General features: G+C 36.9%; 10 protein-coding genes across 35 annotated transcripts; 5 read left to right on the forward strand and 5 right to left on the reverse strand.

Annotated features, from left to right (window-relative positions):
• The first annotated feature begins 958 nt into the window (after positions 1–958).
• Positions 959–243,974, forward strand: LOC137238458 (sodium-coupled monocarboxylate transporter 1). 11 transcript variants are annotated; one of them, XM_067763479.1, is made up of 14 exons: positions 959–1,257; positions 51,188–51,439; positions 121,246–121,573; positions 171,800–172,075; positions 173,799–173,946; positions 214,841–215,015; positions 220,274–220,316; positions 220,426–220,518; positions 239,696–239,855; positions 239,968–240,186; positions 241,110–241,383; positions 241,445–241,555; positions 241,614–241,741; positions 242,991–243,974. In XM_067763479.1, exons 4-14 carry the CDS (start codon positions 171,865–171,867, stop codon positions 243,469–243,471), a joined length of 2,043 nt encoding a protein of 680 aa, XP_067619580.1. In that variant the 5' UTR covers positions 959–1,257; positions 51,188–51,439; positions 121,246–121,573; positions 171,800–171,864; the 3' UTR covers positions 243,472–243,974. The 11 variants fall into 11 exon arrangements, with proteins under 11 accessions (XP_067619580.1, XP_067619577.1, XP_067619579.1 ...); XM_067763476.1 differs by having other exon boundaries at positions 171,821–172,075; positions 242,991–243,973; XM_067763478.1 differs by having other exon boundaries at positions 51,191–51,439; positions 171,821–172,075; positions 242,991–243,973.
• Positions 243,975–249,891: 5,917 nt separating this feature from the next.
• On the reverse strand, positions 249,892–251,030 carry Bet5 (blocked early in transport 5). Of its 2 annotated transcripts, XM_067763492.1 has the most exons (4): positions 250,937–251,030; positions 250,790–250,855; positions 250,215–250,357; positions 249,892–250,131 (listed from the first exon to the last, which is right to left on the reverse strand). In XM_067763492.1, the coding sequence occupies exons 1-4, from the start codon at positions 250,955–250,957 to the stop codon at positions 249,936–249,938; spliced, it is 426 nt and encodes a 141-aa protein (XP_067619593.1). In that variant the 5' UTR covers positions 250,958–251,030; the 3' UTR covers positions 249,892–249,935. The 2 variants fall into 2 exon arrangements, with proteins under 2 accessions (XP_067619593.1, XP_067619592.1); XM_067763491.1 differs by having other exon boundaries at positions 250,790–251,008.
• Positions 251,031–251,322: 292 nt separating this feature from the next.
• Epg5 (ectopic P-granules autophagy protein 5) lies at positions 251,323–303,199 on the forward strand. Of its 8 annotated transcripts, none has more exons than XM_067763500.1 (31): positions 251,323–251,492; positions 256,967–256,982; positions 263,419–263,525; positions 263,582–264,384; positions 264,508–264,628; positions 264,735–264,908; positions 264,977–265,288; positions 265,342–265,499; positions 265,563–265,790; positions 265,849–266,093; positions 266,153–266,328; positions 266,389–267,206; positions 267,581–267,724; positions 267,791–267,965; positions 268,421–268,636; positions 268,704–268,879; positions 268,941–269,105; positions 269,168–269,291; positions 269,355–269,647; positions 273,623–273,931; positions 273,988–274,141; positions 274,207–274,410; positions 277,835–278,387; positions 278,440–278,658; positions 278,722–278,894; positions 278,968–279,302; positions 279,379–279,717; positions 279,796–280,170; positions 280,246–280,446; positions 280,507–280,566; positions 281,694–281,821. In XM_067763500.1, the coding sequence occupies exons 3-31, from the start codon at positions 263,499–263,501 to the stop codon at positions 281,713–281,715; spliced, it is 7,299 nt and encodes a 2,432-aa protein (XP_067619601.1). In that variant the 5' UTR covers positions 251,323–251,492; positions 256,967–256,982; positions 263,419–263,498; the 3' UTR covers positions 281,716–281,821. The 8 variants fall into 8 exon arrangements, with proteins under 8 accessions (XP_067619601.1, XP_067619594.1, XP_067619600.1 ...); XM_067763493.1 differs by lacking the exon at positions 281,694–281,821 and adding an exon at positions 301,637–303,199 and having other exon boundaries at positions 251,325–251,492; XM_067763499.1 differs by lacking the exon at positions 281,694–281,821 and adding an exon at positions 301,637–303,199 and having other exon boundaries at positions 251,325–251,492; positions 265,867–266,093.
• Positions 303,200–333,882: 30,683 nt separating this feature from the next.
• CycB3 (cyclin B3) lies at positions 333,883–363,285 on the reverse strand. 4 transcript variants are annotated; one of them, XR_010949190.1, is made up of 4 exons: positions 363,187–363,285; positions 361,152–363,114; positions 341,409–341,513; positions 333,883–334,106 (listed from the first exon to the last, which is right to left on the reverse strand). XR_010949190.1 is itself a non-coding variant. In XM_067763501.1 (2 exons), exon 2 carries the CDS (start codon positions 362,982–362,984, stop codon positions 361,269–361,271), a length of 1,716 nt encoding a protein of 571 aa, XP_067619602.1. In that variant the 5' UTR covers positions 362,985–363,114; positions 363,187–363,285; the 3' UTR covers positions 360,258–361,268. The 4 variants fall into 4 exon arrangements, 1 of the variants encoding a protein (XP_067619602.1); XR_010949191.1 differs by lacking the exon at positions 341,409–341,513 and having other exon boundaries at positions 333,884–334,106; XR_010949189.1 differs by lacking the exons at positions 333,883–334,106; positions 341,409–341,513 and adding an exon at positions 360,258–361,079.
• Positions 363,286–401,313: 38,028 nt separating this feature from the next.
• On the reverse strand, positions 401,314–471,102 carry Task6 (TWIK-related acid-sensitive K[+] channel 6). Of its 4 annotated transcripts, XM_067763488.1 has the most exons (8): positions 470,863–471,102; positions 468,544–469,192; positions 442,546–442,828; positions 437,356–437,546; positions 437,099–437,286; positions 402,420–402,580; positions 402,050–402,286; positions 401,314–401,986 (listed from the first exon to the last, which is right to left on the reverse strand). In XM_067763488.1, the coding sequence occupies exons 2-7, from the start codon at positions 468,668–468,670 to the stop codon at positions 402,085–402,087; spliced, it is 1,152 nt and encodes a 383-aa protein (XP_067619589.1). In that variant the 5' UTR covers positions 468,671–469,192; positions 470,863–471,102; the 3' UTR covers positions 401,314–401,986; positions 402,050–402,084. The 4 variants fall into 4 exon arrangements, with proteins under 4 accessions (XP_067619589.1, XP_067619591.1, XP_067619590.1 ...); XM_067763490.1 differs by having other exon boundaries at positions 401,314–402,286; positions 468,544–469,060; XM_067763489.1 differs by having other exon boundaries at positions 401,314–402,286; positions 468,544–469,074.
• On the reverse strand, positions 432,534–433,877 carry LOC137252833 (uncharacterized). Its single transcript, XM_067788958.1, has 2 exons — positions 432,944–433,877; positions 432,534–432,842 (listed from the first exon to the last, which is right to left on the reverse strand). Exons 1-2 carry the CDS (start codon positions 433,274–433,276, stop codon positions 432,582–432,584), a joined length of 594 nt encoding a protein of 197 aa, XP_067645059.1. The 5' UTR covers positions 433,277–433,877; the 3' UTR covers positions 432,534–432,581.
• Positions 471,103–495,174: 24,072 nt separating the features above from the next.
• Positions 495,175–504,087, forward strand: LOC137238465 (cell division cycle 5-related protein-like). The gene is made up of 6 exons (XM_067763502.1): positions 495,175–495,213; positions 497,760–497,825; positions 497,887–498,094; positions 502,046–502,065; positions 502,171–502,428; positions 502,488–504,087. Exons 1-4 carry the CDS (start codon positions 495,202–495,204, stop codon positions 502,060–502,062), a joined length of 303 nt encoding a protein of 100 aa, XP_067619603.1. The 5' UTR covers positions 495,175–495,201; the 3' UTR covers positions 502,063–502,065; positions 502,171–502,428; positions 502,488–504,087.
• A 5,749-nt stretch (positions 504,088–509,836) lies between these two features.
• LOC137245619 (uncharacterized) lies at positions 509,837–514,074 on the forward strand. Of its 2 annotated transcripts, XM_067776585.1 has the most exons (3): positions 509,837–510,055; positions 510,116–512,252; positions 512,323–512,460. In XM_067776585.1, exons 2-3 carry the CDS (start codon positions 511,190–511,192, stop codon positions 512,367–512,369), a joined length of 1,110 nt encoding a protein of 369 aa, XP_067632686.1. In that variant the 5' UTR covers positions 509,837–510,055; positions 510,116–511,189; the 3' UTR covers positions 512,370–512,460. The 2 variants fall into 2 exon arrangements, with proteins under 2 accessions (XP_067632686.1, XP_067632676.1); XM_067776575.1 differs by having other exon boundaries at positions 510,116–514,074.
• A 2,484-nt stretch (positions 514,075–516,558) lies between these two features.
• Positions 516,559–517,514, reverse strand: LOC137245628 (26S proteasome non-ATPase regulatory subunit 9). Its single transcript, XM_067776598.1, has 3 exons — positions 517,301–517,514; positions 516,913–517,239; positions 516,559–516,853 (listed from the first exon to the last, which is right to left on the reverse strand). The coding sequence occupies exons 1-3, from the start codon at positions 517,481–517,483 to the stop codon at positions 516,632–516,634; spliced, it is 732 nt and encodes a 243-aa protein (XP_067632699.1). The 5' UTR covers positions 517,484–517,514; the 3' UTR covers positions 516,559–516,631.
• Positions 517,515–559,686: 42,172 nt separating this feature from the next.
• On the forward strand, positions 559,687–568,621 carry LOC137238467 (DDB1- and CUL4-associated factor 10 homolog). The gene is made up of 6 exons (XM_067763504.1): positions 559,687–561,314; positions 561,374–561,487; positions 561,554–561,923; positions 566,451–566,606; positions 566,669–566,960; positions 567,451–568,621. Exons 1-6 carry the CDS (start codon positions 561,118–561,120, stop codon positions 568,323–568,325), a joined length of 2,004 nt encoding a protein of 667 aa, XP_067619605.1. The 5' UTR covers positions 559,687–561,117; the 3' UTR covers positions 568,326–568,621.
• Positions 568,622–572,112: the final 3,491 nt, after the last annotated feature.

The raw sequence follows: 572,112 nt of genomic DNA on the forward strand, positions 1-572,112 counted from the left end.
CGTATTGCTGATAAATCTACATAGTTACCCAATAAACAACAAACAAAAATTTCTCAAAGGTTTGATGTGCTAATTCTGTATAAGAATTTGAAAAAATTAAGGGACTTGTTATCAAAGCAGCTGAAAAATCAGCTTTGAGTAAACCGGCACGACTGACGGAATGTGACGGATCGAAGGTTCGAATCGAGCTCAAGGCCTACAAATAATTTTTTGTATCATTTTTATTGTTATGATGCATTTTTTTCTTAATTGAAAAAATATTTTAATTAGAGAAGAAGCAAGACAAAATTTTATAATTTAAAATTTGTCTAGAGGACATCTAGCAGACGAAACCCTCACAAAACACGGATTCTTTGATACATAACGTTGCAGTCAAGCTAAACGAGAGTGGTGTGATTGCAATTATTTCTAAGCGCGATTTGCAACTTGCGATTTAGATCATATTGCTCTTCTATCACTATCACATTCACAGTCATGCGATGGAGAATACACATTGACAGATCACGTTATTCCTTAAAAGTCATGAGATCTACCTTATCAATTCTCAATATATATGGGAACTTTATTTAACATTAAGAAAACCAGACACAGTCAAAATTTTCGTTGATTGAGATTCATTTGTAAAAAAGTTCGCCACCTGAAAACTAATAAAGAACTCAAACTCTTGATGTAGTTTTTAGTTTGGTAAAGTTGTAGTTTGGGAAATAACGCTCGAGGGTTTGATTATCAATTGTTTTCTAAATAGAAACTGACCAAAAATGTTAATTGGGTGAAATACATAGAGATCGTTATAGCCGAGGCAATCATCTAAAAATGTACTGACCAACGAACGGGCACTGATGGGAAATCTACAAGAAGCTTTATGCACATATACAATAATAGCAACAACGATTAAGTGGGCAAGCAGGCAGGCAAAACCAGCACCAAACAACAGCAAGATGATCTTGTCTAAAATATACGAATCGTGCAGTCGACTGTGAACCTTTGACGCTGCCGCAGGTGGATTGTGTGCTGTGAATATTGGTGCTATTGGCGCTGCATATGAGTTATAAACTACTAATTAAAAGCCAAATCTCAATAAAGAGCTTGAATATTTGTTGTTTCGGTCAGAACGCGAATTACTCCAACGTTGTGCGGTGAGCTTGTAAAATGTTCGAGGACGGACTTTAATCGCATAGCGCAAAATAAACATTATATAACCCTTAAGTGCACAGGAAAACAACACAAAAAAGTGAATTGTTGTACTAAGTATATAAGGTGATAAATATTTATTTTAAATCAACAATGATAAAATAGAAAAAAATGTTTTTAAGTAAAACAAAAATATTAAAAGGACGCTGAGAGATGAAAGATTATAAAAACGCACATTTGAAACATAGAAAAAGTGGATATTGGACTTCCTCAACAACGCAAAAGCATAGACATATTTTAAATATATACATGTATATAAATGTTACATTAGGGTGCCTCATCAAAAAAAAAGTTTGTACATTGAAATTATCAAACTGCGATCCAATAACTGTAATGGTTGTATGTTAACCAAAACACAACATATAAATGTTAGAATAGAAGAAAATGGAAAACACAGATTCTTTATTAAGACACGTATTTGTAAAATCTACAAAAGATTGAGAGTTTACTTATATATCTGATGTTGTCTCAAAAGTTCAAGTGGTTCAAAATTTAATCGGTTTATCGTAGTTGTCGCCCAAGCTATATTTAAATTTTTATATGGGTGTTTCTATTGTTGAAGAAAACTGTCAAAGTTATGATTGAATATTTATGCGTAAAAAATACTGCAAGAATAAAAAAAAAATAGACCGGAAAAGAAAGAAGGAAAGCGTTACGATCGCAACATTATAAAATTTATGAACTGTGGGGAACACATTTACATATCATAGACTGTAAAATTTTGCCACTAAACTCATCTAAGCCCCTTACCAAATTTAAATTTGAAGTGTTTGCTTTTGATACAGTATTCAAAGAACAACACTTTTTAGCTGTTTTTGATTTATTAGCATTTTAAAATGTAACGGTCGCGACAACTCGGCGTTAAGGTCACGACAAGGTTAGTTTTTTTTAGTGTACTTTGGTGGATATCTCCACAACCGGTAGCTATATACAAATGAAATCCATTATATATTTATAGTCTTAACAGCTCCTTCCGTGTGATATCCATATAGCGTAAAATATCCTAAGGTCATTCATTGCCAAACTTTCGTCAACATAGCGAAAACGGGGGTTAAGATAGTAAAATAACTAGAACTACTGAAATCAGCGCTAACACCTTTATTACACTGGTGGCCAAAATAGCACGTTTTGTCTGTTGCGTTTTCTTTTGTTTCTCGCTAATTCGATGTCACTGATCTCAAATATGCCCCTCAAAAATACAGTATCATACAAAAAAACACATCTTAATTGACATATTAACATTGTAGGTGTAGTAACTGTCATCTATTCCGTCATTTATTATGAGTTTATCAAAGAGAGTTATTAATTAAAAGTTTATCAAAAAGAGTGTGTGTAAACAATCCAAACAGCTTTTGTTCTATTTGTGGCGCTTAAGTCATTACGTTTATGAGCAAATAAAACAGGACTTCATTTCAAGTACCAAACTCCTCTGATATTGCATGCACCGTCGAACCATCATAGCGACTGCTATTTCTGTTTGACAAACAAAAGAAGAAAAATCCACAGAAATCACACTAAATGGATTCATCCCTCCTATTGACTGCTGTTCGACCAGTTTTTAATGCTAGGCATTCAGTATATCCCGACATCATTCAGAGGATTTAATTCAGTGGAATGCATCGAGCAGCAGTGATGATGATGATAGCAATGATTCTGATTTTATCGGCCCTAGTGAGCCTAAACTTTTTTATCAACATGAATTGGATTACTTGATCGAGATCTTGGACTGTCAAAATTGGTAGCACAACTGGTGGCTTCACGATCTCAGTGAAGAGCAGGACGAGCGTTTTCCCCAGACCTTCGCACTATGGAAGAGTGCAACGCACGTATCTTAATGAAAGTTTATTTATTGAAAGAAAAAAGTTACAACTTTTGTTGTTATATCGGCCTACTGATTTGTAAGAGCGCGGGTTTGAATCAATTTTTTCAATTAAGAAAAAATATATCATAACAATAATGATAAAATAATTATTGTTAGGCCTTGAGCTCGATTCAAACCTGCGATCTTAAAAAATTTTACTAAACACTTTATTATTGAATATTTCGAAAACGACTAAAAAAACGACTTCTTCGTTTGAAATTAGGACAAAAAATTACTTCGACGATCATGCATAAAATCCCATGCAATAGAACCTGCCGCCACCAGTGTTACCACCATGGCAAAAATTAAATAGTACGGTCGCGAGAAGTAAAAATAGAATAAAATTTAAAATTTAACAAATGAGCACTTCTTAATGAAATTTTGGTATTGTTATATTAAGTTGTTGTCGCGACACTATTTCTTTTAAAGTTTAAATAATTATTGTGAGCAGTACACAGTTGCAAAGATATTGGGATTTGTTTCAAATTAGAGAAAGAGCAAAACAGACTCATCGCAGCGTTTTTTGATGCACATGAAAGAAGAGCAACTTTATAAAACATCTTTGCAACTACGATATTAAAGATTTTTTATATTATCTTCTTATATATTTTGAACCAAGCTTACGACTTCGTCACTATATACAAATGCAAAAAAAGGTTAAATTATAATGGATTGGCAAGATGGAATTTGTTTATTAGCTTAAAAGGGGACAAATTTGGTGGAAACTCCAATATGTAGGTCAGTCAGAATTTTAACGATTTACACAATTTAATTTTAATTTGAATATCTTTCCCATAGGATTCTAATTTGAAAGCTATATAGCTATATCAAAACTCCATACTTTGTCTTAATTTATATACTCAGTTGAGCAGAGCTCACACAGTATATTAACTTTGATTGGATAACGGTTGGTTGTACAGGTATAAAGGAATCGAGATGGATATAGACTTCCATATATCAAAATCATCAGGATCGAAAAAAATTTGATTGAGCCATGTCCGTCTGCCCCTTAACACGATAACTTGAGTAAATTTTGAGGTATCTTGATGAAATTTGGTATGTAGGTTCCTGAGCACTCATCTCAGATCGCTATTTAAAATGAACAATATCGGACTATAACCACGCCCACTTTTTCGATATCGAAAATTTCGAAAAACCGAAAAAGTGCGATAATTCATTACCAAAGACGTATAAAGCGATGAAACGTGGTAGGTGAGTTGAACTTATGACGCAGAATAGAAAATCAGTAAAATTTTGGACAATGGGCGTGCCACCGCCCACTTTTAAAAGAAGGTAATTTAAAAGTTTTACAAGCTGTAATTTGGCAGTCGTTGAAGATATCATGATGAAATTTGGCAGGAACGTTACCACTGTTACTATATGTATGCCTAGTAAAAATTAGCAAAATCGGAGAACGACCACGCCCACTTTTAAAAAAAAATGTTTTTTAAAGTCAAATTTTAACAAAAAATGTAATATCTTTACAGTATATAAGTAAATTATGTAAACATGCAACTCCAGTAATGATATGGTGAAACAAAATGCAAAATTAAAAGAAAATTTCAAAATGGGCGTTTTTCATTTAATTTGTCTAGGATACTTTTAATGCCATAAGTCGAACAAAAATTTACCAATCCTTGTGAAATTTGATAGGGGCTTAGATTCTGGGACGATATCTTATTTCTGTGAAAAAGGGCGAAATCGGTTGAAGCCAAGCCCAGTTTTTATACACAGTCGGCCATATGTTCTTCCGCCCGGCCGTTAACACGATAACTTGAGCAAACATCGATATATCTTTACTAAACTCAGTTCGCGTACTTATCTGAACTCACTTTGTATTGGTATAAAAAATGGCTGAAATCGGACTATGACCACGCCCACTTTTTCGATATCGAAAATTAGGAAAAACGAAAAAATGCCATAATTCTATACCAAATACGAAAAAAGGGATGAAACATGGTAATTGGATTAGTTTATTGACGCAAAATATAACTTTAGAAAAAACTTTGTAAAATGGGTGTGACACCTACCATATTAAGTAGAATGAAATGAAACAGTTCTGCAGGGCGAAATAAAAAACCCTTGAAATCTTGGCAGGAATACTGTTCGTGGTATTATATATATAAATAAATTAGCGGTATCAAACAGATGATGTTCTGGGTCACCCTGGTCCACATTTTGGTCGATATCTGGAAAACGCCTTCACATACACAACTACCACCACTCCCTTTTAAAAGCCTCATTAATACCTTTAATTTGATACCCATATCGTACAAACACATTCTAGAGTCACCCCTGGTCCACCTTTATGGCGATATCTCGAAAAGGCGTCCACCTATAGAACTAAGCCTCACGCCCTTTCAAAATACTCATTAACACCTTTCATTTGATACCCATATTGTACAAACATATTCTAGAGTCACCCCTGGTCCAACTTTATGGCGATATCTGGAAAAGGCGTCCACCTATAGAACTAAGCCTCACGCCCTTTCAAAATACTCATTAACACCTTTCGTTTGATACCCATTTCGTACAAACAAATTCTAGGGTCACCCCTGGTCCACCTTTATGGCGATATCTCGAAACGGTGTCCACCTATGGAAATAAGGATTACTCCCTTTTAAAATAGTCATTAACACCTTTCGTTTGATACCCATATTGTACAAAGGCATTCTAGAGTCACCCCTGGTCCACCTTTATGGCGATATCTCGAAAAGGCGTCCACCTATAGATCTAAGGCCCACTCCCTTTTAAAATGTTCATTAACCCATTTCATTTGATACCCATATCGTACAAACAAATTCTAGGGTCACCCCTGGTCCACCTTTATGGCGATATCTCGAAACGGCGTCCACCTATGGAAATAAGGATCACTCCCTTTTAAAATACTCATTAACACCTTTCATTTGATACCCATATTGTACAAACGCATTCTAGAGTCAACCCTGATCCACCTTTATGGCGATATCCCTAAATGGCGTCCACCTATAGAACAATGGCCCACTCCCTCTTAAAATACTCTTTAATACCTTTCATTTGATACACATGTCATACAAACACATTCCAGGGTTACCCTCGTTTTATTTTCCTACATGGTTAATTTCCCTTATGTTGCCACCATAGCTCTCAACTGAGTATGTAATGTTCGGTTACACCCGAACTTAACCTTCCTTACTTGTTTAATTCTAGCTCAAAAATTTTTAATTGCGTTTTTCAACCAAAGGCCCCAGCGGATTTATAGCCCATTAAAGTTTTAGTCTAACTGTATTACATAACAACTTTAGAATTTTTATTGCAGCAGATTAGCCATGGTATTTTTTTAAAACGAGTTTTGGGCAAATTAATTTCTCTGGATATTTTTGTGTTACAGCGGAGTTTAGAAAATATTTTTCACTGCACTAAATTTATTATTTCATACTAACATTTCAACCCTCTAAAATTTGTACTCTAGAAGTATCTAAACATGCGGAGTGAATTTTTACATCAACACGTAGGAACTTCCTAATACTTCCAGGAAAAAAGGAGAAAGGAAAAATGGTGCAATTTTCAAGTATTAGTAAGAAATGTCACTTATTTTATAAGATCAAAAATTCTAACCAATTAAAGCTCTAACTCTTCAGAATTTGCATTTTCGCGGTATTCCATTGTAGGAAATGCCTAAGAAAATTTTCGTTTGTCAAGTAGTATCCACCACTCAAGAAAACGCATACGCTGCTACTTATTTCAAAAACTTATTAGCAAAAGTTCAGAGAGGGGTCGTGCTTTCGCCAAGAAATATATGTGCGTCTCTTGTGCAACGACCCAGTAAGAATACAGTCGGTTAAATACCACGGATAACAAAGTCTCTATTTACGAATTTTTTGAAGGGAATTAGCAACTCTATTCGAATGCAGATGCTCTTTTTCTCTTGTTTTCTTGCTATTTAATTAAAGTGCATTTTCAATTCGAATATGTTAATTTGAACAAATTTTCTTGTAATGCATTGCTGAATCCGACTTTCTCGTCTTTCAGGGAGATAACGCCGCTTCATAGAGAACAGAAAGATAATGGAAGTATCTAAAATACATTGCTGCTACTATATTCTACACAAGAAGTATATACGAAATCTTTCTTTAGCGCGCTTACCCTTCAAATGCAAATTAAAAATAAAATAGATAAAATTGTTTAGTAAATACCTTTTGATACCATCTTTTTTTAAAATATCATAGTTACTTTGCTGCAAAATTGCTGCTGCATTTTTTAGTTATTTAAAATGTGGTCTAAATTTTTCATACATTTTCCGCCGAGATTTTGTACACATAACGCTGGAACAAGATTTATTTCTATATAAAGGACAACTTAATGAAACCTTCAAGAAGCTTCAACTCTTTTAAATTTTTTACGAACCACTTCCATTATTTCATAAGTAAACTTTGGTGTGGTGGAATACACTTTTGTTATTCCAATAGTTTTTTATATGATAAGTGGGATAATCCGTTTTCAGGTTCTTTCATACATTTTGGAAATTTTTTTTTTTTATCAAAATTTTGCGAGTACCGACTGGATTTGATTAGTCGGTATTCCATCTTTTATTTCTTTTGTACCTTATTTACTAAAACCCGTTTTCTTCTTAAAAAGAAATAAGGGAATACCCTATTATTTTAAAATTGCATACACTTAAACTTATATATTAAATATTGAAATCCGCTAAAAAATGAGCGAGATCACACACCATATTGAAGTGTTTATTTGTGATAAAACTTTCAATAACAACAACATTAGCGCCAGCGTCAGCAACCAATTGAACGATATCAATTTAAGAAATATACGGATTCAAACCCTTATCAACTCTGTTAGATCAACCTACAGAGGGTTATGTACATTGAGTATCGGACAAAGCTAAAGCTCTGAAGTTCATTTCGAAGCGATATATAAAACGAATTCCTCCCCACTGCAGCCGGTTAGAACTTGAAGAGCAGGCAACGTTACATAGATGAAGGGGTTGCTTGGTGCCTTAGTTTTATTAAAACTAACATACGCAGAGTGGCCCATGCGTCCTTTACTGGCCACTTATCGCCAGCTTCTTTTGAACACTTTGCGTCAGCTCCTACTGGGAATGCATATCGCACAGCTTGATCAATGGGGAGCTTACTTAAAAATCTTAAATTTCGAAGTTTTTCGTACCTCCAATTTGCCAATTCAATACCAACAGAACAATACCCGTAAGCATTCCAAGCTCCTAACTGTTAAAATGAGAAGGTTAGGTTAGGTTAAGAGGGCGTGCGTAGGTGTTACCCACACTTCCACTCGGAAACATTTTTGTCCAGTGTGAGTGCCCTCAGTTAGTACAAGGTATCCAAATTCGTTTAGGCCCATTACCTCCTAGTGGTCCTCAACGAACCACTTGCTTTCCCTGATGAACCCAAGAAGAAGCCAGACATCCACCTTCCCAACCTCTGCCAGGCTGTCGAAGAAGCGTGAGCCCAGAAATCTGAGCCTTCTTCTTTGAAGCGCCGAACATCGGCGGAGAAAGTGATAGATTGGCTCTCTTCCTCCTCATCTGACAGCTTCTGTAGAGTGAGCTTGTTGGTTTCGCCACCGTGGGAGCATTGATGCGATAGCACAATGACCTGTGATAACACCCGTAAGTTAGAGAAGGAAGCTGGTGCCTTTCCTATCCAAGCATGGCCATAAGGCCCTTGAGACTTCGCAGTCAACCCTATTGGTCCATAGCAAGTCCGTTGCCCTGTTCTCATATTCGTCGATTCGTCCTAGGAGAAAACTCAGCGGCGGTCGGCCGGAGCTGTCCTCCTCACTGTCTCAGTTGGAACCTTTCCTAACCATCTCATCCGCGAGTTCGTTCCCTTCAATGCCGCTGTGACCAGGGACCCAGCAAAGGGAGACACTGAGATGACTTATAGGAGCCAGAAAGGTTCTACACCTCCGCTTGATGTCCGATTTTATCATGTTGGACTGTAATGCCCATAAGGCGGCTTGGCTGCCAACAAAGATTGTTACGTCTGTGTTGGAGACCACACTTTCTTGGAGCAGTTTGCCGCTCTGTCTATGGCATAGACCTCGGCTTGGAATACACTGCATGCGTCAAGAAGTCGGAATGATTGGCTTAACTGTAGAGTACAGCCCACCTCCAGGTTCCTTTTCAATTTTCAAGCCGTCGGTGTATATTGTGATGCCCCTGCCGTTGTTTTGGCCTACTTCCCATTCCTCCGTTGATTACTCCATTTGTCTAGCGCTTTCCACCAGACCAGAGCTCTATATGTTAGTATCGTTCGAATGACTGTGCTGTACATGCCATGAATGACATGTGGTGCCAGTCCCCAGTTCCGCCCAAAAGCCCTTTTGGGGGCGTAGTATGCTGCTAGAGCTTTCTTTGATCTCATCTTTAGCCTCGGTAAGTTAAAGTAGGGTATCCTTGTCTTTATCGTGAACAGGACAAGTTCGTTTTTTGTTGAGTTTATCCCCAGCCCATTTTGCCCTGCTCATCGCGAAATATCGCAAAGTGCCGATTTCATGAGTTCGCTGATAGTTGGCAAGAATTTTGCTGTGATCAGAATCAGGGCTGCAAACCACCTCGAAAATCGAAGCGGTTCGGTTAAGTGGTTCGAACCACTCAGGCAAAACTTACGGTTACCTCTGAACCTGCGAACCGGTTCGGTTCAAGTGGTTCAAACGTTTAATACTAAGTTTTGATAGTATACAAAATTTGAAATTCGTCACTTGGAATCTGTGTGCAACCAACCATCGATATGTACCTACTAAGCATACAAATAAAATTCAGTTATTGATATCAAATCCATGTATGTATTTATTTATAAAACTTATCAAAACGGTTTGTTCATTATTATAAAATGTAAGGAGCGAATATGGTAGAATATTTGACTATACCTACAGGAAGTATTTACAACGCATATATTCTGCACATAAGAAAGTAGTCGTATTTTTAAGAGAAGAAAAACTATTCAATTAGCTGCTTTCAATATACATATAAAACATACCTACTAAATTTTAGACGCTTCCCAAGGCAGTCGGTTCTATGTACCGTAGCGACTCGGGATTTTTCCCGACCAAGGACTGTCATTTCAGTGTAACCCCCTTTAATTTGTTGCGTCCCTCCCACAAATTGTCATCTTCCCAGCAGCTCCTTGCAGCGGGACTGCTCCATATTCTCTTGCTCCAGGAAGGTATCGAATCCAATCCGGGTCCATCTCCTGACCCCTGTCCTGAAATGGTTTTGCTGCATCTACTCTGTTCAGTGTGTCTCGTGTAAGGGATGGTTCCATCGGACAGGTTGTTCTGGGCTTGATCCCAAAACCCGACGTCCACGTAACTTTTATAAATCTTTTGCGGCTCCTTGCTGTTCACGTTCAAGGGCGTCCCGTAGTCTACGCCTCAGCGCCCCCCCCCCCCACTACCTTCCAGCAGCCCAGCTGCTCAGCAAGCCACAACTAGTATCCGCGCCCCGCGGCGCCAATAACTCAAACAGCTGCTACCACTCGTAACTACTATCTTCGTAGTAGAGTCGGTAGCAATGCTGAGCATTAGCCCCTGCCCCCGTCTTCTCCCCCCCCCCCCCTATTTTCCGGCAGCAATCGTGTAGGTCAGGGAACAGACTCTTAGTCTCTAACCCCGTTTGCACCGTTTGCCAGCACAGAATATAAATGTTTGCGACATCAGCCCAATGCAGCTCCTGCCTTGGGCGGTGCCGCTTTCCTAGATGTTCTGGTCTCCGTGACGGCAACCCCCCGACGGGTTTCATTGCGCCATTTTGACAGTTCGCAAACCCCAATCTACCAGGTACCCCAATGCTTGCCCAAGGACGCCCAGTCCCAGGGCCACAACAGCAGTTGCGTCCTGGCCTTCCTCAACCCAGGCGTAGTCACCAGTCACCGACTCCCAGAGTGGCGATGTCTCCGCCTATGCACTTCAGAATTCTGCAGTTAAACTGTAATGGATTAACTGGGAAGATCACTGAGATAGTCGATTTCATGAAGCGGCACAACATCCGTATTGCTGCGATTAAAGAGACTAAACTCACAGCAAGATCTGCACTGCAAACCTGTTCTGGGTATAATGTCCACAGAAAAAATCGCATGAGCGGAAATGGAGGCGGCCTCGCGTTTATCATACAACATATCATATATTTGATCCTGGCATCGACCGCAGGGACAATGTCTTAGAACGTCAAGGCATATCTGTCTGGTCAGGCGATGCAAACCTAGAAATCATCAACATCTACATCCCTCCTGCCACCTGTTGCCCCAGTGGATACCGCCCTAATATTAGCGCCTTACTCACTGGCAACAATCGCATTATCTTAGGTGACTTTAATGCCCATTACGATCTATGGCATTCAAACTTGCGGGCGGACAGTAGGGGTGAGATGTTGGCGGATCAAATAGAAGAAACGACATTCTGCACAATAAACGGAGACGCCCCCACACGTATGGTAGGAAGCTGTCACAGTTCGCCGGATATCTCAATCGTGAGCGCAGAACTCGTAAATTGTGTCAACTGGCAGCCAATGGTAACATTGGCATCCGACCACCTGCCTATACTTATTTCGTTCGAGCGTACCGCCGACTTCATCGTTACAGAAAAACGCACTTTCATAAACTTTAAAAAAGGAAAGTGGGACGAATACAAATCTTTTACAGACAACCTCTTTGCTGCCCTCCCTATCCCGACTGATGTCCGCCAAGGGGAGCGTGCTTTCCGCAAGGTCATTGAATCCGCCTCGGCACGTTTCATTCCCGCCGGGAGAATTCCCGAAATTCGGCCCCACTTCCCGGCGGAGGCCGCAAATTTAGTGAGAGAACGTGACCTTATAAGACAGCTGGACCCAGGCGACCCCCAAATAAGGGACATAAACCAACGCATCAGATTGCTTGTGGATGAACACAAGTGGGCGAAATGGGAGGAGCACCTAAGGGGTTGTAACCTCTCTGCCGGTGTGGGTAAACTTTGGTCCACCGTAAAGTCCCTATAGAATCCGTCTAAGCACAAAGACAAAGTTTCCATCGCCTTCGGCGATAAAGTGCTGTCAGATTCGAAAAAATGCGCGAGCTCTTTCTGCCGTCAATATGTAATGCATTCTACGGTCGAAAAAGATAGATGGAGAGCCAACAGACACGCACATAAACATAAATTCAGCGCGTCACCAATTACCATCACCGCCAGAGAGGTTGAAGATGCAATTGGTCACGCTAAACCATCCAAAGCAGTGGGTCCGGACGGCATAGCCATGCCGATGCTTAAAAGCCTAAGGAAAGAGGGTTTCAAATACTTAGCACATGTCTTCAACCTGTCTCTCCTATCGCCAGTAGCAAAGACGCTTGAAGCCATTTTGCTCCCCTACTTCCAAGCAAATTTGCAGCTAGCCTCTCATCAGCATGGCTTCATAAAACTCCATAGCACCACCACCGCGCTAAATGCCATCACCCAGATAAATTGCAGTTTAAATCAAAACCCCCACCAGAGAATAGTAATCATAGCGCTAGACCTATCAAAAGCTTTTGATACGGACAACCATGACACGTTACTGCAAGACCTGGAAGGGTCTAACCTTCCCCCATGTCTCAAAAGTAGACCGCAAATTATCTGGGTGGTCGGCAGGCATCGGTGCAATTTAGAAACGAAACATCAAAACCAAGAAGAATTAAACAAGGGGTGCCACAGGGTGGTGTCCTGTCCCCACTTTTGTGTAATTTCTACATATCTAAGCTACCTTCACCACCAGAAGGAGTCACTATCGTTTCATACGCCGATGACTGCACAATAATGGCCACAGGCCCAGGCCCACAGATCGATGAGCTCTGCAACAGAATAAACGGCTACCTCCCTGATCTCTCCAGTTTTTTCGCCTCGCGAAACCTGGCATTATCACCGACTAAATCTTCCGCGACCTTATTTACAACATGGACGTCCCAAATGTCGACCATTTTGAACATCCACGTCGATGGCACTACGCTACCGACTGTCCTACACCCCAAAATCTTGGGTGTGACGTTTGATCAGGATCTACATTTTGGTTAGCACGCAGCCGCAATTGTTCCGAAAATCCAGAGCCGTAATAAAATCCTCAAATCCCTTGTTGGCAGTACCTGGGGAAAAGATAAAGAAACGCTCATTACTACATACAAAGCAATTTGCCAGCCGTCTACGTGCTACGCGTCACCCATACGGTCGCCAAGCCTAAAAACTACCCACTGGAAGAAGCTACAGGCCTGCCAAAATACTGTCCCCAGAACACCATCTACATAATGAGGCGAGAATACTCCCCATCAGGGAGAGAAATGAGATGCTAACCAATCAGTTCCTTTTGAATACCCAGAAACCTGCGCATCCAAACAGACATCTGATTGATGAGCCAACACCGCCTAGGGGCATAAGGAGTCATCTCCGTAAGCAGTTTGAGGAAATACGGCACCTGAGAACCCAGCCGTATGAAGCAAAAAACACAAGCAGGTTCTTGGTGAACTCCATAAACATGCGTCGGACCTTTATGCCGGGAATTGCCCGGTGAATCCAGTACTCAGGGAACAGTAACCAAAACTTGCGGAAGAGGAACGCATACTCCCCAGGGAAACACGAGTCACTCTGGCTCAACTTCGTTCTGGATACTGTAACAGGTTAAACTCTTGCATTTCCAGAATCAACCCCGACATACAAAATGTATGCCCGCTTGCAATGGGTTCCCACATGACACCAACCATCTCTTTAATTGTAATGTGGAACCAACGCCTCTAACACCCCTTTCCTTATGGTCCACCCCTGTTGAAACAGCAAGTTTCCTTGGACTCCCGTTAGAGGATATTGATGACAATTTGTGATCGGTCGCGGCTGTTAGGTGGGGCGAAGCACTGCTACCACAACAAAAACAACTAAATTTTAGATGCGAGATTACTACACATACTAAAAGATATTCATGAAAATCTCTTCTTTGCTTTTCTTAGGCATTAAGCTTATAAATGTTGATATACGGTTTTGTGAAACATAATATTGTCTCCCTTTAAGACGGTATTGTTCCCAATTTATGTTTATTTATTAGTTTTTAATAATACCAATATAAAATATTAAAATATCCAATTAAACTATAACACAAATTATACATATACATTTCCAATGTTAAACAAAGCTCCCAACAATTAATCAAATTTTCATCAGTTTTCCAGACTTATTAAAACTTTGAAAAAATTTCTGAGTGTGCAGTTCATCTAACTGCAGTGTTATAATGTGCAAGTTTCAAGAGGGTGTTCGCATTTTTTTCCATACACCGCATGAACAAAATTTGTTTTTATATGGAAGATATGGGCAACACCCTCGGGGAAACAAATTTTAAAAAATGAACCGTAATCTCATCTACTTGAAACTTTGCACACTATTACACTATAATTGAATGAACTTCTAGACTGCACATTCAGAAATTTTCTAAAAACTGTTAATAAAAAGTTTTTAAAATTAATAAAAATTTGATTAATTTAACTTTAAAATTTTTATAATTATACATATGTATGTGGTTTGTGTTATAGTTCGAACTATGTTATAAATGAAAAAATATTATTATTATTATTATTTTATAATGATAAAGCTCTTTCATATACAAAGTTGTTATGTACGGAGTTTGAACTCATTATGTAAATTTGTTTATTTTTTCACAAGCTTTTGACCACAGGCGCAAACAGTAGACGCTATTACTACCAAAAGTGACAACTCACGGCGATGCCATCGAAAAAAAATGTATTCAATTTTATCATAGACTTGTATTTTCAAGCAAAGTGGTGAATTAAATAAGTTAAGTGATTTTTGTTGAAACTTTATTTTTAACCGAACCGAAACATTTTTTTTTTGGGTGGTTTTCGGTTCGTTTTTTGGAATTAAGAAAAAAAACCGTTCGCTTCGTGGTTCTGTTCAAAGCGCTAAAATAGCGGGTAGTTCGGTTCATGAACCGGTTTGGTCCTGATCAGAATAACTAAGTCATCGGCGTAAGCAACTACCTTTCTTTAAAATGAGAAATCGGTTGTATGGGATATATATGCTATATTGGTCCGATCCGGCGGTTCCAAAAAATTTCTAATCTGTTTTCAAAATATACAGACATACGGACATGGTGTGATGGTAGCGTACTCTGCCTACCACACCGAAGACCCTGGATTCACGCCCCGGGCAAAGCAACATCGAAATTTTTGAAACAAGTTTTTTCTATACGGGGTCGCCCCTTGGCAGTGTTTGGCAAGCACTCCGAGTGTATTGCGGTCATGAAAAGCTCTCAGCGAAAACACATCTGCTTGGCCAATTTGTAGGAAAATTTAAAAAAAATCACGACGCAAATTGGAAGAGAAGCTCGGCCTAAAATCTCCTCAGAGATTGTCGCGCTTTACATTTATTTATTTTTATTATTAGGTCTATCTTTTCTCCTTTAGGGGTTTACAACTTTCGATGTCGGAACAAACTTAATATATAATATATATATACTAGCTGACCCTATACTCATGAGCCCTGTAAAATGAAGCATGCATTTGATTTAGATTTGGCAACGTCACATACTTTTTTTTGTTGCATACGTTTAAGCTTGACATGACATGCTCTAATTTAAACCTAAGAATAAATTTTAAAAGGCAGATGAGCTGGCGGTAGATTGTTCCGCCCGGTAATTTAAAAAGAACTTGAGGAAGCAAAAATTCACTTATAAGCAGGATAAAGTGAGCGCTAAAATTAAAGGCTAGCCCTTCAGCTAACGTCAACAGCTTCCATTTGATACCCATATTTTGCAAGCACATTCAAGGGTTACCACGGTCCACGTTTTGGTCTATATCTCGAGAACCTAGTCACCCAGCGGTATACAAAATACTCTGTACTAAATCACACATCAACAGCTTCCATTTGATACAGATAATGTAAAAACACATCCCTGTGTTACTCTGATACACGTTTTGGTATATATATCGAGACTTTAGTCACCAATAGGTATGAAAATTACCCTATACTAAAGCACTCATCAACGGCTAGCCAGAAGCATGAATGTGCAATTTTTCCGATTTTGTGTTAGAGGCCTCTTTGGATTACCCTTTAGATTCTCTAGATTCTACTTAAAACTAGAGTTTCCTACGCACGTGGAAACCCCAATAATTTGCAATGCCATTTTCACGAATGTATAATTCAATCGCACACAGCTGAGCCAGAAAAAAGAATGTGGAACATTTGTATTAATCATAAACCAAAAATCGTTAAAATTATCGTAACAGAAATCGGCAGGGAGGTTGCCTTTGTTATAAGGAATGCTTTGAAGAAAAGCTTTATATCAATGGTATTTCATTTCCCAAGTAGATTTATAACAATAAATAGGAAAAACTTTAAATTTAAAAAAATGGGCGTGGCACCGCTCCTTTTTTGTCTAAGCCATTTTCAATGTGTCGGGAGCTATAACTCGAAGAAAACTTTACATATTGTAATTGGGTACAAATATTTTCCTTATAGCAGGAAATATTTCTAGTAAAAATGGATAAGATTGGTTAAGGACCACTCCCACTTTTATATAAAAGATTTTTAAAAGGGTCGTAGACGAGAATAATAAGTTACATCTTAGCGAAAAAGAGCTTTGTATCAATAGAATTTTACTTTCTAATTGAATTACAACATTAAATAGGAAAACACTAAAAAATTTAAAAATTGGTGTGACACCGCCCCTTTTTTCTGAGCAAAATTCAATGTTTCGGGAGCCATAACTCGAAGAAAAATTTGGTGTTTAACAAGAAATATTTTCAGTAAAAATGAACTAAATCGGTTAAGTCACCTTCTTTTATATAAACGATTTTGTAAAAGTGCATAGATGCAGGTAATAAGCTATTTCTACTAAAAGTTAGAAAATGTCGTTAATAACCCTGCCCTTTTTTTGTAATAACGCTTTTTAGTACAATGGCACTTGTGTGTTTATGCTTATTGTTCTGCAATATCTTTATTTTAAAACAAACAGTAGGGAAATCCCCATATCTGAAGGAAAACTGTATTTTTATCCTCTCAAGGTCATTGTTGTTAGCCTCTGTATCCTTTTTGCTTCTTTTAAACGAAAATTAGTTCAGAATGGAACCATATGTATATGTATTATTGCGCAGCCTTGTAACACTATTAAGAACACAAAACAAACAACAACAGCATTTCAAGTGTACAGCTGGATATGTAATGTTTGGTTTCTCCCGAACTTAGACTTCCTTACTTGTTTTATTTATGATTATTTTACTCAGGGAGCTATAAAACTACCCATGCGATATATATGCTAGTTGAGATACACAAAGGATGAGCTGTATAAGGTATTATTCAAAAAAAATATACCGATGAAAAATGCGTAATAGCTGAATATCCGAAAAAAGATAATTGTTTAATTGAAGGCAAACCGGTTTATGCGAAGCTGTTGCCTCTTCTCGAATCAAAACTAAAATACTTGAAAAAATTGTGCGAAAAAGTGGTTATACCAAAATAATATCATTATTTTTATAAAAATCGCTTTACGCGAACCCAACATTTCAGAAGATTCTGATTCTGCTGAGAATAAGACCCAGTTCCAAGTTTGCAATTATAGGGGGACTCATGTAACCGTATAAATGCCTTATAAAGTGTGTAAATGTATAAATTTATCTAGTGCGTAAACCAGCTGTCAAATTTTGTATGAAAAATCATTTACACAATTTGTATAAATTTACGCGCACATTTCATTTACGCGACAAACTCAAAGGAATGCAACCTTGCAGACATTACAGCATGCATTTTCATCAGAAATCTCCAACATCAGCAAGTAAAGGCGTTTTAGTTTTGATTTTTCACTTAATCTTGGCATTTTTTAATTTGTATAACAATCAAAAAAAATTTGTTTGGCAATAATACAGCTGATAAACAATCAAATTTATCAAGAGTATTACTAGGAGCGTTCATATAACAGCGTGTGTAAATGGATATAATTTTACACCTTATAAGTTTATATGGTTTCATGAGTCCCCTTAATATCTTAAATAAAAACACATTAGTGCATATGAAATTGAATTGAATGTGTTAAGTTTTTTCATTTATATACATATTTCGATAAGTCAAAGCCGCGGATGATTTCCCAAGTACTGTGATGCTCCGAATCCCAATCCGCCAACGGAACAGGTCTTGGCTTGGCCCCAACGTTATTTAAAAATCAATCTGCAGTGAATTTTTTTCGTCTTTTGAGGTTAAGGCCATACCATGACCAGTTGGGCGTATTCGGATTCAGCGCATCAAAATGGATAGAAAGCGTGACCCGATTTACCTGATCCGGCTACTTTTAATTTTTTTTGTATAGATATGTTAACAAAAAATTAGATCAGCTTTTTAAATTTTTGTTGTGCCAGAAAAATGAATATGCTAAATCTCGGAGAATAGAAGGGATGCGAGCAGAACAATTAGCTCAGTTAAAAAAGCATAGTGTACATAAGTACAGTTTTACACTAGAAACTAATTCTTCTAATTTTGAGGGAGCAATAAACTTTGAAACTCGATTTCCCAACATTTTTATTTTGGCACATTCATGCTTCTGGCAATCGGGCGACGATATTGTATAAGCAAAAGAGCCATTACTATATCTTTACTGTAACAAGACCTCCACAAAGCAAAAAAATACCCACAAAACGCTCTATACATTTCGGTTTAATACGTTTATCTTTCGACAGTGTAACGATTTGAAATTTGCCGCTGTGACCTTTGCATATGATCGGTCCTAATGGGTAATTTGAAGTGGTCGTAAAATCAGTTGATATTATGGCCGTTGACCTTAGGTTTTTTTTTTTTTTTTTTTTTTTTTTTTTTTTTTTTTGAATAAGGTAGTCTGTATGATTTTTTGGACTAATAGAAATGTAGTATACTTAGAGCATAAGTTGGTCTTGAACTGCTAGAACCGAAATGTCATTTTGATAGGTTATCAATGATGCTCGTTTTTCGAAATACTTTGTTCTAGCCATTGGGATTCTCCTTTGTAAATTACCAGGATTTTATGATCTATTGCACCCAGAAAAATTTAACTAACTTTCCTTTTTGAGTCAGGCTGAAATATGTGCCTAATAAATGGTGCTAGAAGACATTTTAAAAAATACAAAAACTAGCGTTTGCTATTGATCATTAGAAACCAAGATATAACTTGTATTATGCACATACTTCAAATTTTATTTCCTTATATATGACAGAGGAACATTTGTTGCTGTAAGTTTTTTCGGCACCGTATACTTTGGCTGGCAGGTCGGAAACGCGCAACTTCAGAGCTGTTTGAAGAAAGCCATATCTCAGACATAATTTGAATCATAATATCCCTATCTCAACTCAAAATATATTTAATTTATGAGAAACTGCGTCTTGAGAACAAATTCTGATACCGAATTCTGAAATAGGGCGTTATTTAATAAAAGTCTCAGTTCTTTAAACAAATTCATATAAAGGGTATTTTTAAAACCTTACTAAGATACGCTATTTCCTAAACGGCAGCCGAGATAAGTTGATGTTCCAGTCAGCAGTAAATATGCTGCCGCTGTCACATGTACACTTTAAACTTAAGCCCGAAAGCACCATCCCTTACACTCCACACAAATGAGATTTTTGCTTAATGAACCTGGGAACCGGTTGCTACGGTTCACAGGGATAGACTAATACTTTTTGTATCAAAACGGCCGCCGTGGTCCAAAATCCCAGGTTTGAGCCACGGAACAAGTTCACATCAAATAGAGTTTGGTAAAGTTTTTCTAAACGACCTCCCTCCTCCTCGGAAGCTTCTGAGTGTAATTCTTCCGTGAAATGCCCTCAGCAAAAATCCATCTCACTTAGCAGGTGCCGTTCGACATCATGACAAAACAGGTTGGTACCGCCAATTTTGCATGAAACATTAAAAATCAGCCCAGCACAACTCCGACGAGCCTTAAAATTGTAATCTAATTTTCTGCATGGAGCTTAATATTTATATTTGGTTTCCTACATATGTGTTTAAACATAAACAACTCCACGCTTGCCATTAAAAATTTCACTTCAAAAAACTCCAAACTCCATATGCAATTATCTTTAAGAGTTTCTTAAATATTTTATACTATTAAAAGCATACATAAATATTGCGGGACAGGTCAAACATGGCAAACATTTAATTAAGCAGATTTGGCAAAGAACCAGTTTAAGTTTTACAATTTTAACAAACCAGATCACAAACAAGTGATCACATTTGCATAATTAACTTACTGGTTGTACCTTAAAGAAATCTTATTTTTTCTGATATTCATTATTCTGATTAGAAGCGCAGCCAAAAACTTTTCAGGAAGGTGGTTAACTTATACAAATTTTTTAATTGATATATTAATTTTATTAAACTATTTTATAAGCACGAGGCCTTATCCAAATAAAACACAGTGTATATATTTTATATTTGTATTTTCGATATTTCGGCTTCAGTCTGAAATCATCATCAGGAACAATTGTTATATAGTCTGTATAACATATTCAATTGTTCCTGATGATGACATCAAACTGAAACCGAAATATCGAAAATACAAATATAAAATATATACACTGTGTTTTATTTGGATAAGTCCCCGAGCTTATAAAATAGTTTAATAACTTTAAATATTTAAGGCCAATAATAATTTTTAAAAACTGGATATTTTAATAATAAAATAATAAAAGCAAACTTGCGCATGATTAACAAAATGCTTCAGCTTATGTTAATCCAAACTCGGATAAGCCGGAAAGATATAAACGATGAAATTACGTTAAAAAAGGGAGAGTTTAACCCTCCTAAGTCGCGGCCATTTTTATGAACTTTCAGCTACGCAAAAACGTTATGTAGCATCAGCAAGTTTAAAAATAGATCCAAGTCGTGTATCAATTCCAATTTTAATACATTAATTAACATGCTTATCTCATAAGGGTGGTCCTTAAAAAATAAATGTATGGATATTTAGTATCACTCCTTGAAAAGATAATATCACTGCCAAAGGTTAAGCAATTTAATTTTGGTTTCGATTGGAGATGATTTATGCGTATCACACCGGTGTCAAATTTCAGATTTTTCTATGGAGATTTAAAAAATTTAAATTTCTTTTGTTCATCTTATACCTGAAATCGCTAGTGTGATAATTGAAGATTAAACCTATTAGTTGTGGCCTCGATTGAAGACTATTAAGGCCTGTCGAGAGGAAAATAATTTAAATAATCGGTGGAAAAATGTGTCTTAAATCAGTAGTTACTTTTGAATGGATGAGATTTAAAATAGGAATTCATTTTATTTTAAAGAATCACCACTTTGTACATTTTGATATGAACATAAATGCCAAAGCAGGTTTGTGATAAAAGCAGTTCCATTGCAATGCTGATTGTCAATTTTATCATGTCTGGATCTTCATTCTGGATCTATTTGTATTTGGTGAAAAGGAAACTATAACATAACACTTTGTGTCATTGAATAGTAAAGGCAATTTTTTACAGAAAGATTTATTTAAGATTTTGTTAATTAAAAACAAGTAAGGACGGGACTGTCTTCGGCTGTGCCGAAGACTTCATACCTTTCATGAATGGGGCTGAACAATAACGTTATTCCGTTCGTAATCTCCAAATAATCGGATGTATAAGATAAGAAATATATAGTGAACAAACGATTTTTAAGATAAATATGAAATAAACAAGTAAGGAAGGTCAAGTTCGGGTGTAACCGAACATTACATACTCAGTTGAGGTGACAACATAAGGGAAAATAACCATGTAGAAAAATTAACCGAGGGAAACCCTGGAATGTGTCTGTATGAATGTGTATCAAATGAAAGGCCTTAAAGAGTATTTTATGAGGGAGTGGGCCATAGTTCTATACGTGGGCGCCATTTAGGGATATAGCCATAAAGGTGGAATGCGTTTGTACGATATGGGTATCAAATGAAAGGTGTTAATGAGTATTTTAAAAGGGAGTAATCCTTAGTTCCATAGGTGGACGCCGTTTCGAGATACCACCATAAAGGTGGACCAGGGGTGACCCTAGAATTTGTTTGTACAATATGGGTATCAAAAGAAAGGTGTTAATGAGTATTTTAAAAGGGAGTAATCCTTAGTTCCATAGGTGGACGCCGTTTCGAGATATCGCCATAAAGGTGGACCAGGGGTGACTCTAGAATGTGTTTGTACGATATGGGTATCAAATTAAAGGTATTAATGAGGGTTTTAAAAGGGAGTGGTGGTTTTTGTATAGGTGGTCGCATTTTCGAGATATCGCCATAAAGGTGGACCAGTGGTGACCCTAGCGCCATTTAGGGATATAACCGAGGGAAACCCTGGAATGTGTTTGTATGACATGTGTATCAAATGAAAGGCATTAAAGAGTATTTTATGAGGGAGTGGGCCATAGTTCTATACGTGGGCGCCATTTAGGGATCTAGCCATAAAGGTGGAATGCGTTTGTACGATATGGGTATCAAAAGAAAGGTGTTAATGAGTATTTTAAAGGGAGTAATCCTTAGTTCCATAGGTGGACGCCGTTTTGAGATATCGCCATAAAGGTGGAGCAGGGGTGACCCTAGAATTTGTTTGTACAATATGGGTATCAAAAGAAAGGTGTTAATGAGTATTTTAAAAGGGAGTAATCCTTAGTTCCATAGGTGGATGCCGTTTCTAGATATCGCCATAAAGGTGGGCCAGGGGTGACTCTAGAATTCGTTTGTGCAATATGGGTATCAAACGAAAGGAGTTAATGAGTATTTTAAAAGGGAGTGGGCCTTAGTGCTATAGGTGGACGCCTTTTCGGGGTATCGCAATAAAGGTGGACCAGGGGTGACTCTAGACTTTGTTTGTACGATATGGGTATCAAATGAAAGGTGTTAATGAGTAGTTTTAAAAGGGAGTGGGCCTTCGTTCTATAGGCGTTCGCCCTTTCGAGATATCGCCATAAAGGTGGACCAGGGGTGACCTTTTTTTGTTTTTTTCCTTAGGTCTCTACACGCTAGCCGCGCTTCGAGAAAATCTATTATTTCTTTTCTTGTATCTTTTCATGTACATAACTTGAATTTAAAATTATTATAACTTAATATATAAATGCATGTGAGTATAGTTGGTGATATGATTTTATGAAACAATACTGTCTGCAACTGGATACAGAGGTGAGTTTAAATTTCAGGTATTTAACTTAGCATACAGTAATGAATATTTGTTATTGCAATGAATTAAAGATTTTTAGTGTACTAAATATATTACTAATAAATTTCTTGAAAGATTCGATCAATTCTTGATTCCGTCAAATATCTATTATGTTGTATGGTTGTATGTTGAGCTCCTTGCAAAGGGTTTCATGAATTCTTCTCGCATTCTGGTACCTGGAACACGAGTAGATTAAGTGACTAATTGACTGTGCTTCTCCTTCGTTGCATGGACATAAGTCTGTATCAATAATATGGAAGCGCTTCAAGTAGGCTTTGCAGAAACTGTGACCAGTTAAGCACTGCGTCATTTCGAATGAAATTCCCAATCTTTCACTATATATCTCTGCTTCTTTTGGCGCCTTGAAGAACATTTTTGTGTTACTGCCTGTCGATTCATCTGTGTATTCACGACGCCATGCTCCTTGCGTTTCTTGTTGTATAATTGCTTTAGTATAGCTCATTGGAAACTTTTTGTAAACAGGACTTGTTGTCAGACCTGCCGCTTCCTTGGCTGCTTTATCTGCTTGCTCATTTCCGTCGATACCAGTATGAGCTTTTACCCAAGAGAAATTAATTTCGTTTTTTTGACGTAGAAAGAACAACCGCTTATGTATTGACGCTATTAATGACGTCGTACTGCTTCTATTTTTGATAGCTTCAAGACATGATTGGCTATCACTAAAAATGTGTAGGTTTTGTATTGCCAAGTACCTTTGAGCCCAGAATAGCGCAGAATCGATTGCGTATGCTTCAGGTTGGAACACGCTGCATACATTGAGAAGTTTAAATATTTCTTTTTCAGAAGTTACATCTGGATGGATGATAACAAAGGCCGATCCGCATTCTCCCGTTTCTAGTTTGCTTCCGTCTGTAAAGATCTGTGTGGTATGATGTGCTATTAAGCTATCAATTTCGACCTGTCTACTGATTTTGCTATATTCAATGGTTTGCCGATCGGATGGGTGTAGCAAGTCTTTCGGATGTATATCTCTATCTAAATCAACTTCTACTGGTAACCCAGGTTTTCCGCCTTGTTTTCTGACCTCGTATACTTTGCTTATTTCTGCAACTTTAAGATGGAGTGGCGTGAACGCAGCTAGTGCTAGTGCAGAAGTTGCGGACACAGTGTGAAAGTCACGTATCGCTCTTATAGCAAAACTTCTTTGAAAAGATCGGAGAAGCTTACGGACGCAGTAGTAGTTAGTTGCTCCTCCCCAAACACTTGATGCGTAAGTAATCATGGGCTCGACAACTTGTCTGTATATTATCGCAACATTTTCGGCATGAATTCCCCATGTAGGTCTCACATATTTGCATATATTATTAAAAATTCGTTGCGTTTTTCCAATGATATAGCGTGCATGGCTGATAAAATTTAAATTGTTATCTATTATAACTCCGGGTTGACTTTAGAATATGTTTATACGATATGGGTATCAAATGAATGGTGTTAATGAGTATTTTAAAAGGGCGTGGGGCTTAGTTCTATAGGTGGACGCCTTTTCGAGATATCGCCTTAAAGGTGGACCAGGGGTGACACTAGAATGCGTTTGTACGATATGGGTATCAAATGAAAGGTATTAATGAGAGTTTTAAAAGGGAGTGGCGGTAGTTGTATATGTGAAGGCGTTTTCCAGATATCGACCAAAATGTGGACAAGGGTGACCCAGAACATCATCTGTTGGATACCGCTAATTTATTTATATATGTAATACCTGCCAAGATTTTAAGGGTTTTTTATTTCGCCCTGCAGAACTTTTTCATTTTCTTCTACTTAATATGGTAGGTGTCACAACCATTTTATAAAGTTTTTTCTAAAGTTATATTTCGCGTCAATAAAACAATCCAATTACCTTACCATGTTTCATCCCTTTTTTCGTATTTGGTATAGAATTATGGAATTTATTTCATTTTTCGTAATTTTCGATATAGAAAAAGTGGGCGTGGTCATAGTCGGATTTCGTTCATTTTTCATACCAAGATAAAGTGAGTTCAAGTAAGCACGTGAACTAAGTACATTAAAGATATGTCGATTTTTGCTCAAGTTATCATGTTAACGGCCATGCGGAAGGACAGACGGACTACTGTGTGTAAAAACTGGGCGTGGCGTCAACCGATTTCTCCCATTTTCGCAGAAAACAGTTAACGTCATAAAATCTATGCCCCTACCAAATTTCAAAAGGAATGGTTAATTTTTGTTCGACTTATGGCGTTAAAAGTATCCTAAACTAATTAAATGAAAAAGGGCGGAGCCACGCCCATTTTGAAATTTTCTTTTATTTTGCACCATATTATTACTGGAGTTGAATGTTGACATAATTTACTTATATACTGTAAAGATATTAAATTTTTTGTTAAAATTTTACTTTAAAAATTTTTTTTTTTAAAAGTGGGCGTGGTCCTTCTCCGATTTTGCTAATTTTTATTAAGCGTACATATAGTAATAGGAGTAACGTTCCTGCCAAATTTCATCATGATATCTTCAACGACTGCCAAATTCCAGTTTGCAAAAGTTTTAAATTACCTTCTTTTAAAAGTGGGCGGTGCCACGCCCATTGTCCAAAATTTGACTAATTTTCTATTCTGCGTTATAAGTTCAACTCATCTACCAAGTTTCGTCGCTTTATCTATCTTTTGTAATGAATTATCGCACTTTTTCGGTTTTTCGAAATTTTCGATATCGAAAAAGTGGGCGTGGTTATAGTCCGATATCGTTCATTTTAAATAGCGATCTGAGATGAGTGCTCAGGAACTTACATACCAAATTTCATCAAGATGCCTCAAAATTTACTCAAGTTATCGTGTTAACGGACGGAAGGACGGACGGACGGACGGACATGGCTCAATCAAATTTTTTTTCGATCCTGATTATTTTACTGGAAGTCTATATCTATCTCGATTCCTTTATATATGTACAACCAACCGTTATCCAGTCAAACTTAACTGAGTTTTGACAAAAAACCCCTTATCTGAACGATCGGTTGTATGGGATAGGTAGATACTATATACATATAGCACCGATCAAAGTGATTTTTTCAGGAAAGCTTCTATGATATATTAGAATAAATATCACCAAGTTTAACGTTTTTATATTGGAAATTAAGGGAGAAATGGCTAAAAATCTTTCTATCTGAACGATCGGTTATATGGGATATATATTATATATAGCTCCGATCGAAATGATTTTTTCTTGAAATCTTCTATGATATATTAGAATAAATATCACCAAGTTTAACGTTTTTATATTGGAAATTAAGGGAGAAATGGCTAAAAATCTTTCTATCTGAACGATCGGTTGTATGGGATATATATTATATATAGCTCCGATCGATACGATTTTTACAGGAAATCTTTAATGATATATTAGAATATATATCACCAAGTTTCACGTTTTTATATTGGAAACGAAGGGAGAAATGGCCAAAAATCTTTCTATCTGAACGATCGGTTGTATGGGATATATATTATATATAGCTCCGATCGAAATGATTTTTTCATGAAATCTTTTATGATATATTAGAATAAATATTAGCAAGTTTAACGTTTTTATATTGGAAATTAAGGGAGAAAGGGCTAAAAATCTTTCTATATGAACGATCGGTTGTATGGGATATATATTATATATAGCTCCGATCGAAATGATTTTTTCACGAAATCTTCTATGGTATATTAGAATAAATATCACCAAGTTTAACGTTTTTATATTGGAAATTAAGGGAGAAATTGCCAAAAATCGTTCTATTTGAACGATCGGTTGTATGGGATATATACTGTATATAGCTCAGATCAAAGTGATTTTTTCAGAAAATCTTCTATGGTATTTTAAACTATATATCACCAAGCTTCTCGTTTATACTTCCTAAATTAAGGGAGAAATGGCCAAAAATCTTTCTATCTGAACGATCGGTTGTATGGGATATATATTATATACAGATCTGATCGAAATGATTTTTTCATGAAATCTTCTATGATATATTAGAATAAATATCACCAAGTTTAACGTTTTTATATTGGAAATTAATGGAGAAATTGGCAAAAATCTTTCTATCTGAACGATCGGTTGTATGGGATATATACTATATATCTCCAATCAAAGTGATTTTTTCAGGATATCTTCTATGATATATTAGAATATATATCACCGAGTTTCATGTTTATACTTTCTAAGTTGCGGCAGGAATGACCAAAATCGTCTTATCTGAACGATCGGTTGTATGGGAGATATATGTTATAGTGGTCCGATCATACCGGATCCGACTAATGTTTAATATAATACAAAAATACATCCTTGTGCCAAATTTCATTGAGATATCTCAAAATTTGAGGACTAGTTTGCGTTCAAACAGACAGACGGCGGACAGACGGACGGACAGACGGACATGGCTATATCAACTCAGTTCGTCGCCCTGATCAATTCGGTATACTTAATGGTGAGTCTATCTTCTATATTTCTCAACGTTACAAACATCGGACCAAAGTTAATATACCATTTCATGTTCATGAAGGGTATAAAAACAATAGATATACAAGCAAATCGTATTCGCAGTAAGTTTTTTCAATAATCTACAGCTAGAACATATCAATAATAATAACCAACAAAAAAAAATAAAAAACAATCACAAAACTCTCCAAGTGAGAGAGGCACGAGCATTTAAAAGCAGCTATTGATTCTGCATAATAAACAAATTATATATTACAATAATTGGCAAATATTTGTAATTTTATTTAATTTGGTAAACAAGATATTCAATACTGAGTCTTTTTACGGGGTGATCCGAAATTACTGCACACGCGTGTAAAATAAATTTGTTTAAGTTTCATACACCTTTTTCCAAAAATAAGTGCTTAAAGCTTTCAAAGCGTTTTTTCATCTTAGAAAGGTAAGATATGGCATGTTTAAAAGGTCCTTTTTCTGAAGATACTTGTGAAAAATTAAGATTGTTATCAGTGAGCACTTTTTGTGTGCAGCTTCCCTAGGCAAACTTTCCTTTTGCCACTGCGTGCACTTTTCTTAGTGAACAGAGACGTTTGCGTAGGGACCGAGTTGATATTTGAATCTTGTAGAAAACTCTCATCCGAGGCAATGGTGCTATGTTTTCCGTCAGTGACCAATTTATTTTTAGTAGACAACCATTTTATGCTGGTGCCTGGTATCTTTAGCCATATTTCGATCCGCTTGAAAGTCAATCAAACTACACCTCTTGGAAGATATTCCGTCGTGGAAAGTAAATTTTTTGACTGGATATATGTGGTGGTAGCGTGCTCCACCTAAAACATCGAAGGCCTTGGGTTAAAGTCCCTGTCTAAGCAACATCAAAAGTTTAGAAAACTGTTTTTTCAATTATTATGAAAAGCTTCTCAGGGAAAACTCACCTTCCTTTGAGCTTCCGTTTGGAGTCGGCATGAAGTATGCAGGTCTCATCCCACCAATTTGTAGGCAAAACTTAAAAAGAAGCACAACGTTTGGCGTAAATCTGCTCGGACATAAATCGCACCAAATATTTGTTTTATGACTAAAGCAAGCCGCAATGGTTTATCGTTTCCCATCCGAAACTTGTTTTACGTTTTTATTGGAGGTATTTTTTTTACTCGGCGGGTCTTAAGTCCATCACATCATTTGATTCAAATGAAATTATTTCCCTGGTTTGGCTTAATGTATTGTCAATATAGCGCCAACTCTTAAAACAATATTTATACTTTTCATTTTACTGAAACTTATACAAACTCTTTTAATAATGGAAAATACAAATAAATATCCCATAGTAAGGACTAATACAAATATTAGCATAAGTCTTTTCAATTCATAAAGTAAGCTAAACAAATAAAAAATATCCAAACAACCAAGTCCAAATGTGCTTAAATCCCAAGACAATGTACCTCGAGCAAACAGATTCTTTGTCATGCTTAGTGTGGTATAAACAGCTTCAAGGGCAAATAAAAAATAATTTAAGATCATAAGCAAGTTGCATATCAAAAACAACCAATGAAATCGACTAACAATCAACCTTTTATGTTTCTGTACATTTTTCTTCCACTTAAAAAATTTTAATAATCTCTCATTGAGAGAGAATACTGAAGTTATTTGCTGATGGATTATCTCACGAAAACAGCTTTAATAGAAACGAATATATGCAATATAGATTCCACTGTAGAAAATAATCTCACAAAAAGATATACATACGTAACCTAGACCCAGTCTTTTTGTGCTCTAGATAAAAAACTCCTTCTAGGGCCCAGAAACTGGTGTTCGCCTATTTACGAGTAATTTCCCGTTTATTCTTTGGATGTAAGTAGGTCAGATTTTCCTGGGTCTTTCATATTATGGAAAAATATATTTAGATGCTGAAGGATGACTATCCTTTTTTAGCCAAATTATTTAAGATGCCGCCTGTGTAGAAACTTTGGAGCGATCGCCATATGGCACAAATTGTCAATGATCTAGCTACTTGGTACATTTTTTTACAAAATAAAAAATAAATGTAAGGTGCGATAACCTCCGAAGAGATCTCAGCCGAGCTTCTCTTCCAATTTGCGTCGTTCTCCTATTTTTTTTTTTTTTTCTACAAATTGACGGGATGGGACCTACTTGTTTAATGCCAACCCCGAACGGCATCTGCAAGGCAGATGAATTTTCATTGAGAGCTTTTCATGTAGAAATACACTCGAAGTGATTGCCAAACACCACGAGGGGCGACCCCGCTTAGAAATAGATGCTTCTAACTGAAAAAACTTGTTTCTAAGGTTTTTGATGTTGCTTTTTCCGGGGCATGAACCCAGGATCATCGGTGTGGTAGGCGGAGCACGCTACCATCACACCACGGTGGCCGCCGTATATTTTTGTAGCTGCTTTAAAATTCCGACTTCTGATGCAGTATTTTTTTGACATTAACCCAGAGAACTTCAAAAACAAAGTACATGGAATGCGTGTGTTTGTCTGTATGTATGTCACCCTGTGCCACTCTGTTATTTTGATATTTTCTTTGATTTGGTTAACAGTTCCGTGAGCGATTTCATCTCCATCCGGTTAGCCAACTCATCTAGCTTACTTTGTTGTTGTTGCTTTATATGCAATTCCTTAATCTACCTGGCGTTTTATTTCCACTAGCTTGTAATTTAAATAAATTTACATGTCTGTGGCCCTATCATTTAACATGGGACTTAGGCGATTATTGCTTGTGACCACAGATATCAGTAAAGAAGGTCTCATTGAATTCTTCATATATTACCCTATTCCGGCTGCTAGTTCGAAAACGCTATATGAAAGAAAATTTTTCAAAAAAACTCTATAACAAAATGTGTTTCAAAACCGCCGTACCTCGGAATGAGGTTGAAGAACATCCTAACTCAGAATTCTTTTCACAAATGTACCAGTCATTGTTTTGAGTTTAAGCTCAGATAGTGCATTTTTAAAACAAATTCTGAGGCAGGGCGGGATATAAAAAACGTTTTGAGATAGGGCGTTTTCGAAACGGCATCTGAGATTACGGTGATATTCTAGTCAGCAGTCAATATGTGTAATTCAGCTTTCGTCTCATTTAATTTTTGTGACATTTCTCTTAATATGTATCCGTATTATAAATTTGGGAGCACACAACTGGGTATATGTCAATCGGCTTCATCCGAACTTAGACTGTCCTACTTGTTTTTTTTAGCAAAATTTCTTATTAATTTTTATTTTTTTATTTATATTTATTCAACCAAATTTATGGTTCCAATGACAAGAAATAAGAATACTTCGATGTCAAAGGCCTTCATAAAATATTTCTTCTCCTTCTTATTTTAGCTATAGGGAGACTCCCTGAAGGTTTTTGGGAGTTTTAGTGATGTTAATAGTTCTTTCAAGGATATTTATTCGGTAAGGTTCAGGAAATACCACTATTGAGGTACTATCCCGACCATTTGGGGAACAGTTAAATCAACTGGATTCACTACGGGAAGGTGCGGTGCTGTTGAAAATTCTGTTGAAATTGGATTTGAAAAGATATTAATTGCGCTGTCAAATCCTTTGTGAGAGTTGCGCTAACAACCTTTTGAGTCCCCAATATACTTTACCTTCGATTTAATAAAGTTGCATCCGCTTGCAAATTTTTGTTACTCAATCTGGCATCTTCAGCCAGAAAATTTGAAAATGTTTTAAACGCGGAGAGGAGTTTGAAAATTGAGGGAAATTGATTTTCGACACCCTGTAAAAGCTTGACATCTTCCCTATAAATTCTATTGTTTATAGTTGTTAGAAGAAATACAACTAAAGATACATAACGTACATGAATCCTGCTGACAAAACTGGCATATCTAGTATTTCAGGAAGCCCAACATTTCGTCAATACAAAGTTCTGTTTTTGAAAGCTCTTTTCTACCAAATCTCAGGTTAGGATAATAGATCAATCGCTTCTGAAGACGAAATTTTCCAAAAGATAATTTCTTCACAAAAATTTACACTGGAAAGAATCGAGCATTAAAGAGACGAGTTGCTATGAAAAAAGCAATTTAGCAGCTTTTACAGGGTGCTAATAAATAATGTTCCCGTCCGGCTAATTCGTAGGGAAAATCAAGACGAGCACGACCCAAATTGGAAGAGAAGCTCGGCCTTTGCTCTCTTCGGAGGTTATCGCGCCTTACATTTTTTTTTTTTTTTCAAATCCTCGCAAGTGCATTTTTGAATTCAATTTAAGGGCGAACATTTTACATTTCTGATGTGATCCGCTGTAATGTAAGCGCCTGCTTAAAGTGCCGTTTTTTTTTAAACTTTTTTAAAAGTAGAATAAGTTCAATACAAGGAAAACAAAAGTGCGACTTCGTTATGTAATTAAACATATAATTTTATACAAATACTATATGCCTATATACATATATATATATAGATAGTACATAGCAATGCCAAAAGAGGTCGCCAGCCCGTAATTGTATTGTTGTGTTTTATTTAATCAGTTTTTGTTTTTTTCTATACTTAGCTGTGCACAGCACGCGTCACCAGTAATTGTAATTTTATTGGTGAGTACACAAATTTTATCAGGTACCACTATTGATTTCAGATGGCAAAAATAAACAAGTAAAAAAATGTCTTAACTACTAAAGCAAAATTTAGTTGCTGAGACCAAAACACACAGCTGAGTATATAATATTCGGTTGCACCCAAACTTATCAGACTTCGTTACTTGGTTTGAATAGTAGGCGGATTCGCTAACAAGCAACTTTACTTTCATCATTAAAAATAAAAAAGATATATTCGTGTTTTCAGTATTTATTGCTTAAGTGAAATGTCTTGTTTAACTTCGCTAAAGTTTCCGATATTAGTGGCCTAATTATATTGAAAGTTATCGTTGCAAAATATCTGTGGCTGTATTTAATTGAAATACATATTGAAGTTTAAGCTAAAGTGTATAAAACTAATTATATTGGGTATTTGAAAATATTTATCTGGTCAAATTACCTTGTATGTCATATTTACACGTACTAGGCTTGATAAAAAAGGTGCAAAAAATCGGCACCAAATGTGGAGTACACGCCCAAAAAAATAAATTTATTTAAACTATATTTTCCGTTAATATTTTGTGATGTTTATGAAAAACATTTTGTTTTTGTAAACGACTGAGCTCAAGGAATTGTGATTAATATAAAACCAATCTACACGTCGTGGTAAAAATATCAAATTATAGATTTCATAATGGCTGCTCTACGGGTATAGGCATCCTTCCTTCCAAAATCTGCACAATAATACTTTGGTAGCTTCCGCTCCAATTACAAAAGCTCATCTGTTAGATTCACAAATTAATACGGTGGAGCTCTGGTTCCTGACAAGGCAGTGTGACTTAGTCGTGTCCTGTCGTGAAGAAGTAAGCACGCAAGAAACTTTGGTGCGAGTACATAGGTGTTCAAATATGTTTTCACCAATTCCGTTCTTTATCTTGGCACGGGTCACCTAATAGATTCAGTCCATAACTGAATACAAATCTTAGATTATCCTCAGAAAAGTAATGTCAATTGGGGCATTTATGTCAGCTGATTATCAACTTTCGTGATTAAAAAATAATTTGTGTCTAGCGTATTTTGTTTTTGTAAAGAAACTAAAATAGAGCTTACGATTTCTTCTCGAACACAAGCGAGAACTCGACTTCTCGCGAGATTCTCGTGTCTCGAAATACTTTTATACTCGAATCTCGAAATACTCGTAATATTCGCGAGCTTCTCTACTTTCAATTCAGTCGCTGCATTGGCAGCGTTCTATACATTTCGGTGTTTTTTAGTTGTGTTTTTGTGGAAGTTTTCACTTGTGCTCCAAAAGATATCGTAAGCTTTATATAAAACAGCCAATGAATCGATTAAATTGAATGTCGAGAAACTTACGAGCCTTACGAGCCGTAAGAGTAATTCGAGATTCGAGAATCTCGCGAGAAGTCGGGACTTGCGAGAAATCTCTTCTCGAACAGGTTCGAAAAATCGTAAGCTCTAGTCTAAAACATGTAACCACATAACCAAGGCTCACGTGAGACATCCTTTTAATGAAACTTTGACATTTTTAACAACAAGATGGCAAAATTACCACAAACGAATATGCTCAAACCTATTCAATTCATGGTTAGCAAATAAAATTTATTCTATACCGTTTTGAGAGTTTCTCGTAGCAAAATGTTTTCTCTTCTTTATACTCAGTTAAGTTTGACTGGATAACGGTTGGTTGTACATATATAAAGGAATCGAGATAGATATAGACTTCCATATATCAAAATAATCAGGATCGAAAAAAAATTTGATTGAGCCATGTCCGTCCGTCCGTCCGTCCGCCCGTTAACATGATAACTTGAGTAAATTTTGAGGTATCTTGATGAAATTTTGTATGTAGGTTCCTGAGCACTCATTCCAGATCGCTATTTAAAATGAACGATATCGGATCGAAAATTTCGAAAAACCGAAAAAGTGCGATAATTCATTACAAAAGACAGATAAAGCGACGAAACTTGGTAGATGGGTTAAACTTATGACGCAGAATAGAAAATTAGTTAATTTTGGACAATGGGCGTGGCACCGCCCACTTTTAAAAGAAGGTAATTTAAAATTTTGCAAGCTGTAATTTGGCAGTCGTTGAAGATATCATGATGAAATTTGGCAGGAACGTTACTCTTATCACTATATGTACGCTTAATAAAAATTAACAAAATCGGAGGACAACGCCCACTTTTAAAAAAAAATTTTTTTAAAGTAAAATTTTAACAAAAAATTTAATACCTTTACAGTATATAAGTAAATTATGTCAACATTCAACTCCAGTAATGATATGGTGCAACAAAATACAAAAATAAAAGAAAATTTCAAAATGGGCGTGGCTCCGCCCTTTTTCATTTAATTTGTCTAGGATACTTTTAACGCCATAAGTCGAACAAAAGTTAACCAATCCTTTTGAAATTTGGTGGGGGCATAGATTTTATGACGCTAACTGTTTTCTGTGAAAATGGGCGAAATCTGTTGATGCCACGCTCAGTTTTTATACACAGTCGTTGGTCTGTCCTTCCGCATGGCCGTTAACACGATAACTTGAGCAAAAATCGACATATCTTTAATGAACTTAGTTCACGTGCTTACTTGAACTCACTTTATCTTGGTATGAAAAATGAACGAAATCCGACTATGACCACGCCCACTTTTTCGATATCGAAAATTACGAAAAATGAAAAAACATGATGAAACATGGTAAAGTAATTGGATTGTTTTATTGACGCGAAATATAACTTTAGAAAAAACTTTATAAAATGGTTGTAACACCTACCATATTAAGTAGAAGAGAATGAAAAAGTTCTGCAGGGCGAAATAAAAAACCCTTAAAATCTTGGCAGATATTACATATATAAATAAATTAGCGGTATCCAACAGATGATGTTCTGGGTCACCCTGTTCCACATTTTGGTCGATATCTGGAAAACGCCTTCACATATACAACTACCACCATTCCCTTTTTAAACTCTCATTAATACCTTTAATTTGATACTCATATCGTACAAACTCATTCTAGAGTCACCCCTGGTCCACCTTTATGGCGATATCTCGAAAAGGCGTCCACCTATAGAACTAAGCCCCACGCCCTTTTAAAATACTCATTAACACCTTTCATTTGATACCCATATCGTACAAACATATTCTAAAGTCACCCCTGGTCCACCTTTATTGCGATACCTCGAAAAGGCGTCCACCTATAGAACTAAGGCCCACTCCTTTTTAAAATACTAAATAACTCCTTACGTTTGATACCCATATTGCACAAACGAATTCTAGATTCACCCCTGGCCTACCTTTGTGGCGATATCTCGAAACGGCGTCCACCTATGGAACTAAGGATTACTCCCTTTTAAAATACTCATTAACACCTTTCTTTTCATACTCATATTGTACAAACAAATTCTGGGGTCACCCTGGTCCACCTTTATGGCGATATCTCGAAACGGCGTACACCTATGGAACTAACGATTACTCCCTTTTAGAATACTCATTAACACCTTTCATTTGATACCCATATCGTACAAACGCATTCAAGAGTCAACCCTGATCCACCTTTATGGCTATATCCCTAAATGGCGTCCACCTATAGAACTATGGCCCACTCCCTCATAAAATACTCATTAGTGCCTTTCATTTGATACACATGTCATATAAACACATTCCAGGGTTTCCCTCGGTTCATTTTCCTACATGGTTATTTTCCCTTATGTTGTCACCATAGCTCTCAACTGAGTATGTAATGTTCGGTTACACCGGAACTTAACCTTCCTTACTTGTTTTTTTTTTTAACTTAATTCTGCAGAGACGACTACCAAATCCCGAAAGAAAATATTATTAAAAAATTACTCCGACTTCGGTTTACGTATGCTCTATTCTATATTACAGAACATTTGTCTGGATTGAGTTTTGTCGGGATTAAGAGATTATTATAACTCAAATTCTCTTTTTAGATGAGTTTTTTAAGCACTTGTTGGTGATGAAGTTCACACTATTTTGGTTTAAATATAGAACAGCACCGCAAAGTGCGGTTTTGACACTAAGACTTTTTTGTGTGACCCTATACCGAAAAATTATTGTTATACTATCGGCTTATTATGAAAAGTGGACATATTTCAGAGTTAAAGGTTTGTTATTGGTTGTTATCCCCGAGTCATCGGCTTACTATAATCGTTTCATCGATTTTATATTAAGTCACCGATAACATTCCAGTAACAAATTGGTAACACTTCGATAAGAAAGCAATAACTTTGCTATAACATATCCATATATTTTCTATGAAAAATCTATAACAAGCCGATAAAGCACTAACACTTAAATAATAAGTCGCCTGCCATCGAGACAGATCGATAAAAAATTTAGTCCTTTTTTCCTATACCATACCACTGCGCTTACACATACCTTAAACTTACATTCTGGATTCCCGATACCGTGAGCGAAGATTTTTTCCCTTATACCCACTCAAAATAAGCTGCAAATTAAGATACAATAGTTAACAAACATACATAAATATGTAAAACTGAGCCCGAGTTTACAAAGCTTCTCATTGGCAACGAAGAAGAACTTTGCAAAAACAAATCTATATGGCACACAAATTAATATAGAGACAAAATGTCTCAATTGTGTTGTTAGTGTAGAAATGAGAAAAAACTGAATTAAGCATGAAAACAAATACCAGCAGGATAGCCTAGTGGTTAAAGGCAACTGCAGTTTCACCATGTGATTCACGGTTCGAATCCCGGTGAAACCTTTGATGACATTACAAAATTGCCTGAGGATGATTATGTTGGCGGTTTTCGAAATGGTTCCATTGCAATATGCCTGTAAATGTTTCTTTCTTTTCAGTTTCTCTTAGAAAACATAATAATTGAAATTCAATTAATATAAGCCGGTGTTAAGCTCATGAATTCTTAAATATAAGTATAAACTGAACACACCATTAAACAAACATACATAAGATACAATAGTTTTATTTTTCGTATTTGCTTCATCTCCATGCCAAATTGATTTTAATAAATTCATTACAATTAGCTATTTCCACATTTCCAATTTATTTTTTCAAGTGCAATAAATTTTCCAATTTACGCTTTGGCGACTGGTTATAGACTGATAAAGTTAAAAATGTTAGATATTGACAAAATGCACACTAATTAAAAATTAATTAGTATTTCACACGCTCAATGACAGCTCAATATCTGTTAAACAAAGCGACAATCAAATAGAAACTCATTGGCTATATCAGCGCATATTATCACTAGCATGGGTAAAGTCTAAATGTAAAATTTTTTTAACTTTATGTTAATGGGGTCTCTCAACTAATCTTTGAGTGATTTGGTATTTATTTTAAAAACTATAGATTTAGGGAACGACACTGTTTTTATATCTCCTTAAAGTTTATGTAATAAATATTTGTGGCCGCCGTGGCGTGGTGGTAGACTGCTCCGCATACACCATCGAAGGTCATGAGTTCAGTTCGCGCGCAAAGTAACATTAAACATTTAGGAACAAGTTTTTCAATAAGAAAAAAGTTTTTCTAAGCGCGGTTGCCCCTCTGCAGTGATTTGCAAACACTCCGAGTGTATTTTTGCCATGAAAAGCGTCTCAGTGAAAACTCATCAACACCAATTTTTTGGAAAAAATAAAAAAGGGGCACGACGCGAATTAGGACAGAAGCTCGGCCTGAAATCTCTTCGGAGGCTATCGTGCTTTGTATTTATTAATTTGTTTATAGTAAATATCTGCCGTTTCTTAAAGCAAAAAACATAAACACAATTTCAATTTTTAGACATATATGACACATCTAGATCAAAATAACGATCAACTCAAAAGATCGCAATATTCAGGAAAAACTGACTGCTTTCTCCATATTGCCAGTGAAATTTTCATATTTTTACAACATTTTTTCTCGCTGATTTGTGGAGGTATTATGAAACCGAGTATACAGTTCGGCAGGTATTGAGCTGAGAAGCTCAGTGGTGCTCACTACTTCGGAATTTCAGATCTTGACGTGCAATATGTTCCTCGCATACTTAAGGGCGACGCCGTGTATATTAATTGTTGTGATTTTCACGTGACAAATATTATTGCTAAAACAAAATTAAAACGATATAATCGACACCAACAACAAAATAAACGTATTGCCTTTATATATGTTGATATGTATGTGTGTACGTATGTCTTTGAAAAAATATATAAGTAATTAATCACTTATTTTGTTTTCATTTGCACTATTCTGCTCTTTGTTGAATTAGATAACAAACAATAATAATTATTCATTTATAAAAATAAAAAAAAATGCATCACTGCAGTCATATGTCACTCTAATTATACTTTGCGCATTTATTTATCATCACATTATATATCATCTGCAATTAAGTATGAATGATTTATAAATTAAAAATTGTATACGGAACTGTTCGCGTTTTCTATAGACAAACAAGTCAAATTGATCTAAAGCATATATGACACTACTTTATTTTTGCTTGGATTCCAAGCTAAAAAAAAGTGACGAAACTTTATCGGAATTTCAAAACACAAAAACAATTCCTATCATTTAAAAGCGAGACCACTATTCCCCCAAAATTAATGAGTTTGACATGTTTTTGTTTATATTTTACATTTATTTTTACATTAACAGTTTAATAATAAAAACAATGGAAATAACACGCGAAAATTATTTCGGTCTCTAATGGTTCACTTTTTCACAAGACAGTTGATTTTAATTGTGTTTTTATGCACCAAATTTTCAAACTAAAAACAAAATTTTCATTTGTCAGAAAAAAAACAAATAAAAAACGGTCGAATGTCAAAAAACCTATCGAAATATGAACTAGGTTGTATTTTTTTTGCATTTCGTTAGTTTTTTGAAATATAGTTTACACACTTACACCAGTACAGAAGCCGTATTAGGAGGGAGTGCGACAAAAAATTGAAGATAAAATAAAAGAAAAAATACATGAAATTAAAGTTGTGTCATATAGGTATAAGTAATAAATTTTTCATGAAAGCCTACAAAAAATTACAGATTCACGAAAAGAATATTAAAAGGCAAAACGTGTGCATATTTGAAATTTGAAAAAATTAACTGAAATTTTCGTAAAGCTCAGGGAAAGCACCGTGAATAAAAATAAAAAATAAAAGTCATTTTCATTACAAAATATTTTTTTTTAGATTTTTCAAGATCAACGCTCGTTACAATGCCATTCAGAAAATGATTTACGTTGTAGTTGTTTGGTAGATAGCCACATGCGCCAGATTGTGAATTCCCAACAACAAAAAAATACGGAAGCAAATTTATTAAATATTAGGATAAATAAATATAAACTGTTATATAGTTTGGCTTGATCCACGCACGAAATAAAAAGTTGCCAACCCCCGCCCCTAAACTTGTAGATGAAGTTGAAAGGGTTTCTGATAAACAATTTTTCCTTATCCTTCTACATACGCCGAAATTATTATTTTTTAATTTTTATACTCAGCATGCCTTGCTCACATAACGGTTTTTCGATACCGCATGAACGAATTGAGATAAATATAGACTTTCATATGTCAAAACGCTCAGGATCCGTCTCTCTGTAATCACGAAAACTTGAGATATTTAATCGGATGATAACCTCGCCCACTTTTTAAGTATATAACATTTTGAAAAACACAAAAAACTTGAGTATTTAGTAAACATAGAATGTTGAAATTTGATGAGAGGATTGATATCAAGACTCCCGATACAGATTTTAGAAAAATTTTGAAAATGAAACGACACTATTGTGCGAAAATATCGTTCTTTACTTTTTCAGTGATTCTTATAGGAAATTTAACGCTTCTTCTTAGTTTTTTCACAAATCGCATTTAAAGCCAAATCGGACCACAAATACGATTTTTTTAAATATTTCGGTACATGCGCCACCTATCGGAGGTTTTTTCTTATTATTGCCTTGTCATCGGATTCTGAACTATATTCCAGGTTTCAAGCTTGTAGCTTATCGGGAAGTTAATTAAATTTTAATTGATATGACAAACTCGGCAAAGAGAATTCCTTTACTATATGGAATGCTTGGAGGAAAAATTAACGAAATCGGTTAAGGTCCAAGCCCACTTTTATATAAAAGACTTTTAAAAGGGTCGTGGATGAATATTTCGTTACAAAAAAGAGCTTTGTATTAATGGTATTTCTTTTCCCAAGTGGAATTATAACACGCTTTTAAGTTTCGGCATCGTAATAAGATTGGGTACACATATTTTCCTAATAGCAGGAAATATTTCTAGAAAAACTGGATGAGATCGGTGACGGACCCAGGAACATAAGACTTATAAAGGGGTCGTATACAAATATAATAAGCTATACCCTTGCGAGAAGAACTTAATGTCAATGGTATTTTACTCTCAAAATTGAATTATAACAAACAGTTAGAAAACATTAAAGTTTTCTTTTAAAGGGCGTGGCACTACCCCTTTTTTAACTAAGCAATTTTCTATTCAATGGAGACATAACTGGAAGAAAATTTAACATATCGTTATAAAATTGGCAATACATATTTTTTTTATAGCAGGAAATATTTCTAGTAAAAATGGACGGCATCTGTTAAGGACCATGCCCACTTTTATATAGGATTAGAAAAGTAATTTATCTAAAATGAACTGTAAAATTGAAACTAACGCTGGGTATATAATCTTCGGTTACAACCGAACTTAAACACCCTTACTTGTTTTTTTTTTTTTTTTAATTCCATATATTGTCCTTTTGAACTGTGCAGTCATTTTCACGGCAATTTGCTAGCTACTTTTACTTTTTTTCTGCAAACTGGCTTAGCCTTAATGTGTAATGCCGACTTTTTCTAAAGGATTGTTATGTTGCTTCCTCGATTTGGTAGAAGAGCACACTATCTATCATAAGCCACCTTTTTAACGAGATGTATGGAGTCTCGAAGAAGTACGAGTGAAGGAAATTCAAAAAACAAAGAGATATTTTGGTCGCAAATTGTCCTTATTACAGTAACATAGGTTGTTGGCATGTAGATGCATCTGAATATATAAATCATATCAAAAAAGTTGAATGTCCATTTAATGTAATAACTCCGCACAGAAAGATCCGACTTGAGAACGGGTCTTTGCATTATAAAGCTTAGCTATGTTAAATGATTAATTTCGGTATAATGTGAAGGAAATATAGAATAGGGGTTTGATAAATTGCTAAAATGTGTTTGGACGTCATAAAATTGTAGTTGCAAACAAACCTGTAAATCAACAACGAATCACTATATTGACATATTTCTTACTTGCAATTAAACTTTGAAATATCGAATTGCGCTTAGCTTTAAAAACAAAAAGCAGTTTGTATGTGTGTTCGGTGTCAACCATCCGGTCAAGCATTTGCTCATCGAGAGCATCCCACCACATAAGATGTTGAAAAAGATAAAATAAAGAAAAAGGTCAGCTAGCTGGGGAAGAAGAGACTGAGAAAGTGAAACGGACTGAGAAAGAGATGGAGTTAGACAAAGACCGAGGGGGCAGAGAATGGATAACGAGAGGGGTGTAGCGAGAGATGGATACGAGGAGAGAGCAGAGAGAAGATGAAAATACGAGGAGGGAGAGAGTTAAAGGAAGAGGGCGGAGCGAATACAAGGAAGAGGAAACAGGTGAGAGGAAGAGGGGTAAGTGATTAAAACTTCTTAAAGGTCTTGCAGATAAACCAAAATTCAAAATTAAGTCAGAACAATGTTTGCCGGGTCTGCTAGTATATATAAAAATTTCGTATAATTACACAATGCTATAGATAATTACAGAAATATTTTTTTAAATGCTGTATTCCTCTATTTGTTAGTATAAATAATGCTGTAGGTAAATACAATTATGGCAGTATGTACGTATGTAAATGGGGCATAGGTACATTATGGTGTTTAATGAAATTGGCAAATATTTCTTTGTTATTCTTCTTAGCTAAATGCGAATAGTTAAAACCAATTACGGTGAAGTTAGCCCAAAAGTTCAATCTAAAATATAATTCACATACAACAATAAAATATTTCTCCGATAATGAGGAAGCCATAGCTTTTTTTATTGAATACATATATAAAAAACACATGTTGTTTTTGTTGTTGTAGCGATAAGGACACTCCCCAAAGGCCTTGGGGAGTGTTATCGATGTTGATGGTCCTTTGCCGGATGCAGATCCAGCACGTTCCGGTACCAAGCCCCACCATCTCGGGAACGATTTGTTATGACCACATGCGACCCTCTTGGCCATACCGCCCTCCCACCCCCTAGATCCATGAGGAGTTCGGATCACCAGAGCCTCGGCTGTTAATGAAACAAGATTCGCCACGGATAGGTGAGGTTGACATTTGGGTTTGGAGAAGCTATTTATTGCGCTGGCAACCTGGAAGGGTTGCGCTACACAACCCCTTGAATATGGTATTTTAGTCGCCTCTTACGACAGGCATACCTACCGCGGGTGCATCCTGACCCCTAACCCGCTGGAGGATAAAAAATACATCATCAGGTGTTGTAAAAGAAGAACGTAGCTGTGACTTCTTAGATTTGTTTGCTGCGAAAATATAAATTCGTGATTAATGCTGCGATCTACTGCTAAATGTCACTGGAAGCTGAAAGAGGCAGCTTTTGCATAGCCACTATATAGCAGTATACAGCTTATAGCAGGAACTGGAACCGATTTTAAGCTTGGCCCTTATTACGTTTTACGAAGTGACTGAAAACCATTTTCACTCAAACGATGCAGTTGCTTAGTCGCCGTTCTAAAAATTTTAATAAATTATGTAACTGAACCTGAAACTGAACCGAAACTGTGCACCAATGTTTGATCCGAACCGAACCCCGAACCACTTTTCAAAGCGGTTCAATGGTTTGATAAATTCAATACATATGTATTCGTTAGATAAATTTATAATTTTTTTCTTTCCCTATTTGCTTAACATTTAGCATTATTTATATCGTCAAAACCCAGCACTGAAAATTATGCCAAGGAATATCCGCTATATGTAGTGTACGTATGTATGCATATATGTAGAGACATTAGGTTGGTACCTGAAAAGTTCCGAATTTTTCCAGTTTCCCCCGTGGAAACGGGAATAACAATGGGAAAAAATTTCACACAAAAATTAAGTGTTTAAAGTATATATTTTATTATATGTATGTAGCAATAAATTGAAACTTTTAGTATGCACTAGCACATTTTTTTATTTCCAACTCAAAACCGCAAAAAGGGTTCAAACTTACTGATCCGCACCGAACGCATTTTCAACCGGTGCAAAATCAACAGTTACTCCTCTTTTTTGTAGCGTGTTTCTACTACGGTAAAACATAAGGAAATTTTATATCGAGACTGTACTATATAACTGTCGTCCGATCTCTACAGTTTTTTCCAAAACACTTGATCCCAATAACTCTAACCAAGATTTTGACACAAAACTTTATGTTGTGATTAATTTCACTTTAAGTTATATGAATATTTCAAACAACTCGCTACCCTAATATACTAAAAAAATACGTTATTTGCCCCTACACTGAGGCAAAATATGTATATAAATCAGTGAATAAATATAAAAGCACACGGAAACCCCACTTATACCTACTTATATTTAGTTGTTCTGTGAAGTGACAGCTTTAAACGTGTTTGGATTTATGAGAACGAGTCCCAACAAGAGTCACAGTAAAATTATTTACCCCAAAGTGTAACTGTATCACATATTTTCATATATTAGAGATTCGACTAAACCTTCCGCGAAAACTGAAAAATTTTGACACTTTTATAGATATTTCCTGAAGATCTATAGTTGTTTTGAAAAAGTTTAAAAAGAAACTGCAATGCCATTTTATAAAACAAAAACTTGGCTCTAAGAAAAATTCCCAATAATTTCACTTTTTAGCCCAGAGCTAATATACACAGCACAAATATTTTTGGTTTTGCATTGAGCATTAACTTTACTGTTAATTGGGTATACGCACACTTCCAATGATTTTATATTTGTACATATTATATACCTACTTTTGCCGCCTGGCTGTCTGCCAGAAAATCTTTGTCCCGTGCGCTTACTCAAATTCAACGTAATTGTGAAAAAAAAAATTAGAAAAATTATACAAAAACAATTTAAACAATAATATCAACAAGGAGACTGCATTTTAACAAATTGGTCCACATTTAAACTTAAAAACAGCTGACCGACACGCTCTACTCGTACACTTAACGAAAATTCTGCAAACTTTGTTACATTCAATATAAATTACGTTGTCACTGAAGGCGTTAATTGCTTTTACTTTTCTTTATTCTTTGTTGAATTTTTGTTTTCAACTTCCGCTATTGTTTTTGTTGTCATTTCTTTTATTTTTTTACATTTACTTTATCTTCTGCAGTTTTACCCATTGTTATATTACTCAAGTGGCGCCTTACATTGCACTTTGTCGGCAATTACTGATGAGTAAATTATAGATTTCAATTGCTTCCGACAAAGAGGCAACAGCGTAAAACTTGGCCAAAATGAAGTGCAAAGTGTAACAAAGTAACTATGAAAGTGTGAAATATTGACATGAATACAAGGCTGTGAGCACAACTCAGAAAATCGTTTACCTAAATGAGCGTAATGGTCGTGTCACAATAAAATTTCCCTTGTCGCAAGATGTTGCGTTTGTAAATATAAAAGAACTACTTTGTAGTTGAAATTTTTTTCGGCTTGCCCATTCACATAAAAAATATCTCGAATCACTGTTGTAAGCATATCTACTGTACTCTTCATTTGTTGAAATGCTGTACTTAGGGCTGGGTGCGAGTTCGCCTAAATTTTAGGTACCTAAACTATTATTCCACTAGAACTTTCCAGCACTGCAACAATTTAGGAAAAAATTGTCAAAATTGTGCGAGTTCATTTGACAACCTAAATTGTTTGTTTATGCTAAACAAAAAACCAAAAAATCATTAAATAACATATTTTCATATTTTGCTACATTTAACAAAGGAAAATGACAGAAATAGCAGGTGACTCAAGGTAATCGTGTGACTGGGCGAAGAAGAGCTTATTTGTGAGGGTTTCCACCGACACAAGATAGTGGACGTACAACTTATAGGGACTATTTACACTGGGCATATACATAACCATTAGCATATTTTGGGTCTTTAAGTCAGGTCAGTTGTATTCGCAGTGTTCTCCAAATTATTTTTGCTTGGGGCGAAATGTATCTTCGTCATATCATCTAATACACAATCAACACTTCACTAGCCATGAGATAAATCCACTAATCGGCATTTTTTTGCCCAAAGGTTAATTTTATTCGTGCTTTTATTTTAAATAAGCAAAAAATTTATTTTTGTTTTTTCATATTTGACATAACAATTTAGGTTGAAAAGTATGCTGAAAAAAAATCTAATTTTTTTCTTTTCACTGCCTTGCCGGCAATTTCCAGTAATTTTGGTTTTTTCTCAATTTAGGTCGTAATTTAGGCAAACTCGCACACAGCCCTAATTTTGAAAAATGTTAGAAATGTACTAACGATTGAGAAATATAATTACATTTGCAAATTCTGAAAGCACTCATAGCCAAAACAAATTTAAAATGTTTCCATTCTGCTTTGCTTGCAACTAAAGTTGGAAGTTGGTTACTTTTTCATGTCAGACGGTGCTGGTGATGCGCTATTTGTCACTCTCCATGCAAATATCTGTTCTCTTTAACGTTTAAACTTTCTAACAGAGATTGCATTTAATGGTTAGCCAGAAAAAGCCGTGTTGTTTACCACGGATGACAACTGATATCCAAGAACAAAAAAGGGCTTTCTCAGTGAGATATGTTTAGTTTTGAATATTTTTTGGACGATCTTAATTTTAATTTAAATTTTTTTTTATTTATCGCCTACGATTTTTTAAAACTTATCTTTCGACTGAAAAGGCGTCGGGAATGGTAAATCTCTTGTCTGCTCTGTTAGAACTAATATATTGTAAACCTAACATAATGTTATTATTAGGGTCCTCAAATAATTGTTATTCCTCAAAATGTAAACCAAAAAAATTATACTACGTTCCGGTCGTATATTATTGGCGTCATGCAGGGAATATTTCAAGGAACAATTTTGGATCATTTTTAGACTATACGGTGATAGTTTTGGGATAATTTCGATACTTTTTCGTAGTAATGTAGGGGTCGTTCCGGAAATATTTTGGGATCTCTTCGGAATTTTTTTCAGCACTATTTCGAAAGCAATTCGGGAATTTGTAGGGAACATTCCGGAATAATTTGTACGATTATATTTAGATCAACTCGTGATTGCTTCAAGATCATTACGGAATTTGGTGCATTTCGGAGTCATTTGGAAATAATTACGGGATTATATTAGCAACTATTTCGGGACCATTTTGGTACAGTTCTAGAATCAAACGGAAAACCCATTTATAAATATGAAAAATTATCGGGCTGGTACTGGTATTAGATTTTTATCAACATATTATTTGTGTGTTATCGACGTGTTGTCGACTTGTTATCGATAGCAAGTGCTCTCGAAATGTTGCTGGTATATTATCGACGTGATATCGTTATATTATTAACAAGTAAGGTGCTTAGGTGTAACCGAACATTACATACTCAGTTGAGAGCTATGGTGACACCATAAGGGAAAATAACTATGTAGGAAAATGAACCGAGGGAAACGCTGGAATGTGTTTGTATGACATGTGTATCAAATGCAAGGTATTAAAGAGTATTTTATGAGGGAGTGGGCCATAGTTCTATAGGTGGACGCCATTTAGGGATATCGCCATAAAGGTGGATCAGGGTTTACTCTAGAATTTGTTTGTACGATATGGATATCAAATGAAAGGTGTTAATGAGTATTTTAAAAGGGAGTGGGCCTTAGTTCTATAGGTGGACGCCTTTTCGAGGTATCGCAATAAAGGCGGAACAGGGGTGACTCTAGACTTTGTTTGTACCATATGGGCATGAAATTAAAGGTGTTAATGAGTATTTTTAAAAGGGAGTGGGCCTTCGTTCTATAGGGTTCTAAAGGTGGACCAGGGGTGACTCTAGAATATGTTTGTACGATATGGGTATCAAATGAAAGGTGTTAATGAGTATTTTTAAAAAGGCTTGGGGCTTAGTTCTATAGGTGGACGCCTTTTCGAAATATCGCCATAAAGGTGGACCAGGGGTGACTCAAGAATGTGTTTGTAGGATATGGGTATCAAATTAAAGGTATTAATGAGGGTTTTAAAAGGGAGTGGTGGTAGTTGTATAGGTGGTCGCCTTTTCGAGATATCGCCATAAAGGTGGACCAGGGGTGACTCTAGAATGTGTTTGTACGATATGGGTATCAAATTAAAGGTATTAATGAGGGATTTAAAAGGGAGTGGTGGTAGTTGTACAGGTGGTCGCCTTTTCTAGATATCGCCATAAAGGTGGACCAGGGGTGACTCTAGAATAAGTTTGTACAATATGGGTATCAAACGAAAGGTGTTAATGAGTATTTTAAAAGGGAGTGGGCCTTAGTTCTATAGGTGGACGCCTTTTCGAGGTATCGCAATAAAGGTGGACCAGGGGTGACTCTAGACTTTGTTTGTACCATATGGGTATGAAATGAAAGGTGTTAATGAGTATTTTTAAAAGGGCTTGGGGCTTAGTTCTATAGGTGGACGCCTTTTAGAGATATCGCCATAAAGGTGGACCAGGGGTGACTCTAGAATGTGTTTGTACGATATTGGTACCAAATTAAAGGTATTAATGAGAGTTTTAAAAGGGAGTGGTGGCAGTTGTATATATGAAGGCGTTTTCCAGATATCGACCAAAAGGTGGACCAGGGTGACCCAGAACATCATCTGTTGGATACCGCTAATTTATTTATATATGTAATACCTTCCAAGATTTCAAGGGTTGTTTATTTCGCCCTGCAGAACTTTTTCATTTTCTTCTACTTAATATGGTAGGTGTCACAACCATTTTACAAAGTTTTTTCTAAAGTTATATTTCGCGTCAATAAACCAATCCAATTACCATGTTTCATCCCTTTTCTCGTATTTGGTACAGAATTATGGCATTTTTTTAATTTTTCGTAATTTTCGATATCGAAAAAGTGGGCGTGGTCATAGTCGGATTTCGTTCATTTTTTATGCCAAGATAAAGTGCGTTCAGATAAGTACGTGAACTAAGTTCAGTAAAGATATATCGATTGTTGTTCTAGTTATCGTGTTAATGGCCATGCGGAAGGACAGACGGACGACTGTATATAAAAACTGGGCGGGGCTCAACCGATTTCGGCCATTTTCATAGAAACAGTTACCTTCATAAAATCTATGCCCCTACCAAATTTCAAAAAGATTGGTAAATTTTTGTTCGACTTATAGCATTAAAAGTATCCTAGACAAATTAAATGAAAAAGGGCGGAGCCACGCCCATTTTGAAATTTTCTTTTATTTTTGTATTTTGTTGCACCATATCATTACTGGAGTTGAATGTTGACATAATTTACTTATATACTGTAAAGATATTAAATTTTTTGTTAAAATTTTACCTTAAAAAAAATTTTTTTTTTAAAGTGGGCGTGGTCCTTCTCCGATTTTGCTAATTTTTATTAAGCCTGCATATAGTAATAGGAGTAACGTTCCTGCCAAATTTCATCATGATATCTTCAACGACATTCAAATTACAGCTTGCAAAATTTTAAATTACCTTCTTTTCAAAGTGGGCGGTGCCACGCCCATTGTCCAAAATTTTACTAATTTTTTATTCTGCGTCATAAGTTCAACTCACCTACCAAATTTCATCGCTTTATCTGTCTTTGGTAATGAATTATTGCACTTTTTCGGTTTTTCGAAATTTTCGATATCGTTCATTTTAAACAACTATCTGAGATGAGTGCTCAGGAACCTACATACCAAATTTCATCAAGATACCTCAAAATTTACTCAAGTTATCGTGTTAATGGACGGACGGACGGACGGACGGACATGGCTCAATCAAATTTTTTTTCGATCCTGATGATTTTGATATATGGAAGTTTATATCTATCTCGATTCCTTTATACCTGTACAATCAACCGTTATCCAATCAAACTTAATATAATCTGTGAGCTCTGCTCAACTGAGTATAAAAAGTGATCGATTTGTTATCGAAAAATAATGTACTTGTTATTGAAATTGTATCCATGTTCTATCGAAAAATATCGATATGTTATCGAAAATTTATCGTTTATTTATGTGAACCAACAGTTACCTAAATTCGATAGTAATTTCAAGAATGGACACTAAGTAAATTTCTGCCATCACTGCTTTGTAATATTATTCATTTGCTCTGCAAATTTTTTCGGGTTATGCATGCAGAAGTCAGGCACAATGTTTACACCAAAAGTACTTTCCTCGATACCCACAAAGGCTTTAGAATTTATGCTCAACTTCCTTTCGATAGTTCTAAATGATGAACTGCAGTAAAGTTGTACCGTAATTAGGCTGCATGCAGTTTGCATATTGCCCAGGAGCGACATTACATTTCTCTATCTTTCTAGTTAAGTTCCTCAATTGTATTACAGAGAGTCACGAAAGAGGCGATATCCCCTCTCAAGACCTTGGGTTCACGTCCGTATTTACGAATGGCTTCAAACTTAATGGCAAGGTGGGCAGTGGAATCCACTCGGAAAGTCGTACACTCCCTCAATAGAGAGACGAAAAAAAGATAGAAGGTATCTTGTTCCGGTTGCCCTGCTCTAGCTAAGATACTACATAAGTGCCTGAAAGGAGCTTAAATTAAAAATACTACGAATTAATCGTATAACGGTTAGACATTAACATTTTTTAATGGAGGAAAGACTCAGTAGCATCTAAATGGGCCATTTGTCTCTTTGATGGCTTTCCATGTTCAGTGTTCCAAAAGCATTGCTTATCAAACAATTAATATTTTTAAATTTCCCAAAAACTGGTAGTTTTATGGCAACTTCAACGGCAGATGCAAGGCAGATGAAAAACTGCTAACCATCGCATAACAATAGTCTCAAAGTGTAGATAACTACAGCCGTGTTAGACCCCACTTAGAAAAGGTTGTAGCTAGGACCTAACATTTGCTAGGCCAGCACCTTTCTTTCCAATTTTACCCAAACGAATAACACAAAGGTAGAGAACATCCTCACATATTATATTCACGCTTATTGCTATGTATTTATTAATTAACAAAATTTGCATACTTGCTAAATATTTATTTTTAACAGAAATTCGCGCGGCCTGCTTATTATTAACGAGCTAAATACCTATAGAGAAAAATCAACACCAAAAAAATTTCTCGCACGCCACCTTGAATCACAATAAATGCCTTTAAATTATTTTAGTCAATATGTCGTGTATTTTGTTGTTTTCATATTTTTAACACCTTTTTTTGTTTTTATTTACATACATATATGTATAGTATACAATTTTTTTATTAATCAACAGACGTATGCGACACACTTTAAAACATTAGGTTTATTGATTTATACCAGCTCATTAAATATTACCTCGTAAAAAAATATATATATGTAGCAAAACATATTCGATTAAAAAAAGCAATACGGGCAATCCCCGATTATTAAATCATACAAACAGACAAAATTGGTTAATTCGTTGTAGTTCTATAAATAGAACAAAAACAGCAACAAAACCAAAGTTTCTTTGAAAACCGCCGTACCAAGCATAGCTTTAACACATAATTGCATACGATGTATGCAATGTGTAAAAGATTAAAATATGCAAAAAGAAGCCAATTGGGAAAAACTTTAGAACAACTAAGGCATGACGTATCTGAATGCGTTTGTAACCATTTCAACTATCGTAGGAGTGCGGGTTCGAATCCCACTCCCGGGAGAAAAGGCTTTGAAGAGATTTACAAGGTATAATCGAAACAGCTGTCGCCTTATCCGTCCTGATGTCACGTTGTTTAAATTTTCCCAAATTATTAAATAAATTATTCGATATTATATTTATAAAAAAAAAATTCCTCCTCAATCATATTTAAATTCATTAATCGAAAAACTCCGTTGATTGTAGCAGTGATTTAGCAAAATTTAAAAGTTTCGCATGAAAAAAAAAAATTTGCAAAAAACTCAATGTAATGAAAAAGCGGAAAAATTCACAAGCTAAAGAGTACAAAATTCGTGATAAGCAAAAATTTGAAAATTAAAAAAAATAACAGTAATTGATTTGCATTCACACCATAACTGGTAGTGCTGCCATCATTCAATCGACGTTTTATTTCCCTTGGCTGCCTTTCTTTGGATAATAAAACTGCAACGAACCAAGGTAAGTGCAAAGTTAGTAGTTGGCAAGTGATCAGCTAAGTAACTTACATTAAAATTTATTTCAATTGATTACCTACTATAATGCATATATATGTATGTACATACTTTTAAAAATAAATAGAAACGCATATGTATATGCCAAACATGAGACTTTTTTTTTGGAGTGGCCTAAGTGAAAAACTAATTTCTGAGCTAATTTGAGTACATACAACTATATATTCCATTTAACAAAATGAGAATATTAAAAGCTCAAAAAGTGAACTTATTCCATTTTCAAAAAAAAAAAAACAAGTAAGGAAGGCTAAGTTCGGGTGTAACCGAACATTACATACTCAGTTGAGAGCTGTGGAGACAAAGTAAGGGAAAATCACCATGTTGTAAAAAGAACCTAGGGTAACCCTGGAATGTGTTTGTAGGACATTTGTATCAAATGGAAGGTATTAAAGAGTTTTTAAGAGGAAGTGGGCCATAGTTCTCTAGATGGACGCCATTTAGGGATATCGCCATAAAGATGGACCAGGCCTGACTCTAGAATGTGTTTGTACGATATGGGTATAAAATTAAAGGTATTAATGAGGGTTTTAAAATGGAGTGGCCCTTAGTTGTATATGTGAAGGCGTTTTCGAAATATCGACCAAAATGTGGACCAGGGTGATCCAGAACGTCATCTGTCGGGTACCGCTAATTTATTTATATATGTAATACCACGAACAGTATTCCTTCCAAGATTCCAAGGGCTTTTGATTTCGCCCTGCAAAACTTTTTCATTTTCTTCTACTTAATATGGTAGGTGTCACACCCATTTTACCAAGTTTTTTTCTAAAGTTATATTTTGCGTCAATAGACCAATACAATTACTATGTTTCATCCTTTTTTTCGTATTTGGTATATAATTATGGCATTTTTTTCATTTTTCGTAATTTTCGATTTTGAAAAATTGGGCGTGGTCATAGTCGGATTTCGGCCATTTTTTACACCAATACAAAGTGGGTTCAGATAAGTACGTGAACTGAGTTTAGTAAAGATATATCGATTTTTGCTCAAGTTATCGTGTTAACGGCCGAACAGTAGAACAGACGGTCGACTGTGTATAAAAACTGGGCGTGGCTTCAACCGATTTCGCCCTTTTTCACAGAAAACAGTTATCGTCCTAGAATCTAAGCCTCTACCAAATTTCACAAGCATTGGTAAATTTTTGTTCGACTTATGGCATTAAAAGTATCCCAGACAAATTAAATGAAAAAGGGCGGAGCCACGCCCATTTTGAAATTTTCTTTTATTTTTGTATTTTGTTGCAACATATCATTATGTTGACATAATTTACTTATATACTGTAAAGATATTTACTTTTCTTTTAAAATTTGAATTTTAAAAAAATTTTTTTAAAGTGGGCGTGGTCGTTCTCCGATTTTGCAAATTTTTATTAAGCAGACATATAGTAATAAGAGTAACGTTCCTGCCAAATTTCATCATGATATCTTCAACGACTGCCAAATTACAGCTTGCAAAACTTCTAAATTACCATCTTTTAAAAGTGGGCGGTGCCACGCCCATTGTCCAAAATTTTACTAGTTTTCTATTCTGCGTCATAAGTTCAACTCACGTACCAAGTTTCATCGCCTAATCCGTATTTGGTAATGAATTATCGCACTTTTTCGATTTTTCGAAATTTTCGATATCGAAAAAGTGGGCGTGGTTATTGTCCGATATCGTCCATTTTAAATAGCGATCTGAGATGAGTGCCCAGGAAGCTACATACCAAATTTCATCAAGATGCCTCAAAATTTACTCAAGTTATCGTGTTAACGGGCAGACGGACGGACGGACGGACATGGCTCAATCAAATTTTTTTTTGATACTGATGATTTTGATATATGGAAGTCTATATCTATCTCGATTCCTTTATACCTGTACAACCAACCGTTATCCAATCAAAGTTAATATACTCTGTGAGCTCTGCTCAACTGAGTATAAAAAACAGAAACAGAAATATAGAGAGATAAATTACAATTTAGAAGTTGTAATTAGTAATTCCCAGAAATGGTCCAAAAAACAGTTACGGTCGCGACATTATAAATTTCATAAATTGTCTGGAGCTCATTTCCATACCATACACTGTAAAATTTTCCCACTAAACTTACTGAAGCTATCTCACCGTTTGAGAATACATCTATTGATACGACAATCAAAGAAAAAACATTCTAAACACCTTCTGGCTTATTTGTATTTTAAAATGTTGCAGTCGCGACATATATCGGGCGATATCGCCATTTCGTTGTATACAAACGAAAGACATCCTCCATTTACAGTGCAAACAGCTCCTTTCGTGCGATACCCATATTAAAGTAAAATATTTCAAGGTCGTCCAAGTTCAAACTTTGGTCAATACTCAACAATGAAGGCTTGCATAGAAAAATGCTAAGTACCACTAAAACCAGTGGATTTGGTACAGTTACATCTGCCCCGTTTCCTCCTTGATTAAAAAAAATTCACTTTTGAATATAGTTGTAGTAATAAGAGTTACCGGATATCTGACACAAATTGGCAAAAAAACAATGTTGAATATTCGGAACAGGATAACGGAAGCAAAACAATCCTCAAATATTCCTGAGCAGGGGCGTAGCGACGGGGAGGCTTATGGGGGTTTAAACCCCACCCCTCCCCCCTTGCCTTAGGATCATTTGATTTTTTAGGTCGTTACAATTCAAATATTTTATGTTTTTATGTCTATGTTAATAAATTTCTTTATAATTCTGCTACGTATTTACTTTGTTGGTGATATTATATTTTTAATATGCAAGCAGATGTATGTACGAAGTTAACACTTATATTTTAATCATATTCTGTTTCATAATAATTCTGCAATTTATTAAATATACAAATGTACATGTTAACTTTTACTATAATTTCATAAAGAAATTTCCTTGTAAATTTGCCTAACGACCATCTACATACATATCAGAGAACAGCAAAAATCGAACACAACAACGTTCGATTACATTCGGCAACATGATCGTGTTCAATGATCCAACTTTCTTAAACGAACATAATCGACATTTGTTTAAAATCAACGAACTTGTTGCATGCGTGAATATAATCAATTAGGCGTTTGCTCGTTTGCCTCAACCGCGATTACATTCATCGGAATGAAAAGACAAATATGAAAACTCCATGCGTCTGAATATTTGCATAATTCTTCTGCCCTTACGTCACGGCGACAAGCTACATAAAAACATTACTTACGGTTCTGTTTGTTTGTCGAACTAAACGATATTAATTCTCGTGCTTTGATTTTATTCTCTACATTTAAATAATGTTAAATTTACAGCATTTTTTCGAAGTACACATTTCCTATTTTGAAATATAATGCAAATTTGACATTATTTTCCATGTGGAAAACACATTATTATAATGTAATATCTACATTTTTTTTTCATATCAAAAACACATTTCAAAAATGTAAAATTGAAATTATTTGATATATGAAAAAATAATGTGTTTTTCACATTTTAAAATGCAAAAAACACATTAGTGTTTTTTCCGTGTAGATATGACTATTTTAAATTAAATTTTTTTCTGTTCGATCAGTTTCTTTCTTTTGAATTTTATATACGTATACGTTAGATCTCAGGCATAGGCTCAAAAAGCATGAATTCTACTTATTCCTGAAGGAGGTACTTCGGTTCTTTTTATCAATTTATCTATGATTAATTTTACAGATATACGATTCTGTGGCTTTTCCTAATGTTCACCTGTTGTTGAAAATCTTGTGTGTGCTTCCAGTAACAACGGCAACGATCGAGATATCTTTTTCAACTCTTAGGCCGATTAAAAACTATTTGAGAAACACGATGAGTGAAAATCGATTGAATGGCTGTGCATCACTAAGTATCCACCGTGATCAAATTGTTACCGTTGATGAAGTTTTAGATGAAATGGCAAAGAAAAACCGACGCATGCGCTTGAGGTTTTAATGTCACCTTTTTCATATCATATTCTAAATACGCGTACTTTAATGTTAAAGCTAATGTCACCTTTTTCATATCATATTCTAAATACGCGTACTTTAATGTTAAAGCTAAAGACAACATTTTTTTTTTATTTATTTAACTGAAAAAAATTAATTTTTTTTTTTAACCCCCGCCCCCCACCAGGGAATTTACTGGCTACGCCTCTGCTCCAGGGCTAATCAGACCTGAATTGAACTGAGAAGAATCTCGATTAATGCTGAAAACAATCTCGAAATTACAAAAACAAAACTGAAATTTTCTAGATAGACACTCCAAAAACGGTCCGAAATAGTTCCGAAATGATTCTTAGCCCATTTTCGAACTGATCCCGAACACAATCAAAAAGTAGTCCCGATATGATTCGATGATAGTCCCGAAACAATCCCTACCTGATCACCCATTGCCAAGCGTTGTGTGCAAAAAAATGTGATTTTCTATAAGTCAATTTGTATTGCACAATAATTGTAAATAACGCATAAATTGCATGTAAGTTCTTTTTATCAACATAGTGCATAGAATCATTTTGCCAATGTTTATAAATAGCCACAACACACATCCATAAACATGCAAGCATTCATTCCACGCACATGCAACACAAACACGCACACAAACATTTGTATATGCAACACACAGTGGGCTGGTGACTCCGAAATATGACCAAAAGCCATTTTTAGTACTAAGGCAAAGTAAACAAATATAATTTTGTAGTTTAGCATGTTTAAAAAAGCAGTGAAAAAAATATCATTTCCAAGATAGCCGGATCCACTCCAACTCCCACTCATACATACGATTGTCCGGCTGGAAGGAGGTTACTTTTTGGAAGGAGGCATCTCGAATTGATATTTAAAATGAGAAAAATCAAACATATAGATATATACATAATTTATGTATTGGAAACAGTTGGAGCTTGACAGTCAAGTATAAAGTGACTGGATAAGTTAACGTGATCATACCCTATGCACTTGCAGCAAGAATAATATCTAGTATACCAAGACGTATCGCGTGGACTCCCATTACAAAGCGATGCATCAAAACCACAATCACCATTGATAAATTAGCCCAAGTAAAACCAATAATTTAGACCGAACGCCTCCTATCTACTTCCTTCCAGCAGGATCTCACTGCCTAGCGTTGCTAGGCTGTTTCGATGCCATCCATTGAGGGGCAGAGCACAGGTGTCCAACTGAGCTCTGAATTTCCTAATCGTAGGTTGTATCCATACAGGCTAAGAAATCCCCTTACAGTTGCATATGACCCTAATTATACTAATCATAAACTACTTTGGCTCAATTGGCAGGCAATTCCAAATCACCTTTAATCGCACCATAATTGAATTCAGAGCTTCAAAAGCTGCTTGGTTACCCAAATATACGTAAAATTCGTTAACTTCCATTTGAAACCCCCATTTAGATTATCGGGCAGCTTAATCTTTCGGCTCAGTTGAAGATTTTCACAAAAAACTCCCACCAACTTCCCAATTCAACTTCGATCCACCTGTGAACCAGTTAACTCGTCTACTCCCGAATGAGTTGTTGTCTTTGTTTCCAAAAAAACCCTTCCAAAAGGAATAGTAAGTCCCTTTGCCAGGCTCCTATCGAGGGAAAGGCTGGAATTTTGAGATATATATAACTTGTACTTTGTGAGACTAAAATTGATTGGGCTAAAAAAGTGCCTTAATAAAAAAATTCAGAAAACTCCCAATAAAAAGTTAGATATTTTCGTAAAATTTTCGAAGTTTTACCAAAACGTTTCTGAGATTGGTTGGGACAGTCCCAGTTACAAAATTCAAAGAAATTAAAGAAGAAAAAGAAAAAAATTGAATGGACGAAATTTGATAAGAAATGCTACTACTATATTCGTGTTCGCCGTTAAAAAAAAGTTACGGTTCTATAATATCTGGGTGGCTTTCGACGTTACACGCACAAAGTGGCTCATATCTCTTAAGAAAGAAGATTTAAGGCTCATGAGGCACGGTACAGGTCAGGGATAGGCGTTATCAACAAATTTGAATAACCATTGACGAAAAAATAAAAAATAAATTTTTATTCATTATCCAAGAAAGATTGAGTGATGAATAACATGTTATTTTTTATTCAAGCATTTCTTGAATAATGAATAACATTTTCTCGTTATTCAAAATATGCTGATTGATGATAACCGCTCATTCTTATTTTTGCAAAATTTGAATAAAGAGTTGAGTTATTATTCCTTATTTACAAAATATGGAATAACAATAAAATTTTAGTTTTTATTCAGTTATCCAAAAATAAAAAAATAAAACATCGAGTTGCCCTGAAAATATACCCATATGCGTAACCAGTTCGTGTGTAGCTCTGAAGCTTCTTAGGGTAATATTGAGATGAAATTGGCGAGTATTCGTGGGGTTTTTTGGAGGCGGTTGGGGGGTAATTTCTGAGACACCCTGCGGATCCTCCCTGGGCCTATTGGGGTCCATTCCAGGGGCTCCCTCGCGATCCTTCTAGGGTTTTGGGGTCCTTTCGGGATGAATTTTGACCTCGAGGGAGTCTTTTGGAGGTCATTTTGGCATGGTTTAGGGGAGTACCACGGGGTCCTCCCGGGGTCATTCCGTGATCTTTTTGGGACTCCCTCAGGGTCATTTGGGGGTCATTCCGGTATGATTTTGGGGACTTCCTCGGGGTCATTTCGGGATGGTTTTGGGGACTCCCTCGAGGTCATTTCGGGGTAATTCCGGGATGATTTTGGGGACTCCCTCGGAGTCATTTCGGGGTCATTCCGGGATGGTTTTGGGGACTCCCTCGGGATCATTTCGGGATGGTTTTGGGGACTCCCTCGAGGTGATTTGGGGGTCATTCGTAGGTCATTTCGGGATGGTTTTGGGGACTCCCTCGGGGTCATTTCGGGGTCACTCGTAGGTCATTTCGGGATGGTTTTGGGGACTCCCTCGGGGTCATTTCGGGGTCTTTCCGGGATGATTTTGGGAACTCCCTCGGGGTCATTTGGGGGTCATTCGTAGGTCATTTCGGGATAGTCTTGGGGACTCCCTCTTGGTCATTTCGGGGTCATTCCGGGATGGTTTTGGGGACTCCCTCGGGGTCATTTCGGGATGATTTTGGGGACTCCCTCGGGGTCATTTCGGGGTCATTCGTAGGTCATTTCGGGATGGTTTTGGGGACTCCCTCGGGGTCATTTCGGGGTCATTCGTACAAACGTCGGAACAACCTTTTGCATTGATGCTGTCGATTATTTGGTTGAAAGAGTGGAGCACCGCTTTAGGGACTTTTTCGAAGTTGAGGATTGCGGAAAATGGGCAGCTATACCAACTCATGTATATTTGTTTACATACATTTTCCCCATATATCTATATCTCATATGTACAATCGTTCTCAAAAATATATATAAATAAATGAAAATCTACCTATCTTTGTAATTACAGACGTTTTTACGCACTTTATTGTATTTTAGTACTTTATTGTGTAAGATCGCTACCACTGTTGCTATTTAGTTCGCAGTTTTTTATTTTTATCATTTCAAGAAAAATTTATATACATATGTTTGTATGTATATATAAAATTACTGCAAATAAAAGGGGTCCACATTAATTTCGTGTGGATTCCAGGATCCCGGAAGGGTTCCAAACTGATCCCGAAATGACCCCGAGGGAGTCCCCAAAACCATCCCGAAATGACCCCGAGGGAGTCCCCAACACCATCCCAAAATGACCTACGAATGACCCCCAAATGACCCCGAGGGAGTCCCAAAAAGATCACGGAATGACCCCGGGAGGACCTCGTGGTACTCCCCTAAAACATGCCAAAATGACCTCCAAAAGACTCCCTCGAGGTCAAAAGTTATCCCGAAATGACCCCAAAACCCTAGAAGGATCGCGAGGGAGCCCCTGGAATGGAACCCAATAGGCCCCGGGAGGATCCGCAGGGTGTCCCAGAAATTACCCCCCAACCGCCCCCAAAAAACCCCACGAAGACTCCCCAAAATTATCTCAATATTACCCTAAGTAGCTTCAGAACTACACCCGAACTGGTTACGCATATGGGTATATTTTCAGGGCATCTCAATGGTTTATTTTTTTATTTTTGGATAACTGAATAAAAACTAAAATTATATTGTTATTCCATATTTTGTATATAAGGAATAATAACTCAACTCTTTATTCAAATTTTGCAAAAATAAATATGAGCGGTTATCATCAATCAGAATATTTTGAATAACGAGAAAATGTTATTCATTATTCAAGAAATGCTTGAATAAAAAATAACTTTTTATTCATCAATTAGAAAATTTAAAATGATGAAAATTTTTTTTTTTTTTTATTTTGATTTGTTTCATTTCAAAATGACTCAACCCTGGTACAGGTTTACAAGTAGAATATGTGTGAGAAGGATACAATTCCTTTCTCTTTCTAATACACCTGCCGTTTGACAATTCGGTCAGCGTCAAGCTAGCGTGGAACACAGTGGAACCTGCATTGAACATGTGTTTGGCACTGAACGAAGTGTCAAAATTACCGGGGTTTTTGTCGTCGAAAGCGACGCAGGGAAACAAAAAAAGGAGCGGAATATCAGATATGGATTGCTGTGATGGTAAATTTTATTGAACGAATTTAGTATGAAAATGTAAGTGCACCTATATGGGTCCTACCGAGAATTGTACAAAAGTCTTCAATTGGGGTATCTGAGGACGCGTAGTTATGCCAGCATTAAGAATACAAACACGGGTGCTCAGTTTTTCTACCCGTTCTCCACGAAAAACAGTTTAAAACCGTGGTCGACTGCATTAGCATAGACTTAACATATGGATTTTAAAGAGAGATATAATTAAGTGCTCGTTTGAAAATAAATAAGGGTATTTTTTCGTAATTTTACAATTAAATTTTTCCGGAGTTTTCGTTAGCAGCTACTACACTTTTTTTGTACCTTTGAAGTACAACAGTGCCAACCAGCATCCACAAAACAAGGAATGTGTTCGTATCCTCCGCTCACGAGGTCAAGGCTGCAGCTACTATGGACGGCAGAGTTGCCAGATCTCGATGGCTGTATTGACCGTACATATCAACCTTACCTAACATATGCGTGGCCAGCGCTGGAAATACAAACACGTACCAAACTTTGTAAGCTATTGATGGTTATATAAAAGTGCTAACAAACTGTACCTAATCGACCGTCATGTTTAGTCTTGAAATTTTGTATTGAAATTCACAAAACAATAGCATAACAAATTTCACTTTGCTTAAGTTCCAGCCCACTGTGCAATGTATGCAGTTTCATACGCAAGACTTTTTGCAAGAAATGGCACATAAATAAATCCATCCGCAGCTAAAATTAGAGGATGAGAACTGGTTCGTTGAATAAACGTGAATTAGTAAATTTTACCATCTCAACAATAACTTGTATGTATGTATATTGTAGCGATAGTGCTTTGGTGGTCAGCAATAAAAGCTCAAGTTGACATAGGCAACACGCGACATATTCAGATTCAGCTTGAATATATCTTATAACCTGTTTGTCATGGCGTGATAAATACTCTCTACTTAGGAAAAAGCCGCAATACCTTAATTTCTTTATGTCGACTTAAGCTGTTATTGCTACAATCACAGAATTAAGCTTCTACAACTCAAGTGGCCATTGTTTTCAGCAAGATACAATGTTTGTATGCCTATTCATATGTTTTTTTATTGGGTCTGAAGAAATTGTACACGTTTCTCAAGGACGAATGCTTTTCAAAAGCCTTTAACACTATAAAACTGCAAGCAATGTGGAACTTGCGAATTGCACAAAGTGTACAAGAATGAATAAATCGGAATTGCATACTGAAGAATGGGCATCTAAAAGAAATTTAAAAGCAGATGGCACGGCATCTTGCAACGCATAACGAGGGGAAATGTTGCTGAAAGTGGCTAAAAATAACTTGTGCCAGAAACCAATCAACGGAAGGTAGATAGCGTAAAGAGCAACAATAAATAAAGAACGAGGGAATGACCGAAAACAGCGTGCGAGGCTGAAAAATTTTATTGAAAATAAGAAAAGTTGTGAACAATCGATAAATACTGACCATGATGAACCGGTCCCATCACAATACAAAAGAACTTGGCTCACGTGCAGGCAGGCAGTTAACCGCATGCTGTAATATTTTTACATGCAAATCTACCTACATACATATTTGGCCTTACACATACTATAAGTTGGATTCATTTTACCATAAGTCATATAAATTAAGACTGACAGTGTGGAAGGCAAGAAATATTCCTGATTTTGCGTCTGGAATATCGTCAGGAGTTCTTTCTGAGATATAGCTTTTTATGTAAGACTGATAGACACGTGGAGTTCAAAAAGGTTTTTGGTAATTTCAAAATGAAACGAAGCAAAGAGAATTTTAAAATTATTCTACATTTCTTATAACTACTTTTATTAGCCATATGTATGTAGAAATACACTCCGAATTCTTGCCAAACACTGACGAGGGGCGAAAAAGCTTGTTTCCAAAATTTTGATGTTGCTTTGCCCGGGTCGTGAACCCAGGACCTTTGGTGTGGTAGGTGGAGCATGCTACCATCACACCACGGCGGCCGATACATTCACGTGCCATTCATACTAATTAGTTTTTAAGTCTGCTAAGTTTCTAATAAGTATCTCAGTAATCATTCAAAAAATATTTGCGAATGTGAGCGCTCATATTGGTTTTAGTCTCAGGAAGTTGAGTGGCGGAATTTTTTAAGATCGATCTACATATAACCGCGTTCAAATTGAATGTAGCGTATATAAGAAAATAAATTCAGGTTACAATACGTCAAATGCAACAAATATAACTGATTTAATTATAATAGAACTACTAACATTATAGCAAAAAATCTAATTTATATACATAAACATCTTAAATTATGACAATTATTAAGTGCTTAGAACTTCTTCCTAACTCATATCGATACTCTGATACTTGTCGGAATTTCTACATCTTTTTTAGTTTAGTTCAGCAAGTTGCAAGTGTAGTTCCTAAAATTAAAATTGAAGTTCAGAATTTCTATTTTTAGTTCAGAAAATTACAATTAAAAATTGAAATTGAAAATTATATTTGAATTGTGGTTCAGAAAGTTTCATTTAAAGTTCAGAGTCGGTCGATAGTTTTCTGCTTTTACCTTACGACATATGGGCCAATTCGTAAGACGGAAGAGGTAATTTTGTTTATCAGAATATTTATGGAATTAATTTAATAGTCCCAAGTAGCTTTTTTGGTGCGATTGAGCACAATGGAGCACCAAACCTCATATAGAGAGCGAAGGCTCGAAACTTGCTATAGGCAACTATCCTATTTTTTTTTAATTTATCGACTTTGCTATGTCAATCCCCTCATATATCTTTTTACTTATTCTAAAGTGTTTCGCTTTTGATTCCAAAATGACTTTAGACACATCGATGTCGGCAAAAAGTTGAGAAAAATTGTGTAGTTGGCAGTTACTTTTTATTTCATTCAGTTGATCAGAGTTTTTACAAAGAGCGATATCCGTTTGCCGTTGTGTAGCAAATTACCGTCCGTTAGTTATCCCATATAAGAAATAACTGCGATAGCTGAAAATATTGAAGGTGTAAAAGTTTTCGGTAAGTTGTTTTTCCCAAATAAGCGACGGTTTCGCCATTCTTCTACTGCCAATTCGGGAGTTAACTTAGGCAACGAAACCTTTGGGCTTTCCATGATCCGTGTTGAATAAAGCTTGTTCAGATTTCCATTAGATATTTCGTGTAACTTTCCTTCTGAATACTCCAACCGACATTTGTCCATGGGTGGAGGACTCAGTCAATAGTAGCACTAGACCGGCACCTATGCAATACAAAATTTTAATTTCAAATACTGCCGAAATCGATTTATTTGTTGTTGAAGTCATTAGCAGCCAAAAAAAGATCCAAAAGACTGAGCTGGTGGAGGTACTTCTTTTTTTTCATATCTCTAAAAGAAACGGAGGCCCAACTGATGGTACAATTAGCATCAAAATGCTTCAGAACATTTTTGTGAAACGTAGTTGCCCATCAATAGAGGATTGCAAAACAATGGAGGTGTATTTCTGCCATGAAAAACTGCTTACTAAAAGTTCTCTGGCCTTGAAGATGTCATCCCTAGTCGGCATATAGCTTGCAGGAACGCTAATTTGTATAAATGATAGCACACACAAAATTACAAGAGACGTTCGGCCGTAATCTTCGGAGGTGTACCGCGAACAGAATCATATTATTATGGGTTTTTATATATATTGGCGGTTTCCTATCAGTAAGTGAGACTTGATAACAACCACTATTGTTAACACTACAATAATAGCAATAACCTTTAAAGTACTCAGAATCCTCCAATCCAACTTTCAGTACTGGCAATTATGCTTTCATTGCGGCGGAACCAGCAGGAAATTGCAGATTTCCTATTTACTTGATTGAAATTCCGTCATATATTTCTTACAACAACAATGCCTGGCTATCATCCATGCTACAACAAAAGTCATCTGACATTCATGCACATCTTGTCTCCAAACTAAACACATACAACACTCAAATAGTTTCATACGGCAATTCAAGCAATAAGCCACCGAGCTTCTTCTTCAATTTTTCAGGTGAAAACTCTACTATTGCAACTACTACCTGCACATATACATATGTACATGCAAAAATACGTTGCATGTACGACTTGTATCACGCAGATTCTTTGATATTGCCTGTCTGTAATGCTTCCACTTCTTAAACCACTTCTTAGTTATTCACCCTAACTTCTGCGCAACATCTTCTCGTCACACGCTCTAGTCAAATGTCAGTTGTGTGTCGTTACCGGAGGTGAGATTTGCACAACCAAAAGCATTCAGACGTACTTGTGCTGTTCCGCTTATACTGCTTTACATATATTGGAAGTTACAATTTGCACATTAACCAGTCTCGTTCTTATTGCATTTTCTCAGTTAGCTGCCGCATTTTGTTAGTATTTTACCGTTGAAACTCACTCGAGCATAAATTTTAATATTTAGTGTCTTCGGATAGTCCGTTGAAGCCAAGAGTTAGTTTCTGATCCATTGAATACTTATGTATGTTATTGGTTTGCTTGTTGATCGAATGATGGGGGGCGTTTACGTTGCACACTACTAACGCAAACTATTTTCTTAGAGCTGTGAAACGACGACTCCCTTCAGCATGTCATACTTGTGCACAGTGCACTATTTCTACGCCAGTGGTGTAATGGTAGCGTGCTCCGCCTACCACACCCAAGATCCTGGGTTCACGACCCGGGCAAAGCAATATTAAAATGTTAGAAACAATGTTTTTCAATTAGAAGAACAATTTTTCTAAGCGGGGTCGCACCTCGGCAGTGTTTGGCACGCACTCCGCGTGTATTTCTGGCTCTCAGTGAAAACTCATCTGCCTTGCAGATGCCGTTCGGAGTCGGCATAAAACAAGTAGGTTCCGTCCCGCCAATCTGTAGGAAAAATTAAAAAGGAGCACGACGCAAATTGGAAGAGAAGCCCGGCCTAAGATCTCTTCGGAGGTTATCGCGCCTTACATTAATTTATTTTTTGTATCGATTCATTGTCGATAGTGTATCGTCCCCCACTCATCAGTTTGCTATGCAACAGATACTGATATAACTTTTCTATAAAATCGGGGACACATCTGTTACTATAACAAGCTGATAAGAAAATAAATATAAAAAAATGATAAAAAAAACTTTAAGAATTACCTTTATATAAATGGACCAAAAAAGAGAAAGCAATTTTTCCTTATATACAGACATTTTGACTAAAAAACTTTAATAATAGCTCTTGTAAAAGAATTTTGGGATTTATAACTATAAAGGTGGAGCACAATCATTCAATTTAAGGCAAACCATGTACTTGGGATTAATTAATTGATTATTTAAAATTTAAACACGCGCTCTACCTTTATAATTTTAAATCCCAAAATTCTTTTACAAGACCTATTGTTAAAGTTTTTTAGTCAAAATTCAACAAGACTATGTCTGTATTAAATGAAAAATTGCCTTTTATATTTTGGTCCATTTATATAAAGGTAGTCCTTAAAATTTTTTTATCGTCTTTTTATTTTCAATTTTTCAGTACTGCCTACAAAAAGGCAATAGCTACTTTGATTAGTAATTTAAGTAATTCCCAAGTGAAAATTCTTTTATTTATTTATTTGTTCAAAATAGCAAGATTTAAGAGAATTAGTGGAATTTTCGCTGACAACACTGGTGAAAACCACAGAATTCCGCCTCACATCATAACAAGAGAATTCCACCTCGTTTGTCAGCTACTTCAACGAGGTGGAATTCTACAACGCCTGCAACACTCAGGAGGCTAGCCATGAAGGTATGGCCTAATCTTCTAAATAGTTCGACTTGTGTGTTACGTAGCTCAAATTTTTTGATCAAACATTGCACTGTCACCGAGTTTTAAATTATATTTCAGGTTTCAAGTCTCTAGATATCCAGGAAGTTAGTTAAAAATCGATTGCAAGAGTCCCAATTTAAAATTAGTTTTCTCAATATCTCGATCCATGCGCCATCTAGCGTAATTTTTTTGATAAAATATTGCATTGTCACCGGGTTCTGACTCACGGCCCAAGTTTCTAGTCTCTAGCTCACCGGGAAGTTACTTAAAAATCGATCGCAAGATTCCCTGCGTTTTTTCAGAGATTTTCAGGGATATTTGTTTATCTTGATTCGTCTGCCACCTGGCGGCATTTTGTTTTCGACGAGTTGTAGTGCCACGGAATCGCAAACTGTGTGCTAAGTTTCAAGTCTCTGTATCGCATAATCATATACGATCGCAAAATTTCCATTTTAAAATTAATTTTCTGTATATCTCGATTCGTGCGCCACCTAGCGGATTTTTTTTTCACTTGCATTGTAATGTCTGCCAGATCTGAACTATAGCTGGAAACATTGGTGCTTTATCAGTAACCGTATCGGTAACCTTTTAACAGCTGATTCGACCAACCTTATGAGAATCAATGCAATCGATTATTGGTGCCGCTAAAGTCGTAACCGTATCGTAGCCAACCAATTGGGTTTTGGTTTACCGTCGTAACGATAAACAGCTGATTACGTTAGGCATACGGATACAGCGATACGACATACGGCACCAATGACTCCAGCTTATGTTCTAAGTATGAAGTGTCTTGCCATAACATATACACATCTACATATACGAGTTGGTGTTATGAAAAAAACAACAATTATTTGACTAGTTCGACATGATCTTCGTACTACCAGTGAGTTGCTTACAAGTAACTGGTTTGATTCTGGGTTATTTTCGCATTTATATTTACGATGCCCTTCTTGTGGATTTTCGATAGTTATATTAGTACATGCGCACGTTATACAGTGAATGGAGAGATTCGGCTGATTCATGTGGATCTGAAGCCAATTTTAGATGTTGCAACAAAAATTATAGAGATAGATGGAGGGTATTAATCCGCTGGATTTATTATTGTTATTATTATTATTTTTTTTTTTTGTTTTGTTACGTGGAAGGAGGAAATGCTTTATGCACTAACCGGGTTGTTAAGCCTCGGTGCTACTCTCTGCAGCAGCGAGCCTCTCCAAGTGTAGGACTCCCTTTCTTTTTCTTCATGGGCTAGCCACTAAAACCTAACCTCCCACGGCCCGCGCATTTTCCGCACCTGGGACCGCGTTTAGCATAACTTCGGGTACGGAAGCGCGCTACGTGAGCTCTTTGGCTACTCTCACGTTATTGGGCTAAGCAACCATCTTGCCGTTTAGCGAGGAGAATTTTCCTTGCATATCTGCTGACCATGTCCCATCTCCGCAGGTCATTTTATGGATGACACTGCCCGGGGAAAGGTCGCCTAGTGTTACTTCCACTCTTCTTCGTTGCTGTGCAAAGTAATCGCATTCGAAAAAGGTGTGGCGTACGTTGCCTATGAGCCCACAGTATAAGCAATTCGGATTTACAACCTTGCCCATCCTGTGGAGGTATTCTCGGAAGTATCCGTGGCTACTTAAAAACTGTAGAAGTCGACCTCTCCATATGGCCGTTCTAACCATGGCTCCAGCTCGGGGATCAGTTCCCTGCTCCTCTTGCCTGCGGTACTGCAGCTCCATTGCTGTTGCCAACTTCGGATAGAATCATTTCGCGCCTGAGCGGCAGCAACATCTATCCATAATTCTCCTCGGAGGTGGTAAATTGATTTCCTCTCCTCAGCGAGAAGATGTATCGGTATGGTTTCCGCAATAACAAGAACTGTGTCTGCGGATACCGTGCGGTAAGCCGAGGCAATTCGTAGCGCCCCTCTACGTTGGACAGAAGTAATAGCTGGTCGGTACTTTTTGAATTTCATTGCATCCGCCCAAATTTCTGCACCGTGCAAGAGTATAGAATCCGAAGAGGAAGCAAGCAGCCTTCTTATACATGGCCTTGGCCCGCCTATGTTTGCCATTAATCGGCTTAAGTACCCTATGGTTTGTGCAGTTTTCTCGCAGGCTTCTTGAAAGTAAGGTTAGCTTACTATCTAGCCTCATCCCAAGGTATTTCGTGCGGCTGCGCGTTTATACTTCTTGCTCTCTAACCATCATATTCGTAATGGTGGGAATTCGTGAGGATTACGATCTCAGTTTTCGCTGTCGTGAGCTGAAGTCCATGGTCACACATCCATCTATTTACACTGCGCATTACTTGGTTTAATTTAAGCTGCGCCAGCTCGCAGTTCCGTGCTGTAATTACGGCAGCCACGTCGTCTGCGAAAGCGACAAGAAAAGCACTTTGTGGCATGTGCAAGCGAAGGAGGCTGTCATACGAAGCATTCCAGAGGTCGGGACCTAACACCGATCCCTGGGCTGCTTCGCCTGTTATCCTCACCTTTTTCTGACCTTGATTTGTTTCGTACGTGAGCCAGCGATCTTTTAGGTAGTCCCTTAATATGGCTAGTAGATAAGGAGGTACCTTGAAAGAGTGTTTCAGCGCATCGAGCATGTCGTCCCACCTGACGGAATTTAAGGCAGCTTTCACGTCCAGCGTGACCAGTAAGATAGCCGCCCTAGCTTGGTAGCACGCGGTTTCGGCTTTCCTTGCCGCATTTATAACCTCGGCTATGGCATCTATCTATTGTGGAGTGACCTTTCCGCAACCCATGCTGCCGATGGGACGGACCTCCGCCATCTTCAATGACTGCTATCAGCCGTTGTTTAAGGAGGCTTTCCATCATTTTCCCGGCCGTGTTGAGCATGCATAATGGTCGAAAAGATGACGGAGAGTTCGGGTCTCCCTTGCCCTTCGGTATTAGCACGAGGTGCGCTGTCTTCCACCTTGTTGGAAAGATCCTGGCTTCCAGGCATTTGTTATACATATGCAGCAGCAACTCAGGACTGCTCTTAGCAGCCAGTCTTATTGCTTCAGCTGGTATCCCCTCTGGTCCTGGCGCTTTACCGGGCTTTATTCTGTGTAGGGCCGCTTTTAGCTCACCTTCACTGAACGGCTGCACGTCGTGGTCTTCGTGGGTGGTGTGGTCACCCTCTCTACATGTGCGAGTTAGGAACAGAGCATCTACTTCGGTGGGCGGAATTTCCCGATTACTATTTTATACCCTTCTCCCCAAGGATCACGATCAACTTCTTTGCAAAGCTTTTTCAGCTATTAAGTTTGCTTTGCTTTATGGCGGCACAGAGAACCTTTTTTGCTCTTTTGTATGCCTCCGCATGCTCAAGCGCGTCAGGCCTGCTGCGTGCGCGGGTTGCCAGCCTTCGCATTCTGTGGCATACCCTGCGTAGTTCGGCGATTTCGCTACTCCACCAGTGCACTTGTTTTTTACCTCTCCTAGGCCCTTTTCGTGGCATTGAGGTCTTGCATGCGTGGTTCAGGCAACGCCAGGTCGCCGATATGTCGGGGTCGTGCGGGTATTCAGAATGACCAATCCAAGACGGGCAGCCATTTCTAGCACTAGCCTTCCTCTGGAGTCAGTCTGGGGCATTCCCTACTCAACAGCCCTAGCATTGAAATCTCCAGCGACCACCACGTTACCGGTTTCCTCACGCAAATCGTGTTCAAGTAGTTCTAGCTTATCTTTAAACCCTTGAATTGGACCATTTTGGGACAGGTATCAGCTCACCAGTGTGGTGTGCGCCACTGTTATACGTACGTAGCCATTTCCGACAACACGGCTTCGTACGTGGGTGCCAGCGTCCACGATCCAGATTGCAGCAGTACCTGTTAAGTCTACGTGCCAGTCACTCCTGACTCTATAAGGTTCGCTGACGATGGCATAGCTGGCTCCGTTTTCAAGAACCAGTTGGTCCAGCAGACTATCGGCTAATCTGCTTCAGTTCAGGTGGCCTTGAATGAAGCTGATCACTTGCGCGCCTGATTGGCATAAAAAGCACTTTGGAGTTTCCGTGCAGGCCGAGGCCTGGTAGCCACTCTGTCCGCACTTCCAGCAAGCACTGCTTCTATCAGGGCCTTTGCAGTCTGCTTTTTGGTGTCCGTAGCCTAGACACCTGAAGCATCGCTGCACGTCTACCCTCTGTCTAAGCCTGCATTGCAGCCAGCCGATACAGATCTTGACATTGGCTAGTAAAAGGACGCCAACAGCTTCGTCCACTTCAATGGCTGCCATCTTCTGTTCACGCTGGTTTGCCGAGAAAATAGACACACGGACCTGTCCCGTCATTTCCCCGCCAGCAGCCTTTCTAACAGCCTCGGCAACTTCTTTGGCGGTTGCCATACAGTCCATGCCCAGCACCTCTATCCGCATTCGCCGTGTAAGCTGCTTGGTTTCGCCCGCTTCTCCAACAGCGCTTCCTATCGCTTGGATGAACGCTGATTTATCGCCGCAACGTGCAGTTTCGATAAGTACACTTCAGGATTTGGTTTTTCAGACGGAGCGTATGACGGTCCCTGTATCTTCAGGCCGAAGCTCGCCCCTGATGGCTCCTACGACTTCGGCGTAGTTCTTTCCCTGGGCTGGTCTAACTACGAAAGCTGCGGCCCGTCTGTTTCTGGGCTTGCCTTTTCTTTTTGCCTTATTGGCTTGCCCAGGTGGTGTCCTTTGTTCTTTCTGAGGGCGTGGTTTGGCTTTCCGGTTCCTTACGGTCGTCCAGGCCTCGACCGAGATTGTCTTCACAGAACCCTCATCGCACTTTTTCTTGGCCTCTAAGGCCCCCGGTTGCGAGCCAGAGTTCGTTCGTGCTCTTTTGTTCCCACGAGCCACTTTCGGTTCGGTGTACTCTGCGCTTTTACCCTCTAATAAAGAGCGCATGCGACTCAGTGTCCCTTCAAGTTGTGACATGCCGTTCTTTATTATGTCCATCGACACATTTTTCTGTTTGGCCGCAGCAGCCTGCATGCTGCACAGCACAACTCTTGCATACTCGAGGAGGTCAACTTGACTTGTCCTCCCTGGTGTTGCACCGCATACGGAGGTTTCCCGACCGTCATTGCCGTCACCTTGCTGTCGAGGGGTAGATGGGGTGGCATCTACTTTCCTACTTTTTCCCTAGCTTTTGTCCCCCCTTGCGTCCGTCGTGGGGTGTCCCTGGCCATTGCTGACCCGTCACCTTGTTTCTCTGCTGGTGCTATTGTCGCATTGGTAGCGGCTTTTAACACCGGCGATCGGAGCACCTTGCTGCTCCTTTGAAAAGTGGTTACGCCGCTATCATTAACATCGTTACTTGTACGCATTTCAATTGTTTGGCTCAGCTCTTTTCAGTTGGGTCTCCGCTCCAAGCCGCTATCTCCGCCCGATGTGCAGTCGCCGTTTTACATTACCGTGGTTATCTTTGCATGTGCAGGGAGGCCACGCGAGGGATGACACAGGTCCTTATGAGAGTCTGTGTTCAGAGCCAGAATCCGGCGTAAGTCAGGAGTCATCTCAACTGAGCCTGCACCTCCAACTTAATGGTGACGTGTCTTTCAACGTACTTGGAGACCTGCCAAGGTTTTAACGAGACGGAGACGAATACGATATTAGCCCACCAGCCGTTTCGACGAGGTGTCACCCTCGGCTACTAAGATGATAGAATACCGTCCACGCCAGCCTATCGCAATCTTTTCCTTAACATTTTCCAGTTGTCGGCGTCAGGATCTTACTGGGCTTGATCCTGAGGATGCTTATTGAAGTTTTAGGGCGGCACCCACTCGCCCTGCCACCGAGCTTCATTGGGTATGTGTGGCCTTTTGCGCCACGCCCTCCTCTATGGTCGCTCTTGGTCGGGGACTGCTTATTGGTTATTCGCAGCTAACCTACTAGAGGCCGTTCACGATCCGCCACCTTGTGACCCCGGTGGAGCCCTGAGCTCAGCCTCCACCATTATTATTATTATTTTTATTATTATTATTATTATTATTATTATTATTATTATTATTATTATTATTATTATTTTCAAATTTCTGTCTTAGACGATGACAATGGCTTCTATTATTAAAATATATGGTCACGTGTCACAGACGCCGGAGTTGAGATGAGTAATTTTGATAAATTACTTTGTGTTTCTCTTTGGTTTAATAATTATTGATAACTTTGTTTAATGCTAATTGAACTCTGGCTAATTTTAAATCGACCTTCTTCAATTTGCGCAATTTTTTTTTTTTAATAATTGCAAATTATTGTGACCTACAATATTGAGTTGTTGATTCCGTACGGTATTTGACCACAGAAATACATAGCTTTACCAGACGATACCTGCTGTGGGAAGACCCTCTTTTCTAAAACTCATGTATGTTCTTGTAGCCTTGGAAATCTGACGCAGATTCTTTGTAATGGATGCCAAGCATATAAACTTTGCAGTTTTTAATTTGTTAAATAAATAAATAAACAATAAAATTTTCAAAACCTCAAGGTCATTAGTAAATTATTCATAGAGGAATTTCTCTTCGTTTTTGATTATTTAGCTATACAACTAAACAAGAATCTGATAGAATTGACAGCCAATCAGCTCCATATGTATATAGATGACTTTACAGTCGTCGTGTCCGGCGCCGCTGTCATGGCTGATGATGCGACTGCATCAACGGACAGCAAAAGCATTGGCCATTTAATGTATTTTATGCATTTCTTGTTTGTTGTTGGCTGATGCCTCCCAGTGCTAACTGCCTTCGTTCAAGCGCAATATTCAATAAATATTAGACCCAGGTTTTTACGACCGTTAACACGCCACCGCAATGAAAAGATTATATCAAGATTAATGAATCTTTCAGATCGAGTTAAAAAGTACGCTTTACTCAGAACATAATACGATCTGACAAGAAAGAATCGATAGAATATTAAAAACAATTGATGCCTTTTCTATTCACAAAAACGTCTGATTTATTTTCACTTTTGCGTAGGGCATGATTTTTGATTTCCATGAAATTTTAATATGTTGTTCTTTGGTCAAAATAATGAAACACGTGTTTGTTTTTTTTTTTTGTTTTTTGCTCCAAAAAAACTTGTTTCGGATTTATCGGCAATTGAATTCGATAAAATGCAATCGATATTTTATTCACACATTTCTTCAACTGTCAATAACTTTGTCAAAAATTAACCGATTCTCATGCTTTTTACTTCGAAATGTTGGCTATTGCTTTTAATTTTATATAAATTTATAAACAATTGCATATAGTTAAAAAAAAAAATAATTTTTTTAGTATTAAGTAAAAATTATGACTTTTTCCTTAAAAATTAATATTTCAAAAAACGGTTATGGTTTTTGTTTAAACTTTTTCTATATCGAGTGAGCAGTTTATAGCGGGGAAACCCAAATTGTTCACTTATATTTTACAGGCGAAGGAAGAAAACAAAATGTAAGTAAACTTTTGTTTTGAAATTTGATACTCTTATAATTATATTTACTTACTTCTATTATTAGAAATAAATCAATAAATAATGCACAATCGGAAGCTGAGTGAAAAAGGTAGACTCCTGTATTGCTAAGTATGTAAAGTCTATTTTTTATGACAACGTATCAGTCAGCCAAGTTATCCATTGTGGACAAAGCAACGGTTCCATAATGTTGAGCACCTCACTGAAACAAGATTGGCTAAGACCACTTCATGGCATGGAAATAGCAAAAGTGGATTCTACACCTGGCGCATCGCATGTTGATCAACTTTGCAAAAAGAGATGTATCGCCTGTTGAAAGATTTCTGATGTTTATTGAAAACACAGGACACAAAGCTGAAGATTTGTTGCTGTAATATCAGTTCTCGAGTTTCTGGATCTTAATATTGCAGATTTTCGAAGTCAGTCATACAAAAACGTAAGAAATGTATCAGGAATTTATTCAGGTTTACAGGCAGGAATAAAGAAATCAATGATCTAGCAGCGGGTTAGGGGGTTATAATATACCCACGGTAGGTATGCCTGTCGAAAGAGGCGAATAAAATACCGGATTCAATGGGTTTGCTTAGGGCAGCCCTTTCAGGTTGCCAGCGCAATACATAGCTTCTCCAAACCCAATTGTCAACCTCACCTATCCGTGGCGAATCCTATTTCATTAACAGCCGAGGCTCTGGCGACCCCGAGCTCCTCATGGATCTAGGGGGTGGGCGGGCGATATAGCGTAAATTGTTCCCGAGGTAGTCGGGCTTGGTACCGGAACGTTTCGGATCTGCATCCAGCAAAGGACCATCAACTCGATTACACTCCCCAAGGCCTTCGGGGAGTGTCCTTATCGCTACAACAACAACATCTAGCAGAACACGCTCCTTTTGCAGGTCATTCAACGAATTTGGTTGGGGTGTATGCGGTAGAAAGTATGCCTGAAGCAGTTTCTTTCTTTAATACAGTCCAAGCACTTTACAATTCCTTTACTACATCGACACACTGTTGGAAAATTCTACAAACTTTTGCATTAAAAAAATTGCATTAAAAAGTCAGACGTGTTTGCGTTTCATAAGATGTATCACATCCCATAATAAGTTAGCAATTATCTTTACTTTTAATTTGCTACTACATGTTTGAATATTGTAAGTCAAATTATGGATGCATTATTTTATTTGTGGCGTTTTTTTATAATTAGAACTATATGAAATTAAAAAGGATTCATCACTTCTTACCTTTCTTGAGCATTAATATTGAATAAACTTGTCAACTTTATACATTAATTTACATAGTATAAAACGTTATGTAATTATTCTCTCATAATTGGATGGTGAACAAATGAAAACCTTTCTATTTCGACTCTACATAGTATCGTTATGGATTTTTTTTAATTATTCGTGTAGAATTCAGAAAAAAGGCGGCATTTTCCTCAGTGCACAGGGCGGCGTTTTAAGTAAGTCCGGCCCTGACCATCACTAATTAAAAAGTGAAATATCAACAAAAGGAATGTAAGTTTTTTTGTGTAAATATTATAAACGTTTGCAAATAACGCATATTTACTTAATTTTTGCAGAAAAAAATCAAGAAAATGTTAGACGAGGGAAGAGACGCAAGTTTTGTTGCAGTACCACAGTGCCATGCTGCCAAATGTTTTATTGTGCTATGTGCAATTGTCTATGAGCGTTTATTATACTCAGCTGAGCAGAGCTCACAGGGTATATTAATTTTGTTCGCATAACGGTAATCCGTAACTGCATAAACTAATCGAAATAGATATAGAGTTCTATATATCAAAATGATCTGGGCGAAAAAAGAAATTCATTTAGCCATGTCCGTCCGTCTGTCCGTCCGTCCGCCCGTAAACACGATTACTTGAGTAAATTTTGAGTTATCTTGATGAAATTTGGTATGTATGTTCCTGGGCGCTCATCTCAGATCGCTATTTAAAATGAAAGAAATCGGACTATAACCACGCCCACTTTTTCGATATCGACAATTTCGAAAAATCGAAAAAGTGCGATAATTCATTACCAAAGACGGATAAAGCGATGAAACTTGGTAGATGGATTGACCTTATGACGCAGAATAGAAAACTAGTAAAATGTTGGACAATGGAGAAATGACGAACACGCGCACTTTAAAAAAAAATTTTTAAGTAAAATTTTAACAAAAAATTTTATATCTTTACAGTATATAAGTAAATAATTTCAACATTCAACTCCAGTAATGATATGGTGCAACAAAATACAAAAATTAAAGAAAATTGCAAAATAGGCGTGGCTCCCACATCGTACAAACACATTCTAGAGTCACCCCTTGTCCACCTTTATGGCGATATCTCGAAAAGGCGTCCACCTATAGAACTATGGCCCACTCCTTTCTAAAATACTCTTTAATACCTTCCGTTTGATACCCATGCCATATAAACACATTCCAGAGTTACCCTTGGTTCATTTTGCTACATGGTAATTTTCCTTTATTTTGTCTCCAAAGCTCTCAGTTGAGTATGTAATGTTCGAATGCGCCCGTACTAAGCCTTCCTAACTTGTTTTTTAGTTGCCAATGTATGAAAAAACACGGTTTATATTAAGTAAAGAAAAATTAAAAAATTACACACGGCGATGGTTACCAGAACATGTTTCTGAATTACACTTATTCATTAGTTAGCTCTGCAGCCAGTCGGCTACGAACAAGAGAACCTACTTATGTATATACCGCTGTTAAAGCAGATACAATATCATGAATTCTGGTTCAAAACCTGTTTCTCACTCATTCCAGATAATTTTAAACCTTATCTCGCCTTCCGATAAACGTAACTGGTACCGACATATTTAAGAACTTTAGTTAAATTCATTCCTATTCAAATCTTCTAATAAAACGAATTCCATTTTTTCTTTGTTTTCGGGAATTTCAAGGGATTTTATATGATAACATAGCTCAGCTTAAAGAAAATGTTAAGTATTTAGTAATGAGGAAGTATTTGTCTGGTTTCCTTCCGATATAACATTTTTAATGAGGGCATGGGGTTTATTTGGCTTCAAGTCCGAAAACTAAAAGACTAAACTGTCCATTATCCATCACATCTTTGCCAGAAGTCCTAGTAAAGGGCTGAGTGGTATCTTGAATGAAATTCACATTTTCGTTTGGGTCCGTTATAGCTTTAGGTCCGTAGATTGGATTCGCTACATTGGAAAACTACCCGAATTAATAGTACCGGAGTTTTCATGATTTAAAGTCGTCGAAGAGCATAGTGTATTATATTTACCATTTAGAGAAAATCACACAAATGCTGTGATGAATATATCACCATAATTTTTCTAGGCATACCTTCTAATATTATCAAAACTTTCGCACGTTTCTCAGTGCAATTTGTGCTTAACAAATATTTTTTCACGTTTATTTGCTTATCTTATCCAATCACAAATCCCTTTGATACAGCAACTGATCATTTCAACCACTTGTTTACATTTTTTATCATTTAAAATAAAATTTTTCACAATTCTACGTTTTCGGTGAGTACAGTGATAATTGAGGTCATAAAAAAGTATTTTCCTTATATATATATTCCTGACCACAAAACAAGTTAGTAAATTATAAACGCCAACTTTGTGTTCCAAAACATCTAATATTTTGTTCTAAAATAATGTTTTGCGAGTTTATTTGTTCAGAGCTATTTACTAATTTAATGACAAGAAACAATAGTTCACTGTTTCAAAAGTACCGCGGTTACATTTGATCTCTACACGATTCCAACAAAGGTATGTTATGCCCTACCTTCATTTCTTAAGTTGCATATTCAGTTTGAAAGTTTGACGTTAAGTAAGATTAAATCTCGAACTTTTTACAATATAAGAACCTACATATCTAAGGCCCAATTAAGTGAGAAAATAGATCAGCTTGTAAGTAACTTCAAGTTGCCCTCACTTTTAGCTATTACCATATGGGTTTTTTATACAAAACATTCACATTAATTCGTAGAATAATTACAGTTCAAGAACTTAATCTGCTTGATTCGTTGACGTATCGGTAGTGCATCCATCGAAACCATCACTAAATAGCATCCTTATATATCGTCAAAATTCAGGTAATGTTTTTGGAAATTTTCTATATACAAGGTTTTTTCTGCTACGCTGCATGTGTAGCTGAAATATCAATTACCTTTATATTTTTACCTCTCATAAATATTTTTGCAATTTCTATGTCAAAATTTAAAAATCAAAGTTTAGCAAGAACATGTCTTTGTATAAGGAGACATTTTTCGCTTATTTTAGGCTATTTATATAAAGGAAGTGCTTAACATTTTTTTATTTTGTTTTTATTTTCTCCTTTTCTTACATTTTTTGTGTGTTAACCTATCTGTTAAGTTTTACGCTTGTAGCTCAATGAGAACTTACATAAAAATCAATCCCAAAACTCCCTCCGTTCCGTTTGAGTTTTCTAAATATTTGGTTGTGTGTCATCTGCTGTCATCGACCTCTGTATTAAACTCTAAATTTTTAGCTTCTAGCTCATCCAGAAGTTACTTAAAACTCGGTTTCAAATTTCGAAATTACTATCTAATTTTTTCGATCCGTGCGCCACCTAACGGAATTTTTTCTCCTTTTCTTAAAATTTCTCGGCGTCTTATCCTACCTGTGAAGTTTTACAGCTGTAGCTCAATGAGAACTTACATAAAAGACAATCCCAATATTCACTCCGTCTCGTACGATTTTTCTAAATATCTCATCCCCCTAGCGAATCTTTTTGTATCGTGTCATCGGCTGTCATCGAAATCTGAATTTAGTTTGAAATTTCAAGTCACTATATCATCGGTATGTTACTGAAAAGCTGGCTTGAAAATTCTTATCTAATTATTTCGATCCAGGCGCCACCTAACGGATTTTTCTCCTTTTGTTGCATTGTGACGGTGTTCTAACCTATGGGTAGAGTTTCACGTTTATAGCTCAATGAGAACTTACTTAAAAATAGATTGCAAGATTTAACCGACATAATATAAAGGAAGTAAAAAATAATCTCAAATATGCAATCATCTACAATTGAATGAAATTTAATGGAATCGCCGAAATTGCTGTTTGATTTTTTATTATTCTTTTTAAATTTTCCGATATTCATTTGAGTGAAAAAATTTGATTTTGACTTGATTACATTTCACTTTGAGTGGGTGAGTGAATGCATTTACTGTCAATTCGACTTCTGTGCCGTGCCTTTCATTGCTGCTTTTCGTCGATTTTTTTATAACTACACAATACCGTGAAATAAAATAAAAATACAAAAGTGTGACACCGTTGAGTGACATATTGAATTTGGATTATTAGAATTTATTTGGCAATAAGGATATTGAACTTTTGAGTTTGTTTACGATGGTAGCGAGAGTTATCTAAGGACAATAACGCACATAATTTATGTACTTATGTATGTGAGCGTGATTGCTAACGAGCACGTGAGGTACTTTGTTTGACATACATTTTTTAAAACCAAACAAGCATTTTATATGTATTTGCATTGCTCTAAAAAATGTACAATAAAAAATAAATAAAAAGCAGTTGAGAAACATTACCAAACAAAATAAAAATTCCGCCAGGTCCGCAGCGCCATAAACATTTTGGAAGCATAAAACAGAAAATTTTTCCATAGTTCCAAATGTCCAAACGGTAAAAATGTTTATTGTTTTATGATTTTGCTTGTTATGGCGCTTTTTTAAATTACACCATTTTACAAATTTTTTTAAGCACTGGCTATCTAAAAACGGGTCATATTTAGAGATGTGTCAGCTGAGCTTAAAAGGTGAGGAGGCTTGAAGGCAATATTTTATTTGTTGATTTTCTCTAAGCATAAAAGCTTGCAGGGAAAGCAGTCTAGCGTACAATTATTGAAATATTTTGCATTTTAAATAAACATATTTTGTTCATTCAAAGGTCGTAATGCAGTGAAATAATTATTCGCGCACACTTCTCACATATTGTTATTCTCTTTCGTTTATTAGTCGTTCAACAAGCAGAGTAGCAACATTAAAAGAGGCTATTGTTTATTTGCGTATTACATAAAACATATTTTAAAACAATTAATTATTTAATCTAAGCAATATATTATTATTTAGAATAATATATACGAAAAAATTTTTGAGTGTGCATATATCTCGCCTCGTTGCTCGTTAAACAACGACTAAACTACTATTTTTTAAAAAATTTAAAGCTTCGGAAAACAGGCTCGAGCATAACTGGGTCTTAAGGGTAGATGTTGGAGATTTTTTTTTAACTGACATCATGAAGTCAGCGCCGTCGGTATCAACGCAGTGTGCTGGCGCAATTACGTCAAGCGTATTTTGGCGCTGCTCAGGGTGAAGCAAGTTTGTGTGTCAGACATGTATTAGTACTTGGTTTTTGGCACTACTCATTGAAGGGAAAAGATGAAAATGTCAACGCTGCATATTTTGCCACTGGAACAAATAATTTGATTTCCCTCTTTCGATAACTGAATTATTTCCCAATGAAAGTCGTAAGTTGTCAAGGTATAGTTTGTGAAAGTTTAGGGTTACAAGCCTTCCTTGTTCGTTTTCCATACTTCTACACAAAAAGAATTCATTTTGGAACCTTCTTCATGAATCCGTTATTGTTTTATGTTGTTTCCTGGTTCCTCGACATCCAACTTAAGAATTAAGTAATTGATTAAGATTATCGTTTTAGTCTAAAGCAATTGTGTTCTTGGTTTTCAAGAGGATATTGTAATTATGTCTAAACCTTGAAATATATAAATTGAGCAAACTCCACTCCAGACTAGACTTCTGCAGGTTGATAAATTTCATGGAATATGCAACCAAATTGTGTGTATCGGAAAACGATGTATTTTTTTATTTTCCCAAAATGTGGTCTGCTTATTTCACCAGACCCTTATATTGGTACGTATTTGGATACACTGAATACGAATGTGAAGTCCTTTTAGCTCGACGACATTAACATTTGGAAAAAAATCTTCATTATTATTATCATTTAGATTTAACAAGTGAAAGTGCATATGCATGGCTATATAAGGGTGGTCTTTATAAATCAAATTACCGATTTTTTGCAGTCGCACTTTTCGACAGTAATACCAAAGTCAAAAATATCACACATAACTTTTGGTCCCGATTGAAGAAGATTTAGTAGGGTCGCACAAGTGTAAAAGTTACACAAAAAATTTTAATTTTCAAGTATCAACCTAATGTAGGGCATTTTCATTGTTTCAGTTTTATCCAAAGCAATTTTATTTTATGAATCATAGGCAAAATTAGATAAATAAACTTATGCAGTCCTTATCAGCAATGCTGCTTATCTACATAAACATATTATAAACAATGAGAACTAGAGGTAAAGATGAGACTGAATACATAATCTCGATCCCGCGATATTGTCAAGATATACTTAAATAATGGGCATTATAAAATGTTTGCGAAGTTTACGCAGTCGCCGAAAGCGAAAGTCTCTCGAAACAAATCCGTCTTATTACTCGTAGCAATCTAACGGTTAGGGGTGTGAGTACTTGTGATGCTTTTGAAAGCAAGACTCGGCTGTTAGTAGATCTTTCACTTTCTACTTTTTATTCAGTCTATTGGTTCTAATTTCGTAACAATGTTAAAGTGTTTGTGAATTTTTGAAAGTATCGGAAGGCCTTTTGAGATTATTTTATAAATTTTAATGGTATCACCCAACTCGTGCATAAAACTAGACCATCTCCATCAAATAGATAATAACAAACGAATATGTATAGGTGTACACTTCAACATTAAGTGACTTAAATAATCTTCAAACAGCTTACAAAATTTATATACGAAATATTAAAAGGTGTATTAAGGTAAATATAAATATTTGCTCTCCGCCATTTTAAGAATTCAAAATGCACGTAGCTTTTATCAAAATTTTCATTCACTGTTTGCAAGTATGATGCTCCGTAGATACGTACATACATATGTATGTACTGACAAGTACTGATATCACCCATTTGTTCAAAATTTTAAAACACTGACAGCTTCAACAAGCTTTGTTTAACAATTTAACACTTTTAACTTATATGCATATCAAATTATGCGAAACGGCGACCTTGTAACTGATGTCCAGAGAGTGCTTAGATTATGGAGGGAACACTTCTCTGCTCTCCTAAATGGAGGCAGCAATTTTCCGCGCAGAGATGAAGAACCCGATCCCGTAATCGATGATGATGGAATTAATGCCCCCGCCCGATTATGACGAAGTTAGAAAAGCAATAACCAGATTGAAAAACAACAAGGCCGTGGGCGCTGATGGATTGCCTGCGGAGCTATTCAATTAAGGAAGCGAGGAGTTGGTAAGGCGCATGCAGGAGCTTCTTAGCAAAATTTGGGCGGACGAGTGCATGCCCGACGGTTGGAATCTAAGTATTCTTTGCCCAGTCCACAAGAAGGGGGATACTGCAAAATGCACCAACTATCGTGGAATCAGCCTTCTTAATATCGCATATAAGGTCCTTTCATTTAAGATTGAAGCCCACGGTGAACCGGCTGATTGGACCTTATCAGTGCGGCTTCAGACCTGGTAAATCTACCATCGACCAGATTTTCACAATGCGCTAAATCTTGGAAAAAACCCGTGAAAAGAGAATCGACACACATCACCTCTTCGTCGACTTTAAAGCCGCCTTCGACAGCACGAAAAAGAGCTGCCTATATGCCGCTATGTCTGAATTTGGTTTCCCCACAAAACTTATACGGCTGTGCAAAATGACGTTGAGCAACACCATCAGCTCAGTCAGAATTGGAAGGACCTCTCCGAGCCGTTCGAAACTAAACGAGGTTTCAGACAGGGTGACCCCCTATCGTGCGATTTATTTAATTTGATGCTGGAGAAAATTATACTAGCTGCAGAACTTAGCCGCACTGAAACAATATAATATAAAAGTGTGCAATTACTGGCATGTGCTGATGACATTGATATCATAGGCCTAAACACCCGCGCTGCTAGTTCGGCTTACCCCAAACTGGAAAAAGAAGCGGTAAAGATGGGTTTGATGGTGAATGAGGACAAAACGGAGTACCTGCTGTCATCGAGCAAAGAGTCAGCGCATACGCGCCTTGGCAACCATGCTACTGTTGGCAGCCATAATTTCGAAATAGTAAAAGACTTCGTTTATTTGTGAACCAGCATCAACACTAGCAACAACATCAGCACTGAAATCCAGCGAAGAATCAATCTTACCAATAAATGCTACTTTGGACTAGGTAGGCAATTGAAAAGTAAAGTCCTCTCTCGGCGAACGAAAATCATACTCTGCAAGTCACTTATCGTACCCGTCCTGCTATATGGGGCAGAAGCATGGACCATGACAACAGCAGATGAAGCGGCTTTGGGAGTGTTCGAGAGAAAAGTTCTTCGAAAGATTTATTGACCTCTACGCGTTGGCGATGGCGAGTACCGAAGAAGATTTAATGATGAGCTGTACGAGCTATACGCAGACATCAACATAGTCCAGCGAATTAAAACGCAGCGGCTGCGCTGGCTAGGCCATGTTATGCGAATGAATGATGATGTTCCGGCCAAGAAAGTGTTTCTATCGGAACCCGCATATGGAAGCAGAGGTAGAGGGCGGCCCCCACTCCGTTGGAAGGACCAGGTGGAAAACGATTTAAACTCCCTTGGTGTGACCAATTGGCGCCGATTGGCGGAGCGAAGGAGCGACTGGCGCGCCTTGTTGGACGGCCATAACCGTATAGACTGTTAAGCGCCAATTAAAAAAGTAAGTAAGTAATTTTTGAAGAAAAAGTCATAAATTTTTTCAAAATACTAAAAAAATATAGTTTTTTAACTATATGCAATTGTTTATAAATTTATATAAAACTAAAAGCAATAACGAACATTTCAAAGAAAAATCATGAGAATCGATTAATTTTTGACAAAGTTATTGACAGTTGAAAAAATAGCTAAATAAAATATCGATTGCATTTTATCGAATTCAATTGCCGATAAATCCAAAAAAACAATTTTTTGAGGCAAAAAAAAACACGTGTTTCATTATTTTGACCAAAGTACAACATATTAAAATTTCATCGAAATCAAAAATCATGTCCTGCGCGGACCGGGTGTCTTGAAATGGAATGAGCCTTCCATTATTATTAGTAAACAGTTGAAAGATGGAGAAATGTCAGCCCTTTAATCATTTTCTTCTGTTCTGTTTTAATAAGCTTTTAGAAATTGCTGTGATAAAATTCTTATATTTGGAAGCCTTATCAAAGACAAGTGGCGAAAATATTAGCAAGTTTTTTTTATTTTTATTTCCAGCAATGTATTTGTAATTCTGATGCCGTTATGCAAGCGCCGCAGATGAAATCTATGGTATAAGGCGAATTATGCAATGACACGAAACATCGTTGGAAAAGTTGTATCGTTGAGGTTTACAGTTTTACAAAGCGTGAAACGGGTTAAATCTGGAAATATGTGTTTATTTTCATTATTTAAAAAAAAACAAGTCGTACTGTCGATATTATACATAGAAGCGAGTAGGATGGGTCGGTCACAAAATCCTTCTAATAAATATTTGTGAAGAGAACAGTTTATTTATACCGAAGATGCTGGGTCTAGATGAGATTTTTCAGTTTGGTCGCACATACTCCTTGTCCTAACGGACCAACTTTTTCAGCCTAAGCTTACCTAACTAACACCTACATATGTACCTTTGTACGTAAAAATAAAATAAAAATTCTTCGCTCAATTATAAACTCGTTCCTCCATCTTTTCTTTTCAATTGAGTTGAAAAGGATAATGTTGTTGTTGTTGTTGTAGCAGTGCTTTCCCAAAATGAAAAGGGTAATCTTTTTCAATTGTTGCGTTTTTTGTTTGCCTCCGGCATTATCATCTTAACAACGATTTTGACGCCTCCACATTTAAGAACAATGGGACGTATACATATACGAATTTCTCATCCAACATGTTGGGTGGTGCGTTCTCACAAATTGGCGGACCTACGTAATTTAAATTTGGAGCTTTTACTCCAATTTTTTTCGTGCTCCTTTTTCAATATTTCCTTACAAATTGACTAGAATGGACTCCAAACTGCAGCTGTAAAGTGGATTATTTTTCACTGAGAAGCTTTTAATGACAGAAATATGCTCAGAATGTTTGCCAAACCATTTCCGAGGGGCGATCCTGCTCAGAAAAACCTTTTTCTAATTGAAAAAAACGTGTTTCCAAATTTTTGATGTAGCTTTTACCCGGGTCTTTGGTGTGGTAGGCGGCGCATGTTACCACCACACCATGGAAATTTTCAGACTAATAATAATAATTCATAGAAAAATAATTGTTGAAAACACCACGCTTTCGCTGATAGTAACCGTATGAAAACATGATCTGGATAGGGGTGCACCCAAAGTCCCGACCTCTAGAATAACGATAAGCCGTTATACCTTAAATAATCAAAATTTGTCCACAATATCCATACATAGCGGTGACTCTAAGTCCCGACAACACAAATCCAGATGAAAATTAAAACACTTTTTTCGAGGCGTTTTTGCTAGGTGACCTACGGATTGAGGTAACTAGAAGATTCTTTTGAGATTTGAAATCTTGTAACCGATTTTTAAGTAATTTTCTGTGTTAGATACTCAAAATTTTAATGTGGTTAAGAGGCCAATGCACTGCTAGGGTCACAACGATCTAACAATTTAGAGAGATTGTACTGAACTAGAGAATCTTGCTAAAAAATGTATCAGACTTTCAAAGCTTGGTGGCAATATAATTTGAAGGAAACAATTTTGTTCAGGTGGCGCACTAAACGGGATGATTAAAGAATTCCAGAAAGGTTTACCAGTTGGTTAAAAAATGGTTATTTCTAGAGGTGCAAAATCAAAATTCATCAACATTCCGGCATAGCTTAAGGACACATTTTCCGCTACGTTTTCACCTATTCTTATAAAGGCAATGTTTACATCATATATGTCCCACACAGCATTTGGATGATAAATTTTTCAACTTTCCTTCATATCAATACAACTTGATTACTCCTTGCGAATAAATACTGAGTTTTCATACAGTTGAACAAAATAAATAATAAAACAAGATTACTTTCAATGATCAAAAACTGAAAATCATTTTTCGATCACTTTTTTAAATAATTTTCGAATAACTTTGATGAATAAATTTTAAGATTTTATAAAAATGAACATAGAGAATAATAAAACTTGTTTGATTTTGATGATCAATAACTGAGAACAATTTTTCAATCACAATTTGGAATCATTTTTGAATTTAATTTCTTTAACTTCGGTGATCAAAACTTTAAAATCATTTTTCAATCAACTTTCTTAATATTTGCAGACTACCTTTCTTGAATAAATGATGAATTTTTTACTTGTTAAAACTATACTTCTCATTGAAAATTTGATTTTTCTTCATTAGCTCACAATTTTTCAATCATAAAATCCAAAAAAATTACAAATATACAACACATATTCAAGACTAAACGTAATATAAATGCTGCTGCTAACCTGAGATGTCTTCTAGCATTTCTCTAGATTCGGCTTCCCAGAAAAGACATACTGGATGAAACCGATGTACGGAAGTTGTAAGCTGTTTAACCGCTAGTAAGTTAAGCTTGATCGACACGCCTGGACCCGGCTTCAACATCCTCCATGAGCTATGATTGTCGAAAACATCTAGTTATATTTAAAGAATAATATGAGACATAGTAAAATCGTGATTTTTAAAGTGACATCGTTACCATGATCTAAGATGATGATTGTAGGGTTTGTTTATAATTTTAACTACAATATTTTACTTTGTAATTTTGTTATTATTTTTAAATGTATTCATGTATTTTTGGTTTTCAATTTTGAATTTGGTTACTTCAAAAATTTTCATTCTTGTGAAAATTCAATTTTTGTATTAACGATTCAATTAAAAATATATTAATTATTACATAAAAATAGTTCCTTTTTTATTTCAATATTGGAACTACAATTGGCGATCCCGCCTTTTGTCGAGTGCAGTAATTGTTTTTTGAATGTGGGATAATCGTATCCATATCGGTCATCGTATATAATTTCTTGGCATTATTACGGTTTAACTTAGAAGAACTAATATTAACATAGAAGAACTAATATTACAGCAAAATTCTAGATGCAGTTGCAGATACATAGAAGAACTAATATTACAGCAAAATTCTAGATGTAGTTGCAGATACATAGAAGAACTAATATTACAGCAAAATTTTAGATGCAGTTGCAGATACATTGAGGAGCTTATATTACAACAAATGTTATGATGATATACAAATATTTCATTCACAATTAGTCACTACGATTATTGTTCTCAACGCTATTAGCTGTGTGCGTCTTCGTACATACCGTGTATGTTGCTGCACCTAGAATAAAGATAGAGCTGGTTTCATAGCAATAATGACCATTGATTATATCAACCTTAACAACCTCTGATGTTATCAATGACACTTCCGTCACTTTCTCTATCGTTATTGTTAATAAAGTAAGAATTACACAACGTAAATGATACTTCTGATATACTACTAGCAACAATTTCATCTTACTGCATCTCAAAAAAAATTTCATATTGATACTAAATCTCGAGTAATTAAGCCAATTTATTTACATTCAATTGGTAACTTATTTAGGACTATTTACATTCCATAAGGTAGCAGCATACTTAAAAAATTTTAAATTGTGAACTCTTCCTTCAATTCAGTATTTATTTAATATAAATTATATAACTGTTTTACTGATTTAGAGTAATGCTGTTTTATTGATTTTCTAACAGGGAACGACTTTTTTGTCATCCCTTGTCAAATTTGCTATTTTATTCTCTAACTTTCTTTTTAAAACGGTTAATATGTTTCACTCCCCAAACAACTATACACACAACACACAAACTACACTCACAAGCAATTTAAATGACTCACTAATTGATTTACCGAATGAGAATTTTTCTGATCATATTTCGAATTCTTACGAAAATATAAGATCAAATGAAATTTCCGCAACATCAATTAAACTTCCACAATTTTGGACTAGTTGTCCAGAAGCTTGGTTTATCCATGCAGAAACACAATTTAGTACTAAAAATATAACGCAAGAGAACACAAAATATGAACATATTATTACCGCGCTTCCACAGGAAGTAATTTTAACGGTTTTAGATTTTATTCAAAATCCCCCCCAAGTTAATAAGTTTTCTGAACTTACGAAGATCTTAATAGAAAGGCATTCATTAAGTGAAAGTTCAAAACTAGATAAAATTTTTAGTGATTCTGAGATGGGAGATCGTAAACCCTCAGAATTTTATCGATCATTGATTTTACTTGCCGGTTCAAATTTCAGTGAAAATATTCTTAAAAAGATTTGGATAAGAAAACTTCCCAAAAATTTAAGTGCGATTTTAGCTAGTTCCAATTCAACTAATATAAATGAATTGACAAAACTCGCTGATAATATTTGGGAAGTCATAAATAAAAATGAAGTATATTCGGTTAACGCGGTTTCGAATTTAGTAGCGCAAAATTCTGTTGTTGAAAATTTGGTTAAAACTACTTCGTTGATGTTTGAAATTATTTTAGAAATTCATTTAGACGTCGTTCCAATTCGCTTAATAATCCAAATTGGCTGTGTAGATTTCACTACAAGTTTGGAAGTAATGCCCGAAATTGTGAACAACCGTGTTCTTATAATAAAAATAAAGATTCAACAAACTAAATTCAACCGTTGTTGCAGCGACGAACAACGGTAATTTGGAATTTTCAACTCGTCGCTTGTTCATTTTTGATAAAGATAATAAACTAAATTTTTTGATCGATAGTGGAGCAGAAATTTCAGTGTTACCATTGTGTAAATTTCCACATACGAAACGTGCAGATATAATTCTTACAGCAGCTAATGGTTCAACAAATTCCACATATGGGAAAAGGTTTTTAAACGTAAATTAAGGTTTAACACGTGAATTTCCCTTTACATTTTTGATAGCGGATATAGCTAAGCCAATAATTGGAGCAGACTTTCTTTGTAAATATGGTCTCCTTATTGATATGAAACATAAGCGATTAGTGGATCCCTTAACAAATCTTTCGGTCAATACCATTTCTTCTTTTTGTGACATTCCTTTACCAAAGTTATTTGCGGTTGATAATAAATTTACGAAATTATTAAGAGAGTTTCCGCCACTTTTTGCAGAATCAGATTATATGAAACCTGTTAAACATACAACGGTACATCGACTTGTAACGGAAGATAGTCTTCCATTTTCTAGACCCAGGCGCTTAGATCCGATAAAATACAAAGTCGCTAAAACGGAATTTGATTTTTTAGTTAAAACAGGCATTGTCGGCCTTCAAATTCTTCAGTAGCATCTCCACTTCACTTAGTACCTAAAAAAGACTGGCGTCCTTGCGGTGATTTTAGGAGATTAAATATTGTAACTATGCCGGATCGTTATCCTTTACCACACATACAAGATTTTAATATGAATCTTCGTAATAAAAATATATTTTCGAAATTAGACTTAGTTAGAGCATATCACCAAATTCCTATGACTGAGGAAGACATTTATATCGACGACTTACTTATTGCAAGTAAAGACGAAGAACAACATTTAAAACATTTGCGTATACTTTTTCAACGCCTTTCAGAGTACGGTTTAAACATTAAACCAAGTAAATGTACTTTTGGCGTATCAAATATAGACCTTTTAGGACATAATATTTCTGGTACAGGTATTCCACCTTCTGACGAAAAGGTAGCAGCTATTCGCAATTTCGAACGTCCGAAATCAGTTAAGCAAGCCCAAAAATGTATAGGCATGGTAAACTATTACCATAGATATATTCCAAAATTAGCAGAATTTACGAACAAAATTTATGATCTAATTAACAGAACAAGTAAGAAACATGACAAAACTTTAATATGGGACGATATATCGAGTGAAGCTTTTGAATGCATTAAGGATAAATTTGCATCTACGATATTGTTAAATCATTTTAACAAAGATGCCAAATTATCTTTAACAGTAGATGCATCTAATACGGCTATTGGTGGTGTTATACAGCAAACATATAATAACAAAATTGAACCTCTTGCATTTTTTTCTAAAAAACTTTCTCCAACCGAAATTAAGTACAGCGCATTTGATAGGGAATTATTGGCAATTTATTTAAATATAAAACATTTTCGATATCTTTTGGAAGGACGACAATTTACAGTTTTTACGGACCACAAACCTTTAACTACAGCTTTAAATTCAAAAACAGAACGGAGTCCCAGACAAACTAGACATTTGGAGTTTATAGCACAATTTGCTGATGACATACAATACATTAAAGGAGAATCCAATGTTGTAGCAGATACGCTATCTAGAGCTTTCGAGGTTAATGCAATATACAATACAGAGCTGAATTTCAAAATTTTACAAAGCAAACAACAAAATGACAGAGATTTAAATACAAATACATAATAAAATACAATTTTTATATTTGAAGTTAATTAATATACCTATATTAAATTTCAATATTTGGTGTGAAGTTTCTGGAGATACACCTAGACCATTTGTACCGAGTAAATTACGGAAGACGGTATTTGACATGCTGCATGGAATTGCACATCCTAGTACAAGAGCTACACGGCGACTCATAATTAAAAAATATTTTTGGCCTAACATGACTAAAGATATTAATAGTTGGTCAAAAGAGTGTCTTAACTGTCAAAAATCCAAAGTTGATCGTCACACAAAGTCTCCTGTTGTCAAAATTCCCATTCCTAAGAATAGATTTGAGCATATACATCTAGATATAGTTGGACCGTTACCTATTTCGAAAGGACATCGTTTTATTTTAACAATAATTGATAGATTTACTCGTTGGCCAGAGGCATATGCTCTAAAAGATATTTCAGCGTCAACAATTGCAAACAAATTTTTCAAAGAATATATATCTCGTTTTGGAGTTCCATTGAAAATAACCACCGACCAAGGTAGCCAATTCACATCAAAATTGTTTTTAGAGTTAACCAAATTACTCGGTAGTCATCATATTACTACTTCGGCTTATCACCCTCAAGGAAATGGTATGGTTGAAAGGTTTCATAGGCAGCTAAAAGTTAATATAATGGCTAGAGATGGATCAAACAATTGGTATGACGAGTTACCTGTCATACTACTTGGGTTGTGATCTATTTACAAAGAGGATATTTCAGCTACACCAGCGGAAATGGTTTTTGATCAAAATGTACGTTTACCGGGGGAACTTGTTGTTCCATCAGCTGAGAATAATTCATCAACTGAAATTTTAAGTAGTTTACGTGAACATTTTCGGAATATTAAATCAAATTTAAGTCATCATAGAAATTGCGATACAGGAATTTATGTTCTAAAAGATCTTCAAACTTGTAAATTTGCATTTGTTCGAGTTATAGATAAACGCTCATTACAGCAACCATATGAGGGACCTTAAAAAATTGTGGAAAAAGAACGAAAATATTTTAAATTGGAAATCAATGATACTATTAAAACTATTCCAATTGACAGATTAAAACCAGCAATAATTGAAACAACAGATACAAACAACACTAACAATACACTTAAAAAGAGAGTTACTTTTAATTTGTTTGATGTTGATTTTTCTTGAACGGGGAGTATTGTAGGGTTTGTTTATAATTTTAACTTTACAATATTTTACTTTGTAATTTTGTTATTATTTTTAAATGTATTCATGTATTTTTGGTTTTCAATTTTGAATTTGGTTACTTCAAAAATTTTCTTTCTTGTGAAAATTCAATTTTTGTATTAACGATTCAATTAAAAATATATTAATTATTACATAAAAATAGTTCCTTTTTTATTTCAATATTGGAACTACAATGATCATAGATGATGTTGGATGTTGTAGTCGTGTGTGTGTACAACGGTCAAGTTAATTACTACCTGCGGTTCAAAAAGCTTACTTCCGAGCTTACAGATGCTTTCACCCCCTGATAAAATATGATCTTTATATAGTATTTAGTTATGTATTAAATATGATGGAAAAAGGAATCACAATCTTATTCACAAACGATTCCAAACCATCATATAATATGTTTAAAAATTGTTCTTAAATGTGATCAAAAAATGACTGTGAAAAGTAATCAAATGTTATTACAAAAGAAGTAAAGTACAACCTTCCAGTAATATCAAGTATGATAAAAAGATGAATAAAAAGTGTTTCGAAATAGGAATCATAAATGATTATTCAAGAATAATCACATTTATGGTACATTTTTCTCCCGACGATACGTTAATTTTCGAACAGAAAATGCTTTTAAATTTGAACGTTTTTAATCATCTTGGGGTATGATATTTGAATATTTTTTTATCAAAATTTTCAAAAAATGCTGGCTGGGGTAATACTCCTATCCCGCTCAGCATTTAGGTGATTATATTTTGAGTTTCCCTACATATCAATACAATTTGATTACTCTTTCTGACTAAATAATAAGTTATTATACAATTGAAAAAAAAATAATAATAAAATATGAATACTTCTGATGATCAAAAACTGAATATAGTTTTTCAGTCACATTTTGGAATCATGTTTGAATCAAATGTGTTTACTTTAGGTGATCAAACATGTTTAATCATTTTTCATTCAGCTCTCTGAATATTTTCTGACTATCTTTGAGGCCTGAATAATGAATTTTGTACTAGTTAAAATTTTACTTTTCATTGAAGATGTTATTTTTTTTACATACACACATTTTTTCAATCATGAAGTTCGGAAAACATATTGTAACGAATTGAGGGAAATTCCGCTTATTCCAAACTTTCTGCTAACTCTCGAATCGCTAAACTGTTGAATAAATAACTGCAATATTCAATGATGCAAAATGGTCTTTATTAGACCACTTTGAGAAAACTTCACAATAACACTTATACTTCACAACCAAAAGCGTGCTTAAATCAAAACTGATTACTGACTACTCAGCTTGTGCTGCTTTTATACTCTCTGTTGCCTTGTTCCCATATTTCTACAAATATCTAGACGTTTCTCCTTCTAGAATCTACTACTTGGTTACCAGCTATATGCGTGTGTATTTGTACCTCTCTTGTATAAGTGAGTATCCCTCAGTTGTTTGTATGTATGTGTGTAGATGACAATTGATTTGTTTACGTACATACGAGTGGCTGCTTAGTATCGGCATAGTGATGGTAGTATCGCTTAGTGATACTAATATTCGTCACAATATATTAACATTTTCAAGACAAGAAATAATGTAAATACTGCTCCTAACCGAAGATGTCCCCAACCATTTCTCCACCTTCGGCTTCCCAGAAAATACAAATCCAACCATTAGACAACACAAAAGTTGTGAACTACATGTTTGAACCCCAGGTAAGTGAAACTCTTTTGACATATGTTTGTACCTGGATATGGCTTCAACATTCCGTACAATATCGTATTTTAAGACGTTGGTGATCATAACTAATTGTTTGTTGCTGTATTCGGAGGTGTATATGGGTCAAGTTTGTTTGCGAATTACCTTTGGTTCAAATAGCTCGCTTCCGCATGCTTTCTTCCCCTGATGAAATAAGATTATAATATAGTATCTTACTTTGTATTAGATATGAAGAATAAATGCATGATAATCGTATTCGAAAATCCTTCAAAAATCTAAACCAAAACGATTGCAATATATTCACGAATACTTACTTACTTACTTAATTGCCGCTTAACCGTCTAAACGGCTATGGCCGTACAACAAGGCGCGCCAGTCGCTCCTTCGCTCCGCCAACCGGCGCCAATTGGTCACACCAAGGGAGTTTAAATCGTTTTCCACCTGGTCCTTCCAACGGAGTGGGGGCCGCCCTCAACCTCTGCTTCCATAGGCGGGTTCCGATAGAAACACTTTCTTGGCCGGAGCATCATCTTTCATTCGCATAACATGGCCTAGCCAGCGCAGCCGCTGCGTTTTAATTCGCTGGACTATGTTGATGTCTGCGTATAGCTCGTGCAGCTCATCATTAAATCATCGCCAACGCGTAGAGGTTCATAAATCTTTCGAAGAACTTTTCTCTCGAACACTCCCAAAGACGCTTCATCTGCTGTTGACATGGTCCATGCTTCTGCCCCATATAGCAGGACGGGTACGATAAGTGACTTGTAGAGTATGATTTTCGTTCGCCGAGAATCGAATATGATCAGAAAATGACTGTGCAGTCAAATATTACTCAAAAACAATTAAAATTCAATTTTACAATGATATTAATTATGAATAAAAAGCGTTTCGAAATATGAATCATAAATGATTATTCAAGAATAATCACATTTATGGTACATTTTTCTCCTGACGATACATTAATTTTCGAACAGAATATACTTTTAAATTTGAACGTTTTTAATCATTTTGGGGTATGATATTTGAATATTGTTTGACCAAAATTTTCAAAAAATGCTGGCTGGGATATTGCTGCTACAGGCTATGTACCTTCTTCATTTTATTATCTAATGTGCACATGTGCAAACAAAAAACAAGTAAGGAAGGCTCAGTTCTGGTGTAACCGAACATTACATACTCAGCTGAGGGCTTTGGAGACAAAATAAGGGAAAAGGAACTTAGGAAAATGAACCTAGGATAACCCTGGAATGTGTTTGTATGACATGGGTATTAAATGGAAGGTATTAAAGAGTGTTTTAAAAGGGAGTGGGCCATAATTCTATACGTGGACGCCATTCCGGGATATAGCCATAATGGTGGATCAAGGGTGACTCTAGAATGTTTTTGTACGATATGGGTATCAAATTGAAGGTATTAATGAGGGTTTTAAAAGGAAGTGGTCCCTAATCGTATATGTGAAGGCGTTTTCGAGATATCGACCAAAATGTGGACTAGGGTGACCCAGAACATCATCTGTCGGGTACCGCTACTTTATTTATATATGTCATACCACGAACAGTATTCCTGTCATGATCCCAAGGGCTTTTGCTTTCGCCCTGAAGAACTTTTACAATTTCTTCTAATTAATATGGTAGGTGTCACACCCATTTTACAAAGCTTGTTCCAAAGTTATGTATACTTTGCATCAAAAACCAAACCAATCACCATCTTTCATCATTTTTTTCGTATTTGGTATAGAATTATAGCATTTTTTTCATTTTTCGAAATTTTCGATATCGAAAAAGTGGGCTGGTAGGATTTCGGCCATATTTGTACCAAGATAAAGTGAGTTCAGATAAGTACGTGAACTAAGTTTAGTATAGATATATCGATTTTTGCTCAAGCTATCGTGTTAACGGCCGACCGAAAGGGCAGACGGGTGACTGTGTATAAAAACTGTGCGTGGCTTCAACCGATTTCGCTCATTTTCACAGAAAACAGTTATAATCATAGAAGTAATGCCCCTACCAAATTTTACATGGATCGGTGAACTTTTGTTCGACTTATGGCATTAAAAGTATTCTAGACAAATTAAATGAAAAAGGGAGGAGCCACGCCCATTTTGAAATTTTCTTTTAGTTTTGTATTTTCTTGCACCATATCATTACCGGAGTTGAATTTTGACATAATTTACTTATATACTGTAAAGATATTAAATTGTTTGTTAAAATTTGACTTAAAAAATTTTTTTTTTAAAAAGTGGGCGTGTTCGTCATCCGATTTTGCTAATTTTTATTTAGCACACATATAGTAACAGGAATAACGTTCCTGCCAAACTTCATCAAGATATCTTCACGACTGCCAAATTACAGCTTGCAAAACTTTTAAATTACCTTCTTTTAAAAGTGGGCGGTGCCACGCCCATTGTACAAAATTTTGCTAGTTTTCTATTCTGCATCATAAGGTCAACCCACCTACCAAGTTTCAACGCTTTATCTAAGTAGGCATGGTTATAGTCCGATTTCGCTCATTTTAAATAGCGATCTGAGATGAGTGCCCAGGAACCTACATACCAAATTTCATCAAGATACCTCAAAATTTACTCAAGTTATCGTGTTCACGGAGGGACGGATGGACATGGCTAAATGAATTTCTTTTTTCGCCCAGATCATTTTGATATATAGAAGTCTATATCTATCTCGATTAATTTATGCCGTTACGGGGTACCATTATGCGAACAAAGTTAATATAGTCTTTGAGCTCTGCTCAGCTGAGTATAATAATGTTGTGGACGTTAAACAAGAAAAACAAATTTTGTATCGAATTGTTAGGTTATCTCAGAACTTGAAGATATCTAGTGAATTCGGCTTCTTCAGCCCGCTAACTAAGGATTTTAAAAATTATAAAAAAATAAATAATGTGAGCTTTTAACCCCATCCCTAAGCAAATAACAAAGGCAAAAAAGTACAAACCGTGCTCTCCTTTTCAAAGAAAATAGTAAACTAATAATTTATGACCTTTAAACAAATTGTTTGTTTATAAAGTTTTCCTACAATATATTTACATATGATAATATACAAAATGAGACATATATTTACATATGTATGTATGTTTGTATGTGCCACCGTAAATAATACTCCATGCCCATTTTAATTGCTTCACAATGGTCTTAAGCGTCTGGAGATTCAATGTTAATATAATATTTGTTTTTTTTTTTTTTTGTTTTTTTTTTTTTTGTTTTGTTATTCTATTCGGATGTTCTAAAGTGACGAACACAACACCTGTACTTAACACACTTGCATACATACATGTTGTGCAAATATGCAAACGAGAGTTATACAAATATTTGAAGCTAAGACTTTTTCTCACACTCATTCCTCACCTCACACGTAAGGAGCGTGAAACGCGTTTATTTGTTCTTAGCCGCCACTTGTATGACGGTTGCCACCTTTGCCCATTTTTGATATTTTTTTCCAAAATTGCAAAAAAAAAAGGCATCTTAACCACTTATATAATTTTGTGAAAAACCTCATTAAACAGCCGTTCTAAACGTTTGAAAAAAATAAAAACGTTAAAAAAATGTTATTTATTTCGAAACCGAAATTTCAATTTTTGCTTTTTTTTTTAAATTTTGAATGTTGATTTATACTGCTTTGAAATTAGATTTTTAAGAGAAATAATGTGAATTCCTACAAGTGAAAAATCTTTCTATTCCTTCATTGCCATACCTACCTTTCAAATAAAAGCTAAGACAGCAGACTATCGCTATAGCCAGGAAAAAAAAGAAAAAAAAGTTTTATTTTTGCTCGCTGCTAATAAATTGAAGTGCCATGCATTGTCCATTGATTTTTCAAATCAACGTTCCATTTAAATGTGTCTACACAAAACCACACTACATGTTAATATTCATTTCTGAAATCTGGTTAATAGAGAAAATATGAGCAGCCAATTTAGCATACATTTAAAAAATTTACATAATGCAGTATACCAGTAGCCTAAAAAAAAGTTTAGAAAACACTATTGAGCAAATGATTTAATTAATCGAACAGCGATTTAACAAGTGATCCGGGCTCTTGCTACTGTGAACCTTTTTTTGCAAACATTCGCCACTTGTATAAATTCACTTGTATAAATTTCTCAATTTTCTTGGTGAAAAAATATTCTCTGATGCGGCAACCGTAGTTCTCAATTCGAATAAGCACACATGTATGTATATACATACGAAAACAAAACATCCACTATAAAACAAAAGCAAAAACCAGATCACTAGCTGCTAAAAGTTGAAATAAAAAGATGTTACTTATTTGTCAAATTGCACACGAGATAGAAGTAATACAACCACAAATAGTTTCTTCCGAATCATTTTTAAAGCAGCACGATCTCACTGCCGGATTATAATTCTTTTCAAATAATTATGCATTTGGCAATGTGTGTGTGTGTATATGAATGCTGCAGTATTTAATTAAGCACTGCTCTAAGATTATACCTGACTGATCGGAAGTCCGCTGAATGATGATAAGCAATGTGATATGGTGGCTCTATATAAATTTATAAAAACGTTTAGATTAGACACTCATTTGAAGATTGTCGCCCGGTAGTGAATGAAATCATCCAAAAGGTAGTGTAGAGCATTAATGAGATTATTCGGAAAAGTGCAAATTTTAATTAAGTAAATTTGAGCGATCTCTCCATTGAAAATTTAGTAACTGGAAACAGTAAAACAGTACAATTTCAAGTCAAGAATTGAATTAAAATTAAATTCTAATTAAAATATTCAATAGGCGTGTAAACTTAATTATAAAAAACTAAACAAATATTGCTATTTTTGACAACTTTTTACGGCATACATATATGTAGGTGAGTACTTTTTTTAAGTGTAGAAGGCCAAGCTTGTTCTTGATTTCACGGATTTGTATAACACTACTGTTGCTGAGCTCGATATCCTGGACTCAAACATGTGAGCTGAGAAATAAAGAAGGGTTTGCTATGAGACCCCTTTGGTGAGTGATATTCAGCTGCCTGAATTATATTTAGCCAGCCGAGATCTTGTCCCAAAAATAGTGGCACCTTTCTTTGGAAACTTTCATAAATGTTAAGGTCCGTAGTTTTAATGACAAATTTTGGAGTGTTCAAAAAAATTTCGCGGCAACTACAACATTTTTAAATCAAACAAGGATGGAAAGTTAAGTTCGGGTGTAACCGAACATTACATACTCAGCTGAGAGCTTTGGAGATAAAATAAGGGAAAATCACCATATAGAAAAATGAACCTAGGGTAACCCTGGAATGTGCTTGTATGGAAGTATTTTAAAAGGGAGTGGGCCTTAGTTCTATAGGTAGACGCCTTTTCGAGATATCGCCATAAAGGTGGACCAGGAGTGGATCTAGAATGTGTTTTTACGATATGGGTATCAAATGAAAGGTATTTATGAGTATTTTAAAAGGGAGTGGGCCTTAGTTCTATAGGTGGACGCCTTTTCGAGATATCGCCATAAAGGTGGACCAGGGGTGACTCTAGAATGTGTTTGTACGATATGGGTATCAAATGAAAGGCGGTAATGAGTATTTTAAAAGGGAGTGATCCTTAGTTCCATAGGTGGACGCCTTTTCGAGATATCGCCACAAAGGTGGACCAGGGGTCACTCTAGAATGTGTTTGTACGATATGGGTATGAAATGAAAGGTGTTAATGAGTATTTTAAAACGGAGTGGGCCTTAGTTCTATAGGTGGACGCCTTTTCGAGATATCGCCATAAAGGTGGACCAGGGGTGAATCTAGAATGTGTTTGTACGATATGGGTATCAAATGAAAGGCGGTAATGAGTATTCTAAAAGGGAGTGATCCTTAGTTCCATTGGTGGACGCCTTTTCGAGATATCACCATAAAGGTGAACCAGGGTGACTCTTGAATGTGTTTGTACGATATGGGTATCAAATGAAAGGTGTTTGTGAGTATTTTAAAAGGGAGTGGGCCTTAGTTCTATAGGTGAACGCCATTTCGAGATATCGCCATAAAGGTGGACCAGGGGTGACTCTAGAATGGGTTTGTACGATATGGGAATCAAATAAAAGGTATTAAGAAGTATTTTAAAAGGAAGTGGGCCTTAGTTCACTAGGTGGATGCCTTTTCGAGATATCGCCAAAAAGGTGGCCAGGGGTGACTGTAGAATGTGTTTGTACGATATGAGTATCAAATGAAAAGTGCTAAAGAGTATTTTAAAAGGGAGTGGGCCTTAGTTCTATAGGTGGACACCTTTTCGAGATATCGTCATAAAGTTGGACCAGGGGTAACTCTAGAATGCGTTTGTACGATATAGGATTCAAATGAAAGGTGTTAATGATTATTTAAAAGGGAGTGGGCATTAGTTCTATACGTGGACGCCTTTTCGAGATATCGCCATAAAGGTGGACCAGGGGTGACTCTATACTGTGTTTGTACTATATGGGTATCAAACTAAGGTATTAAGGAAGGATCTGAAAGGGAGTGGCCCTTAGTTGTATATGTGAAGGCGTCAATAAATCAATCAAATCAATATGTTTCATCAATTTTTTCGTATTTGGTAAAGAATTATGACATTTTTTTAATTTTTCGAAATTTTCGATATCAAAAAAGTGGGCGTGGCCATAGTCGGATTTCGCCCATTTTCAACACCAAGATAAGGTGAGTTCAGATAAGTATGTGAACTAAGTTTAGTAAAGATATATAGATGTTTGCTCAAGTTATCGTGTTAACGGCCGAGCGGAAGGTCAGACGGTCGACTGTGTATAAAAACTGGGCGTGGCTTCAACCGATTTCGCCCATTTTCACAGAAAACTGTTATCGTCATAGAGATTTTTCCCCTACCAAATTTCATAAGGATTGGTAAATTTTTGTTCGACTTATGTCATTAAAAGTATTCTAGACAAATTAAATGAAAAAGGGCGGAGCCACACCCATTTTGAAATTTTCTTTTATTTTTGTATTTTGTTGCACTATATCATTACTGGAGTCGAATTTTGACATAATTTACTTATATACTGTAAAGATATTGATTTTTTTTTAAATTTGACTTTTAAAAAATTTTTTTTTATAAAGTGGGCGTGTTCTTCACTCGATTGTGCTAATTTTTATTAAGCACACATATAGTAATAGGAGTGATGTTCCTGCAAAATTTCATCATGATATCTTCAACGACTACCAAATTACAGCTTGCAAAACTTTGAAATTACCTTCTTTGATAAGTGGGCGCTGCCACGCCCATTGTCCAAACTTTTACTAATTTTCGATTCTGCGTCATAAGCTGAACGCACCTACCAAGTATTATCGCTTTATCCGACTTTGGTAATGAATTATCGCACTTTTTCGATTTTTCGAAATTTTCGATATCGAAAAAGTGGGCGTGGTTATAGTCCGATATCGTTCATTTTAAACAGTGATCTGAAGTGTGTGCCCAGGAATCTACATACCAAATTTCATCAAGATATCTCAAAATTTACTCAAGTTATCGTGTTAACGTACAGACGGACGGACGGACGGACATGGCTCAATCAAATTTTTTTTCGATACTGATGATTTTGATATATAGAAGTCTATATCTGTCTCGATTCATTTATACCTGTACAACCAACCGTTATCCAATCAAATTAATATACTCTGTGAGCTCTGCTCAACTGAGTATAAAATTGGAAATTTAGTTTTGTAGCCCATCAAGTTCCTATCCAATATTTAAGTGTTATGAATTTTTAATTTAAATGTAGACATTTTTTTTGTCGCAACCCCGCTTAGAAACACATTTTTCTAATTGGAAAAAATGTTTTATAAATTATTGATGTTCTTTCCCCGATACTTGAACGTAGGATCTTCTGTGTGGTACGCGGAGCATATTACCGTGGTGTGTTGGTGGTCGCCAAAGGAAAGACTTTTATAAAAAAAAAATATTCATTTATTCTTAACTATTATTTTTATTTAATCAAAAACAAAAATAGGAGATAATATGAATGGCTCGCAATAAAAATGTATTTGTTTTACGAGTGAATAAAAGAAATACATATAAAGATGGACGTAAAATCGAAATACAAAACAAATTGAATAAAAATGGGATTCCTCATATAACTTTCATCCAAGGTTTCAGGGAAATGTCCAACTTTTACTAAACTTTTTTTTTAATTTCAGTTTTCCAAAATGTAAAAAACTCTTAAAATAATTCATTTTTTACTGTCGGTCGTTCATATAAGAAATTTTTCATATGATTTGTTTCATATTTCATGAAAAATATAGACGATAGAGTGAAAGCGTGCGGCGTTGCTATAACTTAAAGAAAGAAAGCTTTGAAAATTATTTTCCATGGAAAAGGTGTCAGGGTGCCTGCCAGAAACGCTAGATGCTTGTAAATAATATGAAAATAACAATTCCTTCTCGGCTAGCATCAGGGGGCACTCTGCAGTCAGTCTTAGACACCTTCAATCGAAAAAAAAACTTAAGAATTCCAAAAGTAGAAGAAATTAATACATTATGACAAATCAAGTTTTCCCATAGGTTATAGACTAAAAAAATAATATTAAATTAATATTCAGACTTAATAATGAAGCACGTATTTTAATATCGCACCCGACATTCGCCTCATAATTTATTAAGTATATTTTTGAAACAAGTGTCGAATTATATTCATACTCACAGTTCGAAACGCATTTTTTTATATTCATTGAAAAAATGTAAGCCCATGGGCTAAAGGCCGTGAACAAAAAAATGTGTTCAAATACATATATTTAATCACAAAATTTTAAAAGCAACACCAAAGTTCATTCTTTGATTAAATGTTGAAAGAATTTGGTGGTATTATTAAAGTAAATCAGTTATTTATTTAACAAACAAAGCTTATTTATGTATGTGTGCTCAATAGAAGTATTGATCAAATAAATGCAACTCCATCAGCTGGTTAAGTTTACATACTTAGGTTTGCAAATTTTTGTGGAAATTTTACAATATTTAGAGTTGAAGGGATAACGAAAGTCCTATAATATTGTAACGAATTTAGTGAAACTCCGCTTATTTTACACCTTCTACTAACGTTCATATCGCTAAATTGTTGAATAAATAACTTCAATATTCAATAATGCAAAATGGTCTTTATTAGACTACTTTCATAATACTTCACAATAACACTTATACTTCGCAACTTATAGCGTGCTTAAATCAAACTGATTGCTGCCTACTCAGCTTTCGCTCCTTTTGTACTCTCTGCTGTGTCGTTCGCATACTTCTAGGTGTTTCTTCTTCTTCTAGAATTTACTACTTAGTTACCAGCTGTAAACTACAGATGCACGTTTATAGCTTCTCGCATAGCAATATGCGCGTGTATATATGAGTAATACTTCCACCGATGATTGCATACTTTTGTGAGTATCTCAGATGTATGCATGTGTTTGTGCGTATCTCTCCGCTGCTTGTATGTGCATATGTGTAGACTTAATTATTGATTTGTTTATGTACATACCAGTGACTGCTTAGTATCGGCTTAGAGATGATAGTATCCCTTAGTGTTGCTAATATTCGTCACAATATTTTAACTATGCTTTTTTAATAATTGTATATCAAAATCCAAATAAAATATGTAAGGACATACTAGTTCGTGTAGATATTAAAGTGATTACCGCAAAATACAATTAAGCTTTATGCCTAGAATACGTATCATAATAGACGCGATTACACTGCCACTTACGAATTGTGTATGCTTTGATGTTGAAGCGATGTATTGGAATAGGGAGCTGCTCGCGAGTTGGTAAACGTTTGGCAACATGGATCGCTAAAAAATTAAAAAAGAGAAACTTTTTTAACTTTTTTTTATGCAACTTTGTGTAGTTAATTCAAAAGGAGTTTTCAGTCACGAAAAGAACATTTCCGAAATAGGAGATCCCCTCTTTTCACCATTCGACAGTGATGAAAAATGTATAATCTTATTTTTTTTTTTTTTTTCAAAGTCATAGGGAAGCATATGAATATCCTTTAGTTGGGAGGAGTCGTCACCAGATGACACTTATCTTATATGCGTCTAACACGATACGCCTCGTGGGTGTCGGCCTTATCCACTTGATAAGTATAAAAATATAAATTCATGAATTTTTATTTGGAAATAATATTGAACTAAGTTAAGTTAGTTTGAAATAATTTTTGTTATTAGAAAAATAAGGGCCAACTGCTTAAAAAAATCTTGTGAAGTAAAAATTTTATTTTAGTGTACTTTGAATAAATTAACAGGTTTGTTCATTTTAAATTCACATATTCATATGTGTGTATGTCATACATATGCATGTATTTAATGCTTACATAAATGAAACGAGTTTGCATAAAATTACGAGTCGGTATACAAACGCAATATTAAATTCAATTTTATACAAATATCTGCAAGGTTCTATTAATGTTTATTTATATACATACTTAAGAAAATATATTGCGTTCTTCAGTTGTTTACTAACGGCATTTCAGCAAAGACCTTAACAATTTCACAATAGCATTGAAATTAATATTTTGGATTTTTATATTCAACCAACAACATGATTTAAGCTTGTAACCAGAGATCGTCATTTTGTGCAGCTGATTCAATCAGTTAAGAACGCTTCCAAAAGTCTGCAAAGGAGCCCAATTGTCATTTCGTATGGCATCACAATTATAAATGTGTTTTTTTGAAAGTATTACTCTGGGGCAGAATTCGAGAAAGTACCGTCTCTTAATGCGATATTATGGTTCTAGTGCGATAAGCTTCGGATCTTTTATACACAAAGTCAGGTCCGAAGAACCTCTCGCTTGCTACCCATGCTAATCAATATTTCCAGAATGACTGACAACTCAAATATGTCATTCCATTGAAACAAATACAATTCTGGGTAAAAATATTAAAAGTTCTTAGCGACATTAAATTTACTTAACTTTGGAACAAAAGACGCACGTTCTAATTGAATACAATAAACACAGCTAAATAAATAAGTAAATAATAACGGAAAAGTTTATTTTTTGTGAACTACTTATGCAGACATACATACATATCTTTTAGACGTTTCGTATTTCCCCTTTTTTTGTTTTTTTTTTTTTTTTTATTTATTTGTTGAAAAATAAAGGGCCTAGTCAAGGAATAAACATCTATTGTATCATACAATAGATGAAGGTAATACGAAATCCAATTTGATTAAAAATCTACTTGCCCAGTTTGAAGCTACAACCATTAACCTCACAAACGCTACTGTTGAATCTTTCCCGTTATTTACATTAAACTAACTTACACGTTTTTGTACTAAACGCCCTTGATTACTGCAAACAAAAGCAACATGTCCAGCAGACTTTAAGGCAGACTTTCTCTTATTGGGTTTGGAGTTGTGTAGCAAAAGGAGTGGTCGGTTAAATTCCTTTTTATTTAAATGTTTTGTTTTATTGGTACATTATATTTTTTTTTTGTCGAACATGCATGGTATGCTGAACCCGTAGTGGGTAGACCTCAATTTATATGGAAATTTTGAATGGAGAAATTGTCGCACATCTAACTCAGTCCGAAGAACTAACTGCAAAGGGAGCTTTACAAAATATACGTTGGTTTGTAATAAAAACTCTTGAGGTAAAAGCGCTGTGAATGAAGAAGAAAAAAAGATTTTTTTATCATGTTCAGGTATAAATATCTCGAACCAGAACCGATTTGAAAGTTCAACGCAATGAAAGCCGTTAGAAAAGTATAGGCTTATTTTTGCATCCGAAAATTTGTCGCCAACAATACAGACCCGTAGAAACCACAACGTGCAGAAGGTCTATAAAGGGCGGCGAAACATACCATGTGGCTGCTAGTTTGTTTCTATGTCCTTTTATAAAGTAGAACAAAGTTAATAGGACATGAAATTACCAAATTCCTCAAAATTTATAAATGTGCGCAAACACGAACTTAATTACTAGTGGTCCTTATAAAATAAGTTACATTTCACACCAAAACTTGGAAACTCCATCATTTCTCGCTCCACCACGTTTTCTCATTTTTCCCGAAGGCAAGAGGTAGTTAATGCAACATGTTGCCAAAACTTACTCGGCATTTTCACTGCTGTGTTAAAAAAAAACTATGGGAGCCATATTTTCTAGGACACCACAGTTATAATCTTACCAGATTTGTTGCAGCTTGACCAAATGCCTCTTGTGACACTTTTATCTTTAAGTGCAAGTAAAAAACAACTCAAATATGCTGGATATGTCAATATTAAAAGAAAGATATTTGAGTATATTTTAAAGGGAATTATGGTGATGCGAAAAGTATTATCATTAGTAACAATTTTGCTTTGGAATCTCATTCCCCAAATCTCTTTGTGATGTTAATAGCGTTAAATATTTGTTAATGGCAATTTGTTATCAATTTCAATGAATATCATGCTGTTGCTTACATTGATGTCTAATAAAGCGATTCTTGTTTGTTCTTATACTAATACAAATATGTACATACATATGTATGTATGTGTTGTTAATTTACTAAATGTGTATGATTGTATATAAGGTCGTTTGTTATATGAATATTGCACATACCTACATACATACAACATGATCACGTCACATTATTAATCAAGTGACGATGTAGTGCAATGACAGCAAATGACAAATGTAAACACAGTAACTGAGACGGCAATAACTGAAATATGCTTACTCATGAATAAGTAAATATAAACGCATTTATCACATTTACATAAATTGTGGTGGTTAATTTAGCCGATAGCGTAAAAACCGCTGACTATCTATAGTAAAAGCAATAAAAGAGAAGTTGAATAGAAATGTGCGTTATGTTTCAAATATGATTTTTTTTAAACAGAGCATTTCTTGGCTAAATCGAAGTCTTTTTAAACGGTTTTATTTAGCTTGAGTTGACAGGCCGGCCGTTGTGAACGAATCTTGTAATTGAAATTTAAGTAACTTCCCGATAAGCTACAAGCTTGAAACTTGGAATATAGTTCAGAACCCGATGACAATGCAATAATAAGAAAAAAATCGCCGCTAGGTGGCGCATGGATCGAGATATTCACAAAAATTGTATTTGTGGTCCGATTTGGCTCATATTTGGAGCACATAATACATGCAAGAATAGAAATCGCCGCTAGGTGGCGCATGGATCGAGATATTCACAAAAACCGTATTTGTGGTCCGATTTGGCTCATATTTGGAGCACATAATACATGCAAGAATAAAAAGCGACTTAAGAAAAAAATAGCCGCTAGGTGGCGCAAGGATCGAGATATTCACAAAAATCGTATTTGTGGTCCGACTTGGCTCATGCTTGGAACACATAATACATACAAGAATAGAAAGCGACCTATCAAAAAAAATCGCCGCTAGGTGGCGCAAGGATCGAGATATTCACAAAAAATTGTATTTGTGGTCCGATTTGATTTGGTCCATATTTGGAACACATAATACATACATGAATAGAAAGCGACCTATGATACCCGATTTGGCTCATATTTGGAACAAATATTGCATACAGTCCAGTAGAAGTGACATCAAAATATTTTGGAGTTGGAGGAGGGACAAGCATATGTGGCGCAGAGTCGAGTAAAGTCTTTGGAAGGATTATGTATTGAGGACTTAGGTTGTAACAAATTGTCAGGTAAGAGTCCTTGTAATAATGAGTCGCTAAATGAACTAAATAGAATGAGAAATAATAGGCAATTAAATAAAGACTAAAAACTTGAAAATAAAATAATTAAAAAAAAATTTTAGTTAATCGGTTTTATTGAAAACAATACTTACATGAAATAATAATAATACGAAAAGCTAGAAAATAATTAGGTAGGTCCTAGGTACTAGTCATCACACTCCTTATCAATCTAGAGCGTTGATCAGACAATTAAATAAAAGCGTTGGACGCGTCATATTTCTATTGATAGTCATAAGTAAAACCAACTGAACCTTAATCAGGTTATGATACGCCTCACATTTTTAGAAATTTCACGCGCCCAACGCTTTTATTTAATTGTCTGATCAACGCCCTAGATTGATAAGGAGTGTGATGACTAGTACCTAGGACCTACCTAATTATTTTCTAGCTTTTCGTATTATTATTATTTCATGTAAGTATTGTTTTCAATAAAACCGTTTAACTTAAAAACTTTTTTTAATTATTTTTGTTATATGTTCAGGCCAAAAGTCGTGTTCTTCGTTCCATCAAAGCGACTAGAAACCTTCACGTTTTGTCGATTTTGTGAAGGTGATGACTTGTATGCAACTCCTCCTTCAAATCCATGTATTCGGCATCAAAGCCGAAAAGCACTGTATAATAAATTGTGCGTCACCTTTCAATAAACAAAGTTGTCAATATTTTTAGATAAAAACTCCTATGAATGTTTTAACTGAAAACTAATTCAAAAAACGTTTTCAAAAAATTTAAATATTCCTGAAAGTTTTACGATTTTTTTCCGAAGGGTGTTTTAGATTTTTCTACACACGAACTTTATATCGAAAAAAATCGAAAGCACCATTTGGAAAAAATTTCAAAAATCATTAGGAATTTCGAGAGGCATATACATAATTGTACTGTGTTAGACTAAAATTGATTGGGATACAAAACTGGGGCTTTATTATATAACTCGTTTCAAAGAAATTTCTTTGGGATTTGAAATAAAAATTTATTTGAATTTAAAGCTTTCGAACTGGAATTTCCTGTAAAATCGAGTTACAAGATAAGGCCTCTGTATGCCCCAAAAACTCAGAGAACTTCAAAATAAAAGTTTAAAATTTTCGTAAAATTGTTTCGGATTTTCAATTTTTTTAAAAAAATGTGTGAGATTGGTTGCATAGTTTTATTTGCAAATTCATCGAAATGTTTTCTTGAAATACCGAAAACGAAAGAAGAGGGGCTTAATTGACGAAAATTGGTCAACTTTGCCCCTGCTATTTTTCTCTTTGCTGCTGTATGGATGGTAACTCTTTTAAACCAAATTTTTAAAGAAATTTTACGTATACGCACCGGGAGCCGTCGTATCATCTGGTTCTGATATTTTTGTATGAAAACTGTTGGTTTTTAATAAAACAACCTGCTTGTTATTATTATAAACGTGGCCCTTTGTTAAATGATGTAAGGTGCGATAGGGATTTAAAAATTTTATAGTTCTACTTCGGCTGTGTAAAGCTGGCTATCAGAAATGCAAAGCATTTAATAAAAACTCTGTAGTTCTTTTGCCCCATATTAGCCCAGCAAAGCCCACCCTTTTTTTCGTTGGCACAGCATGAGAAAAAAATGATCCTAAACAAAACAAATGCAAGTTAAATATCATAACTTTGATTCAAGAGAAATTTCATGACATGAAAGTTCAAACGGTCCACTTCACCTCCAAAAAAAAAAAACAAATGTTTGCTTACAGTTTGTTCAGCTTTGATCGTTGTGAATTCATACAAGTGGCGAATGTTTGAAAAAAACGTTCACAATTGTAAATAGCCTGGGCATCCTGTTAAATCGCTGATTGATTACGTAAACCATTTGCTCAATAGTGTTTGTCAGAAATTTGGTTAGACGACTGGTATATTGCATTATTTAAATATATTTTAATATTTCCTTAGCTTATTATATATTTTCTCTATTAACTAAAAATTAATAATAATACGAAGTCCGATTTTCTGTAAACACATTTAAAAGAAAAGTTGGTTTGAAATACAAACGGGCAGTTCATGGCGCCTCAATTTATTTACCCGCGAGCAAAAAACAAACCTTTCTTCCAACCTCTAGCCATTTACGACAGCCGTACTCCCTGTCAGCTATTATTTGACAAGTAGGTATGGGAATGGAGGAATAGAAAGATTTTTCACTTGTATGAATTCACAATGGTTTTGATTAAAGTCTGTTCAACAAAGTGTGATTGCATATGATTTTCTCTTTATGAACAGTTCTTTAGTGTTAGTTTGAAAATAATTTTAACACATTTGAAAAAAAATTTTCGATTTAAAGCTAAGCTAAGGAAACACTAATAAATTTTACAATTTAAAAATTTTTTAAGTAAAGAAAGTTTGCCTCTTCTCTATTTTTTTTTTTTTTTTTTAATTTTATACCGATATTTACTTTAGGTAATGAGTACTAAGAGGGTCGCCCGTACAACAATTCGAAGAACAGTTTATAGAAAACTACCCCTAAAACAAAAGATCGTACGAAGCATGCAACACTTAACCGTTTCTCAAAAATCTGCTTAAAAGCAGATCTTAAACCTCATCCGTACAGAATCGGTAACCTCTTTTGTCAATTTACACCCGAAGGACTCACTTTTGAGAGCCAAATATTATCTTCTTATAGGAGACAGAAATTACGAAAAGCTTCATACTTCAACAATAGGTTGTATGGGATATGTGCTATATATATGACCGATTTAAACGATTTGTTCAGCCAACAATATATGCCGCATACGTAATCATTTGGTAAAATTTGAAGCTTATACATATACAGAAGTCGTACGAAACGGACGTGTTATTCTTCGATCCGTGGTTGTGTGTCTTTTTCTTGCTATTCTTACAAGTTTAATAGTTTGTGACTGTTACTATATTAAAACAGTGACTCTCCTTGGATTTTATAACCAAAGTTTTTAAATGTCCAAATGAATATAATATAATAATAACTTTGCCAAATTGTTAATACAATTTATACTTAATGCCGTGTGAGTGTGGGCGTAGGGTTGAGAGAGGCCAACCGAATGTGTTGTGTGCTAAGTGCAATGACCTCTATCATCTGAAGTGTGTCAACTTGTCAGTGGACGATCTTGATTTTCTCACCGCATCAAAAAAATCGTTCTTTTCTAAAGTATGTTCGGTTGTGCGTCGCACGTCTATTCGAACTCCGCCACCAATGGCTCCCCCCGCTACCCTTGCCGATAATATGGAGTGCAATGATAATCTAAGCGACATCATTAAAGGCATTGCCGATCTACGCAGTGAAAACAGCCGTATACTCTCAGCAGTTGATGCTCTCAAATACGAGAACTCTCAAATTTCACAAAAGTGTGATTCTTTATCATCCGAAATTCGTTCACTACACTCAACTATTGATGATAAGAATGATGCAATTTCTATGCTGAGTGCTGAACTGAAAGATCTGCACAGTGTTGTTGCTGCCTTTACTAATGAACTCAAATCAACTCTAGCAAATGCTGTGGACAGTAATAAACAAAAAAAGTCTGCAAAAACAAAGCATCTATTAAGTAAAAACAATGACAATATTAATGGCAAGTTTTTGGCTGCCAAAGCAAATACTGAGCAATCCAGCGGAACTCTTAAAGCTAACTCGCAAATTGATCCAGCTGAAATAATAAAACAGGCAGCCCCTCTTAATGAAGAAATGTCATCAAGCAAACCTAGTTCCATAGAAGACACGGCTCCAATAACTATAACGCCAACAGATGATATTGGGAATAAAAGCCCGACTGCATCATCTATTCAGTGTGCTACTTTGGATTTGTCTACATTTAGTTCATGTAATGATGCATCGAAATCACTTTTTTCAACAAAAACGAATTCCATTAACGTTCCGAACGCGGACTCGAGCCTGCTGCCGACGTCTGGGAATGCTGCTGCTGAATCAACTAGTATAGCTAGCAACAACTCTGCTACACCTGTTACTAACATACCTATGTATTCCGATATTGCACGTTCTGGCCATCAGGTATCAGTCGCTACAAAATCTAGTGACAATAATACAAATATTCGTAGTAGATGGCCTACTATTATAATAGGAAGTAACTCAAATGTGTCTGGCCATCAGATATCAGTCGCTACAAAATCTAGTGATAATAATAAAAATATTCTTAGCAAATCGCCCACTATTGTGGTAGGTAGTAACTCTAATGCTAACCTTAATTTAGCTGTTCGTCTGAAATGGTTGCATTTGTCGTCGTTTAAACTAATCGTAAACGCAAGTCATATTGTTGACTACGTCTCGAAAAATCCAAACATTTCACCCTCATTAATTCATTGTTTCAAATTGGTTAAGAAAGACGCTGATCCCAAATTGTTATCTAGATGTAATTTCAAACTTGGAGTTTCGGCTTCTATATATAATAAGCTGCTGGACTCCTCGTTATGGCCATCAGATGTCAAAATTAAACCTTTTCGTTTTTTTTCAAAAAGCAAAGGGCTCAACTGCCAAGCCTTAACTAAGTGTGACAATCGCATAGTTAATAAAAGTATAACCATTTATTATCAAAATATATCGGGATTGAGAACGAAGTCTAAAGAAGTATTTTTAGCCACTTCACGGTGTGATTATGATGTCTACGTTATTGTCGAGACTTGGCTCAATGATGACTTTTCAGACTCAGAATTTTTTGATCAAAGGTTGTTCCACACCTATCGTAAGGATAGAGATCCCATCAAAACGGGACGTCTTAGAGGTGGTGGAGTATTAATTGCTGTAAGACGTCGCCTTCTCTCTTCCCTTTTTCCGCTCTCTAATAGTGACTCGCTTTTGGATCAGCTCTGTGTTTGTATTATGGGGTCGTCTGGCAAGTTATTTATTTGTGTCTCTTACATTCCGCCTTGCAGCTCAGATTCGCTGTACTGTGCTCATGTCAATAACATATTTGACCTTTACGAAATCAATATTGGTAGTCATTTCTGCGTTTTGGGTGATTTCAATCTAAATAAGGTTGTATGGTCCAAAATTATTAATGATAACGTCCTAACGCCTACTAATATCAATCATCCTCATGAGATCAATTTCTTGGACACCCTTTTTGGGGCTAACTTAATTCAGATTAACCACTTCGTTAACCAGTTAAATAATATCTTGGACCTTATTTTTGTTGATGAGAATCTAATTACCCACTTGACCGAATGTACGTTTCCTATTTATAAGTCTGATATGCATCATGTACCATTATCGTTATCTATAGAATTCTTCGACCTGGTGCCGAATAACAACATTAATAATACTGTCCGCTCCTTTAATTTCAAGGATGCAAATTATGATACTCTTAACTCACTCATATCTGAAACTGATTGGAACTCTATTTTCTTTGCTAAAAACCCTGCTGAATGCTTCGATGCCTTCTTGCTTGTGTTGTCAGACATCTTCAGTACGAATCTCGCTTTACTTCCGGTTAAAGTTCACAAGCTACCCTGGTACACTACTAGGTTAAAAAAACCGAAAAATCAAAGAAATAAGTACCATAAATTATATAAAGCGACTCTCGACATTTCTTTTAAAGATCAGTATACCTATTATATGACTCAGTTCAATGTTCTGGATAAGTTCTTATACAGTAAATACATTTTCCGATTTGAGGATGAGTTAAAAGCAAATCCTAAATCTTTTTGGAACTATGTTCGGTCTAAGAAAGGTTGTACCAATATCCCAACCTCTGTGAAATTTAACGATACCAGTTCAGAGAGCCTGGCTGTTACAGTAAACCTTTTTGCTGATTTTTTCAAATCCGCATTTCTTGTTGATGCGGATGATACTAACAACAGGTATTCCTTTGATACACCAAATCCTTTAAATTTTGGGTCCCTGTTTGTATCTGAAATGGACATTATTAAGGGTATCTCCTCCTTACAGTCCTCACTGAAAAACGATATAGATGGTTTGTCCTGTTCTTTATTTAAAAAGTGTAGTAGTTCCCTTTGTGTTCCATTGCGCCATATTTTCAATACTTCTCTTTCGACCGGAGTTTTTATTGATCGCTGGAAGCTGGCGTCGATCACCCCAATCTTGAAGTCAGGCAATAAATATGATGTAAAGAATTATAGGCCAATATCTAAATTGTCGACCTGTTCCAAACTTTTTGAAAAGGTAGTTAAGGACAAGTTATCATTCGCTATCAATAAAATAATCGATCCATGTCAGCATGGTTTTATTGCAGGGAGTTCGACTGTCACAAATCTAGCGGTTTTTTCCCAGTTTTGTGTCTTAGCGTTCAAGGATGGATGTCAAGTTGACACCATATATACAGATTTTTCCAAGGCCTTTGACACATTTTCGCATAAACTACTTTTGTGGAAACTTGAAAACATGGGCTTTCATTCAAGTTTTCTGTTGTGGCTGAAGTCTTACCTAGAAAATAGGATATATTTTGTTGAAATCGAGAAAACTAAGTCCTACAAATTCTTAGCAACTTCCGGTGTACCACAAGGTAGCATCCTTGGTCCTATTTTATTCATAATTTTTATTAATGATGTTGACTCTTGCCTAAAATATTCTAATTATTTACTTTATGCAGACGATTTAAAACTCCTCCATAAGATCACCAGTATTTCTGATGCTTTGCGTCTGCAGGAAGATCTGAATGCTATCAACGATTGGGCCTCGCAAAATAACCTGCGACTCAACATTAGTAAATGCTGTCACATAACGTTTACTAAGTCAATGAATATCCTTTCGTCCGTGTATTCGATCTCAAACGTAACGCTTGCCTCAGTTGATGAGTTTCGTGATCTTGGCGTAATTTCTGATTCATCTTTTACCTTTGCTAATCATGTTAACTTTCTTATACTAAAAGCTTATGCCAACTTAGCTTTCCTACGACGATATGCGAAGGATTTCAAAGAACCGTATACCAGAAAGATTTTGTATATTTCCTTAGTACGTTCAAAGTTAGAATATGCCTCAGTCATTTGGAATCCGATATACTCTTCACACTCTTTAAGAATTGAACGAGTTCAGCGGAAATTCATGCGGTTTGCTCTTCAACCTCTACACTTTGATAATCCCATGCCACCCTACAATGCGAGATGCATGCTTATAAATGTCTTGCCACTTGAAGTCAGGCGTTCTGTTCAAGGCTTAATGTTTATTTTTGATATAATATCTGGTGCTATTGATTGTTCCGAACTTCTGGGTCAGGTAACTTTCAATGTCCCTAACAGAGCCCTCCGCTTTCACAATACATTCCGTATTGAAGTGCTGCGTTCTAATTACTTCAGCTTTGCTCCTCTTCTAAGAGGATTTGTAGAATTCAATCACCTATGTAGGAGTCTAGATCTTGACTTTGCCATGTCTAGGTCTCTCTTCAAGGATGCATTGAGTCTTACTATCTATAACATTAAGTCATACTTAAATTAATAATTTAGTTCTAAGTACACCTGTAATCTAGTCAGTAAGGTATGTTACCATTGACTCAATAAAGAAATGAAATGAAATGACTAACTTAATATACTATTTCATTTTCATGAAAGGAATATTTACTACATAACTATGAGTTGCACCACAATAGGATAATGATTTTTTGTTTACTACTTTTGACACAATAGATTCTTCTTATATGAGATTCGTACACACTTTCTTTTTGAAAAATTGTTGCTATTTAACTGTCAAAATCTATTTTTTTTTAGCAAAATTCTGCCATTTGAAAAACGAAATCATTTGTTCAAGAGAATAGTTTCGATATTTTCTCCTAATCGAAAATGTCGATTAATTCGGCCAATGAAAAACATATTTCGGTCTCAACGAAATCTCAAATCATATCGTTGGCCGACTGGTCGTCTTGAAATAGAAATACCCGTTTCGTAAATGAAGAATAAGTGGAAATTTAGAGCTAATAGAGAAGTTAATTGTCTGTTATATGACGTGTACCATAATTTTGAAATGTTAAAGTTTTTTTTTCATGAAGGGGATAAAGAAAAAATGATGGGTAAACCTTGGGCGAACGGGCCAACGAGTGCTTTTCTACATATACTGGAGTTTTCAAGTTTCTAGCTCACCGGGAAGTAATTTAAATATTAACTGGGAAATTTTCCGCGACATACATGCAAGAAAGTGAAATTAAGTAATAGTTAGTTCCAAAAAATAATTAAATTAAAACGATGTAGACATATATTTAAAATAAGCGTTTTCACCGGTCTTATCGCTTTGCTGAAACAAACTTATTTATAAATTCAAAATATTATTGAAAAAAAAAAAATAACTATTATGTTTAATTTTGCACCACCTTGTATGATAATACCCACATGTATGTACATACATATGTGCTACACGCACATCTATTGCGTATGTGTTTAATTGAAAATTATTTTCTATTTTGGCATCCTGCAATTTTGATATTCATACTTTTCAATCTGAACTTACATGAATATTCATTTGTTTATTTATTATTTCGATAGTTCAACATTGCTCGTCCAATTAGAATGTCAGTTTATTGACAATATTTACACAATTATATGTAATTGCTACATACATATGTATGGATGAGTGTAAGTATGTGTATGCACTAATTGTTTATTACAGTTATTCTATTTATTTGCGCATATGCACTTTGTGAGATAAATCTGCACAATCACGAAATATTTTATAGCAATAAAACTTAATTTTTCGGGGAATATGGAGGAAAGTGCAACTAAAGAAAAAAACAAACTTTTGCGAAAATAAATCAAGCTTAAGGTTATAAACATGCGTAGATTAAAATTAAAGCCTCGCATGTTAATGACCAAAGTTATATTTTCGCAAGGCTGCCATTGGAAGTGTATGTCACGATATATGTATGTGTTGGTATGTGGTTGATTTTTTAAATCATTCCTCGGTTTTGAAGATTTCCCAAACTTTTTTTTTTTACTAGTTTCAAGTTTTTAAATTTACGGCTGCGTTTTTTACTTTAAATTGGACAAAATTTGGATCTCACTAAACAAGAAGACATAAATGCTAAAAAATATACCTTCAACCAATTAACTTTACATTTGAATGAATTATATGTGGACAGTTTTTTTTCTCCGAAATTCAGTATTTTTCAGCGATAAAAAATTCAGATATTTCAATACACTTTTGTTAAAGAAAAAATCTCTACAATTAACAAAAACTTTTATCAGAAATTCAGTGCAAAAAATAGATAAAAAATGCAATTCATTTAAACATAGTGATTGGTCAGTGCGAGCTTATCTGCATATTTTTGAAACAACAGTACATGCCTTCATACACATAAGTATGTAAGTCTTTCAAAAGCCTGTTATCAATAATGGCGACTCAGAAACCAGTGGGAATATTTATCAAGAGCGTAAAATTTAAAAGTGAATGGTGCAAATATTTTAAGTGCAATATATGTATAAGTGTATAAGTGTTTATATTTTGGACCCTAAACGAATTTTCGAGATCGAACCAAAATTTATTATTTGCGTATATATGGTAGGACCATCTAATTGGAATCAGTTTCTGTAACAGTAATTAAGAAGTTGTAAAGTGGCGTTAATATCTGAACTTAGAGCATCATAAGCATACTTTTTTCTCGACAGCATTACATTTTTAAGTACGAAGCCATCAAGATAATTTTGATATATGTATTTAGATTCAAAATAGTACATTTATTATTAGGAATAATAACAGCCTACAAACTCTTTAATATTGACAAGCAATGACCTGTAAAAGAAGAAAATATGCGCCTTTTAAGAGTTTCAAATTTGTCACATAAGTGCACACTGATTGAAGCAACGAAATTTAGTTAGGTACTTTAAAACAAACAAGTAAGGAAGGCTACATTCGGGTGTAACCGAACATTACATACTCAGTTCAGAGCTATGGAGACAAAATAAGGGAAAATCACAATGTAGGAAAATGAACCTAGCGTAACCCTGGAATATGTTTGTATGTCATGTGTATCAAATGGAAGGTATTGAAGAGTATTTTAAGAGGGAGTGGGCCGTAGTTCTATAGGTGGAAACCTTTTCGAGATATCTCCATAAAGGTGAGCCAGGGGTGACTCTAGAATTTGTTTGTACGATATGGGTATCAAAAGAAAGGTGTTAATGGGTATTTTAAAAGGGAGTGGCCCTTAGTTCTATGGGTGGACGCCTTTTCGAGATATCGCCATAAATGTGGACCAGGGGTGATTCTAGAATGCGTTTGTACAATATGGGTATCAAACGAAAGGTATTTTAAAAGGGAGTGGACCTTAGTTCTATGGGTGGACGCCTTTTCGAGATATCGCCATAAAGGTGGACCAGGGGTGACTCTAGAATTTGTTTCTACGATATGGGTATCAAAAGAAAGGTGCTAATGGGTATTTTAAAAGGGAGTGTGCCTTAGTTCTATAGGTGGACACCTTTTCGAGATATCGCCATAAAGGTGGACCAGGGGTGACTCTAGAATTTGTTTGTACGATATGGGTATGGAATGAATGTTGTTAATGAGTATTTTAAAAGGGAGTGGTGGTAGTTGTATATGTGAAGGCGTTTTCGAGATATCGACCAAAATGTGGACCAGGGTGATCCAGAACATCATCTGTCGGGTACCGCTAATTTATTTATATATGTAATACCACGAAGAGTATTCCTTCCAAGATTCCAAGGGCTTTTGATTTCGCCCTGCAAAACTTTTTCATTTTCTTCTACTTAATATGGTAGGTGTCACACCCATTTTAAAAAGTTTTTTTTAAGTTATATTTTGCGTCAATAAACCAATCCAATTACCACGTTTCATCTCTTTTTTAAACGGTTTTATTTAGCTTGAGTTGACAGGCCGGCCGTTGTGAACGAATCTTGTAATTGAAATTTAAGTAACTTCCCGATAAGCTACAAGCTTGAAACTTGGAATAGAGTTCAGAACCCGATGACAATGCAATAATAAGAAAAAAATCGCCGCTAGGTGGCGCAAGGATCGAGATATTCGCAAAATTCGCATTTGTGGTCCGATTTGGCTCATATTTGGAACACATAATACATGCAAGAATAGAATCGCCGCTAGGAGGCGCATGGATCGAGATATTCACAAAAATCGTATTTGTGGTCCGATTTGGCTCATATTTGGAACACATAATACATGCAAGAATAAAAAGCGACTTATGAAAAAAATAGCCGCTAGGTGGCGCAAGGATCGAGATATTCACAAAAATCGTATTTGTGGTCCGATTTGATTTGGTCCATATTTGGAACACATAATACATACATGAATAGAAAGCGACCTATGATGCCCGATTTGGCTCATATTTGGAACAAATATTGCATACAATCCAGTAGAAGTGACATCAAAATATTTTGGAGTTGGAGGAGGGACAAGCATACGTGGCGCAGAGTCGAGTAAAGTCTTTGGAAGGCTTCAACCGATTTCGCCCTTTTTCACAGAAAACAGTTATCGTCCTAGAATCTAAGCCTGTACCAAATTTCACACGGATTGGTAAATTTTTGTTCGACTTATGGCGTTAAAAGTATCCTAGACAAATTAAATGAAAAAGGGCGGAGCAACGCCCATTTTGAAATTTTCTTTTATTTTTGTATTTTGTTGCACCATATCATTACTGAAGTTGAATGTTGACATAATTTACTTATATACTGTAAAGATATTAACTTTTCTTTTAAAATTTGAATTAAAAAAATTTTTTTTTAAAAAGTGGGCGTGGGCGTTCTCCGATTTTGCTAATTTTTATTAAGCAGACATATAGTAATAAGAGTAACGTTCCTGCCAAATTTCATCATGATATCTTCAACGACTGCCAAATTACAGCTTGCAAAACTTGTAAATTACCTCCTATTAAAAGTGGGCGATGCCACGCCCATTGCCCAAAATTTTACTAATTTTCTATTCTGCGTCATAAGTTCAACTCACCTACCAAGCTTCATCGCTTAATCCGTATTTGGTAATGAATTATCGCACTTTTTCAATTTTTCGAAATTTTCAATATCGAAAAAGTGGGCGTCGTTATTGTCCGATATCGTTCATTTTAAATAGCGATCTGAGATGAGTACTCAGGAACCTACATACCAAATTTCATCAAGATACCTCAAAATTTACTCAAGTTATCGTGTTAACGGACAGAGGGACGGACTGACGGACGGACATGGCTCAATCAAATTTTTTTTCGATACTGATGATTTTGATATATGGAAGTCTATATCTATCTCGATTCCTTTATACCTGTACAACCAACCGTTATCCAATCAAACTTAATATACTCTGTGAGCTCTGCTCAACTGAGTATAAAAATGTTAGTGTAAAAATAAATGTAAAATATAAACAACAAGTAAGGAAGGCTAAGTTCGGGTGTAACCGAACATTACATACTCAGTTGAGAGCTGTGGAGACAAAATAAGGGAAAATGACCATTTAGCAAAATGAACCTAGGGTAACCCTGGAATGTGTTTGTATGACATGTGTATCAAATGGAAGGTATTAAAGAGTATTTTAAGAGGAAGTGGGCCATAGTTCTACAGATGGACGCCATTTAGGGATATCGCCATAAAGGTGGTCCAGGCCTGACTGTAGAATTTGTTTGTACGATATGAGTATCAAATGAAAGGTGTTAATGAGTATTTTAAGAGGGCATGGGCCTTAGTTCTATACGTGGACGCCTTTTCGAGATATCGCCATAAAGGTGGACCAGGGGTGACTCTAGAATTTTTTTGTACTATATGGGTATCAAATGAAAGGTGTTAATGAGTATTTTAAAAGGGAGTGGGCCTTAGTTCTATAGGTGGACGCGTTTTCGAGATATCGCCATAAAAGTGGACCACAGTTGACTCTAGAATGCGTTTGTACAATATGAGTATCAAACGAAAGGTGTTAATAAGTGTTTTAAAAGGGAGTGGGCCTTAGTTCTATGGGTGGACGCCTTTTCGGGATATCGCCATAAACGTGGAACAGGGGTGACTCTAGAATGCGTTTGTACGATATGGGTATCAAATGAAAGGTGTTAATGAGTGTTTTAAAAGGGAGTGGGCCTTAGTTCTATGGGTGGACGCCTTTTCGGGATATCGCCATAATCGTGGACCAGGGTTGACTCTAGAATGCGTTTGTACAATATGGGTATCAAATGAAAGGTGTTAATGAGTATTTTAAAAGGGCGTGGGCCTTAGTTCTATAGGTGGACGCCTTTTCGAGATATCGCCATAAAGATGGACCAGGGGTGACTCCGTAATGTGTTTGTACAATATGGGTGTCAAATTAAAGGTATTAATAAGAATTTTAAAAGGGAGTGGTGGTAGTTGTATATGTGAAAGCGTTTTCGAGATATCGACCAAAATGTGGACCAGGGTGACTCAGACCATCATCTGTCGGCTACCGCTAATTTATTTATATATGTAATACCCCGAACAGTATTCCTGCCAAGATTCCAAGGGCTTTCGATTTCGCCCTGCAGAACTTTTTCATTTTCTTCTACTTAATATGATAGGTGTCACACCCATTTTACAAAGTTTTTTTCTAAAGTTATATTTTGCGTCACATATTCAACTACCACCACTCCCTTTTGAAACCCTCATTAATACCTTTAATTTAATACCCATATCGTACAAACACATTATAGAGTCACCCCTGGTCCACCTTTATGGCGATATCTCGAAAAGGCGTCCACCTATAGAACTAGGGCCAACTCCCTTTTAAAATACTCATTACCGTCTTTCGTTTGATACCCATATTGTACAAACGCATTCTAGAGTCAACCCTGGACCACCTTTATAACGATATCCCGAAAAGGCGTCCACCTATAGAACTAAGGCCCACTCCCTTTTAAAATACTAATTAACACCTTTCGTTTGATACTCATATCGTACAAACAAATTCTAGAGTCACCCCTGGTCCACCTTTATGGCGATATCTCGAAAAGGCGTTCACCCATAGAACTATGGCCCTCTTAAAATACTCTTTAATACCTTCCATTTGATATACATGTCATACAAACACATTCCAGGGTTGACCAAGGTTCATTTCCCTACATGGTGATTTTCCCTTATTTTGTCTCCATAGCTCTCAACTGAGTATGTAATTTTCGGTTACACCCGAACTTAGCCTTTCTTACTTGTTTTTATTAAAATTGGTATACAAATGCGCTGAAAGCAATTATTAAATTCTTTCCATACTAGTAAACAAAGGGCAAATACGGTTATCTTGGTTGTCATGACCGATTCGCCAAAAGATTTAATATTTTTTTAATATCTTTGGGAGATGGATACCTCTAGGTACCCAGGTAACAAATTTTTTAGAAATAAACTGCCTAACTGCCTATTAAGGCTGCATATATTATTACTTCAACGTTGTGGCCAAAATATTAACCGTCGGAAGGGATGAGACTGCAAAGAATTGTTTATTTTATTTATAAGTACCACCTATATTTATAACTAACAGAAAAGCGAGTGGAGTAAACTACCAAGTCAGTTTTGTATTGAGTGAGCACTGAGTCATACCAATACTCATCCGCTTTCTTACAGCGGCGAAAAAGAGGTGCCTTCGTGTTGCAGCCTCGAGCCTAATAACTTAGCTTCATGTATTTTATCATGTGTTTTAACATGAATACACATTAAGTGAAAACTCATCGAGAAGAACATCCTTCGCCACCTATTCCCCGAAACCTTACCGAAAGTTGGAAACAAATAAGGCTTACTTTTTTCTAATATTTAATACCAAATAAACTCTATGATACGAAATTAAAGCTGTTGGGATATGATATCGTGTCGTATTGAAATGCATTCATCTGTTAGTGCCTGCTGTAAAATTTATCTAATGCTATTTCCAGAATTCTAATTTCCAGCAATACACTTTCACCCCCATTATAAGGGTAGCAGTGCTTATATAGTAAGACTCATTGATTTCATTCATAATTATTGATCCTCAAAGCAGTGCGATTATTGATTTGTTCCCCATACAAAGCCGCAAGAAAACCCCGATGAGTAATTATAATGATATTCGCTTAATAAATTGATAATAACTTCTGGAAAATTTTCACTATAATATGTACATATTTGTTTCTTCTCCATAATACTTTTATTACAAAAAAATGTCAGCAATATTTTTTTTGCTTTTTCTTAATTGCAGTTTCCACAACCGGGCAAACTATTTAAACTAATTAAGTGATGATAATGGCTATATGAGGATTAATTCACAATTTGTATGCCAGAAATATTCCAGAGTTTAGTTAATTAAATTTGTTTTGAAGCGACACGTTAGAAAATTATAATACAATATACCAACAAAAATACTCAAAAAAAAAATGTAATAAGAACTGCAATATTCAAATAATTATATTTGCATAAACACACACACACAAATACAGATGCAGATGCGCTTAGCAAACGTCAATTACGTCAATAAGCAAGCGTTCATCATTTTATTATAAACAACAAATAATATTACGTAACAAAAGGTGAGTACAAATATGTTTATATCTTACTTACATAAATACTATATGATACAATGGATATATTAAACCCTCATGCATCCGAAATGATGTCATAACAATCAAATTATTTGACATGCATTATCAGTTTGCTTGAGTATATAAAACCCTTGTAGGCCATTTTTCCTTTTATAATTTTCTAGAATACAGGTGACATATGAAAGCTTTAAATTAATTTGGTAACATAATTGCTGTAAAAAGAAAACCAGCCTCATACAACTTTGTGATGAAAAAAGAACAGTGGCTACCAAATAAATAATAACTCAGTAATTAGAATGAACTCACATCCGACGTTATTTCAGCTGGTATTATCTGAACGAACAATAAAGGCCGTTTGAGGTAGCAAATAAATAGTTAAGATAGACGTAGAAGGAGGCTGATAAGTGATGTGGGTCCTTCACTTTGAATATTTCGTTGAAAATTAACTAAACACATCTGCTGTCATTTTATTATTATTTGCTCAGATACTGAATTTATAATTGACAAATAACTGCAAGACCAAATACCCTGCAACGTGACAAATATTATAAAAGCGTGCTTGCAGTTGAGTTGGTGATAACACCTTTATGATAAGAGTGAAATGTTGTATTGACATTTCTCTATTTTATCTCAATTTGTGCACGAGATATTTCATATTGTGTCTTGGACATTTTATTTGACATACAGACATACATTTGTATGTACAGTAGAATCGCGAAAAAGTTAACTCTCGAGAAAGTTAAACACTCGGCTAAGTTGACCGAGCTTCATTGTCCACGTAGCGCTCAAAAAAGTTAACTATTGGTTAACTTTTCTGAGCTCATCAATATTTTTTCACATCCAACCGTGTTTGTTTGGCACCCAAAAGCAAGTGCTGGTATTCCCCTATTTCTGTGTGAAAAATTATTGTTGGTGTCGCGAGGCGCAAAAGTAGTTAGTCATGAGCATTTATACTTGTGAATTGTGTAAAACTTGTGTTAAAAAATGGGGAAAAAGAAAAAAATCATCGCGATTCAGATTAGATTAGCACCAAAAAGTAAATTCATTGTGTAATATCCCAAAAAACTATGTTTATTACTGTACTTTTTCAAATTTGAGAACTTTTTCGCTATTCTACTGTATATACAATTACACATTAGAAATACAAAGGAATAAAAAAATTTGCAGCAGCTATTCTCCCTCCAGTGGTTAAAAAGACTTATCAACTTGATTTGCATACATTTTTGTCGTTGTACGAAATGAGCCCAACTGCAAGGTTCTGCATTTTTGCTTCCGAGGGAGCACCTCATTTCCCAAGTAACTTTTCACCAAGCAGAGCAGCCGGCATTCTCGGTGGAGAGCTGCGCAGTTGTTTTTCATATTTCTATTTTAATGAACTATAAAGAGAAAGGGTAAATCACTTTTCCTCTTGACTTTCCTCTGCATGTATACATGCATTACGCCCACTTAAACTACTTGGTAGTGTCCTAAACTTGCACATCAAAATTCTGTTTTCCCCACTTACCAAGAATAAGTAAGCGTAAGTTAACCAAATAATGTCGGTATCCCTACTGATACCATCAGAATTCGCCACCCTACAATTGGAAGTGTCTGCTAAGAACTTGCTTTGCTGTATAGCATCCCATCCCCCACACCCTCAATCGCGAAGCCTTTCACTTGCAGCAAATTGCAGTTTCCGAAACACAATTGTCTGTCTTGTCTTGAAAAAATTCGAGGCTTTATTAACGCCAACACTTTTGACATGCTTGCCGTGCTCGCTGCGTTTCAAAAGACCGGTAACCCATAGATAAGCATCGGGTTGACTACCATCTCATAAAGGCATTGCATAAGATTTGGCAAGGGCCCCCAACTACTGCTAATGGCATCCTAAAAGAGTACAAGGGAGCCTTATTAGCCTCATCATTATTACTGAGCTTTCTTTGCAGCATAATCTAAAGGTACCTGCGCACAGTGCGAACAAAATAAACATTTTGATTATCACAACCAAGACTAGAGAATACATCATACCCCATTGCGGCGTACCCGGTACACTCTTCTCCCGATTGGAGTCCTACCCCACTCCTTTCCGACAGTTATGTAAAAGTATATCAGTAACTTCAAATAAAGCCACTCGACTTCTCAAACCATGTTCATTTTGATAGCCGCAGGCAGGACATTGTTAAACGCTCCTACGATATCTTAACAGGCAGCCAGCGAAAATTTCATGCGTTCTGTAGTTTTCTCTATTTGATATACTAAAGACTGAAGAGCAGTTTCAGTTTACGTGTCCTTGCAAATTGCTTGGTGCCGAGAGTAATCCCGGAAGGCATCTTGTTTCGAATGTATATATCAACCAGTAGATGTAATGAGGAGATATTTAATTGGCATTTGGCTTTTTATGTCCTTGGCAGCCGACTATTATTGTTGTTTAGAAAAAGTGGGATTGAATGATAAGTGGGCATCACTTTTTATACATCTATCGTTTTTAGAAAATAAAACATATCCTGAATTGAACTTCCTTACTTTTTATCTTAATTTTATAATTAACCATCTAGAAACACAATTACTAAATTCTCTCGGAATCCTGAAGTACATTTTGTATATAAAAATAGACATCTTATGATATGATTATTGAGAAGTCAAAACTTATTCATATCTAAAGTGAAGTTAAGCCTTGTTTCTTACCTCAGCAAAATCAATTAATAAACCGAGATTGAAAACGATACACTTTATATTAACTTTCAATATTCATATTTTTTCAGTCATTGGGTTTTCACCTGCTTTCAATTGATCTACATTAAAATAATTAAGTTTGTTTAATGGTGTGCTCAATTTATATTTATTATTTTAAGAATGCATGATCTTAACAACGGCTTATAATAATTGAAAATTCATTCATTGTGTTTTTCTAAGAGAAACCGAAAAGAAAGAAAGAAACATTTACTGGCATATTGTGATGGTACCATTTCGAAAACCGCCACGTATTCATAATCAGGCAATTTCGTAATGTTATCAAAGGTTTCACCGAGATGAATATTCAGTTATTATAAGCCGGCGTTAAGCTCATGTATTCTTAAAATAATAACTTCAAAATAATTAATGTGATTAATTGAACAGAAATTCTGTTTCACTTACTTTTTTTGAACCTTGAGTCATTGTATCAATCAAGAAAATAACCTACTAATCAACTAATTACAATTCATAAAGCAAGTTTTTGTTGTTGGTATTAAAACATTTCGTAGAAGGGGATATTCTTTGTTCATAATACGAAGTTTTATTCGTACTTTTTGCACCCAATCAGAAACTATAGAGTGTCTTCACGTAGCAAAATTTTTTAAAAAGAAGAAATCTGACTCTGACAGAAATTCCTAAAACACTTTTTTCAAAAATTAAAACTGATGTAAATGCTTGCTTTTTTCTTTTAAACAATAAACGCTGGCCCACCAGCAACTCAATTTATTAAATTGTGCAATTCGATATCAACTATTTTTAGATATATATTAGGGTCTGTGAAAAGGACGGAAATTTTTTTAACTTGCTGTGGTTGTAACACCACTTCCCCTCCCTAATATGATCACTTGAAAAATATCATCTGGATCGCCTAATTTATTTTTAGAAAACGTGAAGTTTCAGAAAACAAACGAAAAAGAAATAGTGGAGCCAAACATTTTGAATCGATATATTAGTTTGTGAGTGAATCGTGACCGAGATTATGTGGTTTTATTATAATTATAAATTATTGTGTTTTCTTTGTCGGTTTCCAAAAAACTCGTTCCATAAAAAGTTGTTCCATGAGTCTAGAATCAGATCTAGGTTTTGTTAAACCAAGATCATCTTAAATTGGTAGACATTTTACGCTGATCTAAAGAAAATAGAACCATTGAAATCCGGAGTCAAATAAAAATCGCAAACTGTGCTTCTGTCAGAAGATGAACTGAAAAAGTATTTGTTGTTTAAATTTTTTTTTTTTTTGTTTTTTGTTCTGACTGTGTTTGCATAAACAATGTAGATTACAATAAAATGAATTGTAGAGATATATATATGCAAAACAGTTATAAATTTGCTAGGTGTGTTTTTGATTTTGGCACTTTCTTTTACAGCCTTACCATAAATATGTCAACATATAAGATTTAAAAAAAATGTTGCATAATAACACGTGTAAATTTTGGCTATGGCCCCTAAGGAACAAAGTGCTGAAAACTTAAGTGATTTTAATGAACTGTGACTGCACTTTTTTAGTGAAATATTCGCAAGGTGCTTGTTTAGTTACTTGCTTGCCATAAAAAAGTTATTACTTTCATAATCTCCGCAAATGTAGCTGTATTTTCTATACAACCAACTGTTTATATTTTTTGCAAAGATGTGCAATTCTGCAGATTAAATATTAATATATAAAGGCATTGCTGAAGAAGATAGTTGATATGTTGTGTATTTACGTAGACGTCGATCTCATTTGAGCGAAGAATATCCGAAGATAAATTTTGAGATTTTGCGAAAATTGACTCACAATTATTCATAACTGTCAAAATGTTCTAAGATGTATTAAAATAGTGATATGTACGGAAACGACATAAGTTATTTTTGGCCTATATTTATGTTTGGGGATATTCCCTTTTTTTGTTAGAATAAGTGTTTCATGTATGTATATATGTATTTGCAAGTATTGTACATATTTGAGTATTATTTTATATTATACTTTTTTTATTATTATTAAATGCGTCCTTTAAACCAAAAATGTACATATATTTAAAAAATTGTTTTTCGTAAAACATGTTCTTGATTGAGAAAAATATTGCTTGTGCAAAATTTCAAATAAGCAAATATTTTTCTGTCATATCAGCTATTTTATTCAGCCTTTATTCCAAATAATTTTTTAATGAGGTGAATTCATTGCCAAAATATCACGGTGCAGCGCCTCACACTGATAAGCAGCGTCAGTAAGAATATTTGTTGGCATTTGCTATACATGTATAGGTCATCCAAAATATTATTTATTTCACTTTATCTTCTGAATTTAATCAACACTAAATGGTTAATAGCGCCATAATTTTGTTATTGTTAGATGATTGAACAACTCACAATTAAGTAAGATTAATAAAGCTTAAGTCACAATTACTCAAAACAAATTTGCCACTATAATACAACGTTTTTCAAAACTTAACTAATGTTATATGATAAAAGCCGACAAATGTGATCGTTTCAATTAAACAAAGAGCCATTTTAATTTCCTTAAATATTTCTATGCTACATACATGTAAACATATGTAGATTTACACAAGCAGTATGTCAATAGTACGCTTCCCAGTCCTGTCTTAAAACCAACTGCTTATATATGTACATATGTACAATTTATTGTTTTGTGTTCACTTCAAATTATCACCTGTCTCAATATTTTTATATGTGCAGACAAAAAGTCACATCAGCGCTTTTGTTATTTGCAGCCCAGCCTACGCATCAATGACTATTAAGCTCCACTTTTGATGCGATACTAAGTTGGATTTTTGTATAAATTTTTAATAGTAAAGCTTGGTGAATTTGCTATCAAAACTTCAGTTTCCTACAGTATAACTTATTTATAACACCACATTACAAATAATATTGTAAGACATCCTAAATGCATATATATCTATGGTTCTTAAATTTATATGGCTAAATCATGATTTAGAGTTCTTAAAATATATCAATAGCTTCCAGTTCTCACCCCTTAAAACACAGACCTATAAGAATCACATAGATTTATTTTAACTAAGCCTCATGCACTGCGACTTTTGTTTAGATATATTTACCTTTCGGCCTTATATTGTATGTGAAGGCTTTCAATGTATTCAGGCGTTTGCCAGAGCGACGCATTTGCAAAGAATGTGAACCGTCGTTTCATCCTCCGGTTCACAAAAGCAACAGATTTTTTTATACGAGAGATTTGCAGATAGATTGGCCGCAGTGTATAATAATTAGTGAAAGTTCGTAGGTTCTCTATGCTTAGATTAATGAGTTTGGCTGATACTCTTGTTGCTGAGAGTATAAAGAATTCGACCTGTCTCTGGCCTGGGGACTTAATCCAGCATGGAAACAAATTTTTGAAACCACAATAATTTTGATATGGTGGACCAGATTAATGACATTTGTGAACTGATTCTTCTGGGAATGATGGTATCTCCAATCGTACTTTAAATAACATTGCTTTCTATGTTGTTGACATTTTAAATCATTTATTAAACTTAAGTATAGTCACAGGAGTGTTTCCAGCCGATCTAAAATATGCTATTGTCATACCATTACATAAGAAAGGTAATAAGAAAGATAAAAATAACTACAGACCTATTTCTTAGCTACATAGTCAGGTGGGACCATGCCCAGCCTAGCCCCATTCAGGAAATCTCTTTCAGTAGCCAACTCCTCAGCTTTTGCATCGCGATGGGGATGTTGGGTGCCTCGACACTCGACGCTCAACTTTATAGAGCTCCGGCAATATATACTTACCGGTCAGCTGTGGTCAGCAACACATTTTTGACTTCTCTGTCTGGTGAAATTGAGCTATCGGACTGGCCTCTTTTACTTCGCCTATCTATTCGCGCTGATCCTCAAGGCTCCACTCACTATATAATCACTTCACATGTAAATTTTAGTGGTGACATGTTTACAAAAGTAATAATTACTGATAACACTACTAAGAACTAGTCCCTTTTTGGCTCATGACTTACCTACAACCCATGATTTGTATTCGTTTCATGATGCTTTTTCTAAATACAAAATTAGTTGTTTAATAACTTCTATTGTCTGACAGCTAAAGATTGCGCTGAAATTAGCAATTGTGACTCACTTGTTTGAACAAGTTTTTTTTTTACAAAATTCTTATAAAATTTTTCAAAAGTGTGCATGCAGGAGTGTGGCTCAGACATTTGGTGTTTTTATAAATAAAATTTAAACCAAGCCAAACTATGACATCCTGCATCATTGCAATCCTTTCAATGGCAACATTTTCACCAACTTTAGTGGATTTTGGATACATCAAGATTTTAGAGTGGGAACACCTGACCTGAAAAGTCCCATATATATTCCATAAAAATTTGGTTATGAATGTAAAATATATTAGAGTCTATATATAACTATAGATAAGATCATTACGTATAATTAGCTTTTTTAAATTGGTGAGATATAATTTTAGGACAGTGAGCAGCGTACTGTTTTGTGAATGAAGGAACAGACGTCGTAGAGACATTCATTCAAATCTACCTAGAAACACAATACTTACATTCTAATAACAATCCATAATAAGCACTGAAACCTAATTAGCAAGATAGTGGCATCTATCGAGCTTAATTCAATATATTAAATTAAATATCACTTACGCTATCCATTGATTTTACCGCTATCTAATATCATATGCTTAACACATGCAACATTTTCATGTTAATTTTGCATGCCCAACAATATCACTTTATATTTATATTTTCATAATAATAATTACAATTTGGCGATTCAAGCCTCAACGAATCACACCGCAACAAATGAAATATTTGGAATTAACCTAAAACCTAAAACCTACTCACAAATACATAAATACTCTGCAGGAAAGTCAATAAATTAGTGAACGCAACTTTTGGTTCAGAACTACAGCTCCAATAGCAAATAGTCAGTAGTGCTATCTTAAGCCAGTTCAAATTTACTTGCAAAAAGTTTTTGTCTGATTCGGAAATAAGAAATATTAAATACTGTTAAACGACCTAAAGAATCGTGGTATAGTCCAGAATTATAAAGAGGTGAGATATCGGGGGGCAATATCCAGTAACTAGGGCAAAGGTGTAGAATTTCCGAGCGCACTAGAAGCGTACTAGTTTCGAGGTCTTGAAATCTATCCCGCAGGGTGTATTTAATCATTTAGACAGAACACAGTATACGTTTTTACTTGTTCGTACTCATGCTCAGTCCACAAGAAAGGGGATTATCGCGGAATCAGTCTTCTTAATATCGCAGATAAGGTCCTGTCGAATGCATTGTGCGAAAGATTGAAACTCGATGTAAATCGGCTGATTGGACCTTATAAGTGCGGCTTCAGACCTGGTGAATATACCATCGACCACATGCGCCAAGTCTTGAAAAAAGAGTTGACACACATCTCCTCTTTATCGACTTTGATAGCACGAAAAGGAGCTGCTTATACGTCTGAATTTGATTTCCCCGCAAAACTAATACGGCTGTGCAAAACTATGTTGGGCACATCATAAGCTCAGTCACAATTGCGAAGGACCTCTCCGAACTGTTCAAAACTAAACGAGGTTTCAGATAGGGTGACCCCTTATTGTGCCTCTTTTATTTGATGCTGGGTTCTTTTCACTCATAATTGTTTACTCGATTAAAAAAACTACCAAGAGTCCTTAAATAAGATTTTGTTTTAAGAAAAAAAAGATAAGTCTTTTTTCTTGAGTATTCATTATTGAACGAATGTTATTATTAAATATTTGTATTTTGTATGAGGAATTCAGTTCATTAAGCATTTGTTGTTGTGTTTATTTGACATCCGATTTTTAAAATTGATATGCCATTATTTTTTCTTTGAGAAGCCCTTTTATAATTTTTTTAAGTCCTTTTCAGCTCTTCGGTCGTTTCGACATACTCGTCGTTTTTTTAATAATTTGGGGAATAAAATCATAATTTAGAGGGATACAGCTGGTTTAGCAAAATAAGCTTAATAAAAACGACTTCAGAAGGACGTTAGAAGTAATTATATACATATGTAGATCCTCCAAATTTAAAAATCAGATGTCATATAATACCCAAGTTAAAAATTTTCTCTCTCAACATAAGCTTCAAATGTAGGGGCAGATTTTTGTTCGACCCAAAACTGTACTGAAAAAATATATAAAAAGGAGTGCACCCACATTGGCAGTAGCAGTAAAACCAGTAGTTTTTAGAATTTCCGTTTGTCTGTCTGTATTTTTGTACTAGTATCATTCCACATTTAACTTCGCAATTTCACATTCTGATATTATTAATTAAGAAGTGCTGCGAAGACTCGCATAAGTGCGAACGCCTCTCTAATTGATTTATTCTATAACATAAGTGCTGGCACCTGATTGGGGATCTTACGCTTGATCGTCAAGCAAATTCTGGTAACACTATGAACACATTTAATCAATGTGATGCTTTTATTGACAGGCCAGCTCCACCTAACTTAATTTGCAACCTGCATATAAACATAAATGTACGTATGTCCGAACGGTATTTTTGCACATTATTCTAAATCTATTAATTATAATATAATTATTTATCATACTATGAGTACACAGTAAAACAAAATAATAACAAATGACATTACAATTGGGCACATGACTCAGCTTTTTTCCATTGGCGCCTTTGCAAAAACATTTCATTATATATCAAACACCTGATCAATTTATGCATCGCACATCACGTTGTCTAGAGACAATTAAATTTACATTTTACAATAATAATACAATTCTAGTTATGAATGAAAATTAGCTCTGCTTGGTTTGTTAGTATTGGCAATAATAATGCAATACCACCTCCGTTTTGTTTCTGCGCATGAAATATAAGAAAAATTTTAATGAAGAAGCTAAGTTGTGTAAGAAGTACAACTTTTTGCATATTTCGGATCATATTTGTTCACGGTAACATACCAATGTGTAACAAAAACAATCTAAAAGTACCCGGAGGATGGCACTACTGCGGCATAGTGTACTTTGCATTTAATCACCGCTGTCGACTATTTATCGATATGAAAGTTGCCAAAATAGTAATGGCTTAGCAACCCTTGATATGGGTCTAATCTAACTGAAAACTTGTTTCTTCTGTTACAATTAAAAAAATATTTCAATAAGAAAATTTGTTATCATAAAAGTTAAAAAAAAATTATTGCCAATGCCTCGGATGCAAACCAACAATTTCATAAAAAAAGCTTGCAGTATTCAAATATTGCACATTAAAAAATGTTCCCTCCCCTGTCGCCCAAATCCGTTTGAGTTTTCTCTATCGTACCTTTTCATGCTGCATTAATAACATGTTTTAATATTTTCATTACATCACAAAAGGAGGGTATTTTATTATCAATTCTATATTTATATTTAATTTCTTTTTTCGCTCACCGCTGTCAATTACTGATTTCCTAACTAAGTCAAGCTGTCAGCGGTCGTTTGGAAAGTAAATAACTTTAAACACGAAAGTATTTGCATTCTTTTTTATGTATATATATATATATATATATATATATATATATATATATATATATATATATATAAATTTATATATATACATACATATATGTACATATATGTTTACGTTATTCGATAAACACGGTGACGTTCCATTTTATTGTAACTTGAACTAAATCTCAGATTGCTCATAGAAAATTATGTCAAAAAGCTGCAACTAACTTTAAAATCTATTTTATTTTGACTATGATTATGCGCCTATGTGTTCAATGACATTTGGGATTTGTAGTAAATGAAAGTTTTAAATAATATTGGAAGCTAAATTGCAAATCTATATAAATGTGTTTACAAATAGTGATTGTATTTGATAAGTAATCACAATGTATTGCGTGAAAATTTATTAAAATACAAATTTACTTTGGTTTTACTAGTGAATAGATAGCACTTTGTTCATTTCTTTGGCACTATTTAGCAAAGCTTTAATGATTTTACTATTATTTACTAAACGAATGCTTCTGTTACGGCCAGTGTGGCCTGCTCACCAAAAACTCCATCTTTAAGCGCAGAAACAAAAGCTATCATCCAGTGAACTTTTTGGCTCCTTATCACGCTCAATTCTCGGGGAACTGCTCTAGATCATTGGAAGACTTGAGAAATAGAGGTCGTGATTTTTTTGTACAAAGGAGTTGTGATAGGCAAATGTCGCCGTTGTGTTTCATACGGTAAATCGGCTAAAAGCCAAGCAGCTACATCTATTTTTGAAAAAGTAGATTTATTAAGGGCAGCGCTGTCTCTTCATTTTATTGTAAATGAAACTAAATCCTTTTAAACCAACATACAAACACATACAAAAAAATAACAAATTATCTGGCTCACAAATTGAACCAGACTTATATCTGGATTTATCTGGCTCAAATCGTTGTTGTTGCATTTAGATACAAAATTATTTATCTGGCTCTGGATCTTTGCGACAGGATGATGCCTAAAAAGTTGCAGGTGTACATTATTCATATACCAAATTTACATTTCAATGATGCTGAATTCACATGAAAAAAGTGATGCAATTTTTGAATTTTGTCTCTCTTCATAGTTGCAGACTTAAGGTTTTATAAAAGAAGTATTTACAGTAAATTCACATAAAAAATACAAATTTGGCAAATTTTCTCTTTTAAGTTGCAGATTTACATAACATTCATAATGCATAATGAACAGTAAAAAAGTTTTCAGTCCACATAAAGAGTAATGCAAATTTCGCACCATTTTTCTAAGTTGCAAATTGTACCTTTTTAAATACAAACATTACAGCGATATAATGTTTAATTCACATTAAGAAGTGATGCAAACTTATGCATTTTATTTCTAGGTTAATTTGATATATAAAATGCTTTTGAATTAATTGTTTTAATGTAAATTTCACATTATTGTTTTTTCTCCGTTGAACCAATTTTTAGATAATCATAGACAAATGGCACAAAAATTAGTTTTTGGCAAGTATCTCCTTTGCTAGAGGATTTCCGCGTTTCCCGTTATTTGCAAAGATCATGATATTTTTTAAAAGTCCCGTCTGGAATATTTTTTATGAGGTCAATCGTTTGTGTATTACACCGCAGAAATCGCGTCTATGAGACATATTTCGCCAAATCCTCACTGAACATAAAATTTTATACAAAACAAGTAAGGAAGGCTAAGTTCGGGTATAACCGAACATTACATACTCAGCTGAGAGTTTTGGAGACAAAATAAGGGAAAATGACCATTTAGCAAAATGAACCTAGGGTAACCCTGGAATGTGTTTGTATGACATGGGTTTCAAATGGAAGGTATTAAAGAGTATTTTAAAAGGGAGTGGACCATAGTTCTATAGGTGGACGCCATTTTGGGATATCGCCAAAAAGGTGGGCCACGGGTGACTCTAGAATGTGTGTTGTACAATATGGGTATCAAATGAAAGGTGTTAATGATTATTTAAAACGTTGTTGTTGTTGTAGCAATGCTCGCCCCACCTAATAGCCGCGACCGATCACAAATTGTCATCAATATCCTCTAACGGGAGTCCAAGGAAATTTGCCGTTTCAACACGGGTGGCCCATAAGGAAAGGGGTGTTAGAGGCGTTGGTTCCACATTACAATTAAAGAGATGGTTGGTGTCATGTGGGGACACATTGCAAGCGGGGCATACATTTTGTATGTCGGGGTTGATTCTGGATAGGTAAGAGTTTAACCTGTTACAGTATCCAGAACGAAGTTGAGCAAGAGTGACACGCATTTCCCTGGGGAGTATACGTTCCTCTTCTGCGAGTTCTGGATATTTTTCTTCAAGTACTGGATTCACCGGGCAATTCCCGACATAAAGGTCCGACGCCTGTCTATGGAGTTCACCAAGGACCTGCTTGTGTTTTTTCGCTTCATACGGCTGGGTTCTCAGGTGCCGTATTTCCTCAAAATGCTTACGGAGATGACTTCTTAGGCCCCTAGGCGGTGCTGGTTCGTCAATCAGATGTCTGTTGGGATGCCCAGGTTTCTGGGTATTCAACAGAAACTGTTTGGTCAGCATCTCATTTCTCTCCCTGATGGGGAGTATTCTCGCCTCATTATGCAGATGGTGTTCTGGGGACATAAGAAGACAGCCCGTGGCGATTCTGAGAGCAGTATTTTGGCAGGCCTGTAGTTTCTTCCAGTGGGTAGTTTTTAGGCTGGGCGAACATATGGGTGACGCGTAGCACGTAATCGGCTGGCTAATTGCTTTGTATGTGGTCATGAGCGTTTCTTTATCTTTTCCCCAGGTACTGCCAGCAAGGGATTTGGGGATTTTATTACGGCTCTGAATTCTCGGAACAATTGCGGTTGCGTGCGCACCAAAATGTAGATCCTGATCAAACGTCACACCCAAGATTTTGAGGTGTAGGACAGTCGGTAGCGTAGTGCCATCGACGTGGATGTTCAACATGGTCGACATTTGGGGCGTCCATGTTGTAAATAAGGTCGCGGAATATTTAGTCGGTGACAATGCCAGGTGGAGAGATCAGGGAGGTAGCCGTTTATTTTATTGCATAGCGCATCGATCTTTGGGCCTGGGCCTGTGGCCATTATTGTGTAGTCATCGGCGTAGGAAACGATTGTGACTCCTTCCGGTGGTGAAGGTAGCTTAGATATGTAGAAATTAAACAAAAGTGGGGATAGGACACCACCCTGTGGCACCCCTTGTTTAATTCTCCTTGGTTTTGGTGTTTCGTTTCTGAATTGCACCGATGCCTCCCGACCACCCAGATAATTTGCGGTCCACCTTTTAAGACATGGGGGAAGGGTAGACCCTTCCAGGTCTTGCAGTAATGAGCCATGGTTGACCGTATCAAAGGCTTTTGATAGGTCTAGCGCTACGAGTACTGTTCTATGGTGGGGGTATTGATTCAAACCGCAATTTATCTGGGTGCTAATGACATTTAGCGCGGAGGTAGTGCTATAGAGTTTTCTGAAGCCATGCTGATGAGGGGCTAGCTGCAAATGTGCTTGGAAATAAGGGAGCAGAATGGCTTCAAGCGTCTTTGCCACTGGCGATAGGAGAGATATCGGACGATATGACTCACCTACGTTAGCTGGTTTCCCAGGCTTTAGTAGCGGGACCACCTTGGCCAGTTTCCATTTTTCGGGTATGGCAGAGGTGGAGAGAGACAGGTTGAAGACATGCGCTAAATATTTGAAACCCTCTTTCCCTAGGTTTTTAAGCATCGGCATGGCTATGCCGTCCGGTCCCACTGCTTTGGATGGTTTAGCGCGACCAATGGCGTCCTCAACCTCTCTGGCGGTGATGGTGATTGGTGACGCGCTGAATTTGTGTTTATGTGCGTGTCTATTGGCTCTCCGTCTATCTTTGTCGACCGTAGGATGAATTATATATTGTCGGCAGAAAGCGCTCGCGCATTTTTCCGCATCCGACAGCACCTTATCGCCAAATGCGATGGAAACTTTGTCTTTGTGCTTAGTCGGATTCGATAGGGACTTTACGGTGGACCAAAGTTTACCTACACCGGTAGAGAGGTTACAACCTCTTAGGTGCTCTTCCCATTTCGCCTGCTTGTGTTCGTCCACAAGCAATCTGATGCGTTGGTTTATATCCCTTATTTGGGGGTCGCCTGGATCAATCTGTCTTATAAGGTCGCGTTCCCTCGCTAAGCTCGCGGCCTCCGCCGGGAAGTGGGCCGGATTTCGGGAATTCTCCCGGCGGGAATCAAATGAGCCGAGGCGGATTCAATGACCTTACGGAAGGCACGCTCCCCTTGGCGGGCATCAGTCGGGATAGGAAGGGCAGCAAAGCTGCTGTCTGTTGCAGATTTATATTCTTCCCACTTTCCTTTTTTGAAGTTTATGAAAGTGCGTTTTTCGGTGACGATGAAGTCGGCGGTACGCTCGAACGAAATAAGTATGGGCAGGTGGTCGGATGCCAATGTTACCATCGGCTGCCAGTTGACGCAGTTTACGAGTTCTGCGCTCACGATTGACATATCTGGCGAGCTATGACAGCTTCTTACCATACGCGTGGGGACGTCTCCGTTTATTGTGCAGAACGTCGTTTCTTCTATTTGATCCGCCAACATCTCACCCCTACTGTCCGCCCGCAAGTATGAATGCCATAGGTCGTGATGGGCATTGAAATCGCCTAAGATAATGCGATTGTTGCCAGTGAGTAAGGCCTCGATTTTAGGGCGGTATCCACTGGGGCAACAGGTGACAGGAGGGATGTAGATGTTGATGATTTCTAGATTTGCATCGCCTGACCGGACAGATAGGCCTTGACGTTCTAAGACATTGTCCCTGCGGTCGATGCCAGGATCAAATATATGATATTGCACAGAGTGGTGTATAATAAACGCGAGGCCGCCTCCATTTCCGCTCTCGCGATCCTTCCTGTGGACATTATACCCAGAGCAGGTCTGCAATGCAGATCTTGCTGTGAGTTTAGTCTCTTGAATCGCAGCAATGCGGATGTTGTGCCGCTTCATGAAATCGACTATCTCCGTAATCTTCCCAGTTAGTCCATTACAGTTTAACTGCAGAATTCTGAAGTGCATGAGGGGTGACGCCGCCACTCTAGGGGTAAGTGATGGGTGACTACGCCTAAGTTGTGGAAGGCCAGGACGCAATTGCTGTTGCGGCCTTGGGACTGGGCGCCCTTGGGCAAGCATTAGGGTACCCGGATGATTTGGGTTTGCGACCTGGCAACATGGCGCGATGAAACCCGTCGAGGGGTTGCCGTCGCGGAGACCAGAACATCTAGGAAAGTGGCACCACCCAAGGCAGGAGCTGCATTGAGCGGATGTCGCAAACCTATATATTCTGTGCTGGCAGACGGTGCAAACGGAGGTAGGGACTAAGAGTCTGTTTCCCTGACCTGCACGATTGCTGCCAGAAAAGAGGGGGGGAGAAGACGGGGGCAGGGGCTGATGCTCAGCATTGCTACCAGCTCTACTACGAAGGTAGTAGTTATGAGTGGTATCAGCTGTTTGAGTTGTTGGCGAGGCTGCTGGAAGGTAGTGGAGGGGCGCTTAAGCGTAGACTACGGGACGCCCTTGGACGTGAGCAGCAAGGAGCCACAAAAGATTTATAAAAGTTACGTGGACGTCGGGTTTTGGGATCAAGCCCAGAACAACCTGTCCGATGCAACCATCCCTTGCACGAGACACACTGAACAGAGTATGACCGTCCTAAAAAGATTCTTTTCTGGCAAATGCAGCAAAACCATTTCTCAGGACCGGGGTCAGGAGACGGACCCGGATTGGGTTCGATACCTTCACGGAGTAAGAGAATATGTAGCAGTCCTGCTGCAAGGAGCTGATGGGAGGATGACAATTTGTGGGAGGGACGAAACAAATTAAATGGGGTCACACTGAAATGACAGTCCTTGGTCGGGAAAAATCCCGAGTCGCTCCGGTACATAGAACCGACTGCCTTGGGAAGCGATTATTTAAAACGTAGTGGGCATTAGTTCTATAGGGGGACGCCTTTTCGAGATATCGCCATAAGGGAGGACCAGGGGTGACTCCAGAATGTGTTTGTACGATATGGATATCAAATTAAAGGTATTAATGAGGGTTTTAAAAGCGAGTGGCCCTTAGTTGTTTATTTGAAGGCGTTTTCGAGATATCGACCAAAATGTGGACCAGGGTGACCCAGAACATCATCTGTCGGTTACCGCTAATTTATTTATATATGTATTCCTGCCAAGATTCCTAGGGCTTTTGATTTCGCCCAGCAGAACTTTTTCATTTTCTTCTACTTAATATGGTAGGTGTCACACCCATTTTACAAAGCTTTTTCTAAAGTTATATTTTGCGTCAATAAGCCAATCCAATTACCATGTTTCATCTCTTTTTCATATTTTGTATAGAATTATGGCATTTTTTCATTTTTCGTAATTTTCGATATCGAAAAAGTGGGCGTGGTCAAAGTAGGATTTCGGCCATTTTTTATACCAAGATAAAGAGAGTTCAGATAAGTACGTGAACTAAGTTTAGTAAAGATATGTCGATTTTTGCTCAAGCTATCATTTTAACGGCCGAGCGGAAGGACAGACGGTCGACTGTGTATAAAAACTGGGCGTGGCTTCATCCGATTTCGCCCAGTTTCATGGAAAACAGTAAACGTCATAGAATCTATGCCCCTGCCAAATTTCACAAGGATTGGGAAATTTTTGTTCGACTTATGGCATTAAAAGTATTTGAGACAAATTGAATGAAAAAGGGCGGAGCCAGGCCCATTTTGAGATTGTCTTTTATTTTTGTATTTTGCTGCACCATACCATTACTGGAGATGAATGTTGACATAATATACTTACATATATACTATAAAGATATTAATTTTTTTTTTTAAATTTTACTTAAAAAAAAATGTTTAAAAGTGGGCGTGTTCCTCATCCGATTTTGCTAATTTTTATTTAGCGCACATACAGTAATAGGGGTACCGTGCCTGCCAAATTTCATCATGATATCTTCAACGACTGCCAAATTACAGCTTGCAAAACTTTTAAATTACCTTCTTTTAAAAGTGGGCGATGCCACGCCCATTATCCAAAATTTTACTAATTTTCTATTTTACGTAATAAGGTCAACGCAACTGCCAAGTTTCATTGCTTCAGCCGTCTTTAGTAATGAATTATCGTACTTTTTCGGTTTTCCGAAATTTCGATATCGAAAAAGAGGGCGTGTTTGTAGTCCGATTTCGTTCATTTTTTGACCGCCAAGAAACCTACATACCAAATTTCTTCAAGATACCTCAAAATTTACTCAAGTTATCGTGTTTACTTATGGACGGACGGACATGGCTAAATGAATTTCTTTTTCACCCAGATCATTTTGATATATAGAAGTCTATATCCATCTCGATTAGTTTATGCCGTTACGTATTACCGTTATGCGAACAAAGTTAATATACCCTGTGAGCTCTGCTCAGCTGAGTATAATAATTAGAGCTTCAACTCATAACGGAATCCAGAAAGCCGTCTCTCCCTAACATTTTGACTAAATTTTTAACATTTTGTTTTAAATTTTAGTCAAAACATACGCAAATACCCTCAGCGCAAATGTAAATTGATTTCTGTTTTTTGTTTTTTTTTTTGCATTCGCTTTTTGTCAAGTTGTATGATATTATTTGATAAAAACAATATTTACTTTTAATCGCAAAATAATTTATTGTGTTTACTTTACGAACTCCATTTAAGTATAGACGTGCGTTTATTTTATCAAAATTTCCATAATTATCTTGCGGTTTAATTTCATTACAATTAAATAACTCAGCCGTTGCAGCCACTTTTGTTTTTAATTATTCGCTTGGGTAAATTTCATCGGCTAATACAACTATTAACCACATTTTTATTAACACTTCTAAATATTTAATTCAAAACGCTTAAAAAATTTACATAATTATCAACGTTTAAACTGTGTTTTTATTAAAAAGAGAAGTATAAGAGTAATATAAACAAAAACGGAAACATTTTAAATTTTAAGTTAGACAACAAAGCAATTGAGATAAACCAGTTTTAGCAATTCAGCCGATGTTACAAATTTGCTGCTAAGACGCAATTTGTCTTTTTTGCATTCAGAAAGTATAATCTTTATTATAAATAAAAGTAGCAGCTCTTGTTTGAGCAATCTACTGCGCCTGCTAGGTTTTTTGTCATGGAAATGCTCACCTGGCACAAAAAATACACAAATGGCTAGAGCGATTGCCACTCAATTGTTCGAGCTTTGTAGAATCTACAAACCAAGTCTAAGAGAGATAAGCCAAAGAGGGGTATACCAATGGAATCTGGGAAAGCCAGAAAGAAAGGAATAAGTGAAAAATCGAAGATCGTGTAGTGGCGTAGGAAGAAGGAGAAAGAAGGGAGGCAGAGGAGAGTAAGATTGAGCAGTGGAAGTGTATATATTTTTTTTTTACTAAAGCGGCTCCTTATGTAACCAGTCTCACCAGTCATGCCTTGTTTCTTACTATCGCTAATTTGGAGCATAAAGGAAGGTCAAGTCTTCCTTGTAATGTTTTCCTAAGGAAGCGGAGAAACCCCTGCAATTAAAGAGGAAATTTCAGATGAGGCCGCTCACGGAGTATTCGAGTGAAATTTTGTTCGATGTATTTAAAAGTCGGCGACGGTGAGAACTGAAGATGGTTTAATGATTAGTTGTATGACCATTATTCAGATATCCACATAGTCCAGCTAATTAAAGCGTAGCGGTATGTCATGCGATGATGATGTTCCGGCCATAAAGGTATTCTTGTCGGAAACCGACTACTGTGGGGGTAAGGCTAGTGCTCCCTCCTCTGGAATCACCAGGTGGAAAGAGATTTCAATTCCCAATTTACGCCAGTTAACGCAGCGAAGAAGTGACCAGCATGCCTGGTTGCATGGCTAAGTGCCGTATAGATCGGATTCTAGACTAACATTGTTTCCTCTATTAATGCTAGTTTGCAGATAGACGAATTCCTTCACAGACTCGAATTTATATCCCTCAATAGTGACGTGGCTGCCAAAACAGGGGTGCGCCGATTCTTTATTTGTTTTCCTCTTGTTGTCGTTCACCGCAAAAAAAATTGTTTGTCTCTTAATCCAACGCAGATAATGTAGAAATCACACGATAGGGAGTACCCTTGTATGTAGCCAGGTTTGGTTTCTAAGGGCGCAGAGAGGAATGTCCTTATTTTTGCTACGATGATCGTGTAGCTCAAGGTGATATAAGATTGTCAAGGTAATCAAATTCACACATAAGGACACATCCTTGAAAAGTTTTTTAAATACTTCCATTACAACAACATAATTATAAATAGAGTATACCAATCAATAAAATCGTCAAACGGACATCCACTTTTGCCGTCTGCGGATAGAAATAAGACCTTGTAAACTTTCACAATATTCACTATCTATAATTGCTTTTCTAGGCGCCCACACACATAAACAACAATCACAGGAGGCAGTGAGGTAAATAAAATAAAATAAAAACAATAGTCCGATTTCGTTCATTTTATATAGCGAGCTGAGATGAGGGCCCAGGAACTTACATACCAAATTTCATTACGATACCTCAAAATTTAATCAAGTTGTCGTGTTTGCGGACGGACTAACGGACGGACGGATATGGCTAAATGAATTTCTTTTTTCGCCCAGATCATTTTGATATATAGAAGTCTATATCTATCTCGATTAGTTTATGTCATTACGGATAACCGTTATGCGAACAAAATAAATACACTGTGTGAGCTCTGCTCAGCTGAGTATAAAAACACAATTATTGAGATGTAGAATTATTGCATTTGTGCTCAATCACTGAGCTGATTTTAATTGAATTAAGAAAACTGTCAATTTGCGACTGCACAAAATGATTTATACACATATCTATATTTCCATATAAATGTTTACCTATACATGCAACGGTATTTTTCTCATAAATGTAGGTATATAAAATATTCAGGATGATGCAACATATTGCTTTACACTACCTAAGAAAAAATATTCTCAAACCCTTTAACTAAGTTAGAATTTCTTAATTTGATTGTGCGAATTTAATGATGCGATTTAGTATCCTTGAAAAGTTTAAATTTTCTGCATAAAGAGTTAAAAAGTTGTATTAATTGTTGCAACATTGTTGTAATATTTTGTGGCATAACACACATACCTCGCTCAGTGCCAATGACTCCTGCAACCCTCAGCTGTCATATAATTACAAATTCAACCGAACATAAAAGTACAGCCACATTTAGTTAACTTGAACAGGAAAATAATCGAACAACTACGAACCAAGTAACTGACCAAGTCGAAGTTAATGAATGACGTTTAAGTTTACGGTGAACCTACCGATGTTGCAATGTTGCTATGTAGTTTTGTAGTCCTCTTTAATGTTGTAGTTTCTTCTTATAAAGTTTTTACTACCTTGAAAAAGTAAAACTGAACAAATTCAAGCAAATACGCCAAGTAACTCATCCCCAATGATGAGCCTGAACGCTAAGCCACTTCAACGCAATACCTTGCCAACTTTAATGCGGCACTAAGTGAGACAACCCAAAAGACTAACACAAAAACTCATACAAAATTGTATATGCTGCTACCAAGCAATATTGGACTGCGCAGTCGAGGAAACACAAAAACTACAATTATGTTAATGTATTTTAAGAGAAGCCTTAAATTACATACCAAAATTTTGGAATAAGGTCCAGGTTGCCTTTATTCCAAAGGCCAATGAGGGGACTTCATACCAATCAGTCTCTCGTTCTCTCTCTCGTTCAAACGTTGGAGCGGAAGGGGAACCGTTGGTATTTTTTGATAAGGTTAGGAACAAATGTAGAGAATAGGGCTGGAAGGACTTCGGCTGCCTTGTACTGCTGCAGGGGCCCATCGGTAAGAGCTGGGGACACCTACCAAGGGCAGTACACTAGCTTTATGAAATGGTAGTCAAACCGATAGTTAACAGGTTCCCTGTCCCATATAACAATATCCGTGAAGTGCTCAATGCTGAACTATTTTTTTCAAGATTCGTAATTGCGTTGGAACTAATATTGAAGGTATACGCTTTTTAAAGATAATAGTAAAAAATATATATACAAAAACAACAAAAATATATTTGACGAATTTTTAGGAAATATTTGAAAATCACCTAATTCTTTTAAGTTTACAGTTTACAAAGTGTATGCAGTCACGTCCCATACGAAAAACAGAAATAGCTTGGGACAGGGAACCTGTTAAAATACCTAACTTGGCATTGAATGCCATGGTAAACATACAACCTGTAGATATTGCATCCTGATGATTCTTCTGTTTGTGGGTTTTCTTATCTAGGGCTTTCCACCATTCTTACCAATCTTGACTTTATACCAAACAAGACAGGCTATTTTATGCCATCAAGAACCGTAATCCCCGCGAGAGAAAAGTGGGGAAAATAAATAATATAGAGCAGTGCGCTCGATAACTGGTTCATGGATTGGTCGAAGATGGACGGGAAGAGGGAAGTGGAATTTTTTTCGAGAGTAATTTCGATGTAAGCCGCCAGTGTAAGTTGTCCGATCACTGCAGCGGCTTCCAAGCGGAGAAGCCACAATTAAGGATGCGGAGGATGGGATGATGTCCAGTGATACATCGACAAGATAATTCAACATCTACTCCGAAAGCAAAGTGGCTATTGAAGCCCCAAATGCAACTAACAGTAGTGTGTTCGAGGACGTTATGGGAATGCCTCACCTCACTTGCGATTGCGTTAAACTACTTCTCGGAGTTATACTAGATAACAATTTAAATTTTATCAGCCAAGTACGATACATTATTGGAAAAACGCAAAGAATTTGTAAGACCTACATAGGGAATTCATGCCGAAAATGTTGCGATAATCTACAGACAAGTTGTTGAGCCCATGATTACTTACACATCAAGTGTCTGGGGAGGAGCAACTAACCACTACTGCGTTCGTAAGCTTCAAAGAAGTTTTGCTATAAGAGCAATACGTGGCTTTCACACTGTGTCCGCAACTTCTGCACTAGCACTAGCTGTGTTCACGCCACTTCAGGTTGCAGGAATAAGCAAATTATACCAGGTTAAAAACAAGATGGAAAAACTGGGCTACCAATAGAAGTTGATTTAGATGGGGATATACATCCGAAAGACTTGCTACACCCAGCCGATCGGCAAACCATTGAATATAACAAAATCAGAAGAGAGGCCGAAATTGACAGCTTAATAGCACATCATACCACACATATCTTTACAGATGGAAGCAAACTAGAAGCAGGAGAATGCGGATCCGCCTTTGTTATCATCCATCCAGATGGAACTTCCGAAAAAGAAACATTTAAGCTTCACAATGTATGTACTGTGTTTCAAGCTGAAGCGTACGCAATCGATTCTGCGCTATTCTGGGCTCAAAGGTAGTTGGCAACACAAAACCTACACACTTTTAGTGATAGCCAATCAGGTCTTGAATCTATCAAAAATAGGAGCAGTACGACACCATTAATAGCGTCAATACATAAGCGGTTGTGCTTTTTACGTCAAAGAAACAATATTAATTTCTCATGGATAAAAGCTCATACTGGTATCGACGGAAATGAGCAAGCAGATAAAACAGCCAAGAAAGTGGCAGAGCTGACCACAAGTCCTGTATACAAAAAATTTCCTATGAGCTATACTAAAGCAATTATACAGTAAGAAAGGCAAGAAGCATGGCATCGAGAATTCACAGACGAATCGACAGGCAATACCACAAAAATGTTCCTCCAGTCGCCAAAGAAAGCTGAGTGTGAAAGATTTGGAGTTTCATTCGAAATGATGCAGTGCAAACCCCGGGCAAAGCAACATCAAAAATTTTAGAAATAAGGTTTTTCAATTAGAAGAAAATTTTTCTAAGCGCCGTCGCCCCTCGGCAGTGTTTGGCAAGCGCTCCGGGTGTATTTCTGCCATGAAAAGCTCTCAGTGAAAACTCATCTGCCTTGCAGATGCCGTTCGGAGTCGGCATAAAATAATGTAGGTCCCGTCCGGCCAATTTGTAGGGAAAATCAAGAGGAGCACGACGCAAATTGGAAGAGAAGCTCGGCCTTAGATCTCTTCGGAGGTTATTGCGCCTTACATTTATTTTATTTTTTTACTTGAAGCGCTTGCATATTATTTATACATACTTGTGTCCATGCAACGAAGGAGAAGTACAGTCAAATAGTCACTTAATCTACTCGTGTCCCAGGTACCACAATGCGAGAAGAATTAATGAAACCTTTGCGAGGAGCTCAACATACAGCCATACAACATAATAGATATTTCACGGAATCAAGAATTGATCGAGTCTCTCAAGAAATTGATTAGTACCTAATATATGTATTTAGTCCACTAAAAATCTTTAATTCATTGCAATAACAAATATCCATTACTGTATGCTAAGTTAAATGCCTGAAATTTAAACTCACGTCTGTATCCAGTTGCAGACAGTATTGTTTCAAAAAATCATATCACAAACTATAGTCAAATGTATATGTGACCCGGTCTATGAAAAGGTGGCTTATGACTCAAAAAACAGCTGTTTACAGCTGTTTCTCGCAAAAAAAAAAAGCTGTTAACAGCTGTTTCTCGCAATTTCTTTTTTGAGTCATAAGCCACCTTTTCATTGACCGGGTTACATATATTAAGTTATAATAATTTTAAATTAAAGTTATGTACATTAAAAGATAGATGAAAAGAAATATGTAGTACATTTTCTCGAAGCGCGGCTAGCGTGTAGAGACCAGGGGGAAAAAAAACTTTAATATTAATATCATCTGGATCTGTCACACAAAACTTCTAGCACACAAGGGTACAGCTGAACTGAAAATAAATGGCTGTGGTGTACTCAATAGGAAGGCGGATACTATCTCTCTTGAGATGTGGCGATAACTTTTTGACCGGAAGTGAATTACATGAGGTCTACTGAAATTATTGGGCTCATCAATGCTCATCTATCAGTGGTGATGGGAAATTTGATGGGTCATTGTATAATGTTAGCGCATGCGGTATAATTAATATATAAATAAATATCCTTTTTGGGTACTGTGATCCGAGCCTTGTTAAAAGCAAAAATTTTTAAAATTGGCGTAGAGCAATTAAGGGTGTTAAAACCCCAAATTTATTGATATTTTCAGTTAGGTACAAGGAATTGATTTGAATGAAAAGTGTGCAAATTATATTGCGTGGCATTTCTATAGGGGCTAAATTCAAATAAATGAATATATGTAAGTTTTGATATGTTCACTATATATGTACATAACAAGTTTGTATGTACGAAAATGCTCATTTCACAAAGCACTCTTACTGAATCCAGCGTCTTGGCGTCCTTTCTAGAAGCATTTATAAACAAAAATTTATACATAAGGCCCACTTGCAGAACAGCAACATTTCAAATAAATGCTTATTATGTGACAACATAAATCGGACATTTAGCAGAAATAATTCATAACTGCAATCTGTTGTCAACGACAAATTATTACCAGACAAAAATTCCGAAACATTTGGCTATGCAATTTCTAATGATAACAAAACCAAAACATTGTTTGCCTTGGCATGGTGGTAGCATGAACCGCCTACCACTCCGGGATTCAGTTCCCGAGCAAAGCAAAATCAAAAATTTAGAAAGAAGTTTTTTCTTTTAGAAGAAAGTTTTTTTAAGCGATATCGCAGTGATTTGGTAAAAATTCTAAGAGTATTCCACCCATGAAAAGCTTCTCAGTGAAAATTCATCTTCCTTACAGATGCCGCTCGGAGTCGGCATAAAACATGTAGATCTCGTGCCGCCAATTTGTAGAAAAAATTAAAAAGAACACGACGCGAATTGGAGGAGAAGCTCGGCCTAAGATCTGTATTTGTATTTTTTTTTTTCTATGTATGGTCATTGGGCAGCTAAAGTTGCAACAGAGCTAACATATACATTATATTTAGAACTCCTTCATGGAAACAACAACAACTTTAGCATACATATTTGCACATAAAATAAACGGAAATATTGTTGCAATAAGCTTGCAAGTGGCACTAATGTCAAAGTTCATGTACTCCATAAGCAAGAGTCGCTAACATTTAAGTGGATGAATTTCACATTAACATAAAACTTAAATTATCTGTTTCAATCGTATCTCCTCTATGCTGTTCTCGTTCTCTCATTTGCTGATGAGGCATTTGTTTGTTGAGTTGTCATTCTTGCAGCTTGTTCAACAATTGTGCTTTTGTTAAGTTTGGTTTTCTTTTACCAGCACTTAGCATGTATTAAGTTTTATCTAATGTCAATGTTACACATGTTTTTCATCCATTCACATCCGACATATGACAGCTAGGAAGAGCAAAAGGAGTAAGTACTTCCATTAATCTAATAATTCTAACAACTTTATTCACTGAAAATTTCCACACAATCCAAATAATTTGAATTTTTGCATAAAATTGTGTGCATTCATGTAAATTTTCATATAACATCAGTTGTGTGTGCGCTTTTCTAATTGAAATTTTGATTGCAATGAGTATTTTGTTTTGGCACTAGATGTCGCTATTATTATTATTATATTCCTAGATAGAATTGAACATCTAGTTGACAATCGCAAAAGTTAAAACTGATACCATAGCCATCCAGAAACACAACTTATCTCTCCTAGTCGGAGCATAGGGCGGAGACAAATGCTCTCCAGCGGTTTCTATCAGTCGCTAAACGTCTTATTTCATTCCCGGTGGTGGTGGAAGAGCTCTCATTGAAAATCGTACGCATCCAAGTTTGGCGAGGACGTCCCCTGCGCCGGCTTCCTTGTGGGTTCTATTGGAAGGCCATTTTGGCAACGTTGTCATCTTTTCTGCGGAGAGTGTGACCGATCCAACCCCACTCAGTGTAGATTGGCCTGACTCGGCCTGACTTGTGGAATGCAGTTCGTGCCTTACAGATCCTTGCAGATACATCCGATTCTGCGCCGCCATCTTTAGTAATTTGTCAACCAAGGTAGCAGAATTCTTCTACATCCTCAATGTCGCTATTACTTTGTTCATATAAGTGTAATAGTTTTGCTGTTATTTTGTTGATGACTTTGGTGCCGCAACTTGCGCTGTTGTTACATGTAAAATTTCGCAGGCAAATGAACATTGCCACAGACGTCATTTCTTTTTTATACTCAGTTGAGCAGAGCTCACAGAGTATATTAAGTTTGATTGGATAACGGTTGGTTGTACATATATAAAGGAATCGAGATAGATATAGACTTCCATATATCAAAATAATCAGGATCCAGAAAAAATTTGATTGAGCCATGTCCGTCCGTCCGTCCGTCCGTCCGTTGTAAAATGGGTGTGACACCTACCATATTAAGTAGAAGAAAATGAAAAAGTTCTACAAGGCGAAATCAACAGCCCTTGGAATCTTGCCAGGAATACTGTTAGTTTTATTGAATATATAAATAAATTAGCAGTACCCGACAGATGATTTTCTGGATCACCTGATCCACATTTGGTCGATATCGCGAGAACGCCTTCACATATACATCTAAGGGCCACTCGCTTTTAAAACCCTCATCAATACCTTTAATTTGATATCCATATCGTACAAACACATTCTAGAGTCAACCCTGGTCCACCCTAATGGCGATATCTCGAAAAGGCGTGCACCTATAGACCTAATGCCCACTCCCTCTTAAAATGCTCAGTAACACCTTTCGTTTGATACCCATATCGTAAAAACATTCTAGAGTCACCCCTGGCCCACCCTAATGGCGATATCTCGAAAAGGCGTCCACCTATAGACCTAATGTCCACTCCCTCTTAAAATGCTCAGTAACACCTTTCCTTTGATAACCATATCGTACAAACATTCTAGAGTCACCCCTGGCCCACCCTAATGGCGATATCTCGAAAAGGCGTCCACCTATAGACCTAATGCCCACTCCCTCTTAAAATGCTCAGTAACACCTTTCGTTTGATACCCATATCGTACAAACATTCTAGAGTCACCCCTGGCCCACCCTAATGGCGATATCTCGAAAAGGCGTCCACCTATAGACCTAATGCCCACTCCCTCTTAAAATGCTCAGTAACACCTTTCGTTTGATACCCATATCGTACAAACATTCTAGAGTCACCCTTGGTCAACCTTTATGGCGATATCTCGAAAAGGCGTCCACCTATAGAACTGAGGATTACTCCCTTTTAAAATACTCATTACCACCTTTCATTTGATACCCATATCGTACAAACACATTCTAGAGTCACCCTGGCCCACCCTAATGGCGATATCTCGAAAAGGCGCCCACCTATAGACCTAATGCCCACTTTCTCTTAAAATGCTCAGTAACACCTTTCGTTTGATACCCATATCGTACAAACATTCTAGAGTCACCCCTGGCCCACCCTAATGGCGATATCTCGAAAAGGCGTCCACCTATAGACCTAGTGCCCACTCCCTCTTAAAATGCTCAGTAACACCTTTCGTTTGATACCCATATCGTAAAAACATTCTAGAGTCACCCTTGGTCCACCTTTATGGCGATATCTCGAAAAGGCGTTCACCTATAGAACTAAGGATTGCTCCCTTTTAAAATACTCATTACCACCTTTCATTTGATACCCATATCGTACAAACACATTCCAGAGTCACCCCTGGCCCACCCTAATGGCGATATCTCGAAAAGGCGGCCACCTATGGACCTAATGCCCACTCCCTCTTAAAATGCTCAGTAACACCTTTCGTTTGATACCCATATCGTACAAACACATTCTAGAGTCACCCCTGGCCCACCCTAATGGCGACATTTCGAAAAGGCGTCCACCTATAGACCTAATGCCCACTCCCTCTTAAAACGCTCAGTAACACCTTTCATTTGATTCCCATATCGTACAACTAGAGACACCCCTGGTCCACCTTTATGGCGATATCTCGAAACGGCGTCCACCTAGGGAACTAAGGATCACTCCTTTTCAAAATACTCATTATCACCTTTCATTTGATACCCATATCGTACAAACACATTCTAGAGTCAGCCCTGGTCCACCTTTATGGCGATATCCCTAAATGACGTCCATCCATAGAACTATGGCCTACTCTCTCTTAAAATACTCTTTAATACCTTCCATTTGATACACATGTCATACAACCACATTCCAGGGTTACGCTAGGTTCATTTTCCTACATGGTGATTTTCCTTATTTTGTCTCCATAGCTCTCAACTGAGTATGTAATGTTCGGTTACACCCGAACTTAGCCTTCCTTACTTGTTTGTTTTTTTTTTTTTTAGTTGCCTGGCTTACTGACATTTTAGCAGGAAAGTATGTACTTGCCGCATTGAATCTGCAACTTTTGACTTTATTTTTTGTTGTAGTATTCACGTCGCATCATTTGCAGACCCGTCGTATGATAACTGACAGCTAGAATGACATCGCTACAACTCATTAGCAAGTACATAACATTGACAAATTTCCTGACACCTCTTGAAAATATCGACTTTATATAGAGTTGACAGTGCTGCTGTATTAGAAAGCAAAGGCGCTAGATCTGGTAGAACATGATCTGCCAAACAAGGCAACAATTTATTTAAATTATTTTAGATAAAGTTGCGATGTGGAGGATAGGAAACAAAACTTTTGTCGCAACTTCAGGTTTTCGTCCAGGCAAATACTGATTTGAATTTTCTCATCCCACTGAAATTATTTTTTTTTTTTGTTTATTTGTATAGTATGGGGGAATCCTAAACGTAAACATCAGGTTAAAAAGGTAAAAATAAGCGTAAGCTTAGTCCTTGTAAGTAATACGATATATGAGGGATATATGTAGAACGTAGATGGAGGCGTAGTGTGTGTTATTGGTATGCTGCATGGTGTCATACAGAATGTAAGTGTTGTTGTGTCACTGCACTGTATGCACTTGGAAGAGTTGATTGATATAAGCGACAGACAGCAAGTCAAGGCAAGGAAAGAAAAAGAAAGGAAAGGACATGAAAGGAAAGGAAAGGAAAGAAAAGGAAAGGAAAAAGTAAAGGAAAGTAAAGGAAAGGAAAGCAAAGGGAAGGAAGGGAAAGGAAAATAAGGAGATGAAGGGAGGGAAAAGAAAGGAAAGGTTTATAAAAGGTGTGCTATCGATGAGATATAGACGAGCTATCATTATGTTCTCGAAGTGTTATGTATTTAGTCCCGACTACTAAGTTTACCAATGAGTCATCGATTTGGGCTGTCGCGTCTTACAGCTTTTTTAAGGTGCATTACTGACTTTTCAATTTTCAATTTAACTAGTCTTTAGGATTTTTGATCATAGACTGAATTTTATTTTTAAAAAGTTTTCTTTAATGCTGCTAGAAATTTTGATCCCAAATTAAATTTGCATTATATTTTATTGTATTGGATATCTATAGTGACTAGTGGGAAATTTTACTCTCCATAATTTAATACTCCCAACACTATATGTAAATGCATTATATCGTATTTTAACATACAGAGACAGGCATAAATAATGTTTGGGGAAAACCTAATAACACGTACACATTCAGCTCAACCTAAATGTCACCCTATCTCGGCTGTTGTTTTGAAAATGCTTTATTTCAGAAAGTGCTTGTAGAACGTCCTACTTCAGAATTTGTATCAAAAACACCTCAGCTAATATCAAAATGTATTGAATTTGGGCTCAGGGCGTTCTTCAACCGAATTAAAATATAGGGCGTTTTATTTCACTCAGCAGTCGATTTTCTATGCTTTAGAATAGTTCGAGTTTGAGTTTTGATTAATTTTACTAACAAGAACTTGTGCCTTTCAAATACAAATCCTTAAAACCTTTTTCTTTATGAATAATTTTGCTGTAATTACATATGAAAATATGTATGAATGGTATGCTATATACAATGAAGTTGCTATCTTAAAAGTTTAGGTTCGTTTGCATTTTTATTAGACTGGGTCTAAAAACAAGTTGCTAAGGACCGCCCCTAAATAAGAAGCGCATTTCTAAAGGGGCTCACAGTAAAGGTATTTACTTGTTTCCTATAATTTTCTATATGACATCCCACTAATCAAATTACTGAGGCTTTTTAAAGGTATCTTTGCTTCTTTCTAAAGTCGTTTTAATTGTTTTATTAAGTTGTTGCCTTTTAAAGTGTGCTTCTCGCTTCAGCCTCAAGATCACATAAACGGTATATACATTTGGAAAATCGTGTATCAACTAACCAAGTTCAAATAAATCAAAATTTTCCGCTAATTAAAATAATCAAAAAAAAAATTGTTAATCTTTCGAGATCCTCTGAGCATAATTTTAGATTGAAGATTGGCCCTTTGCAACTTTTTTATGTCGTATGAGCACCGATCTATTCTAATATACAGTGTATTATACACGTATATCAATAAATCAATCCTTACTATATATATTCGTACTGAATCAAAGGCAAGCAGGATTCGCTGCCAGCAACATCATTCAACTTGCATTGAAGTGACTCACAGCGGATATACTTTCACTACATTAATTTCTTTTAATCCAGACAATAAATTCTAATTTATGCATAGTGGAGCTGGCCAGCAATTTGCCACTACTCGTGTTTGTATATTTTTTATAAAGTTTTCACTTGCATCCATTAATAAATATGTACATACATATTAAATTAAGATATGTATATGGAATGAACAACTTTGTTGGGTGTTTTAGACATACATAGTTATGTAAGTCTGTATTTCCGTTGGTATCTGTGAACATCGCATTGTATCCTGACTGACAATGCTCCAGACGCCAAAGGAACACTGGCACAGTTTTGGTTTAAAGTGAATCCTTCGGAATACTGACATACACACATGCGTACCAGCGCAGTAGACATACGCACATAAATAAGTTTAATTGCTAAAAATGAAACAAAATAATACAAAACAAAAAACAAACAGTCATAAAATGGTGATGATGTTAATGCTCTAGCTGTTCCTTTTATTCTAGCTTGAAATAGTTTATATTGTACAATAACAGTAGCCACATTCGCCGAATAATTTGGCTCCGTTGCTAACTTTCAACAAAATCAATCCACCAATGAATCAGTTTAAGTAATAGCAAAAGTACTCCATTCATGGGTGCAACAAAGAATTGATGTACCAACAAGTAAGGAAGGCTAAGTTCGGGTGTAACCGAACATTACATACTCAGCTGAGAGCTTTGGAGACAAAATAAGGGAAAATAACCATTTAGCAAAATGAACCTAGGGTAACCATGGAATAAGTTTGTATGACATGGGTTTCAAATGGAAGGTACTAAAGAGTTTTTAAAAGGGAGTGGGCCAGAGTTCTATAGATGGGAAACTTTTCGAGATATCGCCATAAAGGTGGACCAGAGGTGACACTAGAATGTGTTTGTACGATATGTGTATCAAATGAAAGGTGTTAATGGGTATTTTAAAAGGGAGTGAGCCTTAGTTCTATAGGTGGACGCCTTTTCGAGATATCGCAATAAGGGTGGACCAGGGGTGACTCTAGAGTGTGTTTGTACGATATGTGTATCAAATTAAAGGTATTAATGAGGATTTTAAAGGGCGTGGCCCTTAGTTGTATATGTGAAGGCGTTTTCGAGATATCGAGCAAAATGTGGACCAGGGTGACCGAGAACATCATCTGTCGGGTACCGCTAATTTATTTATATATGTAATACCCCGAACAGTATTCCTGCCAAGATTCCAAGGGCTTTTGATTTCGCTCTGCAGAACTTTTTCATTTTCTTCTACTTAATATGGTAGGTGTCACACCCATTTTTCAAAGTTTTCTCTAAAGTTATATTTTGCGTCAATAAACCAATCCAATTACCATGTTTCATCTCTTTTTTTCATATTTGGTATAGAATTATGGCCTTTTTTTAATTTTTCGTAATTTTCGATATCGAAAGTGTGGGCGTGGTCATAGTCGGATTCGGCCATTTTTTTATACCAAGATAAAGTGAGTTCAGGTAACGTGAGCTAAGTTTAGTAAAGATATATCGATTTTTGCTCAAGTTATCGTGTTAACGGCCGAGCGGAAGGACAGACGGCCGACCGTGTATAAAAACTGGGCGTGGCTTCAACCGATTTCGCCCATTTTCACAGAAAACAGTTATATTCATAAACCCTACCAAATTTCAAAAGGATTGGTAAATTTTTATTCGACTTATGGCCTTAAAATTATTTTAGACGAATTAAATGAAAAAGGGCGGAGCCACGCCCATTTTGAAATTTTCTTTTATTTTTGTATTTTGTTGCACCATATCATTACTGGAGTTGAATGTTGACATAATATACTTATATAAAATTTTTTGTTAAAATTTGACTTTAAAAAATTTTTTTTTTAAAGTGGGCATGTTCGTCAACCGATTTTGCTAATTTTTATTTAGCACACATATAGTAATAGGAGTAACGTGCCTGCCAAATGTCATCATGATATCTTCAACGAATGCCAAATTACAGCTTGCAAAACTTTTAAATTACCTTCTTTCAAAATTTTACTAATTTTCAATTTTGCGTCATAAGGTCAACGCACCTACCAAGTTTCATCGATTTATCCGTCTTTGGTAATGAATTATTGCACTTTCTCGGTTTTTCGAAATTTTCGATATCGAAAAAGTGGACGCGGTTGTAGTCCGATTTCGTTCATTTTAAATAGCGATCTGAGATGAGCGCAGAGGAATTTCATCACGATACCTCAAAATTTACTCAAGTTATCGTGTTTACAGACGGACAGACGGACGGACAGACATGGCTAAATGAATTTCTTTTTTTCACCCACATCATTTTGATATATAGAAGTCTACATATATCTCGATTAGTTTATGCCGTTACGGATTGCCGTTATGCGAACAAAGTTAGTATACTCTGTGAGCTCCGCTCAGCTGAGTATGATTATGAAATAAATAGAATTACAAGGTGCTATAGCCTCCGAAGAGTTCTTAGTCCGAACTTCTCTAAATTTTTTCTACAAATTGGCGGCACGAGACCTACATGTTTTACGCCGACTCCGAACGGCATCTGCAAGGCAGACAAGTTTTCACTGAGAAGCTTTTCATGGCAGAAATACACTCGAAGTGTTTTCCGAAATCACTGCCGAGCGGTAGCAGCCCGCTTGGAAGCACTTCTTTTCTAAATGAATAAACTTATTTGCAAATTTATTGCACCGCTTTACCCAGAGCTTTTGGTGTGGTAGGCGGAGCATGCTATTCCCACATCACGGCGACCGTTGTTTTATTAACTCCTGTTTTAGTTTAGTGTTAATTTAGCTCTGATGAGTTTGCTCCAAATTATATACAAATGCAAGTGAAGTTTGACATCTATAACCTTAAGGTGCAGAACCAGGCGAGTCACAATATAGCGTTGGCGACGTCTTTTTAGCTAAGCTCTTCACTCGGTTCTACGATACTTTCGAACAGCTACCTCATTAGACCAAGCTGAATAAACGATTGCTGCGCTTATCACAAATTCCGACAGCCTTTTAGCAGAGATGGCCTTGACGCCAGAAGAAAGTGTCCAGTCAGAATGCCCGTCATGAGTTTACAGTCCTCTCTTTGTAATGATAGCAGTAACTTTGTAAGTCTAAGGTTGTAAGACCCACACATGATTTTTCTTTCCCACTTAGTCGATCATGTGCACCTCTCCTTATTCTTAATCTCGCCCAATCTAATTGGTCTGCGGAGGGGGCAAGCGCCCTTTTTAGCTAGTTCATCCACTTTTTCATTCCCATCTATTTCCATATGCCCTGGGACCCAGTATAGATATATGCTTTTCCCTGCCCCATTCTTCCCAGGGATTGCTTACACTCTAACAAACTTTCTCTGCTTGGCTGTGAATATAAAAATTAACCCGGCTGCAGTTTAAGCTATTTTCTTGCAGTGTTTCTACTGATTTGGTTACTACTTCCGCCTGAAAAACGCTTCAGTCATCTGGCAGCTTTTAGGATCTGTTTATTTCCGGATCAGCACAGTTTAACGCAGACTCTTTCCTTCCGATACTTTGAAACCATCGGTGTACACGTGTACCGCCTCGTTCGAGGGTACCCATGTGTCAACCATCCACCTCTATTGTGGTTCTAAGAGCCCCTTAGAGGCGCAGATACGGAATCAGGTAGTCTGTTCGCCCTGTTGTTGATGACGCTATACTACTATGGTCATACGGTTTGCACTTAAGCTGCCCCGAGGCCCGGAGCATCGTTCCGTTGTTAAAGCTATGTTCTTTGCCACCAAGTGTGCGTGTGTACTTTATCGTCTTAGCTAATAGCAAAAAAAAAACTATTCCTACTAATTTTCACATGTTACCTTAAACGTCTTCTGCTTTCTTCTCTTAAATGTAGGCGGTGCCACGCCTGTTCTAAAAAATATAATAATATTTAAGTTTTGCGTTATAGAATCAATATATTTGCCACTTTTTACTGGTATATCAGTATTCTTTAATAAATTATCCCATTTTTTGGAAGTTTCATAATTTTCGACATCGAAATAATGAGCAAATGATTTGCTCTTTGATAAGATAATAATAATGATAAACCAAAACTAGAAGAAATTAACTACTTTAAGCTTATTAATCAAATTCGAGTGATCAATGCTTTTCCTTAAATAAAGCAAAGCTGTAAATTTATGTTTTTCGAAGCACATTCATTTATTTAATATTTTGATAGTAATTTATAAAACATCTACCGACAACATTCCCCATGAACCGCAGCTTAAACGCATACACATACAAATAATATTTGTCATTCTTTCTTCACCCCCTCATCTTGCATATTTTGCTAGATCACTTAATGCTTCAGCTATGCTAGCTGGCTAACCGCACTGATTAATTCTGCATGCATTTTGCAATTTCCGTACACATCGCTCATTCCACCGCAGAGCTGCTATTGCTAAATGCCGCTAACCGTCCCACAAACCGCGCGCTCGACTACTTTATGGAATTCATTCATTGTTAAGCGCGTGCGTTTGAAAAAAATTTTAACTACATAAAACTTGTGCAACATTAGCCATTCTTCACTTTATTCCTTTAAGCCAAAACTTAAAATAAATTACAAAGAATTCAGCCAAACAACACGCATACATACATATGTATGTACTGCAACAACCGTTACAGTAACTACTAATACTGATGGTTCTATGTTGTGCTATGTAGTAATATATGTACAGTACTGTGCAAAACAAAAGCAGCAAATTTAATGCAAATATATAATGGGCTGTATTTTTCACGCTAATAAATTTAAAGCAATGGGTTTTCAAAATATGTAACGGTGATTCACAGGTCAACTATTTATAAAACATTAAACTGCTTTAAGTTAGATACCATTGAGCACAACAACAAAAATGTTTACTTTGCTTTGCATGGAGCTGTGCAAAACTAAATCAACAAACCAATATTTTGGAAAAGAACCTTTCTTTCTTAGTGGGTTAGTGAATATCCAACCTTAAAGTGTGATTGAGCCTCGAGTAGTAGTAGTCCCGGATGTCAATCCTGATTGATGTTTTATAGCGAGGAGTAACGGTTTCATGCCAAAGTAAGCTTTAACTGGAATAATTTCGTTTAAACAGTCCGGTGAGGGTCCCATAGGGATTCTAGGATTTTTTCTGGGTCAAGGACTAAGAGACCAAAAGCTCTTTGATTTCTAGATAGTAATTTTATAGTTGGAGTACTACTACGGGACGTTGTGTACTAAACATTTATTCTATTTCACGTTTTCTTATTCGCCTGCAATTCCCTTTTCCTTTAAAAATTATTTATATAACGCAATTAGGGAGTGATATAAGCTATTTCCTAGAGAAGGGTCTCTGACAGACAGAAAAACTAGTTTCAGTCATAACTTGGTTACACCTGTAAGAAATATTAATTTTGCAGAATTTCGTATTACAACAATCGTCTTAGTAAGGTCGATTCTAATACCACCATTCTATTTAAAATATAAAAAAAGTATTGTCTTGTTGCAAATGCTTTTTCTCTGCTCGCCTCTTGATTTCATTACGGCCCTACCAAAACCGAATCCAAAAAGTAGTAAATAATGAAAGTTTTGTCCGGTAACCTTTACCTTACAATATGGTTTTCAGATCAACTCTGTTAGAGCGATCGTTTTGACCCATTGTTGATCTGTAAAATAGTTTTCCTGCCTGTGAGAGACTCTTCTATAAGAAATAGCTTATATGAGTCCAAAAATTTTGTATAAAAATGAAGTTTTAAAAGAAAAGAAAATTTATATAGGCTCGTGCAATTCCATGACCCAGAAAGTCCTTAAATCCCTTTGAGAACCCCACCGGGCTATTTAAACGAAATATTCCCGGTTAAAGCTTATTTTGGTACGAAAACGTTACCCCCCGCTATAAAGCATCAATGGGGAGAGACATCTCAGATCACTACTCGAAGCCCAATATTACCTTTAGGCTGGATATTTAATAACCTACTAAAAAAGTTAGGTTCTTTTCGAAAATATTGGTTTATTGCTTTAGTTTTGCACAGCTCCATGCCAGGCAAAATACACATTTTTGTTGTTGTGCTCACTGGTATATACTTTAAGTTAGCTAATGTGTTATAAATAGTTGACCTGTGAATCACTGTTACATATTTTGAAAAAAAAAAATATTGCTTTAAATGTATTAGCGCGAAAAATGCAGCCATTTATATATTTGCATTGAATTTGTTGCTTTGGTTTTGCACAATACTGTACATATGATTATTTATGTTAGCCAAAACCATGCCAAAATATTATCCAGTCGAACAACAAAACAGCAGCCGCTGCCGTGGTGGCATTAGCACACAAACTTCTTGCAACAAAAAAATCAGACAATACAATACACTGGCAATAAAAACCCACCAAACCTTGGCGTATTAAGCAATAGACCAAAGTGGATAGTGAATAGCGAGCGGAAGGAGCATTTTAAGAGCTAGAAAACAAATACTACCAATTTAAATTTAAATAGTGCACAACTACAAAGAAAATCAACGCGAAAAGCTGAAAGGAGAATAAACTTAAAATACTGTTGGTGTTTTATTAGTATGAGAAAAAATGTTTACGTTAAAGCGAGTGTGTATGTATGTATGTAACTATGCGTGTACTAAAAGGTTCGTTTTTTGTTTTACACGGAGGAGCATATCCGCCTATGTAGCATTACTCAACTTGTGCCATTGACGAAATAAGATTGTTGCTCTTATCTGATAAATGATGATTAAACACCTCGAAATTGTACTGAACATGAAATTGTCTTGGAAACTGAAAACATTCATAAACGGTAGTATATTTGTGCATTAAAATAGTAGCAAGTCTATCATTCTTTTTAAGGATATGTTACTAGCAGGATGCATACTGCTAAAAGTTTGGAAACTATACAACGGCTACTTCTGATTACAATTAGGAATGCTCATCTGGTTGGTAGGTTGTTGTGTTTTGATGCAACTTCTGTTGGAATGATTTCTAGTTGCCTGCTACAAGATACATTCAAAAAAAATCCTAGAAATGAGGAACATAGATATTAACATGAGAGAAAATGTGATCGATTTTGCTTCATGGAAATCCACCCCTCAATCTAGACAAGTAGTTTTCTTAAAATCTAAAAATTTTGTATTTTTTGGTTATAGAAAAAACTTTTTAAGAATATGTAAACTGGTATTAAACAACATAAAGCTAAACTGTCATGGCAGTGGATTTCGAGTCGAGGTCCTCAAATTCACAGTTGATTGCTCTAACCACTGAGCTATCTCGTACAAGTAAATATTGTGGGGTATATGCAATCAAGTATTCTTGATTGAAAAAGTTAAAGAAAAAGTTTTCCTTAAATTAATGAAAAGTTTTATACCAAACATAAGAAACTCTAACTCATTTCATTAACGTTTTCCTGGAACTAAAGGAAAATTTCTTGGGAAATGTTTTCCACATTTTAGGTAAGTGTTTAATTCTGAGTGTGGACATTACTTTAGAACACACCAATTCTGTCGATGAATCTGTTGCTTTAGGGAACGTTTTGCACTTTCCATAAATTTCGACATTATGTAGCTAGCTGCCCGGAGTTTGAAACAAATGGCGTCTTCTGTTCTCAAAATAATGTCTTCTGTTGATTTATCTCGGCACTTTGGTGAGCTGTTGTGTTCCTTTAAAAAAATATTTTCCGCTAAATAAGAAAAGGTATCTTATAACCCACAAATAGAGCCATTATGAAAAGCGCCAGGTATCCCAGTTCAAAAGTTAGAATTTAATAGTGCAACATGAGTGTAACACTTTTTCCAGAAAAGAAAACACCATTAGTATGTGCTGATGCTGGGTATTCGCAAGTAATGTGTGACTTCATACCTACATAACTCATGGGTGAGGAAAGATTGAACTGGCTTGTCCGTAAGGTTCTTATGTGGATGGTGTATTAATTAGATGTCCCACTTGCTTTGGACATGACGATAAATATTGCGCTACACCAGTTTTGAAGAATAAAAGCTATAGTGTAAAAATCTTTTGATAGTACCATCAATACTTTTGCAGATGTATTAGGCGGTAAAGCTCCTGCTAGCATATTTTCGGCAATTCACAAGGAAAGATTTGCCTTGATTGTCTTAATAGTAAATTTACTTATTTAATGCAAATATTTTACGAAATACCACATTTGTACTTGACCAAATACATTTTTAAACAATTCTAATTAACAATAGAAACAAAAGTTGTGCAAGCTGCAATATGCTAAGACGACACAAAATATCTAATTGTCCAAAATAGATACTTACCTGCACTTCATCAAGTAGTTTCCCCCTAGTCCTACGTTGCCCTCATTGTAAACATGCCGAGCCACAAAATTTATAGAAACTACAACTTTTGTATTTATTTTACTTTAATCCTTTCGAAAAAGTTCTAATAATAATTTGTTTTATTTTATGCCATAACGTTCAACCGCAAGTAAGATCCTCTCAGTTTTTGTTAATTGCAATTTTGTTGAGCACCGTAAAGTATTCGAAAACATTTAATGCTATTTATTGGCTCATAACTTGGCTAAGCACTTTTGTACTCCTTAATGGCCTTTTTCAATTACACAAGTATACACGGTTTTGGATCTAGGCAACTAAAAGTGGTTTTTAAGACAATTTATGACGCTTAATTCGATTCTTCATTCCGTTTTTTAAGATTGATTCTAGTTTTTAATACAGTTAATAAATTCATTTTTAAAGATTTTTTTCAAATAATATTCATTTTATTAACTTAAAAGTAACAAATCATAAATGAAGATTGGTGGAACTTTGCCTTTTGTATTGTTTAGTATCTGTTTCGCGCATTAGAGTCCAACAGTAGTCGCTCATCATGCCTTCATCCCAAAATTCTTGGTATTGTCTTTCAATGTTGGCTAAATCTTGGTGTAGCCGCTCTCCTTGTTCGTCGCTCGTATCACCCAAGTTTTCGGGAAACAAATCGAGATGGGAATGCAGAAAATGCATCTTTAGAGACATTCTAGCTCCAATATTTCGATAATTTTCCAATATATCGCCAATAGTTTCCTTAAAATTAGGGGATTTGTGATTACCAAGAAAGTGGTAAACGATATTTTGAAAAGATGCCCATGCGGCTGCTTCATCGGGCGTTAAACATTTTGTAAATTTTTTGTAAGCCATAAGTTTTCTAATATCAGGTCCGACAAATATTCCTTTTTTGATTTTTGCATATGACAATTCAGGAAACAACTTGACTGTCTAAGTTTTGGCGATTCGGTGGGCGAATAGTTTTTTTGCTATTATATTATTTAAGTGGACTGTGTGTTATTTTGGAGAGGGAGGTTGCTATGCACCTATTACACCTTGTATTTATTCATTGGGGGCGAGCACTGGGGGGCTCCAAGGTATTGGTTGCGGGTTGAGCCACCTTGTTTTGCTTTGAAAACCCCGCTTTGGGATAAAAGCTTTAAACTATGTCTTTAGAATATTTCACTAACCAGTTGAGAATTACATTAAAAACAAGGAACAAAAAACACAAGGAAAGCTAGACGTCGAAAAGCTTCAATCACAACAGACTGCCAATGATTTCGCAACTCGACTCTCACACCTGCTCTCTGAGGGCACAACTCATCCTGAAGGAATACAGGAGCAGTGGGAGCATATCTCCAAAGCACTTCATACTGCCGCCGAGGAAAAAATTGGTTACCGGCGGCCACGAAAAAACAACTGGTATGATGAAGAATGTCGTGTTGCAACCGAAAGAAAAGACGCTGCCTACAGGGCTACGTTAAAAGCGAGCGCGACAAGAGGAGTGTGTGAACACTATCGTGAGTTGAAAAGGGAAGCGAGACGCCTTTTCAGGAAGAAAAAAGCAGAAGCAGAAAGGCGTGAGTGCGAGGAGCTTGAGCTGCTAGCCACCAGGAATAACGCCCGAAAATTCTACCAAAAAATACGGCGACAGACGGAAGGTTTTAAGACCGGGGCAAACTCCTGTAGGAATGAAAACGGCGACCTTGTAACTGATGTCCAGAGAGTGCTTAGATTATGGAGGGAACACTTCTCTGCTCTCCTAAATGGAGGCAGCAATTCACCGCGCAGAGATGAAGAACCCGATCCCGCAATCGATGATGATGGAATATATGTCCCCCCGCCCGATTATGACGAAGTTAGAATAGCAATAATCAGATTGAAAAACAACAAGGCCGTGGGCGCTGATGGATTTCCTGCGGAGCTATTCAAGTTCGGCGGCGAGGAGTTGGTAAGGCGCATGCAGCAGCTTCTTAGCAAAATATGGGCGGACGAAAGCATGCCCGACGGTTGGAATCTAAGTGTTCTTTGCCCAGTCCACAAGAAGGGGGATACTGCAAAATGCACTAACTATCGTGGAATCAGCCTTCTTACTATCGCATATAAGGTCCTTTCAAGTGTATTGTGCGAAAGATTGAAGCCCACCGTGAACCGGCTGATTGGACCTTATCAGTGCGGCTTCAGACCTGGTAAATCTACCATCGACCAGATTTTCACAATGCGCCAAATCTTGGAAAAAACCCGCGAAAAGAGAATCGACACACACCACCTCTTCGTCGACTTTAAAGCCGCCTTCGACAGCACGAAAAGGAGCTGCCTATATGCCGCTATGTCTGAATTTGGTTTCCCCGCAAAACTTATACGGCTGTGCAAAATGACGTTGAGTAACACCATCAGCTCAGTCAGAATTGGGAAGGACCTCTCCGAGCCGTTCGAAACTAAACGAGGTTTCAGACAGGGTGACCCCCTATCGTGCGATTTCTTTAATTTGATGCTGGAGAAAATTATACTAGCTGCAGAACTTAACCGCATTGGAACAATATACTATAAAAGCGTGCAATTACTGGCATATGCTGATGACATTGATATCATCGGCCTAAACACCCGCGCTGTTAGTTCTGCTTACTCCAAGCTGGAAAAAGAAGCGGTAAAGATGGGTTTGATGGTGAATGAGGACAAAACGAAGTACCTGCTGTCATCGAGCAAAGAGTCAGCGCATATGCGCCTTGGCAACCACGCTACTATTGGCAGCCATAATTTCGAAATAGTAAAAGACTTCGTTTATTTGGGAACCAGCATCAACATTAGCAACAACATCAGCACTGAAATCCAGCGAAGAATCAATCTTGCCAATAAATGCTACTTTGGACTAGGTAGGCAATTGAAAAGTAAAGTCCTCTCTCGGCGAACGAAAATCATACTCTACAAGTCACTTATCGTACCCGTCCTGCTATATGGGGCAGAAGCATGGACCATGACAACAGCAGATGAAGCGGCTTTGGGAGTGTTTGAGAGAAAAGTTCTTCGAAAGATTTATGGACTTCTACGCGTTGGCGATGGCGAGTACCGAAGAAGATTTAATGATGAGCTGTACGAGCTATACGCAGACATCAACATAGTCCAGCGAATTAAAACGCAGCGGCTGCGCTGGCTAGGCCATGTTATGCGAATGAAAGATGATGCTCCGGCCAAGAAAGTGTTTCTATCGGAACCCGCCTATGGAAGCAGAGGTAGAGGGCGGCCCCCACTCCGTTGGAAGGACCAGGTGGAAAACGATTTAAACTCCCTTGGTGTGACCAATTGGCGCCGGTTGGCGGAGCGAAGGAGCGACTGGCGCGCCTTGTTGGACGGCCATAACCGTTTAGACGGTTAAGCGCCAATTAAGTAAGTAAGTAAGTTGAGAATTACAAGCACACTTAATGGCTAATGAAACAAACGAACGAAAAATGTTCATAGTTTAAGTCACTTAAACATTGACTAAGTACTGAAAAGCCGGTCCTTCACGGTTTAATGCTTTGACGAAGTTCTTTATAAGGCCTAGTTTAATGTGAAGAGGTGGCAGCAAATTGTCTTGTGGATTTACAAGTGGTTCAGCGGAGACGTGTTGCTATCCAGGCTCATATTGAGTACGACTTTGCCATTCTTTTCTCACATAACGAGGTTCAGTTGCGCGGCTATCCCACAAGCATAAAAAACAACAAAATTTGGTGAATCCAGATTGCAACCCAGTTAAGATACCAATTACCTGTTGAAATAAATTTTGGTATTCATGACTTATGAGTGTCTGCTACTCTGAAACCAAAGTAGTGCAGATACGTATCTTTGAGGGCATTTGTTATTATTTTGCCACTTTTATTAATCATATAACAACCACAAACGTAACAAAAACACTTTGAATCAACTTTGCAACACTGTCCCTGCATTTTTATTTGCTCTAATCACTTATATTATTTTCCAGTTACAGTTGAAATGACTTATCAAGCAGTGCAACTATTTAAAAGCTGTTATAACAGCACAATGGTGCTATCATGCGAGAACTCGGAAACTAGAATCAATCTTAAATATCTGAATGCAGATTCGAATTCAGCATATCAAATATAGTTAAGAATCGTTCTTATCTGCTCAGATCCAAAAGTTGACCTGAATTTGTAAACTTGTGTTATTTAGCATTTTCAAATTTATTTTGTGTTCCGCTTGTGTGAAAGTAGTCAGGTTGGATGGGAACATTGTGAAAATTTCCAGTCATACTCTTTTCATTTAAATTTTAAAGCAAATAGATTTTGTCGCAGAAAGTTTGCCAGTGCTTCATTTACACTGCACCTAATGCTTCGTTTATGGTTAATTATTCTAAATAAGACGAATTTCCTCATAAAAATAAATTACCGGAATGGCTACTTTGATCTCTTTTCATCGCATTTGGCATTTAAATGCGACCGACACATGCGATCCACACACCCTTTTGACATTTCTTTACTAAAAGAAACTCCTCAAGAACTTAATAGGTAAACGACGTATCATAATCTTAGTGCTATATCTGAGCTAAACGTAGCAGTTTAAACTAGTTTTTTGAAGCCAAACTGACAATGTACCCGAAATTTTTTTGCTATTTTTGATATTACCTTATTTTATCACACATTTATTCAATTACGTCTCGCGTCCTGGCAGTCGGGTCTTATAGGGAAGGTTAATCAAAATGCAAATACTTTCAAATGACTCATTTGAAAACCCATTAAAAGGCCAGTGGAAATGTGATATAACGCACGACAAGAAAGCAGACAAAAAGCTACTCAAACTTTTATATTAAAACTGTTGAGAATAGTTTTATACTAATTTAATTCGCAGAGCTAATGCGTTTATTGAATTGATTTAACTATTTATTTGTTTGTGTGATGCAATAAATCGAATTAGAAAACCAGATATTGAAATCTAACAATGTGCACAATAGGGCGGGCGGATTTAAAAATCGCTCATTGCTCTGTGAAAATAGTATTCTAGGGATCAAAATAAGAAACTTTGCCGAAGGAACCATACCTCTAAAACGAATTCTGATGTTCCCCCCACCCCTTTGGGTCGAACTTTTCGGTAGGGGCAATTTCAATTCTACCTGCTGTGTCTTGTGTGGTGGCTTAAAAAAAAGCAACACAAGCAATTTTACGATCTGCAATTGTGTCACAGTGATACCTTCATTTTTTAAAACGGTTGAATAAAAAACCCACACAACTATGTTTACGACATGCAAATGCATCACAGTGATGCATTGGTTTTAAAAGGGGGTTGCAAAAACGCTAATTTCTAATAATTTTTTTTAATTTCTTTTCAATTACTAAGTTAAATTTATTTTTTCATTTACATATGTTCTGACTAAATAAATTTCTAATGAGAAAAATAAACTCCAAAAAGAAAAAACATAGGCATTTCAAAGTGGGATATTTCAAAATTTGCCCCTACGACCCAAAGGGGGGACATCAGAATTCGTTTTAGAGGTATGGTTCCTTCGGCAAAGTTTCTTATTTTGATCTCTAGAATATGATTTTCACAGAGCAATGGGCGATTTTTTTGCCTCCCCACAAATCGACCAGGCCTAATGCACAAACAGAAAAACCGGACTTGCGAAAGATTTATAAAGCTTCCCAAGAAAAAACTATGATGTATCAATTTTAAAAATCGGGTGTCAAATAACCGAGTTACAATGAAAAAGAAAAAAACACAATAACGGCTGTATTTGCAAGAATCGAACAAATTTAAAATATGTTTTTCCGAGATCCTCTCAACTTTGTACTTAGGTACGGACTTTTGCTCCTTTTTTATCTCTTATAAGGACTCACCTTGTCCAATGTTTATTTAACTTATTCGAAAATCTTCGTATATTTAACGGTAATTCCTCTTAAATTTTATAGTATTGCCAGCTATATGCAGTGGCGGAGTAAAGGAGGGGCTAGCAGGGGCTATAGCCCCGGGACCCAGCATCGGGAGGGCTCCGCAAGCTCGAATAAATAATATCATATTACGTATTTGCGTACGCATAATTTAATTTTGCACCTCAAAATTTATATACAATAGTAATGTGGAAAAGAATACACGCACTCGTTGAGAATAAGTTCAGAGTTCGGGCTATAGTAAGTATATCATGACATATACTCCTTGTAATCTGAAACATCAGATGAATTGGAAACTAAAGCAACAAATTTGATAAAAGTTTGTTCGGATGATTTGCAAAATGACTTATTATTAGAGCTCAAACAGTTTATACCCCGCTTAAAACTACAGCCAAAAGGTTTTTTCTCTAATAGAACAGAAAAATTATATAAGCCCTTTGCAAGTTCTTAATTGGATTGTAAATGTGAACATGATCGAACTATTCCCGAATATCTACATCGCCTACAGGATTTTGGTTACGATTCCAATAGCAAACTGCGAATCTGAAAGGTCATTCTCGCTTTTAAAAAGAATAAACTATGTTAGATGAACGGTTGGCCGCATTGAAGTTGATTTACTTCGAACGAATGATTTTGATGATTTGATAAGTGACTTTGCCAGAGCAAAATAAAGAAAAATATATTTTTAATTGTATAATAATTTATGGTTTTTAATATATAAGTACCAAAGAAAAAATATATGCGAGAATAAATTATAAAAATAATTATAACAGTTTTTATATAAAAAAAAAAAAAATGATCATATTTTGCTCCTTTAAGTGGACCCCATATTCATTTTAGTCCCGGACCTCGTAAATCTTTAATCCCTTTAAATTCGAGGTCAAGTGGCATTACATTTTCCAGACAGTAGGTACTCATTTGTTTGAAAATTGTTTGCCAACTTTTGAGAGATTTGCCTCAAGAGCCATATTCTTAGCCACAAACTCAATTAGTTATAAACTTATATACAATAATATTTGTATAGTGCAGATGTTTTCGTGTGCAAGGCAACTCACAGTGGTCGACTTGAGCTTTATTAACCGTATTCGCGAAATTCGGGAAACAAATATTAACAAAATTATACGGAGGGAGTCATAAAATTATTCTGAAAGCAATCCTCAAATTATCCCGAAAACAACCTCAAAATTATCTCAAAATAGTAATATGATCTTTAAAAGAAATCCAAAATGGTCCTAAATAGAATGACGATAAAATCGATGGCTGAATAAATTTCATAGCAGTGGCCTGTAAAAAAACCACAATAGGTTTGTAGCAACAAAGAGAAGCAAGGGAAGAAGTTATAAGTAGCCAACAAACAAAGAACCCCCTAAAGGATTATCTAATAAACTTTAAATTGATTCAGTTCACCTGGATCCGCACAACAATCCGGTCAATGTCTACTTTCCCAAAAAAACTAAATATTTTACCGCAATAGGGAAATGTACACTTTAAACACTTTGACAGCTCGTTTAGCTAACTAATCAAGAACTTAAAGATGTAATTGCTTTAGCTGTTTGCATTTTACAATCAATGTATGTAAAAAAAGTAATAAAACAAAAAACAGGAAAACGATTGGAATTCAATAAGACAAGAATTGCAACAGATTTATGTTTCAAATTGCTTGTTGGCAACTAAACCAAAGAGCATAAAAGAGTCGTTGGCAGACACACGGACAAACATATGTAAATACATTTGAACAATAGCAAAGTGGCAGAAGGAATATGCCAGGACGGCACACAGCATGTGGGTTGTCTCAGCAAGAGCGCTCAAATGGGGGGCACGGAAAATGTAAGGGTAGAAGTGAACGCAGATTAGAGTAAGATTGTCTCGATGTGCAAGCAACCGTAGAATATTAGACTAAATGCATGTGCTTCATGGCCTCTCATTTTGATAGCGTTGTTGGACGCAATCCAGCACATTGGTAAACCAACAAAGAGTATAACCCAACAGCAGGCATACTGAACAGCTTCTTCAAAAGGCAACAAAAGCTATTTGGTTATACCTGTGCCACATTTGGCGCAGCTAGAACGTCTGCCAAGTATGCGAAATTAAATTTGTAAGTTATTAGAGCCAAGGAAATCAGTAGAAAATTTGAGAATCACTGCGTGCGGTCCAGCTGTGGTTAGAATTTGCATTTTCTGGCCTTGATTTAGTCTTTCAAATTACTGCTTAAATTGAGAAAGATTTTTTTTTTAACGAACAGGTTGTCGTGACTTTGATATTTTGATTAGTTTGGTGAACTTTGTGTGGTAGCTTTATTAATAATTTTGGCAAGCTAAAAAGTAAAAAATATAATTAGTCCAGATCGAAAAGACTTTCAACAACTGGCCTTTAAATAAAAAAAGGTTACTAGGGGGGAATTTGGTATGTATTGGACCGCATGGGGAAAGCATTGGCGCTCCATTTAATGATTATTGTAGAAGCTGCGGCAACGAAGAAGAGCCTGAAACTGTTAGGCATCTACTCTGTGAATATTCAGCGCTCGGTACAAGAAGGCAACGTTTTATGGGCAAGATGTTTCTCGTAGATCTGACTGATATAGCTGAGGTCAATACACGACGCTTAGTTAGCTTCATAAACTCAACGAAGTGGTTTGATTAGGAGAGTAGGAACAAATCCGTGTGGTTTCACAATGGGCCTATACAGGCCTAAGTGTGCCGCTCCAATGTGCACGGCATCCACTTGAACCTAACCTAACCTAACCTACCAGGGGGGAAAAATTGTTCAGAAGTAGTCGGCAAATAGCCCCTATAAAACATTCCAGAAGCGAAGAATTTCGAAAGCATCGCTTAACAGCAACTGGTCATAAAATGATTCGGACATAGCTTTAAAGTGATATCAAAACATTTCCAAAACTATCACTAAAATTTTTTTAACTGATCCCGAATGCAACTCCGACATTTTCAAATGTAGTTCTGAAATTATTCTGGAAATAATCTGGAAATAATTACTTAATTTGCATGAAAACAATTCACAAACTGTTCCATAAAATTCCTTAATTATACCAAATACAATCTCTTAAAGATATTTTAATAGCTGGTTAATGATCCGAAAAACAAACTCTCTTCATTCTTAACTGCAAAAGAGTTAAAATATAATTTCGACAAAAATCGAAATTATCGTGGTATAGCCTGCAAAAGATCTCGAAAAATATCCTGAAATTATGCGGAGACCGTGCAAATGATCTCGAAATGTTTATCAAATATTGCCGATACAATTCCGAAATTATATCGAAATAGCCCCAAATCATCCAACAATTATCCAGGAGTAGCCCCGAAATTGTGCCAAAGTAGCACCGAAATGATCCGGAGATAGTCCATAAATATACGCTCAAATTTTCAAAATTGTTTATTATAATGATTAAAAATAATAAAGAAGTAAGTGTTTCCAGGAGCGTGGGACTCTCTCTTCCTTTTTCAAAAAGCAATGGTTGGTATACCCTTGAAAGGTATTTGGTTATTACGTATGTCAAACTAACTCCAAATATCTTTCACCGTTCTTGCGTGGTTGAATCACGAACATCTGCACATCTAGACAGCTAAAATACTCTTATTTTAAAACAAAACGGGGTTACACTTGCCCTATAACAGTCTTCGACATATACTATAGGATAATTTTCGCTATTCGGAAATATGGTAACCTGAATGATAGATCTGTGGCCTGTGAGAACCTTGGCGAATTTTTGCAATACTCTGGACACTTCCATATCCGTGCGAGCTCAGGGCTCAACCAACATGTTCAAATCCGAATTCTTCGTTATTCAGAAGGCATACAAGGCAATATTGCGTTCCGATAGTACTGCGTGCGTCAGTCACAAATTGCAAAGTCGAGGGGGTTTGATCAGTATAGAGACAATGCCATAAACGTTGCTAACCGTCGTAATGAACCTCCTAAGATACAGGAAAAAAAGATGGACTAATTAGTTATTTCGATGTTAGTTCGCTTTTGTCAATTCCCTGTCTTCCAAGCTTGTCAGTTTTAATCACCTATCACATTGTCGAATACTTCGCTTATGTGGCGGCATTACCTCCTTGGTTTGTATGCACTATTGATTTCGTTCCTCTATATAAAGTGTATCTCTGTGACTACTTACATTGTCGTTGTTGTTGTAGCAGTTTTGCCTTGCTTGCTTTTGGATTTATAACGTTCGTACAATACAATTCGCACACACATGCATATATCGTACGCTAAGATTATAAACCTTATAAGTACCATTTTTTCTAAAAATTACTTTTTGTTGCAGTTTAACAGTGCAGGAGCTAATGCATCAACCAGGTAAAACAGTAACCTCATGTAATGACCACACGCAAAGTAAAACAATTAAATAACGAGCTTAACTTCTTTGCTTTCCATGAGAAGTTGAAAAAGTATTTTCTCTGCCGTGTAAACTTGTTTATGTCTATTAGCCGGTTTACAATCTAGGCCCATGATGTACTCATTTTTGCATATGTGCATTATCATTTGCATGAAGATATATGCATTTATGTGTGTATACTTAAGTCATACACCTGGAACATACTGTACTGACCTTTCAGAACGTTCTTTCGGTATCCTCCTGTCCATCTCTGACCCAACCTTGAACAAGTTTACAAGATGCCCACAGAAGCGCGCCGGAGGCTTGTAGCGCAGAGTTCATCAGTGTTTTTAAGTTAACTCTAGCTTTATTTAAGGTCAACCTCACGCCTCACTAAGTGTGCATCGCCTGTGTATAATTGGGTCTCATCTCACAGGCGCTCGCTAATTTTCCTTCCATATGATCGAGAGCGTTGTGGTCAGTCGTATTTCAATCAGAACAGAGAACCCTTTAACAAAAGTTCATATGTATATGAGTATGTATTAATCTAAATGTTTGAGAAAATCAAACAATTTTTTACCACTGCATTTTAAAATCTAAGAATATGGAATTATATATAATTTAGTTTTTCGTTTTGTTAAAAACATATATAAGATAAACCACTAATAAATAGACAGACTGTTTCCAAATAAGTAGCTTCATCTTCCATTTATAACAATTATTGGCATTGCTGGTTTTGATGGTATCCGTGCGAGAATCATTTATCTAAATATTTTATATGGCCTAATTTGCAACACACAACATAAACAAATAGTTGGGGGAATGATGAGCGAAATGTTGTTGCATAAAATACATGAAATTAGCAGCCCATTTCTAAAATGTTGCTCATACGCAGTGTATACACCACTGAAATGACTCCGTTAAAACTTACTGATATACATACATATAATGGAAAAAAGTAGTAAGCAATCAAATAATGTCCAAAAATAGTGTAATGTTACTGAAATCTCAGTTATATACATTCAAAGCACTGTTACAAGAAGAAGCAAAAGAGAAACTATTTATGTGACGACAGGATCCCATAAAGAAGCAAGTATGGTATAAAGTTAATCTTAAAGATGTTGAGCAATACTATTTAATATTAATTTATAGGTTATGTATTTAAAATAATTAATTTTAATTAACTGCAGCATTTTAATTATAATTACAGATTTGTTTTCTTTTTTTGCAGTTCCTTTAAATTTTGAAACATAACAACACACAGCAACTGTTAAAATGGCTAAAGAGTTGCGTACACTTGGCTGGGATTACTTTATGTTCGTGGTCTTCATTTTGATCACTGTATTTGGCCCACTATGGAAAAGAATTTTCGGCAAGAAAAAACAACGCAGCAAAGCGGATTATGTTTTTGCAACAGGCGGTATATCGATTATCGCAATCATGTTGTCAATCGCGCGTGGAACATTGGGTGTCCGCACTGTTCTAGGTAAGTGTAATATGGGCAAGATTTATTTTTACAGCTTACCCACAAGTCATAGTCACATTACCAGAAGCATTGATATTAGGTCGATAAAAGCGTTTCAGTTCAGAGGCTCCAGAGACTTTTCAGTGTTTTCTGTATAGTTATGAACTTAGATTTGCGAGCATTTTCTTGAGAGGTAGGCAAGTTCATTCATACACGGATTAAACCTCTTACATTGACTTCCTTAGAAAAAATACAAGTGCTTCGGCTTCCCGTGTTTCGATAAGAATACGATCCTTAAACTCCTCATCGTATCTTTTCAAGAGAAAGGTGCCATAAACTGCTAGTATATACATTTGTATGGACGAAAGTTAACCGATATCGCGCCATCGATATTTCGATAGGATTTGGGCTCAGAAAAAAACAGTTCCACTACGCATACCCAAAAAAATAATTTTCGAGCCTGCGAAATATCATTTTTTTACTTTTTTTCGACTTTGATTTTTAAGGTTTTTTTTCATGACCTTTTAAAAAAATTTCAATATGTATACTCTGTCCGACCCAAAAATGGTCGTATACATGAAAATCTTACAATCAAATGAAAATTTTTTAGTAGGTCATAAAAAAAGCTTAAAAATAAAAGACGAAAAAAGTCAAAAAAAAAAATGAAATTTCGCATTCTCGAAAATTATTTTTTTGGGTATGCGTAGTGGAACTTTTTTTCCTGAGCCCAAATCCTATCGAAAAATTGATGGTGCCATATCGGTTAATAAATCGACCCAGTCTAATACACATATTTACATATCTACAAAAAGTAAAAGCAACCACATCATATAAAAAATACTTACCTCAATAATTCTTACAATATATTTATAGCCAGATTCGCAGTTAGCAATCTCAATTCAAATGTTCTACACCTTTTTACAGTATTTTTTGAATTCTTTTTTTTTCATTTTGTCCAAATAAAAATTGAAAGACACTCCACTCACTTGGACGTAAAAAATAAGTGGATGATATATTTATTTACCACTTCTTTGTCACACACATTTTCTGGACATTTTTGATTTTGTGCGGTATAGTGAATGAAATCGCTACAAAACCAACTCCAAAATAGTGAAATATATTACCGTATTGCTTTAAATATTGTTTAATACATTGTGCTCTTTTCAATAACAAATCGATATTTTTTCGATAGCAACCCGATAACTTTTCAATGGCAAATCGATTTTTAGATAGGTGAGCCGATAAATCATCAATAAAAAATTTAAGACAAATTTATAGCACTTCGCTATCTTCTTCGAATCCGGTTGCGGTTTCGGTTTGTATTCTCATTCACTTTCCTTTGTTATAAATACAACTACACTCCCTTACCGTTACATTCTGGAATTTCTGACACCGGGAGCACAGACATATACACGTCAATAAATTAACGGCTTACTCGTCGAAAATAAACCGATAATAATCCGATAACTCATTGATACCGCGATAACGAGTGTTGTCGATAAAAAACCGTTAAGACTTCGATTCCAAACACATAGCACGCATCCGTTTTCGGTTCAGGTTTCGGTTCTTTATTTTCCTTATTTCTTTCTTTCACTTCTCCCACACATCACCGCTTACGATTTTCTTATACTTACATTTGTTACCCACCCCTACAGTTGGTAGTAAGTAGTTTTTATATTATAAACATAAATATTTCCTAAGCGTATTTATGAACTTTTAAATTCGTTTGTTTTACTTCTTGCAGGCTATCCCAGTGAACTTTTTTACCGCGGTTCAGCAATGTGGGAGATCATTTATGGCATGATTAGCGCTTACCCCATTGTTTGTTTTGTTTTTGTGCCAGTTTATTTCAATTTGGGCATAACATCCGTCTATCAGTACATAGATTTAAGGTAAGAGATATGGCCATTAAATTATAAAACACTAAACCCCACTTTCATAAAAAATAACAGTGACAATTTTTATCAAATTTCGCCAACTAAACTTTTTTTTTAATAACTAAGAAAAAAGTTCTATGAATTTTCTTACTGAAACTATGCAAACCAATCTCAAAAACATTTTGGAAAAAGACAAATATTCCGAAAAATTCGAGGTCTGTATTTGCAGCTCTCTGAATTTTCCCAGTATGGAATTTTGTGTTCCAATTCCAACCACTTTTAGCCTGACAGAGTAAAACTATAGGTCTCTTGAAATTCGCATTGATTTTTAATAATACTTTTCTTCCGATGGGTATGTCGGATTTTCTTATGTATACAAAATAAAGGTTCACGCTTTCTATGGAGGAAACATCCTTCGAAAAAAAATTATCAAAAATCAATGCGCACTTGTACTTTGTTAGACTATAATTGATTGGGCTACAAAATTATGAAATTCAGAGGACTGCAAATAAAAATTTCAAAATTTTCGGAAAATTTTCTGAAATTTTCGATTTTTTTCGAAAACGTTTTTACAGATGAGTTACAGAATTTATAGAAATTTTATTTTTAAATATCGAAAAAAAAAGAATTTTATTGACGGATTTATTAATTTCATAAAAATTGCTACTGCAATTTTTCCATTCGCTGTTGTATATAATAATGTTTAAATGAGGGGTTACTGAAGCCTGACAAAAAATATTGAATTTTTACAATTGCGTCGTTTTTATTGTGGCAACGAAATATTTATTGAATGAAACTATCAAAAGTCCGAAAAAGGTGATAACCTTCACGGAAGCAGCCATTCTTAACGACCACTATTAAAATACAACTACTTGATGCAATTATGGAAAAATTCTTCATAAAATCTTCCTAATTAATTTCTTTATTTCAAAAGATTGACTAAACATTACTGAAATTTCGCAACCCTTTTAGCGATATTTGCCTGCCTGTTATTTATATTCGTAATTTTATAATCAGTTATTTTTACTAAATTATAGAACAATACCTACATTTTTTTGATGGCATTAGCTGTGAAGTGAGTTTCCTTCCATTTATACTCAATAAAATTATCAATACGTCAGCGACATAATAACGAAATTGGTGAATAGGACAGTCGTTGTTGCAAATGAAAAATCTTAAGTTAAACTTTTAACTAAAATTTGTCGGTGAAAGTGAGTAAATTTACCTATTGGTCAACAATAAAACGTGGTTCTCTTTTGCGAAACTAATGAACTTTCTCGTGAGTTTCAGTTTCGTCGATTAATTACATCTTGACGAAATGCGATAAAATTATCCTCCAATTATTGTCAGAGCTAAAAGCACGTTTACGTTCGATGCATACCTGATATGTTATTTAAGAAAAATTTTAGTGTGAAAATCATAACCAAAATATGCTAAGAATGATGTGATGATGTGCGATCAATCAACTGCGTGACACACCCACATTCACACAACTCTAACTCATTTCAACACGCAGCACACTCTTACAATTATTATTAATATCTCACCACGGGGTTGCAAAAATATTCAACTATATGCGCTTAAATTGACACTAATGGCTTAAAGCATCAATTTCCGTATTCGTTTCACGCTTCACTTCCGCTTAATGGGCCAACGATCGGTCGGCTTTCGTTCAATAGGTTGCACGCGTGCTAAGCCATTCATACAAGCACGGCTGCCACACCATGTTTTCATTTGGGACCAAAATTTATAGAAAAAAAGGACCAACTCTCAAAGAAATGGACTAAATTTCTGTATTCCTCAATTGCTCTAAAAATAATGCGGCAATTCGCATTTGTGTCGAATTCGTTGTAAAATCTTAAATTTCAGGTTGTGGTAAAGTACAATGTCACACACACTTAAAATTTAACAAAACGCCTTATATAAATATATGTGTGTTTTTAATGAAAAACCTTAGAGGAAACCCCGTTCTCAAGCCAAACTAATACAATTTTATTTAGATACAAATCTTCTTTTTAAACCAAATTTCTCCAGAGCTCGGATGTATGAATTTTATCATAAAAATCAGTCCTAAAATAAAAAAAAAATTTGAATGATTAGCAAATTTAATTCTTTGCTCTTCCGTCTACCAATTCACCCTCATACTTCAATTTTCCCATCTATGGCCTCGATTCCGTAAATGAGAGTGAAATGTACACTTTTTTTCATATAACTTGTTGTAGAGAAAAATGTACATTTCAAAACTAACATTTATTGAATCTAGCCACAGTCCTCAGATCAACCATTGTTCAAAGGTTTCACCTCTGTAGTATTGGAATTTTGATCACATTTAATTAGGTACGAGAAATTCGTTAACAATGTTATTATTAAAGTTTCTGAGTTTCTACTCTCCAACGGGAATAATTTGACACAAAGCGTTTATATCAATTCTACGTTGGACATTTGAAGAGTTATCGCGTTCAGAAAATATTTCCGCCTTACTTCCAATAAAAATATTCCTTGTTTTAAGATACTTAGTATTCTAAATTATATACACACAAATTTTTTAAATACTCAATAATCACTAATAATAATAATCATTCAAAATGTGTTTCATATTGATGGTATAATAGCGACAGACAAACATTTTCCGATTGAACTCTTTATGGCAAGCCGGAAATATGTGCATATATGTAAACGTTTAACTCTGTAACTGATATTGAATTTGAAAGTTGTATAGAAGAAACGCCATTAACTACCAGACATAAAAATTTTAAATATAAGCCGTATAGCAGTATGAGGCGTATGCAAGAAGACACTTTCCAGGGTGAGCCAACGAGTAAAATAAATGCCTATTATCTTGCGTGGCTTTACACGACAATAGTCTTGGGATTCCTTTAACTCATTAATTTTCATTAGATCTTTGGGCTGTGTGAGAATAATTTAAGTATCGACATCCTAAACGAGAAGTAACACTTTCAGAATTTTTACATAGGATTTCTTAGTAAAAATGTTTGCTTTGAACAAAATTTGGGAGATGGCTACTTTTTAATATCAGATGGCGCCAGTGTCGCTCATTCTACCGTTCTCTATAAAAATACGTGCAATCTACTCATAATGCACAAGCTTGTGTTAAACTCATCTATATGAAAAACTGGTTATGTGTCGGAGCTATAAGGGAGTGGCAAGTTCACTTAATACAAAAGAAATTAGCCTCATGCTTTGATTTAGTTTTTAATTCAAGGATGACTGCATCAGTAGCAAAATCCGTCAAATTTCTTTGAGGTGCACGTGCATTTGTAACAACTTTTTTAAAGATCGAGGAGCAACAAAAATCTCTCACGAAGAGTGTTTGACAACCAATTGAAATATCTAGCCACCAAAGCAAGATCTTTTCTTATTAGCCGCTTGTTTCATCAACAATTAACGAAAATTGTTTTGCTTCAAGATCAAACACTTTTCTAAACTATCTACTAGGTGAAGTGCCATTGTTCTGCATTTCAAGTACAGCAATTTTTTTCGTAAGAAATCCATTGAAGTAAATTGAAAATTATATAAGGGTTGGTGAAGGTGCGAAAAATTTTGTGGGCAGGGTTGTACATTTTTACCTCAGTGAAAAAAAAACCAAAATCTTGATTACAGCCTAAAAAGGACCAAAATTGAAAAAAGGGACCAGCGGACCAGCGGACCAGCGGACCAAATGGGATTAGAAAGGACCATTTTTGGTCCAAATGTACCAAAGTGGCAACCGTGCATTCAAGAATACAAACGCTATTGCTGTGTAAATGTATGTAGCTGTGTGTGAATGCTTTGAAACTCAAGTGCTTGCAGTAATTTTGTATTGGTTGCACTTTGTCTAAAGGCAAATGCATCAAAATATTTGCAAGCGTAGAAGCACTGTCGTATGCACGGAAATATGATGGCATATATAAATATTTACAAATATCAACAAATTTTACAAAAAAAGTACTTTAAATTCTATCTTGAAATATAAACAGTTTTATATTTTAATGTTAATAGGAAATTTGGTAATTATTTAAACCATTTTTTATATTCATTAACCAAAATTTTTTCAAGCGATTTGCATATTTATAATTTTGCCTAATTATTTGAGTTTTTTTTAACTCTTTAATTTTGCATGGATGGTTTTTTTAATTGATATTGTGCAGTTTTAATTAGAAAATGGTTATTATCTGGTTTGGTGTACAAACCACTTTTATTATCCTTATCAGTTCACATTAATCAACCATTTTATACGCAATTTTCCAGTTGACGTAATTTTATACGGACATTTTATTGGTTATACTGATTATACTTCAAATGTGAAATAAAACAAGTAAGGAAGGCTAAGTTCGGGTGTAACCGAACATTACATACTCAGCTGAGAGCTTTGGAGACAAAATAAGGGAAAATCACCATTTAGGAAAATTAACCTAGGATAACACTGGAATGTGTTTGTATGACATGGTTATTAAATGGAAGATATTAAAGAGTATTTTAAAAGGGAGTGGGCCATAATTCTATACGTGGACGCCATTTCGGGATATAGCCATAATGGTGGGCCATGGGTGACTCTAGAATGTGTTCGTACGATATGGGTATCAAATTGAAGGTATTAATGAGGGTTTTAAAAGGGAGTGGTCCCTAATGTGAAGGCGTTTTCGAGATATCGATCAAAATGTGGACTAGGGTGATCCAGAACATCATCTGTCGGGTGATTTCGCCCTGCAGAACTTTTACAATTTGTTTCTAAAGTTATATTTTGCGTCAATAAACCAATCCAATTACCATTTTTCATCTCTTTTTTCATATTTGGTACAGAATTGTGGCATTTTTTCATTTTTCGTAATTTTCGATATCGGAAAAGTGGGATTTCGGCCATACAAGTACGTGAACTAAGTTTAGTTAAGATATATCGTTTTTTGCGCAAGTTATCGTGTTAACGGCCGAGCGGGAGGACAGACGGTCGACTGTGTATAAAAACTGGGCGAGGCTTCATCCTATTTCGCCCATTTTTAAAGAAAACAGTTATCGTCATAGAATCTATGTCCCTACCAAATTTCACAAGGATTGGTAAATTTTTGTTCGACTTATGGCAATAAAAGTATTCTAGACGAATTAAATGAAAAAGGGCGGAGTTACGCCCATTTTGAAATTTTCTTTTATCTTTGTATTTTGTTGCACCATATCATTACTGGAGTTGAATGTTGACATAATTTACTTTTATACTGTAAATCTATCAAATTTTTTGTTAAAATTTGACTTTAAAAAAAATTTTTTTTAAAGTGGTCGTGTTGGTCATCCGATTTCGCCAATTTTTATTTAGCACACATATAGTAATAGGAGTAACATGGCTACCAAATTTCATCATGATATCTTCAACGACTGCCAAATTACAGCTTGCAAAACTTTTAAATTACCTTCTTTTAAAAGTGGGCGGTGGCATGCCCATTGTCCAAAATTTTTCTAATTTTCTATTTTGCGTCATAAGGTCAACCCACCTACCAAGTTTCATCGCTTTATCGTTTTGGTAATGAATTATCGCACTTTTTCGGTTTTTATAAATTTTCGATATCGAAAAAGTGGGCGTGGTTGTAGTGCGAAGATGAGCGCCCAGGAACCTATATACCAAATTTCATCAAGATACCTCAAAATTTACTCAAGTTATCGTGTTTACAGACGGACGGACGGACGGACGGACGGACATGGCTAAATGAATTTTTTTTTCACCCAGATCATTTTGATATATAGAAGTCTATATCTATCTCGATTAGTTTATTCCGTTACGGATTACCGTTATGCGAACAAAGTTAATATACTCTGTGAGCTCTGCTCAGCTGAGTATAAAAATAAAGACAGTTTAACTACAGATATCAGCAAAGCTATTTTAATTTTAATTCATGTTAATTTCGTATAGCAATTCGTTCTTCCAAAAACGGTCATGAAGGACTAAAATAATATATCTGTTTAAAAATGCGTGTATTTCTTTCTATGCTAATGGTTGATCGGTTAGAAAATGAACTCTGAAATCTGAATATGGTGGCTGTGCTGAATATATGGTTGGGTGCGGTGGTGCTGATGTAGGGGTCTCACAGTCTCACAGTTTACCGAAAGAAAGATGCAGAACACTGCGTGCACAGGCGCCACCGGAGTTTCGAGCACTGGTCGCACAGTCGATTTATATCCTGCTTAACCTGATTTCGATCGACTGGAATAAACTATATACATCGGCACAAACCGCACTGATTTAAACTTACGTCATATCGAAGTGTACTTCAAACAAAAATCCTCGCAATTCGGCAAGCGTATAAATAACTTGAGGAACGAAATATATTTTAGATAACACCTTCGGATAAAGGGACTTGGAATATTCCCGCAATTGTCGTGATGTCAAATAAGATGTTAGATGGTCGGACTAGGATTCTAATATTGATAATTTCCGGAACGCCAAAATCTTCGGAGATGTCCTTAATATCTTTATCACTACAAGAAGAAGGAGAAGAAAAAAATGGGAACATAACTGGTAAGGTAACTATCTTCTCTCTCAAACAGCGCTAAAAACGTTAGCTGCTCTTAACTTTAGCTCAGATTCAAAAAACTTTGAGCTAGTCTTACCGACGCATAAAATCCAATATATGGATTATCGAAAGAAATAAGATGGCTGATAAGCTAACAGTACCTCCACTAAGTTTCTCATATATCACCTTTGTACTAATAAGTTCGAGCTAAGTATGAAAAATTTCAAATAACTTGTCTCGGCCTTTTTTTTGTAGTTCATTCCAAAAAAAAAAGTTTGAAAGTGCTTGACATCGGTTTAAAATCACGTTTAGATTGTTTGCCTTCATAAATAATTTGTGAAGATGGCATTGCCACCGCCTATTTTTCAGTGGATGCATTCATTCCTTTTCGCGGGCGATAACCCGTACCTCCATGAAGATATTAATAGAAATGGGCACACATCTAAGTATTACAATAAAGCATACTTTTTCTGAAAATTAAGTAATTCCGTTGGCGACTACGCCCATTTTCATTTAAGGCCGTATTAACGATGCTATATAGTTAGAAGACTTTAAACTGAATACCACATTGACAAAACTTTTTGATGTTTCGTTTCTAGAATTTGCCAAAAGGACGGAGTTAATCTATAATTGGCACCTACGTATTCGTTTTACTGTATGATGAATGATGTTGCTGTATTACAATGCTTCCAATTAATACTATAATATGCGACAAAATAAATGTTGTGCGGCTACCGTGGTGTGATGGTAGCGTGCTCCGCCTACCACACCGTATGCCCTGGGCCAGTGGCGTATCCAGGATTTTGCCAAGGGGAGGGATGAGCAATAATTTATGTTAAGTTAAATAGAAATTAAGACACACAGTAACTAGGTTTACAATCTGTGTGTATTTCTTTATAAATAAGCAGTACTGACCATCATAAATATATGTAACGAATTTAGGGCAATTCCGCTTATTTGCAACCTTCTACTAACGTTCGAATCACTAAACTGTTGAATAAGTAACTCAGCTATCCAATAATGCAAAGTGGCCCTTATTAAAGTACTTCACAATAACACTTCTACCTCAACAGATAGCGTGCTTAAATCAAAACTGATTCCTCGTACCTAAGCTGCCGCTGCTTTTATACTTTTTGGTTTCCTCGTTGACATATTTCTAGGCATTTCTATTTCTAGAATTTGCTACCAGCTCTAACATAACTACAGATGCACGTTATAGCTTCTCATATGCGCGCGTATATGTGAGTGATACTTCCACATATAATTGCCTACTTTTGGGAGCATCTCAGATAAGATATATACATGTGTTTGTGCGTCTCTCTCCGCTGCGTGTAGGTACATATGTGTAGAGATAATGATTGATTCGTTTATGTATATACAAGTGACTGTCTGTTTTATTGTTGTTGTGGTTTCATTTACTTAGCATCAGACTAGTGATGTGAGTCTTACTTAATGTCACTAATATTCGTCACACATATATACATGCATATACTTATGTAAAATCGTTTACTTCAAAGGAAATACTTGGATTATTTCAATTAATATGTGTTATTATTAATTTATTTCAATTAAATTGAAAAGCTTTATTTAAAACTTTAATTCTGTTTGTTATAAAACGAAATTTAGTCTTCGCTCCTTAACACTCAATCTCTTAATCTTTTTTTTGCTAAAATCACGTGCACTTTTGATTTAAAATATTTGAAAATTGTTTAAGTGATTATATCGTTGGTTCCATGGAAGACTATCTCAGTTCAAATTGCATCGAAGACTACCTTAGTTCGTTTTTATTTTTTAAACTAACACGTTTCGCTTATTTGCAAATTTTGTATTATTTAGTTTAATTTTGTTTATTTTTGTGTTAATTACTTAGGTTTTAATTTTTTGTTAAAAATAAATAAAATAAGTTAAACTAAAAAAAAAATAAAATAAAATAATACAAAAATAAGTAAATTTAAACAAAAAAATACAAAATTAGCAAACAAGCGAAAGGTGTCAGTTTTTTATAAATCAAAACGAACTGAGACAGTCTTCGACGCAAATAACGAACTGAGATAGTCTTCGTTGGTTATCTTCGGAGGTTATCGCGCCTTACATTTATTTATTTATAAATGTTGTGCTTATATTCGAAGCTCTACTGCCGCTGTGCACCTCTGATCAAAGAAGCTGTATTTTTAATGTCATTAACATGTGCATACATTTTGACGCCAGATAAAAGCTTCCATCGTCATTTGTTCTCAATCTACAAATTTGTTTTTTTTTTTTTATTTTATCTTAATATTGGCATGTTGACTTTTTCTCCTGGCATCTAATTTTGCTACCATTATTTCCATTATTTTACTTTGACAGCTTGTCCTCCTTTCTCTTTCATAAGTACTCCTACCATCTCTTTTGAAATAACATGTTCTTTTCTTATTATACTCGAAAGTTGCTCATTATACGCATATATATATTTAAATTAGGCGGGAAACGTGCTTATTAGGGTTTGCTTATTAACATATGATTAACATATGACACGTAGTGCTAAAGGCTAATCATGCCAACCTATCTTATTAATCAACGTCTAGGTATCACGACGCCATGACGTTTATTTTTTTTACACACACAGATGGCTATATATGTTTTTTTTTTTTTCTAAAAATGTGGGGACTCCAGTCCGGCGGCAGTAACTCTCTTTAACATATTAATCCTTATTATTATAACGGAACAATTTTTGTACAGTTTTCGGGATGGTTTCGTGGCTGGGGACTATTTGGAACTGTTTTTCTGATCGATTCTGGAATACTTTGAGATAATCTCATGCTATCTGGATTATTAAAGGGTCATTCACGGACCATCTCTGGAATAATTTTGGATTTATTTCAATATCTTTTCGGGACCATGAATCAGTTTCGAAGCAATTTTGATTATTTTTGGATAACTTCGGGACTATTTCCAATGATTTAGGGATTGTGTTTCTTATTTAATTTCATGACCCCTTCGAAATAATTTCAAGATCATTTCAGGAGGATTTTCGGTTGTTTTTGGGGCTATTTCTGTTCTTTTTACGGCTCTTTCAATCATTCCCGACCAATTTTTGCATGTCATCGGGAATTTTTAATGGCCATATCGGACCTATTTTTCTGTCATCTTAGTATTGCTTTCTTATCATTTCGGGGTCACTTACGAATAATTTCGAGATTGATTTTAGGCAATCCTGTGACTCTTTTATGTAACATATCACTATTTATGGTTTTCGGAATCACTCATTTTAATTCGAATATTTCTGTACACATTAAATGGTTATTCCTCTTTATATGTGATAATAAATTAGTATATATGTACTTCCATAGCATTAAAAAACTACGCGGTTGAAAATTGTATCTTACAATTTAAATATTTTTGAACTACTTACATATATGACTATTGACGACGGCAGAGTAGCCAGGTCTCAAGGTAAAAATTAAGCTACGTCCTAGAAAACTTCTAGTATTTGCCAAGATTAAAGTTCGTACATTTGGTAGTCAAACAAATTCTGGCAACACTATGGACACATTCAGTCTATGTGAAATCTTACTGACCAGCCAGTTCAACCTAACCTATATATACGACCAAAACAAATTGAGTTTAAATTTGAAATCTTGAAAATCTTTAAGTAAAAGGCAGTTCTAAAGTTAAGCAAAAAATTTTTAAATTTTCATCAAAAAAAAATCATAAAAAAAGGTTATTCTATCAATATTTTGATTATTAAATGGTTATTCCTCTTTATATTTGATATTTTTAATTTATTGAATGTTTTTATATATTGGCCAGCTAATTGAAATTTTTTCTAAGCGAGCAGAAACAATTTTGAAGCATAGCAGTTATGAATATGCTCGGTAATGGTAATTGGTCAGTTACAAGTATTTAGTAATTAAAAAATTTAAGTAACAAGTAAAATTACTTTTTCTGGTACTGGTAATGAATACGTCTTTTTCCGATTTCTGATCAATTATTTCAAATACTTTCAATTACTATCAATTCCTTCCAGTTGTTTGCTAATATCCGGTAAACAGATAGGTACAGAAAATAGTACTTCCGTTCAATATAATTATTAGTTTGCCCTCAAAAATGATTTTCAAAATGAGTTATTCATTTCATAATGGCTTGAAAATAAAAAATTTATTGGGTTTTAAACCGAATAATTGTCGCTTCACATATGTATATATACATACATACATATTAAGTAACTATTGAGAATTGAACACCCTTAATACTCGACGATTTATTCTTTACACTCCAAGAGGCCGCATTATAATTTTATAATTGCTCGATTCAAAATGCAGTACCAAAGGACGTCAAACCTACCTTTTATTACTAAAATACAACCACCCTTTTAAAATGTTTTTCACAATGTTTTTGCGAGTCTTGGACTATTCAGAAGTAATGACCGCGAACTTCACGTTTTTTAACAGTGATCATCGAATTCGAGCTTAATATTGAATTTCCAAAGACTGTGCCCATTCGTAGCTTTAGGACATTTCACGAAACGGTTAAATTTGGCAAGATCGCGATCATCCCAACGCGACCTATTATAGTACCTATAGTCTCAAAACATACTTTCTATTACAGAAATGTAACCCAATGTGAAAGAAATATGTGGCTTTTATAGAAACTTTTTCAAATTTTCCATAGGGCCTCTTGACCTAAAAAGAGGTGGTGACCGCGAATGTGCGCTATTCAGAGGTCTGACCATGAAATTCTTGTTCTTGTTTTACCTCTAATTTTCCACACCGAGCATTTAGGGCCCAGAAAAATTAAAAAGTAGCAGGACGCAAATTAAAAGAATAGCTCCGAGGTACATTACGCCAAGTATTTATTTATTCTGAAAAATAACATGGCTATTATTTAACAAAAAAAATTATATTTGTGATATGGTGAATTGTTCCAACTATATAACCATATATGTATGTAATAATCCTATATTGCTATTAAAATATGCTGGTAATAAGTTTTGAATTCGAAAGCAAAAAAAAACAAGTAAGGAAGGTTAAGTTCGGGTGTAACCGAACATTACATACTCAGTTGAGAGCTTTGGTGTCAACATAAGGGAAAATAACCATGTAGGAAAATGAACCGAGGGAAGCCCTGGAATGTGTTTGTATGACATGTATCAACTGAAAGGCATTAAAGAGTATTTTATGAAGGAGTGGGCCATAGTTCTATAGGTGGACGCCATTTAGAGATATCGCCATAAAGGTGGATCAGGGTTGACTCTAGAATTTGTTTGTACAATATGAGTATCAAATGAAAGGCGTTAAAGAGTATTTTATGAGGGAGTGGGCCATAGTTCTATAGGTGGACGCCATTTAGGGATATAGCCATAAAGGTGGATAAGGGTTGACTCTAGAATGCGTTTGTACGATATGTGTATCAAATGAAAGGTGTTAATGAGTATTTTAAAAGGGAGTAATCCTTAGTTCCATAGGTGGGCGCTGTTTCGAGATATCGCCATAAAGGTGGACCAAGGGTGACCCTAGAATTTGTTTGTACAATATGGGTATCAAAAGAAAGGCGTTAATGAGTATTTTAAAAATGAGTAATCCTTAGTTCCATAGGTGGACGCCGTTTCGAGATATCGCCATAAAGGTGGACCAGGGGTGACCCTAGAATTTGCTTGTACAATATGGGTATCAAAAGAAAGGTGTTAATGAGTATTTTAAAAGGGAGTGATGCCTAGTTCAACAGGTGGACGCCGTTTCGAGATATCGCCATAAAGGTGGACCAGGGGTGACTCTAGAATGCGTTTGTACGATATGGGTATCAAATGAAAGGTTTTAATGAGTATTTTAAAAGCGAGTAATCCTTAGTTCCATAAGTGGACGCCGTTTCGAGATATCGCCATAAATGTGGACCAGGGGTCACCCTAGAATTTGTTTGTACAATATGTGTATCAAAAGAAAGGTGTTAATGAGTATTTTAAAAGGGAGTGATGCCTAGTTCCACAGGTGGACGCCGTTTCGAGATATCGCCATAAAGGTGGACCAGGGGTGACTCTAGAATGCGTTTGTACGATATGGGTATCAAATGAAAGGTTTTAATGAGTATTTTAAAAGCGAGTAATCCTTAGTTCCATAAGTGGACGCCGTTTCGAGATATCGCCATAAATGTGGACCAGGGGTCACCCTAGAATTTGTTTGTACAATATGTGTATCAAAAGAAAGGTGCTAATGAGTATTTTAAAAGGGAGTAATCCTTAGTTTCATAGGTGGACGCAGTTTCGAGATATCGCCATAAATGTGGACCAGGGGTGACCCTAGAATTTGTTTGTACAATATGGGTATCAAAAGAAAGGTGTTAATGAGTATTTTAAAAGGGAGTAATCCTTAGTTTCATAGGTGGACGCCGTTTCGAGATATCGCCACAAAGGTGGACCAGGGGTGACCCTAGAATTTGTTTGTATAATATGAGCATCAAACGAATGGTGTTAATGAGTATTTTAAAAGGGAGTGGGCCTCTTCAACGACTGCCAAATTACAGCTTGCAAAAGTTCTAAATTACCTTCATTTAAAAGTGGGCAGTGCCACGCCCATTGTCCAAAATTTTACTAGTTTTCTATTCTGCGTCATAAGCTCAACTCACCTACCAAGTTGCATCGCTTATTGCGTATTTGGTAATGAATTATCGCACTTTTTCGATTTTTCGAAATTTTCGATATCGAAAAAGTGGGCGTTGTTATTGTCCGATATCGTTCATTTTAAATAGCGATCTGGGATGAGTGCCCAGGAATCTACATACCAAATTTCATCAAGATACCTCAAAATTTACTCAAGTTATCGTGTTAACGGACAGACGGACGGACGGACATGGTTCAATCGAATTTTTTTTCGATACTGATGATTTTGATATATGGAAGTATATATATATCTCGATTCCTGTATACCTGTACAACCAACCGTTATGCAATCAAAGTTAATATACTCTGTGAGCTCTGCTCAACTGAGTATAAAAAGACAGCCTGCAAAATGTTTGTGATTGTAGCAACAATATAAGGGTGACAAGAAAACATTTGGTATATTCCCCTATCGAAAACAAGCACAAAAACATTTGAAAAGAAATACATCGACACTGATGTTTGTGACTGTACTCCCACGTTTTATTGTAAACAGAGGTAATAAAAAATTATAATTTTTGTGAAAACGCAAACAAAGATTTATTTTTTCATAAGGGTTAATAATAATACCCAACGGATTAATACCCTGCGAGGGGCGCATCAGCATGACGCACGGATTTGTTTTTGCCAAGTAGTTGATAGGCGGAGGTTTGTTAAGTGTTGAGATCTAAAACTGCCCAGATACAGAATAAAAATCATCAGCTGAGTATTATACATAACAGTTAGAAATTAAGTGAACATTTTATATAAATTTTTTTTTTTAATTTTATTTTCTTACGAGTTAGGATAGGATAGGACAGTTTTCTTTACGGTAAAAAGTGAATGCGTTATATCAAATGAACTAGAATGAGTGTTATAATCATGACACAAACACCGAAAAGGTTCATTCAATTCGAAATTATTTAGTTCTACCCTGTCTCAAAGGAAGGGGTTTGTAATATCTTGACACTCGTGATGGGACATTGAAGTTTACTTCGTTCAAAAGTAAGGGGCTAGAAATCAGTCCATTCAGTAGTTTTGCCATGAATAATACGCCTAGCATTTCTCTACGACCTGCGAGAGTTGGAAGATTGATAAGCTTCAATCGACTAGTATAAGGTGGAAAATTATACCCAGAGTCTCAATGAAAATTCCTTAAAGAAAAAAGTAAAACTTGCTTCTGTATTGACTCTAGTCTATCTGCATGATTGATATCGCGGATTCCAGACTATTGATCCGTATTCTAGTATCGGTCTAACTAATGTGGTAAAAAGGGCTTTAGTTACATAAGGGTCACTAAATTCCTTAGACTATCGTTTCACGAATGATAGAACACCTCTAGCCTTATTGACAGTAGCCATAATATGAAGGTTGAAACTAAGTTTAGCATCCATCGTAACTCTCAAGTCGACAAAATAATTTACTGATGCAAGAAAAAAATTATTAATTACATAAGAAGCTGCTGGCAAAGATCTTCGAGAGAGGCACATGAATTTACATTTATTAAGGTTCAGCGGCATTGAGTTTGCGTTGCACCAAGCAACTAAGCAGTTTAAATCCGCTTGAAGCATGGGACGTTCATCAATAGACGCATAGGACCTAAAAAGTTTTACATCATCAGCATATATTAAAATTTTGGAATATTTTATTGTGGTACAGATATCATTAATAAATAGCAAGAACAGAATTGGACCGAGATGACTGCCCTGTGGGACGCCAGAGGGAACATTGGAAGAGTATTTTTAAAAATCACTTTTTGCGTTCTACCGCAGAGATACGAAGAGATCCACTGGGTGAGACCAGGTTGGCAGCCAAGTCGATCAAGCTTTTGGATAAGCAAGGAGTGCGAAACTTTATCAAATGCTTTACTGAAATCAGTGTATATAACATCGGTGTGAAGATTTTCTCTAAATCCATTAAAAACATGAGTTGTGAATTCAAGTAGGTTGGTAATGGTAGATTTTCCTTTACAGAATCCGTGTTGCGGTTCTGCAATCCAAGTAGAAATGGACAAAGTTAGCTCATTGGCAACTACAGCTTCAAACAACTTGCAATTCCTCGATAGTTTTCTATACACGACCTACTGCCACTTTTGTAGAGAGGTATGAGAAAAAATTCCTTTCCAAGCAGAAGGAAAAACTCCACATTTTAGGGACAGATTGAGTAAATCAGTTAGAGGCTGATATGTCCGCTTTGTGGTCTTCTTAGGTATTCTATAAAAGTCAGCATAATCTCGTCAGTTGGTTATCTTTGTTGGTCATAAAATCTTAAGAAATCTAAATTTCGAGTTGAATCACTTTACAATAAAACGTATTTAGAAAAATTTTTTAAATTTCAAATAGTTGAAAGTAATTGGAAAAAAATTGAAAATTCGTGCATTATACCTGCATTATAGCGTATATTTATACCTGTTAGTTGGTGTTTTCAGTTACTGGGTATTTGTAATGGCAGTGGTAATTAAACTTGATTCTACTTATATTTAAATGTTTAATAACTTAAAAATTAAAAAGTGCTGCCCGCTCGATAATAAAAAATATAACACTCATGGTTTGCTGTTATTGCTTCTAAAAATAGCGCAGTACAAAAACCTGTTCACAAAGAACATAAGCCATCTAAAATTTACGAAGGAATATAAAAGCAGAAGGCTATTGGGATTGGGTTGTGTGCCAGCTGGTGCGAGATGTGGCTTTGGTCGTGACCGTTTATAAATAGACTGATCGTGGCAAATCAAATCCCACTCCCGGGAGGAAAGGCTTTGAAGAGATTTACAAGCTATAATTGAAACAGATGGCGCCTTGTCCATCCTGATGTTTCGTTGTATAAATGTTTCCAAAAAACAAACAATGAAATTAAATCGTGGTCTAAAAATGAGTTTGACAATACTTTTTCTTAACATTTTATTTCTTTTTTTTTCAAATTTAGATTTCAATATTAAGAATTTTTCCAGGTATGCTGTTCCCAAATTCGTCTTTCCCATTTCATTAGAAATTTTATTTATTCGTTTATTTTGGTTGCAGTTTTAAACTAAATTATATTTTAAAGAACTTATTAAATTTTTCGAGCTCAAGGCCACGCATAAATAAAAACCAAATATTTTATATCTTTCAATAAATATACTTGTTTAATGTTAATCGATATTTCGACCTCAATCTGAGATCATCCTCAGGACTGAAAAAATTACAAAACAATAAAAACATCAAAAAGTGCATTTTACGTACATCCTTATAACACAATTTACACTCTTGGCTGTGCCTGATCGACTAATTTTAAAAGATTACATATTAAACGAATATAAACAATATAATGTAAACAAATAAATACTGTAAATATAAACAAATTTTTACAAAAACAACCATGTACAAATTTCTCCAACTGTACGTCGCGCTCAGCATACATATATATGTACATATATCAGCTACAGGTAAACTGTTGTTGTCTAACATTATAATACGAATATTGGTGGGACATTAAACTAACAAATTACTCTCAAAGCGCTTTTTTGTTTCTGCTTATTAGCTGCCTATAGGCCGAAGCACAATTTTCCGTGTCTGTTTTAAAATTTATCCGTTTGTCGCTCTCTATATTAATAATATGAAGCATTTCAAGTATGTATCTCTTGTTATATTGCTTCTCTTGTTGCAAAATTCTCACATTGTCTAAATCTGGACAATGTCCCGTAGCGCTACAATGATGTGTTAAGGCTGTTTTGTTATCGTTCAAATTATTTCTGTTTTTTATATTCGACTTGTGTCCGGAAATCCTTGTCTTAAGCTTAGATTTAGTTGTCCCCACATATACTTTATTGCATAATGGGGACCCGTCACCATTGCAATTAATTTGGTATATTACGTTGGATTTCTCGTATTTTTCAATCCTGCTTTTCATGTTGCTGTATATTTGTCGTAGAGTGTTGTCGTACGTGAAAGCTATTTGGAACTTGTCCCGGTCATATATATTTGAGTTCTTCAGTCTGTTGGACAAGCCTGGAATGTATGTGGCTGTCTTGAATATTTTCTTGGCATCCTGTCTGATCTCAGTAGTATTCGGTCTAGCGTAAAAAGCTCGTATGTAGCTATTGATTAAAGATAGAGGAAATAACAGACAACGATTTTCCTCTATCTTTAATCAATACAAAAATAACAGACAACGATTTTCCTCTATCTTTAATCAATAGCTACATACGAGCTTTTTACGCTAGACCGAATACTACTGCGATCAGACAGGATGCCAAGAAAATATTCAAGACAGCCACATACATTCCAGGCTTGTCCAACAGACTGAAGAACTCAAATATATATGACCGGGACAAGTTCCAAATAGCTTTCACGTACGACAACACTCTACGACAAATATACAGCAACATGAAAAGCAGGATTGAAAAATACGAGAAATCCAACGTAATATACCAAATTAATTGCAATGGTGACGGGTCCCACTTATGCAATAAAGTATATGTGGGGACAACTAAATCTAAGCTTAAGACAAGGATTTCCGGACACAAGTCGAATATAAAAAACAGAAATAATTTGAACGATAACAAAACAGCCTTAACACATCATTGTAGCGCTACGGGACATTGTCCAGATTTAGACAATGTGAGAATTTTGCAACAAGAGAAGCAATATAACAAGAGATACATACTTGAAATGCTTCATATTATTAATATAGAGAGCGACAAACGGATAAATTTTAAAACAGACACGGAAAATTGTGCTTCGGCCTATAGGCAGCTAATAAGCAGAAACAAAAAAGCGCTTTGAGAGTAATTTGTTAGTTTAATGTCCCACCAATATTCGTATTATAATGTTAGACAACAACAGTTTACCTGTAGCTGATATGTATGCTGAGCGCGACGTACAGTTGGAGAAATTTGTACATGGTTGTTTTTGTAAAAATTTGTTTATATTTACGGTATTTATTTGTTTACATTATATTGTTTATATTCGTTTAATATGTAATCTTTTAAAATTAGTCGATCAGGCACAGCCAAGAGTGTAAGATGTGTTATAAGGATGTACGTAAAATGCACTTTTTGATGTTTTTATTGTTTTGTAATTTTTTCAGTCCTGAGGATGATCTCAGATTGAGGTCGAAATATCGATTAACATTAAACAAGTATATTTATTGAAAGATATAAAATATTTGGTTTTTATTTATGCGTGGCCTTGAGCTCGAAAAATTTAATAATTTAAATATTGAAGGCCGAAAAACAACAAATAAAAATTTTAAAGAACTGTTAACTGTTTAGAATTTAGTAGGAAAATATTTTAAAATTTGGTTAAACCGAGGTAAGGTTTAAAATCACGGACCTGCCAGTTTAGTTTAAAGTAATCTAGAATGTACACTCAAATTTCTAACCGTGTGCAATTCTATAAAATACATAGATTTTTGTTTCTGCGATCAAAAAATTATTTTTTTAGTTAGTTGTCATTAGGTTTAGTTGTTTTTGGCATATTTAAGTTACTCACGTCGAGTTTTCCATTTGAAATGTTTGGCTTTACTGGTTTCTCTCTTTTTGACACTGTTCAAGATGTCAGGTATTTTGACTCGCTACTACTAATTCGCCATTTGCAGCAGTACTCATCTAAATTAACGGGAAGTGCAATTAAAAATGGTACCCGATATTCAAAAATTTTGGTGCGTTAATTTGGCATTAGCATGGCAAAGAAAGCTTAACACGACACTGCACAAAATAATTGATAACTCGCTTTTGACATTGTGTGGGCTATATCACTAGCAAATTTAAGAAATTCTTACAAAAAGTCTAAATGTGAGTCAGGGGCTGTGCCGAAGAATTCATACCTTTCATGAATGGGGCTGAACAATAATCTTATTCCGTTCATAATCTCCAAACAATCGGATGTATAAGATAAGAAATATATAGTGAGCAGATGTACATACCTAAACGATTTTTAAGATAAATATAAAATAAAAAATGGCAAAAAACCCCCTTATCTGAACGATCGGGTGTATGGGATATATACTATATATAGCTCCGATCAAAGTAATTTTTTCAGAAAATCTTCTACGATATATTAAAATATATATTACCGAGTTTCATGTTTATACTTTCTAAATTAAGTGAGAAATGGCCTAAAATATTTCTATCTGAACGATCGGTTGTATGGGATAGCTATATACTATATACATATAGCTCCGGTCAAAGTGATTTTTTCAGGAAATCTTCTATGATATATTAGAATAAATATCACCAAGTTTAACGTTTTTATATTGGAAATTAAGGGAGATATGGCTAAAAATCTTTCTATCTGAACGATCGGTTTTATGGGATATATATTATATATAGCTCCGATCCAAATGATTTTTTCATGAAATCTTCTATGATATATTAGAATAAATATCACCAAGTTTAACGTTTTTATATTGGAAATTAAGGGAGAAATTGCCAAAAACTTTCTATCTGAACGATCGGTTGTATGGGATATATACTATATATAGCTCCGATCAAAGTGATTTTTTCAGAAAATCTTCTACGATATATTAAAATATATATTACCGAGTTTCATGTTTATACTTTCTAAATTAAGGGAGAAATGGCCAAAAATCTTTCTATCTGAACGATCGGTTGTATGGGATATATACTATATATAGCTTCGATCAATGTGATTTTTTCAGAAAATATTCTATGATGTATTAGAATATATATCACCGAGTTTCACGTTTATACTTTCTAAATTGCGGCAGGAATGACCAAAATCGTCTTATCTGAACGATCGGTTGTATGGGAGATATATGTTATAGTGGTCCGATCCTACCAGATCCGACAAATGTCTAATATAATACAAAAATACATCCTTGTGCCAAATTTCATTGAGATATCTCAAAATTTGAGGGACTAGTTTGCGTTCAAACAGACAGACGGACGGACAGACGGACATGGCTATATCAACTCAGTTCGTCGCCCTGATCAATTCGGTATACTTAATGGTGAGTCTATCTTCTATATTTCTCAACGTTACACACATCGGACCAAAGTTAATATACCATTTCATGTTCATGAAATGTATAAAAAATGTTGTCTTTAGCTTTAACATTAAAGTACGTGTATTTAGGATATGATATGAAAAAGGTTACATTAAAAACTCAAGCGCATGCGTCGGCTTATCTTCGCCATTTCATCTAAAACTTCATCAACGGTAACAATTTGATCACGGTGGATACTTAGTGATGCACAGCCATTCAATCGATTTTCACTCATCGTGTTTCTCAAATAGTTTTTAATCGGCCTAAGAGTTGAAAAAGATGCAATGTTTATATGTAGCTTGTCGCCGTGACGTAAGGGCAGAAGAATCATGCAAATATTCAGACGCATGTCTTTTCATTCCGATGAATGTAATCGCATGCAATAAGTTGGTTGATTTTAAATCAATGTCAATTATGTTCGTTTCAGCAAGTTGGATCATTTAACACGATCATGTTGCCGAATGTAATCGAACGTTGTTGTGTTCAATTTTTGCTGTTCTCTGATTTGTATGTAGATGGTCGTTAGACAAATTTATAAGGAAATTTCTTGGTTTAAACCCCCAAAACCCCCCGTAGCTATGCCCCTGATGTGAGTATAAACAAGCTATACATACATAAAAAAGAGGCTTCATCTGATTAATACTCTCAAAAAAATAGATTACCACAATATGACAGAGGAAAAAAGTGTTTCATCTAAATCTTAGCCAGATTGTTCTTGTAGGGCAGCTTATCGATTGCTGTCAATCGTTTGGTCTTAATGTCTAAAGGTAAAAAAAGTGAAAAAGTAGCCTGCCCAAATGGTAACCAGTTTTGGAAAGTAACCGGTTCCAAAAAAGTTATAAATTTTCGCAACGGTACCCTTTTTAAAAAAGTTACCTGTTTCAAAATGTAAACGGTTTTAAAAAATTCGCCTGTTCCAAAAAATAAATAGTTCCGGAAAGTAACCTTTTCCAAAAAGAAACCGGTTCCAGAATGTAATCTGTTCCAAAAGTAACCGATTCCAAAATGTTACTAGTTCTAAAAACGTCACCTGTCTCAAAAACGTGCCCTGCTTGAAAAAATATAGGGTTCCGGAAAGTAACATGTTCCAAAAAAGTTACAAGTTCCAAAAAGTAACCGACTTCAGGAAGTTACCCATTCCAAAAAAGTTACTAGTTTTAGAAACGACACCTGTCTAAAAAACGTGACCTGTTCCAAAAAGTAACGGGTTCCGGAATCTAACCGGTTCCAAAAAGAATTACAAATTCCAGAAACAGTACCCTTCTTAAAAAGTCACCGGGGCCATAAAGTAACTGGCTCCGAAAATCTTACAAGTTCTAGAAACGTGACCTGTTTAAAAAAGTAACCGATTCTTAAGAAGCAACCGGTACTAAGAAAGAAACCGATTCTAAGGAAGTAACCGGTACTAAGAAAGAAGCAGGGCCTACAGAGCGTAATTGACATCAAAAGAGCAACTGTTCCAACAAACTAACCGGCCGCAAAACATTAGCGGTTCCGAAAAACTGGCCAAAAAATGTACCCGTTCCAAAACCCTGTAAACAGTACCTCCAAAAGCAATCAATTCGAACAATCTGATCCAAAAAATGGCCTGTTCCCAAAGAAAGTTATCGGTTCTAAAAATAAGTAGCTAGTTTCAAAAAACTTACCAGTTCTAAAAAAGGAAACAGTAAAGTGGAACTTATTCCAAAGTTAGCAGTTTCAAAGAGGAAAATCTATGGAAATTTAAATGTTTTCAAAGAAGTAACCGGTGCTAGACAAAGCGGTGCAGGAAAAGTACAAGATAAAAGCGAAAAGTTAAAAAAAAAACCTGAACGGCTCAAAAAAAATTTTGGTGTTTATCAGTGTATCAAATAATGTTTATCGAAAAACCGCTTAGCTATATTCGAGCCCCAGCAAATAAGCAGTAATTTTCCCACAGAAACTTAATGGAAGCAAAATTTTGTTTAATAAAATAATCAATTTTTCTTTTTCACGCAGAGGAACCATTGACAAACATCCGTCATCAGCCCCAAAAAAATATTATGCTTTTTTCAAAAAATAGTTCAAATGTGCCTATTTGAAAAATAAAAAAAGAGAAAGTTACTAACCGCTTTTCTTAAAGCAATCAATTAAAATTTTAATATAATTTTTCAATATAATTTTCTTACTATCGAAATAGCCTTTACTGCTTTTATACAAATGCTGGGGACGGGACCTATATGTTATATGCCGACTCCGAACGGTAACTTTTAGGTAAATGCTTTTTCACTGAGAAGCTTTTCATGACAGAAATATACTCGGAATGTTTGCCAAACCATTTCCGAAGGCAACCCCGTTTAGAATAACTATTTTCTAATTGAAACAACTTCTTTTAAATGAAAAATCGGATGAAGTAGCTAACCAATTAAATTGGGCGAGATTGAGAGAAGGCGAGAAGTGCACATTATCGACAAAACGGGAAAGCCGTGGGCCCATACGCGGGGCTATCAAATGACAAAGATCATGTGTAAGTTTTACAACCTTAGACTAACAAATTTAGTCTTTATTATTGTTATCATTAACAAGTAAAAACGGGACTGTCTTCGGCTGTGCCGAAGACTTCATACCTTTCATGAATGAGGCTGAACAATAATCTTATCCCGCTCGTAATCTCCGAATAATCGGATGTATAAGATAAGAAATATATAGTGAACAGATCTACATACCTTAACGATTTTTAAGATAAATATAAAATAAAAAACAGGTAGGTACTTTGTGCGAGGATGCAAATTTTCAGGTTTTTTGTGGTCTGCGTGTAAAAACTATGACTACGGATCACGTATTTCAACAATATATGACGTAAACGTAATTATTTGATGAAATTTGATTAATTTTGAAGCTTCTAGCCGTAAAAAGGGGGCAAAAATTAGAGTTTATATGGGTTATATAATATATATACCACCGATCTCTATGATTTTTTCAGACAACAATATATGCTATATACGTAAGCATATGGTGAAATTTGAACATATCTAAACGATTTTTTAAGATAAATATAAAATAAAAAATAGGTAGGTAATCTGTGTGAGGATGCAAAGCTTCACATTTTTGTGGTCTGCATGTAAAAACTATGACTACGAATCACGTCTTTCAAAAATATATGACGTAAACGTAACTATTTGATGAAATTTGATGAATTTTGAAGCTTCTAGCCGTAAAAAAGGGGCAAAAATGACAGTTTATATGAAGTATATAATATATATACCACCGATCTCTATGATTTTTTCAGACAACAATATATGCTATATACGTAAGCATTTTGTGAAATTTGAAGCTTCTAGCTGTTAAAACGGGGCAGAAATTGCGCAAAGTTTCTTATCTGAACAATCGGTTGTATGAGATATATACTATGTATACCACCGATCTCAATGATTTTTTCAGACATCAATATATGCTACACACGTAAGCATTTGGTGAAATTTGAAGCTTATAGCTGTTAAAATGAGGCCGAAATCGCGTAAAAAATATATATACTATATATATATACTATATATACCATCATATATATATTATATATATCACCGATCTCTATGATTTTTTGATACAACAATACATACTATATACGTAAGCAATCCGTGAAATTTGAAGCTTATAGCTATTAAAATGGGGTAGAAATTGCGAAAAGTTTCTTATCTGAACAATCGGTTGTATGAGATATATACTATATATACAACCGATATCTATGATTTTTTCAGACAACAATATATGCTATATACGTAAGCAATCGGTGAAATTTCAAGCTTATAGCTGTTAAAATGGGGTAGAAATTGCGAAAAGTTTCTTATCTGAACAATCGGTTGTATGAGATATATACTATATATACAACCGATCTCTATGATTTTTTCAGACAACAATATATGCTATATACGTAAGCAATCGGGGAAATTTGAAGCTTATAGCTGTTAAAATGGGAGAGAAATTGCGAAAAGTTTCTTATCTGAACAATCGGTTGTATGAGATATATACTATATATACCACCGATCTTTATAATTTTTTCAGAAAACAATATATGCTATATACGTAAGCATTCGTTGAAATTTGAAGCCTCTAGCTCTTAAAATAGGGCAGTAATTACGAAAAGTTCCTTATCTGAACAATCGGTTGTATAGGATATATACTATATATACGACCGATCTCATCAATTTTTTCAGGCAACAATACGCGCAATATACGAAAGTTTATGGTGAAGTTTGAAGCTTCAATCTGTTAAATTGGGTAAGATATTACAAAAATCCTCTTTTTCTGAAAAATCGGTTGTATGGAGGATATATGCTATAGTGGTCCGATCCGGTCGGTTCCGACAAATGTCTAATCGGACACCCAAATACACCCGCTCACCAAATTTTATCAAGATATCTCAAAAATTGAGGGACTAGTTTGCATACAAACAGACAGACGGACAGACGGACAGACGGACAGACGGACATGGCTAAATCAACTCAGCTCTTCAACCTGATTATTTCGGTATACTTAATGGTGGGTCTATCTATTTTCCTTTAAGGACTTACAATTTTCGGTTTCGTGACGAAATTAATATACCATTTCATTTTCATGAAAGGTATAAAAAGGGACGACTGGTGGCTCATGATGGGTATTCTGTACCATTAAAAATTACAATATGTGCATAAGTATTGATGCATGTCGATGCGTCTCTTGCAATTAAAGAAAAATAGTTTAACAGGCCTCTGTCACTAAATTTATGTTAATAAGAAATGTCATATTTTTCTCATCCAACGCGGCCCATCATTTCATTTACTATTTGCCGTCTTCCAGTGAATTTTACAGCTCCGGCTCACGCTCAATTCTCACGGGAATGCTCTGGATCATTGAGAGACTTGAGAAGCAGATGTCGTGAAATTTTCGCACACGTGAAATGTGATAGGCAGATGTCGCCGCTGTTTTTCATTTAACTCATACGGCGAAAGGCTAAGCAACGACATCTATTTTTGAAAAAGTAGGTATATTAAAGGCCGCGCTGCCAACCTAAAAAGAAGTAATTAACAAATTATCTGGCTCACAAATTGAACCAGACTTCTATCTGGATTTATCTGGCTCAAATCGTTGTTGTTGCATTTGCATGCAAAATTATTTATCTGGCTCAGGATTTTGCCACCGGATGATAGCTATTATTTCACATTTCATTGTCATCATGCAGGCATTTCTCGTGTAAATAAAAAAATCATTTGGCATATTTTTAGCACTATTTCCAATTCGTATTCTGTTTAAATTCTTGGCACATTTATATAATGAAAAAATAATCAATAAATCTAACAATTTATAATGAAAAAACTTTTAAAAAACTTTTAGTGAAATTACTTTTTGGTGCCACAACATAACTCAATCACTGCAATAAGTTTATAAATAATTTACTGTTTGCGTTACAAAGGTTTTTGAAAAGCTGGGGGTGCGTGATTAAACATGCAAACGTACATTTATGACATGTCCAACATGACAAAAGCTCGCCCCTTGAAATTAACATAACCCACTGATACCAAATATTTTCTATAAAATTTACATTCCCCCCCCCCTCCCCCCCATTTATGCACATTGGTGCTAGTGAATGCTGCAAGTGGTACAAACGCCATCGTAAGTGCGTGGAACTACGACCTCACGCACACACATAAAATGCGATTATATACTTAGGCAATAACGAGCTCTACATTACTTATCTATATTTTATTTATGAATGCAAATCTTTGTAATGCGTGCAAAGTAGTTGACATTAGGGGGGATGAACAATTATCTTAAATTAATTTGACATTTAAAGAAATTTAACAGAAAAATAAATAAGATAGAATAATATTCAAGACAAACTGACCTGGCGAACCTTGTTCTGCTTAAAATTAACTTCTATTACTTCCATCGGAAAAACTCCTTATAAATCAAACTAACATTTTTTTCAGCCTTACTCCCTCAAAAAGTCATACTAAACTCAAAAAATATTATAAATGCAAATATATTTTCATTTATCAAATACCTAAAGTCGATAATACTCCATTTAAAAATATCAAATATTAATTTTGCTTGAACACGCTGAAATGGGCAGCACTTTTTTCATCCATGGAAAAAATCCTTACTTTGATCCCATTCCGACACCCGTAAGCCGCGACCAAAATATATATGTGATATTGCGGACCTTGGTATTACTGAGAGGGGTGGTACTGGAAAAAACGTTATTTGAATTTATAAGGGCCACTCTAATATAAGTACATACTTATGTGTGTATATAATAATCTCATGCGACAATGTATGTGGGAGGCCTTCTCCGAAACTTCTCAACCGATTTTGTAAAAATTTTGTATTCGCCTGGAACTCAGCCCATATAAAGAATTGTTTTGCCCATAGGCAAAACATTTTCCCTAATTCATAATTTTTACTTTACGTTAAATGAAAACGGATAGAGAGAAGAAAATAGAGAAAAAGAAAAGAGGATAAATAAAGAAATTAAATACAAGGCGCCACATACATACTTCCAAGACGGGACGTCCTACATGTTATATGCCGACTTCAAGCGGCAACCACTGAAAAGCTTTTCATGGCCGAATGACGGTACCACTTAGAAAAAACGTTTTCTTTAGTATTTTGAAGCTGCCTTTGTCTTGAACGTCGGACCTTCGGTATAATAGGCGACTGCGCTACCACCACACGACGGCACCCGAAAACGAAAAACCTTTTAAACAAAAAGGTAGTATTTGGAAAAAAGTTCTATGCAATTTAGGAAAAGTTGGTGGCTACGGATATTTCAGTCTAATTCGCTATATCTTCCCAAATATTTCACCAATAATTCTTTCCTTTATATACCGGAGACGAAGGGATTCAAGGGGTTGTGTAGCGCAACATATAGCTTCTCCAACCCAATTGTCAACCTCACCTTCGAGCGGCGAATCCCGTTTCACTAACAGACGAGGCTCTGGCGACCCCAAGCTCCTGATGGAACTTGGGGGTGGGGAGGGAGGGATGGCCTGAAGGTTCAATGTGGCCATATAAAGCCTTCGGGGAGTAACCTAATCGCTACAACAACAACAACAACAGGAGGGAGCTCAAAGTGGAAAATAAATAATAAGTAAGAATGAATAATAAATAACGAGCTAGGGATGAAATGAGGGGTAGAAAAGGGATAGTAAGAGAACTGAGAAAAGAATAAAGTGATAAAAGAGCAGGATAAAGAGGTGAAAAACTTACCGAAATATGTTGCACAACGATATCTCTGGAACTGAAGACTATCAACGTGAACCTTTCATGGTACACATATATGGCACCTCTGTCTGGTGGAAGGAACATTACGGTCCACACAGAGAGCTGAAAAACAGAAAAGGGCAGTGGTACTGACCTTTGCTCGAAACATCCGTTCGCTAATCAGTTTTACTGACTTTCTGGCTTTTTGCAATGTCTTGCAGTCGGAGATCTGCGCCATAGATGGAGCAGCAAGATAGTTCCTTTGATACACACTCAGAACTTGATAAACTCGAATATCGTACGGAGGTGTCAAGTCTCGTTGCCATCCATTTCTAGATCTCCGATTTAAATAAATCTATGCGAGGTGAACAGCTTCGCAGTACCATAACTGAGTTATCTCTTGAGAAAGGATCCAAAGCTACGCTCTTAGGTCAACAAGTGTGATGTAGACCAACTGAGATGAGGTTCATATGACCATGTTAGATGGGAAAATACAAAGCATCAGCTTACTTACGAGTCATCATATTTCACTTTTTTAATGCAACGGTTGCTCTATGATGGAATTCACCAGCAAGCTTCCTCTGCAGAAGCAGTCAGTGTGTGGAGAGAGAGGAATAGATTCATAACTTTTTCTGCCGATTCTTCTCGATTTGTAAAGTAAAACTCAAAAAGAAAAAATTAAAATCAATCCATTTAGCGATAGTCCACATAGGTAAGAGAACTCATTGGTAAAATGCTTATCGTCGCTGTGCTAACGGAAACAGTTATGTGTTTTCAAATTTGCTTACCCAGGGACATCCAGGTATGTGTTTTCTACCAAATACTTACCCAGGGACGTCCAGTCGCAGGGCCACAACAGCAATTGCGTCCTGGCTTCCCTCAAATCAGACGTAGTCACCTATCACTTACCCCCAGAGTGACGACATCACCCCCGGTGCACTTCAGAATTCTGTAGTTAAACTGTTATGGATTAACTGGGAAGATCACGGGGATAGTTGGTTTCATGAAGCGGCATAACATCCGCATTGCAGCGATCCAAGAGACCAAACACACAGCAAGATCTGCTCTGCAGACCTGCTCTGGACATAACGTCCACAGAAAAATCGCGAGAGCGGAAATGCAGGCGGTCTCGCGTTTATCACCCACCACACAGTGCAATATAATATATTTGATCCCGACATCTGCATTACGCTACCGACTGTCGTACATCCTAAGAGCTTGGGTGTGACGTTCGATCAGGATCTACATTTTGGATTATATCGAAAATCCAGAGCCGTAATAAGATCCTAAATCTCCTTCCTTGGGGTAAAAACCAAGAAACGCTCATTACTACTTACAAAACAGTTGGCCGGCCGATTGCATGCTACGCGTCCCCGATATGGTCGCCAAGCCTAAAGGTTACTCACTGGAAAAAAATGCAGGCCTGCCAAAATACTGCCCTCAGAACCGCTACGGGCGGGCTGTCCTTCTTATGTCCCCAGAACTCCACGTACACAATGAGGCGAGAGTACTCCCCATTAGGGAGAGAAATGAAATGCTAAACGAACAGTTTCTGTTGAATACCCAGAAACCTGGGCATCCCAACAGACATCTGATTGATGAAGCTACACCTCCCAGGGGCTTAAGGGGTAATGTTCATAAGCATTATGAGGAATAACGGCAAGAACTGCATGCATTTCCCTACCACCAAAAGCAAATATGAATCATGCTTGAAAACAGCTATGTACTATAAAACGGCGCAAATATTTATCACGTCTTAAGGGGTAAAAAAACATGATTTTTTTCTTCACACATCAATAACGTACTTTCCATAAAATATTTAACAAATACGACATTTGCACAATTTTGCAAATGGACACCAGAAATAAGTTTTTTGATCTCCTGAAAAGTTACTGAAACACCTAACTGTTTTTGTGAGCGCAGCGACGTTATGTAGGTAGCATTACCCTTTCACTGGTTTTTTTTTCAATTTGGACCAGCAACAGGTTTTTGCAACCCTTCGTAAAACTGTAAGTACCAGTAATAATCTTTGTTGCTTTTCAAGTCATATTATTACTCATACGACATGGTGTCCAACATTGAAGACCATTATACTGTTTTCACACAGACGGCTTATTGAATAATAAAGGCAGTTTTCTACATTAAGACGCTTATTGAGCTCAATCTTCCCTACAAAATTCGAATCTATTATTATTTCGAATATAATCGAATGCCTAACGAAGTCGAAAGCACAATGCAACTCTGTTGGCAGCGTTCCGCTTCCGTTTCCGCTTCTTAGTTTTCAAAGCAAATGTCATTGTCTGCATGGCGGAACGATACAAGGTGGCCGCATCGAACAGCTGATTATAACCTTTTTTATTTGATTTGATACATCAACTACCGGCGCAGTACGATTTTGACATTTGTCCATCGAATTTACAAGTACATGGAATTTTTTTTGTTTGTAGGTATGTCACCATGCTCCCACCTTGTATCGTTCCGCCATGATTGTCTGTCTCATCCTTCATACTAATCGAGCAGTTACTTCTGTGTGAAAGCAAAAAATTTACGATTTCATTAGCAGGTGAAATGAGATCATTAAGTTTCTGTGTGAAAACAGTATTACTCTTCGTATTATGTATTATTAACAAACAAGCCTTCCAGAAAACTTTAATTAATTGACATTAAAATGAGCGGGCAGCACAAGCACAAAAAGTTGACAAAAAAACGACGAATATGTATGCACGCATGTATGAGTATGTATTTGTGTAATCAATTTATCAACCCAAAGGGGTTTTGCTCAGTTTAACGCCTACGAACACTCGCTGTTGTTGCTTGTAACGCTGCCATAACTATAAGCAGCATATCAAAATTTTTATTTAAAAAATGTCACAATACAGATAATTGTTTATTATTTCTTTTTAATGGCAACATAAGACAATGAATGCAGCCTATGCATGCTCTAATGATGTAAATATGTATATGAACATGATAAATATATATATGTAAGTACATACAGTGGCTCACGAAAGTATTTTGCATTCGAAGCTGATTATGAAAATCTTTGATTTATTTATATTTTATTATTTATTCAGTAAAAACTTTCAGTTGTATTAAAACTAATGATTAATTTAATATTAATTTAATGAAACAAATTATTTAAAATTCAAAACATATTTTCTATTTTCCATAAACTAAACAAAATATTAAAAATCAACACTTCTGTGCTCACAAAGGTATTGTAACCAATTTAGTGCAATTCCTCTTATTTGCAACCTTCTACTAATGTTCGAATCACTAAACTGTTGCATAAATAACTTCATTATTCAATAATGCAAAATTGCCTTTATTAAAGTACTTCAAAATAACACTTCTACTTCTCAACAGATAGCGTGCTTAAATCAAACTTATTCTGATTCTCAGTTTTACCTCCTTTTATACTCTGTGATTTCTTCGTTCGCATACTTCTAGGAGTTTCTATTTCCAGAATTTTCTACTCGTTTACCAGCTATAAATTTCCCAGCTATAACTACAGATACACGATTGTTATAGCTTCTCGCATAGCCCATGCGCGTGTATATGTGAGTAGTACTTCCAAAGATGATTGCCTACTTTCGGGAGCATCTCCGATAAGATATATGCATGTATTTGTGCGTCTCTCTCCGCTGCGTGTACGTACATATGTGTAGACATAATGATTGATTCGTTTATGTAGATGCAATTGACTGCCTGCTTTATTGTTGTTGTGGCTTCATTTACTTAAAATCAGACTAGTGATGTGAGTATCACTTAGTGTCACTAATATTCGTCACAGTATTTTTCTCTTTGTAAAAAACTCTAAGTAAATGCTATTTAATACTTTATGTCCGATTTTTTCCCCACTCTTAAAGAAAAGCAGATTTAGGGTCACTTTTCAAGGAAATTTTATGTTTCCCCACTTTATTTTCCAAATTGGACCAAAAATGTGCTATGTTCTTGGGCTCAAGGTATTGTGATGAATATTACCATCTCTAAGATGTTACTAAGTAAATGCACAATAACAAAAACATTAAAGCAAGCTACATAAACACTTTAATCATCATTTACCCACATACATACAAGGCAACGAAGAGATAACTCACACACAGATGTAGTCATCAGTCGAAGTAGTGCTCATATATATACACGCATATGGCTATGCGAGAGGCTATAAACTACAAATACACATGCATATAGCTGGTAACCAAGTAGAGAATTCTAAAAGAAGAAACGTCTAGACATTTGGGGCAGAGACTATAAAAGCAGCACAAGCTAGTAGAGTAGTCAGTAAGCAGTTTGATTTAAGCACGCTATTGGTTGTGAAGTATAAGTGTTATTGTGAAGTACCCTCAAAGTAGTCTAATAAAGACCGTTTTGCATTATTGAATGTTGGAGTTATTTATTCAACAGTTAGCGATTGGAACGTTAGCAGAAGGTGGAAAAAGCGGAATCTGTTACAGTAGCTGTGTTTTTTTACTTCTATATACGTTTACGCTTAAACTTTATATATACTGCTAAGCGTCAAACTTTAAATACACCTCTGAAATTGCTGCGCATAAAATTTGTCCTGCTAAATTTCAATACGCATTATACTCAGATGTTACTTAAATATGTGTCTTTGTTTCACCCTCTACACTAATTCTATGTATTCTATTGCCATCTTTCAGTGAGTTTTACATCTCCGGCTCACTCTCAATTCTCATGGGAATGCTCTGGATCATTGAGAGACTTGAGAAGCAGATGTCATGAAATTTTCGCACACGTGAAATGTGATAGGCAGATGTCGCCGCTGTTTTTCATTTAACTCATACGGCGAAAGGCTAAGCAGCGACATCTATTTTTGAAAAAGTAGGTATATTAAAGACCGCATTGCCAACCTAAAAAGAAGTAATCAACAAATTATCTGGCTCACAAATTGAACCAGACTTCTATCTGGATTTATCTGGCTCAAATCGTTGTTGTTGCATTACATGCAAAATTATTTATCTGGCTCAGGATTTTGCCACGTGATGATAGCTATTGTGTAGAGTTAAAGAAGATTTCATAAATCGTTTCCATATATTTGGCTACTAAATATACAGTAGCGAACTGAAAATTAGCTTTGGCAACTTTTATCAAATTTAAATCAGGGATGGAAACTATTATTTCTTTTATAATATAATTCCTTGCAAAACTATTAATTTTGGACTTTTAATATATTTGGATCAAGATAAAAATTATTTTCCGATTTTTATTACCTGAGTCCGATAGAACTAGTTGAGCTCGGAGTTTTAAAAATAAAAGTCCGGAAATAAAAGTTAAATCCGGACTTTTATTTCTTAAGGCCAAAATAAAAGTCCGGATTAATAACAAAGAAACGGCTTATCCGAAATAAAAAATTTGTTTTAATTAATTATTTTTAAGAGTCCGAGTGTAACTAGTTCTATCGAACTCAAAATACAGACTTTATTTTTATATGTGGACTTTTATGGAAAAAGTTCGAAAAATAAAAAGGATGCATGATTTGACATGATATTGCTATAGGGATACCTGAGAACTCAAACATTTTCACCTAGGACAATTTTTTGACCCAGACTTTTTCGACTCCGACAAAAAAATTATAATTAATTTCTGTCCCTGATTTAAATTTCATCAATTGAGTTCTTCTTTTTATTTATGATAATAAATAAAAAAGCTCTATGAGCTTTGTAATTTAAGCCATGCAAAACAATTTGAAAAAACGTTACGAAAAAATTAAAGACATTATACGAACACTTGGGAGTTTTCTGAACTATTTTGAATAGGCAATATTGTAGTCCAACGAATTTTAGTCGAACAAAAAACCTGTTATTGACAGACTTATAACTAGTGTTTTGTTCGAGTAAAGTTGATTGAATAAAACTGCATGCTCAATTCAATTCAGAGAACTCCAAATAAAAAGGATCTAAAAAGAAGAATTTAATTGACGAAATTTGATAAAACTCACCACTGCTGTTTTTCTGTACGCTACTGTATATATATTTGTATAGACCAATAAAATCTGGATCTTACCGATGTTCCAGTGCTGAAGAAAATGTATTACTTATTAAAATAAAGAGCCCGAAATTTATTGCACCAACTAATCATTTTATACGAGGACAAAAGTGGGACTTAATGAAAGCTTCGCAAATATCACAAGAAACTATTATACTTATATGTGCGTGAATCTAAATATGAAACATATATAAACTTACATATTGTAGTCGCGACTTCTCTTTTCCCACGTTTTTATTTGAATAAACTAATGACGCGTTTCTTAACTAGTGTCGACATACACTTATCGAAATTCCGATACTTTATGATACTTTTACATTAGGGCTAGTTCACATGGTAAGCTAAGGGATAACTTAAGGGTCATATACACTATGCGACATGGCAACAGAATCATACACGGTTAGCCTACTGTACATGAGACGTAACTGTAATCTGTAATATACTACAGTTCGGCCATCCTGACCCTCAAATTTTTCTATATCTGACCCGGTAAACGTTTCTTCAGGACCACTTTCGAGAACTAAGTCCGCTGAGCTAAAGACCCATTTTTGAGCTTACTAGCTTCAACAACACCATTGTATGTTATTTGTGTGATCTGGCAACCGTCGGCTTCAGAAAACTCCATAGCACCACCACCGCGCTAAATGCCATTCGCACCCAGATAAATTGCGGTTTAAATCAAAACCCCCACCATAGAACAGTACTCGTTGCGCTAGACCTATCAAAAGCTTTTGATATGGTGAACCATGGCACGTTACTGCAAGACCTGGAAGGGTCTACACTTCCCCCATGTCTTAAAAGGTGGACCGCAAATTATCTGGATGGTCGGCAGGCATCGGTGTAGTTTAGAAACGAAACATCAAAACCAAAAAGAACTAAACAAGGGGTGCCTGCCACAGGGTGCAACAGACATCTGATTGATGAGCCAACACCAGTCAGGGGCTTAAGGTGTATGAAGCCATAAAATACAATCAGGTCCTCAGCGGACTCCACAAACAGGCGTCAGACCTTTATGCCAGGAATTGCCCGGTGAATTTAGTACTCAAAGAACAGTACCCAAAACTTGCTGAAGAAGAACGCATACTCCCCAGGGAAATGCAAGTCACTCTAGCTCAACTTCGATCTGGATACTGTAACAGGTTAAACTCTTACCTATCCAGAATCAACCCCGGCATACAAAATGTATGCCCGCTTGCAATGTGTCCCCACATGACACCAACCATCTCTTTAATTGTAATGTGGAACCAACGCCTCTAACACCCCTCTCATTATGGTCCACCCCTGTTGAAACTGCAAGTTTCCTTGGGCTCCCGTTAGAAGATATTGATGACAATTTGTGATCGGTCGAACCTATTGGATGGGGCGAAGCACTGCTACAACAACAACAACCAGTTATAGCTTGTTCGTTATCTATTACTATCAAAAATGTATCGATTTGCTATTGAAATATTGCCAATTTCGAGTTGTTATAAAAAATTGTCAACATGTTGTCCATTTACTATGGAAAAGTGATCGACTATTTATGGAATATTATTGATATTTTATTGTGAATTTATCGATTTAATATTTGAATTTTATTAATTGTTCAATTGTTTACGACAACGAATCTCATCTCAAAAAGTCCGAAATCAGTCGTTTGCGGTAAAGTTAACTCTGTTGCCGAGTACTTGGTACTCACGCCCTTTTTTCATATCGAATTGTCCTCGTTAGATACTTAAGTGTCTCGCATCTTACATGATGTGACAACTCATCTGCCTGGGTCGGCCTAGGGCTACCGTCAGGACTTGATTTAGAGCCGGGTACAACCTACGAACTTGTGCCGGTTACTTAAGCTTAGATTGCTTGAATGAAATAATAGTGAATGAGTACTACAAAGTTATGTCCTTCTAACAGAATCAAAATCTATTTTTTTCCTTCATGAATTTTTTCATTTGATTGAGAAAGTCTTTAACTCCCATACAAGTGTTAACGTTAACGCAAAAGTTTAATAAAGTGTACCCATAAATTATATTGCATCAGCACAGCTGCAATCCGAGTGTATATGCACTCAAGATATGATATCGAACTGACAGGCAGATGCTCCACACAGAATTCGCTTTTAGTTTATAAAATTTTATGTGCATTAACGTATTGACAGAAAACGGATATTTGATTAAATGGCAGAGTGATAAAAGGTGGGAAAATTTATTGCTTATGAGTTTTTGTTTCTTATTATTTCTAATTTATGCGTGCGTTTATACATATGTATGTATGTATGTATGTACATATGTACTTATGATGCTCATATCTGTAGTTACAAGGAATGACAACCTATATCTTATACTTTTACATGGGATTTAGCGGGTTATCCTTAATACTTCTCAAATACGCATACCAAAAAAAACAATGATGTAGTCCCAAACAACTAACTATATTTCATCCAGCCAAAGCTCGCTCTTAGTGTTTAATTTGCAAATGACAAAAAGGACCAATGAATAAAGCCAATAGAGCCCTCCAATTTTGAGGCTTACATACAGATCAGAGAACTGCAAAAATCACAATTTTCTTTATTAAATCAAACACTAAAACTTGCATTCACATTCAATCATGCGAATAAACTCATAATTAAATAAAATCATAATTGAATAAACTCAGCATTTGTCTTTACTAGACTCCGCTAGCATGATTGCGATCGAATGACCGAACAGGTTTGGCGTACGATTGTATTGATCAAAGGAAGGCAAGCAGAGAATAAAATAAAAGCACGAGAATTAGTATCGTTTAGTTCGGCAAACAAACAGAATCGTAAGCAATATTTATATGTATGTTTATATGTATGTTTATATGTAGCTTGTCGCCGTGACGTAAGGGCAGAAGAATCATGCAAATATTCAGACGCATGTAGTTTTCATATTTGTCTTTTCATTCCGATGAATGTAATCGCTGTTGAGGCAAACGAGCAAACGCCTGAATTGATTATATTCACGCATGCAATAAGTTGGTTGATTTTAAATCAATGTCGATTATGTTCGTTTAAGCAAGTTGGATCATTGAACACGATCATGTTGCCGAATGTAATCGAACGTTGTTGTGTTCGATTTTGCTGTTCTCTGATACAGATAAAAGTGCTTATGTCAATAAATGTAAGGCTCGCATTTACGTACATTTAAATATCTTTGCTTAGCTGAAAGTGAAAAGCAATGCCTGCATTTTGGTGGATTACACTGTGCGAATAGCAAATTGCTCTATGTTTGCAAATTTAATGGCGCTCACCGAAGTGCAAATAGACCCGAGAGTTCATACATTTAAGCGCTTACACGCTGCTGCGTTTCGCTCCTCTTAACCACAGTGGTAATTTAACTATGTAGAAAAGAATGAAAAAAAAATGTTCGCATTCGTTGCTTTTTCGCCACCATCATTGTCACCACGTACCACAAACACAGTTCACTTACGGTTTGCTCGCTGCCATGCATCATGTGCTTTTATGCTCTTTCCCAATTTATGCGCACCACTTTACGCGAAGCACTTTCCCCGAAATTGCATGCTGCGGTGCGTTTTCGCATATATGTATATCTATGGATCGATGCATACCGCAAGATATTTACGTCAGAGGGTGTGCAAATGTACATAGATACTTGCATGTGTGCGTACACTAACTCTCAGCTCTAGTATGTCCATTAGGGTGGTTCCTATAAAAGGAGTTAACATTTGTTTTCAGCCTCACCCCTTCAGATGCTAATACCTTGGTAAAAAATATCCTACACAAATTCTGCTCCCGATTGCTGACGGTTAATGGGTGGGATCGAAGTTATGATTTTTCTTTTGAGACTGAAAAAAATATTTTTTTATTTAACACTGTGATGTAAGTTAAGGTTTTAGTCTTTTGAGTCTTCAGAGAACGATCTGATCTGAGCCGTCTCCAACCGGGACCAAAATTTATAAGTGAGATTTTCGACCTCGGTATTACCGTCTGAAAACTGTAAAAAACCGATTATTTAATTTATAATGACCGCCGTAATGCACATACATATGTGCATTCAAGTTAAAAAAACTTATTTTACACATAAAAGTAGTACCGAATTAGGCCTGTATGGGTCCCATAGCAAATCCAAATAAGGCGGCCCCAGCATGATTTAAAAGCATGACAAATAAGGGCGGAACTATCTTCGGCTATGCCGCAGATCCCATAAATTTCATGAATGAAGCTGAACAATAATATGATCAAATTCGAAAAATTCATAAAATCTGAACAATCTCTTGTATGGGACATATGTTATACATACTACCTACTTGATAAATTGTTCAGACAACAATTCATACCTTATACATATGAAAGCAGCTTGTGAAATTTCAAGCTAAGTATTAGCTGTTAAAATGAGGAAGAATTAACGAAAACTTATCCTTGAAATCAGTTTGGAGATATATGCTATATTCGTCTGGTCGGTTCTAAAAAATTATTAATCATCAAGATATTTTAAAAAATGGGGGATTATTTTGCGCTCAAAAAGACAGACGGACATTGCTAAATCAACTCAGTTCGTCATCATGTTTATTTTGGTATACTTATTGGTGGGTCTATCTCATCTCTTTCAAAAACTTTCAATATTTGAGAATCGAACAAAACTTAATTTACCATTTTATTTTCATGTTGTTTTCAACAAGCAGATCAGTAAACCGTTGTTCCATCTGCAAAAATTTAAATGAATATAAATCAGCAAATAATATGTTTTCGAATATGTCAGTCCTTGCGGTTCTGATTACATCGATCTAATTGAGCCAAATCTCGGATACTATTGGTGATCTGTGATCGAATTAAATTTCTTAAATCGCAATATCACTAAAATGGTGATTCGGATGGAAGTAATACGTGAAATAGTGGCTACAAATACTTATTCGATACGTGATCGTATCTGAATCTGCCAAACTATTTATAAAAAATATAACATGGATCTAATGAGTACGTATGGTCACCAGTAAACACATGTTATTCAAAGTATGTATCCATCATTTTAGAGATATTGTGATTTAAAAAATGGATTTCGATCACGGATCGTATAAGACGATACGGGCGCTGTCTTTAAAACATTGACATTTTTTTTCATTTTGGAAAAGTTCGTATTTTAATTGAGGAAAACAATTGCCATTTTCGTATCTGAGGAAGTTTTTTTTAATTACAGGGAAGAGGTGGTGGCACTGCCCGGTTTTTTAAATTACTAACGAAGCTCACCCTTAAGGATGGCTTTTTATAAAATAAAAGACTATTTTCCTAGACCAAAGATATTTTGGATATCTTTCATGTACATATGGAACATTTCGGGATTATTCTCTTAGTTTCAGGGTTGTTTTTTGGAACAGTTTGATATGGTTTGGGTACTATATAGATTGTTTTTTGAATCAGTTCGAAGAATTTATCGGCTCATTTCGGAATTATTCTCATGTAGAAATTTTTATGTATCCGTCGGCATTATTTTTCAATAAATTTAGAATTTTTTACAGATTAGTTTAGGATAGTTTGGGGACCATTTTAGGACTGAAGGTTCGGACTTTTCGAAATAAATTGCGTTATTGTCACAAATCACACACACAAGATTGCGCATTGCGCATCTACACAAAAGGTCAGCTGTTTTTTATGGGCAATTTTTACGTCATTTTCCTTTAGCTCTTGTTTTTTCTCTCTTTCTTTCATTCGCTCAAGCAGTGAAGTGTGGCGTAGATGCGCAGACCGAAGCAATTTTAAACTCGTGAATGCGCAATCTTCTGTGTGTGATTTGTGCGTTATTGTGATTGTTCTGAGACCACTTCAAGACCGTTTTGTTATATGGATCTTTTCGTGACATTTTCCTTATTTTTTTATATAATTTTTGGATCATTTCGTAACTGCTTCGGAATAATTTCGTTATAAATTTGCGGTTATTTGCTACCAATTCGGGATCGTTTGGGGATTGTTTTCGCAATTATTTTGGAATCTTTGCGCGGTTATTTTGAAGTTGTTTTCGTGATCATTTTTGAATGGTTTGGTTGCTATTTTCGGATTGTTTCCGTTTGCTTCAACTCGGGACTGTCTCTCGATATTTCGAGACTATTTCATTTACTGATCTGCCGAATACCGAATCGTATAAATCTTTACGTATATCGAGGGTGCATACAGGACCTACATATGTATATACATACATAGATAGATTGCACCACTTACGCTTTCAAGTTTAGCTGCATAGTCATTCTATTTACTTTGTGTTTGCTTCTTTTTTGGTTAATTTGCATTGCATTAATTTAGCTTTGAGTGAAAATTTAAAGTTTCCTGTTTGATGACAACACGATGTTGTTTGCAGACTACTGAAGTTGTTGAGTTGAATTAAGCCGTGTAAGCGACATTAGTTAGCGGTAAATGTAATCCAATCACCCATAAATAAGATATGCACTGATTCATTTATATCGCCCGTAAATATTATATTTTTAAAGTAAACAGTCGACGGACTTAGTGCTTAATATGTTATCATAACACTCGGATCAGTCAAAAAAGTCAAACATAACCACTGGAAGTAGTTATTGAATTATAGTTTTCATTATCGCAAAGTAGTGTCACACTTATGGTTATGCCGTGGATTTTGTCGATCTCAGAGTAAGCTTCAGTTTGACAAACGAATGAGTCAATAGCCAGGTCGGGAAGGGTAGTATGAGCAGCAAATGATCGATGTGGTGGCGGTGAGCGGCGCTATGGCAGCGGACAGCACCGATTGCTTTTGAAGATTACCTTTTGGAAGAATGCTTCTTCGAAGGTGTCCTAGGGCGGTAGATACTCTCTCCGGTGCTACATACTTGCATCATCTGTAGATACTTCTCATTAGGACCGTGAAATTTTTGGTGTTGTACTACTGACTTCCCCTGTCTGTATAATTGCATCATGAAGAACTCCCTAGCATTGTTTGAGAAACATGAACATAACCATTCTATGTTGACGTACTATATATATAAATATCTTTATACATATATAGCTGTTGTTGTTCCATTAATAAAATTAAAAACAAAGCACGGAAAATGCTAAAAACGAAATACCCTCATAAAAAATGGTTTATTATGATTGGAAATAATAGGTTAAAATTTAAAAATAAAAATAATAAATATAAAAATAATAAAGCAGTTAGACAAACAGTACAGATCATAAGCGGGTTTAAACTTATCAAAAATATGACGATAATTATTTAAATTACACAAACTTTGTCATTTTGAACACTGAAAATGTTGTAAATTCATTTAAGGTTTTAGCAAGGCGAATTCAACTAATTCGCCGTGCAGATGAATGTCAAGTCAAAAGAAAATGTTCACTCATTTCGATTAACTGACGTATTGTTGTACAAGGTGTTGTACGGAAAATAATAAAAATGAAGTCGGGATAGCAACACCTGGTACTCAATTCACCTTGGCTTTTAATATACAGATTCACAACAGTAAACCTGTTAATTTTACCCTTTGGTATTTTTCACGCTTCAGTTGCTTTTATTCATGAATTTAATTAAGGTAACTTTATTCTATGAAACAGAAAAACCATCAACTTTTCTTAGTACATTTAATGTGGTTTTTATGGCCTCTTTCGTTATGGAAAATGTGTATACCTTTGCTTTCTTTGTTTTTTTTTTTTCAGATTCAAAAGTCGACTGGTACGCTGCTTAGCCTCTGCAACATATATTGTGCGACAGATATGTTCCCTGGGTATTACCGTTTACACGCCCAGCGTAGCGTTAGCGACCGTAATTGGCATTCCCTATTGGGCTTCAATTATAGGCATGGCAGTGATTTGCATATTTTTCACAATCATGGTAAGTTTAACGTGTGTAAATATGTTATTTAATATGTTGGTAGCACATCTTCCCGTTTCTGCGTTAACCATTTATCTACAAATGAGACAGTATTGAGAAATCGAAGAAAACTTGTCGCGTTTTGTTAGATACTTGGTGAATGAAGGATTTGAAAACCGTTATGGTTATTCTTTTTGAATGTTTATCACCTCGCCCAAGTCGACGTCTGATATGTGTATTCACATAAAAAGCCGAATTTCTTAAAAATTGTAGTTACGTGGTTTACGCAGAAACAAGAATAAAATTTGTTCCGCTAGAGTTAAGATATTTTACCCCCAAAAACATGTGCCCCAGTTTTGCCTCCAGCGGTGAGAGGTTTGCTGCTGCTTGACTGTTTTTACTAAAAATTTGTAGGCACAGGCGCAATTATATTTACTCGGCAGTTCTATGCAGCGACTTATGTCAAATTTTCTACAATATTTTCAAACCCATTAAATATTGAATTTGTTAATCCAAAATAAGTTCTTAAATTCAAAAAAATTGTCTTAATTATAAACAAAATGTATTTAACAAAGTGTGATTGATTTTGACAGTTCTCCCTTTAAGAACCGGACTATGATGCTAAATATTTGTATGATACTTTCATATTTGTAACAAGATTCCCCTCGTGTAGGCGAGGTTGACAATTTGGTTGCGGAAGCTGTAAGGCTATGAAGCTTTTTATTGCTTATGGACCCCTTGAATCCTCTTACAATTCCATTTAGGTCATAGAAGGTAGAAGTATAAAAGGGGACCAAGGTATGAAGATTGCGATGCGTGTTACAACAGCGAGGACAGCAAACTAGTCGGTTTTTTTTTTTTCAAAACGCCAGCTTGCGAACAAATACGGAAGCGATGGGAAGATAGCTGTGGGGTAGTTTTATCAGCTGCCCGTCAGATCTGGGCATTTACAAACGTGCTCGGTTGTATCTAGGAGCTGTTCCCATTCCAATTCAACCGAGTCTTGCAATTTGGGTGCAATTAAGCGAAATACCATATATATGTAAGTATGCTCGGCTTTTGAAATTCTCATATTATTTTCTTTGTAGTCATAAATAATGCTGTGACACTAGGTAAAATGCAAAAAAAAAAACAACAGAAGTGATAAAATGCTACACTACACAAAAACTGTTTTGACAGCGATATTGCAAGTTAATAAAGATATGAAGTACTCCGATGGGTTATGAACAATCTCGTCGTATATTCAAATCAGTTTTTTGTTCCAAACTTAATTTAAAAGTTAGATAAAGCTTTTTGTTATCCGAAGGAAAATTATTTGTTTTTATAATAAATTTTGTTGATAGAGGTTTTTGCAGAGCAAAGAAAATATTGGCTTTTGGTTGTAGCGTCTATGTTGAACCACGTTATAAGAATGACGCCTTGTAATAATGAGTATCTAAAAATCCTAGAGTTCCGAATCGAAGCCCATGGTGTTAGGATTCATGCAGGTATTATAAAAAATGTTGATCACGGACGACGTCGATAATATTGATGTACAGGAGTTTATATCTATCTCCACCCTTTTACACCATTATATCCCAAAGCTAGCCGATTAAATCTATAATACCTATGAAAAATTGTAGCTGGGAATAAAGATGTATGGTGGTAGGTGGTTTTGCTTTGGAAAAAACAAAAAACCTATTTGCTGTTAGAGAAATTCCCTCACTACAGCAAGCACCTTGTCGTTGGTGTGAAGGTTTGAACGGATTCCATACTGCCCGACTACGGGGCTGAGCTGTTTAGGGCCTGAATCCACACCGTTTCGCTCCTCCGATACCGAGCCTCGGGAAGTAATGACGGCCTTACCACAGCAAGGGGCGCTGTAAGCCGACGATGTATCATTGTGAATAAGACAGGTGTGATAACTTCTGCATAAACGTCATAATTACAAGTATAACCGATCTACCGATTGACTATATTTGGCCTCATTCTGTACCCCTTTCTATGACCCGCTGAAGATAGTCAGGCAGTTGACGGATAATATATCACCCTTGCTTTATCCACAATGATGTATTTTCACAGAAACGTGACGAAAACACATAAAAAGAAAAAATTTAAGCATAAAGCGTGCGATACAAATTCAATATAACAAAAAACAAGAATCTAATGCGCGCTTTAGTAAAAAGTCGAAATTTCACTCTTTTATTGGCACAGCTAAATCGCAAATTTTTGTCATCCATAGAAAATTTGTACACCTAATTTTTTCACTGAGTAAAATGTTACTCAGTAGGCGGCCGCCGCACAATGACATTTTTCATATAGAAGCGTTTAACACAAGCTTATGCATTCCAATAGCATCGCCACAATCAACCAAGATGGTGCGTTTGTAAATATGAAGGAACTTCAGACTTGGCAATTGAAGTTTATTAGGCTTTGCCCATTCACATACAAAATTTCGCGAAGCACTGTTGTAAACATTCTCTCTATCAGGCATGCTTAACCAACGAAACGATATCATTTCGTTACGATAATCAACGTTAATAAACGAAACGAAGTCATTTCGTTTCGTTTATTAACGTTAAGATCGTCAAATTAACGAAATGATTTCGTTTCGTTTTCTGCCATATCCAAACGAAATCAAATCGTTTATGTTGATTATTAATTTCAAACTATGCTGGCAAAGCTGATTGATGGCGGAGTCATTAAAGGTGAAAGCATTAGCCAAGCTGATGGCAACTTTTCTCATGAATTTTGACAGTACAAACATTTCTCAGAGCATTTTTGACATTACCACCAACGAATTACACAAACAAATTACATAGAGTTTGTGTGTGTATGTGCGCTCGTTGTTGCCACCTTACGGCTTCACCATGGCTATAGCATTGCTAGCACAATTCAAACATAAAGTATCACGTTTTTGTTAACGTTTTTAACGTTAACGAAAGCTTTTCGTTTCGGTTAAAAACGAGATACAATTTATCTTGATAATTTCTTTATCGATAATATTTCGAAGTGTTTCAACGGAAACGGTGGAAATTTTTTGATAAACGATTAGCTTAACGTTAAGGTGCATCCCTGCTCTCTATACAACAAAAATACTTGCTAACATATTTTGTGTCGTATTCGATTGTAATATTGCAGTTTTTAATTGTAAAAAATGTTAGAAAACTTACCAACCAGTTGGAAAAATAATTTCACTTGCAAAGTGTCCCAACACCCTTAGCCAAAGCAAATGTCAAATTCTTCTTCTTATGATTTGCTTGGAACAAAATTGGGGAGTTGGCTACTTTTCAATACCAGATGGCGCTAGTGTCGCTCATTCTAGCATTCTTCATAAAAATGCACGCAATCTACTCATAATGCATAAGCTTGTGTTAAACTCATCTATATGAAAAACTGCTTATGTGTCGGAGCTGTAAAATGTTACTCAGTCGGCGGCCGCCGCACAGTGGCATTTTTGCTTAGTTTAGACGTGAAAACGTAAAAATTTCCAAGTCAATTTTTTTTTAATTTGAATGCAGTTTGTTTTTAAAATGTCCACAGTATATAACGGTAATTATCATTTCTTATAATTATTGTTCTTCATTGCATTATCTGCTGTCAAACTATGATTTGTTGACGACGCGCTAAATAGTACAATTTACAGAAGTGAAATAATGCGTGGTTTAAATTTAAATAAAATGAAATAAAACTTTGTGGTGAAATAAAAGCTAAAATATTTTTGGGTTATTTAAAATCTACACGTAATTATATTATTTTGCAAGTGTTCAAAAGTTTTTTGGTTGAGTATTTTTCACGAAATTATGAGTTTTTAATGTGTATTATTTTTGTGCTGAAAATATATAAAACCGTGAAAAGAAAAGCCTGCCAAATATTTGAACCACGCTGTACCACAATAATTTTTGAATTTCTACAATAATTCAATATTATTGCATATAACTCAAATGATTATTCATCCCCGTAGGAACCCCTTTTGATAGAATGACGATCACAAAGAGGGAGTTGTATGAGGTGTGGGTTGCAGAACGTGGCCAAAAGCAAAACGATAAAGCGGTTTTAGACCACGTGTGTACCGTTTTAGGAGGGAGTAAATTAAGACGAGGGATTGTATGATGAATGCTGCAGGAAAGGTCGAATTTTTTATCAAAGCTTCGCATGAGTTGGATTCAAGTGAATTACACCAAAGTAAATGTTGTTGAAAAGTTTGCTTCATGGCTTGAAGAAGATAAGAAATTTAAATATAGGTATATTCAATTAAACAAAATAAGGAGATAAGGCTATAAGAAAGTTTTTGTTCTGGGGTAAATTCGAAATTTTTGGAGGGTGGTCCAACCGGAAGGACTCGTTAAAACAGTCGACTTATTCAACCCACTTAAAAACTCAGCGACGGAAAATAATAATTTTTTTTTCGGAGTCCAAAAAGTCCTGGTCAAAAAATTGTCCTAGGTGAAGATGTTTGAGTTCCCATGTATCCCTATAGCAATATCATAGCGAATCATGTATCCTTTTTATTTTTCGAACTTTTTCCATAAATGTCCACATATAAAAGTAAAATCTGTATTTTTATTTTTTGAGTCCGATCGAACTAGTTAAACTCGGACTTTTAAAAATAAAAGTAAGGAAATAAAAGTTAAATCCGGACTTTTATTTTTTAAGGCCAAAACAAAAGTCCGGCTTGATAACAAAGAAACGGCTTATCCGAATTAAAAAAGTTTTTACTTTTATTTCCGGACTTTTATTTTTAAAAGTCGGAGTTTAACTAGTTCTATCGGACTAAGGTAATAAAAATCCGAAAATAGTTTTTATCTTGATCCAAATATATTAAAAGCCCAAAATTAATAGTTTTGCTATGAATCTATCTATATAGTATATAAAAATAAGTGTACATTTTGATTGTCACTCCATAACTCGAGAACAGATAGAAAGATTGCCATGAAATTTTTAGGAAAGATACAGGAAGGAGAGATGATGGTTAATTGATTTTGAAATCCCAAATCAGTTTAGCCATTCTTGAGTTATGATTTTTTTTTAGAAAAGAGTCAGAGTGAGACGGAAAAGCTTATTAAAATGTACGCAGATAGACCAAATTTAGGGCAGAATAATGTCTGCCGGGTCTGCTAGTTATATTATAAAAGGAATAACGGTTTCGGCCCCTGTAAAAACTATATCTGTAATAATAAATTAATAAAAAAATAAATACGTATATCTTTTAGCGCACTGTTTCTTGAACGCTAATGATAATCACATTTGTTTTAACGTAATTCTTTTGCTTCTTTTTCATTTCACTTACATGGAAACAGGGCGGGCTTAAAGCAGCTATCAACGCCGATGTCATACAAACTGGTGAGTGTTATCAGGCCTCTGTAGCAACAGAAATCTGTTGACGATAAAACTATAAATTCTTCTAATGTTTTCTTTTTATTTTTACTCAATAATTTTCAATGGAAAATAGTAACGGTAATTGCGGTGACTTTAGCTGTTATTGTAAAAGGTTTTATTTCCGGTGGAGGTGTACAAAATGTTTACGAAGTCAATCGGGATAATGGTAAGTAGTATCGCTAAATTAAGTTAAGTATATTTATTTCATATTGAAAAAAGAAACTACATTGATTATCAAGTTGAGAACTAAAGATATTTCCAAAGTTAACATTTAAACATTTCAAGTGGGTTAAATTTGATTCGAACATGCGTCGTACCGCCATACATACAAGCTAACTAGGGAGCTTTAACTGTAACTTTTTCAAGCCGGCTTCTTTAACTGGCGCACGAATAGGAACCCAGCGAAAAAAGTGATTTGTCTAATTCTGAGTGATTGATGAAGAAAAAATAAACTTATTGGCTTCAGAGATTGCTAAGGCTTTTACCACCTTCGGTTTACAAAAAAGCAAGACCTTACCCAAATCAAAATTTATTTAAAGCTTTACATACCAATTAAATAATTTTGAATTCTTGACTCACCACCTTGGGGGATCTGACTATTTTTTGCGGCTAGAAAAAACCATAAACAATATTACACCTTCTTTCCAGCAAATAGATACAACTCAGGATCAGCATCACGTACACGAGTAACATCTTTCGCTCTGACCCCATATTTAATGCCAATAAGTAAATATGAAATGTATATTTTATGTAATTATAAATTTTTATACCTTTCATGAACATGAAATGGTATATTAACTTTGGTTTGTAACGTTGAGAAATATAGAAGATAGACTCACCATTAAGTATATCGAATTGATCAGGGCGACGAACGGAGCTAGTCCCTCAAATTTTGAGATATCTCAATGAAATTTGGCACAAGGATGTATTTTTGTATTATATTAGACATTTGTCGGATCCGGTAGGATCGGACCACTATAACATATATCTCCCATACAACCGATCGTTCAGATAGAAAGATTTTTGGCCAATTTCTCCCTTAATTTAGAAAGTCTTAACGTGAAACTCGGTGATATATATTTTAATATATCATTGAAGATTTTTTGAAAAAATCACTTTGATCGGAGCCATATATAGTATATATCCCATACAACCGATCGTTCAGATAGACAGATTTTTGGCCATTTCTCCCTTAATTTAGAAAGTATTAACGTGAAACTCGGTGATATATATTTCAATATATCATAGAAGATTTCATGAAAAAATCATTTCGATCGGAGCTATATATAATATATATCCCATACAACGGATCGTTCGGATAGAAAGATTTTTAGTCATTTCTCCCTTAATTTCCAATATAACAAGTAAGGAAGGCTAAGTTCGGGTGTGACCGAACATTACATACTCAGTTGAGAGCTATGGAGACAAAATAAGGAAAATCACCATGTAGGAAAATGAACCTAGGGTAACCCTGGAATGTGGTTGTATGACATGTGTATCAAATGGAAGGTATTAAAGAGTATTTTAAGAGAGAGTAGGCCATAGATCTATGGATGGACGCCATTTGGGGATGTCGCCATAAAGGTGGACCAGGGCTGACTCAAGAATTTGTTTGTACGATATGGGTATCAAATGAAAGGTGTTACTGAGCATTTTAAGAGGGAGCGGGCCTTAGGTCTATCGGTGGACGCCTTTTCGAGATATCGCCATTAAGGTGGGCCAGGGGTGACTCTAGAATGTGTTTGTACGATATGGGTATCAAATGAAAGGTGGTAATGAGTATTTTAAAAGGGAATGGGCTTTAGTTCTATAGGTGAACGCCTTTTCGCGAAATCGCCATAAAGGTGGACCAGAGGTGACTCTAGAATGTGTTTGTACGATATGGGTATCAAATGAAAGGTGTTAATGAGTATTTTCAAAGGGAGTGATCCTTAGTTCCATAGGTGGACACCGTTTCGAGATATCGCCATAAAGGTGAACCAGGGGCGACTCTAGAATGTGTTTGTACGGTATGGGAATCAAATGAAAGGTGTTACTGAGCATTTTAAGAGGGAGTTGGCATTAGGTCTATAGGTAGACGCCTTTTCGAGATGGCGCCATTAGGGTGGGACAGGGGTGACTCTAGAATGTTTGTACGATATGGGTATCAAACGAAAGGTGTTACTGAGCATTTTAAAAGGGAGTTGGCATTAGGTCTATAGGTGGACGCCTTTTCGAAATATCGCCATTAGGGTGGGCCAGGGGTGACTCTAGAATGTGTTTGTACGATATGGGTATCAAATAAAAGGTGTTAATGAGTATTTTCAAAGGGAGTGGTCCTTATTTCTATAGGTGGAAGGAAGCCTTTTCGAGATATCGCCATAAAGGTGGACCAAGGGTGACTCTAGAATGTTTGTACGATATGGGTATCAAACGAAAGGTGTTACTGAGCATTTTAAGAGGGAGTGGGCATTAGGTCTATAGGTGGACGCCTTTTCGAGATATCGCCATTAGGGTGGGCCAGGGGTGACTCTAGAATGTTTGTACGATATGGGTATCAAACGAAGGGTGTTACTGAGCACTTTAAGAGGGAGTGGGCATTAGGTCTATAAGTGGACGCCTTTTCGAGATATCGCCATTAGGGTGGGCCAGGGTGACTCTAGAATGTGTTTGTACGATATGGGAATCAAATGAAAGGTGTTACTGAGCATTTTAAGAGGGAGTGGGCATTAGGTCTATAGGTGGACGCCTTTTCGAGATGTCGCCATTAGGGTGGGACAGGGGTGACTCTAGAATGTTTGTACGATTTGGGTATCAAACGAAAGGTGTTACTGAGCATTTTAAGAGGGAGTGGGCATTAGGTCTATATGTGGACGCCTTTTCGAGATATCGCCATTAGGGTGGGCCAGGGTGACTCTAGAATGTGTTTGTACGATATGGGTATCAAACGAAGGGTGTTACTGAGCACTTTAAGAGGGAGTGGGCATTAGGTCTATAAGTGGACGCCTTTTCGAGATATCGCCATTAGGGTGGGCCAGGGTGACTCTAGAATGTGTTTGTACGATATGGGAATCAAATGAAAGGTGTTACTGAGCATTTTAAGAGGGAGTGGGCATTAGGTCTATAGGTGGACGCCTTTTCGAGATGTCGCCATTAGGGTGGGACAGGGGTGACTCTAGAATGTTTGTACGATTTGGGTATCAAACGAAAGGTGTTACTGAGCATTTTAAGAGGGAGTGGGCATTAGGTCTATATGTGGACGCCTTTTCGAGATATCGCCATTAGGGTGGGCCAGGGTGACTCTAGAATGTGTTTGTACGATATGGGTATCAAATGAAAGGTGGTAATGAGTATTTTAAAAGGGAGTAATCCTTAGTTCTATAGGTGGACGCCTTTTCGAGATATCGCCATAAAGGTGAACCAAGGGTGACTCTAGAATCTTTGTACGATATGGGTATCAAACGAAAGGTGTTACTGAGCATTTTAAGAGGGAGTGGGCATTAGGTCTATAGGTGGACACCTTTTCAAGATATCGCCATTAGGGTGGGCCAGGGGTGACTCTAGAATGTTTGTACGATATGGGTATCAAACGAAAGGTGTTATTGAGCATTTTAGGAGGGAGTGGGCATTAGGTCTATAGGTGGACGCCTTTTCGAGATATCGCCATTAGGGTGGGCCAGGGGTGACTCTAGAATGTTTGTACGATATGGGTAAATAACGAAAGGTGTTACTGAGCATTTTAATAGGGAGTGGGCATTAGGTCTATAGGTGGACGCCTTTTCGAGATATCGCCATTAGGGTGGGCCAGGGGTGACTCTAGAATGTGTTTGTACGATATGGATATCAAATTAAAGGTATTAATGAGGGTTTTAAAAGCGAGTGGCCCTTAGATGTATATGTGAAGGCGTTTTCGCGATATCGACCAAAATGTGGACCAAGTGATCCAGAAAATCATCTGTCGGGTACTGCTAATTTATTTATATATGCAATACCACTATCAGTATTCCTGCCAAGATTCCAAACGCTGTTGATTTCGCCTTGTAGAACTTTTTCATTTTCTTCTACTTAATATGGTAGGTGTCACACCCATTTTACAAAGTTATATTTTGCGTCAATAAACCAATCCAATTACCATGTTTCATCCTTTTTTTCGTATTTGGTATAGAATTATGGCATTTTTTTTTTATTTTTCGTAATTTTCGATATCGATAAAGTGGGCGTGGTTATGGTCGGATTTCGGCCAGTTTTTATACCAATATAAAGTGAGTTCAGATAAGTGCGTGGACTAAGTTTAGTAAAGATATATCGGTTTTTGCTCAAGTTATTGTGTTAACGGCCGAGAGGAAGGCCAGACGGTGGACTGTGTATAAAAACTGGGCGTGTCTTCCACCGATTTCGCCCATTTTCACAGAAAACAGTTACCGTCATAGAGTCTATGCCTCTACCAAATTTAAGAAGGATTGGTAAATTTTTGTTCGCCTTATGGCATTAAAAGTATTCTAGACAAACTAAATGAAAATGGGCGGAGCCACGCCCATTTTGAAATTTTCTTTTATTTTTGTATTTTGTTGCATCATATCATTACTGGAGTTGAATTCTGACTTAATATACTTATATACAGTAAAGATATTAAATTTTTTGTTAAAATTTGAATTAAAAAAAAATTTTTTTTAAAAAGTGGGCGTGCTCTTCTTCCAATTTTGCTAATTTTTATTTAGCACATATATAGTAATAGTAGTAACGTTCCTGCCAAATTTCATCATGATATCTTCAACGACTGCCAAATTACAGCTTGCAAAACCTTTAAATTACCTTCTTGTAAAAGTGGGCGGTGCCACGCCCATTGTCCAAAATCGTACTAATTTTCTATTCTGCGTCATAACATCAACCCACCTACCAAGTTTCATCGCTTTATCCGGCTTTGGCAATGAATTATCGCATTTTTTCAGTTTTTCGAAATTTTCGATATCGAAAAAATGGGCGTGGTTATAGTCCGATATCGTTCATTTTAAATAGCGATCTGAGATGAGTGCCCAGGAATCTACGTACCAAATTTCATCAAGATACCGCAAAATTTACTCAAGTTATCGTGTTAACGGACGGACGGACGGACGGACGGACATGGCTCAATCAAATTTTTTTTCGATCCTGATTATTTTGATATATGGAAGTCTATATCTATCTCGATTCCTTTATATATGTACAACCAACCGTTATCCAATCAAACTTAATGTACTCTGTGAGCTCTGCTCAACTGAGTATAAAAACGTTAAACTTGGTGATATTTATTCTAAGATATCATAGAATATTTTCTGAAAAAATCACTTTGATCGGAGCTATATATACATATATAGTATATACCTATCCCATTCAACCGATCGTTCAGATAGAAAGATTTTGGCCATTTCTCCCTTAGTTTCCAATATAAAAACGTGAAACTCGGTGATATATATTTCAATATATCATAGAAGATTTCATGCAAAAATCATTTCGGAGCTACATATAATATATGTATATCCCATACAACCGATCTTTCAGATAAGGGGGTCTTTTTCCTTTTTTTTATATTTATCTTAAAATCGTTTAGGTATGTACATCTGTTCACTATATATTTCTTATCTTATACAGGGCATTATTTGGAGATTACGAATGGGATAAGATTATTGTTCAGCCCCATTCATGAAAGGTATGAAGGCTTCGGCACAGCTTCGCTGAGCCGCCGATGTTGGGCATTATTCGCGCTAGGGCTCTATTAACTCTAGAAACTCTAACTCCCACCGCCCGAAATGTTCTTTAAAAGATAGTTTTGTGTCATTTTTTTCTCCTAAATATTTCAAGAAAGGCTTTGAATTTATTTCATAATCTCCTATGGTTAGGACTAACTTATCCACAGTCCACTTTGAGCTCACTATAACAACAACAACAACAAAAAGCTCACTAAAACCACTTATGCCTTATTGCTGGCCATTTCCAACCCCATGTTCGTCAGCCATTCCTTTATTCTTCCTACGGCCATTACCATTACATAATACTTGGAGCAATTCAAGTTTCTTGGCCACTTCTACTACGACAATATCATCTGCATAGCCGATCGGGAAGGTCGATTAGTAGCACACCATCATACATCGCATTCTATAGTGTTGGCTAGAACAGATCCCTGAGCGACGACTCCGATGATGTTGTGGTTTTTTGGTCCCACATCGGCATCAAAGAGGTGAACCCTGTCGCTAAAATAGCTACCGATTATTCTGACCAGATAAGCAGGTGTGCCAAAGTTTCGTAGCGCTGTCATTATCTGCATCCAGTTCGCGGTGTTACAAGTATTTCAAATATCCAAGTTTATCATTGCACAGAGCTTCCTTTTATTTTGGCATCCGGTTATAGCTCCGCGGGCTATATTGACAACTGTTTGTATTGGAGCTATCGTGAATCTTGATTTTCGAAATTCTAACTGACTATCAAGGGTATGTTGCAGACGCTCACTAATAATACGTTCTTTCCAATCGAATCCAACATGCAAAGTGGCCTGCATGAGTATGGCTGGTCCGGCATCTTACTGGGTTTCAGCAAAAAAAACTAGTTTTTGAAGTCTCCATGAGCGGATGATGACGCCTTCTTGGATACAGGCGCTAAAGTAATCCCTAAATACTGATGTTCTAGGCCTTATCGCTGATCTAAATGCTATAGTGCCGATGGGGACCTATTATCCGCAATTCTTTGTGTTGCATCCAAAACCTTCTGCTATATTATTCCTGGGATTTTCATATATTCGAGGTCCTAGCTTTGATAGGTCCAATAATCTTGTAGAAAAAGTGTTTCTAAGATTCTTCTCATTAGTATCGGGCATGTAGGCTGCTCTGATTTGTGCCCTTTAATTTTCTCCATCACTGTTCTGTAAGCCAATCCTCAAGGATCAAGATCGGCACTATCCATCAGTTCCTTGAAGCATGCTCTCTTGCTCTTTTTTATATAATTTTTCAGGACTGTTCTTTGGGCTGTGTAGCTATTGTGTGGCTTATCATAGTGTGGCAATGAGAGTGCCCTCTGTGCCCATCGTTGTGCTTTATGGTATTTTCTAAGCCCCTGCGCTATTTCCTCATTCCACTAATATACAGGAGTTTAATTCTATTTGGGCTACTTCTGGGCATGGCAGCATTACATGCCATACTTAATGAATTAGATAATTGAACCGACAGGTCTACCGTATCCCTCTTATTATGGCAAGATTCCATACAACATCAAATGTTTCTGGATCAAAAAAGTTTTGTTTCCATCTTCTTTTTTGAAGTTGATTGGAAGCTGTTCTTGGTGAAGTTTCCACCAACTCTAGGCTAATAGGTTTGTGGTCGCTGTGTGTGTGTACGTTACTGATGGCCCACTCTGGTATTCTTGCTATTTCGCTACTAGAAAACATATATCTATAACGGAGTGTCTATAACCAGTGTCGAATGTATATTTTTCTTGCTCATTTAGAGGTATTGGTAGTTCAACTAGTACCCCATACAATTAACCATGCATTGAAGTCCCCACATATTATAAGCGTTTGTCCTGAGCTTCTATGGTCGTCCTAAGAATCATGTTCTCAAAATCTGTGGTAGTAATGCTCGGAGGTACATAGCAACTAAAGTATATATTCCTTTGATTTTTGCCGACGTGAATGCAGCCACTGTCGGTGACATCTTTTCCTGCGGAAGAAGTTTTCTTGGTATCCAAATTGAGGCTTTCCTAGCCATGTCCGCGAGCCAGCCTTGCTTCTTCTTTCCTCTGTACAGTTCAGAGAGTACTGCTACATCAAATCCTCCTTCAAACATTGTTCGGGATATGAGGTCTTGAGCCGCTTCGCATTAGTTTAATTTAGTTGCAACACTCTCAGTGGACAATCTGGTTACTTCCTTCGCGTTGTGAGCATCTAAAACTGCCAACCGAATATTGTCCCTCACATGACGCACAATTTGGTACGTTTGAGCAGTTCGCGTCCCTATGTCCCTCCTGATCGTTTTTCCTGCAGAGTTTCGACCTATCTATGGTCTCTTTGCAGTTCTGGGATATATGTCCACAGCCCCAGCACTTATAATAGTGTAACGAATTTATTAAAATTCCTCGTATTTGCACCCTTCTACTAACGTTCGAATCACTAAACTGTTGAATAAATAACTCCACTATTCAATAACGCAAAATTGCCTTTATTAAAGTATTTCACAATTAACACTTATACTTCGCAACTAATTGCTTAAATGAAACTGATTGTCGTGCCTCTACTGTTGCTGCCTTGTATACTCTGTGATTTCTCGTTCGCATCTTCTAGGCGCTTCCATTTCTAGAATTAACTAGTTGGTGATCAGCTATAAAATTACTACGTTTATAGCATGGTTCAATTATGTACAGGTTGGCTCATTTCATCAGCTGATTTTATTTATGTCATTGCATGGTCGAAGGGATTGTCAAAAGGAGATGGCAAACTCAAAATGAAACCAACACATTGGCAACATTTTACTTACACATACAAAAACTGCTAAGTTTTATGTTTTCATTCCATACCATTCGCACCAACACCAATACACAGATTTTGACAATTTGAACAGACATATTTTGTTGCTTTACAGATGAGCCAACCTGTATATAGTTGAACCATGGTTTATAGCTTCTCATATGCGCGTGTATGTGTGAACACAATTATAATTGTATACTTTTGGGAGCATCTGAGATAAGATATCTGCATGTGTTTGTGCGTCTCTTCTCCCCTGCGTGTACGTACATATGTGAAGACATAATGATTGATTTAGTGATGTGCATACAAGTCACTGCTTAGCATCGGCTTAGAGATGATAGTATCCCTTAGTGTTGCTAATATTCGTGACACTGCCCTCCACCTAAGTCTGATCACCCCGATTAGACCAATCTCTCGATCTAAACGTTGCTAGCCTCTCCAAATGAACCACCCTTCTATTTCGTGGTTTCCGAATAGTTTGCATGCGGTAGATGACATCACCGATCTTCTTCACAACTCTGAACGGGCCTTCCCAACTGCACCGATATTTGGATGGAACACCTTTCTGCCGGTGAAGGTTGTATATCAGTACCAAATCTCCCTCCAAGAAACCTTCCGAATTAAAGTTCTTTTCGTGCCAGTGTTTCATCTTACTACTCATAATCCGGGATCGTTCCCTCGCACTCTGTTGTTTGGCGAATTAACTACTTTGCAGAGCTTTCTCTTGACGGATTGGCTTCACAAAATCAGTATCGTCTTGACGTTTCACAACAGTACTGCGCGCTGGCTTGAAACCACCCTTGCATTCTTTCTGGAAAATTCTTTCAGTCTTTTTAGTGCGTCCATTAGGGTTTGTCAATGCCAGTGTTTTTCTCGCAGGTACCTTCGATTTTGCTTTGTTTGGCCCATTCGTTCGATCAACCTTTACCTTCGACTTTCGTGGTCTTTGTCGACTCTTCTCCACCAGTACTCGATTAGTGCTGAGCCCTTTTTCCAAACTGAAGTTAAGTGACACATCCTGGTTCTCATAACGCATCACCCTTCTCTGCATATCGATTTTGATGTCATGGTCAACCAAGAAGTCCACTTCCAATATGACTTCATCAACGATCTCCGCCACAACGAATTTGTGTAGAACCATGACCTTCCCAATTAAGACTTCACAGATCACTTCTCCCAGGACTTGGTTATACTCGCCAGTGACCGTACGCAACCTCGCTCCATGTAATGGCTTTACTCTCCTGTTGACCAAATCAGATCGAATCAAGGAATGAGATGCGCCCGTATCTATAGTCAGTACACGTTCTTTGCCATCGATATTCCCTCTGACGGTAAGACTGCTTGATTTCCTTCCAATTTGCAACACAGATATCACAGGACATTCAATAGCTGGGGAAGTTTTCGATCTTTACATCTGACTCGCTCTTGCTTATCTCCTCCAGCTTTACGTTTACGACCAGCCAAGTCGGAACTACCAGGACCGGTGCTGCAATGACGTGCAATGTGCCCTGGCTTTCCACACTTAAAACATTTGGTTGCACCATTATTCTTCTGTTTCGTTCCTTTTAAAGCTTCCAAAATTGCGTCTACCCACTCTGGCTTTTCTACTTCCACACGGCGTGCTTTGAAAACTGGCTTACACAGAAGCAACGCTGTTTCCTGACTCAGAGCATGTGATACCGTTTCTGCGAATGTTGGCTTTGGGTTTGCGTATGTAGCTCGCTTTGTTTCGACGTCCCGTATGCCATTTATAAAGCTCTGAATCTTAACCCTCTCGGAGTATTCCAAGGGTGCGTCTGCATTTGCGAGATGAGCCAATCTTTCAACATCCGACGCAAACTCCTGCAAAGTCTCATTCTCTTTTTGGTAACGGTTTTGCAACTCAATTTGGTATATCTGTTTTCTATGCTCGCTTCCACAACGTCTCTCGACAGCGGCCATCAATGCTTCATAACTGTTCCGTTCGTACTCTGGAATAGTCTGTAAGATTTCAGCTGCAGGACCTTTCAATGCCACGAACAGTGCAGCAACCTTATCTTCCGCACTCCAGTTTTTCACTGCTGACGTCTTCTCAAACTGAAGCTTGAATACCTGGAAAGGAACAGAACCGTCAAAAGTTGGAGATTTTACCTTCGGATTGCTCGCTGGAACAGCTGGGCGATTTAGTTGTAACTGTTGCATAAGACCTTTCAACGCTGCTATCTCGGCATAAATTTTGTCCTCGAGTTGTAAAATTTTTGCATCCTGCTCTTCCAATTTCGCAAAGATCTGCGATGATACCTATTCCGAAATTTGGGTCGACATTCCAGATATACGTGCCCCTTGCGCTTCCAGTTGAGATGACATATATGTCTTCTGTTCTTCCAATTGAGATGACATTTGCGACGCCATTTCTGAAATGCGTGCCTCCTGTGACTCCAGCTGAGATGCCATTGTCGATGTTTGTGCAGATATTGTGATCGTCACTGTCTGCAGTGTTTCGTTTTTTTCTTCCATTTTTGTTGTTGTTATCAGAATGAAAAACATACTCCTCAGCATTGATTCCTTCAAATACCATAGCTACACTTAGTCGCCTTTGTAGTTGGGATTTATTGCCAAAAGTAGCAAATCCACGGACTTCTAACTTCTCCTTCAGTTGCTGGATCGCCAATTCACTCAACTTTGCCATGTCCAAGTTGTATTCCCAATCTTCGGAATTTATTCAACAATTCCTCTTCTGACACCAATTGTAACGAATTTACTGCAATTCCTCTTATTTGCAACCTTCTACTAACGTTCGAATCACTAAACTGTTGAATAAATAACTCCACTATTCAATAATGCAAAATGGCCTTTATTAAAGTACTTCACAATTAACACTTATACTTCGCAACTGATTGCTTAAATGAAACTGATTGTCGTGCCTCTACTGTTGCTGCCTTTTATACTCTGTGATTTCTCGTTCGCATCTTCAAGACGCTTCCATTTCTAGAATTAACTAGTTGGGTATCTTAATATATAAAAAACACGTGTCACAACATTTTTGGGCGCGGTGGACTCCTAAACTACTCAACCGATTTTGAATTTGTTTTGCACCCCGTGTGTAGCTTGATCTAACTTGAGAGATAGCATAGCTTATATCTCAGTTTATAGTCGCAATATTATTTTATTGTAAATTTGTATACTCAGTTGAGCAGAGCTCACAGAGTATATTAACTTTGATTGCATAACGGTTGGTTGTACAGGTATAAAGGAATCGAGATAGATATAGACTTCCATATATCAAAATCATCAGTATCGAAAAAAAATTCGATTGAGCCATGTCCGTCCGTCCGTCCGTCCGTCCGTCTGCCGTTAACACGATAACTTGAGTAAATGTTGAGGTATCTTGATGAAATTTGGTATGTAGATTCCTGGGCACTCATCTCAGATCGCTATTTAAAATGAGCGATATCGGACAATAACCACGCCCACTTTTTCGATATCGAAAATTTCGAAAAATCGAAAAAGTGCGATAATTCATTACCAAATACGCATTAAGCGATGCAACTTGGTACGTGAGTTGAGCTTATGACGCAGAATAGAAAACTAGTAAAATTTTGGACAATGGGCGTGGCACTGCCCACTTTTAAATGAAGGTAATTTAGAAGTTTTGCGAGCTGTAATTTGGCAGTCGTTGAAGATATCATGATGTAATTTGGCAGGAACGTTACTCTTATTACTTTATATCTGCTAAATAAAAATTAGCAAAATGGGAGAACGAGCACGCCCACTTTTTAAAAAAAATTTTTTTTAAATTCAAATTTTAAAAGAAAAGTTAATATCTTTGCAGCATATGAGTAAATTATGCCAACATTCAACTCCAGTAATGATATGGTGCAACAAAATACAAAAATAAAAGAAAATTTCGAAATGGGCGTGGCTCCGCCCTTTTTCGTTTAATTTGTCTAGTGCCACTCCCTTTTAAAACCCTCATTAGTACCTTTAATTTGATACCCATATCGTACAAACACATTCTAGAGTCACCCCTGGTCCACGTTTATGGAGATATCTCGAAAGGCGTCCACATTTAGAACTAAGGCCCACTCCTTTTTAAAATACGCATTAAAACCTTTCATTTGATACCCATATCGTACAAACAAATTCTAGAGTCACCCATGGTCCACCTTTATGTCGATATCTCGAAACGGCGTCCACCTATAGAACTAAGGCCCACGCCCTTTTAAAATACTCATTAACACCTTTCATTTGATACCCATATCGTACAAAAAAATTCTAGAGTCACCCCTGGCCCACCTTTATGGCGATATCTCGAAAAGGCATCCACCTATAGAACTAAGGCCCACTCCCTTTTAAAATACTCATTAACACCTTTCATTTGATACCCATATCGTATAAACAAATTCTAGAGTCACCCCTGGTCCACCTTTATGTCGATATCTCGAAAAGGCGTCCACCTATAGAACTAAGGCCCACGCTCTTTTAAAATACTCATTACCACCTTTCATTTGATGCCCATATCGTACAAACAAATTCTAGAGTCACCCCTAGTCCACCTTCATGTCGATATCTCGAAAAGGCGTCCACCTAAATTTCTGATTATTTTGCAGCTTCTGTTAGCATTCGAATCGCTGAACTATCGAATAAATAACTCAAATATTCAGTACGACAAAATGTTCTTTATTCACAACTCTGCTGTGGCAGTAGTACTTCACAATTACAACACTCGCGTACTTCACTAATAGCTTGTTAAACTCAAACGGATTCATTCTTCCTCAGCTTGCGCTGCTTTTATATCCTCTGTTGCTTCGTTGGCATATTTCTCCTAAGGCCTAGACTTTTCGCAAACAGCTGCTTATTTATTTATCCTTTATGTATCTGATATTCACGTTTGTCTTCTAGTTATACGAGTGTGTATGTGTGAGTAATAACTTCTCTTAGCTACTGCCTACATATATATATGTGAAATTATCTCTTCGCTCTTAACTTCCCTGTTTGCATGTATGTATGTGTGGCTGCGATGTTTACATGCACCAAAGAAATTGAAATTATTTCAATTTCTTTGCATGCACGTAGGCTTGGTTGCTTACTTTGCTGTTGTTGTGCATTTATTTACTAGCATTACATCACTGTGCTGATGTATCGAAGTTGCAAACATTCGTAACACAATTTTTATTATTAGAGCTTTCTAAGGCTGTAGGAGGCTACAAAATCTTTGGAGAGGGGCGGGGTAGTATCACCTCTGCTGTGGACCAACTGCTCATGTGGTTCGGTGATGGAACCTTGAAACTAACAGCGTACGCAGATGACGTTGCGGCTGTCATCAGTGGAATGTGCCTTCCAACAGGGCTTTGATGATCGGGTGCTTAGGGATATACATACCTGGGTATCTTATGGCGGGTTGAGCGCCAATGCGTAGATATGGTCGGGTTTACTACGAAGTATAAGGTCTCAAATGAGACTCGGTCTAGGCTAGGAAATCTTGTTTAAATTATGTAGGAATCGCTCTAGGTAGTAAGTTGTCGTGGAAGCTCAACATATTTACAGGGGCCTTGGTGCAGCTTTAGCGAAGACCACAACCCACAGTAGTATGGCGTCATCAAATATTGGACGAACATACTACCTAGTTTTCTAACTTCGCTTCAATGGGGGTAGAACGTTGGCACAAGAGCGCTGAAATGGTAGACGAGGCTAAAGGGCGGACCAGGGGCTGCGGTATACTGCGCTGACCAGGAACAGTAATACTTTTAGGCGGACTAAAGCAGTAGAAACACAAAACCGGATGAGCTAGCAGACAAAGGCGCATCTTTCGAAATTTCTTCCGTACTCATCCCAATCAGATTGAGAGATATTAGAAGAAGGCAAGAGGTGCACATGATCGACCAAGTAGGAAAGGCGTGGAACCAATCACGGGGCTGCAAAGTGTTGAAGATAAAGTGCAAGTCTTACAACCTAAGACAAACAAAGTTACTCTTATAATTGAACAGAGCGGCTGTATGCTCATTATGGGAATTCTGACTGGACACTCCCTCCTTCCTTACTCTTATCATTGAACAGAGGGGATGTATGCTTATTATGGGAATTCTGACACTCCCTCCTGGCTTCGCATGCTTCTAAACTTGGGCTTGTCAGTGGAAGCAGATATAGAAAGTGCGGGTTGGAAGATCAAACGATCCAGCACGTTCTTGTGCTCTTGCCCTACGTTCGCCAGGCCAAGACTCCTGCTATTAAATGCGAGACAGCATTCAGATCTAGAAGCAGCAGGTAGCAGAGATCCTGGTAATATTCTAGTATTTCTCAAGAGAACGGAATTATTTTATAACATAAGTCTTGGTTTCTGAGATTGTTTTTCAGTTTGGTCTTTGAGCAAACTGCTGGTAGCACTATGGCCTCATTCAGTATATGTGAGGTCCTCACGGACCGGTCAGTTCAAGCTCACCTAACCTAAGGGCCATAGATTTCTAGTCGAGGTCCGCAACTTTAGAGTCCAGTTTTCTCATTCACTGAACTAGGATAGGATAGGATAGGTTAGGTGGGAGCTGCCCTGATCAGGATAGCTCACTTGGACAACACAAAGGTCCGTTGTGATACCACATACACCAAAAATAACGGTGACTTAGATCTAGCTACTTAGAGAATCGTTGGGTAGCAACGATAAAGCTCCGAATGATACCGATCTCAACTTTGGATAAATCCTCGGGAGATCCAAGTGAGTCGCGACCGAAGTACTTTCGCCTAGTTCTGGCAAAAGCTGGGCAATCAAGCATAAAGTGATTTGGTGATTCCACCTCATCATCCTCCATACAGCTGCAGCAGGATGGAGTATCCAGCATATTGAGACGTACCGCATGGATACCCATGGACAGTGCCCTGTCAAAACCCCAATGACCATTGATAGGTGAGCCTTTCGGCCAGAAACGTCTTGCTACCCTGCAAGACGTGGTGTCCGCCCAACGTTTGCTGAGCTGATTGGAGGCCCAGCTATGGAGGAGCAATCCACAGGTGGCCAGCGGGATCCCGAAATCCCTACAGCCATCTTCTTCCGGTTCAGTTGTACCGATGCGGGCTAAGAGATCCGCTTGACAGTTACCGGGGATAACACTATGGCCCGGGACCCAGATAATCTTAATTGTAAAATAATTCGATGCAATCGTAAGCTAGGTCAGGCACTCCCAGACCACCCTCGATCGCACTGTAGTTGAGCTCAAGGCCTTGATAGCCGCTAAGCTATCAGAGTAGATGTTAAATTCCCTAACCGTAGTAGCACTGGATAGCATTCCATCCACCGCATCCTTAATCGCAGCAACTTTCGCTTGGAATACACTGCAGTCATCAGCCAACTTAAACTTGCGGCTTAAATTTAGCTCTTGACAAAAGACCCCCCACCAACCTTTCCATCCAGCTTCGACCCATCCGTGAACAAGTTAACCGGTCCCATGCCCCAGATAATTCCTCTTCCCCACTCCTCTCTCTCTGGAATGACTGGGCTGAAGGTTGTATAGGGGGCAGTTATCGGCATACAATAGACCGTTATGTCCGGGATAAAGTCGAAACTGGTAAGAAGGCTAGAGTGTCCGCGTTCAGAAAGTCCATATCCCATATCACGAAGCCTGACCAACGACCTTGCCGCGGCCGCCTTTCCCGCAATATCTACTGGGTATATGTTCAGCATGACGTTCAGTGCCAAGGTAGGTGTTGTTCTGAGAACGCCACTGATACCGATCAGCGCCGTCCGTTGCACTGATGCTAACATTTTGGAGATGTTCGCCGTGTCCAGCGCTTTCCACCAGACCAGCACCCCATATAACAGAATCGGTTTGACCACCATCTCATAAAGCCAGTGTACTACTCTTGGCGAGAGTCACCATCTCTTTCCGATAGCCCCTCCTCAGCAGTACAAGGCAATGGCGGCCTTCCTGGCCCGATCTTCCACATTGGGTCTCCAGGACAGTTTCTTGTCCAAAACAATCCCCAAATATTTAACCCTATCTGAAAGTACCAACAGTACCCCTCCAATCGAGGCAGTTCTAAATTCGGGCAACTTATATCTCCTTGTGAAAAGAACCAATTCCGTTTTTCCCGGGTTGACCGCCAATCCACATGATTCAGCCCACCTAACCACAGTATCCAGGTAGCCCTGCAGAACATCGCGCACGGTGCCCAGAAATTTGCCTCTGACTAGGATAGCGATATCATCTGCATAGGCAACCACCCGACAACCATTGGCTTCCAGCTCCACAAGACTACCACAACCCAGAGGAGAGGAAATAGGACACCCCCCTGTGGCGTACCCCTGCACACCTTCCTCTTAATTATGGCCCCTCCCCACTCCGCTGCGACAATTCTGCCGCATAGAAGTTTGCTAATAAATTCAACCAGAGCCGCCTCGACTCCTAAACCCACCAGAGCTCTTTCGATTGCCCCCGGTAAGACATTGTTAAAAGCCCCCTCGATGTCTAGAAAGGCACCCAGAGCATACTCTTTGTGTTCTAGGGCTCTATTTGCTTTACAATCGAATGGAGAGCCGTTTGCGTCGATCTGCCCTTGCAGTACGCATGCTGTGAAGCCGACAGTAACCCCCGAGGTATCCTTTCCCGTAGGTACAGTTCAATCAACCACTCAAACGTTTTAAGAAGAAACGACGAGAGACTGATTGGCCTGATATCCTTAGGTGATACATGAGAGCTTCTGCCGGCCTTCGGAATGAAAATGACCCTAACCGTGTGCCAAGACTTTGGGATATAGTTAAGCCTGAGGCAGTTAGTATAGATGATGGCCAACCAGCGGCAGGAAATCCCCAAAGACTTTTGAAGTTGCGCAGGAATGATTCCATCCGGGCCCGGAGACTTATAGGGCTTGAACGACCCTATAGCCCAGGTTATTTGACTTTCCGGTATTGGAATGGCAGGCACTTCTGCATGGCCAACGACCGCCGACCATGCAGACGAAGATCCCTGCGCAACTGGGACATCGGGAAAATGATTGTCCAGTAAAAGCTTTAGGGACTCCTCGCTACTCATCGACCAGTCCCCACCATCATATCGCAGATACCCCAGAGGAGCGGGATTCCTAGAGAGTATATTTCTAAGCCTCGCGGATTCATTGCAGCCTTCTACATTTTCGCAGAAGCTTCGCCATGCATCTCGCTTGGCTATCCTTATTTCATATTTATAAATCCCCAGACTCACCTTATAGAGCCCCCAGTCCGAGGGTAATTTACTCCTCCTGGCTCTGTTGAAGAGCCGGCGACTAGACGCTCTTAGGTCGTCAAGAGAATCCGACCGCCAGCGCGGCTTGCCCTTCCCCCTGTAAATTTTCAATGGGCAGGACAGCTGAAAGGCGCTATTGCTTGCCGAGGTGAAGTTTTCCACCAGAACGTCTATCTCAGATTCGGACAGGTCCGAACAAACGGTAGGCGCCGCAGGCAATAGCTCTCCCAGCTTCCTACAATACAAGTCCCAGTTAGTTCTTTTAGGGTTCCTAAAAGATATTTTACCGGGACGTTCTTCGTTCACCGAGAACTGAAAATATATCGGTGATCAGAGAAGGAGTGCTTGTTCAGAACCCTCCAGCCCGATATCCGACCTTCCAGTTCTCTACTAACCAGGGTGAGATCCAGGACTTCCTCCCTTACCGCAGTAATAAAAGTCCCTCATCTACAATAAAAGTAAATAAAGACTCACTGAGCTAACTCGTATATGAAATACTCTAAATAAAGGAAGGTTTTTCCTCAAATTATTGAAAAGCTGTTTACAAAAATAAGAAATTCTTACTGCTTTCATTGAAGTTTTCCTTACCGGCGTGTTCAACCTAAACTACGGCTTTCTAAAATCGTTCGTATGGTAGGTTGAGCTTTATGGTTAGATAAAAAGAATTTATCTTTCAGAATCTCTGAAAATCGTTAAATATATAGATTGTTTTCCTTAGTTGAGATGTTATTTCGAAGACTTTAACAAAAAAACATTTAAGGGCCGCTAACCTCCGAAGATCTTTTAAGCCGAGCTTCTCTTCCGATTTGCGTCGTGCTATTTTTATTTTTCCTACACATTTGTGGGACGGGACCTAGTCAGATGAGCTTTCACTGAGAGCTTTTCATGGCAGAAATACACTCGGGGTGGTTGCAAACTACTGCCGTGCGGCGACCCCGCTAAGAAAAATTATCTTCGAATTGGAAAAACTTGTTTCTAAAATTTTGATGTTGCTTTGCCCAGGGCGTGAATCCAGGATCATCGGTGTGGTGGGCGGAGCACGCCGCCATCACACCACAGCCAGAGTTTATAAAAAAATGTTTTATGTATATGATGTCAACGGACACCTCTCATTCGCAATGCACTCCCCCATTCATCATTTAGACTTTAATTAATTTTCGAATGACGTAAAATTTCATACAAATTCTATCTGAATTACGCCGGGAAATATGCTAAATTCTGTAAATATATAAAACTAAATCGCTATACCTCCGAGGCGATTTAGGCGGGGCTTCTCTTTCAATTTGCTTCGTGCTAGAAGCTTTTCGTGACAGAAATGAACTCGGAGAGTTTTCGAAATCACTAATTGTAAAAACTTTTTTTTTTTCGCTGTGGCTTTGACCGAGACTCGGGACGTTCGGTATGGTATGCTGAGAACGCTACCAACATACACCGACGGCCGCCCGCCTTCTGAAACATTTAAATACAACAAATCAAGGAAATATTAGGAAGATAATAATGTCAAACAAATTTTGACTCTGAAAAGTTACTGCAGGTTGTTGCAAAATTAATTACGAAGGCGAATTGCTAAGGTGCCGTGTGGACAACCTGTTAGTTAGTTTAACTTTTTAAAATAAGCCTACATACATAGGTATTTCCCATATTCACCCACTTTCACCTCTCTCTCTGTCTCTCGCTCTTATCGTTAGGACGTTTAAATTTTATGACGTTCAGCGGTGATATGACTGTACGCGTCGACACTCTCTCCGCATGGCTGGGTCAAATGTTTATGTCGCTGTCACAATTTGGTTGCCAGCAGAATTTCATGCAACGTTATGTCTCTCTAAAATCAATGAGTCAAGTAAAACGGTAAGTAATCAGAGTTTATTTAGTGTTCTTCCTATTATCTCCTGAATTTATCTACATAGTATTTGAAGTTCTACAAACACATAAAAATAATATCATTCATTAACCTTTTTAGCGTTATGATGACAAATATACCAATTGTCTTTATGTTCTTTTCGCTATCATGGATATCGGGTATGGTCATTTATGCTACCTATGTAAACTGCGATCCGTATGCTGAGGGCTATATTCGCAAGCCAGATGAGATTTTACCTTTCTTTGTGGAAGATCAGCTGGCGGATATACCCGGCTTTGTGGGCATATTTATGGCTATGCTCTTTAACGGTGCCTTATGGTGAGTACATGTACAAATATGTGTATTAAAAAATTGTCAGCACTCCCTTCCTTCTCAATCTTTTTTTCCTGCTGGTCTCATCCTAAATCACCATCTCCGACTGCCGTTGCTCTTTTCACTTTGTTATTCCTTGTTTCTCATTCACTCTCTCTTTCTTTCTCCGCCCTACACTATCTATCCCTCTCCCACTCCTACTTTCATCTTAAATATAAATTAGACCCTTCAATGAGAGCTCTCTTGATCAGTCGAAAACTGGCATTTGCATTCGTATTCACTTTTCGCGAAAATTATTACATTTAAATTTTAAAACATCCATTCTATATGTATATTGGATTGGTCCTTCTTTTATCAAATATCCAATTTTCTCCACTCTCACTTAATTTGAGACGGTTAATTGGTGTCACACAGAACCGAATTTGTGATTTTTATATGCAGACTCAAAGTCTTGTTTGTGTTATAATACACAAAATACGTAGTAATATAATCGGCGATATCATACACGAATTTGGGTCCGATTGGAAACGATTAATGATTACTCAAAATCAGATTACGCTGTGAAAACTCAATATATCAACATGAACTACTGTGCGACACACCTTAACCGGTCCCAATCAAAATTTATATACATATCATATCGCCTATTATAATATAGTAAATCGATTTTGTTTATAAGAAAACAAAACATTAATTTGAATTGTTTGAGCCTCCATAGAGAAATTTGAACATTTGCCCTTGTGCTACACTCCTTAATCGTATTACTATTTGAAAGGGTGAGACTGAATAAAATCGGTGACTAAGTTTAGAGGACCACCCTAATGTATATGTATATATGTATAAGTTTGCATAGCCTAACCTAACCTAGCATCAGCTACAACAACATCCATCAATTAATATATTAATAATTCATATTTTCTACTTAACAGCATGATGGTCTCGAATTTGAATTCATTGGCCACCGTTTGCTGGGAAGACTTTGTCTCACAGCTTCCACAATTCAAGGGACTAAACGACAAGCAACAGCTATTCATTCTTAAAATTATAACCGTCATTTGTGGCTTGATTATTATGGGTGTCGCTTTCGGTGTCGGGCTCCTGTCGGGCGTTATTGAATCATCGTTGATGGCATTTTCTGCCACATCTGGCCCATTATTGGGTTGCTTCATATTGGCCATGTTGGTGCCGATAGCTAATTGGAAGGTTATTATTTTTACAAATTTTCCTGAATATTGCAATGAAAAACAAAAAAAATATTTTTTAGGGCACATCTGCTGGAATGATTTCTGCTTGTGTTTTCATATTTTGGATCATCGGTGGTAGCGCAACATTGGACAAAACTGGCCAAAATCTGTTCTTGCCCACATCCACAGAGGTAAAATATTTGCTAAGATGCTGATGAGATATTCTTAACTAATAATCTTTTATTTTAGGGCTGCACTAACATTACTTTTTCAGAAACAATTACAAAACCGACAGATCTTGGTGCGTCATGGTTGATGACACATACCCTGACTAATGACACTTCACATCTGCAGCAAACAATAAAGGCGCCTGAACGGTAAGACAAAAAAGAGGTCCATACATTTACAACCATGATTAATCTCCGCGGCGAATATCCGTGGTCAAAAACTTCCCCCCAGCGGGTAAGGGTGTTTAGAATATACCCGCGGCAGGTATGCATGTGGTAAGAGGCCACTAAAATACCCAAATGATTCAAGGTGTTGTATAGCGCAACCCTTTCAAGGGGTTTCCAGTGCAATTTATAACTTCTCCAACCCAATTTTCAACCTCACCTACCCGTTGCGAATTCCGAGGACCCCTTGACTAGTTCATACCTGGATAACAATTTTCTTAGTCGTACCGTATCGCTAGAGCGTGATCAATCAGCGCGCCAGCCAGGGAATGCTTTTTCAAGTTATTCTTCCCCTCGAAGACAGCCGGAGTAACAGCGTTATCTCCCTCTAGCCGCTCCGAGAAGAGCGGAATATTAATGTGATCTCTCTTTGGCATATTCCCTACTCCTTTCGACCTCCTTGTTTGTTTTCTAACATCAATACTTCCTGTATATTTCTTACTTTCAGCTCTCTTTCCTTTTTACTTACAGCCACCCATGCCAGCTGCCCTGATCAGCTAGAGGGTTTTTTAACTTTCTCTCTTTCGTACCCTTCTTTAACCTCTCTTTTCTAGCTCTTTAGCTTTTCGCCACCTAAGCTCTCTACTTTGCGTGCAGTTAAAAACGAGCAACTACCCAACAAGACGGACTCATTATTAATAAAAATGATATATCACAAGAACCGTTATCTACCTAGGCGGTCTTCGTGCAAATACAATCTGATATATTGCCTTGCTGCAAATCTCCCAGTAGGCACGTTCCGCATAAAAACTTGGACTAAGCGGTTGACAGCTCTTGTGATGCTCGTTCGCTATGGAGTTCGGCTAAGCCCTCACACCAACGACAAGATTATTGCCCATAGCGAGAATATTGGCAGAGCACGAACTATGACACAAAGCTTCAAACATGATAACCAGATGGCAACCGGTTAGTGCTTGAGTCAGCTTTACTTTTGGTCGTCATCATAGTAGCAGCTGAAACCTAGTGCCCTGGGTAATTTTGCTCAACCATTGAGATTGGCACTATCAGCAGTTGGGATACTTGAAGCCACAATAAAATCACCTCCTGCAAATGTTTTGCTGGCCGGCGTCCGAGCTATATTCTAATTAAGTTTTGTTCAAAACTTTGATTTATGCTGTTAGCTTTCATGTTTGTCCAAATAGTCACCTTAAATATTTTCTTTAATTTTGTGCAGAACCCCTCTTCAGACGTTTTACTCTGTTAGCTACATGTACTACAGTTTACTCGGAGCCCTCATTGCAGTCGGTGTCGGCGTCATAATAAGCTTCTTCACACGTGATCCAAAAGACAAGTACGATGGACACCTTTTACATCCGGTAATATTGAGGTGGTGCGAGCGTTTTCCCGGCGACAAACCCTATATAATCAGCGCTACATGTGGTGATCTGAAAGTTGTTAATGGTGAAAAATGTGCCAAAGTGAATCATGCCTTCGAGGCACAAAACGAACAAAACATAATAATTGTATCAAAAAATGAGAAGGAAAAGCGCCATCCAATCGAGAGTATATTTACTAATGGGCAGAATGGTCAGAAAAATAACACTAACACTGATGAGCGTAGTATCATAACCTCCAGAGTCACAGAAAAGGATACACCACCAAGTGGTGGCGAGAACGGCACCTACCGTCAAATCAAGGAAAAAAACTCACTGTGACAAACATAATTAAGAAGCGTCAAACTAATGGCTATGCACGACAAAGTAACTTAAGCAAATTTACTTAATTCTAAAATTAGTATATACATACGTCTACATTATAGTTTTTAGTGCTAGTACAACGTGGTTAAGTCTGAAAGTTGCAAATAACTTAAAAGATTCTAAACTAACTGGTAGATATAGTTATGTAATACATATATGTCATAAATGATGTAGTATTAGAAGTTTACAGATGTATAATAAGTGATAAATATAAATAATATATCAATATTTATGTATAACGGAAACCCAATAAATGAGAGACGATTAGTGTGCGAATTATTTAATATGAAGACACTGTGATCATTAAATAATTTCTTATTACTAATTTATCTATATAATGGATTAATTTTTTGTATTAAAATGTATAAGTGCATAGGTATGTATGTGTGCACATTCGAATTGTATCAAATTTAAAAATAATAATAATAATTATTATGATAATAACGTGACTCGCTTTTCCTTCGAACAAAATTTGCATATTTTATATCGACTTCGAAAGGCAATGTTTCATTAGAATTGCCTGATACTGTTTAGAAAATTGTTCTAATGTTTTTTGACATATGAAATAAAAAAAATAAATGTAAGGCGCGATAACCTCCTTTTACCTTAACATATTTTCTCTTTTCTCATTTCTTTCAATTTTTTAAGTGAAATAAAAATAATTTGTTCAATTTTCTTTTTATAAGTTAACGAGTCTTTGCTCGGGCGCCAGTTAAAGGGTAGGCCAATTCACTAAGTCTCGCAACCAATATGGATTGTATGATTTGGATAATCCTATACCAAAATATATAAATATATGACAGCTCCTCGCCAAAACGCCAGCATTTCCTATATTTAATGAAATTGTAAACGAATTGATGTATATACAATGAAGATAATTTAAAAAAATTGATTGGCCCACCTAACCCAAACTAAAATTTTTTAGAACTGTTATCAGTCTTTCTGTTCCTCTGATGGTCTGGTCTGTATGTCTGTGTGCGCATCACTTATAAACCACTGCATTAAATTGAGAGCAATTTCCATTGTTGCATCAGACGAGGTTTAACTATCTGTTAAGATACATTTTTAGCGCCTAGGCCCCCTTCAGACCCAAAATGTGGACTGCGTTTCTATGGAATATGTTTTACATATACATACAAAATTAAATTGCTGACAAGGGTGTTAACAAAAAAGGAAATTCTTGGGATATCTTAAGCCGTTTAAGATGTATGTGGACCAAGAGTATTCACGGGTATACTAACAAAGGCTATCAGCTTGCTCAATATATCACTTCCTTTAACAAGTATTGACATAAATGTGAACTAGGCCTTCCCTAGAATATGTTTTTAGAATACAGGTATCAAACGAAAGATGTGAGCAGCGTCTTTCATATGGGTGTGCTTAGTATATCCTTATTTGCGAGGCATATTTAAATTACACCTTTGAGTGTTAAGACCACCCATTAGGGGGCACTGGCATCAACAAATACCTGGAAATTTTATTTTCCGGCGATTTCGTGCACATCTCAACATTATCTAAGTACACTGTTGACATACAAGGCTACAAGGTCGCCGTTTTCGTTCTTTCAGGAGCTTACCCCGGACATGAAACCTTTCGTTTTCCGCCGAACGTTTTTGTATAACTTATGGGCTTTATTCCTGGTGGCCAGCAGCTGGTTTCCTCACACTCACGCCTTTCTCCCCCTGTGCTTTGCCGCCTCTAAAGGCCTCTCACTTTCTCTCTCAACCCGCGGTAGCGTTCACATACTCTTCTTGTTGCATTCTCTAATCGTGGAAACAATAATAACACTGGAGGCAAATCGTCCCTCTGTCAGAATTCGTTTTAGAGGTATGGTTCCTTCGCCAAAGTTTCTTATTTTGATCCCTAGAATATGATTTTCACAGAGCAATGGGCGATTTTTTTGCCTCCCCACAAATCGACCCGGCCTAGTGTTTATATATCACCTACACGTTACGGCCCCTGTTACAAATGTGAGTACGTAGGCACATATTTTAACCAGGTTAGGCTTTATCCTTCGCAAGAACACTCAAAGTGGTGAAGAAAAAGCTTTCCCAATACAGTCGAACAAATGACCGGGTGTTCTACTACCCTAACGTAGGAGATAATCGAACTAGTCTGAAAACTGATGACGGTCATCCATAATGAGCTCTTATATCATAAAGTTGGAAACGAAGGCTATTGAATTCAATGTTTCGAACACAAACGTCTGCAAATTTTGGTCTACAATTAAAAACTCCACGGTCCTTGTAAAGTTTAAATTATGTAGATGTCCACCATCGCCCGTGTGTTACGCAATGATATCTACTTAGACTGCTTATGACTTCGAGGGCGGCATCCTTGGCCGAATAGTTACTCCCTAACGTTTCAAAGTGTTTCTTTGGTGTAGCTCGGAAGCATAGCGCGACAAAAACATCCGCCAGAAAGCCTTCGGATCTACACCTACAGCTTCTAGGAAAGTGATATCGACAAAGATATGAGTTCAAAGTCGCAGTGCTATAGCTTCTGTGCTGGCATATGGTATAATGCCCAGGATGCGTTGTAGCGGCTGGTGGTTGGGATTGCTACTGTTCGCACGGTCCCGCCACCGCCGCCGCCGATAAAGTGATCGGCGTAAACCTCTAGTTCAACCTAACAGACTTCCATTCGTATTTCCTTTCCCACCAAGAAAATACTACATTTTTGGCTGAACGGTTTTCACATGGTGTGCGATGTGCGATTTCTTTAAAAAAAAAAGGAACTTTTCTATCCCATTATAATCCTTCTTTCCTTTAGTCCGTGTCCATTTTCATAGCGAGCAGCTTCCTCCAAGACCTATCGCTCGCTTGCAGTTGCACGTTTTTGCGAACATACGCTGAAATCCCTTCTGGGTCCATAAGCCGAGTGACTGCTCCTGTTGATTGGCGAATCTTTTGTACCTACATTTCTTACGTTGCCCAGAGCACAGAAATAAGACATTGGAATAGAGTGTGACGGGGGACCAAGGAAGATGTCTTTTATAGTAGCCTGCACGACGGTACATCTCCCATATTAAAGATACAGCAAAGTGCGGCAGACATATATTCAGTGCTCGGAATGAGCGCTATTTACAAGATCTAAATATCCACTTGGGCATGTGACAGCTAAGATACACACAACCTATATGCAGAGAATAGAGTGCACGCAGTAACATATGGCAATGGTGCCGTCTAGAGGCTACTGACGAAATATACTGCTAATTACGACTGTACTCGGCTGTCACACCTGCACACTGAGAGTAACCCTCGACATTACTATCACCACTGACTGCGTACCGGTATGTCTTAGTATAGCGTTCCCGTAACATTTCAAATGAAACTGGTACGTTGCGATTACACGAATACAAATAGAGATACCTAAAAAGCAACGAGAAATCGAACGGCGTTAGTGTCAATAACTTCAAATACCGTTTGATACATAACGCTGGAATTGAGTTAAAGCCGAGCCAATGTTCTCACAAATTTTGCCTAACGTAAGACCAATTGACCCCGCCTCCTGGGTAAAATTGGTCGCGCTAAACCATCCAAAACAGTGGGCCCAGACCGCATAGCCATGCCGATGCTTAAAAGCCTAGGGAAAGAGGGTTTCAAATATTTAGCGCATGTCTTCAACCTGTCTCTTTCCACCTTTGTCATAGCCGAGAAATGGAAAAGTGCCAAGGTGGTCCCGCTACTAAAGCCTGGGAAACCAGCTAACATAGGAGAGTCGTATCGTCCGATATATCTCCTATCGCCAGTTGCAAATACACTTGAAGCCATTTTGCTCCCTTATTTCGAAGCAAATTTGCAGCTAGCCTCTCATCAGCATGGCTTCAGAAAACTCCATAGCACTACCACCGCGCTAAATGCCATTAGCACTCAGATAAATTGCGGTTTAAATCAATACCCCCACCATAGAACAGTACTCGTAGCGCTAGACCTATCAAAAGCTTTTGATACGGTCAACCATGGCTCGTTACTGCAAGGCCTGGAAGGGTCTACCCTTCCCCCATGTCTTAAAAGGTGGACCGCAAATTATCTGGGTGGTCGGCAGGCATCGGTGCAAGAAACGAAACATCAAAACCAAGGAGAATTAAACAAGGGGTGCCACAGGGTGGTGTCCTATCCCCACTTTTGTTTAATTTCTACATATCTAAGCTACCTTCACCACCGGAAGGAGTTACAATCGTTTCCTACGCCGAAGACTTCACAATAATGGCCACAGGCCCAGGCCCAAAGATCGATGAGCTATGCAATAAAATAAACGGCTACCTCCCTGATCTCTCCAGTTGTTTCGCCTCGCGAAACTTGGCATTATCACCGACTAAATCTTCCGCGACCTTATTTAAAACATGGACGTCCCAAATGTCGACCATTTTGAACATCCACGTCGATGGCACTACGCTACCGACTGTTCTACACCCCAAAATCTTGGGTGTGACGTTTGATCAGGATCTACATTTTGGTGAGCACGCAGACGCAATTGTTCCGAGAATTCAGAGCCGTAACAAAATCCTCAAATCTCTCGCTGGCAGTACCTGGGGAAAAGATAAAGGAACGCTCATGACTACATACAAAGCAATTAGCCAGCCGATTACGTGCTACGCGTCACCCATATGGTCGTCAAGCCTAAAAATTACCCACTGGAAGAAGCTACAGGCCTGCCAAAATACTGCTCTCATAATTGCCGCGGGCTGTCTTCTTATGTCCCCAGAACACCATCTGCATACTGAGCGAGAATACTCCCCATCAGGGAGAGAAATGAGATGCTGACCAAACAGTTCCTGTTGAATACCCAGAAACCTGAGCATCCCAACAGACATCTGATTGATGAACCAGCACCGCCTAGGGGCTTAAGGAGTCATCTCCGTAAGCAGTTTGAGGAAATACGGCACCTGAGAACCCATCCGTATGAAGCGAAAAAATGTCGACCATTTTGAACATCCACGTCGATGGCACTACGCTACCGACTGTTCTACACCCCAAAATCTTGGGTGTGACGTTTGATCAGGATCTACATTTTGGTGAGCACGCAGCCGCAATTGTTCCGAGAATTCAGAGCCGTAACAAAATCCTCAAATCCCTCGCTGGCAGTACCTGGGGAAAAGATAAAGGAACGCTCATGACTACATACAAAGCAATTAGCCAGCCGATTACGTGCTACGCGTCACCCATATGGTCGCCAAGCCTAAAAATTACCCACTGGAAGAAGCTACAGGCCTGCCAAAATACTGCTCTCATACTTGCCACGGGCTGTCTTCTTATGTCCCCAGAACACCATCTGCATAATGAGCGAGAATACTCCCCATCAGGGAGAGAAATGAGATGCTGACCAAACAGTTCCTGTTGAATACCCAGAAACCTGAGCATCCCAACAGACATCTGATTGATGAACCAGCACCGCCTAGGGGCTTAAGGAGTCATCTCCGTAAGCAGTTTGAGGAAATACGGCACCTGAGAACCCAGCCGTATGAAGCGAAAAAACACAAGCAGGTCCTTGGTGAACTCCATAAACACGCGTCGGACCTTTATGCCGGGAATTGCCCGGTGAATCCAGTACTTAAAGAAAAGTATCCAAAACTCGCGGAAGAGGAACGCATACTCCCCAGGGAAACGCGTGTCACTCTTGCTCAACTTCGTTCTGGATACTGTAACAGGTTAAACTCTTACCTATCCAGAATCAACCCCGACGCCATTGCCCCGCTTGCAATGTGTCCCCACATGACACCAACCATCTCTTTAATTGTAATGTGGAACCAACGCCTCTAACACCCCTTTCCTTATGGTCCACCCCTGTTGAAATGGCAAGTTTCCTTTGACTCCCGTTAGAGGATATTGATGACAATTTGTGATCGGTCGCGGCTGTTAGGTGGGGCGAAGCATTGCTACAACAACAACAACAACCCCTCCTCCTAGTGACTTAATATATAATAATAGTATCCGCAATCGCTATAAGGAAATAGTGCACATACAAACTTAGCCAGAAATTGCCCGGCGAACCCAGTTCTTAAAGATAAAACTCTTACCTATCCAGAATCAACCCTGGTATACATAATGTATGTCCTGTTTGCATCGTATCCCCATATGACACCAACCATCTTTTTAATTTCACTGTGGAACCAAAGCTTCTAACACCCCTCTCACTCTGATCCACTCCTGTTGAAACTACAAGTTTCCTAGGACTGCCGTTAGGATATCTATGACAATTTGTCACTGGTCGCACCTATTGCATGTGGCGAAGCGCTGCTACAACAACAACGTGCCATATGAAAATTTGCACTTTCAGAATTGTTTACAAAGAAACTCAATGTTAAAATATTTGAAGGTGCTAGTTTTCGTACGGCACGTTGAGATACTTCACAGTACACAATAAAAAGTCATAAGATTAGTTTAAAATAATACTTATTTTAAACATACTATATTTTTTTCTTATATATTACGTATGCTATAAAGTGAGGACTGTTTTATAAATTCATCTAATTTTACTTCAAATAGCTCCGATGTCACAGGAGTGCCAGGTGACCAGAGTGGGTCACGCACAACATACTCCACCCACACTTTGCTGTACAATTGTTTCAGCAGTTCTTTCACATTTAACGCTGCCGTGTCGGTGTAGAGCACAAATCTAAAAACAGAAGTAAATTATAATTACATACCTACATACATACTATGTATACAGCGTTTAATGTACGGGAGTTGTGTACTTACTTCAAACCAGAAGGTGTTTCTAAATAGTGGAGTGCATATCTATTAGTTTTGTAGCAGAGAAATCCTTCACGCGGATCATATGGAGATATTTTACTGACAAATGATTTGATTGAAAAGAGCATACCATAAGTAAGTTTTGCTTCCTACAAAAAACATTCTTTAAAAATAAGAAAAAGTTGGCACTTTATAAAATTGGTGGTAATTCTTTACTTTATCTCAGAAAAACTCGTCCACAAATATCAGTTGTTAAAAGGCGCGTTTTGGACCCTGGAGCTCTCCGAAACCGGCGGTGGAATCCATAGTATTTTCAGACCACCTTTCGGCATTGGCGGTTTGGTGAGCAAATCACTTTTACCCAGTTTTTGTATGGGTACCCCAAAATCATCAAAATTACAACCACATGAAAATTATCAGTTTCGTTTGCAAAAATCTCTGGAAAGAAATAAAACTTTCAATTTGCGCTTTCGGATTCGTGTCGTGGGGGTCCAAAGCGCGTCTTTTGCACCTTCTCCCGATATGTTTGACCGAGTTTTAGCAGTTGTGAACTAAAGTAAAGAATTACCAAATTGGTTTACTTCTTCTCGGCTGACGCCAGATTTTTTCGTACGGTTCCATTCTGCATAATATAGCATCGTTCCGAACTTGTCGAAGATATATAAGTGATAGATAGTCATTTATGAGTTTAATCCTATTGAATCGGAGAAACTATTTTTTTTATTTACCATTTTTATTTGCAATAACATATGTAAAACAGCTGATGGGGTGCACCACCAAAGAAATTGAAATTTGGCACCACTTCAAAATGCATAATAACATTATTGCCTATGTAAATATAAGAAGGTTGAACTCGCTGCTTCAAAATTCAGCGAGAAAACAAAAATTTTCTGAAAGAGCAGGTTAGTGGAGTTCACCATACTCTTTGGCTCGTCTTTCGCACCGCGCGGCGAAAACGAATTCTAATTGAATTTTCGTGATTTTCGTGTAGTTTTGTTTTGGATTTGGTCGGTCGCGTAGTTTTTGGTTTTATTTAAATAATTATTTATCAGTGAATAATTATTTAAATAAGTTCTAAAGTGTTGTTGAAAAGTGAAGTGCTTTAAAGGATTAAAAAATAAATTGTGATTAAAAAGTGAAGTAACAAAAGAAACTATGTGAAGTGCAAAGTTAAGCAATGTCGGCCATTGCTGAAAATAATAAGAAAAGAAATACCAAGTAATTGTTTCAAAAATGAATTAATAAGTGGTGATTTGTCGGTTTAGTAAAATTAAAGTAATCAAAGTAAAAAACCGTTCTGAGTGAAATAAAGAAATATGACGGATACGCGCTAATTTTTATGAGCGCCTGGTGAAGTCAAAATTTCCCTTTAAAATCTCTGGCAAAATAAATTAAAGAAAATTTGCTTAGGAGAGAAGTAAGTAGGAGGGAATGGAAGTTTTCCTCGCCTAAGTTATAAGATTGTGTTAGTTTTGGCCTATACGTACGAGACCAGACGAAAAGTTTGCATGGGTTAGTAGGAAGAATCAAATTTTAAATTTTGTCTGACTTTCTATTTTTTGTTCTTCCTCTTATGTTTGTGATTTTCAGAATGAGACGTTGGCGGGAATGTAAGATTTCCTCGGCAAAAAATTTAAGATTGTGTTAGTTTTGGCCTATATGTACGAGGCCGGACAAAATGTTTGAATGTGTTGGTAAGAAGAATCGACACAAAATCAAAATTTAAGATTTTGTCTCTGGTTTGACTTTTGTGCTTGTGGATGAGGCGAAGGCGGGTATGGAAGTTAGGAAAAATGCTTGCATATTTTAGCGACATTTGCTATTTTATATAGGTATTTTTATAATTTCAGCTAAAAAAAAAATAAAAAAGGATCAACTAGAGCGGGCTTTGAACCCACGAAATCGTACAACAATGTACTTGACTACACAGCTGTGCCACAACAGCTTGTGAAAATTAATAGCCTAACAGGTAGTTATAAGGATGAGTTTCAATCTAGTGAGTGGAGAATGATGAGTGAATGCGTGGGACATATATATAATTTCTAACTTGGAAACATATTTATATGTTGTACAAAGGAGATAGCTCTATTATCCTCTTTGGTTTGTATAGTACTTTTTACTTAGCAGCATTCATTAGAGATGCGAAATGCAATACTTAACCATGTACCATATGACGTAGGCGGGAATGTAAGATTTCCTCGCCAAAATCTAATGTTGTGTTAGTTTTGGCCTATATGTACGAGGCCGGACGAAATGTTTGAATGTGTTGGTAATAAGAATCGACACAAAATCAAAATTTAATATTTTGTGTAGAGTTTTGCTTTTTCGTTCATTTCAGAGATTCGAATCTTTCGTTCTTTTTCTGATGAACGAACAAGTTGTTCTTTTTGTTCATCCGTTCTTTTTTTTTCAAGCAAATTTGTTCACTGCTGCTTGCACCCGCGAAAAAAGCCAATAAGTATAGATGGGGGTGTGTATGCAGCAATGCTTTGTGTAAGAACTAAAAGAACAAATAGAACCGAAATCGAAGATCTAGTTCACTTGTTCAGTTGAGAGACCCGGTCAGTTGAACAAGTTCAGAACGAAACGACCCAACTCTAATTTTGTCTCTGGTTTGACTTTTGTGCTTGTGGGAGAGGAGAAGGCGGGTATGGAAGTTAGGAAAAATGTTTGCATATTTTTAGCGACATTTGCTATTATATATGGTCGCCTATTACCATGCCAGCTTTCGATGGCTCTTTTACCATTGAGAACAATTTCAAACAATTGAAGAAATTTCAAACAATGTTTGAATTTTGGTTAAAAAATGTTTCTTTGATATTGTGAAAACGCCTTATCGGCAAAATTTTGCTATGTTGTTTGGCGCATTTTTATAATTTCAGCTAAAAAAAAAAATAAAGAAAAATTAACTTGGCCGGGCTTTGAACCCACGGAAACCTACAACAATTTAGCAGTCTATACAGCTATGCCACATTAGCTGACAAATGCCATTGGCCAAACAAGCAGTTATATGCATGATGCTTGAGTTTCAGTCTAGTGAGCGGTGTGTGAATGCGTGGGACATACATACTAAGTAACGGTATTTCTGACTTCTAAACACATTTATATGTTGTACAAAGAAGATAGCTCGATTATCCTTTGGTTTGTATATTACTTTTTCCTTTGCAGCATTCATTTATGGATGAGTATTTTAACTTATATTTTTCTAACATACTCCAGTAACCCTACATATTTTTCTGATGGCCTGGTGTATTGGGCTCTTTTATATATTTTCGGGCTTCCTCTGTGGCCTTTGATGATTTTGGTTGTTGATTGATTGATTTTGGATGATTTAAAGAAGAAAAAATATAAAAATAAATAAAATGTGGTATTCGAACCCAGAATCATCAAAAGTTGCGCGCGCAGTGGGGCGAGGACATTATGAATTATGAATGAAAGTTTGTTAATTGCCACACACCTAAGAATTTAAGGCCACCACTGTTAAAATCAATTGGTGGAAGAGAACAAGTACCATAATTGCCTGCCAAAAAGCATCCCAATTTCGGCATAGATTGTACCGAAAGAGAAACAAAGTAGGCAAGACAATATGATTTTTATTCAATTTATTTGTATTTTGACATTTCTCACGTTATCAAACATTACGAATGAAATTTTGTTAATTGCCTCACACCTAAGAATTTAAAGGCCACCGCGGTTAAAATCAATTGGTAGAAGTAAACAAGGAATATAATTTTTTGCCAAAAAGCACCCCAATTTCGGCATACATTTTACCGAAAGAGTAACAAAGTAGACAAGATCTTAGACAAGATCAATTTTATTCATTCTATTTGTTTGTATTTTGACATTTCTCATATTTTACGCGGCGAAAATATGCTCGCCGCGGCTTGCATTTGGTGAACTTGGCAAACACGAAAAATAGTGTGTGGCATGTGGTGAACTCCACTAATTTGTTCTTCTGGACTCAACTCGCCAAAAAAACTCTTATACTGGCGTGTTCAACCTTCTTATAATTTTAATTTCTTTTTTTGGCGAGTTGAGTCCAGAAGAACAAATTAGTGGAGTTCACCACATGCCACACATTATTTTTCGTGTTTGCCAAATTCACCAAATGCAAGCCGCGGCGAGCATATTTTCGCCGCGTAAAATATGAGAAGTGTTAAAATACAAATAAAAAGAATGAATAAAAATGATATTGCCTAGAATCTTGTCTACTTTGTTACCCTTTCGGTAAAATGTATGCCGAAATTGGGGTGCTTTTCGGCAAAAAATTATATTCCTTGTTTACTTCTACCAATTGATTTTAACCGCGGCGGCCTTTAAATCCTTAGGTGTGAGGCAATTAACAAACTGTCATTCGTAATGTTTGATAACGTGAGAAATGTCAAAATACAAATAAATTGAATAAAAATCATCTTGTCTTGCCTACTTTGTTTCTCTTTCGGTGCAATCTATGCCGAAATTGGGATGCTTTTTGGCAGGCAATTATGGTACTTGTTCTCTTCCACCAATTGATTTTAACAGTGGTGGCCTTAAATTCTTAGGTGTGTGGCAATTAACAAACTTTCATTCATAATGTCCTCGCCCCACTGCGCGCGCAACTTTTGATGATTCTGGGTTCGAATACCACACATTTTATTTATTTTTATATTTTTTCTTCTTTAAATCATCCAAAATCAATCAATCAACAACAACCAAAATCATCAAAAGTTGTTCACAAGGCCACAGAGGAAGCCCGAAAATATATAAAAGAGCCCAATACACCAGGCCATCAGAAAAATATGTAGGCTTACTGGAGTATGTTAGAAAAATTTAAGTTAAAATACTCATCCATAAATGAATGCTGCAAAGGAAAAAGTAATATACAAACCAAAGGATAATCGAGCTATCTTCTTTGTACAACATATAAATGTGTTTAGAAGTCAGAAATACCGTTACTTAGTATGTATGTCCCACGCATTCACACACCGCTCACTAGACTGAAACTCAAGAATCATGCATATAACTGCTTGTTTGGCCAATAACATTTGTCAGCTAATGTGGCATAGCTGTATAGACTGCTAAATTGTTGTAGGTTTCCGTGGGTTCAAAGCCCGGCCAAGTTAATTTTTCTTTATTTTTTTTTTTTAGCTGAAATTATAAAAATGCGCCAAAATAGCAAAATTTTGCCGATAAGGCGTTTCACAATATCAAAGAAACATTTTTTAACCAAAATTCAAACATTGTTTGAAATTTCTTCAATTGTTTGAAATTGTTCTCAATGGTAAAAGAGCCATCGAAAGCTGGCATGGTAATAGGCGACCATATATAATAGCAAATGTCGCTAAAAATATGCAAACATTTTTCCTAACTTCCATACCCGCCTTCTTCTCACCTACAAGCACAAAAGTCAAACCAGAGACAAAATTAGAGTTGGGTCGTTTCGTTCTGAACTTGTTCAACTGACCGGGTTTCTCAACTGAACAAGTGAACTAGATCTTCGATTTCGGTTCTATTTGTTCTTTTAGTTCTTACACAAAGCATTGCTGCATACACACCCCCATCTATACTTATTGGCTTTTTTCGCGGGTGCAAGCAGCAGTGAACAAATTTGCTTGAAAAAAAAAGAACGGATGAACAAAAAGAACAACTTGTTCGTTCATCAGAAAAAGAACGAAAGATTCGAATCTCTGAAATGAACGAAAAAGCACAACTCTAGACAAAATATTAAATTTTGATTTTGTGTCGATTCTTATTACCAACACATTCAAACATTTCGTCCGGCCGCGTACATATAGGCCAAAACTAACACAACATTAGATTTTGGCGAGGAAATCTTACATTCCCGCCTACGTCATATGGTACAAGGTTAAGTATTGCATTTCGCATCTCTAATGAATGCTGCTAAGTAAAAAGTACTATACAAACCAAAGAGGATAATAGAGCTATCTCCTTTGTACAACATATAAATATGTTTCCAAGTTAGAAATTATATATATGTCCCACGCATTCACTCATCATTCTCCACTCACTAGATTGAAACTCATCCTTATAACTACCTGTTAGGCTATCAAATTTCACAAGCTATTGTGGCACAGCTGTGTAGTCAAGTACGTTGTTGTACGATTTCGTGGGTTCAAAACCCGCTCTAGTTGATCCTTTTTTATTTTTTTTTTAGCTGAAATTATAAAAATGCCCATATAAAATAGCAAATGTCGCTAAAATATGCAAGCATTTTTCCTAACTTCCATACCCGCCTTCGCCTCATCCACAAGCACAAAAGTCAAACCAGAGACAAAATCTTAAATTTTGATTTTGTGTCGATTCTTCTTACCAACACATTCAAACATTTTGTCCGGCATCGTACATATAGGCCAAAACTAACACAATCTTAAATTTTTTGCCGAGGAAATCTTACATTCCCGCCAACGTCTCATTTCGAAAATCACAAACATAAGAGGAAGAACAAAAAATAGAAAGAAGTCAGACAAAATTTAAAATTTGATTCTTCCTACTAACCCATGCAAACTTTTCGTCTGGTCTCGTACGTATAGGCCAAAACTAACACAATCTTATTTATAACTTAGGCTAGGAAAACTTCCATTCCCTCCTACTTACTTCTCGCCTAGGCAAATTTTCTTTAATTTATTTTGCCAGAGATTTTAAAGGGAAATTTTGACTTCACCAGGCGCTCATAAAAATTAGCGCGTATCCGTCAAAAATATGAAACGAATTTTTTGGTGTACGTACGGACACATGTATGCATCTCCTTTTACGCAAAGAATTTTACGCACGAGGGTGAGTATAGCCATCTCATATTTCGCCCTTTAGAAATAGTAGAAAAAATCCTCTTTCGTTCCCGCCTTCATCTGATCAACAAACAAACAAATTACAAAAACCCATTGATGCAACCAAAACATTTGCTTATTTATATGTTTTTGCACAGCTTTCATATGCAACTAATGCAAACAAAGTATAATTAAACACTTGTTTTGGCAATTGTTATTAGTTGTCAAACACCAAAAACTTGTCCTTGTTTTGGTATCTTTGTTTACTTTTTAATTTTCTCACACACTGCTTCACTATATATGTACATACATATGTACACAGTTCAGTAGCTTCACCTTTGTTTTGATTTGATGGAAAACAAAATATTTGCTTATTTATATATTGTTGCACAGCTTTCAAATACAACTTATGCAACATAAATATAATATAAACACTTATTTTGGCAATTATTTCAAAATTAAAATACAAACACTTCTTTGCTTTGTCACACTTTCACACTTCTTCCTTTTGCACATTTTTGTTTTGCTACATCTTTCAGCAATGGCCGACATTTAAATCAACAACACAACACAAATTTCACAACAAATATTTTTTCTTTCAGACCACTTTTTGATATTATTTACACTATTTCATATTTCTTTATTTCACTCAGAACGGTTTTTTACTTTGATTACTTTAATTTTACTAAACCGACAAACCACCACTTATTAATTCATTTTTGAAAGAATTACTTCGTATTTCTTTTCGTATTATTTTCAGCAATGGCCGACATTGCTTAAATTTGCACTTCACATAGTTTCTTTTGTTACTTCACTTTTTAATCACAATTTCTTTTTTAATCCTTTAAAGCACTTCACTTTTCACCAACACTTTAGAACTTATTTAAATAATTATTCACTGATAAATAATTATTTAAATAAAACCAAAAACTACGCGACCGACCAAATCCAAAACAAAACTACACGAAAATACGAAAATCACGAAAATTCAATTAGAATTCGTTTTCGCCGCGCGGTGCGAAAGACGAGCCAAAGAGTATGGTGAACTCCACTAACCTGCTCTTTCAGAAAATTTTTGTTTTCTCGCTGAATTTTGAAGCAGCGAGTTCAACCTTCTTATAATTTCAATTTCTTTGTTATAATTTCAATTTCTTTGTTTGATACAAGAGCTCTGTTGAAATAACATTATTGCCTATGTAAATACAAGATCTGTTATCATTTCCCCGAATTTAGTACTTTAATTTTTGCGCAGTATGGTAGGCCCAAGAAAGAAATGACGTATGAATTCACAATGGAAATGACCATCAGCTGAATTTGTATTTTTGCTAGTGTTGGGAACTATCGAATGAATTCAACTATCGATAGTTAGTTACTGAATGATTTTAACTATCGAACGAATTTTTTCATTCATTCATTCATTCATTTGATTTGTTCTTTAGCTTGCCAGAAGCCAAAAGAACAATCTCTGGATTGTTTTAGTTACCCCTCGGGGTAGCTAAAGAACAAACCTATATAAGACAAAAAACGTCGTGTTCCAATGAAACGTGATCCAGATACGGCTAGAGATTTAACATGCAAATGCGACAACAATGTGAACCATATGGATCAATTTGTTGTTGCATTTGTATGTTAAATTTCTATCCGTATCTGGATCACGCTACATTGGAACGTAACAAAAACGTTAAATATGACTAAAATAGTGTAAATTTTGCTTCAAGTAAATAATGAAAATATTCAATTTAAATGCCTTTGTTACATGTTATGCAAAGCGCATGAATGATATGCAAATGACCTTGGTTCGCAACCCACTGAGTTTTTTGGTCTCCCCAAACCTGTGGGGAGATTTTATGCCTCTACAACAACAACAACAGGAAAGAGGGTTACTTAAGATGGTTTTTTATCTGTATTATTCAAATCTGTTTCAGAGGCATTATTGATTGCCTTAACTTATACATAAGCTACTGTTTTTTTTTTTTTTTCAAAATTCAGGTCACGTTTAATTAATATAAAAATTGCACATTAAATTTCACTTATAAAAGAAACATAAAACAAATATTTCAAGCACTTAAATACTAAAAGTCGCTATAGTTGTTCTAGCCAAAATCGGATAGTGCATGAGGGTCTATATTAAATTTTCGCCGCAGAGATGGCAACTGATTGCGTTATTAAACCCCTAAAAAAATTGATTGTAAAGTAAATAACACAAGTATGTACATCGAGTTGACATGAAAAATACCTTCAATGTTTAAATTGCTGTTCAAAAATATTATCATATCTAGTTTATCTCCTTTAAGTCGGTTTCTCCTGTCGTTAATTATTTGCCCTGCTTTCGAGAAAACTCGTTCTGACGGAACCGATGTTGCGGGTATACATAAATATTTTTTCGAAAGCATATATAGTTCCGGAAATGTTGACTGGCTACGATTCCAATAGTCTAGGGGATTATTTGAGCGATCAACAAAATTTTGCCTTAGATATTGCTCCAACTGAATATTTGCATTGACATTGGGCGCGTTTTGACAAATTGTTTTTGCTTCAGCAACTCTTACATCGAGAAGGTCCCAGAGAGATACTTCGCTTTTATCGACCGATGCTTCTCTTGGGGTGTTGGTAGAAACACTTGTGTTTTGTTGCCGTATTAGGGAAGTTACTCCTTCCACTAGCCATTTTGTTGTATTATTTGCATTAATTTCATTACCGAACGCAATTTTTTTAACCCTAGGATCTAGGAATGTTGATTTGGCGCACATTTTGTCAGACTCCAACTGCCCTAATCGTATCCAAACTACCTCTAACAATCTGCTCTTCAAACTTTCTCCCTCTACAATTTTCATTTTGCGATTTCGTACTGCGTATTGAAGACCTCTGATCAGGGGGCACTACCAGTGACATCGTGGGATAATTTTCTCCTGACAATTCGGTTGTCATAGCCTCTACGGGCTTGAACAGATTAGTGTAGTCCAACAATGTTTCCCATTCTGATGAAATCAGGAGCATTTGGTAAAGAAGTTATTATGGCAGAGAGTGGTTTTTTTACCAAGCATATGCGCTCCATCATTATAAGGGTGGAATTCCACCGGGTAGGGACATCTTGTTTTAACCTCAGATCAGTAACGCCCATTTGCTTTTGCATATTTTTTAATTTTTCCGTCGCTTGAGAACTATGGTTAAAGTAAGTGACTATGGCACGACACTTGGCAGTAACTTGTGGAACAGCTTTGATGGCATCAATTACACATAAATTTAATGTGTGCGCTACACATGGGTGGTGGTGCTTCTGTAGCATTTCAATTATAGTCTTTTTAATATTAGCCCCGTTATCACTTACTACAGTAACTATTTTGTCAAAAACGGACCACTCATCAAATATTAACTTCAATTCTGTAGCTATATTTTGGGAGGTATGATTTCCTAAGATTTCCTTTGTTGATAACGATACGAAAGCCATTACAGACTGTTTCTTTTTCAGCATATCAGTGCAACCTAATGCCAATACAAAAGGGATACACAAGACCAGTGCGAACTTATATTACTTTAGGCATCGAATAAAATTAAAAACTTAAACTGCGATGAGTAGTAAAATTCAAGAATGCGTCTAAAGTAAACTGACCTCAACTTCAACTTCAGTTGAAGCTTTTATCGAAAAACCGGACATAAGTGGGAGAGGTGTTATCCATTATATAGTTGAACTGTAGGAACTTTGCGCACTTAAATGGGTTTCGGGTTTGATGAAAAGTTTTACAGTCACACTTGGAAGTGATCGTAATACTTTTAAATGTGTTTCGATCTCTAAAATTCCATTGTTCTTTCCATCTGCTCTGTTGATTTGACATTGAGAGTTGGAAGTAAAACATATGACCTTTTAATATATCATACAAACTTGATCAGAAGATCTCCCATAAGCTCTTGACAGTTAATTCATGATGTATTACTAATGGTCCCAAGTTATTATTTACTAAAATATGTCAGGGGATATAATAGGAGTCGGCCTAGAACCAGAAGGTGCTAATCCAAGCGAGCCGGATTCATATATTCTAATTTACAATCCATAACAGCAACATTCTTCTTATCATAGTGGTCTAATTTTTAGGCCAAAACAAACATAGTGAGTAACAATTTTTCGTAATTGTATTTAGAAATCCATTGTTTTAGCGAAGTGTTTACATAAATAAGGTGTAATACGATAGTTTTGTTGTTCTTGCACATTTTTCGAAAGTCTTCAGTAGCGCTGCACAGGCGAAAATCCTTGTTGGATATGACGCGAATTCAAATAGTTTGTTTTAACAAAGACCTGTTTCAAATTTTTTTGGAACAAATTAAACATACTTATATGATGGAAACATCAATAATATAAACGCAATAGTTAAGCACGACCTTACTTATGGAAGCCCACGCCAAAGATACCCAAATATGAATCTCTGTAATTAAATCCGGTAAAGGTCCATCGATATTCACCTACTGGTTTAGATGAAAAAATGACTAAAACTACCATATTTCACTCCTGAAAAATGCAAAAAAACCAAATTTTTCGGGGACAACATTGGTGAAAAATTTTCAGATAGCCGAATGATAGAACAAAGAAGAATTTAGAGCGAGACAATTGACGGCTTACTTCACCTGGTTATTACACCATGGTTCTGAGGAAGACGGATGCTTACGGCGTAGATGGTCATTTAAATTTGATGTGTTGCCAGAAAATTTAAAATTTTTGTTGCATATATGGCATTTAACTTCATTGCCATTTTTGGTAAAAACTCCCAAACGGAAGATCTCTTCAATTCAGGCCGTATTATAAATATCTACACAAATGAAATCGTTAAAATCACTTCCTCAGTTAAAAATATTTAATAATTACCATGCTTAAAACGTTTGTCGATTAGGTTGACGTATGCTAAATTTATTTTAATATCTTTTTAACACTGATATATGCACAGCAAAAATTTAAATAGAACGAACGATTCGAAGAAATAGTAATGAGCGAATCATTCATACCAAAAACTAGTAATTCGAAAAAATAGTAATGAACGAATCATTCATAACTAAAACTAGTAACTCGAAAAAATAGTAGTAAACGAATCATTCATAACTAAAACTAGTAACTCGAAAAAATAGTAGTGAACGAATCATTCATACCTAAAACTAGTAACTCGAAAAAATAGTAGTGAACGAATCATTCATACCTAAAACTAGTAATTCGAAAAAATAGTAATGAACGAATTTCAAATGACTATCGAATGAATGAAAATTAGTGAACTATCGAATAACTCGATAGTTTTCATTCGATAGTTCCCAACACTAATTTTTGCTAATTGTGATTTTAATCAGGGGGTTGGGCATTATAAACACAGATGACATTATAAAGGTAAACTGCGTATATTAAGGATTAAGTACACAATGACTGCGTAGAAAAAGTATTAAAGTAAAAAGGGTATTCATTACTTAAACACTTAAGCTCACAACTGCTAAAACTCGAAAGCAATAAGGGGGAGAGGTGTCAAAAGAAGTGTGTGTAATCCAAACGCGGAAAAGAAAAATTTTATCTGTCCGGAGATATTTGCAGTTGAATTTGACAATTTTCATGTGGTTGCTGTTGTTGTTGTAGAGATAAGGGCACTCCCACGAAGGTTGTGGGGTCTTTGCCGGATATAGATCTGATACGTTCCAGTAACAAGCACCATTAAGGTACCTTCTGGGGAACGATTTAGTATGATATATGGAACCTTCTAGGCCATACTACACACTAGATACATGAGGAACTGGGATCGCCAGACCCTCGGCTGCAAAAGAAACAGGATTCGCCACGGGTAGGTGAGGTTGATAATTGGGTTGGAGAAGCTATAAATATAAATATCCCCCAGCGGGCTAGGGGATCAGAATGTACCCGCGGTAGGTATGCCCGTCGTAAGAGGCGACTAAAATACTAGATTCAAGGTGCTGGGTAGCGCAACCCTTCAGGTTGCCAGCGCAATATATAGCTTCTCCAAACCCAACTGTCAACCTCACCTATCCGCGGCGAATCCTGTTTCACTAACAGACGAGGCTCTGGCGACCACAAGCTCCTCATGGAATTTGGGGCTGGGGAGGGAGGGATGGCCTGAAGGTTTAATGTGGCCATAAATCGTTCCCGAAATGGTCGGGCTAGCACCTTAATAGTGCTGTGGTACCGGAGCGTACCGGATCTGTATTCGGCAAAGGACCATCACATCGATAACACTCCCCAAAGCCTTCGGGGAGCAACCTTATCGCTACAACAACAACAACAAGAAGCTATAATTATTGTTGGCAGCCCCTTGCTACAGACCCCTTGAATAAATTTGGTAGTTTGGTCGCCTCTTACGATACCTGTCGTCTAAGCCCAATATCCCGCTGAGAATGATATGGTTGTTGTGATGTTGGTGTGCACAAAGGGATTTTACACGGATTTAATTTTTATCCCTCCCCATTAGTAGACCGGCCAGGATCCCAGTTAAAGAGTTGTGAGCTAAAGTAAAGTAAAGTAAAAAGGAGAAAGCGGAAATACATCGGTATGGCCACATTAGAGAAGCCAAAAGTGGTAAATTCATTCATTTGTTATCAAGTAGATAATTGTTTAATTATATAAAATTCCAGAAAACAAAGAAAGCAAAAACTAAACAAAAATCTGAAACACTATGTGCCAGTACAATTGAACGCAATTTGCGTCCAACTGAAACATTGGAAAATGCAACAAGTACATTTTTAGCTCAAGCGGATAATCGGTCCGCGGACTTTGACCAACAGAAAACTGCAGGATCACAAAATATTGTAAGTGACGACATAGACTGCAATGAGGCAATTGAAGAAAATTACGCTGAGTCTCTACCAGAGCAAGTGTCGTTCGCTGAACAGCAAACTGGCCAAGAGGTCACTGCAATAGCTACCAAACCACGAATTGAGGTGCTTTCAACAGCGCCGCTCATTGAAGTGAGCACAAGTATGCCAGTCTCTCTTGCACACGCGAAGATGCTGCCAATAGCACAGTATCCCAATATTGAGCCATTACAATATATCGAAACCACATCTAAAGTAATATATGAGCCAAAAAGTGTTGCAACACCAAAATATTATTTCGCCAACACGCAGTTACGGCCTCTTACTTGCGAACAACAAAAGGAACTATATCATTGCGCTGAGTTAGATATGGTCAAACAATTCGAGTTGGATTTTCTTATGAACTCTTTATTGGAGACATACGAAAATGACGCACTGTATGAAGCGCTGCTCGAGTATTGGATTTTGCAAAGCAAACTTACTGTTAATATGTATGATGTGGAAAAGGCAAAAACATGTGTAGAAAATGCACAAGAACACATATGGACTCAGTTTCAAGTTACAAAATCCTTTTCGGCTACATGCAGAGATGGTGTGATTTTGAAAGAAAGTGTCACATACAAGTAAGTGTCTAATACCATGTCGCGCTGTACTGCGCTGATATGGAAATATAAGCACTGTACATCAAGTTCGCAACGATGCAACAAAATATATAATTACTTTTATTGAATTTTTTATATTTCTAGACTTGCTCACGTTAATGGAAAAAATTTGGAAAGGACTTCCGCTGCTTTGGCTCATCTCTATGATCTAGTCTTTAACATTTATGCAACAAATCTCATCAAGGCAAAAATTACTAAAGTAAAGGTATTTATTGTATACATACATACATATGTATGGTCATTGAATTCCACACACATTACCATTTCTGTTTAGTTCATATTCCATTGAATTTAAAATTGAATTTAATTAGATCGACAGAATGATTGAGGATATAATTTCACCTAATTGCTTGGTAATGCTTGCACGAAATGAACAAATCGAACTGCGAAAAGTTCTTGATGCTGCTGTAATTCCTTATGTAGCACATTTAAGGCGCTCTATATCAATTTTGTTTACCTTCATGCGCAAATTGAGCCCTAATAAGGTAATTGTCCGAACAACGAACATCACTGCCTACAGATTTTTTATTTAACTTGATAAATATTTCTTTAGGACTTCTCAGACGATTTAAAAATATGGCTTGGCAAGCTGATTGCCTTGCACTTACTCATTGCAACTAAAGAGGATCACTGGTTTTTACTTTTCAATATTTTACGTTGCCCTAGTGGTGTTGGAGATTGGGCAACTGCATTTTTTCAAATTCCCGCTCAAGCAAAAGCTCAAAATATATATAGGAAAGGCATACAAAGCAGTGAAAAGCCAATGGATCTCAATTCGCCGGAGATGAATCACTGTGTAGCTACTTTGCAAATATTGCTTTTACCAATTAAAAAACGCAACGAATATTTAAAAGATTTTGATCAAGTTAGTGTTTGACCTTTAAAAATTATTTTGGCTCATTTAAAGCACTATTAAAGTTTCACCAGGAAATATCGGATCCTGCACGAGAAGAACGTTGGATAGTTATAGATTCAGATGGCGAGGATAGTCACAATCAAAATGGCGAATGTATCGGTCTGAAAGAGAGTGATTTAATAGCTCTATTGAATCAAATACCATTTGAGAGGATCTTTATGTGAGTGCTAAACTTAGAGATAAATCCATTTAAATGCTTTGTTAAATTATGATTTTATTTCAGTTCGGCATTAAAGATTGAAAAATTTCTTAATGACTATATAATATCACCAGACCACATATCTGCCAATGATATACTGCGCGTCATAATATTTTTTTCTAGATTAGTTGTAATTTTTGGTGAAGGTATGCTGACATATAACACTGAGCGCTACAAACAACTAGCCAAACGTTTGGGTCGTCTAATACGACATACATTACAATACTGTACGGATTATTATGAGTTGTATATGTAAGTTACTAAAACGCCAATAATAACAATCGAAAAGTTAATATTGAATTAAATAAAGCACATTTATTGTTCATAGACATAATGAAATTCCAAAGGATGCAAATACATGTGATCGCATTTCGGTAGAACTGAATGCTTTATTATTCCAGGCATGTAGCTACATATATCGGTCAAGAAATTTGGCCACATGGCAGTATTTTTCGTCTCTGCCTTTTCATGCGCTCGACAACGAAATTATTTGGAAACTGTTTTATTATTTAAACGTTGGTTTTCCTACCGAAGCATTTCCAGCAAATCAAGAAAGTACTATTATACTAAATATGAGTTTTATTGAAATTAAATTACTAATGAATGCCTTATAGACTATACAGAGATAATAAAAGCATCTGATTTCTGGAAAAAATTCAATGTTGCTAATGCGGACTCATCGGCCGAAGATTTATACTATCTGCTGCAGACCTTCTTTGAAATAGCTAATGCGCGTGACAGAACAAACGACTGGGATTTTATTAAAGTTATTTGTTTACATATTTTTAATGTAAGTTCGAATAAGATTATCCATATTACCAGACAAATAATTACTTGAAATTAATTTTAGATCGGATTTATAAATGTTAACACTCGTGAAACTTGTTACAAAACAGCGCGTGATATGCTTGTTAATTTAACATTGTCATACGAAGATCTTATCACATGCATCTTACTACAACTTAAAGTACATTTTAATGAAGTTGCAAACCATACATACCTGATTAAATCATTGCCATTGGAGAACTGGAAACCTGGAATGGATAGTTTTGAGATTTTATCAAATTGGCTACTGCACTTTGATTATACATCACAAGAAAATATGCTTGCGAGGTTGGTCGTAAGCCATTTGAATTGGGGCTTCGATTACGATGGGCGCCTTTTTTTGCCACATAACATACATGTGCGTATGGCATGTTTAATTACAGAATCGCTTAATAAACATGCTCCTGAAACTATTGGCTTATCCGGTATTTCCGAAAGCGTACGTCAAGTTTCGAAACTTATAGATTTATCGCAGTCAACAAAAGACAAATTTACCATTTGGTGCTGGACGATGATCTCACAACTCCGTTTACATTTAATAGATTTGGGTACTGAATCTATAAAAATGACACTTCGTAATCCAATGGAGCAAATACAATTCGTTCCAGAATTAGAGCATATCGAAATTATATACCAGGGCGTCACTGAAAATAGACCGCTTGCTGTGTATGTTGCAATATTGGTGACATTGCATGGTCATACGATACCTTTGATTTGTCAAAAAGGGTTGAATCTGATAAAGTCGCTATTGGATGATTATCGTCATGAAGCTGTTATACGTTGTCTTGAATTGATTGTTCCACTTTTCTTGGAAACACCAGACACATTAGCAAACTGTGAAAGGTGCGTTATTAGCCCGACACACCGTATGTGAATAGGATACCTATATTTTTAGCGAGAGGGTATTTTTGTGTTAGTTTTCTGATGAGTACTGGTTCAACATGGGAGGTTATAGTAGTTTTAAATATTTTCCTTGGCCTGATATGTACGTAGTATTTCCGAATCCATGAAACCTTTGGAAAAGCGTCTTTAGGTATTTTTTTTATGTTAATGTACACACTTATTTGAAACTCTAGGTCTTTTTGTAGAAACTTTCTATCAAATTCTTCGCATATGTATCTATAAAGTTGGCATCTCAGTATCCAAAAATATAAAGATTCGGCAAACTCGCCTATATTATAAGTGATAGAGTGTTCTTCATTTTCTCTTCTTTACAGCTTTCACAAAATTTTAAATACCATTTTAACTGCTGATCGAACTTATATAAAAATGGCTAAGGACATAGTTTACCCAAATTCAATTGGTCCAGTGCTAGTACTCCTTGACAACATGATACAACATCAAATAACCAGTTATACAGAGTACGATGAATCGTATAAAAACTGTTACTCTTCGACTATATATGTTAAATTCTGTTATATTTCTAGCTACGGTCTATCCACTCCAATGAATTTAATAAATGCTTGGTTAAATTTACTTACGGCTCTACCCAATTGGCAAAACACAAATGTGGTTTACCTGTTGGACGTAATCTTACGCATTGCGTATCAATTCTCCGATGCGCGCTCTCAAGCAATCGAATTTTTTCAAAACTATTACAAGGTATTGATTGCTTTCTTGCATTGGCAGCTATGAACCCACGTTTTATCATATAATAAAGAAGTAATTAATCTCTTTGGGAACCAACCCTTGTGGCAATAGATTACACAACTGAGAAAAAAGAAAAATCTCTCGATAAAAAAACATTTCTCTCTAATTTTCTAATAATATCCGTGTTGAATTCTGGCTTGGAATCATGGACGCCGTCACGAACATGTGAGATAATCTTTTTATTAATCGAGTAAAAAGTTCTCCGAAGGATGTGTATCCTTAATGTTCGGCAATGGCGGTATCGCGGCATGTTTAAAGATAAGCGGTTCGGTTTTAATGCAATTAACTATTTGAAACAATAGAAAATTGTGTCCTTTATTTATTCAACTTTTGTATATGGTGAAACGTGTGACAAATATACATTATTATTACATAAATACTAACCTATCTATATGTATATCTGAAAGGGTTGTTGTGATTGGAAGGGGGCCAGAATGTCTACTCTGAAAACACTTTTCAGCGGTGTGCAATCACGAATACCAATCATATCACCAATTCATTGTTGGCTGACGCTTGTACTGTTGGAAATAGAGTTCAAAACACAGGAAGCATACTTTTGGAACGAGTTTTTGCGTCAATTAGCTTTAGCCAGTGGCAAGGGATGTGTGGAGGCTGCCCTCAAAGTATGTAGATACATGTAAAGTATTTTTTTATAAATTTGAGCTCAAATTGCGTTTGTATCCCTCAAAGAAAACAACATCGGCGCTAAAAATGTCCAACACATTTCCACCGCAAATGCTTGTTATATACAAATATGCAAGCGTTATTAGTAATATAGACATCAGTCATCCAGTGTTTCCAATATTATGTCAAAAGTTCTTTGAATTGTATTTGAGCAGAGTTCCTTTGGAATACGATGAATATAGGTAATTAGTCGTCGAAATAATTTATATATTCGTCATTCCATAAAAACTTACTATTTTACAGCTTTGGAGGCGTTTACGGAGTATCAAATAAATTTTATGATTTCAATGTACCTTTGATGAAGAAAATCAGTACCAATCTCAAAGCTGCTAATATTTTCTATAGTAACGAAGCAACTAAATGTGCCACTGAAGAGAATTTAAGCCTGTTCTACAATGATTGTGCAAAGTAAGTACACAAAAGAAGTTTTTATTCTGGCCTGAGTAATGTGTTTGTTGTTCACAACTTAGAATTATGAAGTCGTACGAGCTTTGGCTGCATGATTCTTCCATAAATCAACATTCGAAAGATGATTGTAATTTTCCACCACAGTATAATAATCAGAAATTACGGGAAATTTTCCATGGAAACATTGTTCGTACTTTTTTATCACATACAATTTGAAGATATTGTATTCTTACTTTAATGTTTTCTCAGTCACATTGGACAGAATTTCTCTATTTGCCAGACATACGTAAGATGCAAAAATTTCAAGCAAATCAGTGGTCACAAAAATGTCATCGTTCAAAGTCAATCAAGCATTTGCGAACACCGTTGCCATCCAAAGAGCATGTTGAACCAATCGAACGCATTAAACGAAATTTATGTTCATATGATGCATGTCTTGAACCTCCAAAATATACAAAAGCTAGTATGAACCAATATCAAATTACAAAATCCACATATAAGGAGCTCCAAACGATACTGAAAACGATCAATAGTATGGCGAAGTAAGTAATACCACTCAAGTAAACAATAACTGCTGCACGAGCTTTCGAAGTTCGAAATTGGAACCCTCATTGATTAGAAATTATTCGTCCAGAAGTTTTATTTTAATCTTTTTATTCCTTGGTTTTATGTGTACCGGCTCGAGGTCAATATTTTGGTAATAAAAACACCAGTTTTTATTTTTTATTCCGATATATTTCGGTTACACATCGATAACTTTTTATTCCTTGTTTTTGCTATTTCTTTTGGTTTTATTTTATAACGTTATTGTTGCTACCGTTACCTTTGACGTTGCTTTTGTTGCGAATAATTCAACTAAAAAAAGCGCAATGTTCAGAAAACGAGGAAAACTGCCTGCATCTCCCTTATGCACCAATGCAATTTTTATTTTTCACGATGTTTTCTCGCTGGTTATTGAGGACATTCGAGTAAACAGTTCTTTATGTATTAAATTATGAAGCCAGGGAGGAACGCATAACTTCAGATGCTTTTTAATTTTCTCGGAGATCACGGGCTTTATAATGTAACTCGATTTGTAAGAAATTTCTCTCGCTTTTGAAAAAAAAGTATGTAATTTATCAGCTTTCGAATCGTATTTTCACCCATATCAAGTTCCAGAATAAGGCCCCTGATTTCGATTCGGCACAAAACCTGCAAAAAATGTTCCTGTTTTAGTTTTGGTAATATAAAATATTACGGTTGCAATTCGAACTTCGAAAACACGAAGAAAAATATTTTTTTTATTTTGACTTTTCGGCCCAATCAAGAAGCGATCTAGCAGAAAAATTGATTTTGCCTTAAAGTGTAATAATGGCTGCCAACTTTAAAAAATGCCAAAGTCGGAGATCTGCGTTTCGATAAAAGTCGAAATTCCAAATTTAAGAAGAGTTTATTCAAAATTGAAAAATATTCCAGACCTCATTTTATAACTTCTCAAATAAACAACAGAAACTTATTTAGGGTTTGAGAAAACATTAAGTCTCAATTTGATTTGAATAAAACAGCAAACGTTTTCTCAAAGCATATAGATCATATGTGTGCGAAAACTGGATTGTTGGCAGCCCTAAGTCTAATATAACAAAACCAAAAGATCTAATTTTCCTAGCGAAAATTAATTTAGCAAATAAACTCCAACCATATAATTTTGCTTATTTGATTTGTTGTTATCAAGAAAAATTATTCTACGATATAAGTCTAAAATAGTTTCAGGGTTCACAAATACCATTTTATGCAACTATGGTTTGAAATCAGTCTATGTGAGGTCCTCATGGACCGGCCAGTTCAACCTAACCTAACCTATGGTTTGGAATCATTGTAAATTAATCGTTAAGAATCCTTAACAAAAGGAATTGGAGCTATGCGAAATAGGTTGCCCGCCTAATATACATACATATCGTTAGCTTAATGTGAAAATGTGCTAAGTCACTTTTTTTGAAAAATTGTATTTTAATGCAGTTTTAAAACTGAACTCAAAATATATCGATCACAAAAAAAAATATTTAAATTCTTCATTTTTACGTGCTGTGGGCAATGATGTGTAAGTGTGCTAAGTCGTCAGCTATTAAAAAAAAAATGTGCTAAGTCAACCTGTCAATAATATCAATCTGAATTACTAGTCATTTCTTTGTGCGCGCATTTTATTTATTTATTTCATTCATTCAATCTAAAAGTACGTACTTTGTTGTTCTTGTTGTATTAACGATAAAGACACTCCCCGAAGGCTTTGGGTAGTGTTAACGATGTTGATGGCCCTTGCCGGATATAGATCTGGTACGCTCCGGTAAAAAGCATTATTAAGGTACTACTAGCTCGACCATCTCGGGAACGATTTATATGACCACATTAAACCTTCTAGGACATCCCGTCCTCGCCACCCCTAGTTCCATGAAGAACTTCGCCAGAGCCTCGGCTGTCAATGAAACAGAATTCGCCACGGTTAGGTGAGTTGACAATTGGGTTGGAGAAGCTATATATCGTGATGGCAACCCCTTTAGATGGTTGCGATCACAACCCCCTTGAAATTGGATTTACCCAATTGAGACATGCTTTTGGTGTATGATAAATGCTTTGCGCTGACTATAATCTACTTCAATTCTTACATGTCGATAACTACATGCTTTCTTACAGACTAGTTAAAAATAGAAAACAATTCAAGCTTAAACTTATATAAGCTGTTATTAAAATTAATAACACTACTGAATCGATTTGCTAGATGTATAGTCCCAGTTATAGGTTCATTCATAGCATAATTCGTTTTATGAGTTATTTCGATAAATAATCTATTATGCCGAAGATCACACAGTGGAATATATGGAATGAACAAAGTAGATAAATCAGAGCAATTCGTGCTAAATTTATTACATTATAGGCAAGCATGAGTGAGATAAAAGTTCCTCTGTCATGCAAAGCCTGAAGACCAAGCAATTTGTGCCTGCTAGTATATGATGGGAGTTAGATTCCTAGAAAGGATTCCATATTATTGAGCAATATTCAATACCACTTCTGACCAAGCATATATAAAGTGCATTCAACGCCATAGGGTCCTTAAAGTCACTGGTGTTACGTCTACTGAACCCAACCGTTGCAACAAATTTTGAAACAACGAAATCAATGTGACTAGAAAAAGAGACTTTTGAGTCAAAAATTACACCCAAGTCTTTACTCTCTTGACAACGATTAAGAGATTTAGCATTTAGTTTGTAGATAAAGTATGTGGCAGTTGTCTTAATGGAATAAGACACAACACAGCATTTGTTTGAATTTAAAAATAAGTTATTGTCTGCGCACCATCCGGCAAAAGAGTCCAGATCAGAACCGTTAGAAATAAAATAAATAAATAAATGTAAGGCGTGATAACCTCCGAAAAGATTTTTGGCCGAGCTTCTCTTCCAATTTACGTCGTCCTCTTTTTTTTTTAATGTTTCCTACAAATTCGCGGGACGGGACCTACTTGTTTTATGCCGACTCCGAACGGCATCTGCGAGGAAGATGAGCTTTCACCCGTATGAAGCAAAAAAACACAAGCAGGTCCTTGGTGAACTCCACAAACAGGCGTCGGACCTTTATGTCAGGAATTGCCCGGTGAATCCAGTACTCAAGGAAAAGTACCCAAAATTTGTGGAAGAGGAACGCATAGTCCCCAGGGAAACGCGTGTCACTCTTGCTCAACTTCGTTCTGGATACTGTAACAGGTTAAACTCTTACCTATCCAGAATCAACCCCGACATACAAAATGTATGCCCCGCTTGCAATGTGTCCACACATGACACCAACCATCTGTTTAATTGTAATGTGGAACCAACGCCTCTAACACCCCTTTCATTATGGTCCACCCCTGTTGAAACAGCATGTTTCCTTGGACTCCCGTTAGAGGATATTGATGACAATTTGTGATCTTTCGCGGCTGTTAGGTGGGGCGAAGCACTGCTACAACAACAACAATAACAACAACAGCTTTCACTGAGAGCTTTTCATGGCAGAAATAAACTCGGAGTGCATGCCGAACACTGCCGAGGGGCGACCTTAATTTTTGATGTTGCTTTGCCCGGGGTATGAACCCAGGGCATTCGGTGTGGTAGGCGGAGCACGCTACTATCACACCACGGTGGCCGCTAATAGTTAGAGATAGTTTGACAAACATGTAAATAGTATTTTTTGTGAAATATATAGTTTTAGTGTCATATCTCAATCATTAAAGGAGAGGAGTGATGGGAAAACATATTGAGTAAAAAGTGCTAAGTCAGGAGAAAAAATTTGTTTTGAGTGAGGAAATTGTGCTAATTCATAAAATAGCTGCTGAGTTAGCATACATGATTTTTATTTATCTTTTTCAAACTCAAAAGCATTGCAATTAATAAGGTATCCTCATTCACAGTTTTGAAAAAAAAGATTATTTCAAAAATTATTCAGTTTTTTCGTCTCCTGTAAAATTCGTAAAAAGTGACAGCACATTTTCACATGCTTCCTTTATTTTTTAGCAAGTTCTGCTACGATACGCAAGAGTTAAGTTCACTCAATCGGAACTATTTGGATATTGTTCCGAGTTTGTACAAAATGGTGCCTTATGAAGATGTGAAAATGAAAGGCTGTGATTCCATCATTCTAAATCGTCAGTGCACTGGCCCTGCAAGTATTGTCACAAAGCCTGAACAAATACGAACTGACAAACAGGTCGAACAAAAATTGCACAAAATTGTGGAACGTCGAAATAATATCGTAAATAGAAATCTCAAATTCAATGCAGAAGAATTTGGACGCTGTGTGGAACGATTAAATAACATTGTTCGGTAAAATGAGCTTAAAACATACATCAATTCCTAAATAATAATCTGTTCATTTCCAGCACCTTAATTGCAACTAATGCGACTCAGCAAATCACTGTAGTTATCGATATAGGCATAAGAGTATTTTACACTTTGGTTGAAAATATGAATGGCGTTACTATAAACTTTCAACCGACCAATGATTTATATACTCAATTATTATATGATTTGAATGTAAGCAACCGATAGCCATGGAAATTTTTGTGATTTATTTGGAACTCAATATTTTGTCTTTCCAGATCTTCGTGCAACAAAGCCAAGAAAAGGAGGGTATTAATATATTGAAACTAGCTTTAAAGCGCGCTGATTTAATAGAGCAATTAGCAGCTGCATTTGTACCTTACCGCACTGGTCCAGATAATTTTTTAAAAATGTATAAATTCTTAGTTGAATCATACTTGAAATGCAGTGATAAAAAAATACTTTTTGTACTACTGTCTAAAGTAAGTTGGCTATTTATTTTTCATATACTTGAATGCTATTTCACGAGCTCAAAGCAACGGCTAATACTAAATACTGCTCGAAGTTTTAGGAGCATTTTTAAATGACTCCATCTAACGTAAATTTTAGTTTTTATTTTCAACTGTGCTATGATGGAAGTATCCGCATCTTCGAATATCCGGATATTCATCCGAATTATCTGTTGGCACGGATAAAATCCGGGAAGTTTGGATATCCGGTTAATATTCGTTTGTAAAACTATCCGGATATCCGGATTTATGAAGATCCGGTTAATAACCGTTTTTTCGGATATCCAGTGGCAGCTATTAACTGATGTACCATATTCATTTATTTAACAGTAATAACAATACTTAAATACTGGCATTATTTGTTATTCCAACTAACGGTGATACAAAAAAGAGAAATATTCTATTTGATTTTGAACTATTCTTATTCTTATTTCTCTCGTTTTTGGCCGTTTGTATCTAGAATAACTAAAATTCTTCTTCTGGTGTAAGAAAAGAAGTACCAGTATCATTTACCGACTATAAACAATTACGGGTGAGACTTACTGCATTTACGGCATGGAAAATATCTTTTCAGAAGCTGTTGAAGTGGGAGGCACCGCAAGATATCTTGTTGCGAGTTTCGACAGATTTGGGAAATATTTTTTCATGATCTTGCCACAAATTTCAAGCACTACGAGTGGTTTATTCCACCCTTCCTAAGCAATCTCATTTTCATTAAGTATTATATCCATGGCCGCGAGATCACTGTTTTCCGGAGACGCTTGCTCTTATTCAGTATCCGGATATTCATGTATCTGGACGTACTAATATCCGAAATTCCGTTTATGTAGCCGGATATCCGGATTTCATGCATAGCTATCCGTATATTCAAAAATTCGGTTTATGCAACTAGTTCGAAAATCCGGATGAAACTCCCAGCCATAGTACTTGTACATAGGGTATTAAAACTTTACTCGGATAACCGTGAGTTTTAATGGTATAAAGGCGTTGAGATACGAGTGTTGCCTTTTATATTTTGCGCCTAATAATGAAAACACAGTTAAATATTACGGAAAATAGTTTTATTGTTTTTCAAAATATTCTCCATCCAAGTCAATACACTTATGCATTCGCTCGAACCAATTTTCAAAGCACTTTTGCCACTCAGAAGAGGCCACAGTTAAAACGAGCTTTTTGAAGACTTCTACAGCTCCCTCAGGAGTTGAAAAACATTGACCTCGCATGTTTTTTTTTTTTTTTTTTTTTTTTTGATGTTTAGGAATAAAAAGAAATCATTAGGTGCCAAATCAGGGATGTACGGCGGATGACCCATCAATTCGACCTGTTGAGTCCTCAAAAACTCTCTTGTGTGAATCGATACGTGAGAGTCCGCATTGTCTTGGTGAAGAATGATTTTTCTTCGGCGGTTGGTTTTCCTTAATTCTACAAAAACTTTTGGCAAACAAATGGTTGTATACCATTTAGAATTGACCGTTTTAAGTTTATCTAGTGGAACAGTTGCGACATGACCAGATTTTCCGAAAAAACAGGCGACCATTTGCCTTGAGGTGTTTCTTGCGCGAACAACTTTGTTGGATTAGGCTCGTCTTGGAACACCCATACACTCGATAGCTGCTTTGTTTCCCGCTCATATGCATAGATCCAAGATTCGTCGCCTGTTACGATGTCGTAGACGTGCTTTGATCCACCACGGCTAAATTTCTTCAACATTTCTTTTTAGAGGTACTATGATATTTTTTTTTTAATTCAGGAGAGTCTTTAGTTGTTCCATGTGCAATTTTTAAGCCGAATTTCAAAAGCAACGAAAATCTGCATTTCGTTTTAATATTATAGTGAAGTATGAAAAATAAAAATCTATATATATATAAATAAAGGCTAAAATGTGTGTTAGTTGGTCGCCGGTGTTTGAAGAGATGCGTCGGTCGATTTTGTTCAAACTTTCACACAAGTTGCGTAAATCTCACGCGGTGGTTACTACATAGGTTTGATTGCGATCGACGTACAGGGTCTCGAGATATAGGCCAAAACGTGGGCCAGTGAATGCCTAGACAGTGTTTATAGAATATGGATATCAAATGAAAGCTGTTGATGAGTGATTTAGTACAGAGTAATATATTATCCAGAGGTGGACTGGGGCTGGGATTAGGACTAGGACTGGGACTGGGACTGGGATTGGGAGTGGGAATGGGACTGAGACTCGAAGTGGGACTGGGACTAGGACTGGAATAAAGTACGTACCACCCTCTAGGATAGGCAATAAGGCCCCAGCGGGTTAGGGGATCAGAATATACCCGCGGTAGGTATGCCTGTCGTAAGAGGCGACTAAAATACCAGATTCTAGGGGCTGTGTAGCGCAATATATAGCTTCTCCAAACCCTATTGTCAACCTCACCTATCCGCGGCGAATCCTGTTTCACTAACAGACGAGGCTCTGGCGACCCCAAGTTCCATGAGGAGCTCTGGGGGTAGGGAGGGAGGGAATGGCCTGAAGGTTTAATGTGGCCACATAAATCATTCCCGAGATGGTCGGGCTAGCACCTTAATGGTGCTATGGTACCGAAGCGTACCGGATTTGTATCCGGCAAAGGACCATCACATCGATAACACTCCCCAAAGCCTTCGGGGAGAAACCTTATCGCTACAACAACAACAACATAGGCAATAAGGGATGCAGAAGAATGAGAAGAAATTGAGAGAAGAGAAAAGAGAGAAGGAGATTGAGAAAGAGATAGAATGAGACGAAGATGGAGAGAGATGAAGCGAAAAAGACGGAGGGAGGAGTGAATAAAAGGATAAAAGACGAAATCAGATTATAACCATGCCCACTCTTGTGATATCGAATGAATTAAAATAGAAAAAATGTAAAGTGGTAAAAATTGGAGAGTGGATTGGTTTGATGACCTAAAATACAAATTCAGTAAAATTTTTCGAAAATGTGGGCCGCCATTTAATAAAAACAGAATTTAAAGTTTGAAAATGAACGTGGCCCCGCCTAAATTATAACGAACAATTCTGACGAATATTGTTTAAGGTCATTCGAAAGATCTGTTTTTCTCCCTGTAGAGCACCTGTTATAAACACCTGTAAAGAAAAATTTCCACTGACATAAAAAAAAATTACGCTCAAATTTTTTACTCTTTAGTTTTTTTAACTTAACCGTACTTAAGAAAGTGCAAAGCTCCATTTTCAAACTTTGAAACGTACACATAAATTGGTTTCTTGTGGCTCAACTCTCCTCAAAAATAATGGTTTAGTTCAATACACCTGAAAGGCTATGAAAGTTCGTCGGGTTTGAAAATGGTTTTGCAAAATCGTCGGAAACGCGCTTATATGTATTTACATATATACGACTATGTTACATATTATACGCAAGTTTTGTTTTTGTATTCACTTCTAGTTTGATTTAGTAACATGGCTTAATAGCTTCCAACCAAAGCTGAACGATATTCACAAACTTTTAGAGCTCGTATTGCAAGGCCTAGAAAGTTGGTCACAACCAGATTCTAGTATGCTGCAGGACCAATTTTGTCGGCATTTGGTGCATGTCTTCAACTATGATTTTCCACAACATTATGGGGAAGTATTGCAAATGGTTTTAGCACGGATATCAGAGCAAAAATTAATGCCCATTGTGATGATAGATCTTTTGAATTCGTTACTAGCACGATTTAATTGCAAATCCATGTCATTGGAAACCAAAATAGACGAAATTACCGAAATTTCAATTGAGTTTGCTCGTCGACAAAACTTATTTAACCTGAAAGGTGCGACAGATACTGTGCTTCTCTTAGTACGACATTTTCAAAAGGAGCGATTGAGCCATGGTCTACATGGCTTATATCCGAAACACAAAGATTACTGTCAACCGCTTGCCGCGTGGTTTTCCATCATGGGACATGTTGTAGTTATTGCAGCCATATGTACATTTCAAGATTTGCTTGCGGATCAGAGTAAGTGTAGTTCAAATTAAAACGAATATAAATAGACTTTAATTTTTTTTAGTAAGTGATATTGTTTTCGCTTCAATCATTGAGCTTTATTCGCCATGGTTGGTGCCTTACACTGATGAAACTCTTCAGCAATCTACAGCAAATTGGATACGTCAGCTCGTGGTTAAAGATAAAATATTATCACCATGGAGTGAGCAGCACGCACACAACAGCAAAATAATGATTAAAAGTTTGATAAACATTTTAAACTTCGTGCTGGAAAATTTACCTGGTACCTTTCTATGAGCCTTTATTTAACGCTATAAATTTGTTCGTTATAATGAATTTATTTCAGTTTCATTTGTTACGCTCACACACATCTTCGGTTGGTATGTACATCACTTTGCGATACCAAAAATTGATTTCCATATATATGCAAACATACATGAGGGCTTGGGTGAATTACCATGGGAGAGATTTAAACCGCAATCAGCTCAAATAGATATGTTTCATGAAAAATTACAAAGAGTATGATCTTACTGAATTACACAAACTTAGTTTACTAGCTATTACTTATAATTTAAAATGTTATGTCTTTCAGTTCTTACCTTCCACACATACTATGCTGGGACACATTTTTATACGCATCGATTGGAATGTCTGGTTTGCGGATAATTTTTCAACTATTCCAGCAAATATGCAGTCTCAAGTCATTTCGCGACTGTTTACAGTCTTTCTTAAGATTGCCTTTGAACCATTCATACATATAAATATACGAACTCCAAAAATGTTACAGAACGCCATTAAGTATCCCTGGTATATGGTGAACTATACAGAGTTAGAGAGTGTATTCAGATGGTTCGTAAGCTCTGTAGATTATCCCATTATATTACATATGCCAACAGAAACAAATGATACTGATAGAGCAGTTTTAGAGTAAGTAGATATACATATACACTAAGAATCCTGTTAATTAATGTTTTATTGTTTTACTTGACCACATAAATTTTAGCTTACTACGTCTAAGTTGTGCCATGATGCCGGAAGAAGTTGCTACTTGGAACGCGATTTTGCAGCCCATTTGCTATGCTACAGCAAAACGCATACTTTACACACGCAGTTACATGCGTTTGTTGTGTCTAACAGCTACAAAGAATCACAAATTGATGGATACCAAAGGCGGTGTAGATGCATTTAATATGGCTTTTAAAGAACTACTTAAAACAATTGATAAATCAATATGCGCAACTGGTAGCCACGGTAAAACCATTGATGAACAGAAACGTGAAGCACTAAATCTTCTGGTCGAAGTATTGCTGCCCATGCACAATCTAAGAGTGGAAACTTCCAAGTTAGTGCCTGATTTATCTTGAATAAAAAAAAGAAAAGTCGCATTTATTGTGTATCTTTTATTTATGTTTTTGTTTAGCCAACTGGTAGACGTAATTATCCAGTGGCAAGCAGAATGTGACGCGGGGAATGTTTTACTCTGCAGTACACTAAGCGCAATTAGTCATATGAAAATGTTTTTTGCTGGCGTCTATCCACTTTTGGAATCGACTATAGCCCACTATTTTCGTACGTCACAAGAATCAAAAGATTGGCATACACCTAGTTGGAAGAAACTGTGGGAGCTATTAAAAATGTCCGTTGAGAAAATGAATTTAATGCCAATAATGAGTGGTCCATATTTCTTAACTCTCCATTACTTTTTCATTTATAAAATCGATCAAAATGCAAACTTCGGTGATAAAATCACTTTTCTGCAAGATCTCTGCCAATTGGTAGAGGGCTTGAAAACTATGTAAGTATTTCGAGTTTCTAAGTATGTTTTCATAATTTTTTTACTTAATCTTCAAAATTGTTATTACATTTAAAGATCATACACTGAACCCCGTTTAGCATTAATTTGGGGTGCAATTATATGCCGCGGTTGTCAGATTCTTTGTGAGACGCAGAATGTCAAAAAAGTTCTTCTTATGTTTGCATCATACATGTGTTTAACATCCACGCAAGCTGAAGGTTGGGGTGACACTATACTTAGTGTTATTGGCTTAAAGACAGACACTGTGACAAATAAGTACTATATATTAAAATTTATAGTAATTCAAATTACAAATGGTTTATATTTTTTTTTCAGACTTAAAGCGCTGGCTCGTTGTTTTGCCTGCATTCTGTACTCACTGTTCCCAAATATAAGGTAATTTTGAATATTTATACTTAGTTATACTTATACGCAATGTATTACAACTTTGTAATTGTATAACGGCATTGAGAGATATAGAAATGATCAGTGCCAAATAGATTTTGATTAAGCCATTTCCTTATGTTCATAAACGCGATAACTTAAGCAAAAATTAAGACATTTTTACCAAATTTGGTAAACGGGCTTATGCCGACCCAGCATAGATTAGTATTGAAAACGAGCGTAATTTTTTCAATATCAAAAATTTCGAAGAATGGAAAAACTCGAAGAATGGTAAAATTGTGGAAAAGGGGCGAATTTAATAAAGGGAAATTTTACAGTTTTAAGTGCCGTAAACCAAATGGCGTCTATCATAATTTGCGCGAATATTTCTTACTGAAAATTCGGTTGGCGACCGCGAACACTTTTTTAAAAACTTACAAAAATTAATGCCTTGAATGAAATTCATACAGGGTTTGAAAATGCTCAACTATTTTTCAGTACTACGTAATTGGCTGAATTCAAATTGGCAAAACATTTCAGTGGCAGAAAATAGCAAAAAAAAAAAATTGGAATTTACTTCAGATGTAATTTGAATTGATACAAGCTGTCGTCGTCTGTAGAAAAAAACTTGCATATTTTGTTGTGCTTTGAAACAGAGGGTACTTCTTAAACAATTATTTTCAAATTAAAATTTGTTCAGCTTTTTAACAGCCCAAATAAAGTTATAATTCCTTATAGCGTTTTCTTTTCTGAAATAAATTGTTGACTACCCAACAAACATTTAGGTTAGAAAACGATTAGAAGACGAATCGAATTCTAATGTATGTATTTCTCTAAGGTAGAAGGTTATACGACGATTTGCGAAACTGTCGCGAATTATAGCATTCTCGACAAAAAGGGGACTTCGTTCTCGATATCGAGAAAAGGGTTAGAATTCTAATCGAATTCTAACGTCAAATTCTAATAAGTTTCTAATGAGAATTTTGAAGTGATGCGCAATTAAGTTCAATTATTTAAAATCAGCGAAATTTTCATTTTCATTATATCAAATACGTTTATTTGGTTATAATCTTATGTATTAAGGATGAACATATTTCAAAGGCTTTTTCTATTATAATAAATTAAAAACGTACTTAAAGATTGAGCTCAGCGTTGGTTTGAGGTACGGCTGAGGAAGCTCTTGAGGAAGTGCTCTTGGAACAGAATCACTGTACAACTTAGGGCAGAATTCAAAGGCAGAGTAACAGCAAAGTAAATTATGTATTTGCATTCATACCATTTTTAAAATGTTTATTTTTATTTAGTCATTTTAGAAATTAACAAATTTATGTGAAATATTTCAAAAAAAATTTTCAAAAAACTAAAGTAGCATCCACAAACCTAACCTACATATATACATACTCTTTCTTATAATTAATAAAAAAAAACTGAAATATTCTTTGAGAAAAAAACAATTGTTTTTGTTTTCGAACCTTGAATGATTTGAGAAAAAAAAGTCAAAAGAATAAAAGAACATACTAAAATACGAAGTCCATATTATGCACATATTTTTCTTATGACTATATCTTTACTAATTTGGTGACTTTTTATGTATTCCCAGCACTTCCAATATTTTCCTTATTTTTATGATGTTTAATTGTATTGTACATTCGTTTTGCTAATCGACCCTTTTGCGTTTAGAATGCTTGTCGTATAGTTTGTTTATATATGCGAATGCATAGAAATTTCTTCATTACAAGTCAGCATACAATCTAAGTGAATGTAATACATTACTTGTAAGGGTTTCGTAATGCATAACGTGGAAGGATCGCAGACTCACTTCGCCGCTGGGTATTCATTCATATTAACAGTATATATGGAACTTAAGAGCGAATTGAGAGTTTCACAGAGTTGCATTGCCACACCGCCATTTTATAAAGGGTAAAAGTGTAACGCTTTTGCGTTGCGAGCAGGCAACAATTTTCACAAAAGAACGAAATACCCCGTAAAGGCGTTGCCTGTTTTTTTAGAATAGAACAACAACCCTTGCGCGGCGTACAAAAAGCGTAACACTTTAGCCAGAAAAGAAAACGCTACTACTAAAAACAGCAAAAGTAAATTTTTTTAATTTATTTAATAATTTCGGAAAAATTTAAACAACGTGACATCAGGACGGACAAGGCGACAGCTGTTTCGATTATACCTTGTAAATCTCTTCAAAGCCGTTTCTCCCGGGAGTGGGATTCGAACCCGCACTCCTACGATAGTTGAAATGGTTACAAACGCATTCAGCTACGTCATGCCTTAGTTGTTGTAAAGTTTTTCCCAATTGCCTTCTTTTGCATATATTAATCTTCTACGCATCACATACTTCGTATTTAATTATGTGTTGAAGTTATGCATGTTTGTAAGGCGGTTTGAGAGAAACTTGGTATTGTTGCTGTTTTTGTTCTATTTATAGAACTACAACGAATTAACTAAATGTTGTCTGTTTGTATGAGTTAATCGGGGATTGCCCGTATTGCTTTTTTAAAGCTGCAGACATTGGTGCTTTATCGGTAACCGTATCGGTAACCTTATAACAGCTGATTCGACCAACATTATGGGAATCAATGCAATCGATTATTGGTGCCGCTAAGGTCGTAACCGTATCGTAGCCAACCAATTGGTTTTTGGTTTACCGTCGTAACGATAATGTATACGACTACAGCGATACGACATACGGCACCAATGACTCACGCTTAAATATATGAAAATATTTATTTCAAGCAATTTTTAATTTTGTAATTTATTTAATAATTTGGGAAAAATTTAAACAACGTGACATCAGGACGGACAAGGCGACAGCTGTTTCGATTATACCTTGTAAATCTCTTCAAAGCCTTTTCTCCTTTTTTTATTGTTTTTCGGCAGCTATTTCTGATTTTCATAGGGATATACAAACAATTGTGCAATGTTTTGATAGTCGGACGCAATGACCTCCATCGGTATGTTGTTTTAATGTTGTATTAGCCTCCGAGACACTCATGACAGTACAAAATGCGACCATGTCCTCAAAGATTCTGAGCGTGATTAACCATTCTAGACCAACCGGCATCGTATATAAACGTGGGATACCTACATATAGATGTTTAAAGGGCTATGACTTGAAGGAATGCGATTGTAATTTAAAACCACATTTCCGGGAAAACAAGCAAAAGCTCACTTCAAAAAAAAATTTTTTTTTACTTTGCTTATTTCCTGCTGCTGAAATTTTTCAAATATAAGTGTGAGATGTAATGTTCATGCTGACAAAAGATTCATTGCTGATAAAGCCAAAAATTTATAAATTTTACTATTTTTCAGCATGGCTCAATTATACGCTTGGCTCATCTCATCAGCTGATTTTATTTATTTCATTGCATGATCGATGGGATTGTCAAAAGGAGATGGCAAACTCAAAATGAAACCAACACATTGGCAACATTAAAACTGCTAAGTTTTATGTTTCCATTCCATACCATTCGCACCAACACCAATACACAGATTTTGACAATTTGAACAGGCATATTTTGGTATTGTACAGATGAGCCAACCATATAGTTGAACCATGATTTTTCAGTAAGCAATTCAAACCTTGAATTCAGATACGTAGTAAATATTTTTTGGAGTAGGCGTGGCACCGCCCACTTTTCAACAGGCAAATTCTTTTGTTTTTATTCGGAGGCGATTACTCGTTGTTGTTCTTGTAGCAGTGCTTCGCCCCATCCAATAGGTGCGACCGATCACAAATTGTCATCAATATCCTCTAACAGGAGTCCAAGGAAACTTGCAGATTGAGATGGGTGCTAGAGGCGTTGGTTCCACATTGCAATTAAAGAGATGGTTGGTGTCGTGTGGGGACCATTGCAAGCAGGACACACATTTTGTATGTCGGGGTTGGTTCTGGATAGGTAAAAGTTTAACCTGTGACGGTATCCAGATCAAAGTTGAGCTAGATTGAGGCCCGTCTCCCTAGGGAGATTGCGTTCGTCTTATGAAAGTTCTAGGTATTTTTCTCTAAGAGCTAGGTTCGCCGGGCAATTCCTGGCATAGAGGTCCGACGCTTTTTTATGGATATCACTGAGAACCTGTTTGTGTTTTTTTTCTTCATACGACTATGTTCCCAGGAGCCGTACTGCCTCATAATGCTTGCGGAGATGACTTCTTAAGCCTTTGGGAGGTGTGGCCTTTTCAATCAGATGTCTGTTGGGATGCCCAGGTTTCTGGGTATCGACAGAAACTCTTTGTTCGGCATTTCATTTCTCTCCCTACTGGGAAGTACTCTCGCCTCACTGTGTAGGTGGTGTTCTGTGGACATAAGAAGGCAACCTGTAGCGGTTCTGAGAGCGGTGTTTGGCAGGCCTGTATTTTCTTCCAGTGAGAACCTTTAGGCTATGCGACCATATCGAGGACCTTGGGTAAGACGCGTCGACATTTTGTGTCATACAATCATTTGATACTCGATCTTTTTCGATATCGAATTGCGGAAAGCCACCAGAGTGTTGCCATTTATTCGATTTCTGGCTAGGTTTAACCGATTTGAATACTATTTTTTATTAATTCTTCAAAGTCGAATCGGCGCGCCATATGGAAACTAACAGTTTCAAAATTTCCTACGAAAACTAACACTTTCGGAATATGAGTGACGAAAACCGGCAGCTTCGAATTTTGAGAAAACGTTGAACGGATAACTCCATTGTCTCAATCTAATATTCAGGGCTGTCATGGAATCCTAGTCGGTTTTGCGTTTTGTCGGAATTACAAACCAATATTGATTTAAATTGGTGTCATAAAACCGTATTGGTTTTGCTCTTCGAATGTAAATAAAAGCGATGTTCGAATCAGCTGTCTTGCAGTGTTATCGATGCATCGGCAATTTTGATGTTAATGTTTTTGGCAAAATTTTATAAAATAATTGTTTTGTGCATCTAAACAGAAATAAAAAAATTTATTGACATCAAAATGGCATCAGAAGTTGTAGCATTTGTGTTATTGGAAGAAGAAAGAGAAGGTCAAAAGGAAAATTTTGAGAGATCGCAGCAATCCATTTGATTTGCCAGAGATAGCGAATTAAAAATATTTCTTAATGTGGGTTTCTAAATATTTATAGTGTATTTGCAGTTTCATTGCATACTATCGCATAAACAAAGAACCACAAACTGCAAATCATTTTTCGATCACTCTTTGGAATCAATTTTGAAGTCCTTTGATGATTAAATTTTAATATTTCATAAAAATCAACAAAAATAATATTCAGATATGCTAACCTTTCGAAATAATTTCGAATATAGTTTTTCAATCACGTTTTGGAATCATATTTGAATCAAATGTATTTGCTTTAGGTGATCAAAAATGTATAATCATTTTTAATTTAGCTTTTTGAATCTCTTATGAATATATTTGTTGACTGAATAATGAATTTTATACTTGTTTATATTTTACTTTTCATTAAAAATCTTGTTTTTTTTACATACACATATTTTTTCAATCATGAAGAAAAAATATATACAAATTTTATTATTCTTACAAAAGATATTCTTCAAGATGTAAATAATGTAAATGTGACCGAAGATTTCACCAACCATTTCTCCACCTTCGGCTTCCCAGAAAATATATAATGGTTGGACAATACAAAGATTGTGAGCTATCTGAACCCCAGGTAAGTGAAACTATCTTGACATACCTGGGTACGGCTTCAACATCCCGTGTCGTATCCGTATTTTAAGATGTAGACGATAATAGCTTATGTTGGATGTTGTAGTCGCAGATGTATATCAGTCAAGTTTGTTTGCGAGTTAGTGGTTCGTATAGCTCACTTCCGCATGCTTTATTCCTCTGGTGAAATAAGATTATTATGTAGTATCTTATTTTGAATGAGATATGAAGAATAAATGCATTATAATCGCTTTCAAAAATGACTCAAAAATCTCAACCAGAACGATTGAAATATGTTCACGAATATGATCAGAAAATGACTGTGAAAAGTAGTCAAATATTACTCTAAAACAATTAAAGCTCGATTTTGATGATATCAAATATGAATAAAAAGCGTTTCGAAATAGGAATCATAAATGATTATTCAAGAATAATCACATTTAAGGTGCATTTTTCTTTCGACGATACCTTAATTTTCGAACAGAAAATGCTTTTAAATTTGAACGTTTTTAATCATCTTGGGGTATGATATTTAAATATTTTTTGATCAAAATTTTCAAAAAATGCTGGCTGGGGCATGATACAAAAACTGGAGGTAGTTCCATTTCGTGTGGCGTTAGCCACTTGACTTTTGCGGGGACAATGACAATTTCACCAAAAACAAGCTACCAAATTGAAAAATGTTGCGAATTTTTCTAATTTTGATGGATTTCATATTAACGAATACGACTAAATTACTTTCATAGTTATTTTAAATAAAAAAGAAAAAAATGAGCCTCATGCCTTCGAAATATTTTAATACGAAATATCAGCCTCCTAGGAAAGGTTTTTAATAAGTTTTTCGAGCTCCCGAAAATTGTTTTGGTGGAAGAAACTTGGATCGAAGTATGCAAAGCAAGGAAATACAGCCTTCTTAAGTGTGCGTACGTTTGCTCAGAACAATGTGGCAAAACATACACGTTTGTCAATTGCTTGCTCAAAGGAGGTCCTTATAAACCGACACCGCAATTTCTTGACAAATTGGCTACAAGTCCACATTTTTTATTTTGTTTGCGCTCACAGATTAACGTCTGCGAATTTACATTCCTCGTATTCAACTCAACTCAACTGTTCAAACGATGGCCGCTCTTCGATTTTGGTCTATCAGACGCTTCGTTATATTTTCGACAGGTTGCCGCTTAACCCTTGGATGAACTATTCTATAGGTTGCCAGCTGTACATTTAATTGCTAGCTATACTTAAACCTAACTCTTAACCTAAATCCCTTCCTACATAGATGTGAGTCATTAACCAACGTATCTCCAACCGACGTCATTATCCACTATTTTTCAATAAACTTGCATGTTTTACTGTATTCTCAATCGATATATATGCACATAAATCGTGCTAAAGCATATTATTATTGTCTCAGATGGTCATTTCGTTTTCATCCTAAGGAAATTTCCATCTAGAAAACCCACAATTTCGCCCTAAACAGGAACGGTATGGCAACGCTTCTGGCAAAACAACAAACATTATGAAACTTCAAAAATCCCCAAATACGTAAAAAAATGTTTAGTGGAACTACCTACTAGCTGGGGAGGCTTTCCTTCCATTGAAGGACGCTTAACTCACTCGAAAGTTCTGCCAGTGCTGCAACTAGCAGCTACGTTACGATTTTTAGCTGAAGGATCCTATCAAAGATCAGTTGGCAAGGATTCTGCATGAGTGTAGGTAGAAGCACGGTGTCAGCGATTTTAGATTATGTGCTTCGTGAAGCCCTTCTCAATATATTGATGTTTCTCCATAAATTCATTCAAAATATTGTTTTGCATTGAATTTTTACGCTTTCCCCTATTAAGAATCAAAATATATGTAAATTTACATTGTAAAATAAACCTTTCTTTACTTACATTTTTATAAAATATTCAACTGCAAGAGAAAAAAAAAACTATGAAAAAACAAGTAAGGAAGGCTAAGTTCGGGTGTAACCGAACATTACATACTCAGTTGAGAGCTGTGGAGGCAAAGTAAGGGAAATCACCATGTTGTAAAAGGAACCTAGGGTAACCCTGGAATGTGTTTGTATGACATGTGTATCAAATGGAAGATATTAAAGAGTATTTTAAGAGAAAGTGGGCCATAGATCTATAGATGGACGCCATTTGGGGATATCGCCATAAAGGTGGACCAGGCCTGACTCGAGAATTTGTTTGTACGATATGGGTATCAAATGAAATGTGTTAATGATAATTTTAAAAGGGAGTGGGCCTAAGTTCTATAGGTGGACGTCTTTTCGAGATATCGCAATAAAGGTGGACCAGGGGTGACTCTATAATTTATTTTGTACGATATGGGTATCAAACAAAAGGTATTAATGAGTATTTTAAAAGAGCGTGGGCCTAAGTTCTATAGATGGACGCCTTTTCGAGATATCGCCATAAAGATGGACCAGGGGTGACTCTAGAATTTGTTTGTACGATATGAGTATCAAATGAAAGGTGTTAATGAGTATTTTAAGAGGGCGTGGGCCTTAGTTCTATATGTGAACGCCTTTTCGAGATATCGCCATAAACGTGGACCAGGGGTGACTCTAGAATTTGTTTGTACTATATGGGTATCAAATGAAAGGTGTTAATGAGTATTTTAAAAGGGAGTGGGCCTTAGTTCTATAGGTTGACGCCTTTTCGGAATATCGTTATAAAAGTGGACCTGGGTTGACTCTAGAATGCGTTTGTACAATATGGGTGTCAAACGAAAAGTGTAATAAGTGTTTTAAAAGGGAGTGGGCCTTTGTTCTATGGGTGGACGCCTTTTCGGGATATCGCCATAAACGTGGACCAGGGGTGACTCTAGAATGCGTTTGTACAATATGGGTATCAAATGAAAGGTGCTAATGAGTATTTTAAAAGGGTGTGGGCCTTAGTTCTATAGGTGGACGCCTTTTCGAGATATCGCCATAAAGGTGCACCAGGGGTAACTCTAGAATTTGTTTGTACGATATGGGTATCAAATGAAAGGTGTTAATGAGTATTTTAAAAGGGAGTGGGCCTTAGTTCTATAGGTGGATGCCTTTTCGAGATATCGCCATAAAGGTGGGCCAGGGGTGACTCTAGAACTTTTGTGTACGATATGGGTATCAAATGAAAGGTGATAATGAGTATTTTAAAAGGGTGTGGGCCTTAGTTCTATAGGTGGACGCCTTTTCGGGATATCTCCATAAAGGTAGACCAGGGGTGACTCTAGAATTTGTTTGTACGATATGGGTATCAAATGAAAGGTGTTAATGAATGTAATACCACGTACAGTATTCCTTCCAAGATTCCAAGGGCTTTTGATTTCGCCCTGCAAAACTTTTTCATTTTCTTCTACTTAATATGGTAGGGGTCACACCCATTTTACCAAGTTTTTTTCTAAAGTTATATTTTGCGTCAATAGACCAATACAATTACCATGTTTCATCCATTTTTTTCGTATTTGGTATATAATTATGGCATTTTTTTCATTTTTCGTAATTTTCGATATCGAAAAAGTAGGCGTGGTCATAGTCGGATTTCGGCCATTTTTTACACCAATACAAAGTGAGTTCAGATAAGTACGTGAACTGAGTTTAGTAAAGATATATCGATTTTTGCTCAAGTTATCGTGTTAACGGCCGAGCGGAAGGACAGACGGTCGACTGTGTATAAAAACTGGGCGTGGCTTCAACCGATTTCGCCCTTTTTCACAGAAAACAGTTATCGTCCTAGAAGCTAAGCCTCTACCAAATTTCACAAGGATTGGTTAATTTTTGTTCGACTTATGGCATTACAAGCATCCTAGACAAATTAAATGAAAAAGGGCGGAGCCACGCCCATTTTGAAAATTTCTTTTATTTTTGTATTTTGTTGCACTATATCATTACTGGAGTTGAAGGTTGGCATAATTTACTTATATGCTGTAAAGATATTAACTTTTCTTTTAAAATTTGAATTTAAAAAAACAATTTTTTAAAAAGTGGGCGTGGTCGTTCTCCGATTTTGCTAATTTTTATTAAGCAGACATAAAGTAATAAGAGTAACGTTCCTGCCAAATTTCATCATGATATCTTCAACGACTGCCAAATTACAGCTTGCAAAACTTCTAAATTACCTTCATTTAAAAGTGGGCGGTGCCACGCCCATTGTCCAAAATTTTACTATTTTTCTATTCTGCGTCATAAGCTCAACTCACCTACCAAGTTTCATCGCTTAATGCGTATTTGGTAATGAATTATCGCACTTTTTCGATTTTTCGAAATTTTCGATATCGAAAAAGTGGGCGTGGTTATTGTCCGATATCGTTCATTTTAAATAGCGATCTGAGATGATTGCCCAGGAACCTACGTACCAAATTTCATCAAGATACCTCAAAATTTACTCAAGTTATCGTGTTAATGGACAGACGGACGGACGGACATGGCTCAATCGAATTTTTTTTCGATACTGATGATTTTGATATATGGAAGTCTATATCTATCTCGATTCCTTTATACCTGTACAACCAACCGTTATGCAATCAAAGTTAATATACTCTGTGAGCTCTGCTCAACTGAGTATAATTAAATCCAACGGCATTTAATTGATTGGTTTGTTTCCGATAGCAAAATCGATATTATCGGATTCTGTGACACCTAAACCCGACACTAATTCCAATTCGAACATTAAAGCGATAACATTGGATTTCATGACACCAAAGTAATTTTTTTGTCGTTGCATTTGGCTTAATATTATTTTTAGTATTAAAGTGGATTAACTAGAAATAAAAAATGCAAAGCAAAAATACAGTAATTCCTTCAAAATAACAGTGTAACGAATTTAGAGAAATTCCGCTTATTTGAAACCTTCTGCAAACGTTCGAATCGCTTAATTGTCTAATAAATAACTCCAATATTCAGTAATGCAAAATGGTCTTTATTAGACTACTTAGAGAGTACTTAACAATAACACATAGTTCACAACTAATTGCGTGTTTAAATCAAACTGTTTACTGATTACTCAGCTTGGGCTGCTTTTATACTCTCCGTCGCTTCGTTCGCATATTTCTACTAAAGTCTAGACGTTTCGCCTTCTTCTGTATCTCCTGCTTGGTAATTGAGCTACATATGCGTGTGCATGTGTGAGAACCAACTTCGGCTGATGACTACATGTGTTTGTGAGTATCTCTTCGTTGCCTTGTATGTATGTGTATAAATGATGATTGATTTGTTTACGTATATACGAGTGGCTGCTTAGTATCAGCTTAGTGATGCTAATATTCGTCACAATAGTAATATTTTTTTAAACAATATATTAACTCAATAATTGAAGTTTGCCCTTCTACTTTCAAATTTGTGTAACTCTTTCAGTGCCCTAGATATGGAAAATTCAACTAACTAAAAGGACAAAACCTTTAATTGCATTTTCCCAAAAAAATATAATTTAGCGTGTTTACAATAAAACACTCGATTTGTAAATTTAATCAAGAGTTTTATTCGGCCGATTTTCTTTTCCATAAATTTAGTCGAGAAATTTTATTTAGCCGAATTTTGTTTGCCGATTTTTTGCCAATCTAGCCGATTTTCCAAAAAAAAAATTGCAACACTATCCATACCCCTCGCACGTTAATAAAATAACGTTAACTTAATACGATCACTATGAGAATATTCCTGCCGAAACCTAGGTAAATCCGTGTACTTATTACTAGCAGACCCGGCAGACGTTGCTCTACCCTAGCATTGGTCTATCTGCATAACTTTTAAGCAGTTTTTACCTCTTACTCTCCCTTCCGTTCTCTCTCCCTTTTCGTTATCTTTTTATTCAATCCTCTCTCGGCCTTTCTCTTTTTCTGCGTCTCTTTCTCCATATCTGTCTTTTCCCTCGCTTCTTTTCCGCTCCGTCTATCCATATCTCTATCTTCGTCTAACTCTTTCTCCTTCCCTCTTTTCTCTTCTCTATAGTTCTTCTCCATCCTTTTTCCCAGTTCCAGTCCCAGTCCCTTATGTATTACTAACAGACCCAGCAGACGTTGCTCTACCCTAGCATTGGTCTATCTGCATAACTTTAAAGCAGTTCTTACCTCTTACTCTCTCTTCCCTTCTCTCCCCTTTTCGTCATCTTTTTATTCAATCTTCCCTCTGCCTTTCTCTTTTTCTGCTTCTCTTTCTCCCTATCCGCCTTTTCTCTCACTTCTTTTCCGCTCCGCCTATCCATATCTCTATCTTCGTCTGACTTTATCCTTCCCTCTTTTCTCTTCTCTATAGTTCTTCTCCATCCTTTTTTCCCAGTCCCAGTCCCAGTTCCAGCCCCAATCCCAGTCCCGGTCTAAGTGCCAGTGGCACGAAATTTATATACATATATTAAGGTTACAACGGGGAAACAATTATTTTGGTACTTTAAAAAGCGTTTTCGTCCGTTTTTTGGTACAAAGGAAAATATGTGAGTGTTGGAAATTTTTAAATTTATATCACATCTTAGCATATACGAAATGGAGAAATGTTGCATCCCCCAGCGGGTTAGGGGGTCAGAATATACCCGCGGTAGGTATGCCTGTCGTAAGAGGCGAATAAAATACCAGATTCAACGGGTTGTGTAGCGCAACCCTTTCAGGTTGTCAGCGCAATATATAGTTTCTCCAAACCCAATTGCCAACCTCACGTATCCGTGGCGATTCCTGTTTCATTAACAGCCGAGGCTCTGGCTACCCCTAACTCGTCATGGATCTAGGGGGTGGAAGGGCGTTATGGCCATGTGGTCATAACAAATCGTTCCCGAGATGGTCGAACTTGGTACCGGAACGTACCGGATTTGCATCCGGCAAAGGACCATCAACATCGATAACATTCCCCGCCAAGGCCTTCGGGTAGTGTTCTTATCGCTACAACAGCTACAAGAACAGAAATGTTGGATTTACGAAAGGGGTGTAACAGCAGGTATAAAAACAGTCAAAGCAGCAGGAATAATAACAGACAAATTAGTTGCATTAGCTAAAATATTAAAGAATTGAGGGTTTTAAAAAAAAAAATTGTTTCGCTATAAATGAACAAGGTCCGATTGAATAACTAAATAAAGGAAGGAAAAAATTTTTAAAATCGGTCAAACCCAATGCGAATCTATACCAGGTGGTGGCAAAGCGAATTCAACCAATACGCCGTGCAGAAGAATGTCAAATCAAAAGAAAATTTTCATTGACTTCGATAACTGACATAGTAGCCGTGTTTTTTTACACATTATACGTCTACGCTTGCCCTTAAAAAAAACGTTTAGCCTCACATAGATAATGCTTAGGAGACCCATCTAGCGGCAACTAGCTACAGAACATGTTGTACCGAAAAGCGGAGACACTCTGTGTATAACCTATAGCCTATAGCTGAATCGGTTACGGTAAATAGTGGGCAACCACCATTTGTAGAGTCGGTACATATACACATATTTCAGTTGCATTTGAGTATAATGCGTATTGAAATTTATGAGTACTAATTTTATGCGCAGCGGTTTCAGAAGAGTAGATAAAGTTTAACGCTTAGCAGTCCATATAAAGTTTAAGCGTAAACGTATATAGATGAAAAAAAAAACACAGCTATTGTTTTACAAGGCGTTGCATGGAAAATAGTCAAGAATAATCAGTCAGCTATTGGGACAACAACACCTGGTACTGACTTCGCCTTGAGTCAAACCGAACCCTGAATCAGATCGAGAATAACAGAGAAAAAGTATTAAAATCGGTATAGCTTTGTCAGCTTTGAACGTACTAACACATACAAATTCATTTTTATATACATATATATATTATACTAGCAGACCCGGCAGACATTGTTCTGCCCTAAATTTTGTCTATCTGCGTACATTTTAATAAGCTTTTTCCGTCTAAATCTGCCCTCCCCCTCTTCACTTTTTCTTAATCCTTTTATTCACTCCTCCCTCCGCCTTTCTCACTTCATTTATCTCTATCTTCGTCTCACTCTATCTCTTTCCCAATATCCTTCTCCTTCCCTCTTTTCTCTTCTCTCAAGTTCTTCTCATTCTTCTTCATCCCTTATTGCCAGTCCCAGAGGGTGGTATCTATTTTGTTCCAGTCCCATTCCGAGTCTCAGTCCCAGTCCTAGTCCTAATCCCAGTCCCAGTCCGCCTCTGGTCTGGGCAAATTTATATACCAAATTTCAGGCAAATCGAATAGTACGTATGTAAATAGGTATGTGGATATTATTAATTCATGTCTCTATTTCGGCTTCGCATGCATATTAATCATTATTGCCAGGTTTATGCGACTAAATCGAATATCACAATGAAAATTACTTTGAAGCTCTCAGGAACAGCTTTCATTTGATATCCATATTACACTAACATTCTAGGGGTATCCGGGTCCACGTTTTGGCCTATATCTGGAAACCATAGTCACCAATAGGTATGAAAACTACCATGTACTAAAGCACACATCAACAGCTTTCATTTGTTATCCATATTGTATAAACACATTCTAGGGGTACCCGGGTCCACGTTTTGGCCTATATCTCGAGACCCTAGCCACCCAGGGGTATGCAAATTACCCTCTAATAAAGCACTCATCAACAGCTTTCATTTGTTATCCATATTGTGTAAACACTGTCTAGGGGTACCCGGATCCACGTTTTGGCCTATATCTCGAGACCCTAGTCACCGAGGGGTACGAAATGTACAAGTGTACAAATATTAACATATACATGCAAAAATACCAAAAAATAAAACTTTTGTTTAAGAAGTTTAAGGAAATGTTCAATATCTTACGAAAGAGTATTTTTCAAGAGATGTTTGCATTCTTAACCATTTATGTTGCATTAACTTGGCAACAACGCATAAATATGTACATTCTTCCAAGCTTGATTCTAAACCTATTAAATTAAGTGTTTACAAATTTAATTTTAAGTAAAATATCAGTGCCTGATGCATATTTTGACAAAATTCTTGAACAGTATTTTTGGCCGAAACATTCGGTGGTACATTTGTTCAAAAAAAGGCAAATATAAGAGTTCCAAAAAACTTACCGGACTCGGCAAGAATACCATAGACGTAAATATCGAATTGTCCTATATATCTATTCATTATCAGAATGTTCGTGGCTTACGATCCAAATTGAGTTCGTTATTTCTAAACAGTTTTTCGTTCACAGCGCAAGTGATAGCCTTTGCTGAGACCTGGCTTAAGGAAGATAATTATAACTCAGAGATCTTCTCGTGAACTATGTCGTGTATAGGCGCGATCGTGTATCTAGAGCCAGTGGTGTCCTTATAGCCGCAGACTCTAGCCTACCGTCAGAATTACTGTCGTTGGACTATGACTCTGATATTGAGTTTATAGCAGTAAAGATATCATTACGTAGTGCTAGTCTATTTATTTGCTGCTGCTATATTCCGCCACGTTCGGATATGCATGTTTATACTCAACATAGCTTATCTATACGTAGTGTTTACTCTCAGTTGCGAGATAGGGACCTCCTGGTGGTGCTTGGTGACTTCAATTTGCCTACAGTAAGTTGGATTGGCAACAGTGAATTAAACTTTTTGACGTCCACCACTCAGCATGATTTTTGTAAGAGTCTGCTTGATATACATTTACTACTACAATTAAACAATATATTAAATTGCAAAAATAAAATGCTGGATTTGGTATTTGCGGATGATTCTGTCTTAACTGGGAATCAAATGAACATCTTCCACCTTATAGAAATATACTTCTTCTCATAAGTTTGCCAACTTTAGAGAATAGAAGAACATTACTCGGGGTAATGTTCCTTCATAAACTGATTATCGGTGAGATAGACTCCACTGACCTTGTAAGCAGACTGAATTTTTCCGTTCCTGCGAGAACTACAAGACACTATGTACTCTTTCATTTACCCATTCTACGGCGTAATTTTGCCAAATATAGCCCTCTTCGCAATTGGTGCTCGCGCTATAACGAACTGTACAACTGCATTAGTTTTGAGTATTCGATTGCTGCTATCGGTAAGGAAATACTCTCACGTCTGGCATGATATTTTTAAAGATTTTTAAATAAGATGTCAATTTTATTTCAATATAAATTTTAACTAATCTTTATTTTTGATTTGATTTATGTATTAATTAAAATTTAACTTAATTAATTTGATTGTTTATTATTTAAGTTTTTACTTTAAATTTTGTTTTTTACGCTTATGTTCCTTGTTATATGTATTGTATCTTATATTCAGTAGTCGACCGCTTTGTGTCTGTGTCGACTTTAACAAACAAATAAATAAATAAATAAATAAATAAATAAATAAATAAATATGTCAAGCTGATATGATATGGAAATACATACATTCATCCATACATATAAATGTACTCCCGAAGTTAAATAACGCAGCGAATGCTACATACATATGTGTCGCCTGCCTCACTCAAAAGCAATTTGCGCGCACAGCTGACACCGAACAAACACACACACGCATTGGTAAAAATGCTACTTTTGTTTAAACAATTTGGCTGATATAAGAAAGGAATCAAGTATTTTTTTGATGCAGAACGAAGGTAAATATTTCAAAGTTTTACTGAAAAGTAGAATTTTTTAAATCCATCCATCCGTTTATGAGTTATAGCTGTGTAAACACAAATTTTATGATTTTTTACTACGTTTTGGCAATTTGCCACGCCCTCTTCAAATTATATTAACTGTACCATCTGACGTAGCTCAGCTTTCAAATGCAAAAAAAACGTTTTAAAATCGGAGCATTCTGTGTGAAGTTATGTGCGTACATGGCATTTAGCGACTTTATTTTATAAGATTTATAGATTATCGGCGGCCACCGTGGTGTGATGGTAGCGTGCTCCGCCTATCACACCGTATGCCCTGGGTTCAACTCCCGGACAAAGCAACATCAAAATTTTAGAAATAAGATTTTTCAATTAGAAGAAAATTTTTCTAAGCGGGGTCGCCCCTCGGCAGTGTCTGGCAAGCGCTCCGATTGTATTTCTGCCATGAAAAGCTCTCAGTGAAAACTCATCTGCCTTGCAGATGCCGTTCGGAGTCGGCATAAAACATGTAGGTCCCGTCCGGCCAATTTGTAGGGAAAAATCAAGAGGAGCACGACGCAAATTGGAAGAGAAGCTCGGCCTTAGATCTCTTCGGAGGTTATCGCGCCTTACATTTATTTTTTTATTTATAGATTATCGGCGACTTGCTTTGTGCTTTCTATCTTCTGTTGTCAAATTCTGGTTTTTGTAATTTTTTTATTGGGGAACTTTTTGTTGATTTGGAACACAAAATTTGATAATTTTAATTGATATTTCTAATTTTTCACAACAATTTTTCAAATTTTTAGTAAATGAAAAAAATGTCGCCGTATGTAGATATCATATTCAACTCCAAAGGAGAAATTGCCTGAATCAGCAACAAAACTATTTGTAAACAGCAATTAAGAGAATGCCAATAAAATTTTTGCGATTACAGTTTACACATTTATTAAAAAAATACTAATTTAAAATTTACAATCACATGTAAACAAATTAAAACAGTGGTTATTTCCTTTTCTCGACTGGCGTTATTTCCCTTTTCAAAATGAATGCCCTTTTCAAAAATAATGCCTGTAGAATAACTAAATATTAAACAAGTAAGGAAGGCTAAGTTCGGGTGTAACCGAACATTACATACTCAGCTGAGAGCTTTGAAGACAAATGTTGGAGTTGAATGTTGACATAATTTACTTATATACTATAAAGATATTCAATTTTTTGTTGAAATTTCTCTTTAATTTTTTTTTTTTAATTGGGCGTGTTCGTCATCCGATTTTGCTAATTTTTATTTGTAACATACAAGTAATAGGAGTAACGATCCGGCCAAATTTCATCATGATATCTTCAACGACAGCCAAATTACAGCTTGCAAAACTTGTAAATTACCTCCTATTAAAAGTGGGCGATGCCACGCCCATTGCCCAAAATTTTACTAATTTTCTATTCTGTGTCATAAGGTCAACACACCTGCCAAGTTTCATCGCTTTATCCGTTTTTGGTACTGAATTATCGCACTTTTTCGGTTTTTCGAAATTTTCGATATCGAAAAAGTGGGCATGGTTATAGACCGATTTTATTCATTTTAAATAGCGATGTGAGATAAATGTCCAGGAACTTACATACCAAATTTCATTAAGATACCTCAAAATTTACTCAAGTTATCGTGTTTACGGACGGACGGACATGGCTAAATGAATTTTTTTTTTTCGCCCAGATCATCTATATCTATAAATCTTATAAAATAAAGTCACTAAATGCAATGTACGCACATAACTTCACACAGAATGCTCCGATTTTAAAACGTTTTTTTTGCATTTGAAAGCTGGGCTACGTCATATGGTACAGTTAATACAATTTGAAGGGGGCGTGGCAAATTGCCAAAACGTAGTAAAAAATCATAAAATTTGTGTTTACACAGCTATAACTCATAAACGGATGGATGGATTTAAAAAATTCTACTTTTCAGTAAAACTTTGAAATATTTACCTTCGTTCTGCATCAAAAAAAATACTTGATTCCTTTCTTATATCAGCCAAATTGTTTAAACAAAAGTAGCATTTTTATCAATGCGTGTGTGTTTGTTCGGTGTCAACTGTGCGCGCAAATTGCTTTTGAGTGAGGCAGGCGACACATATGAATGTAGCATTCGCTGCGTTATTTAACTTCGGGAGTACATTTATATGTATGGATGAATGTATGTATTTTCATATCATATCAGCTTGACATATGTATGTACATATGTACATATTTATGCGTTGTTGCCAAGTTAATGCAACATAAATGGTTAAGAATGCAAACATCTCTTGAAAAATACTCTTTCGTAAGATATTGAACATTTCCTTAAAATTCTTAAACAAAAGTTTTATTTTTTGGTATTTTTGCATGTATATGTTAATATTTGCGCACTAAGGAAATTTAATTCATCAATATATTTTTTATGCTAAGGTAATCCTGGGATGTGTTTGTACAATATGGCTATCAAATGGAGGCTGTTTATGGGTAGTTTGATACGGGGGATTTTTCGTACCCCTGGGTGACTAGGATCTCGAGATATAGGCCAAAACGTGGATCCGGGTACCCCTAGATAGTGTTTACACAATATGGATAACAAATGAATGCTGTTGATGAGTGCTTTAGTACAGGGTAATTTTCATACCTATTGGTGACTAGGGTCTCGAGATATAGGCCAAAACGTGGATCAGGGTAAGACTAGGATGGTTTTTACATTATGGGTATCAAATTGAAGCTGTTGATGTGTGCTTTAGTACGTGGTAGTAGAGGGTAATTTTTAGTAGAGGGTAATTTGCATACCCCTGGGGACCTAGGGTTCGAGATATAGACCAAAACGTGGACCCGGGTACCCCTAGAATGTGTTTATACAATATGGATAACAAATGAAAGCTGTTGATGAGTGCTTTAGTACAGGGTAATTTTCATACCTATTGGTGACTAGGGTCTCGAGATATAGGCCAAAACGTGGATCAGGGTAAGACTAGGATGGTTTTTACATTATGGGTATCAAATTGAAGCTGTTGATGTGTGCTTTAGTACATGGTAGTTTTCATACCTATTGGTGACTATGGTTTCGAGATATTGGCCAAAACGTGGACCCGGATACCCCTAGAATGTTAGTGTAAAATGGATATCAAATGAAAGCTGTTGCTGAGAGCTTTAAAGTAATTTTCATTGTGATATTCGATTTAGTCGCATAAACCTGGCAATAATGATTAATATGCATGCGAAGCCGAAATAAAGACATGAATTAATAATACCCACCTACCTATTTACATACGTACTATTCGATTTGCCTGAAATTTGGTATATAAATTTGCCCAGACCAGAGGCGGACTGGGACTGGGATTAGGACTAGGACTGCGACTGAGACTCGGAATGGGACTGGAACAAAATAGATACCACCCTCTGGGTGTGGCAATAAGGGATGAAGAAGAATGAGAAGAACTTGAGAGAAGAGAAAAGAGGGAAGGAGAAGGATACTGGGAAAGAGATAGAGTGAGACGAAGATAGAGATAAATGAAGTGAGAAAGGCGGAGGAATAAAAGGAATAAGAAAAAGTGAAGAGGGGGGAGGGCAGAGTTAGACGGAAAAAGCTTATTAAAATGTACGCAGATAGACCAAATTTAGGGCAGAACAATGGCTGCCGGGTCTGCTAGTTTTGATATATAGAAGTCTATATCTCGATTAGTTTATGCCGTTACGGGGTACCGTTATGCGAGAACGAAATTAATATACTATGTGAGCTCTGCTCAGCTGAGTATAAAAAAAGCGCCGCCGGCGACAATCGCGCGATTTTTTTAAATATTTTTATTTTTTTTTTTTAATTAAAAAATGCACGGAGTTTAATAAAAAAAAGTGTAAAAAGTGATGAACTGTAGTAACTTTAAGCACAAATTAACATTTATGCCAAATTTCAGAGATCAAACCTCTTTAGTTTCCTAATAAAATTAAATGGTCCTATATATATATGGTCCTATATATTTTATTTTAAATTTATTTGTTTGATATTTTTTACTTCATTTTTTTTATTTTTATTTTTTGTTTTATTCTACTTTTGTTATATTTTAATATTTATTTTGTATTATTGTAATTTATTTTTGTTTCTATTTTATTCCAATGTGAGCATGGAAATGTTTATAATTGTTGGATTTATCATTTATTTAATCGTTTATTTTAATAAGCAAATTGAATTTATTGTAAGTCCGAATTACATGAATGAGTTTCTTAAGCTGGTACTTGTGCTCTCGTTCTTATTTCTTATAAGTAAACTTAACTATGTATATACACACTTGTCATCTACGCAAGTATCCGTGAACTAACATGTGTAAAATAGCTGAGGTCCGGGTTGTCATATTTATATATATTTCCAACAGTAATAAGTTATAAATGGTATAGAGGAGTAGGCGTTATTTCCTACAAAAGGGCAATAATGCCCGTTGGCTTTATATGCCTTTAGGAAAAAAATAGGCCGCGGGCGTTATTTTTTATAGGCGGATGTTATTTCCCTATTGCAAAGGAAATATTACCCGCGGGCGTTATTGCCTTTTTCTGATGGACGTTAGTTCCTTTTTGAAAAATAAATAACACCTGCACCGAACTGGGCTCGGCAGAGCCTCGGCTGCTAAAGAAACAGGATTCGCCACGGGTAGAAGCTATAAATTGCGCTGCCATCCCCTTAAATCAGTTTGGTATTTTAGTCGCCTCTTACGACAGGCATACCATCCACGGGTATATTCTAACCCCCTAAACCGCTGGAGGGGGGTTTAACTTAGTGCTTTTTCGCTACAGAGGGTAGTATAATATATACATACATTTGTACATATGTTTAAGATACATCTGAGCAAATAATGTTCGGTTCCACCCAAACATAATTTTTATACTTGATTAGCTAACACTTTCTTTCATGTGCTATATGTTTCATTGTTTTTACAGTTCCGCTGGTGCATATCGAAGTGAGGAATTCGAGTCGTCTCTGCGCGAACTAACAATCTTATTGACTAATAAAAAATTTAAGGATATCAAACCACAAATTGTGACTGCTATCGGAATTATTAAAAACGAAAATATGTCCACTTTGCGTAATATTCCTGGTTTGGTATACCGTCTCATCGGGTTATTTTATAACAATAGTTATTTCTTGACTGTTCCAGAGATATGGGATTTTGAATCTAGGTTAACATAAATATTTTAAGACGTAATTTTTAAATCAAAATTTCAAAAGCGTAAACGTTTATGATTATAAGAATATATTTTTCGTAATTGCAGAATCATACATCGGTATATATGTAACTGTAGCAATGTGTTAGAGTATGTTAAGCTGACTTAAAACCAAATTTATCAATTGACATGTTAGCGAAATTTCGCATTATCGATTTTGAATTTGTCATCTTTTTTGTTATTCAACTTTATCTACATTTAACCAATTGCCCCAAAATAATTTTTTTTCTTACTACACCTTTTCCAGTTTAAGTTCAGAAAATTCCAATTTAAATTCAGAAATTTACAATTCAAATTCAGAAAGTTACAATTGAAGTTCAGAAATTCCAATTTAAGTTCAGAAAATTACAATTCAAGTCCAAAAAATACATTTCAAGTTCAGAAAATCACAATTCAAGTTCAGAAAATTACTATTCAAGTTCAGAAAATTTGAATTCAAGTTCTGTCAATAATTTTTTCTTTCATGCAATGGCAATTAAAGTATGTAATATGGTAAATGTTAGCACTAATAATCTGATACAATGTTATGAAGGCCTACTATCTGTTAAGGTAGCATTGGACTTCTTAACTCACTTAAATCAATTTTGCTCACATGAAGGAGATAGCGAAAAAAAACCATTTCCTCTCTCCTCTTTCCTCTCATAAGAGTTCAGTTACAAGGACATCCAGCTATATTATAAAGGTCACAACCATTGATCTGCATTGGGTATGATAGCAGTGATGACGAAATCAACGGAGCGTCCACAGTCGCGCAAGTAACGTATAAATACTGTGTGCACAGATCAAGTCTTCCTCCACCTGCCTTTCGCAACTCTGTGGAGGTCTCCCCGTCCACTTACTTTCATGGTCGGAGCGTCCTCATGCACTTGTTGCAAAGAGTTATCCTCCGTTTGATTTCTCAGCTCGCGATGTACACGCCTTGGAGAAAACTTGGGGTACAGTATATCCAAGCCACCAATAACATGTAGGTATTACATTACGTAGTATGAATTGGAATAACTTCTGAAAAATAACACCCTACTTATAATTTTCTGAACTTGAATTGTAATTTTCTGAAATTAAATTCAAATTTCTGAACTTGAATTGGAATTTTCTGAACTTGAATTGGAAATTCTGAACTTGAATTGTAATTTACTGAACTTGAATTGTAAATTTCTGAAATTAAACTGGAAAAGGTGTAGATATATTTTTTAAATAAGGGGTACGTACATACATATAAGATATTAGAAAGCGTATAAAAATATATTTTACATTCAAATAAATTATACAGAGTCGTACAAAATGTTGAATGTTTTATTATTTAGATAGCATTAAGGGCTAATTAAACTTCCTTAACCCTAACGCCATAGTTGTAACCATACCCATATCCATAACCATCTCCAATGTGATCGATTAATGGTGCCTTAACCTAAAATCGTGAAAATTTCATAAAAATGAAGAAAACGCAAAAAATTACAAACATATTCCACAAAAAATAAGTCTCTTAGTCATAACGTATCCAAAACAATGAATAAAATCTACAAAAAGTTATTAAATTCACCAACTCAAATATTTTTAGGTTATGGATAAGGCGAGAAACCAAAAACCAATTGGTTGGTTATGGCGTTAGCGTTTCGGTATGGCACCATTAATCGATTACATTGATTTCCATAAGGTAGGTTCGATCAGCTGTTTTATCTGGTTATATGGTTATAAGTCACCATGTGGTGGTACCGTGGCCCGCCTCCCAAACCGAGGGTCCTGCGTTCAACTCCGGGGCAAAGTAACATCAAAAATTTGGAAACAAGTTTTTCCAATTAGAAAAAAAAACTTCTAGTCGGAGTCGCCTCGAATGAATTTACTTGCTCGACTGATCAGACGTTCGAACAGATGAATGAACAAAGATAAGACAGTATAAGAGGTAAGCAAATTTAAAATACCGTAACTGTAAACAAATTTTCTCATTTTTATGAAATATGTCAATATGTAAAATATTAGCCACTGCTATATTCTTATGTTTGCCTAATGTTTGTTATTCGTAATTTTGTGTCTTTCTAGTCCTGAGGATGGTTTCAGATTGAAACCGAAATATCTACCAATTATAGCTGTGTTTTTATACATCTATATACGTTTACGCTTAAACTTTATATGCACTGCTAAGCATTAAACTTTATCTACTCTTGTGAAATGGTTGCGCAGAAAATTATTACTCCTAAATTCCAATACGTATTATACTCAGATGCAACTAAAATGTGTATCTATGTTTCACCTCTATGTATTACCTCTATAAATGGTGTGTGTCCACTATTTACCGCAACCGATTCAGCTATAGGTTATGCACTATGGCCACCAGATGTTTGTGTCTCCGCTTTTCGGTACAACATGTTCTGTAGCTAGTTGGCGCTAGATGGGACAAAGTTTATCTAAGTGGGGATAAGCGTTTCTTTTTTTACCCGCAAACGTAGACGTATATCCGTGTAAAAAAAACACGACTTGTATAAATATTAATACCACAAAATATATAGTGTTTTAATTTATCTTTGCGTCTTTGAGCTCAATAATTAACCAAAAAGTTAAAATACAACTCATAAGACTATTAATAAAACTAAAATTTTTTTTATTAGAATTACCAAGAATTAAAACAAAATACTTGATGCGATTTAGGCCGAGCTTCTATTTAATTGGCGGCCGCCGTGGTGTGATGGTAGCGTGCTCCGCCTACCACACCGAATGCCCTGGGTTCACACCCCGGGCAAAGCAAAATCAAAATTTTAGAAATAAAGTTTTTCAATTAGAAGAAAATTTTTCTAAGCGGGGTCGCCCCTCGGCAGTGTTTGGCAAGCACTCCGAATGCATTTCTGCCATGAAAAGCTCTCAGTGAAAACTCATCTGCCTCGCAGATGCCGTTCGGAGTCGGCATAAAACCAGTAGGTCCCGTCTCGCCAATTTGTAGGAAAAATTAAAAAGGAGCACGACGCAAATTGGAAGAGAAGCTCGGCCTAAAATCTCTTCGGAGGTTATCGCGCCTTACATTTATTTATTTATTTTTTATTCTATTTCAATTTGCGTCGTACTTCTTTTTAGTTTTTCCTACAAGTTGGCGGGACGGGACATACATGACTCTAAACGGCAGCTGCAAGGCAGATTCATTTTCACTGAAAAGCTTTTCAGGTGTACTTTTTCTGCAGAAAATTTGACTAGCCCAGAGCTAGCTTAAAATAAAATCCAAGCAATGCTTTGGATATCTACTTATACCCGAAGAGATCATATGTGGTGGGGTGATGTAGTGGTAAGCGAAAAATTGTTAGGTCCAACACCCAGAAGAAAATATGATTTTGTCGGTGTTATTATTCATTGCTTGCTACTTGGTCGGAATGAGTTCCATTCCGGTCAGTTGTAAAATGCCCCGTTTTAACTAGTTTTCAGCCGTTTCCATTTCGGACAACTGGATTTAGATATTGTTTATCAGTAGGCATTTCAAAGTGTCTTAGCAATCAATTTGCAACTGATGCAGGACGAGGAACGAGATGTATAGGTTTAGGGATGTAGACGAAAATACCCCATCCACAACTTTTTTTAAACAATATTTCTCGAAGTTTTATAAATCAGTTGATAGTCTTTGATAGTCTCAAAAAATAAACAAACTATGGACACTAAGAACAGTGCATCGATAGTTTTGCAACTCTACCCGCAGGAGATTTAAAGTTGACAATGTTTGAAAAGAATTCATTTTGACAAATGTACCTCTACGGGAGGACACACTTCACTTTCGGAAGGGTAAATGTAACCATCATTTACTCAGAGCGAGCTCTTTTTGCCTAACCCATATTTTACACCCTTCAGCAAGCAGAGCCGCTAACCTTAAATACAGGTAAACAACGATACCTTCCTTGCCGTCATTACCACAGAAATTGAGCAAGTCAAGAAAAGCATTGCTGCCAAACACCTTGGCTATGGGGAATTAGCTGAAATAAACATGTACATATGGCTGCGTGTGATTAGATAAATAAGAATATCATTAAAAGAGAGATTAAATGTGGAGAAAATAAAGGCTAATCAGAAACGGCCTGCCTGCCATGCATATTCTACTCTCCCTCTTCACGAAGCCTGCCAGACAGAGCAGATCTTATCTGTCCTCCCCGTTATTTTCTTGCCAATTTTGTTTTCCACCTTCAAGTCTATTCTCATTTTTCAAATGATTTTCTGGCATGAACCGCCTTTAAGTTCATTTAGCTGTTCGGTCGGTGTTGAAATACCCCTAACAAAAGAACTAGTACCTATGATGCAAGTAACTTACACCGCTCCTTATCATATCAAACAACCAACAGGAAACAGGCAAAATTATTCCTACTGATGGCTGTGAAATCTGCTAACTTTCTTTCCGCCTATCTGTGTTTTGCAAAGGGTTTCCCTGGGGCTGATATATTCAATTTTCGACGCACTGCGAAACTCTTGAGGGGATCTCTCGAGGTTATTTGCGTTCGTTCGAAATGACGTCGTATATACCCAACAAGTGTTTTTGCTTGAGTACCATTGGAGCTCATGGTGATAACTAGCATACTTCTAAAATATCAAGAGTTGTTTCAAACAGTGGCTGAACTCGAGAATCATAGCGTACTCATGAAAATAGGGAATTACAAAGCAAAAAATCCTATTACGTAAGTTGAAAACATTTAATTCCCAACTTGAGGTTCTCTAACTGGACTCGAATGTAAGTTCCCATACTACAGTATTTTCACGAAAATAAATAAAATATTGTAACGAATTTCCTGCAAATCCTTTTATTTGCAACGCTCTGCTAAGTTCGTATCGCTAAACTGTTGAATAAATAACTCCAATATTGAATAATTGAAAAATGGCCTTTATTAAAGTGCTTCACAATAACACTTATACTTTGCAACGAATAGCTAGCTTAATAAACAAACTGATTGATAGCTCAAATGAAACTCTACTATTCAAAATAATACTGCTATAGCTCGCTAGATAGCGCTTAATCGAAACTGCTTGACAGTTCAAATCAAACTGAATTACTTCTTACTCGCCTGCCCCGCTTTTATAGTTTACGCTGCATACTTCTAGGCTCTTCGATTTCCAGAACTTACTAGTTAGTTTCGGCTACAAAATCGCCAGCCACAACTACGTGCACAAATTATTGCTCTCTCTTGTGACAACTCAGATAAGATATATGCATGTGTTTGTGCATTGCCGATCCGCTGCTCGTATACGTACATATGTGTAGACGCAATTATTTATTCGTTTATGTAGATACATAATGATTGAATTATTGATGTGAATGTTTGTAGTTTATAGTCTCTCGAGTACACATAGGCGTATAAGTAAATGCATATGTGTGTGACATCTTTCGGCTGCCTTATATATGTGTATACATGATTTGATTATTGACGTAAATACTGCTTATCGTGGCCTTAGCATCGCCTTAGTGATGGGATAACTTAGTGATGCTAATATCCGTGACAATATATATAAATTATGTGTTCATTACTGCAATCAACGAGGTGTTTGTTTCTCACAATAAACAGCTGTTGGTTTTAGTAGTAACTTCTTGGAGACTTTGTTTTCAACTCCACGTCAACTGGATATCCAATGTAGGATATCAACTGGAGAAATGTGTTGAATATTCATTTGAGAACTGTATATTTCTCAAGATATCTCGAAATTAGTATAATAATTTGAAAATATTAACGACGTTAGAGATCAACTCGAAAACTTTTAATTTTACAAAAATTTTCAAAAGTTGGATAGTGATTGGAGAATGAAGTTGGATATCAACTCGACAAGTAGCTGGCTTAAAAATAATGATGTTGGATATCACTTCCGGAACTAGATATATATTTCGCTGCAGAAATTTTTTTTCCATGTTTGTTGGCTTGTTGCCGTATCTACAAATTATTTAGATAATAAAAAACCAATGTGGCCGCACAAAAAAACCTAGCCCAAAGGCGGCCTTAAACTGTGACTGAAAAACTGCTCAGTATTTTAATTAGAGTTTAAATTTGACTAGGGTTTAAGCAAACTTAGTTTAAGCTTGGCTGAACCAACTACTGAAAAACCGGGCCTTATACTGTTTTCACACAGAAACTTAATGATCTCATTTCACCTGCTAATGAAATCGTAATTTTTTTGCTTTAACACAGAAGTAACTGCTCGATTAGTATGAAGGATGAGACAGACAATCATGGCGGAACGATACAAGGTGGGAGCATGGTGACATACCTACAAACAAAAAAAATTCCAAGTACTTGTAAATTCGATGGACAAATGTCAAAATCGTACTGCGCCGGCAGTTGATGTATCAAATCAAATAAAAAAGGTTATAATCAGCTGTTCGATGCGGCCACCTTGTATCGTTCCGCCATGCAGGCAATGACATTTGCTTTGAAAACTAAGAAGAGGAAACGGAAGCGGAACGCTGCCAACAGAGTTGCATTGTGCTTTTGACTTCATTAGGCATTCGATTAGCTACTAATGAAATAATAATAGATTCGAATTTTGTAGGGAAGATTGAGCTCAATAAGCGTCTTAATGTAGAAAATTGCCTTTATTATTCAATAAGCCGTCTGTGTGAAATTAGTATTATATAGTTGCTACAATCACAAAAATTGTGTAATTTGATTTTGAATTCCAAACTCAATACGAGAATTTTCTATTAGCAATATAAGAGTACATATTACATAGATGCTTTTATCTAAATTTTAAACGAACTTTATAAAAAATTACGGCCAGTCTAATGTACTATATAATCAGCCTTGAATACATTTCATACATTTCACTTGAACATTAATGGAAATAAGAATTTAGTCTTGGCCATTTATGCCATTTTATTTTTAAAAGTAACAATTGTCGCATTTGGTTGGCAAATAGCAAAAAAAAAATGTATATGTACATATGTGTATCACAATGTCAATTTGTAAGTAAAAATGGTTGGTAGTCCAATTTACATTGCAATATTTCTGCAGTGAATTGCTCTTAAGTAGGGATGTAACATAGTGTCACGGATATTAGCATCACTAAGCTATACCATCACTAAGGCCATGCTAAGCAGTATTTACGTCAATAATCAAATTATACACATATATAAGGCAGCCCAGAGAGATGTCACACACAGATGCATTTACTTATACGCCTATGTGTACTCGAGAGACTGTAAACTACAAACATTCACATCAATAATTCAATCATTATGTATCTACATAAACGAATAAATAATTGCGTCTACACATATGTACGTATACGAGCAGTGGAGCGGCAATGCACAAACACAAGCATATATCTATCTGAGTTGTCACAAGAGAAGGCAATAATTTGTGCACGTAGTTGTGGCTGGCGATTTTGTAGCCGAAACTAACTAGTAAGTTCTGGAATGGAAAAGCCTAGAAGTAGTAATTAGAAATCAAAAAGTATAAAAAGCGCGAGACAGTAAAGGCGAGGAGTTTGAGTTTGATTTGAGTTGTCAAGCAGTTACGACTAAGACGATATCTAGCGAGCAATAGCAGTATTATTTTGAATAGTGAATTTTCATTTGAGCTATCAGTTTGGTTATTAAGCTATTCGTTGCACAGTTTGAGTGTTATTGTGAAGTATTTTAAAAAGGCCATTTTTCCATTATTCAATATTGGAGTTATTTATTCAACAGTTTAGCGATACGAACCTAGCAAAAGGGCAAATAAGAGGAATTTGCAGCAAATTCGTTACAATTGGTGTCAGAAGAGGAATTGTTGAATAAGTTCCAGAGGACAACAAGGACATGGCAAAGTTCAGTGAATTAAAGATCCAGCAACTCAAGAAGGATTTGGGGAGCCGTGGATTGAATACAAGCGGCGTTAAACTTGAACTTCAGGCACGGCTACGAGAGGTAATGGAAGCAGAAGGAATTGATGTGGAAGAGTATGACTTTCATCTTGATGGCGAGGAAATAACAAAAATGGAAGAAACACCGCAAACAATGGCGAACACAGACCTGAACATGATATTGGCTGCAATATCGGCACAAATGACCGAAATGTCATCACAAATATCTACCAACATGTCATCACAATTGGAATCGCAGGAGACACGCATAACATCGAAGATTGAAGCACAAGAAACACGTACTTCAGAAATGTCGACACAAATTTCTTCACAACTGGAATCGCAGGAAACCCGTATAACATCTAAGATGGAAGAACAAGAGGAGCGCTTATCATTGCAGGTGGCACAAATGTCTTCACAGTTAGAAGCACAGGAAGCAAGGGTAACATCAAAGCTGGAAGCGCAGGATGCAAAAATCGCTCAATTTCAGGCAGAAGTCGATGATTTGAAGGGTCGTATGGAGCAGTTACAATTAAATCGTCCAGCAGTTTCAGCGAGTAATCCAAAGGTAAAAACACCATCCTTTGACGGTTCTGTTCCTTTCCAGGTCTTTAAGCTACAGTTTGAGAAGACCGCAGCAGTGAACAACTGGAATGCGGAAGATAAAGTTGCTGCACTGTTCGTGGCATTGAAAGGGCCTGCAGCGGAAATCTTACAGACGATTCCAGAGTACGAACGGAACAGTTATGAAACATTGATGGCTGTTGTAGAACGACGTTATGGAAGCGACCATAGGAAACAGATATTCCAAATTGAGTTGCAAAACCGTCACCAAAGAGCGAATGAGGCTTTGCAGGAGTTTGCCTCGGATGTTGAAAGGTTAGCTCATCTCGCAAATGCGGACGCACCCGTGGAATACACCGAGAGGGTAAAAATCCAGAGTTTCATAAATGGCATACGGGACGTGGAAACGAAGCGAGCTACATACGCAAACCCAAAGCTGACATTTGCTGAAACGGTATCACATGCATTGACTCAGGAAACGGCCTCACTATTGAGTAAACCAGCATACAAAGCTCATCGTGTGGAATTGGAAAGACCAGATTGGGTAGACACAATTTTGGAAGCACTGAAGGGATCACAACAGAAAAATGCCGGAGTTATTAAATGTTTCAAGTGCGGCAAACCAGGTCATATTGCACGACGTTGCAGCAGCGGTCCCAATAGCTCCAACAATGTGGGTGGTCGTAAGCGCAGAGCAGAAGGTGATGAGCAAATCTCCAAGACCACTCAATCGTTAAACTAAATCGAGTCAGCCGCAAGGGGCGACAGCTGGTTCCCGCAATTGAATGCCCCATAATCTCTATCTCGCAGATTGGAAGAAGATCGAACAATCTTACTGTTGGAGGACATGTGGACGGAAAGGAACGTTTACTGACTGTAGATACGGGTGCATCTCATTCCATCATTCGAGCGGATTTAGTCAACAAAAAGATAAGACCATTGCTTGGAGCAAGATTACGTACAGCCACGGGAGAGGACACCCAGGTAATTGGAGAAGTAGAATGTGAAGTCGCAATTGGGAACGTCACGGTAGTACACAATTTTATAGTGGCAGAAATTGTTGATGAAATCATAATTGGAGTGGACTTCTTAATCGACCAGGGTATCAAGATCGACATGCAAAGCAAGACGATGCGATATAAAAACATGGATGTACCACTTAATTTCGGCTACGAGAGAGGCTACAGCAGTAAACGAGTGCTGGTGGAAGAGAGTCAGCAAATACCACCAAAATCCGAAGCAGTCATCTGGGCAAAGGTTGATGGAGATTGTGGGACAAACAAATTGTGGGTTGTCGAAGCAGCAAACAAATCAGCACTAAACATACTTGTAGGAAAAACCCTGGCTATGACAAAACAAGATGGACGTATTCCGGTAAGAGTACTCAATGAGTTCAAGTCACCACTCAAACTGACTAAAGAAGCTATTTTGGGAAGATGCCAAGAGGCTGAAGTAGTTATTAACTGTGAACAGCTCCAGGAACACGTTTCAGCTAGTAATACTGATCTTTCAAATGACATCACGGCATGGACGCAGGGGCTAGAGGAAGCATATCAGAGTAAGGCAAAACAACTGCTCCTAAAGTACGCGAACATATTTGACCAGGATGATTCTAAACCAGGCCGCACCAACGTTGTGAAACATCAAATTGACACTGGAGATGCGAGGCCGATCCGTCAAGCTCCACGTAGTGTTCCACTGGCGAAGCGGGAAGATGTGAGTCAAATCATTCAAGAAATGAGCGACAGCGGCACATCGAACCATCAGCTAGTCCATGGAGCTCACCGGTAGTACTTGTAAAAAAGAAGGATGGAAAAATAAGGTTTTGTGTGGACTACCGGAAGTTGAATGACGTAACGAAAAAGGATAGCTACCCATTGCCAAGAATTGACGACACTCTGGACTCGCTATCTGGTACGAAATGGTTTTCCACACTGGACTTGAAAAGCGGCTACTGGCAAGTTGAAGTGAAGGAGGAAGATAAAGAGAAAACAGCCTTCAGTGTGGGTGATGGTCTTTGGCAATTTACAGTGATGCCTTTTGGACTTTGTAATGCACCAGCTACTTTTGAGAGACTCATGGAACAGGTACTGAAAGGACTACATTGGAAAACATGCTTGGTGTACCTGGACGACATCATCGTATTGGGCAAGCATTTTGATGAACATCTTAAGAACTTGGAGGAAGTTTTCCAGAGAATAGCTGGCGCTGGTCTGAAGTTAAGTCCCAAAAAGTGTGCGCTGTTTAAAAAGGAAGTAAATTATTTGGGTCACAAGGTAACGACAGAGGGCATCTGCACTGCGAACGAAAAGATAGAGGCTGTAAAGGATTGGCCAATACCACAGAACCTACATGAATTGAGAAGTTTTCTTGGGCTGTGCACATATTACCGCCGATTTGTACCAAATTTTTCCAGCGTAGCCCATAGCCTCCATGAGCTTACAAAAAAAAATAAAGCTTTTGAATGGAAGAAGGAGCAAGAAGTGGCTTTCCAAACATTGAAGGAGCGTTTGTGCACTGCCCCAATGTTAGCATATCCGATTCCAGGAGCAACATTTATTCTAGATACAGATGCGAGTGGATATGCTATAGGAGGCGTTTTATCACAACTGGTCGATGGACAGGAAAAGGTAGTTGCATATTACAGCCGTTCGATTGGAAAACCAGAGAGGAACTACTGCGTTACGCGGATTGAGCTGTTGGCATTGGTAGAGTGCATTAAACATTTTCACAAATACCTCTACGGTCAGCGATTCCGTGTCAGGACAGATGACGCAGCGTTGAAATGGCTTCTGCAGTTCCGTAATCCGGAAGGACAATTGGCACGGTGGATCGAGCGACTACAAAGCTATGACTTTTCCATTGAGCATCGAAAAGGTAGTACCCATGGAAATGCTGATGCAATGTCACGAAGACCATGTAGTTTGGAATTCAAGCACTGTTCAAAGGCCGAGGCTATAGAAGGCATTATAGATGTCCGGCTAATGACTATAACGTGTACGGATGAATGGGACAAGGAACAACTAAGGAAGTGTCAGCTAGAAGATACAGATCTGTCACATGTTATGCAAGGGCTAGAACGAAACGAAAGACCAAGCAGAGATGAGATGTCAGCAAAGAGTCTCATTACGAAGTCATATTGGGCACAGTGGAACAGTTTCGAATTGATATTCGGTTGCTTGTATCGAGTATGGGAGAGTGAGGATGGTCAATGCAAGAGGAAACTGATAGTTGTTCCCAGAAAGAGGATTCCTGACGTGCTCAGCGAGCTGCACAATGGTCCAAGTGTAGGTCATTTTGGAATCACGAAGACACTCGAGAAAATTAAGCAGATATTCTATTGGGTTGGTTGCCGTCAGTCGGTCACCGAGTGGATTGCCAATTGCGAGGTATGCAACAGAGCGAAGGGGCCCAAAACCCGAAGTCATGGCCAGATGAAGCAGTATATTTCAGGTACACCCTTTGAAAGGATCGCCATGGATGTCGCAGGTCCATTTCCTACTAGCAACCGCGGAAACAAATACGTACTGGTGGTTATGGATTATTTCAGTAAATGGCCAGAGGTATACCCAATCCCAAACCAAGAAGCAGAAACAGTAGCAGAAGTGGTCAAAAACGAATGGGTTGCAAGGTATGGTGTACCAATGGAGTTACATTCTGACCAAGGCAGGAATTTTGAATCAACTGTGTTCCAAGAAATATGCAAGAAGTTGGGCATTCGAAAAACACGGACAACTGCATTGCATCCTCAGTCCGATGGTATGGTGGAACGTTTCAATAGAACATTGGAGGAGCATTTAAGGAAAGTAGTAGACAAGTACCATAAGGACTGGGATACACACATATCATTATTCTTGATGGCCTACCGATCGGCAGTACATGACACAACGGGCCAAACTCCCGCAAAGGTAATTTTTGGCAATGACCTTCGACTGCCAGCTGATTTGAAGTATGGGATAGATGCCGATGCGGAGAGGAATGTCAAGAAATCCACTGATGTCTTGGAAGAAGAGCTGAGAGAGGTACACGATCTGGTAAGGCAACGAGCAAAGATTATGAGTGACAAGATGAAAGCGAGGTACGATAAAGCAATTAATTCGGAAGGGTTTCAGGAAGGAGATTTGGTGCTGCTATACAACCCACAACGAAAAAAAGGTTTGTCCCCGAAATTGCAGTGTAACTGGGAAGGCCCATACAAAGTTGTAAAACGGATCAACGATGTAGTGTACCGCATACAAACCACTACCAAACCACGAACCAAAATGAAAGTGGTTCATTTTCAAAGATTAGCAGCGTTTAGATAGAGAGATTTGTCTGATCAGGACGATCAGACTCAGGTGGAGGGCAGTGTCACGGATATTAGCATCACTAAGCTATACCATCACTAAGGCCATGCTAAGCAGTATTTACGTCAATAATCAAATCAAGTATACACATACATATATAAGGCAGTCCAGAGAGATGTCACACACAGATGCATTTACTTATACGCCTATGTGTACTCGAGAGACTGTAAACTACAAACATTCACATCAATAATTCAATCATTATGTATCTACATAAACGAATAAGTAATTACGTCTACACATATGTACGTATACGAGCAGTGGAGCGGCAATGCACAAACACATGCATATATCTATCTGAGTTGTCACAAGAGAGGGCAATAATTTGTGCACGTAGTTGTGGCTGACGATTTTGTAGCCGAAACTAACTAGTAAGTTCTGGAATGGAAAAGCCTAGAAGTATGCAATTAGAAATCAAAAAGTATAAAAGGCGCGACAGTAAAGGCGAGGAGTTTGAGTTTGATTTGAGTTGTCAAGCAGTTACGACTAAGACGATATCTAGCGAGCAATAGCAGTATTATTTTGAATAGTGGAGTTTCATTTGAGCTATCAGTTTGGTTATTAAGCTATTCGTTGCACAGTTTGAGTGTTATTGTGAAGTATTTTAATAAAGGCCATTTTTCCATTATTCAATATTGGAGTTATTTATTCAACAGTTTAGCGATACGAACCTAGCAAAAGGGCAAATAAGAGGAATTTGCAGCAAATTCGTTACAATAGCTTCGATTCCGATACGTCGAAACTTTTGATTGATTAGGACTTCCGATTTCAGATTTCGACAGCTAATGGGAAAAATATATAGGGCCTGCGCAAGTGTGTTTCGCTTATTCAGCTTCTTAAATAAATAAATAAATGGCGTGATTAGCCTCCGAAGAGATTTAGGCCGAGCCAATTCACGCCGTGCTTTAAATTTTTCATAAAAATTGGCGGGATGGGACCTACACGTTTCATGCGGACACTGAATGGCATCTGCAAGGCAAATGAATTTTCACTGAGAAGCTTTTCATGGCAGAAATACATTCGGAGTGTTTGCAAAATCACTGCCGAGAAGCGAACCCCCTTAGAATATTTTTCTTGTAATTGAAAAAACATTTTCTAAATTTTCGATGTTTCTTTGGCCGGGAGTTGAACCCAGGACTTTGAGTTTTGGTAGGCGGAACACGCTACAACCATACCACGACAGACGCTTCTTACCAATAAATAATACCAGCCTTACCCAATTATGAAATATGTATTATTATTTCTTAGTAAAAGGGCAATAAAGTGTAAAAAGTGAGATCGGAGAAATATGAATTACCAGTTTGACGTTTTTTTTATTATACTAGAAGACCCGGCAGACGTTGTCCTGCCCTAAATTTGACCTATCTGCATACATTTTAATAAGCTTTTTCCGTCTGACTCTGCCCTCCCCCCCTCTTCACTTTTTCCTAATCCTTTTATTCACTCCTCCCTCCGTCTTTTTCGCTTCATCTATCTCCATCTTCGTCACATTCTATCTCTTTCTCAATCTCCTTCTCTCTTTTCTCTTCTCTCAATTTCTTCTCATTCTTCTGCATCCCTTATTGCCTGTCCCAAAGGGTGGTATGTATTTTATTCCAGTCCCAGTCCCACTCCGAGTCTCAGTCCCAGTCCCAGTCCGTCTCTGGATAATATATTACTCTGCACTAAAGCACTCATCAACAGCTTTCATTTGATATCCATATTGTATAACCACTGTCTAGGCATTCACTGGCCCACGTTTTGGCCTATATCTCTAGACCCTAGTCACCCAGGGGTATGAAAATTACCCTCTACACAACTAAAGACTCTCCTGAATTAAAAAAAGTTTCATAGTACCTCTAAATCGCGGGCCCCCTCAGAAACCCCCCCTCCCCCACCCTCTCGACGGGCCTGGTGATGTGCCGAGAGCTAACTTTGAAGGGGAAAAACTCAACGAAAGTTAGCTTTCGGCAGGTGCCGCGGACTTTTTCGCGGTCTTGACTCCTTCTGTTTTAGAAAGTTCGAGCGCCAGCAGCTATCTCACAGGTGAGTAATCTGAGCCAACCATTTTCACTATTTTAATAATTTGCATTTCGAATCAATATTGCAAGTAACTAATTTTATTATCTGTGCATTTATTCAAACCTTTTTTCGTGAATTAATACTGCAAATAACTATATTCGAATTGCCAAGTGCATAGTGAAGTGTGCATGTAATTAATTCTCTGCTTTGTGAGTTTATATATATTTTTTACAATTTAACACTTGCAATTGTCATTTAATTTAGATTTGCAATTAATCACTTGCCGGAATTTAAATGTGCCAAGTGCCCTTTGTATTTCAAGTAATTAAACCCTTTCAATAAATAAAGCGAATAGTTGTTCCCCTTTAATATAGTGATTAAAAATTGTTATTGTGTGACACTAACTCGTGCGATCGCGCCCACGACCCGGGTGCCACATTCCCCCCGCAACAGACGTAAATGATATTTTAACTGAAGCTGGAAGAAAGCTTGGGAAAGGGTTTTCCAATCTTTAAAATCCGAATTATGAATTGAAATGCATGTATAATTTTCTGGTATAGTTCTTGCGTTCGAAATAATTGTATACCATTCACTTGGAGCCCAAACATTTCTATCGCGAATAAAAGACTCAATAGTTCTATGTATGGAGTTCACGGGCATCATGGTATGCCCAGGCAACAGGTAAGTTAATTTAATGTGTTTTATGTTAGCAGCCTTCTCTAAGAAATATATTTTCATTGCTTGCATAGCTCTGTTCCTGTGTGGTCTGTCCAACACAACTATCACAATATAGACTTATATCAGAATGAGTCCCCCTTTCATCCACGATATTTAAGTATTGGAAAATTGCACTGGAAATTTCGTTACATCCACGTTTTCCATCCGATTCACCCCATAAAAAGCAATAACCGTTTCTTTTGCCGTTTTCGTAAACGCTTTCATTATAAAAAGCATTTTTCTTGAATATAAAAGGTTTACGCTTTTTCCGAGTGGTGTATTCAATACTTTCTGAAGGTCGAAGCTGGCGCAGATATACGTCCCATTCTGTTTGCTTTTTCTTTCGTCCTCTAAGAAAATTTCTTTTGATTTATCTCTGTCCCGTATGTGCATTTTATGTTCCTCAGTTTGTTGTAAAAGGTTTTGTGCTTCTCTGTCCGAATTCTTATACTTTTCACTAATAATGCATTTGTCCTTTTTTGGCAAATGGAAGCCTATATGGTATTCATTTTTGAAAATGGTACGAAAAACTTTTAGGGATAACTTAGCTTGCTCCTGATTTGTATTTATCAAGTGCTGCGTGTAACACCTATACAAAGTTGGCCCGTTTCGAAAGTACTGTGGAAGATATAACTTAGTACTTTTGTTCCTACAACAGTGGGAAGGAACTGCTGGTAGATGTTCAATGAATGATTTCAAAAGAGCCACATTTATTTCGTCAGACTTATTATTGGGAGGAGGTATTTTTTTGTTCAGGCAAGATTGAAGAGTTATGTTTTTTTCTAACACATATTAACGTGTTTTGGGAAATATTAAGTGTTTTAAGTAAAAACTGCTGACAAACTTTAAAACGCTTTTCGTTATAGGTAATGAAATATGCATAGCTCTACTGTTTTTTAAGGCTATCTGATGTTCTCCTTTGAACGCATTTCCGGGTCATGCACGATAGAAGCCAATCTCTTTGTGTTCATTTAGCACCAACCGATCTTGCTCACTAAGCTTTTCACAACACTTGTTTCCACACTTTTTACCTACGCAGGGATTTGGTTTAACTTCATACAGCTTTCGTTTTTCACCCCGAAGTCTTTTAGGAAGTTTTCGTTTCTTCTTGTACCCTCTTGTTCCAACACATATCTCGTTTTCTAATTACTCAGAATATGTCTTTTCAGAATCAGTATCGCTATATGGCACCAGTGAGTTATTCTTGATCGTTCATTGGTATAAAAACACAGTTTTGTTATTTTGTTTTAAAGATAATATAAAACAATTAATCACCTTATTTTGTAAAAGCTCCATATTAAAATAATAAAACAATTTTATTGGATTTCACGAACTTAAGCAAAAATGATTTGTATCAAACTAAAATATATATTTTCGTTTTCAGCCATATTTTTTTCTTTTTGCAAAATGGTTGTTTAAATCATGCATATCTATATATATAAAAATAAGTGTACATTTTGATTGTCACTCCATAACTCGAGAACGGCTCGACAGATTGCCATGAAATTTTTAGGAAAGATACAGGAAGGAGAGATGATGGTTAGTTGATTTTGAAATCCCAAATCGGTTTAGCCATATATATATATAAATCAAATTCTGTGTGTGTGTGTGTTCGCTATGGAAAAGTATTTCCCACACATCAATCATCACCAAATTTTGGTTATGGGTTCCTTCGATCAACGGGAAGGTTTTAGGCTAAAAATAATTTCGATATATAAAAGGGGCGTGGCACCTCCCATACAAATGGAATCTTTGGTACTACATACCTTTGAAGGTATACATGCCAGAACATTGAAATTCAATGAGGAGTTATATGAGGTCAATCCCTAACACCACCAAGAAAATCCGGAATTTGGAGAAAGGGGGAGTGGCACCTCCCATACAAATGGAATCTTTAGTAATGCATAACTTTGAAGGTGTGCATGCCAGAACATTGAAATTCAGTAAGGAGTTATATGAGGTCAATCCCTAACACCACCAAGAAAAGGCGGAATTGGGAAAAAGGGGGCGTGGAACCTCCCATTCAAATGGAATCTTTGGTACTGCATAACTTTGAAGGTATACATGCCAGAACATTGAAATTCAGTAAGGAGTTATATGAGGTCAATCCCTAACACCACCAAGAAAATGCGGAATTGGGAAAAAGGGGGCGTGGAACTTCCCATTCAAATGAAATCTTTGGTACTGCATAACTTTTAAGGTATACATGCCAGAACATTGAAATTCAGTAAGGAGTTATTTGAGGTCATTCCTTAACACCACCAAGAAAATATGGAATTGGAAAAAGGGGGCGTGACATCTCCCATACAAATGGAATATATTATACTGCATATATCTGGATGTCGTAATGGTAGGATAATTAAAATTGGTAAGGAGCTATGTGACGTTAAGTCCTAAAACCTCCAGTAAAAGGTGGAATGGGGAAAAACTGCCGTACAAACTTAAGTTATTTTAACACCTAAAGTTTGACTGCATTTTTGAGTTTAGCTGTTATGCCTTTTGGACGTTTAGTAATCTGCCGCTGTTAAAAAAATTGTTTAGCTTCAGTCTATCTACATCTTCTATAAAAATCAAATTCTGTGTGTGTGTTCCCTATGAAAACGTGTTTGCTATACTTCGATCATCACCAAATTTTGGCTCGAGGTTCCTTCGATCAAGACGAAAGTTTTTCATATTTTAGAATTAAGAATTTTAAATTTAAATGTTTTTGTGTTTTGGCTATGCGGAAGAACTATCTTAGCTCCAAAAAATGATCATGTTAACAAAATCAATGATCGCTTTCAAAATCAATTTCCTGGTGAAGTGACGAAATATAAATCGATCGACACAGTTACAGATGAAGATAAAATTGTGAATTATCCAAATGAATTTCTATACTCCTTAGAACCAAAAGGAATGCCTGCGCATATATCAACTTTGGAAATTGGCTCACCAGTCATGCTTCTTCGGAATGTAATCAAAGCAACAATCATCAGCGGTAAAAGCAATACAATAATATAAAATAAGATACAATAAGATACAAGAATAAAATCTTTTAACAGAAAATTTCACCAAATATGCGTACAAAATTCAATTCAATTTACAGAACAATAAATTAAATTATCAACAAACAAAGCAGAAAAAATAACGCAACATCCTTTCGATCTCGGGCGTTACAACGTGCGCCTGGTAAAGCTAGTACAGTATAATTGCAACAAGTGCTTTTGCGAACAATATAAATATACACGATAAAAGTGAAAATAAACATTACTCGTAAGACACCACAGAGAAGCACTTTTGAGGTAAGTAACAATTTGCGGTCACAAAAAAAGTAAACAAACCTCAAAATTCACTTACACTAAAATTTCTTTTTGATTTAGCTTGATAACGGTACTATTCTCTATTATCAAAATTTGTGAGATGATTCAAATCATGCAAAACTATCGGTTTTCAGCAAAAAACTAATATCTGTATTTTTGTTGTTTACACTTAAATTGCGGGAAGGGCTCGATTTGTATTATACTGCCTCGTTGTTTTGGAAATCTGATATACTGATTTTTTGGTAAGAAATTTCAAATGTTCGATATAAAAAACAAATTTAAAATCCTGTTTAATCTCTAAATTTGAACTGTTAGTTATTAATATTTAAGCTAATGAGTAAATTGGTGTCGGACAAAGACTTTACTGCCTTTTAACTTTGGACGACGTGACGACCAGTGTTATACTTCCGATTTTGGTTCCGATCTCAGTAAAGCTAACTTGTCTGTTCCGATTCACTTCCGTTACAAACCTACTCCTAAGCATCTTTTCCATGAGTCGATTTTATGGTCGAGTTTGTGACGTCAATCAAAATTACAAGGCAAGTTGACTCATGTAAAAGATGCCTTATTAGCCTATAATGGGCCATAAAATAAGATTCGAAAGTGTTGTGTTTTTGGTTTGTAATACGTTGACATAAATATGTTGGGACGCTAAGGCGCAGACTACGGGACGCATTTGGGCGTGAACTGCAAAGTACCACAAAATATTTGTAAAAGTTACGAGGCCAACGGGTTTTGGGGTCTAGCCCAGAACATCCGGTCCGGTGTAACCATCGCTTACACGTGACACACTGACAAGAGTGTGACCGTCCTTAAAATAATCCTTTCCGGCAGACGCAGCAAAACCATTTTTCTCTGGACCGGGATCAGGTAAAGGCCCCGGGTTGGGTTCGGTACCTTCCTGGAGCAGAAGAATATCACACAGTCTCGCTGCAATGATTTTCTGGGAGGATGACAATTTGTAGGAGGGACGCAACAAATTAAATGGGGTTACACGGAAATGACAGCTCTTAGTCCGGAAAAATCCCGAGTCGATCCGGTACATAGAACCGGCTGCCTTGGGAAGCGTCTCATACGTGATCGTATAACACGATACTGGCCCAGATTTCCAATTGTTTTTCAAAAAAACTCAATTTAATTTCAGAAAAACTTAAATTTATTTCCGAAAAAGCCCACTGTATTTCACATTTTCCAAACGTATTTCAGAACACTTCAAATATATTTCAGAAAACGCATATGTATTTCACAAAAGCTCAAATGTCTTTCCGAATATCTCAAATGTTTTTCAGGAGGCACAATAAAAATATCTATAAACTCAAGCAAAAATTTATTCGTGACTTTGATTTTATTTAAATTTAAGGAAACTCTACCGTTCCGGCTCTCCCTCTATGGGAGTGCGTCCTAGCTCGAAAAGGAGGGGGCTTTCAATGAATTGGATGTCTTAAGACAACGTTTTGACAAAGCGTTGTGTAATGCGGAATTTCGAAAATCTGTTATAACAGGTCAGCAACTTTTTTAGGTCTGGGACCGTGCCTCCCGATGCTCAACCCTTAATCCCATACCCCGAGTACCTGAGACTCACCCAAAATCTTTCATTTTTTAAATTTTGTTTACGAGCTCAGAAAAGTGCACACAAATTAAATTGATACTAAGTTCAATATATTTTTCGTAATGTTATAGAAACTTACATTATACATTTCAATTTCAAAAATTTTGTCTTTGGGGTTTTTTTTTATATAAATGGGACTCAGGGTAGTGCTTTCCGTAGTGGTTTTCGCATAGCAATGCCCAACAGAGCAACTATCAATACATTTTTCTTTTGCTCTTGCTCCACTACAAATAGCATTTCGTTTGGAGTTCTTGATCTGCCATTTTCTCCGCTCTAAAACAAGACGTAGCTTGTAGCAGAGCATAAGAAATAACTTTTTTATTCGTCGACTCTGCTCTTTGGCCTTTTCTTGCTCAGAGCTGTAGCCGAGCATATTCTTCGCTGCTTCTGCTACTTTGGAGTAGCATATGCAAACACTGGTAAAAACTAATATTAGTATATATGTCACCCGGCCTATGAAAATGTGGCTATGACTCAAAAAAAAAAAACAGCTGTTTCTCGCAATTTCTTTTTTAAGTCATAAGCCACCTTTTCATAGGCCGGGTCACATATATAGTATTTCCTGGCATAAGTTTACCAGGAGTAATCGAAAGACGTTTGTAATATATGTGGAAGGGTTTATTCGATAGAAAAAACACGGTTGCAACATTTAATTGTACTCGCGCTTTACAGCACTAAACTACTTTTTTTAGATGCTTCTTAGTTTATTTAATTCGTTTCGTTTCTCATCCTTTTAATTTCGTTAACTTTTTATTTAGAATAAAACTTAATTTTTGATGGATTTTTGTGAAATATCTGAAACTTTCTGATATACATTCGAGTTTTTATGAAATGCTTTTTCCATCTTCTGGAATACATTTGGAAAATCTGAAATACAGTTGACTTTTCCTGAAATACACTTGAGCTTCTCTGAAATAAAGTTAGGGTTTTCGTTTCCAATTGGAATATCTGAAATATATTTGTGCTTTTCTGAAATACAATTGATTTTGCTGTAATACATTTGTTCTTTTTTTTCGAAATACCGTCGGAAAAGTTGTAGTCATTGTTAAGTATTTTATTATTATTATTATTATTATTATTATTATTATTATTATTATTATTATTATATAGAAAAGAGGTGATAAATCACCAAATTACAATAGAAGGAGCACAAGTAACACAGACCTTCGGCTCCATTGTTAAGTAAAATATACCCAAATAAAGAAGAGGATGAATCACCTTCAAAATTCGATAGTTTCGTGCATTTTGAGCTAAAGAAAGTATATTTTAATTTTCCAGTTAACTGTTAATAAATTTAAAAGATTAATATTGCACAATTTTCAAATTTGTTAATTTGTTTGTTAAGGCACAAATAATTAAAGCATATATAACTGCTATTTATTTTCTTAGTATACTATTTTTTATATCACAATACTTTCAGTTCTATTTCATGTCCAAAACATTTCCTTATCCAAACGGACTAAACGGTTGTGCAGGAAACGGTCTTGAGCCAACAAACGCATATGGATTCGGATTAGTTACCCGAGCTATATCGAAAAATGTTCTTCCAGTTCGTGGTCTACTACCACGCCTATCATGCCCATAGTAACTATATCCGCTGTGCGTGCCTTCATAGTAGCCACCAGAATTGCCAGAATAACCGTTGACGCTATAACCTTTAAAGGCCTTTGGAAAAGGCCAAGGGAATCCGGAACACATATTTACTATGCACGTGAATATCATCAGCGTTAATACAAACAATCGGTTCTTCATAGTTTTTATTTGTTTATGTTTATTACGTTTCAATTTACTTTTCATGAATATACTTATAAGTACTCATGTATTTATGTATGCAAGTGTAGAAAAGAAATCACTCTGTTAGCACTCCTCAAGATCGCCACAGCTTCTGAACTATCAGTCGGCGCTGATTTTCGCAGCTTATTTATATGATTAAGAAAAAATTGCCAACATCCAACTATAATGAGTTACACTGTTCTTATTCAACTTTTTATACCTAGTTGTTCTAAAAAAATAAATAAATAAATACTTGGTGGAGATTTACGCCGAGCTTTTCTTATAATTTCCGTCGTGCTCCTTTTAATTTTTCGTATAAATTGGCGGGACGGGACCTACATGCTTTACGCCAACTCTGAAAGGCATCTGCAAGGCAGATGAGTTTTCACTGAGAAGCTAATCATGGCAGAAATACACTCGGAGTGTTTTCCAAATCACTTCCGATGGGAGACCCGGCATAAAAAAACTTTTTCAATAATTGTGTGTGCGGTGTGGTAGGCGGAGCACGCTACCACCACACCACGGCGTCTTATCATGAAATATATTAAAGCTTTGACTGTCTCACTGAGATTTGCTCGAGCTTGAAGCAATGGGTATAAACGACTTTTCATAAGTAAAAACTAACTAAGATTTTATATAAAATTCACAATCATTTATTTATTTATTCATTTATTAGTCTACAAATTTATCAATTAATCAGACTAAATATTATAAAAAATAGAATGTACAAAGTGATCGAAATTTATATTATAGAATATAAATCTAATAAGTTGTCAGGATGGACGCTCCGATTACTTCTTCTTCTTCTTTTCCATCACAAGACCCACAGTCCTAAACCTTCCATAATCCACCAGATTTCCTGGTAGAATTTTCGGGCGTTATATCGATTCGCTCGGGAAGACCACTTCGCTGCCCACTAACCTGTAAAGCGGGAAGGTCACGAACTGCTGAGCGGTCAGTCCTGCAGAGATAAGCGGTCCGCCCTAAATTTACGGAACCAAAATAGGAACCATTTCGGAGCTTTGAAATGTGCGTTTATTTGATTAAGAATGCGATACCAACTCACAACGAATACACAGCGATCTGTTTCACACGAACTTTGGTATCCTTACTTGTTTTCAAACACGTAAAATTTTATGGAGGGATAAACAAAAAACAAAGTAGCAACATATTTACCTAAAAAAAAACAATTATTCACCATCTTTGGTTAGAGTATACGTATACATTAGACTGGGTTGGTCCCCATACAAAAAAAAAATAAAATTGCTAATGCCCGCCCCTAAATTTAAAGATTATATTGAGAGGGTTTCGGGAATTTTTTTTTAATTTCTTCTTTTTGATCCTTCGAAATACAGCCGAAAAGGTTTTTTCGTTGTAACTTGGTTATTTGACGCCCGATTTTTAAAATTGATATGCCATCATTTTGGCCTTGAGAATCTTCACATTTCCGTTTAATGTACTTTTAAGCTATGAAGTCGTTTTCACATGATTAGGTCAGCTAACAAAGTTGCCCCCCCCCCCCCCCCCCCCCTAAAGTATCCTATTTTCCTTACCAAACGAAAGTACTTAAAAATTCAAGAAAATATTGCTTTTAAACCATAATACCTACTAAAATAATAAACAAAGAAGTTATAGCACTTTCAATATTTATTGCAACTGTTATTTTACCTGATTCTTATTATACTTAGACCTAAAACTCACGATATTTTTGGAGGAAAAATTATTGTTAGGGTTTGCATTGAAAAGCTAATAAAGATATGCGAAATATCATGAATAGGGGAAGTCAAAGTAAATAAGTGAGTCAAACCTGTTGTTTCGTATTTATAATAATAACACTATGCGACAATATCAACTTTTTTTCTGGGTATTGGACAAAACCCTCTTTTTTGTAGAGATTGAGGCTTAAGTAAAAAAAGTACTATCTCCGTTTTTCGAAGTTAGCCTCCAAAAACTAGATATCGGCTTTCGATGCTCGAAATTCTACATTTCGAAATTTTGTTGATTTTGTCGCATAGTGTTATTATTATAAATACGAAAGAACAGGTTTGACTCACTTATTTACTTTGACTTCCCCTATTCATGATATTTCGCATATCTTTATTAACTTTTCAATAAAAACCCTAATAATAATTTTTCCTCCAAAAATATCGTGAGTTTCAGGTCTAAGTATAATAAGAATCAGGTAAAATACCAGTTGCAATAAATATTGAAAGTGCTATAACTTCTTTGTTTATTATTTTAGTAATATAGTTTAAAAGCAACATTTTCTTGAATTTTTAAGTACTTTCGTTTGGTAAGGAAAAAGGGATACTTTAGGGGGGCACAACTTTGTTAGCTGACCTAATCATGTGAAAACGAATTCATAGCTTAAAAATACATTAAACGGAAATGTGAAGCTTCTCAAGGCCAAAATAATGACATACCAATTTTAAAAATCGGACATCAAATAACCAAGTTACAACCATTTCGGCTGTATTTCGAAGGCTCAAAAAAATAAGAAAAAATTTTTCGGAAACCCTGTCAACATAATCTTTCAATTTAGGGGCGGACATTAGCAACTTTGTTTTTCGACCCAGTCTAGTATACATGTACATACATATGTGGGTATGTGACTTGTTAAAATGCCGGTACTTTTTTAAGTGGCGTATACGCAAAAAATTTAAGTTGTTATTGTGCCAGTATTTTACTCTGCTCGGGCGACCTGTCCAATAAATTATCATCGGTGCCATCTTATAGCAGATTCAGGAAACATACAATTTTAAGAAATACGGTCCAAAGACAGATTGGTATTAAATAAGCTTGCTGGAGATACGCTGGATATGTCAATGTATAATCTGTAAATGTGCAACTTCTTTTATATTCCCATTGAGGTCCGTAATTTGGGGATCTTAGTGGTCATGCTGGCGTACTGGAGCTCTCTGTCTTAAGCTTCCGCCTCCGCTGGGAAACAAGTTTGGATTTCGGATAATATTTGGTGTGGATATAAACTGACGGTTTTTTTTCTATTGAGCTGTTTTACACAAATAGAAAACGTCACACCTCGATCCCATTTTGCACGCAACTCTTCAATTGTAATAAAGAGGACCGATCAACAATGGCAACGAGGTGGAACGCCAACTTCTTCAACTGCCAATATATCCGGTGGGACCATCGCCATTTACCGTGTTAAATATCGACACGTTTCTTTATTCAGCGAGCTCCTATCAATCGTCTGGTCAGTTTTAAAGTAATGAACCCCTTTTATTAAATTAGTTTATTTTTATTATTTGATTTGCGGCAGATTGCCAATAGCCAACAAACCTCAACTCAACCAGTTTAAGTATCGGTAAGTCAGATAATTAATAAACAAAGGCGTAAAAACCCATGTAAGTAAAAAAAGCACCTTGTTACGTAGGTATGTATCATTACAAATATTATGGAGGCATCTTATGAGCGGTATATCTTTAGGGCAATTAACCTCTCCTCCTACTGTTGACCACACCGTGAGTAGCCTTGCTTAGCACATTGTTGCTGCAACTGTAGAGCTTATCGATGTGATTTACACAATATATATGCATATATGCCGATCACACTTTTCCTTCACCCAATAAACATTTGGGCTTGAGTCACAAATCTCAAGCGTTGCTTCTTAACAGTAGCTCAGCTTGAGAATCATAACATCCTCAACAAAAAATGCTGCTTCTCCAGTTGAGACAAAGATAGTTCTCAACATGTACTCAAGTGTGATTCTCTAATAAGACTCAAATGTAAGATTCCAATACTCTTTTAAATTTATAACGCTTCAGTAATGCTACCGAGAACTAGTTTTATTATGCACAAGAAACTGCTGTCGGGATATCCAATGTGGGATATCAACTGGAGAAATGTACTGGATAAAGATTAAACTTCTTTAACGTTGGAAAATAATTTTGGAAATATGTTGGAGATGAATTCGAGAATAATAACCTCTCGAAATTTCTCAAATGTTGGATAATGATTGGAGAATGATGTTGGATATCAGCTTCATGTACATATATCTCGAAGGCTGGAGAAACATTTGGCACATCAATCTGTATGTCTGAATCTTCCTCATAGTTTTTGCGATTGGAAACCACCAACAGAAGCATACATAACATGAAATCGATGGGTAATCTGGTTTTGTACGTCACAGTTCTTTATAAGTATGTACATTAGGTTATATCACGAAATAGTTTATTGTGTGTCAGTTTTATTTGAATAGCTGCTATAGCATATAACTTATGTATATACACTCATGGACCAAATAATAGGTGTACTCAGCTTTGGTTCTCTATCATTAGTTGAGAAGTTTAAGTATGTGTTTGCAGAAAAGCCAATGTACGTAAAACCTTTTCGTCTAGTGCTTGAATTTAGGTTGACCTCTAGGAAATAATTGCAATAACAAAGTTGCCGGTTTTTATAAATTTTTGTAATTTAAGCCGAAAGAACGATGACGATGGATTCCATGTAAACTGTTGTTAACTAAGAAGAGTCATATCCAAAAGTGGATACACATTACCGGAATAAGAAATAACTAGAAAGAACGTTTTAGCAACAATTCTGGGCGCGTGCATATCTGTGCGTTTTCAGGACTCAGCCGGTGTGTGACTGTGCATCCCTAGATACAGGCGGTACTGGTAAGAGGGTAGCGATATTTCCCAATGACTAGGTCGCTCTTCGGGTCATATATGATAAATCAAAGCAAGTTGGTTGGTGTTCATAAATCTGTCGAGGCAGGGCAACACAAAGTACGGGTAAACGAGATGATAGATGACCTAGCACTGCTTTAATAGGCACCTAATATCACATGAAGGATATTATATCCTGATATTATTATTTGATTGATATCCAATTTTGAAAATCTTGTACTATGTCGTCCTAAATATAGTGCCAAGGACTATAATTGGCTCCTAAGACAGTTTGGCCGTGAATGCAGTTTTAATGTATAGCTTCTCTAATCTTTGATACTCTATCCATGGATTTAAAATGTGTATGTAACCAATCCAAATGTTGTGCTGCTTGCTAAACAAAAAAGTTATGACATGTTTACCACAAGATAGAGTTATTTTTTATTCTACATATTTTTCGGGCGTTTTGTATGAAGATAGCCCAACTATTGAAATGTGTATAAAATTTATTTGAATATATGCCTAGAATGGCACACCTAGATTAAAACATCAAACAATTGAAAAAATCGCATTGTTCAGAAACTGCGAAAAAGTGTCTGCCTCCCCCATGTTCGCCCGCCCGGTATGACAATTGAGATATCCTTACGAAATTTTGTATGCTGGCTTACCTGGACCCAGAAAAGATTGGTATTGAAAATGCCCAAAACCGAAAAACATCCCAATTTTTCGATATCGAAATTTGGAAAAATGGAAAAAAATCGGATAAATTGTTACCAAAGACCGGTAAAATGGTGAAATTTGATGTGTAGATTGACTATATGACAAAATTAAGAAATTCTGTAAAATTTTTGGAAATTAAGAGGAAGAAAGCTTACAAGTTTTGCAAGGCGTAAATCCCAATCCGTTCGGGATATCATGTTGAAATTTGGCATAGAGGTTGCCCTTGCCACTATACATACCCTTTATGAAAATTTGCAAAATCGGTTTGCGAAAACTCTTCTGAACCTGCTAAATGCTACACCGGATATTTACTACAGACAGTCCGAATTATTTATAGAATGAAGAATATTTGGAATCCCTATTACCGATAATCTACCCAGACAGAAAGTGCTCAACAATATCTTTGGTAGTTACGTACGTACCACTTCTGCAACAGCCATTATGCGGAATATCCATCTTTTCTGCACGCATGCCTGAAGCCCAATTACCGGTGCATGCCGCTATAATTTTATGAGTGCAGGTACTACAACTACTCAGTAGACTCCTTGTCATTTTTTGATTGCTGTCAATCCATGCGCTCTTTCACTTTCGCTGAACTTTGTTCACATAATATTTACGAATTTCCGCCTTTGTTGCTCCTTGGGGTATGCAATTAGCTGCGTTAATCGACACTCTAGATATATCCATTAGATGGTTGATGCGATGGCAGGTAGGGGCTCAGCGGAAGGAAGTGAGGGAACAACCAGCGTCGTCGGGATCTTAAGTGATTTGCAGGATTGTGTTATGGCGTTCGGCTATCTTAGCTTCCTTCTTCCCTCATTCTCCAAGAATTGGTACATTGCTCATACTAGGGTGGATCGCAGCAAGAACCCCGACCTCCCGAGTGACTAAACCCGGTTAACGCAAGCATGCAAAAGCAAAAAGCACACAGCCTGCATTCGTTATTTACTCTATTAACTAGCATAGTAGAAACGGACGGATTTCTTACAGCAGAGGAATGAAAACTTAAGGTGAAGGTCGTAACACACAACAAGAAAAAAGGAACTATGGCGAAGGAAAGGTATGCCTCAAAAAAAAAAAAAATGTATACTTCAGCGTGTGGAGGAGATAGGTGTCATTACTCCTCTGAATGTATTCTCAATTCCCTACCCTACCTTGTATTGAGAGTTACTGCCAACTCTCCCATACCCAACCAATTCATGGAGAATGAGGGAAGAAGGAAACTAAGATAGCCGAACGCCATAACAATTGCCAAATCGAGAGTACTTTGCTTGAAGCACTCTACAGTACGACGGCAGCTTAAATTACGTAGAAATGTCTAGCGATAGCGATTAAATTCCACCCACTACACCTGAGCCCATTTTGAAGCCGTCGGTGTATATCTCCTTGACGTAACTAAAATTAAGGATACTGCTATGCCCTTTCTTAGTATCCTTCCAGCACTGAACCCACCGAGTCTCAGAGTGATTTGTTCCGACGTACACAGTTTGTGCGTTTCTATCGGAAACAGGTTTAAAATGGGGCCTGAATCCAACACACCAACACACGCAGTGTCCTGAACTTTCTGTTGGCTGGTGAGATTGCAGTTCTTCCTTAAAGCTTCCAACCACACTATAAAAGAATACGTCAGCACTTGACGCACCAGTGCCTCATACAACCATAGCATCATCTTTAGCCCCAGACCATATTTCTTACCGAACTAGACAACGATGCAGGCGATTGTTAGTATCGGATAATTGAAAATATTTGATCTCGCAGTAAAGGAGAAGAAATAGGATCCAATTTCTTATTTGATCTTCCAACCTTGCCCTACCACCTCCACATCAACAAATGATGACAGAGTAAATTTTTATGTAGTAGTCATTTCTCCACTGTTCGCACCAGATCATGTAGCACTGCCTCTGTGAATTTTCCCCTTAAGTAATTTTTGTTGTGCTGTGGAAAGGGGAATCTCACCAAGAATTTGCCTTATGTATATAACAAGTAGTCTCTCAAACGTTTTTAATACGAAAAATTTGAGACTTTTCGGCCTGACATTTTTGGCCAGCTCATGCCCCTTTCTTCTCGACTTTGGGATGAAAATCACCCTTGTTTGCTTCCTCCTATGCTGCTTAAGTTTTTCCGATTAGTACGTCAAGTCCTGCTGTGCCGTATCTGCGATTTGCGCAGGCTCAACGGGGTCATAGCAATATCAGTAGCCAATAACAAATTCCCTGCAGCCAAAAATGGGGGAGACAGTCACACAAACCATCAGTTTCCACTACACGTTTAATGACCACCTCCGAACTGGCGCTAATCGGATGCAGAGCTGGGGGCCTACTCTGTATTGCGATGCGAAAGGCAGTGCGATGCGAAAGTTAATTAGAACTCTGTAGCGCTATCGCATCGTTAACAATGCCGCTTTTTTATTTTTCGCTAATTTTTTGCTTGAGTATGCATCACTGACCAAACGTCAAAGAAAGAGAACAAAAGAAACAAGGCGATTACAATTTCGGCAAACGATTAATTTTTGTTGAACAAATTAAAAAATGGATTCTGTAGCATTATGGGACCATTAAATGAAGAAAGGATTGATAGGAGGATTATAAGACTATGAGTCTCAGCGATCAAAGGTAATTTAAACGTTACAAAATTACTCATATACTATTGCTTTATGTTCTATTCATTAGTTTTGTGCAGAATTTTCGGCTTAATAAGGAAGCCTTTTTGTATGTGCTAAATAACATTAAAAGTGAGTTGAAAAACCACGGAGAGCAACGGCAGTTCCTGAAATAATAAAAGTTTCTACAACGTTGAAGTCGTTTTCGCGTTGGGTGTTTTACGTAACACTTTGGCCAAATCTGGGTGTATTGCCATGAAGCCCACTAGGATTTCAAATTGTTGCTTTTGTGTTTTTGTTTTTTGAGTTGTCATATATATTTTTAAAAGAATGTACAATGAATATAAAGATATCAATTTATAAAATCACCAATTAATACTTTCATATTTGAACAATGCCAATACCTATTACTTGTAGCAAGAAAAATGCCAAAATTAATGCTGTTTGACATTCGCTTTCGCTATACAGAGTGGTGGCAATGCGAAAAGGGATAAAAATTGCGAATGGGCAAAATGTGAATGCGAAAGTCAAAATATGCATGCGAATTTCAAGATACAGAGTACCGATTTTGCGATTTCGCGTATTTTTTCTTCCGCATCGCAATACAGAGTAGGCCCCCTGGACAATTGGTAGCCACGATATTATGCCCAGCGCCTAAGTACGAGCTATAGGAATTTAAATTAATAGCTAAAAGGCAGAGACTATTTCAGAATCACCTACGACTCAACCAGTTAACAACGTGTTCAAGTAAAGGGGGGCAATAGCCACTTCTTGGCACACAACAATGTTAAAAGTAGCAGTTAAAATCACTGCGATGGGACAGATTTAGAACGAGTACCGTGTCTTTATGAGATAGTTTTGCGCTAGTTCAGAACAAAAGCGATTCGCTGCAGCCTTATAATTGAAGTTGTTTCATACATACAGTTGCTGAGCTCTACAGTCGATTCAAATCTTCAAAGAGTTTGTTGATTTCTCTTTATTCATGTAAAAACAGCTATTTTAGTTTAATCTTTTTACTTGAACTTGAACTAATTTATAAGTCGGTTCACGTGTGCATCTTAGGACTTGAGTAAATATTAAAAAAAAAAATAATCCCGAATAAATCCATACACCTGTGCAGATATAAACTGCCGTGAAGTGAACAACAAATACCTCCGCTTGAATAATATGGTCTTAGAACGCGTCAAAACCTTAATTCGGTTTGCTTGGAACTTTTCGAGATTTGCTATTGAATTGCGATTGATATCTGTTTGTCGGTAGACCCTCTCGGGCAGTCAACGCGCAGAGACCTTTATCATATGCATGTTTGAATACTTCAATAAGAGATCCCTATAACCTTATCTACATATGTATGTGTTTTTTTCACGATATCTTTACGGTCTTCGTCTTTTATCAATGTTATTTCCAGCTTCAACTCCTTTACCTAATACATTTAATTTTTATCTTTTTTGCACTACAAGTAACCGCTTATCATTACTCTTGGATCACCACAAGAGCCGAGGAGTAAACTAAAGTTAAGAAAGCTCATAATGAAAGTAATAATTTTAGACCAAAACCATATCGAGCATAAATTGTGGGTTACAGCAATTTTAAGCTGATAGCCTCACATTTAACACACAAGTCAAAGGGATCTGCCAGTTGACTCCGGGTCCGATTAATTACTTGGGCTCCAGCCTAAAGTAGACCAACTAGATGCAATACGCGTGTGAAAAAAAGTAAACAGTTACAGTCTAATGGGCATTTGCTTGAATCAGGCGCGTAGCCAGAAAAAAATTTCGTAAGGGGTAGCGGTTTTGGCCAAAGTGTCAGTAAATAATAATTACCTGTAAATATACACATATTTATATTTTTACATATTACATATTTATACTTTTATTTATTTGAAAATTTTCTTTCTTTCTACATAACAATATTTATTTTTCTTGTTTGTTTTGCCATTTTGTTTAGGATTTCTTCATGAGTTACTTCAATTGTAGAGTGGATGTTGAGTAGAGCCAGCCCATTCATCCTCTCCTGGCCCATTGTATTTCTTAGATAAGTTTTTAACCTTCGAAGGGAAGAGAAACAGCGTTCGCTAGGAACAATTATGTAATGCATCAATGAACGTGCTTGGTCGCTCCTCCTTTGGGATTGTCGAACAATGCCTGAAAAAGTTTTGCTATGTTTTTTATTATGGCGTAATACAAAAAAAATATTCTTGATCATATTTTCATTTGATTTACTTGATAAGAGATTTCTTTCATTGCATTTTTATTGAGAGGTGGGTAAAGCCGCGTCAAAACCGCACAAGTTTTTTTAATTAATCTCTAGAATTTCAACAACGAAGCAAAAATGTATGGGTAATGTCGATACAAAATTAAACTTTTCGAGACTCCTCTTCGTTTGCAAGAAAACAATTTTTTTTAATGGAATATTTTAGTGAAAAGTTAATAACTCGCCTGTATATTCTTTTTGTAGACAAAACATTTGCCTACTCTCAAAAAAAATTGTATAGATTTATTGCAAAAAGCCTGTCAGATATTAACTTTTCATTAAAATATTCCTTATTTTTTTTAAACACTGTATCTTGCAAACGAAGCGCAATCCCGAAAAATCGCTCAAATGTTTTTGTATCGACATTTCCTACATATCTTTTCAGTCTTTGTTGAAATCCCAGAGATCGATGAAATTACATTGGCGGTTTTTATGTGGCTTTACTCAAGTGAAACATACGAAATGAGATGACTCAGCATGAAAATAATGCAAAATTCAATATTTTAAAAGGAGCGGCTACCAATAACTTCTCTCAGTGTGAAATATTATTTAAATTTATTCTTTCGCATTTTCAATATTGATATTAATGCTATTTTCTTAGCAGGGGTTTTAAAAGTGAATAGAGTAATTATTCTAGTACAGACGTATATTTTTTAATTTTCGGAAATTTCGGGAGGAGGGTTTGAACCCCCGAAACCCGCACCCCCCTGAATACGCGCCTGGCTTGAATGTATGTACGTATGTTTATACAAATCTTTGAATGAGAATATTTACGCTATTTCTCTACATCACATCAGAAGTCGTGTTAAATAGTCAAACAAAAAAGATTACTATGATCCGGTTTTGAGTGGAAAATTTAAAGGTCTTTTCTGGAATAGCTCACCATTTCCCAAATTACACAGTGCTACAAAAGAGAAAACAATATGCAGGGATTCTTTTGTAAAAAATCTTTTTTGGGATAGTGCAAAGCACTTCGCTTAGTATTTATTTGCTACGCAATGTTGGCGTATATTCGCAGTGATCATATTCAACGCGAAACAAGGATAGTTGCGTTGACTTGTCGCGATTAGGCTTCATTTAGTGAGAATGAGCAACAAAATAGAGTAGACGCCAAAAACTAGAAGCGCTTTTAGCCATAATATCCTAAGAGCTATGTACGTACTTTAATTTGACTATAAATAGGCTTCATTATTTTGACCCCATTCGGTGTGGTCGTCAAGCGCGCACCATACCGCCAAATCAGGGTTGCCAGCTACTATCTCGAAAACTGTTTGACCTATTTAGTTGTATATATACATAAGGTAATACGCTCTTACTTAAATGTTTTTAACTACAAGTTCTTACAATGTCCATGTCCTTATCAGGGCAGCTACCACCCAAACTAACCTAACCTAACCTCTTACAAGGAGTTATCTGTTATAAATTAAACCAAAATCAAATTAAATATGGCGATTTGAGTATAAAACCGAAGGTATTTTTCATCGTTCTTCGATCGATTTTTTTAACGTTATTAGATTTGTTTCTTAGTTTACCATTTCAAAAACAACTTGACCTGTTTCGATGAAATATTTTATTTTATATTTTATAATCCGCCACATTTTAAGCTCCCTTACTTATGGTGATTCCGTTTCAACAAAAAAGGCTAGAAATGCGCCTCTCTACTTCGTGTTCAATTGCAAATATTAAGGTGAGATCTCAAACTAAATTTTTACTAGTTTCATGAAAACGTGAACTTCAAAACTGCCAAAAAGGCATATGTTCTGCATTGTTAACACTTCTAAAGATTGAGTTAAATACAATTTCAAAATAAAACAAGTAAGGAAGGTTAAGTTCGGGTGTAACCGAACATTACATACTCAGTTGAGAGCTATGGTGAAAACATAAGGGAAAATAACCATGTAGGAAAATGAACCGAGGGAAACCGTGGAATGTGTTTGTATGACATGTGTATCAAATGAAAGACATTAAAGAGTATTTTATGAGGGAGTGGGCCATAGTTCTATAGGTGGACGCCATTTAGGAATATCGCCATAAAGGTGGATCAGGGTTGACTCTAGAATTTGTTTGTACAATATGGGTATCAAACGAATGGTGTTAATGAGTATTTTAAAAGGGAGTGGGCCTTAGTTCTATAGGTGGACGCCGTTTCGAAATATCGCCATAAAGGTGGACCAGGGGTGACTCTAGAATGTGTTTGTATGATATGGGTATCAAATTAAAGGTATTAATTAGGGTTTTAAAAGGGAGTGGTGGTTGTTGTATAGGTGGTCGCATTTTCGAGATATCGCCATAAAGGTGGACCAGGGGTGACCCTAGAATTTGTTTGTACAATATGGGTACCAAAATAAAGGTGTTAATGAGTATTTTAAAAGGGAGTAATCCTTAGTTCCATAGGTGGACGCCGTTTCAAGATATCGCCATAAAGGTGGAGCAGGTGTGACCCTAGAATTTGTTTGTGCAATATGGGTATCAAAAGAAAGGTGTTAATGAGTATTTTAAAAGGGAGTAATCCTTAGTTCCATAGGTGGACGCCGTTTCGAGATACCGCCATAAAGGTGGACCAGGGGTGACTCTAGAATTCGTTTGTGCAATATGGGTATCAAACGAAAAGTGTTAATGAGTATTTCAAAAGGGAGGGACCTTAGTTCTATAGGTGTTCGCCTTTTCGAGATATCGCCATAAAGGTGGACCAGGGGTGACTCTAGACTTTGCTTGTACGATATGGGTATCAAATGAAAGGTGTTAATGAGTATTTTTAAAAGGGAGTGGGCCTTCGTTCTAGGTGGACCAGGGGTGACTCTAGAATTCGTTTGTGCAATATGGGTATCAAACGAAAAGTGTTAATGAGTATTTCAAAAGGGAGGGACCTTAGTTCTATAGGTGTTCGCCTTTTCGAGATATCGCCATAAAGGTGGGCCAGGGGTGACTCTAGACTTTGTTTGTACGATATGGGTATCAAATGAAAGGTGTTAATGAGTATTTTTAAAAGGGAGTGGGCCTTCGTTCTATAGGTGTTCGCCTTTTCGAGATATCTCCATAAAGGTGGACCAGGGGTGACTCTAGACTTTGTTTGTACGATATGGGTATCAAATGAAAGGTGTTAATGAGTATTTTTAAAAGGGAGTTGGCCTTTGTTCTATAGGTGTTCGCCTTTTCGAGATATCTCCATAAAGGTGGACCAGGGGTGACTCTAGAATGTGTTTGTACGATATGGGTATCAAATGAAAGGTGTTAATGAGTATTTTTAAAAGGGAGTGGGCCTTCGTTCTATAGGTGTTCGCCTTTTCGAGATATCTCCATAAAGGTGGACCAGGGGTGACTCTAGACTTTGTTTGTACGATATGGGTATCAAATGAAAGGTGTTAATGAGTATTTTTAAAAGGGAGTGGGCCTTTGTTCTATAGGTGTTCGCCTTTTCGAGATATCGCCATAAAGGTGGACCAGGGGTGACTCTAGACTTTGTTTGTACGATATGGGTATCAAATGAAAGGTGTTAATGAGTATTTTTAAAAGGGAGTGGGCCTTTGTTCTATAGGTGTTCGCCTTTTCGAGATATCTCCATAAAGGTGGACCAGGGGTGACTCTAGAATGTGTTTGTACGATATGGGTATCAAATTAAAGGTATTAATGAGAGTTTTAAAAGGGAGTGGTGGTAGTTGTATATGTGAAGGCGTTTTCCAGATATCGACCAAAATGTGGACCAGGGTGCCCCAGAATATCACCTGTTGGATACCGCTAATTTATTTATATATGTAATACCTGCCACGATTTTAAGGGTTTTTTTATTTCGCCCTGCAGAACTTTTTCATTTTCTTCTACTTAATATGGTAGGTGTCACAACCATTTTATAAAGTTTTTTCTAAAGTTATATTTCGCGTCAATAAACCAATCCAATTACCTCACCATGTTTCATCCCTTTTTTCGTATTTGGTATAGAATTATGGCATTTTTTTAATTTTTCGTAATTTTCGATATCGAAAAAGTGGGCGTGGTCATTGTCGGATTTCGTTCATTTTTCATACCAAGATAAAGTGAGTTCAAGTAAGTACGTGAACTAAGTTCATTAAAGATATGTCGATTTTTGCTCAAGTTATCATGTTAACGGCCATGCGGAAGGACACACGAACGACTGTGTATAAAAACTGAGCATGGCATCAACCGATTTCGGCCGTTTTCACAGAAAACAGTTAACATCATAAAATCTATGCCCCTACCAAATTTCAAAAGGATTGGTTAATTTTTGTTCGACTTATGGCGTTAAAAGTATCCTAGACAAATTAAATGAAAAAGGGTGGAGCCACGCCCATTTTGAAATTTTCTTTTATTTTTGTATTTTGTTGCACCATATCATTACTGGAGTTGAATGTTGACATAATTTACTTATATACTGTGAAGATATTAAATTTTTTGTTAAAATTTTACTTTAAAAAAAATTTTTTTTTTTAAGTGGGCGTGGTCCTTCTCCGATTTTGCTAATTTTTATTAGGCGTACATATAGTAATAGGAGTAACGTCCCTGCCAAATTTCATCATGATATCTTCAACGGCTGACAAATTACAGCTTGCAAAACTTCTAAATTACCTTCTTTTAAAAGTGGGCGGTGCCACGCCCATTGTCCAAAATGTTACTAGTTTTCTATTCTGCGTCATAAATTCAACTCATCTACCAAGTTTCGTCGCTTTATCTGTCTTTGGTAATGAATTATCACACTTTTTCGGTTTTTCGAAATTTTCGATATCGAAAAAGTGGGCGTGGTTATAGTCCGATATCGTTCATTTTAAATAGCGATCTGAGATGAGTACTCAGGAACCTACATACCAAATTTCATCAAGATACCTCAAAATTTACTCAAGTTATCGTGTTAACGGACGGACGAACATGGCTCAATCAAATTTTTTTTCGATCCTGATTATTTTGATATATGGAAGTATATATCTATCTCGATTCCTTTATATATGTACAACCAACCGTTATCCAATCAAACTTAATATACTCTGTGAGCTCTGCTCAACTGAGTATAAATATAGGTTCAAAAAACTAAAAAATACGCCGTAGCACAGCGGTTCGTGCCTCCGCTATTAAGCACAACTCGTTTTATAGCGAGTTATTTAAGCACTCTCCTTTGCGCGCCTAGCCTAGAGAGTTACAAACAAACATACATACAAGAGAAGTTAATATAAGAGTGTTAAGAAAGGTGTTCACTTAAATGTCGCCTTGATACAATGCGCTAACAGTCTAAACACATGTATAAACCATATCGCTTTGAAAATATGAAGCGGTACGAATTGGCTTCGTTTTCAAATCGGTAGTTCATATCTCCAGAAGGTTAGAACGAATTCGAATTCAATCCGAACTGAAAATGACTTCTTTCACAGAGTTTTCCCATTAAACTGCATTCAATATACTGTGGGGTTTGAAAATTTAGTTAGGCATCGTAAAATAAAGATAATGTAAACTTTTTGCAGATATTTTGCAATTCAAGATGCTTAATAAAAAAAAAACTCGTACTTATCTATTTGAGGACGGTTTCTTTGATAGCGATATAGTAATGTAAGTATAAAATCTTCAAGAAAATGTGTGGTAAGCCAAATCGGTTTTACACCACAGTTATTGTGTTGGTATAAACAAGTTAATAGTCATAGACAGATTTACAATTTTTATTATTTTTTTAAGCAAAATCTATGGCACTTAAACTTCAAATAACCTGCAAGCAATATCAAAACCACAAAAAAAATATGTTTTTGTAAAAAAGCTCTAAATCTTCATAATATTTTGGACTAAATAAGTTTTAAACGAAGTGGTTAAGGCCCGTCTTCCAGTAGTTGGTTAAGCTAAGCTTAAACTAAGTTGCCTTAAACTTTAGTCAAATTTAAAGTTAAACTACTGAGCAGTTTTTAAGTCACAGTTTATGGCCGCCTTAGAGGTACGCTTTTTTCTGCTGCAACATTGGTTTTTTATTATCTAGATAATTTGTATATACGGCAACAGCTGGATTTTGTTTACCCAACAAACATGGGAAAAAAATTTCTCCAGCGAAATATATATGTATCTAGTTCCGGATATAGTATCCAATATCATTACTTAATTATTCTTAAACCAGATAGTTCTCGAGTTGATATCCAACTTCATTCTCCAATCATTATCCAACCTTCGAGAAATTTTGTAAAATTTAGAGTCCTCGAGTGGAACTTCAACGTTTTTATCATTATCAAACTATATCCTACATTGGATATCGAGTTGAGGCGGAGCTGAAAAAAAATCTCCAAGGTGTAACCACCAAAACCAACAGCTGTTTATTGTGAGAAATAAACACCTGGTTGTTAGCAGTAATGAAGCGTAATTAATCAAAAATAAGTTACAGGTATTTTATTTTATTTTCGTGAAAATACTGTAATATGGAATCTTACATTTAAGTCCAGTTAGAGAACCACAAGTTGTTAATTAAATTATTTCAACTTAAGTAATAGCATTTTTTGCTTTATAAAAATTCCCTCTTTTTCTAAGTACGCTATGATTCTCGTAGGGGAGAACATTTTTTTTTTAAATATATATAACGTAGAAAAGCAAGAAAAATTAAAAATGAGTAAAAATCCGTTTTGTGATAAGAAACTACTACGTAGATTAGTATTATAGATTTCATTACAGTCAATACAAAATAAAGTCGCTCCCCGCCCCCCGCCCGCCCGCCACCCCCCTGGAGCCGCGCTAGGTTAAAGTAGACTGAAAAACTGTGGAATAAGTTAAAGCGTAGTTTAACTGACAATCTGAGTTGAACTTGTACTGAAAAACAAAACCAGATTTCGTATATACTGCCGTTCTAAAATAGAATGGCGGATAGTCATAGTCAAAATAAAATAGGTTTGCGTGCGCTAAAAAAACGCAGTGCGGTTTTATTAGGTTGACTCTGCATAATTTTTATGTAGCGCAGTTTAATAATTATTTTGTTTTTGTTTACTAGCCATCTTCTCTTTATATTTTATTTCCATCGGTCAGTTCTACATGGAGCGCAGATGAACGCACAACAACACATGTATACATGTTTTTAATTTAGAAATGAGAATCGAATAAAATATGAGCATTACGAAATGAAATACTATATACTCATTATTGTTATTGCTTTCGTGCAAATCTATGGCTACAATGGAAAAATGATATCAAAAGTCGCTATCAATCATAAAATCGGAGATAGTTACCGTGAACAATCACTGATCATATTTGACAAAGAATTTCAATCGGAACAGTTAGCATCATCTTCTTTTAATGATGGTGGAGAAAACGCCTTTACACAGCATCGTTATCTGAAACAACAACAAGCATTCACCTCATATAAATACAATCGAAAACATCAAAAGAAAGAAATTCAGGAATCGGAAATAAATAATAATAATCTAACAGAAATTCACAACAAAAATTACAAAAATATGGACTATAATAATAAAAATAAATGTGAAAAGAATATTAAAATGAAAGAAAATCAGTATCCAACAACTCAGGAACAGCGAAATAAAAGTGAAGAGATCATGCATAAGATCAAGAAAAAAAACAGAAGTATGAAACATGCTAAGAATCAGACAACAGATATTACCATGAATGAAATCCTACATACAACAACAATTGAGCCATTCGCATCCCAAAATGCATATCAACCCACCCTCCGTTTCGTACCAACTCTAATCAGAAAACTGCCAAAACCTCCACAAATGAGAATTAACCCCACACGAATATCATCTATAAAGAGACCTAAGAGAAATGTTCCTAACAACCCCTTTCTAGCAATGTCACAAAACCCTTCATTTAATAAACTACAAGACAGAAAAACAAATACACAAAGTCTGTATATGCACAATCCTTTCTTGAAAAACATTACAATACCAAATGAAAGAAATGGAAATGAGTTAATGCAAAGTAATAGCATAAATCACAACCCTTGGTTACAGAATGCTACCCGAAAACCCACATTACCCAAGGATACAACAAATCTGTTCAGGCCAAATTCTCCCGGACACATTTCTTCTGCAACAGCGAAACAAAGTACAGCATCGGAACCGAGTGCGATTTTCACAAATACAACATCCAGTGCCGCAATGAAGAGCCCGACCTTGAGACCAAAATTAATTCAACTTTTAAAAATTAATGCAGTTATATATCCAGATTCAGCGTACCTACCCTCAACCACTCCTAGTACACCACATATATTAGACATTAGAAAACGTTAAATAGACAAAATTAGTTTGGATTAAAACAAAAAAAAAAGCTTGATTGTATCGAAAAAAAGATTTCTACATAATCATTATTAAGACCGGCTTTCCTTCCAGTTTAAGTTGTGCTCCTTTTTAATTTTTTTCCACAAATTGACGGGGCCTATGTTTTTTAAAAATACACCCGAAGTATTTAACAAACCACTGCCGAACGGCGATCCCACTTAGAAAAGTTTTTTCTGAGTGGAACAACTTTTTTCTAAATTTTTTCAGTTTGCTTGTCGAGAAATGAGCCCAGGACCTTGGGTGTGGTAGAAGGTTTTGGGGTAGCGTCATCCATAATTATGGTCCTTTTTCGAATATAGATCCAGTACGTTCCAGCAAAGTAGTCCGTTTTTCAAAACGATAGCTTGAGAACAAAGACGGAAGCGATGGGAAGAAAGCTATGGGGTTGTATTAACAAATTCATCTCGCCTTTCAGAAAATAATTTTAAGGAAACTGGTTTTATTAGCTGTCCGTCAGATCTGAGTATTTACAAACGTGCTCTGTTATATCCAAGAGCTGTTTCCGATTTGGAAACTCGAACAGAAAGTCCTTCAGAATCCAATATTAGAAATGAGAAAATATGAAACATGGAAATAAGGTTCGAGGAGGTTAGGTGTATAAACTGAAAAATTCTAACAAAAATAGTTTTTGGGCAATTAAATACAAAAAAAATTGTTTGAACTGTTTGTAAACAGATATGTTTTACTTTTAGCAAAATACACTTTCAATATAATGTCAGATAAACAAGTGTAACAGTGTGTTTGGATTTATTGCAATAAAACGGTCGGCTTTTGAAGTTCTCATATTATTTTCTTTGTAGTCATAAATAATGCATTCACACAAGGTTAAATGCAAACAAGTAAGTTCGGGTGTAACCGAACATTACATACTCAGCTGAGAGCTTAGCTGCGTTGGTTTCGTCGGGTTTCGTAGATGGTTTATAAGTGGTTTTCAATTCCATATCATATATGTACGTTTGGGAAATATCGATCAAATTGTAGACCAAGGGTGACGTTTTTTGAACGATATCCCGTCATCCTTTGTCAAATAAGGGAAAATCACCATATAGGAAAATGAACCTAGGGTAGCCCTGGAATGTGTTTATTATATGACATGGGTATCAAATGAAAGATCGAAAAAGTGGGCGTGGTCATAGTCGGATTTCGCCCATTTTTAATACAAAGATAAAGTGAGCTCAGATAAGTACGTGAACTAAGTTTTAAAGATATATCGATTTTTGCTCAAGTTATCGTGTTAACGGCCGAACGGAAGGATATACGGTCGACTATATATAAAAACTGGGCGTGTTTTTAACCGATTTCGCCCATTTTCACAGAAAACAGTTATCGTCATAGAAGATATGCCCTTACCAAATTTCACAAGGATGTGTAAATTTTTGTTCTACTTATGGCATTAAAAGTTCTATAGACAAATTAAATGAAAAAGGGCGGAGCCACGCCCATTTTTAAATTTTCTTTTATTTTTGTATTTTGTTCCACCATCTCATTACTGGAGTTGAATGTTGACATAATTTACTTATACTGTAAAGATATTAAATTTTTTGTTAAAATTTGACTTAAAAAAGTTTTTATTTAAGTGGGCGTGTTCGTCATCAATTTTGCTAATTTTTATTTAGCGTACATATAGTAATAGGAGTAACGTTCCTGCCAAATTTCATCACGATATCTTCAACGACTGCCTAATTACAGCTTGCAAAACCTTTAAATTACCTTCTTTTCTTTTTATTTTTTATTTTCTATTCTGCTTCATACCACCCACCTACCAAGTTTCATCGCTTTATCCGTCTTTGGTAATGAATTATCACACTTTTTCGGTTTTTCAAAGTTTTCGATATCGAAAAAGTGGGTGTGGTTATGGTTCGATTTCGTTTATTTTAAATAGCGACCTGAGATGAGTGCCCAGGAGCTTACATACCAAATTTCATTAGGACACCTCAAAATTTACAAACGTTATCGTGTTAACGGACAGACAGGTGGACGGGCGGACGGGCGGACTAAATGAAATTCTTTTTTCGACAAGATCATTTTGATATATAGAAGTATTTATCTATCTCAATTGGTTTATGCCGTTACGGGGTACCGTTATGCGAACAAAATTAATGTACTCTGTGAGCTCTGCTCAGCTTAGTATAAAAAACAGATGTGATAAAATGCTACACGCACCCCATAGGCTTAATTCATTTCCTTAAATTTTGTTTGACATAATAGTCCCTTACAAGAGAATCATATTGAACTGGCAATTACACTTTGTTTATTCACCTTGATTATATCATACAAACGTACAACAAATATTTATTAATCTAAATATGTATGCACGCATATATGCATATGTACATATGTACATCAAAATTAAAGTAAATGAGCAATTTAAGTTTGAATATAATAAATAACACCATCAATATTAAAAAAAACATAACTTTACACTAAATTGGACTCTCGCGCTCCTCAATAGCCATGTGTTTTGTATCCTCTTTGGGGTGCATAACCATTACCACCACCATAGTTTACTTGTGCATAAGGTCCCTGTGGATAATTCCATTGAGAATCAGGTCCATACGAATAAGGTCGTCTCTCTACATATGAAGGATAATTTGGATGATAATAAACAGGATAATCACCATTGGGCTCTTGATAGTATCCATTTCCTTGACCACCACCATTTCCATAATTATGATGATCGTGGTGATGGTGCTGATGATAGTTACGACTGTCTGTCGGATATCTGTTATATGGACTATCAGCAAAAACATCCAATACAGCTTCGGCTATTTTATCGAATGTCGGCCGAGCCGATGTTAAAGCCGTAAAAGCAATCATGAGCATACAAATTTCCGTAAACTTCATAATTTAAATATTTTCAATTCTTTAAATTTGTATCGAAAAACGATGTATGTATATATCTATAAGATTTTTTAAGTGTTAAACAAAGCACAGTAGTCAAAGAACTAATTAATTTAATTCAATTGAGCTTTTATATACCAAAAATATATATTAACACGAGCCCGAGATAATCTAATTTAAACATATGTACATACATATATTTCAGAGATAACGATTTTTTGTTTTCATTTATAAAAACTTGTTCAAGGATATTTGCATTCCTACTAATAAACAATCAACGCATATATACTGGTACATGCGGGTGTTTCCGTAAATGTGTCGATCAAGAGCGAAAATGTTAAGTTTTGCCTAGAATAATTTTTAATTGAGACATGCAGATGTCAATTAGTTGGCTAATACAGAAAATATTAACGACTACTCAAATATACTTAGTTATTTAAACATTTTTTTTGGTTACGATTCAAAAAATTGTCCATAATACTTAGGTTTGGTTTTCACTATGGCAAATTTGACGAGGTCAAACTTGGGTTATGAAAACCGCTTGACATAAAACGTCAGAAGTGACAATCAAATTGACCAATAAGTGAAACCGGCAATTATCTAACGGCTTGGAAAATTCGACATTCAAATTGCATATGCTAACATGTAGTAAATTTATTTTATTTTGCCAACTGTCGTGCTCTCAATAAATAGTCCCACAGCAAAAATCACCTACCTTGTGTGATTTGTGGTACCACAGCGTCTTTAACGGATTTTGGAAAATATTGTAACGAATTTACTTGCAAATCCTCTTATTTGCAATCCTCTGCTAAGTTCGAATCACTAAACTGTTGAATAAATAACTCCAATATTGAATAATGGAAAAATGGCCTTTATTAAAGTACTTCACAATGACACTTATACTTTGCTACTCGCTGGCTTAATAACCAAACTGATTGATAACTCAAATTGAACTCTAGTATTGGCTGCTAGATCGCGTGCTTAATCAATAACTGATTGATTGCTCAACTCAAACTGAATTGCTTCCTACTCGCCTGCCCCGCTTTTATAGTTTACGCTGCATACTTCTAGGCTCTTCGATTTCCAGAAGTTCGGCTACAAAATCTCCAGCCACAACTACGTGCACAAATTATTGCTCTCTCTTGTGACAACTCAGATAAGATATATGCATGTATTTGTGAATTGCCGCTCCGATGTTCGTATACGTACATATGTGTAGACGCAATTATTTATTCGTTTATGTAGATACATAATGACTGAATTATTGATGTGCATTCACGTCGCTGGTTAGCATCGGCTTAGAGACGATAGCATCGCTCAGTGCTGCTAACATTCGTTACAATATGAACCTAAAATTTAAGCGTGGGTTTTGACCATATACTGCTTTATCGACTTCGAGTAAGTAATATGACATAATGAATACACTTTTGACTCCAACTGACCAGCGGGCCAGCTTGACCCAGTTTTTGATGTTAGTCATTTTGATTTAATGAAAACCAAGCACATATAAGTAAAGTAATGAGATTATCTACATATTTGTTTAGCATGCACTATGCTCCGACAAACTAATTGGGTCAATATGACTGACATCAAAAACTTCAAATTTGATCTAGTGAAAACCAAGCATAATATAAAAACCGCACGAGTTGAAGCTCGAAATGTTTTAAAAATTTGTGATTTTTTCGGAGTTCGTTTATTAAAAAAAAAATAGTCTTAGCTGTAATGTTAAATGTACATCAAAACGTGTTTGAAAATTTTTGTTATTTCCTTCTAAATTTATTTGAAATTGATTTTCCCACGTTTGAACGGCGAAGTTGAAAAATAAATTTTGCTTAAAATTTACATATGTAATTTTCGACATGATATTGCACATTTACCAAGGAGTTTTTAAAGAGTTTTTGAAAGAGAATTAATAAATGAATTTAATGCAATCATATAAATAAACACAAGTACGTCACGAAAATGTATAGAAGGCATTTCCATAAATGTATCTGACAAAAAAACCAGCGACTGAAGCGAGTGATGGGTCTTAACAAATAAAACCTATTTGCATTTAAAATTCATGGTTTACTAAGAAGAAAAAATTTTCTGGACGGGTCTGCCCCAACAGCTTCACGAGAGACCCATGCGCGTTGTTTACTATATAGTTTGGCAGCTTAAATTGAGGTTATATAGAGAATTGAGTGGAAGGCTGAAAAAGAAGGCAGTCGAATGGAGCGGAATAAAGAACATCAGGAGCAGAATTGCGTTGCATCAATATACTTTCAACCAACGACCACCGACACAATAATACAGTAGGCGCTGACAAATTAGAACCACTTTCGTTTTTAGGGTGATTCCAATTTCCGAAGAATTTTAATTCCTGGACGTTTTTTTATTTGCATTAAACCTTAAAAATTAAGTCAATTTTGCATTAAAAAACTACAATGAAATTTTCTCTTATTAAATTTTTTTCATAAAAACGAGGAAACATCAAGATAATAATCGAGTACAATACATATCACATGTTTTTTATTAAATATATGTACATATATGTATATTAGACTGAGTCGATTTATTAACCGATATCGCGCCATCGATTTTTCGATAGGATTTGGGCTCAGGAAAAAATGTTCCACTACCCATACCCAAAAAAAAAATTTTCGAGCCTGAGAGTTTTTGAAAGAGAATTAATAAATGAATTTAATGCAATCATTTAAATAAACACAAGTACGTCACGAAAATGTATATAAGGCATTTCCATAAATGTATCTGACAAAAAAACCAGCGACTACCTCAAGAAAACATCGAAAAATTTGCCAAAGTATCGAGTGATGGGTCTTAACAAATAAAACCTATTTGCATTTAAAATTCATGGTTTACTAAGAAGAAAAAATTTTCTGGACGGGTCTGTCCCAACAGCTTCACGAGAGACCCATGCGCGTTGTTTACTATATAGTTTGGCAGCTTAAATTGAGGTTATATAGAGAATTGAGTGGAAGGCTGAAAAATAAGGCAGTCGAATGGAGCGGAATAAAGAACAGCAGGATCAGAATTGCGTTGCATCAATATACTTTCAACCAACAACCACCGACACAATAATACAGTAGGCGCTGACAAATTAGAACCACTTTCGTTTTTAGGGTGATTCTAATTTCCGAAGAATTTTAATTCCTGGACGTTTTTTTATTTGCATTAAACCTTAAAAATTAAGTCAATTTTGCATTAAAAAACTACAATGAAATTTTCTCTTATTAAATTTTTTTCATAAAAACGAGGAAACATAAGATAATAATCGAGTACAATACATATCACATGTTTTTTATTAAATATATGTACATATATGTATATTAGACTGAGTCGATTTATTAACCGATATCGCGCCATCGATTTTTCGATAGGATTTGGGCTCAGGAAAAAAAGTTCCACTACCCATACCCAAAAAAATTATTTTCGAGCCTGCGAAATTTAATTTTTTTTTTTTACTTTTTTTCGACTTTGATTTTTAAGGTTTTTTTCATGACCTACTAAAAAAATTTTCATTTGATTGTAAAAAATATTTTTTTTATATATGTACATATGAAAATTTTTTGCGATGTGCAATGATTTTTTGTTAGCCTCATGATAGGTATTAGAAACAGCGTTTAAAATTTATGATTCGATTTGGTATATGTAACTAATAGCAGATGGCGCCGCATCAAATTCTAGGGCTAACCGCTTCCCTTGAACACTTTTGTGAAGCTTTTCCAAGACCTGAACTTTGGTTTGCAAGGACAACGTATTTTTCATACGTTTATTTGGCATTTCAGCGAATTACTTCCACGTTTAAACAAACAATGCCAAAAGACGTGCACGCGTATCGAATTTCACACAAAAACTAACAAAACCTGTACAGAACCGCGACGAAAATCCAACGACTACGAGCGTAACATGAATAAATTGGGGATTCCAATTTTATACCCAGCTATACTTGTACACAGGGTATTATAACTTTGATTTGATAACGGTAGGTTATACAGGTATAAAGGAATTGAGATAGATATAGACTTCCATATATCAAAATCATCAGTATCGTAAAAACATTTGAATGAGCCATGTCCGTACGTCCGCCTGTCCGTTAACACGTTAACTTGAGTAAATATTGAGATATCTACACCAAATTTGGTACACGAGCTTATCTGGACCCAGAATATATTGGTATTGAAAATGAGCGAAATCGGATGATAACCACGCCCAGTTTATATATATATAACATTTTGGAAAACACAAAAACCTGATTATTTAGTAAATAATACACCTAGAATGTTGAAATTTGACGTGTGGACTGATAGTGAGAATCTTGATAAAAATTTGAAAAATTTTTTAAATTGGCGTGGCACCGCACACTTGTGGTAAAATAAATTTTACAAATATTATTAATCATAAATCAAAAATCGTTAAACCTATCGTAACAAAATTCGGCAGAGAGGTTGCCGTTACTATAAGGAATGCTTTGAAGAAAATTAACGAAATCGGTTAAGGACGCTTTTAAAAGGGTCGTAGACGAATGAAATAAGCTACATCTTTACAAAAAAGAGCTTTATATCAATGGTATTTCATTTCCCAAGTGGATTTATAACAATAAATAGGAAAAACTTCAAATTTTAAAAAATGGGCGTGGCTCCGCCCCTTTTATAACTAAGCTTTTTTCTTTTTCGGGAGCCATAACTTGAAGAAAAATTTGTTCAGAATAGAATGTATATGTATTATTGCGCAGCCTTGTAACACTATTAAGCACACAAAACAAACAACAACAGCATTTCAAGTGTACAGCTGGGTATGTAATGTTCGGTTTCACCCGAAATTAGACTTTCTTGTTATATCTATTTTGCAACAAAAAAAAAAAAAAAACAAAATACTCTCAGAAATTAGAATTTTCGGTTCTAATTTCAGATCGTGTAAGGTATTGAAAAAGTTGATTCTAATTTCTTAGCATTCTAATTACTGAAGGTTCTAATTTGTGAGCGACTACTGTATATAATACCTCAAATCACCCCCCAACAGCATCAAAATGCAGCATTAAAGCATTTGGTACTTAGACATTCGACGGTAAAATAATAAAAGAACAGATAAACGCAATTTCTGACGCAATATTTGATCCTTTAAAACTTGTTTACAAGAAACAAAGTAGTCACACAGGTACAACAGACAAACACACAACAACAAATAAACACAAAACAATAAACGCAAAAAACCCACAAAGGTCAAACGACTTGAATTACTGACTTTTGCCTGCCTCAGTCAGCCACACAAATCGACCAGTAAAACCCACCCTCGGTTCTGAAAGAACACACAGCAGATACACATAAATATACACAAAAAATCCATTTTTACAATACCTGCTCGTGTACCTAGGAACTATAAATAAAAGACAAATAAAAACAGCAGATCAGAACGAAAATAGACACTGATGATGGCAACACGCCAAAAGCCGTTTGTCTCGAAACCAAATTTGACAAGGGATGACGGAAAATCGTTCCAATATACATCATTTATCCACCCTGTCGGAAAATCAATAAAACAAAACAACATCTTTAGGCCTTTGTGGAAAAAATCTTGCTGGGGGCTTCTATCTGGAAAATGGTAGCTTAAAATTGTGCCCTTTCTTTGTTGGATAAGTGTGGCTATCTTTATTGCAGCTTAGATTCTCTCTCAGTTAGTCGTAAGTGCTCCTATTTTTATATTGGGTATGAATTTCATTGAATGAAATATTTATTTATTTATATGTAATTAAATTTATAATCTTAATATATAAAAAACACGTGTGACAACATTTTTGGCCGCTATGGACTCCTAAACTACTGAACCGATTTTGAATTTGTTTTGCACCCCGTGTGTAGTTTGATCTAACTTGAGAGATAGAATAGGTTATATCTGAGGGGGCCCGCGATTTGGAGGTACCATAACATTTTTTTAATTCAGGAGAGCCTTTAGTTGTGTAGAGGGTAATTTTCATACCCCTGGGTGACTAGGATCTCGAGATATAGGCAAAAACGTGGGCCAGTGAATGCCTAGACAGTGTTTATACAATATGGATACAGGGCAGAACAACGTCTGCGCGTCTTCTAGTAAATTATAAAATTTAATTATTGAGCTACAACACTAGCTGCCAGGGCTATTGTCTGTCTCGGTAAGGTAAAAAGCAATGTGTTATATTTTTTCGTTGATGGCGCAAATGTACTTATAGATGGCGTTGATGTTTTCGATTGTATGATATTTTATAAGGTTGATTGGGTTGGGATTGTGTAGGTGGGTTGATCGGTCTTTTTGGAAGGCCGAGCATTCAAAGAGGAGGTGAGTAAGCGAAAGTTGAGTGTTACAATGTGAACAATTGTTACTGATTTGGTAGTTTAGTAGATGTGAATGTGTTACGTTTGTGTGCCCCAGTCGAAGCCGTGAGAATGTGATGATTTTTTTTTCTTTTCTTTGGTGGTGGGATAAATAGCTGGTGCATTGCTAGGGTTTACAGTTGAATAGTGGTAATGTTGATCGGAGTTGCTATAGGCAGACTCTTAGGAAGTCGATTTTCTCCACGACGGTGCTTGTGATGGTCGGAGATCCACAAGCAGATCGCGCTGCGTTATCTAATTCTTCATTACCGGCTATACCGGCATGTCCTGGTACCCAGATTTTCATGGTTTGTGCAGATTGGTGGAGAATGTCCCGGATGGTATTAATCGTATTCCAGTTGGTGTTAGCGGTGTTTTTTATGGCTTCGAGGACTAAGAGGCTGTCACTAAATACTATAGATTTTTCCCCTCTCTTTTGGGCAATCTGAAGGGCGTCTAGAATTCCGGCAGCCTCGGCTGTAAAAATAGGTGCAGTGGACTGCATAGAGTAGTTGTATTCTCCTTTCGAGGCATCTGTGAAAAATATATCATGTTCTTCGGTCTGGAACTGAGTATGAAATATGGAATACTGCTTTATATTCAGAAATTTTTATGTACTCAGCATTGATAATATGTATACTGGTGTCATGCCATGCGTTAAGTATACGTTGTTGTTATTGTAGCAGTGCTTCGTATACGTCTCATTGCTCTGTTTTGCATTTTCTATAGCTTGCTTATATGTGAGTCAGATGTGATTAACAAAATACTAGAACAGTATATAAAGTATGGCTCTATGATTGATGTATACACTAGTATTTTATATTTATTTTTTAAATATTTTCAAGTTCTTCTCATAAAACTAATATTTTTCGAGATCTTGCTGACCATATAAATGTTGTTGTTGTTTTATTAACGATAAAGACAGTCCCACAAGGTACTAGCCCGATCATCTCGGGAACGATTAATATGATCACATTAAACCTTCTAGGCCATCCCGCCCTCCACTCCCTAGTTCCATGGGGAACTTGGGGTTGCCAGAACCTCGACTGCTAAATATGTGTATGATACATTCATATTTGTAACAAGATAACTGATTTCTGGTAATAAAAAATGCATGCATATATCCGGAACACTTGCGACAGGTTGTGGAATAATTGAAAGCATATATCTATTTTCTCACGTTCAGCGTTACCATAGGAATTATTGAAAAATGCTTTAACAAAAAATGTCCAACGTGAATCTGAAACACGATGGGGACCCGGAATACAAGTGGTTAGAGTTATCGTCGATGCGCTAGAGAATGTAGTAGAACAATTAGCAGAGGACACTAGCACCACAATTGACACGAGAAGCGAAGCTACAACTCTGTTGCAAAATATACTAAATTTAGGTTCATAACATTAGTTCATTTCTGGTATGAAATCTTAAGGAGGATTGTGCAGATGAGATAACAAGATCCAGGGAAGAATTTTAAAGAAGCGTATCATAATCTTAAATATCCGAAATTCGAGACACTCTCTGTGAAGAAGCAATAGGAAAAGCGGTCTTTTTGTGAAAAATAGGATATTGATATAGAAAAACATGTAAGAAGGCGCCGCAAAATGCCCGGAGAATCGGCTAGAGATGTTGGTTTTTCTGCAGAATGTGAAATTTCTCGCGTTATCAAAAGTGTTCTCAATCCTCTCCAACAAGAAATAGGTACAATATTTACACGACTAAATCACCTTACTTTTAAATTTGGAATTCCTTTAAAAAAAAAAATGTAAGGCGCGATAACCTCCGAAGAGATCTAAGGCCGAGCTTCTCTTCCAATTTGCGTCATGCTCCTCTTGATTTTTCCTACAAATTGGCCGGACGGGACCTACATGTTTTATGCCAACTCCGACCGGCATCTGCAAGGCAGATGAGTTCTCACTGAGAGCTTTTCATGGCAGAAATACACTCGGAGCGCTTGCCAAACACTGCCGAGGGGCGACCCCGCTTAGAAAAAATTTCTTCTAATTGAAAAATCTTATTTCTAAAATTTTGATGTTGCTTTGCCCGGGGTGTGAACCCATACGGTGTGGTAGGCGGAGCACGCTACCTTCACGCCACGGTGGAATTCCGTTAGACGTTGGAAATTTGTTAAACAAGGATAATAACGACTTAGAAAGGAATTATAAGAAATTTGGTGAAATTTATAATACAGATTTCGATGGAACAGAACTTTCTATTGAAATATGTGACTGCAAAATATTACTTCGCAGTTGAAAAGAAATTGAACCTAAAACTCCGTTAGAATTACTTACTTTTATAATCTCGAATGGAGAAGATGTTTTTCCAAACTTGCGAGTAGAACTTCAATAGAAAAAAATATTTTTCCCCAGGCGCAAGAAGACATCACGACGCCATTGATCAACCCCTTCAATCTCTATATCCTATAGTCAATATTATCAACGCGTTTTAGTTTATTGTCAAGTATGACACCGAGATATTTAGTCTTGTTCACTACTATCATATCATTATTATTGCGCTTCCCAAGGCAGTCGGTTTATGTACCGTAGCGACTCGGGATTTTTCCCGACCAAGGACTGTCATTTCAGTGTAACCCCATTTAATTTGTTCCGTCCCTCCCACAAATTGTCATCCTCCCAGCAGCTCCTTGCAGCGGGACTGTTCCATATTCTCTTGCTCCGGGAATGTTTCGAATCCAATCCGGGTCCGTCTCCTGACCCCGATGTTGTTGTTGTTGTTGTTGTAGCGATAAGGTTGCTCCCCGAAGGCTTTGGGGAGTGTTATCGATGTGATGGTCCTTTGCCGGATAAAGATCCGGTACGCTCCGGTACCACAGCAGCATTAAGGTGCTAGCCCGACCATCTCGGGAACGATTTATGTGGCCACATTAAACCTTCAAGCCATTCCCCCCTCCCCACCCCCAAGTTCCATGAGGAGATTGTGGTCGCCAGAGCCTCGTCTGTTAGTGCAACAGGATTCGCCGCGGATAGGTGAGGTTGACAATTGGGTTCGGAGAAGCTATATATTGCGCTGGCAACCTGAAGGGTTGCGTTACACAACCCCTTGATCTTAAGAAATGGTTTTGCTGTCTGCCGGAAAATAATCTTTTTAGGACGGTCATACTCTTGTCAGTGTGTCTCGTGTAAGGGATGGTTGCATCGGACAGGTTGTTCTGGGCTAGATCCCAAAACCAGACGTCCACGCAACTTCTTTAAATCTTTAGTGGCTCCTTGCTGTTCACGCCCAAGGGAGTCCCGTTGTCTACGCCTTAGTACCACCCCCTATACCTTCCAGCAGGCCCGCTGCTCAGCAAGCCACAATAAGTACCCGCTGCTGCTCGCGCCCCACGGCGCCACTAACTCATACGGCTGCTCCCACTCACACCGACAATCTCCGTAGTAGAGTCGGAAGCAATGCCGAGCATCAGCCCCTGCCCCCTCTTTTCCGGCAGCAATCGTGCAGGTCAGGGAAACAGACTCTTTGTCCCTACCTCCTTTTGCACCGTTTGCCAGCACAGAATATATATATTTGGGACATCCGCCCAATGCAGCTCCTGCCTTGGACGGTGCCACTTTCCTAGAAGTTCTGGTCTCCTCGACGGCAACCCCCCCCCCCCCCCCCGACGGTTTTCATTGCGTCATGTTGCCAGACCGCATACCCAAATACACCGGGTACCCCAATGCTTACCCAACGACGTCCAGTCCCAGGGCCGCAACAGCAGTTGCGTCCTAGCCTTTCACAACCCAGGCGTAGTCACCCGTCACTTACTCCCAGAGTGACGACGTCTCCATCACTTCAGAATTCTGCAGTTAAACTGTAATGGATTAACTGGGAAGATCACGGAGATAGTCCATTTTATGAAGTGGCACAACATCCGCATTGCTGCGATTCAAGAGACTAAACTCACAGCAAGATCTGCTCTGCAGACCTGTTCTGGGTATAATGTCCACAGAAAAGATCGCGAGAGCGGAAATGGAGGCGGCCTCGCGTTTATCATACACCACTCTGTGTAATATCATATATTTGATCCCGACATCGGCCGCAGGGACAGTGTCTTAGAACGTCAAGGCTTATCTATCCGGTCAGGTGATGCTAACCTAGAAATCATCAACATCTACATCCCTCCTGCCACCTGTTGCCGCAGTGGATGCCGCCCTAATATCAGCACCTTACTCACGGGCAATAATCGCATTATCTTGGCGATTATCATCACGATCTATGGCATTCAAACTTTCAGGCAGACAGTAGGGATGAGATGTTGGCGGATCAAATAGAAGAAACGACGTTCTGCACAATAAACCGAGACGCCCCCACACGTATGGTAGGAAGCTGTCACAGTTCGCCGGATATATCAATCGTGAGCGCAGGACTCGTAAAATGAGTCAACTGGCAGCCGATGGTAACATTGGCATCTGACCACCGGCCTATACTTATTTCGCTCGAGCGTACCGCCGACTTCATCGTCACAGAAAAACGCACTTTCATGAACTTCAAACAAGGAAAGTGGGATTAATACAAATCCTTTACAGACAACCGCTTTGCTGCCCTCCCTATCCCGACTGATGCTCGCCAAGGGGAGCGTGCTTTCCGCAAGGTCATTGAACCCGCCTCGGCTCGCTTCATTCCCGCCGGTAGAATTCCCGAAATTCGGCCTCACTTTCCGGCTGAGGCCGCAAATTTAGCGAGAGAACGGGACCTTATAAGACAGCTCGATCCCGGCGACCCCCAAATAAGGGATATAAACCAACGCATCAGATTGCTTGTGGACAAAGAACACACTTTCCGGCGGAGGCCGCAAATTTAGCGAGAGAACGTGACCTTATAAGACAGCTCTATCCCGGCGGGCGAAATGGGAGGAGCACCTAAGCGGTTGTAACCTCTCTGCCGGTGTAGGTAAACTTTGGTCCACCGTAAAGTCCCTATCGAATCCGTCTAAGCACAATGAAAAAATTACAATCACCTTTGGCGATAAAGGGCTGTCGGATGCGAAAAAATGCGCGAGCGCCTTCTGCCGACAATATATAATGCATTCTACGGTCGACAAAGATAGACGGAGGGCCAACAGCGTGTCTCCAATTACCATCACCGCCAAAGAGGTTGAGGACGCCATCGGTCATGCTAAACCTTCCAAAGCAGTGGGCCCAGACGACATAGCCATGCCGATGCTTAAAAGCCTAGAGAAAGAGGGTTTCAAATATTTAGCACATGTCTTCAACCTGTCTCTTTCCACCTTTGTCATTTCCGAAAAATGGTAAATGGCCAAGGTGGTCCCGCCACTAAAGCCTGGGAAACCAGCTAACATATGAGAGTCATATCGCCCGATATCTCTCCTATCGCCAGTAGCCAAGACGCTTGAAGCCATTTTGCTTCCCTACTTCAAAGCAAATTTGCAGCTAGCCTGTCATCAGCATGGCTTTAGTAAACTCCATAGCACCACCACCGCGCTAAATGCCATTAGCACCCAGATAAATTGCGGTTTAAATCAAAACCCCCACCATAGAACAGTGCTCGTTGCGCTAGACCTATCAAAAGCTTTTGATACGGTCAACCATGGCACGTTACTGCAAGACCTGGAAGGGTCTACCCTTCCCCCATGTCTCAAAAGTTGGACCGCAAATTATCTGGGTGGTCGGCAGGAACCGGGGCAATTTAGAAACGAAACATCTAAACCAAGAAGAATTAAACAAGGGGTGCCACAGGGTGGTATCCTATCCCCACTTTTGTTTCACTTCTACATATCAAAGCTACCTTCGCCAGGAGTTACTACCGTTTTCTACGCCGATGACTGCACAATAATGTCCACAGGCCCAGGCCCGCAGATCGATGAGCTTTGCAACAGAATGATCTATCCAGTTTTTTCGCCTCGCGAAAACTGGAATTATCACCGACTAAATCCTCCGCGACCTTATTTACAACATCGACCATTTTGAACATCCACGTCGATGGCACTACGCTACCAACCGTCCTACACCCCAAAATCTTGGGTGTGACGTTTGATCAGGATCTACATTTTGGTGAGCATGCAGCCGTAATTGTACCGAAAATCCAGAGTCCTAATAAAATCCTCAAATCTCTTGCTGGCAGTACTTGGGGAAAAGATAAAGAAACGCGTATACCCCTTACAAAGCAATTGGCCAGCCGATTGCATGCTAAGCGTCCCCGATATGGTCGCCAAGCCTAAAGACCACTCACTGGAAGAAGCTACAGGCCTGCCAAACTACTGCCCTCAGAACCGCCACGGGTTGCCTTCTTATGTCCCCAGAACATCATCTACATAATGAGGCAAGAATACTCCACATCAGGGAGAGAAATGAGATGCTAACCACACAGTTCACAGTTCCTGTTGAATACCCAGAAACCTGGGCATCCCAACAGACATCTGATTGATGAGCCAACACCACCCAGGGGCTTAAGGAATCATCTCCGTAAGCATTATGAGGAAATGCGGCACCTGAGAACTCAGCCGTATGAAGCCAAAAAACAAAAGCCCTCATAAGTCCTCAGCGAACTCCACAAACAGGCGTCGGACCTTTATGCCAGGAATTTCCCAGTGAATCCAGTACTCAAAGAACAGTACCCAAAACTTCCGGAAGAGGAACGCACACTCCCCAGGGAAACGCGAGTCACTCTAGCTCAACTTCGATCTCGATAGTGTAACAGGTTAAACTCTTACCTATCCAAAATCAACCCCGACATACAAAATGTATGCCCCGCTTGCAATGTGTCCCCACATGACACCAACCATCTCTTCAACGGTATTGTGGAACCAACTCCTCTAACACCCCTCTCATTATGGTCCACCCCTGTTTAAACTGCAAGTTTCCATGGACTCCCGTTATTAGAGGACATTGATGACAATTTGTGATTCGTCGCACCTATTTGATGGGGCGAAGTACTGCTACAACAACAACAATTTAATTTTATTCGCACCGTCGTTTCAAGATCAGGAAAGCTTAAAATCAAGAACTGATCGGACTACCATGTTCAACGCCGACTCCGGATATCATCTGCAAGGCAGACGGGTTTTCACTGAGAAATGCTGTTCACGGCTATAATCAAATTTGTATTTACTCTTACAGCCAGGCTACACTAAAAGCGCTTGGATCGGTTACATGTAAGTCCAGGACAGTAGAGAAGTGTTGCAAATCTCTTAACGAGATCGCTGAGCAAACTTCCCTCAGTCTGGTATGGGTGCCTGGACACTCGGATATACCGGGCAATGAGATGGCTGACAAACTTGCAAGAGGGGGCACATCCGTTCCGATTTCGTCGTCCTGAAAGAGATTGAGCATGCCGCTCGCTACCTGTAAGCTCACTTTGAAAGGAATTTTCCTTGGCATAAAGGTCCGACGCCTGTTTATGGAGTTCACCAAGGACCTGCTTGTGTTTTATCGCTTCATACGGCTGGGTTCTCAGGTGCCGTATTTCCTCAAAATGCTTACGAAGATGACTCCTTAATCCCCTAGGCGGTGCTGGTTCATCAATCAGATGTCTGTTGGGATGCCCAGGTTTCTGGGTATTCAACAGGAACTGTTTGGTCAGCATCTCATTTCTCTCCCTGATGGGGGGTATTCTCGCCTCATTATGCAGATGGAGTTCTGGGGACATAAGAAGGCAGCCCGTGGCGATTCTGAGAGCAGTATTTTGGCAGGCCTGTTGGCAGGCTTCCCAAGGCAGTCGGTTCTATGTACCGGAGCGACTCGGGATTTTTCCCGACCAAGGACTGTCATTTCAGTGTGACCCCATTTAATTTGTTGCGTCCCTCCCACAAATTGTTATCCTCCCAGCAGCTCCTTGAAGCAGGACTGCTCCATACTCTCTTACTCAGGGAAGGTATCGAATCCAATCCGGGTCCGTCTCCTGACCCCGGTCCTGAGAAATGGTTTTGCTGCATCTGCCGGAAAAGAATCTTTTTAGGACGGTCATACTCTGTTCAGTGTGTCTAACAATGGGACCTTTTGGGCCTAAGTGCACTGGTGCTCGCACCGGTGGCCACTCTAACTTAACCTAACCTATCCAGAATCAAAGCTGCCATACACAATGTATGTCTAGCACGTAATGTGTCTCCACGTGACACCAACCTTCTTTTCCATTGCAATGTGAAACCATGTCCCTTTGGTCCAACCCTATTAAAACTTAAACTTTTTTTGGACTCTCATTAGAGGATAGCGATGACAACTTATGTGTGATCGCAACTATTTGATATGGGGAGAAGCATTGCTGCAAAAAATTACATATTTATTTTTAATTTTGTATTTTAACCATAACGTTCTTCTTTGACTTGCCTTCCAACTAAAATGTCTGCCACATATTTCCGCTTGCAAATTGCATTTACTGTAAAAAAAAGTAACACAAACATACAAAATCAGGGCCAGCTGTCTCAAGTAACATTGAACGCTTAAGACAATAAAACGCGTCGCAGCATAAAATTTTGGACACGTTGTATGAATACTCTGTACTATGTTCATACAAACATGCACATATAAGAAAGCAAAACGGGTTCACATAAGTGAATGTGGATAACACAATCATGCCTGCGCATAAGGACTTATAGGGACATAAAAGAGTTTTACAATGAAATCTAAATGTTTAGCCATACATTTTTCTTTTGTCATATAACTTTATTAAAAATGTCTCAGCACGAAATGCATAACGAATGAGAAGGGAAAACTCACAATTCACATGGGAAGTAATATAAACGTAAATTCAACAAACTAAAAATAATCGAAGGATACCAGAACATAAAATATATTGTAACAAACATAAACGAAATCCTTAAAAATCAGAGATTATTCTCAAGTACGTCACTATTTATTTAAACATTGCAAGTAAATAGCAGGAAAATAGGTTTACAAAGTTTTATTATTTTCGAAATGATTCTGGAAACGCCCATTGGTATCAGGTGTAATTTCATTATTACGTCCTTTATAACGTCTCACAACTCTACCGTTCCTTGAATGGCTGAGGCATGCCGTAGCTCTTGAATTTAATGCATGGTTGGTTAATGTAATGAGTTAAGCTTAGCAATTTATAAGCCGTCAGCCAGAGAAGGTAGAACTTGCGGTTTTACAAAATAAATTATAAACATAACACATACTACAACGTGTAGATGTAATACATTTACCAAATAAACTGAAGTCATCTTGCATATTTGAAATAACATTAAAATTAGAACAAAAATATACATATATATATATATAAATCTACTAATTTAAAATCTATGGTATATTATTTTTTAATTAATAGTATATGACATGGATGTAGAGTGAATTGGAATGATTAAGACTAAGAAAAATTGTGAATTGGAATTGTTATTCTGGCTATTTATTTGGTAGTTAAGAAATCAGTGTGTTCAGTCAATTTAGCTAAATCATTAATGTTATTTAGAGCATCTGCGAAAACGTGTATACATGCAGTACTGCAAACAAAAAGGTATGTATTACTGCTTAACTATATTTTATTTGAATACTAAGCTTGTACGCATACATACCAAATTGGACTCAATTGCGAAACTTGGCACATATATTTTTATTTTTTTAATATTCAAATCCTCTTTGTTTTGCAGCTACGCATTTCGAGAAAACCTTTGCCTTAAATTAGATTAATTTCATGTATTTTTTTGTTGTTCATCCATTCTCATGCTGATGTTTAGATCCAAGATATTGTCGAATAACTGCTCAGTGCTAAGTAATGGTATCTTGGCCACTTCATGAAAAATCTTGTGCGAGTATTTGCTGCGTATGGTTTTAACTTTTGGTTTGCGGTGCAGTCCTATGTTTAGAATAGGTACTATCTCAGCAAAATCAGTCAAAATATATCCGCTGTAGTACTCCAGCGTTGGTGTCCAGGGGTTTTGGTCGCCGTTTAAACGTAAAGCCATGAATAAAGCCGCGCATGCTAACTTTGAATCGCTAGATTGAATGGTAGCATAGTCCATGAGGGACATTTCTAAAATATAACGGGCCAGTGTCAGTGTTGGCATTGATATCTTGGCACAGCGGGCGTAACGTCGTAAAAACCTATAGGATAAAGGTATGCCCAGATCATAATTTATTGTGCGTAATGTTGTCATTTCCATGCGTATTAGTTCCTCATGCTTGTACGCCCCATCACAAATATATAGAAAGTCTTCAATCAAAGGAGGTGTACGCTCATCGAATTTACATGCTATAAAAAGTGCAGAAGCGCCAAGCAATTGTAAAACATCTTTATTAATAATGATACGGCATAGGAAGAGATCAACTATTTTCACTGCCAGGTATAGTGTTTCATGATTTAATTCGAATGTTTCTTGGACTTCAACCATCCAGTCGACCAATAGTGTGCGCATCCATTTAGTCAAATGTATTTGTTTCTCCATATAATCTGTTATAACAAACTCTTTTTCGCGCGATTTCATATATGTAAATATATCCATAGCATAATGCGAGACCTGAAATATGTCATTCCAATTGGCTTTGTCGAAATCTTCAACACCATGTGGTAGAGGAATGTGCTGTAGTTTATCGCCAACATCCACAGCTGGCAAACCCTCATTCTTATTTTTTTCTTGCAACAAAAGTGCTGATCTTCGCTTTGCTGCTTCAAAGTTACCAGACAGTCGCATCGATTCACAACTAGAAACATCTTCTAATGCAGACATGTACAAACTTTCCTCAGTCTTGTTAAATTCACTTGATATGCGACGTACTGGTTTGTTAGTTTGTGACTGTTTTGTTGGCAAAGCCACGGCAATGGGTGCCGCAGGGACTGGCGGTAAGATTACATCTTGATCAGACCTGCGAGTCTTCGCTGTAGGAGCTGTTGTCAGCACATTAACTTTAGGTACGCAAAACTTGTTTATTGACTCATCCAAAACCTGCGTATTTGTTGCAATAAAAGCACTGGCATTTCGCGTGGTTGCTCTTGTTGCAATCTTTTTTTGTAGTATTTGGCGTGCACATACATCAGTATTTCCTATTGTGTTTTGTGCTTCCTTAAGCACTTGGACTTGTGTTGCTAAGGTTTGATTTTCTTTACTTTTCATGCAATTTTGACTTTGCTTTAAATCACCTTCAGACTTCCCATTGCTTGCCGTCGTCAATGACATAATTTTAACATTATTTGTAAGATTCCCAAGCGCAGAGCGCTTAATTTTATCATTTTTTCCAGGACTATGCTCGGCTTTGCGTTTACCGCGCGTCTGTATTATATCCACATTTTGATCCTGCACGTTCAGTGTACTGCGTCGTGTAAGACCCTTACGTGGCTGTGGCAATAATGTGGGTATTGTTGTCAAAGCAGCCTGTTTACTGACTGCACGGGTATTCTTTGTTGGCGCCATTTTAATTCACAAGATGTGTTTTCGTCCTTAATTTGATGGTTCTTTTTAGAACCTTCAATTTTCATTAAAAGCGGTCGCTTTTAAAAATTAACCACTTTATTTTTCCTGGGCGTTAGTTTATGGTATTATCCTAAAGAAAACGCGATCTTAGTACACACAGCCCTATGGTAAATAATGCAGATAATTTATAAATTTCACTCACCAAACAAAAGTGTATTTCAAAAAACACCTGGACAAATTATGCCGCTCTATCCTTAACGGCGTTAGCAAAGATACAAACGGGTATCTCACTACATGCTTGAGAGTTGGCTGCGGTTTCGCAACGCAGGGTTGCATTTCGGTTAAAAAATTTAATTGCTGGTTCTTCAGTGCTAGTTTAAACAATAGTTAAAAGCGACTTTAGTCAAATTTACTGTAGCCAACCTTGGGTTAGGTAAGATTAGGTTGGGTGGTGTCTGCCCTGATAAGGAAAGCTCAGGTGGTCAACACGACGGTCCGTTGTGATACCACATACAACAAAAAAAAAACGGTGAGGTGGATTTAGCTACTTAGAGAATCGTTGGGTAGCATCGATAAAGTTCCGAATGATACCGATCTCTACCTTGGATAAATCCTCGGGAGATCCAAGTGGGTCGCGACCGAAGTACTTTCGCCTAGTTCTTGCAAAAGCTGGGCAATCAAGCATACAGTTATTTGGTGATTCCACCTCATCACCATCCATACAGTTACAGCAGGAGGGAGTTTCAAGTATATTGAGGTGTACCGCATGGATACCCATGGGACAGTGCCCTGTCAAAACGACAATGACCGCTAATAGGTGAGCCTTAGTGAACCCAATTATTTCGGCAGACCTCCTGTCATCCACTTTCGGCCAGAAAAATTTTGCTACCCTGCAAGATGTGGTGTCCATCCAACGTTTGCGGAGCTAATTCGAGGCCCAGATATGGAGGAGCAAACCACAGGCGGCCAGCGGAATCCCGAAATCCCTACAGCCATGTTCATCTGGTTCAGTTGTACCGCTGCGGACTAAGAGATCCGCTTGACAGTAACCCGGGATATCACTACGGCCCGGGACCCAGATAATCTTAATTAAAAAATAGTTCGATACACTCGCAACTGAGGCCAGCCACTCCCATACCACTCTCGACCGCACTGTAGTTGAACCAAGGCCTTGAGCATGATATTCAGTGGCAAGGTAGGTGTTGTTCTGAGAGCGCCACTGACACCGATCAGCGCCGCCCGTTGCACTGACACTAACATTTTGGAGGTGCTCGCCGTGTCCAGTGCTTTCCACCAGACCAGCACCCCATAGAGCAGAATCTTTTTGACAACCATCTCATAAAGCCAGTGTACTACTCCTAGCGAGAGTCCCCGTCTCTTTCCGATAGCCCCCCTGCAGCAGTACAAGGCAATGTAGGGTTATATTTATATTCAACTTTAAATGTACCTACTTTAAATAAATTGAATTTTTTTGTTCTTGTTAATTTTTATTTTTCAATTGTAAAATATTGTCTTTCAAAAATTTTCATTCGGTTGAAATGTTTAAAAACGTTTTGTAACATACTTTTAGGAGCGGTTAAATAAAAATATTTTATAAAAATAAATAGTGCTTATTATTAAATAGTGATTTATATATTAAGTACCATATTGGCGATCTAGCCAGCCAAACATTAAAACCGTCCTTCAAAAACAACGAATCAAATTTTAATTCTTTTATATATTATGCGAGTGGAAACCATATTGACTTCCGAAAACGATACCATAGTTCTGTTTACTATATCCAACTTATTACGTTTTTATCAGTAAATTCTTAAACAAATTATTAAAGGTGGTGCACTTGAACAAACTTTAATTGATTTACAAAAGACCAGCGAAGAGATTTATTTAAATTCACTTTCAAATAAAGTGCGTAACATCTTGCAACGTCCAGCTCTAACTCGCTAAAAGTTTTGTAATTCGTACCTTTAAACTAGTGTGAAGTGTCCTCACTACTCGAAGAATTATCTGAAAAACAAGTTGAAAATATATACCAAATATATCGTAAACATCACAAGAGCCCTCTCTAACGCGTATTTGACGTAGACGTGGTGGTCCAAAAACTAGATTCACTTCTATAAAATTAGTTTATTTTCAACTGCAGGAAGTCGTCTTCGTCGTATTTTTGGATTGTCATTATTTCAGGCGTTACCGCTGCATCATTAACATCAGCCTTTCAATCAAACATTGCAAGAGCAACAACAACAAGAGCTACAAATACAAAACAATTAAAGTCATTGCACAATACATTGTCTAATTTCATCAATCAATTTTAAAGCCATTGCACAATACATTGTCCAATTTCATCAATCAATTTTAAAGCCATTGCACAATACATTGTCTAAATTCATCAATCAATTTTAAAACCATTGCGACAAATATTTGGTGAGCTGTATCTAGTATTAATATTATTTATATGTATCTGTATATGTATCAAAATAGATTAATAATTTGGGTTTTGTAAACGCTCCTTTCCGGACATTTTTTATTTCTTCCTATAATATAATTTTTGTAGTTATTTCTATTAACAATGTTTCATTCACCATCAAATAATATACGTACATCTACACCACGAAATCAAGTAAACGATTCACTTATTGATTTGGATAATGAAAATTATCAAAATGATTTACCAAATCCATATGTGAATCAAAATAATGAAATTTTTGCTACATCGGTAAAACTTCCCCAATTTTGGACTAATTGCCCTGAAGCATGGTTCATCCATGCTGAAATGCAATTTAGTCGAAAGAACATCACTCAGGAAGGGACAAAATATGAATATGTCATAACTGCACTTCCACAGGATGTAATTATGACAATTCTTGATTTTGTTCAAAATCCTCCTGAAAATGACAAATTTTCTGCATTAAAGAAAATTTTAATTGAACGGCACTCATTAAGTGATCCGATTCAGAAATGGGAGATCGTAAACCTTCTGAGTTTTATCGGTCTCTAGTGCTACTCTCTGGAAATAATTTTAGCAAAGAAATTCTTAAAAAGCTTTGGATAAGGAAGTTGCCCAAAAATTTAAGTATTATTCTTACTAGTTCGAATTTGAGTGAAATAAGTGAATTAGTTAAATTAGCCGATAATATTTGGGAAGTTTATAATAAAAATGAAATAGCCTCAGTTAGTAATTTTCCAAATTCTAAAAGCGAAAATGCAATTATTTCAAATTTGGTTCAAACAACTAACATGATGTGCAAAAATTTTGAAAAATTGTCATTAGAGATCAGTGAAATTAAAAATCAGATGAGTCAAAATTATTCAAGGTCCCGATCTTTTAGTAGGAATCGTTTTAGAAGTCCTTCTAGATATCGACCAAAGTCTCGTGACAACCCAAATTGGCTCTGTAGGTATCATTATAAGTTTGGTAATCAGGCTTTGAAGTGCGAACAACCATGCGCTTTTAAAAATAATAGTTCGTCAAACTAAAGTTATCCGTTGTTACGGCGACAAACAACGGACATTTAGACTCCTTTACACGTCGCTTATTTATTTTTGATAAAACAAACTTAATTTTTTAATAGATAGTGGAGCAGAAATTTCAGTGCTTCCTGTTTCAAAATCTTCAAGTTCGAAAAAGTCATCAGATATTATTTTAACTGCAGCTAACGGTTCAACGATTTCGACATACGGTAAAAAACTTTTAAATATTAATTTAGGACTGCGTCTCGAATTTCCGTTCACGTTTTTAATAGCGGATATAGCTAAACCAATTATCGGTGCTGATTTTTTGTGTAAATATGGTCTCTTAGTTGATGTTAAACGCAAATGCTTAGTAGATCGGATAACAAGTCTTTCAGTTAACACAATTTCATGTGTTTGTAATGTTTCGCTACCAAAAGTTTTCGCTGTTGATAACAAATTTACAAAGTTACTAAAAGAATTTCCTTCTTTATTTTCTGAACCAGATTATTCACAACCAGTTAGACATACAACAGTTCACAGATTAGTCACTGAAGGAAATTTGCCATTTTCTAAACCAAGACGTTTAGACTCCATTAAATTCAAAGTAGCTAAAACTGAATTCGATTTTTTAGTACAGACAGGGATATGTAGACCTTCTAATTCAGCAGTAGCATCTCCTTTACATCTTGTACCCAAGAAGGAGTTAAATGACTGGTGTCCTTGTGGAGATTTTAGAAGATTAAATGTCGTAACAGTTCCTGATCGTTATCCTTTGCCCCATGTTCATGACTTCAACATGAATCTAAGAAATAAGAAAATATTTTCAAAATTAGATTTGGTAAGAGCTTATCACCAAATTCCAATGGCAGAAGAGGATATCTATAAAACTGCAATCACTACGCCTTTTGGCATGTTTGAATTTGTACGAATGCCTTTCGGGCTTAGGAACTCCGCGCAAACTTTTCAACGATTTATTAATGAAGTAGTTAATGATTTAGACTTTGTTTTTACATGTATTGATGATCTCTTAGTGGCAAGAGAAAATGGGGAACAACATTTCAAAGATCTTCGCGTACTATTTCAGCGCCTAACGGAGTACGGTTTAAATATAAAACCAAGTAAATGTACTTTTGGCGTAACAAATGTTGACTTTTTAGGACATAATATTTCTGAAACGGGAATTAGACCCTTAGAAGAAAGAGTTTTAGCCATTCGAAATTTTGATCGTCCAAAATCTATTAAGCAGGCACAAAAATTTATTGGTATGGTTAATTATTACCATCGATATATACCAAAATTAGCAGAGTTTACGAGAGTTACCTATGATTTAATTAATAGAACAAATAAGAAGCGAGACAAGATTTTAATTTGGGACGATACATCTAATAAAGCTTTCGAATGCATTAAAGAAAAGTTTGCATCTGCGATATTGTTAAATCATTTTAACAAAGATGCAAAACTTTCTTTAAATGTAGATGCATCCAATACGGCAATAGGTGGTGTCATACATCAAACGTTTAATAATAAGTCAGAACCACTTGCATTCTTTTCAAAGAAATTGTCTCCATCCGAAATTAAATATAGTGCATTTGATAGGGAACTATTAGCTATTTATTTGAACATTAAACATTTTCGTTACCTTCTAGAAGGACGTGAATTTACAGTTTTCACAGATCACAAGCCTCTTCTATTTGCTTTAAATTCAAAAACAGAACGCAGTCCAAGACAGACTAGACATATGGAATTCATTGCTCAGTTTACGAATGACATTAGGTATATTAAAGGACAAGAAAATGTTGTAGCTGATACATTATCTCGTGCGTTTGAAGTAGAAGCAATTAATAATTCGGACATTAATTTTAAAATTTTACAAAGTGAACAACAACAAGACAGTGAATTAAGCAAACTTACCTCAGAGCAAACATTTTTAAATTTGAAACTAATAAAAATTCCTGTTCTTAACTTTAATATATGGTGCGAAGTGTCAGGAGAAAATCCTATGCCTTTCATTCCAAACAATTTACGAAAAATAATATTTGATATGTTACATGGGATTTCACATCCTGGTAGTAGAGCTACACGTCGTTTGATAGTTAAGAAATATTTTTGGCCTAAAATGAATAAAGATATTAATACTTGGTCTAAAGAATGTATAAGTTGTCAAAAATCGAAAGTACATCGTCATACAAAATCTCCAGTTATGAAAATTCCAATTCCAAAATCTAGATTTGAACACATTCACTTTGATATTGTTGGACCCTTACCTGTTTCAAAAGGATATCGTTACATATTAACTATAATTGATAGATTTACACGTTGGGCCGCGGCATTCGCACTAAGAGATATTTCTGCAGTTACGGTTGTAAATAAATTTTTTTAAAGAATATATTTCACGTTTTGGAGTTCCATTAGAAATAACAACAGATCAGGGATCTCAATTTACTTCAAACTTGTTTTAAGAAACTTCTTGGAAGTCATCAAATAACAACTTCTCCTTATCATCCCCAAGCTAATGGAATGATAGAACGTTTTCATAGACAGCTTAAATCTTCAATAATGGCTAGGAATGGATCCAGAGATTGGTATGAAGAGTTACCAATAGTACTTATGGGTTTGCGATCGATTTTTAAAGAAGATATTTCAGCAACATCGGCTGAAATGGTTAATGGACAAAATTTAAGATTACCTGGTGAATTATTTGTTTCAACTACAGAGAATATAACTTCAACGGATGTTTTAAGTAGTTTGCGTGAACATTTTAAAAATTTTAAATCAAATTTGGAACATCATCAAAATTCTAGTGGTATTTTTGTTCCAAAAGATTGTCATTTTGTTTTGTAATAAACAAACATTCCTTGCAACATCCGTATGAAGGTCCTTATAGAGTTATTGAAAAAATATTAAAAACTTTAAAATTGAAATAAACAATGAAATTAAATCTATTCCTATTGATCGTTTAAAACCAGCAATGATTGATAAAATACAGATACCTAACAGAAAAACAAAAAAGAAAGTTACTTTTAATTTATTTAAAATTAAATCTCCGGAAGGGGGAGTATTGTAGGGTTATATTTATATTCAACTTTAAATGTACCTACTTTAAATAAATTGAATTTTTTTGTTCTTGTTAATTATTATTTTTCAATTGTAAAATCTTGTCTTTCAAAAATTTTCATTCGGTTGAAATATTTAAAAACGTTTTGTAACATACTTTTAGGAGCGCAAAAAAAAATATTTTATAAAAATAAATAGTGCTTATTATTAAATAGTGATTTATATATTAAATACCACAGGCAACCGCGGCCTTTCTGGCATAACTACCACATTGGGTCTCCAGAAAAGTTTCTTGTCCAAAACAATCCCCAAATATTTGACCCTATCAGAAAGTACCAACGGTACCCCCCCCCCCCCCCCCCCCCCCCCCCCAATCGAGGGTGTTCTGAAATCGGCCGTCTTATATCTCCTTGTAAAAGGAACCATTTCCGTATTCCCGGGTTGACCACCAATCCACATGATTCAACCCACCTAGCCACAATATCCAGGTAGCCCTGCAGAACATCGCGCAGGGTGCCCAGAAATTTGCCTCTGACTAGGATAACTAGGTCATCTGCATAGGCAACCACCCGACAGCCATTTGCTTCCAGCCATTTGCTTCCAGCTCCACAGAAGCTTGTTGACTACCACAGCCCAGAGCAGAGGAGATAGGACACCCCCTGTGGCGTGCCCCTGCACACCTTCCTCTCAATTATGGCCCCTCCTCACTCCGCTGCGACAATTCTGATGCATAGAAGTGTGCTATTAAATTCAAGCAAAGCCGCTTCGACTCCTAAACCCACTAGAGCTTTTGCGATTTCCCCCGGTAAGACATTGTTAAAAGCCCCCTCGATTTCTATAAAGGCACCCAGAGCAAACTCTTTGTGTTCTAGGGACCCCTCTTTTTGCTTTACAATCGAATGGAGAGCCGTTTCCGTCGATCTGCCCTTGCAGTAGGCATGCTATAAAGCCGACAGTAACCCCCGAGGAATCCTTTACCGTAGGTACAAGTCAATCAACCGGTCAAACGTCTTCTGCCGTCCTTCAGAATGAAGATGACCCTAGCCGTGTGCGAAGACTTCGGGATATAGGTAAGCGTGAGGCAGTTAGTGTAGATGATGGCCAACCAGCGGCAGGAAAACCCTAAAGACTTTTGAAGTTGCGCAGGAATAATGCCATCCGGGCCCGTAGACTTATAGGACTTGAACGACCCTAGCCAACCTTAACTTAGTTTAAACTCGCACTAAAAATTCAGGCGTTCCGCAGGTTTTCTTTTAGATTTTATGGAAAACGGCAGATCGTACTACATTGTCACCATTGGAAATGAAGAAGTTTCCAACTTCCAACTTTTGTTGCGAGCAAATAAATAAAGGCCGCGGCACATGGAAGTTTTTCGTATAGATGCGTCAACCCAATCTTAAGGTTTAACAAAACCTTATGCATTGCAGCCTGATTCTAATGTAGTAACAACTTTCTTCACCACAGCAACTTTCTTCATGTGGAAACTTTTGTACCCTTTTGGTATTCTGCCCACGAAAGTAGCCGGATAATTATTTACCCACTAAAATAGGTGGTAACATCGATGTAACCACACAAAAGGTGTTTAGAAGAAGGCAATACTGAAAAATAAAAAATTGTGAGCGCAAATAAGTAAACATAATAGTAAAAAAGTGTTGCCTCTTGCTATACATTTTTGTTTCCATGTACTTTCACAGTATATATTACAATATAGCAATGTAAAAACGTATGCATGTATGCACATATGTATATACACATCGTCCCGTTTATTCGTTAACATCGTATCTACGAGTGACACATCGTCGGTAAAGCCATGGCGGAACCATACACGGTGGCAGCATGGTGACATACCTACAAACATATATAAAAATTCCATGTACTTCGTTTTTGTAAATTCGATGGACAAATGTCAAAATCGTACTGCGCCGGAAGTTGATGTTTCAAATTAAATAAAAAAAGGTCTTATTCAGCTGTCCCATGCTGCCACCTTGTATCGTTCCACCATAGGTAAAGCGAAGAAAACCAACTTTTAAAATTCACCACAGACACTGGTGAGTTTTTCGGTGATGACAGCGTTACCACTTTGGCCAGAATCACGAATAAAACAACTGGTAACAATTTTCGGTTACATACTGTTCTGGGTACTATTTTACCGGTAACGCTAAGAATCGAGCCGTTAGTAGTAGATTACACGTTTCTTTTATAAAGACCATGGCTCAACTATATGGTGGCTCATCTCATCAGCTGATTCTATTTTTTTCATTTCACTGGGGTAGGGATCAGAAGGCGATGGCAAACTCAAAATGAAACCAACACAGTGACAACATTTGCCGTCTTTCAGTGAGTTTTACAGCTCCGGCTCACGCTCAATTCTCACGGGAATGCTCTGGATCATTGAGAGACTTGAGAAGCAGATGTCGTGAAATTTTCCCACACGTGAAATGTGATAGGCAGATGTCGCCGCTGTTTTTCATTTAACTCATACGGCGAAAGGCTAAGCAGCGACATCTATTTTTGAAAAAGTAGGTATGTTAAAGGCCGCGTTGCCAGCCTAAAGAGAAATAATTAACAAATTATCTGGCTCACAATTTTAACCAGACTTCTTTATCTGGCTCAAATCGTTGTTGTTGCATTTACATGCATAATTATTTATCTGGCTCAGGATTTTGCGACCGGATGATAGCTATTTTTTACTACACACAAAAGCTGCTAAAATTTTGACAATCTGAACAAGCACTAGTGCCATCTGACATGAAAAAGTAGCCATCTTCCAACTTTTGGTACAAGCAAACCCATGGCGCAACGCTACAAGGTGGCAGCATGGAACAGCTGATTATAAACTTTTTTATTTGATTTGATACATCAACTTCCGGCGCACTACGATTTTGACATTTTTCCATCGAATTTACAAAAACAAAGTACATGGAACTTTTATTTATGTTTGTAGGTATGTCACCATGCTGCCACCTTGTATCATTCCGCTATGAGCAAACCATTAAGGTAAGGCCACATTAGGCTGCACTACGCAGCACTACACTGCGCTACAAAATATTCTTTGCATGTATTCTTATGAGGCAATTCACACCTAGCGTCAGAAGCACTGCGCGACCCGGCACAGCACGGCAAATTTGATCAACTAGGCAGAAAAGCCGCGTTGGGAAGTGTCGCGCAGTGCTGCTGCCGCTAGGTGTGAATTGCCTCATAAGAATACTTGCAAAGAGTTTTGCGCCATCTTTTTTTAATCTGGGCAAAAGAGTGTGGAACTCTCCTTCCTCATATCTTGAGGATGAGATGTCTTGGACCCATAGCCACGACCTTTTTCTTTTCCTTTCCTCTTCTTCGCACAAAAATGAAATAATTACACCTTCAAAAACTGTGTCGTCCATTTTGCAAACAAAAATAAACACAAACTTTTGCCGCAATGTGTCGCTCGATTGCCGCTTAATGTGAATTGCCAAAATATGTCGCTCTGTGAGGCGCCGCTGCCGCTACGTGTCGCGCTGCGTAATGTGCGCGTACCTTTAGAAGAAGAGTTCCACACTTGCTTTGGCTAAGGGTGTTTTCACACTTTGCAAGTGAAATTATTTTTCCCACTCTTTGGTAACTTTTCTAACATTTTTTACAGTTAAAAACGGCAATTTAACAAATGAATAGGACAGAAAATACGTTAGCAAGTATATTTTTGTTGTATAGTGAGAATGCTTTTAACAGTGATTCGCAAAATAAGCTTCAATTGAGAAGTCTGAAGTTCCTTCATATTAACAAACGCAACATTTTAGTTGATTGTAGCCATTTTGAATTCATACAAATGAAAAATCTTTCTATTCCTCCATTGCCATACCTACCTGTGAAATAATTGCTGACAGCAAGAACGGCTGGCGCAAATGGCCAGAGAATGGAAGATAGGTTTGTTTTTTGAAGTGCCATGAATTGCTCATTTGTGTTTCAAACCAAATGTTGTTTCAAATGTATCCACAGCAAATAGACTAAAATGTTATATAAATTTTTAAAATGTTGTTAAAATAATTTTGCATGTAAATGCAACAACAACGATTTGAGCCAGATAAATCCAGATAGAAGTCTGGTTCAATTTGTGAGCCAGATAATTTGTTAATTACTTCTTTTTAGATTGGCAACGCGGCCTTTAATATACCTACTTTTTCAAAAATAGATGTCGCTGCTTAGCCTTTCGCCGTATGAGTTAAATGAAAACCAGCGGCGACATCTGCCTAACACATTTCACGTGTGCGAAAATATTACGACCTCTGCTTCAATGATCCAGAGCATTCCCGTGAGAATTGTGCATGATCCTGAGCTGTAAAACTCACTGGATGACGGCTATAGATAGATAGATAGATAGACCCTACAAGAATACTGACTATCATATGACTATCATCTGATTGTCAGCAATGTCAACCTAACGATCAGCGCCTCATACAAACTTTCTATCACAAACTTAAGGGGCTTGCGCAAATGTGATGTAAACAACTGTGTACGTGTGAGTTTTTGTCTCCTTCTTATACACCAACATCGCCTACTGATTAAGTATATAGCCGTACTGCTCACTCTCATTCCTTTTCCTGGATCAGTGCTGACACTCTAACTATCAAAAAGTGCCATAAATGACAGTTTACTGTAGATATCAGGTTTGACTGTTATACTATCATAAATGACAATTGTTATATTCCGCCAAAAATGAAACAATGCTTTTTGCTTTTTATTTACTTTATTTCATTACGTTTTTAATTTTGTACGTGATAAAAGCATACGCGTTTCTTATAAAAAAAAATAAATGTAAGGCGTGATAACCTCCGAAGAGAACTAAGGCCGAGCTTCTCTTCCAATTTGCGTCGTGCTCCTCTTGATTTTCCCTACAAATTGGCCGGACGGGACCTACATGTTTTATGCCGACTCCGAACGGCATCTGCAAAGCAGATGAGTTTTCACTGAGAGCTTTTCATGGCAGAAATACACCCGGAGTGCTTGCCAAACACTGCCGAGGGGCGACCCCGCTTAGAAAAATTTTCTTCTAATTGAAAAATCTTATTTCTAAAATTTTGATGTTGCTCTGCCCGGGAGTTGAACCCAGGGCATACGGTGTGATAGGCGGAGCACGCTACCATCACACCACGGTGGCCGCAAAATAAATAGTTTTATACGAATTCGACTTCAGAATGTTCAATTTAAGTTCAGAAAATAACAAAACAACAGAAGAGCGCTTTCCTCATGCGGAAACACATTTAAAAATGAATCACCACTAACCACTATTACTTTTCGCGTATCAATTTTTTGAGTGCGCCCCATACATTCCGACAACTTTTGGTATTTTTTAATATTATTTTCGATGGAGCTTTGAAATGCTCTCTTTTTCATTTTTTAAGCTTTTTTTTATATGGTTTTCGTCGGTTGAAAATGGCGGAATTTAAAAAATAACAAAACAACCGTGATAATCATTTGATTGTCATATGACAGTCAGTATTGACAACATGATTAAATCGGATAAACTGTTCTCGCATACATAAAATCCCTTTGAGAATTTTGTATCTGTCTCACATGCATAATGGTATCTGCTATATGTTCTTTTGTTCTGTACCAGGTGTCCGAAGCTTTCCCAGTTTGAGTCCTTTTTCATGATTATAAGCTGTCGTTGGGAACATGCGGACATGCGTGAGCGATCAAAGGAACATACATACATTTGAGTATCAATGTTTACGTCATCGCAGGATCAGCATTGTCAATTACAAGTGTCAGTGTATTAGTAAAACTATCAGCGTTTATTGTAGGGGAGCTCAAGTAATTCCCCACATTCATAATGGCCGCCAGTGTTGCCAGGTTAGCCTTTTCGAGGCTAGATTTAGCCTTGTTTTTGCATTTAGCCTCGAAATTTTGGGTGTAGCTTCGTGACTTTTTTCTAGCCTTTTTTACTCCGAATGTATTTTTAAAAATTTCTAAAATAAAATAATTTCAATAGTTCCTGTGAACACCTAATACCTAATAATATGAGTTCTCTACAAAAGATTAATTCTTTTTCTGCTGAAAATTCGTTGAAAGTTTCAAAGACAGATGTATTTCCTTACTTTGAAAAAGACAAGTATAGTTATTCTTCAAGTCAAATAGCATTAATAGAGGCGAAAAATTATAACTATACAATGGAAAAATGTACACTCCACCATGGAATTTTGGTCGGAAGTCCGAGAACATAAAAATGCATTAAACGAACCTCCTTTTTTAGAACTTGTCGAATTCATATTCAGTTTTTTAGTATTCCTACTAAGTAACGGGGAGGTTGAAAGAATTTTTAGTGGCATGAAAATTCTGAAAACTAAATTAAGGAACAAACTAAAAATTAAAATACTTAATGCGCTGCTTAATATTAGATGCTCGTTAAAACGCTTATCTAAATGTTGCATTGACTTTGAAATTACCGATGATCTCATATCTATGGTAAATAGCCAAATTTTATACCCATACTTAAGCTCTTCTCATTCTTCAGACGGGGAATATTTTATATTAATAATTAGTTTGTAATATTTTTTTTATGTATATACACATATGCAATCATTTAAAGTAAGTCCATGTGCTAGTCAAGGAAAATGTGCCTGATGTGTTTTGAAACAGGAAGTTATGTTTAAGTTATGTTTATAAGTTTTTATTTACAAATGTGTAAACTAAAATATAAAAAAAATTTAATGAATTAACTAAAAAATTTCTGGCCCTTTTTTAGCTTCTTTTTTTTCTAAATTTGCCTTTTTTAACCGTTTTTTTTGCCAATCTAGCTTCTTTTTTTTGCATCACCTGGCAACACTGATGGCCGCCGAGAAAATGCACCACAAATGAGAAAAATGAAATACGAATTTAAATAAATATGTCTCATGCAGCAGTTATGCGGCATGTAACCGTATAAATGCCTTATAAAGTGTGTAAACGCATAAATTTATCTAGTGCGTAAACGAGCTGTCAAATTTTGTATGAAAAATCATTTACACAATTTGTATAAATTTACGCGAACATTTCATTGTGTAAACGCGGTAAACTCAAAGGAATGCAACCTTGCAGACATTACAGCAGGCATTTTCATCAGAAATCTCCAACATTAGCAAGTAAAGGCGTTTTAGTTTTAATTTTTCACTTAATCTTGGCATTTTTTAATTTGTATAACAATCAAAAAAATTTTGTTTGGCAATAATACAGCTGATAAACAATCAAGTTTATCAAGAGTATTACTAGGTGCGTTCATATAACCGCGTGTGTAAATTGATATAATATTACACCTTATAAGTTTATATGCTTTCATGAGTCCCCCTATTGTGTAAACGCGGTAAACTCAAAGGAATGCAACCTTGCAGGCATTACAGCAGGCATTTTCATCAGAAATCTCCAACATCAGCAAGTCATTTACAAGAATATATTAGTAAAGACGTTTTAGTTTTGATGTTTCACTTAATCTTGGCATTTTTTAATTTGTATAACAATCAAAAAATTTTTGTTTGGCAATATTAGAGCTGATAAACAATCAAGTTTATCAAGAGTATTTCTAGGTGCGTTCATATAACAGCGTGTGTAAATGGATATAATTTTACACCTTATAAGTTTATATGCTTTCATGAGTCCCCCTACTGACTATCAAATGACAATCATCTGATTGTCAGCAATGTCAACCTAACGATCAGCGCCTCATACAAACTTTCTATCACAAACTTAAGGGGACTTGCGCAAATTGATGTAAACAACTGTGTACGTGTGAGTTTTTGTCTCCTTCTTATACACCAACATGGCCTACTGATTAAGTATATATCCGTACTGCTCACTCTCATTCATTTTCCTGGATCAGTGCTGACACTCTGACTATCAAAAAGTGTCATAAAAGATAGTTTACTGTAGATATCAGGTTTGACTGTCAAAAATGCATTTTTTGCATTTATGTCGACGTGCCACCACCTTATAATGTTCTACCAAGATAAAAAGATATTGTTGCGGAGCTGGCAACACTATTCAACACCTTCATTTGTTTTCTTTTGTTTAATTACAACAACGAAAAAAGCGACAATAGTACCGACGTGTTTTCGCGAATAACTTTTAAACGAGATAAAAAATTTAGTTTCTGCTTTCGGATTCTGAATCTTGACGCAAATACGCGTCTTTTGATACCGCTATCGACATGTGCGACCCGAATTTTAAGTGCAGGACTTAAGTTGAAATTTTACTAAATTTGGAAATTAAAAAGCTTATATTTCATAAACTATGAGTTTCCTAGAGCTTCGGATGATAATTTTGTGATTTTTAGGACCTCTTTTACCCCTACAAATCAACAAAAGTTTGAAAATCTATATAAAATCCAACACGGCAATGTATTGATGTCGACGTGATATCGATAAAAATACGATCCCTATATTTTTGACAGCTGTTTATTTACAATTTCTATTGAGCATATTTTTTGCATTGATGACCTGATATGAAGCTTCTCGCTCGCTGAGAGCGCGTGAAAATGTGCATTTTTTATAACATTTGCCATAGATACCATCATGATCAAAACCAAATTTGGGCATTTCTGAATAACTTATGGGTATTTTACATGTTAAAGGTTTAATTTATGATTTTCACCGAAATATTACTCAAGATTGTCAAATGGGATATCAAAAAACTCGAATTTTTGTCAGAATTACAAATCCGAAGAAAAAAATAACTCTTTTTCACCTGTGGAAAATTTATCAGTGACAATACCTTTCATCGAAGGGCTGCACACGAAACGGGTTTTGGTAGCAACTTTCGATTGATATAAAAGTCAGCTTCGTAGTCTTCGCATTGATGTAAATGGATGCATAAAGGCCATGTTTTTGTCTGCACTTAAAATTCGGGTCGCACAAGTCGATAGCGGTATCAAAAGACGCGTATTTGCGTCAAGATTGAGAATCCGAAAGCAGAAACTATATTTTGTACCTCGTTTAAAAGTTATTCGCGGAAAACACGTCGGTACTATTGTCGCTTTTTTCGTTGTTGCAATTAAACAAACGAAAACATATGAAGGTTGTGAATAGTGTTGCCAGCTCCGCAACAATATCTTTTTATCTTGGTAGAACAATATAAGGTGGTGGCACGTCGACATAAATGCAAACAAACATACACTATCAATGTATTTTGTTTTTGTAATTCTCTGAATAATTTGAAATTAATGTATTTAATTTACCGGAACGCATGATTTTTAAGTAAATATTAAAATTTTGTATGGTAAGAATTTAGAAAAAGGGGCTTAAGTGCAGAATACATAAAATTGTCAAAAAAAAATAACAAATCGGACTTTATAGAGATTTTTATGCTGATTCCAACGGCATATTTCTATTTTGGTGCGGATGAAAGGTTTGGGGGTAATTCAATGCCAAAAGGCGAAATTATGAATTTTTCAAATCAAAATATCTCCGAAATTAGTGGATGGATTTCAAAAATTAAAAAGGACGTGTAGCACTCGGGGACTGCCGCGGTAAAGCTATTGCATATTATCAACTTATGCAATTATAATATTTATGCAACAGTTTGTTTTCTTTGATATTAATTCAAGTTTTGCCTTTGATATTAATTCAAGTTAACCTTTTTAAGCGTGGTGACCGATACTTTTATTGAATAAATGAGAAGTTAATATTTAAATTTCACTTTAACTTTACCTTTAACTTTAACTTTATTTTTAACTTTAACTTATTTTTAACTTTAACTTTAACTGTAACTTTAACTTTAACTTTAACCTTAACTTTAACTTTAACTTTAACCTTAACTTTAACTTTAACTTTAACTTTCATTTTAACTTTAACTTTAACTTTCTCTTTAACTTTAACATTCACTTTAACTTTAACTTTATCTTTAACTTCAACTTTAACTTTATTTTTAACTTTAACTTTCACTTTAACTTTAACATTCACTTTAACTTTAACTTTAACTTCAACTTTAACTTTAACCTTAACTTTAACTTTAACTTTAACTTCCACTTTAACTTTAACTTTATTTTTAACTTTAACTTTAACTTTCGCTTTAACTTTAACATTAACTTTAACTTTAACCTTAACTTTAACTTTAACTTTGACTTTAACTTTAACCTTAACTTTTACTTTATTTTTAACTTTAACTATAACTTTCGCTTTAACTTTAACATTCACTTTAACTTGAACTTTAACTTTAACGTTAACTTTAACTTTAACTTAAACCTTAACTTTAACTTTAACTTTTACTTTAACTTTATTTTTAACTTTAACTTTCGCTTTAACTTTAACTGTAACTTTATGATCCGGGGTGGGCGTGAGATAAGCACCTGCTAACAAGCCAACCTAATATAAACGCACGCAAGTCATTTTCTGTCAAAAATGTCTCATGCACATACAACTTGTATGAGGGCAACTCAAATTGAATTTGCTGCGTGAAAACCTAACTCGATTTCCAATTTTTGTTCTGCGTAACATTTAGATTTGACGTTTGCACACATGCTTTACATTGTCGCAACGCATGCTTATTTGGGTTAGGGCAAAAAACGCTAGTTGTTTGCGTGCTCTAAAAAAACGCAGTGCGGTTTTATTAGGTTGGCTTGTAAGCGACCATATATGTATACGATAAGCGATAGCACAATGGCTACTTCGTGAAAATCAACGACAGCTCTTTTTTGATTTCGATGGTCGTACGGTGAGGGAGGGTCGCACGCGCGCTTAAAACAGAGTACCAAAGAGTGCGTGTGACACGTGTTCACCGTTCAAGCATTGAAATCAAACTAAATAAATAATTGATTTTGCTTTCGTTCTCGCTACGCGTTTGTGTTTACTAACACATTCTCAATTTGGTAACCTCCCACCGCTGATTATGATAGAGATCCAATATTATGTATTTGGCCTGTGGCTAACACCGAACCTTTACGAACTCTTTCGAATCTTTTCGAACCTTTTCGAGCCTTTTCGGATCTTTTTTGACAAATATCCGTTACGGTTTTTTTTGATTTAGTCGCCAAGCCCGTGGTAAAATCTATGCAATAGCTTAAAAAATCGGAAAATAACTTATAAAAATACATTTTATCTGATGTATATATATCTTTAAATTTTTATATCTATCCTCTTTGATACTATGTGCAAATTTTGCTTGGCTTTGAGGAAGCAAATACATATCTCAATGACATCATCAAAATTTATCATTTTAAATTTTTCTTTTTCCACACTTAATAATGTTAGGCAACCTTGCCCCATCGTTGATCGTAAATATGTCAAAATAAGTTTTAATTTGCTGAATTAACGTTCGCAGCTAGCAATTGATACTGAGATAGTCAAGAGTAGTTGGAGCATTGTTTACTATATAGTTTGGCAGCTTATTTTGAGGCTATGTTGCGAGTCGAAGGCAGTGGACTAGGCAGTCGAATGACATATAATGAAGAATGGTGTTCGAAGTTTTTTCAAAGTTAAAAAAAATTGATAAAAGCTTTATTAAAAATAAAAATATTGTTTTAATAACAACAAAAACGCCTTATATATTCTATATACATAAATTCGTAAGGATTATCTCACTTTAAAATTTGAGCTAAATAATCTATTTTTTTTTTTTTTGAAACTCAGTCGAGAACTGTGCGTGTGAATGTTCGAATTTTCACCGATCAGCTGTTAGTTGCGCTAATTGGTAAAATTTACAATGATTTGGAGTGCCATTCGCAAGTTCGGAAAAACATCTTTTCAATACGAAATGATAAAAGTAAGTACCTAATTCTAACCGAGTTTTAGGTTCAAGTTCTTATCTACTGCGAAGCAATATTTTGCAGTCACATATTTCGATAAAAATTTCTGTTCCATCAAAATCTGTATTATAAAATTCACCCAAGTTCTTAAAATTCCTTTCTAAGTCGTTCTATCTTTGTTTAACACATTTCCAACGCCTAAGAGAAATCCAATTTATAATTGAGGTAATTTAGTCGTGTAAATATTGTACCTATTTCTTGTTGGAGACGAATGAGGACACTTTTCATAACGCGAGAAATTTCACATTCTGCGGAAAGACCAACATCTCTAGCCGTTTCTCCGGGAATTTTGCGGCGCCTTCTTATACCTTTTACTATATCAATATCCCATTTTTCACAAAGAGACTTCGCTTTTTCTATTGCTTCTTCACAGATAGTGTCACGAATTTCGGATAGTTCAGTCGCTAATGATTTAAGATCATGATATGCTTCTCTAAAATTCGGGTCTTGTAATCTGAGCTGCACACGATCAAGCCTCCTTAAGATTTCATACCAGAAATGAACTAATGCTATGAAACTAAAATTTGGTATATTTTGCAACATACAATTTTTTAATAATTCCCATGTTAACGTTTAACGTGAGAAAAAAAGATATATGCTTTCAATTATTCCACAACCTGTCGCAAGTGTTCCGGATATGCATGCCTTTTTTAGTATAGAAAATTTTTCACAAATCAATATTTTCCAGAAAACAGTTATAATAAAAATACAAATTAACCAGGAAGTTCTGCCTCGCGGACCGTTTGGCGCCCCTCTGTGAGTAGAGCCTGCGTGAGAGCTTATCTAGGCATATATGCACATACATATCCAACCACAAATTATCGTGTCTATAAATATATGCATTGCGGGGGAATGCATATTGTTTTACGGCAAAACAAAATGCTCAAATAATATGTGTGAGTAAGACTACTTAGGTTGATAGCTTCACTTCCAACTGGAGCGATCCTTTAAGTTGTCTTTCATCATCATGATCAGTTGTCTAACCAAAGGTTGTTATCTCTAATATATAAAATTCTTCTGTCACGGTGTTAGAGGCTTAACTCCTTCGAAACGGCTGAACCGATTCTCATGAAATTTTGTGAGCATATTGGGTAGGTCTGAGAAGCGGCCAACGTCTACCTTTTTTTCGCTACGTCCCTAGGGTCTTGAGAACAAAACGTGGACCCGGGTACTCCTAGAATGTGTTTATACAATATGTATATCAAATGAAAGATGTTGAAGAGTGCTATAGTACAGGATAATTTTCATACCCCTGGGTGACTAGGGTCTCGACGTGGACCCGGGTACCCCTAGAATGTGTTTATGCAATATGGATATCAAATGAAAGCTGTTGATGATTGCTATAGTAGAGGATAATTTTTATACAACTGGGAGGCTAGGGTCTCGAGATATAGCCCAAAACGTGGACCCGGGTACCCCTAAAATGTGTTTATACAATATGGATATCAAATGAAAACTGTTGATGAGTGCTATAGTAAAGGATAATTTTCATACATCTGGGAGGCTAGGGTCTCGAGATATAGCCCAAAACGTGGACCCGGGTACCCCTAGAATGTGTTTATACAATATGGATATCAAATGAAAGCTGTTGATGAGTGCTATAGTACAGGATAATTTTCATACAACTGGGAGGCTAGGGTCTCGAGATATAGCCCAAAACGTGGACTCGGGTACCCCTAGAATGTGTTTATACAATATGGATATCCAATGAAAGCTGTTGATGAGTGCTATAGTACAGGATAATTTTCATACAACTTGGAGGCTCGGGTCTCAAGATATAGCCCAAAACCTGGACCCGGATACACCTAGAATGTGTTTTTACATTGTGGGTATCAAATTGAAGCTGTTGATGAGTGCTATAGTACAGGATAATTTTCATACCACTGGGAGGCTAGGGTCTCGAGATATAGCCCAAAACGTGGACCCGGGTACCCCTAGAAAGTGTTTATACAATATGGATATCAAATGAAAGCTGTTGATGAGTGCTATAGTATAGGATAATTTTTATACAACTTGGAGGCTAGGGTCTCGAGATATAGCCCAAAACCTGGGCCCGGATACACCTAGAATGTGTTTTTACATTGTGGGTATCAAATTGAAGCTGTTCATGTATGCTTTAGTACAGAGTAAGTTTTACACCGCTGGGTGACTACGCTCTCGAGATACCCGGATACACCTAGAAAGTGCTTTTATATTATGGGTATCAAATTGAAGCTGTTGATGTGTGCTATAATACAGAGTAAGTGTTACACCGCTGAGTGACTAGGGTCTCGAGATATAGGCCAAAACATTGTCCCGGATACCCCTAGAATGTCTGTGTATTATGGATATCAAATGAGAGAGCTATAAAGTTCATTGTGAGAGCTATAAAGTTCATTGTGATATTCGATTTAGTCGGATCAACCTGCAAAACTGATAAATATGCATGCGAAGCCGAAATAAAGACAGGAATTAAAAATACCCACATACCTATTTATATACGTCCTATTCGATATGCCTGAAATTTCGTATATAAATTTGCCTATATTAGTATTTACGATGCTTTTTTCCGGGAAGTATACCAGAGACGGACTGGGACTGGGATTAGGACTAGGACTGGGATTGAGACTGAGACTCGGAGTGGGACTGGGACTGAGACTCGGAATGGGACTGGAACCAAATACATACCACCCTCTGGGACTGGCAATAAGAGATGAAGAAGAAGGAGAAAAACTTGAGAGAAGAGAAAAGAGAGAAGGAGACTGAGAAAGAGATAGAATGAGACGAAGATGGAGATGAAGCGAAAAAGACGGAGGGAGGAGTGAATAAAAATATTAGGAAAAAGTGTAGAGGGGTAGGGCACAGTTAGGCGGAAAAAGCTTATTAAAATGTATGCAGATAGGCCAAATTTAGGTCAGAACAACGTCTGCCGGGTCTGCTAGTATCCCAGATAAAATTAACATATGTTCATGTACATAAGATTGAAACTTCTTTTTATTTCCTTATGATTACGTATAGGATATTTCCAATAAAATTTTAAGTTTTGCATAGTAATCCATATTTTTGTTACTAGCAACGGAAATTCCAAACACATTTTTTTGCCGATCATACATTATTTTTTCCACATAGTTGAATATTTTCCAAGAATATATATTGTGACGAATATTAGCATCACTTATTAGCCGTGTTTTTTAACACGCGCGTATACGTTTCGTTTGCGCGTGTAAAAAAACGCCTATCTTCGCTTAGATAATGCTTAGGAGACCCACCTAGCGGCTGTGGTTAAACAACTAGCTACAGCAACAGGGTGTACCGAAAAGCGGAGACGCAACGCTCTGATGGCCATAGGGTATAACATATAGCTGAATCAGTTGCGATGAATTGTGGACACACATAGAATACATATAATTAGTGTAGAGGGTGAAACAAAGACACATATTTCAGTTACATCTGAGTATAATGCGTATTGAAATTTAGTAGGACAAAATTTATGCGCAGCAATTTCAGAGGTGTATTTATAGTTTGTCGCTTAGCAGTCAATATAAAGTTTAAGCGTAAACGGATATACGCGTGTTAAAAACACGGCTATTGTCTCACATCCCTAAGGTTGTTAAATAAAGGCACAACAACAGAAACAACAAGCAAGATACACGATTCATTCGCCTATCAGCAAGCAACCATAGTGTACCTATACAAGTGTGTTTACTAAGCGATAAACGTCAAACCTACAAACAGCCTCGCTCACCTGATGCAAATCTCAGGTCTAGAGTTGCATTTTTTGTACGTAAGAGTACTTCAAGCTAAGTTGCATTTGATAGTTTAATAAAACTTTGTAGTATTTACAGATGAAATAGTTGCATATATTTCCGCGGAAATAAGAATACTGGAAGATTTGTAACCTGCAACAATGCGGAAACATACGGAAAGCAAAATTTATAATATATAAATTAAATTAGAGTCAAAATATAAAGCGCCACACGTATAACATGGAAAAATTTCACTTCCAAGGCTGTTTACACAAATGCATAAGGGCAAAATTATATAAACGCTTTGGTCGCTTCAAAGCAAAGATAACGTACAGCGTTTCAATGTTTTTCGTATGTCGTTGTCAAAGCGAAGGCACGCAACCAAAGCATTTATGTAAATTATTCGATACTTCGCCCGACAGATGAATTAATGAATGCAACACAACCAAAGCGTCTGTGTAAATCCGCCTTAATTTTTGTAGCTGAGAAAGTCTCCGACAAATAAAGTGGTGCTGTAAGTGCAAACAAATCAAACTCCTATATGAAACTACTTTATTTTCTATGTATTTTTCTAGTATTTTCTCTTATATTTTTTGTCGAGGGAGCCAATAAGGTTTCAGTACTGGTGTAAGTGTGTGAACTATATTTAAAAAAAACTAACGAAATACAAGAAAAATACAACGTAGTTCATTAAAAACAAACAAGCCAGGTTGTATTTCGATAGGGTTTTTGACATTAGGCCGTTTTTTCTTTATTTTTTCTGACAAATGAAAATTTTGTTTTTAGTTTCAAAATTTTGTGCATAAAAACACAACTAAATTCATAGTGTAAATTGTGTGTGCAAATGAGTTTTCAATAAGTGTACATTTTTCAGTTTTTCATAGCTAAGGAATTGACCTCCAGATTCTTGTGTTACACAAATATAGTGAACTTTTGTACAGAAATTACAATTAACAAGTTTTTCACAATAATTTGAAAAACTCTACGTTTTCTCTGCTTTTTGCACTTAAAGGAGTAACCCTCCGTAATAAATTAAACTTTTAATGAAAATCAATAACTCTGAACTGAACACTTTTCGCCATGATATAAAATGCTGTGGAATAGGAGCAACACTTTTGTGACTACCTAAACCCTGTTTCAATCTTTGACGTCTCTGCACAGAACCCTAATTGACCGTTTTCAACCGAAACAACAATGGCAACCCAGATTTTCCCGTTATGCTCACTTAAGCGAGTGCCTGTCAGAAAGAAGTCAACACACTTCATTGTTTACTATATAGTTTGGCAGCTTAAGTAGAGGTTATGTTGCGAATAGAGTGGAAGGCAGTGGACTAGGCAGTCGAATGCCATATAATGAAGGAGAGGTGTTCGGAGTTTTTTCAACGTAAAAAAAAATCATAAAAGCTTTAATATAAATAAAACCATTGTTTTAATAACAACAAACACGCCATATATATTCTGTATACATAAATTTGTAAGGATTATCTCACTTTAAAATTTGAATTAAATAATCTAAATTTTTTTTTGAAACTGAGTTGAGAACTGTGAGTGTGAATGTGCGAATTTTCACCGATCAGCTGTTAGTTGCGCTACTTGATAAAATTTACAATGATTTTGTTTATTTATGCGCAAGATTACGAAATTTCTCGCATAAATAGCATAGTCGTCATAGTGTAAAAGTACAAGTGTGTTGACTTCTTTCTGACAGGCACTCGCTCAAGTGAGCATAACGAGAAAATCTGGGTTGCCATTGTTGTTTGCAGAAACGTAAAAGATTGAAACAGGGTTTATGTAGTCACAAAAGTGTTGCTCCTGTTCCACAGCATTTTAATTTTATATCATGGCGAAAAGTGTTCCGTTCAGAGTTATTGATTTTCAATAAAAGCTTAATTTATTACGGAGGGTTACTCCTTTAAGTGTAAAAAGCAGAGAAAACGTAGAGTTTTTCAAATTATTGTGAAAAACTTTTTAATTTGAATTTCTGTACTAAAGTTCACTATATTTGTGTAACACAAGAATTTCCTTAACTATGAAAACTGAAAAATGTACACTTATTGAACACTCATTTGCACACACAATTTACACTTTGAATTTAGTTGTGTTTATATGCACAAAATTTTGAAATTAAAAACAAAATTTTCATTTGTCAGGAAAAATAAAGAAAAAACATCCTAATGTCAAAAAACCCTATCGAAATACAAACTGGCTTGTTTGTTTTTAATGAAATACGTTGTATTTTTCTTGTATTTCGTTAGTTTTTTTAAATATAGTTCACACACTTACACCAGTACTGAAACCTTATTGGCTCCATCGACAAAAATGTAAGAGAAAATACAAGAAAAATACATAGAAAATAAAGTAGTGTCATATAGGAGTTTGATTTGATTGCATTTACAGCACCATTTTATTTGCAGGAGATTTTACAGGCACAAAAATTAAGGCGGATTTACACAGACGCTTTGGTTGTGTTGCATTCATTAATTCATCTGTCGGGCGAAGTATCGAAAAATTTACATAAATACTTTGGTTGCGTGCCTACGCCTCCTACGTGCCAAAGCGTTTATATAATTTTGCCCTTATGCATTTGTGTAAACAGCCTTAGAAGTGAAATTTTTCCATGTTACATGTGTAGCGCTTTATATTTTGACTCTAATTTAAAAAAATTTTGCTTTCCGTATGTTTCGGCATTGTTGGAGGCTACAAATCTTCAAGTATTTTTATTTTCGCGGAAATATATGCAACTATTTCATCTGTAAATACTACAAAGTTTTATTAAACTATCAAATGCAACTCAGCTTGAGGTACTCTTGCATACCAAAAATGCAACTCTAGACCTGAGATTTGCATCAGGTGAGCGAGGCTGTTTGTAGTTTTGACGTTTATCGCTTAGTTGACACACTTGGTATAGGTACACTATGATAGTCGTACGCAAACAAGCGACTCCAAGAATCGATGTTGCTACTCTTCTTCATAGTGTACCTATACCAAGTGTGTTCACTAAGCGATAAACGTCAAAACTACAAACAGCCTCGCTCACCTGATGGAAATCTCAGGTCTAGAGTCGCATTTTTGGTCTCAACGACAACATTTTTGACTACCAATCGTATCGACTTTTTCAATTTTTCAATCATTCGGCGCATTCGGTAATGGTATCCATTTTGAATTCGCTGTCATTCCGAATCCAGCGAGTGCCTGTCAGAATGCTTGACAGATAAGTCAACACACTTGTACTTGTACACTATGCTCTTCTTGTTGAGCGACAACTAAAGACGAAAGAACATAACAAATACGTGTGAAGTGGCGCCAATAATTATTCTACTAAATGGTTAGCCCTGCTATAAACTACAGATAGACACGCGACGCGTATAGCTGGTAACCAAGCAACCAAAAGCAGCGAAAGCTGAGTAATCAGTTTGATTTAAGCACGCTATCAGTTGAGAAGTGAAGTTTCATTGCGAAGTACGAAGTCTAATAAATTGTCCGGCGAATCCAGTCCTTAAAAAAAATACCCTGAGCTCGCAGGAGAGGAAAGCATCTCCCTAGTGAGGCGCGCATCACTATAGTTCAACTTTGATCTGGTACTGTAACAGGCTAAACTCTTACCTATCCAGAATAAACCATCAATCATTAATGAGCGTCTCTTTCTGAGGATTTTGTTACGGCTCTGGGTTCTAGGTACAATTTCGGATGCATGCTCGCCAAAATGTAGATCCTGATCGAACGTCACATCCAGTATTTTTGGTAGTCGGTAGCGTGATACAATCGACGTGGATGTCCAATATGGTCGACATTTGTTTTGTGTATGTTGTATGTGACGATGTCAGGTTGCGCAAGGCGAAAAACTGAAGATATCAGGGAGATAGTTGATTATTATATTACAAAGCTCATCGATGTGTGGGCGCCGGGACCTGTAGCAATTATCGTGCAGTCATCAGCGTAGGAGACAATGGTAACTCGCCATGTTTAATTCTCTCGGCTTAGATGTTACGTTCCTGAATTACACCGATGCCTGCAGAGACATATAATTTGCGGTTCACCTTTTGAGACTAGGAGGATGAGTCAAGTTACAGTAACGTGCCGGGGTTGAGTGTATGAAAATATTATGATACGTCTATCTCTTTTGATATCATTGTTACGTATCATACATATGTAAAATACGTACTACTTGATTCTACTTATTACTAAACTCTATTTACCTACTACTTAATCGCCTAATTATATTTTACTTCTAATGTGACATACGCATTATTATTATTAGTTATGTCCAATCATTACTCCAATGTAAAGTACACATTATAACAGTTCAACTGAAACTTTTAAAGGGAAACGAAGAATATAGAAAGAAGCGAAAGAACTGTAAAAGTTAAGCGCATAACCGTAGTGCAAAAATTATCAAGACAAATTATAAGCTTTTCGCTCGTCGCTCTTAAGTTAACAAAATTCTTTAAAATTGACAGATTCCTAATCAATCTGATTTTTCTGTTAACACAACTGATCTCACTGGTCATTTCAACAGCGATCAACAGTCAATACATAAGCAAATTTCAAAGAGAATTTTACGCTCACTGCGCTCTCTACTTTGTACTTATGACGAAGGTACCGCTTGTTTAAAAAGAAAAAAAAACACCAAAATAAGAAAACCACCAAATCGAAAAAACACACAAAATGGGAAAACAACAAAAACTAGTTTTTCAGTTATCAATACAAAACGAAAGACCCTTTTTTGAATTGCAAAAAATTATGAGATACCGGGACACCTATCTATCGGGTACAATTTTGCAACTTCTCGTCCAAGCGAAATGCAAAATTGAGCCCTCTTGTTGCAAAAGTTTTGCTTTAACGAACAGGATTTTTCCAAAGATAGTAAAATTTTGTTCAATTTTCTACGTATTTCCACTCACGCGAACAAATCTAATAAGATAATAAATAAAATAATAAAAAAAAATTTTAGGTTAAACGGTTTTATTGAAAACAATACGTACATGAAATAATAATAATACGAAAAGCTAGAAAATAATTAGGTAGGTCCTAGGTACTAGTCATCACACTCCTTATCAATCTAGGGCGTTGATCAGACAATTAAATAAAAGCGTTGGGCGCGTGAAATTTCTAAAACTGTGAGGCGTAGCATAACCTGATTAAGGTTCAGTTGATTTTACTTATGACTATCAATAGAAATATGACGCGTCCAACGCTTTTATTTAATTGTCTGATCAACGCCCTAGATTGATAAGGAGTGTGATGACTAGTACCTAGGACCTACCTAATTATTTTCTAGCTTTTCGTATTATTATTATTTCATGTACGTATTGTTTTCAATAAAACCGTTTAACTTAAAAATTTTTTTAAAATTATTTTATTTTAAAGTTTTTAGTCTTTATTTAATTGCCTATTATTTCTCATTCTCTTTAGTGACTCATTATTACAAGGACTCTTTCCTGACAATTTGTTACAACGTAAGTCCTCAATACATAATTCTTCCAAAGACTTTACTCGACTCTGCGCCACGTATGCTTGTCCCTCCTCCAACTCCAAAATATTTTGATGTCACTTCTACTGGACTCTATGCAATATTTGTTCCAAATATGAGCCAAATCGGGCATCATAGGTCGCTTTCTATTCATGTATGTATTATGTGTTCCAAATATGGACCAAATCAAATCGGACCACTATGATTTTTGTGAATATCTCGATTCTTGCGCCACCTAGCGGCGATTTTTTTGACCTGATTAAGGTTCAGTTGGTTTTACTTATGACTATCAATAGAAATATGACGCGTCCAACGCTTTTATTTAATTGTCTGATCAACGCCCTAGATTGATAAGGAGTGTGATGACTAGTACCTAGGACCTACCTAATTATTTTCTAGCTTTTCGTATTATTATTATTTCATGTACGTATTGTTTTCAATAAAACCGTTTAACTTAAAATTTTTTTTTAAATTATTTTATTTTAAAGTTTTTAGTCTTTATTTAATTGCCTATTATTTCTCATTCTATTTAGTTCATTTAGTGACTCATTATTACAAGGACTCTTTCCTGACAATTTGTTACAACCTAAGTCCTCAATACATAATTCTTCCAAAGACTTTACTCGACTCTGCGCCACGTATGCTTGTCCCTCCTCCAACTCCAAAATATTTTGATGTCACTTCTACTGGACTGAATGCAATATTTGTTCCAAATATGAGCCAAATCGGGCATCATAGGTCGCTTTCTATTCATTTATGTATTATGTGTTCCAAATATGGACCAAATCAAATCGGACCACTATGATTTTTGTGAATATCTCGATTCTTGCGCCACCTAGCGGCGATTTTTTTGATAGGTCGCTCTCTATTCTTGTATGTATTATGTGTTCCAAGCATGAGCCAAGTCGGACCACAAACACGATTTTTGTGAATATCTCGATCTTTGCGCCACCTAGCGGCGATTTTTTTCTTATTATTGCATTGCCATCGGGTTCTGAACTATATTCCAAGTTTCAAGCTTGTAGCTTATCGGGAAGTTACTTAAATTTCAATTACAAGATTCGTTCACAACGGCCGTGCATGCGGCCGTGCAGCCTGTCAACTCAAGCTAAATAAAACCGTTTAAAAACATCCTTTTTTAATGTTGATGTTCCCAACAACATAAAACTTGGTAGATGAGTTGAACTGATGACGCTGAATAGAAAATTAGTAAAATTTTGGACCATGGGCGTGGCACCGCCCACTTTTAAAAGAAGGTAATTTAAAACTTTTGCAAGCTGTAATTTGGCAGTCGTTGAAGATATCATGATGAAATTTGGCAGGAACGTTACTCCTATTACTATATGTATGCTTAATAAAAATTAGCAAAATCGGAGAACGACCACGCCCACTTTAAAAAAAAAAAATTTTTTTAAGTCAAATTTTAACAAAAAATTTGATATCTTTACAGTATATAAGTAAATTATGTCAACATTCAACTCCAGTAATGATATGGTGCAACAAAATGCAAAAATAAAAGAAAATTTCAAAATGGGCGTGGCTCCGCCCTTTTTTATTTAATTTGTCTAAGATACTTTTAATGCCATAAGTTGAACAAAAATTTACCAATCCTTGTGAAATTTGGTAGGGGCTTAGATTCTGGGACAATAACTTATTTCTGTGAAAAAGGGCGAAATCGGCTGAAGCCACGCCCAGTTTTTATACACAGTCGACCGTCTGTCCTTCCGCTCGGCCGTTAACACGATAACTTGAGCAAAAATCGATATATCTTTACTAAACTCAGTTCACGTACTTATCTGAACTCACTTTGTATTGGTATAAAAAATGACCGAAATCCGACTATGACCACGCCCACTTTTTCGATATCGAAAATTACCAAAAACGAAAAAAAAATGCCATAATTCTATACCAAATACGAAAAAAGGGATGAAACATGGTATTTGGATTGGTTTATTGCAGGGATGCACTTTAACGTTAAGCTAATCGTTTATCAAAAAATTTCCGCCGTTTCCGTTGAAACACTTCGAAATATTATCGATAAAGAAATTATCAAGATAAATTGTATCTCGTTTTTAACCGAAACGAAAAGCTTTCGTTAACGTTAAACACGTTAACGAAAACGTGATACTTTATGTTTGAATTGTGCTGGCAATGCTATAGCCATTGTGAAGCCGTAAGGTGGCAACAACGAGCGCACATACACACACAAACTCTATGTAATTTGTTTGTGTAATTCGTTGGTGGTAATGTCAAAAATACTCTGAGAAATGTTCGTACTGTCAAAATTCATGAGAAAAGTTGCAATCAGCTTGGATAATGCTTTCATCTTTAATGACTCCGCCATCAATCAGCTTTGCCAGCATAGTTTGAAATTAATAATCAACATAAACGATTTGATTTCGTTTTGATATGGCAGAAAACGAAACGAAATCATTTCGTTAATTTGACGAAATGACTTCGTTTCGTTTATTAACGTTGATTATCGTAACGAAATGATATCGTTTCGTTGGTTAAGCATGCCTGGTTTATTGACGCCAAATATAACTTTAGAAAAAAACTTTGTAAAATGGGTGTGACACCTACCATATTAAGTAGAATGAAATGAAAAAGTTCTGCAGGGCGAAATAAAAAAACCCTTGACATCTTTGCAGGAATACTGTTCGTGGTATTATATAAATAAATAAATTAGCGGTATCCAACAGATGATGTTCTGGGTCACCCTGGTCCACATTTTGGTCGATATCTGGAAAACGCCTTCACATATACAACTACCACCACTCCCTTTTAAAAGCCTCATTAATACCTTCAATTTGATACCCATATCGTACAAACCCATTCTAGAGTCACCCCTGGTCCACCTTTATGGCGATATCTCGAAAAGGCGTCCACCTATAGAACTAAGCCCCACGCCCTTTTGAAATACTCATTAACACCTTTCGGTTGATACCCATATTGTACAAACGCATTCTAGAGTCAGTCCGGGTTCACCTTTATGGCGATATCTCGAAAAGGCGTCCACCTATAGATCTAAGGCCCACTCCCTTTTAAAATGCTCATTAGCACCTTTCATTTGATACCCATATCGTACAAACAAATTCTAGGGTCACCCCTGGTCCACCTTTATGGCGATATCTCGAAACGGCGTCCACCTATGGAACTAAGGATCACTCCCTTTTAAAATACTCATTAACACCTTTTATTTGATACACATATCGTACAAACAAATTCTAGAGTCACCCCTGGTCCACCTTTATGCCGATATCTCGAAAAGGCGACCACCTATACAACTACCAACACTCCCTTTTAAAACCCTCATTAATACCTTTAATTTGATACCCATATCGTACAAACAAATTCTAGATTCACCCATGGTCCACCTTTATGGCGATATCTCGAAAAGGCGTCCACCTATAGAACTAAGGCACACTCCCTTTTAAAATACTCATTAACACCTTTCGTTTGATACCCATATTGTACAAACGCATTCTAGAGTCACCCCTGGTCCACCTTTATGCCGATATCTCGAAAAGGCGACCACCTATACAACTACCACCACTCCCTTTCAAAACCCTCATTAATACCTTTAATTTGAAACCCATATCGTACAAACACATTCTAGAGTCACCCCTGGTCCACCTTTATGGCGATATCTCGAAAATAGAACTAAGCCCACGCCCTTTTAAAATACTCATTAACACCTTTCGTTTGATACCCATATTGTACAAACACATTCTAGAGTCACCCCTGGTCCACCTTTATGGCGATATCTCGAAAAGGCGTCCACCTATAGAACTAAAGCCCACTCCCTTTAAAATACTCATTAACACATTTCGTTTGATAGCCATATTGTACAAACGCATTCTAGAGTCACCCCTGGTCCACCTTTATGCCGATATCCTGAAAAGGCGACCACCTATACAACTACCACCACTCCCTTTTAAAACCCTCATTAATACCTTTAATTTGATACCCATATCGTACAAACACATTATAGAGTCACCCCTGGTCCACCTTTATTGCGATATCTCGAAAAGGCGTCCACCTATAGAACTAAGCCCCACGCCCTTTTAAAATACTCATTAACACCTTTCGTTTGATACCCATATTGTACAAACGTATTCTAGAGTCACCCCTGGTCCACCTTTATGCCGATATCTCGAAAAGGCGACCACCTATACAACTACCACCACACCCTTTTAAAACCCTCATTTTTACCTTTAATTTGATACCCATATCGTACAAACACATTCTAGAGTTACCCCTGGTCCACCTTTATGGCAATATCTCGAAAAGGCGTCCACCTATAGAACTAAGACCCACGCCCTTTTAAAATACTCATTAACACCTTTCGTTTGATACCCATATTATACAAACGCATTCTAGAGTCGATGAGCTATGCAGTAAAATAAACGGCTATCTCCCTGATCTCTCCAGTTTTTTCGCCTCGCGAAACCTGTCATTGTCACCGACTAAATCTTCCGCGACCTTATTTACAACATGGACGCCCCAAATGTCGACCATATTGAATATCCACGTCGATGGCACTACGCTACCGACTGTCCTACACCCCAAAATCTTGGGTGTGATGTTTGATCAGGATCTACATTTTGGTGCGCACGCAACCGCAATTGTTCCAAGAATTCAGAGCCGTAATAAAATCCTCAAATCCCTTGCTGGCAGTACCTGGGGAAAAGATAAAGAAACGCTCTTGACCACATACAAAGCAATTAGCGAGCCGATTACGTGCTACGCGTCACCCATATGGTCGCCAAGCCTAAAAACCACCCACTGGAAGAAACTACAGGCCTGCCAAAATACTGCTCTCAGAATCGTCACGGGCTGTCTTCTTATGTCCCCAGAACACCATCTGCATAATGAGGCGAGAATACTCCCCATCAGGGAGAGAAATGAGATGCTGACCAAACAGTTTCTGTTGAATACCCAGAAACCTGGGCATCCCAACAGACATCTGATTGACGAACCAGCACCGCCTAGGGGCCTAAGGAGTCATCTCCGTAAGCATTTTGAGGAAATACGGCACCTGAGAACCCAGCCGTATGAAGCGGAAAAACACAAGCAGGTCCTTGGTGAACTCCATAGACAGGCGTCGGACCTTTATGTCGGGAATTGCCCGGTGAATCCAGTACTTGAAGAAAAATATCCAGAACTCGCAGAAGAGGAACGCATACTCCCCAGGGAAACACGTGTCACTCTTGCTCAACTTCGTTCTGGATACTGTAACAGGTTAAACTCTTACCTATCCAGAATCAACCCCGACATACAAAATGTATGCCCTGCTTGCAATGTGTCCCCACATGACACCAACCATCTCTTTAATTGTAATGTGGAACCAACGCCTCTAACACCCCTTTCCTTATGGTCCACCCCTGTTGAAACGGCAAGTTTCCTTGGACTCCCGTTAGAGGATATTGATGACAATTTGTGATCGGTCGCGGCTATTAGGTGGGGCGAGCATTGCTACAACAACAACAACAGAGTCACCCCTGGTCCACCTTTATGCCGATATCTCGAAAAGGCGACCACGTATTCAACTACCACCACTCCCTTTTAAAACCATCATTAATACCTTTAATTTGATACCCATATCGTACAAACACATTCTAGAGTCACCCCTGGTCCACCTTAATGGCGATATCTCGAAAAGGCGTCCACCTATAGATCTAAACCCCACGCCCTTTTGAAATACTCATTAACACCTTTCGTTTGATACCCGTATTGTACAAACGCATTCTAGAGTCACCCCTGGTCCACCTTTATGGCGATATCTCGAAAAGGCGTCCACCTTTAGAACTAAGACCCACTCCCTTTTAAAATGTTCATTAACCCCTTTCATTTGATACCCATATCGTACAAACAAATTCTAGGGTCACCTCTGGTCCACCTTTATGGCGATATCTCGAAACGGCGTCCACCTATGGAACTAAGGATCACTCCCTTTTAAAATACTCATTAACACCTTTCATTTGATAACCATATCGTACAAACAAATTCTAGAGTCAACCCTGATTCACCTTTATGGCGATATCCCTAAATGGCGTCCACCTATAGAACTATGGCCCACTCCCTCATAAAATACTCTTTAATACCTTTCATTTGATACACATGTCATGCTCTCAACTGAGTATGTAATGCTCGGTTACACCCGAACTTAACCTTCCTTACTTGTTTTAAATAACTTTTGAAAATTTAGAAAGAGTTAAATTTCGCAATTAGTTTCTTATAACTGGCAGCGATGCACATCCGTTGATACACTTTCGACCATATCCGACCAATTTTCGACATGAACAATAAATGACCTAAACAGTCTTAAATTAGTAGAAAATATAGTACCACGCCGGACGCCGGCGGCGTGCGAAAAACGACCTAAATCGGCGGCGTATATCTCTAGTACCAATGCACCTTCAAATGTATTTGTATGTAGAAATTATCCCCTGAAATAGACGGTGATGTTTCTTACAACAATGCGGCAAAATAAACAAACGAAAATCTAAAAATAAATAATAATAATAATAATCAAAAAATGCTTTTTTGCATATACATATATGCAATACTCCTATATTGCTACAAAAGGCTAGGTACATTCCCAAACATCAGAGTGCCGATATATTGCTGTTTAAACGTTTTTGTTTTTGTATTCAATAGTCGAATGTACCTAAGGGCCTCATTCTCTATTAAGAAACGAACGTTCGTTTCGCCTCAGAGACGACTCGCTAGTGTATTTACCATAGCGGAATGATACAAGGGGGCAGCATGGTGACACACCTACAAACATAAATAAAAATTCCATGTACTTTGTTTTTGTAAATTCGATGGGCAAATGTCAAAATCGTACTGCACCGGAAATTGATGTATCAAATCAAATAAAAAAAGTTTATAATCAGCTGTTCCATGCTGCCACCTTGTATCGTTGCGCCATGGTATTTGCATTATATTAAACGATGGCAACATATATTTGCTTTCGCCTTCCTGTTTAATATTAAGTAAGAAACGTAAAAGCCGGACGAAAATGATAGAGAATACCATTGCTAGACGAAATCGTTTGGACGCGAATTGTTCGTCTGAGCTATCGTTCGCAATACAGAATGAAGCCTTAAATTTAAATTTTTTCTTGTCACACTTATGCTGCTACAATCACAAAAATTTTATAGGCTGTCTTGTTTTGATTTCGAATTCAAAACACATTACGAGCATTTTCTATTCGCAATATACCCTGCAAACATCGACTACCGAAACTACCAATGTAATCATAAAAATTTCTAACTCACTAACACCAATGAAAAGAAAGTAAATAAGCATTTGGTAAACTTTTAGTAGCCATCCATTATAATTACCAATTTACAATTGAGGTATGTTTTCAATAATTTTTAGGAATCTTCCAGGTATTTTACTGGATTTTTCTTCAATTTATCCTGTGAGCTGTGAATAAGAAGTTTTAGGTAAAGTTTCGGTACCTTTCCATAATAAATAAGACAAATAATAGGTATCACAAACTCGGTATTTACAAAAAAATTTTGGAAACATATACATAGTAGTTGGGTATATGAAAAACGATCAATTTGTCTATCAAAAATTTTCATTCACTTGTGAAGAATAATACAGATTGTTTAACGTGGACTAATTAAAGAGGTATGTATAGAGTTCAAGAAATTTAATAATGCAGCTTTTATCTTAAAATTTGGCACTGTGTCTACTTGGAAGTTACTCAATCCGCATAAATTTTTTTTAAAATGGGCGGTTTTTTGAAGAAGCTTTTCATTAGATTTTGGTAACTATGTATTGTGAGCGTTAAAAGTTATAATAAATAACTTTGATTAGAGGTAGAGAAATGCTCAATGCACTAAACATTTAAAGTACTGTGTTGTGTGGGGAGATCGACGAGGTGGAGTTAAATATTTTATCAACACTTCCCCTAGCGAACATCGACGAATTAGGCAAAATAGAAACGGACCTACAAAAGCCTGATTTTGAGAATGCAATGGTACTGAAATTTTGTGAAATATTTAAAAAATGTATAAGATTTTAATTAATAATTCCAAATAGCTTACATTCATACTAAAGCAAAAAGGAGCGTCTTCATCGCTGGACGACGTTTTTAGGCAATTAAAAAAAGATAATAAGTTCATAAATACAATTGGGATGGTCGCTGTACAAAGTTGGCGTTAAACAGCCTTAAGCTTTTTAATGAGATTTTGTTCAGTAAGTTTAACATTATTTAGAAGGAATTTACACACATGAGATTTTACAAGTTTTCAATAAGATGGCTAGACCTAAACTTTTTTCCGAATTAAAAAAAATCGTGTCAGTATTTAACACCAGTATTCAAAAGAGAAACTTAAAACTTTTTGGCTTTTAGTCCATAGAGTTGTATGAAAGAAAGGTTACTATCTAATAACTTTAACTTTTTTATCGATGCATTTTCATCTTTGGGTTGCAAAATGTTTGAAAAATTAGTGCGGAAGTCGATCGAGCTGACGCATAACCCATTTAAGTACGTCAAGTCAATAATAAGTAATAGTAATAGTAAAGCGGCAATTACCCACCGACGTGTGCCGTACGTACGCACGTTTGTCGAACGAAACACGTTTGACCGAACCCTCAAGCCCGTAGGAATCAATGTGTGCCTGTGTACATGTACATAACTTATTTGGCTGTGTTTTGTTTACAGATAAGCACTGTTGCCATTGACCATTTTGCATGCATGCTTATGGAAACATCAGCTTTTTACAATTTCATTTTTGATGTTGTAAAAGGCTGGAATTAATATTAAATAAATATAAATAGATTACATATTTATAATCTACACTTTTACGAAATTATTTTCTCAATTTTTCAAACTTTAATTAGGTGTTTTTGCATGAAACTGCAAACGGTCAAAAATTAGAGCACAAAAGATTACTAGGTAACTCTTTCTAGTGAGAGAGCGATCAGCTGACACGTTCTTACGGAAAAAATCAAAATTGTTTTGATTTCTACGTTCCGGGCTACGTACGTACGGCGTTGCACGTCGGTGAGTTTTCGTTTACATTGCACACTCATAAGATAGGTCGTGTCAGCTGACACGTTTTTGGTACGTACGTTCGTGAGTAACTACCGTTTTATGCGGCAGTTACTCACGAACGTACGTACCAAAAACGTGTCAGCTGACACGACCTATCTTATGAGTGTGCAATGTAAACGAAAACTCACCGACGTGCAACGCTCGTACGTACGTAGCCCGGAACGTAGAAATCAAAACAATTTTGATTTTTTCCGTAAGAACGTGTCAGCTGATCGCTCTCTCACTAGACAGAGTTGCCTAGTAAATTTTTGTACGCTAATTTTTGACCGTTTGCAATTTTAAGCAAAAACGCCTAATTAAAGTTTGAAAAATTGTGAAAATAATTCGAAATAATTATGTAAAAGTGCTGATTATAAATATTTTATCTATTTATACTTATTTAATATGTATTCCGGCCTTTTACAATATCAAAAATTAAATTGGAAAAAGTTGATGTTTCCATAAGCATACATGCAAAATGGTCCATGGCAACAGTGCTTATCTGTAAACAATACACACACAAATATGTTATGTACATGTACACAGACGCACACATTGATTCCTACGGGCTTGAGAGTTCGGTCAAACGTGCTTCGTACGACAAACGTTCTTACGTACGGCACACGTCGGTGGGTAACTGCCGCATAAAACTTTATTCGTTTAATGCGGCAGTTACCCACCGACGTGTGCCGTACGTAAGGACGGTTGTCGCACGAAGCACGTTTGACCGAACTCTCAAGCCCGTAGGAATCAATGTGTGCGTCTGTGTACATGTACATAACATATTTGTGTGTGTATTGTTTACAGATAAGCACTGTTGCCATTGACCATTTTGTATGTATGCTTATGGAAACATCAACTTTTTCCAATTTAATTTTTGATATTGTAAAAGGCCGGAATACATATTAAATAAGTATAAATAGATTAAATATTTATAATCAGCACTTTTACATAATTATTTCGAATTATTTTCACAATTTTTCAAACTTTAATTAGGTGTTTTTGCATAAAACTGCAAACGGTCAAAAATTAGGGCACAAAAGTTTACTAGGCAACTCTGTCTAGTGAGAGAGCGATCAGCTGACACGTTCTTACGGAAAAAATCAAAATTGTTTTGATTTCTACGTTCCGGGCTACGTACGTACGGGCGTTGCACGTCGTTGAGTTTTCGTTTACATTGCACACTCATAAAATAGGTCGTGTCAGCTGACACGTTTTTGGTACGTACGTTGGTGAGTAACTGCCGCATAAGCCACTTACATATATAAGTTTCACTTGCATGTTTGAACGTATGTAACTCACCTTTTATACCACTTGCTAACTTTTTAAATTTTAAATTTAGAATTTACCTTTTTTAAATTTAGTTTTAATTTTATTATTGTTAAATAAAGAATGAATTAATAATATTAATATATTATATTAATTAATAAATTTTGATAGAAAATTGACTTTAATGGTATTTAATTTAGAATATGGAATTATTAACTAGTAAGTCACTGGACATGAAAACATCGGTAATTAGGCTATAATTTTGGAAATATTTACCGAGAACTTACAAAGAAACTATTGGAAGATTACCGGATAACTAACGGTATTTTAAGCTGTATTTCCAAGTATGCTACAAGGAAGTTTTTTATAAAATACCAATATATTTTACGTAGTTTCAAGACAAATTAGCCATAAACTACGAGAATTTGCCTAGAAAACTACCAGTACAATTCACTGTGTTTATGAGATATTTACCAAAAAAACTAGAGGGAAATGATCTAAGAAATACAAGTAAACTACTAGAAATCATCAAGTAAACCACCGGGATAATTTACTGTAGTTATTGGTTATTTACCAAAAAAGTATGTGTACATATTGAGGAAAATACCAGGAAACTAACGGTATTTATGGCCATATATATACCTAAAATAGTTGATAAAATCATGGAAAATACTTTTTTTTTCTTACGTAGGCTACCAAAATCGTGCCCATTAATGTACGGGTTTTGTATTAGTACAATACGTGGAAATTTCAAAAAATTACTGGTATATTCCAGTTTTGATATATGCTATTGTACTTATATAAATTCACATGTACGAGAGGTATATAGGACAATTCTATCCCGACGCCAATTCTGTTTAACTGAAGAACTCTCTGGTAAATTATCCAATAATTACCGAGTAAATACCAGTAGTATGTTTGCAGGGTAGGAGTATTACATATATGCTTTTTTGATTACGTTCTGATTTCTTTTAAATAAGCGCAAAAAATCACAATTTTTTTATTTGTTTTTTGTTGCTTTCTTTTCAATAATAATTATAATTCAATTCAAAATAGTCACTAAAAATGGAAAATAATGGCAAGTAATCGTAAAATGATATCTAAGGAAGACAATCAATTCAAACGGTTATTATGATAAGTAATCATTATTTAACAGGTCCGTCGAGTATGTGCACAAGTGTTTACATCCATAAGAACATGTAATACTGTACAAGAAATCGATCTGAAAAAGCTTTAATAACCAGCGAGTTCTAAATTGTGTATTAAATATAAACATATCTACATTTGAAGTTACCTAAGTATTACAGTTAAATGAATTCAATTTGTATTTTAAATACGAAAAGAAAGTAGTGATACATTGCGTTTAAGTAATTGTCTGTGCGGTTTAGAAGGCGATACCGATGATGTATCCACGATATCGAGGCCGTCTGTGTAGACGCTGTGTGTATCGTAACTCAAGTCCTGCATTGGTACAATTTCCGGTAATAAATGACGTATGTGCGAGGGTGAACGGCGCGCTTTAAATTGATGCCTATTGTACATAGAGAAAATAGTGAAAGAAAATAAATTTGTTATAAATTAAATAATAATACCTATATTGTCATTTATTGTTGTGTTGTGTTGTATACAGTGTGTATCATAAGTGTTTTCTTGAGTTTACTCACTTTTTATGACGATTTGCACTAAAACGTGCACAGCTACATGAACACATGGATGTAGTCGATTCACTACTATTTGATGTAACCTCACGGCCCTCATATCCACTTAATATGGATCCATTTGCTGTAATTACATCTCCCTCTAATTTGACGGCAACTTGCAAAGCCTATAAAATATACACAAGCATGGTTAATACTACTAAATGAAGTTTTTAATTCCACAATCACTTAATACCCAGAGGCAAACATTTACAAAAAATTTTTTTAATGTAATTTCTTTTCTCCACAAGTCACCGACGTGTTTTTAAAATTTAACAACAAAATCATTAAAATAAAAATGATACCAATAGCTAATTCTACCTTTCAAAAACAATACAAGAAGGAGTTACCAAAAAAACATTTGGCAATATGTGGAGAAAATACCCAACCTATTAGGGTTGTACATGAAGCGTTAGCAAACTTTTGTGTAGAAGAAATTAAAAGTAGTGACCACAAATTGTAATTGGTGGGAAATACTGATTTTAGAGCTTATATTATGCGTTCGCATGATGTCCTCGCATGGAAATTTTTGTTCATAGAACTTAAATAAGAATTTTCTAAATAAATAATTAACGGTAAAATATTGTTTATCATTAGAAAAGGGATTTATATTTCGCAAGGTTTGAATAGTTAATTCTTGTATTTAAATGAAAATTTCGATATAAGCGCTATCCATATAATAAATCATTTCGGTGCACACTCCTAAGCCCAACAGCGACGCCATGATAACATCTAAGACAGACTGGTCCGGACACTAAGATGGAACTGGAACATGGGGTTGAATAGGATGGTAGAGAACGCCCACTGTACTGCGACTAAGTAGAGACCTCACACCGTCGTAGGTGACGTAATAGGCCGGCACATCACCCTGATCGACGTAGCCATTCCACTCGAGAATAGAATGGATTGCACCAAAGATGCCCGGCAGCAGAAGCTGGAGAAATATCAGCTTTATGCTGACCAGCTCACGGCGTTTAGCTTCGAAATTACAGTGGAGGCGTTTATAGTGGGCGCCGTGAACCATGGTCGGCAAATAAGCGGATCGCAAACCTCCTAAACATTTCACGAGACTGTGCGAGGCTCATGAGTAGATTCATGACAAGCGACACCACCCGCTGGTTTATTGTAAACTGATGTAAGGCAAAATTTTTATTTTTTTGAAAAACGCAAACAAATAATTGTTATATAATAATATTTCTAATCTACGGCTAATTTCTACAGCCTGAAAAAGTTTTGTCAATTTGATAGGAAGAAGGGTAAGCTTCAATTGTTGGTCAAGATATTTTGCAAAATAAATTCATATTATTTGAAGAAATGTGCTAAAATTTTGTTTTACATTTTTCGATTCGAGATAATTCACTTTACTACTTTCAGCCAAATATTAAAATAATAATAAATCGGCTTATTTTTATAAAAAAAATACAAAAAAATATACTTTTTCGCTAACGGAATATAGATTTATTTCGCGTTGATTCACTTTACATTAAAAATTAGAACCTTTCCAAAGAGGAAAGCTGGTGTAACGCTGAATTCAATCACTTTACTAATGACAGATAAGCGTCCAAAATTTATAAAACAAAGATGGAAAGACATCTATTTCTTCCATTTTTATGTGATTGCCTTTTATATAAGACTGCACATAATGTCTTTAGTCCGTTATAAAAATTTACCATAATATCTCGAAAAACGAAAATTTGACGTTAAATCAGTTTACAATAAAACAAGCGATATGTACGTGAAAACACCACACAAAAAATTAATGCTATTGTCACGGATATTAACATCACTAAGTTATACCATCACTAAGGCGATGCCAAGGCCACGATAAGCAGTATTTACGTCAATAATCAAATCATGTATACACATATATAAGGAAGCCCAGAGAGATGTCACACACAGATGCATTTACTTATACGCCTATGTGTACTCGAGAGACTGTAAACTACAAACATTCACATCAATAATTCAATCATTATGTATCTACATAAACGAATAAATAATTGCGTCTACAAATATGTACGTATACGAGCAGCGGAGCGGCAATGCACAAACACATGCATATATCTTATCTGAGTTGTCACAAGAGAGAGCAATAATTTGTGCACGTAGTTGTGGCTGGCGATTTTGTAGCCGAAACAAACTAGTAAGTTCTCGAAATCAAAGAGCCTAGAAGTATGCAGCGTAAACTATAAAAGCGGGGCAGGCGAGTAAGAAGTAATTCAGTTTGATTTGAGATTTCGATTAAGCGCTAACGAGCTATAGCAGAATTATTTTGAATAGTAGAGTTTCATTTGAGCTATCAATCAGTTTGGTTATTAAGCTTGCTATTCGTTGCAAAGTATGTGTTATTGTGAAGTACTTTAATAAAGGCCATTTTTCAATTATTCAATATTGGAGTTATTTATTCAACAGTTTAGCGATACGAACTTAGCAGAGGGTTGCAAATAAGAGGATTTGCAAGTAAATTCGTTACACTATGAAAGGGCTTTCAAATACATTCTCTCACACCTCTAGCACGTACCTCATTTTGTTTTTATGCTCAGCTTAGCAGAGCTCACAGAGTATATTAATTTTGTTCGCATAACGGTACCCCGTAAAAGTAGCGGATTTGAGGGGGGCCTCCTCCGCGAAGGAGCGATCGCCCCCACCCCCCAGACTAGATTTTTTTTTCCAAAATTTTTTTCATGAAGTCCCAGAAACACACTATTTATATGCAGTATTTGTAAATAGCAAATCCATCGAGCGAATTACACTTCATCAGACGCTGAAGAGTATTATCGAAAAGCAATTTATATACCTCTTCTTGATCATATTTTTCTTGATTTACAAGGTAGATTACCTGAAGATACATTGCAAGTTTTTAATCTTAATTTGCTACTCCCATCGCGAATCAACAAAGATAATACACTGCAAAAAAAGAATTTGTTGTCCAAGGTCTTGGTAAACGATACGCATCTCTTATTGGAGGAAATAAAATTAATCTAGATGGAGAGTACGAAATGTGGTCAGAACGCTGGTCTGATAAGCAACACAAAAAATCAATTCCACTATCAGCTGAAAAAGTTTTAAATGATTGCAATGAATATGCGTTTCCATCAATAAATGATCTTATCAAAATTGTGGCCACGCTTCCAGCTAGCAATGCTTGTGCTGAAAGGATTTTTTCGACAATTCGCCGGTTGAAAACGTGGATACGGTCCACGAGAACAGACTCACTGGTCTTGCACTTTTAAATACCCATTTCGATATTGAGATTGATATTGATCATATAATTGAAAGATATGTAAAAAAAGGGAAGCATAGAAATAAATTTGCTGTGTGAATATGAACTATGCAGAAATTAAAAATGATGTCAAAAAATTGGATGTATTATTGTTAATTTATTAAACAATGTAAAAAAATTTACCCCTAAAAAATAACGGTCTGCTATACGTTTCCCTTGTTGTTTTGTCTTGTATTTTCACATATAAACGTGATGTGAACTTTGTTCAAAACTCATCAGCTATTGGGAGGAACAATTACTGACTGAAATCGCCCCCCTCAAAAAGCAGCCTGGATCCGCCACTGCCCCGTAACGGCATAAACTAATCGATATAGATATAGATTTCTATATGTATATCAAAATGATCTGGACGAAAAAAGAAATTTATTTAGCCATGTCCGTCCGTCTGTCCGTGAACAGGATAACTTGAGTAAATTTTGAGGCAGCTTAATGAAATTTGCTACTTATTTTGTTTAAAGCTGGCTTCAGGTCAAATTGAGTAAAACACAATATGTTTAAGTTTTACTACCAATATATTTCGGCTACTCTTCCGGTAACCGTCTTCAGGGCGTAACTATTGACAAAATCAAAACAAAATAAAACATTGACAGTTGCACATATTAAAAATTATAAAATTAAACAAAATATATGTACATACATTGCATTTATTTACACGTCTGCTCTGTCTGACTTGGAGCCGTGTACTGTCTTGTTGGAAAGTAAATATTTGTAGCTGTGCGCGCAGTTCGCTATATCTGTCTTATAATTGAGCCTAATGTTTGTATCTTTGTCGACGATATGTAACATTTCTAGAGTGAAACGTTTGCTATAATGTTGTTGTTGATGGAGAATCTTTGTTTCTTCAAAATTTGGTGTATGTGCTCTCATTTTACAGTGCATCATGAGGGCTGTTTTTTGATTCATTACATTATGGCAATGTTTTAAATACGACTTATGTTGGGCAAGTCTACTTTTCAATTTTTGTTTGCTTCTTCCTACATAAACACTATGGCAAGGCTCATTGTTTTTACCTCCTTTGCATGGAATTTCATAAACTACGTTACTTTTTCCCATTTCGGGTATTTTAGATTTTGTTTTGTTGAAAAAGTTTTTCAAGGTATTAATAGGTTTGTGTGCTATTTTAATATTTTCTTTATTGTAACAATCTGACGTCGCGAGTCGTTCAGCGAGTTGAGGTACATAAATAACTGATTTGAAAATTACTGGGTTTTCGGATTTTTGCTTTTGGTTTTGATTTATTTAATAAGCTTTTAATAGCTTTATCGGGGAAATCGTTATTCCTTAGTAATACTTGCCATAGTGTTTATGTAGGAACAAGCAAACAAAAATTGAAAAGTAGACTTGTCCAACACAAGTCGGATTTAAAACATTGCCATAATGTAATGAATCAAAAAACAGCACTCATGATGCACTGTAAAATGAGAGAACATACACCAAATTTTGAAGAAACAAAGATTCTCCAGCAAGAACAACATTATAGCAAACGTTTCACTCTAGAAATGTTACATATCGTCGACAAAGATACAAACATTAGGCTCAATTATAAGACAGATATAGCGAACTGCGCGCACAGCTACAAATATTTACTTTCCAACAAGACAGTACACAGCTCCACGTCAGACAGAGCCATAGTGTACCTATACAAGTGTGTTCACTAAGCGATAAACGTCAAAACTACAAACAGCCTCGCTCACCTGATGGAAATCTCAGGTCTAGAGTCGCATTTTTGGTCTCAACGACAACATTTTTGTCTACCAATCGTCTCGACTTTTTCAATTTTTCAATCATTCGGCGCATTCGGTAATGGTATCCATTTTGAATTTGCTGTCATTCCGAATCCAGCGAGTGCCTGTCAGAATGCTTGACAGATAAGTCAACACACTTGTACTTGTACACTATGGACAGAGCAGACGTGTAAATAAATGCAATGTATATACATATGTTTTGTTCAATTTTATAATTTTTAATATGTGCAATTGTCAATGTTTTATTTTGTTTTGATTTTGTCAATAGTTACGCCCTGAAGACGGTTACCGGAAGAGTAGCCGAAATATATTGGTAGTAAAACTTAAACATATTGTGTTTTACTCAATTTGACCTGAAGCCAGCTTTAAACAAAATAAGTAATTAATTAAGAGGTCGCCAAAAATTACAATTAATGAAATTTGGTATGTAAGTTTCCGGGCGCTTATCTCAGATCGCTATTTACGCCCCGATTCTAGTGTGGTAACAACATTCTTCACCACGGTAACGAAATCATGTAGAACCTTTTACACCCTTTTGGTATTCTACCCGCAAAAGTAGCCGGATAATTTTTTACCCACAAAAGTAGGTGGTTACATCGAAATAACCACACAACAGCCGTTGTTTTGAAAAAGGCAAAACTGAAGAATAAAGAATTGTAAGCGCAAATAAGTAAAGATATTAGTAAAAAAGTGTTGCCTCTTGCTATACATTATATATTTGTTTACATTTAGGGGACTCATGTTACCGTATAAATGCCTTATAAAGTGTGTAAACGTATAAATTTATCTAGTGCGTAAACCAGCTGTCAAATTTTGTATGAAAAATCATTTACACAATTTGTATAAATTTACGCGCACATTTCATTGTGTAAACTTGATAAACTCAAAGGAATGCAACCTAGCAGACATTACAGCAGGCATTTCCTTCAGAAATCTCCAATATCAGCAAGTAAAGGCAATTTAGTTTTGATTTTTCACTTAATCTTGGTATTTTTTAATTTGTATAACAATCAAAAAAAATTTGTTTGACAATAATACAGCCGATAAACAATCAAGTTTATCAAGAGTATTACTAGGTGCGTTCATATAACAGCGTGTGTAAATGGATATAATTTTACACCTTATAAGTTTATATGCTTTCATGAGTCCCCCTAGTAGTATGTACTTTCACAGAATAAATTTCAATATAGCTATGTAAAAACTTATGCATGTATGTACATATATACACATCGACTCGTTTATTCGTTAACCTCGTATCTACGAGTGACACATTTTCGGTAAAGCCAAAGCGGAACCATACAAGGTGGCAGCATGGTGACATACCTACAAATATAAATAAAAATTCCATGTACTTTGTTTCTTTAAATTCGATGGACAAATGTCAAAATCGTACTGCGCCGGAAGTTGATGTCGCATGCTGCCACTTTGTATCGTTTCGCCATGGGTAAAGCGAAGAAAACCAACTTTTAAATTTCACCACAGATATTGGTGAGTTTTTCGGTGATGACAGCGTTACCACTTTGGCCAGAATCGCGAATAAACGAACTGGTAACGTTTTTCGGTTACATAATGTTCTGGGTACTATTTTACCGGTAACGCTCAGAATCGGGCCGTTAAAATGAAAGTAATCGTATTACAACCATGCGCACTTTTTCGATATCGAAAATTTCGAAAAATCGAAGAAGTGCGACAATTCATTACCAAAGATGGATAAAGCGAAGAAACTTAGTAGATGGCATTGTGAATGATGACAAAGTGTGATCTCTTATCTGTCAACTGCCTGACAGGCTGTTCAATATGGCTACTTTTCAGCGTTTTGACAGGCTGTTCAAAATGGCGGCGCCTATCTTCAGCGGGTGATAGAAAGAGATACAGAATGAGACAGCGATAGTCAAATTCGAATCAGGTGATCCAATCACTTTGGAATTTTGACGTTTATGCAGAAGAGATCACACTTTGTCATCATTCACAATGGTAGATGGGTTGACCTTATGACGCAGAATAGAAAATTAGTAAAATTTTTGTTGTGAATACTGACTTTTAGTGGTAAGGCGGAGGTAGCATGTGGCATGGTTGCAAGCCCCTGCTAGCTCGTCGGATGGGGTGGGGTTTTGCACACCTGCCTTACCCGCAGTTATCTCAGCAAAAAAAGTGGTTCATGCCTAGAGGTGAATACAGAAATAGGGGGAAAGTAGGAAATGGAAGAAAAAAGGAAAGAAGGCCCGTCCAGAGTCAGGGGGAGTCTACCCACCCTCTTCGCGTATCTTACGCAAAGCCATGGGCGCCGTGCTGAATCCTCTAATTTTACGGCGCCCCCAAAACCTGACTCAAGTTCGTCTGTCTAAGGGTCCCTCACGCCATTGACCCTCCTACTTCCCCTCTTCTTACCTGGAACAACACGCACACCAAAGAGTTGAAAAGTTAGCCTTCCATTACTGAAATAAATTTAGCTTCAACCTTTCAAATTTGTCAACGTTATAAACATTATTTTATTCAATTTTACAGTCGCTAACAAACTAAATAGATGATAATCTAACCACTAGTCTTAAATTATCGCAAAAAAAGGCTTATAAAGTATTTTAACAATTCTATTTAGCAATACAATATATCTATTTAAACAAGAGCTTGACATCTTCAAATAACTTGTCAACCATAATTCAAAAAGAATAATCCAGTTGGAAGCAAAAAAACAAAAAAAAGTAGTCGAATTCAAACAAAATTATGTGAACGATATTGAAGGCTGTGTAAAACTCGTCACCCCCTAATGTATTCCGTATTAGGAAGATACTTTGCTTCTACAAAAAAATCATTTTTCATATCTTTCCTTCTAATAAACCGCAGAAAGATCTATCGGTATGTATATATATATAAAATAAAGTAGCCAAAGCAGCTAAAATTAATGCAAATTCCTGACCTAGGTTAAGGCATTATGTACATAGGCACATATATAGGTCAATGCTTGCATACGTATGTATGTAACGAGGAGCATATGATAGATTTTTTTGTTTTTTTTTTTTTGTTTTCTTCGTTTTCTCACTCACCTGATCTCAGCACATCAGCATTGTAGGCGCCTTCAAGCCGTGGGGGACCTGTGAGGGAGGAAAAGTTTACATGCATACGTCTCTTCCTATTCGTACAAATACCATACGTTCATTGCCTAAGTAAGGTTCAATGGAATTTTGCAACTGACTCCACGCTCACTCACTCGCGGTAGCGGGCGTCGAGTGGGTCACAAAATTATGCGGCCGAAAAAAAAAACACAACAGGAAAAGAAAAAAAATCACACAAAAAGTATGTGAGTGCAATAAAAATTTGCTTACGAAAAAAAGTTGCTGGCATACAAAAGTGTGTGGAGACACAATTGTTAGACCATCGCAAAGAAATTTGTGTGTAAAGGAAAAAAAATGACAAAGAAAAATTATCAAAAAAAAAATTTTTTAAAGCCCGAAGGCTAACTTAGAAGCCAACAACATGTGCTTACGTGTAACCAAAAAAACCAAAAAAAAACGAGAAGTGTGCAAGCTACATGTTCCTAGCAAAAACACAAGCGAAATCCTTACAGGAATAACGGAAATAGTGATGTTTTAAAAAAATTTTTGAAGTTAACCAATTGTTATAATAAAAATAAAAAAATGGTTATATGCGGCAAACAATAAAAAAATGTGTTCCCTCGGTCCTCCTTGGAATTTGGTGGTGGTGACGTTGCTGGTGCTGCTGATGGCGATGCTGTCACTGCTGCTGACGTTGCCTGGCTTCCTCTGTCGAACGTTGGCGTTGGCGTGGGCGCTGCTCTCGCGCCGTTAATATCGCTTGCAGGCCACGATCACTTCCAAGCCTGGAAGTTTCTCTCTCTTTCTCTCGTTCTCTCTCTTTCCCTGCTCTCTATGACATTCCAGTGCGCTACATATGTCGTTGGAACAAATGTGTTTCCAAATTTCCAATCACTGTCCTTTTAAATAATGTTTGTAAATGCGGGTAAGTATATGCCTTAGCCCCTTCCTAGGTCCTGCCCCAAAATCTATAAAAGAAACACAAAAAAACGAAAAATTGTCTACAGGCTGAATATCGTGTTTCGTTGTTTCCTTTATTGCTTCCTGCACCCATGTATGTATGCCCAGCCATACCCTATCTTTCCAATCCCAATTGGCACATAATGCAGTAAGTATGGACACACATACATACATATATGCATGCGATAAAGCAAACCAAAGAAAAAGTTCTTTCTTCCTGTTTTCACCTACTAATCTCATTTCAACTTCAAATTATTTTTCCAAATCAATTATCTTTCGTCTCTTTAACTAATTTCAAGTTATTTTTATAGCGTTTTCTTTTCTGTAAAAAAAAATGTTGCCCCCATGTTGCCCTCTTAAAGTCTACCTTTTGATCTAGCCACCTGCCGCGATGCAAAAATGGCTATTCTTCGTAGTCAATGGACCCCCTTTTCTTATTCGGTGGAAAATATTTTTTGAAAAGAAAAAACAAGCTCACAGGGGAGCTGGGAAAAACCAACAGGGTGACACCATTTCCAGAAAAGAAAACTCCATTAATTTAATTCGGATTTTTACTTTAAGTTACATTAACTTCTGCTACTCAAAAATTCAAACTCAAAACAAATTCGGATTAACAAAAATTGTTTTCTTTTTAATTTTTTTTTCCTGGGTTTATTTAATTTTTTTTTTTTCTTTCATTTTACCCCAATTTTATTTCAACTAATTTCTAATTTCCAAAAATAAAATTTTTTTTTCTACCTACTTATTTTTCTATTCATTAAATTTTTTTTTCTAAATTTTAGACTGCATTTTAAAGAGATTTTTTTTTCTTATGTTTAATGCAAACAAAATCTTTAGATTAGGTTTAAGTTGAAGAAAAATTGGCTAAATTTTAATTACATGTCAACTGGGGGAATAAGTTATATAATTTTACCGTGGCGAAAAATAATATCGCTAAAGTTCAACTATCTGCAAAAAAATTCTTTTGCGTCATTTGAGATCAAGGTATATTTTAATGATTTTTGCATTTATTGCCAAAGGGAAACTTCGCTCAACTTACGAGTACACGAAGGGTACATAAAATCGAAAGATGATGGGCTTTTAAATTTTTTCAAACTTTAATTTTAAAATGAATGTTTTTCTCAAATGAAAATGAAACAGTTATCGAATTTAAATTTTTAGGAAAAAACACAAAAGCATTTTTTTTTCTTTTAAGGAATTTAGTTAAATAAACGGTACATTATTACTTACCGGTGGCAGGATGTCCAACGGACTTTGCTTCTCGTTGTTATACTTTACAATTGTGCAGATTGTACGGAATTGAAACCGTTTTGCGAAAATTACGGGATTTTTTTTTTTTTGTTTTATTAAAAAATGAAGTTTTTTTTTTTCTTTTTTTTTCCACTTGACCGGCACTATACTTTGCTGCTTTACTTACCGCGGCACGCCCACGCACTTTAAATCCAACTTTTGCAATGATTTTCTGAGCTTCAGCTCGATCGTGCGCATACCCCGATTCGTGTATAAACGGAATTTTCTACCACTTTCACTCAATTCTCACCCACGCATGTGCAGTTGCATTTCGTTTTTTTTTTGCGCATGCACACATTCATACCTGTACATGTAGGCCTCCTTCCACTAATGTTGCGCAACGCGCGCAGATACCTGGTTGAGATACATTTTGTCGATAAGGGTGTACCGCAAGAACAAGTACGGTTGCCGGTGACATATGTATCTATGTATCTTGAGGCTAGCGTAACAGGCTCGCATCCGCCGATGGGGCTTGCTCCATGGAGCGTGTGCGTAAAATAAATTCATACGCGGCCGATTATGTATCTCTTCCTTCTTCTACTCCAATGTGTGGCCTCGACCCACGACTTAATGCCGGGCAAAAAAAAAATCTTCGAAGTCAGTTATAGCTGGGCATGTGCAACACGTGATTGCGACACGTACTCACAACATCAATATCTAAGTATCTGCTAACTGACTATATCACAAATTCACTCATAATTCTAGGTTTAAAATAAAAAAAAATATCACAGATTGCTGACTATTGCTAATTGGTAAAAAAAAATTTATTAATTTCTTGTATTCCGGCCTTTTAGTTAATATATTCAAAGTATGTTTGAGCTCTAGGCCAATATATACATATGTTTATTAAAATACAGCAAATGTGTTAAACAATGTATATATATTTGTCGAATGGTTTGTCTTGCCAATATTTCGACTTCAATCTGAAGTCATCTTCAGGACTGAAAAAAAAACGAAAAACATTTATAGAGACATTGGTACATACATACATAATTATACAATTGTCGCAAGTGCCAACTTACACTTATGACTGCACCTGGTCGACTAACTTTATATTTTAACAAACAAGGGTGAAAGAACATTAAAAAACATAAACAATAAAATACAGTAATCGTAAACAAATTTTTATACAAACAACAATACATTAATTCTCCAACCGTAAGCGACGCTCACATCAGCAGCAGGTGAACAATTGTGCAAACGAAGTCACACTCTTATTAAAAGCCTTTTTTGTTGTTGTTGATAAGTTCTCTATAGGCGTAGGCGCAATGGTCTGTGTCTGATTTGAAATTTATGCGTTTGTCACTTGGTGTATTTATTATGTGTAACATTTCAAGTATATAGCGTTTATTGCTGTTTCTCTCATGCTGCATTATTGTTACATTTTCCAAGTCGGGAGAGTGTCCAGTGGTTCTACAGTGCTGAGTTAAAGCTGTCTTATTGTCATTAGGGTTGTCACGATTTTTGATATTTGATTTATGTCCGGAAATCCTCGTCCTCAATTTCGATTTAGTTGTCCCCACATATACTTTGTCGCATACGTGGGACCCGTCGCCATTACAATTAATTTTATATATAACGTCCGATTTATCAAATTTCTCTATTCTGCTTTTCGTATTGCTAAAAATCCTCCGTTGCAACGTATTGTTGTATGTGAAAGCTAATTTAAATCTCTCTCTGTCATATATGTTTGAATATTTTATTCTATTAGACAGACCAGATACAAATGTGGTCGATTTATACATTTTCTTTGTATCATTAGTTGGTTTATTTGTATTTAATTTTACGAAATAATCTCTTATATAGCTCTGTATTATATGTGTTGGAAACTCATTATTCTCTTGTCAGAAGAGTTCTCTCCATTAGTGATGAAGTCTACCACGAGGAGAATATAAAAGCAATAAAAAACATATTAGAGAATAATGAGTTTCCAACACATATAATACAGAGCTATATAAGAGATTATTTCGTAAAATTAAATACAAATAAACCAACTAATGATACAAAGAAAATGTATAAATCGACCACATTTGTATCTGGTCTGTCTAATAGAATAAAATATTCAAACATATATGACAGAGAGAGATTTAAATTAGCTTTCACATACAACAATACGTTGCAACGGAGGATTTTTAGCAATACGAAAAGCAGAATAGAGAAATTTGATAAATCGGACGTTATATATAAAATTAATTGTAATGGCGACGGGTCCCACGTATGCGACAAAGTATATGTGGGGACAACTAAATCGAAATTGAGGACGAGGATTTCCGGACATAAATCAAATATCAAAAATCGTGACAACCCTAATGACAATAAGACAGCTTTAACTCAGCACTGTAGAACCACTGGACACTCTCCCGACTTGGAAAATGTAACAATAATGCAGCATGAGAGAAACAGCAATAAACGCTATATACTTGAAATGTTACACATAATAAATACACCAAGTGACAAACGCATAAATTTCAAATCAGACACAGACCATTGCGCCTACGCCTATAGAGAACTTATCAACAACAACAAAAAAGGCTTTTAATAAGAGTGTGACTTCGTTTGCACAATTGTTCACCTGCTGCTGATGTGAGCGTCGCTTACGGTTGGAGAATTAATGTATTGTTGTTTGTATAAAAATTTGTTTACGATTACTGTATTTTATTGTTTATGTTTTTTAATGTTCTTTCACCCTTGTTTGTTAAAATATAAAGTTAGTCGACCAGGTGCAGTCATAAGTGTAAGTTGGCACTTCCGACAATTGTATAATTATGTATGTATGTACCAATGTCTCTATAAATGTTTTTCGTTTTTTTTTTTCAGTCCTGAAGATGACTTCAGATTGAAGTCGAAATATTGGCAAGACAAACCATTCGACAAATAAATATACATTGTTTAACACATTTGCTGTATTTTAATAAACATATGTATATATTGGCCTAGAGCTCAAACATACTTTGAATATAAAAAAAAATTAAGAAAAAAATAAATAATTGCATAAATAAATAAGAGGTGTTTAATAATTACTAAATGGTCAAATGGGTGCATAAAAAAATCACTGGGTGCAAAAATGCTAAAAATCCTACGTCTATAGAAAGGTAGTCCCAAGCATGCAGATAAATAATTATGTCATCAGAGGTAGGAGATTAGTCAGGTATTTGACAACCACATTGTTAACATTAAACATTTAACACTCAACGTGCAACGTCTACATGCAACATATAACATTTACTTTGTACATATATCCTTAGCGTGGTATACCCCGATTCTTTTCCCGTTGGCATCCCCTAGCTCGTACATTGAATTTCCTATGGTTTTAAGCACTATACATTTGACTTGCTTGGGTGCCAGTTTGGCATTATAGTTGTCAATCTGGGAGCTCTGTTTAAAATTCCGGCGGTAAACCACTTGTCCAATTTTAAACCTAACGTCCCTACTTCTGGTATCATACACTTTCTTACTACGCTCGTATGCTAACTTCAGCTCCTTTTTAATTCTGTCCCTCAGTAACTGCAATCTATCACCATTTGTCTCCACCTCGCAATCAACATCCTTCAGCGACCCCAACTTTCGGTATAGCTCGTATGATGCTGCATGCAGTATCATAGGCATACCGAAAGTAGCATGATGGGGCGTCATGTTGATTGCGGAGTGGACAGCACTTCGAAGTGCAAACGCCGCATCACTAATATGTCGGTCCCAAGATTTTTGGTTTTCGTTAATGAATGATCTTACGATCTGGAGAACCGACCGATTGACCCTCTCTGCGGCGTTTCCTTGCGGTGAATAAAAGGCTGTCCTGATATGGGTAGTGCCATATTTTTCTAGGAGGGTGGCGAAAGTTCCTGAAACGAATTGTCTTCCATTGTCCGAATGGATGTATTCGGGTACCCCGAATATATGGAAGACTTCTCGTTCCAGAAATTTCACCACCTCCGCTGAAGTTGCTTTCCGCAGGGGTTTCAAAAACACAAACTTTGTAAAATGATCTAAACATACAAACACAAAAACATTACCATCAGACGTACGAGGATACGGACCCATAAAATCTACAAACAAGCGTTGAAAAGGCCGTTCGGTTACATGTTGCTTACCCATAAGGGGCTTGTGAAGAGCAGTTTGTGTCTTGCTTTCTGAGCAGACTTCACATCCCTTGATAAAAGTACAAACTGCTGTTACCATACCTGGCCAGTAATATCGTTCGCGTAAACGGGACAAAGTTTTGTGGATTCCACCGTGACCTGTTGAAGGTGAGCTGTGAGCAGACTCTACCAGCCCCGATCGCAGCTCCGACGGAACCCAAAGCTTCCAGGCTTGGTCCGCTTGAAGTACATCCCCCCGGTCGAACTGCGTCCGTTTATATACGTATCCGTCAGATACACATAAGTCTGGCAATTTATCCTTGTTGTCCGTCACTGTTTTTCGTAGCTCACGGTATTCGTCTGAGTCAAAATATGGCGAGTCTAAACATAAGTCCATGACTCTGTCACTTGGTCTTATTTCTTCCATGTCCATTCTGGAGAGAGTGTCCGGTACAACGTTTTGTGAGCCTCTTCTATGTTCGATGTCAAAATCGAAACTTTGGAGTTTTAAACTCCATCTAGCAAGTCGTCCAGCAAGGTCTTTTTGGTTCATAAGCCATTTTAAGCTCGCGTGGTCCGTTATTATCGTGAAGGGCAAGCCCTCCACATAAGGTCGAAAACGTTTTACGCTTAGAACCGCTGCGTAACATTCCTGTTCTGTCACACTATAGTTTTTCTGTGCTTTGTTCAGTTTTGCAGACATGTATGCAATTGGTCTTTCGTTATTGTCTTCGTCGAGTTGGAAAAGAACCCCGCCCACTCCGTCTGTCGATGCATCGCATTGGATGTAGAAACGCCTGTTAAAATCTGGATGTGTTAGGACGGGAGCCGATATTAGGCTTCGTTTGAGTTGTTAAAATGCCCGTCTAGCGTCATCAGTCATAGTGAATTTCTTTATCTTTTCCTTGGTGAGGCAGTCGTGCAGCGGAGCTGCAATAGTCGCGTAATCTTGTATGAAGCGTCGGTACCAGCCTGACATGCCTAGGAACCGTCGCAACTGTTTCGGGGTTTTCGGCTCGGGAAAGTCCCTCACAGCTGCTACCTTGTTTGCATCGGTTCTAATGCAGCCGTCACCTACAACATAACCAAGGTATCGAACTTCTTTATAACAAAATTTGCTTTTCTCTACGTTTATCGTTAGGTTTGCTTCGCGAAGACACCAAGCGACCTTTTCTAACAAACATATATGAGACGAAAAATCTTCAGAACAAACTAACAAGTCATCAAGGTACACAAATACACATTCACGTAACGAAGCGGGTATAACCTTGTCCATTAATCGACACATTCTTTGTGCCGCGTTGCACAGTCCGAAGGGCATAACTGTAAATTGGTAGAGGGGTCTCCCCGGCACTGTGAACGCTGTCTTATCCCTTGATCTTTTTTTCAACCGAATCTGCCAGAAGGCGTCCTTCAGGTCTATGGCTGATATATATCTAGTATTTTGTAGCCGGCTAAGTATTCCGTCGATATGAGGGAGTGGATAGGCGTCCTTGACGGTTCGCTCATTTACCTTACGCGCATCCAGGCAAAGTCGATTCTTAGTTCCCTTAATAACAAGTGAAACTGGTGAGTTCCAACTACTGTTGGATTCTTCGATTACCCCCATACTAAGCATTCGATCTAATTCCGCGTACACTAACTTTTGAATCGCTGGAGAGATGGGGTAGTGGCGTTGTTTAACAGGTAAATTCTCATCGCGTACCTCTATCACATGTTCTTCTAATCCGGTACGGCCTAATCCTAAGACAGCGAACGACGGGAATTGTGCCTTTACCCTCTCTAAAGCTACTGTCTGGTCTGGGGATAACACATGTTGTACAGCGTCGAAGGACAAGTCCCCCTCGGCTGGAGCGAGCTCTGCTACTGTCGTGTGGGTTGGATGAGCTGTGGGGCCTCTACTAACTACGTTCAGGTTGAAAACCTTTCAAAAATCAATCCTTAAATATACTTCCTGTTGGAGCCCTGGTACTATTAAAAACTCTAAGTCCCTGCACATCTCATCCCACATCACTGGTAATACTACCACGACTGTCACTGGCGTTTCTTCTCCGTTTGCCGTCTTAATAAATTGATGTGTTATTGGCAGAATCCTTGCTTCGTGCCCTTCTAAAAACTTCTCACTATTTTTCCCCAGACAACATGCTCCTGCTCCCGAATCTAACAAAGCTAATGTGTCTTTACCCCCTATATTGGTTTGCGCAAAAAATCTATTGTCACCCTTTAAGGTGACTATTGTCGAAATTATTTTGCTCCTGATTCTTCTAAACATCTTTCTCTTTTCTCTCATCTTTTGTATCTTTTTAAAATTTCTGCTTCTTTTTCTTTCTACTATCTCCTCATTAAATATTCTCCTCCGGGCTTGCTCATATTCTAGTTTCCTTATATGTAAACTCTTCAATTCTCTCTTCTTTCTTACATCTAAACTGTTTTCGATTCTTCCATTATTATTTTCTCTTTTTAAAATTTTCATTGTTTGTTGTCCGGGCGCTCCTTCTCCTGGCTGAGTACCCCGGTCATCTCTGCCAGATTCCCGTTTCCCTTAGGAGGTTTGAACACACAAAAAGAGCTGTCTCCCCCACACGAAAAACAGACCATGTTGTGGAAACTAGATTTGCATCGCGTCTCCTTGCTAGCTTCCAAAGGGTTCTTAACAAAATGGTCAACCGGCATTCCACAAGAGAAGCACAACATTAAGTGGAAAGGTGAGGGACAGAAAGAGTTTATAGTTGGTCTGGTACCGGTTGTAGACGTTGTGGTAGGTGCACCACGCGGTGCCAGGTTTTGTGTCCTGTCATCAGGCAGCTGACCACTGTTCGACCTATTTTTAAATGGGTTCCCTATCGCTTCAAGTGGCTTGGAACTACCCATCTCTTCTGGGAACTGTACGTCGGGGTAGACCAGTTCGCTTACCGCCCCTTTAGACCTACTTTTGTTTTCCTTTATAACCTTTTCGGCACGCCGGCACTCAGCCTTTAGCTCGGCTAGTGTGTCCATTTTCGATGAGAATGTAAGGTTAGCCAGGTATGGCTTTAGGTTCCCCTTAATTATTCCTACTAGCTCCTTTTCAGGAATTCTCTTCCGAAGCCTGAACGTCAAATTATGTACTTCCCCATAAAATTCATCAAATCCCTCATGCACCAACTGTTTTCGTTCCATGATTTGCCGAATCACCTCGTAGTCGGACTCTGCGGTCTTGAAATGGGCTAGCAGTTCTGCCTTCAGGTCCATGTATCCGAAGTTTGGATCTTCTGCATGATCTTCTAACACCTGCCAGTACCATTTCAAAGCCGCGCCCGACACGAGGCAATGAAAGTCTGTAAACAGTTGGTGATGAGTGTTTTGATGCTGTACCCTCATCTTCTCAATTCGAAACAAAAAACTTTCTACCGAGATACCTTTGTCTGTACCGTCGAACTTTATATGCCACTTCTCCAGGTCCATTTTCTTCCAACGCAGTGGCTCCTGTGTGGCTTGACTTCCTCCGTCCGTTGGTCTTGCTCCGTTGTTGGTGTTGTTGCCTGCTCCTTCTGAATTTGTTTGGCCTCTGTTGTTCGGCGTCGATGCCTGAGTGGAGCGGTGGTCCAATGCCTGTGCTGCGGAGGTTTCGATCTCGGCAACTCGGCCGCTGAGGTTGGCTACATAGGCCTTGATATTCCCGAGTTCGTTTGTCCACTGCGCCATTAGGTCGCCTTGCTGCGCCATCATGGCCATCAAACGACTTAGTTGTTCGGTGTTGGTATCGGTGTTTACCATCCTATTTCCTGATGCTGCCGCAACCTCAGCTGCCGGAACCCCTGGCATCTGGTTCCCTACTGGACCAACGCCCCTCTCAGCACCGCCATGTTCATCGTCTGCCATACCTAAATTTCGTCGAGCTTTTTCGAAAAGTTCAGGCTCTCTTCGGACATATTTGCCACTACCTGGCTCACAAGGGACACACTAGCTTCGCGTCCGCTCCCTCCTTCAAAAGGGCCGAAAATCCTAGCAGTGCACTGGTTAAAGTAGCCTACAGGGACGAAATCTACCGGGTGTTGAATACCTGTATCAATTTGGTTGAACAGTGACCCAACCACCTGATTTCCAAGGGCACGCGCAAAGCCACGAGTAATACGCCTGTCTCCGCTGAATAGGCCCAAACCGGCAAAAACTCTCTCCTCCCTGTTGTCTCCGTCGGACATGTACCCAGACACACTCTACGGATTCACACAATCTCAAACACGCAGTAACCGCAACCTAAATTTAAAAACGACTTTAAATTTACCTTCCAAAGAAAATTAAAGCAACTTAAGCAAACGGATTGAAACTCAGAACCCAAAAAAAAATTTTTTAGAAGAAAAAGAAGTTTCACAAACGAAAAAAAAAATTCAAGTAAAAAAACTTAACCGATAACTCATAAAAATTTTACTAAACTAATAAAAGAAAATTACGAAATTAAATAGCAATTCAAACCAAAAAAAGGCAAAAAACAAGGAAAATTGAATCAAGTTCTTAAAAAAAAGGAAACTAAAGCAATTAAACGAAAACTAAAAATTTTCGGGGTTTTCTCAAAATTCAAAGCAAAGGTTTGATAGCAAGTTTAACTTAAAATAAACTGAAGTTCCCAAAAAAAAAAATTCAACTAATTCAAGTGGGATGACAAGGAAGAAATAATAAAATTGAAAAAAAAAATTTTAAAAAATTAATTATAGGAATTAAATTTAAATATTTTTGCGAAAACAAACATAAAAAGGTCTAAATTCAAGAGTAAAACTTCAATTGAAAAACGACGTTAGACTGAAACTAAAATAAAACAATTCAAAATTTCGATTCAAGGGTAAACACGAAATGTTAACCTTTCGAAATTATATTAAAACTAAAAGTAAAAAAAAACAAAGCAATTTGGATAATGAAACTCAAATTAGTTAAGGGAAATTAACTCCTAGATTTAAATTCAAAAATTCAAAATTAAAAATTGATTAAAAAAGAACACTGATAAAAAAAATATGTTTAATAATGCACTTTAACGTTAAGCTAATCGTTTATCAAAAAATTTCCGCCGTTTCCGTTGAAACACTTCGAAATATTATCGATAAAGAAATTATCAAGATAAATTGTATCTCGTTTTTAACCGAAACGAAAAGCTTTCGTTAACGTTAAACACGTTAACGAAAACGTGATACTTTATGTTTGAATTGTGCTGGCAATGCTATAGCCATGGTGAAGCCGTAAGGTGGCAACAACGAGCGCACATACACACACAAACTCTATGTAATTTGTTTGTGTAATTCGTTGGTGGTAATGTCAAAAATACTCTGAGAAATGTTCGTACTGTCAAAATTCATGAGAAAAGTTGCAAGTAGGTTGGATAATGCTTTCACCTTTAATGACTCCGCCATCAATCAGCTTTGCCAGCATAGTTTGAAATTAATAATCAACATAAACGATTTGATTTCGTTTTGATATGGCAGAAAACGAAACGAAATCATTTCGTTAATTTGACGATCTTAACGTTAATAAACGAAACGAAATGACTTCGTTTCGTTTATTAACGTTGATTATCGTAACGAAATGATATCGTTTCGTTGGTTAAGCATGCCTGTACAAAAATAATTTCAAAAACGATTAAATAAACATTGTAACGTTTAAAAATGGAATACAATTCAAATTCAATGGATTATCGAAATTCAATTTAGAACCCTAAATCAAATAAAATACAACCGACCTTAAATTAAAACGGCCAAAGAGGTAATTCAAGTAATTGGAAATAAATGGTAATATTAACGGGATACACCCCGTTGAAAATAAATACCACGAATAAAAAAATCAAACATTAGAAAAGTAAAAAAAAAATTTATTTAAAGAAATAAGGTGAAGTAAAAAACTATAAAAAATACAAAAATTATAAAAATTGAATTTTAAAAATAAATATTTTAAACTCCAAATCTTAAATTGATATAAAAAAACCAAACGTATTTTGCCCAAAAGAAAAATTAAAACAAAAAGAATTTTCAAAAATGATAAAATTTATATGTATTTATATATACGTGGGTATATTTAGTATCAAGGTGTGTTTAGATATACGTATGTGTTTGATCTTTTTATCAGTTATACATACAACCGAACAAAAAAATGGTTTATACTTCCTATAAAATATAATTCAAGGCGGAAATAACTTTACTCTATTAGTTTATGTATATATTGATTTGCTTTGGTGTGTTCGTGGTGTTGCACCTGGCGAGGTCATTGTGGAAGGTCTCAGTCCGATATTATTCTGTCCTTGTCGTGTCAGCTAGCTAATTCCTTCCCCATGTAACGTTGTAAAGGGTGCACGTCGATACCCAGTACTCGGCACCGAAGTACGGATGCAACACCTTTATACCCACCCTGTAAAACTACCCCCATTTGAATGCATGTTGCAAGCCTCATTCACACTTGTTGCTGGAACGAGTGTGCAGTAGCTTCAGCAACTGCATGCACACAAAAAAAGGAAAAAAAAAAAAAAAAAGGAAATTAAATTTTAATAAAAGAAGACTTAAACCACATATGCATATGCACCTCCCAATCCTCCAAGTACCACTAGTGCCAGCTTTAAAGATAGCAAAAGGAACCTTGAAAGGATAGAGATACAACCCCCCTTCGATTCTATCATGGCTGCACATATCGCTTGCGACTGATCGCTAGTGATGTTGCAACCATGATGCCTAAAACCCTAGCTCTGTCCGGAAAGTAGTGAAGGATAAAGCTAGAGAAGTGAGTAAAGCAAGGAGGGATATTGAGGTGACTAAAAGTAGGAGAAATATAATGGGAAATCGGAAAAAAACTATTCGGGCTATTATCGTTGGGCGCCATTGTTGTGAATACTGACTTTTAGTGGTAAGGCGGAGGTAGCATGTGGCATGGTTGCAAGCCCCTGCTAGCTCGTCGGATGGGGTGGGGTTTTGCACACCTGCCTTACCCGCAGTTATCTCAGCAAAAAAAGTGGTTCATGCCTAGAGGTGAATACAGAAATAGGGGGAAAGTAGGAAATGGAAGAAAAAAGGAAAGAAGGCCCGTCCAGAGTCAGGGGGAGTCTACCCACCCTCTTCGCGTATCTTACGCAAAGCCATGGGCGCCGTGCTGACTCCTCTAATTTTACGGCGCCCCCAAAACCTGACTCAAGTTCGTCTGTCTAAGGGTCCTTCACGTCATTGACCCTCCCACTTCCCCTCTTCTTACCTGGAACAACACCCACACCAAAGAGTTGAAAAGTTAGCCTTCCATTACTGAAATAAATTTAGCTTCAACCTTTCAAATTTGTCAACGTTATAAACATTATTTTATTCAATTTTACAGTCGCTAACAAACTAAATAGATGATAATCTAACCACTAGTCTTAAATTATCGCAAAAAAAGGCTAATAAAGTATTTTAACAATTCTATTTAGCAATACAATATATCTATTTAAACAAGAGCTTGACATCTTCAAATAACTTGTCAACCATAATTCAAAAAGAATAATCCAGTTGGAAGCAAAAAAACAAAAAAAAAATAGTCGAATTCAAACAAAATTATGTGAACGATATTGAAGGCTGTGTATAACTCGTCACCCCCTAATGTATTCCGTATTAGGAAGATACTTTGCTTCTACAAAAAAATCATTTTTCATATCTTTCCTTCTAATAAACCGCAGAAAGATCTATCGGTATGTATATATATATAAAATAAAGTAGCCAAAGCAGCTAAAATTAATGCAAATTCCTGACCTAGGTTAAGGCATTATGTACATAGGCACATATATAGGTCAATGCTTGCATACGTATGTATGTAACGAGGAGCATATGATAGATTTTTTTGTTTTTTTTTTTTTTTGTTTTCTTCGTTTTCTCACTCACCTGATCTCAGCACATCAGCATTGTAGGCGCCTTCAAGCCGTGGGGGACCTGTGAGGGAGGAAAAGTTTACATGCATACGTCTCTTCCTATTCGTACAAACACCATACGTTCATTGCCTAAGTAAGGTTCAATGGAATTTTGCAACTGACTCCACGCTCACTCACTCGCGGTAGCGGGCGTCGAGTGGGTCACAAAATTATGCGGCCGAAAAAAAAAACACAAAAGGAAAAGAAAAAAAATCACACAAAAAGTATGTGAGTGCAATAAAAATTTGCTTACGAAAAAAAAGTTGCTGGCATACAAAAGTGTGTGGAGACACAATTGTTAGACCATCGCAAAGAAAAAAACCAAAGAAATTTGTGTGTAAAGGAAAAAAAATGACAAAGAAAAATTATCAAAAAAAAAATTTTTAAAGCCCGAAGGCTAACTTAGAGGCCAACAACATGTGCTTACGTGTAACCAAAAAAACCAAAAAAAACGAGAAGTGTGCAAGCTACATGTTCCTAGCAAAAACACTAGCGAAATCCTTACAGGAATAACGGAAGTAGTGATGTTTTAAAAAAATTTTTGAAGTTAACCAATAGTTATAATAAAAATAAAAAAATGGTTATATGCGGCAAACAATAAAAAAATGTGTTCCCTCGGTCCTCCTTGGAATTTGGTGGTGGTGACGTTGCTGGTGCTGCTGATGGCGATGCTGTCACTGCTGCTGACGTTGCCTGGCTTCCTCTGTCGAACGTTGGCGTTGGCGTGGGCGCTGCTCTCGCGCCGTTAATGTCGCTTGCAGGCCACGATCACTTCCTAGCCTGGAAGTTTCTCTCTCTTTCTCTCGTTCTCTCTCTTTCCCTGCTCTCTATGACATTCCACGGCAATCCAGTGCGCTACATATGTCGTTGGAACAAATGTGTTTCCAAATTTCCAATCACTCTCATTTTAAATAATGTTTGTAAATGCGGGTAAGTATATGCCTTAGCCCCTTCCTAGGTCCTGCCCCAAAATCTATAAAAGAAACACAAAAAAACGAAAAATTGTCTACAGGCTGAATATCGTGTTTCGTTGTTTCCTTTATTGCTTCCTGCACCCATGTATGTATGCCCAGCCATACCCTATCTTTCCAATCCCAATTGGCACATAATGCAGTAAGTATGGACATACATACATACATATATGCATGCGATAAAGCAAACCAAAGAAAAAGTTCTTTCTTCCTGTTTTCACCTACTAATCTCATTTCAACTTCAAATTTTTTTTCCAAATCAATTATCTTTCGTCTCTTCAACTAATTTCAAGTTATTTTTATAGCGTTTTCTTTTCTGTAAAAAAAAATGTTGCCCCCATGTTGCCCTCTTAAAGTCTACCTTTTGATCTAGCCACCTGCCGCGATGCAAAAATGGCTATTCTTCGTAGTCAATGGACCCCCTTTTCTTATTCGGTGGAAAATATTTTTTGAAAAGAAAAAACAAGCTCACAGGGGAGCTGGGAAAAACCAACAGGGTGACACCATTTCCAGAAAAGAAAACTCCATTAATTTAATTCGGATTTTTACTTTAAGTTACATTAACTTCTGCTACTCAAAAATTCAAACTCAAAACAAATTCGGATTAACAAAAATTGTTTTCTTTTTAATTTTTTTTTTTCCTGGGTTTATTTAATTTTTTTTTCTTTCATTTTACCCCAATTTTATTTCAACTAATTTCTAATTTCCAAAAATTTAATTTTTTTTCTACCTACTTATTTTTCTATTCATTAAATTTTTTTTTCTAAATTTTAGACTGCATTTTAAAGAGATTTTTTTCTCTTCCACTTATGTTTAATGCAAACAAAATCTTTAGATTAGGTTTAAGTTGAGGAAAAATTGGCTAAATTTTAATTACATGTCAGCTGAGGGAATAAGTTATATAATTTTACCGTGGCGAAAAATAATATCGCTAAAGTTCAACTATCTGCAAAAAAATTCTTTTGCGTCATTTGAGATCAAGGTCTATTTTAATGATTTTTGCATTTATTGCCAAAGGGAAACTTCGCTCAACTTACGAGTACACGAAGGGTACATAAAATCGAAAGATGATGGGCTTTTAAATTTTTTCAAACTTTAATTTTAAAATGAATGTCTTTCTCAAATGAAAATGAAACAGTTATCGAATTTAAATTTTTAGGAAAAAACACAAAAGCATTTTTTTTTTCTTTTAAGGAATTTAATTAAATAAACGGTACATTATTACTTACCGGTGGCAGGATGTCCAACGGACTTTGCTTCTCGTTGTTATACTTTACAATTGTGCAGATTGTACGGAATTGAAACCGTTTTGCGAAAATTACGGGATTTTTTTTTTGTTTTATTTGTTTTATTAAAAAATGAAGTTTTTTTTTTCTTTTTTTTTCCACTTGACCGGCACTATACTTTGCTTTAACTTTTCCGCGGCACGCCCACGCACTTTAAATCCAACTTTTGCAATGATTTTCTGAGCTTCAGCTCGATCGTGCGCATACCCCGATTCGTGTATAAACGGAATTTCCTACCACTTTCACTCAATTCTCACCCACGCATGTGCAGTTGCATTTCGTTTTTTTTTTGCGCATGCACACATTCATACCTGTACATGTAGGCCTCCTTCCACTAATGTTGCGCAACGCGCGCAGATACCTGGTTGAGATACATTTTGTCGATAAGGGTGTACCGCAAGAACAAGTACGGTTGCCGGTGACATATGTATCTATGTATCTTGAGGCTAGCGTAACATTTTGGACAATGGGCGTGGCGCCGCCCGCCAGTCGTTTAAGATATCATGATGAAATTTGGCAGGAACGTTACTCCTATTACTATATATGTTCTAAATAAAAATTATCAAAATCGGATGACGAACACGCCCACTTAAAAAAAAAGTGTTTAAAGTCAAATTTTAACAAAAAATTTAATATCTTTACAGTATATATGTAAGTAAATTATGTCAACATTCAACTCCAGTAATGATATGGTGCAACAAAATACAAAAATAAAAGAAATGTTCAAAATGGGCGTGGCTCCGCAAAATATAACTTTAGAAAAAACTTTGTAAAATGGGTGTGACACTTACCATATTAAGTAGAAGAAAATGAAAAAGTTCTGCAGGGCGAAATCAAAAGCTCTTGGAATCATGGCAGGAATACTGTTCGTGGTATTACATATATAAATAAATTAGCGGTACCCGACAGATGATGTTCTGGGTCACCCTGGTCCCCATTTTGGTCGATATCTCGAAAACGCCTTCACATATACAACTAAGGCACACTCCCTTTTGAAACCCTCATTAATACCTTTAATTTGGTACCCATAATGTACAAACACATTATAGAGTCACCCCTGGTCCACATTTATGGCGATATCTATAGAACTAAGGTCCACTGCCTTTTAAAATACTCTTTAATACCTTTCATTTGATACACATGTCAAACACATTCCAGGGTTATCCTAGGTTCATTTTGCTACAGTGTGATTTTCCCTTATTTGACAAAGGATGAAGGAAAATCGTTCCAAAAAACGTCACCTTTGGTCTATAATTTCGGACTCTGGTCGGACCCATAATTAAGAGCGCTTCGAAAATATTTCAGGGGTGATTTAAAAAAAAAACTGATAAAGAAATGCGTTCAATTTAACCAAATTTTCATATTTAAAAAAATATTCAAATAAAACGAATTGGTAGCTGAAGAAAGATAGCAAAGACAAGTTGCTCCACTTTTTAGTATGTATTACCATTTCCAATTATTGGACCAAGGTGAATTCAGTACCATGGGTTGTTATCCCAACAGCTGATTGCTTCTTCTTCATTATTTTCCATACAACGCCTGGTACTACAATATGTCAGTTAATCGAAATCAATGAAAATTTTCTTTTGACTTGACATTCTTTTGCACGGCGAATTGGGGCTGTATTAAGTAAGTATGCATTTTGAAATGCATATTTTTCTTTCATACAAATTATATGAAGAAAAAGTGTGCATTTTAAAACTCACTGTTACTGAATAGTGGGCCTGGTATGGATTCGCCTTGTTATTGGACTTTGGCTATTTTGTAATATACGTAGCCCAATAGATATTTTTGGCAGGGGAAATTAAACGAAAAAACGTTTTTATGTTTTTGATTGTTATTTTCATTAAAGCTCACAGAATTTTCGAAATACTAGGCAAAATTAATAATGTCTCAAAATAAGTGGTTTTTATTTAAAACGTGCTCGTTATAGAAAACTGCATATATTTGATTATATAAGACAATTTTGATATTTAAAAAAATGTTTAAAGAATTTTCCAGATTTTATGATTTGCGGGAAGTAATATTTAATGCTAAGAAGCTTTAGAATTAATTTAAAATATTAGGTCCGACACATAAGCAGTTTTTCATATAGATGAGTTTAACACATGCTTATGCATTATGAGTAGATTGCACGTATTTTTATGTAGAATGGTAGAATGAGCGACACTGGCGCCATCTGATATTGAAAACTAGCCAACTCCCCAATTTTGTTCCAAGCAAATCATAAGAAGAAGAATTTTACATTTGCTTTGGCTAAGAGTGTTGGCACACTTTGCAAGTGAAATTATTTTTCCCACTGGTTGGTAAATTTTCTAACATTTTTCACAATTAAGAACGGCAATATAACAATCAAATACGACACAAAATATGTTAGCAAGTATTTTTGTTGTATAGGGAGAATGTTTACAACAGTGCTTCGCAAAATTTTGTATGTGAATGGGCAAGGCGTAATAAACTTCAATTGCCAAGTCTGAAGTTCCTTCATATTTACAAACGCAATATCTGGGTTGATTGTGGCGATGTTATTGGAATGCATAAGCTTGTGTTAAACGCATCTACATATATGAAAAATGGCATTGTACCGCGGCCTTATATATATATGTAGATTAGGGTTGAATAATCAATTAGTCGACCGGCAAAAGTTGTTTAGTTGTTTGCTTTCGATTAGTGACCGATTCGACACTTCAAATATGTAACGTTTTTTATAATCTTTCAGTGAGTTCAGCAACTAGTAAAGACATTTTGGAGTTATCGTAAGATATCGAATACCAGCTGACACAGAAATGCCATATCCAGCTACGTTTTTGGAAACTCATTTTGCAAAAAATCATTTAATTTTTCTAGTTATAAAACTGTCAATATTCGATATTGGCACCTAGCCGATTGCATGCTATATTGCAGGGATGCACCTTAACGTTAAGCTAATCGTTTATCAAAAAATTTCCACCGTTTCCGTTGAAACACTTCGAAATATTATCGATAAAGAAATTATCAAGATAAATTGTATCTCGTTTTTAACCGAAACGAAAAGCTTTCGTTAACGTTAAACACGTTAACGAAAACGTGATACTTTATGTTTGAATTGTGCTGGCAATGCTATAGCCATGGTGAAGCCGTAAGGTGGCAACAACGAGCGCACATACACACACAAACTCTATGTAATTTGTTTGTGTAATTCGTTGGTGGTAATGTCAAAAATACTCTGAGAAATGTTCGTACTGTCAAAATTCATGAGAAAAGTTGCAATCAGCTTGGCTAATGCTTTCACCTTTAATGACTCCGCCATCAATCAGCTTTGCCAGCATAGTTTGAAATTAATAATCAACATAAACGATTTGATTTCGTTTTGATATGGCAGAAAACGAAACGAAATCATTTCGTTAATTTGACGATCTTAACGTTAATAAACGAAACCAAATGACTTCGTTTCGTTTATTAACGTTGATTATCGTAACGAAATGATATCGTTTCGTTGGTTAAGCATGCCTGCTATATTGAAATCAAATACCAGCTAATTTCATCAGGGTGCGGAGAACGCTCAAAATACGATCTCTCAAACAACTTATCGCTCAATTAAAATTGAGTGCTTGGTATTTCTCGCGAGTGAGAAATCGAAATTGCCTGCGAATGAATAAACAATCTCTCACAAGCTCTCGTTTTAAAAAGATCGATCGCGATCGTTCGTTTGAAAATCAATATGATGTAAAATAAACAATCTTTTAAATAATGGTGATGCAATATCTTTGAGTTTTCCCTTGATAAGTTAAAGGAAAAGGATATTTTTTTTTTATAAGTAATATGTGAAAAATTTAATTAATTAATTTTTAGATAAATTTTAAATAAATTCCAAAATATTTTTTAAATGTTCTCATACATTAAGCAATAAAGGGTTATCCCCTCTTAACACAAAGAAAAGTTACTATTTTTGTAATAAGAATTTAATAAAACTGAACAATTTACTTGAATTTATTTCTAATTTATATGTATTGCGATCGTCTAGAGGAGTAGGTCCCAAGTACATACAAAATTATCATTAATGAGAAATTATACAAATGCATATACATATGTACATTGGGGTGGGTGTTGTTATAATGAAAAAGTTTTTCAAGGCATCTAAAAATACAGCCGTACCTATAAAATTTCAAATTTTTATTTGTTGTTTTATGTTTAGAAGTGTCTCATACCGACCTTATTTTTTCTATACAAATATAAAAAGTGTGGGTTAGTCCCGGGCAAAGCAATATCAAAAAGAGTTTTCTCAATTATACCTAAATAGTTAGTTCCGGTAATTTCGCACACATTCCGAGGATATTTCTGCGATGAAAAACTTAGACCCTGGGCCAATAGCATGAAAAAGTAAAATTTTGACAATCCGAAGGAAAATTTTGATACTTATCGTGGTGAATACGAACGTCAGAATTTTCCCTAGCCAATGAGGCAAGGTAAAATATTCATAATCGCTAGGTAAAATATGACAATTACTTTTGTGTGCTCGTGCATACATTTTGTTGCAGAAATGCAAAAAATAATAGCTTCTCAAGCACCAACAAGCCAAAAACATACGAAAAGAAGAAATGCATGTGAAAAGCGTGCGTAAAAAACTATATCTAAGACAAAATAAATTCTTTGCACGTGGATTAGCACAGCTAAATTGAAAATTTTTCACCAAAATGGAAAATTTTTACACCTCATTTTCCCATTGAGTAAAATTTTATGGATTGACACACATCCTTATCAGCGAAAATTCATGTGCTATGCAGTTCCCGTTCGGAGTCCCGCCAATTTGTAGGTAAAATTGAAAAGAAGCACGACGCAAATTAGAAGAGAAGCTCAATATAAATCTCCTTTGAGGTAAATCGAGCCAGGTATTTATTTTTTTTAGCTATTCGGATGTCCTGAACTATATTTTCACTATATCAAAAGTAAAATAAAATTTGTTTGGCACACCCTAATATATATACATACATATATATAGATATGCTACCAATGTGAATATGCAAGCATACTTATATGTATGATTCTAATATGTTTTTTTGAAATAAATTTATTTACCTAAAATTTTTCACGCAAATACTAACCCTTAAAACATTCTGCCTACTGTAGCTACCGTATACTATTCTCAAATGTAAATATCCGATTTAAAAAACGTCTCACCAGTACAGGTAGTTATATATTACATTCACATGAAAAACAAAGTTTTCTTTTATTCTTTTTGAAATTAACAAAGTACAAGAAAAGGAACTGCATATATGTTTATAAATATTTCCATTTATTAAAATATCAATTCACTTCATATACCTAAGTACATACATACATATGCAATTCAACACCAAATTCAGTAAATGAAAAATTTCAAGTAGGTACAAGAAAATGAAAATAAACTTAAAATAATGAATGCAAAGAAAATATTAAATATTTAAAAGAGATTCATTCGACAATTTAGTAAAACTTGAATAGAACTTTTAGAAATTTACTTTTTCCAGTAAAATATTATTGAGCTTAATCATAAGTAAATCATTTATTGTGTTACTGCTTAATCTGGAGCGCTGCTTAGTGAGAATTGTAGATAACGCACTGAATCCTCTCTCAACGGAAACTTGACGGAACAGCTAAAATGACTTCAGCCAGCTTATACAAATCCTTTTCTTTTGTGGACAGATTTTTCCAATAATCAAGTATATCAGCCGCAAAAGGCTTCCTTTGGCCGTATGCTGAATTATCGAGTTTTTCGCGGATACTAGCATTGCTTTCAGTTGTCAATGTACACCTGTTCATGATGTTGAACTCCTCTTCTAAAATACTGTAGGGATCATTAAGCAAACCTAGCGCAGTATCTTCTGATTCATTCTCCATTCAAGGAATTAAGGCTTGCGTTTGTTCGTAATATATGTCCTGAGGAAATGAAAAACAATAGCACATATTTAGATTTTTTACACATACCACTGCACTTTTCTTCTGTTAAATCTTGGATCGAGGTATATACCAGCAAGGAATGCGACGTTGTCCATCAATATTTCTTTTCTCTTTTCCATAGATTCTAACAGTTTGGCAGCAAAAGCATTTCCAGTCATTCTTTTTAATTTGACTTCACATATTAGCCAATCTCTGTAGAAATCACCAATGATGTATTGCTCAATTTGAAGTTGCTTAGTATATTGCCCCATTGGTTTGAATGCATCGACAAAGCTTTCTACAAAGCTCCAATCAATTTCAGTGTCAACACGTAACTCGATCTCGTTCCTATTTATGTGATATTTTAAACTCAACACGGACTCCATCATTTCAAGAGTTGAGTTTCAGCGGGTGATGTTGTCCAGAGGTGGCATACGTATGTCCACAGTGTTACGACCACGCCTAATGCTCGCCCTTAGGAGTTTCACAACTTTTCTGCAATCTTCTAATTTTCCTTGCATATGCTTGAAGGAATCATGATGCAATTTGAATTGTATGCGCAGCACATCTAACTATAGCCAGCAATGAATTTAAGCGATCGTGTACTGATTTGCAGTCGTCATCCTCGTTTTCTGAAGGAACCTCCAGCTCATCATTTTGCAAGTCTTACATTTCCTGCTGGAGTAGTTAGGGGGCTTTTATCATGTTTCTCCCGTTGTCTGATGTAGTCGAATAAATTTGTGTTAGTTGAATTTGATATTCCCGCAGGCATTTCAATACTTCCACTTTTAAGAAATGTCTATGCCTCTTTTTCAGTTACGAAATAATTATTATCTTTTAAACAAAAGTTCATTAATTCCAGAAATTGTTTTTTTGTGATGGAGTTTCTTCTGGAGATCTCATCCCATTTGTTCATTATTATTTTGATCGCGAGCATCGTAGGTATATTAGTGAACAATGATACTACATCAAACGACACCAGTATGTCGTCGTCGGAAACATTTATATTGTTGATTTTTCCTTTGAGTTCAAAAGAATTTTTTATATTGCGTTCCTCAGATACTAAATCTTTGAGGATATCTCCAACATATCTAGATAATCTGTAACATGATACATTTATGGACGATACTATTGGACGGAATGGATGACCAGGTTTGTGTATTTTGGGCAAGCCATACAGTCTGGGGGCATTGGTACGTTTTTTACAGTTACCAGTCCAACAAAACATTTTATTAAATCGGTTTTATTTAATTTTACACGATTTGAGTTCTTATTTGCGCTTGTCGATGGTTCCACTTCACCAAAGCTATGTTTATGTATGGGCTCGTAGTGTCTTTTAATGTTTCCTAATTTAAGCTCTTTTTCGCATAAAAGGCATTTTGACAAATTGGTATCTTTATTAAAGGCCACAAGTTTTGCCTTTTATTATTCGACGTTTTCCCCACTTTTTGTTTATTAATATAATACTAGATAATAAGATTAAAAACAATCTACCACGTATATATAACTTTCTTTCGACTGATTAAACTCAACTTTTTGCATCCGCACCGTAGGAAGAACAATCGCGACTGCTCAAAAATTCGATCTCTCACGATAAATGCTAAGTTCAACGAACGTTCGCAAAATATTTTTCGTAGTTGAGAGACCGCAGGCAATAATTTTGTGTATACACATCGAAAACGAACGAGCGTACAAAGTGATCGATCGCGGCGGAAAGGCTGCTGTGAAAATTTGTTTATCTAGTCTCTCAAAAACGAAAAAGGTATACATATATTGTTTTGCAATCGTTCGTCCTTATAAGTATTTATCACGAGAAATCGCGAACGTAAAATGAGATAATAGGAGAAAATCATGCTTTTGAGCAATCGCGATCGAATTTTTGCACACCCTGATTTTCATTCAATACAAAATTGATTGTAAAGAAGAGCCTTAATCTGAGATACGTCCTTTTTAATAAAACTGTTAAGTTACGACCTTTCTATTATGATAGGTCCATATGTGACCTGGAATCATGAAACGACCCTATTGTGCGAAAATACCGTTCTTCACTTTTTGAGTGATTCTTATAGGAAATTTAACGCTATTTCCAAAGGAATAAGCCAACTCGGACCTCAAATACGATTTTTTGAATTATTTCGATCCATGCGCCACCTATCTGAGTTTTTTATACCTTTTATGAACATGAAATGGTATATTAACTTTGGTCCGATTTTTGTAATGTTGAAAAATATAGAAGATAGACTCACCACTAAGTATACCGAATTGATCAGGGCGACGAATTTTGAGATAAAAAAATAAATAAAAGGATGTATTTTTGTATTATATTAGACATTTGTCGGATCCGGTAGGATCTGACCACTATAACATATATCTCCCATACAACCGATCGTTCAGATAAGTCGTTTTTGGCCATTCCTGCCGCAATTTAGAAAGTATAAACGTGAAACTCGGTGATATATATTCTAATATATCATAGAAGATATCCTGAAAAAATCACTTTGATCGGAGCTATATATAGTTATATCCCATATAACCGATCGTTCAGATGGAAAGATTTTGGACCATTTCTCCCTTAATTTCGAATATAAAAATGTTAAACTTGGTGATATTTATTCTAATATATCATAGAAGATTTCCTGAAAAAATCACTTTATCGGAGCTATATGCATATAGTATATGTATACCTATCCCATATAACCGATCGTTCAGATAGAAAGATTTTTGGCCATTTCTCCCTTAGTTTCAAATATAAAAATGTGAAACTTGGTGATATATATTCTAATATATCATAGAAGATTTCCTGTAAAAATCATTTCGATCGGAACTATGTGTAATATATATCCCATACAACCGATCGTTCAGATAAGGGGGTTTTTGTCATTTTTTTATATTTATCTTAAAATCGTTTAGGTATGTACATCTGTTCACTATATATTTCTTATCTTATACAGCGCATTATTTGGAGATTACGAATGGGATAAGATTATTGTTCAGACCCATTCATGGAAGGTATGTAGTCTTCGGAACAGCCGAAGACAGTCCCGTCCTTACTTGTTATTTCTTATTATTGCATTGTCATTGTAGCTTATCGGGAAGTTAATTAATCTTTAATTACGAAATTCGTTCGGCCGCTACACAGAGTCAAGCTAAACAATAACTTTAAACGCGTTTTTCTCGAAAACTTGTTTTCGCACAATACGGTCGTTTCATGATTCCAGGTCAAATATATTACAAGACATGTATTTTTGTGAAAAGGGTCCTAGGACTCGAAACGGGGAGAAACTCCCATTCTCACCATTCCCTGAGTCTCAAGAATCCTAACGAGTATAATGATAATTCTGTAGCGAGCATAGATACTTCAGTGGATTTGGGTACTTGTAGACTCGTGCAACTTAAGAATATTTACCTAGGAAAATACATAAATTCATTGTAACGTAGTAATTAAAACTAATTATAAATGTGGAACAGATTTGCATACAGTTAAAATTTATAAGTTAACGCACATACATACATATGTACATATGTATGTACATTAGGGCGGGTCGATTTAAAATTCGCTCATTGCTCTGTGAAAATCGTATTCTAGGGATCAAAATAAGAAACTTTGCCGAACGCACCATACCTCTAAAACGAATTCTAATGTCCCCCAATTTGGGTCCAACTTTTGGGTAGGGGCACTTTCAATTCTACCTGCTGTGTCTTGTGGTGGCTTAAAAAAAACAGCACAAGCAATTTTACGATCTCCAACTGTGTCACAGTGATACCTTCATTTTTTAAAACGGTTGAATAAAAAACCCACTCAACTATGTTTACGACATGCAAATGCATCACAGTGATGCCTTGGTTTTAAAAGGGGGTTGTAAAAACGCTAATTTCTAATAATTTTTTTTAATTTCTTCTCTATTACTAAGTTAAATTCATTTTTTCATTTACATATGTTCTGACTAAATAAATTTCTAAAGAGAAAAATAAACTCCAAAAAGAAAAAACATAGGCATTTCAAAGTGGGATTTTTCAAAATTTGCCCCTACGACCCAAAGGGGGGGACATCAGAAATCGTTTTAGAGGTATGGTTCCTTCGGCAAAGTTTCTTATTTTGATCCCTAGAATATGATTTTCACAGAGCAATGGGCGATTTTTTTGCCTCCCCACAAATCGACCCGGACTAATGTACATACTTATGTAGTTATAAGAAACAGTGCAATGCACACCTGCATAGCTTGAGCTTCATCTCTTCGCTCATCCTCTGTATTCATCGTTACGAACCGCAACACAAGTAAATTCAGTGAAGCAGCCACAATAGCCAAACCGAATAATATGAATATCAATGAGAACATTACATATTGTGGTTTATTATTGAGCGCATTATCCTTTTGTAAAGCTACCATGTCACCAAAACCTAAAGAAATTAAAAAAAAATCAAAAAATTTAAATGTAGGTGCAAATGTATATTTATGCCGACACTTACCTATTGTAGTTAAAGTAATAAAACAGTAATATACTGAATCGAAATAGCTCCAACCTTCATAGCGTGAAAAGGCTGCAGCACCACCAGCTATTGTTAGGGAGCTCAGCGTTGTCACAACGCATATTAAATCTACTTCAGATGCCGCAGTTCGTTTACAACGTAGAGACTTTCTCACTGCTTGTATAACATAGCTGTGATCAATGCGATTGAAGTGGAGACAATTGTGCGCATGCGCACATTGATCAAGGATAAAACATATGTACATATTAATATAGTTGATTGACCATGAAAAAATCATGTTAAAATAAAATTATATGTGTCCTCGAATAATGAAACGACCCTATTGTGCGGATATACCGTTCTTCACTTGTTGAGTGATTCTTATAGCAAAGAGGATAAATACAATAAGAGCCGTCACTCGTTATTTTTTAGGCATTTACTCGATGTATACTGAGAGGTAGTCGCTACTTTTTTTTGGGCGAGATGTTTATAAATGTTTTCTATACATTTTCGTGGGGCTTTTGTGATTATTTTTCCGACTGTATTTAACTAACTTATTTAATTCTCTTTCCAAAAATCGCAGTTGCACAAGGGGCCTACACGGCATGGATAAATGCGAGACAATTAAAAATGTCCCTCTTAGAAAACATTCGGCATCAATTTTTTCAATTTCCAGCGAAATACTCGCCACAAAATAACGAGTGACGGCTCTTATTGTATTTATCCTCTTTGCTTATAGCTGCAGACATTGGTGCGTTATCGGTAACCGTATCGATTACCTTGAAACAGCTGATTCGACCAACCTTATGGGAATCAATGCAATCGATTATTGGTGCCGCTAAGGTCGTAACCGTATCGTAGCCAACCAATTGGTTTTTGGTTTTCCGCCGTAACGATAAACAGCTGATTACGTTAGGGATACGACTACAGTGATACGACAAACAGCCCCAATGACTTCGCTTTATAGGAAATTTAACACTCTTTCCAATTAGAGATATACACCGCCGCTAAACGCCGCCGCTGCCGATTTTGGTCGTTTTACGCACGCCGCCGCCGAATGTCGTATTTTCTACTGGTTTAAGACTGTCGAAAATTGGTCGGATATGGTGGAAAGTGGTATCAACGGATGCCCATCACTGCCAGTTATAAGAAACTAATTGCGAAATTTAAATCTTTCTAACCGTTCAAAGGTTATTTAAAAAAACAGGCGCTTTCGATGTCAGCTTAACACGGACTTTGCATCACCCAATTCACCAAGTTATTAAAACAAAACACTAAAAGAAAAGTTATGTAATAAATTTACATATATGCTCACTTTGCATATTTTTTTTTTTCAAAAATTAATAATGAACAATGAATTCAAATAAAATGACCCAAGGCGAACATGTTTTCAAATTCAATTGTCCTCAAGTTGTTAAAAAGGCAAAATTCCCAAAACAAGTTCCAATTTTTTTTTTAATTTTATATTGCGATTGGCTGATAGAATAAGCGAAATAAGTGATGCAAAATCTTTTAGTAGGTTCTAAGGGCATAAGCACTCCTTTGTAGTGATTCTTACATCATACTTAAGTTGAGGATATATATGTACGTATGAGAAGGGTTTGAGAAATCACTTGGGCTTACATTCAAACATCTGTTGTTTATTTGCGAAACTATACAATAGCGTCTGCAATGTAAATTTTGATTTTCACACTTCATCCTTCAACACCCAAGTCTTCCGGTTTGACATTTCCTAAAGTTAGCGGCCCTATCCAAAACTAGTCCCTTGGAGTGAATCACATTGATTATAGCCTATCAACCGAGTTTAAATATCACCTACACGTTACGGCCCCTTTCACAAATGTGAACATTCAAAGTGGTGAAGCAAAAGTTTTCCCCAGACAGTCGAACTAATGACCGTGTGTTCTACTACCCTAACGTAGTGGACAGTCAACTAGTCTGAAAACTGAAGCTACGCTGTCATCCATAATGAGCTCTTATATCATAAGACCGGAAAACAGCAGTTAACATCTTTCAACTTAAAATCGGTCGACGTTCATTCTAAAATATCGTTTTGATTTAACGAAGACTATTGAAATCAATGTTGTGAACACAAACGTCTGCAAACGTTGGTCTATATTTTAAAAATTTTATCCAGGGTCCTTGTAAAATTTTAATTATCTAGATGAGCCGAGGATTATACGATTTTCACCCATGAGTTACGCAATGACATCCACTTAGACTGCTTATGATTTCCAAGACCGCATCCTTGGCCGAATAGACACTCCATAACGTGTCACGGTGTTTCTCTGGTGTATGTAGCTCGGCAGCATAGCGCGACAAAAACATCCGTTAGAAAGTCTTAGGAGCTACACCCAGAGCAGTCCTCTAGCTTCTGTGATGGCATATGGTGTGAGGGTCAGGAGGCGTGGTAGCGATTGGTGGTATGGATTGCTACTGTTCGCACATCGGGAATTGTAGCTCTTAATCACCGGGAATGTAGCTCAAAAAAAAACTGGATGCGCCCTGTGCCACGAGAGCACGAGTATTAATAGACCATTAATAGCAACCGTAAGTAGCTTTTGTGCATGACCGCCAAAGAGCCACAAATTGTTTAAAAAAATTGTGTTCGCGACGATTATTAGAAGTTAACCACAGGTGAAACTACGCTTTCCACGAGATATTCAGACAAAAGTGTCACCATTTTTATTTATTTATTTATTTATTTAAGCCAATTAAAAAAGAATCTTATAGGCTAATTATAAAAGTGTAAAGTAGTTAACAATGTATAATAATATAAATTACCTTACTTATAAAAAGTATTTAAAATACTCAGAAAGCCATCTTTCGAACAAGAAAAATCTATCTCACAAAATTTAGAAATTCTATTGAGCTCAATTAAGGCTCTAGTAATTGGAGCAAGCTATGACGCCTAACAAAAGCTAGCATGGCATACGACTTAGCAATTCACACATTAATATGACTTAAAAACGAAAACTTCGAGTCAAATATTACTCCCAAGGCCTTAATTTCACTAACCCGCAACAGAGGCGAGTTTGATATTTGATACACGGTATCAATCAAGTTGACACGTTTCGAAAAAGTTATTTGAAAGCACTTTTTTAGGTTAAGTGATAACCGATTATTATTACACCAGTTACTAAGTTTACCCAAACCTTTTTGCAACAATACCGCATCATGAAGGCTATGAATAGGCAAGTATATCTTAAGGTCATCTGCATACAGCAAGAATCTTACTTTAGAGAAGCAAGAGCGAATATCATTAATAAACATGACACAAAACAGTGGACCCAGGATACTACCTCGTGGAACACCGGAGGAAGCAACGAATGGACGAGACCTAACACCATCAACTACAACCATGCAACGACGATTAAATAAGTAGGATTCAATCCAACTCAAAAATACTGAGTGAAAGCCCAAACAGGCTAACTTTTTTATCAAAATAACATGGGAGACCCAATCGAATGCCTTGGAAAAGTCAGTATACACAGCGTCAACCTGATATCCTGTCTGAAAAGCTGCGAGGCAGTCATCCGAGAAAATAGTCAGATTAGACACAGTTGAACGTCCTGGAAAAAATCCATGCTGCTCTGGACACACTAAATTCTTTACACAGAAACGTTATTTATCTTGGATGATACATCCAAAGGGCTTCGCAATGGTGGAAAGTTTTGAAATAGGCCTATAATTAGTAATATTATTTTTATTGCCGCTCTTGAAAATAAGTGTAATGAACGCTACTTTCCACGCATCAATAAAAGTACCTGTAGATAACGAGTTATTAAAAATTAACAACAGTGGATAGACTAGGGAATCACATTGTTTAAACAAAATTGCAGAGAACCCATCGATATCGGTACTCGTCGACGTCTTAAGCCGAATAAGCCCATTAAGAACATCTTCCTTAGACAGTACTACATTACCGAAGTCAATAGAAGCCTGAATATTAAAAGTAATATTATCATGGTTGACAGAGTCAGAAGTGAAATTGTTCATAAATTATTCAGCAAAAAGATTTGCAGCGTCCTCCGGAGTATCGACAGCTTCTTCAGCAAGAAAAAGAGAGGACGACATATTCGAAACTGATTTCTTCGAGTTGACAAAGTTCCAAAATGATTTTGGGTTAGATTTAAGATTTTCCTCTCTATTTCTTTTTAGCAGACGCAGCAGTACCAATTCCAAAAACCGGGGTTAGGTTTGAAGTCTCTCTGGAGTAAGTGAACGAGGGACAATCCCTCCGCAAGGAGCTACTCCTGAAAATTTGTGAACCATCTGCGAGATTTTGAGGCAAAACCCCCGGATCTTTCCGAAATGGCCAAAACGTTGATTTCCTTAAATAAATACAAACAAAACCCTTCCTAAATATAATTTTTGAAAATAGAAAAATCAAGCTTTTTAAAGTAAGGACACTGGCGTATATAATAGAGCCTACGCCGCCGCCGCCGATAAAGTGATCGGCGTAAATCTCGATTTCCAATGGAACAAACCGCAGTTTTCTATAGTTCTTAGTTGTTTCGCAAATCGCATTTAAAGCCAAATCGGCCCACAAATACGATTTTTTTAAATATTTCGATCCTTGCGCCACCTATCGCAGTTTTTTTTTCTTATTATTGCATTGTCATCGGGTTCTGAACTATATTCCAAGTTTTAAGCTGGTAGCTTATCGCTACACAGAGTGAAGCTAAACAAAAACTTTAAACGCGTTCTTCTCGAAAACTTGTTTTCGCACAATAGGGTGGTTTCATGATTCCAGGTCACATATTAAATAATGGCAGACCCGGCAGACGTTGTTCTGCCTTAACTTTGGTCTAGCTGCATAACTTTTAATAATTTTTTAGTGTTGGTGTTAGTGATATTAGAAGATTGAAGGAATGGGCAAAGGACAGGAATAGGAAGGAGAAATGGAAGATTAAGGAGGCGAAGGTGGGAAAGGAAGAGATAAGGAGGAGACTACCTTTCAATTAAAAACAAGCAAATTTTCGGCTAGGATAACGTCTGCCAGGTATGCTTGCTGGAAAGGAAAAAGATAATAATTTACCACTACACATTCGTACATACATAAGTACATAGATATATACATGTATAAAGGAAGTTAAGGATTTTCTGCAAATGGCCTAGTATCATTGCATTGCAAACTTTCATAGCATATTTTTTACAGTATACTATAGTAATTGTTTATAAATTAACCTGCTCAGTCTATTCACTCTTTCTCCAATGCTTTGAAACATAACAAGGCCCAATGGTATACCCACAATTGCATAGCACATTGTGAAGAGTTTACCACCGATTGTGCTTGGTGTAGAATGGCCATAGCCGATAGTAGTCAATACAGTTGTTGCATAATAAAATGCACCAGTAAACTTCCATTGTTGACCAGCTTTATGTGGTTCTGATTTAAGCACAACTGTCTCCATTACCTTAAAGTCCTCTAGTGAGATATTGTATTTTCTAATTATCATATCTTCAACAGCTGCAAAGAGACGAAATAAGATCAATAAGAAATTGGTTAGAAATATAATAAATGGATAAGTACATTTAAGTTGTATACAAATATAACTCAGTCAAACCTAGACATGTTTTAATTTTTAAAATACCATTTCTTATCATTTGTCACTTCACTTTCAGGCTGCCAACAGTTGTGTATGAAGCAGCACGCTTGGCTTTTATAAACTAAGATAACCCTGGGCATACTTTCAATCACATATTACTACAAATCTTGTTGCAAAGATCAGCTTAGAAAAAGGGAACTTAGAAAAATACTGCCTTGGAATTGACTCTTCATAAACTACAATATTTTCTCAAATTATTGTAACCTAAAGAAAGAACAGCTCTACCTTTTCCCAGGGGCCCGTTTCACAAAACATTTAAGTCTTTAAATAAAAGCAAACTTCTTCTGAAAAGGAAAATTCTTTAAAACAAATTCACTTGTATTACAAGACTTACAATTTAAACATTGTTTGCAACCACATATCTCTTTACTGACCTTCGGATTGTTGTTGCCAAGGTCATGACGCTCTATTGACCTCTCCCGACATTTTTGGACGTATGTTAGCAGTAGACCCCTGTTGTATATTATTCCTAAAATTTCTTTCTTTGAGCCATCCATTGCATCTTTTGAAAAACGATGGTGTCAGCGTCTGCCGTCAGATATCAACCTATCGGGCAGCGTCCCCGTTAATGGACCTGACATTTCAAGTGCATCGGTACAGGTACGCGACTTGGAAGCTAATCACTGATTGGGCTTTAAGACGTGCACCGTCAGGGAAAGCTTGGTTAAATGTGTTGACTGTTTACCGAATAACAAAGTCGCTATTTTTTCAGCGACTAGCTTCAGCCGCGAAAGCAGAACTTGCTTTTGAGGCAGCAGCGTTCCTTGTACTGATTTACCTATACCCCAAAATGCTTGAGAAATATTTTGGTAGAAGTAATAAAATATATGCTTAGGGACGTTTTCAGGACCTGCAATTAACTTATCGTTAACATATGGTGAAAACCCCTAAGATCGAATAATTAATAGAAGAAAATTTCAAGGAGTGCGCTTATATATTGTAACGAGTTTTGGGAAATTCCTGATAATTATGCACCTTCTGCTAACGTTCGAATCGCTGAGCTGTCGAATAAATAGCTCAAATATTCAGTATAGCCAAATATGCTTTATTTAGATTCCTTTGGGAATAGTACTTCACAAATTAATTACTCGCGTGCTTCACTAAAAGCGTGGTAAAATCAAACTGATCCATTATTCCTCAGCTTGCGCTGCTTTTATACTCTCTGTTGCCTCGTTCGCATATTTCTCCCAAGGTCTAGACTTTTCAAGAACATGCCTTCTGGAACAATTGTATCTCACACTTGGTTATTTATATATATGCGTGTGTATGTGTAACAACTTCTGTTCTTAACTTGATAACGTGATGTGTGATTGTTTCTCTTTCTTCTTCACGGTTATCTCTGACTACATATGTGTATGTGAAATAATCTCTCTGCTTAAAGCTACTGGTTACTCGTATGTGTATGTGTGGCTGCTTGATTTGATGTGTTCATGTACATAAGTGTCGCTATTTGCTTTAATGTCTACATGTACATAAGTGTGACTGCTTGCTTTATTGTGTTGTGGATTTATTTAGTAGCAGCATATTGATGTATAGAACTGCTAATATTCGCCACACTGCCCTCCACCTAATTCTGATCGTGATCTTGATGGAACACCTTTCCGCCGGTGAGGGTTGTACAACACTACCAACAGGGCCGTAGAGAAAGTCCGGGACCGGACTAACAATTTACGGGCCCCCTATACAAAATCCACTAATACATTTGACTAACTTGAATTAATGACGTCTCATTCATGAATCATTATTTATGGATTACATCAAAAAAAAATTTGCCACATCAACTAAATGATTTTTAGACTAAGAGCTGACAATAAAATTAACACAGAATATTTACTATTTATACTATTTTATTGTAACGTAGAAATAGAATTCTCTTTTAACAGCCACATATTGTTTCAAACAGGGACGGAAAATAATAATTTTTTTTTTCGGAGTCGAAAAAGTCCTGGTCAAAAAATTGTCCTAGGTGAAAATGTTTGAGTTCCCAGGTATCCCTATAGCAATATCATGTCGAATCATGCATCCTTTTTATTTCTTGAACTTTTTCCATTAAAGTCCACATATAAAAGTAAAATCTGTATTTTTATTTTTTTAGTCCGATAAAACTAGTTAAACTCGGACTTTTAAAAATAAAAGTCCGGAAATAAAAGTTAAATCCGGACTTTTATTTTTTAGGGCCAAAATAAAAGTCTGGCTAGATAACAAAGAAACGGTTTATCCGAATTAAAAAAAATTGTTTGTTTCGGATAAGCCGTTTCTTTGTTATCAAGCGGGACTTTTATTTTGGCCCCTGGTTTCAAATTATCTTTTCTAGTTATTTGGTAACATTTTAATACATTTATGATAAATTTAATGATGATTATACATTTTAATTATTCAATATAGAAAGTTTGGATATCAAAGATTGGATTTACATGCTTTTTTTCGCTGCAAAATTTTTATATTAATATCAAAATTTAACTGTCTTGCCAAAACGGATTTAACACAAAGCGTGTCAAGTCCTGAAACTCGCTCTTGAGATGAACACGATCTATGAAAGTTTCTGATTCTTGAAAGGACGCTGAAGGAACGTTCTGCACTAGCTACAGTGACAGGTATACTGCACAAGATACGTAAAGCAACACAAGTGTTGGGGAAAATCGTATACACATTTTGAACATATGTAGATGCCCTTTAGCAATTCCAATGGTGACAGACCTTTATCAAAATTTACTTCGTAAATGTGTTTCCAGTGAATTATTTCATATTCTAAGCTTTGAGAAATGTCCTACTTGTATTTTTCGGCAAATTTTGCTGCGCTCGCCCGAAGCGTAGTTTCATCCATGTTTTCAAATTGCCACAAAAAGAAAAACGTCTCGCTCAAATTTCTCATAGCTGCAAATCGCTCAGTAATGCCAGTGATTACCGAATCAACGATCACCAGGAATATGTTGTTTTTAAAATCAGACTCTGAATCATCTGTAATCATCTCATTTAATTTATCTTCAGAACGTCTTTTGGGTTTTCTCTTTCGAATGTCCGGAAACTTTGGCGAGATGTTCAATTGAATAGCAACTGTTTTCGTCGGAACTCAACATCTATGGTGGCGTCTCTAGCTTGGAGGACCACGTTTCTTTCATTAATGGTAGTCAGTATTTTCAACCAAATTGACGACAGCAACGGTAACATCGCCGTATGCTTGCGCAGTCAAATTTGACTTTTGGCTGAAAGACTATGAAGAGAGCTCGGTACATTTTTTTTGAGGATGTCCTATCGTTGTGAAGTGCTGCTGAAAATAGTAAAACATTTTTGTACAACTCCGAAGAAAGTAATTGCAGCCGTACAACATTCTGCAGCATCAACACCACATCAATTGAGACTGTGGGTTGCACAAGGCGAGTAATCAGCATTCGAGTTTTTGTCGAGAATGTGACGTAGTGCTCCGTTGTAAGCTCCTTTCATATTGGCGCCGTTATCGTACCCTTGTGCCAAACAATCTTCAGTCAAGTATTGCAAATTAGATCAACGATTTTCTGACCAGTTTTTTGGTTACAATTTACGAAAGCCAAACACCGTTCATGAATTGTAAAATCTGTTGCTTTCGAATTGAAATGGAGTGAAATGAAATGAACGTAGTCAACGTGACTAGCATCAGGCGTAGCATCAAAGATAATGGCAAAGTACTTGCTCACGTGCTTTGCACAAATTTCTATAAACTCGTTCTGAATGTCTGGGGAAAGATAGTGAACTTGTAAACGTTTGTGCTGCTGTGAAATCCTAACTTTCTCCAAATGATCTGTAAGTATCGGATCATATTGGGTTATAAGATCTTAGATGCCCAAAAAATTTCCATCGTTTCGTTCACCAAGATATATACTTTCGTCTTTGAAAGCTAGGCCTCTTTCACCCAAATATAAAAAAGTGTCCAAAATTCTATATAAAATTTATTTCCACTTTTGAGTTTCAGTGATTAGCTGCTGTTCATTGATAAGTGTATCAATTGTAGCCTCCTTTTGAATTAGATTTTGTAAAGATCGCCATTGAATATAACACTTAATGTGATCTTGAGTATTTTCGTATGATGGCAGTTTATCGTATAGCTTCTTCCATTCCTAGAATGTCGAATATCCGCCTGGACAACAAATTTTAGTCGATTTAAAGTATTGGTGCTTAACAGACGACATGGTAGGCAAAAACAAAGCATTGCTACTGGCACTCCACACTAACCAGTCAAGCCCCACTTTCTCTCCATTTGGCAAGATTCTGTTTAAAAGGAGGTAGGGAATGCCTCGTCATGACAATCACGTGGAAAAATAACAGGACACTTTTGATGACCACGACGAATTATTTCGTTGACTTCTTCAGATCGCAAAAACTCATTATTCACGGCACCGATAAAGAAGTCTTTTAAATAATCTGGACTTTGATACAGAGTTGGTGGTATTGTTGAAAGACTTTTTGAAGATGAACGTTCATCAGTGTCACCACGAAAACTTTACGATTTCGGATTCATGTAAACATACATTTTTGTTTGATGTTTTTATTGTCTCCTCAGACCCAGGCAAAAATCATTATCAATATTCGTTGCTTTTGAAATTCGGCTTAAAATTTGCACATAGAACAACTAAAGACTCTCTTGAATTAAAAAAAATGTCTAGTACGTCTAAATCGCGGGCCCCCTGAGAAACACATTTTTGTTTGATGTTTTTATGGTCTCCTCAGGCCCAGGCCAAAAATCATTATCAATATTCGTTGCTTTTGAAATTCGGCTTAAAATTTGCACATACAACAATTAAAGAATCTCCTGAATAAAAAAAATGTCTTAGTACCTCTAAATCGCGGGCCCCCTTAGAAACCCCGGGCCCGGGGGGAATCAAAATATGTGCCACAACGAATTTGTGTAGTGCCGAGACCTTCCATATTACGACCTCACATGTCACTTCTCCCTGTACTGGTTGTACTCGCTGGTAAAATAGCTTTAACCTCCTGTTGACCAAATCAGATTAGATTAAGGAATGAGATGCGCCCGTATCTATAGTCAGTAAACGCTTCTTGCCATCTTTATATCCTCTTACGGTAAGACTTCTCGATTTTCTACCAATTTGTGACACAGATATATCGGGACATTCAACATCTGGAGCTAGCTCTCGATCTTTACATCTGGCTCGCTCTTGCTCATCTCCTCCAGCTTTGTACTTAAGACCATCCATGTTTTTGGAACCACTAGCGTCAAGACCACAATGCCGTGCAATGTGACCTGTCTTCCTGCATTTGAAGCATTTGATTACCCTGTCACTCCGCTTCTGCGATCCTTTCAGTGTCTCCAAGGATCCAGTCTGGCCCTTCTACTTCCAGACGGCGTGCTTTGAAAGCTGGCTTACACAAAAGCGATGCTGTTTATTGAATCAGTGCATGTGATACCGTTTCTGCGAATGTAGGTTTTGCGTTTGCGTATGTCGCTCGCTTCGGTTCGACATCCCGAATTCCATTTCTGAAAGTTTTAATTTTAACTCTCTCAGTGTATTCCACAGGTACGTCGCATTTGCAAGGTGGGTCAATCTTTTAATATCCGCCGCGAACTCTTGCAATGTTTCACAGTTTTTGGTAACGGTTTTGCAATTGTATTCCGTGTATTTGCTTCCTGTGTTCGCTTCCGTATGGCCTTTTTAGAGCGCCCATCAATGTTTCGTAGTTGTTCGTTGTCCCTCTTGAATGGTGTGTAAGATCTAAGCAGCAGGTCCTTGTAACAACACGAACAATGCAGCAACTTTATCTTACTCTGGAATTTATTCTACAATTCCTCTTCTGACACCAATTGTAACAAGTTTTGGGAAATTCCTGATAATTATGCACCTTCTGCTAACGTTCGAATAGTTGAACTGTCGAATAAATAACTCAGTACCCACTCAGCATTTATCTTTATCTTTATTCTTTAATCACACACAACAACCAATGGTTATATTTACAGTGCATGATATCTTACACACTAACATTTTAAATAAAAACTTATAATATTGAAACCAATTGATGTAGGCCTTCATATCGGGTTACCTGGTTGATAAGTGATAATTTTACACAACACATACAAATACTCAAAAATAAAATAATCCTTAACCAGTTAAGTGGATAACTAAGCTCAATATAACCAGAGAATATTTGAAAAAAAAACAATATTCGGAGTACTTAGAATAGATGAAAAACATATACAATGAAGAAATAGAGAGAGGTATACAAATTATTTGGCAAAGTGTTGCATAACTTCGTGTTTGAACCGGGTTGTGTTTTTTAAACCTCTAATCGCTATTGGTAGATTATTCCAAAGGTGAACTGTGACAACAAAAAACTGTCGCTCGGTAACCGAGCAAGTATATTTCATGCTACAGATAGCGAGTGATCGAGAGGATGTCATGAAACTAAAACGCTCCTTCAAATAACCTGGCTGGTGTGTAACTATGACTTTATGTAACAATGTTAAGCATCTGAGTTTTAAGAAATTTTAAAATGAGATGGAAAATATTTTTAGAGCAAAAAATTGAGATGTGATCATAACGTTTAACCTAGCCACGTTGTTGTATAGGATATTAAGTTTCCTCCTACCCATGCTATCACAACCGGCATATAATTCACAGCCATATAGCAATTTAGGTATAAGATACGCTTTAGCTAGAAGTAGGCGAATTTTAGGTCGTGTGAATTGCTGGACACTCCACAGTGATCTCAGCATTCCACACACGCGGCCTACATTAGCGATTATTTGGTTGTTCCGTGTTAACGTTCTATTGAAAATCACACCCAGATTTTTTACAGTGTCTACATATTTTATTACAGTGTTATTCAACTTTATCTCGTGAAAATTTGCTAGGTCAAATCGTTTTTTATATATTGCTATACATTGGGACTTGTTTGGGTTCAAGACTAGGCCACTATGACAGGCCCAAGTGTAGATCTGATCTAGGTCGATGTTTATGTTCCCAATGCAAGCATTTATGGAATCTAAGGGACAACCAAGATATAGTTGAACGTCATCTGCATAGATATGAATGTTACAATGCTATATAACATCCACGATATCATTTATATAAAGCACAAATAAAAGTGGACCGAGAATTGATCCTTGAGGGACACTTTTTGTTACATTCAAAAGTTTCGATGTTGAGTCTCCCATACTTACGGCTTGTGAACGACTGAAAAGGTAAGTTTGAACTAGCCTCAGTGAAGATGAAGAGAAATTATACAATTTATTGAGTTTTATGCATAAAAGTGATCTACAGTGTCGAAAGTTTTAGAGTGATCAAGTAGAGTTAGATACGTTACGTCATTTTTGTCTATATTTGACCTTATATCATCGGTGACCTTTAGAACAGCTGTGGTACAGCTCCTGTTAGGTCTAAATCCAGATTAATACTGGCTAAGCAGTGAGATATTAGGTGAATAAATTTTGAATTTCCCTACATATGAATACAATTTGATTACTCTTTCTGACAAAATATGAGTTATCATAAAATTGAACAAAAGAAAAAATCAAATATGAACACTTTTGATGATGAAAAACTGAAAATAATTTTTCGATCACTTTTTGGAATCATTTTTGAAGTCCTTTGGTGATTAAATTTTAATATTTCATAAAAATCAACAAAAAGAATTTTCAAATATGCTTACCTTTCGATGAACAAAAACTGAATATAGTTTTTATACTCAGTTGAGCAGAGCTCACAGAGTATATTAAGTTTGATTGGATAACGGTTGGTTGTACATATATAAAGGAATCGAGATAGATATAGACTTCCATATATCAAAATAATCAGGATCGAAAAAAAATTTGATTGAGCCATGTCCGTCCGTCCGTCCGTCCGTTAACACGATAACTTGAGCAAATTTTGAGGTATCTTGATGAAATTTGGTACGTAGGTTCCTGAGCACTCATCTCAGATCGCTATTTAAAATGAACGATATCGGACTATAACCACGCCCACTTTTTCGATATCGAAAATTTCGAAAAACCGAAAAAGTGCGATAATTCATTACAAAAGACAGATAAAGCGACGAAACTTGGTAGATGAATTTAGCTTATGACGCAGAATAGAAAATTAGAAAAATTTTGGACAATGGGCGTGGCACCGCCCACTTTTAAAAGAAGGTAATTTAAAAGTTTTGCAAGCTGTAATTTGGCAGTCGTTGAAGATATCATGATGAAATTTGGCAGGAACGTTACTCCTATTACTATATGCACGCTTAATAAAAATTTGCAAAATCGGAGGAGCACGCCCACTTTTAAAAAAAAATTTTTTTAAAGTAAAATTTTAACAAAAAATTTTATATCTTTACAGTATATAAGTAAATTATGTCAACATTCAACTCCAGTAATGATATGGTGCAACAAAATACAAAAATAAAAGAAAATTTCAAAATGGGCATGGCTCATTTTTAATTCAGCTTTTTGAATCTTTTATGAATATATTTGTTGACTGAATAATGAATTTTATATTTTAGTTTTCATTAAAAATCTTGTTTTTTTTACATACACATATTTTTTCAATCATGAAGGTAAGGAAATATATATACAAATTTTATTATTTTTACAAAAGATATTCTTCAAGATGTAAATAATGTAAATGTGACCGAAGATTTCCCCAACCATTTCTCCACCTTCGGCTTCCCAGAAAATACATGAGATATGAAGAATAAATGCATCATAATCGCATTCAAAAACGATTCAAAAATTTCAACAAAAACGATTGAAATATGTTCACGAATATGATCAGAAAATGACTGTGAAAAGCAGTCAAATATTACTCTAAAACAATTAAAGCTCAATTTTACAATGATGTCAAATATGAATAAAAAGCGTTTCGAAATAGGAATCATAAATGATTATTCAAGAATAATCACATTTAAGGTACATTTTTCTCCCGACGATACCTTAATTTTCGAAGAGAAAATGCTTTTAAATTTGAACGTTTTTAATCATCTTGGAGTATGATATTTAAATATTTTTTGATCAAAATTTTCAAAAAATGCTGGCTGGGTATAGCCAAATGTGCTTTTTTTTAGACTACTTTGGGAATAGTACCACAAATTAATTACTCGCGTGTTAAAATCAAAGTGATCCATTATTCCTCAGCTTGCGCTGCTTTTATACACTCCGTTGCTTCGTTCGCATATTCCTCCTTAGGTCTAGACTTTTCAGGAACATGCCTTCTGGAACAGGTACTTGGTTATTTAGCTATATGCGTGTGTATGTGTGTGTAACAACTTCTGTTCTGGGCCCTATTCAGTAACTGTGAGTTTTAAAATGTACACTTTTTCTTCATATAATTTGTATGAAAGAAAAATGTACATTTCAAAACTCATAGTTACTGAATAGGGCCCCCGTTCTTAGCTGATGATAACGTGATGTGTGATTGTTTCTCTTGTTCACTCTTATCTGCTGACTACACATATGTATGTGAAATAATCTCTCTGCTTCAAGCTGCTGGTTATGTGTATGTGTTGCTGCTGTGATGTGTTAATGTACATATGTGAGTGTTGCTGCTTGCACACAATATTTATTTTCGACGGCAAACCAAATTTAATACGTTAAATAATGGACATTTTAAAATTGCAAAAAGCAAACTAAGTCTCATTACTATACCTTTCATGGAAATAAATCGGAATATTAAATCGAATTTCGAAAATGTTAAGTCTTAAAGGAGAAGAGATAGATATCTTGATGAAATTCAGTGAGCGGGTATATTTGGTCTAAACCACATAGCTATATCTCCTATACAACCGAGTTTTCGTAACAGCAAGAAGCTGTTATAATATATATACTTGTTTTCATCATAAAATTGCTACTATCATGCAACCCAACCTACTTTCTATATTTTTAAAGAGTATGAAATTAAATACTTTTTTAAGGAAGGCGCTTCTTTTATGCCCTTAAAGATAGTCAAGAAGGCCTAAAGTGAATCTTGGATAACATTTGTTGGAAGTAGAGACATAGGAGCAAACCTCGCGCAGTTTTAGGTTGCGCTACAAAACCACGAACAATTGCCATACCTCGTCTAACTATTACTGCATGCAGTGGCGCACCTATACCATCTGGGGCCCGTGGCAAATTCTTTTGATAGACCCCTATCAGTAAACATCATCACGTTGTACTCAGTTTAATTTTAACAAATTTCGAGATTTTCAGCGTACCCAATTACACGTTGTATATGTCCCTCTAATGCAGTGCATACTTCAGGAAAGCTGCAAGACCTACAATTATTTTTTATTATTAATAAATCATCAAGGTCCCTAATACACGACGATTTTTCCATTTCGTCTCCGAAAGTGGGTCGAAAACTGACAATTTCGCTGGCAAATGATTCAGATATGTCTTTTTTTATATCTCAACAAATTCTAGAGCTTTTTTAATAGATCAGTCTCATTTCAAACTTTTAAAGTGGGAGGCTGCAAAACACCGAAATTTTAAACAATTTCATTCATTGGATTGAAACGCGATTTTAGTCGGTTCATAATGATGTTCAATACTCCATAAAATATTGTGACGAATATTAGCAACACTAAGGGATACTATCATCTCTAAGCCGATACTGAGCAGTGACTTATATGCACATAACCAAATTAATCATTATGTCCATACAAGCAGCGGAGAGCAACGCACAACCACATGCATATATCCCGAAAGTATGCAATCATTTGTGCAAGTATCACTCACATATACACGCGCATATGAGAAGCTATAATTGTGCAAGTATCACTCACAGATACACATGCATATGAGAAGCTATAAACGTAGTTATAGTTGGTAATTTTATAGCTGATAACTAACTAGTAAATTCTAGAAATAGAAGCGCCTAGAAATATGTCAACGAGGAAACCAAATAGTATAAAAGCAGCAGCAGCTGAGGCACGATGATTCAGTTATATTTAAGCAAGCTATCAGTTGCGAAGTATAAGTGTTATTGTGAAGTACTTTAATAAAGGCCATTTTGCATTATTGAATAGTGGAGTTATTTATTCAACAGTTTAGTGATTCGAACGTTAGTAGAAGGTTGCAAATAAGAGGAATTGCACTAAATTCGTTACAATTGGTATCAGAAGCGGAATTGTTGAATAAATTCAGAAGATTTTGAATACAACTTGGACATGGCAAAGTTGAGTGAACTAAAGATCCAGCAACTGAAAAAGGAGTTGGAGAACCGTGGATTGAATACAACCGGCAATAAGATCGAACTTCAAGCACGGCTACAAGAGGTAATGGAGTCGCAAGGAATTGATGTGGACACGTATGTCTTTTGTCCTGATGTGGAAGAGCCAGCAACTAAAATGGAGGAGAAGATAGAGACTTCGAATCCATTGGCAAGTATTGACACTAACGCGATACTAGCAGTGTAGAAGCAAATGACGTCACAAATATCAACAGAAATGTCATCTCATCTGGAATCCCAGAAGACATATATGGCATCCCAACTGGAATCCCAAGAGACACGCATAACATCCAAGATGGAAACTCAACTGGAAGAACAAAAGACATATATGGTATCCCAAATGGAATCACAGGAGACACGCATATCCGAAATGTCGTCACAAATAACATCTAGGATTGAAACACAGGAGGCACGTATATCCGAAATGTCGTTACAAATAGCATCCAGGACTGAAGCACAGGAGGCACGTATATCCGAAATATCGGGACAAATTTCAGCACGGGTATCATCGCAGATCTCTGCACAACTAGAAGCCCGTATGGACGAAAAAATAATGCAGTTTGAGAACAAAATCGAGGCTGAGGTAGATGCTTTAAAAGGTCGTATACAGGAGCTGCAACTAAAACGCCCAGTTGTTTCAGCAAGCAATACGAAGGTAAAAACTCATTCTTTTGACGGCTCTGTTCCTTTCCAGGTATTTAAGCTCCAGTTTGATAAGACCGCAACAGTGAATAACTAGAATGCTGAAGATAAAGTTGCTGTTCACGGCATTGAAAGGGCCTGCAGCTGAGATTTTAAAAACCATTCCAGAGGGCGAACGGAACTGTTATGAAGCATTGATGGGCGCTCTAGAGAGACGATACGGAACTGAGCATAGGAGACAGATATACCAAATGGAGTTACTGAACCGCTTCCAGAGGCCTGGTGAAACATTGCAAGAATTTGCGTCGGATGTTGAAAGGCTGGCACATTTAGCGAATGCGGACGCACCCGTGGAATACACTGAAAGGGTAAAGATTCAGAGCTTTATAAATGGCTTGCGGGACTTCGAAACAAAGCGAGCTACATACGCAAACCCAAAGCCAACATTAGCATAATCGGTATCACATGCTCTGGTTCAGGAAACAGCGTCGCTTCTATGTAAGCCAGTTTTCAAAGCCCACCGTGTGAAAGTGGAAAGACCTGATTGGGTAGACACAATTTTGGAAGCACTGAAGGGATTACAACAGAAAAATTCCGGAGTTATGAAGTGTTTGAAGTGCGGTAACCCAAGTCACATTGCACGTCATTGCAGCACCGGTCATGGTAGTTCCAACCTGGCTGGTCGTAAACGCAATGCTAGAGGAGATAAGCAAGAGCGAGTCAGATGTAAAGATCGAGAACTTGCCCCAGCTATTGAATGTCGTGTGATACCTATCTCGCAAACTAGAAGGAAATCGAGCAGTCTTACCGTCAAAGGAAATGTGGATGGCAAGGAGCGTGTACTGACTGTAGATACGGGCGCATCTCATTCTTTACTCCGATCCGAATTGGTCAACCGGAGAGTAAAGTCATTACCTGGAGCAAGATTGCGTGCGATTACTGGCGAGTATAACCAAGTCCAGGGAGCAGTGAAGTCTTCATTGGGAGGTCATGGTTCTACACAAGTTCGTTGCGGCAGAGATCGTCGATGAAGTCATATTGGGAGTGGGATCGATATGCAGAGAAGGATTATGCAGTATAAGAACAAGGACGTGCCACTTAACTTCAGTTTGGAGAAAGGGTTCAGCGGTAAGCGAGTGCTGGTGGAGAAGACTCGACAAAGACCACGAAAGTCAAAGGTAAAGGTAGAAGGGTGGTTCATTTGGAGAGGCTAGCAGCGGTTAGATCGAGAGATTTGTCTGATCGCGACGATCAGACTTAGGTGGAGGGCAGTGTGACGAATATTAGCAGCACTAAGGGATACTATCATCTCTAAACGGTTACTGAGCAGTGACTTGTATGCACATAACCAATTTATCATTATGTCCATACAAACAGCGGGGAGCAACGCACAACCATATACATATATCTGAGATACTCCCGAAAGTATGCAATCATTTGTGCAAGTATCACTCACATATACACGCGCATATGACAAGCTATAATTGTGCAAGTATCACTCACATATACACGCGTATATGAGAAGCTATAAACGTAGTTATAGTTGATAATTTTAAGGCTGATAACTAGCTAGTAAATTCTAGAAATAGAAGCGCCTAGAAATATATCAACGAGGAAACCAAACAGTATAAAAAGCAGCAACAGTTGAGGCACGACAATCAGTTTGATTTAAGCAAGCTATCAGTTGTGAAGTATAAGTGTTATTGTGAAGTACTTTGATAAAGGCCATTTTGCATTATTGAATAGTGGAGTTATTTATTCATCAGTTTTTGATTCGAACGTTAGTAGAAGGTTGCAAATAAGAGAAATTGCACTAAATTCGTTACAGAATGTTCACTTTGAACAAAATTTCCGGATCTTGGAGACGCCCATCTTCGCAAAGGTCATCAAAATGGCGTTTCACCATCCTCAGGCGAGTTTTAGAAAATTCAGGGATGATGAGCCATTTTTCTGCCACACTAAAAATCGATCTTTAAATTTTTACATTTTCAAATTCATGTCGATACCTTTCCAGTTCTTGCAGACAGCTCCAAACGTTTTAATGCATTTGAGAAATCGGTGGATTTAGACTGAAGTGCTTTAGAGGCTGCATCGATAGTAAGTAGGATCTCGCAATGGAAAACCAATAACATTACAAAATTGTAGTTTCAAATCTTCTTTTTGAATGAAACAGCTTCATTTCTCTCATCTGATTTGCAATTCAACAGAATGTTTTCGTTCGCGCGTTTTGGACTTCAACAAACCAAACTTTTAAAGCAAAATCGACATCATAACAGCATGTCCATCTAGTAGGGTTTAATGTTTTTAATGTTATTGAAGTTGAAGACTAATTTTTTTTATCAGATATATATAAAATATTATAAATTTGTTGAATTGTTTCAAAAATATTTTGCATATCAATAACCTCTCTCACGTGTAACGTGTACATCTCTAAAAATGCATCAACATCTTTTTGTTTAGTTTGGCTGAAATGGCGATTAACTTGAAATTGTATTATGGTCTTTAGTTGTCTCACTTTGGATTTTAGGCAGAACTTATATAAATATACTTTTTAAATAAAATAAAATACTCAAGTACAATGTAAAAAATTATTTTTGAGCTCGCGGCCTCTTGGCCCGGGGCCCTCTTGGTTCGGGGTTCGGTGGCATTTTGCCAACCCTTCCACCCTATTGTTACGCCACTGACTCCATGTAGATGCCCATAGAAGGTCAATTGTGTTATCAAATTATTCGATATAAGTCTAAGGAACCCGATAGGATCTTTTCCGTGGAAATACAAAGACAAATTGGCATTATTTATCCAATGCTGACAGAAACTATAAAACTCCATCCAAATTCCACAAAGACTGAGCGAGGCAAATATAGTGATTTTCTTCAAATAACTTACTCTGGATGTCTTTCCGTGCGTAGAGAGAGCGTTTAACAATATCTAATGAGTTTGAATAGGCTCCAGAATTCCTTAAGTAACGTCTAACGTGGTACACATTCAGCGGTAATCCGTAAAAGGCTATGTTATTCAATCTACTGGAAATAATCTTCATCTTAAATGAAGTGAGGCTCAAACTTACATGGCAGATTATATATTATATCGAGGACAGAATAGGAAGACTATAACAGCTATAATGTTTCTAAAGTTGTTTAAAGCCAAGCAAGGATTGTCTGATATCTTTTCTGCAGACATTGACTGTAAGAACATATTCATTCATGGCAACAAACAAGGGTTATTCGGTCTCCTTATTTATTTTGCTTCCATAAATATGTATGTATGTACATTAACCAATTCTTTATGTTTCTACATCACCTTACAAAATGTATATAAGTAGGTACACACAGGTCCGACGATAGGGGACTTAGGGGGTCATTTACCCCGGGCCCAGGCTTTGGAGGGGCCCGGGAATCTCAAAATGCTATCCAAGCTTTTTGTTACAGAAAATAAACAAACCACACCTTTAATGACCTTTCGTAGATAGCAATCATTTTAAATTTCAACAAATTTTATAAATCTCTTAAGGCGTCGCACCCCGCATAAGGTGTTCTTGGTTTTTGGCGTCGCTTTATAGCATAAAGTTGAATTCGTTTTCTGTTGCAGCAGAAAAATTCGGTATGATGCAAATTATTATACAGCGATATATATACGCTTAAATATACATGTATATACAAATGCATATAAATATGTAAAAGATGGTAGTTTTGATTGTGAGAATTTATTCATTTTAGTATGGGCCCGTATTTTTTGACCCCAGGGCCCGGATTTTCTCGGCGGCTCTGGGTACATACTTATAAGCACATACTTTAGGATGCGTTCACATATGCGACAAGCTAACTATGCATTTCCCTAATTACCGGCAATATTTATTGTCAACTGATGTCAACAATTTTGGAAAAAAAAACAACGCAATCACTAAACTTGCATATGTTGGCCAGATTTGTATGTAGAACGTCCGAATATGTCACTACATATTTATGCATGTATGCACATGGGTAAGTTTGTATGGTTGAGTCTTTTAAAGTCCATCATGGCTGAGAGGAACTAAATGAATATCAAAGTATCTTCTCAAGTGCATATGTATGATACCCACAATAAATTTGTACCTTAATCAAAGGTTTGTATTATTTTTATACTTTGAGTACATAAACATGAGGATGACTTCAAATTTAATTTGGTTATTTAGAGGTTCGCTTATACCGAACCTAGCTTTCAACTTGTCCTTTCAATTGCAGATCAGGTTCTAAAGTTGTTTTTAACTCCATAGATTATGCTGTACTATGTTTGCAAGCCAGGGCAGCGTAATGGATTTTCTCCAAAATTTTGAATTCCTCATCCCAATTGCTTTCGTTGCATATTTTATTCTTTGCACAGTACATACTTTGTATGTGACAACATGTCAAAGTTATGCATTTTGTTTGTATTTTCTTTGTTATTTTTATAAAATTAACCAACGTTGTATATTTGTATGAATTAAGCGGGATTGCCCTCATTGCTTTAAAATGTATTAAAACATTTATTTCAAACAATTTTTAATTTATTTAATGCTTTGGGAAAGATTTAAACAACGTGACATCAGGACGGACAAAGCGACAGCTGTTTTGATTATTCCGCCATGATCTGTTGACAAACGAACTTGGCCAAAACCTAAGGCTTTCAAGAGATTTGAGAAGTATGATCAAGACAGCTGTTACTTTGTACGTCCTGATGTCGTGTTTTTAAACAAAAAAATTTTATATTTTCAAATCGTCAGCACAGCTGGGTATAAAAATTTAAAAAAATAATCGGGTTGAAAAAATTATCTGCATAGAATTTTAAAATATGATTTCCTGATTACCGTGGACTGTTGGCTTATTGCACGACTCTACAAAAAAATTTTGTTCTTTGTCCTGGGGGTCAATTCCTTAACTGTGAAAAACTGAAAAATGTACACTCATTGAAAACTCATTTGCACACACAATTTACACTTTAAATTTTCATGCGATTCTGTAAACTATTGTGTACATTGTTTTGCTGAATGAGCGCTGAATGTAAAAGTCTTATGTCAGTGAGAAAATATTCATCACAGTTCTGCTTTACAGAATCAGAATTTCAAAGTTTACATAATTTCTTGTGTACACTTTAAAACTCACAGTTAGCGAATAGGGCCCCTGTAAGATCATAAATGCAACCATGTCAACTAGTTAATAGAATAAGCAAAAATACATCACTGTAAAGGAAAAAAAGAGAAGATGGTGGACTTTCGGTTTATTATTGGATTGACAACTGAAGAATAAAGTATTAAGATAATTAATCCGGACGTTTCTGCTGCTTTATTAACCATCGAAGGTAGAAGTTACAGTCCTAAAGTTTATTTCTTGATTTTCTGTTTTATTATAAACGAAAACGAAAAGAAAATACCTTTTTTTCGGTATTAAGTTTTCTTTCGTAATAGTTATAGTAGCAATACTCATGGCGCATGAGGTGTTTTGTACAAATCTAGAATAACCTAAAATGTCGCGAAAGTGTAAACATGAAGCTTATGATTTCTGTTATATATGTGGGCACTTTATTAAAGTTCGAGATATAAAATATGAATTAAATACATCTCTCATCCTATGTGAAGCCTACGAAGTATATTTTGGCTGTCCTGTTTGGAATCAATACAAGACATGGGCTCCACATGTTGCTTGCAGTTATTGTAGAAGATGTTTGGAAGGTAAGCAAATTTTATTTAAATATTAAAATTAATAAAGTGGACATATTGATTTATCTTTCTTTATTTTAGGTTGGTATCGAGTTGAGAAAAAATTTATGAAATTTGCAACACCAAGAATCTGGCGAGAACCAAAAGACCACGTTAAGGACTGCTACTTTTGCATTGAGACTCCGAAAGACGTAGAGGTTAAAATGCAAAACCGATCAAATATCCTGATCTTGAGTCTTCTTCTGCTGCAGTCGCATACGATCTGACACGACCAGTACCAGAGCCACCGAAATAATTATCGCAGAGAAGTGGATCATCTCTTAGTTGTTATAAAAGCAATGCCGATAAGGAGTTTTTACCGACACCAGAACAACCAAAACATCATTTCATCACTACTGAAGATTTTAATGATTCATTAGAGATTTCAATTTACCAAAAAGTAAAGCAGAGCTTTAGGCTCTTCTTCGAATGTAATGAACAGATGATGGGAGACTATATTTGGGGTTTATTGAGGGATAGTACCTATGAACATGAAAGAAAAAGTGAAAGTGTACACTTTTAAATCATTTTCTACTTTTTTGTAAGTTATTTAGATATTAAAACTTAATAAAAATATTTATTTGAGTTGTTTCATTTTCAAGTAAAAATTAAAACCACAGATTTTGAAAAATTCGTTCAAGCGGTTTCCTAAATCGGAAAGCAAGCTTTTTCATGCCATATATTTTTTTCCGTCAAATTACGACCAAAAGAATTGAAATTTAATGCTTTGAAGTCAAAGACAAATTTTGTGTTGACCCGAGTTATTGCTTTTAACAACTTACATCATTTTTTGCTCGGAATCTACAAATCCTTTACCTAATGCGCTTACGAAAGTGTGTCACTTGTGCTCGTATTTTCTTTTAGCGCTAGTCCTCTTTGTAATTAATAAATTAAAAATGTAAGGCGCGATAACATCCGAAGATTTTTTAGGCCGAGCCTCTCTACCAATTTGCGTCGTGATCCTTTTTAATGTTTCCTACAAATTGGCTGGACAGGACCTCCTTGTTTCATGCCGACTAGGAACGGCAACTGCAAGCCAGATGATTTTTCACTGAGAGCTTTTCATGGAAGAAATCGGAGTGCTTGCCAAACACCGCCGAGGGGCGACCCCGCCTAGAAAATTTTCTTCTGATTAAAAAGGCCTGTTTCTTAAATTTTGATGATGCTTTGCCCGGGGCGTGAAATACACAGTTGAAATAATATTAAGCCTTTCCGAAAAAATTATCAATGTGGAACACGAGTACACTCTTACCGCATGGGGGCCTACCTTCTCAAGGTTATATAGAGGCCATGTTTCACCAAAAGTCTCATTAACGTCATCATAATCATCTTTAATTCTTGCTTAACCGAAGTGTTATCGATGTTGATGGTTCTTTGGTGGATGCAGCTCCGGTATGTTCCGGTAACAAGCACTATTAAGGTACTAGCCCGACCATCTCGAGAATGTTTTTGTATAACACATGAAACCTTTTAGGCCATAACACCCTCCCACCCTCTATATCCATGAAGAACTTGGGGTCATCAAAGACTCGGCTTTTAAAGAAACAGGATTCGTCACGGGTAGGTGAGGTTGACAATTGGGTTGGAGAAGTTACATATACATTGCGCTGGCAACCCCTTGAAAGGGTTCCGCTACACAGCCCATTAAATCAATTTGATATTTTTGCCACCTCTTACGACAGGCATACCTGCCGCAGGTACATTCTAATGGCGTTTTCTTTTCTGAAAATAGTGTCACCATGCAGGTTTTTTCAGCTTTCTCGTAAGTTTGTGTTTTCTTTTCACAAAATATTTCTCACTGGATATGGTACACCCATTATCTACGAATTCAGCAATTTTGCAGACCGCTAGGTGACCTAGATCAAAAGTTAGAATTAAATAGTGTAACAATAGCGCAACACTTTTTCCAGAAAAGAAAACGCCATAAGCCCCTAACCCGCTGAGGTGAACTTAGGAAGTCATTACCAGAACGCAGCTGTATGAAGAAAAGGTGCTTGAAAGCCCCTCATTATATTTAATTTTCATATTATTTACAATGTGGTTTACTTAACCCGCGAATAAAAATAATCAATAATAAATAAACAACAGGTAAAAAGATTTAATTTAATAATTAGAAACTAAAAACAATATTAAAGTTTTGTTGGTATGTCATTATATCTATGTAGGTTTTAAAAAGTATACTGAAATTTAGCTTTTGAATAAGTAAAATAAATAAAATTCTCATAATAAACTTTTTATGTGCTTTTAAATAAATTTTTTCTATGCGATCCTTTTGGCAGGTTTAGCCAATTTGTTGGTAGTTCATTGAAAAAGATTGGTACTATCTAATATATATATGTATGTTTGGAACTTCTGCATGCGCAAAGACTTTGCAATCCTTTTTATGTTTGATCATATTATTTGCATAGATCAGGTAAAGAAGTGTTCCTAGTTTAGGGCCTTGAAGGGCTCCATAAGAGAAAGCGACCTCATCTCTAAATTCGTTAAAAATTATCACCCTGTAGGCTCTTAGCTTCAAATAGCTTATAAACCGCTCTAAGCAGTTTCCTCTGATTCATTTTCCAAGGCTTCCAGTAGCTCTGAGTATGTCAGAGTGTCACTTTGGTAAAGTCAATGAACAGAGCGAGGCTTTGCATAATATTTCCAAGATTTTCGGTTATTATATATAGTAAAACTACCAAGAAGCTGGTTTAAATTTTTATGTTTTTCAAACCCATATTGATTTTGCTCAATTATTTCATCTATGTGGAGTTCCACACCAAAATAAAACATGTACATCTTAAGTTAGGTTGAACTGCTCGGTCAATAAAGACCTCATATAGACTGAATGTTAACATCATAAGTATTTTTGAGAAGATTGGTAAAGTTTATATTACCACTGATACCAAACGAAGGTTGGTTTTCTTTATATGGAATAAGTTTGATTTAAAAAGAATAAAAAGAAGGGGTTACTTGTATTTTAAAATAATATGTCCATTTAGCCATAATAAGCTATTAAAAATGTAAATGTTACGTTTTGGTGTGACCGCTGCTAAATGTGTCCATTAGCGACTTTACTAGTCGGATGCTTAATACTTTAGTAAAAAAAATATATTCTATTCTTTGAGTGGAAACTAATGAGAAATAGTCCTTCATAGTGGTTTCAAATCAACGTACTGGGGGCTTGGTTGCACTTGGTACATTCGAAATTTCGATAAAAATCTGTAAGTGGAAGGGATCTGCATTAAAAAGATAAAATTTTGTCAAAACATGTAAATGTTGCGTTTCGGTGTGGACCTCCACATTTCTCAATGAACGTTGTCAGTCTAGTTACGACAATGAAGTTAACGAGCTTTTTTGTCCAGTGTTCTTAAAAATAAATGAATGTAAGGTGCGATAACCTTCGAAGAGATTTTAGGCCGAGTTTCTCTTCCAAATAGCTTTATTTCGAGAGTTTCAAAAGATGGTAGGAGTTAAAATGCCCTCATAGGCCAAATTATCTCTAATGTACATTGCAACTCCAGCCCCTTTTCGTTCCTCTCTATTATAATACTCCGAATTAAATCCCTTTATATGAAATAAGTTTTGCTCTTCTGCTTTTATTTTCGTTTTAACGAAACAAAACCATCTATATTGTTTAACAGTAGAGCTACCTCTGCCGAGAACGCAAGGAAATTTTTTCGAAGGGATCTAGTATATAAGTAAATAAACATCTACAAAAAGGCGCCGGACTACTCTGCCACGGATTTCCCGGTGAGCCCCATTCTTAAAGACAAATACCCTAAATTCATAGTTGATGAAAGAAACCTCCCCAGGGAGCCTTGCGTCACTCTAGCACAACTTCGATCTAGATACTGTAATAGGTTAAAGCCGTAAGGCCGAGCGACAATCAACTTTTCATTATGGATGCCTTCAACGCAATCTGTCGATAACATCGCCACTATCACACAAGATGTTTCGTTTGTTAATATTAAGGAACTTCAGACTTGGCATTTGCCGTTCTCCATAAAAATGCGTTCAATCTACTCATAATGCATAAGATAGCGCTAAACCATATATGTAATACTTCTATATCACTACTACTGAACTGTGCAGCCTGTCAAACATTACAGTACAGATATACAACGAGAGAAGGAGACAAAATCTCAAAGCTGTCGTTAAATTTTTGTAAAAAAGGTGCTTAAATATATGTATATTTCAACAAGCCGTCTTGCTTCTATCAATATCGTACATTAGGCTATTTCGTTCTCCAAATGAAAAAGTAAGCTTTTGTTTTCCATTAGTATTATAAAATTTTTATTGTTTTAAGAACTCCGGAGAATAGCATTACCTATATGTGTTGAGTGCGCAGATATACATATGTAAATGAGCCCTTTGTGACCAAAAAGCGACAAAAAAAAGCAAATAATGCCAACTGACAACTGCGAGTGTATGTATAGGTATATTTTTATACATGTATATTTAAATTTTTTTCATTTCAAAAATATGAATTCTTCGCCTTGTTTTTTTTTTACTATTTATGTAAATAATGTACTTTGTAAGGCTGCAGCCCATGTTTAAATAGTAAATACATCAAGCCTTGTTTTGTATTTGTTGGCCCTTTCATTGTTTAATAGACTAAACTGAGATTTTATAACAATTAGTATGCAGAGTTGGGTAAAAGGGATAGTGACCCGTTGTTACCCCTTTAACACTTTTTTTACACACGCTACTACAATTCACTAACACCAACAAAGCCCGCGCATGCGCAGAACATACATTTGCACAGTTTCAGCAAATAATGATTGACAGAAAATTTGCACATTAGAAAGATAGGAAGGTATTGATATAGAAGTATTATATATATGCGCTAAACGCATCTATATGAAAAACTGCTTATGCGACGGGGCTTTTACTTATCCAGAATCAACCCCGAAATACCTAATGTATGTATGTACCCACATGACACCAACCATCTTTTCAATTGCAATATGGAATGAACGCCTCCGACCCCGTTGAAACTACAAGTGGTGTAACATTTGGGATGGGGCGAAGCCCTGCTATGAAGTGCGCTCAAATTAGTAATTTCACATTATGTCAGATTTGTGTATTTTAGATGAATACCTAACAAGCTCGTGGCTCTGAATATTGAAAAATTCTTACAAAAGTTCAATGTGAAAGTTACGTTATTATTTTTCATATTATATACACATACTAGAAGACCCGGCAGGCATTGTCCTGCCCTAAATTTGGCCTATCTGAATACATTTTAATAAGCTTTTTCCGTCTGACTCTGCCCTCCCCCTCTTTACTTCTTCATAATCCTTTTATTCACTCCTCCCTCCGTCTTTTTCGCTTCATCTATCTCCATCTTTGTCTCATTCTATCTCTTTCTCACTCTCCTTCTGCTTCTCTCTTTACTCTTCTCTCAATTTCTTCTCATTCTTCTGCATCCCTTATTGCCTGTCCCAGAGGATGGTATGTATTTTATTCCAGTCCCAGTCCCAGGCCCAGACCCAGTCCGTCTCTGGAAAATATATTACTCTGTACTAAATCACTCATCAACAGCTTTCATTTGATATCCATATTGTATAAACACTGTCTAGGCATTCCCTGGCCCACGTTTTGGCCTATATCTCGATACGCTAGTCACCCAGGGGTATGAAAATTACCCTCTAATAAAGCACTCATCAACAGCTTTCATTTGATATCCACATTCTATAAATACATTCTAGGGGTACCCGGGTCCACGATTTGGCCTATATCTCGAGACCCTAGTCACACAGGGGTATGAAAATTGCCCTCTACTAAAGCACTCATCCACAGCTTTCATTTGATATCCATATTCTATAAACACATTCGAGGGGTACCCGGGTCCACGTTTTGGCCTATATCTCGAGACCCTAGTCACCCAGGGGTATGAAAATTACCCTCTAATAAAGCTCTCATCAACAGCTTTCATTCGATATCCACATTCTATAAACACATTCTAGGGGTACCCGGGTCCACGTTTTGGCCTATATCTCGAGACCCTAGTCACCCAGGGGTATGAAAATTACCCTCTACTAACGCACTCATCAACAGCTTTCAATTGATACCAATATTCTATAAACACATTCAAGGGGTACACGGGTCCACGTTTTGGCCTATTGCTCGAGACCCTAGTCACCCAGGGGTATGAAAATTACCCTCTACTAAAGCACTCATCAACAGCTTTCATTTTATATCCATAATCTATACACACATTCTAAGGCTACCCAGGTCCACGTTTTGGCCTATATCTCGAGACCCGAGTCACCCAGGGGTATGAAAATTACCCTCTACTAAAGCATTCATCAACAGCTTTCATTTGATATCCATGTTCTATAAACACACTCTAGGGGTACCCGGGTCCACGTTTTGGCCTATATATCGAGACGCTAGTCACCCAGGGGTATGAAAATTACCCTCTACTAAAGCATTCATCAACAGCTTTCATTTGATATCCATATTCTATATACACATTCTACGGGTACCCGGGCCCACGTTTTGGCCTATATCTCGAGACCCTAGTCACCCAGCCACCTATCCTATATTTCAAGTTAGATCAAACTACATACGGGGTGCAAAACAAATTCAAAATCGGTTCAGTAGTTTAGGAGTCCATTGGCCTCAAACATAGTGACACGTGTTTTTTATATATTAAGATATACATGTAATCGTATATGTAGATATACACGCAACAGAAGACATAATTGAGTTTGAAGACGAAAATTGTGTTGCCAAAAAACTACGAAATATAAAGTCAAGCATTTGGACCCATTTTGACAAAATCAGTAATACTATTGCAAAAAATGTTATACAACTAGTGGTAATACGTCAAATTTGTTTCACCATCTAGAACGATCCCATACAACTGCAAATTTAGACTCACATAGCTCGCCAAATAAGATTAATTTTTATATGAAAAAACATTGAAGATCCATCATCACTTAAAAGGCTTTTGCCAGCACCCTACTGGGGTTTAGCCACCGCAGACGTTCGACCTTTTCCCATAGTGGATGACAAAGGGTGTCGTAACATTGTATATACCCTCGCTTCGCTGTATAAGCTACCATCGCGGGCAACTTTGCAGAATGTGTTTTATGATCGTTTCGAAGTTATGAAGACAATATTACATATACATATATATGCATGTATGTATTATACATATTTACATAAATGTCTGATATATACCTGATATTGCTTTTAAATTGAGTAAACGCTTTTTACTATAACAAAAAATTCGATATATATCGCGATATATCGATACCCTCCCTCTTAAATATCGAAAATATCGAGTATACCGAATATCGATACTTTTTCAGCTCTATATTCGAAGCCATTGCTAACGAACGCAAATAACTGATTGGTTGGTAGAGTTAAACCCTGCCAGATCGGCCGATTGAGCTCAGCTTCAACTTCAGTTAAAGTACACTGAAAAACTGCAAAACAAGTTTAAGCGTAGTTTAAATGACAAACCGAGTTGAACTTGTCGGAAAAACCGGACATTAGTGTGTCCCAAGTAAATACAAGAAACTAAACAAATCACATGGCTCATAAGTTGAGCCGAACATCTATCTGGCTCAATTCGTTGCTGTTGCATTTACGTGCGAAATGGTTTATATGACTCAGTACGACCGGATGACAAGGAACTTATTCATAGGTCGTTTTATACGAATGGACTAAACGCTTCGGCCAAGAAATTATTTCAGTCGACACCGCAGTTTGGAAGCAAAGGAAAGGAAGACCTCCACTGAGTTGAGGAAGACTTGATCTCACTTGGTGCTCCCAAAATGGCGAAACAGGGATAGGTGGCGTGACTTTTAATGACACGGCCTAAATCGAAAAACAACCCCTATAACAGCAACCATTATGCATTTTTTTTATACTGTCATAATTATAGGTAGACAAACTACGCTTTTTTATTTAATTTAGTACCGCTACGTTGTTCTAGACCACCCACTGTGCAGCTTTAGGGAACATTTTTTTATGTCACAACAGTATAAGAAGTAATGTGAACCAATAATCAATATGGCTAATTGAGCATAATTTGTTTTAGTAATAAACTCACCTTGCAGTGCTTCCCAGCGCCGCTTTTCCGTTTCCGATTCGAGTGAGTCAAATACAGCAGCGCCAACTAATAAATATGTAAATGTGCACACGATCAATGATATCGTGCGAACATTTTGTTTCTTCATTCTTCATTTAGACGAAGTTTTATTTTGAATTTCATTATCATTGCAATTATGATGAATGCAGCACCCTCTTGATTGAATAATAAAATTGCAGTGATATGCATCCGTGAAGACGCTGTCAAGAACACTCACAATTTATTGTTGCACTTTTCGAACCGACAAGTTGTTGATGTTGTTTTTTATGAAAATAAATGCCAAAGCGCAAAAGCATAGGAGCGATAATGTTGGAATCAATGATGAAAAATAGATAAATAGCTTCTTCAGCCTTTTTCCTTATACAAATTTTTTATTTTTTAACTGTTCACAGTTTTTTTTTTTCAGTTTTTAAGCTTTCTAACTTGCTTCATAGCCAGGGGGTCTCTTTAAGATGTCGCGCCAAACCAAATTTTATTTCTTTGATGCATATACTAGTATTATTAGTAATTTATAATTAAGTGTTTATTCATTGGTATATTGCGGACCCTTACAAAGTTGTCATAACCATTTTTTTACTTAACCATAACTATTGGCATCTTTTATTGGTGCCTAAAAAATGTGATATTTTCATAAAAAAAAAGGAAATGCAAAGAATTATTAACAAATTGCACAAATAATAAATCACGTAGTCAAAACTCATCAAAAAAAAGAAATAAAATATCAAAAAAGTTAATAAATACACCAACATAAATATTTATAGGTTTAGATATGGCAAACAACCCAAAAACCAATTGGTTACATATGGTATGGTTACGGCTAACGCGTTATGACATGGTAGCATTGACCGATTACATTAGTTTCCACAAAGTTGGTTGGATCAGCTCTTTTATATTGATATGGAAAGTTTACCAGGGCCTTAAATTCGGTCAGCAGCTAGAATATTGTAACTCTCAGAGATAGATCCGTCAATTAATATACCAAAATTATCTATCAGACCGACAGTCTGAGTTTACTTAGCCATGTAAATATGTCTGCCTGTCTATTTGTACACTGTTGACCATAATTTCGAAATAGTAAAAGACTTCGTTTATTTTGGAACCAGCCTTAACACAAAAAACAAAATCAGCTTTGAATAGATAGGCAACTGAAAAGTAAACTCCTGCTTTATGCGTACTCCAACGTAGTCCAGCGAGTTAAAACGCAGCGGCTACGCTGGCTGTGCCATGTTATGCGAATGAGAGATGATTCTCCGGCCAAAAAAGTATTCTTATTAGAACTCGACTATGGAAGCAGAGGAAGATGACGGTCCTAACTACGGTTTTCTGACCCAAGGGAAAACAATTTAAATTCCCTCGGTGTGAGCAATTGGCGCCATTTAGCCCCAAAAAGAAACGACCGGACTTGTTAAGTAAGTTAACTTTAAATTTTTGGGATATGTCAATCTTTTACAAATCCTCAACAGGAAATCCGAGGTTTTACGGCTGTAAGCGAACATCTCGCCGCGATTTGTAACAAGTTGAGGTTTATCAACGTAACAATTATTTGCGCCCGAGCCCCAAGCGGTGATCCGGCCGACGGGTAAGGACTTCTTTTATGTAAAATTTTAAAATATATAGAATTACTGCCCTCGCTATGGTATCCAAATTATGCTTGGCGATTTTAACGCCAGGGTGGGCAAGGAAGAAGTATTTTGTGTGTTTCCAATAGCGGTAAGTATATTTTGATCATCATATACTGTTTTATCGCTAAACCCATTCGACATATCCGTTTTCTATTAATTTTGTTCGCAAGCAACTGGTAATTTATACATCCAAATGTTCAACGATGTATCAATGGCCAGCATCCGCACCAGCTCATGCCAGGTGAAACCATTTTGTATTGTTTAACTACCACTTTTTCATAGTCTTTATTTAACTTATCCCATGCCTATGCTGATTTATGCAATCTGGGTTTATTTTACTCTGTGTGAATTGGTACTGAAATTGCTTTCAATTGAGCAGGTATGACTTTGAGCCTCGATTGCCGTATAGTAGGTACATGTAAATATACATACACATATATATATGTATTTGCAAATCTACGATTAGATGCATGTGTATTGGAATAAAGCAAATGTATTTTGCATTGTCAGTGGATTGCAAAAAAAAATGTAGACGAAGGCCGTAAATTATCCTTAAACCAATTCGTTTTCATTTGACAACTCCATAGAATATTTCACCAATTTTTTCAAACTGATCTGTATAATTATTGCCACAAATTTTTATTTCACTTCATCTTACTTTGCTATGCAACCCAGGATAAATGGGATTTTCAACAAAATTAATATGTATGTATTGTATACATACATACATATATTATAGTAGCATTCACAAAACTAATTTGTTTATAAAAAAGAACACAAATCTCTTTTATTTTTTAAACCCATTATTGTAAGTTGAATTTTCTAATAAATTTATTGAGTTTTCCTGTCGTCGTGTCACATCGCGTCGGTTACTGATATTAAATCTGCTAGTAATGCACGCGATTTCTCCATTAAAAATCAACAGAAAAAGGATACATTAACTTACATCCTCTGAGCGCACAGCAAACCCTGTCATCTTAAACGGTTTTCAGGTATGTAGGTAACAATGCTTTTGTTGTTGTTGTTGTTGCTGATGCTGAACTTAAAGGCTTTTTAAGAGAATCATCGACTCTTTGTTAATGCTGAATTGTGAGAGAACGTCGTAATCTGTCAAATAATATTTCATCCCTCAAAATAGTTTCCGAATTTTCTGGCGGTTATTCAAATGCTTAAATTTCCTGGATGCACAGTCATGATATTTAAGATTATTGTCCTAATCTGCTTTGCTTTTCTGATCTCAGTTTTAGAACCCAAAGTGGCAAAGTTAACTCTTGTCCACTTTAACTGTATACTATGTATGTCTCCATTTACAGCTTTATAGGAGATGTAGGCCTCTAAAAATATTTATAACTCGAAACATCAAAGATCTTAATGGAAATATGCTATAAAACTTACAAGATTTAACTTTAAGTCCGAAATCTCGAATAAATCTCTAAGTGGAAGTGTGTTTATATGAACTTTTTTGATAGGCGCAATTTTTAAAATCATGGATGGCAAATGCTTTTTCAAGGTTTTCAAGTTTAAATTGGTATCATTCCATTGTCAGTTATTATATTAAGTAGTTGACATACCATCTGAACGGCAAGATTACAATATTTAAACCAGAGTTTCGACTACACACTTCTCAGTTTTAGTTCATAAAGTGGAAATTAATTGTTGTTAGGAAAGTTACAATTGATGTTCAGAATTTTCAATTTATGTCCAATTCAACAATTCAAGTTTAGAAAATTTAAATTGAAGCTCAAAATTTATATTTGTAATTCAGAAAATTACAACTGAAATTCAGAAAATCGCAATCGAAGTTCAGAAAATTATAATTGAAATTCAATTGAAAATTCTGAGCTTCAATGGTAATTTTCTGAAATTCATTTGAAAATTCTGAAGAATTCTGAACTTCTATTGTAATTTTCCGAACTTCAATTAAAAATTCTGAACTTCAATTGTATCTTTCTCAACTAAACCTGAAAAGATGTAGTTTGTTAAAGCCAAACTGACAAATTCTACGTGAGACTGCTTTGTATTTTAGATATACTTTTTTATCATATTGTTTAATCAATTACTTCAGTGCATTTTCTTGCGCAAATTGGTGTCCCCGCAATCGAGTCTTCTAGGGAAGATTAAGCTGTATTAGAATATGCGAATGAGACCAATGTTAACGCTTTACAATGACTCATTTGGAAGTTATATTGAAAGATGTTAGGCTCTATTAGGTGCGAGCAGTAAACGTCTATGGCCCATAGTCATAGTCAAAATAAAATAGTTTTTATATTTAGTTGCCGCTTTTTTGACAGATAGCTCGTAGAAAATTATGCCAAAATGCTGTAACTAAATTTAAAACCTACTCCATTTTTATTATGTCTATGCGCCAATATCCTGCAAAAATAGCGAGTACTCCATGCATTACATCAGAGGAATCCATGGAGCACTCCAGTATGACACAAGTGGACCACATGATCCAACGATTTTTGCATGGTATATTTAGAAAATCTTTTTTCTCACTCTACAAGAAGACAGTGCAACGACCTGCGATACGACATATGAAGACACATCGACAGAATTTAAGGAAAATAAAATTTTGTGCCACAAAACAAATCAAAAAATTTAATCAATTCATAATGCTTTGCGTATGTCATGGTGGTATCACCAGGTGAAGTAAATAAAAAAAGACGGAAGATGTACACTATCTGAAACGGTAGTGATGTATTTTCTACGATCAGAAGAGGGTAAAATTTTTACCCGCTTTGAAGAAATAGGAGTAGAAAAAAAATACCTTGCTACGAAAGCCATTACAGAAATTGCTGTTTTCAGCATATCAGTTCCACCTAACGCCAATGCAAAATTGAATACAAAGGACCAGTGCGAGCTAACATTACTTTGAGGATCGAATAAAAAAAAAAAATCAATTTGGCCACTTTAACTGACCTCAATTTCAACTGCAGTTGAAACTTTCATTGAAAAACCGGACATAAAAGAAACATGTGTTATTGATATAAAGTACATACATATACGTCAGTTATTTAGTTGTACTTTTCTGCCTTTGGTGGAACTTAAATGGGTTTCGGGTTCGATGAAAAGTTTTACAGTCACACTTGGAAGTGATCGTGATAGTCTTAAATGTGTTTCCGTCCCTTAAAATTCATTGACATGTTCATCTGCTTTATTGATTTTTCTTTGAGAGTCGGGATTAAAAAATATGCTCTTCTAATATATAATAACAAACTTAATCAGAAGATCCCCCAAACATTCTTGACAGTTGAATTCATGACGTATTACTGATGTTACCAAGTTATTATTTACCAAAATATGTCAGGGGATAGACTAGCCCAGTGGCATTCGGCCTAGAACGATAAGATGCTGATCCGAAGCGAGCTGGATTCATATATTCTAAATTACAATCTTTAAGTGTAACATTCCTCTCATCTTAGTGTTCTGATTTTTAGAGTCAACAGTTAATTACAATTTTTTGTACATTTAGAATACTGCTTAGCCGAAGTTTTTTCAAAATGAGGTATAATACGACAATTTTGGGTTCTTGTAGGAATGAGAAAAACATTCTTCGAAAGTCTTCACTAGTACTGTACAGGGGAAAATCCTTGGTTGAATATGACGTGAATGCAAATAGTTTGTTTTAACAAAGTCCTTTTTTAATTTTTTGGGAACAAATTAAACATATGTTTATAATGATAATATCAAAAATATGGAAGTATTAATTTAGCATGGCCTTACTTATGGAAGAGAACACCAAAGATACCCTAACTGATGAATTTTTGTAATTAAATCCAGTAAAGGTCCATCGATATTCACCTCATAGCCTCATAGTTTATGTGAAAAAAGTATAAAAAGTGGCATACTTTACTCCTGAAAAATGCAAAAAGCAACACTTTTTCGGGGACAACATTGGTGAACATTTTTCAGATAGCCGAATGATAAAACAAAGAAGAATTTAGAACGAGACAATTGACGGCTTACTTCACCTGGCGTATGTGGTATGCTTTAATCAAATTTTATTTTAGAAACTATGGAAAAAATTCAAATCCTAAAATTTTACATGAATACGCCAATAGTGTTGCGGATCTTGAGAAATTCTCGATAACTCTGCGCTTTCTATTATCTTTTCGAATCACTAAACTGCCGACTAAACAAAGGAAATGTTCTACTTGCTTACTTGCTTTTGTGCGTGAATTCGATCATATACGTAACGTTCAGATTCGAAATCTTGCTACCGTTCCTCATAACAATACTGCAGCAAAAAACAAAATATTAGATCTGTCTTTAATATATTTTATCATAATGCAAGAGGTCTAAACGTGAAAATAACTGAACTGTACTTGAAATCATTTAACTGTAATTACAATATCATCGCTATTGCATATTATCAACTTATGCAATTATAATATTTATGCAACATTTTGTTTTCTTTGATATTAATTCAAGTTTTGTCTTTGATATTAATTCAAGTTACACTCTTTAAGCGTGGTGACCGATAAGAAAACAAATTTTTTACTTTTATTGAATAAATGAGAAGTTAATATTGGTTAAAAAAATTTTTATTATTATCTTACAAGATATGTAGGTTATTTAGGAATATTTATAATTGAAATTATAGGTTTATGGTAACTGAAATAGGAAACATATGTTTGAGACTTGATATCCTCTAAATATCTTGAAAATACCGCGTCAATGGTGGTCCCATATTTTTTTGCGGATTCTTTTGGATCATTATTTATTTTCAAATAGAATTTTTCAAAAAGAAAACTTGTCAACCGCTCTGATTTTTTATCAGCGAAATTGATGTTGAAATCGCCGGCCAAGATAACTAATGAAACATTAACTTTCACTTTAACTTTATTTTTAACTTAGTGTATTTAGCGACCTTTTGATTCAAACAATTATTTATTTTGCCGGCTTTAGGTCAATGTTAAATAAAACACATATGGTTTTGTTTATCTCCAATATATTTCGGCTACACACCGGTAACCGTCTTCAGGGCAGACTGTTGACAAACATAAAACATTTAAATTATAATTAAAATCACATTTTTAACAAATAATATATTTAAATTTTAACAAATAATAAAAATCAACATTAAAACAAAAATAATGTTTACATACATTTTATTTACACGTCTGCACTGCGTGACGTGGAGTTGTGTTCTGTCTGTTTGTCAGTAAATGTTTGTATAAGTGAGCGGAATGATGATTGGAGTCCGTTTTATAGTTTAATAGTCTAATAGTTGGAGTATTTGTAATATGCAACATCTCGAGAGTGAAGCGCTTGCTGTATTGTTGCTCTTGTTGTAGGATCTTTGTGTTGTTGAAATCTGGCTCGTGCCGGCTATTTGCACAGTGGGCCATAAGTGCTGTTTTGTGGTTGTTAGTTTGGTGACAATATTTATAATCGGATTTATGTTGTGATATCCTAGTTTTTAGTTTGGACTTTGTTGTTCCTACGCATATACTTTGACAAGATTCGTCGTTATTACCTTTGCATGGAATTTCATACACCACATTTGCATTTTTCTATTACCGGTACCGCTGATTTTGTTTGATTGAAAATTTTTTTAAAGTATTCGTTGGTTTGTGTGCTATTTTTATTTTTTCTTTGTCATAACATTCCGGCTAAGTGCCGCTCTGATAATTTGGGTATATATGATACCGACTTATAGATCATGGGGTTTCTTGGTACATTTTGACTGTTATTATTTTTATATTTCCTTAACAATGTTTTGATTATTTTAACTGGAAAGTCGTTGTTCCTTAATAAATCCATTATTTCCTTCTCTATTTCTTTATGGTAAATTTCACCTGAAGTCTGCATCATCCTTCGTATACAGCCCGTTGCCGTATTCATTATCATCGACTTCGGGTGCTTGGAATTGAAGTTGATGATTCGTCCTGATGACGTCGGCTTCTTATACCATTTTAATTTTAGTTGATTTCCATATCTATTTATTACAGAGTCCTTGAAAACTTGCGATAGAAAAGCAGCGGGTAGGTTACTAGCAATCAAACCAAATGATACAGAATGGAAGGCAAAATAAAAACCTAAAAGTGATTTATTTAAACGCAAACAGTTTGGTGCACAATAAACTTGAAATTGAAAGAATGGTGGAAGAACTTGACCCAAAAATTATACTCTGCTCTGAAACAAGTGTAACAGATGAAATCAGTGATGCAGAAATAAGCTTGATATCGTTTACAACAGTAAGATGTGACTCTCACAGCAGACACACAGGAGGCGTAGCGATGTACATTAGTAACTCAGTAAAATTTAGAATAGTATATAATAAAGCGATTGATGGTAATATATGGTGTATCATTGTCCAGTTAAAAAACGTGGAAGTAAAGTGGCAAATAGGAGTACTATACCACTCGCCAAGTACTAGTGACTCAGATTTTGTTAACTATCTCGAAACAATAGTAGCGGAAATATGTGACACAACGTATAACAATGCAATCATTGGTGACTTTAATATCAATATGAATAGAGAAACAAAATATAGTCTGAGGCAAAATGAGCTGTTTAACACATTTTCCATGCACCAAAAAATTAACTTTAAAATCGATTTACTATACTCAAACGAGGAACCTACCATGTGTAAAAGGCTTGATACTTATAAAATATCAGACCACGAGACAATTATGTTCAGTATTAATATCAAAACTCAGATTCCAAATAGAACGCTGGCTAGAATTACATCATGGGAAAAATATAGTAGTGAGAACATATTAGCACTACTAAGAAACGTTAACTTTTCAGAAATACTGAGTCAAAATCTGAATGACATGGTCACATACTTAGACTTTTGCTTATTAAATTATATGCTACAGTTAACCTGCGTTAAAGAAATAAATATTAAAAAAAAAAAACAAGTGGTACGATTATGAACTGATAAATTTAAATAAAAGGAAAATGTTGGCTTTCAATGCTGCAATAAGTAACGGAGACTGGTCTGAATACACAAGCATCAAAAAAGAATACAAAAAAATGATAAAAATAAAAAAAATTTAATATATGGAGTATAAAATTATAACAAACAGTGTTGACAGCAACTTAATGTGGAAGTACTTGAAGCAAACTATATGCTACCAAGATATGAAAGATAATATAACGGTGATACAGCACGAAGGTCAGCGGATTGATGATAAAAACCGTATAGCTGAGGTGTTAGATATATTCTTTGTGGAAAGTATAGTGCAAATAAATGAAAGCATTGAGATAATTGAGAACAACGACTGTAATCACTTTAACACTAACACTTCTTTTAAATTTGCTGAAGTAAATACAGAAAATATAGAGGAAATTGTGAAAAGCTTTAGCCACAAGATTGGTGGCAAAAAACTGTTAACGGAGGGAGTTATTAAAAACACTATGCCTTACTTAGGTTATTTCTACTCACAAGTCGTCAACGAGAGTTTAAAAATAGGAGAAGTACCGGAAGAATGGAAAATAGCAACAGTAGTACCTGGGAAAAAAGTAAAGAACACCGTTAAACCTGAAGAACTTAGACCAATAAATACCTTGCCAAATACTGAAAAAATTTTAGAAAAAGTGGTGAAAAATCAACTAATTGAATATATTGAAAGAAACAATATTTTTATTAAAGAGCAATCAGGTTTTCGTGACAAACACTCTTATGAAAAAGCTCTTACATGGGTTATTTCTCAGTGGAAAGAAGATATGCGAAGAAAAAAGACTATATTAGTGGTATTCATTGACTTTAAAAGAGCGTTTGAAACTATTGATCGGAACCTGAAGGTAAAGAAATTGAAACGAATCGGAATTGAAGGTATTGAGTTGAAGTGGTTCGAAAGCTTCCTAACTAATAGAAAGCAATATACAGTGGTTGATGAAGTAATTTCAGATAGCGTGCCGATTAACATAGGACTTCCACAGGGCTCAGTCTTAGCGCCAATCCTGTTCAACGTATACATAAATGATATTGCCTCGTCAATAAAGAACTGCAAAATAAAACTGTTTGCAGATGATGCTCTGTTGACAATAAGTGAAGAAAATATAGGCGTGGCCTTTGAAAAAATGCAGGAGGACTTGAATTCTCTCTACATTTGGTTGTGTAAAAACAAGTTAATGGTAAATGTGGAAAAAACAAGTTACATGGTTATATCCACATCAAATAAACTAAATTTAGAACCACATACTTTAAATATAAAAAACGAAACCATTAGGGAGGTAAAGAAAAGCAAATATCTCGGCGTCATAATTGACAATAAATTAAAATTCTGTGATAATGTTGACTACGTAGTGAGTAAAATCTCAAAGAAAATTGGATTTATGAAAAGAAAATGCAAATATTTAAAAAGGAAATATAAAATATCAGTATATAAATCCATCATAAAACCCCATTTTATATATTGTGCCAGTGTTTTGTTTATCACATCGGACTCACAAATAAACAAGTTGCAAAAAATGCAAAATAGAGCAATGAGACATATACTCAACGCGCGGTACGACACAAGTATTTCATCAATGCTGAACACTCTTAAATGGCTGAACGTAAAGCAACTAATCTCCTTTCACACAATGAAATATATATACAACATTAAGACAGGAGCACTTCCGGACTACCTGAGAGAGAACTTAAGCTACAGCAGTGATACACACACCTATCCCACTAGAGATAGACACAATTTCACATTACCACGTTGCCACACAGAAAATACAAAGCTAGATCTGTACTATAAAAGCTTGAAAATGTTTAATGAGTTACCTGTAGATATTAAAACGTGCAATAATTTGAGGAAATTTAAAAACCTATTATATAATTATTGTAAAACATATATTTAATACGATTTATATAAAATCAAAAGGATTATAGGCCATATGGCTGTCAATAAATAAATAAATAAATAAAAAAATTTTAGTTAATTTTGGAGCACTCGGTTGGTCCATGGCGAGTACTCCATACATGCATGCATGGAGTACTCACGATTTTTGCAGGGGTACTTCGCAACTGCGTGTTTAAATCAAACTGATTACTGAGTTCTCAGCTTGTGGTGCTTTTATACTCTCGGTTTTCTAGTTCATCCATTTCTCCTAAGGTGTAGTAATTTCGCGAACAGTTGTATCTCATGCTTGGTTACCAGCTATATACAAGTATATTTGTAGTTTATAGCCACGTGTGTGTGTATGTGTGAGTAACTACCCTGTAAAAATCGCGAGTACTCCATGCATGCATGTATGGAGTACTCGCTATGGACCAACCGAGTGCTCCAAAATTCATACAAAAAATATGGTCCAATTAACATTGCGATGTCCTAGGACCGGACCATATACTCCAGCTCCGCATTACATCAGAGTAATTTATGTAGTACCCACAGTCCAATAAACATCGTGTAGTGATTACAATCGTTAAAAACGAGCAATGATCGGCTTACAATATGTTCGTGTAGAAACATGAGTTGGTCCATTGCTGCATTACAGTGGAGTATAATGGTAAGTACTCCAGTGGACCACATGATCCAACGATTTTTGCAGGGTATGTACTTCGGCTGATGACATCATGTGTGTATGTGAGATATCTCTTGTTTCTGTTGTTGTAGCGATGAGGTTGCTCTCCGAAGGCTTTGGGGAGTGTTATCGATGTGATGGTCCTTTGCCGGATACAGACCTGGTACGCTCCGGTAACACAGCACCATCATTATTTATTTTCAAATTGAATTTTTCAAAAAGAAAACTTGTCAACTGCTCTGATTTTGTATCAGCAAAATTGATGTTGAAATCGCCGGCCAAGATAACTAATGAAACTTTAACTTTCACTTTAACTTTAACTTTATTTATAACTTTAACTTTCACTTTAACTTTAATTTTAACCTTAACTTTAACTTTAACTTTAACTTTAACTTTAACTTTAAATTTAACTTTAACTTTAACTTTAACTATAACTTTAACTTTAACTTTAACTTTAAGTTTAACTTTAACTTTAACTATGTGTGGTCTTAAGTGAACGCCTACTCCAACCTAATCAGCCATTTTGGAGACGAAATTCGCGATCACTCACGAAATGCCATCGATATCTTCTAATGTAAGTCCAAGGAAACTAGAAGTTTCAACATTATTATATATAAAATGCTCTTTATTATCAGTGCTGCTATGATAGTAGATCACGCAAAATTTTATGAATTCGCGTAGTTCACTTATAGGGTGTTAAAACCAAAATTGACTATTTCCCAGACCTCGCTGTTTATATACTCTCGGTTGCCTCGCCTATTTCTCCAGGGTTCAGACTTTTTGTGAACAGCCATCTAGATTAGTTGCTTATTTACTTCTCTCATTTAAACTTTTATTACGTGCATATTTTTTGTCTGCTCTTTTGATTTCTTTCCACACTCACAGCAATACTCAGACTGCTTTATTTGCGGGAGTAGTACAATTATACTTCGATATCACGTCCCTGCAAAAATAGTTGGATCATGTGGTCCACTGGAGTACCCACCATTATACTCCACTGCAATGCAGCAATGGACCAACTCATGTTTCTATACGAACATATTTTAAGCCGAGCATTGCTCGTTTTTAACGGTTGTAATCACTACACGATGTTTATTGGACTGTGGGTACTCCATGGATTACTCTGATGTAATGCGGAGCTGGAGTATATGGTCCAGTCCTAGGACATCGCAATGTTAATTGGACCATATTTTTTGTATGAAAATAATAGCTCGAGAATTTCTTATACTGCAATTATTGAAATTAATCATGAGAAATATTTAGAAGTGATGAATCATGTCAAGCTTAACATTAGATGGGACCAGTGTGGAGTATACGATGGACAAAATGTTTAGGGTTTAACCACAATGCCAGAATAACCAGAATAACCAGAATGGAAGGCAAATTAAACACCTAAAAGTGATTTATTTAAACGTAAACAGTTTGGTGCACAATAAACTTGAAATTGAAAGAATGGTGGAAGAACTTGACCCAAAAATTATACTCTGCTCTGAAACAAGTGTAACAGATGAAATCAGTGATGCAGAAATAAGCTTGATATCGTTTACAACAATAAGATGTGACTCTCACAGCAGACACACAGGAGGCGTAGCGATGTACATTAGTAACTCAGTAAAATTTAGAATAGTATATAATAAAGCGATTGATGGTAATATATGGTGTATCATTGTCCAGTTAAAAAACGTGGAAGTAAAGTGGCAAATAGGAGTACTATACCACTCGCCAAGTACTAGTGACTCAGATTTTGTTAACTATCTCGAAACAATAGTAGCGGAAATATGTGACACAACGTATAACAATGCAATCATTGGTGACTTTAATATCAATATGAATAGAGAAACAACATATAGTCTGAGGCTAAATGAGCTGTTTAACACATTTTCCATACAGCAAAAAATTAACTTTAACATGCGTATAGCAGAAGGCTCTGAGACCAAAATCGATTTACTATACTCAAACGAGGAACCTACCATTTGTAAAAGGCTTGATACTTATAAAATATCAGACCACGAAACAATTATGTTCAGTATTAATATCAAAACTGAGATTCCAAATAGAACGCTGGCTAGAATAACATCATGGGAAAAATATAGTAGTGAGAACATATTAGCACTACTAAGAAACGTTAACTTTTCAGAAATACTGTGTCAAAATCTGAATGACATGGTCACATACTTAGACTTTTGCTTATTAAATTATATGCAACAGTTAACCTGCGTTAAAGAAATAAATATTAAAAAAAAGAACAAGTGGTACGATTATGAACTGATAAATTTAAATAAAAGGAAAATGTTGGCTTACAATGCTGCAATAAGTAACGGAGACTGGTCTGAATACACAAGCATCAAAAAAGAATACAAAAAAATGATAAAAATAAAAAAAATTTAATATATGGAGCATAAAATTACAACAAACAGTGTTGACAGCAACTTAATGTGGAAGTACTTGAAGCAAACTATATGCTACCAAGATATGAAAGATAATATAACGGTGATACAGCACGAAGGTCACCGGATTGATGATAAAACCCGTATAGCTGAGGTGTTAGATATATTCTTTGTGGAAAGTATAGTGCAAATAAATGAAAGCATTGAGATAATTGAGAACAACGACTGTAATCACTTTAACACTAACACTTCTTTTAAATTTGCTGAAGTAAATACAGAAAATATAGAGGAAATTGTGAAAAGCTTTAGCCACAAGATTGGTGGCAAAAAACTGTTAACGGAGGGAGTTATTAAAAACACTATGCCTTACTTAGGTTATTTCTACTCACAAGTCGTCAACGAGAGTTTAAAAATAGGAGAAGTACCGGAAGAATGGAAAATAGCAACAGTAGTACCTGGGAAAAAAGTAAAGAACACCGTTAAACCTGAAGAACTTAGACCAATAAATACCTTGCCAAATACTGAAAAAATTTTAGAAAAAGTGGTGAAAAATATTTTTATTAAAGAGCAATCAGGGTTTCGTGACAAACACTCTTATGAAAAAGCTCTTACATGGGTTATTTCTCAGTGGAAAGAAGATATGCGAAGAAAAAAGACTATATTAGTGGTATTCATTGACTTTAAAAGAGCGTTTGAAACTATTGATCGGAACCTGAAGTAAAGAAATTGAAACGAATCGGAATTGAAGGTATTGAGTTGAAGTGGTTCGAAAGCTTCCTAACTAATAGAAAGCAATATTGTAGTTAATTTTGGAGCACTCGGTTGGTCCAGCTTGTGGTGCTTTTATACTCTCTGTTTTCTAGTTCATCCATTTCTCCTAAGGTGTAGTAATTTCGCGAAAAGTTGTATCTCATGCTTCGTTACCAGCTATATACAAGTATATTTGTAGTTTATAGCCACGTGCGTGTGAATGTGTGAGTAACTACCCTGTAAAAATCGCGAGTACTCCATGCATGCATGTATGGACCAACCGAGTGCTCCAAAATTAACCACAATTCATACAAAAAATATGGTCCAATTAACATTGCGATGTCCTAGGATCGGACCATATACTCCAGCTCCGCATTACATCAGAGTAATTTATGTAGTACCCAGAGTCCAATAAACATCGTGATCCAACGATTTTTGCAGGGTATGTACTTCGGCTGATGACATCATGTGTGTATGTGAGATATCTCTTGTTTCTGTTACTGTAGCGATGAGGTTGCTCCCCGAAGGCTTTGGGGAGTGTTATCGATGTGATGGTCCTTTGCCGGATACAGATCCGGTACGCTCCGGTAACACAGCACCATTAAGTTGCTAGCCCGACCATCTCGGCAACGATTTATATGGCCACATTAAACCTTCAGGCCATACCTCCCTTCCCACCCCAAGTTCCATGAGGAGCTTGGGGTCGCCAGAGCCTCGTCCGTTATTGAAACATAATTCGCCGCGGATAGGTGAGGTTGACAATTGGGTTTGGAGAAGCTGTATATTGCGCTGGCTACCTGAAGGGTTGCACTACACAGCCCCTTGAATCTGGTATTTTGGCCGCCTCTTACGACAGGCATACCTACCTACCTGAGATATCTCTTTGTCGCCTTTCTATGTATGTGTAAAAATGATGATTAATGTATTGATTTACACAAGTGTAGCTTGCTTTAATGTTTTTGTTGTTGTGCTTTTATTTACTATCAGCTTAGTGATGGCAAAATTGGCCCAAAATATATATTAATATAAACTTCTTAAAAATGTGTAGAAGATAATTTTCTAATACGCGCCAATCAGGTGCATTACAAATAAAAATCGAACTGACGTCATTTTTATAATATTGTGGCGAATGACTAATCAATTTGATTTGAGAAGTGCTACTCCCAAAGTTGTATAAATAAAGACCATTTTGCAATACTGAATATTGGAGTTATTTATTCGACAGTTCATTGATTCGAACATTAGTAGAAGGTGCATAATTATCAGGAATTTCCCAAAACTCGTTGTAATTGGTGTCAGAAGAGGAATTGTTGAATAAATTCTAGAGCAGCGGAGGACAACAAGGACTTGGCGAAGCTGTGTAAATTGAAGATCCAGCAATTTAAGAAGGAGTTGGAGAAACGTGGATTGAATACAACCGGCAATAAATCCGAACTACAAACACGACTACGAGAGGCAATGGAATCGGAAGGAATTAAAGTTGAAGAGTATGTATTTCAATGGCGAGCACAGACTTGAGTATGATTTTGGCTGCAATATCTGCACACACGTCATAGTGTCTTTGCAGCTGGAAGAACAGAAGACATATATCACATCCAAGGTGGAAGCACAGGAGGCACGCATTTCCGAAATGTCGTCGCCAGAGCTAGGTAGTAATGATTACTTTAGGTATTCTATTACCGTCGATTCCCCATTACATGTACTTGAGGAAAATCATCAATTCCTTTCCTCCACAGCAAAGGAATTCATTACATTTCAATTACTCAAAAAAATACCAAAAGTAATTTCGTTTTCGTGAGGCTCGAGTAAAAAAAAATTTTTTATTTTTTGTTTGTAATTGTATAAAAATACTTTGCTCAAATGTCATTTCTGCCCAGTACTTTCGAAAGGAATTGGAAATGGAATTGAAAATTTTCCAATTACATTACAAGGAATGCCAAAAGTAATTAATAATTTCCCATTCCTCAAAGGAATTGCGAAAGTAATTGGAAAATTCTTTGTGTAAAAAATATTTTGCGATTAAATCGGTAATTTTATGAGGCCATAGTAACTTCTTGGACCATACGAAAATTTTGCAATACACAAGCATTGTCTTCAATGACAATTGATTTCTCCTCGCCATATATGAGGAAGGGTATGGTAAGATTGTATCACCATAGTTTAGACTTGCTGTTAGGCGGCCGGCCAATTACCACTTACGTGGCTAGCAGCGTTTTTTCGTCTTTTCCCCAAGTGCTACTGGCAAGCGACTTGAGGATTTTGTTGCGGCTTTGTACCTTAGATACAGCTTCGAGGGCATACGCCTTGAAAGTGAAAGTGTGACCGAATGTTACCCCTAAGATCTTTGGATGACTGATAATCGGTAGCGCAACGCCATCGACGTGAATGTCAAATATTCCACGTCGCAAAACAGAATGGCCGTGAATTTGGTCGGCTAGGTTCAGATAATTTGCAGTCTATCTTTTTATACAAAGAGGAAAATGTGAACCTTCAATATCTTGGAGTAGAGTGCCGTGGTTGACTGTGTCATAAGCTTTTGACAGCGCTGGTAGTGCTATGCATTTTGCGGAAACCATGCTGATGAGTGGCTAGGCGAAGATTCGCAGTAAACTGATGGAGCAGGAAGGTTTCCAATGTCTTCGTTTCTGGCGAATGGAATGATACCGGTCGTTTTGACTCACCTTCGTTAGCCGGTTTCCCAGGCTTGAAAATGTGCGTAAGGTAGCTTACTCCCTCAGCGCCAAGATGTGTTAGCATTGGCATGGCTACTCCATCTGGACCTAATGATTTAGAAGGTTTGGCTTTTTTCATGGCTTCTTTAACCACTGTGGGGTGATGGTAATGGGTCACACGTCGTGTTTGTGTTTATGTTCCCCTCAGTTTGCACTTCATCTGGCCTTGTCTACTCAAGTTCGCAGAGTTTTATCGCCAAAAGCGATCGATATTTATCATTATGTTTTTTCGGGTTAGACAAGGATTTGACGATTGACCACGGCTTATCGACACCCAAGAGAGGTTGCAGTTATTTAGATGCTCTTCCCAATTGCGCGTTTGTGTTAATTTACTAGCCGCATATTATTCAAGTTGAGATTCCTAATATGAGTCAAGTTGTTTCGCTAAGTCACATTAGCACCTGGTGGAATTTCCTTAGAGAATCTTTTAATTAATTTTTAAACATATATCAGGTGAGCTAGAGTCATAGCGCTGAGCCTGGTGATAATGCAACACAATGGAAATCAATGTATAGATCCCAATATCCAATCCTGTGTCGGTATATTCGGGGCTAACTTGGTTGTTCGCGCATCATTTTAAGCATTAAGCTAATAAGCTCTCTCTCAACAGATCTCCATCTTGCTGTAGTCATCTGTCCGAAAGGATTGCTACGATCAATCAGCGCCCCTGTCAGTAACTGCTTTTCCACATCACTCATCTTCTCGGAAAAAGCCGAGGTCTTAGAATTATCTCCCTTTGGCTTACCTCTTATTTCTATAGTTGGCACTTCGCCACTTTTGATGTCCTCCCTTTGAATTGCAGCTTTCGAGGTAGTTGCTTCCTCGCTATTGGGCGCACCTGTCCTACAGCTTTAGGCCTACTTCTCTTGTCTATGCGGCTGCCCTGGGAATGAGTCCTTTCCTCGTCTTGAAAACAGGCTTGTCGGCTTCCGCCGAGCGTTGCCTCTTCATTCTGCCATTCGACGCTTCTTCCTTCTCGTAACGGTTGCAGTACCGAGGGTTTCTCGCAACAAACCTTTTGAATTGCTTTCGACCTACTTCCACCGTCTCATGAGCCCATTCCAAGCGCAGATTTCCACTTCTGTTGGGTCGACCACTGCTCCCAGGCGTCGGACAATTCTTAGTGCTGCCCGATACAGCGACAGTGCTCTCTTACCTCATCTGCTCCGTACGCTTCTCCAATCTTCTACTCCGTTTTCAGCACTACTCTCGCTCCCCGAGTCCGACGCATCGCTTAATGCGTTTTTGTCTTACTTGGCTTGCGACCCAGTCCTCCTCCTATCATCGTCCTTATTACAATTAGATAATAACTCGTTCGTTTCGGTCGTACGACCACCTGCCCGAAAAGGCGGGCTCAGCGGTTCAATATTATATACGTGGAAAGATTCGTCCACCACATCAGCGCCCCTTACGCAAGGCCATAAATACTTTCGGAGGTGGCCCGGTATCGGGAAGGCTCTGTTCGAATACAGGCGCCGAATTTATTATCTGGCTGCAATTCGTTCAATAGATACGGTCCGCATAACACGCTGGATTAGGGGGTTGGCTGTTCTTGGTCACCGACATCCCGCCACCCTCATATGATGGGAAAGGCATAGATGCCAGTCTTAAACCCCTAAGAGAAGGCAACTATGGATGGATCAAAATATCAAGAATACGAGAAAAAAGTTTTCCGGAACATTAATGGTGTTTACGTTATGCGAGCTGAATGTATCAAAGAAAAAGTATGCTGCTTTCCTATAGCCAGCACACTTCGATAGCGGAGGAAGAAAGGAGATGCAATTCCTTTGAGGAATGGAATAGGAAATTCGAAAGTACTTTTTCCATTCTTTGCAATATAATTGAAAAAAATTTCGATTACATTTCCCATTCTTTTCGAAAGTACTGGGAAAGAAATTACAATTGCGCAATGTATTTTTTTTTTTTTCAATTACAAACAAACAATTTTTGTACCCGATAATCAATTCCTTTGCTGCGAAGAAAAGGAATTGATTACTATTTCCAATTACTGAGGAATGTAATGGGTAATGTAATGGAATTGAATTGAATTTACCCAGCTCTGGTCGTCGCAAATGTTATCTGAACAAGAATCGCAGGAGATTCGTATAACATCCAAGATTGAAGCATAAGAGCCACGAATATCCTAAATGTCTGTAATGTGTCTATACACATTAGTCCTAAGTAGGCGTTTTACGTGAACCTACACATTAGCCTTAAGTATGAATTCATGTAAATCAGCACATCAGCCTTAACCCTACAAGACAGGTACCCGTTACCTAATCGATTACTTAATCGTTACCAATAACTAGTTCAACAATTATCGTCTTAATGGCTTTTACATTGCTGTCGTGAAAAAGGTAACGCATGCGCTCTCTCAAAATAGTGTACGTGTGACTCGCTTTCTCGCTCTTACCTATTGTGTTTTCGACATTCCTTCTCGCTCGATGTTATTTACATTTTTAAGTTACTTCATCAGTTATGTTTTCGTTATCGCTAACCAAAACATATGCAACAACAACAACACGGCTAACTGGCCTATCGGTTACCTGTATCGGTTACCTTCTATCAAATCGCTTTTCCATGAATGAAACGCGTCCTTTATTTTCAGATAATATTTAATTATAAATAATTCATATATACAATGTTTTTTTACAATTTAAATTATTCCCTTATTGCTCTAGTGTACTTTACATATGTGTATATTGATATGTACAAGCTAATTAAGTACAATAACGTCTATTAATAGATGTGCCCTCTCTGAAACTTTCGAAGCTCAGTGATGACGCCCAATTTTTCCTGCGCTGGTGGTGTTGGTCAACATCAGTTTGCAGAGCCATATGAGTTTTGTAGGTGATATTGATCCTTTGGTCTTGACCCTTTTCCATAGTATGCTTGTTAGCGCCTTATCTGTGGTACTAAAAAGGCGGGGGGATAGTTGTCTCAGTTTTCTTATATTTTGAGCAAATTTATGTTCTTCCTTCAGCTACAGGTGGAATATTTGGAATATTGCTATGCGCACATCGTCAAAATCAAATTACCTAGAATGAGAAAGAAACTAATCAGTAAGGATAGATTAAAGTTTTTAATATATTTAACCCGAAAAGTGTTCTATAAATAGGGCTCCACAATTAGCTCTTTTCTGAGAGGCCAAAGACACAAGGGACTCAAGGAGATACTTCGCTGTTGCATTCATAGAGAACACAACATTATAACAAGGGATAATTGATTGATGTTACGAAGGAAATTAGACGTGCTACAAAAACAAACAAATGCAGATAACTGTTTAATTCAACAACAACAACAACAACAACAACTGTTTAATTCATTATCCGAAGTTATTGTATTGACGTGCAGTATGAAAAGTGCAAAGTACTGCTAAAACTGATTTCCCCGAGTAACCCGGGAACGAATTGATGTGACTACGCCTATCCTTATTTAGCAACAGGGTCTAGAACCAGTTCCCTGTTGGACAGGAAAATAAACGTTTGGTTATCTCCAAGTTGATCATATGCTATTACAGAATATACTCATTTGCTGCATCCGACCAGTACATCCAACTTTCCAGATTTTCTGGGCTCAGCAAGGGTATCCTCCTAAATGGTGCATTTGATGCACGCTGCTGCCTGGCCGCTCACCCAACAACACAAGACACGACGGAACTTTCCTTGGGACACCCAAGGTCACTAACGCTTCTCATGGCTCCAGCGGGTTAGGGGGCTTAGAGTATACCCGCGGTAGGCATGCCTGCGTAAGAGGGGATTAAAATACCAAATTGGTTCAGGGGGTTGTGTAGCGCAACCCGTTAAATGGGTTGCCAGCGCAATATATAGCTTCTCCAACCCAATTGTGAACCTCACCTACCCGTGGCGAATCCTGTTTCTTTAACAGCCGAGGCTCTGGCGACCCTAAGTTTCGTTATGGATCTACATTTGAAGGCGCTTAGTTAGCTGGCATCGCTTACTTAAACGGTTGGTTCTGGTACTGTATGTGCTCAACCGTGCAAATGGACATAAGCAGTAACATTATTCACAAAAACATAGCTTGGTATTTGTGCAGGCATCAATATAGCATACATTGGTCCAGTTCGGTGTGCACCAGCCACTGGTACAAACACTTTTGAATGCATAGCTTTCATATAGATTGGATGTCCAGCAGTGCTCCGGTTGTGCCAAAATGTAATGGGCTGCTCAGTCTCTTGGTACGGCTGTATAGGTATGGGCGGGTGCAATGTATTACTAGTCTGCTCAAGATTGTATGGTACATAGATGGCTCGAAGACGCCAGAGGGGATTGGAGCCAGAGTTTTCGGACCCAGAGCCAAAATATCAGTAACTCTAAAAGCACATCCGAGCATTTTCAAGCGGAAGTATTCGCCATAAGTTAGTGCGCTAAGCTGAACCTTCAGCGCTGATACCCCAACGAAACAATTGCCATACTCAGTCAGGCAGTCAGGCCCCACTAAAGGCATTTGCGGCGTTCGAAATAAAGTCAGCACTGGTCCTTCAGTGCGTAGAAAAGCTAAATTAATTAGGAGCACACAACGTAGTACTGTTGCCCTGGGTCCTAGGCCACAGGGGCGTAGAGGGTAATGAGCAGGCGGACTCAGTGTTTAATTTATTGCGTCCCTCCCACAAATTGTCATCCTCCCAGCAGATCCTTGCAGCGGGTCTGCGCCATAATCTTCTGTTGTTGTTGTTGCCATACTCTAAGGGCCTGAAATATTTCAATGAACTTCCTAATCACATAAAAAGTAGTAATAACTTCAGTACTTTTAAAAAAAGTTTATTGGAGCATTGTAAAACCCTTCCAATAAGATAAAGTTTTTCTCCTCTTATTTTTTACATGATATATCCGATACTGGAGCGCGAAAAGGGAATGGTAATATTGGAAGCAGCAAAATACAATGCATCCGGCCCTAAGGAAAAGAAAATCGGTCGCCACCTGTAACTCCAGACAGTTCCAACAACTAATTTCGCTGGAATTCGGTATTTCCAGCGGATATTTACTGTTGCTGATCGGAATCACTCGCATTCCGACAGCATTAATATAACAATAAAATTATATAATGTGTAACAAAAATAACGAAAATAAGGCCAAACAAAAGTTGGAGCAGGGTGGATTGGAAACACGTCCTTTTCAACCTCCCATTATATGTTGAGCTGTGCTAATCGGAATCTTCATGCATTCCGACAGCGTCTTTACTAAACAAAGTTGAGGGGTGATTGGATACACGTTATTTTCAATTTCCAACATCCAAAGACATGTTTAGCTGTGTTGATCGGAGACTAATACATTCCGACAGCCTAAAATACACATATAATTGAAAAATATAAATTCCAAATTTTGTTGCCTTAACCTGGGAGCACTGGAGGATTGGAAACGCGTCCTTTCCGACCTTCCTTAAATGACTGGCTCCCAGACTCGTCCCTTTGTCACGCTAGTAAATATTCTGATCGGAATCACATGGCATTCCAACAGCATATTCAATAGAAATAAGTGATTATAACAATGAATTGCACTTAGTAGTTTAAGTTTTAGGCCTAAACTGCCGTAATAATAAATAAATTAAATTAAAAAAATAAATACTCTTGTCAGTGTTTCACGTGCAAGGGATGGTTGCATCGGATATGTTGCTCTGGGCTAGATTCCAAAATCCAGCGTCCTCGTAACTTTTATAAATCTTTTGTGGCTCTTGTTGTTCACGGCCTCATTACATTATGAGGAAATACGGCACCTGAGAACACAGCCGTATGAAGCTAAAAAACACAAGCATGTCTTCAGTGAACCCCACAAACAGGCGTCGGACCTCTATGCCGGTGATTCCTGTACTCAAAGAACAAAACTAGCAGAGGAGGAACGCACTCTCCCTAGGGAAACGAGAGTAGTCACTCTAGCTCAACTTTGAGCTGGATAACGTAACAGGTTAAACTCTTACCTATCCAGAATCAACCCCAACATACAAAACATTGTCCTGCTTGTAATGTGTCCCCACATGACACTAACCATCTCTTTAACTGTATTGTGAAACCAACGCCTCTAACACTCCTCTCATTATGGTCCACCCCTGTTGAAACAGAAAGTTTCCTTGGACTACCGCTAGAAGATATTGATGACAATTTGTGATCGGTCGCACCTATTGGATGGGACGAAGCACTGCCATAACAACAACAGCAGGCGGACAACACGGAAAGAGAGGCAGCAACTGCATGACCCATCGATCCCGAGCCGTTCCTGCCAGTTGGTACACAGGGGCATTTATTAGCAGAAAGGAGGGAAAAGAGAGAACACTGGCGCAATATGCCAGGCCTGAGTCAATCTAAGTTACTGTTAGGGGGTTACAGCACAACGCGATATAGGGCATTAATAGGCCTCCCAAAAAGATAACCTAAGAACCCTAACGGCTATTCTTACAAGACACTGTAGACTGAACAGTCACATGCAAAAGCTGGGTATAATATCGAACAACACATACCGATTTTGTGATGGATCAGCAGACGGTGGAACATATCCTTCTAGATTGCGGCGCAATTTCAAGGCGTAGGGCTAAGTTTATGGGCTCACCATGGCCAGATAATTCCCACATTTAATCCCTCAAGCCAAGAACACTGCTGGGGTTCATCAAGGAAGTCGGCTAGGATGAGGTGATGTGAAGGAGATGTGCAAGTCACTGTGCAATCATCAATAAATTATCTATCTATCTACGTTCCGGTAACAAGCACCATTGTGGTACTAGCCCCACCATCTCGGGAACTATTGATATGACTACATTAAACCTTCTAGGGATTGAATATTAATAATGCCGGCAATGCGAAAGTCTGCTAAAATGTACCATTCTCCATGGAATGCTCGATGATGAAAAGAGCAAAATTTACTAAAATTTTAACTGGCTGTGGGTAGTAAGGTGTTGATGTCCTCTCTTAACGCAATGTAATGACAACTGCGATGCAGGGAAAACGACAAAAATCTTGCAAATCTACTGATAATAATTAATTTTTCCTCCCCTTCTATGCAGTTCTATGCATACATACATATGTATTTTTCTCTCCAAACGCTAATTAAAAAAATTAATTGGTTTTCACATGAACTTCGAACTTTGTCGTATTTGCCTTCAACAGTTCATTATCAACAAAAGCATGACAAATTATCACTAAAAAATTCATACAAGTTGCTTATATATTTAATATGGTAGCCAATTTACTTATCCTTTCTGGTGCGATGATTCCTGGACAATCGGGCCTGACTAGACGCGATTTTTTTTGCCTTAAGAGAGCGTGCTTAACGCGAACCATATCATGTTATGGCACACCTTTGGTGATGCAAAAAATCAAAGACATTTCTGCTTCTAATGCTTCTAGGATAGCAGCAGCAGCTCCCGGTGGCGCCACATAAATAACAGTTGCATGCCGATCAGTTGCCTTTTTTGCTCCGGCTACCTATTCAATTTTAATTCACATTACATTATCTACTATTGTAATTTTAATCACTACAAATCAATATAAATTACCGAAGCAAATACTGGCAAACCAAGATGCGTAGTTCCACCCTTTTTTAGGGAAATACATCCAACCAGTTTGGTACCGTATTCCAAAGCATGTTGGTTGTAAAGTACCTTGTATCCTTGGCAAATGACACGTGAATCTGCATTTAATTTTACATTTCCTCTGATTTTGGCATATTCTGAGCTGAATCGCAACCCGGCGGATATGCTATCTATTAGAATAATATAACATTTTTTTATTATTTAAAAATGCACATACGTATGAATGAAAATCAGAAAGTAAATAATGTTGTTGTTGAGGTAGCGATAAGGACACTCACCGTTATCGACTTTGTTGGTCCTTTGCCGGATGCAGATCGGGTACGTTCCGGGAACCATTAAGGTACTAGCCCGACCATATCGGGGGCGATTTAGTTGACATGAAACCTTGTAGGCCATCCCGTCGATTCTATACCACTTAATATGGTAACGATTTAAAAGACGGTGCACCACCTAATTTTTATCAAAAATTATCAAACGTGGAATCAAAAGACGCGCCTCGAGCTCCGTTTTTATTATTATTTGATATTTTTAAATTAGGTGGTGTACCGTCTTGTAAAACGTTACCCTTAATATTATTTTGGGCGAAGGCCGCCAACGCAAAAAGATGGTCTCTGCAGCAAAATTTTTAATTTCCGTCACATGTCACAACTAAAATTAACTTAATGTTATTTTGGGCGAAGGCCGCCAACGCAAAAAGGTGTTCTCTGCAACAAAATTTTTAATTTCCGTCACATGTCACAACTAAAAGCACAAGATAATTTTCGTTGCAAACAAATATATTTTTTTTGCGTTTCAATGTTTTCCGGAATAATTAATGAACCGTCATTTCGATGACAGCATGAAACGTCGATGTGTTAGTGGAGAGCGAAAAAAGCTTTGAATGTGTGGGTGAACTGGTTACCGCCGTCTTGTAGGGAAGTATGAATTAAAAAAGGGCGATGGCAACACTGAGCCACGGCCATTCCAATTCAATATACTTACTTGAAGAATACACACCTGCAAGACGTGAATAAAACACTTAATAAATATATCTTTTAACGTTAACCTTGTTTGGTTTTATTTACAATAAATTATTCAAAAAGACCTTTAATTGCGGCAAGCGCGTGCCCAGTTTCGTAAGGAACTAACATAAAACATGGTGTCAGAATAAAGCGAACAAATAAGCGAAAACTCACAATGTTCTAAGTGTGTAGCTGTTATAACGTACTGCTTGGCAATTGGCAATTTAATCTGGAAAAATCTCAATTTAATAAAAACATCGAACAACAAAAAACCATTAATCGGATATTTTAATCACATTTTCTTTAACCACATACAAAATGGCGGATACAAGGAGGGACTTAAGGGAATTGGACTGCTCAAACTTATCAGTGGAGTGGAAAAGCTGGAAACACAACTTTTTAGTTTACATGATTGCGAAAGACAATAATTCGCAGTCGGAATCAACAAAAATTGCAATTTTTCTGTGGCTTGTGGGTACAAAAGGCGGTAACATCTACAATACCTTATTTCCAAATGATGGATCTCAAAAGTCGTTATTGGGTACAATTACAACACGTCGTACAATACCAGCTACAGCTACCGAAGCTGAACGGACAGTTACAGAAACAAAACAACGATCGCTTGATGAGGTGTTAAAAGCGTTTGACATGCATTGCCTGCCGCAGAACAACGTAACAATGGAATCTTATAAATTTAATAACATGCGCCAAAAAGAGCGTCAGCCGTTTAAGGAGTTTTTGACGGAACTTCGAGTCCAACTAGAAAGATGTGAATACAATTGCACATGTGGAGTGTCATACGAAAATCGAGTGTTACGTGATCGTATCATAACAGGAGTTTTTGACAAGAAGCTTCAATTGAAATTGCTTGACGGGCGTAATGAGAACCTAGAAAAAGTGGTAGAAATGTGCAAGATATTTGAGGCAGTAAGCGTGAATAAGGAAAATTTGGCAACAAAGCAATCAGTCGCAGCTGTAACATCAATACTGGACAACGAAAAAGAGGAGGTAAAGGGGAATGGGGATCAAAAAGAGAAATGCAAAAATGCCAACATGTCGGGAGCAGGTAAACGGAAATTTAAACCACAAGGGAGGAAGCAAGCCAATACTGTTGGTTGGGATGAGTTTTCAGGTAAATTAACGAAAGGAAATTGTAAGTTGGGATCAAATCTTAGCATTAAAAATAATGTTTATAGAATATACTCGAATGGAAAGCAAATTATAATACCTGTATGACACTACTTCATTTTCGTGTATTTTTTCTTGTATTTTATCTTCAATTTTTTGTCGCACTCCCTCCTAATACAGCTTCAGTACTGGTGTAAGTGTGTAAACTATATTTGAAAAAACTAACGAAATACAAGAAAAATACAATTTTGTTCATTAAAAAGAAACGAGCCACCCTGCAAAAATCGTGTGACAAAAACGCACACAGACACACGAATTTTTGACAGGGGTGACGATTTGGAATGAAAAATTCTCCAAATGAAATAGCATGTTGACAAATTTAGCTTTCCCGCGATGTATCGTGCTCTCTCGCACCTATTATTTTTATAGGGATAGCAAAATACGTCATTTTTGCGTGCAAAAAAATTCGCCATTTCTAATTCAGCAGAGACAGCAAAACAGTTTTTTTCAATTTTGAGAGTTTTAAATGGAATATCTCCGGAAAGATTTAAAATTAAGAGGGAGTTCTCCAGATCACATATATATACATTTTAAAGTGCGCAAACTTATAATTTAAAAGTTATTTGGTGTTAAAGTTTGCAAATTTCTATACAAATTTTATATGTGTATACGTATATATATGTGGCAGCACGGCTTTGTAATGTCATCAATAAAATATATGTATATATACATATGTGCATGTTGCTACAAAAGCGCGATTGATTTAATAAAAAACACTTCGTTTTGTAACGTCGTCGGGTCAAGCATTGTACAGGTCTACAAGTACGATATGTAGCATCACGCACATACACAGCCACGCTCACCTGATAAAATGCTTGTTCTTGTTCGTTTTTTTTTGTGGATGCTATTTGGCACTGTTGTACTTCTTAGGACAAAAAAAAAGTTTAGTAGCTGCTATCGAAAACTGCTTAACATTTTTTTTTCTTATATTACAAAGAAATATACTTATTTACTTTCAAACGAGCACTTAATTACATCTCTCTTTAATAACCATATATTTTGGACAATTTTAATTAACAAATTGTGATACTTTATTACCGGGGACGATTGCTAAAACACGACCAAAACCGTCGGGGGAGGTATTAATAGACGCGTTTTGGCCTCGCTTCCAATAATTCGAATACCTTTTCTCTTCAGACTATTGACAACAGGACAAAACGCGTCTATTCATTTTTCTTTCCGCTTTTTTGGACGGGTTATTGCAGTCGACCTCGGTTTCAAACTGTTTTTCGCGGAGAACTTTTGAACGGGTAGAAAAACTTAACTCACGTGTTTGTATTCTTAATTCTGAAATAACTACGCGTCCTCAGATACCCCAATTGAAGTCTTTTTTATAATTTTCTGAAGGACCCATATGGGTGCACTTAAAATTTCCTACTAAATTCGTTCAAAAAAATTTACCATCACAGCAACCCATATCTGATATTCCGATCCCTTTTTTGCTTCCCTGTGTCGCTTTCGACGAAGCAACCCCGGTAATTTTGACACTTCGTTCAGTGTCAAAACTCATGTTCCACGCAGCTTCCACTGGGTTCCACGCTAGTTTGACACTGACCGAAGTGTCAAACTGCCATGTGTTAGAAAGGGAAAGAAATTGTTTCCCTCTCATACATATCATACTTGTAAACCTGTACAATGGGGTCAAGTTCGATTTTCCCCACAACTCAACCGCGTGTTATTAAAGGACTATATTCATGCGGTTGAGAATAAAATGGCGGATAGTGTGGGAAACGAAATGGCAAAAATCTAATTAAAAATATTCAAAAATACTAAATAATTGAATCAGAAAGTATAAGTGAAAGCATTTGAAAAATCGGAATTTATAACCTGGCGTGGGCCACATAATACCAAATCGATTTACATATAACTTAATATTGGAAAAATGGCGTGGTGCCAATAAAAAACCTAACTTTAAATTTTAACAAATACATAAACTAACGGAATATCTGGCGTGACACCATAAAAATTAAATTGAAAAAAACCAAAAAATTAACTGTTATACAAATAACGAAATTGAAAGATAACCTGGCAGTATAAGGGCTCTTTAAAGCACCTTGCCAACCGACGCTTGCGTATGCGGTGTCAATTAAAACAAAAAAAAAAAATTAATAAAAACATTTAGAATAAGTGAAAACAATGCAAAAATGAAATGTGAAATATACAAAAATGCAATTTAAGTTTATCGTTGCCAATTTATATAGATATGTATGTGGATTAAGGTTTTGAAAGATGTGTAAATTGTAATTTAAAGTGCTATAGAAATTTGCTAAATTTGCAAACTTTAACAACAAATAACTTTTAAATTATAAGTTTGCGCACTTTAAAATATATATATTAGTGATCGGGAGAATTCCCTCTTTCATTTGATACCAAGTTTTACCCCGAACTCGGGGGGTGCTATTCTAAAAATTTCCCAGTCTTTAATATACAATGATTTTTGCTGTTTATTTCGACAAAAATTTTTGATTTGATTTTTGTGCTCATCGAAAGAATTCACAATTATACAGCACCATGCCGCGAATTATGATAAAAGGTGGAGTGTGGAGAAACACTGAGGTAAGCATTTGACGCGACTGGTTACTCTTGGCCGTTTATTAACTAAATTGATAACTTTCAGGATGAAATCCTCAAAGCAGCTGTAATGAAATATGGCAAAAACCAGTGGTCACGTATTGCATCACTGCTGCACCGCAAATCTGCCAAGCAATGTAAGGCACGCTGGTACGAATGGCTTGATCCTAGCATAAAGAAGACAGAATGGTCACGGGAGGAGGATGAAAAGTTTTTGCATTTTGTTGGTGGTGAACGTTTCAACATTTTCCAAGGTTTGGCATTAATTTCATTTTTATAGTTTATAATTATTTAAAGGTTGCGTTAATGCTAGAACATTCAGGCCAAGGAGGGATGGCCTGAAGGTTTAATGTGGCCACATAAATCGTTGCCGAGATGGTCGGGCTGGCACTTTAATGGTGCTGTGTTACCGGAGCGTACCGGATCTGTATCCGGCTAAAGGACCATCACATCGATAACTCTCCCCAAAGCTTCGGGGAGCAACCTTATCGCTACAAAAACAACAACAACATTGTGTCCAAATCCCGAAGAAAAACTATAAAATTTGTGTCAGTGAAATGATAATTATTGCTTTTGGTTGTTAGTTTTGAGGCATCGTCATCGAGTTCCTTCTGATCGTATATGCCGGTTCTTTTGCATTCTTTTACATGCATAAAGTGCCGTTGAAGCCTTCCTCACCGTCTCCTCCACGTTGAGCTTCCATGACAGCTTACTGTCTAGGATCATTCCTAGATATTTTGTGCAAGGTCTCTCCCGTAGGGTTGCCCCTCCTAACTTAGGCCAGGTCCAATTAGGGACCTTGTACCTCTTTGTAAACAAGACCATATGCAACGTCATCTGCGTAAACCGTAAGTTTTTCTGGTCCCTCGTAGAATCCCCTAAGCAGTTGGTTAATGACCAGCTTCCACAGCAGAGGTGATAGCACCCCTCCCTGCGGAGTGCCCCTGTCCAGTAATTTCGTGGCTGCGTACAATCCCCATTGCGATGTAATCTTACTGTAGTTTAACATGCAGTCGATCAATCTGGGTAAGGCTGGATGTACTTTAACGTAATTAAGACCATCAATACTCGCCCATTTAGAAAGCCCCGGCAATGCTTAAGAAGACTTCTAGAGCATATTCCTTATATTCCCGGCCTTTTTCTATGCTTATTACCACCCTATGTAATGCGGTGTCTACTGGCTTGCCTTTGGTGTACGCCTGTTGTGTTGTGGAGAGCAGCTTTTCATCCATGTTGGACTTTATGTACACATCTATCAGCCTCTCAAAGGTTTTGAACAGAAATGATGTTAAGCTATTGGGTCTATAATCTTTGGGATACACGTGACCGATCTTCCCCGCCTTTGGTAGGAAAGCTACACGAGCAGTTCTCCAAGAGTGCGGTACATGATTCAGTGTATGCACCCATCGAATATTATTTTAAGCCATCCCACGACCGCCCTACTTGAAACTTGTAGCATGGCCGGACATGTACCATCTGAGCCCGACGATTTCACCACCACTACGAGATCCGCAGTAGTGTAATTAGGCAGCATATATGAATGCAGCTGTTGCCTTACCATTACTACAGCTCGCACCCGTCCTTCCGTTTGCGCATAGTAAACGCCAAATCCGCGCGCGCTAAGTCCAGAAACCTTTCCTCCCGATGGAAGCCACGGCTCCTGGATAAGCGCGTTAGGAGGAGGAGTTCGCTCGACGCCACTTTACTGTGTTGGAGGTTTATCTGTAGGACTCGCAGCACCAATGGGCTGCTTGTCCCCTCCAGCACCTTCATCGTGACGTCGTCGTCCTCCCCTAGCCCTTTTGGTTTAGAGTGTTCGAAGCCCCCTTCAGCCTCTTGTACCTGTTGTGCCGGGTGTTCCTCTGTGCGACTCACAGCACCATCTGGCTGTTGGTCCCCTTCTAACACATTCGGGGTGACGTGGGCTACCTCCACCTGTCTTTTTTCCCTTAGGCTTTTGAGGTCCTTTTCAACTTCGCCCACGTCCAGCGTGTTAGGACTTTAATACCCGCGACTTCTTTTCCTGAGTCGCATATAAATTTTGCCTGTACATAAGGACATTTTTCCAAGCTGCGCGTACAATATATCCTCCGCCTGCTTGTTTATTTGGAAGATTTATAACTGACCTTCCTCCGTAGGCCGAGATACAGTAAGTACCTTCCAATCCTGTGTCGGTATGTTCGGATTCTGATTCTGCAAAAGTCGCAGTGTATCCTCCGACTTCAACACGCATGGTATCCATACCTTAACTTTTTTGTACCTTGGGGATTTGCGCTTTATCCACCATCTCAAAACGCGCGTTCGTGCCCTGCCTTTGGAGGTTTCGAACCACTTCCTCCAGCCACCGCAAGCTCGCGATGTTGTCGCACGCTATCATCTTCATACCATTATACCATCCCCCGAATCAAAGGTTGGAAGGAGCTTACTTGGTTATTCCCGCATCATCTTAAGCATTAAGCTAATAAGCTCTTTTTCTACAGATCTCCACCTTTCACTAGTCATCTGTTCGAAAGGACTGCTACGATCAACCAGCGCCACAGTCAGTGACTGCTTTGCCACATCACTCATCTTCTCGGGAAAAGCCGGCGTCTTAGTGTTATTTCCCATTGGCACCTCCGAGAAAGCCGGAGTCTTAGCTCCCTCTAGCACCTCCGAGAAAGTCCGAGTATTAGCGTTATCTCCCTTTGGCTTATCTCCTACTTCCATAGTTGGAACTTCCCTCTGACTCGCAGCCTTCGAGGTAGTTGCTACCTCGCTATTGGGGCCCATCTGTCTTACAGCTTTGGGCCTACTTGTCTTGTCTATGGGACTGCCCTGCGTCGCGGCTCTGGGACTGGGCCCTTTCTGCCTCTTGAAAGCAGGCTTGTCGCCTTCCGCCGAACGTTGCCTTTTCATTCTGCGATTCGACGCTTCTTCCTCCTCATACCGGTTGCAGAACCGAGGGTTTCTCGCAGCAAACCTTTTGAACTGCCTTCGATCTACTTCTACCGCCTCATGACCCCATGCCAAGCGCTCGATCTCCTCTTCTGTTGGGTCCACCACTGCTCCCAAGCGTTGTACAATTCTTAGTACTGCACGGTACTTCGGGAGAGCTCTTTTCTCCGTATCCTTCTCCACTCTTCTACTCCTTTTTCATTTGTGTGCTTCTCCAACACGGAGCTCATTGAATTAGCACTACTCTCGCTCCCCGAGTCCGACGCATCCCTTAATGCGTATTTGTCGTTCTTGGCTTGCGGCTCAGTCCTCTTCTTATCATCGTCCTTATGAAAATTAGGTAATGAGTCGTTCACCTTGGTCGTACGACCACCAGCCCGACAAGGCGGGCTCAGCGGTCCAGTATTATATACGGGGAAAGAACCGTCAGCCACAACAGCGCCCCTTACTGTGGTAAGGCCATCAATACTTCCCGAGGTGGTCCGGTATCGGGAAGGCTCCGTTCGAATACAGCCGAATTTATCCCCTGGCTACAAATCGTCCAATAGGCACCGTCCGCATAACACCCTGGATTAGGGGGTTGGCAGTTCTTGGTCACCGATATCCCGCCGCCCTCCTATGAGGCGAAACGGCGTAGATGCCAGTTCTAAACAGCTCCTCCTCATAGTCGGGCGCTATGGAGATCGGCTAAGCCCTCACACCAACGACGATTTTCGTTACAATTGCTAGTGCATGCTCTCCAAGATGTAGATCCTGATCGAAAGTCACACCCAAAATTTTAGGGTGTAAGACAGTCGGTAGGGTAATGCCATATGGTCGACATTTGGCGCGGTCATGTTTTAAATAAGGTCACCGATGATTTGGTTGGTGAAAATATCAGGTTTCGCGAGGCGACAAAACTGGAGAGATTGGGGAGATAGCTGTTTATTTTATTACAAAGCTCATCGATGTAGGAAACAATAGCATAGGCGTAGAAGCAATAGTGACTCCTGGTGGTAAAGGTAGCTATTGATATGTAGAAGTTAAGCAGAAGTTTGAATATGAGTTTTTTTAAGTTATAGCAAAAAAGCGTTGAGGATTTTTAATATCTTACCAGGTACCTTCGTACATGTTTCTAAGAATGCAGAATAAAACCTATTCAAACTCAATTTTCACCAGGACAAAGCCGCTGAGACTTCGCTATACTTTAACATACAATACGTTACCCCATTTTAGCACAACTATCATTTTTTGATTTTATTAAATTTTATAAAATGTTTCTTCCTCAACAGTTCTATTTCGGTATTAAATGGTAAATATGGCTTTCGCATTTTCTCCATCAATAACTGTGAAAAGGTGGAAGATATCTATGCGTGTAAATCTCACATATTATCTTGGTCGAGCGTTTCTTCAATAGCTCTCTAGTGGTGATGGTGACAGCAGAGAAAACCCAACTGTTTACAAATGTTACACTTCAAAAAGAATCAAAATATCTGCCATTGCGTCTACAGCTCAAATACCCACAGTATATGAATGAATCGATTGCACCTAATTGTCTGCCTAACGGATAGTATACATATTCATCAAATCGAAAATATTGCACCAAACGAACTGGGTCTGAATACTGAAACAGTAAACAGATTCAAAGTCGATGAGGCTGTGGTGATGGTATAGGGTGAGTTGTTGAATAACATACGAAAACCACTTTAACCCATCTATATATTTGCATTACAGCTAAAGCTTTACAAACAGCAAAATTTGCTGGCGCCAAGCAATTGGAAAAGACAGTGAAGCATTCATCACACTGTACGGATGGTGTAAAGTTAGAAACTGCTGTTGTAACAGCTGCCACCGACACAACGGTCATCTCTACTTCGCCGAGTAGCGGCTCGTCCGACTATCTATCGAAGACAGTATAATCATATCTTTTGCCAACACAGGTTAGCGATGTGCTTGCACAGGAAAAGATTTCTATTGGAAAACAAAAACCAATTAAAAGAGTTTATTTATTATTAAAGTATTTACTTTTCTTTATATCAACAGTATTAATTTAAGTTGCAATATCACGTACATATATAATAAGGGATGTGATACGATTGCTGTCGGAATTAGATTTGAAACCAATCAATACTCCTGCTAAGGGTTGTAGAATTATTGCTTGAATAATTAGATTTAGAACAATAATAAGTCTGACTTAATTACAAGTCGTACATTTTTAAGTTCATCAATTACGACAGCAATCGGATTCCACGACACCTTTGAATATTCTTGATCTGAAAAAAGAGTAAACCTAATCTGAATTTCTACTAAGCTTTAAGTTGTAGATTATTCAAATAATTGGAGTTTTTTCTAAAGCTTAAAATTATTTTCTGCTCGCTTAGAAAATATTTCAATTGGAAAACAAAAACCAATTAAGAGAGTTTATGTTATTATTAAAGTACTTACTTTTCTTTATATCAATTGTATTAATTTAAGTTGCAATATCACGTACATATATAATAAGGGATGTGATACGATTGCTGTCGGAATTAGATTTGAAACCAATCAATACTCCTGCTATGGGTTGCAGAATTATTGCTTGAATGATTAGATTTAGAACAATAATAAGTCTGACTCAATTACTAGTCGTACATTTTTAAGTTCATCAATTACGACAGCAATCGGATTCCACGACACCTTTGAATATTCTTGATCTGGAAAAAAAAAGAGTAAATATAATCTGAATTTCTACTTAGCTTTAAGTTTTAGATTTAAATTGCAGCTTAAAATTATTTTCTGTTCGCTTGGAAAAGATTTCAATTGGAAAACGAAAACCAATCAAGCGAGTTTATTTATTATTAAAATACTTACTTTTCTTTATATGAACTGTATTAATTTAAGTTACAATTTCATGTGCATATATAATAAGGGATGTCGTGATACGATTGCTGTCGGAATTAGATTTGAAACCAATCAATACTCCTGCTAAGGGTTGCAGAATTATTGCTTGAATGATAAGATTTAGAACAATAATAAGACTGACTCAAGTAATAGTCGTACATTTTTAAGTTCTTCAATTACGACAGCAATCGGATCCACGACACCTTTGAATATTCTTGATCTGAATTTCTACTAAGCTGTAAGTTGTAGATTATTCAAATAATTAGAGTTTTTTCTAAAGCTTAATATTATTTTTTTGCTCGCTTAGAAGAGATTTCAATTGGAAAACAAAAACCAATTAAGCGAGTTTATTTATTATTAAAGTTCTTCTGTTTTATATGAACTGGATTAATATAAGTTCCAATTTCATGTACATATATAATAATATTGAAAATTATAAATATTGAAAATTCAATTTTTTTGGTTCATATTTTATTCATATGGCTGCTCCAGGTAAAGTAAATCTGCAGGTAAAATTCACGTTATATGGCGGTTATATAAATGGTAAAACCGCAGTAAAATTGATTGTCAAATGACTCGAAAATGTAGAGTGAAATGACGGAAAAATGACCGCCATTTGACGAGCATTGTGACGTGTGTGAGCAGCACAGTACTATGCTCACATCCTATAGGTGGGATCGGAATGCACGATCACATTAATAGGAACGAAACGGAAAATTTGGTCACAAAACCTAATCCGCCCATGCAAAAATGACAATGAATATAACCGCTGCAGAAAGTCACAATGACCGTAAAATGGCTAGTAATATGACGTGGAGCGTTTTTGCAGGGCAGTTTGTATTTCGATAGGTTTTTTTGACGTTCGGCCGTTTTTTCATTATTTTTTTCTGACACATGAAAATTTTGTTTTTAGTTTGAAAATTTGGTGCATAAAAACACAAATAAAATCAACTTTCTTGTGAAAAAGTGAACAATTAGAGACCGAAGTAATTTTCGCGTGTTATTTGCATTGTTGTTATTGTTAAAAATATTAATGTAAAAATAAAATGTAAAACATAAACAAAAGCATGTCAAGTTCACTAATTTTGGAGGAATAGTGGTCTCGCTTTTTCATGGTAGAAATTGTTTTTGTGTTTTGAAGTTCCGATAAAGTTTCGTCAGTTTTTTAGCTTGGAATCCAAGCAAAAATAAAGTAGTGTCATATATGCTTAAGATGGACAAAATCATACCTAGTAGGAAATAAGACAATTGAATTTAAAATTGATACAGGAGCGGACGTGAACTGTATTCCATTAAAAATAGTACAAGAAATGAATTTAGGTTAGGTTGGGTGGTAGCTTCCCTGATAGGGGAAGCTCACTTGGACAACATGACGGTCCGTTGTGATACCACATATAATAAACTAAACTAACGGTGACGGAGATATAACTACTTAGAGAATCGTTGGGTAGCAACGATAAAGTTTCGAATGATCCCGATCTCAACCTTGGATAGCTCCTCGGGAAATCCAAGTGAGTCACGACCGAAATACTTTCGCCTAGTTCTGGCAAAAGTTGGGCAGTCAAGCATAAGGTGATTTGGTGATTCCACCTCATCATCCTCCATACAGCTGCAGCAGGATGGAGTTTCCAATATATTGAGACGTACCGTATGGATACCCATGGGACAGTGCCCTGTCAAAACCCCAATGACCATTGATAGGTGAGCCTTAGTGAACCCAATTATTTCAGCAGACCTCCTGCCATCCACTTTCGGCCAGAAAGATCTTGATACCCTGCAAGACGTAGTGTCCGCCCAACGTTTGCTGAGCTGACTCGAGGCCCAGCTATGGAAGAGCAATCCACAGGTGGCTAGCGGAATCCCGAAATCCCTACAGCCATCTTCATCCGGTTCAGTTGTACCGATTCGGGCTAAGAGATCCGCTTGACAGTTACCCGGAATATCACTATGGCCCGGGACCCAGATAATCTTAATTGTAAAATAATTCGATGCAATCGCAAGTGAGGTCAGGCACTCCCAGACCACCCTCGATCGCACTATAGTTGAGCTCAAGGCCTTTATAGCCGCTTGGCTATCAGAGTAGATGTTAAATTCCCTAACCGTAGTAGCGCTGGATAGCATTTCATCCACCGCATCCTTAATCGCAGCAACTTCCGCTTAGAATACACTCTAGTGATCAGCCAACTTAAACTTGCGGCTTACATTTAGCTCTTGACAAAAGACCCCCCGCCAACCTTTCCGTCCAACTTTGACCCATCCGTGAAGAAGTTAACCGGTCCCATGCCCCAGATAATTCCTCTTCTCCACTCCTCCCTCGGGGGAATGACTGGGGTGAAGGTTGCATAGGGAGCGGCCACCGGCATGCAATAGTCCGTCCTGTCTGAGTGTCCGAAATCAGAAAGCATACAACCCATATCACGAAGCCTGACCAACGACCGGGCCGCGGCTGCCTTTCCCGCAATATCTACTGGATGTATATTCAGCATGACATTCAGTGCCAAGGTAGGTGTTGTTCTCATAGCGCCACTGATACCAATAAGCGCCGTCCGTTGCACTGACACTAACATTTTGGAGGTGCTCGCCGTTTCCAGTGCTTTCCACCAGACCAGCACCCCATAGAGCAGAATCGGTTTGACCACCATCTCATAAAGCCAGTGTACTACTCCTGGCGAGAGCCCCCATCTCTTTCCGATAGACCCCTGCAGCAGTACAAGGCAACCGCGGCCTTCCTGGCCCTATCTTCCACATTGGGTCTCCAGGACAGCTTCTTGTCCAGAAAAATTTCCAAATATTTAACCCTGTCAGTAAGTACCAATGAAATGAACTTAAAAATTAACAAAAAACAAAATGACGTTCATGTATTTGATTATAGTAATAAACTTATCATTTATGGTATTGTTGAAGTTGATAAAAAATGGTATTACGGAAAAGTTGGTGGAATGGTTAATGGCCGCTCATATATCATTAGAGATTCATTTTATAATTATTTTAGACGTAATCGTAGGTTAATAGCCAAAACAAATAACAATGATTTTGATGCTAGCGACTTACTGTTTGAAGAAAATATTAAATCAGGTCGAGGGAATAATCTACCAGAAATTGAGATTATACCAATTAACAAGAGTTATAATTATAATGAGCAGAATAATGTAAGCCAGAATGGCAACAACATAGAGCCGAATAACGAAGGGGTAGGCACTATAAATCCATGTAACGGTGTTATCGCTGGGGAATTAGAACATCCGACAGAGGTTGACTGTGGAAGCCTCGATAACTCCCTATTGGAGTACAACAATGCTGAAAGTGATGAGTCAGATGTAAGCAGCGGAAATGAACCAGTAAATGGAAACTATTATAGAACACGTTTGCGTTTTACGTGTACCTACACATTAACCTTAAGTATGAATTCATGTAAATCAGCACATTAGCCTTGAGTATGAATTAAAAAAGGACGATGGCAACACAGAGCCACGGCCATTCCAATTCAAAATACTTACTTGAAGAATACACACCTGCAAGACGTGAATAAAATACTTAATAAATGTATCTTTTAGCGTTAACCTTGTTTGGTTTTATTTAAAATAAATTATTCAAAAAGACCTTTAATTGCGGCAAGCGCGTGCACAGTTTCGTAAGGAACTGACATAAAACAATGTCGGCACAAATTTCAGCACAGATATCATCGCAGATCTATGCACAACTGGAAGAGCAAGAAGGACGTACTTCGAAGATGGCGCCGCAGGATACAAAAATTTTACAACTTGTTACGGTCTGCTGTTATGGTCTACGGTTACGGTCCACTTGGGAGCGTGTTCGTGCGAACACACCTAGTGACTGGTGATGGGGCGAAAGTTGCGATACAAAAGTATCGAAACAAGGAAATAAAAAATTCGGCGATCACTAAAAAAAAAATTTGCCATGAGTTTCCGGCGAACGATAAACCAATTTAGACATTGAGAGAAGAAAAGAAAGGAATAAAAACTCTCGAAGAAGCCGTTATACAAACGAGAGGGTCGTTTGAAAGTCACTAAATTTATGGAAGCTTAGAATAACAGAACATGTGTTTCTTCCGTTAATTCTCGGAATTTGGTGGAAAGATTTGGATTTGCTTCAGCCTAATTTTTGGCGGCCCTGCGATTATACAAAAGGATCGTGTAACATCTATTGGCACAACGTCTACAGCAAAGGCGTCAAGCACCGATACTGCTTCAGTAACTTTATTGCTCACATCAACTGCGCATCCCCAACTATACTCAACTAATCGCAAAACACCCTCGCCGGCTGTGCACGTATTCAAGTGAGTATTGTTGATGAACCAAAAGACTGCAACCAGGAATTGCAGGCCGATTCCTTAACCCAACTACTAAAAGAACAAACAGGTAAATGCCCAGAAACTAGGAAGAGTCGATAGCGCAAAGTCCATTCCGACAAACCTCTTTTCTACTCGTCTATTTTGGGTGGTAATAAACATTACAACGGTTGTGTTGTGTTGGCACAAACTCAACGTATAGAATATCCAGTTGAAGTAGGTCGGCGTTTCACAGTAACACCTAGTGAGGAAAGTACTAGTGATTCCGATTCGGATTCAGACGGCACTAAACTAATTGTGATGAGAACCCTTGGTATCCGAAGATAAACCCCTTTCTCTACGTCTACGAAGTACACTACCACCTTTGGAACAGCGTCCGGCACCATCTCCGCCTCCAGGGCCAGCAGTACGCTGCAGCGTAATACAACGAACGCCCAATTAGCACCAAGTCATCCAGGTCGTAAAAGTCAACACGAAGTTTTATTGCCACCAGGTTCACTCGATCACCTCGGACCACAGCGCAACAACCACCAACAGTACCGACACGGCGCGCCCAAGACCACGCACCACAACCAACAACAGCGTCGGCTTCAGCGGCAAGGTCAACATCACCAGTAGCCACGCCGGCAGAGGCCCATGGTACGTACTCTGGCGGCCATGTAAGTATCAGCCTTGTAGACTTAAAAATAGTTACCCAACAAAAAATTTGGTCATAAGACTTACCCACGGCCATACAAACGTGACTATGAATATAACGTATGAATGTAAAGTGACTAGTCCAATGACGTGGAATGACGAGAGCGTTTTTTGCAGGGTAGTTAAGGAACTTCTAAGCGATGCTTAGAGGGTTTTATGCAGTCCGGTTGAACCATTTAACAAGGGTCTATTTTTCTCGTCAAATTTTATTATTGAATACTTGAAATTGTTAGCTTTACAGCAAAGGGCATACATCCTTTTTTTTATATCAATTTAATAATATGATTTGTCGCTTTAAAATGTTTGAAGTTAGCTCTATAAATTTTATTGATAATAAGCCGTCCTTATCACGTGAAACGTTTTAACGATCCATTTTTGGAGCTCAACCGTGGGTTAGAAAAAAAATTTTAAGCCAAATTAAACTTCCTTAACCCTAACGCCATAGTTGTAACCATACCCATATCCATCCATTAATCGGTTACATTGATTTCTATAAGGTAGGTTCGATCAGCTGTTTTATCTGGTTATGGTTTTATGGTTATAAGTCACCATTAATTACACCTTTATGCACGAATTGGCTAGAAGATTTAAACTTTCTTTTCTTATATCATTCAAATACAATATATATATATATATATATCTTCACATATGACTCACTATTGCTAGCAATATCGTTCGAACAACCAGAAGCAAATAATATACGTGCATATAATACATAGCGCTATACAAATTTAATCTTTATTGCTTTTATAACAAGTTTTCTTGGTACATATTACATGTTAGTGTCATTATACTATGCGTTATACCAAATTGATATTTTGTTAAACTAAAAAATAAGTTCTACTACAACAACATAATAATTTTGTAAGAGAGCCCCAATAATCGGAATTTGTATCCCAACTTTATAGCCCTAAAATATGTTTTGTGAAGGGAAAACAGAAAAGGGGTACTCGACCAAATTCTTACGTTGTATGTAGTATATTCCCAGCCAGCATTTTTTGAAAATTTTTATCAAAAAATATTCAAATATCATACCCCCAGATGATTGAAAACGTTCAAATTTAAAAGTATTTTTTATTCGAAAATCAATGTTTCTTCGGGAGAAAAGTGTACCTTAAATGTGATTATTCTTGAATAATGATTTATGATTCATATTCCTAAACACTTTTTATTCATCTTTTTATCATTGTCGCTGAATCAAACCAAGATTTTATATTACCTTAAACATTGTAAACATGACATAATAACTTGACAGTTTAAACTTCATTTTATTTAATTTCATAAGTATGGCATCCTTTTATTATACATATAAATTTTCGTTAAACACGAAATTGAACGAAGCGTTTCTTCATAATATCTAAATCGCTTCCTTCAACTTCATTTTATAGAAAAACCTTCGAGGAAATTAAACGAACAAGTAAGAATCTTGTTACAAAATTTTTAATTTAATCATTTACTTATTATAACTATCTTGTAGATATTAAAACTGGCACAGTAAGACTGAATAAACACTGTCATGTTAAAATATTAGTTGTATTTCCTTGAAGCGTTAGTTGCAGCGATAACATTTTTTAATATTTGTTCAGAGACAAATCCGCAAACTATAATTACAGCGTGGAATCACATGAATACTCATGAAACGATACGATCTTAGAAGCGACAAAAACGAAATACCATTGGTCGATACGGAAAACAATTCAACGGACTCGGACACCAGCGCTGAGATGGCTTCAGCCAGCGAGGGAGAAACTGATAAAACAATCACACAAACAGATAAGTCAATTTATGAATTTAAAGCACAAATAAGAGAATTGCAGCTCCTATTGGCGGCCGCAGAAAAGGAAAACTTAGATTTAAGAGAAACAATCGCATTACAAGCGAAATTTTGTACAGAAATTGCAAATAACACAGGTTTCGTCAAAACCCCTTTAGCCAGCATCATCTCTGCCGATGATGTCTCTGTTAACGTCACCTCTGCTGACGTAATCTCTGCCAATGCCTTTTCAGCCCATGTCACATCTGCCGAAATACCCTCTGCAAACGTTAACGTAGTTAATGGTAGCTTTGCCAATGCTGCCGCCGTATCCTCTGCAAACGTCAACGTAGCCAGTGGTAGTTCCAACGCTGCCGCCACTAAAGTAATTTTTGCCGACAGCACTAGCGCAAGAGTTGGCTTTCCAAACAATAGCCCCTGCAACATGCTCCCTAATACTGATATCACTCTAGGCCATGGTAACTTGCCTAGTATCTATACTACTGCCGCATATGCTAGTGTACAGCCAGCCTATCTAACCTCTGCCGACGTCATGAACACCAGAATCAGTCATTCTGTAAACTCTAATGTAAGCCAAGCGTGTAGTAATATTTATACTAGCACAGCCTTAAATGTGTCAAGTATTAATGGCTTGTATTCCCCATTTGCCATAAGTCAACCGCCACCAGCACAGTCAAGTGTGCAGCCAAACTATTTGCCACCGTCAATTTCTATACAACAGCCATATGTACGCAAATTACACGACCTGAATTCAACGGATCGCCGGAAGAATGGCCAATGTTTTTTGCAGCATTCAAGGAAACTACCTCAATGTATATGTACACAGATTTGGAAAATTTATTCCGTTTGCAAAAGGCTTTGAAAGGGCCAGCCAGACAACGAGTAGAATGCCTACTAATTCACCCATCTAGTGTAGGTGCTGTAATATCTACGCTTGAATTCCATTTTGGACGTCCACAGCTACTAATACGTAGCCAAATAGCTAAAGCGCGAGCGTTTCCAACCATAGCCGAAGGAAATATGTCAGAAATTGTAACCTTCAGTACAATGGTGAGCAACCTAACTGCTTTCTTGGAAAATGCAGGAGCAGCATCTCATCTTTCGAATCCGACGTTGTTAGACGAATTACTAAGTAAATTGCCGATGAATAAACGTGAAGATTGGGCCAGGTATACTTTCTCCACGAAATTGTGTTTCCCAAGTGTTCGCCATTTTAGTAATTGGTTACAAGAAGTCGCTATATTTATTTCAATTGCTACAGACGTTGTGCCGGTAGAGACTTCCAAAACAAATGAACAGTTGATTTCGAAGGCAACCAAGACAATGAAACCAGTGCTAGTGATGACAGAAAGTAAATGTTTATATTGCAAAAGTAACCACAATTTAAGCCAGTGTGAAAAGTTCAAAAATATGGACTGCAGCGACAGATGGTCATTTGTGAAAGCAAATCACTTATGTTTCAGTTGTCTACGACCTGGTCACAGCACTATCAATTGTAATACACGTCGCGAGTGCGGACTTGAATTTTGCCGTAGATATCATAACCGGCTATTGCACGAACGAAGTAGCAAAAATTTCAATGGCAATGCAAAGTCGACGTCGACTGCGGACAATGCAGATGTGGTAAAGCAGGCAGCTGAAACGGCAAATGTCGTCACTATATTCGAAATTTCTGGCTTGAATCAGAATACAACATTTCAGATGAGAAATGTACGCACAACAAGAAAGTTAGAGATACCAGCACAAACGTTGAATGTTGACAGTTTTAAATTAAAGTACGATAAAATTCGAAACTTGCCAGTGGATGATTATGTTAATGCTGTGCCACAAATTCTCATCGGTATGCCGCACACAAATTTGGTTCGTCCAATAGAAGTTATAAACATAGACGATTGTTTTTCTGTCCACAGGTCAAAGTTGGGATATATGCTCTTCGGATCCAACGAAGATAGTGTAGAAGGAGTTGTTTGTCGTATAGGCTGCGAATTAGACGCAATCAACGATATTCAGCAGCAAATGAAAGAATATTTTACGCTGGAGAATTTTGGTATAAAGCCCCTACAGCCGGTTATGTCTGAAGCAGACAAACGAGCTGAAGCAATTTTATTGGAGACAACCAAGCAAATCGGGTGCCGTTATGAAACCGGTTTATTGTGGCTAACTAATGAGGTAGAATTTTGTGAAAGCTATAGTATGGCACTGCGTCGTCTGGAATCATTGGAGACAAAATTTGAAAAAAACCGTGAATTTGGGACTTGGTATATAGATAAGATCAATGAGTATTTAAGTAAATCATATGCTAGGAAACTATCGCGGGCGGAAGCAATGGAGGTTAAACCTCACACATGGTACCTACCCCATTTTACGGTATGTAATCAAAATAAAGAAAATAAACTACGTTTAGTATTCGATGCCACAGCGTCAGTAAATGGTGTTTCTTTCAACTCAAGGCTAATGAAAGGTCCAGATGCTTATCAGCCAAAGCCTTTATTGAGTATACTATTTAAATTTCGACAGGGTGTCATTGGCGTATGTGCAGACATACGAGAAATGTTTAACAGAGTTCTGATACGCCAAGAAGACCAGGATGCACAACGCTTTTTGTGGCGGGGTGGAAATTCGTCAAAAGAACCACATATATATATTATGAACGCGATGATATTTGGATCAGCCTGTTCACCATGTTCTGCACAATACGTGAAGAATACAAATGCGATGAAGTTTCGAGACCTTCATCCAAGAGCTAGTAGTGCTATTATTGACCGCCACTATGTGGACGACTACGTAGACAGTTTCGAAACAGGAGATGAGGCTATAAGTGTTTCAAATGCGGTCAAGGAAATTCACAGCTATGCCGGGTTCGAGTTGCGAGGATTTAAATCTAACTCTGAAGAGGTCTGTTTTCACTCGGGGAAACGAAGACCCCTCTTACGCACGTTGAAACAATGAGCTTTTGCTCCAACGAATCCATGGCAGAGAAGGTACTTGGAATGTGCTGGCGTCCACTGGATGATTCTTTCTGTTTTAAACTAAAATTCGTGAAAGTTCCGAATGACGTCTTGACGGGATAAAGGCGACCGACGAAAGCTGAAGTTTTAAGCCTTACCATGTCAATACTTGATCCGTTCGGGTATCTGGCGAATATTACAATCAAATCGAAAATTATCTTGCAACAACTATGGCGATTAGATGTAGATTGGACAAGTTCTATTCCGGAGCAGGTTTATCGGGAATGGTACAACTGGTATACAGAGCTCGACAAAGCTAAAAGTCTTATCATTCCACGCTGCTATCACCGGAATTTTAGTAACTTGGTTTCCACAATTGATTTAAATATTTTTGTAGATGCCAGCGAGTTTCATACGCCGATGACTGCACAATAATGGCCACAGGACCAGGCCCACAGATCGATGAGCTCTGCAACAGAATAAAGGGCTACCTCCCTGATCTCTCCATTTTTTTCGCCTCGCGAAACCTGGCATTGTCACCGACTAAATCTTCCCCGACCTTATTTACAACATGGACGCCCCAAATGTCGACCATATTGAACATCCATGGTCGATGGCACTACGCTACCGACTGTCCTAGACCCCAAAATCTTGGGTGTGACGTTTGATCAGGATCTACATTTTGGTGCGCACGCAACCGCAATTGTTCCGAGAATTCAGAGCCGTAATAAAATCCTCAAATCCCTTGCTGGCAGTACCACGGGGAAAGATAAAGAAACGCTCATGACCACATACAAACCAATTGGCCAGCCGTTTACGTGCTACGCGTCACCTATATGGTCGCCAAGCCTAAAAACTACCCACTGGAAGAAACTACAGGCCTGCCAAAATACTGCTCTCAGAATTGCCACGGGCTGTCTTCTTATGTCCCCAGAACACCATCTGCATAATGAGGCGAGAATACTCCCCATCAGGGAGACAAATGAGATGCTAACCAAACAGTTCCTGTTGAATACCCAGAAACCTGGGCATCCAAACAGACATATGATTGATGAACCAGCGCCGCATAGGGGCCAAAGGAGTCATCTCCGTAAGCATTTTGAGGAAATACGGCACCTGAGAACCCAGCCGTATGAAGCGAAAAAACACAAGCAGGTCCTTGGTGAACTCCATAGACAGGCGTCGGACCTTTATGTCGGGAATTGCCCGGTGAATCCAGTACTCAAAGAAAAGTACCCAAAACTCGCGGAAGAGGAACGCATACTCCCCAGGGAAACGCGTGTCACTCTTGCTCAACTTCGTTCTGGATACTGTAACAGGTTAAACTCTTACCTATCCAGAATCAACCCCGACATACAAAATGTATGCCCCGCTTGCAATGTGTCCCCACATGACACCAACCATCTCTTTAATTGTAATGTGGAACCAACGCCTCTAACACCCCTTTCCTTATGGTCCACCCCTGTTGAAACGGCAAGTTTCCTTGGACTCCCGTTAGAGGATATTGATGACAATTTGTGATCGGTCGCGGCTATTAGGTGGGGCGAGCATTGCTACAACAACAACAGCAACAACCCAGAGTGCACGACCATCTTCACGGATGGCTCCAAGCTTAATGGTAAGGTGGGCAGTGGAATCTACTCAGAGGATCTTTCACTTTCCCTAAGCATAGGGCTGCCAAGCCACTGAAGCGTCTTTTAGGCGAAAATTAACTGCAATAATGGAGGCCGCCCATTGGCTGCTATCTAACAACCCCACATCAGTAGCAATTTACTCTGACAGTCAAGCGGCAATAAAAGCCCTCCAAGGCAATAACACTTCTACGAAGTTAGCAATAGAATGTGCAGACCCTAAACGAACTTGCATCGCGGTGCAAGACAGCTGTTGTATGGGTCCCAAGTCATAGCGATGTACCCGGGAACTGTGCTGCCGATGAACTAGCGAGGAAGGCTACTGAACAGACAAAGCTAAGCCAGCTGAAGGACATTGCTCCCTTGCTACCTGCAAATACTGGCTCACATCATTTTTCACCAAGTAGGTGAATTCCAGATGGACGCTGGAACTCACATGCGAGGTGTCCAAACAAACCTGGCCTCGGATGAAAGAGAATCGAACTAGGCTCCTCATTAACCTCAACCGTCTCTCCTTACGTCCACTGATCGCGATACTAACACAGGGAATACACGGCGAACCCTGTGAATTCCAACCAACGATTTTTGTCGGACCTGCAGGGATGGAGAGGAGATAGAAAGCGTTGAGAACTTCCTGTTGCAGCATTGCTTCGCCCCATCCAATAGGTGCGACCAATCAGAAATTGTCATCAATGTCCTCTAACGGGAGTCCTAGGAAACTTGCCGAGGCGAAACCCCATTTAACACCAACCATCTCTTCAATTGCAATGTGGAACCAACGCCTCTTACACCCCTCTCACTATGTTCCACCCCTGTTGAAACTGCAAGTTTTCTTAGATTCCCATTAGAGGATATTTTTTTTTTCTTTTATTTATTTATTTATTTCCGAAAAGTCAAAAACAAAAGCGGTTCTTACTGACTAAAAAAAATTAGCAACATTACTATAAAACAGAGTTAAGTAAGTTAAGGAAAATAGATTTAGAAAAAAAAAAATCAAGCGTAATTGAATTAGAGATCTCATTGAACTCGCGCAGAGCACGACAATTTGTGAGTGGTCGCACCTATTGGATGGGGGAAGCAATGCTACAACAACAACAGCGGCACCTGAGAACACAGCCGTATGTAGAAGAAAAACAGAAACTGGTCCTCAGTGATATCCGCAAAAAGGCGTCAGACCTCTATGCCAGGAATTTCCCGGCAAACCCCATTCTTAAATATAAGTACCCTGAACTCGCAGAAGAGGAAAGCATTCAGAACGCGCGTCATTCTATCCCAACTTCTATCTGGATACTGTAACAGGTTGAAATCTTACCTATCCAAAATCAACTCCGACATACAAAATGTATGCCCTGCTTGCAATGTGTCCCCACATGACACCAACCATCTCTTTAATTGCAATGTGGAACCAATGCCTCTTACACCCCTCTCACTCTGGTCCACCCCTGTTGAAACTGCAAGTTTCCTTGGACTCCCATTAGAGGATATTGATGACCATGGATGGGGCGAAGCACTGCTACAACTAGATGGTTAGATTTACAATATCGAAGAGTTTTTAATAATGAAACTCTTATTATCGTAAGTATATTTATTATTTTAAACTTTTTGTTATAGTTTTCTTTACTGCAATGTTTTATAAGTATTCAAGCACCAGGCAATACAATGTTGCAACCCAATAATCCACGGCCACTCCATGTTTTCGGTATTATTATTAAATCCAATTGCTCGCTCAGACGTTGGACCTTCAATGGAATTCTTTGATTTTGCATGTGTTGCACAACATTACCAATTTGATTAATATCATTTCGAAAGTTCGTGCAGTTGATCGTACCGAATTCCAATATCTCATCACCAACTCTCAACCCCTACATATCAATTAGTCCAAATAAGTTTTGTAAGTTGTATGAACCTATTTATTACTTACAGCGTCTTCAGCTGGCGAGCCAGGACTTATCAAGTTCACTTTGACTATAATTTGCATTGGCTCTGGCATGACATCTGCAGCATTGACTATTTCATAATCTTCCAAATGCATAACAGCTGCTTTGTGTGTCAATGCTTGTGACTGGTCATCGGCTGCCTCTGCGTGCAATTTATGCAAGTTTTTCTCGATTTCCTCCATCAAAGCTTTGTGGTCGTTTTGTAAACAGATTATTTGTTGTCTTGCTTGTCTCACTTGATAAACGTCAATATCACTCCGCGGAAATCCGTTATCATCCACCAAAGTACCATGGATGCCAACATCGCCATTCTGTAAAATATTCCCATGTCAAAGGTCAATCGAAAATTAAAATTAAGTTTGTCAAACTTACATTTTTTAAAATATTACCATACTCATATATTTTTGATTCTAATTTGTCCTTCTCGGACATTAGATAAAGAACTAAATCCTTTGTAGGATTTGGCATCGGTATAACCATTTTTAAAAACGTAGATGCGTAGATGTTTACACAAACTAGTTTCGCTGAAATGTTTTTAAGTAGAATAATTAACATACATATGTTTTTGACAGTTGGTTACAACCACAAGCCCTCTGACTATATGACATTAGTGATGGAACGATATTTCACTATCGGTGATTGCATCGCCGCGAATGGAAAATATTTATAGTGATAGCTATTGCTATCCAAATGTATCAGTGATTGACGATTTTCCTTCATTCGATTCTTTTGAATGGCATTTCGCCAATAGCGATATTTCTTCATGAAGCGATATTTCTTCTCTCGGTTTGGTTTACTTTTAGCTAGTGTGCTCTTTCAGGCGACGTTATTTTGGATTGATATTTTTATAAACGACGTTTTGATCTGGTTGGTGGCGTTAATTTGGTTGTATTAATTTATTAACAATCCGTTTTAATACCGAGTGAAAGATGAGAGCATATTATAGTAAAAAAAGAAGTGAAATGTGGCAATTTTATGAGCCCATAAATGAAACGCATGCAAAGCCCGGTGATAATTGTAAAAGGTCCCGTTCATATAAATATTTAATTAAGTGTATAAAAGAGATTAAATGAATGAATTTTTTTTTTTTAATCACAAATGATGCCAAATAGACCTGGGTCTTTAGACTCGGTCTAAGATTGGTTGCCTGTGTAATTCCTAAGTTAATACTTCTAGGCATTTGCCGTTAGCAGTTTTATAAAATTTGTGTTTTTGATGGAAAATAAAAGAATTGTAGAAATACATATCACTCGTCTTATTGCAGATGTAAAATTTAAGTTTTTTGGGAGAATGTAATTCAAGTTTTGTCATATTATATGGTTGAATTCTCCGGCTGATTTCTAGGGCACTATAGTGGGTGGCTAATTTTCTGTTAAAAAATATTTCTATAATAGTGTGACGAATATTAGCAACACTAAGGTATACTATCATCTCTAAGGCGATGCTAAGCAGGGACTTGTATGCACATCAATAGATGAATCATTATGTATACACATATGTACGTACACGCAGCGGAGAAGAGACCCACAAACACATGCAGGTATCTTATCTGAGATGCTCCCAAAAGTATGCAATTATAATTGTGGAAGTGTCGCTGACAAATACACGCGCATATAAGAAGCTATACAATTGCATCTGTAGTTATAATTTTATAGCAGTAACTAAGTAAATTCTGGAAGCGCATATAAGATGCAACGAGGAAATCACAGGGTTTAAAAGGCAGCAACAGAAGAGGCGCGACAATCAGTTTCATTTAAGCAAGCTATTGGTTGTGAAGTATCAGTGTTATTGTGAAGTACTTTAATAAAGGCCATTTTGCATTATTAAATATTGGAGTTATTTATTCAACAGTTTAGCGATACGAACGTTAGTAGAAGGTTGCAAATAAGAGGAATTGCACTAAATTCGTTACAATAGTTTGAAGAGTTTGCTATATCTCTGTTCTGTATTTTTCATTTAAAATTAATTCACTTTACTATAAAAACAGTTTGCAGCAAAATATAACTTTCAGGATAAATTCATACGGAGTATTTCTGAATAAATCGGTGTAGTATAAAAATAATAGTAAATAGATCATGTTTTTTTATACATATACAGATTTATTTCGGATTGATTCATCTTACATTTAAAAATCAAGGCATTTTCAATTAGCAAAATTTATAAAACAAAGATGCATATACATCTATTTCCCGTAGTTTCATCTCATTGAGTGTAATAAGAGCCGGAACATAATGTCATCAGCCAGTTAATAATATTCTGTCATAATATCTGAGAAAATTTGAATTTCACATTATATTAAAAAAAAAATAAATGTAAGGCGCGATAACCTCCGAAGAGATCTAAGGCCGAGCTTCTCTTCCAATTTGCGTCGTGCTCCTCTTGATTTTCCCTACAAATTGGCCGGACGGGACCTACATGTTTTATGCCGACTCCGAACGGCATCTGCAAGGCAGATGAGTTTTAACTGAGAGCTTTTCATGGCAGAAATACACCCGGAGCGCTTGCCAGTCACTGCCGAGGGGCGACCCCGCTTATAAAAATTTTCTTTTAATTGAAAAACCTTATTTCTAAAATTTTGATGTTGCTTTACCCGGGAGTTGAACCCAGGGCATACGGTGCGATAGGCGGAGCACGCTACCATCACACCACGGTGGCCGCCATTATATTCGTTTACAATAAAAGGTACATATTTTTTTCTTTTTATTCAAATTTTGGTTCATATATTCTGTATACTAAACTAAATTAATGTATAACATTGTATAACTTAAACATTCCTTTTTTTTATATAAGAGTATACAAATTGCAGTTTCGCTTATTAAAAATAAATTAAAGCGATCGCTATAGCTATAAAAAATAGCCGCGTGTAAGAAAATACATCACTGTAAAGGAAGAAAAGAGAGATGGTGGACTTCCGGTTCATTATTGGATTGACGACTGAAGAATAAAGTATTAAGATAATTAATACGGACGTTTCTGCTGTTTTATTAACCATCGAAGGTAGAAATTACATCTCAGGTGTGTTAACGAACCTCGCGCACTATTATAAACAACTATTTTGTAAAATGGATGCTCAAGAAGGCATTATTAAAGTTTTAACTGAAAATAATGTAGATTTTCCTCCTACTGCCAACATTATACAATTACGCAGAGTACTGCAAAATATAGTTGGCGTGGGAGATAATAGCACCGCAAATACGATGAATACCACTCCGAACACAAATATATTGGAGAACATTCCGGACAAAATGATTGATATAAACGCTGCCATTTCTATTGAGTCCTCTGCCGCCATTGCCGTTACCGCCGTTCATACCGCCGTTCCAACTGCCTCTACTGCCGATGTTTTGGTTGAATTCAATTCAACACCTGCCGTTCACTATGCTTTTCCTGCCGTTCCAACTGCCTCTACTACCGATGTTTTGGTTGAATTCAATTCAACACCTGCCTTTCACGATGTTTTCGCTGCTGCCACTGCCGTCTGCTCTGCCACCCTGCCGTCACCGTCGTTCATACTGCCGCCACTGCCGTTCCAACTGCCTTTACTACCGACGTTTTGGTTGAATTCAATTCAACACCTGCCTTTCACGATGTTTTCGCTGCTGCCACTGCCGTCTGCTCTGCCGCCCCCGCCGTCACCGTCGTTCATACTGCCGCAACTGCCGTTCCAACTGCCTTTACTACCGACGTTTTGGTTGAATTCAATTCAACACCTAATGTTCACAATGTATTTGCTGCCGCCCCATCAAACTCTGCCCCAATTGACGCAAGAGCCACGAACATAAGTGTGGATGACGAACTGGTGGCGCTACGAAAACGTATGGAAATGTTAAAATTAATGAAAGAAATCGACGAGCTAAGAGCTAGTACTGGGGTACAAAAGCAACGTAGACTGGATTTTGCCGATATAGAACATGCTATGCGTAAGTTCAGTGGTGATGATATATCAGTGACGGTGGGACATTTTCTTCAAGATTTCGAAGAAGTAATGGAGTCGTCAAGAGTAGACGACCGATTTAAATTCCTGGGTTTTCGTCGCTGCCTGGTGGGAACAGCCAAAGTTTTCCTTACCGCCACCAAAGCGTTAAGCTATGCCGAGTTAAAAAAGGCCCTTACGACGGAATTTGACGTGCCGATACAGAAGAACGAAGTTTATAAGATGTTGGCAAGACGCAAGTGGGACAAAAAGAGCGAGCCATTACATTGCTACGTTTTATTGATGCAGGCAATAGGAAAAGATATGCGAAACAGAAATCATCGAATTCATAATAGACGGCATAGGCAATGTAGTGCCAAATGCACATCTACTGTTACCGGCCAAAACACTTGATGAGTTGAAGGTATTAGTGAGCCGTTTTTAATGAAAATATTTCACAATAGAACCAGACTAATATTTGTTAGAAATTAAGTTATACTGTATCGAGGTCGATTACAGTTTCAGATTGGCCGAGCGGTAACTCTGAACACAAATAGCGAATTGTATTAGATTAGGTATTAGATTAAGAAATGTACGATAGTGAGATAGAAATTACGGTATAATGTATCATGGTCAATACAGTGCGAGCTGTAACTCTGAACACAAATAGCGAATTGTATCAGATTAAGAAACGTATGAAAGTAAAAATAGAAATTAAGATAATGTATCGAGGTCGATACAATTTCAGGCTGACCGAGTTGTAAGATATAAATGCAACCATGTCAACTAATTAATAGAATAAGCAAAAATACATCACTGTAAAGGAAGAAAAGAGAAAATGGTGGACTTCCGGTTCATTATTGGATTAACGAATAAAGAATAAAGTATTAAGATAATTAATCCGAACGTTTCTGCTGTTTTATTAATCATCAAAGGTAGAATTTACACGCGATTCAAAAATAGCCATCACTGTTTTCACTGATACTTCAAAATAGCTGTATCGGCCATCACTATATGACATTACTTTATTTTGTCTTGGATTCCAAGCTGGAAAAATTTGACGAAATTTTTTCGGAACTTCAAAATATAAAAATAATTTCTGCCATGAGAAAACGAGATCACTATGCCCCCCAAAATTAGTAATTTTTACATGTTTTTATGTTTTAAATTAAATTTTTTGTTAACATTTTTAACAATAACAAGGTGCCTAAGTTCGGGTGTAACCGAATATTATATAGTCAGCGTGAGCTTCAGTTGTACATTTCATTTGAGATAAATTACTTTTCTACATAACACGTGGCACTGACCGTTCAAAAAAAATGTCTCCCCATTTCCTCTTACAATAAAACTTGATAAGTTAAATGTCATTGTTTCAAAACTATTTTCTGCTAAGTTATAGCTTATTATTCTAGTCTGCGACCCTTTTAAACTTGTTTTATATCTAAGTTGCCGTAGTCTTTAACCGATCCCGTCCATTTATATTAGAAATACTTTCTTCTATAAGGAAAATATGTGTACACAATTTCAATACGATATGTTAATTTTTCTTCGAGTTATGGCTCCCGAAACATAGAAAATTGCTTAGTCATAAAAGGGGAGGTGCCACACCCATTTTCAAAAATTTTAGTGTTTTCCAATTAAATGCTATTATTCAATTTAGAAAGTAAAATTCTATTGATATTATTTTTGTCTACGACCTTTTTAAAAATCTTTTATGTAAAAGTGGGCGTGGGGTTTAACCGATCTCGTCCATTTTTTCTAGAAATATTTCCTGGTATAGGGAACATTTGTGGATCCAATTTTATTACGATCCGTTAATTTTTCTTCGAGTTGTGGCTCCCGAAACATAGAAAAATCAGGTTTTTCTGTTTTCCAAAATGTTATATATATAAACGGTGGGCGTGGTTATCATCCGATTTCGCCCATTTTCAATAACAATCTATTCTGGGTCCAAATAAGTGAGTGGCTCATTCTGCTGAGCTGATAGCTTCTGGGTTGACCGGAATCAAATGCATTCTGACAGCATAAATAATAAAACTGTGTAATCATACGTTTTGGAGTAGGGCAGGATTGAGAACACGTCCTTCCAACCTCCCAATGAGATGACTCCAAGATTCGCCCGTTGGGACCACCAGTTCCCATGCTGATCGGAATCTCATGCATTCCGACACCCCAAATCCTAGAAATCCTATTATTATTAAAATGTATTTATAATTTGTTATAATCTAAGTTTTAGGCTTAAAACGCCGTAATAATAAATAAATAGTAATAACAATAATAAGCTCGTGTACCAAATTTGGTGAAGATATCTCAATATTTTTTCATGTTGTTGTGCTTACGGACAGACGGACGAACGGACATGGCTCAATCAAATTTGTTTTCGATACTGATGAATTTGATATATGGAAGTCTATATCTATCTCGTTTCCGTTATACCTGTACAACCAACCGTTGTCCAATCAAAGATAATATACACTGTGTGCAAAGCACGCTGAGTATAAAAACGATGAAAATTACACGGGAAATTGATTTCGGTCTCTGAAGGTTCACTTTTTTCAGAAGAAAATTGATTTTAGTTGTGTGAAAGTTGATTTAGTCGCAATACAAACTGGCTCGTTTGTTTTTTATGAACTATACAATCTAGTTCCTTGTATTTGGTTAGTTTTTTGAAATATAGTTTACACATTTACAGCAGTACTGAAACCGATTAGCAGAGAGGGGAAATATAAGAGAAAATACAAGAAAAATACAGAGAAAATAAAAGTGTCATATAGGTATAACGGTCTGAAAAGGTCGGCAAATAGTCAGAATCGGCATGAAGTATGCCCCGTACTCAGTTCTCTGATAATTGGAGGTATGATAGGGACAGTTGTCAAACATAAGGAATCCAGTCCCGGGATCCCCGATCCCAAATCCTGGGCTCCCTTGATATTTTACATTCTAAAAATCCGGGATTACATTTAAATAAATGTCTGGATCTCATACTGCAAATTTAAATATTTCTAATTAGTTAAGTTTCAATACACAGGAAATCCTCTTTTCCAGGTAAATTATAGCCTGTTTTAGACGTTTCAAATTTCAATTACCCGATTTCAAAAGAAACAGATATTCTTCTAATATTCTGTCCTCTGGCCGTCCATTTTTCCGTTCGGTATGTCTATAATAAATCTTAAATAATACCAGAAGATTGCGCAATGCGCATGTAAATATTAGATCAGCTGTTTTTTATGACGTATGAAATGACACTTTTCCTTTAGCATTTTTTTTATCACTAGGGGGACTCATGTAACCGTATAAATGCCTTATAAAGTGTGTAAACGTATAAATTTATCTAGTGCGTAAACGAGCGGTCGAATTTTGTATGAAAAATCATTCACACAATTTGTATAAATTTAAGCGCACATTTCATTGTGTAAACGCGGTAAACTCAAAGGAATGCAACCTTGCTGACATTACAGCAGGCATTTTCATCAGAAATCTCCAACATCAGCAAGTAACGGCGTTTTAGTTTTGATTTTTCACTTAATCTTGGCATTTTTTAATTTGTATAACAATCAAAAAAAATTTGTTTGGCAATAATACCGCTGATAAACAATCAAGTTTATCAAGAGTATTACTAGGTGCGCTCATATAACAGCGTGTGTAAATGGATATAATTTTACACCTTATAAATTTATATGCTTTCATGTGTCCCCCTACTCTTTTTTTCATTCACTCAAGGGTCAACTTGAATGAAAGTGTGATATCTTATCTGTCAACTGCCTGACAGGATGTTCAATATGGCTACATTTTAGCGTTTTGGCAGGGTGTTCAATATGGCGGCGCATAGCCCCGCCTATCTTCAGCGGGTGATAGAAAGAGATGCAGAATGAGATAGCGATAGTCAATTACAAATAAGGTGATCCAATCACTTTGGAATTTTGACGCTTATGCACTCTTAGTCATAGTGTACCTATACAAGTGTGTTCACTAAGCGATAAACGTCAAAACTACAAACAGCCTCGCTCACCTGATGGAAATCTCAGGTCTAGAGTCGCATTTTTGGTCTCAACGACAACATTGTTGTCTACAAATCGTCTCGACTTTTTCAATTTTTCAATCATTCGGCGCATTCGGTAATGGTATCCATTTTGAATTCGCTGTCATGCCGAATCCAGCGAGTGCCTGTCAGAATGCTTGACAGATAAGTCAACACACTTGTACTTGTACACTATGCTCTTAGTTTCATTCTCAATGCCATACGGCATAGTGTACAAGTACAAGTGTGTTGACTTATCTGTCAAGCATTCTGACAGGCACTCGCTGGATTCGGAATGACAGCGAATTCAAAATGGATACCATTACCGAATGCTCCGAATGATTGAAAAATTGAAAAAGTCCATACGATTGGTAGTCAAAAATGTTGTCGTTGAGACCAAAAATGCGACTCTAGACCTGAGATTTCCATCAGGTGAGCGAGGCTGTTTGTAGTTTTGACGTTTATCGCTTAGTGAACACACTTGGTATAGGTACACTATGCCATACGGTTCACATTGTTGTTGCGTTTGCATGTTAAATTTCTATACGTATCTGAATCACGCTTCATTGGAACGTCACAAAAAACACCGGGTTGGATTTTATATAAGGTGCCCCGATTTTCAAACTTTTGTTGATTTGTAGGGGTAGAGAGGGTCTTAAAAATCACCAAAATGGACTACGCAGCTAGGAAACTCTTAGTTTATGAAATATAAGCGTTTAAATTTCCAAATTTAGTAACATGGCAACTTAAGTCCTGCGCCTAAAATTCGGGTCGCACATGTCGATAGCGGTATCAAAAGATGCGTATTTTCGTCAAGATTCAGAATCCTAAAGCAGAAACTATATTTTTTATTTCGTTTAAAAGTTATTCGCGGAAAACGAAAACGGAAAAACCCTTTTTTCGTTGCAATTAAACAAACGAAAACATATGTTGTTGTTGTAGCAATGTTTCGCCCGACCTAATAGCTGCGACCGATCACAAATTGTCATCAATATCCTCTAACGGGAAACTTGCTGTTTCGACAGGGGTGGACCATAATGAAAATGGTATTAGAGGCGTTGGTTCCACGTTACAATTAAAGAGATGGTTGGTGTCATGTGGGGACACATTGCAAGCGGGGCATACATTTTGTATGTCGGGGTTGATTCTGGATATGTAACAGTTTAACCTGTTACAGTATCCAGAACGAAGTTGAGCCAGAGTGACCCGCGTGTCCATGGGGAGTATGCGTTCCTCTTCCGCAAGTTTTGGGTACTGTTCCCTGAGTACTGGATTCACCGGGCAATTTCCGGCATAAAGGTCCGACGCTTGTTTGTGGAGTTCACCAAGGACCTGCTTATGTTTTTTGCTTCATAGGGCTGAGTTCTCAGGTGCCGTATTTCCTCAAAATGCTTACGAAGATGACTCCTTAAGTCCCTAGGCGGTGCTGGCTCATCAATCAGATGTCTGTTGCGATGCCCAAGTTCAGTTCCTGTTTGGTTAGCATCTCATTTCTCTCCCTGATGGGGAGTATTCTCGCCTCATTATGTAGATGGTGTTCTGGTGACATAAAAAGACAGCCCGTGGCGATTCTGAACGCAGTATTTTGGCTGGCCTGTAGCTTCTTCCAGTGGGTAGTTTTTAGGCTTAGGGCTCGCGTAGCATGCAAACGGCTGGCCAATTGCTTTGTATGTGGTAATGAAACGAGCCGAAGAGGATTCAATGACCTTGCGGAAAGCACGCTCCCCTTGGCGGGCATCAGTTGGAACAGGGAGGGCAGCAAAGCGGTTGTCTGTAAAGGATTTGTATTCGTCTCACTTTCCTTTTTTAAAGTTAATGAAAGTGCGTTTTTCTGCGACGATTAAGTCGGCGGGACGCTCGAGCGAAATAAGTATAGGCAGGTGGTCGGATGCCAATGTTACCATCGGCTGCCAGTTGAGGCAGTTTACGAGTTCTGCGCTCACGATTGAAATATCCGGCGAACTGTGACAACTTCCTACCATATGTGTGGGGGCGTTTTTAGGCTTAGGGGACGCGTAGCACGCAAACGGCTGGCCAATTGCTTTGTATGCGGGAATGAAACGAGCCGAAGCGGATTCAATGACCTTGCGGAAAGCACGCTCCCCTTGGCGGGCATCAGTTGGAATAGGGAGGGCAGCAAAGCGGTTGTCTGTAAAGGATTTGTATTCGTCCCACTTTCCCTTTTTAAAGTTAATGAAAGTGCGTTTTTCTGCGACGATGAAGTCGGCGGGACGCTCGAGCGAAATAAGTATAGGCAGGTGGTCGGATGCCATTGTTACCATCGGCTGCCAGTTGACGCAGTTTACGAGTTCTGCGCTCACGATTGAAATATCCGGCGAACTGTGACAACTTCCTACCATACGTGTGGGGGCGTCTCCGTTTATAGTGCAGGACTTCGTTTCTTCTATTTGATCCGCTAACATCTCACCCCTACTGTCAACCCGCAATTTTGAATGCCATAGATCGTGATGGGCATTGAAATCGCCTAAGATAATGCGATTGTTTCCAGTGAGTACGCCGCTGATATCAGTGCGGTATGCACTGTGGCAACAGGTGACAACAGGGATGTAGATGTTGATGATTTCTAGATTTGCATCGCCCGACCGGACAGATAATCCTTGACGTTCTAAGACACTGTCCCTGCGGTCGATGTCGGGATAAAATATATGATATTGCACAGTGTGGTGTATGATAAAGGCAAGGCCTCCTCCATTTCCGCTCTCGCGATTTTTTCTGTGGGCATTATACCCAGAACAGGTCTGCAATGCAGATCTTGCTGTGAGTTTAGTCTCTTGAATCGCAGCAATGCGGATGTTGTGCTGCTTCATGAAGTCGACTATCTCCGTGATCTTCCCAGTTAATCCATTACAGTTTAACTGCAGAATTCTGAAGTGCATAGGGGAGACGTCGTCACTCTGGGAGTAAGTGACGGGTGACTACGTCTGGGTTGTGGAAGGCCAGAAAGCGATTGCTGTTGATGCCCTGGTACTAGACGTCCTTGGGTAGGCATTGGGGTACCCGGTGTATTTGGGTATGCGGCCTGGCAACCTGGCGCAATGAAACCCGTCGGGGGGTTGCCGTCGCGGAGTTGCCGTCGCGGAGACCAGAACTTCTAGAAAAGTGGCACCGTCCATGGCAGGAGCTGCATTGGGCGGATGTCGCAAACGTATATATTCTGTGCTGGCAAACGGTGCTAAGGCGCAGACTACGGGACGTCCTAGGACGTGAACAGCAAGGAGCCACAAACGATTTATAGAAGTTACGTGGACGTCTGGTTTCGGGGTCAAGCCCAGAACAACCTGTCCGATGCAACCATCCCTTGCTCGAGACACACTGAGAAGAGTATGACCGTCCTAAAAAGATCCTTTTCCGGCAGATGCAGCAAAACCATTTCTCAGGACCGGGGTCAGGAGACGGACCCGGATTGGGTTCGATACCTTCCCGGAGCAAGAGAATATGGAGCAGTCCCGCTGCAAGGACCTGCTGGGAGGATGACAATTTGTGGGAGGGACGCAACAAATTAAATAGGGTTACACTGAAATGGCAGTCCTTGGTCGGGAAAAATCCCAAGTAGCTCCGGTACATAGAACCGACGGCGTTGGGAAGCGAAGAACGTCGCTGCGCTCACAAGAACAGTTATGTGTTTTTCAGTGACTGTTCAGGAGATCAAAAAACTTATTTCTGGTGTCCATTTGCAAAATTTTGCAAATGTCGTATTTTTGAAATATTTTATGGGAAGTATGTTATTGATGTGTGAAAGAAAAAAATCACATCTTTTAACCCATTACGACGTGACAAATATTTGCGCCGTTTTAAAACACATAGCTGCTTTCAAACCTGATTAAAATTTGCTTTTGGCGGTAGGGAAATGTATGAAATTTGTGCCGTATTTCCTCATAATGCATACGGATATGACCCCTTAAGCCCCTGGGAGGTATAGCTTCATCAATCAGATGTCTGTTGGTTTCTGGGTATTCAACAGAAACTGTTCGTTTAGCATTTCATTTCTCTCCATTCGTTTTATGTAGTAGTGTCGTGTAAAGAAAATATGTTTTGTGTTAGATAAAAGAATTATGTTTTATATATTTAAATAAACTTTCGTTTATTAATAAACAAATTTTTGTAATTATGTGAAAGATTAAAATCAAATTTACTTTGCTAATATCATAATCGTATGATATAATGGAGAAATAAGCGGTAAAATCATGATATAACGGAGCAACATAACTGTAAAATGAATATTAGTGGTTGACTAACAAAATTAACAAAATAGAAAATTTAATTATGTGAAATATTAAAATCAAATTTACTCTAAAGCTACTATCATAATTGTATGATAAAATTAAGATGCAAAGCGGTAAAATTATCATAAGTACATGAAAAGCGGTAAAATTATCATAATTTCATAATATACGGGGCTACAAAACTGTAAAATGAAAATTATTGGATGACTAACGGAGCAATCAAAATGGAAGAAAAATAAATTAAGTGATTAATAGATATGCAACATTTAATACAATACGTAAAATAAGTACATTTAATATTTTATAAAAATTATTAATCGACATAAATAATGACACCAGCTAGTATTTAATAAATCAAAAGGACATTAGTAATCACAAACATGAGCTGATATACATATGGATACATGCACATGCATTATACTTATTTTAACAAAAAACTAAATTAACATGTGACTATATAACCTAAAATTACCAAACTTAAAATCTATGATACGACGTAAATTAAAGGAAAAATTAAAGACTTAACTAAATTTCGGAGACACTGTGAATAATGGAAAGTGAAACAAAAATATTGACACTGCAACATAACTTATGAATACAAAATTTATTTTAACTTCCCAGTCTTTGCATGAAGCTAAATGGTTAATTAAAAGACTTTATATCTATGGAAAATATAAACAAATTAAATTGGACAAAAATACAAATAAATATAATTTCTATGATCATAATTGTATGATAAAATGGAGTGACAAAGCGGTAAAATTATCATAAGTTCATGATATAACGGAGTTACAAAACTGAAAAATGAAAATTATTGGAATGAATATAAATTTATGAAAATACGATACCTGATATGACGAATATACATCTACAAAAATAAGTCTACAATTGAAATTACAATTAAAAATTTAATAATCTACATAAAGAAAACAAGTCATCACTGGGAATTACCCAAAAGAAATGATAGTACCGACATAAAAATATAATTCATGAAGATTTACAAATCTTGATAAAGCACATGGCAAAAAGTCATATATTTAATAAGTACAAGGAAAAATTTGTGCTACGGGTTTTTACTGTGCGACATATGTTTGCTGCTTATGCACGTCTAAATGTTGCAAGTATATTACCCTTATACGTTTGTTAACCTGGCGATTTAAGAGGCAATTTAAAGGTCCTCTTGCCATTTATTGAAATTGAAAGATTCAATTCACAAAACGGGGGGAAAAAAAAATAAAAGCGAATTGTTCAACTGTTAATTAAACGTATTTTCTTTTGTGCGCTTATCTTTTTTATTCACTTAATTAGTTCGGTCAAAAGGACTTCTAAAACATTTAAAAGGTTATGTGCCCAGAGAGCTTCAGTGAATAAATTAAAAGAGATTAATACAACTGAGTCAAGTCGTCGTACTGTATAAAGTTGCGCGCACATTTAGAAAAAAGTCGTCTCGTCGTAGCGTAAATAAAATAGAGCATGTGGAAATATCTGCTGTGTTACAGAGCAAAGAAAGCATCGTCGCATGAGGCAAAATCTAATTTCACTACCTTAAAAAAAATTGCATCAACATTATAGGATTCTCGTTATCACGTTTGTGCATACAATATTATACATATATTCGTTCGCAGACTAGTAGGCACAACAACAACAAGTTTTATGTAAAGTTGCTTTGTCGTCGCACAACAACTAAAGTTCGGTTAAAATGGATGGAAATAAAAATGAAAACAATTTTAATGGCCACGTATTAAATGGTTCAAACTATCGCTTATAAAAATTCCAGATAATGGCTTTCTTAAAAGCACGTAATTTGACCAAGAATATAGAAGGGATAGTACCGGTAGAAAATGCACCAGAGGATGAAAGGAATATTTTTGAAAGAAATGAAGGTAAAGCCATGAATGCTATATTTAAATCGCTGGGTATAGAACACGCAAATCTTGTTCTAACATGCAAAACCGCTAAAGAAATGATGGACAAATTGGAAAGTGTGTACGAAAAAAATTCGGACATTCGTGCCATGACTTTGTATGAAGAATATTTTTCACTCAAGATGAAGGATGATGAAACTGTCGCTTCGTACGTAGCCAAAGCAAATCAATTAGCATTAGAGATTGAGCAACAGGGCGAAAAACTGTCTGACAAATTGAAGATGGTGCGTATTATTAGTAGTTTGCCTGTAAAGTTCAACAACTATAAAACTGTTTGGTATAATACAAAAGAAACTCGTACAATTGATACGCTTATGGCATCTTTGCAATTAGAGGAGGATAATTTGAATCGAATGAACAATGAACAGAATGATTTATCAGATGCGGAACTTGTTGCTAGGTTTAAACACAATAAACACAAAGACTCCAAAAAGGATTTCAATCCAAAGTCAAATGTTGATGAATTGAAGAAGAGAACGAAATGCAATGCTTGTGGTCATATGGGTCATTGGGCAAAAGATAAAAAATGTCCAAAGAAAACAAATTCGTCGGATAGCAATAAAACTGTAAATAAAAAGGAACTGACATGGTGTACAGTAGTATATTCGGACAAATCAAACGAATTAAATCCAGATTACTGGTGTGCTGATTCAGGTGCAACAAGTCACATGACTTTTCGTCGTGAGTGGTTCCCAGAGCTAAGAGAACATAGTGGTCAAGTAAAATTAGCCGATCGTCATCGTGTCCAGATTCATGGAATTGGTACCATTCTTATAGATGCGAAGGTAAACAATCAGTGAGAGCAGCGTCGTCTTGAAAACGTGATCTTTGTTCCAGAACTTTGTGAAATTTTGTTTTCGACAATAGTTATGACAGATAAAGGTTTTCAAGTTTTATTTGAAAGTGGTGGTTGCAAAATACTTGATCAACAGCGTAAAATCGTTGCACTAGGTAAGCGTGATAAAATGAAACAAATATGCATGGAATTTCGTGTACGTACAAATGAAGTTGCAAATGTTGCAGCTGTTTCGCTTGAGCAGTGGCATTGTCGATTGGGCTACGTCAACATCAATTCAATAAGAAAAATGGTTAAGGATGGTCTCATTACAGGTGTTGACTTGTCCAACAGTGAAAGATTTTTTTGTGAGGATTGTCAATACGGAAAAATGACGAGATCAACTCATAAGGAATCGATCAAGCGACCATCAGTTGCTGGAGAATACATACATGCAGATTTATGTGGTCCCATGGAAGAAATTGGAATTGGTGGCGCTCGTTACTTCTTGTTGATTAAAGACATGGATGCTTGAGCTCTTTCATTCCAATGGTATAGAAAGCTTTTGGTTTTCAAATTAAATTTTTTCGTTCCGACAACGGTACTGAATGAACGAAGAAGTCAAGAAATTGTTAAGAAATGAAGGTATTCAAATCAAATATATTGCACCGTATACTCCGGAGCAAAATGGAAGAATTGAACGTGATAATCGAACAATTCAAGAATGTGCAAGAACTATGCTTATTGCTAGTGGTTTACCAAAATATCTATGGTCTGAAGCTGTACGTACAGCAACGTATTTATTGAACCGCACAACAAATAGCAAGTGTCCAGGGAGTACAACTTATGATAAATGGTTTGGTCGAAAACCATGTTTGGATCACATCAAAATATTTGGAACAGAATGTTTTGTTCAAGTTCCAAAACAAGCAGGTCGATAAAAGTGGGATCCAAAAGCGAAGAAAGTATTTTTGATTGGATTTGAGCCCACAACCAAAAACTTTCGACTATTTGATCCGAACAACAGAAAGATATTTCTCAGCTGTAATGTCCGTTTTAATGAGCAAGTATCAAAAAAGTTTGTACTTCGGGATGACATTGATACTGATGATGAAGAAGTGTCTGAAAATGCTTCAGGTGAAATCGTCGTTGAATCAGCTGATAATAATGATGTTTTTCTTGACGCTGAAGGAGAATCAACTGCGGAAACTCATGAACGGGTTCGACCCCAGAGAAGTAATCAACACTACGATCTGCGAGAAAGTGTAAAGAGTCCAGATCGGTTAATTGACAGTGGATTTTCAGCAGCAATTGTTTAACCAAAAACATTTGAAGAGGCAATGAACTCACCCGATGCACAACAATGGAAGAGTGCAATGGATGAGGAGTTTAATTCATTGATCAAGAATCACACATGGAATTTGGTAGAGCCACTAGATGATCAGAAAATTATTGATAATCGTTGGGTGTTTAAAATCAAAGAAAATACTGATGGCTCATTTGAGAGATATAAAGCGCGTCTTGTGATTCGTGGGTTCACTCAGCAATACGGTGTCGATTACGAAGAGACTTTTAGTCCTGTCGTCAAATATACATCGATTCGTGCAATTCTGTCTCTAGCGACAATGAATTATATGTGGCTAAAGCAGTTCGACATTAAAACTGCATTTTTGTATGGTGAGCTGAAAGAAAACGTTTTTATGAAGCAGCCAGTCGGCTATAATGACAAAAGTGGACGCGTATGCAAGCTGATCAAAAGTTTATATGATCTGAAACAGGCATCACGATGTTGGAATGAAAAATTTACGTCATTTCTTTGCAAATTTGATTTCACACAAAGTGATTCAGACTCATGCTTTTTCATTCGGCGAAAGGATAAGACAATAACGATCATCGCGATTTATGTAGATGATTGGTTGATGGTAACAAATAACATTACTGAAATTAATTCGATAATTTCACACTTGCGAGACAGTTTTGAAGTAAAAGTTATTGAGGCAAAGCGATTTTTGGGTCTCAAGATTGATCAACGTCAGGATGGTTCAATACGCATACATCAGCAGGCTTATGCTAAAAGGTCATTGAATCGATTTGGTATGATTGAAAGCAAAACCGTATCAACTTAAATGGATAACAATCAGAACCTTGGTGATTTCGCAAGAAATGAGCATGATGCTGTATATCCATATCGTGAAGCGGTCGGTAGTTTAATTTACCTGGCTATTGGGACACGGCCAGGCATAAGCTACGCAATTGGTGTGGTAAGTCGATATTTGGAACAGCCTAGCTCAGCACACGTAACTGCGGTGAAACGCATATTCAAGTACATTAAGGGCACGATCGATATGGGTCTTGTTTATAAAAATTATTGTGTTCTTGATTTGGTCGGCTACAGTGATGCCGATTATGCTGGCGATAGCGAAACAAGACGATCTACGATTGGGTATGTTTTTCATATTGGGTCCGGTGTCGTAAGCGGGACATCAGTAAGGCAAAAATCGGTCTCAAAATCAACAACGGAATCTGAATATATGGCGGCTTGTCAGGCAATCAAGGAACTAATTTGGCTTAAAAGTTTTTTAATTAGCAATTCGTTTAATTAAGAATCCCGTCTTTCATAAAAGAACCAAGTACATCGATGTCCAGTACCAATTTAACCGAGAAAAATTTCAAGATGGTCAATTCAACTTAGAATATATAAATACTTGTGAGCAGATCGCGGATATATTTACGAAAGCATTGAATAGGAATTGTCATAAATACTTGCGCAATTTGATGGAGATGACATCAGAAGAGAACGTCGTCGATTTTGTTTACTACAATGAGTGGGAATATTGGAAATATCCATTGTCGAAATAAAGATGGCAATCCTTTTTTCTGTAATCTATTTTACTATTTTTACCTTCGTTAACTACAGTTGAAATGTGACGTTTATAGAAGAAGCACTTCAATAAAATTTTCTTTCCATAAAAGCGAATTGTTCAACTGTTAATTAAACGTGTTTTCTTTTGTGCGTTTTTCTTATTTATTAACTTAATTGGTTCAGTCAAAAGGACTTCTAAAATATTTAAAACATAAGAAGACAGCCCGTAGCAGTTTTGAGGGCAGTGTTTTGGCGGGCCTGTATTTTCTTCAGGTGAGGAACCTTTGGGCTTGGCGACCATATCGGGACGCTCTGGATTTTCGGTACAATTGCGGTGTTATGCTCTCCAAAATGTAGATAGTGATCGAACGTCACACCCAAGATTTTAGGCCGTAAGACAGTCGGCAGCGTGTGTATAGGCGGCAATATTATGGGGTGTCTAACGTCCATTGGCAACCAACTGGCAGCATCAATACGACCTTGTACTCGCAGGATTCCTTTTTCGTCTAGATATGGTGACAGTTGTACCAGAGAGCTTTGGTGTGATATACTCTGCCCATCACGAATTTGTTGAATCTCGGTATTGAATGCCGCGTTTTGGACGATACGACATAGAATGTGTTTCGCTGCTTCCAGATCACTGGCAGTCAATCCGTAGCAGTTACTCAAAATTGGAACTTGGCGTCGACATATTTGCTTTAGTGGTGCGCACTTGGATTTAGCGCTGGTGAAACTGACTCCAACTTCTTCCCGGGCATTTGTATACCTCCAATAGGCAACAGCAGCAAATGCGTTCTCGCTTGCATCCACAAAAATGTCGGGTAACGGCTCGTCCCAGCAGGCTTCTTGACGCCACGCCTCACGCATGAGAAGCTTTGCGCCAATTACGAAATGCGCGATAAATCCGAGTGAGTCAAAAACTGACATGACCACACTTAGTAGTTCCCTCTTGGTAGGTCGTCTCTTTCCTTCAAGGACGATCTCACTGACATTGTGGAACTTCAAGTTAAATTTGAAACAGTCTAAATTTGGCTGCCAGTACAGACCCAGCACCTTTTCTAATGCTAGACCTTCCTTCTTTACAAGAATTTTTGTGACATCAACGCCATCCAAAGCAGCGAGAACTTCCGATGAGCTAGACGTGAAGTTACGGAGCTCGAAACCGGCATCCATGTGTATGGACTTCACTTGGCTTGAAACTGCGAAAGCTGTTTCTGTCGTGTCAAAACTGTCGACGAAATCATCAACGTAATGGTACTCCAAAATAGCTTCAACTGCACGGGCTGTGCATGGATTTTCATTGCGATGTTCCAAGGCGTTTCGAATTTTGACGTAATGCGCAACACATGGCGAGCACGCCGCTCCAAACGTCATCACACACATTTCATACGTGTCTGGTTGTCTATCGAGGTCACCATCTCTCCACAGGAACTTCTGGGATTGTCTGTCTTCTGGACGTACCAACACCTTGTGAAACATTTCCTTTATATCACCGCAAACGCCCACCGCTCCTTCACGGAAATGGAAAAGAATTGATGGCAACGGTCTGTATTCTTGAGGACCTTTCAGCAAACAATGATTTAACGAAACACCTTTAACTTCAGCGGCAGCGTCAAAAACAATTCTTAACTTGTTTGGTTTGTTAGGGTTCGTCACTGGAAAGTGTGGTAGATACTAGGTGCGCGGTGTTCTGAAATTTTCTTCAGGATGTTCAAGCTTACGTGCATAACTTTTTTCGACGTAAGATTCAATCATGAGTGTGTATGCTGCGGCCAAGTTAGGTTCGCGGTTCATTCGTTTCTCCACGCTTACTAGTCTCCTTAATGCCATATCATAACTGTTGGGCAGATGCATGTTGTCGTCTTTCCACAGTAGTTCCGTTTCAAACCTTGCACCAACACGGCGGGTCGTCGACTGCAACATGCTCCTTGCGCGTATATCTTCGTCACTTTCAATACGCTTCGCAGCTCGCACACCGAAACTTTCAGTGTCGAAGAAGTCGGCTACCATTTTGTGGAGATCTTCATCAGTCTTGCTATTCATCAAAAGGCATGTAGATGACTTAGGTGTAGTGTTGTTTGATGGCCCAAACACTACCCAACCCAATTCTGTATTAGCGGCATACGGACCTTTCTTACGCATCACAAAGTGACAATTGTCAATTCCTATAAGTAGTCTCGGCACTATACTGGATTGTGGCTGCAGTGATTACTGGCGCACTTGTTCTTCATCGCACATTAAGTCGGAACGACTAAGATTTTGTGATGGCAATTGAAGATTCCTGACAACGTACACATTCTTCAATTTGTGTTTCTTTGACATACCTGCACCACTGACACTAATATTAACCAAAGAAGTTGGTTCTTGTATGGCATGGCCACCAAACCACTGAAGGTTGAGGTGGTGCGGCTGTCCGTGTATTTCCAGCTCGTCAGCTAATGTTTTGTCAAGCATGGTGACAGACGAGCCTTCATCCAATAGGGCATACGTGTTCACATGTCGTTGCTTGCCGTATACCGTGACTGGCAGAATACGAAAGAGCAGCTTACCTTCTTTTGAATCCGCGGCACAACTAAGCACTGAAGCTGATGGATTGGCGGCGATGGCTTAGTTGATGTGGATTGAACGGCCTTCTTTGTTGACGATGATGATTGCACTGGCGAATGAACAGGCTGGGATTCATGCAGCAATTTGTTCTGCATTCGATTGCATCCATTGATGCCACAAACCTTTCGTTGTCTGCAGTCACGTGAGGAGTGACCTGCATTAAGGCAGGCAAAACATAAGTGATGAAATTTCACTTCGGCCCACCTCTTGGCCACTGATGCGTCGAGAAGACGTTTACACTCGTATGGTTTGTGCTGACCCTGGCAAACTGGGCATTTGCGTTGTTGTTGCTTTTCGTCCACTTGTAGTAGCACTCGGCGTTTTGTGTCACGTCCAGGAAACTGGCTTTCATCCTGAATGGAACAAATGACATCGGCAAGTGATGTCAACCAATCATTAAAATGTACTGTTGTAGCTCGCGGTTGCACGGTGACTGCATACCGGCCCCATTCGATACGCTTACTCATTGGGAGTTTAGAGATTAAGTCGTCCAGAAACATTGGGTTGGCTAGATGGTGGTCGGCGTTGGCGGAATGCAAAAATGCGCAAATATTTTGACCTTTATTGCAAAAGGAACGAGCTTACCCAAGGCTGTCTCCGAGATCGGCGCCATCTCCTTCACTTTTTGCAATTGGCTTCGAATGAGCTGCTCCGGGCGTCCAAATCGACTCTTGAGTTGATTTATAATGCAGTCAACGTTGTTGGGGTGAATAAGTAGAGATTCAACCATCTCGCGTGCGTCACCATTGAGGCACTTTTGTAGCCGTTGGTTGTTATCAAAATTGGAGTAACCATACCTTAACGTTGACTCGACAAAGGCTGTATAAAAAACCGGCCACTCTTCTGGACGGCGGTATGTATGCGGATGATGATTCGGTTGGCGCTGTATAAAATTATGTATTGGCATTAGGTGGCGGCATAGATACATTGGGCAAAAATGATGTGTTCATATTGTTGGCTGACGATACTAAACGAAAGGCAGTAGGTTGCGAGTAAAGGTCATAACGAGGTTCGGTATATAGTTGGCCTTGAGTTGGCATTGAACTTATGCCATGAAAGGAATCAGCATATAGTCGGCTTTGAGTTATTGGCTGTGAGTTGACATCGTAACGAATTCCAGGATAGAGTTGACTTGTAAGAGTATGTCCACTTGTCAACGGAGCTGGCATTGACTTCGGTATCGCTGGCTGCGACACGGCTACTGCGCTGCTGACGTGTGTGGCTGTAAAGCTGGCGCTACGTAATAGTTCTGTCCTGAGGGTTTCGTTTTGCATGTCACGCTCCCTTAATTGCACTTGAGTGGCTCTCAAATTGCTTTCTAACAAAGCTAAACGTTGCTCCATGGCGTTGAAATCAAAAAGTGAATGGGCCGGCGGGTCCATTGTGTTGTTTCTGGATGCTTCGGTGGCGCTATCATCCGTGGCTAAATTTGTGGTTATTCCACTATCGGCATCAGACGTGGGTACAGTTATGGCGACTGATGTACTCATATCTGGCTGGATAATGCTTGTAGTAATAGAAGATTCCTCGGGAATTGGACCTAAAGTGATGTTATCCATACTATTTTGGCTAGTTGTGGTTGGCAAATTGTTGTTTAATCGAGGGCTCTTTCGTGGTGGAGTGCGAAATAGCATTTGCGGGGATAGACGGGCGGCGGAAATGACTTACTACACAAACGTGATATATGTATGCTGGCGAAAATGTTGCAGCAAATTTTCACACGACGAACAAGCAGAATAAAAATTGTAATCGCTGGACGGATTTAGCAGATTTAACGCGTTTAAAAGTCCGAATTAATTATTAAAGGCAAAACGGTTTAAAACGGAATAGTTACGAACGGTTTATTCTGCTGTAGTTTGTCCGGCTGACGACCAACGATCCAATCCAAATTAAATTCGTACAAACTATCAGCAGTAGAAAAAATATGACAGTACATTGACACGAAATTCAAATAAAGGAAATTATATGCTAAGTTCTTATGATCTATAAAATATTTCAAAGTATAAGTACATATGACAAAGTATCTCATCAACAACAGGATCAAATAGATTATATTGCACTGAGTGGTGGGTGATTAACACGAAACCGCCTCAATTTCCGCTCTCGCATTCTTTTCTGTGGACGTTATGTTCAGAGCAGGAGCCACAAACGATTTATAAAAGTTACGAGGACTTCGGGTTTTGGGCTCTAGCCCAGAACATCCTGTCCTATGCAACCATCACATGCACGTGACACACTGACAAGAGTGTGACCGTCCTAAAAATATTCTGTACCGGCAAACGCAGCAAAACCATTTATCTGGACCGGGGTCAGGTACAGGTCCCGGATTGCGTTCGATACCCTCCCGGAGCAGGAGAATATGGCGCAGTCCCGCTGCAAGGATGACAATTTGCGGGAGGGACGCAACAAATTAAATTGGGTTACACTGAGATAACAGCCTTTGGTCGGGAAAAATCCCGAGTTGCTCCGGCACATAGAACCGGCTGCCTTGGCAAGCGAGAAGGTTTGTAATTATTTTTTACATTGAAGTCAAAGCACTTTCGACAGGGATTATAAAAATAAATAAATGTAAGGCGCGATAACCTCCGAAGAGATCTAAGGCCGAGCTTCTCTTCCAATTTGCGTCGTGCTCCTCTTGATTTTCCCTACAAATTGGTCGGACGGGACCTACATGTTTTATGCCGACTCCGAACGGCATCTGCAAAGCAGATGAGTTTTCACTGAGAATTTTTCATGGCAGAAATACACCCGGAGTGCTTGCCAAACACTGCCGAGGGGCGACCCAGCTTAGAAAAATTTTCTTCTAATTGAAAAATCTTATTTCTAAAATTTTGATGTTGCTTTGCCCGGGAGTTGAACCCAGGGCATACGGTGTGATAGGCGGAGCACGCTACCATCACACCACGGTGAAGTAAGTACATAACCGTTTTTCAGAGTACTTCTAGGACTGTGAGCACATAGCTGTTTTCAGTCACTTCTAAACCAAAAGAGATATAAAAAAACAGCATATGCAGAAATGTGGGCTCTATATAGTGATAATGAAATATGCAATAAAAAAAATTTTGACAAAAAACACATAACTGATTTCGTTAGCGCAGCGACGATATGAAGGTGGTGAATAGTGTTGCCATCTCCTCAACAATATCTTAGTTGTCTTGGTAGAACATTATAAGGGTGTGGCACGTCGACATTAATGCAAACAAACATAACTACCAATGTATCTTGTTTTTGTAATTCTCTGAATAATTTATAGTCTAATATTATTTGGGGTGTTGACATTGCTCGGGTTTATAATCAGATTCAGTTGTATGCGTAAAATTGCTTGCAAATAATTGATTCATTCACTGTTTTGACCAATGAAATATCACTAAAAATTAACTTTTCTTCTCTTCTCTTCTATTCTTTTCTCGCGCGATTTTTTATTAAAAATTTTCCCCTTCGACGCTTTTGTTCAACAAATCCAAAAACATTTTGTTTTTGAATTCGTATGATAAAATCTAATTATTATATATTATAAATGGGAAAGTTTGGATGTTAAGATGTTTGGATGTTTGTCCAGACGTTTCTCTTTGTGACTCAATAACGCAAGAACGGCTGGACCGATTTGAATTAAATTTTGCACACATATAGCCAATAGTCTAGAAGGATCTACTAGCTATATATTTTTCAAAAGGGGCGTGTTCCCCGCCCCCTAGGAACAGTTATAATTTAATTATTATATTTTTTCGTCTTTGCGACTGAATCACGCCAGAATGGCTACACGGATTTTTATGAAATTTGGGACACAGACAGTAGTCTACTAGCGAAATTTTTTTCGAACATGGAAAGAGGGGTAGGGGTCCCACGACCCCTTCGAGAAATTATTTTTCATAATTTTTACACATTATAACTTTACGTATACTGGCCTTCACCAATATCACAGACTCAAGGGGTCAAATAAGTCGAGGGCTTACAAAGTAAGCAGTGACACCCTCCGCCCTCCCCCCTTTATCTCTCCTCTGGTGTAAAATCCATAAATTGTTATAACTCAATCTAAATTTTTTCCTAAATCAATAGTTTTTGGTATCTGGTACATACAGAACGAGATCTAGACAATTTTGGAGGAACGATCAGTGGTCCTCTCCTCTACTCCCGCAAACCGCCTTACAAACATGCATAACTTCAACACATAATTAAATACGAAGCATGTGATGCGTAGAAGATTAATATATGCAAAAGAAGGCAATTGGGAAAAACTTTACAACAACTAAGGCATGACGTAGCTGAATGCGTTTATAACCATTTCAACTATCGTAGGAGTGCGAGTTCGACTCCCACTCCCGGGAGAAAAGGCTTTGAAGAGATTTACAAGGTATAATCGAAACAGCTGTCGCCTTGTCCGTCCTGATGTCACGTTGTTTATATTTTTCCCAAATTACTAAATAAATTAAAAAGAATTTATATTATTACAGATTAAGTAATTTTTTAGTTTAAGTTGAAAAGCGTATTTTAAGTCGGAGAAATCAATATCCAAAACACTTGACAAGCAATTAATTTCGGTAATAGTCTAGTTGAGGGGTCGACTGCTAATACGCTACCAAAAATATCGAGAGAGGTGTCAAACGACGCGTCTTGACATCAATATTAATAATCCGAAGGCGGAAAATAAAAATTTCAACGCGTTCAAAAGATATTAACGAAACACCGAAAAAAGACCTGCGGGTACCTCCGAAACCGGGGGTCGGATCCATAGAATTTTTGCGCAGAACATCTTTCTGCGTTGGCGGCCTTCGGCCGCGCTTATAAAAAATAACCCTGGGCTACGCCATGCCAAGTCCGGGTGTGTGGTATAACCGTGGCTACCGCCACGGTGATTCACAATTTTTTATGTGGGTACGAACACAACAACAACCACATGGAAATCGCCAACTTCAACTGCAAATATCTACGGACAGAGTTAAATTTTTTCTTTTCCGCCTTCGAATTATTGTTCTCGAGATTAATACGCGTCTTTTGACACCTCACTCAATATTTTTGGTAGCGTATTAGCAGTCGACCCCTCAACTAGACTATTACCTTAATTTCTGATAGCGCTCTGTTAATAGGCGCCTTTGAGTTATAAACAGTTCTACTCAGCCCTATGAAAAAGAGTTCAAAGTGGCGGAGGTTTCTATAGGGAGTATTTAAGCATAGTCTTTCAAGAAGCAATGCGCAGTCAATTTTGCCCGTGAAAAGATCGGAAATGAACAACGAGGCCAAAAGAATTCTGCGATTGTTTAGGGATAGCAAGGATATTAGTTGGCAACGAGACTCATAGGACGGGATCGGTTCAGAGAACCGTAATGAAGTAAGCGCGAAGCGCATAAAAATTTTTTGAACCAGCTCCAGGTGGTTGATGTGAACTGCGTGGTAAGGCCGCCAAATAAAAGCCGCATACTCAAGTTTGGACCGCACAAAAGACGTATATAAAACTTTAAGTGTGTAGGGGTCAGAGAAGTTTGCGGAATGGCGTCTGAAAAAAGCAAGCATTGAAAGCGCCTTAGAAATTGTGAAGCTGACGTGAGTGTTAAAATTAAGCTTTGAGTCGAAGTATACCCCCAAGTCTTTAACTTCAAGAGTCGTTCGAAGAAAAGTGTCTGCAATATGATAGGAGGTATGAAGTGGCCTCAGCAGTTTACCATACGTTACAGTGTGGCTATTACTTATATTGAGCAAAAGACGGTTCTTAACACACCAGATATAAAGCTTATTAATCTCAGATTGAAGAACAACGAGATCATTATAACAACTGATCTCAGAATAGATCTTGGGATCATCAGCATAAAGCGGAAATTTGATAGATGAGAAGCAAGAGCTAATGTTATTAATGAACAAGATATATAGTAAAGAGCCCAGAATACTGCCATGGGGCACTCCAGAGGTGGCCCAAAATGGTTTCGAATAAACACCGTCAATATTTACAACATTACTTCTGTTGTGCAGGTAAGATTTAATCCACTGTAGGAACGTAGAGTGGAATCCATAGCAAGCTAATTTCGCAATTAAAATTTTATGAGAAATTTTATCGAATGCCTTGTAAAAGTCTAAGTATATTGTATCAACCTGAAAACCCCGCCTAAATGCCGCGTAGCAATCCTCAGAAAAGACAGCGAGGTTCGTTAATGTGTATCTGGCCGGGACAAAACCATATTGATTGGCGCAAATCAGGTGCTTAATACTAAAGTAAAGCTTGTCATTGACAACACATTCAAAAAGCTTCGAAGTTAGACAATTTGGAAATAGGCTTGTAATTAGAACAGTTAATTTTGTTGCCAGACTTAAAAATGGAAGTGACGGATACTTGTTTCCAGTCATCAATAAAAATACCCGATGCCAATGATTTTCATTAACGGTCGTACTAGCGAAGGACAGTTTTTCAAAAGAATAACTGAAAGATTGTCAACATCAGTTGTGGAGGAATTTTTAAGTTTTATAATCCCCTCAACTATGTCTGCCTCAGTGAGAGTAAGTGACACAAAATTATTAGCGGAGGGAGACTTAATTAACTTGTGTATGTTATCTGTATCTTCCACAGTTAAATCATTATCTGTGATAAAGTTTGCCAAGAAGAAGTCAGCAACGAGATTAGCAGCCTCATTAACAGAGTTGGCAATAATATTATTGTAGCATACTGATTTCGGTATGCTAGATACGCTCTTCATGGAGTTTATGTAATTCCAAAAGTTCTTCGGATTGCTCTTGATGTTTACCTCAAAATTTCTGACGTACTTAGCATATAAAGACTTATTAAGATTGTTAAATTTTTTCTTATAAACAATAAACAAATCATAAAATCGACGCTGATTAGTAAACTTCGCGCGATCTTTTATTAAAAACTTTCCCATGCAGCGCAATTTTTTATTAAAAAAATTTCGCATGTGGCGCAAATGTTCAACAAATAAAAATACCCCATTTTCTAAATTCTTATCATAAAACATTTAAATTTTTTAATCTCTTATCATAAAAAATTTAAACATTTACTTAAAAATCTTGCGTTTCGTTAAATTAAATACATTAATTACATATTATTCAGAGAATTACAAAAACAAGATACATTAGCCGTGTTTTTTTTACACGCTTATACGTTTCGTTTGGGCGTGAAAAAAAACGCCTATCCTCGCTTAGATAATGCTTAGGAGACCCATCTAGAGGCAGTGGTTAAATAACTAGCAACAGCACAGGGTGTACCGAAAAGCGGAAAGACAACCCTCTGATGACCATAGTGTACAACATATAGCTGAATCAGTTGTGATTAAATGTGGACACGCACCACTTTAAGAGGTGATACATAGAATTAGTGTAGGGGTGAAACATAGACACATATTTCAGTTACATCTGAGTATAATGCGTATTGAAATTTAGTGGTACTAATTTTATGCGTAGCAATTTCAGAGGTGTATTTAAAGTTTCTCGCTTAGCAGTCCATATAAAGTTTAAGCGTAAACGTATATAGACGTGAAAAAACACAGCTATAGATAGTGTATGTTTGTTTGCATTTATGTATATTGACCTGCCACCACCTTATATTATTCTACCAAGATAAAAAGATATTTATTTATTTATTTAGTCTAGTAACAAATGTTTAGTACAGACACTTATGACTAAATTACAGAAACCAGCTTATATTAAGCTATGGAAAACACTAGCAAAAAGAATTTATATTATTACAGATTAAGTAATTTTTTAGTTTAAGTTGAAAAGCGTATTTTAAGTCGGAGAAATCAATATCCAAAACACTTGAGAAGCAATTAATTTCGGTAATAGTTTAGTTGAGGGGTCGACTGCTAATACGCTAACAAAAATATCGAGAGAGGTGTCAAACGACGCGTCTTGACATCAGTATTAATAATCCGAAAATAAAAATTTTAACGCGTTCAAAAGATATTAACGAAAAACCGAAAAAAGACCCGCGGGTACCTCCGAAACCGGGGGTCGGATCCATAGAATTTTTGCGCAGAACATCTTTCTGCGTTGGCGGCCTTCGGCCGCGCTTATAAAAAATAACCCTGGGCTACGCCATGCCAAGTCCGGGTGTGTGGTATAACCGTGGCTACCGCCACGGTGATGCACAATTTTTTTTGTGGGTACAAACACAACAACAACCACATGGAAATCGCCAACTTCAACTGCAAATATCTACGGACAGAGATAAAATTTTTCTTTTCCGCCTTCGAATTATTGTTCTCGAGATTAATACGCGTCTTTTGACACCTCAATCGATATTTTTGGTAGCGTATTAGCAGTCGACCCCTCAACTAGACTATTACCTTAATTTCTGATAGCGCTCTGTTAATAGGCGCTTTTGAGTTATAAACAGTTCTACTCAGCCCTATGAAAAAGAGTTCAAAGTGACGGAGGTTTCTACAGGGAGTATTTAAGCATAGTCTTTCAAGAAGCAACGCGCAGTCAATTTTGCCCGTGAAAAGATCGAAAATGAACAACGAGGCAAAAAGAATTCTGCGATTGTTTAGGGAAAGCAAGGATATTAGTTGGCAACGAGACTCATAGGACGGGATCGGTTCAGAGAATCGTAATGAAGTAAGCGCGAAGCGCATAAACATTTTTTGAACCCGCTCCAGGTGGTTGATGTGAACTGCGTCGTAAGGCCGCCAAATAAAAGCCGCATACTCAAGTTTGGACCACACAAAAGACGTATATAAAACTTTAAGTGTGTAGGGGTCAGAGAAGTTTGCGGAATGGCGTCTGACAAAAGCAAGCATTGAAAGCGCCTTAGAAATTGTGAAGCTGACGTGAGTGTTAAAATTAAGCTTTGAGTCGAAGTATACCCCCAAGTCTTTAACTTCAAGAGTCGTTCGAAGAAAAGTGTCTGCAATATGATAGGAGGTATGAAGTGGCCTCAGCAGTTTACCATACGTCACAGTGTGGCACTTACTTATATTGAGGAAAAGACGGTTCTTAACACACCAGATATAAAGCTTATTAATCTCAGATTGAAGAACAACGACACCATTATAACAACTGATCTCAGAATAGATCTTGAGATCATCAGCATAAAGCAGAAATTTGGTAGATGAGAAGCAAGAGCTAATGTTATTAATGAACAAGATATATAGTAAAGGGCCCAGAATACTGCCATGTGGCACTCCAGAGGTGGCCCAAAATGGTTTCAAATAAACACCGTCAATATTTACAACATTACTTCTGTTGTGCAGGTAAGATTTAATCCACTGTAGGAACGTAGAGTGGAATCCATAGCAAGCTAATTTCGCAATTAAAATTTTATGAGAAATTGTATCGAATGCCTTGTAAAAGTCTAAGTATATTGTATCAACCTGAAAACCCCGCCTAAATGCCGCGTAGCAATCCTCAGAAAAGACAGCGTGGTTCGTTAATGTGGATCTGGCCGGGACAAAACCATGTTATCAGGTGCTTAATACTAAAGTAAAGCTTGTCATTGACAACACATTCAAAAAGCTTCGAAGTTAGACAATTTGGAAATAGGCCTGTAATTAGAACAGTTACTTTTGTTGCCAGACTTAAAAATGGGAGTGACGGATGCTTGTTTCCAGTCATCAATAAAAATACCCGATGCCAATGATTTTCATTAACGGTCGTACTAGCGAAGGACAGTTTTTCAAAAGAATAACTGAAAGATTGTCAACATCAGTTGTGGAGGAATTTTTAAGTTTTATAATCCCCTCAACTATGTCTGCCTCAGTGAGAGTAAGTGACCCAAAATTATTAGCGGAGGGATACTTAATTAACTTGTGTATATTATCTGTATCTTCCACAGTTAAATCATTATCTGTGATAAAGTTTGCCAAGAAGAAGTCAGCAACGAGATTAGCAGCCTCATTAACAGAGGTGGCAATAATATTATTGTAGCATATTGATTTCGGTATGCTAGATACGCTCTTCATGGAGTTTATGTAATTCCAAAAGTTCTTCGGATTGCTCTTGATGTTTACTCAAAATTTCTGACGTACTTAGCATATAAAGACTTATTAAGATTGTTAAATTTTTTCTTATAAACAATAAACAAATCATGAAATCGACGCTGATTAGTAAACTTATATTTTTTAAAAAACTTGTTTCTCAAATTTTTTAGGTTTGAGCTCACTATTGTGCCAGGGAGATTTATAAATTTTCTTTTTATATACCGGCACGATTTTTTCGCAAATCTTATGAATTTCATTTTTAAATACATTGAAAGACTTTCCAACTTCACTTTTGCCAAGCATAGCATCCCAATCAACTCCACGTAAAGCAGAATTTAAACGATTAAAATCACATCTACGAAAATTGAGCGATGTTTTCATATTTGATGTAGGAATACAGAAATACCCAAAGAACTGAATTTCAAGCTTTAAGGGCAGGTGATGCAAGTTTGGTGGCGAAATTGAAGACGTAGGTTCCGAGATAACGAAACTAATATTGTTAGTTACAAAAATTAAATCAAGAGTGCGATGTAAAGAATTATGGATAAATTGAGATAAACCAACCCCTCCAAAATTATCAATAAGATACGATTCATCAAAGCTGTTAAAATTATTAGGAGTTAAATAGAGGTTGTTTTCAAGAGCGATCCAGCTAACATTACTTAAATTAAAATCCCCCAGTACACATAGCTGCGTTTCTCCTAAACTTCGCTTAAGATTTAAGATATTGTAACGAATTTACTGCAATTCCCCTTATTTGCAATCTTCTGCCAACGTTCATATCGCTAAACTGTTGAATAAATAAATGGCCTTTATTAAAGTACTTCACAATAACACTTATACTTTGCAACGAATAGCTTGCTTAATAACCAAACTGATTGATAGCTCAAATGAAACTGACTTTTTGCGCCTTTTATACTTTTTGATTTCTCGTTGCATACTTCTAGGCTCTTCCATTCCAGAACTTACTAGTTAGTTATCAGCTACAAAATCACCAGCCACAACTACGTGAGTAATACTTGCACAAATTATTGCCCTCTCTTGTGAGCAACTCAGATAAGATATATGCATGTGTTTGTGCGTTGCTTCTCTGCTGCGTGTATGTACATATGTGTAGACATAATGATTGAATTATTGATGTGCATCAAGTCACTGCTTAGCATCGGCTTAGAGATGATAGTATCGCCTTAGTGCTGCTAATATTCGTTACACTGCCCTCCACCTAAATCTCTCGATCTAAACGCTGCCAGCCTTTCCAAATGAACCACTTTCATTTTGGTTCGTGGTTTGCCAATGGTTTGTATGCGGTAAACTACATCGTTGATCCGTTTTACAACTTTGTATGGGTCTTCCCCATTACACTGCAATTTCGGGGACAAACCTTTTTTTCGTTGTGGGTTGTATAACAGCACCAAATCTCCTTCGAATTAATTGCTTTATCATACCTCGCTTTCATCTTGTCACTCATAATCTTTGCTCGTTGCCTTACAAGATCGTGTATCTCTCTCAGCTCTTCTTCCAAGACACCAGTGGGTTTCTTGACATTTCTCTCCGCATCGGTATCTATCCCAAACCTCAAATCAGCTGGCAGTCGAAGGTCATTGCCAAAAATTACTTTTGCAGGGGTTTGGCCCGTTGTTTCATGCACTGCTGATCGGTAAGCCATCAAGAATAATGGTATGCGGCTATCCCACTCCTTATGGTACTTGTCTACTACTTTCCTTAAATGCTCTTCCAATGTTCTATTGAAACGTTCCACCATACCATCGGACTGAGGATGCAATGCAGTTGTCCGTGTTTTTCGAATGCCCAATGATGTACACATTTCCTGGAACACAGCTGGTTCGAAATTCCTGCCTGGGTCAGAATGTATCTCTATTGGTACACCATACCTTGCAACCCAATTGTTTATAAACACTTCTGCTACTGTTTCCGCTTCTTGATTTGGGATTGGGTATACCTCTTGCCATTTACTGAAATAATCCATTACTACCAGTACATATTTGTTTCCGCAGTTGCTAGTAGGAAATGGTCCTGCGACATTCATAGCTATCCTTTCAAATGGCGCACCTGAGTTATATTGCTTCATCTGGCCATGACTTCGGGTTTTGGGCCCTTTCGCTCTGCTGCAAACCTCGCAGTTCGCAATCCACTCAGTGATCGACTGTCGGCAACCAACCCAATAGAATCTCTGTTTAATCTTCTCGAGCGCCTTCGTGATTCCAAGATGACATCCGCTTGGACCATTATGTAACTCGCTGAGCACGTCAGGAATCCTCTTTCTGGGAACAGCCCTTGCATAACATGTGACAGATCTGTATCTTCTAGCTGACACTTCCTTAGTTGTTCCTTGACCCATTCATCCGCACACGTTATAGTCATTAGCCGGACATCTATAATGTCTTATTTATTCGGAATCGCTGGCCGTAGAGGTATTTGTGAAAATGTTTAATGCACTCTACCAATGCCAACAGCTCTCTCCGTGTAACGCAGTAGTTCCTTTCTGGGTTTCCAATTGAACGGCTGCAATATGCAACTACCTTCTCCTGTCCATCGACCAGTTGTGACAAAACGCCTCCTATAGCATATCCACTCGCATCTGTATCTAGAATAAATGTTGCTCCTGGAATCGGATATGCTAACATTGGGGCAGTGCACAAACGCTCCTTCAATGTTTGGAAAGCCACTTCTTGCCCCTTCTTCCATTCAAAAGCTTTATTTTTTCTTGTAAGCTCATGGAGGCTATGGGCTACGCTGGAAAAATTTGGTACAAATCGGCGGTAATATGCGCACAGTCCAAGGAAACTTCTCAATTCATGTAGGTTCTGTGGTCAATCCTTTACAGCCTCTATATTTTCGTTCGCAGTGCAGATGCCCTCTGTCGTTACCTTGTGACCCAAATAATTTACTTCTTTTTAAACAGCGCACACTTTTTGGGACTTAGTTTCAGACCAGCGCCAGCTATTCTCTGGAAAACTTCCTCCAAGTTCTTAAGATGTTCATCAAAGTTCTTTCCCAATACGATGACGTCGTCTAGGTACACCAAGAATGTTTTCCAATGTACTCTCAAAAGTCCAAAAGGCATCACTGTAAATTGCCAAAGACCATCACCGACACTGAGGGCTGTTTTCTATTTATCTTCCTCCTTCACCTCAACTTGCCAGTAGCCGCTTTTCAAGTCCAGTGTGGAAAACCATTTGGTACCAGAGAGCGAGTCCAGAGTGTCGTCAATTCTCGGCAGTGGGTAGCTATCCTTTTTCGTGACGTCGTTCAACTTGCGATAGTCCACGCAAAACCTCATTTTCCCATCCTTCTTCTTCACAAGTACCACCGGTGAGCTCCATGGACTAGCTGATGGTTCGATGACGCCGCTGTCGCTCATTTCTTGTACGATTTGACTCACAACTTCCCGTTTAGCCAGTGGAACACTACGAGGAGCTTGACGTATCGGCCTCGCGTCTCCAGTGTCAATTTGATGTTTCACAACGTTGGTGCGGCCTGGTTTGGAACCATCCTGGTCAAATATGTTCGCGTACTTTAGGAGCCTGCGTCCATGCCGTGATGTCATTTGAAAGGATGAAGCGTGTTCCTGGAGCTGTTCACAGTTAATAACTACTTCAGCCTCTTGGCATCTTCGCAAAATAGCTCCTTTGGTCAGTTTGAGTGGTGACTTGAACTCATTGAGCACTCTTACCGGAATACGTCCATCTTGTTTTGTCATAGCCAGGCTTTTTCCTACAAGTATGTTCAGTGCTGATTTGTTTGCTGCTTCGACAACCAACAATTTGTTTGTCCCACAATCTCCATCAACCTTTGCCCAGATGACTGCTTCGGATTTTGGTGGTATTTGCTGACTCTCTTCCACCAGCACTCGCTTACTGATATAGCCTCTCTCGTAGCCGAAATTAAATGGCACATCCAAGTTTTTATATCGCATCTTCTTGCTTTGCATATCAATCTTGATGCATTGGTCGATTAAGAAGTCCCCTCCAATTATGATTTCATTAACAATCTCTTCCACTATAAAATTGTGTAGTAACGTGACGTTCCCAATTGCTACTTCACATGCTACTTCTCCAATTACCTGGGTGTCCTCTCCCGTGGCTGTACGTAATCTTGCTCCAAGCAATGGTCTTATCTTCTTGTTGACTAAATCTGATCGAATGATGGAATGGGATGCACCCGTATATACAGTCAGTAAACGTTCCTTTCCATCCACATTTCCCCCGACAATAAGATTGCTTGACCTTCTTCCAATTTGCGAGATAGAGATTATGGGGCATTCAATTGCGGGAGCCAGCTGTCGCCCCTTACTGCTGACTCGCTTTAGTTTAACGATTGGTTGGTCTTGGAGATCTGATCATCTCCTTCAGCTCTGCGTTTACGACCACCCACATTGTTTGAACTGTTAGGGTTGGTGTTGCAATAACGCGCAATGTGCCCTGGCTTTCCACACTTAAAGCATTTGACTGCATCATTATTCTTCTACTGCGTACCCTTCAATGCTTCCAAAATTGTGTCTACCCACTCTGGTCTTTCTACTTCCACACGATGAGCCTTATATGCTGGTTTACTCAATAGGGAGGCAGTTTCCTGAGTCAATGCATGTGATACCGTTTCAGCAAACGTCAGCTTTGGATTTGCGTATGTAGCCCGCTTCGTTTCCACGTCCCGTATGCCATTTATAAAACTCTGGATTTTTACCCTCTCGGTGTATTCCACGGGTGCGTCCGCATTTGCGAGATGAGCCAATCTTTCAACATCCGAGGCAAACTCCTGCAAAGTCTCATTCGCTCTCTGGTGACGGTTTTGCAACTCAATTTGGAATATCTGTTTCCTATGCTCGCTTCCATAACGTCTCTCGACAGCGGCCATCAATGCTTCATAGTTGTTCCGTTCGTACTCTGGAATCGATAGCATTATTAGCAGACATTGCATGACCCTTAGTAACATGTGTTAAAGAACATGTATTTTGCCCACTCGTACCATTTGACAGTACGGATGGCGATGTGCCGTTGACATTGCAAAAAATAGGTGATAACATTGTAGGTATAGGGTAAACAGAAGATGTAAAAGACAACGGCAAAGACGAAAGCGCAGCTGTAGCAGACCCGTGGTTATTGTTGTTTGTATTTTCCATCACACTAACACAAGATGGACTGACAGCACTATGTAAGAATTGGAGGCCATTGGCATTGTTGATGTTAGCATTGTTAAAATTTTGAAATTGCTTATCTGATTTGATAAGCGATTTCAGCCCCCAACTTCCTTCATCAAATCCTCGAACTTACAGTTGAACAGATCTTTTAAAAAATCTATGCCAAGCTTTTGCGAAGCAGCAATAGAGTCTAAAGAAGATAATGCCGTCTTTCAGTGAGTTTTACAACTCCGGCTCACGCTGAATTCTCACGGGAATGCTCTGGATCATTGAGAGACTTGAGAAGCAGATGTCGTGAAATTTTCGCAAACGTGAAAAGTGATAGGCAGATGTCGCCGCTGTTTTTCATTTAACTCATACGGCGAAAGGCTAAGCAGCGACATCTATTTTTGAAAAAGTAGGTTTATTAAACGCAGCATTGCCAAACTAAAAAGAAGTAATTAAATTATCTGGCTCACAAATTGAACCAGGTTTCTATCTGGATTTATCTGGCTCAAATCGTTGTTGTACATTTACATGCAAAATTATTTATCTGGCTCAGGATTTTGCCACCGGATGATAGCTTAAGAGTTTCCTAGAGTTCCGAATCATTATTTTGTCATTTTTAGGACCCCATCCAGAAAAAAAATAAATTTGGAAAAGCGTGGCACCTCATGCGGCAGTTACTCACGAACGTACGTACCAAAAACGTGTCAGCTGACACGACCTATCTTATGAGTGTGCAATGTAAACGAAAACTCACCGACGTGCAACGCCCGTACGTACGTAGCCCGGAACGTAGAAATCTTTGATTTTTTCCACTAGACAGAGTTGCCTAGTAAACTTTTGTGCGCTAATTTTTGATTATTTATTTAATATTAATTCCAGCCTTTTACAACATCAAAAATTAAATTGGAAACAGTTGATGTTTCCATAAGCATGCATGCAAAATGGTCAATGGCAACAGCGCTTATCTGTAAACAATACACACACAAATATGTTATGTACATGTACACAGACGCACACATTGATTCCTACGGACTTGGGGGTCGGTCAAACGTGTTTTTTAACGACAAACGTCCGTACGTTCGGCACACGTCCATAGTGTACCTATACAAGTGTGTCAGCTAACCGATAAACGTCAAAACTACAAACAGCCTCGCTCACCTGATGTAAATCTCAGGTCTAGAGTTGCATTTTTGGTACGTAAGAGTACTTCAAGCTGAGTTGCATTTGAGAGTTTAATAAAACTTTGTAGTATTTACAGATGAAATAGTTGCATATATTTCCGCGGAAATAAGAATACTTGAAGATTTGTAGCCTGCAACAATGAGGAAACATACGGAAAGCAAAATTTATTTAAATTAGAGTCAAAATATAAAGCGCCACACGTGTAACATGGAAAAATTTCACTTTTAAGGCTATTTACACAAATGCATAAGGGCAAAATTATATAAACGCTTTGGTCGCTTCAAAGCAAAGATAACGTACGGCGTTTCATTGTTTTTCGTCTGGCGTTGTCGAAGCGTAGGCACGCAACCAAAGCATTTATGTATGAGTGCCCAGAAAACTACATACCAAATTTCGTCAAGATACCTCAAAATTTACTCAAGTTATCGTGTTAACGGACGGACGGACGGACGGACATGGCTCGAACAAATTTTTTTTCGATACTGATGATTTTGATATATGGAAGTCTATATCTATCTCGATTCCTTTATACCTGTACAACCAACCGTTATCCAATCAAAGTTAATATACTCTGTGAGCTCTGCTCAACCGAGTATAAAAAAAACTAACGAAATACAAGAAAAATACAACGTAGTTCATTAAAAACAAACAAGCCAGTTTGTATTTCGATAGGGTTTTTTGACATTAGGATGTTTTTATTTATTTTTTCTGACAAATGAAAATTTTGTTTTTAGTTTCGTACATAAAAATATAACTAAATTCAAAGTGTAAATTGTGTGTGCAAATGAGTTTTCAATAAGTGTACATTTTTCAGTTTTTCATAGTTAAGGAATTGACCTCCAGATTCTTGTGTTACACAAATATAGTGAACTTGGGTACAGAAATTCAAATTTATAACTTTTCACAATAATTTCAAAAACTCTACGTTTTCTCTGCTTTTTACACTTAAAGGAGTAACCCTCCATAATAAATTAAACTTTTAATGAAAATCAATAACTCTGAACTGAACACTTTTCGCCATGATATAAAATTACGTCTCTGCACAGACCTAATTGACCGTTTTCAAATTGTCATCCTCCCAGCAGCTCCTTGCAGCAGGACTGCTCCATATTCTCTTACTCCGGGAAGGCATCGAATCCAATCCGGGTCCGTCTCCTGACCCCGGTCCTGAGAAATGGTTTTGCTGCATCTGCCGGAAAAGAATCTTTTTAGGGCGGTCATACTCTGTTCAGTGTGTCTCGTGCAAGGGATGGTTGCATCGGACAGGTTGTTCCCAAAACCCAGGTTCCCAAAACCCTAAGTCCACGTAACTTTTATAAATCTTTTGTGGCTCCTTGCTGCTCACGCCCAAGGGCGTCCCGTAGTCTACGCCTAAGCGCCTGAGAGCATGAGCCCCTGCCCCCGTCTTCTCCCCCCCCCCCCCTCTTTTCCGGCAGCAATCGTGCCGGTCAGGGAAACAGACTCTTAGTCCCTACCTCCGTTTGCACCGTCTGCCAGCACATAATATATGGGTTTGCGACATCCGCCCAATGCAGCTCCTGCCTTGGGTGGTGCCACTTTCCTAGATGTTCTGGTCTCCGCGACGGCAACCCCCCGACGGGTTTCATCGCGCCATGTTGTCAGGTCGCAAACCCAAATCATCCGGGTACCCCAATGCTTGCCCAGGGACGCCCAGTCCCAGGGCCACAACAGCAATTGCGTCCTGGCCTTCCACAACCCAGGCGTAGTCACCCGTCACTTACCCCCAGAGTGGCGACGTCTCCCCTTATGCACTTCAGAATTCTGCAGTTAAACTGTAATGGACTATCTGGGAAGATTACGGAGATAGTCGATTTCATGAAGCGGCACAACACCCGCATTGCTGCGATTCAAGAGACTAAACTCACAGCAAGATCTGCATTGCAGACCTTCTCTGGGTATAATGTCCACAGGAAAGACCGCGAGAGCGGAAATGGAGGCGGTCTCGCGTTTATCATACACCACTCTGTGCAATATTATATATTTGATCCTGGCATCGACCGCAAGGACAATGTCTTAGAACGTCAAGGCCTATCTGTCCGGTCAGGCGATGCAAACCTAGAAATCATCAACATCTACATCCCTCCTGCCACCTGTTGCCCCAGTGGATACCGCCCTAATATCAGGGCCTTACTCACTGGCAAAAATCGCATTATCTTAGGCGATTTCAATGCCCATCATGATCTATGGCACTCAAACTTGCGGGCGGACAGTAGGGGTGAGATGTTGGCGGATCAAATAGAAGAAACGACGTTCTGCACAATAAACGGAGACGCCCCCACACGTATGGTAGGAAGCTGTCAGAGCTCGCCAGATATCTCAATCGTGAGCGCAGAACTCGTAAACTGCGTCAACTGGCAGCCGATGGTAACATTGGCATCCGACCACCTGCCCATACTTATTTCGCTTGAGCGTACCGCCGACTTCATCGTCACTGAAAAACGCACTTTCATAAACTTCAAAAAAGGAAAGTGGGAAGAATATAAATCCTTTACAGACAGCCGCTTTGCTGCCCTCCCTATCCCGACTGATACCCGCCAAGGGGAGCGTGCCTTCCGTAAGGTCATTAAATCCGCCTCGGCACATTTCATTCCCGCCGGGAGAATTCCCGAAATCCGGCCCCACTTCCCGGCGGAGGCCGCAAACTTAGCGAGAGAACGTGACCTTATAAGACAGCTTGATCCAGGCGACCCCAAATAAGGGATATAAACCAACGCATCAGATTGCTTGTGGATGAACACAAGCGGCCGAAATGGGAGGAACACCTAAGAGGTTGTAACCTCTCTGCCGGCGTGGGTAAACTTTGGTCCACCGTAAAGTCCCTATCGAATCCGACTAAGCACAAAGACAAAGTTTCCATCGCCTTTGGCGACAAAGTGCTGTCGGACGCGAAAAAATGCGCGAGCGTTTTCTGCCGACAATATATAATGCATCATACGGTCGACAAAGATAGACGGAGAGCCAATAGACACGCACATAAACACAAATTCAGCGCGTCACCAATCACCACCACCGCTAAAGAGGTTATGAGGACCAAATATAACACCATTAATTTGGCCCACACAAAGCGACCCCACATCATATTCGATACAGCACTAACACAACAGCCAGTCACAAAAGGCTATAGCAACAGACCAACCAACAAGTTCAATACAGCATACATCATAATCGATACAACACTAACACAACAGCCAGTCACAAAAGGCTATAGCAACAGACCAACCAACAAGTTCAATACAGCATTGACACAACAGCCAGTCACAAAAGGCTATAGCAGCAGACCAACCAACAAGTCTCAGCAACACAACGGGCAAGCACAACACTTTAGTGCCAACACAACAAACTAACAAATCTCAGCGACGCAACGTAACCAGGCAGTCAGCACGGAGCTGTGGTCGTGACCAGAGCTACTAGCGAAGTATATCCCTATTGCAGTTGACCTTCTCTATGCAATAGGAATCCACTTCATAGGAGCGAGTCGTGGAACGGTGATTGCGGTTGACCTTCTCTACGCATCACCCCCAAACGACCAAAGATCCCGCCACAGTAACGCGCAACCGCGACAGGTCACACCCGCTCACCTCCGTCAGTAGAAGTACGCCGGCAGAGGCCGCAACAGAGCGGCAACGCACGTAAACCAGCAGTCAGTCAGCACGGAGCTGTGGTCGTGACCAGAGCTACTAGCGAAGTATATCCCTATTGCAGTTGACCTTCTCTATGCAATAGGAATCCACTTCATAGGAGCGAGTCGTGGAACGGTGATTGCGGTTGACCTTCTCTACGCATCGACCAAAGGCCCCGCCACAATAACGCGCAACCGCGACAAGTGACACCCGCTCACCTCCGTCAGTAGAAGTACGCCGGCAGAGGCCGCAACAAAGCGGCAACGCACGTAAACCAGCGCAGAGCGCGGCAGCAAAGCGCAGCAGAGGTCCGCCGACGCACAACGTAACCAGGGTAAGCCAGCGCGAACCGCGGCAGCAGAGGTACACCGGCAGAGTAATACAAGTAAGCGCCGACGTAGGGCGCGACAGAGCATCGCCTCAGCAATACAGGTAAACGCCGACGTAGGGCGCGACAGAGTATCGCCCAGCAAATACGAGTAGACGCCGACGCAAGGCGTGGCAGAGAATCACCCAGCAATACAAATAGACGCCGACGCAGGGCGCAGCAGAGTAATACAAGTAGACGCCGACGTAAGGCGCGACAGAGCACCGCAGCAGAGAGAGACGCCGTCATAAGGCGCGTCAAGGCACCGACGCCACATACTAACGGGATCCGTCTAACGGAACACGGCGACAGAGCATCGCCTCAGCAATACAAGTAGACGCCGACGTAAGGCGCGACAGAGCACCGCAGCAGAGAGAGACGCCGTCATAAGGCGCGTCAAGGCACCGACGCCACATACTAACGGGACCCAGCTAACGGAATACGGCCGGACCGCTAAGGCCGCCACCGCAATCAAGGATACCGCAAGATAATCCAAGTGAAATTGAAAATGAAGTATACAAACACGTTTTATTTTATATTTTTATATTATAGAATTTAGAACCAATAAAGAGAGTGAAGTTAATTTATATTAAATCGATTTGCAAGGTGCCCCTTTAATACAAATTTATTGTAAACGAACCCTGGGCACGGCGAGTATACCCCCAGCAAATATCAAAGAAGCAACGGGGCACGAAAAAGCTTCGTTACAAGGTTGAGGACGCCATTGGTCGTGCTAAACCATCCAAAGCAGTGGGCCCAGACGGCATAGCCATGCCGATGCTTAAAAGCCTAGGGAAAGAGGGTTTCAAATATTTAGCGCATGTCTTCAATCTGTCTCTTTCCACCTTTGTCATGCCTGAGAAATGGAAAATGGCCAAGGTGGTCGCGCTACTAAAGCCTGGGAAACCAGCTAACGTAGGTGAGTCGTATCGTCCATATCTCTCCTATCGCCAGTGGCAAAGACGTTTGAATCCATTTTGCTCCCTTATTTCCAAGCAAATTTGCAGCTAGCCCCTCATCAGCATGGCTTCAGAAAACTCCATAGCACTACCACCGCGCTAAATGCCATTAGCACCCAGATAAATTGCGGTTTAAATCAATACCCCCACCATAGAACAGTACTCGTAGCACTAGACCTATCAAAAGCTTTTGATACGGTCAACCATGGCTCGTTACTGCAGGACCTGGAAGGGTCTACCCTTCCCCTATGTCTTAAAAGGTGGACCGCAAATTATCTGGGTGGTCGGCAGGCATCGGTGCAATTTAGAAACGAAACATCAAAACCAAGGATAATTAAACAAGGGGTGCCACAGGGTGGTGTCCTATCCCCACTTCTGTTTAATTTCTACATATCTAAGCTACCTTCACTACCGGAAGGAGTCACAATCGTTTCCTACGCCGATGACTGCACAATAATGGCCACAGGCCCAGGCCCAAAGATCGATGCGCTATGCAATAAAATAAACGGCTACCTCCCTGATCTCTCCAGTTTTTTCGCCTTGCGAAACCTGGCATTATCACCGACAAATCTTCCGCGACCTTATTTACAACATGGACGCCCCAAATGTCGACCATTTTGAACATCCACGTCGATGGCACTACGCTACCGACTGTCCTACACCCCAAAATCTTGGGTGTGACGTTTGATCAGGATCTACATTTTGGTGAGCACGCAGCCGCAATTGTTCCGAGAATTCAGAGCCGTAACAAAATCCTCAAATCCCTCGCTGGCAGTACTTGGGGAAAAGATAAAGAAACGCTCATGACTACATACAAAGCAATTAGCCAGCCGATTACGTGCTACGCGTCACCCATATGGTCGCCAAGTCTAAAAATCACCCACTGGAAGAAGCTACAGGCCTGCCAAAATGCTGCTCTCAGAATCGCCACGGGCTGTCTTCTTATGTCCCCAGAACACCATCTGCATAATAAGGCGAGAATACTCCCCATCAGGGAGAGAAATGAGATGCTGACCAAACAGTTCCTGTTGTATACCCAGAAACCTGGGCATCCCAACAGACATCTGATTGATGAACCAGCACCGCCTAGGGGCTTAAGGAGTCATCTCTGTAAGCATTTTGAGGAAATACGGCACCTGAGAACCCAGCCGTATGAAGTTAAAAAACACAAGCAGGTCCTTGGTGAACTCCATAAACAGGTGTCGGACCTTTATGCCGGGCATTGCCCGGTGAATCCAGTACTTAACGAAAATCATCCAAAACTTGCGGAAGAGGAACGCATACTCCCCAGGGAAACGCGTGTCACTCTTGCTAAACTTCGTTCTGGATACTGTAACAGGTTAAACTCTAACCTATCCAGAATCAACCCCGAAATACAAAATGTTTGCCCCGCTTGCAATGTGTCCCCACATGACACCAACCATCTCTTCAATTGTAATGTGGAACCAACGCCTCTAAAACCCCTTTCCTTATGGTCCACCCCTGTTGAAACGGCAAGTTTCCTTGGACTCCCGTTAGAGGATATTGATGACAATTTGTGATCGGTCGCGGCTATTAGGTGGGGCGAGCATTGATATAACAACAACAACAACCGTTTTCAACTGAAACAACAATGACAACCCAGATTTTCCCGTTATGCTCACTTAAGCGAATGCCTGTCAGAAAGAAGTCAACACCCTTGTACCTGTACACTATGCACACGTCGGTGGGTAAAGCGCCAAATACACGACACGAACATTTCCGCGAACATTCCGCAATCTTGTTCGCAGCTTTGGCCATACACCATACGAACTTTTGGCCGAACATTAGTTCTCTTTCAGACAGCGATGAATACGGACAACAATTGTGCTGCAGCAATATTGCTCGCTGTGGCAATTAAGCGTAAAAAAAATTTATACATTTCAATAAATTCACTGAGAAATTTTTTATTGTCCATTTTACTTTTCCGCGCACGTCTGTTCCGTTCAGAAATTACTACGATTATGAGCTATTTCGCCATACACGCGCGAACTGGCAAACACCACCATAGACGACAGAAAAGGTCGTAGAAGCATGACATAACGGGAATGTTCGCGTAAATGTTCGTGTCGTGTATTTGGCGCTTAATTGCCGCTTTATTCAAAATATTCCCCAAAACACCTACAAGGTATAACCGTTTCGACATTATTGACGGTTTTCCGCAATGGAAAATAATTTATAGTTAACTCATATAAAAACTAATTAAATATATTACTTTTTTATTATTTATTGTCCGAACAAGGAGATTGGTTTTTATGAATTAAATTGCACGAAAACTTAGAAACAAAAATCATGGCCGACCAGAAGAGAGAATGGTTATACCTCGTAGATGTTTTTATAATGAAAAAAAAAGACCATCATTGGAAAAACAGATATCGATTACAAATAAATGTCAAAGATGACATAAATGTCGCCATGCGAATAAAAGTGACAGTGAAGCCATTTCATCAATTTTGTTAAAATACTTTGAAAATAAAAAATGTCCTTTGAAACTTTGTGAATTTCGCATAGAGAATACCGCTGTTGTTAAAAAATCCTTCGCCCAAAGAGAATAGGATACTTTTTTATTTTATTATTTTTTTTTTTCAAATTCGGGGGTGCGTGACAGATTATTATGAGTTTTCACAGCTGGTTGCTGCGTCGTGAAAATGGTATCCTACAAAGTAGTGGAGACCAAGACTTCATCATGCGCCGAGTTTATAAATCGATGCGTCCTTTATACCAATGGACAAATATGACATGCAAATCCAGTACCAATAATGGTACAGTAAACATTGGGGGCGTTTTCAACTTGGAGTTTTCTCCGGAAGGGTATGTGCTTATATGTGGTCATGTATTATTATAAAAATATTGTTTACTGCCTAACAAAGGAATGTATTGGTAGCTGCTTGTGAGAAGAAATCTATTGTATTGTTTGATGTGGTTAGCAGACAAACATCACATAAAGTCATGGATGCCCACACATCAAATGTAAATTGTATCAGGTAAGCACAACGTCCCGGATGTATTGAATAGGCGTTATATACACATAATTATATATAATATTGTAGATTTCTTGACAATCAACGTTTTGCAACATGTTCTGATGACACCACTGTCGCTCTGTGGGACTTACGGTTTCTAAAGACGAAAATGCGGACTCTGCAAGGCCATTCAAATTGGGTGAAAAGCATAGAGTATTCTAAAAAAGATAATTTACTTGTAACTTCAGCCTTTGATGGTAGTATATTTACATGGGATATTAATTCATATACTGAGCAAGGACTTATATACCAAAAAGTTTTTCATACAAGTGGTTTAATGCGTTGCCGCATATCACCAGATAGCTCTAAACTGATATTGTGTACAACAGGCGGGTATCTAATGATTATACACGATTTAGACTTAACAACATTACACAAAGATTTGTGCGGTTTTCGAGTAAGTAACAAGTATTTCTATTTAGTTTTCAGATGAAATAATATATGCTTGTACATATTTATATTTGACAACGACGTATTCTCTGAAGGGAACTCATCTAGCCACAAGTAAACTATTAGCTTCTTATTCGTGCTGCAGCCTCGTCTCTTAGTATGTCAGAGGCTTTGAATAAATGATGTTCATTACGCAATATCTAAAAAAATTGCACTGCATTTAACAACTCTGCACCTGATATAATAAAACTAGAAAATAAACACAGGCAACCCTTTAGTATGCAGCTTTTCGAAGGGATAGCAGCTAGTTGAGGGGAAATTATTTACTCTAGCTGAGAACTGCTAAGACATTTCCAAATTATGGGGAAAACTTTTAATTATGTCAAGAGATATTTGCAAAAGTAAAGAAAGTTTAATGTAGTTGCTGTAATTGTGTTGTTTTGTGCACATTCTTTAATTTGTTGGTAAAGAAACTTACGCTAGCTGCAGAACTGAACCGCTTTGAAACAATATTCTTTAAAAGTGTGCAATTACTGGCGTACATTGAGGACATTGATATCGGCCTGACACCCGCGCCGCAAGTTCTGCTGGAAATAAATTGAGAATGAGGACAAAACGAATTACCTGCTATCATTGGGCAAAGAGTCAGCTCTTTTGCGAATTGCCAACCACTCCACCGTTTGCAGCCATACTTTCGAAATACTGAAAGACTTGGCTTATTTGGGAACCAACATTAACACAAGCAACAGCATCGGCTTTTAAATCCAGCGAAGAGTCACTCTTCGTATCGTATCCGTCCTGCTGTATAGTGAAGAGTTTAAACGGTTATGCGTCAATTGTATAAGTGTTGCGCACAGAAAAAACCGTGTAGAAAAGTGTTTTGTGTGTTTTCTGCGGATCCCACCCTCGTTTCAGAGCCGTCCGGGTAGTGTCTTAGTTTTTTGCAAATATCGTTTGACAGAAATACAAATTTTAATTTCCTTCTTCTGGTATAGAATCTCTAAAGCTCTAGTCCTAAGAGACTCCAAATGAAACCCCAGAATAATACCTGCTACCCCTTAGAAATTATATTATGCTGTTGTTGCAATAGCCGTTAAACATTTACCGAAGTTTTATAGCGGTATTACGGAAATTAGCAGCCCTTTCCTGGCACGTTACTCCAATAAATAAATTAATCTTTGCCCCAGTGTTTCAAGGGGCTTGTAATGCAATTATTGTAGAAGAGGAAAGCATACTTAGCAAATAGATTAACTTCCATCTTGATACTGTAACAGTTTAAACGTTCATTTAATGGAAAGAGCCTGCCCCCATATATGTAATACTCCTATTTATATATATATAAATGAAATGATGTTCGTTCCTGTCTATGTTTTGGGGCCGATAAAGCCAATTTTGTTCGTCCTTTTTTCATATTATAGGGATCAAATAGGGAAAGGTTTTTAGAAAAAAAGAAAAATTTTTAAAAATGTCTAGGGTCTTGAGATATAGGTCAAAACGTGGACCCGGAAAAGCCTACGATGTGTGTGTATAATATGGGTATCAAAGGAAGCTTCTGATGAGTACTTTAATATGAGGTACTTTTCGTACACCTAGGTGACTAAGGTCTCGAGATATAGGCCAAAGGGGGCCCGGGTACCCCAAATATGTTTTTATACAATATGGATATCAAATGAAAGCTGTTGATGAGTGCTTTAGTACGTGATAATTTTTCGTACCTCTGGGTGACTAGGGTCTCGAGATATAGGCCAAAACGTGGACCCAGATACCCCTAGAATGTGTTTATACAATATTGATATCAAATGAAAGCTGTTGTTGAGTTCTTTGGCAATGGGTAATTTTCATACATCTGGGTACCTATGATATTGCCCAAAACGTGGATCAGAATAACCTTAGGATGTGTTTTTACATTATGGGTATCAAATGGAAGCTGTTAATGAGTACTTCTGGTATATTAATGAAGCTGTACTGATGAGTGGTATTTTTTCTCTGGGTGACGAGTGTCTCGAGATCATTTCATGTGTAGAACATTTTTAGAATAAATATACGAATTTTTGTTTTTACTTGAGATTGTTTTTAATTAATGTTCGTGGCCCAACATCATTCCAAGCTTTAAGAACAATTAATGGTGAATTGTGCGCTACATATCGTGAAGCATGTCAACAGTTAAATTTGTTGGAGGATGACAAGGATGGGGAAGATACACTTGCCGTTTCAGCTGTAATAGCCAGTCCACATCAAATACGACCATTATTTTCGATAATAATTGCAATGTGCTCCCCATCTAATCCATTGGAATTATGGAATAATTTCAAAGATTATATGGCAGATGATGTTTTAAACCAAGTGCGTCGAAATACTGCAAATTATGAGTTGGAATTCATATTGGAAATTTACAATGAAGCATTGATAAGGATTGACGACATTTGTTTGTCGATGTTAAACAAATCGTTAATACAATTGGGCATACCAGAGCAAATCGTCCAATGCATGATATGTTCAATCGAGAACTGCAGCGTGAATACCATTATGATTGTAATGAACTAAACACATTTGTAACACCAAATTTAACGAAATGAATGACCAACAGCAACATGGTTATGATACAATCATGAATAATGTTAGCTATGGAACTGGTGGATTGTTTTTCTTGGATGCTCCTGGGGGAACAGGCAAGACCTCTTTGATTTCATTGATATTAGCAACAATTCGATCAGATAATAACATTGCATTGGCACTCGCTTCTTCCGGAATGGCGGCTACATTACTGGAAGGAGGTCGTACAGCAAATTCTGCATTAAAGTTGCCTTCGAATATGCAGGTAAATGAAAAACCAACATGTAATATTTCGAAAACATCTGTAATGGCAAAAGTTCTTAAAGTATGAAAGCTCATCGTATGGGACGAGTGAACTATGGCACACAAGAAATCATTGGAAGCACTTGATAGTACATTGAAAGATCTACGAGGAAGCCAAACAGTCCTTGGAGGTGCCATGATTTTATGGCTGGAGATATCAGGCAAACATTACCTGTGATCCCAAAATCCACGGCTGCAGATGAAATCAATGCATGTTTAAAATCGGAAATGGCCAAATGTCTGTCGATCCAACAGGAATGATTACATTGCCTGACAATTTCTGCACTTTTGCACAGTTTAAAGATGCATTGATACAGAGTGTATTTCCAAACATAGTTCATCATTACATTGATTGGCTCAGCGAAAGAGCAATTTTAGCTGGGAAAAATAAGGACGACAATGATATAAATGCAACTATTCTGCATCAAATACCTGGTGACATAGTTGCATATAAGTCAATGGACACTATTACTGATGAAGATGATGTAAATTGTCCAACTGAATTCTTAAACTCACTCTATTTGCCAGGCCTGCCACCTCATAATTTACGATTAAAAATTGGAGCACCGATTATTATGCTGCGCAACAATAATGTGCCACGACTTTGCAACGGTACCAGACTCGCTGTGAAGAAGCTAATGGGTAACGTTATCGAAGCACAAATTTTGAAAGGGAAGTACAAAGGAGAAGACGTTTTGATACCCAGAATTCCACTGATACCGACGGATTAACCATTCGATTTTAAACGTTTGCAGCTCCCTGTTCGCCTTGCCTTCGCTATGACAATTAATAAGGCACAAGGAAAGTCTCTACAAATGTGGGATATTAATTTAGAATACCAAATTTTTTCTCATGGACAATTGTATGTAGCTTGCTCACGAGTAGGCAAACCATCGTCATTAATCGTTTACGCAAAAGATGGAAAACCCAAAAACGTCTACCAAAAAGTGTTACAATAAAGTTCGAATGAAATTGTATCAAAGAATGTTTCAGCAAATCATTGAATTTATCGCCTAGCGAAGCGGGCGAGGGTACGCTAGTATTGCTAATAAAAAATGCTCGCAATGTATTTTGAATTCGAAATCAAATTTTTGTGATTGTAACAGTACATTATGATAACAGCAGTGTGACAAGAAAAAATTTAAATATAGTCATTCAATTATTGAACACAAAAAAAAAACAAGTTTAAACAGCAATCTATCACCACTTCGATGTTGGGGAATGTATGTACCTAGCCTTTTGTAGCAATATAGGAGTATTACATATATGCCCGCCCCAACACTCAAAGGGTGGTAGTGGTGCTCATTGCGAAGGGTTGACAGCGCGATTTATAGCTTCTCCAACCCAATTGTCAACCTCACCCGTGGTGAATCCTCTTTCTTTAGAAGCTGAGACTATGGCGAACGTAAGTTCTCCACGAAACTAGGGGGCTGTACCTTAATGGTGCTCGTTACGGGAAAATACCGGATCTATGTATCTGCGGCAAAGGATCATCAACATAGATAACACACCCTAAAACCTTAGAGGAGTGTACCCTCGGCCAAGATATCGGCTGTTCCCAATATTATATGTAGGCTAGTTTTTTTAGAAGTACATTCAGCAAGATTTCGTGTTCACCTATTAGCACTATCTACATATAATTTGGTAACATATGTTCCTTAATATTTTTATTTAACAGCCTATCATATATAGGCTTATGCAGATGGGTCAACAATATATACCTCAAGCAGCGAAATTTGATCATGTATTTTCAAAAAAGCAGAAAAAGAACCGGGTGGAGCTTGTTACGGACTTTCCAGAAGAAAATGATGCTGAAGTGATACTGGCTTTAGAGGTACATATCTACAAATAATAAGTTCTTGGCTTATTGGTAACTGTTTGTTTTTCTAAATAAAGGTACATCCAAAAGGTCATTGTTTCCTAAGCCGAAACATAAGCTATGATGGCGAGACAGAGTGGTTGACAGTACATGATTTGGAAGAAGAATCGTATGATGTGACAAATACATTAACCCAGAAACATAACAAAGAAGTGAACAGACGTAAACGTAAAAGAGAAGCTAACCAAAGCAAAGACGATGACGAAGAAGAATCAAATCCAACTGCTAGAGGGAGTCGCGAACCCACCCAAGATGTCTTAATAAATATCAATCGTAGGCAACGAGGAAGCCGAATGCCATCAATCCCATGTAAGAAAGCAGTAAATTTCACAAAAATTATAGAAAATTGAAATTTTAAATTCATTGCGTTTTGAGCCCACAGTTCTTAAGTTACTAAAGCAGTTAACAAAATAGCAATTTTTGAACAAAATTTATTTTTAACATGTGCATGGATGAAGGTGTTGTGTTACAAAATTGGTATTTCAAGAAATTGTACTTATAATGTTAATTTTAATTACTTGTCAAGTAGATATTTTCTACATAATATTGGGTCTGCTAAATCGTAATATGTTTTAAAACCATTTCTCCAATTTAAAATGCGAATATTCAAAAGTTCAAAATAACACCCCGAAAAACAAATTCGAGTTTAACTTTAAACAACCCTGAAATGTTCTTTATGTAGTCCGGAGATTGTTCCGAAATAATCTTGTAAGGACCTCAAAACAATTTTGAACTAACCAATAAAGAAATTAATTAACAAAATCTTAATAAAAATAACCCTAATAATAATTTGTTTCAGCTAACTCACCGGTAGTTATGCCCCTTCGTCAGTATGCAGCAACCGGTAGTAGCAGCGCGTCTGGTAGCAGTGGTAGTAGAAGTACTTCAACAACTACTGGCAATAATGGTAATGATAACAATTCCATGCCTGCATTTGTTCCCGATATTTGGGCAGCTGAGGTTACTCTGCAGGATCGAGCATCTCGGCAAAACCGCGAACGCGAAACAAATTCTACAAATGTTTACAATTTTGTATATGCAATAAGCAGTGGCGTTCTGCCTTCAGCTGCATCAAATGCTGATTCAAGTTCACCGCGATTATTATCTCGAAACCACGGTTTAAGATTTCTACGTGGTGCAACAGTATATATAAACGGGAATGACCGCTTGCCTGGAAACCAAAATTATTTAGATGATGTATATATTAGTAGCGACAGTTCTGACAGCGAAGAGCTTACTTCTCGACAGCAATTATCGAACGAACCGCGTACTTTGTCGCCTATTTCAATATCGTCAGGAACATCAACGAGACGAGGCAGACATCATAGCCAACGTTATATTTTTCAAAACCCAAAGAAGCTGACATATTACGCAAAAGAATTAAACAAAGAAAAAACCTTCATAAAAGAGCCATGTTTCTCGTCCGATGGTCGTATTATTTGCTCCCCATATGCTACAGGTGTACGCCTACTTGGATTCTCTGATAATTGTTCGATTTATCCGCATCACCAAAATTATTCTTGTGCGAATAGGACAGCAAAACCATTATCTGAGCTTCTAACAATGACTGCACATTCAGATACAGTACTAAGTACTAGATTCAGCCCACGCGAACCATTATTGGTTACTGGTTGTCGTAGTGGTAAAATAGTTTGGTATCAGCCAAATCTTTAAATAAATATTTGTAAAAAAGGAAAGAGGTACTTCTTCCTATAGACCAAAAAGTGAATGAAGTGGTTTAGCTTATCATAAGTATTACATTGTAAATTCTTAACTAAATTTCTAAACATTGAAAAGATCAATTTGTATAGGTAAGCTTAATTTTTATTTAACAAAAAGTAATAACGGTGTTTTCAATAAAACGAATCATACATAAGCTCAAAACCATTGTGAATTTGTGTAGTAAATTCACAATGCTCGCACCTGCCCACTTTAATTTAATAAAGTATGCAGTATATTATTTGAAACAATATTTTCCTATTATTGTTGAAGTAAATTTTTTTGGAGTGGAATTCGGTGCAGCAAGAAGAACAATGGCGGTGATGCTCAAGACTTTATTGAGAAAGAAATATTGGAATAGTCAGATTGTTTTGGCAACGGATTCAAAATGTACAAGTCCGCAGATAACAGCGCCATCTATTATAAACTAATATTCAAGTATTATCAGCCTAATTGTGTATCTTGTCTGCCAGACGATTCGTTCGTATTTGCATTGCGTAAGCCCAGAGATTTTTTCACTTAACGAAAAAAGCGCCGCAGGCGAAAATTTGGAATAAAAACAAGCGCGCGATTTGTTCCAAATTTTCATATATTTTAATACGAAATGAAAAGAAGCCCAGAGATATAGTTGGTAAAAAGGAATAGAAGTAGCAAATTTGCCAGTCAAACAAACCACCGCTGTATAGCTAAATGGTTAGCGCAGCATGCCTAAAGCGTACTGATGATGAAGGCTTAGCACCCTTCGAAATGGATCTATCTGCGCAGCTATGGCAGGTTGTCTGAAAAATTTTTTAATTACTATTCCAAAAACAAAATACAATTTTTCAAATTTAGCAAAATTAAAAAATAATAATTATCATTAGAAAAAAATTATTGTTCTGGCCTTGAGCTCTATTCGAACCTTGAATGATTTATCAATAGGCCGATAAAAACAAAAACAATTGTTAATAAACCATGAGCACTTGGGAATGTCAAACAAAGTAATTGACAATAAACAAAAATCCAGCATTATCAGTGATTTGCACCAGATGGCGCAACACTGAATAAATATAGTTGGTAAAAAGGAATAAAAGTAGCAAATTTGCCAGTCAAACAAACCACCGCTGTATAGCTAAATGGTTAGCGCAGCATGCCTAAAGCGTACTGATGATGAAGGCTTAGCACCCTTCGAAATGGATCTATCTGCGCAGCTATGGCAGGTTGTCTGAAAAATTTTTTAATTACTATTCCAAAAACAAAATACAATTTTTCAAATTTAGAAAAATTAAAAAATAACAATAATTATCATTAGAAAAAAATTATTGTTCTGGCCTTGAGCTCGATTCGAACCTTGAATGATTTATCAATAGGCCGATAAAAACAAAAACAATTGGTAATATACTAAATATAAAAAGTAAAGTGATGTGTGCGCTTAAAAGATTGTAAACGTATCACACAAACCTGTTTTTCGCCTATAACTTTTAAACGGGTACAAAAAAGTTAACTTCTGCTTTCCGATTCTTAATCTAGGCGTTTTATTAATTTATTTATTTATTAGTCTACAAATTTAACAATTAATCAGACTAAATATAGTATGGATTACAGATAAATTACAGAAGCATACAAATTGAACAAAATTATATTATAAAATATGTATATACATTATTAAATCAGTTGTCGGGATGGACTGTAATGCCGAGCAACGGGAATTGATTATTAGTGCTGTCGGAATGGACGTGATTTCGAGCAGCTGATGTATATTTGACACACAACAAGTAGGGCTGTGATGCACACAAATCATTGCGTATTTAATGTAGTCAGAAGATATTTTTTTTTATTACGTAGAGAGTGTTGTTGTTTTCGTAGAGTGTGTCACACGTATCAATGTGTTTGCAGTGCTCATTGAAGTCAGTACACAGACAACGAAGAGGTTCGTGCATTTCCAAATTCGATCTGCATGTGCTTATATAAAGCGGTTGAAAATGTCTAGATGGTCGAAAGGGAACATTAAATACAATTTCACCGAGCAGAAAAGGGCTATTTACCATCCCTCTAATAAGTTTTAGTTTAGTTTAACGTAGGGAGCTGAATAAGTTTTAAACGGCAGGAGTAGGGAGGCAGAATCCTTGACGGGTCCCATCGTAAAACCCTTAGCGCAAAAATCAGGAATTGCTTTTGAACCGACTTTAATTTGTCGCAGTGCGTCTGGTAACGAGCGTTCCAGATTATCGAAGCGTATTCTAATATTGGCCGCACCAAAGATATAAAGAGTTAGATCATCGAATTCTTTAGACCATCGTTTGACGAACGCCAAAGTCCCTTTGGCCCTGTTCACGCAACCTTCTATGTGCAATTTAAAGTGGAGTTTAGGGTCCATCGTAACCCCAAGGTCTACAAAACTAATGACTTGGTTAATTGTGTAATCATCAATCATATACTCGCAGGATTGGTATGATTTCCTTGTAAAGCACATGAACTTGCACTTCGGCAGGTTTAGTGGCAACATTTACACTACACCATTCGACTAGGCTATTCAGATCCGATTGTAGATTTGATCTATCCAGAGGTGAGCGGATAGGCATAAGAAGTTTGACATCATCAGCGTACATTAGCGGCTTGCAGTACTTCAAAACATTTGGAAGGTCGTTAATGAACAGCAGAAACAGCACTGGACCAAGGTGGCTGCCTTGAGGAACACCAGAAGTAACATTTATAGCTTCTGACCTACAGTTATTAAATATAACTGTTTGTTTTCTATCCATCAAGTATGAAGATATCCAAGATAGAAACAAAGGCGGGAAGCCAAAACGATCGAGTTTGAACAGAAGAAGTGAATGGGAAACTTTATCAAAAGCTTTACTAAAATGAGTATAAATTACATCAATTTCGCTATTAACCTTAAAACCGTTCACCACATGAGTTGTGAACTCAAGCAAGTTAGTCACGGTAGATTTACCCGAGTGTAATCGCTGGACGGATTTAGCAGATTTAACGCGTTTAAAAGTCCGAATTAATTATTAAAGGCAAAACGGTTTGAAAACGGAATAGTTACGAACGGTTTATTCTGCTGTAGTTTGTCCGGCTGACGACCAACGATTCATTCCAAATTAAATTCGTACAAACTATCAGCAGTAGAAAAAATATGACAGTACATTGACACGAAATTCAAAATAAAGAAATTATATGCTAAGTTCTTATGATCTATAAAATATTTCAAAGTATAAGTATATATGACAAAGTATCTCATCAACAACATTCCCACCCCCGTGAATCAACTGGATTCACTAATTACAAGAAACGTCCAGAACGGCCAACTTAGACACAGCTCGCCGTTTAACTCCTGTATTCGTTCGTACGTCGACTTGTCGTATCTCACCATCGTGGCCAGGATATACTTCCTCCACTACACCACGACACAATTCCCTTCGTGGTATGTTGGGATCACATAGAAATACCAGATCACCTTTTTTGAGAGGATTCGTCCGCTGGCACCACTTCACGCGACGTGTCAATGTGGGAAGATACTCGGATATCCAGCGCTTCCAGAAATGGTCGCGGAGTTGACGAGCAATTCGCCATTGTTGACGCATTGAGAAGGTATCAGTTGAAACTCCGGATGCACATGGTGTCTGTGCGATATTAGCCGATCCCAATAAGAAATCGTTTGGCGTTAACGGCTGCTCCTGATTCGCATCTACAGGCAAGTGTGTGAGAGGGCGGGAATTGACAACATTTTCCGCCTCAATCAAGAAACTGTTGAAAG

Source organism: Eurosta solidaginis, chromosome 1 (assembly GCF_040869045.1).
Source record: "Eurosta solidaginis isolate ZX-2024a chromosome 1, ASM4086904v1, whole genome shotgun sequence".
Lineage (NCBI taxonomy): Eukaryota > Metazoa > Arthropoda > Insecta > Diptera > Tephritidae > Eurosta > Eurosta solidaginis.

What these genes read in the sequence shown, in the direction of transcription:
- LOC137238458 (XM_067763479.1), top strand. Translation starts at nt 171,865, where the DNA reads ATGGCTAAAGAGTTGCGTACACTTGGCTGGGATTACTTTATGTTCGTG. An exon ending in TGCCGATAGCTAATTGGAAG is followed by an intron (nt 241,384 to 241,444) that starts GTTATTATTTTT and finishes AATATTTTTTAG; the next exon opens with GGCACATCTGCTGGAATGAT. An exon ending in ACAATAAAGGCGCCTGAACG is followed by an intron (nt 241,742 to 242,990) that starts GTAAGACAAAAA and finishes AATTTTGTGCAG; the next exon opens with AACCCCTCTTCAGACGTTTT.
- Bet5 (XM_067763491.1), bottom strand. Translation starts at nt 250,888, where the DNA reads ATGACTATCTATCACTTATATATCTTCGACAAGTTCGGAACGATGCTA. An exon ending in CTGGCGTCAGCCGAGAAGAA is followed by an intron (nt 250,358 to 250,789) that starts GTAAACCAATTT and finishes TGTTTTTTGTAG; the next exon opens with GAAGCAAAACTTACTTATGG. An exon ending in GAAACACCTTCTGGTTTGAA is followed by an intron (nt 250,132 to 250,214) that starts GTAAGTACACAA and finishes TTCTGTTTTTAG; the next exon opens with ATTTGTGCTCTACACCGACA.
- Epg5 (XM_067763493.1), top strand. Translation starts at nt 263,499, where the DNA reads ATGGCCACATTAGAGAAGCCAAAAGTG. An exon ending in AAATTTTCCATGGAAACATT is followed by an intron (nt 269,292 to 269,354) that starts GTTCGTACTTTT and finishes ATGTTTTCTCAG; the next exon opens with TCACATTGGACAGAATTTCT. An exon ending in CGTGCTGGAAAATTTACCTG is followed by an intron (nt 278,659 to 278,721) that starts GTACCTTTCTAT and finishes AATTTATTTCAG; the next exon opens with TTTCATTTGTTACGCTCACA.
- CycB3 (XM_067763501.1), bottom strand. Translation starts at nt 362,984, where the DNA reads ATGGCGCCAACAAAGAATACCCGTGCAGTCAGTAAACAGGCTGCTTTG.
- LOC137252833 (XM_067788958.1), bottom strand. Translation starts at nt 433,276, where the DNA reads ATGATGGAGTCCGTGTTGAGTTTAAAATATCACATAAATAGGAACGAG. An exon ending in CAAGATTTAACAGAAGAAAA is followed by an intron (nt 432,843 to 432,943) that starts GTGCAGTGGTAT and finishes CCTTGAATGGAG; the next exon opens with AATGAATCAGAAGATACTGC.
- Task6 (XM_067763490.1), bottom strand. Translation starts at nt 468,670, where the DNA reads ATGAAGAAACAAAATGTTCGCACGATATCATTGATCGTGTGCACATTT. An exon ending in GCGCTGGGAAGCACTGCAAG is followed by an intron (nt 442,829 to 468,543) that starts GTGAGTTTATTA and finishes GTCTCTTTGCAG; the next exon opens with CTGTTGAAGATATGATAATT. An exon ending in AGAGTGAATAGACTGAGCAG is followed by an intron (nt 437,547 to 442,545) that starts GTTAATTTATAA and finishes CATTGATCACAG; the next exon opens with CTATGTTATACAAGCAGTGA.
- LOC137238465 (XM_067763502.1), top strand. An exon ending in GAGTGTGGAGAAACACTGAG is followed by an intron (nt 497,826 to 497,886) that starts GTAAGCATTTGA and finishes GATAACTTTCAG; the next exon opens with GATGAAATCCTCAAAGCAGC.
- LOC137245619 (XM_067776575.1), top strand. Translation starts at nt 511,190, where the DNA reads ATGTTTTTTGCAGCATTCAAGGAAACTACCTCAATGTATATGTACACA.
- LOC137245628 (XM_067776598.1), bottom strand. Translation starts at nt 517,483, where the DNA reads ATGTTAATTATTCTACTTAAAAACATTTCAGCGAAACTAGTTTGTGTA. An exon ending in ATGGTAATATTTTAAAAAAT is followed by an intron (nt 517,240 to 517,300) that starts GTAAGTTTGACA and finishes AATATTTTACAG; the next exon opens with AATGGCGATGTTGGCATCCA. An exon ending in GCTCGCCAGCTGAAGACGCT is followed by an intron (nt 516,854 to 516,912) that starts GTAAGTAATAAA and finishes ATTGATATGTAG; the next exon opens with GGGTTGAGAGTTGGTGATGA.
- LOC137238467 (XM_067763504.1), top strand. Translation starts at nt 561,118, where the DNA reads ATGAGTTTTCACAGCTGGTTGCTGCGTCGTGAAAATGGTATCCTACAA. An exon ending in TCAAATGTAAATTGTATCAG is followed by an intron (nt 561,488 to 561,553) that starts GTAAGCACAACG and finishes ATAATATTGTAG; the next exon opens with ATTTCTTGACAATCAACGTT. An exon ending in AAGATTTGTGCGGTTTTCGA is followed by an intron (nt 561,924 to 566,450) that starts GTAAGTAACAAG and finishes TTTATTTAACAG; the next exon opens with CCTATCATATATAGGCTTAT.